This window comes from Aythya marila (assembly GCF_965140915.1).
Source record: "Aythya marila genome assembly, chromosome: Z".
In the NCBI taxonomy this organism is placed as follows: domain Eukaryota; kingdom Metazoa; phylum Chordata; class Aves; order Anseriformes; family Anatidae; genus Aythya; species Aythya marila.
In genome coordinates, this window is record NC_139080.1 from 28902675 (window position 1) to 29333637 (window position 430963).

The 430963-nt window shown below is 38.5% G+C and overlaps 5 protein-coding genes across 10 annotated transcripts; 2 read left to right on the forward strand and 3 right to left on the reverse strand.

Annotated features, from left to right (window-relative positions):
• Positions 1-109298: 109298 nt before the first annotated feature.
• Positions 109299-124224, forward strand: VLDLR (very low density lipoprotein receptor; the record flags this gene model as incomplete). Of its 2 annotated transcripts, XM_082782839.1 has the most annotated exons (19): positions 109299-109485; positions 113744-113863; positions 114825-114947; positions 115814-115936; positions 117345-117716; positions 117814-117936; positions 118016-118138; positions 118585-118704; positions 118781-118906; positions 119313-119484; positions 119798-120022; positions 120184-120302; positions 120677-120816; positions 120930-121071; positions 121385-121531; positions 122440-122529; positions 122908-122985; positions 123094-123263; positions 123579-124224. In XM_082782839.1, the coding sequence occupies 19 exons, from the start codon at positions 109299-109301 to the stop codon at positions 123612-123614; spliced, it is 2736 nt and encodes a 911-aa protein (XP_082638965.1). In that variant the 3' UTR covers positions 123615-124224. The 2 variants fall into 2 exon arrangements, with proteins under 2 accessions (XP_082638965.1, XP_082638966.1); XM_082782840.1 differs by lacking the exon at positions 122440-122529.
• A 38367-nt stretch (positions 124225-162591) lies between these two features.
• On the forward strand, positions 162592-168329 carry KCNV2 (potassium voltage-gated channel modifier subfamily V member 2; the record flags this gene model as incomplete). The annotated part of the gene is made up of 2 exons (XM_082782820.1): positions 162592-164031; positions 168054-168329. 2 exons carry the CDS (start codon positions 162592-162594, stop codon positions 168327-168329), a joined length of 1716 nt encoding a protein of 571 aa, XP_082638946.1.
• Positions 168330-185365: 17036 nt separating this feature from the next.
• Positions 185366-213218, reverse strand: PUM3 (pumilio RNA binding family member 3). 2 transcript variants are annotated; one of them, XM_082782453.1, is made up of 17 exons: positions 213070-213218; positions 211548-211730; positions 209773-209908; positions 208932-209007; positions 208016-208109; positions 207733-207799; positions 206801-206975; positions 204767-204870; positions 204159-204237; positions 201935-202033; positions 201100-201153; positions 198674-198754; positions 194861-195003; positions 193888-194110; positions 192524-192611; positions 190349-190439; positions 185366-185598 (listed from the first exon to the last, which is right to left on the reverse strand). In XM_082782453.1, the coding sequence occupies exons 1-17, from the start codon at positions 213164-213166 to the stop codon at positions 185469-185471; spliced, it is 1920 nt and encodes a 639-aa protein (XP_082638579.1). In that variant the 5' UTR covers positions 213167-213218; the 3' UTR covers positions 185366-185468. The 2 variants fall into 2 exon arrangements, with proteins under 2 accessions (XP_082638579.1, XP_082638578.1); XM_082782452.1 differs by having other exon boundaries at positions 211548-211733.
• A 5494-nt stretch (positions 213219-218712) lies between these two features.
• LOC309890403 (histone-arginine methyltransferase CARM1-like) lies at positions 218713-286405 on the reverse strand (the record flags this gene model as incomplete). Its single annotated transcript, XM_082784223.1, has 12 exons — positions 218713-218806; positions 220522-220659; positions 222361-222450; positions 223963-224048; positions 225772-225853; positions 229015-229105; positions 235333-235510; positions 246937-247047; positions 254579-254683; positions 254899-255005; positions 270604-270729; positions 286240-286405. 12 exons carry the CDS (start codon positions 286403-286405, stop codon positions 218713-218715), a joined length of 1374 nt encoding a protein of 457 aa, XP_082640349.1.
• Positions 286406-292582: 6177 nt separating this feature from the next.
• On the reverse strand, positions 292583-421190 carry RFX3 (regulatory factor X3). 4 transcript variants are annotated; one of them, XM_082783460.1, is made up of 18 exons: positions 420905-421190; positions 357453-357577; positions 352273-352314; positions 349520-349617; positions 337880-338138; positions 328768-328842; positions 324491-324672; positions 323786-323905; positions 316930-317051; positions 315573-315685; positions 314707-314822; positions 314064-314218; positions 311888-311985; positions 311419-311568; positions 304987-305195; positions 302801-302954; positions 300441-300483; positions 292583-299580 (listed from the first exon to the last, which is right to left on the reverse strand). In XM_082783460.1, the coding sequence occupies exons 2-18, from the start codon at positions 357567-357569 to the stop codon at positions 299342-299344; spliced, it is 2292 nt and encodes a 763-aa protein (XP_082639586.1). In that variant the 5' UTR covers positions 357570-357577; positions 420905-421190; the 3' UTR covers positions 292583-299341. The 4 variants fall into 4 exon arrangements, with proteins under 4 accessions (XP_082639586.1, XP_082639587.1, XP_082639584.1 ...); XM_082783461.1 differs by lacking the exon at positions 352273-352314; XM_082783458.1 differs by lacking the exon at positions 328768-328842 and having other exon boundaries at positions 420905-421038.
• Between the last annotated feature and the right edge of the window lie 9773 nt (positions 421191-430963).

The window sequence follows — 430963 nt, forward strand, 5'->3', positions numbered from 1 at the left end:
AATGCAAAAAACAGTTTGTGACAGTGTACTTAATTCTTAATCAAGGCAGTAAAATTCAGATAACTGTGGCTTCTTGTTGGAGCACACTTTTACCTCTTAACTCATAGCATATAGAATGTAAACCTCAGCATCTTTTCTCAAGAAATTCAAAGCCACTTTACTATATCATCCCAAAGAAATACAGAGTAATTTCTTTCCATATTTCCAGGTCAACACAAGCTGAAATATACCTGCTATAGGATTTCAGCTGGTGGTTGATCAAGGACTAGCACAACAAAGGTGACCACCATACCCCGTGGAGCTTTCAAAGTCTTTAAGGTGCAGAAATCTAAAATCTTAAGCAATTGTCCTTAGTATTCTGCAGAATGTAAGAATGTAAAGTCCCAGAGGACATCCCTGCTTGGGACCAGCAGCTTGCAGGTGGATTTGGGTCAACACCAGCCCTGGAGCCTCACCCTGTGCGACTCAGTGCACTCTGTTGTATCCTGTGATTGGATCCTTCCACTCAAGGAAAGCTTCATTTTGCCTGTGTCTCAATTACTTGGCATAATAAAGTTAGCCAACATTCAGATCTTGGAAGAGCTTGCTCAGGCTGAAAGAAGTTCCTTCCTGTCTAATTGATCTTGAGACTGGAAATAAGTAGATCTGCTGTTTCTTTTCTGGCTGCAGCAAGTCATTGAAATAAAGTGTTTTTCTTGTGGCAGTGTGTTTGTCCCCTAGTTCCAGCTAAAGCCTCCTGGGAGAGACACAATATTTTTCTGATATAAAATTGTCTTTCTTGAATATTTATACCTACAGCTGTATATATAAACTAATTAAGAAATGAAATTACACCCATACAAGACAGTTACTTGAGGAGGCACAACAGCCCTGAATTTTATCTATGTGTTTCTGCCCAAATGTGGTTGGGGGCTTGATGCTCTCTTTTGTAAGAGCTCAGCTCAGTTGTTCAGTCAGGCGTTATAAACAGGTGTCTTCCTTTCTCCTTTTTTCTCCTCATGTTTCTTTCAGCCTGCCATCTCTCCTGCTCTGACCTCTCCTGCCAGTTTCCTATGAAGTGTCTTTAGAAATTAACTCTTTCATTTTGCCATCCTTGGTCACTACCACGGTCTGGGGCCTGGCAGGCATAGAGCTAAGTCCTTTGAGCATACGCTAAACATTATCACCAGACTGTGACCCATTGAAAAGCACTGTCGTGTACAGGCCCCTTGTTGGTCCTGCAAGAGGAAATTAGACGTCTAATGGAGCAAATTCCAAGACAGCACTGCTTTTGCCATACCTCTGTGTTTAGGCATTTCATTTGTAGCACAGATCTTACAAGTTTCTTTCTTTGCTGTATGGAGGAATTGGCAGTACCTGAAAGGGTGCTTTTTAGCAGTAAAAGAATGAAACAGCAGGCGCATCCAGCCCATGCTTCCTTCCTGGCTCTTCACCCCACTTTTCCTTACCCGTTCAATACAGCTTAATAAGGAATTGCATTCCCACTGGAATTGTGTATGACGGTTCAGTAACCTGCTGCATCCTGCTGAGTTTCTGGTTCCATCCACTTTGTGCCTGGTGAGGCTTTCTCTGGGGAAGTAGCAGCTCTTTCTCCCTGAAGAATGCATGCAAACTAGAGAAAGTGTAACTGTTTAAGAATTTCATCTCTAAATTCAATAGTATTTCAGGTCTTCTGAAAAAAAAAAAAAAAAAAAAAAAAAAAAAAAAGAGTTAAACCAATATTTAGCCCTTGGTGAGTGTCAGACTGATCAGGTTACTCTCAGAGTTTTGTAAGTGCCTTCCAACAATTGCTGCATACCTTTTGTTGCTGTTTCCACAAGTCATGACACTGACTTCTCAATGTCAGGGTCTTTACTATTTACCATGAGATTCACTGATCAGATTCTTTTTTTTTTTTTTTTTTTTTTTTTTTTTTTCACCATATCTCAAGCCGCTCTGAAATTTCTCTTCAGTTTTGCTGGCTCATTTGTTGAAACAATCAAACAATCAATCATTCCCCCTACTCATCTCCTCCTGTTCAACCCTCCACCACTATCCCCCCCCCCTTTTTTTTTTTTCTAGAACAAATTCAGGACTCTGGCAGCCAGCAGGGTCTGGGACCTTTGTCCCATAAAACCTCTGAGCCAGCTGTACCTGAGACCCCTGGCAGCACTGGGTGACAAGGGATAGTGGTGGAGTTCTCCTTGCTGCAGGGACTCTAACATAAACCTGTGTCTACAAAGCTATTCTCTCCAAAAGGAACTGTTCTTTACCTACTATTTTATTTTATTATTTTGTTTGTTTGTTTGTTTTCTTGCTTGCTTTTGTAGCAAAAGACTAGATGTTCAAGACATTTTCAAAACACAAAAAACAACTACTGCTTGACACAGATGATCAATGAGGCAAAGAGCAGAGGTGCTCAAATTGGATTTGAAACTTGCAAACAAGGGCTAACTTGTTAGGGATGTGATGACTGGGGACAGTCTTGGCTGCAATGAGCATGGAGATCAGGACTCTAAGAAGAGCAAATGGGTGAAAATGCAGGCCCACAACCCTGGACTTCAGGAGAACAGACTTTGGATTGTTCAGGGACCTGTTTGGAAGAATGCCATGGGATATGGCCATGGAGAGAAGAGGAACACAGGAGAGTTTGTTTATATTCAAGGGCCACATTCTTTGAACTCAGGAATGTTCCATCCCATCAGGCAGAAATCAAGGAAAGGGGGTTAGGAGGCCTGCATGGATGAGAAAGAAGTTCCCAACTAAGCTCAGACACAGAAAGGAGGTGTACAAAAGGTGAAAGCAGGAACAGGAGATCCAGGAGAAATATCAAGATGCTGCCTGATCAGGGAAGGATAAGGTTAGGAAACACAAAGCTCAAGTAGAGTTGAATTTGGCAAGTGATGTGAATGGCAACAAGAAAGGTTTCTACAATGGCATCACCAGCAGAAGAAAGTAGGGAAAAAAAAAAAACACTGCTCAATAGGGTAGGAGGCCTTGTAGTACAGGACACAGAGGTGGCTGAGGTACACTATATCTTCTTCACCTCTGTGTTCACTGGTAAAATTTCTTCTCGGTTATGTCAGGCCCCTGAGATGAGTGGGAAAGGCCAGGGTGGTGTAGATTTGTTTAGAGGACAATGTGGTTAGCAAACTTTTAAATAAGCTTGACCTACAGACATCCATGGACCCTGATGTGAGGGACCCATGTGTGCTGGGGTAGCTGGCCTGTGTCCTTTGTGAGGCCACTCACAGTCATCTTTAAAAGGTCATGGGAGAGACAGTGTTGATTGGGAGGAGATCCTGAGGACAGGAAGAAAGCAAGTGTCAGCCCTGTCTCAAAAAAGGACAAGGAAGATTCAGGGAATTGCAGACTGGTCAGCCTCACATCCACCCTCAGGATGCTAATCTTGGATACCACTTCCAGACATTATGCAGAATAGGAATGCGTCTGGGAGTGCTCAGCATTGATATGAGAAGAGGAAATCATGGCTGATCAACCCGATGGTCTTCTACTATAAAAGTGAATGGCTTAGTATGCAAGATAGGAAAGAGAGGCTGGGAAATTATTACTCAGGGCAATGACCAGAGAAAAACTAAGTTCATGCTGTATGTAATGAATTCAAGAAATGTTTACTTAGCATAAATCTGGATGCCTGTCTGTTGGGTGGTTTTTATAGTGTTGACAGTAGTGATCATCAGTGGCAGATGAAAGTACAGCATTGCTGCCCTCTTTGTGTTTCTTTCTTATCCTGGTGCTGAGTTTCAATTAGCATTTATGGATGAGTAAATACTTTGATTGGGAAAATATGGCTTTCTTCTAAATACCTGACATTAGAGTGTTATCTAGACTTCAAGATGAAAATATGAGGATAAAGGAGGTGCTGCTTTGTCAGTGTCAGCATGTTCAAACACCCACCACTATAAGCAAACCTGCTTTATTTTTAGAAAGAACCATAATGGAGCTGACTGCCACCAAGTGACATCTCATTTATGAGTGGACTGTTTTTAGGGACTGGGGCTCTTTCTGCTATAAGATCTGAGAAAAGTTTCCTCACATGTAACAGCCTCTTTATTATCTTTTGTCACTGTTCCTGCCTAATAAAGAAATGCAAAAACATCAATAAAAGCTACAAAACTAGCTGCAAACTGCTGGAGTGGGGTGGACCTGTCCTGCTTCTGTCTCTGTTCTGACAGAGGCTAATATTATGTATTTTACAAGAATATACAAGAAAATCTGTTGCTAGCTACTCAGCCCAAAGGGGAAACCTTTCATTATTCCCATGGTGATGGCACAATGTTTTTTTTGGGGTAGTAATTATTTTTCCGCTGTCTGCAATAGCAGGATATCATGATGCCAATATGTTATACAGACCTTCCATAATCCTGCTAAATTATTAGTTTTTCTTTATATCTGTGGCAATGATTTCCTTATGGGTTCATTATCTGAATCAAATAATTTCCTGATATTGATTTGAAATGTTCTTCATTTCAGTTTGCCTCCGTTCTACTGTTATGAAGGCCAAATATATAGGGAGCTTTCCTTAGGCTTAAATGATATTTTACATTTGTGTAGTATTTGATGAGGCAATATTTTACCTCTTGTTAATGATGGGTGAAATCCTTCCTAGGGTCAGTGACTATGTTGACTTCACTGGGTCAAACACACTCATATCCTTTTCCTTCCATTCTTGTGCTACCGACTTTGTGCTTGAAAGGAAATTTTGCTTAACATCCCATTGCTCTGCCACTCCTTTTGCTCTTGTATTACTGCTATATCTGTCTTGAGATACAGTGAGCAAAATCAAGTGTGTTTTTTTATAGACCATACCACCACTGTATTTAACAGTATTATTTGTTTTGAATAGAAGTGACTGTGTCTGAGTGGAAAACAAACACACAGACAAACAAAAAACAATACCAAAGAATAGACTGTTAGATACATTAGTGTCTAAAAATACCAGTATTTTTGAATTACAGCCTTTAATTTTCTGTGGATTTCTGAGGTTTTAGCTTCATATGTACCTAATGGTGCAGAGGAGCATTTACTGTGATTATTTTCAGAAGTTTATCCTGCACTTGAAGCTCAGCTAGGTCAGTCTTTTCTGTAAAATCTCAATAGGTATGAGACATTATTATAGATGTCTGGGCAAACCAAGGGATTTCTGGCTTGTCAGAGAACCAGAACCCCAAAGGCACGAGTGATGGCAGTGCTCCTAGAGCTGCAAGTAGTCACACTGCACTTCTTCCATGTCAGCACAACTGGAGCAGAACCAGAGAACGAGCAACCTTTTCTTAAAAATGTCCATTTATTAAAAGCTGTTCTGAGAGGGGGTTTTGTTTGTTTGTTGGTTTGTTTGTTTTTGTTTGGTTGGTTGGTTTTTGTTTTTCCTTTTCATGATGTTGCCTTTCTGAAGTGGTTGAAACATATTCCCTGTTCATACCAAACTCCTTGAATACTGGTCGTTATCTTTCTCTCACCCATGCTTTCATGATGAAGGACACCTACCACTGGAAAAAGATGTTAACAGGATATGTATGGTCTTTGCAGGTGGTTTCAGACCAGTTAATAAAGCAGGTTAATTCAAATTCTGATGAATGTATTTATCTTTGTGACAAATCCAGGCAGCCTAAGTAGGACAAGGAAAATAACATACTTAATCTCTTTACCTTGGTCCTTAACTAACATTGTGTGCTTACCTACCATGATGTGTTCAAGCAATAACAATGTGTTTGGCCTTACCTGAACACCAACAAAACACCATTTCTGCTGTGACTAGCATGCAGTTTTTGAATTGGACATAGATAAAACTCACAGGATGATCTAGGGAAAGACTTCTGTCTCTTTTTTTTTTTTTTTTTTCAGATTTTTCTGCACGGCACTTTCTCTCCTCTTTCCTAACACTGTAGTAGAGTAGACATTTGGCAGACCAGGGACCATGGCTATGAAGTAAATAAATTTCAGTAAACATCTGGGGGTCTGACACTGTTACACAATTGGAGGTTGGACTCGATGACCTTGAGGTCTCTTCCAACCTAGAAAATTCTGTGATTCTGTGACCTAGGCTATTTTAAAGAGGATACACTATACCACTCTAGCTACAATCTACAGAAAGGGAAGGACCTCCTTTCTGAGTGCTGCCTGAGAAGCTCCTGTCTTGTCTGGTGTGAGGGATGCTCTGCTTGGTCTGACAATGAGACCCAGCAAGGTATGAACAGGAGCACAGTGCTCCAGGACTAGAAAGTGATGAGTGTTGTTGGGGCTGGAGTGTTGTTGGGGGGTTGTAGGACTGCCACTGTCAGTGCAACAAAGAGGTAGAAGAACATTAACAGAAGAAACAATTAGGCAGTGCAGGATCGTTAAGCAGTGTCATGATGAGGAGAATTAGATTAACATCTAGCTGTGATACTGCCATGCCAGTAGCTGTGTAAAGGCCTGAATAGCACTAAATGAAAGTCATTATCAAATGTGTTTTCACAACTTTATCTCCTAGACTACTTTCTTTCTTGACAATTTAGCTGACATACTCAATTAAGGCATGGGCATAGTAGATTCCTGTTGGAATCTTCTGCTTTCTTGATCACAAAGTACACAAAACAGAATTTTAAACAGTATTTATGTGTAGTTTGCTTTGCTTTTTTTTCTGTTTAGGGATAATATCAGTCCAAAGGGCCTTCACCCTATGCAATGTGATGCAGTTGGTTTTGTTACCTGCATTTAACAAACCTAAAGCTCAAAAGACAGTACTAGGTCACTTTCACTGAATTCTGGCATGATGTACACCACAGAGTTTTGCTCAGCTACTCTGTGTTAAGTCTTGCTATTATGTTTAATGACATAATATCTCTATGTCTAATATCTAATAATATTAGATATAATAATAATGTCTAATGAGAGCATTACCTTCAGAAAACAAACCAAACCAAACAAACAAACAAACAAACAAACCACAACCATTCCAGGTCAGCAAAGAGCAATAGATGAAGGATCCACTATTTCTTAACAGTTGATTTGGGTAGTTAACCTTTCTGCTGATTACATCAGCTTTGCTTTTGCCTTCATGAACCAAGCTTTTTGGGAACCCCATGCCAATAAGTTTGCAAATTCCTTTTTGCCGGGAAGTTAAAGCAATGTGATCCCAGGGCAAATAAGTACGATCTGAAAGCACTAGGCTGGATTCACTCCAGGACTATAGCTCTGCGGAACCCAGCTGAGCAGTCCTGGGGACATAACAGCCTCACAGACAGTACACTGCCTCATCTCTAGTAAGAACAAGTTATACCCAAGGCTTTAATTTGCAGTAAACCAGTTTAAGTTTGTCACAGCTGTGCAATAGTTCTTAGCTGTTGCCCAGTCGACCAGACTGTAATGCACCGTGTTTCTGCAGCATAACCTTTTGATTAAAACCCCATTTTGTGCATTTTTAATCCACACATCTGTTTGAAACATCTAGTGATTTTGCCTTTAGAAAATGGATCTGTTTAATAGCTGATGCAGCCTTAGTTGAAATTTCAATTAGTTGAAAACTAAATCTTTCCCTTCTGACACTTGGAACAGAGGAGGGTAAGAAAGGGGGACTGCCCTAACATTCCTCTGGAAAACAAAAATAAAAATGATAACATCTACAAAAACAATTATGAGGAAACAAAGTGAAACAAAACATAGCTTTATCACAATCCCAGTGTCTTGTACTATGCAAATAAACGGATATACCTTTTCTTCTTCTATAATCTAACAACAAGGAACCATTAGTCTGTCATAACAACCTGTTATGTCAGCGTTCTCCCTGATTATGCCCAGAGACCCTTGTAACAACACGCTGAATGCAGAGAAGGGCTGTGCAGTGTTTTGACTTCATTTCATGCTGCTTAGTGTCAGACTCTTTTCAAATTAAGGCAGGTAGACCAGTCCTCCTCTCATTAAGCTTAATGAGAATTTAAACCTTGATCTCAAAGGAAGCAGCGCTGTACTTTCAGGCATCATAACATCCAAGACAAAGAATGGTGAATTAGGGATGATCTGCCCTGCCACTGTTATAAATGAAGTCTCAACTCTGAATTTAGTACATAAAAGAATATTTATAAAGGCAAGTAAACAGCGCTGGGTGCACGGGGAGTCTATGCTCTACCAACACGCACACCCAACCTTCAAACTTTCCAAATATATATAGGACATTGCTGTTACATATTTACAAGAAACCCGAGTACACCTATACATATGTATATCCTATCCCCGCTTCATATTATAATTCTCTTTGTGGTGGTCGTTGTGGGTGAAAGGCTCACGGTTTCCCCATCACCATTAGCAACCTTTTGTTCCAGACTGCAGGAGCGGCTTCGACTGTCTCCCTCTTCTTCTGCACATGCTCTGCCCACCACGAGGTTCCCAAAAGCAACAAAACGTGATTGCTTTTCACCCGTTTCATTAACCCTCGTGAAACCACACTAATAATATTATTATCATATAACATTACACAATAAATGTTAACAGTTCTAACCAGCAACACCACACACACACACACACACACACACACACACACACACACACACACACACACACGGTAACCCCGGTAACTTCCATGCCTTAACAGAGGGGAAAACAAGCAACCCCGGATGGCAGGGCATTGCCTCAATCACCCTTCTTTATTTCCTCTAAACTCTTTACATTCCTGATGACCTCATCTTTAAGAGTTTGATGTTATCACCAACCACGAGGCTTTCCAACTCCCATTGCTACATACCCAAATCTCCCCCTTCTTTATTAATATCAACCATTTTTCTGACACGAATTACCACTCCATATATAACACCACTAAGTGTGAGTACAAGTTATGTTATAAAATATGCTTGTCACTATGGAGAGTAAATGAAGCACATCCATTTTCTGATTTGATTTCATGCAGATCCTTTATAACATTTTTTGATTACACATGAAAAATTTGTGGACCACATCCTTCTGTTTACTTAGTGGGCATAAAACTGATGACTTACAAAGAACTGCTCTATCACAGCATTCCTCAGGTAAGGATACAGGCTACAGGGTTTGTTGCACAACAGATGAAAAAACTTTCTTGTCCTTACAAGTAAAAAGCTGCATGCTTTTTTAATACAGGATTAATTTTGTTGAAGGCAATACAGCTTTTCACACAACCACAGAATGGTTGAGGTTGTAAGGGGCCTTTGGAGTTCAACTGGTCCAACCCCCCACTCCAGCAGGGACACTAGAGCTATTTGCATAGCACCATGTCCAGGTGACTTTGCAGCCTCCCTTCAGCTAGTTATATTCACAGGTAAGATGCTCTCTTTAGGAGTGTGTGCTTCACTGAAATGTTTCCTGTATGGATTAAGAGTGATACTTTTGTTGTTATGTGTTTCCTGGCAAGCCCATCTTAACACCTGATGATTCTGACAGGATAATTAAATCAGAAAAATCTGTGGGATAGAACTTTGAACATCCTATGTGCAGATGTTTCAACACTGCAATCTGAGTAAAAAGCCTGATTTACAGTACGTCTTTCTCAGGCAAATTCTGAAGCACTGCCATCATTCGTGAGGAATCACTCTCGGTTTTGGCCATCTCATTGTAAGCCAAAATTAAGAAACAAACAAACAATAACAACAACAAAAAACCACCAATCCACAATTCCTTGATTTCCTTACACCAGTTCTGTTTAAGAAGCTGAGTGTCTTCCTGTAACCCAATGCTCATGTAAAAGCCAAGCCCTCATTTGTGTGCTCTTATCATGAAAGGGAGACTCACTGCTTCAGGGTCCAGTCCCACCTTCCAAAACTTAGATGACATTTTTGCTCAAAGTCAAGATACTGTTTTCCAGAGGCCCTTCTATGAGCAAGCTGATAGCCATTGCCTTTTCCAAGGGATTCTAGAGAAGAAAAGACTGGGAATGTCATGGGGGTGCCTAAAGCAGATCCCCGTGGCTCCATCCTACCCCTAAGACAGCACCTTGAGCAGATGGCTTGTACTTGCATTCCTCCAACACAGCGAAGGCCAAGTGGTGTAAAGCGTTCCCAGGATTTCTTTCCCATCCCCTTTCCCTTCTGTCAGCCCCATGAGGCTAGATTGCTTGAAAATGCTGAAGTGATGTTAGCTTGGCTGCCCTCCTCCCCTTGGCAAACAACTTCTCCAGTTGCTGCTAGAGATCTCAGAGGTCCCCTTTCCAAGCTTGAGTACTCAGTTAATTAATTGGAGAGATTTAGATACACAATTGGACTGCATGGAAGGGAAAAGTGCACAGGAGAAGCCAGGGGTACAGCTGGCACTAGGAGTCTGGGCAATTCAATTCAGCTTGTCATCCTGTGAGGAAACCTGTGCAGTGGTTAAGCCACTTGCTAGCACGGGTGGATGGAAAACAGTTGACAAAGCCTCAAAGTGCAAGCTGCTGATATGACACAAACTGACACAGAAACCCGCTTTCTGGGCTGTGCTGGACACTGCTCTGCCACTGCTGCCCTCGGGCCAGCCTCCTCCTTCTCCTTATGGCAATAGCCATAAGGTCAGTTCCCTTGCCCACCCCTGTGTCCCCTCTCAGTCCCAAAGAGGGCACCAAAGAACATCACATCTGGGCAGCTCACCCTCACTGACAGTGTAACTGGCTTTTTAGCTGGAAAGAGAGCTGTTGTGGGTGGGGGAGTGCTGGAAGTGTAGATGCAGGAGCCTGGATGGAAGAAACAAGATGCTGAATTGCTGCAGCCTGCAATTATAATGTCTTAAGCACAGGGCAGCAAGCAAGGCAGAGAGCCTTTGAGGGCCCCAGGTCTTGTCTCAGGAAACTTCTAGCTGCCATAGGAAGAAATAGAGGAAGACTTTTCCTGAATCAATACAGGGGACACATAGGTCTGTACATACTACCTTGTAGAAGAGAGTGAAAGCCTACTTCTGTAGTCACTGCTTACAGCTCATTGTCATTGGTTAACAGTTTGCAGTCTGCTCCCTGGTGCTGTCAAGTGCAGGATACTATCTAAAAATCCCTTTCAGTCCTTACACTGAAATAAGGTATATTTCTGTCTACTGCTGTCCATTTTGTTTCCTGAGGTAGTGATATTTTGTTATGTGTTATGATTCCAAAAGCTATTCCTTGCCATAACCCTGTCATAAAGTATAGTTTCTGCCTGCTAGCCAGGGACAGTGTATGGTGTAATGTCTTTATCACAGTTTTGATAACCCAACAGAAGGCAGTTAGGGGATCTTATTATGTTTCAGATACTGTGGAGTTTACAATAAACATACTATAGAATAAAACACATTTTTCTTTCTTCATAAATTACTAGATCTAGAGAGAGAGACTGGGTGTAAAAGGTTGATGAGTATCTTAGATAACCAACTATTATTATTTAAATATCTGTTGTTTCTTGTGTTATTTTCTATGCCATTTTATTGATCTATTTCAATTTGTAGTATTAGACCCTCTATTTGGCTCTAAGCTCTTAATTGTTATTTTTGTGATAGGCAAGAAAGAAATTACACCAGACAATAGAGAGTATTGAAAATGCCAAGGACCAGCAATTGAAGGCAAAACATAATTATTTTTGATGTGACCATAATTCTGTTATAATAAAACACTTGATTTTCTTCAGAATAATTTACACCAAAGGCTAGAAGAACTCCTTTTTGTATGGACAAAAATCTCTTAATGTCAATGTGGAAATTTTTTTTTTTATCTTATCAAAGGTCACCTGAATTCCGCTTGTGCTGTAGTCTCATACTTCTGCTAACTAGCAAGTCTCTCTGCATTTCACTTTAAATCAAATGAAAAATAAATGATGTGGCCTCCAATGCACTGGAGGAGGACACAGTGTTATGTTGTGGATCCTTGCTGCAACATAAGGCTGGAGCCAATCTCAGGAATGTACTAATCCTGGGCGCTGTGCTCATGCCCAAGGGAGCTTTCCCCTTGCTCTCAGAGGGACCTGCAAGCAGACAGCTCTCCGTGGCCACCTTCCAACCCTATGATTTCTCTCTATGCTGCAGGACAGACCCCTGCAAGGCAGGGGACTGCAATGGCTGGTATGCGGTTGCAGGGCTTGTTCATGCCTGTGATGAATCAGGCCTGGAACAGCTACTGCTTCACATACTGTGCCAAAAGGCTTTATTTGTGCCAACCAAAGGACTCTCCTGGAGTGTGAGGTGACATCTCAACTCTGTGGAGATGACGAAACTACCTCACACTCAGTGCTTCCCTACCCACAGGAGCTCTTGAGCCAGATCTCAGGTTTGACACGTTTTATGTTGCATGGACTTAACATGTGTTGCCACATGGACATTTAAGTTGATGTTTAAACAGGATGGGTATGCTTGCTCTCCCCTCATGAAGTCAGGGACCTGCTAATGCATACAGTCTGCAGGGAGCTGGGGTAGGTTGAGGCAAAGCAGCTGCTGCGTCCTGCTGAGCCTGGTGGCAACAGGGCTGTTCTAGTACACACTTGGGTGCAGATAGCTTTTCTAAATCCTCTCCCAAGCTCTGGGACTGTGCTGGCAGCAGTTTCCTGGTGGAGGCTGCAGGACGGCAAAGCCTGCTCCAGCTGTCTCTACATCTAGCTACGACTGACCTTATTATTCCACGTCCTTGTGCATCCTGAAGCTCTGCTGGTCACAAGTGGTTCGTAATGTAACATGCAGATGAAACTGTCTCTCTCTGACCTCATTGTTCTTTCAGGCAGCTCTTATCTCAGCATCTCCACTCACCCTCTTCCTCACGTTAGTCTGAGGCTTCTGAACTCCCTCTTATTCTGTAGTTTGCTAGGGTTTTGTTTGTTTGCTTGTTTGTATCGCATGGATAATTTCAAAATGCTTAAAAACACAGAACAACGTCCCCTCCCTTTTAATTTCACAGTCTTTTCATTGTCTGCTGTTATAGCTGTTAAAATAACTGTACTGTGAAATTTCCTCCTCAGCTGTGGGATCTGAGCAAATTGTTTTTTCACTGCATAGTATTTTAATATGTCTCTAAGCTGTTTGCATTAAGCGGTCAGGTGTGGGATGGTAGACAACAGGCACACCACCAATGAAGCAGCTTCTCTTATCAGGGGTTGCCACACTTGCTAGGATGTGTGAAACTGAGGCTCAGTGTCATCCTCCGATCCAAGCAACTGCTGCAGAATTTCTGAGATGAAATCACTGAGATATTGGTCAGAAAAGGGACAGGAACCCTCAGGCTTTAGGTCTCTGGTTAGTGTCTTAACAGCCCGAATGCTGCCACTTGGTAAGTAACTAAGTGCTCCAGAGACCAAAGTCCTACAGTCTCTGGTAGAGCACTCAAAATCAAAAAAGTAAATGCAGGTGAAAAAAAAAAAAGGCAGGGCATTGAATGTGGGTCCCTTGCTCCTGCAAGGATGTGCTAAGTGGTTGGAAAGAAGGGACACCCTGTTTCTCCTGTGTTGTGCTCATCCTCATGGTGTTGTTTCCTCTGCCTTCATTACACAGGCTGCAAAATGAAATGTTTTGCTTCACGTGGAAATACAAGTCTTTTGGGTACAATAAGGATTTTTTTCAGTTTTCCACTTAGCTGATATAAATAGAATATCACGTTAAGAATTAAATACTAGCTAGGATTGGCTCCCAAGCTAAAGATGGGCAATTGCAGAGCCCATTCAGCAGTGACACTCCTCACAATCCCTCCTCCCTCGAATTCTGCTGCAGAGTCACTCTTCAGCCTGCAGTGGCCACCTCTCCCCACTCATCTTCCTTGTCATCTTATCCCATGGGAATGTGCTAACATCATCTGTCATTTCACACCATCCCTCCTTCTCTCACTTTGTGCTGGCTGTTCATCTTTTGTTTTGCCACGCTGCTACCCCAAACACAGGTTTTGATCTCTAACAAAGTGGGGATAGAGGACAGGCCACTCACCCTGTCCATGCCTTCCTGTCTCTGCAAGACCTGGGCCTGAAACTGCTGTAGACCAAAGCTAGGAATTAACTGTATTTGCTTTGTGATTTTTTTTTTTTTTTTCCCTGACAACAACAGTTGCCACATCTTCTCCCTGACTGTCATGTAAAGTGTCCTTCTGGAAAACACCCTGGGAGTGAGTGACCACAGAAACACCTAACTGCTTACTTCAGGGATTTCACCTCTCTCATTCACTGTATTTATTTTATTTCTCTAGCTTATTTCTTTCCCTTGTGCACCAGTCATGACTGTCCTCCCCACAGCAGCTCACTTGCTGTGCCTGCAAGCCTCTGGTTCTGACAGTGGTAACCCCTGGAACTGAGTTATCACAGGGGAACTTCAAGGGATGGAATGTTTTAAGTTTCCAGCACACACAGTGCAGAGAAAGCACTGAAGTCCTAACCTTGCCCAAGGCTCAGAAATAAACAAATGAAAAAAAAAAATATTTTAAAACAACTGAAAATAGGCATGCATATTTCTGAAAAATCTAGTGGGAAAATGTATTTGTTCAGGACCCAACTTATGATAATTTGTATTTGGGTCCAGCAGTATGTTATAGAACAAGCAGATCATTTTTCTTCCCTAATTACTATATCATCCTTTTCTTTATTTAGACATTTTGAGCTGAAATTGAGCTAAAATAATCTGAAGATCCTGACATGAAGAATAAGGTAAACCTCTTAGGATAAGACTAATCAGTGTTATGGAGTTACAAAAGTGTACCTGAGAAGTATCTGGGTTCAGTCTGCGTTTCTTCTTCCCCCTCTTTTCTCTCTTTGTGTCCCAGAGACAGACAGCTGCAGACAGATTTTCAGAGCAGTGCATGGGATTGATTTTTACAGCAGGTGCATGGCTAATTCCATGCAGTGCTGTCAGATCCCAACACTCCTTCCTAATCACCAGCTGGAGAAGGCTGCATAGCTGAGCTGGGAGCTAACACACATGTCTGCTGAGCATTTATTTTCAGCACAGACACCTGGGCACTGTGTTGCTGATGTCCCAGGAGGGCTGGGGATCCATCAGACACTGGGCTCCTGTGTATCTGGCTGCAACATCACTGCAGCCCTCTGCGAAGCCCCTGTCCCCCTCCTGGTTACTGTGCCTGTCACAGCTCAGGAGCAACCTGTCTCCAGACCCTCACAGCTTCTTTCTGTTCCCATGGGATAAAAATGAGCTTTGGCTGCATGTTTTCCTTTGAGGATGTTTGTGGACTAGTCAAGACAGCTGGTGTTGAGAGGAGCACCATGAGTCCTTGCTGTGCTGCCTGCCCCAGAGCAGAGATTTAATGCTGTGAGGGAAAGTCACTGCTACAGCCAAACAACAGGAGGGCATTCTGGCAATGAAATAGGATTTTATGTTGTCTAGTCCCCAGTACAATGTTTAATTGTCACTGATAATGTCCGGAATCATAACTATGCCTGTTGTGGAGAGATTGGCCTCTGATAATAGAAAAACAGAAAAGAAAAAGAAAACAACAAATGGCACTATCTGCAGGGATATTTCAGCACACACGCTGCAGGCTTTTCAGTGGGCTGCTGTGCAGGTGTGAGGTGAAGACAGCTCAGGATACCTGGCTTCCAGGTCCTGGGGACTGAGGTGGTGTCACCACCTGGTGACTCACTGGGACGCACAGGGCTCGTTGGGCACAGCGGGCAAAGGGGGAAACCTGGAGGCTCTTTCCTCCCCACCTGCAGCCCTTGTGAGAGCATCGGTGTCCTTGAGGCTTTCTCCTCCTTCAGATGTGTGTAAACTCTGCCTGAGGGCTGGGCGTTACTGCAGGAGAGGGACTGCTCTCAGGAAGAAAAAGCTGGAGCCCCCGTAAGACACGTTTCCTCAGGACCCAAGCTTCAAATATGCAATTTTCAGCGTCTACACCTTTTTTGTCAGATCAGAGGGAAAAGCTACAAAGCCGTGATGGGTAGAGCACAGCTGTCTGGCTCCTTACAAAATGAAACAACTGAAATGACCGTACAGCAGGCAAAGAGGCTTGCCTGTGCCTATTGTGCACATTTTTGCACCACACACAGGCCGCAAGTGATGCTTGTTGTGGTGCAAGGACAAGCTAAGCCACTACCATAGCTTTTTGTTGTTGTTGTTGTTGCTGTTGTTGTTATTATTATTATTATTATTATTATTTATTTTTTCTTCTTCCTTTTGCTGCAGATGGTTTTGAGCTATATGGGTATACGAGAGACATTTTTTTCCTTCACATGGTCAGCAGTTGTGAATTTTTGCATGAATGGGGCACAAGATACACAACATGCCACAGCTAGAATTGCACAGGCTGATTTTCAGAGGAAGAGATAATTTGCAGATGGCCTTTACCCCCTTAAAACACGCTTAAGAACTGGGAAGTGACTGTGTGAGTGATTCCCAAACTACACAACAAAAGCCTCAGTATAATCTTGAAATGTTTTTTTTCCAGATAGCTGTCAGATGCTAATTGGGGAGACAAACAAGCTGCCACCAAAGATGTCTGTATTTATTTCAGACTTAATTATGCTAACCTAGAAATAGGAATGGACAGTCATGTAGCAGCTGGTTGTTCATCAGACAACCACACTGAAGTGAATTATCTAGGATATAGGGATTCAAAATGATCAAGCTGGGCTTTCTTTCTGGTATATATTTTTTCCTCTTTATGGAGAGATTCTACCTCTGAGTTCAGAGGAGGCATGCAATCACTCACTGTGAGACAAGAAATTATTTTACAAGAACAAATGCTGGTTGCCATGGTTTCTAAGAGGCAGAAACTCCAAGGTCATTCCCCGAAAATTCTTCACAACTGGTGCCAGCGGCGAGGATGTGGCCTCCCCTGATGGAGATTCCCTCCCTCGCCTACAAATAAGATCCTCCTATCCCCACATGTATCTAGGTTCCTGTTTAAGCCTCAATATCACTGATAAGAATACGACATGAAAAGTCAGCAACATGTCTGAGAAGAAACAAAAATCAAGCCAGGGTTTAAATCTGTGGTTTTCCCAGTAGTCTGTTTTCTGACTCTTCTCCCCACCATCTGGAAAACCCAACCAACCTACAACACTTGCCCACAATAGAGTTGTTGCAATTGCCACATTTTCACCTGCAGGAAATGCCAGAGTAGTCCTGCTTTGAAGGGCTGGTGAACAAACAGGTAAATTGAAAATAACAGCAAAGAAGGGAAAATACACTTGCACTTATGTCAGGAAAAAAAAAAAAAAATATATATATATATATATATATTTAAAAAAAAAAGTCAAAAGCTATGTTTTACAGGTTTTTCCTTTGGATCTGAAATACAAGAAAATAGATGCTTCTTTCCCTGACTGAGGTGTATATCATTGTTACCACTCCTGGATACTTTAATACTGACCTATGTGCTAGTGACCATGAAATAGACAACTTCAAAGACGTACAAAATTGATCTTTGTGTCCCTTCAGCATCCTAACGAAGTGTCAACAAACTTCACATACCAGCTGACATACCAGCTTGGAAATACAGTGAGCAGGGTGATGTATTCCACACCCTGGAACCTGCCAGGGCAAGTTAATTAACAGGAAAAACTAATCACTAATTCATTTAAAACCACAAACTTTCATTCTGGCATGAATTTATAGGGAAATACACATGGCTCTAATGCCTCTCATTCACATCTGTACACATGCACAAAACCACATGTACGTAACAAACTGCAGGGTCTTAAATTTGCTTCATGTATATTGTTCCTCCACAGAACCTCCATGAACTTGCCTAGATGCACACAGCTGCATTTCTGCATCTGTGCTCTTATCTCAGCATAAACATTTTTGTAATCGCTAACATTTGCCTACACTTGGTACTGAGATGTCTGAGCCTTGCTCTGTGTCTTTGAAGGCTTCTATCAGAAGTGCAGACAGGAATTCCACAACTGCTAAATAATTAGAAATGTCCAACACCTGGTACTGGCGTGGGAGCTGGTGCACCCAAGAGCAGTGACCCTGGTCCAGAAATCTGAACAGCAACATTCCGTGTTGGTCCACCTCTGGCTCATTATCTGTCCTTGGAGGAATCTTGTTGACCTCTCTGTGCCATGATTTTCCCAGCTTTGAAATAATAATGGTATATTCCCACAGTGAAGCTATGTAGTTGGAAAGTGCTAACAATTATTTCCCAGTGACCCCTTTGTGAAAGCCAGAGGGACCTTTCCTATGGGAGTTCAGATGCCGACCCCTCTTAATTTACTCACAAAAGCAGCTTTTGATCTATCTTATCTTCATTCTTAGGCTCATATTGAATTTGCTGAGTGAGACAGATGCATAAGTTTTCACTTGCTATATTTCCCCAACCCATTTTTAAAGGGAAAAATGCTATGTAGCTATAGGTACTTCACCAAATTAATGTAGTCATAGTCTGTTTAGTAATTATTCTTTAAAAAGGGGGACGTGGGGAGAAAAAATAAGAGTGAAATGATAAACATATTTGAAAGAAGTTACTGAGATTTTTTGCTTTTAATTATGTTACCTCTGTCTGTGGATGTCAAATACTTCAAAATCTGCCCCTCTGCCTAAAAACTAACAAATCAGTACTGAAGACCAGGTCACTAGTATCATAACATTCACATTATTTACAAATCCTAAAAAACAAAGAAGAGCACAATCTTGGGCTGTCTGTATAATAAACCATCTGATTACTGTGATCTAAATGTAAATAAATAGTTATTTCAGAATAAACTTACCATACTTCAGAAACACATACCTTAAAACACACAACTTTGCTTTCCTTAAGGAGTCTACAGGGAGTTTGTATTAGTGATTGCAATCCCTCTGCTACACCAGCAGAGTGGATAATTTCCCATGCTCTCGCAGTGCACACAACTGAGGTGAAATTCCTACAGTATTTTCTTGCTACATTTAAGATTCATATCAGTTTTCTGGTCAATAAATCCTAACTCTTCACATATAACACTGTCCTACAGTCTGGAACAAGGTGAACTCAGAAGAGGAGGGGAGTTTATGTGCGTATATAATAGTAAAAATATATTCTTATATACATATAAATAACTACATTTTGCACAGATCTATCTGTATATATACACGTACTTTTTAGTCTTAGTTTTTAGTCTTATCTCTGCCTAACCTTCATTTGATTCCTATCTGTACACAAGTTTTCTTGTATAGACCATAACTGTTTGGTATTTACTTTATCATCCAGAAAAGCAAGCAAGCAAACAAACAAACAAAAACATCAGCACAGCAGTTTTGGGATTAAAAAGAAAATGTCTTCCCACAGTTTCACAATAAAAATAGCAGACTACATCTCCCAACACAGGCTGTAGGCAGGAAACAATATTCTTTCTCCAGCCTCCCTCCTCAGCACGGACTACACAGACAAATATGTTTTCTGCATTCCACTGATTTATTTTTTTTCTCCATGAAGAAATGGATCAGAAATCCCCAGACACAAACATCTTGAGCTTAACTTCAGGAGGGGTTTACAATGATGTTTTTTGCATCCTTCAGGCTCTGAGATTTTGCTTGTGAGGATGCTCACATAATTTGTGCCTTCTCTGACTTGTCTTCTTCTCCCCCACACTCTCCTCTCCCCAGCAGTGACTTTGCAGACTAAGTGTATGCAAACAGCATGCATGTTGGGGTGTGGGGAAGATGACTTTGTGAACTTATCTATGTAGCATCCAAAAGGAAAATCAAAAGGTTCAAGAGACCAGCTGGGCCTACAATATTACTGCATGGATCATTCATCTATTCTTGTTGGGGACAGCTGGAAAAATGCCTTGAAACAGGCTTGTACTAATAAATATTTTCTGATGTAATAAATAGGGAATTGTGTTTTCAGTTCCTGTTTCCTACATCACAAAGACACATCATGTGGATAAAATCAAATTATATATATAAAAACAAGGGAGGAGGAAAAGCAAAGTCTGTCTGCTTTATGTCATCCCATAACAAAAGAGAATTTCCCCCATTTCTGATCAATAAAAATTAATCTAGATGAGTATATCATATGAATAAAATCATAAATCTGCATAGTAATTAGATGAATCTTTTCATCCTTTTTTTTTCTTTTTTTTTTTTTCTTTTTTTTTTCCAGCTAGTTTTGTTCAGTCAGACTTTAGCTGTCTGTCATGTTTCTCATGAAACTAAGCATGGTAAATAAGTACTACTTCTGTGATCCAGGTCGTGAGTACTGCACTAAAGGTACAGAAACCTATTCTCTTAATTAATTTGACTTGATGACCATGTATCAGACCTCAAAATACATGCCATCATTTTATCTCAGAGGGTGAGTTCTGGGCTGTTTAGATTCACTGGTATTTCAGCCAGCTACTATTGCTTTCTCTGGCAGCTGGGCTTTTAAAAATTACCCTTCCTGCCTCATCGGCCATCAGAAAGTGTGATTCTGGGGCCAGGATCTCAGGAAGACAGCACTCACAGGGGAAGGAGAAAATCTAAATCTCTGCTGTACTAGCTGTTCCAGCTGCCTGGACAGGTCTGAAGGGACATGGACCTCTGAAGGAGAAGTTGGATGTGCCCGCCAGTGTTGAATTAATTACTGTCTGTGAAGTGTGAAAAGCAGCTGCAAAAGGCTAGAGAGCCCAGATGTTGTTGGAGAGCTCTGGAAGAAGCAACAGGATGTAGCTGTGGAGGGATTAAGAGCCTCTGGAAGATAAGCGAGAACAAGTCTAGTTTGGAAGTTGCCATTAACAATAGGTTAATGAAATATCAGTATTAAACACTAGCCAGCCAGCCAGCTAGGCTGGCAACAAAGTCTTGTGGCTTTTTTTTTTTTCTTTCTTCTTTTTTAATTGGTCGGAAACAAGTTCTCAGGTACTAACAGGCCAACTCCTGTTCTTATGCCTGCCATCAGAGTGGTTTCAGTGTTTATCAATATGGTGATGGGTGCTTTACATATATAAATTTACATATATTTACATATATAAATGTAAACATATATATATATATAAACACAAGACTGTTTGGAAGACTGTTGTTCTGCCATTGATGGTGGGAGAAAGAAAGGGTCAGGAGTTAGGGTGAGACCTGTTCTGGAAAGGCTGGGGTGATGCTAAGGTTTGGTCCATAGGCTGGTCAAGGCTTCTATGGTCTACAGCTAGAGGAGGTAGAGGTAGAAAACAATGCTGGTCATCTCCCCATCCTCTTGAGCATGAGGACTGTAAGTGGCAGTGTGGTCCCTGAGGCTCCCCAGGCTGCTTGTCCAAGCTGGGCAGCTGTGGGTGGCAGGGTCTCCAAAGAAGCTAGGTGAAGAGGTCTGCTGGCTGTTTTCCCTGTTTCCAGACATGTCCTTTATACTGAGCATGCAAAGAAAGGCTCCTAATAGCAGTGCTGCCCTCCGGGTGCCTCCTGAGAATCCCACTCCAATGCCATACTTCACTGCTCTGTGGCCTATTGCTTAGGGGTACAAAGCAGAGCTCATGGCCCAGACAATCTCTTCTTGTCTTGCTCTTCCACAGGCAGCTGGTCTCCTCTTGGCTTCCAGAGCACTTAAGCTGGCATTTATCCTCCATAACAAAACAAGAAATGTGTCCACCTTGGCCTCTGTCCAACTTTTTGTCCAGTAGCAACAAAGGAATCCATGGTGGGTACAGCTGGAGGTCAGGCAGCAATGATGGGGAGAAAGGCCATATTTAAAACAAAAATAATACTGTATGCAGCTCCCTCAGTCCCTCTGACTTTCATGTCTTCATTTCTGAAAAGCCATAGCCATCTTATTGTTTCCATCTCTACAGCAATTCAATTCTTTCTCTCACTCTTTCTTTAGCACTTAACTGATCTTCAATCTAGAAGCAATTTGTCCTTTGGTGCTCCCTTAGGGGCATTATTTGGCTAATGCTTCATTAGAATTAGAGACAGCGTGCCTGATTTTTAAGGTCTTTTACTTTTTTTCTCCATCTGACCTGCTTTCTTCCAGAGCAGAGCCTCAACCTGAAATACCAGAGCTGGATGAACATGAAGACCATAAGCAAACAGGATCTTGTAGATGAAACTGAAAAAAAAATGAACTCTAATCATGGTTTTACTGGTGGTCACCCTTTCCTTCACTTCTCAAAAAATGTTTGCTTCCTGTATTTTTTTTTCCTTTTCTGTCGTCTTTACTCTTTCTGTGTCAAAAGACTGTCGCTGTGGGAAACAATGTCTTAAGGTCAATACCGGAGATGCACTCTGTGCTGCCATTCTATCAGTGTTTTTGTTTCAGACTGAAATCAGTGGTAGGTTTGTATCACTTCTACCAAATCTAACTTTTTAATGTGTATATCTCCTTTGCTTTCTACCTGCAGCCTGTCATGGCTTAGGCCAGCCCCTTGGCACCTTAACCTTGCACCAGCAAGGAGACATGCCACTATATCAACATGGGTGTCTGTAGTTCTCTACTAGACTGGGTTTAACTGACTATTAAACATCCATGTCCACTCAATGCACTGAAGATTTGAAATGGCAGGAGGCTTTGTTAAGAAGATAAAAGATTCCTCAAGTTTCTTCATCTTGGCTTGGAACTAAAAATAAAGTGAGTCAGATAACTAATGTTTGCCTGTAGATCCTTGTGAGACTAGAAAGATGGGACTGAATATGGAAAGAAAACCATGTTATTCCATACAGACATTAACATCCCTGTCATCTCTGTTGGAGCAAGTTCACCGAAGTCATAAATTTGTTTACAAAGTTTTCCCATTCTATAATGAATTTTCATTTAAGTAGACTGTGTGTGTGTGTGTGCTTCCAGGCCAAAGAAATATGTAATTTCAAGGTCAAGAAATGGTAAACTCAGTAATGAGAGTCTTTCTTCTTGGACCTTTCCTACAGTGTCAAAGAGATAGCTCCTTCTACTCTAACTTGCCAGAGCTTCTCATGAAACCTTGACTCATCTGCAACACAGTACTTTCTATAAATCTTCTTTGTCTCACTGATGTCTAGAAAATAAGCCCAGTTTCCAGGAAAATTATACACATTATCATGAACATTCTTTGGCAACAGCTCCAGAAACTGAGGCTCCCTGGGCTGAGTGCAAACACCAAAAACTCCTGTGCTTTCTTAATGGATAGTGTGAACAAGGTTAGCACTTTCACCCACGTTGTCTTTCCAAACCAGCTTTCAATTAATACAGATGCCTTTTACATTAAAATCCCAAGGACAAGTCACCAGGAAAGGGGATGTTCATACATTCAGACTCCCTTCTATGTATTGTAAAGACTCTGGATTAAGACGTTAGGAACCCAAAATGTCAGCACAGTTGGCAAACAGCCAACAGGGGATACACAAGTGAATTTGGCTATGAATAAAACTGTTTTACTTAAAACTCCACATGCTGAGAAGAGAGGGAAAATAAATAGCAACTCTGCTGTGCAATGAATCCATTCTGCTGCATTATTGCACAGAAAGAATTGTGTGTATTTACCTGTTTTCCTCTAAGTATCATGTTGTTAAATTTTGTATTTTTTCTATGGCCTAATCTCTTTTAGAAGCCACCACCTGGTTCTGCTTTATAGCAATAAGGTATTCACAAAATATGAATGTTGCAACAGTCTGGAGAAAGACATGAAGCTACATGACTGGAAGGAAGGGTCATGGTACCTGTGGATGGTGTGGACAACTGGTTCACAAAGAGAACCTGTAAAGGGGGAGCTTTGTCCCAGCTAGGGATTTGGGAGAGGCTGCCTTGTGAATGAACTACCTTGTCTCTCTCCAGCTGAGTAAGAACACCAGGACGCCATGCCTCTCGTGAATCGATGTTCCACCAGGATTGGTTTCAATGCCTGTGAAGCAGGCTGGGACTTTGGCATCCAAAAAAGCCTTATCATAAAACGTTGCTTTTGAAAAGTATCTTATCTGCAAACAAAATGCTGAAGTGAAATGTGGCTAAAGGCCTCCTCAGAGAGCAAGAGGAACCCCACTGCCCTGGGACAGCAACTTAGCACAGCTGAGGTAGAGCTGGGCTTGCCAAGACAAACCACCTTTGCTCCAAAGCTATGAGGGACATGGTCTTGGGAACTGAAGATGTCTATCTTTTCAGAGATTTCTCTTAGTGATTATTCATGTTGAGATTGTCTGACCAGTCTAAAAATTAGCATTTTTTCAGAAAAAAAGCTACCTTAAAGTATAACTATGTTGCAATGAGTCCCACGTGCTCTTCTTGGGTCTCTTGCAGTTCTCATGAAGAAAGAAGTTTTGTGATGTATAAATCTGCACTTTAACCATTGCTCCAAGCAAGATCAGGTGTGTAATTACTTATTACGGAAGGTATATTTTTTTTCTAAAATATAACTTTCTGACATATTTTCTATATAATAAAGACTGAAGTGCTGGTTAAGGCATGTATAAGTATCTGTGCAGACTTCAGCATCAAGTATGTCACTGACACAAGCACATCACTTGATAGTTTTAATATGCTGATGGTTTGGTGTGCAGCATATCGTGTGTCTGGTTCCACACAGGGCAGCCCCAGCCTCCCTGTCTGTTTGTGTGGGTTAAATTTGTATTAATGTCCGTGTTTAGTTTTTGTGCAAGTCTTACTAGACCCATGTCTGAGAACAGTTTTGTCTGTGTTGCAAGAAGAGGAGGAGGGGGAAGCACAGCCTGCCAACTTGACACAGCTTTGTTGTGTAGGAGTCTGATTTGCCTTTGTGCAGATGAATAAGACAGCCAAAGAGTTTCCAGCTCCTGGCACAGGTTGCTAAATCTTGGATAAACTTAACATTTCTTTAGTTCCCAGCAAGGACCAAGGGACAACTATCCTGTCTTCAGAAGCTGGAAAAATCGGGCATGGAGGTGAGGCCTCAGCTGGCCGAGGAAGCTAACTCACAGATTGGAACTGATTCAACCTGGAAAAAAGAGAGAAATATATTTAATAAAATCTCCCCCAAGAATAGCTCTGTAAAAGCTGTTTCAGAGTAGTTTTTTACATCACCTGGGACTTTAGATCCCATTTCTGGGACTAACAGAAATGTGAAATCAGTAAACTTGTGTTCTGCTAAATATCTGAGGGCAATGACCAGATCAACATAAGAGTTTTGACAAAATCTACTTCCCAAAAAATCTAACACCTGTTTTGGCTGAAGTGAGTGCTTCCATGAGAATATAATGGCTATGTCTCAGATGTGCTTTCCTCATGCAGAGGAAGGAAAAATCATCCAGTCTTACCTGTAGTTCTGCACAGCCCTAGCATGTATCCAACAAAGAGGAGAAAACTACACTGCCTCCCAATACCTTAAGAGTTGTGGATGAATGCCTGTGGACAAATCAAGAAGATTTCAGCTGGTCTTGCAATTTGTTCTCCTCAATTTGATCTATCTGCTTCATAGATACAAACACAGTGTGTGAGGTTAAAGTATGTGGCATATGCACTAATCTCTAGATTATAAAGGAAAGAAATAATTGCTGCAGACTCATAGAGAACAAAGCCTTTCTAGCTCTGATGTAGGCAGAAGATCAAATGTTGCTTGTTCCATCTGCAGGTTTGTCGTTGTTGTTGTTGTTGGCTATTTTTCCTTTTTTTTTCTTTTTTTTTTTTTTTCCCTTTTGGAAGTGTCTCATGTTGAATGGCTTCTCCTGATGATGATGATGCAGGTAGCAAAACATCTGGAATCTTAACAAAAAACCTGAATTCCCAGGAAGCTAGATCTTTGATGATGAGAATGTTTTGCTGAAAATGTCACACTAACACATTAATGTGTACTAGAAATCCAGTGAGTTCATAAATTTTAAAAAACAAACAAAAACAAACAAACAAACAAAAACACTAATAAATGAGAGATATAAAAAAAAAAAAAAAGGCTTTTGCTTTTCTCAATGTATTTGACAGATGATTGGAAATTAAACATAAAATTCTTGCTGGAAGCCAAAATCTTAATTTGTCTTGTTGTTCTCTTCCTCTGATTGCTTTCTTATTATAAATGCAATGTTGGAGAGATTTATACACTTAATAACTTTCTGTTATGTTAATTCTTCTGAAATCTTACAAGAGTTTCATTTTTTTTTTTAGTGCCTGACTAAGATCATGTCATAACATACATGTGGAAGAGGGGCCAGAAGGGACAGGAAAATATGCAGTTACCAGCATTGCTCAAGAAGCACTGAGACAATGCCTAATTCCTCTTCCACCCCAGACTACTGAAACCTTCACATGACAGTCATTACAGAAGAGAAGGAACCTGGAACCAGGATAATAGAGGGATTGGCTCTGCACTGTATGGTTTTAATGCATGCCAGGATGAAAATGAATCAACAACAGTGCTTGAGACAGCAATTGGCTTACAGATGCCTCTTCCCTCCTGCTGTATGTCTTAAGGCTGCAACTGCTTCCTTTTTGGATATTAAATTGGAGGAAAGTCTACATGTGGACATTAGCCAAGCAAATTCTCTCCTCTAAGAGAAGTGTTGATTGTGTGGAAATTATTATTTTCCAGAAATAGGGAAGGGTTCAAATGAAACAGATTCAGCTTGAGAATTTAGTCAACTAGATGGAAATAATCACTGAGTCAGCGATGAGAGCAATTCTAGAGCAACTCAGTTATTTTCATTAAAAAATCTAGCTGTCAGATTCATTATGAAAAAGAGAGCTGTCTCAGTCCACCTGAGGAGATGAAACACACATACATTTCGACTGATATAGACCCTCAGCCAGTTCTGACAATGTTTATGGAAAAATAAGCATAATTTAAAACTCTGGACAAGTGCAAGCATCCCAAGAAGTGTGAACACATTGTGTGGCTTATCAATATTTCTTATAGACTATACAGGTAAACAGGTCTGCACTATCCTGGCCAAAGTTTTCATACTTGGTATCTTGCTTTAGGAGTGGGAAATCTCCTAAAGAGGCTGTGAGATTCTGAGGCAGGACCCGTGGTAGTTCATGGTCTGGCTGCCTGGGCACAGTGCAGCATCACAGGAAGCCACACTCTGCAGGACACCCTCCAGGATGCAGCCTTTGCTACTGCCTGCTGCTCTGCACTTCTTTCTCCTCAATATCTGGCTTACTGAAACCACACCTCTGTCTAACTTCTTGTCGATTTTCTCCTTTTTCCAATGGTTAAAAATAAATAAATAAATAAAAAATATGCCAGACACTCAGTGGTAAAGAGTTAAACTAGGCACCTAGTTGAGCTGCAGCCTAATCACAGCTGCCCTGCAGGAGGCTTTCAGTGCATCTGGGTGAGATCAGAGAAGGGGATCTAGAGGTCCTGGATATCAGTCTCATGGCTGGATAACACAGCCATGAGACTTCCTTTCCTCTTCATATACCTCCTGGGTTACCTATTTGAATGCAAGAGCTTTGACTTAAGCATGTTATTTTTTTTAGCATGGGAAACCTCTGGCAGGCTGTTTTAATTGTTGTTGACTAGAACTCAGCAGAAGATTCTATGACACAGCATACAAACCAATGAATTGAGGACTTTGAATCCCCTAACCAGTCCTTCATGCCCTCTTTTCCCTTCCCCCCTTCTTTAGAATTAACTCTTTTTTATAATTCAAGTGCTTACTTGTTGGTGGGTTATAAATCCCAAGGGGATATCCTTGCTTAAATCTATGAATAGATGTTGATGTACATGGGGAGCAGATGCTGATTTTTTATTTATTTATTTATTTTGCCTTACATCTCTGACTGGAAATACAATGAAAACAAGTCACCTTTCATGACAACAAAAATTTTGCCTCTTGAGCAGGCCAAAATCTGGTAAAAATTAATTCAGAAAATTTGCAGTTCTCTTGGGGCTATTTTGTCCTGGTGATTTTTTCAGCTACTCATCTCAGGACAGGGATAGATTTTTTATTTTGATGATGAATATTAGAAAGGAAGGTAGTTTTGCTTTCTCAAAGGAAGGACGACATACTGCTCATGGCCAAGATTTTTACTGTACCTTGTAATTAACCAAAAGTATAATATAATAAGACAGCACTCTATCTATGAGTCTAGTTATCATTTGATTGGCAAAGGACACATGCTGTATATATAACTTATTCTGTTGTCCAGACAACAGTATGCTTGAGAATTGTTAGAGGCTATGGAGAAAATGTGAACTGTAGTTAGTAAAGCTATAGCAGGGAGGCTGAAGTTGACCTCTAGAGCTAGAAACTATAGCAATAAAGGAATGGCTATACCTTTAACAGGGACTGGCATACAGAACAAATCTCATGAATGTTACAAAGTCAAATATTTAAGATTAATGCTCAAAGAGAACCTGCATAACATGTTTTCTCTTTGGCAGAAAACATTCAGTCAATGCTCTACAGTGTCCATACCAGTGAAATAAGGATGAACATTTCACATAAAGCCATGACTACAATCCTGCTCCTGCTCACTTATGCAGTGGGGATAATAAAGAGCAGAGAAAAGCTTAGTTAAAAGGTCACTTTGATGCAGAGGCTGCTGTACAGTCTAGACCTGTCAAGGTCTGTGCGTGCAGCCACAACACCTTCAGAGGAGGAGCTATCATAGAATCATAGAATGGCTTGGTTTGGAAAGGACCTCAAAGATCATGAAGTTCCACCCCCCCCCCCCCCCCCCGCCATAGGCAGGGGTGCCCCACACTAGATCAGGTTGCTCAAGGTCTAGTCTAACCTGGTCTTAAACACCTCCAGAGATGCAGAATCCACAATCTCCCCAGGCAATCTGTTCCAGTGCTTCACTGCCTTCTGAATGAAGAATTTTAGATTAGAACTTCTACTCTAAATCTCCCCTTTTAGTTTAAAACCATTCATTTCCCCTCATCCTGTCACTATCTGATTGAGCAAAGAGTTGCTCTCCATCTTTTTTTTATAAGTCCCCTTCAGATACTGAGAGTTGCAATGAGGTTCCCCCAGAGCCTTCTCTTCTGTAGCCTCAACATCCCCAGCTCTCTCAGCTTTTCTTCATAGGACAGGTGCTCCAGCCCTCTGATCATCCTCGTAGCCCTCCTCCGGACCTATTTTTCAACAATAAGACCAAGATCTAGGCCATATTCAGAGGCTATAAATTCTCCCTGGAGAGCTAAAGACATCTTGAAAATGGGGCTTGGGCCCCTAAAGCAGAAATGTATGACTCTAAATACTGAGAACCACCAAAATATATTTTAAAAAATGGGCTGCCTGCTATTTCTATACAAGAATTTCACAACTTTTTTTTTTTTCCCAATCCAATCTAGGGGTTTATTGCCAGGGCTTTCTCACAGAGCAGAAAATCAGTCTATACCAATTTAGTTGTAAAGAAGAATACAACTTTATCCAAAATGTCAAGCTTAGACATTTCTGTGGAACAAAACTGAAAATAATTGAAAGTGTAATTATGGATAAAGATTAAGTTCAGCTGGGTTTAACTGGCTCTGAAATATTAAATAACTCTGCGAGCTAATGTTATATTTTGTAGTAGTAAGGGGACCCTAGAAATAAGTTCATGGCCTCTGATTTCTATATAAAAATCTGGAAGTATGTTGCTGGGGTAGATAATCCTCTTATTGCATTGCCAAAATTATTTCAGAGATTGTTTTGTGGAAAAATTTGACCTGGATTTATTCATATAAAAGATTTTCCATTGCTGTCTAGCAATTGCAAATAGAGAGATACAAAAGTGGAGGGGACAAAAATAAAAAGAAATTGTCTGTACTTCTCTTCCAGTTCATACAGTAATACTGTTAATACTGTGCCAGGAATCAGCACCACAAAGAGATGAACTATATTGTTCAGAAAGGACTGACTGCAGCTTAGCACAGCTGGGGGGAACAGGCTCTAAGCACTACAGAGCTGCTGATTAAATACACTTCAGGCATGCACGGGAAGGGACCAAGTAGAATATATTCTTGCATGATTTTGTTACTAAACTGCAATTCATTTTGCAAGCTGTTGATAACATAGGCTGAATGTGCAGTAACTTCATAACCATCTCAAGAAAGGCTAATGTACAAAAAACTTTATAGAAATATTAACATCTAACAGAAAAGGAAAGTATTCCAGAATATCTTCACTACTGAATCAAAATCAGACCTGATAAATTTTAGAGAACTTCCAACATATAGGCTATGCTGCCATAGGGACGCCACTAAAACATCTGGAAAATACTTCTATGCTTACCCATAAAAACCTCAGGTATCTACCAATAAATAAAATGAGCAGTCACTTAAAGTAAAGCTGCAGTGAACAGAACATTGGAGACTGTCTCCTATCTTTACCAAATTGTCTCAGAAAGGGACACACTACTGTGAAGAAACAAGAATTTGTCTTGAAGGACTGTCCAGACAAAGGTTAATTTAGAACACAAGACCTTCTCTCCACACTTTCTTACTGTGTGTTAGTTACTCTAAAGAAAAACTCCTTTTGCTACCAATTGATTTTTCTAATGATAATATTGAACTTCCCAAGGCTCAGTTAGTGTCAACTGCCCTTTGTCACACCTAGCCCCATTACGGAGTACCACATGGCCAGCTATTATAAGGTAAGCAAATACTAGAGCTTGTTGCAAGCTTATATATGGAAGAGGAACCTTTTTCTTCCATTTTCAATAGGTATATGAGAAAATGTCAAATGAAAACAAACAAACAAACAAAAACCCTACAACTCCAGAAGTAAAACATATGAGTAAATTCATACAGACAGCTAGTGAAAAAGTTTGTGAGAGGTAAAGGGACAAGAGGTGTTGGCAGGAATAACACCATCCTTGAATTCAAATACTGCTTCTTACCAAAGTACAATCAGTCCACATCAGAATAGATTTTAGTCATAAATTCTGGGTAGTTCTTGCAGCCATGCATCAGGACATGGAGTTGTACGGACACGTTTCTGAGCTTTTCATTTGAAATTTTACAGTATTATCCTTCTGTCATTCAAAATGTCTGACAGGATATATAAAGTCTCACTGTTACTAGTACACTCTCTGTGATTCTTCATAATCAAAAGATACATAAAAAGTACACTTTCATTTCAGTGTTTACCTCACAGGTACATTTGATAATAATAAAGTATAACAGCTCTGTAACATCTAGTAGTTCAGTTACACTTAATAAAAAACTATACTTTTAATCCTGAAACTCTTCTTTGCCTGGTAGAAATAGTGAGAAAATTTAATCTCAGCATGTTCTCGTTTGGTGTAGACATCCAACCTGAAATATTGTAAGTGCAGGTCTCACTGGACTACCTGAAACATGGCATAAAATAAACAAATAAATATACTAATAAATAAAAAGAGAGAGAGATTAAATTAGAGGACAAAATGTTGAAAAGTCATTGATAAGTCAAACTCTGGGTAGGAGTTGTTAAAATCTGCATAAATTGTTAAAAAGGACCACTAACTTCAAGCCACATACAAGCTGTGTTTACAAGCAGACAAGAAATGTTACAGAAATGTCCTAACTGTTCTTTTGCCTTCAAAATACTTAATCTACTCTTTATTACTACATCCAAAAATGCTAGAACTCTCAGTATTAAGGATCTCATGCTTTGGTGGGTGTATGAACAAAAACACAAGAATGATTACAAGGATCAAGAATACTTAGGTACTTGGATTGCATACACTGTGCCCATAATTTTTGCTTTTTGTATTATCTATTCACTGAACCTTTGGGGAGAACAACAAGAACAACAACAAAAATCAGCATAACTTCAATCTGCTTATCTCTTTTCTTAAAGATGGAATAACTGTACATTTCTTCTCTGAATAGCTGATACAATGGAACTTACAATTAAAGACTAATGAGTACAATGCTATGTTGATTTGCACAATCCATCTGGCTGACCTTGGCAGAAAGTGTGGATAGACTCTGCACTAATGGAAGATTACACGTAGTGTGCAATGTGGCCAGGTAAGTGATTTTTGTGATTTTTTTAAATCACAAAGCATCTTCATTTCACTACATTTCATACAAACATCTGTACCTCATAGAGGTGCTTTGGTCAAAACAGACATAAGATCACAGATCATCTGTGCAATTTGATGTGTCCTAGGTAAAAAACAAACAAACAAACAAACAAGAAACTAAAGTTCAAGCTAAAAGTTATAAAACTTCCATTCCTTTTCAGTTTAGTAATCTAGTTTGAAATAAATCTGGACAACTCAGAGCTAAAAGGCAAATTCTTGTGTATTGGCTTTGAGCTCCTCTGCACCCTAAAAGGAAGTATCATTGTTCTAAGGAAAATTTTTCACAAAAACTTAGATCAGAAATCCTTTATAAACAAGTACAGAGCTGCTTGAAGTACAGTAAAAATAGCAATTAAATATTAAAAAAGTATCTCTGCAAAAAAACATCTGCACTGTGGTTTTTTTTGTTTGTTTGTTTGTTTTGTTTGTTTGTTTTGTTTTGTTTTTGTTTTTGTTTTTGTTTTTCTGATTTTTTCCTGCATTTGTTTCTTGAATGTAATTGTTCTACAGGGAAACTTTCTCTCCTTAGCATGAACTTCCATAAAATAATGTAATCTGGCATCAAATTCACCTTTACTTTTTGGGTTTCTACCAGCTTTTAGACAGTTAGTCCTGCTGTTCAAATTGAGTGCTGTTTATGGTGGTGTTTTTTAGTAATGCAAATATGCTAACTGCTGTAACTCCTGAATGGTTTCTGTTTGACTTTTATAGAAAAATTGGGTGTTTCTCCAGGCACAGACCTGTGTGCCAGAACTGTGCAAGGACTCCTTGTTTTTTAAAAATTGTTAGCCATTAAACCTGCCTTCTGTCTATAATTATCTTCCAGAACATACCTGTTCTTATTCAAAAAGGGCCTAATTCTTTACATGTGTGAACTGATCTTCAAATCACCTCTTCTGCAGCTGTGACACTGCTGATAACTGTATTGTTCTGTGAAACCATGCCATTAGGTAGCTTGGTTCTGCAGGCAGAAATAGATTTGATATATATTATTTGATATGTATATTTGATAGATTTTGAAACAGCATAAATTTAATACTTTACACAGCTAGCACCTGGTAGCTGCCAAGGAATGTCAGTGATTCTTGACTGTATAAAATATAAACTGTATCTAGTTTTAATGTCCAGAAGTCCAGGAACAAACAAATAAATAAATAAATAAAGTTTCTGTGTCTTTATTCCTACACATTTCCCAACTCCATATAAGTTTGCTACTGCATACTCAGAGTTGACTGAAAGCACAATGAGTAGGGAGAGCATGGACCCACTTTAGTGTGTGATGACTGAAATATATTCCTGTGAGATCTTACATGTACAACCAGTTTCTGAAATATTTCCTACAGCTGACAACTGCAGCTTGGATGCTGCAGCAGGCAGCTAGTTAACACAGATAAACAAGCCACTCCTTACTGCCCCAGTTTTTTCCAGGAATAGTGTCATTTTGTTTTATTTCTATAATAGCCTTGAACAGTAAAGACTTATCATAGAGATCATATTTATCTTCCATCTGTTCTTTTTCATTGCCTTCCTCTCAATTTCTTTTACATGGAAACACTACAACACCTATCTAAATAAACAAGCAAACATATTCCTTCTAGATTTTTAACTTTTTAACCAAATGTTTTATGAGTGAAATCTGTTGCTCAAAGTTAGTATGTTATCAAGTGATCACACAAGTCTAACAGGTGTATCAGTGCATGTGCCTTGCTATACATTTAAATCCGCTGAGCTTAACTGGATTAGAGAAAATGGAAATCAAGACTAATTTGTCTGTGCTAATGAACACACTTGCAGAAAGCTTCAGATTTTGAACTCTTTTGATGTGCATGCTTAGTAATAGAAAAACATATTTATACAATTCTTTAATTGCAATTTGTCTAATGGGACACTTTGTCTAATGGGACATTTCACGCTCTCTGCAAGAACAGTCACAGAACTGATTGTGCTTTATAGTTGCAGTTGACAACATGCCAAAGGAGTAAGAGAACTAAGAAATTTGGTGAAAAAGTAGAAAAAAAATACTTCTTGAAGGCTTGCTGGACACTAAAAGCTGCATTGTGCTTTGCAAGCCTCCTGATTCAGGGGGTTTCAGCAAACAGGATGAGAAGATTTTTCTAAAACCACGTTGGCAACGACTGTTTCGCAAGTAGCTGTTCCTAGTGTCACAGGGTTGTATCTATTTTACAGCATTAAGACCACCCTTTAAGCCTACAGCAATAACACTGTAATAGCTGATACGCTAAAGGCTTTTTGGATGTGACATTCCTGTCTCCTCTTTTCTGAACTCCTGTTCCTTTCTTCTCTTCCCCACTACAGGCTCCAACCAGACCCTTGAAAAAGCCCTGAGGAACCTTTCAGTAATCCAAGAGAGCTGAGCTAATGATCCCTCATCCCACAAGGTTCTTCTGCATTCACTGAAATAAAAAGAAGACCTGTCCCATATTGCAGAAAAAACATGCTTATTAAATACAGATGTTTTCAGAGTTCCTCCATCTTGGTTTGTATGCCAAACAGTTACATCATTCAAACCTCTGCCCCCAAAATTAGAATAAAAATAAAAATAATAAAAAAAAAAAACAAGTCTCTTCACGTACTAATGTAACCTAAAAATATAGCAAGTAATGCAGCAAGACTTAGCTGCATTTCAGAGACTGTCTTTATAATAATCTTTCACAAATGCACTATGAAAGTAATTCTTGAAGCAGTCACTAGCACAAAAACAAGAAAACAACCCTCCCCCCCCCAAAAAAAAAAAAAAAGTAATGAAAATAATAAATCAGACTTAGTAAAATGAGAAGACATATTAGTAAAGTAAAAATTAAAAAAACTTAAGGTCCATATCGTTGGATATAATTTCACAAATATGTGCAGTAAATATCTTTCAGAAACACAGAGCTGAAATATTTTCTGTTGGTTTTGTTCTGTTTTGTTTTGCTTTTTTCTAATTTTTTCTAATTCACAATCCAGCAGAACATATTTCTTGCTCCTAAAATAGACAACTTGCTGACAAACCTAACTGTCATTCCACTGTCTGATGGAGTGCAAAAACTGACATCTGTGCCAATTTCATTTGAGAAATAAGTTGCTGTTGTACTCAGCCCTGCCTCCAAATATATATACCACTGAATTGAGCAGTAAGCAAAAACTACAAATATGTTTCTCAGGCTGACACCAGCCAGTTCACATTAACCTGCATCTGTGAAGCAACAAGTGATTATCTCAAGAAGGAAATGTTCTCTTTTTCTTTCTTTCAACCCCCCTACCCTGCACCCCAATAGACCTTGTGTTCAAGAAATTTCCACTGCAAGTGTAAATAATATCTTCCTAACGTGTTATCAAGGAGAAAAGGTGGGGATGTGCAAAGATGTGTGTGATACTTACAAATAAGGAGGAACTGGATGGGAATTCGAGGATAGGCAGTAGCCTTCACAGCAGTGACCATGACATGGTGATCAGGATTCTGCGATGGAGTAGTGGAACAAATGGCACCACGGCCCTGGACTTCAGGAGAGAAGTCTGTAATCCTCTCAGATATCTCCTTGGAAGAATCCCGTGCTTAATAGTGAAGAGAACAGGGGTCCAGGACAGCTGATTGATTTTCAAGTATCTAATCTCAAGAGTGGTCTGTGCTGACAAACAGAAATTAAGCAGAGGGTAGAAAGTCTGTATGAATAAGCAAGGATCTCCCTAATAAACTCAGACACAGAAAGGAAGTATATAAGTAGAAGCAGGAACAGGAGATACAAGAAGAATATAGAGATGTTGTCTGACATGATTAGGTTAAGAAAGCCAAAGCCCACATGGAATTAAATGTCACAAGAGATGTGAAGAAAGGTTTCTATAGGCACATCAGCAGCAAAAGAAATGCTAAGAAAAATGTAGACCCACTGCTAAACAGAGCAGACCCATTTGTGACCAAAGACATGGAGAAGGCTGAGGAACTCCATGCCCTCCTTGTCTCTCCCTTTATAGGTATGACACACTAAGGTATTCCAGACCCCTGAGACCAGTGGGAAAGTCCAGGGTAATGTAGATTCATCTTCAGTAGAGGACAATCAAGGTAGGAAACTTTTGAAGAAAATGGACCTGCACTTTGTACATGATGTGATGAAACAACTAACCCTGGAAAACACTTACAGGCACATGAAGGACAAGAAGGTGACAGGGGGAACTCAGCATAGATTTATGGAAGGAAAATCATGCCTTACCAACCCAATAGGTTTCTACAATGAGGTTACTGGCTCAGTGGGTGTGTAAAGAGCAGCGGATGTTGTTTTTCTGGACCTTAGCAAGATTTTTGATGTTGTTTCTCATAACATCCTCATAGATAAACTGGTGAAGAATAAGTAGACAGTGAGGTGGATTGAAAACTGTTCAAATAGGCAGACTCAGAGGGTTGTGATCAGTGGAACAAAATGCAGTTGGAGGTTAATAACGAAGGGTGCCCTCCATGTTAATACTGGGTCCAATCTTGTTTAACATATTAATCAGGAAGATGGGGACAGAATGCAGCATTGGCTTGTCAATAGATGTCAATGTCAATCACAAAACTGTGAAGAGTGGTAAAGATGGGTGTGCTGCCAGTCAATGAAACCTGGAGAGCTGGAGGAATGAGGTTGGCAGGAACCTCATGAAGTTTAGCAAAGGGAAATGGCAAACCCTGCACTTACTAACGAGTAATCCCTGTCAGCAGTACATGCTGGGACCAATTGGCTGGAGAACACCTTTTAACTAAAGGACATGGGGGTTCTGGTGAACAACAAGTTGACCATGTGTCAGCAATGTGCCCTTGTGACAAAGAACACCAATGGCATCCTGGACTGCAATAGAGTACTGCCAACATGTAGTAGGTGGTGATATTTCTTCTCTGCTTAGTCCTGGTGAGGCATACGAGATGCTGCATGCATTCCTGGGCTCTCCAGTATAGGAAAGACATGGACATAACTGAAGTGAGCACAGCAAAGAGCCACAAAGATAATAAAGGGACTGGACCATCTGCCGTATGTGGAGAGGCTGAAAGAACTGGGACTGTCCAGCTTGGAGAATAAAAGGCTCAGGGAGATCTTATTCATGTGTATAAATACCTGACTGGGAGAGTAAAGGAAACAGAGCTAGACTCCTCTTCGCAGTATCCACAAAAGGAACAAGAGACAATGGACACAGATTGAAATATGGGAAACTCCACTGAAACATGAGACAATATGTTTTTTCCCTTGAGTGTAGTCAAACACTGGAACAGGTTGAAGAGTCATTCTGGAATTTCCATCTGTGGAGATATTCAGATACAATTGGTTGCAGCAGAGCAACCTGCTGTGGCTAAGCTGCTCTGAGTGGGGAAGTTGGACTGGGTTATTTCCTAATCTCAACAGCTCTGTGACTCTTTTATCAGGATAAAAATATTTACAAACCTGTGAAAAGATCTAAACTCAGTGAAAGATATTCTTTCAGAATAGCAATATTCTTTCTTTCTTCAAGCAATAAAACATATGTGATAAATACTTTCCTGGAAGCTTTCTCTTTATCTAAGACAGAGGTAAAAGAAACATCTTAAGAAACCTCGTGGAGGACAGTGCATCAGGATAGGTATCAGAAGCCTCTCAGTTTCCAGCTCCCAGTGACTTTGACTGAAATCTTCCAAAGACTCATTAGAGTATTAACGAAAAGTCATGTCAGCAGTTGCTAAGTTAAAAATCTAGGTCTTACAGAGTTGGAGTCATGCAATATTACTTGGGTATTTAATAAAGCTACTTGTCTGTTTGCTAGTTGTAAATGACTTACCTGGCAAGGCTAGTCTGTACCCCATGGATGAAAGACCCCATGTGAGCGCGAACTGATGCTATATTCTGCTATGTTTCCTGTTGTTTCAAAAGTCTTATGAATATTATGCCAACAGAATGTCATACCAGGGTCATTCTCCTTTTTATCTATATGAAAGGTCTTCCTTTCTTCTCAACTATAACATATATATATATTTTTTTTCCTCTAACCCTTAGATTAAAAAGGCCTGTCTGATCTCTCTTTGCAGTCCGTGGTCTAGAGGACATATCATTTGTTGGTCGAGGCACGCAAAATCTTTATTTCATTTTGGCTATCAGCCTGCCATGTGTCTTTGGCAAGTTATTTTGTCATCTGAATTGCCTTTTTCAAATGAGGACAGTGATACTAGCATCCTTTTGAAAGAGCTTTCAGATGTACTGTGTGTAGGAACCAATGACTAAGAGCTGAGCAAGCTGTGCTTTGGTGCCAGAGACGCAGCTTTCAGTGACTGAGGAGATCACAAACTCTCTGACACATGAATCAATTCCTGTAGAGATAAGAACATATTAATGTCATTACACAGGGCATTGTCAAGATCTCCCCAGCACATTGTGTGAGTTTATAATTTCCCATGCTTAGGAAGGATTTACCTAAGCTGAAGAAGGTATAGGACAGGACCAACAAAATGATAAAAAAGCTCTGTCTTAAAAGAGGTAACATAAATGACTTTGGCCTGACTACAGCAGCAAAACCTTGGTTTGAAAGAGGTTATGACTTCTCTTGAGAAGTATGCAGGAAAGAAGAAGGAGATGTGAACAAAAGTGGAAGAAGTCAATTAACCGATGTTGGCCTGGGGACAAAGGGACAATATCTGCAGAACTAAACCCCAAGTAAGACTATACATGCTTGGACTCCTAAAGTAACTAGATCACATTGAAGTGTTGGGTCCTTCTAAAAACGGTACTACGTGATGTTATTACTGGTGATACAAGGGACAGGTCTCAGTGACTCAAGAAAGTGTGTGACAGGGCTGTATTTTCTATCCTCCTGCCTCTGTAACTCCCTGCTCCTTCTCACTCTCCATTTCCACATCAGCTTCCTACCTTCACATGGTAGCAGCAATGACACCAATGAGAACAAAGGCAAAATGAGGGCATCCCGAACTGTGCTTTTAAAGACTGCTGGGTGGTGATGTTAAGTGTGTCCTAAAAACTACCTGGGCAGGAGAAGCACAGAACTACTTGAAAAAAGCTTGTAAGTACTGTAATGACTTGGAAAAAAATGGTGAAAGCTTTTAACTGTAATTAAAACCATTGGAAATGTAATTTTAAAATGTCTCATCCAGAAGGAAAAATGTTTATGTATATGTTTTGTCAGTGCCAAATTATTTGCACTAATCCTTATAAAACAGTCTTGTGCAATGACTAGGATTTTACTTTCCCAGTTGATAAAATAAAAAGCAGATGGGATAAATGTGGCTGCCACAGATGTGGCTGCTATTTCTTCATAATCTGCCTGCTTTTGAGCAAACTGTAATATAGATGGTGAGATGCTGGATCTTGTCCAATAATGAAAAGCTCTCCTCAAAGCTACAGTACGCTTTCAAGCTGCAAGCATAGCCTGGGCTCTGAAAACCTCGCTTTCACAATCTTGTTTAACTCTGTCATTGCTGGGTTTAGAGTACTTAAGATCTGATGTTTATATGGAAAGGAATTTGTACTTCCCTCTGCCTTCACCCCAAGCAGCCAGAGCATTAGCCATCATGGTATATGTATGCGGGGTCTGAGGAGCCTGCTCATGTAACTCATGTTCTGTGTGGGACCCAGAAGCTCACAGTCTCATCTGCTCCACAAAGGGTGAAAGGGTGATGAGAAGATAAGAAACTGAAGAGTAAAGGGGATAGACAAACAGAAATTTGTTGGACATATTTGTATAAATTTAAAAATAATATAGGAGTGATATTGAAAGGAAAGTGGCATTTTTCTTTTCAATTGGATAAAAAAAAATAAATTAGAAAACTTAGGAAAACTTCTTAAACATTTTCAAAGTTAAAAAACAAAACAAAACAAAAAACTTTTTTTTTTTTTTTTTTCAGATAAGCCTTGAACTCTTGTCTACAGAGAATAATATTCAGCCAGTTTTTACACCTGAATGAAAATTAACAAAGGTAATTTGGTATTTTCTGAACCTTGTAAATTATTGGATTAGTATCTCAGAACCCGTTCCCTGGCTGTGTCCAGTGGTGGGGTGCTTCAAAGGAAAATACTGAAGACTTGTTAATTGGTATTTATGGAGTAAGTTGGGAAAGTTTCTTCTTCACTCCTACCATTTAATAGTTGGGTTACACTCCAAAGCACAGGTGCTTATATACAAAGAGCTTAGTGTGTCCCTGTTTCCATAGGCTGTGCCAGAAATTCAGAGAATTTGTCTTGATGAATGCTCTTCATTAATTTCTTCTTTACTAGACCTCCCTGGCTGCAGTCATGATGGAAATACTATGGAGGAAGGCTACCTCAGTAGTTCTGCCTCATAGAAACATGCTTCCTGGTGTTAAGACAGCTGTGGAAGGGCTGGAGCTGTGAGCAACTGGATTACTCTTTACTCTGTCTCTTCAGGATCACAGAATGGCTGAGGCTGAAAAGGACCTTGTCTAGAGGACATCTGGTCCAACCCCCCTGCTCAAAGCAGGGTCAGCTCAAGCAGATTGTTGAGAGCTGTGTCCAGTGGGATTTTGTATACCTCCACCCTGCTTGGCTCCTCAATCCCTTTTGTCAGGAAATTGTCATCAACACACCCCAGAAACTTTCTGCAGTGCTTGTGTACTACTGTGTTGCCCCTCCAGAAGGTATCAAAGTAACTCACTGTCTCGGGGCCTCTGAATGTGGAGCTTCTTCCAGTTATTTGAAGAACACTTCGTTTCTTTCTTCCTCCTGAGCAGGTGTTCTCTGTGGCAGACACCCATGACACCACATTGGTCTGCCCAGTAATCCATAAACTCTCAGATTGTTTGTTTCCTGTATCCAGGCAGAGCTGCATGCATACCCACTGCTCGCTCACAAAAAACAGACTTTGAGATCCTCCTGTTTGCTCCCCATACTGCCAGCAATAGTGTGCAGGCTATATATATAGAAAAGCTTCCAAGCATGCTGATTTCCCAAAATGGCTTTCCCCTGTAATAATGTCCTGTAGACCCTTGTTTGTGTACAAACACTTTGGGGTGACCTCACTTCAGGCCTGTTTGGTTGATTACAAGAGCACTCCACCCTGTACCTATTGCTTTCCAAACTAGTCTGTCACTTCCTTGCTTTATTGTGAGACCTCACCTTCCATGCTTCCTTCTCCACTTAAAGTTCTCCTCACCAGGTTGGCCAGTCTGTCGAGAAAAATATTTTTGTTCTACTTGATGAAGTGGATCCTGTCTCTTTCAAGCAGTTCTTTATCCTAATGGAAGGTCCTTTGGTCTCCAAAACCAAAATTCTGCTGCTCCTACTAGCTAGACAACCAATTGTGGACCTACAGAATCTATCCAGTCCTTCTTAGGTCCTTCCCTCTCACCAGCAGGATTAAGGTGAGACAACCTGGGCCTCATACCATCAGCCCCAGAACCACATGGTCATGCTTGGTATACGTGATCATACAGGGGAGATCTTCCCATTTTCTTCAGGCATTAAAAATCTTGCTTACCTTGTAAAACCATACCTCCAGCCTGTACTTGAAATATCCAACAGGATAACTGATTTCAGCCACTGGTCTTTCTCATTGTGTGTGTAATCTAGAGCCACTGTCAGGCTGAACCTTGTTCTAACAAAATACCTTCTGTGTTGGCAAGTGGAAGGAGTGGTTATGTTGTGCAGCATACATAGCAGTAAATGTCTGTATCATCTCTAAGGGATATATAGCACTAAGGGATACAAAAATAGTAGTGAAACAATATAAAGATCAATAAACAGTGAGTAGCAAACATGCCAATGACATACACAGGAGGCAGAACGCCTGTGCATTTGTGTATTTGCAAAGGTTGAAAACCTCAGTTTTGATGATACAACATTGCCCTCAAACTTGCAAATGACCACAATGGAGTTTATACAGTTTTGATAATTGATTGTCTATATTTGATAAGATAACCTTTGTGCTTTGATCTATATGGAGGGCAAATATTTTGTGTTTCCATACCCAAATCCTAAATGAAATTCTACCACAGATGTAACAAAGTTCCTATCCATGGTTCTGTAAAAAGAAAATTGGCCTGGACTCTTTATCACTGCTGTAGATAGCCTTAGAAAACAAATACAAAGTTTAAACAAGGAAAATAAAAGGCAACAGTAGAATTATCTGAATAGTTAAAAATTGTTTTATGTGATTAGAGCAGCCACACAATCCTGGAAGGTGTCTTCCATTTTAATGACTCCCAGAGGATATGCGATAAGAGGTATCAAGATGGCAATTTAAGATTATTTTATGAACTACACAATGAGGACTTTTAAGTGACTATGAAACTAAACTGGCTTTTAAGCATGCATATACACAGCATGTGGCACCAAATGAATGAGCTCTGGCTGAGTCAGTACTGTCAGCACCCCTGTTGTTGTACCCTTCAGGCAAATGCAACCATGTCCCAGTTCCTTCCCTTGCTGTATTTGTATTGCAGCCTCTTTCCATCAATTTGCACAGATATCTCAAAGCCACACCAAGACCTTCTTACCTGCAAATAACTGTCTCAGGGTTTTAGCAACATGTGAAGTAAAGGCACCTCTCTTTCCTGCCATTGCACATATCCCCTTGCTGAAGGGAAGGGAACAATGACTTGTTGCAAGAGTTTTCACTCTGCAGGACATTGCCACTTGTGCTGAGCTTGTGTTAAGTTCTTTGGGAGATTCAGCCATAAAATAAGTGTGTATCTGTCTGGCTTTGTGTTGCAAGCTGAGTTACACCCTGACTTTGCAGCTGGTTCATTGAGATAGACAAAGATAAATAGCTGAAAATAAATAAATAAATAAATAAATTTATCATGCCACACCAGTTTGTTTCTGTGTCCATCTGTAATGGACATCTGTAACAAAAATGGTAACCAAAATGAATTGGGAAAATCTTCATAGCAGAAAACTTTTAAAAGTCACTGCAATTTTTCGTACCCTTAAAGGAAGAGTGGGAAAAGACATCAACTTGAATTCAGATCAGTCCAGGATTCTACATAAAATCCAGTCTTGTTCATGTGCAGTTCTTACATTCTCAGTCAGGGATAACCTGTCACCTCATTGCTGTGTGCAACCTGTTCAGAGTAATGAAGTATTGTACTGCTTGCAGCATCCCACTCCTTCAGCAGTTGGCCGTGGCTGGAGCTCTCAGTTGTAACAACCAAAGGGGAAGATCCTCTCTTCCTTCTCTCTCCCCAGCCAGCCTGTTACATCCTAGACAGTGTTCTGTGCTCATGTATGCCTAGCACTTTCCTGGACGGAAACTCGTGATGTTCCAGTGAGTGAGATGTGCACTGCAGCTGCTTCAGAGCACTGAGAGATGGCCTTTCCAGAATGCCTTCTCACAGTCTAAAAGCCACTTCATGTGGAAAGGTGAAATTATGAAATTGTTCCGCTACAGAGAGCACAGACAGAAGCTCTTATCTTGCAGGCTGCACCCTGAGCACCGTGCTGTAGCTATAGCTGCACCACAGGACTCATTGGAGCTTTACTTATTGCCTTCTCTATGAAATTTCAGCATTTCCTCAGTCAACAGCAGCAGTGCCTCCAGTCCCATGAAAGAGTTCTCCCTGCTGTGTCAGCCACCAGTACTCTCCATCCTAATTTCACTGATTTTTAGTGGGTTGTCATGGTTCAGATGTGTCTTTGGAGTTAGTGCTTACAGACAATTTATATTCTGTGAGTAAAGAAGAAAATACTGCTTCCTATCGCAGCTGTACCTCTGTGTCTCCCTGTCTCTGTGTCACTAACTTTATACACCTTGTTTGGACATGGACAACACCTTACCTTGCCCTGTGCTTTCCCCTTCTCACAGTCAGGACACACTGGTGCTGTGATACCAGCCAGCAGCTAAGAGCTGGTATAGTCTTGGCTGCTACCCTGCATCAGCACCTGTCATAAGCCTTTGGGTTTGTGGGATTTCATTTTATTTTTCTAGAAAAGCATGCTTGTGTGTCACCAGCACTTAATCACTGCATCATTGTTCAACAGCAGAAATAACCTAAAGATGTACTTTTTTTCAGTTAATTACTGCCTTTTTTAAAGCCTAATCCCCAAATCGACCCCCTCCTCCCTCCTCCCTCCTACCCCCCCCCCCCCCCCCCCCCCGGAAATCTCAAAAGCCCCCACATTTTTACCGAGAAACTAATTTAGGATAAAAATGATGGAGCCAAATTCACTGTAACTTTTTATTCCCTCCAAGGAGGGTTGATATTATCGACTCATTGTCAAAGTCAAAGGCACTGTCACCTGTATGCCCAAATGAGGTCACAGAGATAACCAAAGGACAACAAAGCCTAGTGGGAGGGATTACAAGGTTAGACGTTTGTGAAAGTAAACTCTTCTAGATAATGGTGGCTACACAATTCTGCCCAGTGTGTTTCAAAAACTAAAATGTTGTGGCTTCGGAGAGTTTAACAGCCTGCTGTAGGCACAATTATTTCAGTACTATCACCTGCATCTTTGTGTATGAAAAGAAGGAAGGGCAGCTTTGATGGCTATTTATTTTTAAGGAGTTACAGCAAAAGGTTAGTGTGTTAAAAACACTCTCTGTCCACAGCAGAGCAGCAGTATCTGGAAGACCAAGGTGTCTGACTCCTCTGTCGTGCAGCCACTGACCTGTGCAGCACATTGAGGGCTGTGATCACACACAAGGATTAGTGCCGGTGATTTGCAGGCAGCTCTGGGGGAATAAATGGGTTGTGCAAAAGCCAGCTTGTGGTCAGCACCAGACTGTTGTCTCTGGAAACTAGGAGGCCCACATGAAGTCCCATCACTGCCTGGTGAAAGTTGTTCCAATGCAGGCAGTCAGAACACCAGCCTGAACCTTTTTTTTTTAATTAAAGCATTTCTTGGTCTGCTGGGAATGTCAATACAAGAGACAGCCAGAGCCAGGAATCAAATAAATTCCAGACAGGGCTGGTTTAACATGCCAGAGAAGTGGTGGAAGGAAGAAAGGAGTTTTCTTTCCCCTGTTCACTGATATCCTGCAGAGCTGTGCTATGAACACTAAAGACATCACCTGCTGGATTACCTGGTGAGTCCTGCTGTCCTTGCTGAGAAACAAAGAAGGGGAGATTATTTTGTTTGCATAATGACAGAACACTGCATGCATGTAAATAGTGGGGCCCTTTCTGTTTCCTCTTTTCCAGGAATGAGTCGAGCAGAAGATGTACTAAATTTCATCTGGTTTTGCTCAGTGCTCCACAACAGACTGTGTGAGAGAAGGAGTGTGAGAAAGCTTATCGTTGCTCTTTTCTTCTTGGAGAGAGCTTTTAAACAGTATGTGTTAACATGGCTGCACACTTAAAGCTACGCTGGATAGATGTGTGCAGCTGAAATGAAATACTGTTTTTCCTAGAAACTTGGGATAAATTTAATTTCTTAATGAAACCATATATTTTCAAAGCATTTCTACTGTGCTATGACTGTTTTTCTTCCCACAATATTGTGCCAAATGTCCTTCCATTCTTATAAGAGTTGTCTTGAAAGCAGAGTGCTCCTTTAACACAGTTTTGCTGTGCAATTTGTATGAGCTCTGGCTGCTACAGCCTCCCCGTATAGCAGATGCAGCTCTGCAGGCACTGAAGCCACAGTTAGTTTAGCTGCTGACTTCACAGGGATCAGGGTTAAGCTTCCACAGAGCCACCTGAGCTGGGAAGACATGTGGTGATGCAACCCAGCGTGCATGGCCTCATTAACTCTTCTGAAAAGCAGGTGTGTCTGCCTTGCTCCACAGTGGTGCTTCATGGGGCAGTGACAGAGTTGCCCCTTAAACTGGGGGTATGGGAGGCACTGAGAGGAGAGAGGGGTCCTGCTGTTTGCAGCCTGGGACACACAGGGGGAGCAGGCACCAGGGTTCAACATTGGCACAGCCTGCCAGATACAATGAAACATATTATAGGAAGTCACAAGAGTGGCCTTTCCCTAGCCCTCTTCCATCCCCTTTATGAAACACTGACCACAGAGTTAGGACATGAATCCTATTGGAGAAGGCAATATTTATCATAAGCAGCTCCCGGGACCATGCCAATTGCCTCTGGCACACAGGCATTTTCTAGGACTAAAGAGCTGTTAGAGTGGGTCCAGACGAGAGCCATGAAGATGATCAAGGGGCTGGAGCACCTCTCCTACATAGAAAGGCTGAAAGAGCTGGGGTTGTTCAGCCTGGAGAAGAGAAGGCTCTGGGGAGACCTTAAAATGGCCTTCCAGTACCTAAATGGGGTCTACAGGAAAGCTGAGGAGGGACTCTCTGTCAGGGAGTGCAGTGATACGACAAGGGAGAATGTCTTTAAACTAAAAGAGGGTTAGTTTAGATTAGATATAAGGAAGAAATTCTTCACTCAGAGGGTGGTGAGGCCCTGGCACAGGCTGCCCAGAGAAGCCGTGGATGCCCCATCCCTGGAAGTGTTCAAGGCCAGGCTGAATGGAGCCTTGGGCAACCTGGTGTGGTAAGAGGTGTCCCTGCCCATGGCAGGGGAGGGGTGGAATAAGGTGGTCTTTAAGTTCCATCCCAACCCAAAACACAATCTTTCATGTGATTCCATGATGATTCTTCCAACAGCCAGAAGTTCACAAGGAGGTTTTGGCCACATGTTAACTATCTACTGAGAGTGATAGCTCTTCTCCTAGATTTTCAGAAATGTTCTAACCCTGAGTACAGCAAGTGCCTTGTCATTGTTGTATGTATGATCAATGGCACCATAGTATAAATAATACCCGTCCTAGCAACATCTTCAGTGTGTTGATTTTGATCTGCTTCTAATTCAGTTTCTAATACAACTGAGTTCATGACATACAGTAACAAATTCATCTTTATATCCTCACTAAAATCAAGAGGTTCTTTGTGTTTCACAGAACAGAACTGAGACAAGAGACTGAGCAAATTCTTAGAAGTCAGTCAGAAAAACTGTGGAAAAGAAAGAGCCCAGGCCTCTAAAACAGTTTTCCAGATAATCAGTCACAGAACCATCCTTCTTTTCCTCTCACAATGAATATTTGGTTTTAACCTCTGAATTACCTTAGCAGGGCTTTATTGTTTGAAGAGAGTAAATCTTTTAAGAAAGGGATGGATGCAATGGGAGTTGACTTTCAAAGAAACATGTATATCAAGTGTTATGTCATCTGAAATGAATTTAAGCTCTCAACAAAGTGAGTATGAAGACATTTGGCACCTAATCTACCTTCATACTTCCTTCATTACCACTGGGCGCTGCATTTAAAACCAGCCTATGTGTATTTTTCATATTAGATAAAAATTCTTTATGACTTGTAGATGTTAAAAGGGATGCATTTTCTTATATACTGCCAACAGTGGGAGCTACACTGGGCAATCACTTCACCAGACAAAACCATGTCAGTCTTATATTTAACTGGATACCGTGACAACTAAATCTGCAGTGTCTATATTCAGCATTGTGAGCTGATAGGTAAATAGCCCATACAGCACAGCTATTAGCAAGAAACCAGCCTGTGCACGACCACACAAAATGCAGCTGCACCTTTGGCTATAACATGCATGAACTTCATTACTAATAGACTGAAGAGAGCAACTAATTTAAGGTTTGCTGTCTCAGCAATTCCTTTCTGCTAGTGAACTTGTTCATGAGAATGATTTATCGAAAAGGTAAACAAAGGGAAAGGAAATACTGTTGACAACCACCCATTTAAAAATGTGACTAAATACTGCAGAACATTTTGCTGCTGTGTTTACCCTGTGCTGAGCAGGACCATCAAATTAATTTGAAGATTAAACATTCTAGAAAGCTTTGCCAATCAGGCATAATCCTTGATATAGCTGCAGGGAACAGAACAGTTTCAATGTTCTCCAGCTCTTCTGAGAAATGCATACTTATGTTTCATGGTCTGCCTAAGCAAATTCTGATAGCAAAATGCCAGCTTTAAGGCTTTGGTTCAAAAGCTGTTGAAAGCGAATGGGAACATCTCCATCGACCTTAATGGGTTTTGGATCACAGCCTGAATTGTTTCAATGCAATTCAGGCTGTACTGAAACACCCAAAGCTACATGTTTTTCCAGAGATTTTTGTTATTTGGGAGGGGATAATGTATGGCAGTGAAGATCCTAAGATATTTGTTGTTCCAGTCTGTTCATATTCTCTCTCAGATGCCGCAGTAGAGCCTAGCAAATCACCTAAGAAAGTTGTTTGATTCCATCTTTATATGAAATCTTAAAATTTTTTATTGCCTTCTGGTCACCAGCCTGCTCAGGCCTATCCCAAAATTAGTTTACCAAGGAATATGCCCTTGTTGCTGATAAATTGATAATACAAACAATTTTTTATAAAGAGATCTAAATGTGAAGTTTATGATTACTGCTTTATTTGTCCTCAACTGTCACTAAAGATTTGCTGCCTAGCCAACATGGTGAATAATGATGTCATATAAACTCATCAATAGCCTAATAAAGACTCTTCCAGAGACTCTTCCATGTAACATTCTCTTTCCAAATCTTTGCGGGGAACTTTGCAATTTACACTATTCTCTTGCACTACTATTTCACTATTATTTTGCACTATTCGCCTTCATAATTTTTACTTTATTTCTACTCTTCTTGATTGTTATATTGTACAATGGCTATCATTGTATAAAACAATTTGTCAAAATACCTTTGTGTCAAGGCATATACATGTAGCTATAAATCTCTGAAAATATCTAGACCTTTGACTAGAAAGTGATTACCCATATCTTTATATCTCTGAATGAATAAGAATTCAGTGCCTCTACAGCTCAATTTTTCTCTTTATCTTACTACTGCAGCTTTGCTTTCTAAGGTGGGAAAATCCATTCACTTTACATTTGTGTAACAAAAAGGTGTAACAAAAAGGTGTTACAAAGACGTGTAACAAAACAGCCACTTTCTACACACATCACAGCACATCAAACTCTCTTTGAGGAAGTTTCATTTATTTCAGGACCAAAGTAAACACAGCAAGAGCAAGAAAACAAGGAGATCCAGGAGATAATCTCAGTTGTGAATACTAGATCATGTCTTTTCACTGAAACTCTACATATGGACTGAGGAAAAGGCAAGTGAAGTCTCAGATTGAATACTGGCTAAAAGAGGTTTATGGCTGGAAACAAGGAAATATTCTCCTGTAATTTCATGACCTGTACTCAAAAATGTTGATTGGTATACACTTTTCAGTTAGATAGGCATGATATCAGAAGTACCTAATAATGACTCCTCATTGATTCCTCCTGTCTCTCTGGGAAGACATGGGGAGTAATGAACTTTGAACTCACCAAATCAAAATGGCATCAAAGAAAATAAATTTGTGTCCTTCTGAAGTTCAACAAAAACAAACTCCTTGTCTTCCTGTGCTCTGCGTTTCCAGTTTGAAAAACCTGCAAGTCTCATTCAAAACATATAGGGACACTTCAAAACCAATTTGAATAATTCACAAAGCCTGTTGTGTTTTAACAGAATCACAGAATCACACAGAATCACAGAATTGTCTAGGTTGGAAGAGACCTCAAGATCATCAAGTCCAACCTCTGATCTAACACTAATAAGTCCTCCACTAAACCATATCAATAAATTCAACATCTAAACGTCTTTTAAAGACCTCCAGGGATGGTGACTCCATCACTTCCCTAGGCAGCCCATTCCAATGCCTAACAACCCTCCATAAAGAAGTTCTTCCTAATATATAATAGAAGTTCAACCTAAAACACCCCTGGCACAACTTTAGCCCGTTCCCCCTCATCCTGTCACCAGGCACGTGGGAAAATAGACGAACCCCCACCTCGCTACAGCCTCCTTTAATGTACTTATAGAGAGCATTGTCTTATAGTATCTAATAAAAGCACAATAATACATTTGTGTTTTTGTTTTTTTGTGTGTGTGTGTTTTGTTTTGTTTTGTTTTGTTTTGTTTTGTTTTCATTTTATCTCATAAATCCTCAGATACATACACACACTAAGATAAGTGAGATTCAAGTGCACTTAATTTTTAAAAAGATCAACACCTCAGCTGTTCGGTAGAGCTATCTTTCAAGCAAAAATCAGGGAAAATGAACTCATTAATCTTTCAGGGACATGAAAAAAAAATCTTAAAGGTAACATACATTTTGACAGTATCCTTTTAAGTATTTTTGTGGTTTTCCTTGAACTGCTTCATCAGTTATTTATAAGTCATATCACAAAATCCATAAGCCACATGAAGGAGAAATTTACAATGAGCTCTGTATTAATATATGAAAAAGTATGTTTTCTAAAATATCAAGACAGAAAAATGCACTGTGCAGAACTTCAGATCTCCCACTTACCCCTCTCATTTCCTGCTGCCCTCCTTGAAATTAGGGAAGAAACACTCAGAGACGATTTTCTAGGTGTGCGTAATTCACTACAAGTCTGATTCTTCATAATATTGAATGTCCTGTCAGGTTGGCTCCTTGAGTAACCATATAAGTGGAATCTCTTACTACTTAAAACTACATAAACTACATAAAACAGTAATGTTTCCTGTGCATACAGAAACAGTCAAGAAGCACTTTCTGTGCCTTTGCCAGTGCCTTAAACCTCTTAGTTTTAAAGGAGAAAGTCCTTAAGAGTCCAGTTCCTGCAGCCTCATATATCTGATGGAATAAATGCAGTCCCACAGCAAGCATATAATTCTGTATGCTATATCAGGTATAAATCCATCTGCATTAAAAGTGATGTGAGATGGTGACTATGAATCCTTTACAAAATTGATCAGTGATTAACTTGGAATGATAGTCTTTTTAGCCTGAAGGATATTTCGTGTTCTTTATGTACTTTATTTCATGTTCTTTATTTACAAATGCCCTTGTATGGCAGCAGAGAAACTACTTGGTTTCAATCTGTCCTGCCACATATCTTGAAAAAAAAGTGCTAATTATTGCTGTATTTTTCTTATATCAGGGAATGAAAGTATTAGATGTTGATTTTTATAGTCCTTCAAACTTCAAAATGAAGGCTTCTGAGAAATATTTTACTGAGGTTGCATGGCAGAATAGTTCTATACTGAGGTGATAATTGCTTACCATATCTTTCTTTTCTATTGCTAAAGTAAAAAAAGAGAACCAGAAAAAAAAAAAAAAAAAAAAAAAAAAAAGACAAAGAAAAAGGGAAAAAAATAAAAAAGGAGAAGGGAAAGGCACGTGTTATCTGGCTTTCAGTGTGCTTGCCAATTTGCAAAGCTCTTGGTTTTGTTCCTGCCAGTTGGACAGACATACATGCCATAAGACTGGTGCAGGGCTCAGTTGTAAGCCTGTAAATCTTATGGTCAAGCACAAAGCTGACAATAGAAGTTAGAAGTCTACTGCTTGGCTAGTTGAGGAAAATGTTTGAAGCAGAGCAGTGCCTTGGCAGGCTGTAAGACATGCAGAAATTACTGTTCCCTGTCACACAGTTAACAGAGTAACAAAATATGTAGAGAATGAGGTCTCTGTTTTAGAAAGACAAAGTAGTTGGTATTGTGTTCTCTGCTAGCTGCTGCTAACTTCAGGTTTTTAAAATAACGTTGTTTTATGCACAGAGAAATTTATTGAGGGATCCTCCCTTTCCCTCATATTTTAGGAGCACAAAACACTTATATGGATTGCCATATATAGAGAGCTTTGATTGTATTGAAACTTATGGTTATTTAGTTCAAAACCATGAAATAGGAATGGCCTTCACCCTTCTGGATTGCAGCAAGTAGTATTTTCTCTTAAGATGTTAAAGAATCGCTGTCACCTTGCTAATTACCCAAGACATAATTCAACATGATAAAATGAAGCTTTATTTTTCTGGACTTTTGCCCTTAATTTTGATAGAGTGCTGTACGATGAAGAACAGATGTTGTGCTGCACAGCCGTTACTCCATATTTGACCACCAGTGCTGTGAAGCAGGGTGGCAAAAATGTACCCTGTCTTCCTCACGTCCTAGCATACTGGGACATTCATTAAAGGGTGCAGATAAACCTTTAAAGTACTGCATTATACCACAGTGAATTACTCTGGTTCTGTGCATCAGACTGGAATGACTGTCTTGACTTATTAATGTTTCCATTTTCTGTGTATTCCCAACACACAGAATTCACTTGCGTCTCTTAAAATACAAAAGACAAAGAACAAGGGAAAACTAGTGTGTAACTAATACTGGTGATCCTAGGAAAGCCAAAAGGCAAAGTTAGATGCTGGCAAAGCTGGCAATGCTGGCAAAACTTTAAACTGTTTTGTTGTTGTTGGTGGTGGTGGTTTTCCATATCTACTAATTTTGTATGTTTTGATCTGGGAGATGTTCCAAGTTAAGCTCACAGAGTATATAAAATATTCTATAAATTGTTCTATATTTTTAACTAAGTTTCTTTCTGACAGGTGTGGAAACAACATCTGAAATTATAATTGAAATCATCAGTATTGAGGCTCTTCTGCTACAAAAATGCATATTTGCAACCAGCATTCCAAACAGGAAGATGTATTTAAAAGATGAATCTTCCACTTAGCAGGGTATGATGATATTTTCTCAAAACCCTTTCATTACAACTCAAATATAATATGCATGGAAGAACAGCTTTAATGCAGTGATTCTTGTTGTGGAATACTATTCATGGACTTCTTGAATTAATCTGGTTTTAACATTATGGCTTACTTGCCATTAGGCAAAATATTGGGATAGGAGTGGAGTGGCAACTTTATACTGTACAGACACCTTGGGGCTGAGCACTGTGAGCACTACATAGGCATTTCCAGTTCAGAGATCTGACAGATGAGTTCTTGACAGCTTAAAGTATTTGGGGGAATCACTCCTCTCCAGGATTAGAAGTTGTCTGACCTCATTTTACTCTGTCACTGTAATGAATGGGGGGAAGGGAGAATGCTTCTACATAATTTTGTGCCTGCTTTGCTCTAACCTACACCTAACATAACACACCATAACAAAAGGCCAGAACAGTACTGGCAAGGCACACACTTGTCCACATGAAGAGCAAGCTCTTCTTCCAAGCCTTAGCAGTACCTGGCCCTTTTTGTGTTTCTTTCATTTTTCTGTTTGTCTTGTGCTTCAGAAGTATGTCAGAAATACCTCACCAGGTACATTCAGTAAGTACATAATGCTTCAGGAAATTCATTCCACTTCCCATGGCACAGTGTGTTACAACTGCTTCTCTCCTTTCCTCTTGCACAGAAAATTTCAGTAACAAATCTGTTGAGATAGTTGCAAGTGTGATAGCAAGTCTTGGTGCATCTTTGAGGTACCGAAAATGAACTTGACTGATAGTGACATGATGGAAAAATAAATAAATAAATAAATAAATAAATAAAAGATATTTCAAAAAAAAAAAAAAAAAGATGTTTAACAAGAAAGAGAGAGAAAGCTTATAACCCCATACTTTTTTTTCGTTGTAAATGAACTTGTTTTTCTACATTGTTCAATCTCATGTACAAGATAGTACTGTAAAGGAACAAGCCACTTGGGAATGATGTAGCAAACTCCACTATGATTACTAAAACCCAAGAGGGAGTCAGCCAGACAGTTTCTATTAGCAACTGTTAGACAGCTTAAAGAAAAAGCAGTAGCTTTTCTTCCCACTTCTTCTCCACACCCACCCTCCCCCCTTCCAAAAAGAAACCAAACCAAACCAAGACAAAACAAAACAAAACAAAACAAAAAATAAAAATGTAAAGTCCAACAGCCTCCAAGAAAATAGGAAGAAAGTAAATGAAACTATTATTTTAGCTGGTCTATGTTCTAAGATATATTTTCTTCTCTAGCAGTAACAGATCTTCCTATTCAAATACACTGTATGGCTGTAAAGCTGAACCTCCAAGCAGGACTCACTAGGACAACTACTAACAGGCTGCTACTGGTCTATGTCAGCAGAAAATTTTGCCACTTTTTTATAATTTGCCACTTTTTTATCATTCCAGCACAAAATATCTCACTGAATAAAAAGAAAGACTTTCTGAAGTCATATTGTTATGAGGACATGTTTTCTGTTTCCATATAATCTGATGGCAAAAGTTCCACTACAGCCATTGTGAACAGGTCTAAATACTACCTGGGAAACTTCTCTGACCAGTGAGAATCCGCATGCTGAGCAATTCCCTTTCTCCATGCACACCACTTCATAAACAGATTTGGAATCAGTTCAGCAGTCTATGCAGTTTCCAAATATAGAGCTACATTTAAATATGGTTTGTGTGTCTGCCAAAAGTTCAGTTCACTGATTCAAAAAACATGCTTTCTTTTAAAGTACTAGCAGTGTCAGGTAGTCGTGTGGTTGCAATCACTGACAAAACATGAGAGAACTATGCCAAATGCATGTTTCAGATTAATTGCTTGTCAGACAAGAACATCCAAAGGGAAAAATTCCGTGCCTAAGTGACCTTAACCAGATTTCAAAGTTCTGTCACAAACAGTGCTTTTATCAACCCTGGAATCAGAAAAGCTGGCATTTAGCTTTTCTTTAGGCACTCTTCTGTGATCCCTGGTGTTGGTCTGCCCTGTATGTTTGTTCTGTGTTTTCTGGTCCCAGCAAAATGCACACAGCATCACTGACAGACAGAAGTTCCAGAATATCTTTTATACCTCTGACAGGTATTAGTGAAAGGAGTGCAGTGTTACAGAGAGTTTATCCAAGCAGTACAGTCAGCTTGCCTCATTCTGTCACAGGTCTGCTGTCCTTTACACAAACAAGTCCGTGGCTCACTGTCCAGCAATGTAAGTGTCAAAAGATTTAAGGGAGATTCTGCAGAGACAGTGTATCCTGTCCTGTGACTCTGTAATACAGGGATTCAATGCACAAACCTTACTTCCAGGCATAAATTTCATTATCACAGAATCACAGAGTTGTTGAGTTTGGAAGGGACCCCTGGTCATCTAGTCCAACTGCATATAATAGATGTTATCGTAACAGATGTTCCCAGGCAGTGCAAAGTTTCAGCTCTATGTTGGCTAGTTCCTGGTGCAAATTCACTCCCTTCTCCATAACAAATTTGTTATTCCTCACATAATAATAATAATAGCAATAGCAATAGCAATAATAATAATAATAATAATAATAATAATAATAATAATAACAAATTGTTTGAGCTACTCAGCTTTTAACACCTCTTTTTGACAGAGCATGCTCAGTTGTTTAAAGACTGTTAGTAAATGTAGCTTGGTTGGTAAGAAACCAGTTATTGCATTATAAATATCTTCAGGCTGTTTTTAGTGTGTAATCTTCAGTCTTTATTACTCAAAGTCTGTGTTGGTATATCCCTTAAACGCTGGTCTTTTTCATTGTCAAAAACAGAGTGAAGATTACCTTGTTCTTGGATAAATGATTCTCCAGAAAATAAATAAATAAATAAATAAATAAATAAATAGGACTTTATAAGACAACAGTGTCTTCGGAGACGACATTCTACTATGAAAAGATATTCTACTACTAAACTGAGTAAACCTATGGCTGCTGAGCCTCTGGACATGAGAAAATACAAAAGTATCCAGTTTAAGAACATGAAAGCATGCTGATAACTAAACACACACTTTGAAAAAGCACTGGCACCTATGTGAGCAGGAACAGTATGGCCTGTAGAATGAAAATTTTTGTGCTCCTAGTAGGTGAAGATTTAATATTTGAAGAATAAATCCTTCAAGGTTTGAGATATGCAGTAATATTCTTCCCCAGGATGTTAGTGGCAAGTGCACAGAAAGCAGAAGCTTTCTTCTGACAGGATCTTCTGCCTCATTATCAACTTCTTACTTCAGGTTAGTTCAACTATAGTGTATTTGAGTAGAGACCAATCTTCTGTAGAGACCAAAGAATTCAAGGGAAAACACATTAACCAGGTCAAAGACTTGAGAGAAAACAAACAAAAAAACAACAATAACAACAACAAAAACACCTGCTGCTTCTCTTGCTCTGTTCCCATTTATCATACTACAACCTTAGATTCAGTCATTACTTGCTCCAGCTTGTTGGCCCATTGGTGAATACTGCAGCAAAATGAAGCCTAGAAGTATAGGAAATGTAGACTTATTTGTGTTGGTGTATTATGTTTCATATGTTAGGAAGGACTGGTCTTTCAACATGGGGATCCACACTCTTTAAGGAATAGTACAAGTGGTAAACAAGTGTTCATGTGCGAGAATCACAATGTTTAGGTATGATCAGGATTATTACTAACATTTCTGAACACAGTTAAAATTCGAAGTTCCTTTTGAAATGAAGTCCTAATATCTCCTGCTTTCTTCACTGTCTCAGGCCCTTCTTACCTCTTTTCTTTTACACAGTTCTCTTCAAAGTAGTTACTGATCTAGATATGAGTCATGCTTTGTATTGCATTTGCAGGGTGCATCCTTCTAGGTTTAATATACTAAGAAAATTAATTCTGCAAGCCTGACGCAAAAAAAAAAAAATAATAATAATAATCAGAGCTCTGATTCAACTTTGTGCTCAGTTCCTCTGCAGTGTTCAGGGTCTGTGTCCCATATTTTGTTTTCTATATGACTTTATGAAAATGTTAAAGAAGTTTTAAGAATGCAGTCACAGGTTCACAGAAGTCAGCTTTGCTCCAGGCATTGTTACTCTAAAAATGTCACAATGACAGCCTTGGTGTGAAACAGAGATATTAAGAACTAAACATGCATTCTGGTGCATGAATATTAACAGAGATTTCATGACTGAATCTTTATATGTTCATATAAGACAGAAACATGTCCTTGAGAAGTTGTAGGAATGCTGGATAGGAGCTTAATTTCCCATACTTCTTTTTGGTGTGATGTGTAATGATGTGTAATTCTAGGTTAATTTCTGAGAAGAAAAAAAAAAAAAAAAAGCTGACACCAAGGCTAGAAGCTACATGATGCAGGAGTCAAATCAGACTCCTGTAGTAAAAATCCTATCATCAGCAAGCAGTCTAACAAGGGAGTGGCATGTAGGTCCCTGTTTTCTGTGTGCAAGGCAGAGGGACAAAGTGCTGTCAAAACTCACAATCAGTGCCAAAACTGTCCCCACACTCAAGGGGTCCTAGCACAGTGCCTAGCCACAAGACTCTTTCATCCCAAGAAAAGGGATCCTTACTTCTTACTAGGAAAATGCCTTCCTCTGGTTCAGGATGTGCATTAATAAATTCTTCATAGAAACATGATCTGTGTACTTACACAGATGTGAGATTGTGTGATTCAAAGGAAATACAAACATAAACCAGAAAATTAGAAAATCAATTTGTCCACTTCACCTGAAGTTCTTATATTGTTCATTGCTTTCATTTAAATTCTTCTAGTCTTCTTGTCAGTAACCACACCCACAACTTCTATTTGGATGGCAGCGAGGCACTGTTCATCTGCCCTGTGCTCTTGTAGTGAAGGTCATTTTGCACCTCAGAGCACTGTGTGAGGAAGGGCTAACAGTATGCCCATCCTCCTCCTTCCCTCTCTGTAGGAAAGTTTATCACAGCTGGAGACAAAAAACCAATCATCTAAGACCCCAGTGATTTATTTATTTATTTATTTACTGGTACAGCAGACAAAGGGAAAGCAGTCTTCCCGCATCAGTGTTATCAGAAAAAAAGTGGCTACCTACGACAATCAGAGCTAGATCAATCTGTTTCCCCATTGCAAATCATTGCATCAGAATGGCACATTTCAAATCTGGTGAATAAATTAACGACAGGCTCTTGCCACATACCACACTTTGCTAATTCAAGACTTTGCAGCATGCCTGCCATTCAGCCTGGAACCCTGCAAATCATCTCTGCTCTGTATATAAAAGGGGCAGCATGCTAAATTGTGACACCAGCAATCATCTGTACATTTAAGCTTGCATGGGCTACCAAGCATGACAGATGACTTTAGTCCATGGAGGACTTAGTCCTAATACAATTACTTTAGCAGCAGTAGAATGGTATGTTTAAACAAGAAGGTAAGCCATTGAATTTTTTACCCTGTTCATCCCTCAGAGGTAACCTAAGATATAATAGGGGGTAAAAATGCATATAACACAAGATTAAATTAATTGCTATAAACTCTGATGTTTGTGTTACTACTGAGAACTACTGTGCTTGCAGATAACATGTATACTGCCACAATTTTCAACATTTTCAGGAAATCATATTGTCCTGGACAATTTTAGTTCCCTATAAGAGACACATTTGCAAAATGGATGTTTAACTGAGGTGGGCAGCCAGCAGCATTTCAATAACATGCCAGTAGCTTTTAAACAGCAGTTGAAGCAAGTAACTTTCTGAGATCAGGCGCATTATAAATGTTGTGGTTTGTTTCCAGTCATGGTCTCCGAAGAGATCTATTGAAACCGCTTGGTAACATTTAAGAACTGTGTGTAGGTATCACATAAAAGTAAATACCCTTTTCTATTCCTGCTAAGCAGCTGGTTATGGACATACCAGTTATTGCCGAGGTCAGGACATATCTCTTCATCACAGAACACAAGTGGTTTTAGGGCCAACTATAGCTCCATAAAGGATTAGCAGTTAATGCAAAGGTTTGGGGCATGTCCCCTTCCTTTCCCTTCTTGTTACCTTTCTCTTTCGAGGACTGTACAGTACTCACCTCAGTGTATGTATTGTGGCATAACTGATGAAATATATATCAAAGAGAATGTGTGACCTTATAAGGTTTCCATCTCTTCAGCGGGGTTGAGGGGAGTGTTTTAAGCTTATCGCCTTCCACTACATCTGTGTTGCATTCAATCCAAAAGAAGAGAGCTTGTATAATTTCAGCTGAGTTTTGCTTATATCTGTTTTTTTGCTGTCAAACTAATGACCGTGAACTGCCTTTTGACTCTTGCCATAGGAGGCTGGCCAGAGGACAGCTCCGTAGGAGCAATCCTTGTTTTTGCTTAGAGCAGGGGGATTCAGAGTTCAGAACCCAAGATGCTATTTTGAAAGCAAGAGAAGTGCTGCAGGACAAACAAGGCATTTGTATGTGCCATAATATCTTACTTTTATCTTATAAACAAAACAAAAACAAACCAAAAAAGCTTACTTGCTTCACAGCAAAGCATGCAAGCTTCTTTCTATCTGGGGACATGCATAATCCCACAGAAAGATCTGAAAACCTTTGGCTAAGCTGATTTAATATGACAAACTATACTGAGTAGGGGAGAGAAGACACGTAACAACAAATTCCAGTGCATTTTAGTCTGTGTTCTGAGCAAAACGAGTACGTTGACAAATGCTGGCTGTTTCTGTAAGACTGTGTCTGGTGTTTCTAAAAATAAAGCTCACACAGACTACAATTCAGGGCTAATTTGGGACAACAGAATATTTTCTACAAAGAACTTCTTTATGTATAACAACCTTTAAAGCTCTGTGTGCACAATTATGTCCTGGAAACTACTTGTGAGCACAGAGTTGTCCTGATGATTATAAAGACAGGCAAGAGAGGACATCTGATTATCCTAGACAGAAGTCTTGCCAGGCCAGTACCATATAAACGCCCCAGTTTTTCATAACAAGTTTAGACAAATCACACATCAAAAGAGGTGCACACTAAGGGCTGGAGCGTAAGGACACACATCCTCCTGATATCATCTGCTTTTTATGTCTGCATGGAGGATTTCACCAGGACAGATTATGCACAAAATTTTTGTGCACTGAGCTACATCTCAACTGAAGCAGCGGTCATTTGTGTTTTCAGAACTGGAAATCATCACTAGCTTATGAAATAACCTAAAAAATGGGCATATCAGGGACAGGATCTAGTGGTAAATCCCTTATTCTTATTCTCAGTCAAAGACCTAGACCATGCTGTCCCGTTACCTATTGACCACTGAGCAATCAGGGACAGTTCATGTTTAGCTTTCCAGCTGCATTACCTGAATATGAACTAGGTACCACACAGGGCAGACCTTGCAGCAGCCCAGGCAGTATTTTCTGCAGATGCAAAGTGATTTGGAGATCTCCATCCCAGTCCCAAAAAGGAATAATACAGATTGGTGAGAGGGAGCAAAACCAGTTGTAAACTTTCAAGGTCAGAGCTGAAGCTGTATTCTTTCACACTCAAAATATCCTGGTAAAATGTGGCAAAAGTATGTGGGTACACTGTCTATTCTACTGTATAAATGATATGGGTCAGTGAACCTACAGGTCAGCTCAGCATGTTTGTAAAACTCCTTGCACACCCAAGGGCTTTTGTCAGTGCTGAAATAAGGCTGAATAAGATGCACTACAAATTCAAAGTATGCATGCAAGGAGTGAGAGGTAAAGATGGTAACAAAAGCCATTTATCTAGATACCCTTTTACGGACAAGAGGCTGTTTCTTGTCCTAACTTTTTATGCACTACAGTTTACCTACCACAGCAGACTCCCAAAAATGCAATTAATAAAGTAAACATCATGCTCTATATATTATTATCTTGGCAAAGGGTATTACAGCAAATTACAGTTTTTTCCTGGCCTAACCACAGTAAGACATTATTCTTTGTCCTGCAAAAAGTGAAGCTATTGCTTTCTGCACCAAGAGTCAGCAAGAGCACTTCCATCCCCTTAAAGCCCAGTTCTCATTTTGGAAAAATGATCAGTTTTTACAACATATGATTTCCCCAACCACAATGAAAACAAACCATCATGAGTGTACAGTCACCTTGAAACTAAAGAGCAAAATATACTGATGAGAATCCAAACTATAGAGATGAGAATTTGTTTTGTCTTTAAAGAACTATCCAGGGAGATAAGGAGAGGAAATAGTTTCAGTTATTTTGGTAACAAAACTTTTCGAATTAATAATCAATTGCTTTTTAGAGTCACACCTGCCAGACTAGAAGTGCTTTTGTAACAAAGATCACCACTAGATTTCTCTCCAAGAGTTGCAGGGATGATAGGATTTCAATGGCTACACATCTGGAAACAGTGTGCAGTTTTCCAGAGTTGCTAGAAAAAGTAGGCAGCCAAGACTTGCAGTCATCTATTTGGTCCATGGCCAGGAAGACCTGTTTTCACTGGTGACCTCTAGCAAAGGCAGACACTACATGTTTACACTCAGGTTCATGCACTAAACTGGGAAAATCAAGGATGTGCATGTAAGAAACGGCATTGCAGTATTGCAACAGCCAAGTAGCAGATCTCAACATGAGACCTATAGGTGGTTAAGGGTGTTCATTTTAAAGTAAAAGTGAAACAGAAGTGATTTTACATACATCTCAGGTGGCCTGCCCAGCAGGCAGGCACAAAAGTATGTGTTTCAAGGTGTCAGCCCAGGACTCCTGATAGGATCTGTGGGAATGGTGTCAAGCTGAGGCAGGGGAAGTTTAGGCTTGACATCAGGAAGAGGTTCTTCACTGAGAGGGTTGTCACACACTGGAACATGCTTCCCAGTGAAGTAGTCACTTCATCAAGCCTGTCTGAATTTAAGAAGCATTTGGACTGTGCACTTAGCCACATGGTCTGAATTTTTGGTTAGACCTGTGTGGTGCCAGAAGTTGGACTTGATGATCCTTATGGGTCCCTTCCAACTCAGGATATTCTATGATTCTATGATTCTATGACTCCTTGCATGACATGGAGGATGATGAACACCCATCCACTGCTGAGTCCTCTTGTACCCTGGATTCCCCAGAGTTTGGAAACTCTGTACCAGCCTTTGGTCTGCTCTTCTGTACCCATTGAAGGTGTTTCTCCAGCCCACTCACCTCTGTGGATCACTACAACTTTCTCACCATCCTTCTTACTTATTTGTATGTTTTATAGTTCTTACTCTGTTTTCTGCCTTCTGACATGATCTTTAAATTCCTTGAGTCTATTATTCTAGCCTAGTAGCAGGGTTTTCCTTCTTTTAGGGTGTCCTTTACTTCTCATGCTGTGTATTCTTGTATGTGCTAGTGTTAGGGTCCTAGTGATCTGCTAATCTAGGTGTTATCAACCAACACATGCTAATATTATAGCCCTTCTTCTGCCCTTAACATTTCTATTACAATTCTCTACACAGATTTGTTTTAGCGGTGCTACCAAACTGAAAGTGGTCTCCTGGGTGTCTGGGAGGAAAGAAAAAGTCTTTTTTACTTGCTTAAAGGTTTTGTGAGCTTAGTTTTCTTACTCTCCAAATTTTTCAAGCTTGACTGTAATCTGTGCCCTCATTTGTAGCTGTGTTAAAAAAAAAAAAAAAAGTTGACTATCAGCTTATCTTCTATCTCAATTCACTAAATTTTCACTAAATTCACTGTAAATGCTTGGAAACACAGATTGTCTTGGAATCATTGGAAGCGTGTGATATAATCCTGGCAGAATGTGGCACTGATTTTACCAGGTATGTCTCAATGCTACAGACCTACTGAGCTCTTGCCAGTAGGCAAAGACACCCCTGGAGTAAGGATGGGCCAACCACACAGACCCAACTATTCTATCTCAAGGGACTGCCATAAAAGTTTGGATAAGTAAATATTGGCAAATCAAAATTACAGCTCCTGTGCAAGCACAGATTGCTACCCTCCTTACTATTTTTACTTAAATGTAAAAGCATCAATAAACACTTTATGGTATTGCTCAATTTTTGGTGTCTTTTCTTATTATACATTCAAGATACAATGTTTGAAACATATATATATTTTAATACCTTTTAGTTGAGTGTAGTATCTGACATGAGTTTTTGAAACAAGAGGAGACAGCTCCTCTCTATTGTCCGAACTTTGTATTCATACCTGAGATAAATGAGTAGCCTTCAAAGCATCAGAGCCATGTTTCTTTTTTCCACTCTCAAGCCTTGAAGTCTGCCAATGGGTTGTTCTCCATGGTAGTCGGTAGTCATTTTACTCACAAACCATTTGAGTGACAAGAAATAGGCTAAAAGTACCTGATTATCTTTCTGGCCACTTAAAAAAAAAAAAAAAAAAAAACATCTGGAATGAATTATGTGTTGAAAAAACATGCATAGAAGAACATGAAAAGATCACACTTCATGAGCAAAATTTGGTCATGGTGTCCTATTCAGAGCAGTTACCACACTTTTATTGCCATAGAAATTTGTTTCATTTTGTCTACATGTATATTTTATTTAAACCACAATATCTTTGGGGAAATTAATCTGTCCCAGTTCAAATTTTCTCAGTTTAATTTACAAGAACCATTCATTTTCATTGTCCTGTTTATTCAAAGTGTTTATAAGCCATGTTTAAAACAATTGTTGTAACAAAAGCAACTTTATGTTTTATCCGGTATCCTGAGACTAATTTTCCATGAATACTAAGGGTCCCTCACATTGCTTGGAACAATTTGAGAATCCTGCAAAGGAATTGGTAATTTGGTAAAAGCACTTTTCTTTTACTATTATTATTATTTTCCCAGTCTGATCAGTACAGAATTATGGGTTGTCAGTTCAGTGTATTTAGGTGTTTCTTTCTGTGACCAAATGGTCCATCAATGCAGCTGAAACAGAGCAGGTTCTTCCATGCTTTTGGTATGCATTGAAAAGCCTCTTGAAAAATAAAATTAAAGAAAAAAAAAAAAAGTTGCTTTTGAATTATATCTTTCACCATAGCCTGCTCTGCCTTTGAACACCTGTAACCAGAGAGAACCAGATTCGGCCTATGTAGTTCTTAGCTACAGAATCTGAGAAGGCACTTGTACAGCATGAATTCCATGTGCTTCATTTTTCAGTATTTGTTCCATTTGCTTGAATTAATCTCAACCCTTTTCCTAAAGGAATCGATGGATATTTGACATAATTGATCTTCCTCAATAAATATGCACACAAGGAGGACAGTGTGCTTTTTCTAGCTCCAGTTCAACCTTAAAAATTGTTTCAAAAGTGCATTCATCTCCTATAACAATATTTTTACAGATCAGAACATGCAGAAGTTATGTGACAACACTTGGATCAATGCTGCCCTTTCCTCCCAGGCTGCTCACAGGTAACCTGTCTGTAATAGCAAAAGATCCTAAAAAGTCATTTCAAATGCTTTTTTAACACTAGGCTATCTCAAAAGCCACAACCCATGCACTGGAGTTCATTAACGTCACTGTGTGTTGATGAGGCACTGTACTTACACCTGCCTTCAGGTGTACATAGGAAAGCAACATCACCCAGCACAAGCACAACACAAAAGAATTGTTTCTATTCCTTCTTTAGCTCAAGTGTTCATCCCTGGGCCATTTCAAGGTCATGTTTTTTCTATCTATCTCCAATGCTTCTGATACTGTTAAGGTGACCAGCTTTTTTTGAAGGAGTATTTTAGAGAAGGGATAATTCTTAATATATTTAGTAGTCAAGAGCTGCTTATCCAGTCTGCTGTTTCATGAAAGCTTGGGAAATCTCCCCTGGAATGCCCTAGAGCATCTTAGAGCAGAAACAGCAAAGGGCACCAGATATAAAAGTCTAATGTGATCCTATTATCCAATAATTTTGGCACTGATTTGTATAATCCACTTTATGGTTATCTTAGAGTAAGTGTAAAAAGAAACTGAGTTTTTTCATTATACTTTGCCTTCCTGAAGATGATTTAATAAGCACACCCTTTTTATTAATTTACAGGAACATAAGTGACATTCATTGCCTTTATACTTAACCTGCACCACTGCAAAATTTGGTGATCATATTAATGTCCTAAGAAGTGAAGCATCCTTGTCTTGCTAAAGAAATAATCTCATTAGTAAGCACAGCCCTGGCCAAAGGGGTAAATTCTGCACAAGTAATCACTGGAAATTCCAGCTTCCTGGAAACCTTGATCACTTAAAACAAAAGACAGAACACACCCTTGTAACAAAATGGAGCTCTAATAGTCATGCTTCACTTGAGCGCAAGCCATGCCTTAAGGCTACAACATACCTGTGTGCAAAGGCCCAGCACAAGGCTCACACGCCACTTACATCTTCAAAGCAGGACATGAGAGGAGGCCTGGCTTTGTGCAGTTTCTCTCTGCAGGCTGGGTGCGGTCAGCACTGAATGGTGTAGTGAACCGATGCCCTGAAGGTTACTTTTGACTATTTACCTTCTCTCTTCCCTCTACCCATGAAATTCACAGCATTTGCCTTTAAAATCTCTCCCTCTGGCAAACTGTTCTGACATCATTAAAAGTTGCTTTCTCACAGGAGGGTGCATATTCAATCAAAAAACTGTGCATAAAAATTGCATTTCTATATCACGGATGTGGGATGTGGTGGTGAACTAATAGAGCAAATCTTGGCAAAACAGAAATACTGGTATTTTCACTTAGCTCCACAGTAATAGATTTTGTCTGTTGTTTCTAGACTTGAAGAACTCCTAGAGTGTTTGAATACAAAAGCACATATATTCTTCTGTACTTTACCATACCAAAAGCCATTCATTCTTCCTGAATATCCATCTCTTCTAAACAGTACCTCATTCTCACTGCTGATCTCTCCTCCCAACAGCACATTATCTGGTTTCTCTCTCTTCATCTTCTCCATACACCATTATACTAACATGTGGTCTCCAACCCAAGGAACCACCCACTTTTTGCATCTCTCTCTCTCTGTTTCCTTTGGCCTTACTTGAGTGTTCTGAGGATGCACATGCAACACACACACAAAAAAACAGGCCACATATAATTATAAATGGAACCATTCTTAGGGGAGATATAAAGGATCGAACAAAATATAGAGAATATTTGTAGTGTTTTAGAAATGTTCTTACTGGGATCCAGAAGGCATCTCCAGTTAAACTTGTTGAGTAAAAATGCAACAGCAGTTTCCAATCAATGCATATAAGAGAAATAATTTGCAATAGATAATTGCAGTAGGAAATTGCAGCAGGAAGCTGGATTCCACTAAGGCAAGGAAAGAAATAGTCCCACTAAACCTGTAGATTTAAACTTCTTTTAGTTAGTATTCCTTTATTTAAAAGAATGACAAGTTATGCTCAAGATCACTCTCCTAGTAAAACACCACCTTAATTGTACCAGTATGACTAACTGCATATACATATACATATACATATACATATACATATACATATACATATACATATACATATACATAATTTGTACATCTAAAGAGTGTGCTGACTCTCATCCAGTGGTTACAATTTTCTCTTCAGAAAGAAGCACCATTTACTTTTACAGGTCTCCCCAGAATGCAGCTTTAGATATTTCAGAGATGTTCATGTATGATTTCTAAAATCAACAAATGATCCATATCCTACTTTGATGTGGATTTCAATGGCTTATCAGTTTCTCCAGGGTCAATCTGCAATGTCAGGTATGAAAATGTTAGTCTACCAAGCACCTAGTGCCATTAAAACCAATTAACTACCATCACACTCATTGCCTTCCTTCTAGGATGGAATTTCGTTAGCCATAACATCTCTTTTTAAATTTCGATCCTTAAATATATCAGGAATTATAAAGCAATCTATATGGAAACAGATTTAGAAGTGAGTACTGTCAGATGGATTGCAAATTGACAGACAAGCTGCAAACCCAAGATAATTACCTGTGTCAGTGAATTTGTCTCATGGGTACCTACAGAGACAGATGCTATAGGAAGAGTGTCACACCCAGAATCTGGCATGACATTTGCATTATAGGCTGGGAAAGACATGGCACAAAGTGCAGAGCTGTTACTGGTATTCATCACATCCGTCATTATAGTGAGGCTGTAAAAAATAGGGAAAGAGTGAAGAAAAAAACATAAACTAAAGCAGAAAACACAACATCTTGTTTGAAAAACAAAACAAAAACAAGCAGGCTAATAACCATGTGTTGAATAGGAAATAGCTCAAAATCTTTCAGAGTAACTCCATGAGGCTGACCACGGTGGCTTAATTATGGGTTTGTTAGCAGAGAGAAAGGAAAAAATGATATTATGCAACTTGGAAGATGCATTGGCTCTTACCATAGCATTTCCTTAAGGCTAAGAGCACACTTTATACCAGTTCACAAACAGGTCTTCCAGCTGCCGGGAGAGAGCTCCAGCAGGTTTAGTCCAGCATGACTAAAGGTGACATTACCCTCAATATTTTCATTGACCACTGTGCCAATTGGCATGCTATGAAAAAAGTAAAAATGATGAGAAAAGAAGATCCCAAGCAAGAACAGAACAAACACATTGGTCACTCATTTGTTGTGCAGGCCATCAAGTCAAGCTCGACCAAACCGAGAGGGACAGGCTTTCAAATAACCTTTTATATCATGCCTTGTTTGCTGTCTCTGTGGAGCTCCAACCTGAATATACACCACCACTCATGGCTATCCCTCTCAGGTTGTGCACAGGACAGGGAACACAGGCACCTTCCTCCTGATCACAGATGGCAGGACCTGAGATCAGTGTGGAGGTTCCATTGGAGGAGTTTATATCTGCTTGCCTTAATGACACAGGTGTTCAAGGGGGGAATGGAATTCAGAGAGTAAAAAAACATCTTTAGAGGCCAGTTGACCCCCCCTAAGTGGATGAGATGAGATAGACAGGCAAGCCTGTAACAATAAGAAGACATTGGAGGAAACAATCCTGTACAATTCTGGCTAATTTAGCTGAAAAGAGTAACCACTCCCAATCCACTAGATAGCATGTTATTCCAGACCTTCTATATCTCACTACAATTCCTCCACTATGGGAGATACGCTCTTTTGGAACAAAAACACACACACACACATACATACACAAAATTTCTTTCAGAAAACCCACTTACATTCCCATAAGCCTTCCTCAAGTATTCCAAGAGCCTTCAAGATCAATCCAACTGGAGGAACAAAAGGAACATTCAAGGTTTATAATAATCCTTTTCCTTGAGAGTAGTAAAAAAAAGTCAGTTTTGGATGCAGCTTTCAATGCATTATTAGTTCTAACACTTGTCAGTATTTGTTTCTGTGAGATAAATCTGATCTGTGAACACAAAAGAAGGAGAATGAAGACAGCTGGTCAGACTGGTCATAGGAATACCTGCTGAGCTCAACAAAAAGCCAATATTTTTACACAGAAAACCATGAAATGTGGACATAAAACAAAGTGCAATGAGTAGTAAATGCTGGAAGAAAATATATTCTGTTACAGATTTCAAAGAACAATTATAATGCAAACTACAGTGACAGTAATTCAGCTACAATGCAGACAAATTAAAGATACTAAACCATGTAAACAAGTCTCACATCAAATAAAGAATACATGAAAGGAGATCCTGAGGCAGTGCCTCCAGGTATACTGCAGGGGTTTTCAGTCTGCAGATGCCTAAATGCTTCCCAGGGAAGCAGTACACCTTGCACAGCCAGCCTGATCTGCCTACCAGTGGGCTCTCTTGACTCAGCTATCTTACATGGACCATGTGAATGTACTTATTAGGCTCATAGCTATACACACACACAAACAAATGAACAAACAAAAAAGCAGGAAACCTTTGCTTTGGTGGTTCAGGTCACCAAAATAGAGAATGGTCATCAGGGCAAAAAGTGTGCGATTGCAGGGCTGTGATCTGTGCACTGCCATCACTCTATTAATGTGCTGAGGGTTGGAATAGAGACAATGGGTTTGTGATATGGCACACAACAGCAGCTAAGCTGAATGAAATAAATAAATAAATAAATAAATAAATAATAATAATAACAATGATGATGATGATGATGATGATGATAATGATGATAATAATAATAATAATAATAATAATAATAAATGAAAAGATTGCACAAAGTTTTTCCATTTAAAATGTGTATTTTTTTGACTGTGCCAGCTCAGGACTGATTTGCACCCAGACTCCTGCAAAATGATCTGATATTGGGAAAGCAGCTACAAGTGAAAACTGAGATGCAGCCAAGTGCCTGACTCAGTCACCCAAATCAAACAGGTGACACAGGATTTGTTTGTCTGTTTAGTGTGCCACACTACTTAAAGAAATCATCAAAAACTTCAGCCAGACTCCTTTGTGGCATTTGGTGTCTCTACTACAAGGACTTTAAAAGTATATCAGTTTAGAGTATAAATTAATATCATTAACCCTTCACCCTGGGTGAGGACTCACATTTAGTCCTGTACAGTTTTTCTTTGATCACAGTAATTTATCCTTCCCTCAAGCAGGAGAAAGCTGCTGCAGTCTAATAATACGTTATGCCACAATGGGAGCTTCCACAGCAGTATAATACATACAGATTTAACTCTTTGTCTTCAAACCCGCCATTGATTTGACCTAGCTTTCCTGAAAATAAATTACTTAGTGAGTGAGTTGGTTAAAACAGTCACCCGCTTAACCAGATATAATAGCTGACACCTGTGTCTGTGGAAGGAAGAAAGACAGCAGCTAGGAAAATAAAGTGGACCACAGATTCTGGAAGAAGGAGTGGATACAGCTCTCTGCCAGCCTCACAGAGGCTCAGTGAAAATATATTCATGTGTCAGGCTCCTTTATCTGTTGGCAGAGCACCCTGTTTGTCCCAGTGCAGACTCAGGGAACAGCACTGCTAGTGCAGTGATAGGGCAGTCTTCCTGCCTCACCAGGTCAGAGTGAACTGCAGCTCACTGTCTCCAAGTTCTGAGGAGACCTGTGGTCTGCTTTTTCATAAAACAGCTCTGTGACTTCATGGAGGAGTAAGAGGGAGAAAATTGCCCTAAAAACCCAGTATGCTAGGATATGCTCTGTATTTTCCTTTCCCTTACAGAAAGAGAGTAATCTAGGTCAGTCTTTTGTATGCTAAACCTTTTTTTTTTTTTTTTTTTTTTTTGTAGGTGCAACTAAATTACTCAGCTCATATCCTTGGATGTTCAACTGTTCTTAAAGAGTAGACATTTCTTCTATGGAGCTGTTATTCCTGTTCTCCTTCCCCCTTCCCCCATCCTAGATTGCTGTGAGAAAGTATCACTCTGATATGTCATCCTACTCAAACAGGTCTTCTGCAAGCATCTTTTACATAATCACCAAATGACCTATTCATCCTTCGTAGACTTAAGGCTTTCTTTAATCAAGTCTACAGTTACTCTGTCATGTCTTCCTTGTTAAGCAGACCAGACTTATCTCAAAATGTCAACAACCACTGTGACTAATTAATTATTCTACCTTATCAGTCTTTAAGAATGACTTCAAAATCATTGAAGATTTCACTTTGAAACCATACTGTCAACCATGAAATAAAAAATTAGCACAAGAAAGAACAGAAATAAGAAAATTTTTTCAGTACAGAAAGTTCACTTAGACCAGGAAATGACATCCAGTACAATATAATCAGCTTCACATATTTTATAGGGTTTAGAAGAATGTTGATTTGTTATTTGTGGTTTTCTATGTCCTACCTTGCCAAGCATATATACACACATAAAGCACACAGAACAGAAAACAACTTCATTGAGAACAACTGGCAGAGCTTCTTTTTCTCTGAAAGGAGGCATCCTTTTCTATGTCTTTCCAAATCTTTCCCAGATCCATGTAATTTTTTTCCTTCTCCCCCTTTCAAGTTTAGGAAGTATGCCATGTACTTTGTTCATCTGCCCAAAATTCTCTTTATAATCTCTGTGTATTAAGAGCTATCAGACTCTGAATGGCATAAAAATAACCATTGCATTTGTACATTTGTTTCTTTTCAAACCAGTGTAATTAACATTGGCTACATGCAAAAGCTGTTTTCATTCAACTGTACTAAAGGAAGACAACCCATTCCTTGAGTTGTAATGGTGAAGATGTCCATTTATGTCAGTCTCAGGAACTGAGTAAATGCCAAGACTGTCATGAAGCAGATTTGTAGCTATATGTTCACTAATGTTTCTTGAAGATTTCCAAGAAAAGACTATATTACAAAAAAATAAAATGAATAGAACAAACTATCCATTAACTGGTTTCCACAGGAGTCCATTGAGCCCATGTTGTGGGGCTGACACATGTTCTGTTGAACATATTCTGAGCCATTCTAGATGCTTAAAATAAATGTCATACTTTTCAAGGAATGTTAAGAGTATTTGCATTTACTGTGCTTTTCTTACTTATCCATACAACAGGTTCTTTTGCACTGATTACCATTTGCTGATCTGAGCACTGCTGTGTCAGATACTCTAGGGTGAGAAAAACTAATCTTCTCCCCAGGAAAATAAAGCAAGTAAAACAAAGGAAGGACTGTTAAAAAAAAAAAAAAATGTTTGTCATATGTATCGATCTGTCATCTGTCATTCCAATTTTTTTATACTAAAATTACTTTCCTTTGTATGCAAAATAATTCCTATGGAGCATGAATTATGTTCTACGCAGACAACCTATATAGTCTTTGTACAACTTAACTGGAAAGATTCTACCTAAAGTATACATTTGCACCTGACTACGGCATCAAAGGGGAAACATTTTGTCTAATTTCCTCCTCTTATCCTCCCATCATTTTTAAGGTGAGAATTGACCACTATTATTTTTTTTCATATTTGCAAAATGCAAAAGCTTGTTCTTAGATCCCCAGGAGATTTTCAGAATTGCATGCTGGAAAATCACACCACACTTAGGATGTTTATTTTGCCTTATAATCAATTATAGGAATCATCTGTAAACAAAACAAAGCGCTGCCCCTTTTCCAAGTGTACTGTAGAAATCAATATACTGTGTTAAAATCATGAGATTTGCCTCATACGTTCAGTTCATGGTTTGCAGCTAGAAAAGGCTGAAAAAATGCCACTTTCCCTGCAAGAAGAACAGAAAATGTTTCTTCAAAATACATTGATTAGATTGTTAAATAGTTGAGACAGGATTTGAAGTATTTAATTAAGAAGTCATTCCTACTATAATGTTGGTTTGCTGCATGAAGTGATGATAATTTTTTTGTAAACCTTCAGCAACCCATTTTTTTTACAGAAGTAGCTTCATTTCCATGACTAAGTATGTAGCTTAAGGGTGTACCACCCTCTTTGTCCAGCTGCAAAGGCTGGCTAATAAAGCTGTTATTGCTTAGAAATGAGGTAAAGCACCACTGGCTCAACACTCCAAAACCTTCTGCACAAAAGGAAAACAGTACATGACAGAGTTGCTGTTTCCACTCCCAAAACTTCAATGAGGAGAGAATATGGTGCCTCTCAGAGCAGAGGAAATGTCTGTCTAGTAAATAAATAAATGCTTGTGAAAGGACCTGATAGCAATAAACACCATAGAGGTTGTGACATCTGCAGAATGTCAGTGGTCTGAAATACACAGGACTCCCCTGGGACCACCAGGCTCACCAATGAGAGCAGCGACAGGGAGACTGAAAGGTGAATGGCTTAAGGAAGAAGATGCTCCAGAGGAGTAGAAAGAGAAACCACACACCACTGATGGTGTGGAAAATTATCTCATGTCTTGCAATACTAAATTTCCACTGGCTGTGCTAGGAACAGAGATGCACAATCCCTGAAATACCTATGACAGCAACAAGTCAGGCCTCAGGAGCATTAACAATCTTAGTTCTCCTTTGCTGCAGAGAGCAGCATCATTTCGCTGCTGACTGTCTTCTCAGCTCCATACAGATGACCAACAGCTTGTCTAGGAACGTAACCCACATTTTGAGTAGTGTGACTGTCATGTAGGCAGATAGTGTCCTTGTGTGCAAAGACTGAAAGGGTCCCAGAGCCAGGACTGCTTCAAGCCTTTCAATAAAGGAGCTCAACGGGACCCACTGCTGCTGCCAGCAAATACTAGAAGTCTGCTCACCACTAGTGATGTCCGATAGCACATTAGCATGCCTCAAGGCTGATCTCAGGAGGAGCCGGTATGGCTGAGGTAGTGCTGATTAGGGAATAGAAATCCTTTGAAGAACTATCAAAATGACTGGCCTTATCCTCCATACAACATGTCTCAAAGGGCATCAAGTCAAGCCCTCAGGCTGCTTGTATAAAGCCTGGAAGATGAAGCCTTTTATCACCTACAGCTAAGCAGGAGTCAACCGTTCTCCCCAGATAAGCAATGGTCACAATGACCAAGGCATGAGCACTTCTGAGCTGGATTACTTTAATTCACTGTATCTAAGGCTCAACACAAGCTGTACCACACTTTTCTGTTTCTCAGTCTGTGAGAAGTAAATGAAGGTCCTGCTCAATTTTATCCACTGAACCCATTAGGCTCAGAAGACAGCTTGCAGCTTTTCTTCTTGTATGCCCCACAGCTAATATGTAGACCAAACAATTTAAAAACAGCAAATATGTTTCAGAAGCCATTTTCAGCCCACCATCTACCTAGACAATTCCTAGAGGCAATGCAGCTCTTCACAGGTATGTGACAAACAAAACCAAGAGATACTCAGAAGGGGACTCTGGCCTGGAACAAGTCACTACAGAAATAGAGTTAAATACAAAGTCATAGCTTTTATGAAATTTTAAGAAACTCATGAAAATCTCTGCTCTGGAAGCACTGGGGATATTTTATATATAAATGAACAGCAGGTTATCCACAGAGATTCCAGAGTTTTTTCCAAAGTTCATGGGGATTTTCCCACACAATGGTAAAGCCACCTCTGAACTTGGAAGTAGAATTATTTTGCACTAGTGACATGATAAGTGACATGACTTGTTGGAACCACTTACATTTGGGCTCACAGGGGATCTTGTCCATGTCTATAAAAACCTGAAGGGAAGGTGCCAAGAGGACAGACTCAGGCTGTTTTCACTGCTGCCAGTGCCAGGACAAGAGGCAATGGGCACAAACTGGAGCACAAGAGGTTGTGTATAAACATAAAGAAACATTTCTGTACTCTCTGGGTGACTGACCACTTGGCACAGATTGCTAAGAGGCTGTGGAGTCTCCCTCCTTGGAGATCTTCAAAAGTCACTTGGACATGATCCTGGACAACCTGCTGCAGGTGTCCCTGCTTGAGCAGGGGGTTGGATCAGGTGACCTCCAGAGGTCCCTTCCAACACCAACCATTCTGTGATTCTGTGATTTTGTGATTTCTTTAAAAAAGAAAACCTCAGTGTTTGAGATTTCAGGGCAAATTTTCTCAAGCAGAAATATAGCAGGCTGAGGTGGGGTCACAGCTTTTTTCGCAGACAACCCCGTGTCAGTCCATAGATGCTGTGATCTGCAAGGCACTCAACATTTGATAGGACCTGCCCATGAATGGTCCTGAGTCATTGACCCCATGTAGTAGATTCACAGGTTTCTATGGAAAGAATTCCAGCATCTCCATTAGCTGATCAAATGAGTTTATAATGGAGTCAGAGGTCTGTCAATACAAATCATCTCCCTTGGCGAACACACTTGGAATATAGACATCTTCTGAGAGGGCTGCCTATATTTGTCACACATCAGTTGTTCACACAGAATTACACAAAGCAGTTCACAGAATCACAGAATCACAGAATCACAGAATTTCTAGGTTGGAAGAGACCTCAAGGTCATCGAGTCCAACCTCCAACCTAACGCTAACAGCCCTCCACTAAACCATATCCCTAAGCTCTACATCTAAACGTCTTTTGAAGACTTCCAAGGATGGTGACTCCACCACTTCCCTGGGCAGCCTGTTCCAATGCCTCACAACCCTTTCAGTGAAGAAGTTCTTCCTAACATCTAGCCTAAAACTCCCCTGGCTCAACTTAAACCCATTCCCCCTCGTCCTGTCACCAGGCACGTGGGAGAACAGGCCAACCCCCACCTCGCTACAGCCTCCCTTGAGGTACCTAAAAAGAGCGATAAGGTCGCCCCTGAGCCTCCTCTTCTCCAGGCTGAACAAGCCCAGCTCCCTCAGCCGCTCCTCGTAGGACTTGTTCTCCAGGCCCCTCACCAGCTTCGTCGCCCTTCTCTGCACCCGCTCAAGCACCTCCATGTCCTTCTTGTAGCGAGGGGCCCAAAACTGAACACAGTACTCGAGGTGCGGCCTCACCAGAGCTGAGTACAGGGGGACGATCACCTCCCTAGCCCTGCTGGTCACGCTGTTCCTAATACAAGCCAGGATGCCGTTGGCCTTCTTGGCCACCTGAGCACACTGCTGGCTCATATTCAGCCGACTGTCCACCATCACTCCCAGGTCCTTCTCTGCCTGGCAGCTTTCCAACCATTCCTCTCCCAGCCTGTAGCTCTGCTTGGGGTTATTGCGCCCCAGGTGCAGGACCCGGCACTTGGCCTTGTTAAACTTCATGCAGTTGACCTCAGCCCATCGGTCCAGCCTATCCAGATCCTCCTGCAGAGCTTTCCTACCCTCAAGCAGATCGACACACGCACCTAACTTGGTGTCATCTGCGAACTTACTGAGGGTGCACTCGATGCCCTCGTCCAGATCATCGATGAAGATATTAAAGAGGACCGGCCCCAGCACCGAGCCCTGGGGGACGCCACTAGTGACTGGCCTCCAACTGGACTTGGCTCCATTCACCACGACTCTTTGGGCCCGGCTATCCAGCCAGTTTCTAACCCAACGAAGCGTGCGCCAGTCCAAGCCAAGAGCAGCCAGTTTCTTGAGGAGAATGCTGTGGGAGACGGTGTCAAAAGCCTTGCTGAAGTCAAGGTAGACCACATCCACAGCCTTCGTTCAGAAGACTCCAAGCAAGGAACAAACGTGACTCACTGCCTGTGAACCTTCTACCTCCCACTTGAAACCCTGTTCCTGCTGTTTTCTCAAGTGTGAGGCTGTCCATATCTCCAGTTCTCCTGACAGAGTGAACAACTTCCCTTATGCCCTTGGCCATGCATGCATATGACTCTTCTGCAGAGCAGACTTCCCCCCCTCAATCTCTTGTTTCCAAGTGTTAGACACTACACTATGATGGCATGAGGTATAGCAACATCATCTTTAAATGTGCTGTGAAGGGTTTCCAAACACATAAGTAATCTCTTTATTTCCAAGTTACAAAACATAGTTTGTTTCCAAACATCATTTCTTCCTTTTTCAATACTTCCAGTAATTCCAGTACTTCTTCCTGTTGCCTTTAAAACTCCCATTTGTGTAAGTAATCTGTGGCCATTTTCAGGCTTTCCTCTTCTTTCTCTCTACCCTTTATTTTAAGGGTATTTAACCTGTTGCAGACATTTAGATGTTTGCTCTGTGAATGTGTTTTGCACATTTAAGACACAAGTTGAAAATGCAGTGCAACAAGTGCAACAACAGATGCTACTAAACAGATACCTCTTCTACATCATGACAATTCACAACAAACAAGCAGCAAACTTTCTCCTGTACCTAGGATCCCACTTGGTCTATGCAAGGAACTTCAGTGGAGGTCTTGAACCAGAGGAACATAATGCCCTGTGATTAAGAGGACTGGAGTCGGTGAGCTCGTGTTGGGGGAAGAGAGGGATGAGAGACTATTGTGTCTATGTGATGTTTTAAGTTGCCAGACAGTGTTATGAAAAGGTAATTATGTTGCTGTGCTGCAATATGAAAGTAAAGTGTGAAATGCACTGTAGATGCTCCTTCCTCCACCAAATCCTTTGAAATTTAATATCGACGATTAATATTAAAAATTTAAGTCTTTCAGTTTAATTAAACAGGAAGTGGAAATTCAGGTACATTTCCAGCAGTCACAAATACCTGACAAATGATAGCTAATTTTGACAAATCAGCTGCCAACTAAATAAATTTAACTAAACTGGAAGCAAAGCAGATCCTGCAAGATGTAGCTGAGTTGCATTCCCTACACATAGAAATTCACAACTCGAATATGTTGTTATCCCATTCCCAAAGGAAATTAAGATCATTTACAACTAACCAGTGTTATTACTTATGCAGTTAGCAAGAAACTTAATAGGCTATAACGTGAAGAGATTGAATAGCCCAGTTCCCTGAACAGTTTATGTCTGAGTTGCTAGCACACAAGTCCATGCCACTGGGTGTGGCCTGATTTTATTAGCTATGCTATCTCTACCATAAAGATTACATAGCATTATCTATGTTATACATAGCACAGATAAACCCACACAACACTGTAATAGTGCTATCATTCAGCAGCAGGGAGATACCCTTCAGTACCACCTCTATTCCTTTTCAGAAGTAAAAACCTTAATCATAGTAAAAGCCATTTAAAGATTTCTGCTTATTTTGACTCTCTGTCTCTATCCTTTTCTCTTATATTACTGAAATAAGAAAAGACCTTTTCCATGGAGAATCAACACCCTCTGCAAAAGCTACAAGCTTGCTTAACAAAGTAGTTGTAGATTTTCCAGCATTACACTACTGTTAAGCAAACTAAGCTTTAAACCCCTGGGCTGAAGAGGTCTGGAGTAGCTGGTAATCTAAGTGATCTGAACTGGTGAGTTGAAGATCCTGACTGCTCGAAACACTTAAAACAATATTTCCCTTTTCAGAATTAGAGGAGAATTAAAACTGAAGATTTAGAGTTCAGAATTAAATCTGAAGACAGAGTAGTATCTCTTATCATTGTGAGCCTTGAAACTTGTCTAACTCCAGGTCCACAAGAACTGCTGTCTCCAATATTCCTTGGATTCCTAAGGTCTGTAGCTAGAGAATTAAACACAAAGGCCCTAAAAATGGATTAAGCCAGTAAGGTTATTTAATCATTCACAATGACATTCTCAACTGCTTTCAGGGTTCCATTGAAGATATCTAGCAGGATAAGTTGTATGGAGTAAGTACCAAGCACTGCTCTGGTTGATTAGAAGTGCCACTATGTGAGGCAAATGCAGATGCTATGACTTGATCAACACTAATTTGAACCATATGTTTTGGGAATACTCATAGGTCCATTTGTTCCAGAGAGGTACTTAATTACTGAATTAATTTTTCCTATCAGTTAGGATTCTATGGCAAGCAATCTATGTAATATGAGCTTTACAAAATGGAAAATGAATAACTATATTTTTGCTCAGAGTAGCACTAATCATTGCAACTGCTTTAACAGGCTGGCTATCACAAAACAGATTGTATATCACAGGGGAAAAAAAATCCCATATAAAGTTTTGAAGGTACAAGGTATCTTTTCAAAGTCTTTGGATAAACTGAGTTGTTGTCTGATTCTCAGGTAAGCTTTTTTTCTTTTTCCTTTTTTTTTTTTTTTTTCTTCCTCTGTAGCTCAGCTGTTGTTACACATTAGCAGAAAAGCCCCATATTCTACATCATCTCCCCAGATGCACCTGTGATTTTCTATGCACACTCAGGACAGATGGGAGTCAGGATAAATTCCCTTCTCTTATTTAGTCTTCCTCTACCCAGACTTCCACTGGAGTTGTCCTCAGCTTTTGGTAAGTGAGAGAAGCCTTAATGTTGTTTCAGCTGCATTATGGTCTTTAGCCTAAAATTGCTAGAAATTGCTACGGCATTTGGCTACTCTGGCCAAATTCTCCTACTTGCTGCTTATTGCCTCAGAAGGCTGTTTCATTTCTGGGAAACGAGTAACATCATCTGCCAGGTCTGTACCATCCAGATTCACTCTTGTTCAAGGGTCTACTGTCCTGCAGATGTCACTTCTGCAGAGTCACTTGGGAGGTGGTTCTGAAGGGCAGAGGAGTCCAGGAAGGCTGGGCACTCCTCAAGAAGGAAATCTTAATGGCTCAGGAGCGGTGTGTTCTCACGTGCCCAAAGATGAGCCGGCGGGGAAGAAGACCGGCATGGCTAAACAGAGAGTTGTGGCTAGAGCTTAGGAAAAAAAAGAGGGTTTATGGTCTTTGGAAAAGAGGGCGGGCCACTCAAGAAGACTATAAGGATGTTGTAAGGATGTGTAGGGACAAAATTAGAAAGGCCAAAGCTCTTCTGGAGCTCAGTCTGGTTACTACAGTTAAAGACAACAGAAAATGTTTTTATAAATATATTAACACAGAAAGGAGAACTAAGGAGAATCTCCATCCTTTACTGGATGCAAGGGGAAACGTAGTGATGAGAGATGAGGAAAAGGCTGAGATACTTACTGCCTTCTTTGCCTTAGTCTTTAGCGGCAAGAGCAGTTGTTCTCTAGATACCCAGTACCCTGAGCTGGTGGAAAGGGATGGGGATCAGGATGTGGCCCTCACAATCCATGAGGAAATGGTTGGTGACCTGCTACAGCACTTAAATGTATGCAAGTCACACAGAATCACAGAATCACACAGCATTTCTAGTTTGGAAGAGACCTCAAGATCATCGAGTCCAACCTCTGGCCAAGGGTGCTGAGAGAGCTGGCAGAAGAGCTGGCCAAGCCACTTTCCATCATTTATCAGCAGTCCTGGCTATCAGAGGAGGTCCCAGTCACCTGGCGGCTAGCAAATGTGATAGTCATCTATAAGAAGGTCCAGAGGGTAGACCTGGGAAACTATAGTTTGACCTCAGTGCCAGGGAAGCTCATGGAGCAGATTATCTTGAGTGTCATCACACGGCACCTGCAGGGCAACCAGGCAATCAGGCCCAGTCAGCATGGGTTTATGAAAGGCAGGTCCTGCCTGACGAACCTGATCTCCTTTTATGACAAAGCAACACGCCTGATGGATGAAGGAAAGGCTGTGGATGTGGTCTACCTTGACTTCAGTAAGGCTTTTGACACTGTTTCCCGCATTCTCATCAAGAAACTGGCTGCTCTTGGCTTGGACTGGCGTAAACTTCATTGGGTTAAAAACTTGCTGGGTAGCTGGGCCCAAAGAGTTGTGGTTAATGGAGTTAAATCCAGTTGGAGGCCAGTGACTAGTGGAGTCCCCCAAGGCTCAGCACTAAGGCCAGTTCTCTTTAATATCTTTATCAATGATCTGGATGAGCAGATTGAGTGCACCCTCAGTAAGTTTGCAGATGACACCAAGTTAGGGGCATGTATCAATCTGCTCGGGGGTAGGAAGGCTCTGCAGGAGGATCTGGATAGGGTGAACCTATGGGCAGTGATCAACTGTATGAGGTTCAACAAGGCCAAGTGATGGGTCCTGCACCTGGGGCACAACAACCCCAAGCCGTGCTACAGGCTGGGAGATGAGTGGTTGGAAAGCTGCCTGGCAGAGAAGGACCTGGGAGTATTGGTTGATAGTTGGCTGAATATGAGCCAGCAGTGTGCTCAGGTGGCCAAGAAGGCCAACAGCATCCTGCCTTGCATAAGGAACAGTAGCCAACAGGGCTAGGGAAGTGATTGTCCCCCTGTACTTGGCTCTGATGAGGTTGCATCTCGAGTACTATGTTCAGTTTTGGCCCCCTCACTACAAGAAGGACATTAAGGTGCTCGAGAGAGTCCAGAGGAGGGCAAGGAAGCTGTTGAGGGGTCTGGAGAACAAGTCTTACAAGGAGCAGCTGACAGAGCTGGGATTTTTCAGCCTGGAGAAGAGGAGGCTCAGGGGCAACCTTATCACACTCTACAGGTACCTTAAAGGAGGCTGTAGTGTGGTGGGGGCTGGTCTACTCTCCCACATGCCTGGTGACAGGACAAAGGGGAATGGGCTAAAGTTTCACCAGGGGAAGTTTAGGTTGGATCTTAGGAAGAACTTCTTTACCGAGAAGGTTGTTAGGCATTGGAATAGGCTGCCTAAGGAAGTGGTTGAGTCACCATCCCTGGAGGTCTTTAAAGGATGTTTAGCTTTAGAACTTAGTGATATGGTTTAGTGGAGGACTTGTTATTGTTAGGTCAGAGGTTGGACTAGATGATCTTGGAGGTCTCTTCCAACATAGATGATTCTGTGATTCTGTGATTCTTTCAAGATAACAGGATCATGAGAGAAAGTGCACAGAACAAGTTAGCGTTGAGAAATTGACCCAAAAGGTTTTTTTGATAAACAGTTGGATAAAACAGACACCTAAGAAACAAAGACCTTAACAACATCTCAATATTTTCTTAAGGAAGGAAGAAATTAGGTTTGAAACCAAACTGCATTTCTGAATTTGGAAAGAGAGACATTGCTTACATGCTTGGAAATCCTCCACAATGTGACATCAAAAAATGAAGACAGTGGTAATAATAATAATAATAAATAGTAATAATAATTGCTGCTGTGAGATAAGCAAGATTTGAGCCAAGAGAAATAGACTTTCAGGAGGTTCTGCAGTGGAAAGAAAGGCTGTAAAGCCAACTCAGTTTCTTTTCCTTATCTGAGATTGGCACTATCAGATGAAGTTTTAGAAACTTACTGTAATGATGAATCTCTTGTGACTACAGGTTAAATAATGTTTTTTAAATTTTGGCTTCTGCTTCCCTCTAAGATATTAGAGACTATTCAAGTAAATAATATCCAATTGCTAAATTGGATAATCTGTCAAGAATTGGTTTCTGGAATTATATTAGACAATACCCACAAAAGTGGATGGAAGACAAATGTGCTCACCAGTGTCTGTTTTAGCCAAGAGCTCTTACACATAGACACACACACACGCAAAGGTGCTGCAGAAGATTCTCAAGAAGTATGCATACATTGCACAAATTAGCCTAGTCTTGTCCATTGGTACCAAGAGGTCCTGTTCTCTCTGGGTAGAAAGGAATTAGAATTTGATCTATTTGAGATCAGGAATTGATCCCCAGGTTCCCAAGGATAACAACAACAACAACGATAATAATAATGGAGCCAGTATTTGGACTGCTTTGCTGTAATAAATAAATAAAGTTCTAACACCAAATACTGTGTTCAGTAATTTTATCTAGAAGTCACCTTTTTAATCTGAGGCATGTTCTTTCACAAAAGATTGGGACTGTAGTTGTAAAGCCTGTCAAAATACCTTGCAGTTCAGATGGCAAGGAAGACAATTCAGAGCCTGAAATGACTCAGATCAGTGTCCCATCAGGGAATCACACAAAAGATGGCCTCAACCAGATGTATTCTTAACTAATGAAGGACTCCTCCATGTAATAACCTCTTCAAGGAGCATACTCTTTCCTTCTGCAGACCAGTTAGAGACTGCCTCCAAGATCACTAGTCTACTTGCCCATAAAGATATCCTTTTGGCATCACTCAGTTTGGTCTTTGTGCCGTCACTCAACACAGTCCTTATGCCTGTGGCCCCTTCTCCTACTGTTTTGTTTGCTGAAGCTGTTTCCCCAGCTCCTGGGCTGGGTACAGCCTTCCTTGCTGAACAGAGATTTTGACCCCAGTGCAGACTTCAAATGCACCTGGGCATAGGAATACTTATGGACGTGAGACATTTGGGAACAGGGAAGTATTTTCACTGAAAGAGGCAATAGATCAGCTTGAAATAGTAGCATGAGACAAAGAATGCCAAAATCACCAGTCAGATGGGATGAAGAGATGCAGATCTTTGCAGCTGCATGGTTAAAAATTGATGCGTGTACCCTGATTAGGATTTTGTATGTAGCAAACCACTTGGCACACACCAGTGGGAGAGGTTTTTGCTATCTCAGTCCACATATATTTGATCCAGAATGCACTCTGCCTGGGAATGTTTTTATGTTTTTTTTTTGTTGTTGTTGTTGTTGTTTTTTTTAAATCAAAATAAAATGATGACAAGCACTCCACAACTCATAGAAAACAGGACAGTGGTCATGTCTCTGAAGTCACATAAAAAGGGAACAAACAGGCTTATTTCAGGAGACATTATTCTTTCTAACTCTCTATTCTGTCCACAAATAAAGAGGAATGTTATAAAAATAGAATAGACTCCAGTATTAAATAAATATACTGGGATACATGGAAAAAATATTCCTAAGCCTATTGTTACTATTAATTACAATGAAGGAGTGAAGAAGATTACAACCTCTCTTTTTTCACTTTGCTACCACTATGTAGTCTAGTCATCCATCTCCTAAACCTGATATGTCAAAGATTTTGAAGTTCAATATTAATAGGTACTAGAAATTCTTTACCAGGGTCTGCTTACGAGTAAAAGCAAATGGTGTCATTTTGTCCTCCTCGAAAGAGCTGCTGTGCAATCCTATTCTGTGCTGTAGAATCAGCTAGAAATAGAGTAGGAATTTAAGGACTTCAGCATTAAGAAAAAGAACAAAGAGCCACGAGACAGAAAATGAACATGGAGAAGAAGGAACAATTGATAAGTCCTAGTAGGAAACACACACATGACTAGCAATTCAATCAAGTGAGAAAGTATTGGAAATGGAGAAGAAGCAAAGAGCAACAGCATGCCCGGATAGCGTAGGTAGTTCATATACCTTTCCGACTAATTTTCTTTTAGCTGATTTACTTTTCTCATGCAGGATGAATAATGAAGAACAGTGCAAATACAGCCTTACGGTATTGATAAACACATTCTTTTCTTACCCACCCAGCTAGTGGTGCATTTCACAATCAGCAGAAGCCCAAACAATGTGGAATACTCACACTCACTAATGATGCTGAACTGAATGCTTATTCCCCACAACCAAAAAAAAAAAAAAAAAAAAAAGCTGCATTTTCACAGTACAGCAACGTAGCTGCTAATGCCAGCACAAAAGAGGTGGCAGGAATGCATGGCCTATGAGTTAAGACTATTGTGAAATTACACATTACATATGGACAGAAACATTCAATTTTCACTCTGGGAATCCTGTGTAAACAGAGAAATGCATTACTGGTTTTTGAGAAGCCATGATTTACCATATGCCAAAAGCTGCTTTGTTCTGATGTAGTCTTTCTTCTTACTCCCACAAGAACACATGAAAGCGGCATAAATTGGAAGAAAATAAGATGGAATACATTTCTGTATAAATCATTAATGGTTATGTAAATATCTTGATTGGAAGGACAGGATACAGCAAATTCATACTACAGCTTTTGAGCATTTTGGGGGTAAGGTACTCTCTTTTTTTTCTCTGAATTAATAAACGAGTACAAGACTTTGAACAACACATATCAAAATTACAAATACTACCTTAAAAATATTTTTTGGGGGGTGAACAATCTACAATAAGCTGATTTTGATGCTTCTTCTTTATCAACATTTGAGCTTATCAAACTGATTACATTGTCAGTATACAGGTTTGTAAAACACTATGTTTATGACTGTCTAAATGCTGTGGTAATAAATTTAATTAGATCTAGAAATGGACTATTTCATGTGCTGTTGATCCTATTTTAAGTGAGAGGTTCCAAAAGTGTCAGCAACCTTTGACAACAAATACTGAGAATGCAGAATCTATAAACCTCACTGAATTAAAGGTTGTGGTGAACTGCAGGTTTATTTACATGGAAATCATAAGCAAGGGCTAAAATGGTGGTTGTCTTATAACTTTCATAAAATGCATGCATACATATATATATTTACATACAAATAGATAGATACACATACACACATATATACAAATATAGTAGAGAGAAATAAAGTAATCCATTGTTCAAATATGTAGTGACTACTGTAAAGTTACTCTCTTAGGCAAAGATGAGAAATGAGACAGGAGGACCAGGTATTTCAGTTAAGTCATTTTGCTAAAATATCTTTAAGGGTTGATGAAAGCTTCATGTGCTGTTCCTATAATATAGCTGATATATAAGATACATATCAGCTGGTATATATGGTGCATTTCTCTGTATTTTTTCAATTTTATGTGACAAAATATCCTTTAGTCACAGCTGGAACAATATTACAATAACTTTTGGAATCTGTCTCAACATTCTTAATGGAAGCTAAGCAGAAAAAAAGCCTACAGCTTCCTGAACAGTCCTGTTGCCTGAAAACCATATGGGAAGGTGTGCTTACTCATGAGCTAACCCCAGAGATAGCTGCAGACCTCAACTTGTAGATAAGCTTTTAAACAGAAAGCCTTTATTAAGGCACAGACTTCAGAGGTCAAGCTTAAGGTGAAAGGTGTGCTTCACTGTTAAAAATTTATTTAAAAGATGGTCTTCTAGAGTCTTAGCATATCAAGGTAGTATGATACTTACACCTGGATTTGGAGATGGTAATAGTCTGTGGAAGAAAGTATCTGTTTGGCCATAGTTCAGGCCAGAGCTTTCTGTCATTGTGCATCTGCAGCCTTGAGGAAAACAACTGATAGAAACTTTTAGTACCATATGAACACCCAGAGTAAATAAAAGCTGGGGAAAAAAATAAGAGAGACTTTTGATATTGGATCTTAGAATTTGGTTTTCCGTTTTTAAAAAGTAATATATATGTATATATATAAATGCAGAAATCTGCATCTATACCTGACCACTCTTTGTTAATCTTTGTTGTAAATAGCTCATTGATTAAAGAATTTAAATGGTACCTCAGAATCTGACTTCATAAAAGCAGCTTCAGTAATTTTATTTTGGGTTATTATTTTGGATCTTCTTTTTTTGGAAAATAAAGTGATTTAATGTTGTTGCTTTGTTCACACCCTACATGCCAAATCATTGTGAATGGTAACACACAAGAGGAAGAGAGGAAGAGAGTCCCTGTAGGTAGAACCAAACCATTTCCTTCTTTTCCTCTATAATAAGACTTTTTTTTTTTTTTTGACAACCGAAATATTGCAATTAAAAAAGAAAAAAAAAGTCTTTAAAAGAAAACAACAACAACAACAACAACTCATTCCACCTATAAAAAAAGCCATTCTCACAGTAAAATATTCTCAGGGAGATAATTAGAAATAGAAAGTTCTTTAACTGATGAGCATCTGACCATTAGGGCATTTTCAATTTCTCCTAGTATCCCAGATGACATTGTTACAGAAAGACATAACTAGAAAGAAAGAGAGACTAATTGGAACAATTAATTGAAACAACATACAGTTAATTTCAATTATAAGAATCCTGACTGCTCTCTTGTCCCTTGTGGCATGGCCTGTTGTACTGGGGTGATGTTTCTGCAACCTTCTCAGAAAAATCTGCATGGTGTTCCCATTTGCTGATGATTATTACTGTATTTATGATTTATGTTATCATAATACACACCAGCTCTATTCCTGCTCCCTGCTTCCAGTGCAAGGTGCTCCTTACAAGCAGAATGGGAGAATTCATGCCTGTAGAGACAATCATAGTTCTACATGCTTGAACTACCCACTGAGCCACTAAAAAACAAAACAAAACAAAACAAAACAAACAAACAAACAAAAAAACCTGTTGTCACTTGCTTGAATGATTTGGAATGATTTGTTTTCTAAATGTTCCCAACTGAAATTTCCTCAAGAAACATCAAAAAACATTTCTAAGTTGGTTTTCAGCTAAATATCCAGCTCTGATATTCACCAGTCTCTGGAAAAACCTCTGAAATGTGTGTTTTACAGGCAGGCTTTTCATGCTCCATTTACAGCCTCACGAACATTCAACTACAAAACCTTACCACCTGTTCATCAAAAAGCAGGGGCTTTTCTGCTGTCATTTTTCCAAGAACCAAGCACACCACTGCTTGTGGCACCATGCTCAAGTTGGGTGTGGACTCACACCCTTGTAGGCTGATCTTGAAGTGAATGTGTTCCCTTATCTACCAGTTTCTGCTAGACATAGTGATTAGTGTAGTTATGATCCTGTCATACCCATGGCAAGGCTTGTACTCCTTTTGGTTAAGCTAGGATTTCATGCTCACTCTTTTATTCAGTGTAGAAGCTTATGTGTACAGTACACTGCTGCCATATTTACCTGCAGAAATTATCCAACTTCTATCTTCAGATTGCGTATGACACTTGCATCTCCATACAGATGTTTTTGGCCTCAAGAATTCAGCTGTGCTACAGCTGCTTTTGGGAAAAAATTGTTTGATTTTTGATATTAACAGTCATTTCATATGTCATGGTGCCTCCTAAGTATGCTACAAGGATCTTGTATATATAGGCTATTCAGCAAGTCTGTGCTGAGTTTGGGACATGGCTAATTATAATTTTATATGGTTGAGTGAATCAATACTGTACTGTTCAAGGAAATGCTGGCTGGAGAGTTGAATTTAGTCATAACATCCACGGATGTTTTACCTTGCTTTGTCAGGCACTGTGCTCCTTGCAGCATATGAGAATTACTACTTTTTTTCTCACCACAAACTAGCATTTTATTCTGTATTTTTCCCCATACACTTCTTGTGTAGGTTTTCACCTTTCTCTGCTTCTAAGCCTTTGCAGAATATACAGTCTGAAGCTCGTTTTTGTATGGACATTATCTCATCTGCTGGTAGCAGAGTGAGCAACCCTTCCGATTATCAGCTGTGTTAACAGCTCTGGAGCTCTTGAGTCACTGTGAAGACTGGATGGATGTGTGGAAGAGAAAAATGTGAAGGCTGAGTAATGATACTGCCTTAAACTTACATCAAATCTTTCATCTTTTATTTTGCAAACTATAGATCATCATCTATTGAAGAAGTAGCATTTCCTTATAAATGCACTCCACACAGATGGTTTTCACATTGATAATAATTCTACTCCTGTTCTGATTACTCCTGTGTGAACAAAAACTATCCTAATGCCTGGGTACTTATAATAATTTGAACTTTGTATAACCAAGTATGCCAAACATCCTCAGTGAGACTGATTAGGCTTGTCCTATTCTGTCCTATCTTAAAATACTGTCTTATGTCAGACAACTGTGGTGGGTTGACCATGGCTGGTTTCCAGACCTACACCCAGTTGTTCTCTCAATTCTCTTCCTTGACAGGAGAGAGGGAAAATATAACATGGAAAAGCTAATAGGTTGAGATAAAGGCAGTTTAGTAAGAAAAGCAAAAACTGCATCTGGATGCAAAGAAAAATAGGAATCTATTTGCCAGCTCTCCACTAGCAGAGAGAAGTCCAGCCAATTCTTGGGAAGTGGGGCCTCAAGATGCATGCAGGTTGCTTGGGAAGACAAATGCCATCATCATGAACATCCCTGCTTTTCCTACCTTCCTCCAGTTTTATTGTTGAGCACAACATCGTATAGCATGCTCAGCCATAGCTAACCCTGTCAAGCCACAAATGCGAAGCAAAGCACTGTACAGGCTGTTATGAAGACAGTTAACTATCTCAGCTGGATCCAGTAAAAAAAAAAAATACACCAAGTCATCATCTACTAGAGTGACAATATGCACAGATGATATTGATACGTCAATGGAAATAATGACTGTCATGAGAAGACACCCTAGCTCCTGCAGGACAACAGAAAAGTCCTTCACTTGACAACAAATGGCATCATGGCAAGTTAGACTTGGCATTTCTCTAACCTGACAACAAATGATATCATGGCAAGGTTTGATGGAAACCTGAACCAGGAGGATAAACACTTCCCCCACCTCTGAAACATATGTATTTTTTGGAGATCTTTATTACTTTACATCTAGCAAAGGAATCATACCATCTGTGATCTCTGCAAGGGCAGAGAGAGGAAAAAACCATGATGCAATGAACTCTGCAAAAATGCCACTTGTCAGAACTTAAAATTAAAAATCACAGAAAATTAAAATATGAGATACAGAAGATGAAAACATTTACAGTTCCAATTAAGCTAAACCATTGTATAACATGCTACACAATGCCAAGGAGACAGCCCAGTGCATCTTCAAATGCAAAGGGAACTTCCATTTTCTTGTTTGCATGATTACTTTTCCACACTTTTTCCTAATCTACTACATTTCTGGGTTACTGAAGCCAACTAGAATGTCTGATAAAGCCAACCTATAGATGAACACTGACAAAGAATCCAGAACTTCCACTACCAGTAACAGTCACTGTGGAATTAACTGTAGCAAAGGAAACATGACAGAATTGTGAACTTAGAAATCTAAATGAGAAATGTTTTATATTCTCTTGTCCTTGAGTGCTTACGAGAGTTAAGGAGAGGGTCAGTGTTCTCTTTAATCTCTTGGCTCTCTGTTCAATACAGCCTAATACTCAGGAATTGGAGGATTTTACATACTGGTGAAAAGTTCTCCAGTGGAATTAGTTATAACTGAAATAGGTCCCACACATTTGGCAGGAGCCCTTTCTATTTGTCTGTAGATATTAAAGAATAGCACAGAAGATAGGTTAGTTTACATCCAACTTTTTTTTCCTATCCATGTGTTTCAGTCAGCATGTCTCTGCTGTTCAGGAGAGATAACAAAATATCGAAAACTTCAAGTTGTTCATGCAAGCAGCAGGATAAGGGTAGTAAAATCTCTTTTATAGGCATAAATGGATCAATCACTCATGGAAGGAATTTGTTCTATGATGTACTCCTATTGCAGGAATGGTTAGAAGCAGACAACAACAGCTGTCTTGAAACTAAAATATTGATCATAACTGCTAATGATGACAGGAATCAATAATCTGATCTGGAATGTCAACCCATATGGTCTCATATTTCCAAGGCAACACTTCATTTCAATGTTGCTCACAGCTTTACGTTTACAGTATTACATCCTAGGTACTAATTCAAATTAATGTTATTATTTGGTTTAATTTAATTTAATTTAATCTTAATTTGTGAGGTCTCTTGGTAATATAAAAATTTTAGGTATAGATTAGTTGAATTATAAATAGTCATTTTCTACCACAGCAGTCACACCTGTATGTAATCACCAGACTGTGTAATTTAAAAGAACTCTATAAAACCTACTATATATTCAGATTTCATAATAGGCTTTCATGACTTCTGAGAGTCTTAACAAAAACTGAATATACCCTGTTGGTGGAGAATATGTCACTGTTTTGACATAAGTCTATTTTACTTTGTGTGTAGGCTATATGTATATTCCAAATAAATTTATTTGTACAAAAAGCATAACCTCTACTTCTGTTTGCAGCACAAAATGTTTAATGATGAATCCAGTCTGTAATAAATGTAATGATAAAACAATAAATGAAGAGAAAAACTGGACACTGCGCAGAACTAGGACTTGAATTTTGTTTTATAAAAGAAACCTCTTTCAGAGTGTGGTACATGGAAAATACTAGAAGATTGGCTGTATTTTGCCTAGATTTGATGTTTCCCAGCCCAACATCAGGCTCTTCATTCATTCAGAATCTTAGTCACTGCAATCAGCTGTAATACTGATCCTTCTCCATTGATGCAGACATAGGCATGACTCTTCCATCTCTCCATGGCCTTGCTACACTGAGGTAGAAACATAAAGAACCTTGACAATGTAAAAGCTGTAAATTAAATTTGGCAGGCCTTAAATGCCTCTTTTGCCACCTTCACTATGCTGCAGTCATAAGGTAGCCTTGTCAATGAGGGTTGGTTACTATGCAACTTCTGTGCTTGTGGGTAAGATATAAATAATGAGAGTTGATAAAATTTGTCCACAGAGACAAGCCAATTTCCAGAACACAAGGCTAATCATGCCGTTTTGTTGAAATGTATTATAAATATGAACATTATTAGATCAAGAGTTACTGCAGGAACTTAAATCTATGTGGAAAAAGAACAGTACAAAATCTCCCAGAGAATCTGGGGCATTGTGCTGGCACTGCCATGTATATAATTTCATTATTTTTTTTGAGTTTCTATGCAGACCTATGACCCACTTCTGTTCCCACTGAAATCCATGGCAGATTTAATAGGTGCTCTATTTTTTTCATTTTAATAGGCACTCTATTTATAGAAAAATGTGTAACTTAAAACTATGTGAATTTTAGTCTTGCCTCATCTCCTGCTCCTCAAGGGACACTTCTTACTGAAGAATTAAATGCTACTCCATAATAGTAATTGCAAAGGTGGCCATACAAGGTGCCTGATGTGCCTGTCAATAGTATGTTTAGCAGATGATCCCACATAGAAGAATAGTCTTTTTTTAACCTAGCTACAAATATACAATAACCACATTTCATCACTAAGGCGTTTCCTGGTTTTGACAAACCATCCCTCATAAATAAAATAAATAATTTTATACTTCTTCATCTTTGACTTCTTATCATGCAGTATTTGTTGAAGTTTAAAGTTATCAGAAAAGACACCAATGAGGCATGAAAGATGGAAAATATGGAGTTACTTCCCGTTGGTCAGTCTTCCATCCTCTTCTACAATGTCATATGTCAAAGATAGATTCTTTGATACACTCCACTGTTTTATTTTCTCATAGTGAGGTGAGTGAAAACTCTTCCTGTTAACATGTCTAGGAAATGTCAAGGTCTTTTCCATTCAAAAGATTTCATTCTGATATCACAATACTGAAAATGTAGTTTTGACCATGGAAAAGTAAAATGAAGCAACATACATATACCTCTAGTACACAAACGTAAGTTATAAAAATATATATATTAAGAAAAAAAGGAAAAAAAAATATTTTGTCAAGATAAATTGTTGTGGTACTTCAGGTTAGATTTAAGAAACTCTTATTTGTTGCAGACCAGTGCCTGAACCAGATGGGGACTCAAAAACAGTGAGGTGAAGCACAACACCCAAGTTGTGATGTCCCTCAGGGAAGGCTTGGTGATTTCCTGCTGAGCCACAGAGCTGTGCAGGGGTGGTGGTAGAGGCAGGTCTGTGAGGATTGAGTGGTAAAACTGTCCTCCAGGTCAGGTGTGCCTGACTGCCCTACACTTTACATGGACATTTTAGCAGTAACTTAAGTATGCATTAACCAGCTGATATGTATTTGTATCTTCATAACATTTAAAATTATTTCAATGACCCAGACCACAAGTAATTTACAAGCTTACTCAAATAAAGCAATTCTGTTTAAAAGAACTTTAGAGTACATGTATGTTATTGCCAAGCAGCAGCTTACATGGATGTCTATCCAGTCCTGGCATGCTGTTAATCTATGGTAGCGAGCTATAACTAGCAGATATGAGCTCCCTTTGCCAGCACACCAATATAATGGGCCCCCAGCCAGCTCCAAACTGAAAACCCTTGTGACCTTGTTAGGGTGACACTGTGCCTGAGCTAATATGCTGTGCTGAGAGGCAGAGCGATCTGGGCTGGGCTTCACAAACATGCTTTTGAACTAGAGGTGGCTTGTGTCCAGGCAGCTGAGAGCACAAGCAAAGGGAATTTGTGTGCAACCAACAATGTAGACAGAGACACAGTAATCAAGCTGAAGGATACAGCTTCTCTCCACAAGACTTCCAATCCTACATATAACATATATGCTCTGTATTTCACTTGAATTTCCCTTTTGAGACAAAGGAAACAATATCCTGACTGTAAAGTCATCTTCTGGCATTGTTTATTCCTAATAAATCTTAGGATCCATTTGAGTCTCTTGTTGCAGAAACCACGCATTTCCATATTGTTTAAGGAATGTTCCTATAATTACCTTGGATTGTAAGGCATATGAAACACCATTATGTTTCTTCCATTTTAGTAACTGACATGTCTCACAGACCGAAAGTTTGGCCGTGTTCCTTGTTCAAACTTGATATGAATATCAGTGCACTATGGCAGCTCAGCAAAGTTTGTCTTTTTAAGACATTGGTAAATATGCATTTCAGAAGTGCTGCTGCAATTATTTACCACAACATTGTTGACATGAAAGCAAGAATTTTTATTACTTGCACTGTTGCATATATACAATTGGAACTTTCCTCTTGCCCTCTCTTTCTCTCCCCTGTATAAGATTATTGTCAAAGATGAATGCCTTGAAGCTCCGTATCTCTTAAGACATTGAAGTTATGCAAACGGAAAGCAAAATAAGTGTAGAAAAACAAACGGGAAAGCAAAACCAAACTCAGTACAGAAGGAGTAAGAGACTACACAAAATACAGTGCAAAAAATGACCACTGTTAGATGTTAGTAAGTAATTGGAGCAGGAAGGAGAAATCTAAAAATCAATGCAGAAGAATTAGGCCCATTATTAAGTAAGCTGGGCAGAAAATTGAAACAGTGTTTCAAATGGGGTATATACACACCATGTACCTTAGGCAGGTATTCTGTCAACTCACATCAGTCTGGCAAATCTCTGCATGTCAGAATAATGTTGGATTTTCCTACAGGATTGAATGTGTGCACCTAACACATCTAAAATCTCAACAACAAACTCAATGGCTTCTAACTAAGTTATGAAATAATTAAGTACCTTTACTGTGTAACATCTACCTAGTGCTAAGAGTGGCCTATTTATTTGGTCATGAGCAGCAGTCTTTTTGTTTGTTTGTTTGTTTTTGGAACTGTTGATATTATTTGTCGTTATGTAACTTGTAACCATCTCTGTATTCTTAACAGCTTATTTAAAATTGAATTAGGAATTGTGACACTGGACTTTGTGAAAGCAAAGCTCTTTTAAAAGGTATCATTATTTATGTGTCTTCAAACAGCTGGGAAAAAATTTTGCTTGCATACAAAAAAAAAAAAAAATGAATTTAAGCATATCAACCGGCATAATGAAATTAGAAACTTTCAAATGATTTAATTAAGCAACTGAACTTAATGGGTGAATGTGGTTTGCCTGCAGTAAGGAGACAGCTCAGCTACACAGAATCCAATAACAGAAAAGAAACAATCAATATTTTCCCCTTCTGGGAATGGGAGTAAGTACCAGCTGCCACACTGCATACATAACTGGTCTGAAAGACCAGTATCCAGATTTTCATTAGAATGGGCAGGGAATGTTTTTAAACTGCCCATCTGACTTAGGAACCTATGTTGCTCATAGTGGGGGTTAAACATGCAACCTGAACTTGGTCTTTTCCCCATGCCCCCAGGTACCTTTACCCTAACTCACTAAGTACCTTAGAAAGTATGCCCATAGGAAATGTCTTCAGTGGGAATGGAGAGTAGTCTGTGAGAACAAAGAGCCACGATACAAATGGAGTGATCCACACCACCTCCAAGTAGGGTAAGAGCAGGACCTAAAGGGACACATAAGCTTCCTTTATGCGAAGAATACCTTATGGTCCTGTTTTTAACATGCGGTACAGATAATCTAGTCCAAATGGGAAAGTGCACCAATTTTGTATGGGATTTTAATATGACTCAGAGACAGAGTATCTTAGGTTCAGCTACTCAAACTCTCTGCTCTGTCATAGAAGTCCTGCCATGACATGGGGAAAGTTGTTTAAGCTGTGCCTTGAGATCCCTCAGCCTGTAAAACAGAGGTAACAGAGCATCCCACCTCCCATTGCTGCCATGACAGGAAATACATTAGAGACTATGAGCTGTTCAGTTTCTGATATAGCCTATAACTGATCACTGCAGTTACACCATTACCCTTAATCTAGGCCATTAGGAGTAAATTAAGACTATTCTAAGTCTGCAGTGCTTCAAGAAACAAGAGTGAGGAAGTATTCTTTAATTAAAAAGTTTTTTTCAACATTGTGTGCTTTTTAATCATGCTAACCTTAAACAAGAACAGCAATACAAAATCAAAATAAAACAGCGCTTGTTTAGGCAGTACAAGTCAGAAACATTTATTCAACCAAAATATTGAAGTAATCAGAAATAGCAATTATAATAATACTGAAACAAAAATTCCTTTAAAAACAGGTTCCTGTTTACCTATTATAAAAAATGCATTCAGCTATCCTACTCTACTGGACGTTAACATATAGGTCTTTTTTTTTTAACTCAAATTAGATTACAATGTTAGTAGGTCATAATGGAACTATTGTTCTTCTGCCATGTACATTCTTGTGCAATTCTGCTGCTGATAACAATTTAACTCTAGGAATTTGAGCTGAAGGAGAATGCAGAATCTTTATGTCAAGTCATCTAATGTATGCAAGTATAAAGAAACAATATACTTTAAAACAACAGGTGTTCAGGTAAGTATTTCTTTCCTACATTAACATTGAAGACAACGATCTCAAGCATCTTTCTGGTGAGGCAAACTCTATCAAACACTACTTAGTCTGGTCTTTCAAATTGGAGGTGTGAGGCTCACCACTGGAAGAAAGAATAGGAGAGATATTTTTGTGCAGATATGAATTTGTCTGTGAATGTAGTGGTACCACACTGCACCTGCACACACCGCGTGTGATGCTCAAGTTTCCATGAGGAAAGTCTTCCCACATGAACTTGCAGGAGCTGCCGCCTGCAAAAGGTGGGAGTGAGAAGAGAGATGTCCATATACTCCACAGAACAAAGATGTCTTGTAACCTGGTGTGGAGAGGACCTGCAGCACAGGATTGTATCTGTTACTAGATGAATTGGCCACTTGAAAATAATCATTGGGAGCCTGCAGAGGTCCCTAGTAAAGGAGTATTTGCTAATTGACCTTGTTATTTTTCTGTAACCTGTAAGTGCAAAAGTATGATTTCATGGAAAACTCTGCCTTGGAAGCAGATACAGGAGATGGGCAGAAGCCTGGGCAGGATCTGGCCCCTTCCCCTGAAGCAGGGCTGGAGTGACGACGGGCCCCACCGCCTAAGCACACAGGAAGGGAGAGAGCTGCTGGCTGCGATCCTGCCCTCTGGCTAGCAGAGGGTAGATTTCATCACCCAGCCACTCCGTGACTTGTATGTGCATGGAGCCCAGTCGGCAACTCAGAGGCTTGAGCATTGCATTTACAGGGCTCAGATCCTTTGACTCTGGGTGTGATTTTTTTTTGCCAAGTCACATTCAGATCAATTCACAAGGTGAATTTACTTGTAATCCCAGGGCTGCTTCTGCCCCACAGAGCAGCTGTAGCTGAAGTTGCCAGCTTTCTGTTAAGTGTCCTTGAAAATCACTGCATACATTAAGATAAGCATGCTTTAAGCAACATCTGGCTTATTTAACCAAGAATAAAACTATGTAATTTAAAATTTGCATAAATGCACCCAAAGCCTCTCATTCTTGTCCACATATAATCAGCCAAATGTAGCATCCTCAGCATACAGTTAACTTTCTCCCAGTAAAGCTTAATGCATCTTAAATATGGGGAGGAAATCTGTGGGTAAACTGAAATGTCAGCAATGTCTTGCTCTTGCAGAGAAATGCCTTGAGTCTCCATTTTTGGAGGGCTTTAAAAACACGTTAGACAAACATCTGTCAAAAGTGACATGGGAATATCTCAGCCCTCCCTAGAGAAAGGAAGAGGATCAGATGACTCTGGAGGGATCACCTAACCCAGTTTTTCATTAAGTCTGCCTTAAACTACTTAGCTCCAGCTGTACTTAGCCAGATGCCAATTTATACTGGCAAAAGCTAGCACCAGTCTTTGTTCACCCCCAAGTCTGATAAGAGTCTCACTGGATACGTTCAAAAAAATAGGTGAAGATTTAAGATTTTACTTACTACTATCATCAATATTAATTATCTTTTAAAACGGGTATAAAATAATAACAAATACTAAGAGCTAATTATGCCATAGGCATAAGACAGTTCTACACCCATTTACACCATTGTACTTTAGGTTTCTGACAGCAACTGCACTGTACCTTTACAAACACATATTTTTGAAGCAGTTCTTTTGCTTGTGCTGACCCATCTCCATATTACAGAATACACAGTGTTACATATTTTCCCTATTTATGTGTCTACACAGATACTTACCAACACCTAGAGAGTGATTCCATGCATGGATATTAAACATTTTCTGTTAAAGTTGTAGCATGAAATACCAGTAAACTCTTCAAAAATCAGAGCAAAACCATTAGCAAAGTGTCCATGTAAGTATTTCCCCAGCTGCTAAATCTATATATCTAAATAATATAATATCCTTGGACAAAACTGAAGCCTGGGAAGAAAGTCTGTTGCTTGAATTATATCCAAGAAAGCAGAACCACAGCAGCTAGCTATACACAGACAGCTGCCAGGCATGCCTTTGGCAAACTGCTACTCAGCAATCAATTAGGAATTGTTACTCTCACAGTTACACCAGGACAGAAGAGCAAAAAATCCCAGACACTTTTACTGAACCAGAGGCCTGGAGTTAGACACATAGAATTCCTTAATTTTCACAGGGAGCAGCAAAATGTTTCTAATTTTAGGCCCAAATATAGAACTTAGACCCTAACATTAAGCATCATAAATGTATAAATACTTTGACTTTATTAAATAACTGGTATTCAAATTGATCTCGTTCATAGAATCATAGAACAATATAGGTTGGAAGTGACCTTAAAGATCATCTAGTTCCAACCCCCCTGCCATGGGCAGGGATGCTACCCACTACATCAAGTTGCGCATGGCCTTTTCCAACCTGGTCTTGAACATCTCCAGAGACCGGTCATCATTTTCTCTGGGCAAACTGATCCAGTGTCTCACCACTTTCTGAGTAGAGAATTCTCCTGATGTCTAACCTAAATCTCCCCTCTTTTAGGTTAAAACCATTCCCCATTGCCCTACTGCTATCTGCCCATGTAAAAAGTCACTCTCCATCTCTTCTCTAAGCCCCTTTTATGTATTGAAAAGCTGCAGTGAGGTCTCCCCAGAACCTTCCCTTCTTTAAGCTGAACAGCCCCAGCTCTCTCAGCTTTTCTATGTAAGAGAGGTGCTCCAGCCCCTCGATAATGTTTGTGGCCCGCCTCTGGACCCACTCAAACAGCCCACATCCTTCTTGTGCTGGGGGCCCCAGACCTGGGGCCTCACAAGGGCAGAGCAGAGGGGCACAATCCCCTCCCTCTGCCGGCTGGCCAACCGTCTGCTGATGCAGCCCAGGATGCAGTTGGCCTTCTGTGCTGCAAGCACACACTGCTGGCTCATGTCGAGCTTTTTGTCCACCAGAATCCCCAGGTCCCTCTCTGCAGGGTTGCTCTCAGTGAGTTTTTCACCCAGTCTGTACTCATGTTTGGGATTGCCCCAACCCATGTGCAGCACCTTGCACTTGAACTTGTTGAACCTTATGTCATCCCTTCCTTCTGGTGTGTCCACTGAACCACTCATCTTGGTGTTTTTCTGCAAACTTGCTGAGGGTGCACTCGATCCCATTGTGTATGTCATTGATAAAGATAATAAACAGTACCAGTCCCAAGATGGATCCCTGAGGGACACCACTCATCATTGACCTCCACCTGGACATAGAGCCATTGACCACAACTCTCAGACTGTGGCCATCCAGCCAATTCCTTATTCATCAAATAGCCCACCCTTGAAATCCATCTTTCCAATTTTGAAATCAGGATGTCATGGGGACTATGTCAAAAGCCCTATGGAAGTCCAGGTAGATGACATCAGTCGGTCTTCCCTTGTCAACTGAGGCTGTCATTCCATCATAGGAAGGCACCAGGTTAATCAAGCATGATTTGCCTTTGGTGAAGCTGTGATGGCTATCTCAAATCACCTTCCAGCTCAAAGGTACCTTCCAACTCAAAGCACTATAATTCCATAAAGATCTGGGTGCTTACACCAAAGCCTTTTTTTTTATTATTATTATTTTTTAGCCACCAAGACCCTCTTTGAGGTGCACAGTTCCTGTGGATGACTCGTCCAGAACAATCTCTGAGACAAAAAATGCATTCAGAAGTCAAAACAAATAAAACAGCACTGGGACTCCATCAAGCAGCGAGGCAGCAAGAAGTGAGTAAACAACCAGGACAGCTTACCATGGCAATTGCCTTCCTGCTGAACCAGTCTTGTGGGCCATCCCTGAGGCTAATCTGCACAAGCTCTTCCCCTGAACTGTCACAAAGCTTAAATTATTAATATTTGTGGATCACAGCATGTCAGTGAGTACCAAAGAGCTCTTTCCCTGTAATATAAATAAGAAACAGAGCAGATCTCACTGCCATTAACAGTCTGCTGATAAAGGCCTGGGTCTTGCACTGACCTTAACCCATGCAGGTTGGCCTGTCAGCTCCCGATGAGGAGCAGCATGCAGCACCAAAGCTGGTCACATTGCCGTTGTTACACAGCCACATTCCCATATCATAGCTTCTCACTGGGGCCATTTTTTTTGGAACTTTCCACCACCCCTGAATCAACTCTTGGGTTAATGGCAGGAAATTCCACTGCTGGTTAGTCATTCACAGCAGTGCAGTAACGACAAAGAACTACTTTGGTGACAGCCACAGATAATGTGGAGACCAATGCACAACATGTGAGAGCCTGGAACTCACAAATATCAAAACATACATTCCTTGGCTTTTACCCATCACAGGAATGACTACTTACCAAAAACACCACAGATAAAATAGGGGTAGTTATTCTCAGTTATTTACACTAATGAGTACCTATAAAGGGTGCTATGCTTTTCTAATTCTTAACATAAGAGGATAAAAGATAAAATAATTTTCCTATAATTTGTGTGTGCGCTTTTTTTTCTGGAATGTTATGACACCACAAAGGCTTCTGCCATATCCAAGCCAAAAGCAAAAGGACTGGGGCCATTAATTTTTTTCTCTAAATAATCCAACTAAAGCCTAAAAAATAAATAAATAAAAAACACACATACCTGTATGTATCTGCTGGAAATAGTTTTTTGTTTGTTTTGTTGATTTAGGTTTGTTTTGTTTTGAAAAAAAAAAAAAAAGAAAGAAAAGGAGAGATTTTGTCACTAACAGCAATAACCAGAGCAACACACATAAAAAGTGGAAACAGGATAGGATCACAGTTGACCTTTTTGGCATGCTAGCTTCAACCATCACCCACAGCTGAAATATCAGAACGAGACATACCTTTTACTTCACGTCTTTCTTAACTAATGGGGGTTCCTTGGCAACTTGTCAAAGGCATCAGTGATACTTACACATAAGCAGTACACTTGAACTTGACAATAAGGATGATAATGAAAACCTGGTCACAATGGGCTGAGTAAACAGCAGCCAGAGAGAGTCAAGGCATGCTTGGAAAACCAAAGCAGAAAGCACTATTTCAATGGAAGATGTAACGGTTGTGACCCTTTCCTCATTGAAGTCTCTGGGACTCATGATCCTGCCTGCAGGATGAATTCCAGCATGACATCCCATTGGAAGAACATGACTGGCAGCTGTAGAAGGATGTGGGATTTAATACAGATGATACAGAGAAACATAGTAGTTTTTGCAAATTTAAAATGACTATGGAAGCTGGAAAGTCTCATCTCTGTCACATAATCTATCCAGCTCCACCTTGTAGAAATGCCCAAGGCCTCAGTAGCCCATCTGCAGTGAAACTGCACTACACACTGCTTCACCACCCAATTCCTCTCATTGTAAGAGACACTATCTTAATGACTTGAGATTTTCCTGTTTCAGCTTCAAGCCATTGCACCTTGTTCTTCCTTCTTCTGAGAATGTGGATAATTCCCTTTCTTCATCTATACTATTATCTCTGCAATTATTTATAGTCGGTTATTGTAAATCTCTTGAGTCCTCCATTTATTACAGCTCTTTCAGTGTCTTTTTCTACTGTATATCTTACTTTTCTATCATCATCTGCTACTGGATTTGTAATTTCTCCCCTTTTAAAGCAATTTTCACAGTATGGGGATTAGATTACATTCACTATTCTAAATGTAGCAAGATTGCAACTATAAGAACCTGGGAAAATGTGGGTGTGTTTAACAAGACAGTGAAAGACATATTCAAAAGACCCTGACAACCCTGCTTTCAAATAGCAAATAACACAGCCTAAACTTGGAAGTTTATAGAGCAAAGCTCAACGTGTTCTCAGCATCTCCCAAATACTGTTTTCCTCTTCAATCTTTTGCCATGAAACATGAGAGCAAGCCATCATTGTTGAAATTAATGAAAGGCAATAAAAATTTCAGCATTAAAACAGGATCTCATAATAGAAACTACTAACAAAAGCTTTATTCTATATAGGTGAGAGTGATTCCCTTTTACATGTATCAAGATGAATTTAAAAATTTAAATCATGGACCATATTTCCCTAAGAAAGGTCAAAAACGTCAACAATAACATATACATGTATGTATATATGTAAATATGTACATATGTACATATATATGCATATGTGTATATGTAATACATGTGTGGCTTTACTAATCAAAAGCATCAGTAACAGCACTGTTAGAATTGGCTAAATAATGTACAAAGACTTTTGCATTTATCTTTGGGAACAATCTTACTGTATTTTCTCACTTTTTATTTGTGAAATCAGGTTATTTTTTAATGCCTGCTGGCTTAATGATAAAATTGTTGGTGTATTTCAAGTTTTCCTAAATTTTCATTTAGAAAAAAAAATCTGTCAAGTTACTCCTTACTAAAAATCTATTAACTACCGTCCTCTGTATTCAGCCATATATACAGTAAGAATATATTGCAGGCTGTAGACTGCCTCTTTTATGCCCCTAGTATTTACCAAACTACCTGAGCACTTGCTAATAATTAATAAGTATACTTCTTGGAAATGTCTTCTGACACAAGGAAGCACTTTTATCTCCATTTTACTGGGCAGATGCACAGCAAAACTGAGCAGTCCAAGAACACCTGGATTTTTTTTTTTACAGAGGCAACCAATACATTTAACCTGATGTTCAGCACCCTCACAGATATATTAAGAAATACACACACACCAAAAAAAAAAAAAAAAAACACAAAAAAAAAAAAAAAAACAATGCAGCTGCAAAAACCTAAGGAATGATTCACTATATGCCAATAAGATTTATAATCTCGTATCAGGAGAGAGCATACTTAATTGGTGCTGAAATGAGTAATACTAACTACAGAGATCATAATAAACTGGGGAAAAAAAAAAAAAAAGGAAAACAGAAACATGGTGGAATAGCAATCATGACAAAAGCACAGCTTTGAAAGGGTACATGTCTACATTTCAAAGACAGGTACCAACAGATAAAGAGAAGTATTTGCTATGACAGTGTATGTTAATAACATGCTAGACTTCAGTAAAAGAGATGGAAAAAAAAAAAAAAAAAACACAAACAAACAAACAAACAAAACACTTTGAGTCAAAATCAGCCTGGAAAAGGAGAGCTCTGCTGGAGCTGCATTGGAGTCTGCCAGGCCACCCCAGTTTATGGCAATGGTTAGACGGTATTAAATGGTCTATGGTATTAAAAGGGAGAAATGTGTTAGGACAGGGTGTTAGTAGAAAAGACTTAAATTTCCACATAATGGACAAATACTATTGATAGCCATCAGTCCTGAATACTTCTGGATATAATTGATTGTAAAGGTCATTGGCTAATAGCCAATAAACCCATATTGTTGTGGTTCACTTTTACGTCTGCTTTTCATCACATTTTCCACCAGATCTGAGGATAAGATTTGACCTGAATGAACATGGCTGACTTACTTTATCTCAAATAAAATGATATATAGAATTATTTTTTCCATTAAAAAAAAAAAAGCTAACAGAACTGAATGTTTTTTGAGAGTTTGGAATTCCTTCAAAGGCTCATCAAATGTACTAATAAATAAAAAAATAAAGTGCATTATGTATGTGTTGCATAAGATATAATGATTAAATATCTTCTAAGTGTAACTCTGTAACTGCATTAATACTTGATTCACTTTTGAAATGAAATAATGATGATACAGTGAAGGGTAGGACGGCTAATGTAAATGAGGATGTGGAGCAAGAATCACCAAAATGAAATGGAACTGGAACTCCAGAGATCTTGCAGTGGAGTAGACAGTCCTTCTCCTAGGACACATGCTTTAAGAGAACAGAAGGGACATTGTTTAAAGGAAGAAAAGAGGAGCTTGAACTGCTTGGTCAATCAGACCTCCAGTCTTACCTCAATAGTATACAAGGTTTTAAGGCAAATATGGAAGACATGTTAAATTTGAATGTGCTTGGAAACAGCACAATGTGGACTTACCAGAATTAGATAGTGCCCAGCTAACTTGAGTACATTTCTTCATAAGTCATCTGAATTTTGAACAAAATATCTAGATCTAGTCTACATGCGACTCAGCAAAGCATCTGACAGTACTATACAGGAAAATATTGGTTAAGCAGAAAATCCTGGCAATTTTGTACAAGAGTTGCCAGATGGGTAACAGATGCCTTGAAGAGAACATGATGAGTAATATTGGAAAGAAAACATCAGGTTAAAAGAGGTTACTAACAGAGTTCATCTGTGCTCAGCCATGGGACCAATTTATTTAAAATCACCACCAGCAATCTAGCCACAGAAATTTGGAAGTGGATAATAAAATTAAGGACAAAAATTTGGACAGCACGTTTAATAGACAACTGACATATTAAACTGAACAGCAGAAATTGCCTAAATGTCTGTTAATTGTCATACAGAAGTGCTTATCTCTCCCCTTTGATTACAGAGGTAATGGGTATATTCCCATTTCTTGAACTTCAAGTTAAATACTGAGGGTAGGTGGTTACCAACAACGGAGACCACGGAGCCATCTGATGCAGCTAGAAAAAAGGGCACAGAGTTAAGGTATTTCTAGCAAAGAGAGTATTAATGTCAGCATAGGAGGGCTGGGATGAGACTCACTCCAGAATTCTGTACATCCTGGAGGACCACCCATCTTTCTATTTTGTCAAGCTTGGGAAAGGTGGATTTAAGCTGGGGCTGATGATTTAAGAGGGGATGATGGTCTGAGCTGAATTGTTAGAGGCACTATCTATCACCAGTACAGTGCCTGATAGAATTTTCCTAGTTCAGCTTAGAAAATAGAGGGCTGAGAGAGGGCATGGTAGAATGGCACAGACACTGAAGGCAAAGGTCAAACCCAAAAGAATTAGAAACAAAATGAACAGAAACAAATTTTATGTGGAAGGCAGAAGATTGTCCCAGGAATGAGATGTCAGTGTACTCTTGACAAGGTTTACAGTAAACATCATTGGGGAAAGAAGCAGAAAAAAAGTTCAGGAGCCCCCATCACCAAACAATCCTCAAAAGGATTGCAACATGATGCATAATCAATTTATTATTTCCTTATGACTTAAATTTACACAGCATGACACTAGACTAGACTTAACCTTCCCTTCAGCCCTTCTGGTTATTATTATAAACATTTATTTCTCCTTTTGAAAACATTCGCAACAAGGAAATAATTGACCTTACAAAATAAAACATATTTATATCTATCCTGCCTAGGCATGTCCTAAAATAGCCCAGGCCAAAGAAATCTGATTTTTAATCAGCAGAATGAAAGTCAGAGTCTTGTATTGCTATAAATGGACTCATTTATATCACATTATTTAAACAGATAGAGAAACTGAATTTCATAGCAACATTTCATTCCATGGAAGCAATTCCCTTGTAAGCATGATCTAACAATATTTCAGCATGCAGAAAAAATGTTATCTTGCATATAAAGACATCAGTAATGATCTACTTCAATGTAATTCAAAATTTAAAAGAAGTGTCGTTATTGCACATCGCTTCAGTTTGTAAGTCTGTCTACCACTTCTTGTAAACCACCACCTGCATCAGAGAACTTGACCACTTACCCATCAAAACTTTTACTACTACTCAGATAATGGTAACCAAACATAAATAAATAAATAAAAAATGTTAAACTCAAACATATGGAGAGTAGAAAGGCTAGTTGATGAAAATAGCAAAAGTTTGCAACACCCTGAGGGATGAAAAATTAAATTTGCATTTAAAACATAAGTAGGCAACACTGTGTGACAACAGATCATTTTTGCAACAAATATGGGACAGGGAAAACACAATTCACTGTCACTTAGAAGAACTGATGAGCCCAGTGTAGCTCACTAGCCATGTCCTTAGTTTACTCTTTTTCTGCTAAGTGCCACAGCCTCTCCACCCAATTAACAAGAAAAGTCCCCCAGTACATTTCTCCACTGCATACCCTTCTACACAGAAACATATTTCTTCCACATTTGTTGACCTTTTATGCAGATCAAGAACCCATTCAGAATTTTCCATATTCAGCCTAATAAACTGTAATCTGTTTCCATATTATCATCAAATCTGAACATCTCCAAAACATTACAGATCATCTGGCCACAAGTTACTATTAAGGGAGAGTAATATTTATTTTCATGTCTGCAATTACACCCTCATCATTTCATTATCCAATTTAAAACCTCCCCACTAGCATGAAAGAACACTATGGCCCATTGAAAACTTTTCAGTAACATTTCTTTCTATATCCCTTCTAATTTGCTACAGTATATAGGCACAACACAATCTGAAGTTTTAACCTGTTTAATTAATCAATTAATCATATTTGTTATTTTTAACATACACCACCACTTTCCATCCTTTGCAAAGAACAAAAATGTTAATATCATGCCACACCAAATATACAGTCTTGGAACACATATATTAGATGCTTCTGAACTTCCACAAAGTCACTATTACTCATGAGCATACAATAAGAAAATGCAAACAAACTTCAAATTCATCTTTTTTTTCCACTGGAAGTTTATAGACATGCTTTTGGAGGAATTTGGATGAATCTTTTTATTAACAGGACTAGATCTCACAGGAAAAAATAGTATATAAAACATATAATAAAATAAATTATATCAAAATATAGTTCAGCCTAACTATACTGAAAATAAATCTTGAGGTATCAGCAATTTATATTTAGTTTACTACTAAGCATATGGAATTCCCATTACTTGTATGTCACACGAGGGAATGATGCTTTTAAAGAATATCTAATTTGCAAAGATAAACATAAGAATACAGAAGTACCCACACAGCTGCAAAATGGACACAGGTATTTTGAAACCCATATTCTCCCTACAAAGTATGTGCAGCACAGTACTGCCAATGAAACATGGATATTAGTCTAGAAAACAAAGTAAGTACTTCCAGGTTCTGATCCTATCACGTCTTTAACTGTTGTGAGGTCCTCCAATACTGTGTCCTTGCTCATATCACACATGCTAGAGCCTCACAGACAGGGGAAACCCATTAGTGACTATAAAGAGAAAAATGATAATTTACATCACAGTGTGCTGTGCTCTTGTCCTCAGAGAAATCAGCAGCAAAATCCAATCCATGTTGGCTGACCAAGAATTTATCCAATGTGTTTTCCATTGCAAAGAATACAACCAAAAGAGACATTTTCTAATATCTTTCAGAGACGAACTAGCCATGTGTCTTGTACCACTAATGATAAAAAAAAAATAATAAAAATCATAAAAAGTTGTATTAAAATAAAGAGCAACATATCAGTTTATTCTGCGTCATTTTTATAACTCGGATGGTGATAATTGGAAGGGGGAAATGTTTGTGAATCTTAAATTTGCCCCCTTTAAATATAGCCATGAAATGATGTGGATCAGAGGGATTCATGCACATACCTATTTTAAATTATGCCCAAAGGATGCTCTCTTATGCTGTGTACATCTCCACTGAAGTCAGTTATGCAGATCCTGGCTCTGCACTTCCAAAATACAGCCACAAGCACAGCTCCTTCGATTACTGCCATTTCAGGTATGCAGCGATCTTACAAAAAAAAAAAGAAAAAATGTCTTTGATAGCAGCACACATTGAAGAAAATATTTTTGCTAGTGATCCTAAGGCAGGATGTTATCCCATGATATGCAGCTGTTGCTTGTTCTACCCTTGTGCCTTTCCTTTTCTTTGTTAGATTAAGTTGCTGCTGTGGACATATTATCACTTCACATCCTTCACCAAAGTAACTGGAGGCAAAAGTTTCATTGATTTAAGACCTGAGGGTGAATTAGTAATCCCAGTGCTTCAGGAACGCATTTGGAAATGGAAGTTATAGGGTCTTTAAGACAAAAAGAAAAAGAAACACCAAACACACTTAGTTCACGTATTTTACGTGTACTCCAGAAGGTCCTTTCTGTTCTTTATTTTCTTTTTCAACTTGACTTTACACTTCATAACCAAAGGGTAAATTATCCCAAAGAATCCAGGTCTGTTATAAGTCCAAGGGCATTATCAGGTGAATTGATGTTGCAAAGTCTCTTGGGCCCGATATCCACCACAATTCTCAAAAGGACAGGTAATGTGATGCCATCTCTTGTTACTTGGGTCACTTTTCAAGGCAAAGACAATACCTGACCGGTACATTGAACTTCATGGCAATCTTTTCCAGCTTTTTTCAAGGGGATATCACAAGATATTCAAGAATACTTACCAGTTACAGGGCTGAAAAAAAAACACATATTTGGAGGCTCCTCTATAACAAGCAATAATAAAACCACTACACATAATATTTAATATAATTTATCGCTTGACCTTTTACAGTTCCAAGTGCCACAAAGATGGGGCATCCTCCTATCACAGATGAGAAGTCTATGACAAAACTTCACAACTGGTGAAACTCCATTGAATCTCTCTGCTCAGTACAGTAGAAGCCACTGTTAGAAACATGTTTTAGGAATATTTTTCTCTGATCTCTCAGCATTTTGATCTTAGAAACTAGCCCTGGATCATGCCTAAATGTTTTTGGAAATATTAGCCTATTACTCTGAGCACCATGTGTATTTATAGCGCACATTTAATAACATTATTGCAAATATGTATTAATGCAAGCTCCAGATGATGGATCTATACCATTTCTGACAGCAAGCAGAGTACTTGAGGTTGTTGTTGACTACAGGAACTTGCTTAACTGCAGTGACAATGCCAGCTTTCCCTTCAGACATGGTCTCTGCACTCCCTGAGGTAGCCCACTTTCTCACCCACCTTCCGTTTGCAGCTTCCTGACTTACTGACAGCTGAAGATGTACAACATGAGCAGATATAGCAAAAACTGAAAGAGACTCAGGGTCACACATGGAAATAAAGCAATGGTAATGCACTTCCCAGACTGATGATGAAATGACTTACAGTTGCAAAAGCCATCTTTTGTTCTCTACAAACTTCGTCACTCTCCCTAAATCTTAGGGTCTCCTGGTTGCTTTGCCCCTGTTTTATAACTAGCAAGACAGGACTGGTGTTCTCCCAGATGTGCGTATTCTCAACAGAAATCCAGTTTTACTCTGCTGTTCTTGTATAGATCTATTCTGACTTGAGTCATTGTGTGTATGAAAAAAGAGACATGACACATTGCACATACTGCAGGTCCCCCCAGACACCGTCCCATTCCCACATGAGACTTTTGCAAGACTACAGCTGTGCAAAGGCACAAAACCTCAACACAGACAGCTCCCAGCTCCAAGAGATCTCACAGACCTCTGCGAAAGGCAGGCTATGTGTCCTTTTCTTACACAGGCAGAGCTCTTGTAAAGACTGAAAAAGGGAAGAGATCCTTTCCATCTGAGGTCCTCTTCTGGAGATTCCACGACAGCTGGGGGTGATCAGACTCATGCACTTACCACTGCATTTGAACTTAGTTGAAACATAAAAAAATATTTTCAACAAGTTCTGCTTTGGAGTCCAAACCTACAGGTGTGCAAAGGTCTAGGTACATCCAAGATAGTAAGTGGCTTCCCCATCACACAGCCAGGTGAAGGCACTAATGTAGCACGGGTAATGCAGGGGACACAGACCACTTTTCTCCCCTCCAGTAAATCTGTACCTCCCATAGACAAACCAACTCCCATCAGCTACTAGCATATACTAAGCTATGTCCAGCCATGTACTTCTGCATGACTGGGGTCTTGCTGCGTGCTGCTGAAAATGAAATATTTCTGTAATGATAACAGGGCATTTGTGAAAATGATGTTCAGTCCAAAGCACAGCAGACCATGCAACAGTGAGCACCCGACTGAAGGCAATGTGTCAGGTGGAAGATTTGCAAGAACCACATTTTCAGCGTACTGCTTACACAAAGGCATGTTCCTGAGGACCCCAGCCAACCCCTTTGTACACAACAGATTTTTCTTGTTTGAAGCAGCGTATGTTTGCAAGGTCATGGCTGTAATAGCCAATGCTATATCCAAGGCAGAACAGGAAAGCAGAGCCTTTTTTGCCCTGCTCATGACGCCATGAGGAAAGAGGGCTGTAGGGAGACAAGCGCAAGGAGTTGCTCTCTTCACATTTATACACATATCAGAAATACCAGTCCCAGATGTACTTCATTTACATGAAATTAAATCCTGCCTTTTTTAGCAAGTCCCTGCTACATCAACCATTTGCCCACTTGGACGATCGTTCATTATGTGACTGCAAGAAATAATCCACTCCGACGTTATTCATGCAGTGGTGTGATTTGGCTTTAGTGGAATTATGATACAACTGGACATGATTCGAGAAGAGCTTCACTCTGCAAATAACACATACAGAAATATGTTAAGACATACAGGAAATATGCAGTCTCAAAGAGGCTTGCTACATTAGAGGAATCATCCTCATAACTGAAAATGACTTAAAATACCAAGCTAATACTGATTTAATTCAAGACTTCACTTTCAAGGAAAGAAATTAGAACCAGATCTTTAATCAATTACAGACAGGGAAGAAAGCTTTCTGAGGTTTATGTCACCGCCAAAATATTAATAGCACAGAACACAGTAATAACAATAAATGAATAAAGAAAAGAGGGCCACTAAACCTCAGCTGTAAACTTTGAGAGTGCCGTGAACAAAACCACGTTTGCTTTTTAAGGATCTGCCTTTTCTTTCTGCATTTCACCAAGACATAATTGGATGCTTGAAAGGCTACAGATGCAGAATAAAACTACCAATTCTCCACCTTAAAATAAAAGGTTAAGCTTGTAATTACACGACTTTGGCATATCATTTTGTGCAATTACTAATTAACTACAATCCCCCATCACAGAATGCAGAAGTAGTGATTTTCATCCCCAATAGCAGCGCCTGCTTCGTTTAAGTCAACTTCTGCTCCAGAGGCGGGGGGGGGGGGAGGCGAGCAGAAGCACGCAATCATGGGGGGGTGTCCAAATGGAAGAAACGCTTTTTTGGGCGAAAACCATCCCTCGGCGCGATGCCGGCACGCCTCGCAGCGCTGCCCGGGCCGGGGGGCCCAGCGACACCCCCTCCCCGTGGCGGGGCGCGGCATTGGCGCTGCGGGGGAGCAAAGGAGGAAAACAAAGCCGCCAACACCCGCACCTCCCGGCAAAGCCCCGCAACCCCCGGTACCCCCAGGCAAAACCCCGGTATCCCCGGACAGAGCCCCCCACCTCGCTCCCACCGGGGGCAGGGTCCGGCAGCGGGGAAGCCCGGGGGAGGGGAGGGGTGGTGACCACTCACCTTGGGGCCACTCGCCGTGCCGAGCCGAGCCGTGCCGGGCCGGTGTCTGCAGGTGCCGCGGAGGAGGAAGCCGGGGGCGGGCGGCGCTGGCGAGCCAACCGGGGCCCGGCGCGGCGCCGTGAGTCACCAGCGGCCGCGCAGGGCGGCCGGGCGGCTGCTATAAGAGCGCCGCGGGGACACCCTCCCCCCCGTGCGTGTCTTGGGCTCCCTCCGCTCCTCCTCGCCTCTCCGACCGCGGCGGCGGCTGCTGCCTGCCCACCCACCCCCCAGCCTCCCTCCCCGCCTCTCCTCCCGCCCTCTCCCCCCGTCCTGTCCCCCCGGCGCGGCGCGGCGATGTGGTCGGGCCGGCAGCGCGAGGAGCGGAGCGCCGCGGCGCCCGGTGGCGGCCGTGCCGGAGGAGGCGGCGGCGGCGGCGGCCCCGGTGGCTCCGCTGACGGTGCGGGGCGGCGGCGGGCGCTGCCGCGCTGCGGGGCGCTCTGCCTGCTGCTCGCCCTCGCCTGCCTGTGCTCTGCTGCCGACGGTGAGTGAGGGGCCTGGGGTTTGTTTGTTTTTGGTTTTTTTTTTTTTTTTTTTTTTTTTTTTTTTTGGGGGGGGGAGGGAGGGCTGGGGCGCGCACCTCCGGGCTGCTCCCAGCCCCCGCGATGCCCCTTTCCCCTGCACCCGCTTCTTTATTATTATTTTTTGTTCTGCTCATGGGCTGTGCTCGAGGGGATTCGGGGGGAAGGGGGCGATAGAGATGAGGGGGGAGCTGCTGGGGTCTGCCCCGCCGCCCCCATCCGCCGGGGGGGGGGGTGCCGCCGCTCCCCCGGGGCCGCGCGGGGATGGCGCGGGTGGGCCCGATCCCGCGGCCGGCCCTGCCCGCCCCGCCCCGAGCAACTCTCCCGGGGGAGCCCCCCGGGGGCTTGCTGCCGCGGGTGGGGGGGGGGGGATTCCAGCGCGATGCCTCTGGGTGAGGGAGGGTACGCCGGCCCGGAGCTGTCAGGGTGACTGGGGAGGGAGAGGACCCCCCGGAAAGCCGGCGGTGTTGGAGGTGTTGTCAAAGTACTCTGCAAGCAACTTTGGCTTTGTGGCATCCAGCAGCATTGGCATGGCTTTAGTTCAGGGCCAGTTGCAACCACCGTACGATCCCTTAGGATCTCCACCTGGTGGCAAGGTTGAGTCTTGCCAGCGCCGAAGCCCTTCTTGCAAACCTAGTAGCCCTTAGTCGTGGTCGTCTCCAGCATAGTCGCAATTGTCCCGAAGGCGGTGTAACTTGTGCGTTAAACAAAATGCATGGTCAACTAAAAATATTTCCCTCTTGGTAGTAATCAACTGGCCGGCTCCTTTTTTCCCTCCAGAAACTGAGGTCCAGACTCCCGGTCTAGCTGGGAGGTGGGCAATTAGTGCCTGTGTTGTATCTTGTTTGAGTTGAGGGTTTGGGATTAACAGTGTGCTGTTAATCTCCTGACTAGCACCCAAAAGTATACTTAAGTGCTTTATCTTGGTTGTATTGGCTTAATTCTACCCTGTAGTATTGAATATAGAATTAAGTATGCTCAATTCTACCCTGTAGTCCCGACAGTGCGCTGTGTTCCTACACTGGGCTTGCAGGGTAGAATCCAGCAAGGAGAAGATTGCATCGGGTCCTCACTGAAGAAGGAAAAGGAGAAATCACCCTTCAGTTTCTAATCATGTAGACTGCTCCTTGCCTAGTCTACAACAGATATGGACCCCCTTGTTTAAACAGCTGTAAAATGAAGGCTGAAACTGGCTGATGCTGAAGCTGCTGGTTCACTGTAGTTAGAAATCGTACTCGAATATAAAATGGGGGCAGCTTTAGTCTTCCAAGTTGGTCCAGTTCATCCTTCAATGTGAGACAGTGGCCCACCAGCTCTTATACTAATAGTTGTAATTGCCAGGGTCTAGAGGCAGTCTACTTCATTAGTTCCTGTATGAGGGTTTCCCAATCACTACTGCAAGCTTTTCTGGGACTTGGTGTCAGATGACAGCACACAAGTGTCACATGTCTGAGGCTGCCTAGACAAGTAATCTGATGACTTGCTTAAGGGCCTGAGACAAACAGTGACTGCAGAGTTAAGAAGGTAAAGCAATTGTCAGGTTAACTTACGTAGTGATTGTAACTGCTTCTTCACCCTGCACACATCATTGCTTATAAGCCAATTTCTAGTGAGTGGATAACCTGGGGAACAGTGGAGTAATTCTTGTTAGCAATCAGAGGCTGTGCAGCTACAGGTCCTCAACATCTTTTGCCCAAGACTTACGTCTAAGAAGAGAAGGTGTGAAGGTGCTTGACTAGCACATGCAGAGAAGCTTTTGAATTAGTAGTGAACTGATACTGATCTAAAAATTAAATGTCTAGTGACTGCAACTGGCAGTATCAAAAAGCAGTGGATCAGATGGGTAGCATTTACCTGGTATTGCAGAACTGTGCTTACTGTAAGGAGGGACCATAGTTAGTTACGGACTGGAGCTAGCCTTCACCTTAACTGGAGCTCACTCCATGTAACCTTTAGAGTTTGACAGCCGTCTTCAGGAGCATCAACAGATGATGACCTTTACCTTCATGTGCCTGGGTGGGTGTTAGGTGCTGTCAGTTCTTTACTTGTTCATGGGCTAATAGAAGTAGTTGCTTTGACACTTCATTTGGTATCAACTGCAGAAGAGATGACACCTTCTTGGAATGGCTCACAATTGTGAAGTTATAATTGTAATTCCAAGTTCCTGTTTCGTTTAGCCTGGTTTGTAGCTTCCCTGTTGTAACATCACTTTGACCAAATGCATTTGTAAGTCAGAATGTAATGTGTAATCTTTGCAAGCCTTTTCTGAGTTATTCTAGCTTGAAATAGAGTAACTGTAGACTGTGGGAGTTATTTTGAGATCTCCTGAGTGGCAGGCTTAGTCTAATATCTCTAGCATGCTATTTTGGGAAAGGTTGTCTGTTCCCACTCTGAAAGCCTGGATGAGAATATCTCAAAACTAGCAGCAGTCATTTAATGTTTTAGTTAGTTGTACAGTAATAATTGCAATAATGTGTGATCAAGCTTTGCAAGCAGAAGTCTATTTCTGCTAGAAGTTACTAGATAACAGGGTGATGCTAGGCTAAGAGCAAGCTGGTACTTGTGGCTTCTGTACCATGTATTCTGCCTGAGGCCTGCCTTCTGGCACTGCTAGGCAAGCTGCTTTTTTGACCACTCCTGACCAAGTAGTGGTAGCTTTGCAAAGCCATTCTATTGGGAAGTGCTTGCTGATATAACACTCCCTCTGAAAAGTAGAGGAGGCATGGAAGTAGAGAGCATATGTGCTGATGTTCAATTGCTTTGGCAACTTTTAAACAATTCACAGGAAACGAGTTGTTACTGCTTGACTCTGACAAGTGAGTTAGTGTTTTACTTGACCAGTAAGACTGCTGAAACATCAGCACAGCTCAATAACCTGCTGTTTCAAATACTTTATTTCAAGTGCGAATTTACATAAGACACTCAGCAGGTAAAACTGTCCTTGTTTTCCTTGCTTATAGTCTGTCCAGGGTTTGCCATTACATTACTAGCTCTCAGGTATGGGGTAATGTGAAATGCATCAGTTTCAGAAGGCTGAATATCTTCCTCTTGGAAACTGTTGCATTTTGCATGTCATACACAGAAGATATAAAATAACAAGTAATGTTTCTCTAAAATTAGATGCCCTTCCAGACCCTTGGAATGCCAACACAAAGTACCTCCATTAAATGATGCAATAAATCAAGAAGTAGCAGGAGTTCTGCATCATGCCATGGGCATGTGCAGCCAAAACTAATTCATAAAATCATACACATGCCTGTAAGCATTATATAGAACAGCTCTGCCGTAGCTGCTGAAGAAGCAGGCTGCTGCTTTTAGCAGCGGTTATAGCAGGACTTCAAGATAAATAACATTCCCTTGAGGGACAGGGCCATACAGTTTCAGAACTGAAGGTATTCTGGAAAAAGGCACTTTAAGCATCATGCACAATGTAATACCTAACTTGAGTGTACTAAGAGCTAAGACTTACCAGTCTGGAGATAACAGACTTGATTCCAGAAGGAAGTGATAATTTATCTTGCTCTCTTAGTATATTACACTTGACCTACCTTTAATGAGCAAGATCTAGATATGTCATCACACTTCCTTTTGGGTATACTAAGGAATATCTCTGCCCTCATTTGTGGGGACAACCAGATGGTAGCAACTAACTTTGTCCATTGTTATAACTTTCCAAGCTTCAGGACTACTACTGCTGAAGTAACTTATATCATGACAAAATGGTGTATATTAAAAAAATAAATAGAACAGCTATCTTTAGAGACATCTTAGGATTGTAATGTATGAGCAGGGGAATACTGAATTCAGGTCAACATTAGTCAAGTTTAAACTGTTTGCCAAAAGTCTAAGGATTTTTTAGAATGCAATGTCAGGTTGTTGACAGCAGGAACCTGTGTACAAGCATCCTTTTCCCTTGCAAACTAGACCCTACCTTAAAAAGAAAAGCGCAGTAATAGGAACACTGAGGCTGGTTTACTACTGTCTGACGAGTATACTGTCATACTGCTTAATCTTGGCACTTGTACTGTGATGGAAAGCTTCTGGTTCTGCTGTCATGGTTGAATAAGGTAACTACAACCAAAAGATTCAGAGCTCAGATATAGTTTTGTGCTGATGATATGCTGTCCATTAAGCTGGATATGTCCTTGATCAGCAGTGGGTGAAAGTGAAGGAAAATACTGCTGAACAGGACTGAGACTCAGATTCTTTTTTTCATTGAAGGTGCTAGAGCAAAATGTGAAGAATCCCAGTTCCCGTGTAGTAATGGACGCTGTATTCCTTTACTATGGAAATGTGATGGTGATGAAGACTGCTCAGATGGCAGTGATGAGAGTGCTTGTGGTGAGTATTCAGCCAAAAGAAGTAATCCCTCTGTAGCTATACTCCCTAGTTGGCAGAAGGGGGTTAATGGTGGAAAGTAGATAGCTGGAGAGATGCTTACACTGTCCATCACTTTTTGCATTTGGAATACACAATAGAGGACAAATTCCCTAGAAATTCTAGGGGACTACCTAGATATCCTGTATCAAGCTGATACAGTTGAGTTTTTCTTAGGTTTCTGAAAGTTTCCTGGATCTGGTAAATAAGAGAAAAACTAATGAAAAAAATTGTTTGCTGGTGTGGTAATTGCCTAGAGCTGAACGCAAGCCTCTTCTTGTTTGTTGCATGAAAACATAGTAGAAACTGATTGCTATTATTATGCAGCTGTTAGCTATTCCATGGTTAAATGTCCTCTTTTATGTGTGAAAGTGATTCTGTTGCATCTCCTATAAACACTAATTCTAGCTCTGTCTGCCAACTTGTGTTTTATGCAGACATGGAGGCCAAGATGGATGACTCTAAATACTTAGAGACAATGCAAAGCAGAATCCATATCCAGCACTGGTGTAGCTGAACTGTCAGTCTGCTTAAGCAGACCTAAACTCTTGTTGTTGGGTTACATATACTACACTTATGTAATGACACTGCAAATCCAATGCTGTGGTAATAAGCATGAAGTTCAAAATATGAGTATAACTATTATTATTAATAGTCCTTTAACTCAGATGTGATTGAAGTAGCAGCTCTTCTAGCTGCGTAGTCTCCCTTTGCACTAGCAGTCATTCAGTGCCTGATTACAGGAAGATAAATGTTTCTGTGCTGGGTAGCTCTCTAGGAAGTGTTAGACTTGTGGAAGAAGACACCAGACATCCAAAAACTAAGGATGTTGTATCACTTCACTAGGGCAAGGCAGCAAATCTGTAGCTGCAACAGAACAGCTAACCTCTGGTATTTAAACCAGTGTCTGTCCTGTCTCTTGCAGTGAAGAAGACGTGTGCTGAATCTGACTTTGTGTGCAACAGTGGTCAGTGTGTGCCAAACAGATGGCAGTGTGATGGGGATCCGGACTGTGAAGATGGGTCTGACGAGAGTGCTGAGCTGTGTCGTAAGTGAGCTTTGCATGTCAGTGCAGGCAAGCCTGCAGGTTGTAGTATCTTGACTTCTTGCCTTCTTGCAGCCTGGCTCTCATCCTAAAAAGATTTCACCTGTCTTGGACGTGTACCTTTGTAACTGCTAGCTTGGCTTTGGCCACATCAGAGTCTTGTCAAGACATATGTATTAAAAGGTTACAGAATTGTGTGGGGAATCTGCACTTCTACTTGGTAACAGTTGGCGAGTGTAAGATTTCTTACCTTTACTGTCACTAAGCACAACACTGCAGGCTGTGTCTTGTTCAGAGTGATCACTGTCCTCCAAGACAACTACACTGCAAGATAACCAAAGCTAGTGTAGAAACTGAGTGAATGACTTTGTGCTGGGAGGAGGGAAGCAAAAAGACTGATCCCTGACTATGAGGTCTTGCAGTTAGCGAGTACTAACTGTAGTAGTTAAAGGGATATAGATCTATGGGATCTGCAAAGCTTCATTTCTCTGTATTAGTGGGATCTACACTGAGGAGCAGTCACTGTATTTCAGCCCCAAGTTCAACTGCACTTTAGTATTATTCCTACCTGCTATTATGTATTATAGCTCAAGCTTCTACAGTGTAATTGGTGTGCAATCACAAAGCTACCACTACAAAGATACTCTTAGAAGATGCTTCCAGTTCCTAACAGATTTACCAAATACTACTAACTAGTGTAACTACTTCCATGATAGAGCCATTAATTTAGATGGATACTGGCATCTAACTGCAGCTGTGTCCAGAGCTGAAGCCTTTCAGACTCAACTTTCAGGACAACTGCTAAAACCCAAGATCAGTAGCTCTTAAATTTCAGAACTCTTAAATTGAACTTGAACTCTTTCCAATAGATATGAGAACATGCCGGGTAAATGAAATCAGCTGTGGTCCTCAGTCAACCCAGTGTATCCCAGTGTCCTGGAAATGTGATGGTGAAAAAGACTGTGACAGTGGAGAAGATGAAGAGAATTGTGGTAAGGGACAAAATGGTGGCTGCATAACTCTATTTGAAATTGAGTTGTCTGGAAAGGAGCTAGCTGGACAGTATACCTGGGAAGATAAATTTCTCATACCAATATTTCTGTAAACCTGTATTTGTATTGCAGCCTGTTTAACAAAACAGACTAGTTCTAACACTCCATAACCCTGTTACGTCAAGATGTACAGTAGTATAAACTATTCAATGTCTGTCTTGCTCTCTGGCTAGTTTTGGCAATAGCCATAGGCATAGTTATATGTCAAGCAAACCATCAGAACTTGTTCTCCACAGTATTTCTCAACAGGTAACTCTAGTTGCTGCTTATACTAATAATTCGTCTCCTATACTAATAATCTGTCTCCTTGTCCTGGTTTTGGCTAGGATTGTTAGTGTAAGCATTCTTAGGTGTAGCAGGGACTTGTGGCCAAGGGGGAAGCTGATGCGCTTCATAGCCCTGACCTACAGTATTTTGCACACTTGTCTGGAAATGCAGACTAGGGAAGCTAGGTTTCAAGTGTTGAGGGGCAACTTCAGGCCAGTGCACAAGTGAAACTGCAGCAGTCAGCATTAGAGTGCAATGTTTCTGGCTTATTCTAATGAACTTGATACATATGACTTGCCTGAGGTGTCCCGAGACAAAATTATTGTAAGCAAAGCCACAGGGTTGGCTTCTACCAGAGCTACCTTGTGCCTGGATGGACTAATGAGATTCAGATCTCTGGATGTGTGCTCTGCATCTGTGGGGTAGCTGCCTTACTCAGCAAGCAAGTGCTTTAATCTGACAGATTCACAGACTTCATTTCTAATGAAGCTGATAAAACTATCAGCCTAGGCATACTGAGCTGCTAGCTACACTGCTAATAAACCAGCATAATTTGTACTGGCATAAGTTGTGTGGATGTGCTTAATGCCACAGGATTAACTGGTGCAAGATCTTGTTCTGTTTATCCCCAGTGGCCCAGGTAAATGGGCCACTGCTGTCCTGGGGACCAGCACAAAACACTTCAATTTCAAACTACAGTGCATGCTGACCATCTGGCTACCTAAACCTTAGACTGTACTCCAGAGTTAGCAATTCTCTTACCTTCTGTCTCTGGTTCACAGGGTCTGAGCCTGTTTTCCCAAAGGCTAGCACTCTGAAGCAGAACAGCCTGTCTGCTTCAGAAGATTATTTTCACTGAGGCACTCCCTCTCACTCAGGCACTTAAAACAAGGAAGGTAATCTGTATGTATCAAAAGCGTCCTGCAGGTGGTCAGTTGGGTTCTTCTAGAGCAATCAACATGATGTTGACCTACTGTCAGATCACTGCTGATGGAGCAAAGAGCCTGCAAAGCAAAACACCTTCATTCAAAAGTTGTCTTTTGTGATAATCTGCTAATATTTTTCACTCCTGTTACTCCAGGCAATGTGACTTGTAGTGCAGCAGAGTTCACATGCAGTAGTGGGCAATGTATTTCCAAAAGCTTTGTCTGCAATGGTCAAGATGACTGCAGTGATGGTAGTGATGAGCTGGAGTGTGCACCTCCTACCTGTGGTGTTCATGAGTTCCAGTGCAAGAGTTCTACCTGCATCCCTATCAGCTGGGTCTGTGATGATGATGCTGACTGCTCTGACCACTCGGATGAATCTTTGGAGCAGTGTGGCCGCCAGCCTGCACCTCCAGTGAAGTGTTCTGCGAGTGAGGTGCAGTGCGGCTCAGGTGAATGTATCCACAAGAAGTGGCGATGTGACGGAGATCCTGATTGCAAGGATGGAAGTGATGAAATTAACTGCCGTAAGTTAGTTTGGTTGCTCTTCTTTAGGAGGTGTTCCTTGGCCTTTGTTCTCCAGCGGGGTTTGGGAGTCTAACTCTGTAATGGTTATGTCCTTAGCTTCTCGGACCTGCAGGCCAGACCAGTTCAGATGTGAAGATGGGAACTGTGTCCATGGGAGTAGGCAGTGCAATGGTGTGAGAGACTGTCTGGATGGCACTGATGAAGCAAACTGTAACAATGGTAAGTTGGACCTAAACAAGAATAAAGACTTCATGGAATTTCTGAAGCCAGTAGTTTTCCTCATTGTCTTCATTATCAGTTATTCAGTGCTCTGGACCTGGCAAATTCAAGTGCAGAAGTGGAGAATGCATAGATATCAATAAAGTGTGTAACCAGCAAAGAGACTGCAAGGACTGGAGTGATGAGCCCCTGAAGGAATGCAGTAAGTGGACAAGCTCATTACACAGTGCTGACCACTAGACATGTCTGGCTACACCTTCTGAGCTGTCAGATGTTGGACTGGAATGCCCATCTGCATTTCCTTAGTAGCGAGCAACCCAGTTAATAGGCTATCTCTATCCTAGCCATACTGATTCAAGGGATGACTCTTCCATAACCAGAAGGTACCTGAGGCCACTAAACTCTGAAATGGTAGCAGCAGACCAAGACTGAGGCTTCTAGACCACTTGTAATGCAAGCAAAATGTTGATAGCTGAGCAAATACTGTCTTGAGTAGATAGTCTTGCAAATGACTTGAAGCACCTGTGTGGTTTAGCAGATGTGGCAGATACCCATCCATTTTCTCAGGATATCTGCTAAAGCACTCCATGACTGAGACTTCAAGACTACATATGTATGCCATCTAAGAATTGGCCACTTCTCTTCTAGACATAAATGAATGTTTGGTGAACAACGGTGGATGCTCCCACATCTGCAGAGATTTCATTATTGGCTATGAATGTGACTGTCCAGCTGGGTTTGAGCTTGTAGACAAGAGAACCTGCGGAGGCAAGTATCTTGTGGGTAATATGGAACCTACCAATGTTACTGGGGATGAGAACAAATGAAATTATTGTCTTCACAGATATTGATGAATGCCAAAACCCTGGTATCTGTAGTCAAATCTGTATCAACCTGAAAGGTGGCTATAAATGTGAATGTAGCCGTGGCTATCAGATGGATCTTGCTACAGGAGTGTGCAAAGCTGTGGGTAAGTATAAGATTTCTGTATCCCTAAGCCTGAAAGCCATTTTAAGATGAGGTACCAGGTGACGTGTATTTTATGCCACTGTGGTTATGTCAATAGTTCTGCTGATCCCAATATAAATTGTACAGACCTGGACACCCTTAACATCTCATGGTCTGACACAGCATTTAAGGCTACCATACCTACCTGACAAACTGTTTCCATCTGCTCCCTGGGCAGGAAGACCCTCCCCATGAAGTTGTGGAGGGAGAAAAGGATGAGGTAGGGTACAGTTAAGATATCTGTCCACATCTATTAGCAAGTGTGGAATGGAAAATACTAAATATGGTGACATTTAAATCTTTTTGTAAAAGAACAGTCTGAAGCTATATGTCTAGAGATATAGATAAATCTTTTAACTCTTTCACAGGAAAAGAGCCATGTCTAATTTTCACCAACCGCCGGGATATCAGGAAGATCGGTCTTGAGAGGAAAGAGTACATTCAGCTAGTAGAGCAGCTAAGAAACACTGTAGCTCTAGATGCTGATATTGCTGAGCAAAAGCTTTATTGGGCTGACTTTAGCCAAAAAGCGATCTTCAGGTAAGTGGACTCAGCCCCTAAATCTAGAATTAGAATGCTTCCCTAATCATCCTGCATTTTGCTCAGGATGCTCTTGTAGAGAATTAGATTCCTGATGTATCATCTGCACTCAAGTCTTTAGGACAAGTGCATGTAACTACTGTGTGTGCTTATTGCACTTTGTAACTGCTGCTACAACTGAACCAAAGGTACTTTATGGAAAGTTACAAGTACATCTCTGTAAATAGCCTGCCCAAGAGCTATATGCAGTATTTGAGGTGTGTCAAATAGTGTCTGGAGGAAGGGGTGAAAGCAAGTAACTTTTGTCTTCCAGTGCTTCCATTGATACCCGTGATAAAGTTGGAACACACATCAGAATCCTGGACAACATACACAGCCCTGCAGGAATTGCTGTTGACTGGGTTTATAAGAACATCTACTGGACGGACTCATCTGCAAAGACCATTTCAGTGGCTAGTCTAGATGGCAGAAAAAGAAAAGTTTTGTTTCTCTCTGAGCTGAGAGAGCCAGCTTCTATTGCTGTAGATCCTCTTTCTGGGTAAGTCTTTGTTCTGGTTCTTTAGAGAACAGACCTACTGGTACTCTGTTCTAATAACTGACTTAGGCAGTCTTTGTCTAACTACTTGTTAGCAAATGGTCATAATTAAGAGTAATACTACATACTGCAGTGTATTATACAACATAAATTCTGCTTCACAGCTTTATGTACTGGTCAGACTGGGGTGAGCCAGCAAAAATTGAAAAAGCAGGAATGAATGGATTTGACAGACAGCAGCTTGTGACAACAGAAATCCAATGGCCTAATGGAATTGCTCTAGGTATGTTGAACTTGTCACTGTGCCAGAGGTATTCTGGAGCTTTAGAAGTCTGTTTGCTACAAAAGCCAAGGTCATCCTTCAGGGAACTATTTTCAGCTTTTGAGATTGGGAAGCTCCTACATGCCTGGAGACACTGCAACAGGCACAGCACCCTTCAGATGCTGAAACAGTAGCCTTCCTTGTACTGTTCTGTATTCTAGTCAAGGTACAGGTCACTTAAACAGCACTACAGCAGTCTAATGTGTATACCTATACATTAAGAAACTGGCAAAACAGCAACTATTCTTGTACTTGCAGTTGTTTCAGCCTTTGCAGGGGACTTTGGATATCCTGTCTGTGTAGACAGTGAATGTGTCTTTTTTTTTTCCTCCTAGATCTTGTAAAAAGCAGACTGTACTGGCTTGATTCTAAACTACATATGTTGTCAAGTATAGACCTGAATGGCCAGGATCGTAGACTTGTACTAAAGTCTCATATGTTCCTTCCTCATCCTCTTGCTCTAACAATATTTGAGGTAAGAATGACTTGCTGTAGTACTTGTCAGAGCTCCTCTTCTTGCTAGTGTGTGGCTAGCAGTTACGGTGGTAATAGTAACACAGTGAATGGGATATAATGACTGTCTTCTAGGACCGTGTGTACTGGATTGATGGAGAGAATGAAGCAGTCTACGGTGCCAACAAATTTACTGGATCTGAATTGGTTACCCTAGTAAACAACCTCAATGACGCACAGGACATCATCATTTACCACGAACTTGTTCAGCCTTCAGGTAGCTATGAGTTTGTTCTGTCACTCTATATTTTTTTTATAAAGGCTGCTCTGCCTGGGTGCTGGTAAATGGTATCCTTTCCCTGTATTGCTGTCTGCTTCCAACCTAGGCACCTCTACTTGAGCTTCTACCTCTCACAGTTTGAGAGAAGGCTTAGTTGCAATTCATTTTTGTTTGGGCAGAGCTGGCACAAACATAACCTGCAGAGGCAAACAATTTTAGAGTGATTCCTGAGCAAAAAAAAAAAAAGTTGTACCTCTGGAGCATGAAGGCTCACTCCTGTCAATTGCTTAAAATTGACTTGTGCCAACAGGTAAAAATTGGTGTGAAGAGAACATGGCAAATGGAGGCTGTAGCTACCTGTGCCTGCCTGCTCCTCAGATAAACGAACACTCTCCAAAGTATACCTGTGCATGTCCTGCTGGATACTTCTTGCAGGAAGATGGTCTGAGATGTGCAGGTATAGTAACAAACTTTTTTTTCTAGGGTGGTTGGTGGGGAAGAAGGAGGGGTACTGAATCTGTAAGAAACAAACGTGACAGTACAAACTGACAGCTTTGCATGAGTTAATCTGATGTAATTCATCTTGGAGATCTTTTGGCATGCCTTAAGCTGGCTCTTCAAATCTGCAGGTGCTGTTCAAAGTCCATGCTTGGCTTCTGCATCATCACCATCACCCAATGGCTTCTGCAGACAGCAAGCATGCACATAAAACATGCCTAGCCCCTTTCTTATAAAATAAGGGGTATAAACTAACACTGCTCCACAATGTATAAATAACCATGTTGAAAAGCTGGTAGGCTAATCTTGCTGACCAGGGAAGGATGTGTACATCACTTTCCATGTTGAAAGAAACATACTGCTCCTACTGTCCTGAGCACTGGCTATCTGGCAGGCTTGTTTGTCCAGTCTAGTGGAACTAGGAGCTGCAAGGTGTCACTCACTGTATTGCATGTTGACTCTGACTGCCACAGTCAGAGCAGTGAATATGAGGATGTGATCCTCTGGTGTCTGAGGATAGTAGCTTCTCTAAAGTGTTGTTATAGATAAAGTACTTGATTAGCAAGTCTGTGGAACTAATTCTTACACAGAGAACCTGAAGTGAGGGGTTGGGGTGGCTTTTGGTTTTAATGATTTTACATATGTAGAGCTTATACCTGAAATAACTGTCTACCCTGGTTCTTGGGATTTTTTGATCAACACCTTCAGCAGAACATGTACATCGTGAAATAACTATTGTCAGTGTTTCTGATAAAGCTAACAAGCTGCATGACCATTCTGCCATCTGCTAAACATTCACTGCCATGGCTGTCATAACTAAGCCATTGCAGAACTTCAGGATTAACTGGGTTCTTGATCTATAATTAGTTTCAGGTACTGGAACAACTGTGGCTTACACTGAGGCTAAAGATACCAGCAGAACAGAAAAATCTCCAACTGTTGGACTAGTTCCTGGAGGTACTGGTCCCAATAACTCAGACTGCTAAACATTAGAGAGGTGAAATGCAAACTGACCCACTAGCTTACTTGAAAGTTTCTCATTTGCATGCAAGTAGAGAATACAGGACAGTTCATGTATATAGTAGAACTACAACAGCTGAAGAGTGATAAACAGAGTTAGCTCATAGCATTATGGAACCTATGGGTTCTGTGAAATCCCAGGAGTGCTCAAAGTAGGCAAGTAATAAAAGCTTTCTGCTAAGATAAGACGAAACCTCTTAGCAGTTTCTTGTAGACATGTTAATGTTAGCCCAACTTTTGGGCTTAGTGTCTTAGTAAGCCAACTGACAAAATCTGTCAGTAAGCAACCTCACTACTCTACAAATCTTCACACAGGGTTCAACATCAGTGGTACAGTGTCTGAAGTAGCTGCAGCCAGAGGAACATCAGGAGCTTGGGCTGTTCTTCCCATTTGTGAGTACAGCATGTGCTGACTACTGGGGACTCTTGTGATGGGATAAGCCACTCTTGTTCAGGTGTTTGACTTGACACTGCTCTGTATTTCTGTTTCTCTCCTTAAAGTATTGCTGGTGATGGCTGTGGTGGCTGGCTACTTCATGTGGCGTAACTGGCAGCACAAGAACATGAAAAGCATGAATTTTGATAATCCTGTCTATCTGAAAACTACAGAAGAGGACCTCACTATTGATATTGGAAGACACAGTGGTTCAGTAGGACACACCTACCCTGCGGTAAGCAAGCTTGTTGATGTGCCTGAGCTCCAGGCTAGTCCTCAGAGTAGACACAGCAAAGACTTGCCAGGTTACATCTGACTAGAATTTGGGAGAGGTCTCCGCTACTGGCTAGAGCCAAACTACTAGGCTCAATCAGCTAAGAACACATCACTTTAATCAGGATTAAAATTGTAGTAGGCAATTGCTGCCCTATAACTGGGATGGAGTAAACCAGAACTGAATATGATCACTAACCTGCAGAACTAGATCCTAGCGTTGTTTTGTATTCTTCATTGGTAAAACTGTAGCTAACTTGTCATTATCTTTTTACAGATATCTGTTGTAAGCACAGATGACGATATGGTTTGAGCACTGGATCAGCAATCACTTTTAGTTTACTTGTTTTACACTTATGGGGATGATAAACAGGTTTGTGGCTGAAAGACTTCCTCCATTCTTGGAAGAATGAAGATACTTTCTCTATGTATGGAACACTTATGTAAATAGCTGTTTGATACAGCTTAACAACCAACTGTAAATACCTGTCCACAACAATTCAGCTTTTAGTGGCTACTGTTTTATCAGTACCCTTGAATTGGTCAGTCAGTAACACCACTGGCCAAATACAAAGCACTTTCCATAGAAAGCCATATTCCAGCCACAACTTGTGCTATAACAGCTGTACATATGTGTATATGCCACTTGTAAATATTATTCCTAGAAAATCACTATCAAGCACTTTGAAATACTTCAAATGTAAATTATTGTACACTGTCTTTTTCAATAGTGGGGGCAATGGCAATAGGAAAAAACGGGTTACTATGATTGCCAAAAATTTGTAAGCATAAGTAATTTTGTATGTATGACTGAAACAATCCTGTATGTCTCTCACAGAGCTCAACAGGTATGAATGCTCTTTGAGAAATCACTGTAAATCCTAAATGCAAAGGAGGGGGGAAAGTAAAAGAAAATAAAGCAGTTAAAGTATTATAGTCTCCATTATTCTTCCTTCCCTGAAGTCAAATGAGTATCTCCTAAGTTGGAAGTTTTAGTGGGCTACCCTGCTGCCAGCCAGAGCATAAAATACTGTCTTAAGTTAATTTCAGTAGTACCCCAGACTGTTAAGATAATGCTGACCTGCCAGGTAACTGAGGTTTGTACTCAAGACTAAGAGTCTGCAGAGTTCTGGACTGAATGCATCTTGCTTCATAGCCGGATTCCTGAGGTAGTATTTTTAGTCAGTGTCAATCCTGAACTACACTTGCATGTTGGTAGTATTGACAGCAATGACACATTGTGAAGACAGGTGTCAACGTTGCTGGCCAGGTAAGTGTAAGGTACTTGTAACAACTCAGCACTACTGCTAGCTCGTACTTCACATTTTATTCTTGATGGCAACCCCAGTGTAAGTGGAGTCTTATTACCTGCTACGCTTGCATAAAGGAATAGAACTGTGACTTGGTTGTTCATCACAGCAGCCTCCTCCTGGAGTCCCAGGGCTAAAAAGCACCTGTTGCTGCATATGTAATGCCAGAAGTCCTCTGTAATGTGCATCACTGTGAAATACTGTCCTCTTCTCTAGGGGAGCAAAGGCACTGTCTGATTTTTGTATGGGATGGAAGGTACTGAGCCAGATGTGTAAGTAAGGCTAACCTTTGTGCTTCATTGCTTTTGATGCTCTGCCTTTAACAGATGAAGTGCATGGATATGCCAATCTCTTCTCAGCATGCTATCTTGTAAATTTAAATCACTCAAGGTACAATGCAAGCAGAAGTTTAAAAAAAAAAAAAAAGTTCTCTGTCAGAGAACCTTGTTAGTAACCCATCTTGGATGGTCAATTCATCTTAGTGGCTCTAAGATACAGATCATGTCCCGTGCTGGAGCCTTTTTCTTCATTGACAGCAGAAGAGGAAAACTAAACTACAACTGTTCTGACTGAGACGGTAGCAGTTATTTTGCTGGTAACAGTTTAGTACCATACTGCTTGAATGCTCAATTGAGTAGCACCTAGTCTGTTTCTTATTCTCTGCACAAGTATAGTTCACTGAGGCAATAGAGAATGATTGCAAATAATTACCTTGCAAGTCTTGTGGTTCAAGTATTTTGCTCTGCAATTAGGTTTGGAGTCAAAAATAAGAAGCTTTTGTGGTAAAACTGTTTAGTCTCTAATGGCTAGACAAAACACCTTCTCAGAACACCTTCTTCTCAATTGTGTACTTATGCCAAATTTATTTCCTGGATCTTGGCTTCGTAAATCTTGGGCTTGAGGATCTTGGCCTTGAATTGCCACCCCCCATGAGCTGTAACTGGGGGTGCTATGGTGCTATACTTCACTGTGGCTAATCTTAATGCAGGTCTGATAAAATGGTTAATTTCTCCCTCAGGATGAAGAAATTACTCACTGTCATAGCCTCAAACCTTCCACCATGGTTTGGTGGAAGAAGCTAAAATCTTCTGGTCATGCTTTCATGATGACTTGTTAAATCATTCTTTATCATTCACACTAAAATAGAAACAATAAAAATCAAGACAGGACTTGGATCAGTTCCTGGACTTGGTTCTAATGTCTGTTCTCATTGCATTTACATCTGGGGTCTGCTCTCTTAATGCTCTTCTGTGTATTTCTTGACAGATGAGGATAGCTGCCAACTTCTGCAGATTTAGCAAGTGAACTACTCTTGGGGGAGTTGGAGCTTCAGCCAGCATCTCTGGCAACTCTTGTCTGTGTCTAGATGTTTGCTATCTCTAGAATGCACGTGAACTAAAATGAGTTGTGAAGATCAGAGTGTAAGGAGAGCTTTTAAGTTTCTGGTTAAGAATACTCTATTTTGCTAATATTTTCTATGATACTTTATTTCACCCTGATATGTAAGGGTTATTAGTTACTAGTTACTAGTTCAACTATATTTTTTTTTCTCTTAGCTGTCTAACTTGGGATAATCTGAAGTACTTGTGTTGAAATGTGACAAAGCCTAAAACAGAATTCTCAGCCAGCTTGTTAATTATGAACTTTCATGGTAGCTAAATGCAGGCAAGAGGCTTTGCCTTTTTATTCTTTTCACAGAAGATGTACAGCTCCTTTTTCTTGCTAAAGTTCCTTGCTGTCACTGGTACCATACCAAAAGGCAGACAGAATAATCAATAAAGGCACTTCTTCCTGATATTAACATTCAGTGGAGGCTGAAACTGAAGTCTGGAAGTTGATGAACTAATTCTGTTTACCATTCTTCAGCTTCTGTACCAGCTTAGCTGTGGAGGGGTGGGAGATATCAAGCAGTAGCAGGGGCTTATATAAAATGGCCTTCTCTTAGTTATAGACAATGTTTGGCTTTTAATCTCACTTATGTTTTTCTGCCCCACCTCTTCATTTCTCAGTTATGAAGTTGTTTATTTCCACAGCAGGCTTGGAGAGTAGTCAGGGATTCTTTCTGTTGAGAGGGAAAAAAAAAAAAATCCAACTTGCATAGACAAATGCCTTACTATCTTTGAACAATTTCTTTCTCCTGCCATCTGCAAGTCTCTGTCTCTGTTTTATTGCTGTCATGTGACTTTTTTTGGCACCTAATGAAGGTGGTGTAGCTGCACAAAGCACTGCCTCTGCAGCAGCTTGTGGCTGTGCTGATGGCTGCTAAATGGATTCTAGGAGCTCATCCTTGCCTGGGCTCCTCAGCTGCAATCTCACAGGCTCCCAGAGCAATGTGACATTAATAACCCCTTTGAAGTTTCATGGGTAACTTGGCTTTGTATGTTTCTTGAAGAACATGCTGCCAATAGATGCATAAACATGGCTTCAGTTGGTTATTGAAGTATTCGAGGTTATAACATAATTCTTTTTATCCCAGCTGAATTCGAAGCCCTCTGGTTTTGGCTACTACTTATTTCTGTTGTGTCTGCTAGCCAATGTGAGTGCAGAGCTAGCTTTAAAACTGTGTTTGCTTTTTTTTCCCTCCCTTACAAATACTCAAATTTCTTTTAATAGCATCCCTCTGCTCCCACATTCTTTCCTCCCTACTATTTGATCTGCCTTTGAGCAATGTAATGTAAAATATCTACAATACCAGCAAAAGCAGAGGAAGATACATATGCAGGGAATTGAAATTGCTCAGTGCTTCACTTCTTCCCTTTCTCCACCCCATTCCTCTACAAGGTAGCTGCAGTGTGTGCTTTTTCCCAAGCTAACTTTTATTTGCCTACATTTTTAATGAGAATACTTAACTTTTTTTTTTCCCATCAGATCTTTGCTGAAATACAGTGAAGACACATCTATCTATTTTTGTGTGAGTGCTGAATCTCCATAGATTAGGGAAAATGGTCAGAGACAAGTACTTAAGCTGGAAGAATTTGTGTGGGAAACCTCTGATAAGGCGGGGGAGGGGGGAAGTTTACAGCTCTGGAAGTACTCTCAGTAGCCTTGGGTGCAAGTGAATGCCTGCCACTGCTTGCTGTAGACCTACCACAGTATGTCTGCAAAGAACCACACTTCTCTTACCGTTGACCTGACTCACACCAATGGTTTGTGTTGCCAGAAGAAGATGCTTGAAGAGTTCTGCTCTGCTGAAGTGCAAAAGCCAACTTAATACATTCCTGGCTTCCTGTTTTTTTTCCACTCTCTTGAAAAGGTTTTGCAGATTTCCCCTTCTCCATGAAGAAGTCTTAAGAGCAGGACAGAGAGACTCTGTGAAATCATACAGTTGGGCCGTTCAAAATCTACAATAAAGACTGCTTGTTGAATGATACTGGTCTTAATTCTCCCTTCCATGGCCCTGGTCAGGAGCTGTACACACCTTTTGCCAAGTAATAGAAAATGCTCAATATCAGACCTATTCTATGGAAAAAAATGCATTCCACAAGCTCGACAGATAACAGAAACCAAAAGTAAAAAAGCTACTCTTTTGTGCATAATAAATTGCTTGAACATAGAAAACACTGAGCATTAATTCAAGATAAATGACTAAAATACAAAGACTTAAAAGAAACCTTCTACATTCTACTATTTGTTTATTTTTCTTCTGTGGACATGCCCTCTCTAGAAAAATTAGGTGGTTTTCAGGTCCTTTTTCCCAACCTTCCATAGACATGATTTCTGGAATTTGAACTTCAAATTATTTGGAAATGAAAATGTTTTACTGTAGTGTTAGTACATAGGCTTAAACCTCAAATAGTTGGATAGCAACTTGAGAGGATTACCTTAAATATTGTGAGCAGCTTTTTGCCTCCAGTGGAAAGTATTTATTGTTGAAAGGTCCCTCGAAAGGGCTGATGCTTTACAGAGAATGTCATAACCATACAGGAGCAGTGCTGCCAGCTCTAAGGTCCCTTTTGAAGCTTCATACAAGTGCAGCAAAAGCATTGCTTATTGCTTTCTTTAGTCCTTAAATATATTTAAAAAAAAAAAAAACCACACACATAAAATCTGTCTATTACATCTATCACTTATCCTTTTGAATTCAGGAAAGTTAGCCTGTGATTTTGTACCTGCATAACAGATTGTGTCTGAGGTTTTTTAACTCATGAAATCTGCTATTAAGTATGTGCTCTAAGAAGCTGTTGAATCCTCTGAGGCCTCGACTGGACATGTAGTTAGAAGCCTGCATTTTATGGGGACATAGAAGTCTAAGTAACATGGTTGGGGAAGGTCAAGGAAAAGTTTTTAATCTGTGCTTGTTCTATCCCCCCTGCCTACATACTGTTATCAATCTGTATGACACAATTTGAGAGATGTATTCAATCATACGATACAGCACATGCTGGTGGGCACGTGAAGGGGAAGGTCTCTGGCAGGAGTCTGCATGGAGTTACCAAGGGTTGCTCACACCTTAATGACCTGCCTTCCTTCAGGTTTTCTACACTGTCTTCCACAATATTCTTGTGTACAAACTGTGATACATTGCAGCCCGAATGGAAGGATAAAGAGAAGGGGGAAAAAATGTTTAGATGTTCGGATTCTAAGAGATGTGGTTAATGGGTTGTGCCCTACATGGGGGTGGGTAACAAGTGGGCTGCTACTTGATCTATCCTGGAATGAATCCAACATGCTTATCAGGCATGGAGGAAGTGATCATCAGGTTTGCTGAAGACAACAAATTGACAGGGGGCACAACCACTGGGTGCACTCAAGGAAAGAATTGCAGTCTGGGAGGACTGCAGAATTGCAGGCGGGAGGAGTAGGCTGACAGGGACCCCATGAAATTTAGCAAGGGCAAAGGCTAAGCCCTGCACTGGGACGGCAGACCCCTGCGGCAACACTATCTGGGGACAGGCAACAGGGGACAGCAGTGACAGGAGCAGTGTGAGTGGGGCATAGACCAAAGAGGCAGGAGAAGGCAGAGACAGCCCCCTCTGCTCAGTGGTCATCAGACCTTATCTGGGTACAGCATCTGGGTTTCAGCCTCCAACTGAAGGAAGGACATTGATAAATCTGGTCAGGTTTGGCAAACAGCAAGATACTTCTGGTCTGAAAGGCTGCAGCGCAGGGCTGGCTCAGCCAGGAAAAGGGGCATCATTTTATTCTACAATTTCATCTGAAATGAATAGCTTAAGAACTTTATACTTTGACACATATTACTACTTCAAGTTCTTGTAGTCTGCAGGCCACACGTATGAAGCTTGAACCTTTTTTATTTATTTCCTTTAGAGAATATTTTCTAGGAAAAACAGTGGGTTTCTAAATTTCAGTCTGCGTTATGAGAAGTTCACCATAACAAACATTTTTCAAATAATGACATTTACTAAAACCTCAGTACAAAAATTCAAATTACAGGTGCAATTATTGATGCAGGAAAAACGTAGTCATTCTGGTTTTCCAGGAAGAAGAGAATGTTACTTTTTTTCACTGAGCTGCAACAAGAAAAGCACCCACTTTTTTGTTGGTGAGTTTGTGTTTTTTAATTGAAGAATAGGACAAAGTAATTATGGTGTGTGTGTATCCCCACTGAATTTATATCTGAGCTATTGGTTGTGATCCTACCAGGTAAACATCTATTATCTTGCTTTAGTAATAAAAATTGCACAATTGTTTGGAACTGAATAGCTGATAGATTATAAAATGACCTGCCCATAGACAAACAGCTAGCTCTTCATAATCCTTTTTATTCTTTGGCAGTCTCCATTGCTGGTGTAATTTATGTTAAATGAGCACAGAGAAAGAAAAGCTGTAAAGCCACTTATTTAGAGACAGCTTAATTTAAATGGTGTTATGAGAACTGTGTTTCAATATTTGATGCACTGTATCCACTTGAGAGGGACCAAAAAAAAAAAAAAGACTTTTTTTTTCACCAGTTTAGGTACCAGCTACAAATAGTCACCAAGAGATTAACATTTTACTAGCTTTTTTGGTAATTCAAAGATCAATTGCAAGCAACAGGTATTCACAGCTTTATTACACCACCCAAAGGTCCCCTGTTGACCAAGAAGAATCCCTAGTGGGAAGCTGTTTAGCACCTTTAGTACCCTGATATGACTTTCAGTAGGAACTATCCCAACACTTCCATCTAGAGTTCAGCACTTACAGGGGTCCACTCCATAGTGGGGCATCTGCAAGCCACTGAGAAAGAAGTCAGCACTAATAATTAGACCCAATATTTATTTTGTTCTTCTCCTCGTTGTCTGACACTTCAACAGCAGTTAGTTAATTTAGCAAACACTATGTGTCACTTTTCTACATAGCACCATAGGGACAACTGAAAAAATGAATGTGCCTTTAAATTGTTTTGGAATGGGAGGAAGTCAAGCATCCAGCCCAGTCATGTAGAGCTTAACAATTATGTTAATGGATCTGCAAAGAATTGAAATAATCACAGTATGTGATTATTAGTATGTGTATGTCAGTTTGGAACTTGCAGACTTCACTGTAACCGGCCTTTTTCTCTTTGCAAACCACAGTTGCACACATTCAAAAATAAAAGAGGGAAACCCTGATACTTGGTAAGTCCAGTGTTGTTCACCACCACTGTGGGATATGGGACTCACATTTAGCTATTCTAACTCTTGGGTTAATCCAGATCTCACTTCCTGAGGTTTTAAAACAGTGTCAGACTGCTGTTCTGTTCTCTGTAGGGAGGAAGGGAAGCTTCACACTGCCTCAGGTGGTGGGGCTGAGCCATAGGCCTGGTATGGGGAAGCAAACTATCAGTAGAGAATATTCCAGTGCCTCTGCTGCACCTGGATGTCTGACACCTTCCTCTTTGCCTGTACTCACCCCCATCCATCCCCTTTTTTTGGAAGACTCTTGATACTCTGAAATAAGGTCTTGTAGGACAGAGATGTGCAAGATGGGTAAACAAAGAGGGTGAACAAAACTGAGTTCACTGGTGTTGAAGAGCATGTCATGTTTGCTAACCACAAGGTGCACAAGGTGGTGAATGCACTTTGAGGTGGTAGTCTGGATTATCTACTTGTTATGTTTTTGTCACTCCATAGAGTTAAATAAACTTTCAATTTTTTTTTTTTTTTTTTTTTTTGTCCTGACCATAGGTCTCAGGAAGGAATGTGATCCACATACATAGCAATCAGAAACTATTGCACGGGTAAGCCCAAAAACACTAGCAAGGCATGCAAAAACCCCGCTGCTCATGCTGCAAAAAGTCAGGCAGCCAAAAAAAAAAGCACAGTCTGGAAGGCCTCAATTTTGCCTGCAGTGACAGCCTTTTTGCTCTTTGAAGGATGAGGCTCTGACCCACACACACAGACTATGGTAAATCCCAGTAGTCTGGGGTATACAGGAAGGCTCCATCTCTTTCCAAGATCAGCGTACCATGACTCATCTATCTCTTGAGACAAAGGAACAAGAATAAGCAAGTAGAAGGACATTCTGTATTATTTAAGACTTTCAGAAATGAATAGAAATACTGGAGCAATTGATTACAAAGAAGAACATAAAATCAGTAAAAGTCAGAGGTGAAGCAGCCACATTAACTTGTCTTGCAGGGTATGCCTCTTGGTACAGATTTTACTTTATGAGCTGCAATAAGTACAGAGAGGATAGGTGAGAAGTATTCCCAGTCCCAGTCATTTGAATATGAATGAAAGTCCAGAAGACCAGTTTGGCACAGCTCAGCTACTGAAATGATAAGGATTAAGAAGGCCATAATAAGTCAGTAGCAGGGAGTATACACTATCAGTGCTTTAATTCATTTTAGTGTTTTTTATATGCTGCAAATTGGAAGGAAACTAAATCAATGTCTGTTCAGCTTGAAAAATTTATGGCCTGACTTCCTTGGATGTTACAGTTTGCTTTTAAAAGAAATACACAGACAAGTGTACCAACACAGTCCAATTTACTCTGTACAATGTTCTTGAAAGGGGAAACAAATGTGCAAAATTCACAGAAATCCTCAGCCTGGAACAGAAGAAAATGCCTCACTCAGCAATTTATCTTCTAAAGCATACGAGCTGACATAGTTAGCTACAAAGAGGTATTGTCACAGGATCCCCTGGCACGTTAGAGTTTCTGTGCTCAAGTCCATCATGTTCAATTGTTTATGGTTCATGGACCTTAGAGGTATGGCTAGACAATACTGCCCTGTGCTGCGTAAGGAGTTACAGCTGCTTTTGGATTAGGTACGTATGAAAGGCCATTAAATAGCTCTCGTGGTAAGCAAATGGAAAGTATATTCCATTCATTCTGCTATTTGTCTCCCATTTCATTTAGGGCAAATCTCTATTCTAAGCATCAATTTTTCCACCTGTAACAAGTCACGAGAGCTTGGTGAATATTAACTAGATCCTGTAAGGCTCTAGTGGAGTATGGGGGTACACATGTGCATGTATGCACACTCATACATATACCATACATGTGTACAGTCAGATTTTGTGTAAGTATGGCCAATATCACCTCTCAGACAAATTTTAGCAAAAGCTTGAGATGGTTTCTAGTGCTCTGCTACTGTGGTTTTCTCAGTAGGTAGAGTATCTGATGTGCCTCATAAAAACTTCACTGTTGTTGTAATATTTTGCGTTAAGCATGCTGTGCTTAAGGAGATAGAGAACCAAAATTGCATGAATAATTTTTATGCAACCGCATAAATGAAGTGTTTTTATTCTGCAAATTGTACTGCACTAGTCTGAGATGCAAAAAGCAAGTTTGAAAGTTACAAGGCATGTAAACAGAAAATAATGTGTCATTGACTGGATTTTAAATACAGAACTATAGAAAGCTCACTGGAGGTCATCTAATACACCCCCAAAGCAGGGCTAGTTTCAAAGTTAAATCAGGCTGCTCAGGGCCTTGTCTGGAAAAGTTTTGATCATCCAGGGGATGGAGCTGCCACAAACTTGGGGTAGCCTAGTGCAGGGCTACAGCTCTCACATCCTGAAGACTTTAGAGTATTTTTTTTTTCTATGATGTGTTAAATCCATACTTTTCCTTCTGCACCTGGAGAAGGCTTTCTCTTGTCCTTTTGTCCTGAGAAAAGTCCTTCTGTTTTTACTCTTTGCCCACTCTTGTACCCAGGGGCCAGTACAGGAGGGGCACACAATGGCATCAGGTGACATCCTGGCTGTATTCAGGTTCAGCAGCCCTTCACAGCCCATGTGCACACTGCTGACTCGAGTTCTGTCAGTCCACCAGGACATCCAGGTCCTTTTGTGCCCTGCTTCTTTATGGAAATAACTAAATATCTCACAATTCTCAAACTAGGTCAGCCTTTATTACTCAGTTGCTGACCAATATATCATTACGATGTTCATTTCTTTTAGAGTGCAGTCAGCAAGACTTTCTGGTACTGTGCCACAATACATGGTGATATTCTTTGAAAACACTAAGGGACCGAATACAGATGTCAACCATTAAAGAAAGTGTTCTTCTTTGGCACAATTAACATAATTCTCTTAATGAAAGTAAATGTACTTCAGGATTAGGTAAGGCTTTTGAGCATAAAGACATGCTTAATTTTTCTGTAAAATAAGAGCCACAGTCTGAAGAAATAAGAGCCACAGTAGGTCTGAAGCTGCTCAGGTTACATGGGAAGTTCAGGAATAATTTGGACTGGCTTTATGGTGCTCCGAAGTCTCATACATGCTTACCACAGTCATGTATTAACATACTCAGCACAAGTGCACTTTCAGAAGCAGCAAGCTAATAATAGGAGCAAAGGCCTTAAGCAGATAGCATGGATGGCCTTCAGCTGCTTCTGCTTACTTTTATAAGACTCTGCCACTAAGAACATTAAAAAGGAAGATTCCTCTTAAATTTAACAGAATCATAACACATTTCTGTGACTGTGACCCTTATTACTGTACTAAAATATCTTTGTCCTATACAAGTGCAGAGTTTATCAAACAAGTAAGGTGAAAGTGAGAAAAAGAAAGTGTATGGAGCTGATTAGCACATTCATCCCAAAGACATCAAATAAAAATCAAATTAATGCAACTTGCATCACTATACTATTTATTTTGTCTTGACAGCAAAGGACACTGGCATAACATTTGGATGCACTCTGCCAGCCTGCTCAGCTGTTGCTGTTTTAAAAATGAACAATTGAATAAAACCTGTTGTTAAAAACAGGTTAAAAAAAAAAAAAAAAAAGTCTGATGACATTAAAAAACAAAAATAAATCAGCAATTTGTTCCATGTTTGCTAAAGCTATACAACTGAATATATGAATGGCCTCCCTTATTTGGGAAGATAATAATTTTCATTCTGCGTATCTTAAATCAGATTCTGCACTGTCTAATCCCTGAAAATGGGCACATTTGCACCATAATTGGTCACGTTAAAAACAGTCACAATTAAGTGTTTTGCTTCTGTGCTAACACTGGGCTCATAACTCTTCTATTTTTAATTTCTGCTACTCTGCCTTCTCAACAGGCTCCTTAGGTCATTAGCAAACATGAGCAGTATGGATAATCAGTAATTCAGGAAGCAAGAGACAGCTTTCTGCTGCAGGATAGGTCACCCCTGTATTGTTAAAGATGTCAGCAAAGCGGTGAAAAGATTTTTTTTTTTTCATCTTTGGAAAACACTGCTAAGCATTCAAGTTGTTTTGGTGAAGAAATCAAATTTTGTGAAAATCTAGGAAAGACAAGCTCACAGCCCCGTCCTCGCTCAGCCTTTACCGCTTTGCTCTGCTTCAGCAGCACAGAAGGGCCACAGACCCGTCTGGAGGTGAATTTCACAAATCTGGGGGCTGAGTGGTGTTTCCGTGAGACAGGTCCATTTTGTGCTGGGGGATCAAGCCGGCACTTAGGAAGTATTGAGCACAAAGGTTGCACGGTCGCTCAGTTCCTTTCCTCGCGTCTGGGACCTGAGCCAAGCACAGGCGAGCCCTGAGGATGCGTGCCGCCTCCCTCCCTCCTCCCTACAGCAGCTGTGTGCTCCAGCACCCAAATAAATCTTAATCACTCCATGGTGGCTCTTTTGTTCAACTGTTTTTAAATGTGGAGACCCAGTTGTGCAATCAAGTTAACACGGGACCCGGAGCTTGAATCTGCATTGTTTTCGACTTTGAGCAGTAATTAAATGGGCATGCCAAACGGCAGTCAAACAGCACTAAAGCCTGACCGACGTTTTGTCTGGCTTTTGTGTATGGCCAAGTGATTCTACAAGAGGCAAAACAGAATATAATCCAGCCTCTGAAGAGGGCAGTCATTTTGCAGCAAGAATAGATTATTTGCTACAGCACAAGCTGCAGGTTTTGTCGTATTGTTGTCATTTCCATCCTAGCTACAATTAATTAAAATTCACTTCATGCACCTAAAAAGTAGAGGCACACACTCAGACATGTGCATGATTGTATCCAGCCATAACAAACAACATTATGTGTAGCATTGTGATGAGTGGAAAATGGTATTTTAAACAATCCTTTCAGTGAAACAGCAACAACAAAAAAATTGCAAAAATATTCACAACATTTTGCCCTGTTTTCAACAAATTCACAATAAAGTTATTTGTTCTGGATAAAGGGGGAAATGGAAAATCACAGATCAATAATAAAAACAAAACCAAACAAAACAAAACATTATTATGAATATTTGTTTTGCATGGATCCTGCTTCAAAGTTGGATGCCATTTTCAATACACTGATGGAACAGCACAAGAATACAATTTTCCATGTCAGAGATTCTATACATCTGATGGGTTTGCCTGGACTCTGGAGTACAGCCATTCCTAAAAGTCTGCTGAAAATATCAAATCCTGGGACTGGAACCTGTTTTCCTCAAAGAAACAGCTTCACAGCCATGGTAATAGTCTGAAAGTAACAGTCTACTAAATGCAGCAGGACACAATTTGCAGAATAGTAATCTCCAGTACCAGGATAGCCTGAATGGTAATGGAAACAAAGAGATTATCAAGATGTATCAATTACATTTTACAGTGAAATGTTCGAGTTTCACTTAACTACCAGGTGGCTTGTTGAGTGCTCTGTACAAGATACAAGAAATTTCTATCATACAGTGAAGGCCTATTGCATAACAATTTAATCTTGATTTGATGGGCTTTGCCACAATTACATGAGTTTAAGAAACCTGTGAAGCTTTAAGGTCACAATCCGAGACTGGAATATGCCTCAGCCAAGGGAGAAATTTCTATCTAACTTTAAGAAAACAGAAGTTTTCCTTTGTTTTTTACAGACTGAGCAACTCATTGCTAGCATACAGTGTCTCACTGACATTCTACAGCATAAGGGATTCTGTTACTTGAAGTTATGCAAAGAAAACGTACATATATATAAAGTGTTTAAATAGTGACATTCTAAAACTGAGTGGAAGTGGTCATACACAGTTTCAAATACTTGAGCAGAATTATCCATGTTACTTTAAATAAATAAACAAACAAAGGATGACAAAAGTAATTGGAAGCAACAATTTATCTTCTGGCTTATTCAGAAGCACTGTGTTCTATCTAGTAGTTTTAGGATATGTTGGCTAAATAAGCAGAAAGAGCCATGTTAGTGTCAGTGTTTCCAAAAAAAAAAAACCAAACAGCACATCATCATCAACAATAACAAACATGAATGTCAAGATGTCTGAAACAGAAGAACATGCAATTGGTTTAAAGAAATAATATAATTTATTTTTTGTTATTTAGCAGACTACGAACATTTAATGGAAGAAAAATAATAAATACAACAAGGTAAGCCATGAAATTTTCAGTGATAAATATCAGTTTTACAACTTTTGTCTTCTGTGTCATATGTACACCAGAGGCTGAAACTATGACATCATGAATGCTTTGCTTATGACATGTTGTTGTGTCCACCCACGAGAGGGCAACATGATAAAGCTCAATCAGGCAGTCTGTCACTCAACTGGCAGAAGACACTGAAATATGATATTGTCAAAGGGCAAGCCAATAAAGATATGAAGAAAGAAGCAATTATTTATTTATTTTTTTTTTTCTGGCCTATGACCACCTTTTAGCATATATTAATCCAAGAAATTAAATGAAAAAAAAAAATCTACTACACACACACACACACTGGTTATATCATACTCAAAATTGATCCTAAGTTCTCCATTTATTGGGAGACAACTATGCAAGCATGTAAATTAGGTTTGTTAGATCAGCTGTAACTAGGTTTTCCTCAGTATGATTCTTTCGATTTGTTTCTTATATTGCATTAATGTCCTTTCTTTCTTAAGAAAGATGGGAAAGAAAATCACTAGATAATATTTTCCCAGTTTAACATTTCCATTGTCTTTCATGTTAATGACTTTTCCCAGGCTCAGGGCTGCACCTTATGCTACAAGGCAGCCTATAATAATTTCACTCTACAACTAACTCTTACACTTGAGTATTAAGCTGTAGGTTTAATTGTGCTTCAGAGGAGAGATCCTTACTAGACTACATTCAATTTCTTTTCCACCACAGACCATGTGTTTAAAAATATTTTATCTATATAGAAATTAATAAATAGGGTTTATTTTCCATGACTGAAATAAGCATTTGTTTATTTCAAATAAATGAATTCAAAGGAATTTCCAATTGCAGTAAGGAAGCAATCTTATTTCATTTTCTACTATTTTAATCGTACAATATGTTTTAAAACGCATTAAATGATAGTTTTAACTAATTAGAATAGCACCATTGTTCTTCCACTTGTAGGTTTTTATCTAAGTGCTTGTTCTGCACCAGCCCAACTCTCTTGTGATTATGTGCCTTTGTCAAACAAGCTGGAAGGCAGTCATGTCTCTGAGATTTTACTGACTTAAGAGAAAGATTTGATTCCTGTAACTGGTAATGACTGAGGCCAAGTGCTGTGCCACACAGCTGAATTAAAAAAAACAACAGCAACAAGAACAACAACAACAACAAACAAACAGCCTCTCCAGCCAACTTCCTGCCCATATACTTCAGATATGTGGAATACAACACTAAAGCAGAAATTCCATGAACTGTTACACTAGTGGAAAGCTGAATGCCCCAGGTAGGTGGGGGTTGTGCTCTTCTCCCCACAGGGCAGGGTGGGTGTACCCTATTGGGTGGGAGAGTGGTTACGGGGGAATTCTACATACATAAATGTGCCAATTTAGCTCAATCAGTGCAAACCTCTTTGTGGTCCATGGTGTTGCTATTTATTTTGGTTGTGTATAAAACTGCCCCAAGCTGACAGTACAAGTTGGTATGTTCAGCCAATAAGCCTGGTTTAAACCTGAAATACATGTGTCCATACTCCTTTATCCACCTAACTATTTACTTGCAGATATTTTCTGCAGGCTATAATTTTTCATCTATGAAAACATTTTCCTTAAAATAGAATTTAAATTTGATAAAATAAAAATCAAGTGGTAACTAAAAAATGAAGTGACTCACTTTGACACAAACTTCACTGCTTTGCTCCCGTTATGTGATTTGCTACTATAATAACAACAGACTGTGGCAGACAGACCACTGGGATCTCTGCTGTGAGTGCTCATAACTGCACCTTATGATGAATGGTGAGGTGTTGAAGCACATTGACAAATAAAAATTACTGACTTATTTTCACAATGCCAAACAACTATTGTAGAATGATAATCTTTTTTGCTCCACTGTAGACCATTGTTAATACTGGAGCAGAGAAATGGAACAGAGATTTCCAGACCTTACAGGTAGTCCTCTAAACTGCTCCTTCTCCTCTGCAGATCATTATTTTGCAGCTATTTACATATAAATTGAAATGTGCTGATATCTCCCTAGTTAAAGGTTTATCAATGTCAAGAAAGCACAGACCCTTAGCTGAGTTTCTCCTTGGTGCTACCATAGTGCAAAGGCTGACTAATAAAAATGCTTCTGACATTGCATCACAGCTTTTTGGATGCATCACCTGCAAGACCATCTGGGGTCCAAATGAATGTTATGGTTATTATGAGGTCCCAGTCTGTGCCTATTGGAGAAAGCAAAGGAATACTATACAGCATTTGTATAAATCTATTTCTAAGGTTATTGAGCGTTTAACCTGCCACATATTTATATAGCTATTGAAGTCAGTACCTAATCTTTCCTGCCAAAATCAATCAGACAAACAGTCCACCTTATCTATACATCTGTCGAACTTTTCATGTTCCATTACAAGTTCAGTTTTTGCTGCTCTGTAAAAGTAATAACAAATAATGGTTGTAAAGCTGTGCAAGAGAAACCCAGCTCACATGGGCTTGGAGAGGTCCAGTGCCTTCCTGCACTGCTGGCTGCCTGCTAAAGTGGTGGATCTGTGGACTGGGCACAGCACACTGTGGTGTAAGCAGGTGGAAATGGTGAGAGCCTTAGCATCAGCAGTCATGAAAAACCCTAGGTACTAATGTCATGTATTGGGTTACACCCACTTTTCTAACAGCCTAAAACAGGGCTGTGAGCTATAAAAATTGTTCATTTGATGTACTGGCCAATCACTGAGCAGCTGGTGGCTTTTTCCATTCCTGCAAGCAGCTAACAGAGAACAGAAAAACACAGGATGTATTTTTTCCTCTTTCATTTCCCTATCTTGCCAGTCCTTTTATGCTTTAATTAGGCATAATAACATGTCTGAACAGTTACTGGTTGGGAGATCTCACTGCAAAAATTCACATTTTAGACAGGCATAGAGAAGGCAAGACAGCAGCAAAGTCCCATCCCAACACTGAGAGTCAGAAGTAAGCTTCTACACCTGCAGCAAGTAGAGGAAATAGCAGTCCAAGCTGGGAAATCACAGTGGATTTTCTTTGAATACAAAAGGTATCTGTATCCCTGGGTTCTTTGAAGCAGAGCACAGATGCTTTTCCTATCCAATTCAGCATTAATCACTACAGTCATCTCAATGAAAGTGATTGGCATTTAATTAGTTATAGTCACACCCTGTCATCTGAACATTCCTGACTCCTATGTGGCCTCTGTATGAATTTACGTAAGACGTGTTTGAAGTCTATAAGTATGAAGTGCTGCTCTCTAAGGCAGTAAACAGTGAAATGATAAGGTAGTTAGGACAGGCTGACAACACAGTAACTATCACATATTAATGGGGAAGTTAAATACAATTTTATTTTATTTTATTTTATTTTATTTTATTTTATTTTATTTTATTTTGGAGGGAGGTTGTGTTACTGACATTTTAGTTTAGCCCAAAACTTCTATAAAGCTAATTTATAAATTATAAAGGTAATTATAAAGGTGGCATTGTACTAACCAATGAATAGGAACAGGAAACATTAGTCTACTGTAAAGAACTGTTTGGTCAAAAGGTAACAGCAGAAACTGGAACAAAACAGCCATCAGATGGGAGCAAGCATCAGAAACAAAATTTGGAAAAGCATTTTTCAACTCCAGGAGAAAAAGTTCGAGTATGACAGTAACAAAGCAAAATCATGTAACTGATTTGCCATATTTGTGTATATACAGGATGTAGTTGTATTTTAATAAGCTGAACTGTTACTAAGCTAACAGCTGGGTATTTGTTTGAGGAATTGTCTTACAGTCATCTCTTGTTAAAGCTGAGGCTCCTACCTGCAGGTGCAGCAAAGAGCATATTGCTCCTCTCTTCCCTTTTCTGATGAACTCTCTGAAGCTTAGAATAGATTTGTCCCTTGAGAACTGTACACCTACTGGTGTTACTTAGACTTAAGACCATAAGATTTGTTTTTAAGCTCTCTGGGGATATAGTAAGGTCACAGACACTGCATGCCACGTATAATTTTCTTAATGGATTATTTTTATTGCATTATTCCTTATACATTTTCTTTCTTCCTTGCTACAATTGCCTTAAAGTTCTTTTAGATTCTCCTTGGAAGAGCTTGGTTTTGTAGGTGCCAACTGCTCCATCTCTGCTCCTCAAACCAAGAACTGACGAATAGAAAACTCCACAATGTCTTATGCCCACCACACCCCTTTCTTGGCACTGCATTTTTCCTTCTGCTTTAAAATGTAAGTCTTCAAAACTCTTCCAATATTAGAAACCCTTAAAAATAAATAAATAAAAGTGCAGAGCTGTGAGAAATAAACAAATAGTGCTCTCCTCCCCACAGCCTGAACCTTCCCCCGCCCTCTTTAATTCCCCAGTGGTTAGCTCATACATACTCTATGAAAGAAATGCTAGGAACACAGGTGAGGAGGCCTAGTTTGTCTATTTCTGCCCACTTAGGACACATACAATCCAGGCAGTAACTTCCTGTTAATGCAGATGTGCAAAGCTGCAGATACCAGCTGTTCTGGGAAGGTGGAAACGTGTACAAAACTGTCTGCAGATCTATCAGGATCTAGCTTCTGGACCACATGCAGAATGGAAGTTCTCGATAGAAAAAGGAAAAGGCACAAAACAAGAGCATTTTCAGATTGCCAATATTAATATATGAATTTTTCTACTGGTCTTTATAGGGTCTATTCAAAGGCCTCTGACACCCTTAAAGGTTCTTCCTTCTGGATAGCATTGCTGATCTTTAAAACAGGAATCCAGCTATAGGGCTAGAAGCAGAAACATTTGCTATCTAGGGTAGAAATGTCATAATTCAGTAGAAATGCTTGCTATTTATGTCAGTTTTGCATTACCCCTTGGTTCTCATCTGGTGAGTATGAGCATTACTGAATTACAATCATAAGTAAGAAAGCCATGAAAAAACTACGAGAACAAAAAGTCCAATGAGAAATGACTGTCTCATTCAGCTGGAACATTAACATTATCCTTCATTTGAGGTTTATAACTGGCAGAATAATTTCAATAATGTATTTTAAAAATATCTTATATTTTATTCTAAAAATATTCTTATGATCTATGCTAAATTTCTGACAGATTTCAAAGACCATGCACAAATGGACTAACCCAGTACCTATGTTGCCTTATGTTGCATTAATATATCAAGATCCATTGCACAATATATCAAGATTCTACAAAGACTTACTTAAACTTCATCAAGATCAGTGGCTGAATCGCAGAGCATCCTGGCCAAACTCCATGAAACGTTCAGAAAACGTATTTGCACCGTGTAGCCCCATGAGGGTCTCATGTTCCTTTTCATTTCCTGCTTTACTCTGCTTTATTGCACAGTGTCAAGGAGCTGAATAGGTGCACTCAGCCAGCTGGAGACAGCTGTGATTCTGCAATGAACAATGTAGCCCATACACTGTGGGAGCCTGTGTTTCCAGGATCATATCCTCAGCTGGTGTAAATTAGCTTGAGTCCATTAAAGTTAATGGAGTAACACTGATATACTCCCTGGAAAAACAGAGATGTTGGCTACTACAGAGTGTGGTTCTCAACAGTTCATTAATGAGATCTAATGTCCTCATATTTTTATACTTCACAGAAACCAGATTTGAAAAACTCACAGTCATTTAGCTGCCCTGAAAGAAAAAAGATTGTAAAGTGTGCCATAATTCCTGTACAAACTTCTTGTCTGTGGAACTGTTGATTCAAACTTGGATTCTGCAAATGAAGAAAGACTGGTAATACGAAATACAGGACATTCATCCAGTTCTCGAGGGAGCTAAATAAATATACACACATTCAAAGACTTTCCGCCACACTATTTGCAACCAAAAATTCTTTTCTCCACGGACATGAGAGCTGAGGCAAATATGTCAGCTGAGCTCCTACAGCTGATACATCAGCATTTACTGGAAAACTTATTCTCTTCAATCAGCTTATTATTCATTTTTCTCCATTTATCCAGAGATTGCTCAGGTTATCTTATGTCCTACATGTTCTATCAGTATTCACTCACCTATTTCTAAATTGCAATTGAAGAAATTCTTATTTTGGCCCAAGGAGCCATGACTTATGATTGACTGGAAAATGTTTTACCTCAAGAGTTACTGCCTTTGCAATTCTGTGCCAAGCAGATAATTGCAGCAGGATATTGTCAGTAGACAGCAGGATATTGTGAGTAGACTGCAGGTGTGAGTATTGCATTGTTCTCATCTCCATGCCCTTCATGAATGCAAAAGTAAAATCAGACATACATCCACAGTCACAGTTTGAGTCCCTGAGCAGATTGCTGTTCTCAGAAGTGAAATCAAATGGAGTGAATTGAAAGCACTTCTGATTCCCTCTTACCCTCAAGCATGCAAATGGCAAGTTTACACCTGCATTGAGAGGCACTAATCACCATTTTTTTCAGTTATGCTTTTTGAACTGTCTTGTGCCTCTACTGCAATATCTCATCAATCAAAAAATTGGAATCCCATTTTTCACCATAAGCCATAATTTAAACAGAGTTAGGTGGATAAAGGCAATTTTATCCAGGAAGACAATTTTAGCCAGGAGTGCAGGCTGATGAACAGGATTTTTGCTCAGGAGTAAATTTCATTCCCAGACAATGGCTTCAGTTATTTTTCAGATAGAGAGCAATGAAGGAACATCCTAATGTATGTATTATATACCATGATTCATGCTGAAATAAAATACTTCTTTTTTCCTGTCGTTCTTAAGCCTGAAATTCAGTTGTGAACATTATGCTGAAGTCCCCAAACTGTCTTTTGTTTCTTCAGCAGTTCATTTTGTAGTGTCATTCTAGTAACAGATCCTCAGTATGATGGTGAATGAGTTGTTACATATTTAGGTTATGTGCTGCAAGAAGGAGGAAGGGCCATCTGGAGTCTCATGGTAGCCAGCTCTTATGAGAGTACTTCATCTTGGCTGTTGAATCCACAGTTCACGTAGTAATTGACAAGATGGCACACTTGGATATTGCAACACATTGTGCTTCACTTTTCTGGACTGCTGCACGGCTTAGGTTTTACAAACATGCAGATGTTTTACCTCACGTAAGTGTTTTAAAGCCATTTGGGAGAGCTCTGTGTTCTCAGTGCAACAAGTTAAAAATGCTGTAACAAGGACAAGTTCCCTTCTCACAATTACATTCTGCAGTTCTTAATCCAGGTGCACCTATAAAACACCCCCTCTCAACCAGCAAGCGATCCCCAAATGTCAATAAGCTTTACCAGGCAAAGGCAAAGGCAAAAGCAAAGGCAAAGGCAAAGGGGTTTCCTTATCTCCCACTTCACAACCAGTAGCGGCTGCCAGCTATCAGCCTTAGGACAATTTTAATTTGGGTAGGATATAAAATCGTTCTTCAACAGATTAATATGACCCACTTTCTTTTGAAACTAAGTCTTTATAGATCTTCACACAACACTGTTGCTGAGTAAGGGATTGTGACATATTATCCACTCATATGTCATTAGGGCAGAAATGGAGCTGGCACCACTGCACCTTTAGCAGCTTCAGGAGGACACATGCACTGCAACACTTAGTTCTCAACAATGCTCTCAGCATTGTTACTTTACCATGCCATACCTAGGAACCCTAAATATTTATCCAAATCTCCGTGGTTTTATAAATACAGAAGAACTAAACTGTTTCTGCCCTCAAAACTGCCTGTCTCTATGCAGATTAGAGACAACAGATATAGCAGATGGACAAGGTTACAACACAAGAAGAAACTCTGTTGTGCCAGGGCACATCAGAGCTCCATCTAACCCATTGCCTGGTCCCTCGAAGTGGCCATCTGCAGTTGTCTAGGAAGAATTTAAGGACAGGAAGCAGTGATACTTTGCCAGAACACTCAGCCAGTCTCCACCGATTGGCAGGTCAAGGGCTTCCCCATACAAAGGCAATGTCTAATTTTAAAACAGCCCTTCATGTGTTTTTCTAAGAATTGACCTTGTCTCCTTCATGAGCCATTACAATTTTAGCATCCACATAGTCTTTGGACAAGGGGCCAATGCCTTACAAGCTGTTGTGCAAAGAAGAACATTTCCAGTTTCGTTTGATGTCTTTAACTCAAGAAAAAATCTCTAAGCATCCCATACTCACCATCACAGCACCATGCACAATTTTGTCATTACTCCACTACTCAAGTCAGCTCCTCTCCAGGCTGAGAGCCACTGCCTATGCAGCCAATCCCCTGGAAGAAGAAATTCAGGATTCCTTCATGTAAACCATATGGTCCACTTGATGGCATGTCAGCTACTTAGCCCCAAATGTAGACTGCTCGATGAATGCCGGGCTGATTTGCCTTGGGCCTGCACAGACCATCAGTCAGGGCATGCATGAAGCCTCAGCCCTGCCTGTCTCCATCCATCACACACACACGCACACACGTAGGGCAGGATGGAGCTGCTCTACAACAAAGGCAGCAGGGTGGACCGCAACCTCAGGGGGGATTATTCCCAGGGAAAACACACATGGGAAATGACAGCAGCTGTGGACAGCAGCAAGACCATCTCCATCGAACACAGCAGCAAGGAGCAACAGCCCAGCACAGTACCACCTTGGCTACAGCAGTTTGGGGTCAGCAGTGAGCAGGGCTTTTAGTAGGGTCCAGCACAGAAGTGAGTTTCTCCATGGAAGCTGATAGGAATGTATTAGCAAGAGAGCAAGATGAACTTCTCAGTTTGATGTGCCAGCACACCCTCACACAGAGCAGCCTGGCCCAGCCTTTGCTCAGACATACCACTGAGCTGCCCGCAGCTTGGCTGTGCCAAGTCGTGCCCAGAGCTGCCTGCCTCTGGCCCATTCACGTCTACCTCTGTGTTCTCATGTGCTGCTCATTGCCAGGGAAACTGTAAGGTCTTGCTTTTTATCCATCACGCTGGATTCACCGAGGCAGGGAGGGAGACTGTGTCTGGACTCATCAACATACTAAATAGTGCGTTTATCGCATGGAGAGCAGCAGTAACTCCAGGGTGATTAATTACCTAAGGTACTCCAGTTCTCAGAAACACAGTAAACAATTAATATAATTTAACTTTACAGCTAACACAACAAATTAAAATACAGAAACAAATCCATTTTTTCAGTTCATTAGACAGGACATAAACTCTCCTGTGAACAGTCCTGATAAATGGAATTTCCCTTTAGGGTATTACTTATAAAAAATGACAAATGTAATATTTCTGTCCAGCATTTTGCTGAGATTCAGTCAGCAAATCCCCAAACCTTGCAGTTCCAAACTACTCTGAGGGAGATTTTCTCTTTCATGGTTCTTATTAGGAGCTCTTTCCCACCTAAAATGTATTGGGGTTTTGACATTATGGGGCTGTCTGGAAATACTCTGACAACCACAAGGGATGGCTCCTCCTCAAGAGACCAAATCCAGTTCATTAAAAACAAAATTTTGATCTCATGGGTGGATAAATATGCTGTGCAAGCACTGTGCTGAAGTACATAAAATTACTCATCTGAACTGACACTTTATGCCATGAAGAGGAAATGTTTCCACCCATCTAATCTGCCCACCTATTTATACTTCATTCACCATGGCATCCAGTCACAACAACAGAGAAAAGCAACAACAAAAAAAAAACACTTGGTTTGTCAGTCATCATTATCAGCATGTATGAGCCATCAGATTCTATTCACGCTGTTTATGCCTCCGTAACTCCCAGGGAGCTGCATCTGCAGTCTGAATGTATAGTACTGGCTTCAAACGAGACAGCATGCAACGCTGAATCCTGAAATCCTTCCTCCACTGCGTGTTTCTGTTATCAAGGGTCGTTAAGGTGCAGTTCTCTTGGGAGCTTGCATGGGTAAAAGACTAAAAAGAGTTTCGTCTGCCAGTGACATATTAACATCTACTAATGTGTATCTTATACTCTCTGAGTTTTGTGGCATCATTTCAGCTTAAATAAACTAAAAATCTGTCATCCCAGATTCTCCATCAGTATGGGCTGTTACAACTGCAGCAAACGCTGTGTTGCTTTCAAGTGTACACAACATCAGACTGATTTACATTAATTTATTTGAACCAAGGACTGAGGTTGCCAAAAATTTGTTCCTGCTACCACAGGTGAATAGGTGCAGTATTTAATTTACTTAAATCCAATCAAGGCTGGACTGAATGTACTTAAAATTCAGCAGAGTCTAAGGGAGCAGTCTAACCCTTCTGCTTTTCCTTGTTACCTAACACAACCCTTAAATCCATTAGCTCTTTGCTCCCATGCTAACCTCCCCTAGGAAGCAGTGCTTTATGAGTTGGATACTTGTATTACTTATGTCAGTGGACTGATTTATACTATCTGTTGCTAAACATACTACATGTGTGTGCTTGTGTGTGTTTCTACAATTTATGCTGCAGTCAAGTAAATGGTGATCCTTGTATGCTGCTTCACGTGGCTATAATGTCTCTTCTGCAATCATTACAGTTTAGTCCCTCTGGACTTATGCAAACCTAGGGTGGGTATTCAACTGCTCATACCTGAAGAGAAAAAAAGTCAGAAATAAGAATAAAAATAGAAAGTGCAAATTGTCCCCAAGCTAAAGTATTACTGCAGGGCTAATTTAAGTTCGAGATTCAACATTAGGCATAGCCTATAGCAAAACAAAACATACTGCATCCCACAGCTCTGTGAACACAAGGGAAATGGCAAGCCAGGACATTCTAGGTTGTGCCCAGGTCAGATAACCTCCCATTCTCTAGTGTAACCAAGGGGTAATGTATGTTGTTTCCTCTCCCTCCCCCTCAGTATATGCTAGATTGCTGTTTGTAGGTGGACATCACAGGCTTCAGTAGAGGACAGTCAGGTGACACACAGGAGCAAGTAGTTCAGCATGTGGCAAAGTAGAAGGAACATCTGAACTGCCAGAGCCCCACTGGGCAGTGGCAAATGATGATCTAATTCTAAGAGAAATACTTTATTTGAATTCAAACGTGTCCCTCCAGTGTGTGTACGGCAAGTTTAGAGCTGCCCTGTGATACTTCATGAGTACCATGTGTTGCCCTGCCTCCAGCAGACTCTGTGTGAGCTTGATGGTTCAGCGCAGTGGGGAGATGTGGAGGAAGTACCAGGACGGAGAATAATAGCTCTGGAAGCCAGCTCTGAGTAGGTGTTCACAAAACAGATAAAAAATAAGAATTCAGAAAGCTACCATCTCCTGAAACATTTCCCCTCCTTTAAAATTAAATTTTCTTCCTGAGCCTATGAAGTCCATCGGTTGCAGCAAATGTGAGGCAACTGGGTACTGCTTATCACAGGGATCATAACTGCTTCACCATAATCTTTCTCCCATGTTTGCATCACTTACCTCTAGCTGTAATCTGCAACCTTAATTCACTTTGCATGAACCATGTTGCTTTTTCTTTTGCCTGAAGTGAGGATGGTTTTTGGTGCTTCCTCATCACCTTCCCTATTCCTCAGTTCCCAGTCCATCAGTATCCCTTGGCTGTAACCTTATTACCCCTTTGCTGCCTGTGGCCTTCCAATGATGCACAACATCTGAGCAGCTTCTTGCCACCAGGTCTAGGCTTCCCTACTGCTTTCAACCAAGAAAGAGGGAAATCGAGGAAGGTTTAATCCTTTGTTTTGGTCTCTATTTCAAACATATTAGAGCTGCCATCTGTGGTGATACATTTGTGTTCATGGTGATATGCTTGCTTACACTATACACAGGAGGAGCTAAAATCCAGCATGCAATGACTTGTCTTTGCACCATGGAGTAGTAGAGAATCACAAAATGGATCATTTCTTCTTTCAGTAAGCGGGGGTATTTCTTAATGTAAGGAAAAGTGTGCTGTGCTTACACACCTTCTTTATCATTCACCTGAGTCTTAGAGCAATTCAGTATCACAGAATCACACAGAATGAATCTTACAGAATGCTTGAGGTTGGAAAGGACCTCTGGAGATCATCTGGTCCAACCCCCATGCCAAGCAGGATCACCTAGAGCACATTGTGCAGGATGTGCAGGCAGGTTCTTAATATCTCCAGAGGAGGAGACTCCACAACCTCTCCGGGCAACCTGTGCCAGTGCTCTGTCACCCTCACAGTACAGAAATGCCTTCTCATATTCAGCCAGAATCTCCCATGCTTCAGTTTGTGCCCATTGCCTCTCCTCCTGTCGCTGGGCACAACTGAAAAGAAACTGGCCCTATCCTCTTCACACTCCCCCTTCAGATATTTGTATACATTGATAAGATCCTCTCTCTGTCTTCTCTTCTCCAAGCTAAACAAGACCCAGCTCTCAGTCTGTCCTCATATGACAGATGCTCCCTTGCCCTAATCATCTTTGTAGCCCTCCTCTGGAGTCTCTCCAGTAGCTCCATGTCCCTCTTGCACTGGGGAGCCCAGAACTGGACACAGTATTGCAGGTGAGGCCTCACCAGAGCAGACCGGAGGAAGAGGATCACTTCCCTTGACCTACTGGCAACACTCTTCCTAATGCATCACCTTTCCAGGGATGGAGGTGAGGCCAAGTGGCCTGTAGTTTCCTGCGTCCTCCTTCTTGCCCTTTTTGAAGACTGGAGTGACACTGGCTTTCTTCCAGTCCTCAGCCTCCTCTCCTGATCTCCATGACCTTTCAAAAATTATTGAAAGTGGGCTAGCAATAAGATCGGCCAGCTCCCTCAGCACTCCTGCATGTATCCCATCTGTGCCCATGGATTTGTGAATGTCAAGTTTGCCTAAGAGATCTTTGACCTGACCCTCTTTGACCAAGGGAAATTCCTCCTTTGTCAGGACTTCCTCCCTTGTATATATGGTCAGAGATTCCTGAGGGCTGGTCTCAGCGGTGAAGACTGAAACAAAGAAGGCATTCAGTATCACTGCCTTCTCTGTATCATTTATCAGCAGGGAAAGCACCTCATTAAGCAGTGGGCCCACATTTTCCTTAGCCTTCCTTCTGGTAATGATATATTTGAAAAAGACCCTCTTGTTGTAGGGTCAGATTTAACTCCAGATGAGCCTTGTCTTTCCTTGCCACATAACTGCATCCTCTGAAAATGTCCCTATGTTCTTCCCAAGTGGCCTGTTCTCTGTTCCACATTCTGTATACTTCCTTCTTCCATTTGGGTCCTTCCAGGAGATCCTTGCTCATCCAAGCAGGTCTCCTGTCCTGTGGATCATGATCCACATTATCGGTATGATCTCTCCCTGTTCCCCTGTCTGCTTGTTTTCCCACAAAGCAATTAAAATCAAATGCACTTTCCTATTAGTGTGTGTTGCCTTACCTCATGTCTCCTTCTTTCCTTGCTACCTCCATCCCTTCTGATGTGCAGCCACTGCTCCCTATCACTTCTTCTTCATGTTTATTTCCCACTAGAGTTACCTAGAGCATGGCGTCCCACACCTTTCACAACTAAATTATGCCTGAATAATTAGGGCTGAATGCCCTGACCCTGCAGTGCCAGCTTTTGCGGTGATAAGCCATGTATTCACATAGGAACTACAGTGATGAGCTAGTGGAGAATTCATGGTAACTATATGTAATGTGGTACAGAGGACAGTTAATGAATTAAGACAGCGTAATACTGTTAGTGAAGCAGAATGGTGACAGTGGATTGTCCTTCAGGACCCACTTTTCCTAGTGGAAGATTTTAGTGAGTTACTCGGAAAGCTGTTTTGCACATATTATGGAAATCACTAAGAGATGGGACATAAAAATATGTATTGGACCATATGGTCTTTGAGGCAGAAAAATGTCACACACACATGTTCTGGAAAGCTCTTGCCTACTTACAAAAGACTGAATAATCATAAGTTAAGTATAGTACTGGAAGGGACTTCCTGGCCATTATCTCCAGGCCCTTGGTCCTGTTTGCAGCACTGAAACCCACATCAAAGAATTCCACATACAGCATAATTACACTTTTTGTTTGCTTTTCAGCTCCTCACGTAGATTTCAAACAGAGGTGCTGACAACTTAGGCAAATCACTCTGCTACACTGCCAAGATTAGCTATTATCAGTTAGTCATGTTTGGCTTGCTTCTCCCAGATTTCTCCTGTTGGTGAATAAGCTGTATACTTCCCCAGCTGCATTTGTCATCCTCCTGTTTGCTGCCACAGGCCACCCTGTGCCAGCTTGTTCTGGGAAGCTTTTCCCTTTTTTCCTTCCTTCATCCCAGTTTAGTGCTAAGCCACCCTCACTCAGCTTTTCCATTTTGAACCCCCCTGCAGCAACCCACCTCGAGCTGGAATGCAGCCCATCTAATGCAGGCAACCGTGTCTCACCACTCATGCCACTCACTTGCACAGACAGCAGGTAAAAGCTCACCATCTCACTCTTCTGTCCTCCTGAAGCCACTCCTGATCACACTGGTGTTGCAGTGAATCGCCCTTCATTACTACTTTTTGTTCTTCTAAGGCTACCGACTGAGGTAAACTGTAAGGAAGCTGATAGTGCTTTTAATGCTGTCTGAGTTCCTTGTTTTTGCAATCCCTTTTCACTGTGCAGCAGTACATACCAGGCTAACAGGTTACCTCTGATTTCACAGGTAGCAGCTGTAGTTGTAGGCTATTAGTCAGTCCTGGTGTCAATATAAGCTGCTTCTTTGTAAAAACAAAACAGAAGCAAAATCACAGTGAAAAATAAAAGGTCCCAAGGATCTCCTCTCTGTCCTCTGAACATTTTAATGAATTTTTATGCTAACAATATGTATGAAATACTACACTGCCTTGTAGGAATGAGAAAAAGACATCAGTGCTTCAAGGGCATTAAGCATGGTCATAGGTTACTGTAAACTGCTGCAGTGCCATTGCAATACCAATCAATATCTTACTCAATACAAAAGAGAACCTATGGGTATGTAGAATACCAAGCAGAGACAAGTGGAAGAGGAGCAGACTGAGACATTTTCATTCAGCAGAAGTCAGGAGCCTGATTTTACTACATGGAGAATCTGCGTGGGCTTTTGCATGAAGTTGTAGAGGAAGTCCTCTGGGGATGCTGCCCATGAGGAAGGTGGTAGGAAACACTGTAGCACAGCTCTTATGGAGGGTTCTGCCTCTAAACAGATGCAAAGAACAAGGAAGACAAACATCAGCCTTTGACGAAAAAAGATAGGAGTACTCATCTCACGTAACTACACCTGACACATGACATTATGTTCCTGCAGAATATTTGCTAAATACAGTCTTCTGGACAAATCTGACAATAATCACATAGTGTGCACAGGTTTCAGTTCTCATGGCAAACCCCATTTCACATAAAGCATCATGTATTTAACTTCTCAGTATATCTTTATCCAAAAAGTCATTAAATGGGGATTCATGACTAGTTTTTTAATTCATGACCAGTTTTTAAAACAGCAGAATATAGTGTATACTCTAAAAGAACTAATTTCATGATGGTATTCTAAATAGTGTTTGACAAAGGCAGTGATTAGGTTAAACAGGAACTGGTACTCTGTCACCTTCAAAAAACTTCTGTAGCCAGGCTGATCTACCTGATTCTTTCTCTTGCTGGCCTTTGAGGTGGGAAAAGCAGAAGGGAAGCAGTGCTTTTCTGCCAAAAGTCAAAACCAAAGGAAGATTTTCAAAGGTGCATTAATTATTTCTTTAGAGACAGTATCAGTAAAAGATCTTTTCTCTGCCTCCTTTAGCTCTCTATACGGAGAAGGGAACGACAATTTCTGAGAACACTATAGAAAAAGAAAAAGGAGTTTTGGTCATTGCATTGCACAGCACAGGGGGTTACAGAGTTGGAAACTGAAATCCTCTCCTACGGAAAGTTTAGCCTGTAAATCAAACCTGTGCTACGCAGACTGGGACAACAGAAGATAAAAGCAAATAACCTGTTTAAACCACTCAACCCTATATTCATGAAATGCCTGACAAGCTCACTCTACTGAAGTGATTTACAAATGGCACATGGTTGTGATAAGGACAGCAATCTTGTTGACAGATTTTCACACATATGCATAAATATGTGTGTGTACAAACACAAAAAATCTGGCTAAAATCTAGGCTGCAAAAAGCTTTGTCTGTCCCTGAACCATTTTGTTCTTTGCTGTGCAACATTGTAGATAAGTAGAGTGCTTTATTACAAAACTCTTGTGTTATGAAAATATCTCTTGGAATTTGAAGTCACAAGTTAGCACTGACTGAAGCATTTTAGCAATATCTTCTCCTCCATTGCAAAGTTATCTAATTTCCTCAAAAATTCCCAGAAGTAGTCTGCTTATTTTAAACCAATCTTTCCTGTGCATTAAAATAATAATAAAAATATAATTTTGCAGCTAAACATTTCAATTTGTATGCTAAACACAGAGCACAGTGAACTACACACTGACAGAACACATTAAACGCTCATAATGAATCTGAAAGGTGAGCCCTCAAGCACTCTGCGAATAGGAAAGTCTCTGTGAGGTAAACATTCATCTGAGTCAAGGCTGAAGAGTGATGGTTTTATTGCAAGGACTGCTGCTGTGGAGCAGTGACAGACAGGGTCAAGGGAGTACAATACAGGTACATCATGAGCAGAGAAGGAAGCAAGGACCAGCTCCAGAAATAAATGGTAGAAAAGCAGAGGCAGAGCAGTTGTAGTCCCAGACCGGCAGGGAGAAGTGTGATGTGCATACACATGAAGCAAACAAAATTTCACACCATCACAAATCCACTATGGATTATGGACTTAAAAATGTGGTTCAGAAAATTCACCCCAAGGAGACTGGCACCTCCTTCTCCTCTCCTCAAAGATATTGCTCCATCTCCACTGTGAATTGTGGAGATGCTTGTGATTATACTGAGGAGGAGGAGGTACATCTTTGTCCCCTACCAACCTGGCAGATCCCAGGATCTTCTTTCAGATTTGGGGTGCAGCACAGCATGAAACTTGCACGTGATGGAAATGCAGGTGCAAAACAGTGAGCAGAGAAGACAGGTGAGCTGTGTTAATTTACCATCACTTGGAGTGCTGTGAGAGGAAAGGCTCAGGAAGGGCAGTCTCACCCAAGGAAAGGAACTACAAAAGAAAGTTAGATGGGTGGGTGTGTTTATCAAAGGAAGGAACTTGGAGAAAACTACTAGGGATCCTGAAAAATATTCACAGATCCAAAGCTTCCATTGAGCCCTTTCCAAGTTTGTGTGGTCCTTCTGCATGTAAAGTGCATGAATCAGTTGTCTTTTTTCCTGTTGTTAGCTGGTTTCAATGAAGTCTATATAAAAGATCAGCAGTTCTCAGTACACTGTGAGAGTACACATAAATCAGGAGGAATGGTTATCCAGAGGCCATGGCACACGGCACATTAAATCATCCTGTAAATGAGTCCAGCACAACTCACTGTTAGCCCACCACCAGGAATCCAAGGTTGAATGCAGCCACATACTTCATTATTGTTGTTTTTTGCAAGATCCTGACTTCATGGACCATCATAAACCCTGACTGCCATTTTGTGACTACCACCTGGGCCAGTAGCCTTTGCTAGGGGAAGTGATGCAAACAGGGAAAATGAGGAAGTGTTGGCTGAGCTGGCATTGAGACAATACAGCTTAAATGAAGAAGCTCAGGAGACTCTTTCTGTTTCGTGGAGCAGGTGGGTGTCCAGACCACTGCAGGATACTGAAGTCTGGAAAGGGAATGCATTGCTGCCAGGAATGACTGTGTGGACTTCTGGGCTGTTGTTCCTCATTGCAGACTTTCATCTATGATTTCTACTTTGTGGCTTTACCATTTATGAGGTTTAGATGCCTTTCACTAGTACAGAGGTATTATTGCTTGTGCAAGGTCTTTGCAAAAAAAAAAAAAAAAAAAAAAAAAAAAAAAGTGAAAAAAAAAAAAAACACATAAACAAACAAACAAACAAACAGAAAAACAAGAATAAAAACAAATTCCTGGGAAAGGAAGTGCAAGTGCTTTGATGAGTGTGTCCATACTTTCTCCCTTTTGGTAATCTAAAACAAACTCTCAAAGTAAAACTGGCAGCTGAATTCTGTCAGCAGGAAAAGTGTTTTTTTTTTTTGTTTGTTTGTTTGTTTTTGTTTGTTTTTTGTTTTTTTGTTTTGTTTTGTTTTTTTCCCATAAAGATATAGTGTTGAGAAAACACCAAGCCTGTCAACTGTACTCTCCCCATCCCCCAACTACCCTCTTTCCTCCCACCCCCCAGACATTAAGAGGAGTGTGAGTGTCACAGTGTTGTTTCTGCTTCCAGCATATTTCCAGCTTCCCAGCATACAGCTGATATTCATTCCCACCCATTAAGTAAAATTTGTTGTCTCTGCTGCTGTTTTGTGCTTTTTAATGTTTGCGTGCAGGGCTGGGACCAGCTGTCCATGTCTGAAGAGCCATTAATATTTATGAACAAGGCACTGCAAGCAACAGTGAGCAAGGCACATGGAAAGCCTGGCAATATGCAATACAGAAAATACTGTTTGATCCCTCTACTGTTTGTATCCTGGTTTGTTACTCAGCATACCACCTGTAAAAACTGGTTATGAACTCATTAAGCCAGAGGAATATGATCCTGTCAGCAGTATATTTTCATCCTACTGAATGTATGTGCTGTCCTGTTTTCCATATTAGCTCTGTTCTACTCACTGTGGTCATAGCTAGCTCTTGCATAACTTGGGAGATAGTTGGTATTAGTGGTAATTCCTGCTTTCTATTCTTAACTGTAAGAGTGCTTTACGTCCATATGTCCTGTCTTTGGCAACCTTTCACTGATTCACTGTGATATATCTCTGCTTGATACGTGTGTGAGGTGACCCATCACCTGCACTAGCTCAGCTTTGTTATTGCTGTCCATGCCTTTGCAAAGGCTGCCTTGCCTCTTGCTGGAATTCCAGAGAAGCTAGGCTGCATTTGCATATCATCTTCTGACGACTTTACCATCATTTTCCATGTAGCGGGTGCTCTATGCAAATGCCTGAAGTTGCTGTAGATCCAGATCAGGACAAAGCAATACAGGATCTTGCATCTTGATCTCTATTTGCTGCTCAGCAATGCATGGGCAAAGCTCCTGGGATTGAATGTAGAGCCAAAACCCAGGGAAAGCTGGATTTTTATTTCTCTGTATGAGGCTCCACGTGCCTCCCATGCCTCACTTCTTCTCTTTTTACATGTGGTTTCTTTGAAATAGCAAATGAAGTTTTGCTGGCTTTTCTCCTCACAGCTTACTGCAAAATTTTAGCCAAATTATACCTCTCAAACATGACATGGTTTGGCTCAAGGTTTAATAGAACAAGCATCGATCTATTACAATATCATTTTCTGTTTCTGTCCAGAGATTCAGGCTCTTCCTACCCAATGGTAGTTAAAATTCTTCGTATTTACAAAAATAAATAAATAAATAAATAAATAAATTTATTCTGTCATTTATTAACACCATCTGCATAAAATACTCTATGAGATGTGATTAGGACCTAATAAGAGCTAGCACACAGATGTTAATGCATATGATCCAGGGTTATCAGTTGGTATGTTGCTGCTGACAAGCCATCCTTGTGTTCCTGTGGGTACTTCTGCTTGAGTATGCTAAGGTATATCACAGCAGAGATATTTCCCTGAGAAAACATCTACAGTAAAAATGTGTCTTTTTTTGTTAAATAGAAAGAAAAAAAAAAAAAAAGAAAAAAAAGAAAAAAAAGAAAAAGTCCACTGCAATAGGGAAAAGCTGTCATGGAGTTGTAGATATGTGAAAACGATATTGGCAAGGACTTAGGTGGGCTGGTTAGACAGGAGGAGATGCTGGCAGAAAACAGAAAGAGTCAGTGGCAAAGAAGAAACATGAACCACTTTAAGTGGATGCAAGGAAGAGTCTCCAGGCTTGTGAGAAAGAAGGGCACCCCTTCCAGAATGCCTCTAGTTGAAACAACATGGAGGGGATGAGGCAAGCTTGGCACAAATACTCATCAAACTTGCTTATGTCAGGTGAAACGAGTAACTGGCTGCATCTCACTCATAGTCTGTGGCAAATATATGAATGTAAATACTAAGGAGAGATTTGTTTCACATTTTGCAGCTGTTTTGTTCCATACCTGTAAGCATATAAGCATATACATTCAACTATGGTAGATTAGATAACTTGTCCTGGGTTCCTGGGCTTAGGCATGTTGTCTCACCCATCAGATACATCCCTTGGACTATTTACATCAATGCTGTTACCCTGTGTGACACAGACTAACAAAACTGTGGCTCAGGTACAAAACTGCCAGCTTAATCTTGGTCGTGTTTTGCCCTCTCTGCCTGGTGCCTACTCCTGGAGCTGGCTCACTGCAACAGCTTCCTCTGTCTCTGCCCTCTCTTTCTTTTTCCAGTGGTGCAGGCAGCACCAGTGGGTGGAGTTGGGGGTTGCATGGGCACATGCTTCCTGCAGTGTGTTAGCAGGAAGAGATGTGGGCAACTTGGTGGTGCTGACTACTCTAACCCACTCTTTCACTCTTCCCATTCATTTTGCGCTTTCTAAGCATCCTCTAGGAAACTGCAGCAACAGGGTTGCCAGGTAAGTGAAAAAAAAAGAAATACAGTAAGAAACAGGGATTTATTTTTTTTTTTCAGCAGACGCATGGCGTTTTCAGGGCTGAGAAAGTCTGCAAGGGGTGGTAAGATGCAAAGATACCTGAAATCACAGAATAACAAGGATCCTCTTGCCCACTGTTGCTTCCATACAAGTCCAGCTGAGCTGGGTGGAGAGGAATGGTAGAGTAAATGTTGCTTCAGCTTTAGACATATCTGTTATTGTGGCATAGTGTTAGCTCAGGCTTTCTTTTTCTTCTTCCTCTTCTTTTTCTTTTTCTTTTTCTTTTTCTTTTTCTTTTTCTTTTTCTTTTTCTTTTTCTTTTTCTTTTTCTTTTTCTTTTTCTTTTTCTTTTTCTTTTTCTTTTTTCTTTTTCTTTTTCTTTTTCTTTTTCTTCTTCTTCTTCTTCTTCTTCTTCTTCTTCTTTTTCTTCTTCTTTTTCTTCTTCTTCTTCTTTTTCTTCTTTTTCTTCTTCTTTTTCTTTTTCTTTTTCTTTTTCTTTTTCTTTTTCTTTTTCTTTTTCTTTTTCTTTTTCTTTTTCTTTTTCTTTTTCTTTTTCTTTTTCTTTTTCTTTTTCTTTTTCTCTGCTTTTTTTTTTTTATTTTTTATTTTTTATTGACAATCCCTGTTTATAACAAACTGGTATGGGGACCTGAACAGAACAGAACAGAATTGTAATTCTCCCACTGCCTGAGTCACACCTCACAGTTTAACTAGACATTACAGTCAGTCAGTCTTCCTTTGACCCCATTGTGTTTTTTTTTTAGTGCCCTAATATAGCAAATAGGACATGAATAATCATCAGGTTATTAATAATCACCAGTAGAAGTATTTTCTACACTGTCAACATAGCTTGAGAGGTCACTGGGTGTTACTGAAAAAGTGTGACCGGACACTTTGAAACAAATCCTTATGTAATTTTCAGTGCAATTCCCTACAGATAGCTGAGCATGTTGTTTCAAGTCTGAAACTAATGCAGTGAAGCAATATAGAGCCATATAAATTCTTCAAGGTAATTTTAATTAAAAATCTTTCTTTTTTCTTTCTTTTTTTTTTTTTTTTAGTCAATAGAAGGCAAGCATATTCCACTCTGAAGGTGATTTGCTCAGTGTAAAAACATTGTAGTTACATGATCCCTTACCATGGGAAAAGTCAGCACTCCCTAAGATGAAGACTTACACAGATTCATCTTCTCATGACCCTCTTCCATTTCACCTAGAGTTTCCTATTGTGAAAATGGTGTTCTCAGGAAGCTGGAATCCAGAACACTGATTGGACAGCACTCTCCACTGCTACTACTGTCTTCATGTCTCTTCTACTATCCATAAAATAAAATGTTATGCAATTCCTACTGCCAACACACTGAGATGGCTAAGGAAGAAGATAGGGGTGAAGAAAGTCCCACCTGATCACTTCATTTTCTTGCCTATCTGGGCTGAGAATCTAGCATCTCAGAATCATGTCTGAAAAGAACTTGAAAGAACATAGTAAAGAACGTAAATAAAGCAATCGTATTTTACCTATTTCATCAGTGCAGGCAAGCTTGAAGAGAGTGTCTTGGGTGCCTGACAGTTTCCTTCCCAAGAATAACTAGGTCAAAGTAATTAGCCTGAGGAGACATGAAGCTAGTAACCTTTCTTGCTTTCGTTAGTAGCAGTGTGTAAGGTCTTAGACCAGGTGTACAAACTGCTGGCATTTGACAGTCATGAACTGAAGCTCATGCCACTTCATGGTATGAAAAAACAAAAGATCTTTTGAGTAGTGAACAATGAGCCTTACCAGAGACTTCGCAGAAGTGAGACCAGGGAGTCTGACAAAACGGAAAACACAATACTACAGTGAAGTCTGGCAAGAAGAATGTGGTTATACTCTAGCTTGAATCTTGATTAAGAAACATTCAATATTTTTTGGTACTAAAATGATGGTATTGCAGACCAGTGTTTTTCTTATGTCTGAAGTAGTTTGCTTAGGACAAAGAGACAGTCCTGACATTGTACATTAATTTGTACTAAGGTTGCTAACTAGAGGTGGTTAGAGGACTAACCACAGCACGTTTTAATATTCAAAGCAAACTGCAAAGCAGCTGGGTGTCTGTAATAAGGCACTGACAATCCCTATAAATATGGGTCTTACCTTTATTACATCAAGAAAGATAAAGAGAGTGGGCAGTGGAGAATTTGTGAAACAAAACACCTCCAAGAGCACCTAAATATGAATTGCTAGAAACACAGGCCTTAAATAGTGTGACTTGAAGAAGTCTCCTTTAGTATGCAGTCTGAGAAAAAAGGTACTGTCAAACGTTCAGTTATGAAGTTCTTTGTCAAGAACTTGTCCTTGTCAAGACCTAGTAAATGTAAAAGCTACAACCAGGAGGTAGGGGAAACGTGGAAAAGAAGCGGTAATTCTCACAACAAAGGTGATTTTTTCACATAATGGCACCAAAATAAAATTATTTGTATGCTTGGGAACAACAAGGGAGAGATACTGCCGCAGGTGAACTGGGATACAATGTCCTGACAGTTTGTGTGAAAGGGTAGGGAGCTGCAGGTAGAAGACAGGCTAAAGGGCTGCAGATGGAAAGCCCTTAGCAATACACAGTCACTGTGAAACACTTGGTTTTACAGATGGCAAGCTATGTGTATGTATTATTTCCGAAGGGCAGACTTTCATGGCTACAGTACCACTAAAGATATTAATTAGGTGAGATATGATGGTAGAAGAACATTTTCTGTTGGATAGCTGACAATAACCAGACCCTGAAGAAACATATGCTCAACAGCAGCTGATCTTTTTTCTATTTATATCAGTCAAACTAATAATCTCACAGACTTTTTCTGCTTATATGGCTTTTTTTTTTTTTTTTCAACAGCATCATTTTGCATCGTATGCAAGAACTCAAGCTGGGACAGAACTCAGTCACATCAATCCAAAACAGCTTCTGAGAGTACCTGCTGCCCAGGTATAAGAAATCTCTGAGTTCTTGCAGCTGGTTCATTTCCAGATCACAGGTTTCTCCCAGGGCCTGAAGATAATGATCCAGATTTGCTCAGATTATGTCTCTGTGCCCAGGTACACAGGCAGATGTTCCATGCTGTAGGCTGTGGTACAACCACAGCAGCACTTTGGGCCACACCATGATTCTGGTGCAGGCTAGGCCTACTAAACTGTTTTGATAGACACTCATTATCATGGGAAACCTGGTTTGAATTAGCCTTGCATATGCTCCTTGCTGTTAGGTAAGCCAGGAATGTTGAAGCTGTGATACTGAGCAGGAAGGAACACAAAGGTAACATAGCCAAAGATGTAACAGAAAGCTTGGCTGCCACTCTTTGAGACAGAAACATCTTCATTTTAGGGATTGCTTATATGTTGAGTTACTTGGTAAGATGCATAAGTGTTTGAGGAGCAGGGACAGAAACCAGGATACTTCCTCTCATCCTCAGTGACAAGAGTAGTTTGGAATTTGTGTCAATGTTTTAATAAAATTGCGCTTGCAAGATTGCTTGGATGACTAACATGATCACTCTGATTATTCAAGATTTCCAACAAGAATTTCTTCTGACTGAGAAGCAATAAAAACAAAACCTAGCTTTTGGCTGCTCCAAATATTCACACTGCAGCCTTCTGTACCAGTGAAGGTGTTGCCAGAGCTAGTAGTTTTCTACTGCCATGTCCCATCCTGCACCAGCCTGCATAAACCAGGGATAATGAGCTGATGTTAAGACGAAACTCAAGGACTAAGAGTATGCTGAAGGAGCCATACATTTATTGTGTGTATCCTCTTCTTTAGAGGAGCTCTAGTCCAGCTGAAGTGCTTCCAGCATCAAGGGGAAGCAACTTGGCTTTCAGGAGGCTCACTGTTACTGGAGATGCTTGAGCCAGCTCATCGAGGGGTGAGGTTGAAACCTCCACCAAAACAAGGATAAAGAATCTATCCTGTCCTGCTAGGTACCTTACGTGGCTTTATGCTACTAAACATGCCCTACAAGAGAGGGAGGAGTGGCTTTGCACCCTGTTCCCTTTCTCAGCATCTTAATAAGAGTTTGAAGTGAAGCAGTGTGCTAGAAACCCCTCCACATGCTTGCTCTCACTTGAGCTGTGCCCAGAGTAGCATGAGACCTGTGCCGGCAACCAGACAGACAGCAGATATGCTAACCATGAATGAAGAGGAATGATTTTTATTTGCTTGCCTTTGGAAAATATTTAAAGACTTATGGTAATGTATCCCCACAAAATATCTGCATATTAATTATTCATTATTTTCATTAAGGTAAACCAAGGCATACTATACAGAAGTAGATGAAAGAAATCTATAATGTTCCCTGTCTTCTCTCTGCTCCTCATATGTTTTCATTTTCAGATTATTCTTAATCCCTATATATTTCAATTAGGGAAATGTATGCTTGTTTATTAGCAATAAAACTTTACATTTTTTTCCCCCTTACTGATTTTTCATGGATTTATGGATCCATAATCATTCACGTCACAGCCTGAGGGACATGAGGCTGGAACAGGATAATAGCCCTTAAATCCCCTTCTCTAAGCACTCAGATCTTCCCTGTCAGCAAGATTAAAACAGTCAACAGCAGTCTTCATGTGTCTATATCCCACAGTGAGCTTTCACAGCAACTGGAGTGGTGACTGGCAGGAGGAAAAATGCAGAACTGCCGCTGTGCTTGATATCACCTCGGTGAAGAGACAAGAGAGCAGGACTGTCAGTCTTAGTACCAGAAAGGATTGGTGCTAATTTGTCAAGCAGGTGAATGATAAGAAAGGAGAAGAGCAAGGGAAAATAGTATGTTGCAGTTTAACATGAGGAAGCAGTTTCCTTTCCTGAAAGCTAAAGGAAGAGAGAGGGAAGCAGCAAATGTCCTTCCACAGCTCGCCAGGAGGAAGGACAATGAAGACATGTGTTTAGACAAGCAGAGTGGCTTTTCTGCCACTGCTCCGCTGAGCTCCCAGCCCCTGCTGCTCCTTGGACCAGAGGGGAATTACAACTATTACGTGGATGATGAAGATGAGGAAGAAGAAGAGAAAGAACAAGGAAAATGGCCAACCGGAGACCCATTTGAGGGAGAAAACAAGCCCTCTTCATCCATTCCTTGCTCCCCTGCCTTTTCCTCTGGAGCCCCAGCCACGGCATCCACTTCATCCATGCTGAACATTAACGTCGGTGGCCAAAGCTACCGACTCACCTACCAGGCAGTGGCCATCTACCCCAAGACCCGCCTGGGTCGCCTGGCCACCTCCACTGACCGCCGCTGCCAGCTGGGCCTGTGCGATGACTATGCTGCCCAGGGAGACGAGTATTTCTTTGACCGTGACCCAGCTGTCTTCCAGCTGGTGTACAATTTCTATGCCTCAGGGGTGCTGCGTGTGAGGGATGAGCTTTGCCCACGCAGCTTCCTGGAGGAGTTGAGCTACTGGGGCGTGCGGCTCAAATACACACCCCGCTGCTGCCGCATCTGCTTCGAGGAGCGCCGCGACGAGCTGAGTGAGCAGCTGAAGGTCCAGCGTGAGCTGCGCTCCCAGGCAGAGGCTCAGGAGAATGAGCAGCTTTTCCACCACATGCGCTACTATGGGCCCCAGCGCTGGCGCCTCTGGAACCTCATGGAGAAGCCCTTCTCCTCTGTCACCGCCAAAGTGATGGCGGTGGCCTCTAGCTTCTTTGTGCTCATCTCCGTGGTGGCCCTGGCACTCAACACCGTGGAAGAGATGCAGCAGGTGGACCGGAAGAGTGGGGAGAGTCGTCCTGTCCTGGAGCACATCGAGACCCTGTGCATCGCTTTCTTCACCCTGGAGTACCTGCTGCGCTTAGTCTCTACCCCAGACCTGCGCCGCTTTGCCAGCAGTGCGCTCAATGCTGTGGACCTCATTGCCATCTTGCCCCTCTACCTGCAGCTGCTGCTTGAATGTTTCGCTGATGATGACCAGCCCCGAGGCCGGGGCTCTCAGCATGAGCACGATATCGAGAAGGTGGGACGGGTGGGCAAAGTGGGACAAGTGCTTCGCATCATGCGCCTCATGCGCATCTTCCGCATTCTCAAGCTGGCCCGCCACTCCACGGGGCTGCGTGCCTTCGGCTTTACCTTGCGCCAGTGCTACCAGCAGGTGGGCTGCCTTTTGCTCTTCATTGCCATGGGCATCTTCGCCTTCTCTGCCATGGTCTACACAGTGGAGCATGACGTCTCTAGTACCAACTTCACCAGCATCCCCCATGCTTGGTGGTGGGCTGCCGTAAGTAAACACAACTCAACTTGCTCAGTATCTAGAGACCATCCCCTCCCTCACCACCCTTCCTTTACCCTCTTCTCCCCTCCCTTTCTAAAGTAGCTGACGGTCTTGAAAACAGAAGGCCTAGATCAGTGAACATCTGCTCTGAATTCAGAGCTTACAGGACATATGCACTCACTCACGCACACACACGCATGCACTCATTCACCTCAGTTGTAAGCTTTAATCAAGGCTTAATCAGGCAGACAGTGTTGAAATTCCCATCTGACCAAATGCAGGCAGTACTTGCCCTTTAAAGAAGAAGTGGGAAAAGAGACAGAAAAGAAAAGCTTTTCTCCATTAAATCCTATTGACAGTGTTGCCAAAATAAACAAAGAAAAAAAGAGTTTATTGGGCTAGCTGGTTGCAGCTGCACATGGGATTTTCATTCTTGATCTTTTTGAAAATCTACTGTGACCCATCATACAACTGCAAGATGATAAAACATGGTTTATGTACCATTCACTGTACTCTGGCAGGCAAACTTGCAAAGTCCAAACTGTCCCAGAGCTCTGGCTATTAAATTTCATTCGGACCAATGGTTGTTTTACACAAGAGATTGCATTCTGCTCCTTAGGTGGCACTTCCAGGATACGTCTGCACATATATACACACAAAACATTGGTGGTTATTTATATTGTGCCAGAGTTGATGAATGAATGCAAAAATAAGTGGCATGGCTCAGGAGGCTGATAATGGGATAGGCTGCCTTCTACATCTAGGTCACTGGTTCGAATCCCACATCAGTCTGTAGTGAGGGAGGTTAATGTGTGGTTAATGTCACCTTGAGTATTTTTGCAGCCTTTGCTAGAAAGAGTGTGATTCTTCCCAAGAGTGTGGGTAACTGGCTGAGGTTCTGCTGACAAGACTTGGAAAGGAAGGCAGAATGACCTCATTTCTAGAGACTGCCATGGGGGTCTCTGCTCTAAGGCATTTGGGCACATCTCCTTGAGGTCTGAACTATCGCTGAGCCGTACTACACTCTGTTATGTGGAGGGATGTTTCTTGGGCAATGTATTCCATGTTGTTTGGTTCACCTCTTGCAGGGGCATGAAGATTTAGCTGGGAACACAGAACCATGAGAGTTTAAAGTACTCCACCTTACTTAAAAGCCTCCTGGCTCTGACAGCGTACTGGCAGAATGGTTCAGCATCCCAAACTCATGCTTCACCTTAGAAGCATTTACAATCAAAGATGGCCATGCAATTATTTCCAGTATGCTAATCAATTTTTCTCAGACTATTTGCTGACCAAAATGATAGTTATATCCTTCAAGGTGAGCTACAAATACAAAAGAAACACCTCTGGATTGATGAGGACTAGCAGACAATGGAGGCTGGGAAAGGGAAGCACAGGCTGTAAGCAGATGCTTAGCAGATAATCTTCATGCTCAGGTATGGCAGTTTCCCAATTATCATCTATACAATAACGTGATTTTTTATTTTTTTTTGGGGGGGAGGGTGGGGATTGACTATGGGGAGAGGGGAAGCTGATCCCTCCCTGTACTGCAGCCAGCAGCATCAGAGTGCTGGAAAACAGGAGTTCTTTGTGCTGCAGCAGCTGTGCATCTTTACAGCAGCCTGAGTCGAGTCAAAGGGCAGCTAGGTGCTACCCGTTGCACTAAGGCTTGTTCTAGTCCACCATCACTTGCAGGGTATGTGTATTTCCTGTCAGAGCAAGCAATGCTGGCCTCCATAACCCATTCTTATGGCAGGGCTTCAGGAGCACCTCTGCCCCCTGGACCTGACTATGTTGCTGGCTATGTCCCCATCACTTCCCAGGCAAGGAAACCAAGGCAAACAGATTGGAAAAGGATCAGAACTCATGCTGGACAATCAGCATAGCATGGGGACCACAGGAAGGCAACTCCAAACTGTCCAATAATGATACTTCTAGCCAGCAGCTGGAGCAATCCTGGCCAAACTCACTGTTTCAGCAGTGACTGATTTAATGTGGCAGTTTCCCACATGTTTGTCATGATTTCTGAACATGTAAGATATATGAAAAAATCTTAAGACATCACTCCTGCAAGCTGGTAACACCATGATTATTTAGATACTCCTCTGAATTCCATATAACCATGACTATGTGAGAAAGGTGTTTTTAGCTGAGCGAGTGTATCCAAAAGATGTGCTAGAGCATGCACATTGTGATTCTAAGGCACACAGAAATTTTTAAAGCCTATTCATTCTTTAAAAGTAAAAATTAAGAAATACAGATCACTCAAATTTCATCAAAATCCAGCGGTGTCCACAGTCTGACCCACCCAAGAGAACAGCTCTCCCTCCCAAACTGTCACAGTGATGTCGAAGACTGTGCCAGTGGAACAGAACCTTATCACAGGATAATGGCTTTGTCCTGGCTGGTAGAGATAAACATCTTGCCCTCATCTCAGTATTTATTTTTGGAGATATTTATCCTGTATTATCATTCAAATCCAGTGACTTAATTTCCATTAAACCAAGTGACTAATCCTTTTTATTCCGCAGGAAGCACCAGGTGCATCCTACAAATATGCTTATCCAGTGCTGTCTCATGTAGCCTAATACTTTCTTTATTTGAAATAACATTTTATTTAGCATGTTAGAGGATGGCAGGCTGCACACCGTGACCTTCCAGAGACTTATTTCAGTGCGAAAGCCACAAGAGAATTACAGTAAAACTCCTGCCTGTACTGTATTCTGTGGAAGTTTTATATTACCAGATACAAACAGTCTCCTCGAATACTGTAAAATAAATAAATAAATAAATAAAATTAATTGGCTGCAAAAGATCCCTTGCACATGAATATTACAAGGAAGCACCAGATTGCAGAACCCTGCAAGTTTTACCTGCCAGAGAAACATAAATTGTGTTTACTAAATGTAAACGTTATAAACAATCAAGATGCACAGAGTGGAAGAATATAACAGGAGTTATTTCATGCTGACTGTTTGCGAGTACATCATTTATATGTAACAACCATGTAAGCAAACAGCCAGGAATTTTTAAAACTTTATTTTACAAAGAAAGTTTTGCATTGCTTGGTACTATATATGGGCCATATAAAACAAAGCTTATTCATATCTGTGTAGTCTAAAAATAGAAAAACGTGAAGGCTCAGGAAAAAGATCCTTTATGGACTATGTAGACAATGAGATGGCAAAATTCACAGGTTCATGTAAACTGGGAATATAAAATACCATCACTCACAAGCACACCGAAAATATTTTCAGCAACCCCCAAACACTTCTTCAAATACAAATTCATAAAAATTCAGCAAAAGTTTGAGATTTCTAGATGACTGAGAAAGATACATGTTTTTTCATTAGGTCCTTGTATATGTTTAAACATTGAAGGCAATTTTATAAAGAAACTTCAGACTGCTGGGTCATATCTCCCAACAGTGCAAACATTATCAAAATATATTTCACAATTACCTGAAGTTTTTCATGTGTTTTTCATTCATACTTCACATATATATAAATATAACAAGCAAAGGTAATACTCAAAATAGAACACACACAATAAGTCCCAAAATACCGGCTTTTATAAGCACACTGGATTTAGACACAGAGGGGTGCCTGTTCCCAGTGACACAATGAGGTAGCAGGATTACAGTTGTCACTGGATTTGTGCAGCCTTCTCTATCCACAGCTGAGCAAATCCACCCTCCAGACACGGTGGTGGGGAAACCATTTGGAAATTCCCTCTGCAAGACAAAGCCTTTAAAAATCTTCCTGACTGGTGCCTTGCTGCACTGTTGTCTGTCTTTATTGCAGGAGAGGGGGTTATTTATTTATTTATTTGTTTGTTTATTTTAACTGGGGACTTTTACATAAAATTAACAGTACCCAAAAAAGCCAGTGCAGGTGTGTGATGCAAAGTATAAGAATGATAGCTCCAGAATCACCTCTGATCCCTGAGCAAATCTAGAAAGATTACAAGGAGATAACCTTTTGTATGCCTCTTCCCAGCTAATAAGCTGACTGCTGATTTGCCTGTAGGTCAGCATCTCTACAGTGGGATATGGAGACATGTGTCCAGAAACTCACCTCGGCCGCCTGTTCGCATTCCTCTGCATCGCGTTCGGTATAATCCTGAATGGCATGCCCATCTCCATACTTTACAACAAATTCTCAGACTATTACAGCAAGCTGAAGGCCTACGAGTACACTGCTCTCAAGAAAGAAAGGGGGAAGGTGGACTTCACACGGAGAGCCATGAAGAAAATATCTGAATGCTGCGGAGAAAGTGCTGCCCGCCCTTTGCCACAACACTGATATGAGCAATGCCTTGCATGTTGGGTTGGAACAGGGAAACTGAAGAAAAAGAGGGAAAATTGATCAGCTAACTGGAGATAAACTGAAAAGGATAACAGTAACAAAAATTAGATGGTGAAATCTGTTTTGAAGTGAATTACTTCTAAAAGAAAAGGCTCAGATTATAACAAAAGATTTATTTTTTCTTGGCTTTGTTAGTCTGAGAGCAGCACTCAAGTGCTCATGAGCTATCTGGAAGGAGATTATTCAGACAAATCACCCGGAAATTCTGAATTAGATCCACGCAAAGATGTGGCCCCTTAAAACCGATCAGACCAATGTCAAAGACCAATGACCAAACCAAAGGGAAACAAATTGCTGCCATTAAGGGTCAGACCCTTGGCTGCTGCCAGGGCAGTCTTAAACAAATAGTATACTGACTGCATCGCTGAAATTGGTTTTGCATCATCTTTCAAAACTGGGAAAACAGCCTAGAATTCCTTCCTGAATATTAGCAGCATCTACACTCCATGAGCTCTCAGCTACTGAGCACTGGTAGTTATGCTTCAGTGTCCCAATTGTACTTTTCGTCCCAGCAAGTGACTTCCATTTTCACACCTAGACAAGCAACATGCTGGTTTTACTATTTTCCCCACCTCCACCTCCATAATCATCTTCCATTATGCCAAGATCTAGTGGAAAATCTGGATTTTGAGTTGATAAATGTCATCAGCCTTGAAAACATTTCTAAACAAATACTTTCTCCAGGGTTAAGTGATAATCTACATTTATTCTACTACATTTAATATATCTACTTATTGAAATGTTAGAAAAATAACAGGCCTGTCACAGGATGTAAACATTAGAGAAATGTTCTGAAAAAATACTCAAACACGTAATAGGTAATATAACACTTTTCATGAAAAGGATCTTATTAGCTCTTGTCTGAAGTCAATTTTAAATATAATTTAAAGTCAAGATACTTTGGTACATACAGATATTAAGGACACATTTCTGACACCTTAACCCACCTCCAGTAGTACCTTATTTCCTGAAATTACTTAGCCTTCTTTCACAGCTTGGCTTTTGCATGTTACCCCAAGAACTATGCAATAAATAGTAATAAGAAAAAAAAAAAAAAGAAAAAAGAAAAAAGAAAAAAAAAAAAAAAAGAAGAAGATGGGACCAGCATTTCTTGTATTAGTTCACAGTATATCAGGAATATTCTTTTTACATAAGAGCAGTCCTAGGATTTTAAAAATAGGAACCTGAGCAACAGATCTGAAAGAACAGTTATTTAATTGATAGTCAGATCCAAATAGTATAAACCACAGGGTAACAAAAAGAAGCAATGGCAGCAGTCACATGATTGTTATTCATTAGCACTCTTTCTGTGAAACAGCCTGACAGCAGAGATGCACTTTAAAATTCCTGAACTTCCACGTTGTGTCTGTAGTGTGCTGCTGAATGTAAATCATCATAGTCAAGTCTCAGAGTCAGGCTGGAGACAATGGTGTGAAGCTCACTCCTGGGACAACTGAGGGTGAAAACGTTCATTGATTTTGCTACATCCATACAAATTGTGTCAAGCCTGGGGACATTTTTCATTTGCATACTGAGAAGGTAATCAGTAACCAAGTTGCTCTTCTCATTCTCTACCTCCAGACAAACTTATCATAAGCCCAGCTGTCATTTTGTTCTTTAGGAATGACAGTCAGCACATTGTGTGCTGATCAGCTCTGTTAAAAGCTAAACGGTGTCTTTAAGGCACAGCTGAGCCCTGAGAGTTGACTGTGATAGATGTGTGCTGTCCTGGACTGCACACAATGCAGCAGGCACAATCCCAGCACTCATTGACAAGAATAGCTGCTTTACTTTGGCTCTGGGGTGGTATGAATTTGCATGGCCCTTCTGCACCAGTGGCTTTCTGTGACTTCAGGAAGCCTCTCTTTTAGACCCCTGTTGCAGTTGAATGGGGCAGCAGGTTAAAAGTATGAATGAAGCACACAACGGTGCTTCATTTTCAACGTGCAGCTTGAGACAATAGGTTACATCCATTGGATGAGATCCGTTAAAGGACTTAAACTTTGATGACCACCCAGCATTCCAAGACAAGGAACCCCTTAATTTAATTTCTCAGTCTGAAGGAGCTGGCAGGACTTAAGAGGTAGTTCCTACACCTTGCAGCCACATGAAGGCAGGACTCACAATACTCTATAATGGTTAGAGGCCAAAAACCTTTCAGACATGGAGGAGACCCATTTATATTCCTTCAGGAGAAGACAATAGTGCTAAATCCCATCTGAGTACTCTGAACCAAGGCATCACACACTAGGCAGCTCAGCTTGCCTAGAACCTGCTGCATGCTCTTCTTCAATATGCTTTCCTCACTCCTCCCTCCAACACCCAACCCCACCGTTTTGCTGATGGCAGCTTTGGTGCCTTTGTGATTCCTTTATGATTCCTTTATGAGTTGGTTTAACATACAAATGGGACAATCTGGGGGAGAAGGATTAGATTCTTCATTGGTCTGTGTCCTAACTTGATTTGGAGAGCTCTGACTAATGCTGATGCAAGATACATGGTAGAAGTGTGCAGTTCGGAGGACAGGTCTCCGGCAGCTGCCACATGAAATGTGAAGCAAAAAAAATGACTCAAAGTTGTTGTTTTTCTCTTTCGTAATAATCGGATCATTTGCCTTGCCTCATGCAGCAGGAGAATAGGCTCTTAGTGAAGTAAGGCATTTTCCAGCAAACCGTAAATTAGAGTTCTGTGTTTTCTTTAATTAAAAATTCATTGTTTGCTTTACTGTATTACCCCACACAGCTTTCTGCCTTGTAGCTTACCTCATTTTATTGTAGGGGTGTTGAGCTTAAGTCTGTGAATTCAGTAGTATAGATTATGCCTAATACTGAGGCACCACGATGCCAATCAGATGTTGCCCTGAATGCCCAAGCTCTATCAGTACTAGCATTTTCTGTAAGTGGTTTCTAGCAAGGTCCTCCCACCTGCCCAACTCCTGAGACACCCTATCTGATGCTCCTACTATACAAACTGGCTAGAGGAGCTCCACCAGCTCAGGAAGGAGGAAGGAAGGAGTTCATAGTCCCACAGAGCAAACTCCTCACTACCTGCAGTGGGCTGTGCATATCTTTATCAACTGGTTTTGAAATGTAATGCTGCATTTTTGCCATTTTGTTGTATTGACACAATGATTCCTTTTGAGAAGGACGCAGTTAATTTACTGTCACAGCCACTACAACTTTCAGTGGCATCGCAAGTACCCCTAGATTACTGTGAAATGAAACAGCCAAGTGCTACATGATGGCATTCAAAAGTAATGCAGGACGGCCTTGATTATCTTGATTACTTGAATGCCATAGGGCTTTGACAATCAAAAGATTTCAAAATAACCACTTCAAGGGAAAATATGCTTAGATTCAACAAAGATGGGTAATACCATCAAAGCTAAAGTAGATAGGGCTTGTTTTATGATATGTTAATTTGGTATTACTAAGATTTTGGTCGAACAGAGTGGGGGATTCTCAAAACACTGAGAAATTAGAAAACTCAAGGAATGTGGCCATGCTCAAGTCTTCCATTTTAACTAATTGCAGATATTAATGAGCCCCAGAGGGAGAAGGAAAATATGTTTTATTATGCTTCGCTACAGACATAGCAAACATGTTGTCCTTGGTAGACAAAGAAACAATTTGTTTATCTGGATGTCCTGGCTTCATTTTTAGACAGCTAAGTATTCCTTCTTCTATTTCTTATAGGCCTGTGAATTACTGAATTTAAAAAAAATAATAATAATAATTTAAAAAAAAAGATAGTAGCGTGCAGGGATGGTGGAATCTGGAGTCCGTCCCTTCATGAGACAGTGAAAAGAATTCCAATCAGAATAGCTTTTGCACAAATCCTTGTCTTAGAAGAATATCACTTTCTCAGTGCAATTCAGCAGCTGTTTGCTTTTCTCATTCAGAAAGATAGCACTTAAAGGGGTAGCTAGAGTACAGCCATAGATTAATATGCATCTGGTGCTATTCCCAGGCTTCTAAGGCAAACACTAATATTCAGTCTTTAAGTATGTATAATTTTAAGATTATAAACTAGGTAAACTTTAAAATTTTTGGAGAAAAATAATGACTATCAATAAAGCTAGGAGGGAAAAAAATGTCTACTTGCTTTAAAAGTAGCTTTAACTGTTTAGATTGTTCTGTTTTTGTTATGTAAAAATATTTGATTCGTGCTTATCTGCTATTTACAAAACCTTTATTAACTTCTTTATTCAGAAGTAGAGAAAATACATGGCATTTGACTGTAATCTAGCTCTTTATCTTGCATTGAAAAAGAGAAAGGTCAGAGGCACTAGCTTTTTATGTACTTAGGTAATTATTGGAAATATGCTGAGAAAAATTAAAGCATTCCCCAGGTAGTTCCTGAGACAGAGATTATCAGAGTTCTCAAAATAAAATTGCTCAGAACTTACTTCTCCTCTGTGAAATGTCTCTATGTGGTCATTCGAACTTCTGAACCAGATTTGCTACATTTAGAAGCAAAAGCATTTCCCCTTCTAACAATAACCAGATGAACTAGTATCGAACCTGAAAGTGAGTCTTTCACTACCACTAATAACAGTTCTTCAGGCCAACAAATACCCACACAACCCTCCTTTCTTCAGCTGTTCTGGCAGAAGAAACTGTTTGAAACATTTCCCCTAGGACCTGGGAAAAGGAACAGAGACCCTGCCCTGGCTGCTGAGACAGCGTGGCTACACATGGTTAAATTCAACCAGCACTGTCACAGAGAATAACTGTGCAAAGGAGTTTCTCCATCCCCATGCCAGAACAGCCTTGCTCAGTAGGAAAGTTAGACTTTTCATTTTTTTCTCACCAAAGGCTGCATATTAAGGCAAAGGCACAGACTGAAGACAAATGCAACAGGCCACCCACAAAAGGAAGGTCAGGCTTTGAAGTGAACTCTTCGTGATCAAACCCTGGCATAAGCTGGAACCAGACTGACATCAAAGGGACTCCACGCTCCTCAGGCAGTTCAAGCCAACTCTTGAGGGTCAGATTGGCCTGACATCCAAACTCCATAACATCCAAGTATTTTATTATCATAAACAATCAGTACAAAAATAAAAATAGAAACTTGGAGTTCAGAAAAATGCCCTCATCACTCACAAGTTGCATGGCGGTTCTGCTGTGATGGGGGCCAGAAAGGGAAAGGCAGAGGGGTTCTCGCAAGGAAAGTGCAGTCCCTTGCATGGAAAATTGTTCACTACTGCCATCAGGAGGCTAGAGGACGGCAGAATCCCTCCTGTCCTTCAAAACGCCTCACGCATACACCACTTACTGCGTTAGGTTGCTCTGCTGTGTCTTCAGGCACAGAGAGCACTAAAATCCTGGACCTCCCTGGAGTTCAGTCAGAAAGTGCCTACAAGAAAGAAGGAGTAACTGTAAAACCTGTAATATCACCACTAGGGACTAAATAAATCTTCAAAATAATGCCACATCAATTGGAGATGAATTTCCCTCTCTCTTTCATTTCTAAAAGACAGCTCCAAAACCAGAAATGCTCCCAGAAGGTCACTGCACAAAAAGGGAACTGATTCTAGGCAGATCTGAGTGGTGTTGGGTTATGGTTAATGCTCAATATGTTTATTTCTAAAACAGTTTAAACAAACAAAAACATCATCACTTACACTAAAAAAAAAAAAAAAAAAAAAAGCCAGGGAATATGAAATTTCAAGACAAAATTAACCTCAATTGCAGGCTGTATCAATCATTTTAGATCCACGGTGAAGCTTTTACTGGCAGTATAAGCAATCAGAGTACTGGTCTCAAGCAGTTGTTCTACCTTATGGCATGTCAGGAAGAAAAGAGACTAGTGCCATTTTATACACAGATTTCGAGTACAGTTTGATCATGAAGCTGGGCCAGCCAGGAGATTAATTTGATCCCCTGTGAAGGGAAGGTTTGGTCCTGACTATTGCCAGGCTTCCTTCTGTGCAACTTTGCCATTTAACTCCTGCTTTAGTGTTCAAGTGGGCTCCGTTTGTTCAGCAAATTTTATCAGCTCACTAATAGAAATTAATTCAACAAAACACTCCACACAAGTCTCTCATAGGTTGTAAACTGATTAATTTTAGTGAATAGCCCGACAAGTGCCAGAGCCGCTGTAAAGAGAGGGTGCATTAGACACTTTGCATTTCTGTCTGAAAAGGAACGTTGATGTATAAATATGGTTTCTGGTTCTGGTAAACCATACAGAATCTGGAGTGAAAGAGTGCTCAGTCCTGCATGAACACAACAATTTCCTTTGCAAAGATACAATGCTTCAGGCTTCATTCATAACATTTACTCTCTACTCACAGCTTCTTCTTCAGAGTAAGAGCACTCGGTTACATAAAAGAATACTGACCTTAATAAAACAGTCTGAAAATCAGCTTGGTTTAAGGAAACCAACCATTTCAATTAAAACAAAAACAAACAAATAACAAAAAGAAAGAGCCTAAAGAAGAGAGGGGAAGGGAGGGGAAGGGAAGGGAAGGGAAGGGAAGGGAAGGGAAGGGAAGGGAAGGGAAGGGAAGGGAAGGGAAGGGAAGGGAAGGGAAGGGAAGGGAAGGGAAGGGAAGGGAAGGGAAGGGAAGGGAAGGGAAGGGAAGGGAAGGGAAGGGAAGGGAAGGGAAGGGAAGGGAAGGGAAGGGAAGGGAAGGGAAGGGAAGGGAAGGGAAGGGAAGGGAAGGGAAGGGAAGGGAAGGGAAGGGAAGGGAAGGGAAGGGAAGGGAAGGGAAGGGAAGGGAATGTTTGCTAGGTATTGTGACCCAGTGCTTGCTTGTCAGAAAGCAACAGCTTATGCATTGCAGCAAGTGATGTCTGAGCAGCAACTCACTGCTTGGAGCAGAAAATGTATGTACAGCTCTTCTAACTTATGAAGACTAAAGGACAAAGTAGGACCACTGGCAGACACTCAAAGTGCATCTGAAGCAGAAGGAAACAAATTATTTGAGATGTCCTTTTATGACATATAGTACATTTGCTCTGTGAACAAATGTTCTTCTCTAGTGCTTGTTCCAATGTGCACTTGGTCAGTAACACTGAAGCAGCAAAGTAGACTGATGCACAGAATATGAAGCTGAATCACCATCTGTGAAAGCAAAGGTCCTCGAACTAGGGCAGGATGCTGCATAAAATAAGAAATACAACATTACATTGACATCCATCATTGATGCGGATGTGTTAAAGGGAAATCAATGGACCTGAAAGGATGCTGGTGAGCAGCAGGGGTTCTTGGACAGGTCCACTGAGCTCCCTGGTGTCCAGGCTATGGCTAATAAAATATTACGCAATTTAATGTTAAAATTCCCAGTTCAACTGCTTTTCATTATTTTGAAGAGAAATCATTTAGACATTTCTTAAAGATGTCTTTAAGCTGGTACTACCTGTTATTTTCACTGTCCACTGTTGAAAGACTTGGAATTCAAACCTGGCTCTAAATACTTTACCTCTTCAGGTAAACAGAGGCAAAAACAACAAACAAACAAAAAAATCAACAACCACCAACAAAAACAGAGAAAAAACACATACGTGGAAAAAACAGTGGCATCAGTTTGTAAAACAGCCTTTGGAAGCATTTCAACCATAAAAAGGATGGTTTTGACTGCCATAAAAACTGGTACTATCACCACACCATGAAGATACCTTAATAACAGGTTTTGTGGCACCCAGTCCTCTTCATCTAACCACTCTTCAGGAGCAGAAGCTTAAGCAATACAACATATTGAATGAATTATCATATTGCTTTGTTATCTTTTTCCACACAAAAAAAAAAAAAAAAAAAAAAAAAAGTTTTATCAATCATGCTTATAAATCATTACACCTTTAAAATGAAAATCCCCTCCCCCCCCCCTTTTTTTCCTCACACAAGTGCATCATCTTCTTTCTATCTGTTTATCTGTTTCAAACACAGAAAACCCTCCAAATGACTTCTTGGTTCAATGCTTCTAGCACTTGTTCACATATGTCTGTATACCCAGAGCTCTTGTTCATTCCCTCCCTTTCATTTTCATGACTATTCCCTCTTTCTGCTAAAAGTTGCAATCCTCAGTAGTTAGTGCAGACTGAAAAGCTACAGTGATGACAGGCAGAAGCTGATGTGGGGAAGACAGTAAAAATCAGAGAATCCATAAGATTTTATACTTTGTAAAGTATATTTTTTAAGATGCATTTTGATCAAAAGAGCATAATATCCAACAATTAAAACCACCTTCAATGACAGCAGATGACAAGATGACCAAACCCACTTCAACTAGTACAGCCCCTCTCTGCAGGGCTGCTCTCCAGTGTCTCATTGCCCAGTCTGTACATATAGGCAGGGTTGCCCTGTCTCACGTGCAGGACCCAGCACTTGAATTTCAGACAAAACAAAAAGGAAACACTGATAAAATCCTTTTGCTTCCTTGTCCTTCAAACAATCTATCCATCAGCCTTCATACTGCAGTCATAGACTCACCCACAGAAGACCAGCAAACAATGGCACTAAATCCAGCCAAATTCTCCACAGCGGGGAAGTGAGTCCATTCTGTGAGTACTCATCCCTATGAGTAAGAAGGCAAACGAACAGGGCTGGAGACCTGCATGGATGAGAAGGGAGCTCAGACAAAAAAAGGAAGTTCACAGCATGTGGAAAAAGAGACAGGTCACTTGGGGACAGGGACACTGTCAGAGTATGCAGGACTGCTACAAGGAAGGCCAAGGCCCACCTGGGATTAAATCTGTCAAGAAAGGTCAAGGACAACAAGAAGGGCTTCTTCAAATATATCAGCAGAAAAAGGAAGACTGGGGAAAATGTCAGCCTGCTGCTGAATGGGGTGGGTTCCCTGATGACAAAACATACAGAGAAGGCAGAGTTGCTGAATGCCTCCTTTGTTTGTCTTCACCACTGAGACCAGCCCTCAAGAATCTCAGACCCTAGAGAAAAGGCAGGAAGTCTGGAGAAAGGAGGTCTTTCCCTTGGTCAAAGAGGATCAGGTCAGAGATCTCTTAGGCAAACTTGACATCTACAAATCCATGGGCACAGATGGGATACATGCTGGAGTGCTGAGGGAGCTGGCTGATCTTATTGCTAGCCCACTCTCCATAATCTTTGAAGGGTCATGGAGAACAGGAGAGGAGGCTGAGGACTGAAGAAAAGCCAGTGTCACTCCAGTTTTCAAAAAGGGTAAGAAGGAGGACCCAGGCAACTACAGGCCAATCGGCTTCACCTCTATCCCTGGAAAGGTGATGGAATCACACAGCCTGGAGGTCGTCTCCAAGCACATGGAGGAGAAGAAGGTGATCAGTAGTCAGCATGGGTTCAACAAAGGGAAATCATGCTGGACCACCCAATAGCCTTCTATGATGGAATGACTAACTGGGAGGGTGACAGGAGAGCAGTGGCTGTTGTCTGCCTTGATTTCAGTGAGGCTTTTTGACACTGTCTCACATAACATCCTCACAGACAAGCTCAGGAAGTGTGGGATGGAAGAGTGGACAGCGAGGTGGATTGAAGACTGGCTGGATGGCAGAGCTCAGAGGGTTGTGATAAGCAGTGCTGAGTCTGGTTGGAGGACTGTAGCTTGTGGTGTCCCTCAAGGGTAGGTACTGGGTCCAGTCCTGTTCAATTTACTCATCAGTGACCTGAATGATGGAATAGAATGCACCCTCAGCAAGCTTGTGGATAACACAAAACTGTGAGGAGTGGCTGATAAACCAGAGGGCTGTGCTGCCATTCAGAGGGACTTGGATATGCTGGAGGGATGGGCTGACAGGAACCGCATGAAGTTCAACAAGGGCAAGTGCAGGGTCCTGTACCTAGGGAGGAATAACTGTAAGCACCAGTACAGGCTGGGGGCTGACCTGCTGGAGAGCAGCTCTGCAGAGAGGAACCTGGGTGTCCTGGTGAACAACAAGTTAACCATGATCCAGCAATGTACCCTGGTGGCCAAGAATGCCAACAGTATTCTGGGGTGCATTAGGAAGAGTGTTGCCAGCAGGTCAGGGAAGGTGATCCTGCTCCTCTACTCAGCCCTGGTGAGGCCATACCTGGAGTACTGTGTCCAGTTCTGGGCTCCCCAGTGCAAGAGAGACATGGAGTTACTGGTGAGAGTCCAGAGGATGGCTACTAAGATGATCAGGGGACTGGAACACCTTTCACAGAATCACAGAATCACAGAATTTCTAGGTTGGAAGAGACCTCAAGATCATCAAGTCCAACCTCTGACCTAACGCTAACAGTCCCCACTAAACCATATCCCTAAGCTCTACATCTAAACGTCTTTTGAAGACTTCCAGGGATGGTGACTCCACCACTTCCCTGGGCAGCCTGTTCCAATGCCTAACAACCCTTTCGGTAAAGAAGTTCTTCCTAAGATCCAACCTAAAACTCCCCTGGATCAACTTAAGCCCATTCCCCCTTGTCCTGTCACCAGGCACGTGGGAGAACAGACCAACCCCCACCTCGCTACAGCCTTCCTTGAGGTACCTATAGAGAGTGATAAGGTCGCCCCTGAGCCTCCTCTTCTCCAGGCTGAACAAGCCCAGCTCCCTCAGCCGCTCCTCGTAGGACTTGTTCTCCAGGCCCCTCACTAGCTTCGTCGCCCTTCTCTGCTCCCACTCAAGCACCTCCATGTCCTTCTTCACAGAATCACACAGAATTTTCTAGGTTGGAAGAGACCTCAAGGTCATCGAGTCCAACCTCCAACCTAACGCTAACAGCCCTCCACTAAACCATATCCCTAAGCTCTACATCTAAGCGTCTTTTGAAGACTTCCAGGGATGGTGACTCCACCACTTCCCTGGGCAGCCTGTTCCAATGCCTCACAACCCTTTCAGTGAAGAAGTTCTTCCTAACATCTAACCTAAAACTCCCCTGGCACAACTTAAGCCCATTCCCCCTCGTCCTGTCACCAGGCACGTGGGAGAACAGGCCAACCCCCACCTCGCTACAGCCTCCCTTGAGGTACCTAAAAAGAGCGATAAGGTCACCCCTGAGCCTCCTCTTCTCCAGGCTGAACAAGCCCAGCTCCCTCAGCCGCTCCTCGTAGGACTTGTTCTCCAGGCCCCTCACCAGCTTTGTCGCCCTTCTCTGCACCCGCTCAAGCACCTCCATGTCCTTCTTGTAGCGAGGGGCCCAAAACTGAACACAGTACTCGAGGTGCGGCCTCACCAGAGCTGAGTACAGGGGGACGATCACCTCCCTAGCCCTGCTGGTCACACTGTTCCTGATACAAGCCAGGATGCCGTTGGCCTTCTTGGCCACCTGAGCACACTGCTGGCTCATATTCAGCCGACTATCCACCATCACTCCCAGGTTCTTTTCTGCCTGGCAGCTTTCCAACCATTCCTCTCCCAGCCTGTAGCTCTGCTTGGGGTTATTGCATCCCAGGTGGAGGACCATGCACTTGGCCTTGTTAAACTTCATGCAGTTGACCTCAGCCCACCGGTGCAGCCTATCCAGATCCTCCTGCAGAGCTTTCCTACCCTCGAGCAGATCGACACACGCACCTAACTTGGTGTCATCTGCGAACTTACTGAGGGTGCACTCGATGCCCTCGTCCAGATCATCGATGAAGATATTAAAGAGGACCGGCCCCAGCACCGAGCCCTGGGGGACGCCACTAGTGACTGGCCTCCAACTGGACTTGGCTCCATTCACCACGACTCTTTGGTCCCGGCTATCCAGCCAGTTTCTAACCCAACGAAGCGTGCGCCAGTCCAAGCCAAGAGCAGCCAGTTTCTTGAGGAGAATGCTGTGGGAGACGGTGTCAAAAGCCTTGCTGAAGTCAAGGTAGACCACATCCACAGCCTTACCCTCATCCACCCAGCGCGTCACTCTGTCATAGAAGGAGATCAGGTTCGTCAGGCAGGATCTGCCTTTCATAAAGCCATGCTGACTGGGCCTGATCGCCTGCTTCCCCTGCAAGTGCTGCATGATGACTCTCAGGAGGATCTGCTCCATGAGCTTTCCTGGCACTGAGGTCAAACTGACAGGCCTGTAGTTTCCCGGGTCTGCCCTCCGGCCCTTCTTGTAGATGGGCGTCACGTTTGCTAGCTGCCAGTCGATTGGGACCTCCCCCAATAGCCAGGACTGTTGATAAATGATGGACAGTGGCTTGGCCAGCTCCTCTGCCAGTTCCCTCAGTACCCTTGGGTGGATCCCATCCGGCCCCATCGACTTGTGCACATCTAAGTGCCGTAGCAGGTCACCAACCAGTTCTTCATGGATAATGAGGGCCACATCCTGCTCCCCATCCCCTTCCACCAGCTCAGGGTACTGAGTATCCAGAGAACATCCGGTATTGCCGCTAAAGACTGAGGCAAAGAAGGCATTAAGCACCTCCGCCTTTTCTTCATCTCTTGTAACTAAGTTTCCCCCCACATCCAGTAAAGGATGGAGATTCTCCTTAGTCCTCCTTTTTGTGTTGATGTATTTATAGAAACGTTTTTTGTTATCTTTAACGGCAGTAGCCAGATTGAGCTCCAGATGAGCTTTGGCCTTCCTAATTTTGTCCCTGCACAGCCTCGCTACTTCTTTAAAGTCCTCCTTAGTGGCCTGCCCACTTTTCCAAAGCTTATAAACCCTCTTTTTCCTCCTAAGATCAAGCCACAATTCTCTGTTGAGCCAGGCCGGTCTTCTTCCCCGCCAGCTCGTCTTTGGGCACGTGGGGACAGACCGTTCCTGCGCCATTAAGACTTCCCTCTTGAAGAGCGCCCAGCCTTCCTGGACCCCTCTGCCCTTCAGAACCACCTCCCAAGGGACTCCACCAACTAGTGTCCTGAGCAGCTCAAAGTCAGCCCTCCGAAAGTCCAATACAGCGGTTTTACTGGTCCCCTTCCTGGCCTCGCCAAGAATAGTGAACTCCACCCTTGCGTGGTCACTCTGCCCAAGACAGCTCCCGACGATCACGTCCTCCACCAGTCCTTCTCTGTTTGTGAAGAGAAGGTCTAGCGGGGCACCACCCCTGGTAGGTTCACTAACCAGCTGTGTCAGGAAGCTATCTTCCACGCTCTCCAGAAACCTCCTAGACTGCTTTCTCAGGGCTGTGTTGTGCTTCCAGGATATGTCAGGGAAGTTGAAGTCCCCCACGAGTACAAGAGCTGATGATTTTGCAACCTCTGTCAGCTGCCTGTAGAATTCCTCATCCGTCTCCTCATCCTGGTTCGGTGGTCTATACCAGACCCCGACCAGGACACTAGCCTTGTTGTCCCTGCCGATCCTAACCCAAAGGGACTCGACCTTGTCATTCCCAACCTCGAGTTCTACAACCTCGAAAGACTCTCTAATATAGAGAGCCACACCACCACCCCTTCTATGCTGCCTGTCCCTTCTATAGAGCTTATAGCCAGGCATTGCAGCACTCCAGTCATGAGACTGGTCCCACCACGTCTCCGTGATGGCAACCAAGTCGTAGCCTGCCTGCCGCAGCGAGGGGCTACACATGCCAGCATGTGTATGTGAATGGCAGCACAGCCCTCTGGTTTATCAGCCATATGAGGACAGGCTGAGAGAACTGGGCCTGTTGAGCCTCTAGAAGAGAAGACTGAGGGGAGACCTCATCAATGCATATAAATATCTGAGGGGAGGGTGTCAAGAGGATGGAGCCAGTTTCTTTTCAGTTGTGCCCAGTGACAGGATGAGACATGACAAGTACAAACTGAAACACAGTGTCGTCTTTAGTGTACATCTAAACTAATGTCTACTTAACAAAAAAATGCATTTCTCAAATAGTAGTAACAAAAAATAGTAGACAGTCATTCCAAACTACTACACATAGCTGCCAGTTAAAGCAACTGGAATTTAAGCATGTAAAATCAGAATCACCTAAGTGACCTAAGATACAGATTTGCTTTTTTTTTTTTTTTTTTTTTTTTTAATGGGTAACTATCTTTAGTTATGAATTTTATTCTCTGAATTTGAAATTCAGTTCCAGATTTTAAGCATTAGTTTATTTGCCACAGTAACTTGAAAACTGGAAATGGCTGTATCATACTTTCCCCCAATATCTATTTTATTCTACCAGTAATCGTTCAGTCACAACTCTATTGCATTTTTCTTTCAGATTGTTTTTTTTCCTTTTGGGGGGGAGGCGCAGTAAATAAGACTTCTTTAGAAACAGTTCACAACAGTTTAAATTCATTATCTGCTGCTAATTATGTTTTATTGTCACAGGAGAAAATCCTGTTACAGACACTAATGAGCTACAACCTTCAGTAACTGATCCTGGTGAGGCTATCTGTTTACAAGCATGAACATTTTATGCCAGTGGCAATCAGGTCTAATTGGCATTAACCTTTCAGTATTCACTACTACTTAAAAGCTTAGGTGGAATTAGAAGGAAGCAAAGTCAGCAAAGTATCAGTAAATCAACAGATACAAACAGAAACAAACTCGGGAACCACTTTCAAGTGTAATGCTGAAGTACTACTTAAATTGGGTTAAGTAATTAAAATTGGGTTTATGATTTTTAAAAATTTGCCTATGCAGGCACCTTGTCATTTTTTTATACTCTAAAATGTTCCCCCTAGAATGGGTGGACCAGTAAGAAGCACAGGACCAGTAAGTAGCAAGAGATTACTTCTTATTATGAAAAAACAATGCATTTCTCTTTTTTGTATAAACTATTTATAATTAAACATACACATCTTGAAATATACTTAACAATTCCAGAATCTGTAAACAGAATCTGTAAGCTTTGTGTTCTCTAGGAAACCAGAATATTTCACCACATGCTAAGCATGCAAGCTTGTCTGAGTCTCAAACTTGGTAATCTGAATTTCCTGGATGCTGAGCACTGCAGTTCCCAATGGACTGTAAAAGTAGTTGTGGATCATCACTACCTCTGATACTAAAGTCATCGAATTTAGAAGACTGATTTAATGTATTGAAAATACAGAAGTTTATGCCAGTACTACTGACGATAGCTAACAGTCTTGGATGACTTCAAAATGAGTGGTCCCTGTAACACACAGCATCAGAAACATTGCAGTGTTTCAATGTCCAGACACTGATGTTTGAAATCCAGCACATGCTAATTTGCTTTATCAAAAAGCATAGATACATGAATATTTGAAGTACTAGAATGTGTAATTAAATTGACATCACTGTTACTGGCACATGAGGAATGCCTCAAGTATCAGGAATGATGCTGGTCTCCTTTCTCAGGTGACACAATAGGACACAAGCTAATTGCCTCGAGTTGCACCATAGGTTTAGATTTGATGTCAGAAATGATTTCTTTACAGAAAGAGTGGTTAGGCATTGGAACGGGCTGCTCAGTGGTGGAATCTCCACCTCTGGAGGTATTTAAAAGATGTGTGGATGTGGCTCTTAGGAACATAGTTTAGTAGTGGACACTGGACAGTGTTAGGTGATGGCTGGACTCGATGATGTTATGGGTCTTTTCCAACCAAACGATTCTAAGAAATAACTTTTTTTTTACTCCTGAACAAACTCACAGACCTCGAGGTCCTCAGTCATGAAAACAGTATGTTAAATTTGACATCCACCCCCCGCATCTGATGCTATTTGTAGTACTGGAAAAATAATCCCTAAGAACATTACATCTCATTTCTTTGTACATGTTAGTGCAATAACCACTAGCCACTTCCAACCAGCCGCACTGCTCTTTATGCAGAGGAAGCTATATTTCTATAATGGCTAACTATCTCATACTAATAAAGGAGGCACATCCTACCAGGATATGCAGCAGTAGAGAGTGACTCCTACAGTCAGGGATTGAATTAATTTTGTTCTCTATGTAGGTCAGTCTATCAGCATTGACATTAAATGCCAGCAGGTTGTTACATGGATGTTTTGCCAAGGAAGAGAAAAATAAAGTATTAGTTTGATTTTTCTAGAACACTTGCTTCATGTTATGCGTAAATAAACTAAGAATGATTTGGGTTGGAATGGACCTAACAATCAACCAGTTCCAATCCCCCTGGCCAGAGGCAGGGACACCTCCTGCTAAACCAGATCGCCCAAAGGCCCATACAACCTGGTCTTAAACACTTCCAGGGATGGGGCATCCACAACTTCTCTGGGCAACTTGTTTCAGTGCCTCATCACCCTCATAGATAGATATTTGGAAGAGATTATTTATTAAATCTACCCTCTTTTAGTTTAAAGCCATTCCCCCTTGTCCTACCACTTCACTCCCTGACAAAGAGTCACTCTCCCCAGTTTTCCTGTAGGCCCCCTTTAGGCAGTGGAAGGCCCCTGTAAGGTCTCCCTTCTCTAAGGCCTTCTCTTCTCCAGGCTGAACAACTCCGACTCCCTCAGGTTGTCTTCATAGGAGAGGTGCTCCAGGCCTTTGATCTTCGTGACCCTCTTCTAGATTCACTCCAACAGTGAATCTTATGCTTTGGGGCCCACAGCTGAATACTGCACTCCAGTTGGGGTCCCAACAGAGCAGAATAGAGAAGAATCCCCTTCCTCAACCTGTGAAAAGGTTCCTCATCCCTCTCCTGTTACAAGGAAGATTAAAAACCAAAGCAAACAAAAGAAAAGAAAACCCCACAACACTAAAAAATGATCACACAGGTTTATCAGGACTTAAAAGTCCGTACTTTTTAGAAAGACTTGAAGAAAAAGAGAATCAAACTATAGTTGACTGAGAGTCATCCTCTCCCTTCTGGAATGTGTTTGAAAAATGTTGGAGACAATATTTTAATTCTATTCTTGTTAGCTCCTTCACACATGTTAAGAATGTTTTTCGTCTAATTTGTTTTTGAGGAAAACAAGAGGGAAGGTCACTATGAACAGGTGCATTTGCCCAGTACACAGGAATATCTCCTGAACTGATGCTTCCATTTCTATGGTAACTAGGATATAATATGCACATGATTTTCAACAGGAATGAAAACACCTTTGTGCAAGTTATCAGGAAAGATTTAACTTCTTCTTTCCACGATCAGAAGTTCCCACAAACTCTGAAATCTCAAGATTTAAACATTTGTGAGCAGCTATTTACCACACACAGCACAACGAGTACAGGAGACAGATTGCTTTAAAAAAGGTTTAATTTACAAATGCTTTTTAGACATGGAGCAGAATCTTACCAACTGGGAGTTCATTGCATAGTTGTATTTGAAGCTAAAAAGATCAGTTACACTAGGAAGTCAATTTCTCCAGTAATGCTTCTATTCCTTTCACATTTTTGTTCAGCTTCAACTGTGGGACAAGCTTTTTCAGTCCTTTTTTGACTGCATTTGCCACTTCTTGATCAGTGCTCCGGAGAAGGCTACAAAAGGAGGGAAAAAAAGGGGCATGAAAGGTCAGAATACAGGTCATATGAAAAGCTGTCCGTATTATGAAACAGTTAACTATTTCAAAACAAGACAGTTCAAGGCAGACTATTATCTTCTATTACACAAAGATGTAAAATTTTCTGAAAGCAGGAAATACCACATAAGAACACAACCAACACAGGATAAATAAGACCCAGAGGAGCTGCAGAGCCCAAGCTGAATCTCCTGCTCAAAGCAGGTTCAAGCATGAAGTCAGATTGGGCTGCTCACGGCTTCATCTGGGGTGTAAAGTCTCCCAGCCTGCATGGTCCACAGCTTTACAGCCAGCCAGGCTGTCCTGGTGGGAAAAGGCTTCCCCTCTCTAGCCTAAGCCTTTTGTGTCTCAGCCTGTGCCATGCCTCTTGCCCTCCCACCAGGCATCACTGTGCAAAGCCTGGCTGCATCTCCTCCATCCCATCCTGCCAGTGCCAGGGCTGCTGCTGGGTACCCCAAAAGCCAACCCCTTCTCCCAGCTGACCTGGCCCCACTCCACAGCCTCACCTTACAGGGCAAGTCCTCCAGCCATGACTATACTAGCCAGTCACTACTGAACTCAGTCCAGTTGTCGATATCTTTCTTGTAATGGGGGTTCTAAAACTGGATGCCGTGACATATGCCTAATACACATCAAGTACTTTTAATATTCTAATTCTGTGCTTCCTTTATCACGGGGCTACAGAAACTTAACAGTCTTGGTTGTTTTTTAGTTGTTGTCTTTTTGGAAAACAAGCTGCCTTTCTTAGATAACTTGCTCCCCAGAAACAAGGAAATTCACAGTAAGCTTACTAGAAAAGTAAAAGCTTCTTTCTTGCACACCCACGTGTGCAGTGACTTCTCCCCTTCTTTGAGGCAGTAGTGAAACATGCTTGTATTACAATGCAAAGTAGAGGTAATGGCACATCTATTTTGCCAATTCTAAATGGTGAGTGAACACTGCCTAAAAAGTTTAATGTTTTCTGCAGCCAGTATGTGCAGCAGAATTAAAAGTCACAGTGGCATCCAAATAAACTAAGATTGGAAGCAAACTATAACACATGTACCGATACCAAGAGGGGCGTGTGACACTGCTGGTCTTTACAAACCCTAGGATTCTTCCACCTGGATCACAAATTTGCAGCTATCTTAAAAGCTTGTTTCTAGCATACTCTTTAAACAAGCCTTTAGCAGTCCTCCAATACATAAAGGGGGCCTACAAGAAAGCTGGAGAGGGACATTTTATCAAGGACTGCAGAGACAGGACAAGAGGTAATGAATTTAAACCAAAATAGGGTAGATTTAGATTAGATATAAAGAAGAAATTCTGTGATTCTATGATTCTATGCATTAGATATGGCAAGCTGAACTGAGTAAAAACAAAAAAGAAATTATTATAGTTCAAGGAGAGATTTAAATTTTACTTTCTTATGACTCTGTATACTGTGCAGGATGACAATGCAATAGGCAGGAAAGCATGTGATGCCCATTGAACAACACTACTATTTTCAGCCACTTTATTCCTATATTTAACTCTATGACTAACAACTTCCAGTGACACTTACTGGAAGTACTTATTTGCTACTTATAGCTGTAGCAGTATTTAATCTAGAGGCGTTCCTTAAAATTGAATTCAACACAGGCCAGCGTCGTACTTTTTCAGCTCTTCTATAGGTCATGTACACCCATTAAGAGCAAGAAAGTCAAAAGTAATGACAAAAGATGTGCTGAATACACTGGCAATTAACATAGGGAGACTCACCTGGTTTGCCACCTGGTACAAAAAGCATACAGAAGTGGCAGCAAGCCATTCTGGACTACACTTTGATATTTTAGAAGGGAATTTCATCTCCCAGTGCTGTATGAAAACATGTAAAGCTGTTTTCAAATTGCTGGAATCCACAGCTATTTCAAGACACCACATTTTTAACGTGGAACATCTACATGTCTAATAATGCAGCCAAAAGATTATGATAGTATTTTTTATTTTTCTGAAAGTTCTTCTAAAATCTGGTAAGCAGATATCTACGTATTTTGTGGATATAAAATGTAACTTCTACAAGTTACAAAAATTGCACGTGGAGATGAATAAAGTTGGTGTATCTATCCTGATGTAACATACCATTGACAAAATCAGTACACTGAGGAATGGTCAGATGTAGAGATATAACTAGAATAGCATCCATAAAATTCAAGTACTTAAAACATTTTATTTATACTAAGCTTGACTGCTTGTCTGCAGAGGGCTCTCTCATAACCTAAGGACTCTTCCAATACTGCATGCTTGTGCTAAGTCAGAACCGGGTCCCAGATTCTTTTATAAAACCAAAAGCTATTAGGACATTGAAAGGATAGTGTTCAGAGGATACCAGGTAACTAATCAGCTGAGTGCAGTCAATGAGCTGCACATAACTGGTGAATGAGCTTAAACGACTCAAAAGTCGAAAGCTTCAAATGGACTGAATGAGTAATTCTGAGTTTCAGATCTGCATGTAAGTAACAGATGGCTTCCAAAAGCCAACAACACAATAGAAATTAATCATAGCTTCAAGGAGAACTGTCAGTATCTGCAAGTTACCTCTGTAAGAGGGATCTGAGCTCTCTTATGATAGGAGAATAACCTATTTTTTTTTTAGATGAGAAGTTTTTAAAAAACTCAAGTGATTCTATTGAAACAAATTGCAGTCATTATACATACATGAGTAAGTTAAATTTATCACTGCTGTATAATTTAGGTAACCTCTCTATATTTCAGTGCAAGCAGTTGAACAAGAAAAGGACTAATTACATGTGTTACTGTGCTAAACAGGTGTCACATGGTATGGAACAAATACAGCTGGTTAGATTTACATGTTCTCAGCCGCCTAAACAAAAGGCCATCCTGCCTAGAGAGTCATTAAGAGAACCTCAACCGATTCAGATTTACTTAGAATCAAAAAGGAATACTACCCCCCAACACACAAATACAACAAATAAACCACAACTCCCCACTACTTTTATATCTCCATCCAGATAGATGAGGTTCAATTTCGGTGATAAGTGTTCAAACTGACAGTCCAGGAGATAAGCACACCTACTTGGTAACAAAGTACCCTTGTCAAATCCCCACCCTGTAGTTCCATGTATAATATCAGAAAGGAAAAAAATAATTTCTCCTTCCTATGTCACTTCCATAAAATAACATCACTCCTGTGTTCACTTCTACTAATATGTAATTATAAGTTTCCTGTTTTTTCCAAAAGTCTTCAAAACCTATTGAAAAACTGTTGTCATACCGACAGCTGAACAGCTGTTAAAGTGTCACGCATGGAAAAAAAATATCCATTAATTTACTTCAAAACATTATTTGGACAATCAGAATAGCTTAGCACATAAAGCAGCAACAGCACATGTTAAATGAATCTCCTCAGTCTTAAGTTAGGGAAAGAAGTCCAAGCATGAACACACTGTCAGTGTACAAACCTTTATAAGAGATCTCTACTGAACATCTGTGCATAGGATTAGATTATAAACATTAGATGCATTTATTGTAGTTGCAAGATACAAAAAAAAAAAAAGAAAAAGAAAAAGCATTCTACTTTTGTTAACTGAACAACCTTAACCACCATACCTATGACTACTATGATGTTGTCTTGTATCAAGATTACCACTACTCTTCTACTACCAGTTCTTCTCAGTAGTGATCTGAGTGGCAATGACTAAACAAGTTAGAATTAAACTGCAATTTCAGAAATAGACCTTCTGTTAAACATCTTTTGATTCATCTTGCAAAAGAGAATGAACAAAGTAGCCTCACTCTAAGCTAATAAGAAGCAGAGATGGAAAGCAATCATCAAGGAACCCAAAGTAACTTTAGGAGGAGAAGGGAGGTGGAAAAAGGGAGATGTTTCATTTTTCAGAAGTATGTTGTCTGAATTGTTTGCTGAATTTGGCTCAGTGAAAGTCTTTACGAGGAGCCAGCAGTGTGATGCTGACCCAGAAGTTCCACAACACAGACCACACACTTAAGTCTTAAGACAAAACCTTGGGTTTCTATGACCTGACACTGACATTTAGTTACAATGTGAAAATAGCAATGGTTAATACAACTGTTCGCATTTGATAAAAACAAAATTGTAATGTTAGTGGTCTGATTCCTGTGCACTCTTTTTGATCGTACTAGTTGTATCATTCATGACTTTCAAGTTGTAAACCAATCAGCTCATCATAATCCTTTTCACGGTCTATTCCAAACACTTTCCTACTTCAGTATGAAACATGCTCAGGCTCCATAATTAATGCATCAAGACAAAGTAGCAAGTTACAGGAATAAAAACTGTATTTGTGCATACTGACCCCAACCACAGGTATTTCAGGGTTTATTATTTTAATACGTGGAGTCCCCCTTTAAGTCTTTTGCATTGGGAAAGCATGCATTGGTAGGTACAAGATCAAAAAACATGTATTTTAAGATCAAAAAACATGATTATTTTTTTTTTATCTTAAGATTTCTTCCAACATTGAACTACTTCCTACAACTGCAAAAGCCTGAGCTCAAGGGACAACCTGTAGAAATTCAGTTTTAATTTTTCCAGTACTTTATTCCAATCAAAACTTATCAGTGGCATGGATGACAGTATTCCATGAGCAAAAAATGGAATTATGCTGGTAGAAATTGTAACTAATGTTCTCTTAGCTGTTCAAGAAATTAATACTGGGGCCTAATCAGAAATAGTCATGAGCCTTACATACCAACAAAGAACAATGGCACCTCGATTTACTTTTGCCCAGGTCTTCAAATTCTCAATACCAACACGTTCCAGCAAAGTTCTTCCGAAGCAACCTGTAAAACATGGGAAAGGAGCAGGGGGAGAAAAAATTAAGACAGTAACTTTATACAAAGAAACATACTAAAAATTATCCGTGGCTGCAATTTAATCAAATAGATTTTATCCATCGAGTATTCACAAATTTATGCTCTCTTGAAATAATTGGCTATCCAATGCAGTGATACCTCTGCAGATTGTAGTTCCAAGCATTGCTTAAAATTAGACAGTAACAACAAAATGTGACAGTTTACTATTATAAAGAAGTATATCCGCTGCTTCTCTTTTAAATGGTTTCAAAGACTATCCACATCTCAAAAAAGGCAATTACTCCAATGGAAGAACTTGGTAAGAATGACATCAACACAAGAGATAATTACATGCAACTTACTAACGCAGATACCTGTCCTGAAAAATGCTGTTTTCAAGCATTTGACGCTACAAGCAAAGAAACAGAATTTGTACAAGGTGCAAATTGACACGACAAAACAACATACCCTCTGGTATCTTCAGATCAAATCCTTTAGTGACACATGAAAACCAACCTGACTCTTATTTCTTTCAGTTGTACTGATACTACAGGGCTCTACTTCTTCAGTAGCTTTGAAAGCATAAGTTGATTTGCATTACACTAAATATGTATGTAAAAGAAAGAAACAAAGCTGACCGTAAGCCCATAGTTGAATTTGACGAACTGAAACGGTTATCTCATCCCTGGAAATGTTCAAGGCCAGGCTGGATGGAGCTTTAAGCTAACTCATCTAGTAGGTGTCCCAGCCCATGGTAGGGGGGTTGAAACTTTAAAGTCCCTTCCAATCCAAATCATTCTATGATTATACAAACTTCGGGGAACCAGATCTTATAACTTGTAAGCTTAGCAAATTTATCAGGAAGTAACCAAAAGAACCCCCATCTTCAAGCTCCCAATAAACACTGAAGCTATTTTTCACTGTCACTTTAGATTAGAATTCCAACCAAAGAACAGGTCAGTTTTTATTCAGCTGTTCCCTATGTGATAATGATTTGTGAGTTTATTGCATTAGCATTAAAAAACAACCAACAATTCTGAATGGCACATTCTTCAGACAAAATCAAGGAAACCAAAGGGAAACACTTGTGTTTAAAAAAGGAATTGTGTATTGCTAGCAGAATAAAAAAACAAACAACAAAACAACAACAACAAAAAAACCCACTATTATAATCTCAATTAGTCTAGTCTCTGAAAGACAGTCAGATAAAACTTCCTCTTTGAACATTTCCAATCATGCACTTGGGAAAAGTAGTAACAAAACAGCCTCCCTCGAGGAACATTTAATAAAGGCCAGCAACCTCTTATTTTTAAAACGAAACAGTAGATGGCTGGACACTAAGAAAAAAAGGGTTTAACACAATGAAAAAGCCCCCTACACACAACAGAAGTTCACGTTATAGTATGCCTCCCACCCATTTCCATTTTTCAAGGTTTTCATATGAAAAAAGTAATCTCTATTAGGATATGGTGATTCACAGAACAAGATTTTGCAGTTATGTAATAAAATGAGTTCAAAAAAGCTAAATTAAGATGAGAACATCTGTGCCCAATCTCTGCCTTCTGGGATATGAAATAGCAAAGATGTCCTATTTTTGTGCCTGAATTATTGTAGCAACAGTTTTAAGGCAGTAACTCAGCACCACTAATGAACACAGTATGGATTACAGCTTGGCTTACAAGCAGTAATGAAACAAGTCTTCCTGTCAGAAAAGCTTTACATTTTCTATAATTATCCTTTAAATTGCTGAGAATTTGGGCAAAGAAAGACATTTTAAGCACAGAAACGAACAGAGTCCCAAATACACTGTAAACCCAGAGAACAAAAACAGACTAGTACTTGCTTTGTATAAAAAAAAAAAACAACATGATCTTTTGCATTCTGTTCATGCAACAACTCACAACAGCAAAAAAAAAAAAAAAAAAGATAATAGCAATGATCTTAGAGAGTATATTATATTTTCCAAATATCAGTAGGTTTAAAGAAATAAATGTAGCAAACTTATTTTAGGTCAGCTAACTAATTACTCCAAAGTCAAAATTTGATCAACTAAAGTTGAATTTCAAACATACCTTCTTTTCCACTCTCTCGCATTTTTTCATCTTGCTCTATTAGCCATTTCAATACTAAATGACCTGCTGGATGTTCTGCAATGTGAAGCTTTAAGGGGGGAAAAATACAAATTATTCAGTGATAACAATACAAAATGTAGTTCTGTAGTTATTTTTGCATGCTTTATATACTTTTCCCTTTGTGGGAAGCCACCAAACCACACTCATCCATTTAGTCATTACCTTTGCAAATATCAGCAAGTCTGATGCAAACATCTGAACACTTATTTAAAATGACCAGCTTATTTATTTTACTTTCTGCCCTGTAGCATCTGACTTTTAGTAATATAAATTGTATCTGTTGCTCCACATCCACTAATGTTTCATCTATCACTCCTAAGACTTCATGCTTACTTAGCAGAATCTCAAGGTCTTGTTGCCTCTACATGAATATCCGGACTTTTCATGTTTTCATTGATTCCAAAATTTACTATAGTATGACTTGCAGAAAAGTACAGAAGACAATAGTTCATAGAAAATTCTACCAAATGCCAATCTAAAAAAAAAAAAAGAAAAAAGAAGGGTAGAGGCACGTGTTTCATGGCATGGCAGAGACGCAAGAAATCTAGTTCGTTTGTTAGGGACAGACAATACTTTCAGTATTTTTCCTCCATCAGTAAACTGACTTGCTAACTCTTATGTGAACTATTTATATATTGCGTTCTATAGGCACTGCAGTGGAAGGGGCACTGCAAAACTGGGGGAGACCAAGACAATTCAGCAAAACTTTAATAATCTTGAGAGCATCTATCTCACATACAGTCTACACAGCACTTTCTATTTTCTAGTCTACAGAGACTTACCTGCCTGACTCAACAAAATCAGAAAAGGCCTCTCATGCACATTTTGAAGAGAAGGCCATACTACAGAGACACTGTTATCTAAGATCTTCCCTTTCATGGATATATACATGTACATACCTGAAAGCTAAGGGACCCTAACATTTGCAGTGCAAACAGTTCAGTGAACTATAAAAAGTTACTAACTACTTGATTTCATAGTGATAATATTAAAAGAGAGCCTGCGTAACATGACTGTTAGCTACCTTTCAACCAAATGTTTAAATTAATTCTGGAAGACTCAAGACTATGAAGTACCTTGCTCTCAAATTCAGATGGAATGTTGGCTCAAGCCTTCGTTACTCCAGACACAATAAGCTATTAAAGAAACATGTCAGGAAACAGAACGAAGACCACTTCTAGTGTATGAGTCTATCATGGAAGATCATTGATCTCTTACGCAAAAGAGAAAAATGAACAGACTTTGTGCTAGTAATGAAACAAATGCACTGCAAGGTATCAGCATCTTATCCTCTGTTACATTACCTGCCCATCATGGCCACCTGGAACCAGCTCTTCTGCTGCTAAATTAGCAATTGCATCTAATGTGGGCTGGATTTCACCAACAGCTGTTCTTAAAATGTCAGCAACCAAGACAAAGGTAGCTTTGTCCATCACTACTTCTTGGCAATGTTCTTGCAAATATTCTAGCAAAGGTGGGGAAATGGCTTCCAGGAGTTCACGACGGCGGAGTTCTGTATTCTTCTTGCTGACAAAAGAGACAGCAAATTACTTTAGAAGACTTGCTCCTCATGCACATCAAGTCAAAAGAAATTCAGAATACACATACATGTACTATTTGAGACAGCTATATATTACCGAAAAGTCAAAACCATTATTCTTCCCTCTGTTTCTCATACAATTAAATACTGCACACATTTTAAGAACACAGAATGAGGAAGTATACAGCATTTAAAGCTGTCAGTAAACTTCATAGAGTATTTTGTTAACAACGGTTACTTGACCTCCATATATTGCCTATTCATTCTGTTACCTCAACTACTGAGAGAGATGCTTAAACAAAGTTGCTGCTTCTTCAAAAGCTGATAAGCTTCAATGTCATTATCAATATTGGGGACTGAATTCAAACAAACATTTTACATTTCTATTGCTAGATTTTAAGATATACTTTTATGCAACTCAAAATGCATATTAATATTTTACTTTTATTCTGCATTTGATATAGGAATTTAAACAAAGAACACATAGTATTTTTTGCCCTTTACAGAAGGGGAAAACTGCTGATCACCAAAACACTGATAATCACCAATCATCACACACAAGCTTCAAACCAAATGTATAGGAGTTAGGACTTCAGATTAACGTATCTAATAGTATTTGCACATTATACAAAAGCGTTTATATTACTTAGATATATTATAAAGAAAATTTATCATGCAGAAGTTGGATGAACTCTTCTGGACTCTAGGAAAAAACTTAAACTTGCCATCTCAGTTACCTATAGGCATTTCCATCACCCTGTTGCAGAAGTGTGATGATTTCTGGAACAAAATGTGCAGGGTCTCTAGGACTTAGCAAGTACAACAAAACCTTTTTTCCATGTTTGTTGTTAATAATACTGGGCAAGGAAGCATTTATTTCCTGTAAAAGCAAACAAACAGCAACAGATATAAGTAAGTTTTGAGTTACTGGTAATTATTGATTGTCTTTCAAACACAAAGCTTAGGAAAACTAAATACTGTGAATAGGATTCACACATGCTACTAAAATTAAATCCAAAAAAAACCTAATCAAAATGCAAGTTTGCAGAAATGAGAGAAACTTAAAAAAATATTAAGGTTTGATGCATCTGATAAACATGTCTTAATAAGAAAAATACTTTGAAAGAACAAGATTTGTTCTTTTTACTTGCTTGTATCAGCACGAACACTGCATATTCTGGTATGTCAGATGGTCAGACATAATCTGAGTAGAAGTCATAACCTCAACAGATCAAACATACAAAGCATCATCTACCACAGCACCTACAATCAATCACTGAAACCATGCTGACTTTGAAATGGCTGTACATAAGTACATACACACTGTTGACAGTGCTTAGGAAGGAAAACTCCATCTTAAATTGATCACAGAACATCAAAAAAGTTTCAATAACTGAATAAAGCTGACTTCTGCCACAAGCACTACCAGTATTATTTGCAGTTTATTTAAGCATTAGAAGAAAACACCGGGTTTTCTCCAGAGACCAGCGGTTGGCTAGGAATAATTCTTTTGTGGGCTACAGAGTATGTACCTCACACCCTCATGCAATGACAGGGCTAAGGAAGAAATGCTTTAGTATATACTGGAATTTTCTTGCTAATACAAGTACATTATTATATTTGGACAGAAGCACCTACCTTAGCCCATAGGTTTGTACTCACATTTTTGTCAGCATCTTGACAAATGCCCTTTCATAGAGTAATAATTTTCTTTTTATGCAAGTAACACTGAAGAACCCTGAATACCATCCAGATATTCATGACTATTGCAACTATCAATTCCCTCTTAAAGTCTATCTACCAATGTCACAATTTTTAAAAACAAAGGAAAAATAATCCTGGACTTTGAAATCAACCCATGGCACAGCCATCTAGCATAAAAAGAAATGCCTTTATTTTCTGTTAAGTCCTTCAAAATTCTATTTCCCCATCTGATTCTGTGATTCTGAAAAATTACAGAACTTCCTCACCAGAACTGTGAGAAAGTATCAGGAGAAACTCTAAATGGCAACGGATATTGTTACATCGATAGCATGTAACACTAGCACTGCTTACTCAGAATTCTTACAGCCTTCCCTCTGAAATCCGCCTGAATTCTAACACGTGCCAAATACGTATTTTACAATTCCAATCATATTTGAAGGTTTAAGACAACATACTTGTTCTCTGGTCTAGGATTAAGACTCTGCATAGCTGAGAGATAAGGATAGACTTTCCTCTGAGGCTTTTAAGAGCTTACAACTTTCTCTTACATGGGAATTCCCTACCATTCTGCCAATCCACATAAGCAATCTGTTTTATAATACAACAACAGCAACAAAAGAGAAATACTTGGCAAACACTGCTTTTTCTCTTCCCCAGATCTTCATTATTTTCTTTCCTTCAATTAAGCTTTTATTATGGACAGAATTATTAACATGTATAAAGTATTTCAGAAATCTAACTTTAAGAAAATTAAGTTTTTGATTGTTCCATAGAGTGTGCTTCAAGACCTGATTTCTTGATGCTTCTACCTCATCGTCAAGTTACTAGTTTTCTTTCCCCATCTGAAGAGCTGGTTTTGATCTGACTTGATACATTTTTCCTTTTCCTTGACACCTTTTTCATATTTTTGGCCTCATATAAACTCAGACAGGCTAATTCTGTATATGCAAAGGCCACCCCTTCTTATTCTCCTGTATTCCTCTGTCCAGATTGATGCAGTAAACACTCCATTTGCACCAAACAGTAAACACTCCATTACCCAGGATAACATAAGGAGGTCTCAGACGGCAGAAAACCACAGATGATTCTGTAATTAAATGGCACTTTGGGAGCTAAAGTCAAACGCAGTATCTTAACTAATAAGTGCCCAGCATGCTGAGTGCTTGCAACATAGCACAGTAAGGCATCAGTGATCTTGTACAAAGATGCCCTGATCTTTCAGGGCTTATTTTTTTGGAACTTGCCCAAAGGCATTACATTGTTGAATAGACTCTGGAAACAAAGCCAGCTGTGATCACAGTTAATATACGTAAGGAACACAAACCATCTCCACGCTGGAACACTTTCAATCTTTCTACACACACAGGAGAGGAACAGACTTCATGATGAATATCTGTGTTAGGATACAGAAATCTGGAATGTTGTATAGGGGGAATCAAACAAAAATAAAAGCAAAGCAAGCCTCCTCATGACTGGTTTCTCATACTCCTTCTCCACATACAGAGCATTCACCTTGTTATCTACACCTCCTTGCCACTGCCTCCCAACGTCTGTGATCCTATGCGTATCATTAATGATCACAAGTATGACCATAAGCACACTGCAACCTATATATATCAACATTAATTATTTTACCTGCATCAAAATTGTGTGCTATAATGTCTTTTTTCTCAGTGTGAAAAGACAACTTGATGGTCATTTACAGTTAAAACAACTTAAAAGCAGTAACTTTTGCATGTAAATATGGTCTAAGTAGAAATACCTTACTACCATTAAAGTGTTTTTTTGAAAGAAACTGGGGAAATGGGGCAATCCAAAAGGAAGCAGATGCAGACTACATCATACTACCATTACTGTTCATCATGCAACCTCATGCAGGTGCTGCAAAACAGCTACAGCACTCTTTGTGTTTCAGACACCTACCTATATCCATTTTGAAGGTCTGATAAAAATATTACATGGATTTTATCCAGAAGGCCAATTTTCATTTAATTATCAACACCTTATGCCAAGTATCAAATTCTGACAGTTAATGTGAGTCTACATATTCAGCATCCAGACAAAAGTCTCCAACTAATTGTTCTTGTTCAAACTGATGTTATATTATCATAAAATAATAGAATACTCTGGGTTCGAAGGGACATAAAAGAACATGTGCTTCCAATCCCCCTGCCATGGGCAGGGGCATCTTCCACTAGACCAGGCTGCTCAAAGGCCCATCCAACCTGGCCTTGAACACTTCCAGGGATGTGGCAGCCATAGCTCCTCTGCACAACAGGTTGCAGTGCCTCACAACAGTATAGTCAGACATGTTGCCACGTTCCTCTAAGATAGCAACAGCTCATCTTGAAATCTTACTTTCCAAGACACTACTTGGAAATGAGTATATGTTAAATAACTTTTTTTGCAACAAAAAAGCTTACATTACAATGACATTCTAGCCATGGATATCATTGACTTTTTATGTTTGCCCATAAAATGTATAAGGAAACTTCCTCATTCTAAAGTTTTACATCACTTCAATCCTCGCCATACTAGCAGAGCTCAAACGTTTATGACAAAGACATTTTCCATTAAAGAGATTGAAGTCATTCACTAGCTAGAATGAACATACACAAAAAGGGCAATTTTCAGCAAGCAGTGAATCAAGCTTAAATTCAAGTTCAATAAATTAAAGTGCTGAGTCATCTATGACAAAAAAAAATGACACAAATACAAGGAAATATACAAGTTGGAAAGGAATTAAATGATTCGTAACAAGTGGATGGATTCCTACTTTGATCCTTCAGTGCAATGACAAATACAAAGACACTAATTAGTACAGTACTTCAGGAAAAACTACTTACAGATATAATTAACTGTTTCACAAGTTTAGTGTCATCGATGCAATCAAATGCTGCCAGCAAGACCAAATGAGAAAATTCACCCTGCAAAGATGAGACATGAGAAAGCTTCAAGAACATGTAGCAGAGTTCTACAAACACAGTAACTCATTTAGAACCAACATTTATGACAGTTTGTCTCAAACATGGCACAACATAAGTCTACAAGCAAATTCTATCCACTGTCACAAAATGTCGCAGAAAACCTCACATTTAGGCTCTCTGAAAGAAAGAGTTTGTTGTTTTTTTTTTTTGTTTGTTTGTTTAATAGAAGCCTCTTAAAAAAGATTTCATGAGGCATTATAACTTAATACATTGCTTTATCATATGCAAGCTGTTAACCTCATCCAATTGCATGATAATAGTTTGAAATCACAGGATTTGCCTTGCTGGAACACATAATCATAGGATGGCTTGGGTTGTAAAGAACCTTAAAGACCATCTAGTTCCAAACACCCTGCGGTGTGCAGGGATGCCATTCACTAGATCAGGTTGCCCAGGGCCTTGTCCAACCTGGTCTTGAATACCACCAGGGATGGGACATCCACAGCTTCTCTGGGCAACCTGCTCCAGTGCCTCACTACCCTGTGAATGAAGAATTAAAAACTGAATTAAAAGTGAGATGTATCACATGCTGTACTTCTGGAGAGTATGTATCTAGCAAATACAAGCCCATGGAGCAGGGGCATCACCCAATTCTCTTGTACGTCAGTGAGACACTGCATGAATGCGAGGCCAGACCTTCAATGTACTCCAAAACTGAAGTGTTACTCAACCACAGTCTCAGTTTTTTTATACAAGCATACATCCATATATAACATAAATTATTATTGGTATTAGAAAATCATGGAGAAACATTACATTGGCCAGTTGTCTCTAAACTGGAGTGTGCAAGACTATCCACTGGGGTGTGAGACTAAGTACTCTTTTGGAGCATTAATAAAGCAAATGCTATTTAAAGATACTTTCTTAACCTCTAAAATTATATTTTTGTGTATACTTTATAATGTATGTAACGTATTAGTACAGTTGTACCGTATATTATTTATAAATACATACACTGGGGATATGTGTTCATAAGTTTTTACTAATACGGTTGCATCACCAAAAAAAAGCCTGGAGACCGATGACCAACTACTAGTAAACAGAACACAGCACCCAAAAGGGAATACATTTAAAAAGCGTATCTTTACGGTTGCAGTTTTGCCCTGTAACATGAAAACTAGTTGCAACTGCTACTCTGTTGGTGTCGCAGTCTCCAATCATACTTCTCATTAAAAAAACAAATATATACAGACTTCTTCCATTGTACGTCAATTCAATACTAATTCATTTTAGAGCCCCCTGACTTAAAAATGCATTGAGCACGTTCTAAAACTAATATGCTTAAACAACTTTCCCAATGACATCCCTAGCGTATCTTAGAATCATAGAATACCCTGAGTTGGAAGGGACCCTTAAGGATCATCAAGTCCAACTCTTGACACCGCACAGGTCTACCCAAAAGTTCAGACCATGTGCCTAAGTGCACAGTCCAATCTCTTCTTAAATTCAGACAGGCTCGGTCTGAATTAAGAAATTAAGAAAAAAAAAAAATCTTAATTTTTGTTGTTCTTCTGCATACAGATTTTATTTCTAATAAATTAATGAAGGGGTAGTATGAAGACAAAACATAAAGATAGGCTTGAAGATACCTGCTCTTTCTGTCTTCAACAGACTCTCCTATAAACTAACTCTCCTATACTTTAATTGAAGAAAAAAACATAGAAAAAAGATTCATAATTAACTCAGCTATTTTAGAGAATACCAAATGTAGTGCCTGCAATGAAGTTTCTTAGTGTCTCCAAATAATCAAGTTGAATATATTCCATACTATCTAGTACAGCATCACTATTGCAAACCTCATCACAGGGGAGGGGAGACCTCATCACAGTCTACAACTTCCTCGTAAGGGGGTGTCGAGAGGCAGGAGACCTTTTCTCCATTAACACCAGTGACAGGACCCGCAGGAACGGGGTTAAGCTGAGGCAGGGGAAATTTAGGCTTGACATCAGGAGGGGGTTCTTCACAGAGAGGGTGGTTGCACACTGGAACAGGCTCCCCAGGGAAGTGGTCACTGCACCGAGCCGGTCTGAATTTAAGAAGAGATTGGACTGTGCACTTAGTCACATGGTCTGAACTTTTGGGTAGACCTGTGCGGTGTCAAGAGTTGGACTTGAAGATCCTTAAGGGTCCCTTCCAACTCAGGATATTCTATGATTCTATGATTCATTTTATTAAGACCTCACAGTTGTTTCTACTACCAAAGCACATTAAAATCAGCCTCTAAGCATTAAATCAGGTATTTAAGAAATTTTTATTTATGAAATAAATGACTAATGATCACTCACCGTTGCTATTTTTTCAATATATGTCTTCATAGTTTTCACAATGACTTTTCTGTCCTATTAAAAAAGAAAAACTTGAGTGAGCCTATAACATCAGTGATTCTGAACAACTGAATTGTTATTAACACCTTCAGAAAGATAACCTACAATTTGCTTCCTAAAGCACAGAATAGTTACTGATGTCCAACATTTGTAATATTAATCAACATCTAAACAGCAGGATAAATGGCTAAATCCGAATTGTGAAAGAGTCAGTCTTGGGGCTGTTCTGTGAGATGTCCACACGTTCACTCTAGGAATGTGAGTACATAAAAAAGGGGCATGTGAAAACATAAAAAAGGGCCAACTTCAAAAAAAATATTCACCTATATCCTGTCCATTACTTAAGAAATAGCAATGCACTTGGCACTCTTTGCTTGGAAAGAAACCCATTCAATATGACCTGAATCTTTAAAAAAGTAAGGACTCTAACCTGTCACAAAACACCTTTGCTAGCATGGTATTTTTTGCAGAAAGCTTCCCCAGGTTTGTTCTTCTAGATATTACAATCATTACTCAGTCTTCTTTAGACACATTACTAACCTCCGGTCCCTAGCAACCTTTTTTTTTTTTTTTTACTGTCTTCAACAATCAAACTGTTTTTATAAATTTTTATTTTTTTTGAAATAATGTGTGTTTTCTTTTTCTATTTATGCAAAGAGATAGGGCACATTATAGTATTTCCAAAAGCTGATACCCTATATCTACAGAGCTTCAACCCACATGAGCAGTCATAGTCACATATTCTCAGACCAGACTATTTTCAGGCAGAGCTGAGTAGAAAGGAACCAAACAGTACCTTGGGAGTACCATGCCATAAACAGTGCATTGCTACTCGGGCTCCATCATGAGTGTGTGCCAGGTATATGACAGCCTCTCTTATAGCTTCTATCATTTCCTGATGAAGAAAAGGTGGTAAGTAAATGGAGAAAGAAAATACAAGGAATTTTTGCTCATGACACTACAGAGAGCATCAACACTCCTGCAAAATCGCTCTCAGTGGCTTGACCTACAAGAACAGGCCTCAAAAAGAATGCCAAAGACTATAAATGACACAATATTTCCTCTTCCAAAACTGTACATCATGTGAAATCCAAAGCATGTCAAAGTCTGTCACTTGTCCTATCAGAAAAAATACAAGAAAAAAATCTTTGAGGGGATACAATTTACTTACACATACAGGGCATCTGCTAGAGAGCATGAACTAAAAGGTCATCTACACATCAAAAGATGTAAATCAGATATGACAAGATTGAACCAAAAGTTGGTTTTCATATTGTGAGAAACTAAGTTGTGTTTTTGCAGTAGAGAACTCATTTTCTGTATTCAAAGGTAGTTGCGTAGTCATGACAAGGAGAAATGCTAAGTAGATAAGTGGACAGTAAAAGGCCTCACGGTTCCCAAATAAGGTAGAAGCTTGACAAGGACAGGATCAGCAGTATGAGAACAGTAAAACAAAGATCACAAGTTCTCAAAACATAAAAAAGGGAAAAAAAAAAAAAAAAGGCGGGAAAAAGAAGAAATTAAAGGGTTGAAGAAAAAAAAAGTACATATATGGTATAGAGGAGCGTCGAGTAGCTTGTGAACCTGTAGTACTCAGGCAATGAGGAAACGGGAGGCAATCAGGTGTTGGGTAATAGGGAATAAAATGTTATGATTTGTTTACTAAAATGCGCTCCTAATTGGAAGGACGCCTGCCATTGCAATCGTGAATAAAATAGCTTCACAGAAGATCCTGTCTGAAGAAAATTACTTGAGATTTTTCTCACAATATAAAATGGAAGAGGTTCTGAAGCCATCTGAAAACAACAGCAGGAAAAAAAAAAACAAAAAACAAACAACAACAACAACAACAAAAAACGAAACAGAAAAACAACAACCTAGGTTACTAAATACTATTCCTGTTATTGTCCGATAGATACCTTGACATGGAGTTTCCATTTTTCTCCCCTTCTAGCCCTAGCTGCTTCTGTCTCTCTAAAAACTGTCTCTAAATTACAGAATTAATGGCATCACTGGCTATGCGCACAGGAAGGGACAGGTCTACAAAAGAGGTTTCCAAATGGCTGCATGTGCACAAAAATAAAAAAAAATGTATCCATCTATCCTTTCATACAGAGAAGATTCCAATGTTACCATATCTGTACAAAAAGACAGGCAAGGGAAAAGAGCCATGCCCTTACTCTTCTTGAGTGGAATTATTATAGGAAACCATTATAGGAACCTTGAATTAGATAAGATCTGTATGTAGAACAGGCCACAAATAATCCACCTCACTAGTTTTGACTGTGTTAACTCTAACAGAAAAAGAGCTCGGTATAGCAGAAAATAGGTTAGACACACAGCAAGTCCAGAAGGCTCCACTTGGCCTAGAGTCAGATGGCACTGAGTTGCAGAATCAAAATGAGGACATTGGACAGGGTTTGGAGACAGGTGACACCAGGCAGGATACTAGCTCATACAGATGTCACTTTACTTGGATAAATTTAGGCCTAGTTTTTGCAAGAGTGGCTGGAGTAAGCTTAAAACTGCAGTTTAATACAGACATAGCAATACAAGCCACATGCTTGGCTTATAGGCAGGAGACTGTTTCGTCTGCTGACAGAAAGGACAAATTTTATTATACTTTGATCAAAAGTATTTTGTAAAACAGCTAGAAGAGGTTAATAAACTTTGAAAGCTGAACTACTACAATTAAAGCTGGAAACAAAGCTTCTATCTTATTTTCCAGCTACTGAGAAGGAACATTTAACACAGAGAAAACATCAGTTTTCCATCACATTAAGTCTTTGCATTACACTTTAATTATTTTAAAGTCAAACATCACCAACACTATTGCTTTAGTATAAAAGATCACTCTAAGTCCCCATAAAATAGCACTCCCCAGACATTCATCTGGATGACCAGATAAGAAAAGTTACCATTTCCACTGTATTTCTTTGTAGCTACAATGCTATTAAAACAACATTTAAAACATTTCATTGAAAGGTAAGAGAAAACAAAAACAACCAAAGGATACTTACAGATCTTTGTTTTGGAAAAGCGTAAGTGAAAAAGTCCAAAAATACTTTATGTACCAGTGAGTGTTTTATCACAGCCTCTCTGTATTTGGGAAGAGAAAAAATGAGAAAAAGTCCCCCATTAGCAATGGTTGTAACATAAGCTAACACTGCCTCATCCGTATTTCTAAAAAATACCCAGTCAGTCAGTATGGCATGCAGAAAATATACAGTCACTCCACTTAAGACGTTTAGCAGTTGCGTAACACAGAAAATTCTACCAAAAGGAAAATTCCAAAACTTCGTAAGATATTGTCGCCTAAGACCACTCAAGATTCTTGTCCGATAGCACATTAAGAAGGCATACCACACTGTCCAGAGTTCTATTAGGCAGTGGCAGCAGTAAGGACATTTTACTTTATAGAAATTGAGCTCACAATGATTTAAGATATTTGTTATGGCAATTTTGACAAAGCCATTGTTACTTGTTACTCCATGCAGCGATGTTACAGGTGAAAAGAACAGCAGCATTACTGCTATTCTTCTACATAAGCAGATAATGTAAGTAACAAAGAAACAAACAGGTACATGCTAGATTGACATTAGTTAGCTCAGTTAGTTTTTGTCCTTACTTCTGTGCCATTGGTGTAAGAATCTGCTTCATTTCGTCCAAGATAGCTTCTCTCTTTTCAGGCTGAGCTTCTAATACCTTATCCAGCGTTGGAACAACTGGTGTCTGAAAAGAATGTCCATTCAGAGGTTTAATCATTCCCAGTAGGTATCAGAGTTCATACAAAATTATAACATTCTTCAGTCCCTTGTCAAACAGCAATTCATGAACAATATCACAAACAAAATGAACTTTCTGCAAAACTATCAGCTTTTAGAACTAAAATTCTAAATAAGTGTTATCTACTTTGAATATGTCAGAAGCTATATACTTAAGTTCTCACAAACTGTATTAGTCATTACAAAACAAAAGCTACTTCTATGGACCGAACTGTTTTCTGGCAATTGCAGTCAGCTCCTCATGAGACTGTCAGGTACAAAGTAAAATACATGAATCAGCAGTGTGTTTAAGGGAGTCTTGCAGGACAGCAAGATGCATATATGTCAGTCGTCAACACAATAATACATCAACGAATTAAGAAGTTAACAGAGGTCCATGAAATTCCAGTCCAAGAACAGCATGTAGAAATGACTATACACTCTGAATACCGAACTAACTTCTGGTAGAATCATAGAATATCCTGAGAGGGAAGGGACCCACAAAGATCACTAAGTCCAACTCCTGGTCTCCCAAAGGACCACCCAAAAAAATCAGACCATCTGTCTGGGAATGTTGTCAAAGTGTGTCTTGAACTCTGTCAGGCTCAGTGCTGTGGCCACTGCCCTGAGGACCCTGTCCCACTGCCTGACCACCCTCTGGATAAAGAACCTTCTCTTCACATCCAGCCTGAACCTCCCATGTCACAGCTTCAAGCTATTTCCTTGAGTCCTATCACTGGTCACCAGATCAAACTAGACAGATAATTAGAAGAAAACCATCTTCCTTTTTTTCCTATTTGCTATATATTTTGTATATCCTGCTGGAATGGGAGTGGAGAACTTGGAGACAGGAAGAGGAAAATGGGATCACAATTCAAAACTCCACAGAATTCTTTGTCTTTTAAGGATTATGTCATGATTTCATAAAAATCCACCTATTTTTGAGTCTTAGTTTTACACCATGAAGTATGATTATTTGAGGCACTCAAGACAAATGCTAGAATGGTAGAATCTGACTGCATGCTTGATTTCAAAGACTGTATACTCCCAGAAAAATTACAGTCCTTAAACACAGAAAATATGCCTTTTGCATTATAGTGTTGCAAAATGCTTTAATAAAACTTAAGATAACCTGTAAAGAAAAAAAAAAAAGCTTTCAAGTTCAGAAATATGCTGTTAAATTCCTCTAAAATTCTTCCAGATTTTTTTTATGTAAGGTACAAAAGTCATTCTGCTGTAGTTAATAATTGGGTAAAACAGTTTTGTGCTTTGTAGCAAATAGAATTGTTTGTAACTCCAGTAACAGTAAACCAGATCAGCAAGGAAAATGAACTAGAGGTCAAAACAAAGCAGGCCACGTTTAAAAATCTTTCTGCTGTCTGCTGGGCATCTGCATCTAAATGGTTTCACGAGTTTGGACTCAAGTCCAATAGTCTCTGTGAGAAAAGGAAACTAAGACAAAAATTAGGCTTAAACAGCATGCAGTACATAGATCCAAGCACATTTTCCTTGCATGCAGTTCTCATGGGATATAATCCAGTTCTGATACAAAAGCCAGTTACAGCATTATAAGGGAATTAATCCTAAATCGTATCTCAGCAAGGATGACTACATCAGGCTAGACACTTTGGTAACTCCAACTACAGAATACTAGACTGTCTTTGATGAGCAGAACAAGCTCGTACATGAAAGTAATAGACTTCACATAGCTCAAACTGAAACACTCATCATGGAAATGCACAACTTCCATAGCATTTACTTATGCTAAACTAGAATGCATTTGAACAGCTCAGAGAAACGAAATTTATCAGAAGAAGTAGCAGGTAAGATAGGTAGAGTATCAATAACACAACATACTAGATACCACAACACCTTAGCCTAGAAAGTAATGTAGTCACCTTGTAAACCTGGAAAGTATTCCCATATAGTTCTTCTGTCAGCATATTTCTCTGCTCCAGAATGGCTTTGTCATTATATGCATACTCCACTACAGCAGATGCTTCAGCATGACGGAGCATTTTTTTCACGTGACCTTTAAAACTCTTTATTATTTCTGCAATTTGTGGTTTTGTCCTGTTTCACAGGGAAAGATTGATACCAAGAGTTAAAACGTTAAAGAGGTGATCCAGCATTAGTTTTATTTCTGGAAGCTTATCTAAGTGTTAAGATATCTTATGTTATCTAAGATATCTTATGTTATCTAAGCGTTAAGATAACATGCATGCATCTGGATCAACATTACAGCTTTTACAAAAATAGTGTGAAAACCCAAGGATCTGCAGAAGTTATGAAGGATGATCAAGTATGCATTCTGATAAAACAAAAAGAAACAGTGGATAAACACTGCAGAAGAATGACTTCCTGAAACACTAAGTTTCAGTGAGAACAGAACATCTTTATAAGCCAGTTATTATATGTAAGGCAAAAATCAACTTTCAGCATGTATCTGAGCTTTTTGGGCACTTTTTCCTCAATTATGTGTACAGCTTTAGCTTTACTACTTGCAAAAGAAAAACAACTACCAGCAATCACAGAATCACAGAATGGCCGAGGCTGGAAGGGACCTCTGAAGATCATCTAGTCCAATCCCCTACATGGAGCAGAATCATGTAGAGCTGGATGGCAACCAGGTGGGTTGTGAGTATCTCCCGCGAAGGAGACTCCACAAATTCTCTGGGCAAAATACCAAACACTCCTGTCTCACCACTGTTATAAACATGCTTCCAAATACTTTTGTTTGTTTGTTTGTTTAAATCATCATACATTCCAGAGTATTCACAGTGAAAATGAAACAATGCATGACAGCTAAGCAATCTCACTTCATACTCACCCATACATAAGAAATTTCTTCACTATATTTCTGGAATATTTTGACTTGCTCAACTCCACTAGGCTATCTAGAAGAAGGGAAAACACATTCAGCTAGCTTTTATTTTTCTTGACATTAACAATACAGAACAAGATGCCACTATTTAAGTAATTTTCAAGAGCTCAATAGAAATGATGTATTATTTCAGCACAAAGCAAAAAATATTTTAGCGAAAATAACTCAGCTTGTTTTAATGCACCTTAACAGCAAAGCACAAGAATACAAGTAAAATGGGAAAAAATACCTTTCAATTCTTCAAATGTCTCTTGTCTTTGCTTATCATTACCATACTGAATAAAGCACTGGATCACTCGAGTTGAATCATGTGCAAATGCCAGCTGCAGGACAGATACATTTCATTATCTTAAGCCATTCATATGTCATTATGTACAAAATTTATTTTAATGCATTCTGTCTCTGATATAGCTCTATGCCACATGTAACAGATAACCACTCATAATTGTCATTACAGGTTGCAACAAATCAAGTTTTACGTTTTTTTTAGATCTTTAGAAGTACTACCAAACAATATACAGAGAATACTTGCAATTGCTGACAATTAAGAAAAACTGTAAAATGCATCAAGTATTTAACTCTGAATTAAAACCATGAAATTGTATCTTGTTTTCACTCATATTCTTCGCAATTCCTGAGTGTTACTCTACAGTTACACTTCTGCATGGAATACCAAGAATCCCTTTAGAATACAGCAATATCTCATTGCGCATTTGCACATTTCAAGAATTAACAGAAAGACTGTTTAGTACAGTTAATTATCAGGGCAATGACTTCTGTGAAGCACTACTTGTGAAGCATAACAACAATTGTAACTAACCAAAAGCCTGAGTGGCTGATTTTAAATTTCATTTAACATAGTTTCACTTGACTAAATCTGCTTGGCAAAACAGCCATTCTTATAATAGTCAACTGATAGGCAAAGCATCCCAGGACTACCATTCTCAAATTAAAAGGGGCAGAAGCAGCCTTTCAACCCTGCTAGTTTGTTTGTTTGTTTTAAATGTGGCTAAAATAACATTCCTTCTAGCAAAGAAGGTTGGTACTATATTATAGCATTTATACTTCTCTATTCTTAAAAGGAACTTTTGTGAATTTGAGCACGTTACATGATGTTTGTTACATGGTGTTGATTTTTTCCTTACATTTTTAATTTTTCCTTTAAGCAGCTTTTGTAAATCATTCATCAGCTCTTCCCGCTTCTCCTTATCGCATTTCTTCCTACAAGCAGAGAAGTAAAACAATCTTAATTAAGGAAACATATGATTCAGTTCTATCTATATATTAAAAAGCAAGATGGTAAAAAACAGTATGAAATTAGTGCCTGCTAATCCACATTTACACTGACGTTAATTAAAGCTGTGACTAGATATAATTAAGCAGTTTCAGTGCCTAGAAACCAAAACAGATAATCACACTTTGAAATAATATTCTTCTGAATAACAATTAAAAACACTATAAACTTACACGTACCACCACAGTTGCTCATGTCACTTAGATACTAGATTCTTAAATGTCTTACAAGCAAAAATGAAAAGCACATACAATTACAGCATAGTAGAATTAACTCCTCCTTCTGACGTGGGGCCTCAGTCTGAGAATTACGCTAGCACAGAGAAATAGTATAAACTCCCACAAAAAAAAAGCAGTGATCTAACTCCAAGATCAGATCAAATCAGCGTATGATCTGTGGTTCACAATTTAAAAAACAACATAACTCCTTAAATATTTTATCCTAAAATAAAAGTGACACCAATCCAGACATTTCTACACTCCTAGCATTACAAATCACCACACTTTGCTCGAACACTTACCCTGTGAGTAAATCAGTAAATCAGTAAATCGTAACATTACATGCTTGAACTGCATGTAATGTTATGATTTACTCACAGAGTTTCACCGTGGAAATACAGTTTCATAGAATTACCAAAGGAGAAAGAATCTCTTTGCAACTTATGACAATAAAAGAAAAAAATAAATCATTACCTTCTAACACTTTCCCATATTTGCTTTGATTTCACAATTATGTCATAATTACTTTTATCACTGAGCTGTCTGCTTTGCTTTAATTCCTTCTTTTTCTTTTTGAAGTCATTCCATTTAGGCTTTTTAGAATCTGACCCTGAAGACAAAAATAAACATATTTTCTATAGTTAACAAGAGAGAAGCAAAGGAATTGTCTATCAGACTGAGCTGTGCTAGCTCTGTTACTTCAGTTCCTAACAAGTCAGGAGCTTTGCCAGCAGTTTCTCAGCTAGCTAATATGAGAGCAGAAGTAGTTAATAAGTATGCGAAGCTAGCTATTTCCACTTCTAGAATACTGGAAGAACAAAGCAAACAATGATTTTCCTCAAAGCTCTGTCAAAAAATGCATCAGAAACCTCTTCACAGCTTGCACACTGACCCTAGATGCACCTTGCACCCTGTGGCTGTACAGCCCCAGGTGATTTTCCCTCTGTCCACATATGGATGGATACTACTTCCATCTCTCAAATGGATACCCTTAAATTGAAGATACATAACTGAAATCTCAGAGAAAGGAAAAAACATAAAAAAAATTTGCAAGCCTATTCTTTTTATTCAAATTTTTAAAACAGGAGATTTTGCTATACAATAGCTATACCCTGCCACACAGCAAGTTCATTTAGAGCGACTTTATAGAAAGTGCCACAAAATGAAATAAGAAAAAAACTTGAAGTGTTTTAGTTTTATTCACATCCTGACAAAAGAAGTGATTGTATATTAGTTTGTTTTCCAGAAGCAAGCACTATCACTTCTATATGGAACACTATAGATAGAGCTTTAAGTTTTTGGACCCTGAAGCACTGTTCTTTGGTATTCAGCAACATGCAACTAATTACTTTGCCTGTTCAAAAACCATGCTCTCTTTTTACTAAGTGTATTTTAGAATTTCTGTATCACTTGTCCAAAAGTAATAGTGATACTTTGCTTTGAGAGCAACACACCACCATGCAATCTTTCCATCTCTGAAGCCATTCTGCAAATGTGCAACAGCCACTACTCCAGCACTTTTTGCTGTCCTTCAGACAACTAACATTTTTCTAGAGAACTTCAGAATCCACCCTGCAAGATTCCACCTCTCATTTTCTGTTGATGCTTATGTTCAATCATCCCAGTAGTTTTGTTTGACAGCAAAAGTTCTCCTGTACCAAAGTTATAAAAAAAAAACAACTATTTAAACACGCCTTTATTTAGCCTCTCTATCTTAAGACAAAATAAGACGTGAAGTGTATAAAAAAAACACATTTTTTTTTTTTTAAGGCGTGACTAGATATTTTTCTGTGGTCCAAACTAATATAAAGAAGGATAATCAACTTTGTTTCACAAATGTTTTCATTCCAAATTTTTAGCCAGTACTTTTATAAGAGCGGATTCCATTTCTAAGGCAAGTCTACGAATAACTCTTTTTCAGAGTTACATGGAAACTGTCACTTTCATGCTTGCCACAACATTGTCATTTAAATAATCACAGCTTTATGATGGCGTATCAGTTATTTAAATTTGCTGTTATATCTTTACTTTTGATTCCAAAGAAAACTCTTTAACTGTTGATTCTCATCACTTTGGCCTCAGGCTTAACTAGGTGAAATAAATCGTTACACAGAAAAGGCTAAATAGAAAGTAAATTTGGAGGCAATCAATTTGGAAAGGTGATAACAAGATGTGGATAAAAGACTGAGATGAACAATGTGTTTATCAAATCCTCATTTCCATTGATATCCAGGCTTAAATTTGCTCACCTCCCTCTTCCCCATCCTGAAGTTTCCTCTTCTTTGCAAGACTTCCTGACTGCTGTTTATTCTTGAATTGTTTGATAGTAGCTTTTCCAGGTCTTAAATTTCCTTTCACAGATTTTTTGGAAGTGGATTTGGGCTTTCCCTCCTCATCTCCTTTGTTAGGAAATTTCTTTGGAGGACCCGAATCTACTAAAAAAAAAAAAATAAAAAGTTAAAGCATTACCCTAAAGCTTCAAAATAACAAATTACAATTATAAAAAGCAGCACACTACTTTATAATATGTAATACCAAATATATATACAGCAACAATTCTTTCTTGCTTCTCAAAGCCAGTGATTTTTTTTTGCAGTCTTAGGTCTTGCAGTTTGCCCAAGAAACCTTGCATTATTTTCCAGCCTGCAGCATAATAGCCCAGGCATAAAAAGGATTGTTCTAAATTAAGGATATTAAAGTCACCAGTCCTACAATCACCTGTTCACAGTTTTAGGTCAGAGCTGTTTTGACATCAGTTCTAACCATTTTGTTAGTTATGTTAGAACTAACAGAACATTCTAACAGGACAGATCAATTTATTGATCTTACAATCAGTTTTGAATGCAACACAGAATCAGACTGGTTTAGGTTGGAAGGAACCTCTGGAGGTCAAGTGGTCCAACCCCCGTATACAAGCAGTAACATCTAAAGCCCACTAAAATGATCGGACTGCTTTTGAAGACCTCCGAGGTACACTCCACAAACACCCTGGCCAACGTCTTCCAGTGCTCCATCACCAGCAGAGTGAAGAAGTGCTTCCTGACGGAACTTCCTATGTTCCAGATTGTGTTCATCACCTCTTGTCCTGGCACTAGGCGATGCTGAAAAGAGCATGGCTCCATCCTCTTTGCACCCTCCTTTCAGGTTTTAATACGCATTGATAAGATCCCCCTGAGTCTTCTCTGCTCCAGGCTGAACAACCCCAGCTCTTTCAGTCTGGTCTAACAGGAGACGTGCTCAAGTCCCTTGATCACCTTGGTGGCCCTCCACTGGACTCTATCCAGTAGGCTCATCTCCCTCTTGTACTGGGGAGCCCAGCACTGGACATAGTGCTCCAGGTACAGCCTCACCAGTCCAGAGTAGAGGGGATGGCTACCCTGTGCTGATCTGCTGGAAATACTTGCCCGTCTCTCCTGCCTGTTGAGGCTGTCCGGATGGCAGCACAGCCAGATACACTCCGGTGTATCCGCCACTCATCCTTGATTTGTGACATCTGCAGACCTGCTGCGGGTGCCCCACCATTCAGATCATTAGCGAAGAGGTTAAACAAGACTGAACGCAGTATTGACCCATCGAAGCTCACGCAGCACACACACACCGACTCCTCTGCGCGAACGGGACGGGCAGCGGAGGTCAAGGCGCTCCTGAAGCCCAAGCAGAGGCCACGGCCCGGGCTGCCAGGCCGGCCCCTGCACGCGGCCAGGCGCTCTCGCAGAGCCCGGGCGTGCCGCCACCAGGCACAGCCGCCTCCCGGGGACGCAGCCTCCTTACCGTGGTCTCTCTTGAACTTCCTCCTCCCCTGCGGCGCCTTCCCAGCGGGAGCCTTCCCGCTCCTCGCCGCCGGCTTCCTCCTGCCCCTGCCCTCCATCGCCACGCGGCTGCGGAACAGACGAGAAGCGGCCTCAGCGCCCCGCCCGGCCCGGCCCGCCGCCCGCGCCTCACGGCACCGCGCGACAGCGTGAAGCCACCGGCCGTAAAGCACGGGGAGGCCCTTGCCCTAGGTCGGGGGCGGCGCTGGGCGGGTCCTGTCAGGGTGCAGGGGCGGGAGCGCCGCAGCCAAAGGGCCTCGTGTCAGTGCTGGAAACTTCTGCAGGCATAGTCACAGAATCGTTAAGGTTGGAAGCGACCTCCAAGGTCATCTGGTCCAACCGTACCCCTACCACCAGTATCTCCCAGTAAACCACGTCCCTAGCACCACGTCCAACCTTTCCTTAAACACCCCCAGGGATGTTTACACCACCACCTCCCTCAGCAACCCCTTCCAGTGCCTGACAGTGACTGCTCTTTCTGAGAAGAAATGTCTCCTCATTCCCAGCCTGAACCTCCCCTGGCACAACTTGAGGCCATTCCCTCTAGTCCTATCACCAGTTACCTGTGAGAAGAGACCGATCCCCAGCTCCCCACACCTTCCTTTCAGGTAGTTGTAGAGAGCAATAATGTCTCCCCTGAGCCTTCTCTTCTCTTCTCCAGACTAAACAACCCCAGTGCCCTCAGCCGCTGCTCACAGGACTTGTGTTTCAGGCCCTTCACCAGCTTCGTAGCCCTTCTCTGGACATGCTCCAGGGCCTCGACAGTAGGCTTTGAGATACTACAAGATACTTCTTGTAGTGAGGTGCCCAAAGCTGAACATGGCACTCGAAGTGCAGCCCCACATCAAAGCAGAGTACAGGGGGGCGATCACCTCCCTGGTCCTACTGGGTACGCTATTCCTGGTACAAGCCAGGATGCCATTGGCCTTCTTGGCCACCTGGGCACACTGCTGGCTCATGTTCATGGGAGCATCAACCAGCATCCCAAGATCCTTTTCCTTTGCACAGCTTTCCAGCCACTCTGCGTGAAGTCTGCAGCACTGCATAGGGTTGTTGTGACCAAAGTTCAGGACCCAGCACTTAGCCATGTTGAACCTCATCCCATTGACCTCTGCACATCGACCCATCTTGTCCAGGTCCCTCTGCAGGGCCTTTCTATCCTCTGGCAGATTGACACTGCCCCCCAGCTCTGTGTCATCTGCAAACTTACTGAGGGTGCACTCAATTCTCATGGACTTCTGGCAGTCCAGGTGGAGCAGCAGGTCTCTAACTGTTTCTACCTGAACTGTGCAGGTTTCTTCTGCTCCTTGTCCCAGAATTCCAGGTTGGGAGGCTGACGGCTGAGTACCCCAAGGTCTTACTAGTAAAGACAGATGCAAACAAGGTGTTTATGTCTCCACTCAACTTATCTTTTTTCTTTTTTTTTTTTTTTTTTTTTGGTGGTGGTTTCTTTTCAAGTACTAAGACCTGTGAAATCAATTAAGGCATTAGAAAATTCATTGTTATGTTCAACTTGGTTGCTAATAGTATGAACACCTCCCAGATAATAAAGCAGTGAAACATTTGAATGTCAACCAGAGATGTAAACTCATGATGAATGCACATTTGAGCATTCATCTGTTTTACAAAATAATTATTGGTCCCTTAAGATTCTTCAGGTACTTTACAACAGCCTGTAGTTGTCATGATAATTATTGACCTAATCAGGTCACCAGGATATTTCCACATATATGTTCAGAGTCAGTATGGATGTTCTCATGTCCATTAAAAAAAAATAAAAATAAATAAAAAATAAATAAATCTCTTTTCTAGATGCTGTTTTGATTTCATAGAGATAAAAATAATTAAAGAACCAAAAGATGGAAATTCAGAAAAATCAATTTGCCATGTATGTACAATATATGTAATAGTGAAATTCAGTATTATCAGTCCATGTCGCTACCAGGAGCCTGATCTCAAAAGCCAAATTTACATTCAGATTATTTTAAAATTGTGACTCACTTGCATAATTGTGTATTATTCCTTGAACATGAGGTTTCCAGCTTTATATCATGAACATGGTTTCGGGTCCCTTGGAAGATGTGTCAACACACTTGAACTGGCTTTCAAATCATTCTCTCTCTCCACACTTCCTCCAGAATATAAAAGGTGTTTTTGTTGTTGTTGTTTTTAGTCTTTTTTGCCATAACAGCACAAAACCCTGCACCACAAACACACTTGTTTGCATCTCTGCTTCTCCATTTGCAGTATGCCAAGGACCTCTTCTCTGGACCATTTTTAGGCACTGCAGGAAGAATTGAGAAGGGGGAGGGGGAGGGCAGGGCAGGGCAGGGAAATACCATGTTTCTACCCAGAAAGTTCTGTAAGCTGAAAACAGTGCATTGTACAGGTTAAGGGTGGGTTCCTGAACACTCAAAATCACCAAAGCTTCAAAGCAGGAAAGAAGATACTGGAGATATTCAAAAGCTGTCTTGGAGATACTCAAAAGTCATTTGGACATGGTACTGGACAAACAGCTCTAGGTGGCCCTGCTTTAGCAGGAAGGTTGGACCAGATGATCTCCACAAGTCCCTTCCAACAAGAAACTTGTCCTCTACTGTATTAAATGCTACTGGAAATGTCCTGTTGAGACTGTTGTGACAATTACATTCATACACTAACTTCAATGGCTTCACAGTCTTAACCATGAAGTTCATGTTGCATTTACAAGTTTCACAGTTTTAGAGACTACTTTTGATAATCTAATAAACTATCTTTAAATGGCTATTGTCTTGGAAAAATGAGAAAAAAAAAAATCCTAAACTGTTTCTTAATTACTTTCAGCAGGGCTCCTTAGCTAAGAAGGTCTTTTGATCAATGTTGTGTGTTACTTCTCAAAAGAAGGGTCAGCCTTGGTGCAGCTTTTCATTCAGACCCGCCTTGCATCAGCACGTGAAGGGCTAGCAGGTGATTATGTTTTGCTAGAGATATCATTGCAGTTATGTTTGTGATAGTAAAATTATCACAGAATCACAGAATTGTCTAGGTTGGAAGAGACCTCAAGATCATCGAGTCTAACCTCTGACCTAACACTAACAGTCCCCACTAAACCATATCCCTAAGCTCTACATCTAAACGTCTTTTGAAGACTTCCAGGGATGGTGACTCCACCACTTCCCTGGGCAGCCTGTTCCAATGCCTAACAACCCTTTCGGTAAAGAAGTTCTTCCTAAGATCCAACCTAAAACTCCCCTGGCGCAACTTAAGCCCATTCCCCCTCGTCCTGTCACACAGACCAACCCCCACCTCGCTACTGCCTCCTTTAAGGTATCTGTAGAGAGCAATAAGGTCGCCCCTGAGCCTCCTCTTCTCCAGGCTGAGCAAGCCCAGCTCCCTCAGCCGCTCCTCGTAGGACTTGTTCTCCAGGCCCCTCACCAGCTTCGTCGCCCTTCTCTGGACCCGCTCAAGCACCTCGATGTCCTTCTTGTAGCAAGGGGCCCAAAACTGAACACAGTACTCGAGGTGCGGCCTCACCAGAGCTGAGTACAGGGGGACGATCACCTCCCTAGCCCTGCTGGTCACACTGTTTCTGATGCAAGCCAGGATGCCGTTGGCCTTCTTGGCCATCTGAGCACACTGCTGGCTCATATTCAGCCGACTATCAACCATCGCTACCAGGTCCTTCTCTGCCTGGCAGCTCTCCAACCACTCATCTCCCAGCCTGTAGCTCTGCTTGGAGAAGTCCTACAAGGAGCGGCTGAGGGAGCCTGGAGAAGAGGAGGCTCAGGGGTGACCTTATTGCTCTCCAGAGGTACCTTAAAGGAGGCAGTAGCGAGGTGGGGGTTGGTCTGTGTGACAGGACGAGGGGGAATGGGCTAAAGTTGTGCCAGGGGAGTTTTAGGTTGGATGTTAGGAAGAACTTCTTTACCGAAAGGGTTGTTAGGCATTGGAACAGGCTGCCCAGGGAAATGGTGGAGTCACCATCCCTGGAAGTCTTTAAAAGACATTTAGGGGTAGAGCTCAGTGATGTGGTTTAGTGGAGTACTTGTTAGTGTTAGGTCAGAGGTTAGACTCGATGATCTTGAGGTCTCTTCCAACCTAGAAATTCTGTGATTCTGTGATTCTTTGAAATTCTGTTTTCTATTCTATTTCTAATTCTATTCTGGAATAAAGTTGTAAATGTCATAAATGTAATAAAAGTCATAATTGTGAGTGCAAGCTAAATTTCAGTTAAAAAACCACACACACACACACACACACAAAATAAAAAAAATACTCCCTTATTATGCCAATCACTTTTTTATTATTGTTATTATTACATACATGTACAGTTACAGATTGATTTTACATGAAGACCAGTAGGTGTATTAGGTACTGAACAGATTTCACTGTTGTTGGCTGCTCAGCTTGGTGAGAATCTCATTTTTGTTTTCATGTGCCGTATTATACTATGTTCTAGTCATATCTAAAATGGATGAAAAAATAAGATATTTATAATAAAATACACAGTTCTTTGACACCTGACGGAATTAGCTAAATTAAAAAAGTAAATAAATTCTAATACAGCTTTTCTTACTTTACTCTGAAGAAAAAAACTATTGACAGCTTTATAATATTTAATATGGGTTTTTATGAAATTGGAAGTATTGTAAACACAACACTCAGACAATGCATGGCAGAGAGGTCTCACTGGAATAAAAATGTGTGCTTGGAATGAAACTTTGTGCTGTTACTGTATTAAATACAGTGTGTTTTCAAATTTATATTGTAACTTTTCATCTATATCTGCAGCTGTGCCACAGGTGTAAAATGCTGCCAAATCCACAAACAGCTTATTTTACAAAGGCAGTGACTTTTTATCTGCTTATATGTATACCAGTTCAGGCCACCGGTTTACAGAAATAAGTCTACTCTAGTTTATTTTTGCCCTATGCTATAGAATTTGTATGGAGTTTTTCCGAGTGAGCCAAAAATGGTACAGAAATAAGTATTTGAATCAGGCGTATTCTGAGGCAGTGATGTAGAAAAGCATTGGGCTGTTTGTGTCAGCTACGTACTTCCTTCCCCCTTGAAGAAGTTGTAGAAGCTTTCGCCTGAAATCTAAATCAAGTGTTTCCCACCATGCGTGACAATTTGCATGTCCTAGTCTAAAATACAGGTTATACGTTATTTTTTTTAAACCTTATGAATGCTTTTAAAGTTATGTTTATAAAAAAGCACTTATTTATGTTGACAAATAAGCACTTTTCTTTGGGGAAGTCTGTCACTGCTTTTTCAACTCTTCATCTGAAAAACTCAGTTATGGGAAGGCAGGGACAAAATGAAGAACGATCAGTAAACAAACAAGCAAACAAAACTATAATGAAGACTCACACGGGAAACCCTGTGTTTTCTATTTTTCTATGTGTTTTTCTATTTTCTATGCAGCCTAAATAGAATAATGATTATATAAATAACTACTGCTAACACAAAACAAAAATACACTCACACCTGTAGAAATTAAATAAATCACAAGTTCAAAAACTTTTTTTATATAGTAAGTGTGTTTTGCTTTCTGTCACACAAGATCTGATAACTCTACTTTGATTCATTAAATACAATGTTGTATTTTAGTCAAATGCATTTCTTACCTAAAAAATGGATTCTTTAAATCAAGAGTGTTACCAGATTTAAATCCTGTCTGGTCCACCATAGCCACAATGTGAATATCGTAACTTTGTCTGCATCAGAAATACAAGTATAAAAGGAGATAATGGAAATAAATTATAGTTAAAACTGTAATATCTTATGTGAAAAATATCAGTGTAGTCGCTCTCTGAATAATTACCATTTAGTATTACAATCAAACAAAATTACCACTTAGTATTACAATACATTTATTTATCAGTGCCAGGGCATGATTTTTTAACCATATCTAAAGAAGAATAATTTATAAGACGCGTAACTGATATTTAGTGTTTGCATATGAAAAAACACTATCATTTTACATTATGGTATTCAGTAGTGAAAGTTCTTTTTCTCTCTCTCAAACAGAAATACTATAAATTTCTAAATTAGCTGAGTAAGTCTTCATGATCAAAAATATCTTATTGGCCAAACACCATTAGGTTTAGTCTTTTTATAATCCCAGGTTTCATCTGAAAAGATATTCTTCACATACCTTTTTGCAAGAAACCAAATTTCTGAAATGTAAACAGGAGTGACTGAGCAATGGAGAACATACAAAAAGGCTGAAGCTGACCAAAGCTTCTCTTACACAGAACTGCAAGTGCAGAATTACATAAAGATGATATCTTGATTCTAGAAGCAAATTAGCTTTGTAGTGGGTTTTAGCTCTGTGCTAAACTTGGTTTAACTGCTCATTCTAAATCTGGCAAGGTCAGTAGTGCAGGTGTCTCTGAGCCATGCTCAATTGTAGATATGCCTTACATATTGACATGTTTACAGCAGTGGCTGTGTGATCATTTTGTGGCATACAGTGTTTCTTTTGTATATTAAAATACTGAATAATTTACTTTTGAAAGAAGCATATGAAGACCTGTATTTGTTATTTGTTCCATGAGGAGTTCCTAACCAGATGTTGGCATTTGCCAAATGTCACATAAAGCATTAGTTACTTGCATGACTGAAGAGCCTTTGAATATTTCCTTTTGCCCACTACCCCCCTTTTTTTGGCGGAGGCGGGGAAGGAGATTCACCTTTCTGTATAGAGAAGGTTTTGGTTTGTTTTCTATTAAACCCACATATATATGTAAACAAACCAGGCTGCAACTTGTATGGTACAGGCTCTTGACAATAATTTTCAAAGCTAAGTATTTGAGTGGAGTTTCCAAATGTGATTGATAGCAGAAGCAGAAGAGAAGCACTCTGGTGAGGAAATATGCCCTTCCAAAAGCAGTCATTGTCATTAGACTCAGTGGAAGGACTAAGAGCATGTGAAAGCACTATTAAAGAGGGCAGCTTGACTATAGGATTTTTTTTTCCCCTCAGAATTACAAAATATCGTGGATTGGAAATCAACCCCACTTCTGCCTATCTCTGCATGGAACTTGGTGGGAGCTGAGGGATTATGTCAGGGCTTCAGGCAAACAACTAGGCTGATGACTTAGACATAACGCTAACTGAAAAAAAGGTGTGGAAAATGATTGGACATGACCTAAGAAAACTGTTGTGTGTGATAAGAGAGCTGGCAAAAGTTACAGGTAGCATTGTGAGGGACAGCAAAATTTCACAGGTGTTCGTGGAGGAATTATGTGAGAAAGAACATTACACATGAGACCTTTTGGTGAGTAGAGTCTTGCAAGGCCAACAGTGCTTATGTGGATTTATCAGTTGGATTGATAATAAACATGAGTACAAGCGTGCTGAAAATTAACTGTTATTGCTTGTGTACCTCTAACACTTCAAAATCTGCTTAGGAAGCTTTTACACTTACTGTTTATTTGCAACAAACAAGATGGTGCCTGAGAGAGTTTCCCCTTCTTTAGCAAAGAGTGGCGTCTGAAGAAGGCAGCGTACCTGATACCAGTGAGTGAGAGGTTCTGTTGGTGCAGTTGACAACCAAACGGTTACCCTAAAACAGAAGAGAGGAACTATGTAGAATGGACTCGCCAATCTTTCAGAAATGATTATGTGTATGTGGCTTTTCATAACTGCTCATAATGAAGTTTAAACTCTAGTACAGTCCATGGGGCAAGCAATTCTATGGAATCACTCTGTAGTGAGGAAATAGTGAGGAATTTGTCTGGAAATTAATACATTAGGCCTTAATTTCTTTCTTAGCTCATGCTGTGCACATCAACACAAGACCTGGGGACCAATTATGCAGATTAAAAAAGAGACTCTTCAGACTCCTATTCTCTCTTCTTTCTATGCTCCCAGGACAGGAAATACTGATTTTTCTCCCATTTCACCACTTAGATCGTAGAATCTTAGAATGGTTTGAGTTGAAAGGGTTTCAATTAAAGATTATCTAGTTCCAGCTCCCCTGATGTGGGCATGGACACCTTCTACTGGACCTGGTTGCTCAAAGCCCCATCCAAATTGCCTTTAAACAATTCCAGGGATGGGGCATCCACAGCTTCTCTGAGTAACCCGTTCCAGTGCTTTACCACCCTCTGAATGAAGGATTTCTTCCTAATACAAATCTACCCTCTAAGAAATTACAGGAAAGAAAGGTTTCTCCTGAACATGGCAGTAGAATTCTCTGCAGTGGTAGTTTTATCCTTAAGAACACTACCCAAGAAGCTTCTGTATCTAGTTTTCTCTTGGAAAACATATTACAACAATTTTCCTGAAAGGTCTTGTAGGTGTATAGAAAAGCATAACACGTGTCCTAGTGTTGTGAGTTTGATCCACTGAGATTTCAGATAGTAAGGCAAAGAACTTCTAGAGTTCTACCAACATGAAAGAGGTGCTGTTTAATCAATTTTCTACTGCAAAATCGAGGCCTTCTGAGCTAAGGATTTCAGTTAGTTCCTGTAAGTCTGCTATTTTGTCTATTGTTTTACGTCATGTGGAGTTTTTAGAGTTTCTTTTAGGATTAAAACTGTTACTATCAGTTGTTAAAATAAATATAAATGCCATATCATTTTTCTCTTTTAATGGATATACTATTCTGAATTCTTGTAAAACCTTATTTCAAAGGCTAATAAAGGGCATTTATCAACACAAATAGATGAAAGTGTATTTTAAAATATTTTGAAAAAAAAATACTTCATCTAAAACTAGACCTATTTAACTGGAATATCAATAAATCTTATCTAAAAGCTAAATATAGTTAACAGAAATCTATATACTGACTACCTAAGTTTACCTAATTTTCCCCTACTTCCTATACCAGTTCTCCACATTTTGAAATAAGTACCTGGTGCTGCAATGAAAATTTTTCCCAAGCCTGGTGAAATTCTCTACATTTCCATTCTGTCAATTGCAACTTGCAATCAGCTCTTGTTTTTGCCCACAAACAAGACCAGCACAAATAAGAAAAAACACCTCGTATTTGAATGCTGCTTCTTTACTTACAATGTAAAATATAACATAATATATAATATTATGCAGAAACAGATGTATGGAACAGTATAAATACATGCATTATGACCCTCAACAAAATCACTACCATCTGAGTCTTGCTGCTCCGAGTTACCATATTTCTTGTTACCTCTAGAAGGCATTATCTTAAAATAACAAAGGGCATGGGTAATTACATTATAAACCAGCTCTGCAACAGATAAACTTCTAATTATGGCACACATTGTATGAAAGAAGTACTCACAGTGACCCTACAAATGCCACATCAAACCAGAAGGCCAGGCCATGTATTAGTCCAGACTGCATCATTTGGAAAACGAACGGGATTTCCACTCTATAGGAGGAAAAAAAAACAAAAACAAAAACAAAAACAAACAAACAAACAAAATCAAAAACAAAAAACAAACAAACAAAACAAACAAACAAAATGAAAATCAGAATGCTGCAAAAGTAATTTCAAAAAAAAAAACAAAAAGTACGGGAAACAAAAATCCATCAGAAATATGTTAGTGAAACCTACCCTATATTAATTTATATATTGCCATTCTTAATCAGTTTATGTCTCAATTTTCCACATATTAAAAAAAAAAAAAAAAGTTCTTTTTCTCTATATCAATAGAACTAACCAATGGCACTGATTTGGCCTTATTTGCCCATAGAACCAAACATGTCAGTATGTATGTGTTACTGCATCATTTGTTACATCACTGCAGGATGTTACAAATACAGCAGTTCAGTCTTTCCAATGGAAAAAAATCTTATTCCCACTGAGGGATTTGAATTTAGTTTTGAACAGTAAAATGCTCCACTACAAATTTAACAAACAGGTCTACTACTGGAATCAAAAGCTAAAAACTGAGCTACCCAAACAAGAGCTGGAACATTTTCACTTCCAAAAGAAGTATTACTGGCTATGCAGTTTTAGCCAAATCTCACTCACTGTTGCAGAAACATATAAAAACTAGCATTCAGATAGAACTTATTAGTCCTCCTGAGAACGACTGAAATAAGTCAACACTAGCCAGCTGAAACTGGAAAGCAGATCTCCAGCTGTCTTCCCCTCTCACAACAATTCCTTTCCTTCACTAGACCATGCAATTAGTTAGGAGTCAGGTTGAGAAATAAGCAGTTCAGAGTTTCAAAGACAGTATATGATATCTTCCTCTGATGACGATGTCTTGCAAGTACTTGTAGTACTCCCTCAAGTTCTCCCATAAGATACATTTTATTTCTCTAAGGTACCAAGGACGAAGCTTCTCTCTATAACTCTTGGACACAATGAATGTAGGTCATTGCAAATATAAGACCTTCCAAGGAAAGATTTGAAGGATCTCTGGAGGGAAGAAAAGAGGTGCAACTGGCCCCTCTTACACAATAAATGTAGTAAAAAAAAAAAAAAAAAAAAAAAAGAAAAAGAAACACTCAAACAAACAAACCAAAACCAACAGAAAACATACACAAAAGTGGCTTGTGATGACCATCTTACCCAGAATATTTGAGGTCTTTTAGGATGTCTAGCTGGAAAAACAACTACCTTGCCACTGTATCCTAACAGACAAAGCTTGGCAGCAAACTGACTTCTAGAGTCCAGTTTATCCCTTTCAGTAAGAATCTTCTAAACTTCTTTACTGTTTCACAGACTCACAGACTTCTCTGCTAACAGTAGACAAACCATCCTGCAGATGAATGTTCTGGTACATTACCAGAGGTGTACTAACCATCTTGGCATGCCACCTTCCCTCCTCCACACCCACCGCTAATCAAAACTTTCTCTGTCTCCCATCATTAACCATCAAAAGCCAATCACAAAAAGGAAAAAAAAAGTAGGTTGCTGGTGTCTGCTAACCTACGCAAATCTTCCTCTACAGCTTCTTTGAAGTTAATGGTGTACTTCACTGTCTGGGCCATCAGAATTCTCATGTCAAAAGTATCCTAATGGGGGAGAGAGGAGATGAGGAAAGGTAATATGTATTACCATTCAGTTTTGTCAGCATATACTTGTTAAACATATACTTGTTAAACAGCATATATCTGTTAAACAAAATGGGAAGAAGACACAAATCAAACTTCACCCCAATAAACCCATTGTAAATATATTTTCATTTTTTTTTTAATTTATTTTAATTGGCCCTGGAAACACTGTTAGATGTGAAAACTCCATATCATCATCAGAATTCAATATACTAGATATCTTATGTTAGCTATTTGATAGCAAAGAATGTTTTATTAAGCCAGAAACAAAACCAAAAAAAAAATAAAAATCTGTCCCTACATTGATTAGATAACTTATAAAAATGCTGTGATTTTTTTTTTGTTCTTATTTTTTATTTTATTAAAGCACACAGTTTGATGTGTTCTTATGCACCACATAGTTGGATAAACCAAACTAAGAGACTACGACAAGACTTGAAAATTCAATAGTGAAGTATAGGAAGCAAAATTAATGCAGACTGCCTTCTAGAAACATGTTAAGAGCAGATAGTCAGCAAATGGAACATTTCCCTACATTTTTCTTTCTTCAGTCACATGCACTAACCCTTATTTTAACCATTACTGTTCACAACCAAGTAAACAACTTGACAAGTAAAGCAAAGCCTTAACATAAATGCTTATATCATATCCTGCTGAATGAGAATTGAAAAATATCTATAGAATAAGAGGAAACCAAAGAGATAAATGATTATTTTAAAGAAAAAACAATTTAACAAAGCTTTTATTGATACATAATTTTATGATCTTCAAGGGAAGAAAATGCCAAAAGCCAATCATCAATTCATATGGGATGGAAAGATGTACTTCAATCCTACAGATTACTCCATTCTCTAATTGAAAGCTAAAGAACCAGCACTGAGATGACCATGCTATATAATCAAAGATATGGCTGAAATCTATGAATACAAATGAGAGAGTTTTCTTATTTCACACAGTAAAAGCAAGAGAGTGCAAAAGATGGCAGCAGTAGGCTGATTATCTTTCCAGATTCCTTCACGCAACAGCAGTTATACCTCTATCATTACTTAAACTAGTTAGCATAAATCCAGCCCAAATTTGCTGCAGTCAGATTTCTGAGAGAAGACCTTTACATTGTGCCTACACTAAAGCATTAAACCAGGCTGTGGTGGTGGGGTAACTCTTTTGATTTGTGGGTGTTTTTCTTTGTTAGACAGATCAAAGAAAGAGAGCATTAGGGGCTAGATACAAGTTACCCATGAAGAAAGTACATTTAAATAATTTAAAAGGTTGTTTCATAATGCAGAAATGTTTTTGTTTGGACACTTCCTATTTTGGTTTAATTTGTGGATCAGAGAAAGGAAGGGAAAATCCAAGGTCAAGTTACTTGTTTAAGAGAATGAAAACTGAGGGAAACTAGTTGCATGTTAGGAAAACAGATGTGTTCACATGCTGTGGTTCCCTAATGCATGCATATCTAGACCTGTTACTTACAGCAAAACCAGGAATATCACATACAGTTGTTAACCTCTCGCAGCAGCTCTGTTCACAGTTCTCACAGAGTGTGTTGCTGGCTCTTTATTCAGCAGCCACAGAGCTCTGTTAAACAGGGAGTCTATGGTACATATAGGATTTTGTGGAGAGAATAAGGTAGGAATAAGAGAGGGGAAAATGTAAGAAGTAACCCCCAGACAAACAAACCTACCACAATAGGTTGTCTGAAATACTCTTCCACAGCTGCACTGCGTAGACTGGACAAATTGATCCCATAAAAGCACTCTTGGTACCTAGAAACAGTAACACATTTTAAAATTTTTAGTGGAAAAATGTTTTTTTGGGCTCCAACCAGACCCAGGAAGAGTAACTGTAAACAGCAGGTGAACTACAGCTGGCCACATCTTTCCCTTTTTCCATTTTGCCGAGACAAAATAGCAGCCCTCCTCAGTTTATTTTCCCTATGATACAGGCCTTCTAGCCAGCACAGTTAGGTGACCTGACCCCCTCAAGTGGACATTATGTAGACATTTCACACTTCATTACTGAAAAACAAACAAACAAAAACAAAAACAGAAACAAAAACAAAACAAAAAACAACAACAACAACAACAAAAAAGACCCCCCCCCCCCCATGGAAACAAAAGAAAAGGAATTAGACTGTCAGTTAGGCAGTCTTAAACTACTTTTGCAAACTTGATCTATTCCAGAAATGGGGGTGGACCTCATGCAGATAAAAGTGGTGCTCAGTTTGCCTATATTACAGGTCCAGTCCCTTTTACTGATATAAGAGGGGAAAATAAAGACCATCTGATACCAACTGAAAAGAGGAAACAAACAAACAAAATCCTATTTTTATCTTACAAATTTTTGCAAACGTTCATTTAATGTACATACAGGCTACTCCCAGTGTGAACTTTGAAATTAAAATGTACGTGTCTGCAGAAATCATACCAGACCCTGGGTCTAATCAACTCACTGAAAATTTTAACAGGTATCTTTAACCCCAGATAACATAAACAAAATGGGATAGAAAGGGGAAACAGCAAGAGAGCTCAATTTCTTGTGATGGAAGTGTCATAAAACTATGGCAAACCTTCTTCCGAGTCTTCGGAAACACATAAAAGGGAAACCTTGAAAGTCTGTTCTCATGGTTAAAACATCATACAATTCCTAAGCTATCATCACTTTTTCAAAGTGGATGAGGAAGTCTACACTAATCTGGCAACACCCATTTAACACTGATAAATTCTACATTCTGTGCTAATTGCATAAATGGGAAATGCTTAGGTAACTACAGCTGATAAAGTATCTTTAAGGAAGGAACTCAAATAAGCACAACAGCAGAAATCACCTGACACCAACTGCAAGTGATCTTTTATCCATATGTTTGCTGCACTTTGTAATTGAGTTGCATATTTATTACTGATGAAAACCAGACAAAATGCATGTTATTTTTAACCCCTTTTATATTTATGCTTTGTATCTTTCTATCTTGGCAAGATTTTTCATAACAAAAATAGCAGTCTGCTCTTCTGTGGTAGACTATATACATGTATTATAACACTTCTAAGAATGATTAGTGGTAAATACAAATTAAAACACAACTCTGAAGGACAACAGTAAGCCAACCTACAGGCCTGAAGAGGAACAACCTACTTACGTCATAATTTTTATTACAATAATTGCAATAATTCTAAGAGTATGAGAAATATGTAACCTTTCCTTTGTACAGTAAACAGGCTAAGCTATCTGCTGCACCTAGCATTAAATCACACACTATGATTTTTCAGTATTATTTTGAAGATTTTTCCAAGGTCCTGGTGCCTTTACCACAGGCAATTTCAAACTGCAAATCCAGATATTTCTTTCAGTCTTTTGGCAACTATTATCATCCAGTTGGTCCCAAAAATGCATCCAGTCTTTAAGACACAGGGATATGCAGTTAGCTATATAAGAAATCATTTGTTAGACAAAAATACATCTTCTGTTCCAGGTAATAAAACTGGACAATGAATTGAGGCTGTATTTTGAAGACTGGAGTTCACAGCTTACAAAACTTCCAGGCTGTCAACAACTGGTTCCTGACAGTACACTTCAAACACCCAAGAAAGCCCAGAAAGTGCTGTCTGAAGTAGGACTTTTATAGTTTGGGATCTAGCAACATTCCCAGTCTTTTTAATATTAAGAACATGAATGTCCTAAAGTGGTGCTGAAGCAGAACTGCTGCACTCTTACTCAAAAAATGTTGATCCCACATTTGCTTGAAGACATTAGAAGCACTAATATTTTGGTCTGTAGAGCACTCACTGGGCATATATCCATCCAAAACTATAACCATATGGGATGACAGAAGGATAGATAGAAGGACTGATAATGTAGTCCTCTGCATAGAGAACATTTCAAGACAGCTATAAATTATATTATGAGTGCACAAACTAGGAATATATCAAACAGAACCTGATATAAAAGGCGTATCACTACAGGTAATTGTGTCACACTTCTGTGATTAATTTGGTTGATCCATTCTCATCAAAAATCAAATGGAGGTAATGCAAAGATCTATCAAAAATGAGAGACATCCTTCTGCAAAGATGGGTGAAGGAGAGACTGCAATACTTTGTGATTTAGATACCAACCTGAATGCTCTCACAATTATGAAGTATTACTACAGCTTGTGATAATAATGATAAAAACATTGTTGGTGTGAAGAGAAAGTAGTTACTAGGGAAGACTTGAGTGATCCGTTTTCCCCCTTTCTCAGAAAGTCTTGCAGTAGTTGACAGATAATTCATCTGATTAAATGCAGAATACTGGAGATGCTTAGAAGGCAACTGGAGTTTTGCTGAAATGTTATTATTTTCCTCATAAGAATATCACTGCTAATGTTTTCCCCTATATACGGCATAGTGACAGCTCAACAGTGGAGAGTTGCAGTGGGACATTTCAAGGGAAAAAAGAGTGCAACTGCTTGTTGAAGCTGAAAGAAAAATTCAGGTGGACAAAGTAACTACCAAACTGGAAATTGCTCAGGACACAGGAGTTAATATTTGTTCTCTGTGATGACACCCAAGGAGTTGTTGCCATGCTCAAACAGCTGAGATTTGAAGAAATAAAATAATCACCATCTACAGCATACTCTACTCTGGTATAGCAAAGGAAATACCAACAACTGATTTACAGACAACTGTTTCTCACAATAGATGCTCCATAGAGTTAATTTCTTTTTCAAGAAGAGACTCAGACAGCTCTAGCACTTTCTGAAAGATCTCCCAGGTTTGCACAATAAACAGTATGGCTCTACTTCAGAGAAGTAATGAAGGAAAATATAAAAGTATTCTCTTCCAATACTGACAGATACTATGCACCCCTTTAGGCTGAATCAAATAACTGATTGATTTTTTAACCTCTACTGAACCCTGGGTGATAAACAAAAAACATAAATAACCATTACCAAAAATTGGCTCTGGAGTAGTGTTCTGTGTACAGCTGCTCATCAGAAAAAGGAGCCAAATGAATTTCACTAAACGTTGGAAACATCATTCCTAGTAAACAAAAGACAAAATAAAGTAGCAAGGCATACTCCCACAGGCAACTCTATAGGAATGTCTTAACTACTTAAAACCACCAGTTCAAATATCTTAACATTTAGTTTTATTAGTATAGGGATTACTGATGTATGAATATGTTCAAGCATCAAGTAAAACAAACAAACAAACAAACAAACATACAATACTTCATAAAGTCTTCATAATTTATGGTCCTATATTAATTATTTGAATATTTTAACTCCCTTCAAATGAAGTAAAATGCTAGCTATTAAATAGTTTCTCAATGTTCTCTAGAGGAATTATAGTGGCTTTTTTTGCTTACTCAATAGATACAATATTTGTGTGAGGGACTTTCATTATAGTTCAGACCTGATCTCAAATTAAACTGAGGATGGTGGTTCATCTGGCTTGGAGGCATCATCAAGGTTGTTGGCCTACGCTCTGCCTCAAAACAGCTTACACAAAGAAAAACAGATAGGTCATTATCATAGCAGACTCCCTCCCAAAGAAAACAAGAAGCCTAACACGCAGACCCGACCCACTTCATAGCTAAGTCTGCTGCCTCCATGGGGCCTGGGTTAGATGTGTGAAGAGAAGCCTTCCTACCCTGTTGCTACCCTCAGATTATTATCCATTATTGATTTTTCAGATAGACAGCAATGAAATTCCAAAAAGTCCAAGGGCAATCAAGAGAGACTTCAGGGCCTTGGTACAACTGGTTAAGGGATCAGGAGCACAAGTAGTGTTCCCCTCTAGCCCTCCAGTTGCAGGGAATGAGGAGGGGAGAAAGAGAAAGACCCACCAGATGAATACGTGGCTCCAAGCCTGGTGACACCAGCAGATCTTTGTTTTTTTTGATCATGTTTCACACAATAGCAGCCCTACTTGTAACAGACAGGGTATACCCATCTCAAAGAGGGAAAAGGAGTTAGCAGGGCTCACTGAAAACTTTAAACTAGATTTGAAGGGGAAAATGTGGGGCCAGAGGCATATGCTAACTTGGACAGCCACCAAAGTCTTATCGCTTTGGTAGGCAGAAAGCCCTGGGAACATGGCAATTAGGAGAAACTTGTGAAAGCACCGAAAGACTGTTTTTGTAATGTAAGTGCTACCATGAGATTGCTTAACCTTTGGCAGTGAGAAAGTAACTGAGGGCACATAGGCTATATTCTGTTGCTAGGAGGTTTCCATGGTATTGTGCTATCTCCGGACGGATATAAAAGAGCAGAGGTAGAGACAATAAAAAAAAATCTTTTCCTTTGCTTGAAACGTGCATCAGAGTCTGTGCATTCATTGCCACAGGGAAAGGGATAAAAACAGGCTCACTAAATATAAGCCTGGGAGCAGTATGCCAATGGTTGTGGGACGGTTTGCTAGCAAGGTCCTCCTGTCTGCCATCCCAGTGAAAGTAGGTGATGGAGAAACATGTTACAGCAAAGACAAGAGGATATTGATGGGTTAGAAATCACAGATGTGCCTAAGAATGGTCACATAGGAATTAGGGTTTCTACCCCCAAAAAGTTGATGGGATCATTAGCCAAACTGAAGTGCAAACCAATGCATGCAGTGTGGGCAGCAAAAAGGAGGAGCTAGAAGCCATTGCGCAGCAGGAAAATTATGACATAGTTACCATCACAGAAACATGGTGGGATGATTTGCACAACTGTAGTGCTGCAATGGATGGCTTTAAACTCTTTGGAAGGGATAGGATAGGAAGGAGAGGTGGTGAGGTAGCCCTGTATGTTAGTAGTATTTTGATTATCTTGAACTTAATAATGGGGACGATAGGGTTGATCCTTTATGTGTAAGAATCAGGGGGAAGCCCAACAAGGCAGATGTCATAGTGGGAGTCTGTTACAGACCACCCAATGAGGATAAACAGGCAGAAAAAATATTCTATAAGTAGCTCAGAGAAAGTCTTATAATAACCAGCCCTCGTTCTTATGGGGGACTTGAACTTACCAGATGTCTTCTGGAAATACAACACAGCAGAAGGGAAACATTCTAGGAGGTTCCTGGAGTATGTGGAAGATAACTACATGACACAAGTGGTGAGTGAGCCAGGTAGGGAAGGAGCCCTGCTAGACCTCTTGCTTGTGAACAGAGAAGGACTTGTGGATGATGTGAAGGCTGCAGGCCATTTTAGTCATGGCAATCACAAATGAATAGAGTTTTCAATTCTTCAAAAAGTAATGAGGGATGTTAGCAGAATTGCCACCTTGGACTTCAAGAGGGCAAACTTTGGCCTGCTTAGGAGAGTGGCTTACAAAGTCCCCTAAGAGGCAGTCCTGAAGGGCAATGGAGTCCAAGAAGTCTGGACACTCTTCCAGAAGAAAATCTTAAAAAGCCCACAAGCAGGCCATTCTCATGTGTCTAAAAGTGAGCTGGTGAGCAAGAAGATTGGCCTGGCTGAACAGAGAGCTTTAGCTAGAACTCAGGAAGAAAAAGAAAGTTTATGACCTTTGGAAGAAGAGGCAATCCACTAACTAGGACTACAAAAATGTCATGAGGCTATGCAGGGAAGAAATTAGAAAGGCCAAAGCCCAGCTGGAAATTAGTATGGCTAATGCCATTAAACACAATAAAAATGATTCTAAAATTACATTAGCAGCCAAGGAGGACTAAGGAGAATCTCCATGCTTTATTGGATGTGGGAGAAAACTCAGTAAGAAAGGATGAGGAAAAGGCTGAGGTATTTAATGCTTTCTTTGCCTCAGTCTTTAGCAGTAAAGTACTCCATGTACTAAGCCCCCTGAGCTGAAAGATAGGGACAGGTAGCAGAGTGAAGCCCCCATGATCCAAGAGGAAATTATTGGTGACCTGCTAAACCAATTAGGTGCACACAAGTCTATGGGACCAGATGGGATCCACCCAAGGGTACTGAGGGAGCTGGCAGAAGTGTTCACCTAGCCACTTTCCATCATTTATCATCAGTCCTGGCTATCCAGAGAAGTCCCAGCTGACTGGAGGCTAGTAAGTGTGATGCCCATCCACAAAAAGGGCTGGAAGGAGGACCGAGGGAGCTACAGGCCTGTCAGTCTGACTTTTATGCTGGGGAAGGTTATGGAGCAGATCATCCTGAGTGCCATCAAATGGCACGTACAGGACAACCACATGATTGGGCCCAGTCAGCATGGATTTATGAATGTCAGGTCCTGCTTGACTAACCTTGTCTCCCTCTATGACAAAGTAACACACTCAGTGGACGAGGGAAAGGCTGTGGATGTTGTCTACCTAGACTTTAGTAGAGATTTTGACACTGTTTTTCTTAGCATTCTCCTGGAGAAACTGGCTGCTTTTGGCTTGGATGGGTGTATGCTTTGCTGGGTAAAGAACTGGCTGGGTGGCCAGGCCCAAAGAGTTGTGGTGAATGGAGTTAAATACAGTTGGAGGCCAGTCACTAGTGGTGTGCCATAGGGCTGAGTGCTGAGGCCAGTTCTCTTTAAAATCTTTACCAATGATCTGGACGAGGGGATCAAGTGCACCCTCAGTAAGTTTGCAGACAAGTAGGGCGTAGTGTTGATCTGGTTGAGGGTAGGAAGGCTCTACACAGGGGTCTGGTTAGGCTGGATCAATGAGCTAAGGCCAACTCTATGAAGTTCAACAAGGCCAAGTGACAGGTCCTGCAGCTGTAACACAACTCCATCCACACTATAGGGTGGGGGAAGAGTGGCTAGAAAGCTTCCTAGAGGAAAGGGACCTAAGGGTATTGGTCAATAGCTGTCTGAATATGAGCCAGCAGTATGCTTAGGTGGCCAAGAAGGCTAACAGCATCCTGGCTTGTACAAGGAATAGAGTAGCCAGCATGACCAGGGAACTGAATGTCCCCCTGTACTCAGCTCTAGTGAGACAACACCTCAGGTTCTGTATACTATTTTGGTCCCCTCAATATAGAAAGCTTTGGACATACTGGAGCATGCTGGAGCATGTCCAAAGATTGGTAACGGATGTGGTGAAGAGTCTGGAACACAAGTCATATGAGAATTGCTGAGGGAACTGGGGTTGTTTAGCCTAGCAAAATACACGTCAGGGGAGACCTTATCACTCTCTACAACTAACTCAAAGGAGGTTTTAGTGAGATGGCGGTTGGTCTCTCCTCCATCTCCTCACATGTCCTCCATCTCCTCACAACAAGTGATAGTACAAGAGGAAAAGGCCTCAAGTTGTGCCAGGCGAGGCTTAGGCTGAATATTAGGAAGAATTTCTTAATTAAAAGGGTTGTGAACATTGGAACACGCTGCCCAGGGCAGTGGTTGAGTCACTGGAGGTTTTTAAATCACATGCAGATGCGTTGCTTTGGGACCTGGTTTAGTGGTAGACTAGGCAATGCTAGGTTAACAGTTAAAGTTGATGATCTTAGAGCTCTTTTTCATCCTAAATGATTCCATGATCCTATTCTATGATTCTAAATTGCTGGGTATGCTTTTTGTTGAGATCAGAACTGCTGTTAATGACTGAGATGGTCATGTATATATCACTCTTAAGCCTTTATCCAGGAAACTGATAGCACTTAGGAATAAATATTATACATAAATAAAAGTCCTACTATCATAAAAAGATATTATTTTTTTTCTTTTTTCCCTCCATAATGAAATTGAGGAATGGAGAATTTTATTTACAGTGTGGCAAATTATTTACAGAGCAGGGAGTTAAATCCTGATCTATCTTTTTGCAAGAATTCATTTTTATTAGGAACTCAAACTCAAATGGCTCAGAAAACCACAGGAACTATTTTCCATTATTTTCAGTGGACAGTGATTCAGACCAACTAGCAGCTTTAATAGAAGCCCTTGTATTCTACACTGTATTCTAATCATCTTGTAGCTTCTATAAATGTGGTTGTTTTGAATTACATTTGAACATACTTCATCAGCTGTTTGTTTACCTGGTACAAAACATGATGAATACCTGAAGGGGAGGACAAGTAAAGGATGGTAGGGAAAAAGAAACAGCTTTTCTGTATTCAGTACATACAGGAAGAGACCACAGGAATTCAAATAAAGAACAACACCCACTCACAAAAAAAGATGTGCATTTTAAAACTGGTCATAGGGAGAAAATTAACAAGTTTGCAGATGAAAATGTAGGATAGAAAGTTTACAAACTTAACTGTTTGGAATAACTAAGTATTTGCAACTTAAACAAAATGTCAGGATTTCAGCTCACTTCTTAGACAATCATTAAGTTTAATAATCACTATGTAAGGTGATTCATTCCCACTGTGCAAGAGAGTAACCAGGAAGTTTGTAAAATATGGAAATCATATTCATTCACTCATATTTTTAGCTGAAAATTAGATGCCTACAGATCAATTTTCAGAAGCCTCTTTGGAAACTGAGTCCTAACAATGTATGCAGGAGACTTCAAATCAGTGGCTGACTTTTGAAAAATACTACCTGAATGTGATTTGCAAGTTTGAAACAAGCAAAACCAGTAGCTTTCTGCCTTGATGTACAGATTCACTCCATACTTCACAAATTTCTGATCTAATAATTTTACTTGAGAAAGAAGTCTTTTAAAGAGAGACTTTATAGTTCATTTTCAGCAATTCACACAGATTTCTCATTCAGCAAATGGATGCCCAGATTCACCTCACAAAGAAGATTCGCAAGAGGCCCAGGAACTCATAGATTCCCTTCAAAACTCCTCCAAACACAGGAGAAATGAAATAAAGAGTACCAAATGCTCTGAATCTCTGATATGTCTCTGAAAAGGTAAGATTTGAGTATGAGAATAAGGTATCTGGGAGAAGCCCAGTGAAAGGATTTCAAAACAATTTGAATTTCAGTTTTCCCAAGCAAAATATAATTTTCCACTAAAAAGCTCATCCTATTTGACCATTCTGCTCTCATCCACATTCTTCTGTGTGGCATATGAGGTTATTGTGCCATCATCTATTGTTATATGTTGCAACAAAGATGCAATCATACAATATACAACATCATGTTAAGATTAAAACACAGGAAGAACTTGGCAATGCAACACCAACATACTCAAAAACTATTTCCACTGTGAAACAGCAAGAAGTCACAGCATAGTACAATAGCTGCATCATTATGTTTATTCCCTTGGTCTGTCTAGATGTTGGTGCTAGAGTATACCATAGTATAATACCAAACTATCAATATCCAGGACTAATAATGCAGGTCTTTGATTTCTCTTTCAGAAGCTTTTTATTTTCCTTTCTATATGCAGTGGGGTAACTGTGATGGCACACTCACCATTTGACTTCAGCCATTTCTTAGAATGGAGGTAACTTTCCAACATCCTTTCATTGAACAGCAAATAACCCATTGGTTCAGAAATTACCACATCAACGCTCTCAGGCAGGGAGATCTCCTCAATTTTCCCTGTCAGGATTGTGATCTTGTCAGAAAGGTTGTTACTTCTCACCAACAGCTAAAGAAAAAACAAAAAACAAAAAACAAAAAACACACAGAAAGTGTTGACTCTTTTTACTAACAGACTTCATATCAGAGATTTTTAATTAACATGAAAACCCCTACAGTGTAAAACAGCTACTTAAGCCTGATAATCAGATTAAAACATAAAAGTAGACATTTTTCCTTGCTGCACCAAAATTTCCAAAGATTGGGGCTCACTGGAGCAAACTCAAAGAAACATATCATGCAGGATCAGAAAGCATCATTACAAGAAAAGTCACATAAGAAATAATTGTAATTAAAATCTACAAGAATAAGAGAATTACCAGGAATAATAATAATAAAAAGTGGGTATTTTATGACAATCAGAAGATTGCAAAGAAAGCATTTTCTGACTTCTCCAAGTTGTTAAAGACAAATAAATAAAAAAAAGCAACCACAACTGTTCATGAATAAGTTATTCAGTTATGAAAGAAGAAGAAACTCTATAGCTGAAAAGTTTGAGGTGAGTCATTTCTAAACATAAGTGGAACATAGCTTTACATTTGCATAAATGCATTCAAATAGCTAGTAGTTACAACCAGTGTACTGGAGACTTACTCACTTCTATTTGCATAGTGAACCTCAGAGCAAAACATTTAATGAACAGGAGAGATGGACCTCAAATTTCATGTTCAATATAGCAAGTTATTAAAGAAAAGAATACCTTTTCAAACTCTCTATACATCTACACATTGACATATATCCTACCTAGCTGTGCTGTAATCAGACATACAGAGAAGTAGCTAAACCTGTCAAGTTCAAATTACGAGTAGAATCTGGTTTTGGGGGGGAACAAATGTATACAGAATCACTTACTTTGCACTAATCTACTCTAACAGAGGGAGGTGTCTACGAAGAGACTCTTTAAAATGAAATACCCTTTGCAACAGCACAATAGGAACATAGAAACATTAAGGTTGAAAAAGACCTCCAAGATCATCTGGTCCAACCATGCCTCTACCACCAATATTACCTCTCTAAACCATGTCCCTAAGCACCACATCCAACTTTTCCTTAAACACCCCCATGGACAGTGACTCCACCACTTTCCTGAGCAACACATTCCAATGCCTAGCTATTGATTCATACTGATGTCCAGAGATACCAGGAAAACCAAGCATACACAATTCAGTAAATACTAGAAATCATTTCCTCACAGATGTGCATGCATTGGTATAACTATAACATCAGTACAAGTGCATAATTACTTCAGCAAACCTTTTCCAACACAGTCTGGGCCCTAGGTAACGGCTATGAAACTTATAACTCATTTTAACTAGGGAAAGAAAGACTAATACTGTTATTAGGTACTAAGGGCTACTAAGATGATTAAAGGACTGGAACACCTGTTCTACGAGGACAGGCTGAGAGAACTGGGCCTGTCTAGACTGGAAAAGCGAAGACTGAGGGAAGACCTTATCAATGCATATACATGTAAATATCTGAAGGGAAGTTGTCAAGGGGATGGGGCTGGACCCTTTTCTGCTGTGACCAGTGACAGGACAAGATGCAATGGGCACAAACTGAAGCACAGGAGGTTCTGGTTGAATATGAGAGGGCACTCCTTACTGTGTGGGTGACAGAGCACTGGAACAGGTTGTCCAGGGAGGTTCTGGAGTCTCCTCTGGAGACGTTTAAAACCTGCCTGGATGCCATCCTGCACAGTGTGCATCTTGCTTGATCCTGCTTGGCAGGGTGATTGGACTAGATGATCTTCAGAGGTCCCTTCCAACCTTGGTCATTCTGTGATTCTGTGATTAGCTAAACCAATCATTTTAATGAATAATAAAGTTAATTATTTTCAGCCAAAACACAACACTATATACATGATAATGTGGTAATTAAACTATTGAATAACCCCCCAAAAAAATCCTACACTGACACACTAACAATTAGGCACATTACACTGCTTCTTCTTTTAGTCCCAAGTGTTTTTGTAACCATTCCTTAGAACAGGCTGACAAAAAAATATATTTATTTTAAAATTCTTTAGACTGAAGACTATGCCAGAAAACATGCAATGTGATTTCATTTTGGAAATGTAATTACCTTTTTACTCACAGGTGAATTCTTCATCTAAGAACAGCTTGGCAGCAGCATGGATGAATAAAGGAAAGAAGCCTAAATCATTTCAGACCATCATAGACTGTCATAGATACCTCACAGTTGGCTAGAGGGCAGCAGAATATTGCAATACCTCTCATATGTGGTGGAGATACTTAAGTTGTGAAAATTTTTACTTTTACTGGAAATAAGGCAGAGAGACAAGTAGAATAGAAAAGGCTTTTCATTGCTATTCCATGTTATTATTATTATTATACAACTTAAAAAAAAATCGCCACTGTTTATTTGTTTTCCTACCCTCATATACAGCAAAGACAAACAAAATACCAAGAAATATTGTCAGTACTAATTCTGTCCTTCAGAGTGGAGCTACATCTTGGGAAAGCTAAAGCTCTCTGTGCATTCAGTCTTCCAAAGCTTAACAGAGGCAAAAATTGCATTATTTACAATGAGTTTAAATGCTGTAGGAAGGTTTTGCCTAGAGAGTCTCAGGGAACAGAAACCTCTTCTTGTCACAGAACATTCTTCTCCATGTCCTACCAAACATGCTCTGACAGTGCTCTGAAGAAGCAAAGCAATCCTGCATCTGACAAATCCTAGTCTGTGTACCTTGACTTTCAGGATGCCAGTGAATACAAGTTTAAGTATTCTTTACAAGCGTATCCAAGAGAGACTAGAAAGCTAGTTTTTCATTGTTTCCAACATTTGTTGCATTTAATTACTATTTTTTTTTGTTTAAAAAACAGATTATTTTTCTGAAACTGGAATTTATCATGCATTGATGAACTATGAGTAGTAGCTCATTATCACAGAAACAGAAGCAAAAATCAATTAATTGGCATTAAGTAGTTCAGAGCTACAGTTTGCCACAAATATCTCTTTTTCCACATGATGAAGATTCTACAGAGGTTATTATAAATAATTTAAAACAGATATACAACAGAAGCGCATTATAGGGAAAGTACAGAAAACAGTGTTAATTTCTAATCCCACACACTATTAGTCCAAATCAGATTAAACAAATAAAAGGCTACAATGAGCATCTATAAACTAATGCTTTGTTCTAGCAACTCCGACCTTGTTTGAACTGACCTTACTTTTCACAGAATTATTAATATTATATTAACACAATCTCTGCAGCACCTTCATGAATTGAAAGTTTTAAACATGAAAAGTTATTTCTGCCATCACCAGTATGACTTGCTCAGGCAGGAATATCAGCTATGCCTTTTAAACACATCTATCTTTCATCTCTTATACTGAACCCCATAGCACATATCTCCGCAGAAAGGAATCATAGAATCATAGAATATCCTGAGTTGGAAGGGACCCTAAAGGATCATTGAGTCCAACTCCTGGCACCACACAGGTCTACCCAAAAATTCAGACCATGTGACTAAGTGCACAGTCCAAATGCTACTTAAATTCAGACAGGCTTGGTGAAGTGACTACTTCGCTGGGGAGCCTGTTTAAGTGTGCGACAACCCTCTTGCTGAAGAACCTCTTCCTGATGTCTAGCCTAAACTTCCCCTGCCTCAGCTTGACACCATTCCCCAGGGTCCTATCACTGGTGACTAAAGAGAATAGACCGGTGACTGCCCCTCCACTCCCTTTTGTGAGAAAGCTGTGATGAGGTCTCCCCTCAGTTTCCTCTTTTCCAGGCTAAACAGGCCAAGTGACCTCAGGCACTCCTCATATGTCTTCCCCTCTAGGCCCTTCATCTTCATTGCCTTCCTCTGGACACTCCCCAACAGTTTAATGTCCTTTTTGTACTGTGGTGCCCAGAACTGCACACAGTACTCGAGGTGAGGCCGCACAGCGCAGAGCAGAGCCGAACAATCACCTCCCTCGAACAACTAGCAATGCCGTGCTTGATGCACCCCGGGATACAGTTGGCCCTCCTGACTGTTGGGCACACCGCTGGCTCATATTCAACCTGTTGTCAACCATAACCCCCAGATCCCTCTCTGCAGGGCTGCTCTCCAGCATCTTGTCACCCAGTCTGTATGTAAAGCCAGGGTTGCCCCGTCCCAGGTGCAGGACCCAGCACTTGCCTTTGTTAAACTTCATGCAGTTGGTGATCGCCCAGCTCTCCATCCCCTCCAGGTCTCTCTGCAAGGCCTTTCCACCCTCAAAAGAGCCCACAACTTCTCCAAGTTTGGTGTCATCAGCAAATTTGCTCAGAACACCTTCTAGTCCTACATCCAAATCGTTTATAAAAACATTGAAGAAGACTGGCCCTAAAATGGAGCCTTGAGGGACTCCACTGGTGACCATCTGCCAGCCAGATGTGGCCCCATTAACCACAACCCTTTGAGCCCTGCCTGTCAGCCAATTGCTCATCCATCATATGATGTTTTTGTTTAGTTGTATGCTGGACATTTTGTCCAGTAGGATCCTATGGGAAACTGTGTCAAAAGCTTTGCTGAAGTCCAAAAAGACCACAACTGGTTTCCCTTGATCAACTAGATGGGTGATTTTATCATAAAAGGAAATCAAATTTGTTAGGCAAGACCTACCCCTTGTGAACCCATGTTGGCTGGGACCAATGACAGCATTGTCCCCCAGGTGCGCTTCAATAACTTCAAGGATTATCTTCTCCATAATTTTACCAGGCACTGACGTGAGACTGACAGGCCAGTAATTGCTGGCGTCTTCTTTCTTGCCCTTCTTGAAAATTGGTACAACATTTGCCAGCTTCCAGTCTACTGGGACCTCTCCAGATTCCCAAGATCTTTGAAAAATAGTTGAGAGAGGACCTGCGGTGATGTCAGCCATCTCTCTAGGTACCCTGGGATGAATCCCATGTAACTCATGAACTTGTATAGATCCAGATGGAGCAGCAAATTCCGCACACGTTCAGGGTCAGTTGGGAGTTTATCATTCCCACCATCGTGGTCCTCCAGCTCAGGGCACCCTGAGTCCTGAAGTCCATCATCAGTGTTTAAGATGGAGGCAAAGAAGGCATTAAACGTCTTTGCTTTGCCTATGTAATTGTGTGTGAGGAGACCTTCCCCACCTTCCCCATCAAGTAGCGGACCTATGTTTTCTTTGGTCTTCCTTTTTCTGTTCACACATCTGAAAAAAAACAACACTTTTTTATTGTCTTCCACAGACCTGGCCAGCTTCAACTCTAATTGGGCTTTAGCCACATGAATTTTCTCCCTACAAATGCGAACAGTGTCCCTGTATTCCTTCCATGTCATCTGACCCTCCTTCCAGGAGTTGTACATTTTCTTTTTTCTCCAGTAGAAGATCCCTGGTCATCAAGGCCGGCCTTCTGCCCCACCTGCTTGCCTTCCAGTATTTTGGAATTGCCTGATCTTGTGCTTCTAGGAGGCAGTGCTTAAAGACTGACCAGCACCGATGGGTGCCAATGCCCTCAAAAGCAGTCTCCCGGGGTACCTTGCTAGCTAGTTCCCTGAGCAGCCTGAGGTCTGCTTTCCCAATACCCAGGGTTGAAGTTTTGGTGGCAGTTTTCCTTCTGTCACCAAAAATTTTAAACTCAACCATGTTATGGGCACTATAACCAAGATGGCTGCCAATTGCCACATCCCCCACAAGACCCTCTCTGTTCTCCAGCAACAGATCTAGGAAAGCACCTTTTCCTAGTTGGCTCTCTTGGCACCAGCACCAAGAAGTTATCATCTAGGTGCTTCAGGAACCTCCTGGACTTGCTCGTGTCAGCCCTGTGGTAATCCCAGGATATGGGAGTACTCATTAACAGCAGGCTCAATGTGAGCCAGCAGTGTGCCCTGATAGCCAGGAGGGCAAACCACATTTTCAGGTGTATTAAACGCAGCATGGTCAGCCAGTCAAAAGAGGTGATTCTCCTGCTGTATTTAGCATTGGTGCAGCCTTACTTCAAATGTTGTGTGCAGTGCGGACCTCTGCAACACAAAAAGGATGTTAAGTTGCTTGAAAGCATTAAAAAAAAAAAAAAAAAAAAAAAAAAAGGCAAAAAAAGCTGTGCTGGATGTATGTGCTGAGCAGAGGCTGAGGGCACTTGGATTGTCTTGTTTGAAGAAAAGGAGGCTGAGAGAGCCTCATTGCTCTCTGCACAAATAAAACTTAGAAATTTCTTCATGGAACAAAAATAAAACTCTGAAAACAACAACAAAAGTCTGACTTCCAAAGGAGCCCCAAAGACAGCAAACAGATCAAAGCATTTCACACAGATATAAAAGCTGATCTGTGCGTGTGCTGCTGTATGAACTCCGCCAAAACAGTAAATAACATAGCAGCATCCTTAATACTGAAACACAAGTAGTCAAATGGCTACTTATCTAATGGTGCAGCTACATACTTTCTAGGGATGCTTAAGAACTACATATTTGAAAATACTGTTGTAATTAATATAATACTAATAATATATAATATAAATACTAATATAATATAAATACTAATAATATTAAATAATAATATATAATATAAAAATATAAATATATAATATAAAATATTGTTGTAATTAAATTTTTTATTGAATGCTGATGAATATAGAGAAAACAGAGTAACTTCTCTGTAAATAGAAGACTCTGAGAAGGAATAAATTTTTTGAGAACATACATGTTAAAAACATGTCTTTGTGTGACACTTCAAAAAACCCAGACAGAAAAATAGAGTTAATTTGATATACACATTCTCTGTGCATTTTTTCAAGAGTTAACTGTAAGACTGACAGATGGCTCACCCAAAATCCTAACCAAAAGTGTGGCAGAGGCTTTAATTGGCTGTGATCATCAGCTGTCATAGACAAGAGCACAGTTAGTCAGCTGCAAAAGAAATTTGACAATTTGTAGAGTTAGTCTATCAGGAACTATTCTAGTACTCTCTGCCTGCTCAGATTTTGCACCTTAGCAGCAGCTGCACTTATCTAAGCATGCAAGTCAGTTCTCTGACCTCTCTTAACAGAGGCAAAAGGAGTAATTACATAATTATATAAGAACTTAAAATATAAGGTCTATATCTTAAAGTTTATCTGAACTGCCAAGTCTATTAAATATTGAGGAAATCTAAGAGTGTCTAAACAAGATGTTTGTTCTCTGTGAATTCCAAAGAATACAAACTTTGTGTTCTGTGATGGAGAAGCCTTCTTATGAAGCTTTGTACTTCCATCACATTGTTTCTGAAGACTATCTCACCAGATTCTCAGCAGCAATTGCTGAGTTTATTTGAAATGGCTATGTATATATATATATACATATATATAAACATACATATATATTTATATATGCATTCAGCTGGACAGCTGAAATACATCTTCCTTGACAGAGAAACTGCTATGCTCTCATTTTTTTACACAGTTGCCCCTTGCAACAGCAGCATCTAGCCAGTGTTTTCTTTTCCTCTTTTCAATGTATATCATCACCATACTATATAAAATCCATCATACAGCATCTGGCATACCAGATAAGATAGCAGGCACCTTACCACATAATTAAATGCAATTAAAGCCTACTAATTTAAAAACAAACAAACAAACAAAACAAACAAACAAAACAAACAAACAAAACAAAAAACACAGAAACAGGTGCAGTTTGTTTGTTTGTTCCACAGAAGACAGCATGGTGCATACAAATATCACCTAAACACTACACAGCAAACAGGTGCAAACATTGTGGTGACTGATACAGAATCTTTGCAAAAGTAGCTGTCCTAAGAGCATGTCAAAATGCCTGTTCAAACTCCTGTATATGTCTTATATGCAGCCTGAATCCACACATAAATGGGCTTTCTCACAGGAGTTGTTGTTCAGTCTGCTCAAGGCTAATTATCTTTAATTAAATCTATTCCCTTGTGTTTGGCTATTTCAACACAATAAATGGCAGTCTTATATATTGCTATGCACAATTTATGTCCTATATCATGGCAGACTGACAAGCATTTCTGGGGCATTTGTAGGGTTATTACTAGAGATTCAATCATACCATATGACTGAATATGCATACATACTCAGCGTTTGTCAGGCTGCGCCAGCACTGCTGCAGCTAGTTCTGGTCTTCACAATTCAAAAAACATGTTGATGGGCTGGAGAGGATCCAAAAGAGGGCCATGAAGATGATCAAATGGTTCAAGAACCTGCCTTGTAAGGAATGACTGAAGGAGTTAGGTCTTTTTGCCCTGAAGAAGTCCCCAGCAGAATACGAATATGTATTCCAGTATGTATTCTAGAGCAGCTACAGAGAGGATGGAGGCTCACTCTTCACAAGGAGCCATATGGAGAAGACAAGAACCAATGAGTGCAAGTTGCACTGGGACAAGTTTTATCTCAATATAAGAAATACTTCTTTATGCTGACAGTAATCAATCAATTATGGGAAGAACCTCCCCAGAGATGTGGTAGAATACCTGTCACTGGAGGATTATATATACATACAAACATAGCAGAGACTCATGTCTGTTTAGCTTTTCTGAACACCATAATGACACCATGGTACAACACAGAAATACAAACATATTGACTTGCAAACCAATGAATTGCAAACCAACGACTGTTGCAGACATGAAGTATTTTTTATTGAATATCTAAAACAAATGAGTGACTAAGCACAGCCGGTATGTTTCCCAATAGAGCAGCTGCTATAATTTTTCCTATTAACATAATTTTCAAATGTTCTGCCACTGCACATCTGTTCACTGTACAGTTTTCAACACTGTCATTTTTTTTTTTAAATATCATTCTTTCAAAATAAACCTCTAACCATAAAGAGGAATCTATGTAATACCAACAACTTTCTCAGTAAGTAGTACTACAACATTAATTTTTACTGCTCAAGTATAATTTCACTTCAGTCAGTAGTTCATTGTACTGGAATACTTGCTTTGTACTAAAACATAAAAAAAATGAAAAAGACTCATTAATCTCATATTCAGATTGCTATATTGTATATATCTGAAACAGATGTTAAATACGATAAATCCGTACAGAAATGAGAGAATAAATCGATGGAAAGTAACATTCATTTTATAATCCAGATACTTGATAAACCATACTAATGAAATCCCATTGTGGAAGATGAGGAAATGACAAATAGTATACTGAATATGCAGTATAGGAATTTAATTGACTGATCCAGCTAAGCATCCTTTTTTGAAAAAAATAAATAAATTCTTAAAATATGCTATGTGTTAATAGGTCATCTGATCTGCAATACAATTCATAAGAGTGAACAAGTTTTCATAAGAAATGATGACCACGGAAATCTATTATACTTCTTATGAAAACTGAATCCCATTTGGGGAAGTAGAAGGAGAAGAAAATAACCAAAAAGCTATGAATTGTCAAACTAAAAATAACACTTTAGCCAGTAGTCCCAAGGATCTACAGCTATATACGGTTCTTCACATCTCTATCAATCCTAGTTTTTATCATTTTAGCATTTTATCCACCCCAGAAGAAAAGCAATTCAGTTCCCAAAGCCAATGGTTTCATGCTGTTTCTCTGTCAAGAAGTTGCCATATATTTTACTCACATTTATATTGCAATATAGTTACATACTTGATTTGATAGACTACAGATGCAACACGTACCCTATCACAACTAGTGATTTTGCTCACTTCTGACTTGGGCCAAGTTTTGAGTGAACAAAGACTCAATGAGTGAGCCAATACCCACTACCTGCTAGGATAAGCAAGTTGTCTTTTGCTATTTTTATTATGTTTTTGTAAAACCTGTGTCTATTATGAAACAAAGATACTGGACAACATTGCATCTATTTACAAAATCCTACATGAACTAAGAACCACTCTTCACCATTCCCTCTGATAGACACCTTCCATATATTAACCTTTGCTTAGTGTTGTCAATCAACAGCAAAAAAAAATCCTTTTAATTAGGTAGATTTTTCTAATTATCCAAATTATACTAAAACCCAGAAATCTTCTTTTAGTACTTAGCAGATAAGTCAGGCTAGTGCTCCCTAACCAATTCCGAAAGTAACAAACACATAATAATAAAGCCTTTTGTCAGCAGCAATATAAATAAGATAGAAGTAGGAAATGACCATATGAAATTTCTCAGGTGAATTCTATATATAATAGTATATACACATATCTTAGAAATAGAAAAGAGATAGTTGTGCTACAATATTTTATTCAGTATATGAATTAATGAAAAATGTATATGGGGAGATTATTAAGAGTTTTGTATTTGAGATGGAATGAAAAATACATATAATTTATAAATTTCTGCCTGGAGAGAAATAAAAATGCCTAGTATCCACATTTTCTTCCTTAAAATCTAAACAGATTATCTCAATTCCAATAACAGTGCATTTCCTTTACAGTATTACAATTAACAATTGGTCTTCACTAGCCTTTACCATGAGGCTGGGTTGCTGAAGGAGCGTAAGGGAGGAAGTTCCACTGAACTACTGCATACGCTTTGTGTGGGCTTTGAAGAACTATTGACTCCCAATCCTGCTTATGGACATTTAGAATCTAGATCAGCAAAGCAAAAAGAACAATGGACATCTGGATACTGCAACTTTTTTCTAGGTGTGGGATGAAAATTTGTTCATTTCTCTACTTTTCACCCTCTTTTACATTAAAGCTATTGTAAAAACTCAGATGGAGGTGATCAGCATTAACAAAATTTGTAACAATAATGCTCTCACTCTCCCCACGCATTCTGATGTTCACCTAAACAAGCAGAGACAGCAAGAAAAGACATGGAGATTTTTGCTGTTGCTGCTATTTAGAATTAGCACCTTATAGGTACCGGACTTTTCCTAAGGCATTTAGTTTTCTATACCATTTTCAGTGCTTAACTTACTTTGACTGATATTATAATACTTTGTAAAAGCAATGCCTGAAAAATATCTTTTAAAACTGAATACACTCTACAGACATGCCTTTTGTAAAAATAAAAACATGTTTTTTCATAAGAAGGGTGAATGAGTAAAAGGGTAATACTTATCAGGAAACTCAGTTAACTACCTGATCACATGGATGTTCAAGAGACCCAGGAAAAAACACCCTGATATTTTTGCACAGAACCCTTAAAAACAACATCTGTTTTTTTGTTGTTGTTGATTTTTTTTGTTCTTTGTTTCTTTGTTTTGCTTTGATTTTTGCTTCTGAAAGTAAAAACTTAATCACAGTTAGAACAACGAACACAAGTTTTTCACAAAACCAGTGATGCTATGTTTTACAGACCTGATATAATATTCAGGTCACCTTCAAAAATTACCATCCAAGATGTGTTGCCACTAAGATCTGATTTATTAGAAAAATCAAAATCAAATTTTTGACATTAGCCTTTTAGAGACAGAGTACTAGATCTCTAACATTTTCACACTATACCATTCTATCACTTGCCTCAAATAAAGCACTTACCTCTGAATATTTTGTCACTGAGTTGGCATCAACTGCATAGACTTTTCTAGCTCCAGCCTGCACTGCAAAAAATGAAAGGATTCCTAATCCAGAGCCAACATCTAGGACCACCTTGAAAACAAAAGGCACACCGAAAGAAATAAAGTATTTAAAATTCACTTTCTGACACCTCTTTTAAGTAACAACATTTTTGTTTGAATTTGACATGAAAAAATGATATAAAAATTATGAATTCGACATGAAAAAGTCAAAAAAAAAATAGTTTATAAAGAATCTGAATACCCTTGATCTGCAACAGCAAATTACATTCTAGCAGCAACAGCATATTTTTAAGAGACCATAGACTATTTTCAAGTGTAACTACATGCGTATATTTGGATGAAATAGGTTTTTCTATTAAACTTTCCTTGGGAGGACAACTTGAATACTGAGCCTAAGCCAAATACAGGGAGGGAGGGATGACATGACAGTAATTATTATTGAATACAGAACTATGTATTTTCAAATGAAAAATCATTCCATGATGTGGAAGTATTTTGAATAAAACTGAATTATATATCTTTGTTCTTATTATAAATAAGAACAATTATATATATCAATTATATACTTGTTCTGCTTACTGGATTTTTTCCCATATTGCTTATTCAATTACTTTGATTTTTACATCTATTTCACATCTCTGGAATGATAATGGAAAAAGAAAATGGGCCATCAGACTGAAAAAAGGATTCCAAATGTAGTTACAAGATGTCCACTGGAGAGTAATGAACCTATATGCAGGTCAAATTATATCCACTGTTGGATGGCCCTTGGGCACACGTTGAAGTGCTACGTGTTGTGACCTGTCCAAATTCATACACTTGTACTACTTTTCTCAGGAAGCCAGCTACAGAAGAGCTGATGGAAGATGAAGATGTCTGTGGCATCCCTGGGGAGTGGGAGGATTTGCAAGAATCTTCTGTCTAATGCACTTCTAGAAATGAGGAAGAAGAAGGTAGAGTATCTCCTCACTTTACGTATTTAAGAGGATGACTGTTAAGATTAAATGAACTATATAATCATGACTAGATTGATCATTCAAATCTCAGCAAGATGTTTCAACTATCATACACTTGTGCTGTATGTTAGATTACATTTATTTTTTGTTTATTTTAAATTTAGTCATTACTGGACAGACAGCTACAGCATTCAACAAAAGCCCTCACTCCTAAGAAAGTTAGGAAGAAGTAAGCTGTTGATTTCTTTATTTGCTCTCCAGGTAACTGACAGATCTCCCTTGTATTTCTCCAATACTCATCCAAACTGTTTTTTTTTTTTTTTTTTTTAACTACTTTCTCTCAAAACAAAGGTTTCAAACCTAGGCACCAGAGAAAGAATTTCCACTGTTGATTCTTCATAATGAAATTTCAGACATCCCTATTTCATGCTATACATGCATGAGTTTACTGTAGAGGAAGTTGCATGAAAAATGCACATAACTAGGTCATAGTGACCAGCTATATATTTATGATTTTCTTTTTTTTTTGTCTACTTCTATTAATTTAGATATCTTATTGTCTTATAAATATACTGTATGCCTTCTCTGGATGAATGTATATTGTCCTGTGAGTATTTTATCTATTGTGAGTGTTTCTTTACTGGATAACTTTCTCAGAAAAGCTTTCACAAATGACTCATCCTAGTTATGCAAACTTCATAAAGATATAAAGATAGTCTCAAATTTCAAAAGTCCTGGTCTCAAAAGTCCTGACTTTTCAACCTCTGTTAGTTTTCAGTAATGATTTCCAGGTCTTTGTTGTAGTTCTTGAGAATTCTTCATTCTAAACGAATGAAAAAATTAGTTAAGACTGATCATGCCATCTTGGCAAAACTAATAACCTTTGAAAAGTTCCATAAGTTCACTAAATCTTTCTTCATTGTATACTGAAAATTTTCTGTAATTACTTTGTGAGTATGTAAAAATTGTGTGGAGGTTTGAAAACTTTTTAAGCTACATATAATATTTTTCACCATGTGTCCTGACTCTTTCATCCCTCTACTTCTTTCATCCTGTAATTCAGAGTTTGGTTTATCTGCTCAAGATGGAGCAAAAATGCATAAAAACTCTGAAACTCTGTAAATGTTTTGAGAATAAAGGGAAAAAAAAAAAAAAAAAAAAAGAGAAATATGAAGATGTCATGTTGATTGCTACAGAAATGCCTTAAAGTTTTCAAAAATTCAAATGTCTGGAGACTGCATCTGAAAAAAAAAAAAGATTCCTCTTTGGATAACCAAAAATATATAGAGGTGCTGTACTGCATTTTCCTTCTTCTTGTGCAACTGCAAATCATACAGCAATTAAAATCACCTTTTTAATTATTTATTTATTTGCATTCTATATAGAATTATATACAGAAAATATCACATGGGGTCAAAGTAGAGCGAAAATTGTTTTAATTCATGCAGATTAAAGTTGAGTTTACTTTACTAAACTTTACTACTTTACTTTACTTACTTTACTAAACTTTACTACTTTACTTACTAAAGCAAGATTTTTGTCAGAACAAAGCCAAGTTGCTGTTCTTCAAATAATAAAATAAATCTTTGATGGAGATTAGGTGAATGATACCTGGATCCTGTTAACATTAATGACAACAGAAATTCTTGCTGAAAACCTGTTTCATGTTAAGCATCAGAAAAAAGTTATGTTATATCTGTCCTGCCAGGACTATTCTGTTGGGTTAAGATCCCCCCTTTTTTAACTGTAATTACTGTTATTTTTTACTGATATTTTGATGTGTATACATCAAAGATATGGATCATTTAGAGTATAGAATATATAGAAAGATGAAAGAGGTGAAAAGTATTGAACAATATTTTTTTTGTCTACCTGAAGGCCTTTAATAAAAACACGATTATGTTCTTTGTTTTGTTCGAAATCCTTCAAACTTTTTTATGATGTATGACTTAGCCTTCACTTTATTATTTTAGCAACTTGAATTGTCCTAAATAAATTCAGTCTTTTGTAATTACAAAGCATCTTATTTAAAATGCATGGATTACTTAATTATTTATTTGGATGATCTTTTTCTTCTTTGTTCTTTTCTGATTTTTGAAGATTAAATCCTGGGCCAAGCTCTCCTTCTACTTTGGCTTCAGGCAGAACACAGTCCTATATGTTCAGCCTTTAAGATTCTGAAAAGCTTGTCATCATCCTCCTGTGGATTCACTTCATGAAGACCTGTTTTTTGTTTGTTTGCTTGTTTTTCCTTGAGGAAGAGTAAATAACATGCCTGTAATTCTTAGTTGCTGGAGGAATTCCAGCAACTTCCCTTATCTTTTAATTCCTAATCATACTAGGGTCTTTCCTTTCAATTAATTAGAAAGGCATTTTTACATCTAAAAGTGTCCTCTGGCTTAGGATTTAACATCTGTGTCTTCCACAGTCCACTTCATGCTTTCAGTGAAAATTTTTAATATTTTTCTAGAATGTTTTCTTTTAGAGACTGAACTGGTTGCTCACAGAGTGTGGAATCTCTATTCTCAGATCCATTCAAAATGTGACTAGACAGATCGCAAGCACTACATTTGTATTAAAGACCTCCAGGGGTCCTTTCCAAACCAAAGTACTGCAATCCAATGATGCTATACCACACCTTACTCCCCAACTGGCATTGCTGCAATCATTGCCATGTCCTACAGAAAGCCTTCCTTGCTTCACATAGGAAGAGCATTCTACCACCATACAGAAGAGAAGGCTCTGGGGTGACTTCACTGCAAACTTTCAGTACTTGAAGGGGACTTAAAAAAAGATGGAGAGATAAAGGGTGACTCTTTGCTCAAACAGCATGAAGGGTAATGGCTTTAAACTAAAAGAGGGAAGATTTAGATTAAAGGTTAGGAGGAAATACTTCATTCACTCAGAGGGTGGTGGCATTGGAACAGTTTGCCCAGAGAAGCTGTGGATGCCCCATCCCTTGTATTCAAGACCAGGTTGGATGAACGTTGAGCAATCTGATCTAGTGCGTGATGTCCCTGGCCATGGCAGGGGGGTTGGAACTAGATGATCTTTGAGGTCCCTTCCAACCCAAGCCATTCTATAATTCTAAGATTCTAATTCTATGATTCTAAGATCAGAGCTGTAAGAGCAATCAAGATGAAATACTGTGAAATTCAATATGTTGTACTAACATACACATTTCTGAAAAGTAAAATTTTAAGATAGGTAAGAATTTTAAGATAGGTGGCTGGGGCATGATAGTGTCATTCAAATTTAAAGTAAAGGTTACCGATAGATTGTATGTGTTTCGGTATTTACTTTGAAATCTGAATGCAGCTAATTCAGTATTACCAGAAATTGTAATCAGGAATAGAGGATACCTTACCCTCCTGAACACAGTTCAGTACTGCTCCTCTTTGCCTACACAGATGAATAACATGCCAAATGTGAATTTAATGGGAATTACTCACATGTGGTAATAGGCTTGCATACTTAAGTACTTGCATAATTGAAGCCCTGAAAAGGACTTTTGCAAAAAAGGGGTGAGGAGTTGAAGAAGGAAGACTGTAAGAAGGCAAGCATATAAAACTAAAAGCAAAAATGTCATATATCTACAATTACATTTATTATTCAAAATTACTATATATCAGCAAGATTATATGAAGAAAATATTCCTTTTTAACAAACAACAAACAAAGAAACAAATAAAAATACACACACACACACACACAAAACAAAATATGTGCCTTTCCATAATCTGAATGGTTAATTTCTGTGATCCTTCCTCCAGGATCACTAAAGATATTCTGATTCAAGTTGCTTTGCTTTTAAGTAAACTATTTGTAAAAAGATTATGAAGAAAAAAAATAATACATGTAAAAAGGCTCTGAAATTTAGACTTGTTTTAGAAGAAATACAGATGTGTCAGCTTGTACTCAGTTTGAAACAGCTTTACATGCTGCTACTGTATTTAGTTGAAAGCCTTTTTTCATTTTAACTAAGTAAAACACCTTAATTTACCTCTTCTGGCAATACAACTATTCAAAATCCAAGTTTTACTTTTAAAAATAGTGAAAGTTCTAAGAAGTTTCCTTCAAAGGGTAAACATGAAGAGTATATATCAGTAAGGACTACAATATTAATATGCAGTATCCAACCTTAGATTCATTATATTCTGAATGAGCTCTCCTTATTCCTTTAAGATACAATATACATAGTCAACACAAGTTCTGTCCCAGTTGGTTCCATAGTGCCTTACCTCTAAGACACAGTATGTTTAAATTTATCACCAAGAACCCTCTCAATGGGTCAAGCACAACTCATATTACCTGTTGCATTTTCTCATAAAGATAATTTTTAGAAAAAATAAAGTCTGGAGTAAGGAAAATATATCCTATCAACAGATAACTTTTGACTACAAGCAAAAATGTCAATGTAATATACCATCTGAGAATCTAGGGAAGAAGGCAAAAAGAAAAAGAATAAAAAAAAAAAAAAATACACCGAGGGAATGCAGAGTAGGCAGGAAACAGTAAGTCAAATAGCAATTGAATGAAATTTCTTTCAGTAATGAAGGTATGAAAATAATTATGTACTTTTTGCCGTTTTTAATCTCCTCACTGCCATCATTAAACATTTGTCTGCCCTGCATTTCCTGGATGTAAGATAAATGTAGCTGCAGTATTTCCAAATTGGCCTGCTTCAGTCTCAGCACAATTGGGTTCTCACGTTCTCATGGGAACGTTTTTTTTTGCCACAATGTAGATAGTTCAAGTTTTTTTCAGCTACATTTACTCTGAAAATTGCCATTTCTCAACAGAATCAGGAAAAAGAAAGATCATTTTCTACAAGGGTGGCCAACAACACCCAGTGTGTAATAGTTTTACTAATAGGTATGTTGAAGAGAAGCCAAGGCACCTCCAACAGTTGGGAAAACAAATAAACCAAGAGTAAAAGTAAGGAAGCTGTACTGCTGTATAGCAGCAACATTTCCCGGAGAGGCAAAGACTACAAAAGGCCTGAATTCCCTACTGCAGGCACAAAGATGAAATTAAGATATGTTACCTACATACAAAAATCATCCTTTTGGGTTATAATATGTGAGTATCCTAACCGGCAAGAAGTGAATTGCAAATAAAATCTTTTCTCTGTTGTTTCTTTCATCATATACTAAGTTCCATGTTCCAGTACAAAATTTAATCCATTAATGATACAATAGCTCTGCTTACCGAGCTGCTATCATCCAATACCACATGCTTTGGAGTTTGATTCTGATGCTTATAGAAAACTGGCACAGCCCTGTGTACAACACTAGTTTGCTAACTTTATTGAATTAAATAGGAGAGAAGAATTATCTCAGGCCAGAAAGAAATTACAGAGACTGAAATCTCTTTCTAAGAAGGTAAATATTTAAGTATAGTTTCTAAAGAATCATGTTTTGCCTAAGTCACATGACAAAGAGAAATCATTTGACTTGAATTTATTACTAAAAATAATTAATATCTAAAACATAACAATCTTAAAATAATCAAAATAGATTTCATACTTACAATTCTCCTCATTTTGGCTCTAAATATGCTACACTTTTAGAGGGAAATGTTTTGTTCAATACTTGCTTATATGTTATTAAAGACTCATTTTGGTGATGTAGAAGACCATTTGTGCTGGTATGAGTTGAAGTAAGAGGCTCCTTTTAGAAGATGAGAGAAGGAAAGGGAAAGGGAGAAAACACAAGAAATGACAACAGGGTAAAAATATATATACAGAAATTTAACTTCATTCTCTCCATCTTTATTTATTTGCAGTATTCTGTCTGGACATCAGAAGAACAACTCACATGATCTCAGTGGACATTCTGAGCCCTTGAACACAATCTTGCTGGGTGGCTAAGCTGCTCTTTACAAACTGCCTATTAGCTTACAGAATGTTCAATGTGGTCTAATATTTTTTGCTATTTTTCATTATTTTTATTAATATTTTTATTAAGAGAAGTGAGCAGTGTCATACAAGGATCTGCAGATGACACAAACTTCAGTCAACGAAAGAACAGATATGTACTGAAGGTAACTGACAGGTCAATACAAGGTAAACTCAACTCAGTGCCGAATAATATTACTTTCGGAAAATCTAAACTATTCTCATACCGTCCAAGTTCAAACTGAATTGCATCAAGGCCAGGAAATAGAAGAAAAAAAAAAAAGAGTGAGCCTAAGCACCATTATGAATTCTTTGGTGAAGATCAATGCTCAATGAATAAATGTAGTCCCAGGAAAAAAAAAGTAAATAAATACAAGATTTATAAAAAGTACAGTAAAGAATAACTAGAAAGTCAGAATTCTGCAGTATAAATTAATTGTATGGCATTGTCTTCACTACCATGTATAAGTCCTGCCGATCATTCTCAAAACAGATGCCATAGAATTTATGGTGACTGAAAGATAGTAAGAATAATAATGTGTCATGCACTACTTTTTCATAAAGAAAAAAGCTGAGAGGACTTAGAATGTTGATCTCAGAAGCAAGATTACATAACAAGAAATGACAAAATCTCACCAAAAATTGAGGAATGATTAGCAATTTCAATCAAACGGTGTCTCACAACATAAGAGCAAAATGACAAAATTAGAAATCACACTGCAACGTTTAAGACTTAACAGAGCTTACCTTGTCTTTAAAATCTATGTGGTTCTGCACTATAGCTCTATGGTAAGTGGTCGTCCTCACAAAATCCTGCATCATAATCTGTTGTTGAGACAGACCGCCATAAAACTAAAAGGAAAGGAGGAGGTGAAGAAAATGAGAGAGAGAGAGAGAGAGAGAGAGAAGATAAATCCCATTTCTATCAGTCTTACTGGTACTTAAATTACAAAGATCTTGACCAGTCTGAATAAACCTAAGCAATCTTTCTAACTGGCCTGGTGACTGAAGTCATGAAAATAACAGCAATTTAGATTTCACAAATCGGCACTGAAAACTTTCATTACCTGAAAATACTGAGTAGCAGATGCTTCATCTGTTCTCTGACTGAACACAGAGGTAGCTTTCTTCTGCTTCCAGCCTATCTTCAGTACATTTGAAAATATGTTGTATTCTGGAAAAGAAAAATAGAAAAGGCACAAATGTAGAAAAACATACAAGGATAGTAAATTAAGATGAACATCCAGTGACAAGATAGGAACAGATTCACTCATACTTGAGAGTAATGTTTCATTTGGCTTATGGTGTTCTTAAAGACACAGAAAATAGTTTTTAATTTCATTAAACAGAGAAGAATTTTTGCGAAGATCAGCCTCTAAATTTTTAAGAAGTACCTGGATGAATGCAACAATATTGTCAAGGATTCTTCATTCATGTTAGCTAACTACTGTAAATAATTGCAATGGTGAACTCTTATCAGAGGAGTAGCTGAACATGAGACTCCACCTACTATTTCAGTTAAACTATACTAATCCAGTCTCCAGAAAGAGAGAACCACCTAGGGTTATTATGAAATACATATATTTGAGTTGGGAGATTTAAAACCTATAATAAAACACTCAAAATTTAATTGGCATAAAAAGCCAGGCTGAGCATCAATTATCTTCCTTTAGAAGCAGTCTAACAAAAAAAAAAAAAAAAAAAAAGTTCAGATTTATAACATTTAGGCTTCTGTGGACAAAATCAATTCTGTTATTATCAAAGTAACAAGAAAATTCTAGTTGACCTAAAAACAAAACAAAACAAAAAACTTGAAAAATAGTAAACAGAAGGGCTCCTGTCCCAATCTTAAAAAAATATCTGACCAACCTCTGACACAAAGTAATTCCTTACATCCAAAAGACAAGGACATGCCAGTAAGTAAGCAGAGACAGTATCTAGAAATATTGAAAAACTGGCAGGTGAGGGCAAGGAGGAGAGGGGGGGAACAGTGGCGGGTAGGGGGAGATCTTATAAATAGAGAATAAAAGCAGAGATGGAAACTTCTGCTTATACAAGGAAAAGAGAAGATAGAGAAATCAAGCCATTTCCATTTGTAATTTGCTAAATACAACAGGAGACTCCTGTACAACTCACAGATTTTCAATGAAAAATAACAAGTGCCTGGAGCATATAAGTATGTGCACTGGGAAGCACCTGTTAAATGCTCTAGTTCTTTGGAGATAGTTTGATAACAATTTGATAATTCTAATAAAAGCCGTTTGAAGTAAAGGGTTTGAAGTAAACATTAGAAATGACTCATTAGTAAACTTCTCAAAATAGTAACCAAAAAGAAGGATTTCCTTAACCTTTCAGGAAATTATGAAATCTGCAAAATAAAAATTTTGTTGCACTGATCCTTCTCCAGTGCAGGAAGCTGGTATATCCAAAAGCAAAGAGAGGCAAAAGATAGCAAGTCACTTCCCATTTACCTTTGGAAATCATGACAAGTTCAATGTAAGGATATCTGGGAATGAAATCAAAGACCCATGTCTACAGGAATTGACATAAGTATAGTTAATGCAAAGCTACCTTTACTGAGTCAAAAAATATTTTTGAATAGGGCAAGACCAATTGTAGAAATTTTTAAATACTTGGTAAAATTGTGTAATAAAGACAGCAATTGTGTAATAAAGACAGCAAAGACCACAGTAAAAGTTTCACAGCCTATCATTGTTTTTATCCAAGCCTTCCATTGTTTGCACAGCTAGGAATCACTAAGGCTTGAAAACTGGATAAAAAAGCTCCACTTCTGAGGTAGTCATATGTTGTTTCAAAAAAATGACAAATAGCCATAGTTCCTCAGAGAAATTTGAATGAATTGAAGACATAGCCCCTTGAAGTTCTTGGGCAACTCCAAGCTAGACTAATATAACAAAGTTCACTCCTAAACCTCTGGAAAGTAAGGTCATTTTTCCTAGTTGAGATTATTAGCATTCTAATAGCTGTAACGATATGACTTGTCAAAAATCTGGAGCAATAATATCATAGAATCATAGAATGGTTTGGGTTGGAATGGCTCTTAAAGACCATTTAATTCCAACACCACTGCCCTGGACAGGGACACCTCCCAACAGAACAGGTTGCTCAAAGCCCCATCCAACCTGGCCTTGAACACTTCCAAGGATGGGGCATCCACAGCTTCTCTGGGCACAGCTCTTAGAAGCATTACAGCACTAGTTTGCTACAAACAAGTTTAACCCAACCGCAGCAGAAAACAGTAGGGCAGTGATATTCTAAAAGAAAATTCATACACCTATTCTGTAATTTGTTGTAAACACAAGCACCTCACCTACTGATTAAATCTGCTAGAGTGCTCAACTGTAATCACTATGCGCATTATCCTAGACCATTACTAGGTGAGATAAAGTAATCCTAACTCATTTCATAACTTCTGTCACGTCGACTCAAGTGGGAAAAAGATGTCACACATCTGAATTTCAGGTGATATGAGGACTCAAAATTGCTCAAGTTGGTCCAAAAGTAATTGTAAACTCCAGTGAAAATGTACAGATGCTTTCAACATGCCCTTTTCACTCACATATACAAGGATGATGGCCAGAATATAACAGTAAGTGATTGGATCATGACAAAAGATGAAGAAAAGCACAAATTGCAGCATCAGTTTTCTACTGCAAGAAGCAAGAAACAGCTTAAAATAAATCAGTCATTCTGTTATTTCTCTGCTTTAGAGAGACACCACCAGAAAAGCAACTAACAGCAGAGATATTCTTAAGCTTATCCCTTTTTTTTTTTTTTTTCCTTCTTCTACTTGACAGTAAGAGATAATGCTACAGTTTCAACAACGTGCTCATCTCCTTTCAAGTTGCACGTCAGCATTATCTTCATACCTCTGCAGAGACTTTTTGGCAACGCAGAAGAACATCTTTGGTGTCCTCCTGAAGAACTGATTTCAGAACCAGGGCAGGGTGAGAAAAATTGGAAGAAGGTATCCAGAGAGGTTATGCAGTGAACTTTTTTATCCATGGAAGTTTTCAAGACATAACTGTATAAAGCCCTGAGCAACCTTGGGTGGAACCTGCTTTGCAAAGGAGATTTGACCAGGTAACCAAATGAGCTCTCTTCCAATTGAATTATTTTATGATTCTATAAAAAAAAAAAAAAAAAAAAAAAAAAAAAAAAAAAAGAAGTATGACTTGCTTGTGGTACAGTACTCCTCTATATACAAGTAAGAAGTTTGTACTTGGCGCTCTCCAAGGTGCTGGCAAATGACACAATTAATATTCACTGAGTTGAGGAGATATTAACATAATAGACATCAAAATAGAAAGAAATAACAAGAGACGGGCAAAGTTCCTCCACAGTCTTTCATAACGAACCTCAGATGCCCTCAAAGCTTTTATAGTAGAGTATTTGTAAGACCACAAAAAGCTCTGACAAGCTATAACAGAAAAAAAAATAAAATAAAATAAAAAAGTGTAATTTAATTAATCTATCTCTAAAAAAATAGACACTAAAAATCCTCTCTGTTAGATGGCAGTAAAGATTCAGGAATAAAAGAAGGAACAGCATTAGATCTAATACAGCTCAATCTTTTCACAAACTTTTAATCCCAACTCCACATTCTACACACTTATCCATGACTAACACTGTGAGAAAAAACATCTGAGGTTAAACAAAGAACTTAACTTCAACTACTGTTAAAGTAGTTCTGTAAAGAACTTCACTTAACTACTGTTGTTGCATGAGAAGTGAAAAATGCACTTGTGAAAAACAAAACAAAACCAAAAAACAACCAGCAAAACAAACTTCATCACTTATCCATGAAAACGTAGTGAGTCCACCTTTGAGAAATACTCATATCTTTCTGTGATCCCATGCTGATTGAATAAATATACCATGAAAATTCCACTCCTGGCATGAATTTGCTACTCTTCATCTCTTCAGTGATTTTCTTTTTCTTCTAACACTTACAAATAAAGCATTCATCAAAAACCTTTTAGTTACTTCTACTTACTACATAGCAATCACTAAATACCAAGTTTAGGGAAGGAATTATTTTTGCAGATGTGAATTTAGGATTTTGTTTTGCTTTTGAATGCAAACAGTTAAAGGATTCAAAAGGAAATCACTTAGGGCATACAGAATTGCCCAGGAATTTTTTGTAAGAATTACTACCAGTTTCAATTATTTTCTGAGAAATGTTTCAAATATTTTCTGAGAATTCAGACATATATTCATTTACGTGACTCTCAGGGAAAACTGCCAAATAATACATTTTTGTATATTAAGAAATACACATAATTATGAATATTAAATACAGAAAAAAAGGAGTAAGCTATTGTGCACACTCCACACATGACACAAAGTACACAAACTGTTCTGTCTCTCTTCAGCACAGACAACCAACATTATGTTTCTCCCTTTTGTAGACTGTCCCAAAAGAAAGCAAAGCATTTCTCTTGAGTCTGTGTTTTATATCCAGCAAGTCTATTTCTTATATCTAACAACTATTAACAATAGCCTATCTTTTCTCTATTTGCTTCTGCATGCAAATACACTAAGCTGTTACCTTATGTTTTCTATAAAGGAAATTCTTTATTAGCTTGGACATCATTCTGCTTGTGATATAAAATATAGTTTTATGTGCATATTGATTAAGGTCCTTAAAATGAAATTTTAGTTTGATCTTCTGAAGAATCTGGAAACTTAAGCTGTCATACAGAGAAATACATGAAAAACTGTCCCTAGCTCTTATGAAAAATGGATTTTCTTCTTTCTTAATGGTAGAAGGGAATAAGAAAAGAATCTACACCAAAACCAGACAGCCTGGACTACTGGTGGGTCACTTATTTTAAAACCAGGAGTTAAGCATACAAGACCAAAAATAAGCAAAGTATTTTTCAAGAACAGACAAAGGCTATTTGCTGTTAATCCTCAGTCCTATGTTCTTCACCAAGTTTCTAGCACTCTACAAATCTTTTCCTTTGAGGCTGTAGGGAATTGAATTTCTCATCTCAGGGAAAAATCAGCTAACCTCTCCAGATCTTTTATCATCTTTACAAAATCAATCTTGGCTATAATGCTTCTTTATTGGAGGGTATTGCCTAGCAATCTGAATGTACTGCTTAGAATGTCACCACTTTTTATTTAGTTCTGACTTTTTGCTTGTTTATCTATATTTAAAAAAATAAAATTTTTAAACAGGAATCTGTTTACTCATGAAATTTGTGGGGTTATCAGGGGTTATACCTGGAAACAAAAGGTCTTCTGCAAAATCCAAATTCATGTGCTTTTGTCTGGGGGGGATGGGCACAGGTACTTCTTGATGCCATGCTAAGGTTTCTTTCTAACCTCCCAACTATTTCATTAGCTTTATTGTCTGGTAAAACTGTAAACTGGGAAGAACATAGGAACTCTTCTTGGCTGTCTTCAAAGAAATATCTTACAATTTTCACTGACTGAAAAATAAATCCTTATGCTCTCATTGCCCCAATCACTAAATCAACCAGCAGGTTGAAAAAAAAAAACTCAAAACTTTACAAGACTTACAGACATGTTGCAATAGTGTCATATTAATAGCTCAAGTTTTTCAATTAGAGAGGTATGAAGAAATATTTATTGTCTTTTTTCATTTATACTTTTCTGTATATTCCCCTCTCACCTTAATGAATGCATTATTAGATTTCAGAACAAAACTCTCACTTACCCAGCCACTTAAAAGGCAAGAAGAACTTCCACTTTTCGTAGACTGAAATGCTTTTGCAAGAATCTTGTTTAGAAAAAATGAAAGGTTTCCCTTGCAATTTACTTCATAAAAGAACATTAAAAATATAACTCTTAAACATTTTCTTTGAAAGCCAAGCTTGTTAGGATTTTGATCTGTTTTTATTTCCCTATTTTTTTTTTTTAATTTAAGTCTTATAACAGGTACTCCTCTGAAAACTTTCACCTTGACAGAAAGCTATATTTTGGTGAAAAATGGGGGAATTTGTGTGTGAAGTTTTGACTAGATATGCATCTCAGCTAACTTGTATTTGCTGTTAGATATTGAACCTGAACTAATCAATTGTACAGTCTGATAACTTGTTGGAACTATTCTGCAGATATTACTACAGTGATAACCTAAAAACTGCACGGTGTAGACACTGAATTAAGGCCAGCTAAAACTGATTCTCATGACCAAAGAGAACAGGAATATCCTCCCAAAGAGTTCTGCTCCTTCTCAAAAAGGAAAGAAGCAGCTCTAGAACTCTAGCAGTTTCCACAGGGATATTCATACCCTGTTCCTGGTAATTTGTCACTTGAATGGTTGCACACTGCATAAACAGAACTTTCATAATTATTTCTCTTTACAAAGTGCTTATCCTCACAGCAGAAGACACATACAAAACCACGAGATATTAAAGTAGTGCATCTCACTCATCTGCTCAGATGGGATTCTATTACTAGTCCAAAAGGTGAAGAGCGTGGAGTAGTAGCAAAACAAAACAAGTCAAAACATAACAAAACAAAAAGATCTAACATTAAACTTGGATGGCAGATAAGGGAGAAATGGAGGGAAAATAAACACAGAACAAAACAAAAAATCCATGCAAAGAATAAAAGAAGCCCAGAGAGGAATAAAAAACAACAAAACAAAACAACAAAATAAACACAACAGAAACAAAACAAACACAAAAACACAAAACACACAGAGCATCAATCCAAAACAATGATACTTTCAATAAACCAATAAATAAAATGTATTTACCAACAAACATTTAATTTTCTGATCTAGGGAGTTTTGCTAAAAGCCTTAGAGAAGTGCTATTCACACAACATTTTGCATTATGTGTTACAGGCTACTACTAAAATGCAGTACTTATATTATGCAGTCAATTTGGCCTACAATCGATGACAGGTATATAGTAATAACTTTGAATGGGTTTGAAAAAAAAAAAAAAAAAAAAGAAAACACAACATACAATCATAGAATTGTTTGGCTTAGAAGGGGCCTCAAAGATCATCTAGTTCCAACTCCCCTGCCATGGGCAGAGACATCTCCCTCTAGACCAGGCTGCTCAAAGCCCCATCCAGCCTGGCTTTGAGCACTTCCAGGGATGGGGTATTCCCAACTTCTCTGGGCAACCTGTTCCAATGCCTCACCACCCTCACTCTGAAGAATTTCTTCCTTTTATCTAATATAAAATAACCCGATTTTAGTTTAAAACCATTCCGCCTTGTCCTGTCACTATAATTCCTGATAAAGAGTCTGTTCCTAGTCTTTCTCGTAGGACCCCTCTAAGTATTGGAATGTCAGTGTAAGGCATCCCTGCAGCCTTCTCCTCTCTAGGTTAATAATCCAAACTTTCTCAGCCTTTCTTTACACTAGAGGTGCTCCTCTGATCATCTTTGTGGCCTTCCTCTGATCCCTCTCTAACAGGTCTATGTCTTATGCTGCAGGTTCCAGAGCTGAACACCGTACTCCAGGGTAGGTCTCACGAGAGAACAACAGAAGGGAAAATCACCTCCATCATCCTGCCGGCCATTTTTCTTTTGATGCAGCCCAAGATATGATTGGTTTTCTGGGCTACAAGAACTAATTGCTGGGTCATGTCAAATTTTTCATCCACCAGTACCCACAAGTCCTTCTCTGGAGAGCTGCTCTCTATCCACTTATTGCTCAGCCTGTTTCATGTTTGGAATTGTCCCAACCCAGGTGTATGACCTTGCACTTGGCCTTATTGCACTGCATGCTGCTCACATATGACCACCTCTCAAGCCTGTCCAGGTCCTTGTGGATGGCATCCCTTCTGTCAAGCACGTTGAACACACCACACAGCTTGGTGATGTTGACAAACTCACTGAGGGTGCACTCGATCCCACTGTCCATGTCACTGACAAAGATGTTAAACAGCACCTGTCCCTGTATTGACCCCAAAGGAATACCATTTATCACTAGTCTCTACCTGAACATCAAGCCATTCACCGCAATTCTTTGACTGCACCATCCAGCCAATTGCTTATCTACCTAGTGGTTCATCTGTTAAATCCACATCTCTCCAGTTTGGAGACAAGGATGTCATGTGTCAAATGCTTTGCACAAGTCCAGGTAGATGACATCAGTTGCTCTTCCCCTATCCATCAATGCCATAACCACATCATAGAAGGCCACCAAACTTGTCAGGCATGACTTGCCCTTAGTGAAGCCATGTTGGCTGTAACCAATCAACACACCTTAGCAGTTTCCAGGAAGATCTGCTCCATGATCTTGTTGGGCAAAGCAGTGAGAATGACAGCTCTGTAGTTCCCTGGGTCTTCGTTTTTTTTCCTTTTTTAAAAATTGGGGTTATGTTTCCCCTTTTCCAGTCAGATGGAACTTCACCAGACTGCTACAACTTCTCAACCATGATGGATAGTGGCTTAGCAAATTCATCTGGCAGTTCCCTCAGAATCCTTGGATGCAACTCATCAGGTCCAATGGACTTGAGCATGTTCTGGTTCCTTAGATGGTCTCAGACCTGATCCTCTCCTACAGTGAGCAGTTCATCATTCCTCCAGCCCCTGCCTTTGCTTTCTGTGACTTGGGCTGTATGGCTAGATCATTTCCTGGTGAAGATGGAGGCATAAAAGTCATTGAGTACCTCAGCCTTCTCCATATTCTGGGTAACCAGGCCTCCCATTTCCTTTCAGAGAGGGCCTACATTTTTCCTAGTCTTCCTTTTATCACTGACATACTTACAGAAGATCTTCTTGATACCACTGATGTCCTTGTCCAGATACAATTCTCTCTGGGCTTTAGCTTTCCTAGTTTGATCCCTCACTACATGGACAATTTCACTGTATTCCTTCCAGGCTACCTGTCCTTGCTTCTACCCTCTGTAGGTTTTGGTTTTGTATCTGAGCTTGGTCAGGAGATCATTGTTCCTCCATGAAGGCCTCCTGGCATTTTTGCCTGACTTCCTCTCTGCTGCTATGCATTGCTCTTGAGCTTGGAAGAGGTGATCCTTGAACATTAGTCAGTTCTCTTGGGCTCCTTTTCCCTCCATGGCTTATCCCATGATACTGGGAGGATCTACCAAGTAGATACTTGAAGGGACCAAATTCTGCTCTCCCAAAGTCCGCAGTTGTGAACTTGAATTGTGCCCTTCTTGCTGTACCAAGGATCTTGAATTCCACCATTTCATGGTTACTGTACCCAAGGATGCCTTTGGGTTTTTTATTCCCCAGAAGCTCCTCCTTGTTGGTATGAAAAAGGCCCAGCATAGCACTTCTCCTCATTGACTCCTCTGTCACTTGAAGAAAAAAGTTATCATCAACGCATTCTAGGAACCTCTTGGATTGCTTATGCCATATTATGTTGTCCCTTCAACAGATATTGAGTTGGTTGAAACCCCCCATGAGGCTTGTGAATGTGAGGCTGCTCCTACCTGTCTTCAGAGGCCTTCATCTACTCGGTCTTCATGGTCAGGTGTCCTGTAGTTGACCCCCACACTATAGTGTCACCTGTCTTTGCCTTCCTTTTAATCTTAACGCATAAACTCTCAGCTGGCGCCTCATCCTCCTCCAGGCAGACAGAGTTCCATGCACTCCAGCTGGTCATTGACATAGAGGGCAATATCACCCCCCTCATCTGTATGGTAGTCCATGACTACATCAGACAAGAGTACATTACAAGACTATGTCAAACAATAAGACTGGTCAACCTGTCTCCTGTTATTAAGTGGGACACAGTCTGCCATTTGGAACAACAGAGTTGAACAATATCTAAATAATAAAATGCCTGCTTTGGAAAAAAATTAGAAATGGGAAATAAAAATACAGTAAACTGATCAAGGTTAGATTACCATCCAAGATGTCCAAGGTTGGAGTATCATCTCTAAAAAAGGAAGAATATATTTTTGTTTTTATTTGCTTGTAAGGAGACTTCAGACATTCACAGTGACACCTATTACAAGTATTTTAGTAAAATTCCAGGAATGTTCACCACACAGTCAAAAAAGCTTCCAGAAATCCTTGAATTTACATCTGTTTGATAGCATTTGCTCAAAAGATTTTTGATACATCTTTTAACAAAATATACAACATTTCATAGTCATAAACAGAGCAGAATGGACTAATAAGATTCTGTTCATTTTAACAGCTCATTTACAAATACTTCAATCACCATTAGAAAATTTTGCTTTGAACATGACTGAATATTAAAACACAATTTGCAGACCGGGTCACTTACCAGAATACTACTTTAAGATTCAAATTCTGCAGTGTACTTTTAAACTCTTTTGTTAGTCTTGATTTCTGTAATGGGAATGGTTTGTTCCACACATACTATTCAGGGAATCATTTCAAGCATCAGCACACTAGAATTCAGTGCTTGGAAATTCAGTCAGCACTCAAGGGACTCAATCAGTTGTACATTTTTACAGGAAACATGACTTATGGCATTGTGTCATGCTGCATCAGAAGATGGATTCCACATGCTCCAAATCTCATTATTAATTTCCTAAGTCACACTTTTCCCAAAGCAAAAATCTTTTACATTTTTAGCAACAGTAACACAGACTTTCTGTGGTAAGCAGAAAGCAAAATACTGTCCTGCCTCCAACCTAAATATTCTAACTAAAATAAATTTTCTTCTATCAGAACATTCCATCCATTAGTAAGTAATTCACATTTGAACTAAAACAAAAATGGAGCCAGATTCACTGAGCAGTCAGTTATTATCAAGAAGAATATTAAAGGAGCACCTTTAATTCAAGCTTCAATCACAGCCTAAAGCAATGTGAATTAGCAGATGCCAAAGTTTCCCCCCGTGTCAGTCTCACACTAAAAATATTACCTAAAGAATATTCATAATTCATAAAATGACTTTATGAAGTATCTAAATTTGAATGTTTCACTTTCTTTAGAACAACCATTAGAGTTGTACTAAACAACAGAGAGACAAATGGGTTTTAAAGCTGTAGTTAGATTTACATAAAGGTTGCAAAGATTATTGTCATATTGCAAAACTCTTAACATTATATTTTTGGAACTTTTAAACATATTAAGAATTGGATCTTTTACTTTATTCATCTTCAAAATGTGATTTTTTATATAAACAATCTTCCTCAAAATACACCTTAAACTTTAATGAAAAATGAATGCTTTAATCATGCTTTAATGAAGAAAGATTATTTGGCTTAATACAGTACAATAGGATGAAATGGAAATATTGAGGCAGATATGGTTGATGTAGGTGGCTTACTTGTGCCTACTAGATGTAAACAACCACAGTATTGAAAGTCTTGGTATATGAAAGGTCTAGCAACACTTAGGGAGAGCCTCGTTGAATGGGTAGACACAGACATGTCTTGCTATCTGGTAGCACAGGTTTAGTGGCGATTTATTTTTAGAGTATTACAAATTGCTCAAAAGCTGGGAGATTGATTTTTTTTTCTAATCCCCTTTAATTTGTCCTCCCAGGAATCAGAATAAACAACCATTTTAAAATACTAATGCTAAAAAACATTCCCACAGAAATGTTCAAGGAAAGTCTGGAGAAACAAAAAGTACTGAAAATTGTGCCAGAAGTGCTCAGGCCTTGAGCTTTCCCTTAGATTCTACACCTTGAAACAGTGAGTCAGCTCAAAACACCACAGAACTTTTGTACAGATGCCTTTAATTGGATGAAGAAAAGCAATGCCATAGAAAATCACAGACTGAGACAGTGGCAAACCCAAAGGTCTGAACAGTAAGACTAATGGATATAGATACAGCAGCAGGCACAGTCACTGGTAGCCTCCTCTGTTCAGATTTACAGATAGATGAACAGTCTCCAAAATCACATGATGAGTATTTGTTCTTGCACACCATAATCCTCAACTCCAAAAACAACCTGGAAAATTATTAACAGACACCTATTTCCTTGGAATCTGAAGAGGGCAAACTGATGGCTGCATATTCCCAAAGACCATCCAGCGTTTGGGATAGACACATATATGGTTTAACTCAGGGAAAAGACCTACAAAGCTTAGAGCCACTATATGGCAGTGGACAAATGCAAAAACTGAAGTGCAACACAGAACCAAACTCTATGCCCCAGAGGTGATAAGTTAAGGATGACAATTGTGCATGCAGTATGGCTTAAAAATCAAAACTTTTCTGATTTGGTAGTAATTTCAATAGTAGAACCTCCTACTGCTTCTCTGAGACTAACAAATGCTAGATTTCATGATTCCTGTTAGTTGCAATTACAGTCTATGTGTTGAAAGTTCTCTTAAAAAGTTGCACCTCATTGTTCATGCAGTGAAACTCTGCACAAGTTTCAAGTTGCAATATTAAAAACATTTGTGAATTTTAAATTGACTGAAACAAAATAAGACTTAGGCAAGCCAAACTCTTTATTTTATTTCTGCTGAAAATTCAAGTCACTACTTCACACAGAATCTAGTGAGCAACCACAGTGTCATTTTGGTTGTTTACTTCATGAACCTTATTATTAGGTACAAATTCTTACATTTAAACAGCTGAACAGCTTTCTTCCAACTACTTGGCCTTCAGGTAAATCCATTAGTTGTCTCTACTTACTGTGCTTTGGATTGCATGACTGTGCAGTCATGGAGTCACACTAAGCTGAGTCCTGGATGAAATTAAAACAAAATACGCATTCCAGGAATAAACTTCAACAGTCAATGTGTATTAAGTCTATGAGAATAGTCTAGATCTAGTTCAAAGTATACACACCCTCTATTCTTGCTTCCTTCTCAGATAAGTACAGTTTGCACACCAGGTCCTCGGCACCAATTGTTCTGTTCTACAGATTTGTTTCTTCTGGACTGTCTGGTTAATGGGATCATAGCTCAACAGATATGTCATTCTGAGAAATAATAATCGAGGGGAAAAAAATCACCATAAGACATACCATGTTCCTTTGCTTAAATTATACTACACTAACAGCATGTGCAGTCTATATACACAAAATAACTATGTATACCTTTAATATATGTATTACATATATATTAATATGTATATACAGGCACACACTTTTATGTCTCTATCTCAATTCTCTATGTGGATATCCACAAGTAATATATGTTATTTATAACTACAAACTGTAAGAAGCCCATTTTTATTTTCCTCTATTGTGCTTCTATGTAAGTGGCACACATAATTAGAGCTGACAAGTTTTAAGATGAGTTTTGCTAGTAAATAAACATCTGCAAAGTACTGGTATGTCTAATGTCTGGACGCACTGTGAAAGTCGTTGGAGAACAGAGTTAGGTTTGAAAGAGAAGGAATCCACATTCTGCCAGAATCAGAAAGAACAATTTATCCTTGCTCATGAACGAATTCTGTGCTAAATTAAGCAGGGCATTTCCACCATGGAGTAGAAAGCTACATACCAAATCTGCCACAGATGAGTTACTGACTGGTTGGTTGATCTGTTATAGAGAAACGATCTTTGTTTTTTTGGGGGAAAAAAAAAAAGCCTTTAGGCTACTAACTTTCGTATTTATTGCCTGCATGATCCTTCTCAGATGTTTAACATATGTTCAGCAGGAAATGGAAGATACAGTCTGTGATTTATGATGGAAGCCAAACAGCAATTCTCTGTGTGGGCACAAGCAGGGCATTAATCTCCCTCTCCCCTCATTCCTCACTCCTCATCTTCCTCTATCTTCCTAAATGACAGAGGACTTAGGGTTTTTAAGCCTTTTACATTGCATTTTCATAGTTAACACTTTTAACATACCAACAAGGAGTTTTCAGACCTCTTTTTTTTTGAATTACAGAATAATTTTCATTTATATACTATACGCATATAAACATTTGAAAATTCATAAAAGTGAGACTAACACCTGCACTTGTATGCAGTTAAAAACAAACAAAAGGTTGGCTTCTTCTTTAAAGGCTTGTCTTCTTTGTAAAAGCAGATACATTTCTCAAGATTAGGGACTACTAGATATACTTAACATGTAGAAGGACCAGAAAACTATTGCTATAGCATGGGGAAAAACCATTCTATCAGTGACTTTCAGTTTAACACAGCATGCAAGACAGAAATATTGATGCTCAATTTTGTCATGTTAAAAAACAATCAGAAATAATAAATTAAGAGACTATCTATACTGTTCTTATCTAATTCATGATATTTAGCTATATAAATTAACTAAAGATAAATCACCAAGGAATGCAGCTAAAGAGGGGATTGAATTTACCACTTAATCTTCAAAGTACTCCTCCCAGGAATAATACCATACTGTGTGAAAACTATTTTTTTACAAATACTTGTTTTTAAAGGAGGACAAGAGAACTAATGGGAACTTCATTTCTCTTGGGGTCCCAAACAATCAGTGCCGTTTGGAATCAGGACCTCCATAGGTAAGTAAGCCATGGTAGAGATTGTAGACCAAAGAGTAGAGAAAAACTTGTCTGTCTGCTACCTTAATCACTTGTTATAAGCTATCTATGTAATAAGCCAAGTAAATCACTGAACAACCTAATCTTAATTATCTCTTCAGTTATGATATAGCACTCTGTAGGTGCCAACACAAAATTGCAGGCTCAAGAGAAAGAGATCGATGAAAACACAATGCTGAATTGTAATTCTCAAACACGTAAGTTAAAAACAAGCAACAAAACACATAACAGCAGCACAACACTAACAGTCATTCTTAGGTTACATTCATATTGTTTTGTAAAATAAGACATTGAAAATGTGAAGTTTTTCTTGATGAATACAGATGAAAGGTAGGACTTTAAAGGCCACCAAGATTTGTCACCCAACTGAAAAATTGGGTGAGTCTAAAAACTGCATTTTCTCTTACAGAGACTGAAGAGCGCATGTTTTGTGTCTGTGTGACCATTCAGAGTTTCTATGAACTCATTGCACAAACCCATATATGTCAAAATTCTCAGCCTTCGATACTTCGAAACACATATGTATGTTTAAATAAGCTGACAAATAGCAAATATACTTGTTCTGTGACTCAGCTTCCACACAACATAGAATGGAAATAACCATAATGGATCCCTCTGGAAATCACAAGTCCTGCTAATGTAGTTCTGCTATGTAAGAGCTCCTGCTTCTTGTTAAAGAGGAAGCTGTATGTTACCTGTAGTTATAAAATTTCAAAATGAGTTGCAGCCATGCAACTCATACACACTACTCAGAATATTCTAACAGGCAGTCTTTTGAATTTGCTTGCAAAAAAACTAAGAATGCTTTTGAAAAAGCCAGTAAGGACACGTGAAGATAGTATGTAACAGAAAGTAGCGGTTGTTGGATTTATTAAAAAAACGTGACTTAGAACCATAAAAATATAGAGCCAACATTTTACTAAACTAGTTATGTTTCTGTAACAGTGAGTTTATTTTTACCATCACTACTCACAAAATATCCTGTGAACTACAGGTGTATATTAAAGTACTTTAATTAATTATTCAGATGAACAAATCTGTAAGACAACATCTGAATGTGGGACAGTAAGTGGCAGATTGCTCATATAGAGTATTACATTTACCAGTTATTACAGTTCATTAATTTAAGTCACATGAATCTGTTATCTACATGTGCTTTTTCTTCATAAAATGAATTTGCAGTTGCTTTGTTAAAGACCGTACTCCAAAAAGAGACAGTTACAGTGGGTCAGAGGCAGATGAAGTTGTGCAAATCATAACAAAATGTAATATTCAAATAGCCAGCATGAAACAGTAGTAGAAGACAACAACATGTCTTAAAGCAAAATTTGCCAATACAGTTAGACGACAGGACAGAGAAGATAGCCACAAATGTAAGATGTACTTACCAACTTGTGATCTGAACCGAAGCAAGACACTCTTGAATCCCAGTGTAATTAACAAAGACTCTTTTCCCACACGACAGTATTCAGTGTTTCTGTTAACTAAGCATTTAAGCACACAGATGCCATCATCTGAAGGAAAAAAAAATACTTTAGGAAACTTCAAGTAGTTAAAAACAAAGACATATAAAGAACTAGATGTCTCTTTTGATTAATAATATACATAAACATATATCTGAAGTATACAACTTGGGGGGCAATGAATTTTCTCTAAACTGTTCTTACTTAAGCTGATTTTCCAGTCATCTACAGCTTTGCAAAAAATTCATCCAACTTATCATACGTACTTTCTTGAAGTTGCCCTGTCCTCAGAAGAAGGAAAGATAAGTGCCTAAATTAATTTTTTACCTCAATCCAAACAAGGTCATAATTGAACATTTTTTCTCCTTGTTTTGTTTCCACAATCCCATATGCACATTTCTTGACAATCTCTAGAGAACCTGCTCAGGCACATGAAATGGCAGGGAAAAGAGTCAGGAATAAATTACATCAGCTAAACAAGACATAACCTATACTTTTTCTTTAAACACACACTACATACCACCTCATGTGTGGCAACTATCAACAAACCTACCATGTGAGGTAAAACAATGCAATTTTTCTGAAAATGAAGAACACAGGTATGTTAGAGCTAGGTGTCAAAGCATCAGAGGGCAAGCTTCTGTGCTGTGCTCCTTAAGGAGTGGGATCAGTATCAGAAGCTTAAGTAGTACAGTAGCCTATACACACTGTCTTATTATCAGCACTGCAGCTGTCAGGATGCAGCTGCATGAATACATGAAGCAGGATGCACACTATCACTTCCAGAAAGCTGAAAGAGGTCAGCAAACACCATGCACACATAAATTATGCTTTTTATTTTTCTTTGTTATATATGTCTTCATCCCTCAAACAGCAAAGCTCCAAGATTCCATTTCCCTGGACAACTCTTGAATTCATTTTAGTCAACTCTGCTGCAGAGAGTTAAGTTCCTCCCATGCACTTTTTATCCTTATGGAGAAAAATGATAAAATAAATAAAATAAACAAAAAATAAAAGGTTTAAGGAAAAACAGAAATAAAATAGAGAATTAAAATCAAAAGTACAGGAATTAGCAGCACCACAGAAAAGTGATATACTGCAATATGTTAGAAAGTACAAGAGAAAAACTGAAGGACAGCCAGAATGAATTTACACACATATCTGAAGTAGTTAAAAACAGCCAGAAGAAATCATACATCTTGAAAAAGCAAGAGACATGATGAATAAATTATTAATAAAAGTTCAGTGGAAAGCTAACTATGCACTGCTCACTATGTTATTGTGCTAACAATGCTTGAAAGACCACAGAGGGCAAGAAGGCAGACACAGACACATGGAGGTATCACAGAGGTACTCAGTACATTTTGAAACCTTACATTTCACAGCACTAGCTGTAATGACAGGTGAACAGAACAGATAGAAAGATCATTGTATAATGTTCCATATCTCAAGCAAGGTTTAATCAGGATAAAAAAATAAAATAAAAAAAAAGATGTGTCCCACCTGTGCCACACTCACAAATGGGTGAGTGTGGCACACACACACAATTGCATTTGTAGCCTCTTCCACAATTTAGGCTTGTAAGCAAACTGAAGGAACACCGGCTTTGTACTTCTGCTACAGTAGGTCAAACGTAGTTGCACAGCTGGCTACTTTTCCACAGCTCAAGGACTTTTTCCTTAGCATTAGCACTAATTTCCAAGGCTTTATTCACATTCTACTATTTTTACAGTGTTTGCACCTATAGTCTTGTACATAGGTCTCAGACTTGGATAATGAAAATTGTTCAACTAAGGAACCATTACATATTCATGCATGTAAAAATTAAAAGTATCCTTCAGTTGATCCATTACACAACTCTATCCTCAACATTCAAATGTTACTTCCATTGTAAATCCCTGGAGTACTCAAGGGACAGACTAACCAAAAGGAAGCAGTAAGAAGACTTGAAATAACACTCACCACTTCCACAAATAATGGTGATGAATATACCCGTATACATGCTATTCCCTACTCGCCAGCTGCTCTTTTGTTTTTAGCCTTCTATTCCTTGGGCTGAACAAAAACCAGCTCCCTCAGCCTCATTTTGTAAACCATATGTTATAGTTCCCTAAATATATGGGTTTACTATGGTTTGGCAAAACATTTCATAGATTTGCAAAGTGGTAAGCATGTAGTCTTCTGGAGTTCTGTTTGGATCACACATCTTCTTATTTTTCCCGAAACCTAAACTTATCTTTCACCCATATCCAGCAACACTACTCTCCTTCCTTCGAAAGAGTTATATATACTCCATCAGCTATTTAAAATCATCAGTACTGAAAAAACAATCAAGTTAAGTATAAATGCAAAGCACTCTATATATACAACAATACAATGTGAATGAACCAATTTTTGGTTCACGCTGTCTGTAAACACCCACAAAAATTGTCTTTTTACCTGTACCTCAATTCATTCACACTGATCTGATTGACAATTCCTAAATAGGCTGGAGCAATGAACCTTCTAGAAACATACATGCTTTCTAATATTATTTCTCTACCTCAAAGGTACAAGAAAAACATCCTTTCAAAGTCTTCCAGTGGACCCTTAACACTTATTCTCAGAATCACTGCATAATTCAGGCTATAAGGGCTCCAGTCCAACCTTGTATTAAAAGCAGAATCAGGTGAGAAATCAGACCGGTTGCTCAGTGCTTTACCCAACTAGGTCTTTAAGACCTCCAAGGATGGAGATGGCAAAACTTTTCCAGGCAACACATTTCAGCACCTTGTAACTCTTGCAGTATGGTGTTTTTACTTGTATCCAGTCAATATCTCCCCCATTGTCAGACACCCTCAACCCTATGCCTGAATTTTCAGGGCCATTACTTATTGAACTCAAAGTGTAGATGGTAACCATGATAAACAGGGAAGGTCTCAGGATAGACCTCTGTAATATGGGTAACCAGCCTCCAGATGGAATACTGGAATGCACTCATTTTAATGAGTGATGCAGCCATTATTTCACACACCTAGCTATCCACTCAAATAGCCATAATATCCCAAGTTAGATACAAGGATGGTGTCTTGCTGAATTCGAGGTAGACAATATCTACTGCTCTCTCATCATCCACATATCTAGCCATCTTATTACTGAATGCGACCAGATAGATGAAGGATGAAGACTGCTGTTCCCACATTCTTATTCTATGCACTTGGAAATGGTTTCCAAGATGACTTCTTCCACTGTCTTCCCTAGAAACAAAGCAAAGCTGAACTTCCTGAAGGTCTTCAGATGATCCTTTCTGCCCTTGCTGAGGAAAGGTGTAACGTTCCTTTCCCCATTTTTCAAGGTCCTCTCTGGAGCTCCATGACAGAGTGCCTTCACAATGACACCAACCAGTTTCCTCAGAACTCTTGGATGCCTCTGACTCTGTCCTCTTTATGGTAGTTTCTTTCAGCTTAGTACCACATGTAGACACAGAAGACAGGTAAGCCTTGTTAATGAAGACTGAGATATAGGGACTAAAAAGGGACTAAGTACCCCAGTCTCACCTATGCCTCCTATCACAGAGTCACCACCCCATTCAGAAGCAGGATGAAACTTTTTTTTTTTTTTTTTTAATGATAGTGCAGCAACAAAAGCTCTTGTTATCTTTGACATCACGTGCTAGTTTGAAGTCTAGATGAACTTTGTCTTTCCAAGTGTCATTCCTTCAGGACTGGACAAAGTTTCTACACTGCTTTTGTGTAGCCTGTCTCTGCTTTCCTGTACGCATCAGCTCTACACTGCATCTCTGTCATGAATTCTCTATTTAGCCAAAATGATCTCCTGGTTCTTTTCTTCATCCTATCTGGATACACTGTTTGAGTGCTGGGAGGATGCTGTCCTTAAAGATCTGTGAGCTCTTGAGCTCTTTCATCTTTCAGAGTTGCTTCTTATGGGATCATACCTACCAGTTCCCTGAGCAGCACGTCTGCTCTCTTCTATCCATAATCTGTCCTCTGCTACTCTTCTGTCTCCACTCCAGATCTTCAAATTGTTATTCCATGATTGCTACAGCCAAGGCTGCTATTGATAATATTGACCCCCTTTCAAAACTTGAAAATATGGATTTGTTGCAGTACTCCTGTAAGACTTCTACTGATATCACCAGGCTTTTGACTAGTCCTTAAATATGTAGGTATGCATATTAAGTGAACTTAGATCTTAACTTTCACTAATTAAATGTGCTAATTTACCTCAGTATTTTTTTTTGGTGCTTGACCTTTTGCATGAAGAATAAGGATAAGTGCCTGCATCATTTCATGTGTGAAGTACAAACACAGAGACATTCAGAGCTATTCAGAAAACTACACAGAAAGCAATGGTGGAATGAGTCATGCTTGATAACATTGATAACAAAAAACATAATTTATTTTACAAAAAAAAAAAAAAAAAAAAAGAGGACAGCAAGTTGATATAGTTGATATTTAGAACCAAGGGCTCTGATTTTTTTTTTCCAATATGCAACCCACCTTACCCAACAACTTCCTTTTGCCTGTAATCTCAGTATTGATGACTGCTCTAAATATTAACTGCACGATTTAAAGCCTAATAGCCTAATACATGACAAAAAAACAGCATCAGAAAGTGTAGTGAATCTTTGTGACATAGATTCACAATGCTGACAGTTTAGGACTACTGCCCTCTTGGTATCCTGACTGGCTTGGATGTAGTTTATAAGATACTCAGAGCTCAAGCAAGTATTCTAAAAATAACCACACCAGGAATGTGATTTGAGGGACAGAATATAAGAACTGCTTTAACTGAACTATACTGACCTTCAGAGAAATTACTTTTTATAAACACATTTAAATAACATTGAACTTTCTCAGTCTTTCCAGTCTGATAAATGAATAATGAATTATACACCAGTATCTCTAACAGAGTATTAAGAATTACTGTTGTTACTGTTCTGCTACAAACAAACAGTTTCATTAACTTCAAATTAGAAAGTATTAATCATAGTATACTATGCTAAATTACTGTAGATTAGTGACATAGAAGCATTATAGCACTGAGCTGTCAAGCGAGACATGCAAATACAATGGTAATGTATATGCTACTTCCTTGTACTTTTAAAGGACATAGAATAAAAAAGTCAAAAATAGCATACCTCATACTGCTAATGTCATGCTACTGGTGTTTACTTGGCTTGAAATTTAATGGGTCAATGAATCTCCTTTTTTATACAAAAACTTCTTGGAGAGGAAGGGCCTGGTGTAAAGTTACCAAATTTGCAGAAAGAGAAGGCCAGGCTTGTTTCCTCACATTGCAAAACCTTTTCTAATTTCAATAAAATATATTCACTTCTGCTTAAATTTTGCTTATTTTATGTCCATACATTTTGAGAGTATCATTATAATTCAGCTACACTTTTATATAAATAAGATTTAAAAAGAATAAAATACCATAAAACTATCAAAGAAAAGCTACAACGATACATGCCTTTTGACCATCTGTATTTAAATTATAACAAGACTATAGATTGAAAAGCACAGTGCTCTCTGGACTGTACACCACAATTAGCAGCAGCACTTTTAAAAGAATTAATGGGTGCAGTGCAGCAAAAAATGCCAGCAGCAATTAATCTATCACCTTGATAATCAAGCTTCTTCCATTTTGTACTGAGGAGTAAACTAACAGATTAAAATGCCTAAATATTTATTAGCCAATGCAAATTATTATCAAATATAAATAATAGAATAAATAAATAATAATAAAAAAGGTTGTTTGTTTCCTGGAAACTTCCTCTTTTAATAGTGATAAAGAAATGAAGGAGAGCATTAAATTAAGAATCTCTTATCCATGAATATCTAATGAAAGTAATCTTCTGTTTATGACTAGCAACTTAAAATTAGGGAAATTAAGAAACTGTAGTCACTGCCCAATACATGATTTGTTAAACAAGAAAACAAGACAGTGTTTTACATTTTTATGAACTGGTGAGAGGTATCAAGAAACAAAGAAACAAGACCCAGACATCCCCAGGACAGCAGTAATTTTTATTGCCTTACCTCAGTATCCTGTAGTTTGCTAAGTAGTCTGTAATTTTCAGTCATTTACGGCTGCTGTTTCCAAAACAGCAGAAATACCTTATTTTATTAGCTTAGTACATCTTAATTATACGTGATATATTTGAAGTAGTTTTTCCATTTTAGAAGTATTTTATTTGCTTCATGAATGTTTTTGATGTATGATTTGACAAAAATTCATGCAGACAACACAGTATTACTTTCTACTCAGAAAGGCATAGTCGCTGTGTATGGTGGAGTTCCAAATTTTTAAACACAGAGCATGGTAACTAGTAGATATTCAAGAATTCCTATATCTGGACAAATAATTGGAACTTCTTTCTATTAAATATGTCCCACCCTTGTTTGGACCTATTATCATTGCCTGCCCCTGCACTGCCTTGTACACATTTACATCATTAGGAAATCAAACAAGCAGACATGCATTTAGGAAAACTAAGCTGCTAATACAGCGTTTCTGCTACCATTTTAGAAAACACCTTAAATTAGGTCCACATTCAGCAAAACCCACTGCATATTTGAAACATTCTGTGCGTATGACTGTGTGAAATGTATGGAATGCCTCTCTCTAATGCACACTCTTTAGCTGCCAGAAGAATATGTTATTCAAGCAGATGGCACCAAAATGATCAGGCCATGTTGGCCTCAGTGCAGATGGTTTGCTTTCCAGATGTCTATTATTAAACAGTTGCAATTCGTTTTCTGGCTACAAAGAACCTGATCCTATGGACACATGCAGAGGTAATGACACCCATGCTACTTTCAGGAATACTGCCAACTGAATTTAATGGCAATAAATCACAGAGACAAAATAACTAGTATAGATTTTTGCAGAATAGGGGTTTCTGTCAGCCTCACTGAAAACTAAACAGCTGAACAGAGAAGGATATAAAATGTTCATGTTGTGTTTTCAGATGCAGAGATCTTAACTAATTTATACATAGCATGTAAGATTATTGAAAGGATAATATAATTTACCTTGGACTTACTTACCTCACAATCTAAATGTATATGTACACAGAGTCAGTTCTACCCAGAGACTAAATAAATGAAAATTCACCCACAGAAAATTCAAGACAGGATAGGAAAATACCATCAAAATGCACCAGTAATAGGACTTTTATTATGTTAATACAAACATGTAGAGGTGACCTGTGAGGGTACAGTTTTGACACCACAACTATATAGAAATCTTTTTGTGTTTTTAGAAAACTAGTTCAGTCATCTTCAGTTCACAGGACTAAACCAGTAGAGACTTTTATTGTATGAGAGAGGAGTACAGGTTCACTGCACTAAAATGCATTGCAGTGCAGAAGCTCTGCCAGCTATGAAAACATCTCCCTGACCAAAGTTTTCAGTTGACTTTTCATTGCTTTTATGATAAATACACTGATCCTTTTACTTGGTTTTGGTTGGAGAAGAGACAGGCAGAAGCATCATATGGCTCCCTTGAAATTAGTGAAAACTTTCCCACTAGTATTAACACGTTTTGAATGAAATCCTTTTGGCATCTACCCATACATTTTCTCTGTGTATGCAGTTCAACTGAGCAAAATAGTGCACCTGGATCAGCACAAATACAGGCTGAGTGGAGAATGGATTGAGAGCAGGCCTTATGAGAAGCACCCAGGGGTGTTGGTGGATGAGAAGTTTGACATGAGCTAGCCAAGTGTACTTGCAGCCCAGAAAACCAACCAGATCCTGCGCTGCATCAAAAGATGTCTTGCCAGCAGGTGGAAGGAGGTGATTCTTCCCCTCAGCTCTGCTCTTGTAAGATCCCACCTGGAGCACTGTGTTCAGCTCTGGAGCCCCCAGAACAAGAAAAACACAGAAGTATCGGAATGAGCCCAAATAAGGGCTACAAGGATAATCAAGGGGCTGGAGTTCCTTTCCTGTTAAGACAGGCTGATGGAGCTGGGATTGTTCAGCCTGGAGAAGAGAAGGCTACGGGGAGACCTTATAGTGGCCTTCCAGTACCTAAAGGGGGTCTACAATAAAGCTGGGGAGGGACTGTCAGGGAGTCAGGGAGTCTCCTTTGTCAGGGAGTGTAGTGATAGGACAAGGGGGAATGGCTTTAAACTAAAAGAGGGTGGGTATAGATTATATATAATGAAAAAATTCTTTACTCAGAGAGTGGTGAGGCACTGGCACAGGTTGCCCGGAGAAGCTGTGGATGTCCCATCCCTGGAAGTGTTCAAAGCCAGGCTGGATGGGATTATGAGCAACATTGTCTGGTGGAAGGGATAATCCCCCCCATGGTTGGGGATTAGAACGGGTTGACCTTTAAGGTTCCTTCCAACCCAAGCCATTCTATGATTATATGATTCTAAATAAACCAATCCCCATAAAAACCTGAATAATTTCCCTTCTTTCCTCAAAAACAAACTCAGAAAAGTAAATGTATTTCAGAGGGCTGACATATGTTAAACTCAACCTAGATTACTGTGACACTTCATGTGACACAAAAAACACACAAAACTGTCTAGTAAGGCATGCTTCTTTGTTAGCTTTGCAATCTAGAGGAAAACAAACAAACAAACAAACAAAACAAGGATCTCTTCCTTTACTCCCTACTGACTTTTTAAAATCCCTATGTTCTAGTTAGGCTCTGAACTCCTTAAGAAATAACTATTCTGTTTTGGTTTAGGTATCTGAGCAGCACTGCAAAACATTTAAAAGCAAACATAGAAAATTCATTTTTTTTTCTTTTTTTTTTTTTTTTCCTAGAAAGCGTTACTAACAGCAACAGCATAAAGACCATCAAATTGCACCTTAAAATTGCAGGCATGCGAGAAGGAACTGGTTCAGAGGGCAAATACACTAACAGGATAATAAGGCTGGGCAAATATAGTGGCTTCTCATCATTATAGATGATGCTATTTACAGTACATTAAGCTCTAACACTTCCAGTACCAGCATCATACACTATAAAGATATTTCAATCCATCTACAAATGGTCTCATTGCCACTGTTTCTAAGCACCACACAACTTTAAACATTTAGCTTTACCACATGGCTGATGGGTCAAGAAGTTTTATCACCACATTTTTACAGACAGATTAGCTGTATCGTTGAGGCAGACACTTCATAGGAGAGCACAGAACTGAGATCAGGCTTCCCTATATCCCCAGGTATCCCTAGCCAGAGCACCACATTTAATATACAGTACATGCAATGTGGTGGTATAATAAAAAAGCCTAACAAGAGTTAATTAAGATGGGAGAAGCAAAATAATCATCATCATCATCACCAAAAAGTAAAAGAAAAAAAGAGGAAGCAAACAAAACACACACATGCAAACACACAGATAATAAATACATTAAAAAATAAAATAAAATCAAATCCCATCAACAGCAACAACCACAAACAAGCTACCCAGAGTCCACTGTAGTCTTTCAAGTTAGTTATCAAACTTCTTTATTCAGTCTTTACTATCTCTCTATATACTTACCTACTTACTTATACAAACACACGCCTGTTTATATATATATATATATATATATATGTACATCTATATTCATGCAAATACAAAAAATGAGTGCTTTTTATTTTAATGGTGAGGCATGCTCCTACTGCAGAACTGACACTTCTCCTTTATCTACATCTCCTTGCAGATACAACAAGACCATATTGACTAGCAAGCTACTTACATATTTCAAAAAAAACCAACAAGCTTCTGTAGGGAAGAAAGAGAGAAATAACAAAAAGATCCTTTAGAACTTAAATTTAAGGATTTATCTACTCAACTAACCACTAGAATGCTTAGTACTATGATATGAAACAGTTAAAAGAAAACAAATGAACAAACAAAACAGGATTACTGTTTCTAATCATACCATGTTCAACAACACTACAATTCCTTCAAATGCACTATTCTGCTTATGCAATATCCCTTTAGGAGGGGCAGGGAAAATGAAAAGTAAACAAAAAAGACCTGAAAATAACCATTATAATTTATACAAATGTTAAGTGTTTTCTTTACGACCTCCCACCTACCCCTCCAAACCTTTTGTGTTCCCCTGATGGATATTGAAAGAAGAGGGAAAGGGCAGCTAAAAGCTTCCATATCACCTCCATGTCAGAGTGTACATGACTTTTATGTATAAAATGTTAACTAAGTGATCTATTCAAACTTTCTCTAGCAATTGTGATCTATTCAAACTTTCTCTAGCAATTGATTTTTCCACACTAGAAAAAAATGAAGATTTTCATGGTGGAAAAAGAAATGTCAAACTACATCAGATCTGCTGTTTAGAACGGTTCACAGTGGTTGCCCTCTCCCAGCACACTGGGGATGCCAATACTAGTAGCAACTGCATGTGAACGTACAGTATCAGACCGTAAATGACCATTCACACTATTAATACATTTTCTAGGGTATCCAATCCTGATACTTTTGCATTTCAGCTCATACGAGAATTATTTTATTTTCCTAGTCTCCTAATGTTTTAGGATTTAACACTGTTCTCAGTATGTGATAGGAAAATATTACAATATATTCAGCTAGAAGGTACTGCATGTGTGTAATTAAGTAGGGGCCAAGTGAAAGAATGCAGAATTTATCTCTTGTGGTTAATGGTTCACATCCAGTCCAGATCAATAGTGCCTGAAACTCACTACCATCTCTGTTTTGTTTCCACTGAGTTGGTGGAACTGGAGTAGCTTGCAGTGATGAGTTTTTCCAAGCTAAAAAGTTTTAATTATCACCTGTGTTCTAGAGCACAAATAGAACACATTCAGTTTGAGTCCCTCAATGCTGCATACTTTCCCACTTATGTAATTTTATAAAACTTAAATATATGGCTAACAGTATTAGTACTTATTAAGACAAAAGGCAGCAGTGGCTCTCAACAGTTTATCGCATCCTGTGAGATAGTTAGTACTCCCTACTGACTATCCATCTTCTCTGCAGTTAATTTTCTGAAGTAGCTGGGAGATGATTTGCCTATCATAGAACCATTAAGGTTGGAAAAAGACCTCCAAGATCATCTGGTCCAACCGTACCCCTACTACCAATGTCACCCACTAAACCATGTCCCTAAGCACCATGTGCAACCTTTCCTTAAACACCCCCAGGGATGTTTACACCACCACCTCCCTCAGCAACCCCTTCCAGTGCCTGACAGTGACTGCTCTTTCTGAGAAGAAATGTCTCCTCATTCCCAGCCTGAACCTCCCCTGGCACAACTTGAGGCCATTCCCTCTAGTCCTATCACCTGTGAGAAGAGACCGACCCCCAGCTCCCCACACCTTCCTTTCAGGTAGTTGTAGAGAGCAATAATGTCTCCCCTGAGCCTTCTCTTCTCTTCTCCAGACTAAACAACCCCAGTGCCCTCAGCCGCTGCTCACAGGACTTGTGTTTCAGGCCCTTCACCAGCTTCGTAGCCCTTCTCTGGACATGCTCCAGGGCCTCGACAGTAGGCTTTGAGATACTACAAGATACTTCTTGTAGTGAGGTGCCCAAAGCTGAACATGGCACTCGAAGTGCAGCCCCACATCAAAGCAGAGTACAGGGGGGCGATCACCTCCCTGGTCCTACTGGGTACGCTATTCCTGGTACAAGCCAGGATGCCATTGGCCTTCTTGGCCACCTGGGCACACTGCTGGCTCATGTTCATGGGAGCATCAACCAGCATCCCAAGATCCTTTTCCTTTGCACAGCTTTCCAGCCACTCTGCGCGAAGTCTGCAGCATTGCATGGGGTTGTTGTGACCAAAGTTCAGGACTCAGCAGTTAGCCATGTTGAACCTCATCCCATTGACCTCTGCACATCGACCCATCTTGTCCAGGTCCCTCTGCAGGGCCTTCCTACCCTCTGGCAGATTGACGCTTCCCGCAAACTTGGTGTCCTCTGCAAATGTACTGAGGGTGCACTCAATTCCCTCATCCAAGTCATCAATAAAGATGTTAAAGAGGATGGGCTCCAAAACAGTACCCTGAGGAACACCACTGATGACTGGGACTTTTCATATGCTTCTTCAGGCACAGTATTACTTCCTGAAGAGTATGTGACAATTTAAAAAAAAATAAATTATCAATAACTCAACCAAAAATGGTTGTTATTTTTCCTAGAGTTCCGAAGTTGGAATTCAGAGAGGCAACTTTTTAGATGATGTGATGGATCTTAAACATGAGCGACAATGTAAAATGTAACTTTCTTTGGGGCTTTTACTTACTGTATCAATTCTTCCAAAATTCATGCCATCCATAGTTGCTCATAGTTTCTGATCAGCCATAGTTAGAAAAATATTAAAAATTTAAGTACATGTGAAGACACTGTAACAAAAATTGAAAGGATAGCATTTACCCGGCAGTTTATGTAAGGTTCAAGTTCTTTTCTGACGTCACCTAACATATAAAGAACAAAACACAAATTTATTGCAGACTTCCTAATCTTTCAATTGAAAACAAATGAGAACATTTAGTAGTCTCACAATTTTATGTCTGTCATTTACAACTAAAAAGCTCTTTGCAGGTACTGAAATATGAAAGGCAAGGGAAAAAACACACACACACACACACACAGCAGAATTTCAAAGAAGACTGCTTGCTTATTTTTCAGAAGAAAGAATTTCTGCCCTCCCAGTTTCATCTAGCTACTATACAGGTACACTGAACAAAAAGGAAGTTTGCAAAGCAGCCTACTCAGGTATCACTATGTTTATTCTGAACACAACTAGAGAGAAAACTATTTGCTAGACTGCTATTGAACTGATTTCTTCTTGAACTATCCCTTGAATCACATACATGCACACAAAAGCTTCTCTCTTTCTCTCCGTCACTGTAAACTATGAGGCATAGCAATGAACCGTTTCCTAAAAAGATACCATATATTTGTTTTTCTTAGTAACCTGAGGAAAAACAAATTAATGAGTGAAAAGCTGGTACACTGTGCACTTCTACAGAACTTGGACCTTTATGCAGAAATACACGGAAGCTGCAACTATTAGCCATCACTTCCTATCCTGAGCCTCAATAGCTGTAAACCTTGTTTCATCAGAGAAACACCATGACTGAGCACAGTATTATCAACTTCTACTACATAATGCGGAGGTAGACATGTTTTGTTCTTTGGAAGCTTAAATCTCGTCTGTATTTATATCCTTGATACTTGCAAGAGGACAACAATATCGCAATGGTAGGAACAGAAGTCAGTGCATGGCTCCAAGGAGTTAACAGTGTGTTCTTAAAGAGGATTCAAGGCACATTGTTTTAATTGCCTATAGAACTGTCAGGTAATGTGGGGAAAAATACTTCAGAGAACCAGTAGCTAACCGGTATTTTTTCAGAACACCTAAGCAGGAATATGGAATAATTAAAGGACTGCTGCAGCTAAGAAAAAATTCCAGACTGCCAAATTTGGGTTTGAAGCCTTCAATTAGAACTTAGTTTAAGATTGTCACTTGCTTACATACCAAACCTTATCACAGGAAAATGAAATCCAAGAGGTCTCCCAGTCTCAGAGAAGCCACCACACTGCTACATTTGCATTGTACTACACTCAGCCATCTGCTCCTAAGCTTCCCTTTATCCAAGTAGGTTGCAGTTCTGGTTTTTCTCTTGGTCTCTCAGGAGCACATCCTAGACACCAGTTTCTCCTTTCTTCCAAGATGTTCTATCTATTCATATCAGGACTTCCGCAATTCTGTTATGAGCATTCCATAAAACTGCTACAAGCCACATTTTTTGTATCACATCCTCCCAAACCAATGCACAAAGCCACAAACAACAGGACTTATTCTGTTCAACACCCTCAGAAATATTTTAACACCAGGTCTGAGTCCTCTCAGCAGCAGCTGACAACATTTCAAGAGTAGTTTGGCAGTCAATGTTTTCAGACCTGAATCAGATGTTACGAACCATCTCAGACAATCAGTAGTACCTGGTGATCATCTGTCTTACTGACACTATTCCTCCGCAAGAGGCATCAGTTTCCAGCTCTCCTTGGAGAGGAGAGGTCTCCAAGAAAGTGCTGGACAACTCACCAGAAAACCTGATGCACCCTGCCCTCAAATGGCTGTAGCTCCAGATCAGCACTGGGCCCACTGTATAGCATTCAGAAGTGTACTTGCATCCTGCCTTTGGCGCCTGTACTTTATAAAGTCCAGTGCTTCTTCTCACTCTACATATATTACCAACACATTGTGGAGTTTCTTTCTCTCTCCCATCAGGGAGATGGGAGAAAGTCTTTGCCTGGTAAAGCACAATCCTTCATTCTTTCCTGTTTCAACATCTTGTGTTTATCTATGAGTTTGTGCATCTCTCAGGGTCACAACCAGTGGTTCCACTTATAGAGAAATTCTACAGCTTCCAACTCCTTCCAGAGGATATAGAGTAGTTGTATTGATTTCTGAGTATAGAGGTAACTATAGACAAACACACTACACTGGCAGAACTAGAGTATTTCAAACTAGGTGTTTGCAGATTGTTTCTCCCATCTAATGCAAAAAGTATTCAAACATTGTTACTGAACTCCCAGATACCGCTGAAAAGATTTGTGTTATGTATGTATCTGTGTTATGTCTGGTAGGGCATAGCTTCAACATCTTCTTATGAAATGAAGAAGAGGAAAGAAAATACCTTGCACTTTAGAACAGGTTTGCAATTCCCCCCTTTTACCAAGAATAGCATAGCTGTATATTGATGTTCAAAGATGCACCCTCTTTCAAAATTTACCAGACAAGTCTTCAGTGAATGCCTGGCAACACTGAAGTGTTAAAGTAAATACAAAAGTATTTTTTAAAATCCCTTCTGCATCTTCAGAGTTTTCAGTTGTGTTCTATGTGAGCCCTTCCAATAAAAAATCTGGTAACAATGTTACCCAGTTCCAGCAGGTCTTTCATACGCTTGCATGCAAGAATGAGCATATGTGAAATGAAAGACCAATACAACAACATTAACTACATCAAATTAATACAACCTAAGTTGGAAGCAGATCTTGTGGTTAGTGGTTAGTTTATGTCATTCACACTTCCTTAAATGGCATGTTAAGTATCTGATAATACAAGCAAACATTGAGTATATGACATACCTCAATATGTCATATTGACATAGATTGAATTTGAACTGTTCGCATACTGGTTTATTCAGATGGAATCATAGAATCCTTTAGATTGGAAAAGACCTCTAAGATTATCAAGTCCAACCTTTAACATGGCTGACCCAAACCTAAACTAGACTGTAACCCGTATATTTCAGCAATCTTGTCCGAAGTCACTCAGCTCACTCTTCACAAATCAGTCCCAACAAGCGCTGTGTGTCTCGACCTGTCTAGGACTGCGCTCATGTTCACCCACCTCGTTGACAGCATATTTCATTACTTCCTATAGATACAGCAGTTGCTGCTTTTCCCCAGTCATCCCACCGTGCGGAATCAGGGAGAGTTTGCTTCAGCTTTCAATGCCAGCCCATTTATCAGCCTGCACAGACCAAAATCTGAACGGGGCTCTGCCCGGCTCTACCCGCACAGCTACGAACCCCACTGGCGGCGGAGGCACTTTACCGTCTGTCACGATCAGCTTGGCGTCCTCTCCCGGCTGCAGCTCCAGCTGCAGGGCTTTCTGGCTGGGGCTGGCGAGCCGCAGCCCCGCCAGGAGCTCCTCGCTGAGGAAGAGCAGCCTCACGCCGCACCGCAGCGGCTGCTGCGCCTGAAGGGACGACGCGGCCATCGCCACCGCCACCGCCACCGCCGCACGGCACCGCCTCGGCCACCAGCCGGACACCGCCGGAGCTGCGGCTGCCTCCTGACAGCGCCGTGGGAAGGCTGCGGAGGAGCCTGCCCCGAGCGGCGGAGCCTCCCCCCGGCGCTGCCCGGCACCTGCCCGGCAGCCCCGCCCCGCCCCGCCCCGCCCCGCCCCGCCCCGCAGGGCGCTCCTCAGGCCTGTGGCGGAGGGCACGGGCGGCAGCGGCCTCCCGCGGCCCGGCAGCGACACCTCGCGGCCGAAACGCCGCCACCGCACCGCGGGGACACGGGGACCGGCGCGGGGCCGGGGCCGGGACCGGGACCGGGACCGGCACGGGGGGGAGGCGGCGCGGCCCGCGCCGGGCTCCGCCTTCGCACCCGGCCCCTTGGGACGGAGCCCGCGGCGGGGCGTGTGCGGGGAAGAGGCAGGGAAACACAGACGGTGCGGGTTGCGCACCCCCCCCACCTCGATGTTTGCCGCTCTGTTTTCGAGGAGCTTAACCGTGTACCTGACGTTAAGCAGTAGGTGCCGCTATTTTGCTATAAAACGTTTTCCGTGATTGTTCTTTTTAAAATTATTTATTTATTTTTTAAGTCCTGGTATGGGAGAAAAATAACATATTTTTTCTTTTTCTTTTTTTTTTTTTTTTTTCTTTTTCTGTTGAAAGTTTACACGGGCTTCTGCTCACTTCCCAGGCACTATTGCAATATGTGCGTCGGTAAGATCTCCAGGCCATGACACGGGCTAGCTTGTCTCTAGCTGGCTGGAAAGCCAGAGGATGTGCTTGCACTGGCTGTGTCAGCAGGTTGGTCGCCCAGATGGACAGGAACTTGTTCCACTGAGCCACTTAACCCACAAAATGTAGTCAAGTAGCACACACACTGCTGAGCGTTTCTTTGCACTGATGACTTGGATGTTTTGTCTGTAAAGGCAACAAAGTTCTGTCACTGCAATAGCCTGTTTCTCTGCCTCGACTTAATTAACCTTCCTAAGAAGGAAAAGGAGACATCCCCGCCCCCTCCCCCCCCCCCTCCCCCGTTCTTTTGTCAAGGAATTATTAATGTTCCTGTACAAAAAATTGACTTCGCCTTTACAAAGGGGGAGTAAGACAGTCTGCACATACCATCAGGTGTTTGTGCATAGCAAACTGCATGTGAAAAGTTAGGGCTTTGGCAGTCAGCTGGATTGCTTGCATCCCTCTGCTCAGGAAGGGGGATATTGTGGGTACCACATGCCACACTGTGGTTTTACCTGCATGACCATGGAGAGGACCTGAGAAAGTGGGATGGAAAATGGGAGGCACAGGTATGTGAGTTTCAAGGAAAGGCAATCACAAAAGGGAGTTTTTCTGAGAAAATTGCAGCTCTAGCTACCAGTGGTCGGTCCCCCAGACACAGTAATGAATACTCTGATCAGCACTAGAGGGGCCCTACCTCCAGCCAGAATAAGGAAAGGGACGATCAAGTTTATTGGACTGTATGGGTTCAATGTTCTGGCACGTCAGACCCTCAGAAGTATAAGGCTCTAGTGGACGAGGGCATTGAGTGCACCGTCAGTAAGTTTGCAGATGACACCAAGCTATGCGCATGTGTTGATCTGCTCGAGGGTAGGAAGGCTCTGCAGGAGGATCTGGATAGGCTGCACCGATGGGCTGAGGTCAACTGCATGAAGTTCAACAAGGCCAAGTGCACCTGGGGTGCAATAACCCCAAGCAGAGCTACAGGCTGGGAGATGAGTGGTTGGAGAGCTGCCAGGCAGAGAAGGACCTGGGAGCGATGGTTGATAGTCGGCTGAATATGAGCCAACAGTGTGCTCAGGTGGCCAAGAAGGCCAACAGCATCCTGGCTTGCATAAGAAACAGCGTGACCAGCAGGGCTAGGGAGGTGATCGTCCCCCTGTACTCAGCTCTGGTGAGGCCGCACCTCGAGTACTGTGTTCAGTTTTGGGCCCCTCGCTACAAGAAGGACATGGAGGTGCTTGAGCGGGTGCAGAGAAGGGCGACGAAGCTGGTGAGGGGCCTGGAGAACAAGTCCTACGAGGAGCGGCTGAGGGAGCTGGGGTTGTTCAGTCTGGAGAAGAGGAGGCTCAGGGGCGACCTTATTGCTCTTTACAGATACCTTAAAGGAGGCTGTAGCGAGGTGGGGGTTGGCCTGTTCTCCCATGTGCCTGGTGACAGGACGAGGGGGAATGGGCTTAAGTTGCGCCAGGGAAGTTTTAGGTTGGATCTTAGGAAGAACTTCTTTACTGAAAGGGTTGTTAGACATTGGAACAGGCTGCCCAGGGAAGTGGTGGAGTCACCATCCCTGGAAGTCTTTAAAAGACGTTTAGATGTAGAACTTAGGGATATGGTTTAGTGGGGACTGTTAGTGTTAGGTCAGAGGTTGGACTCGATGATCTTAAGGTCTCTTCCAACCTAGAAATTCTGTGATTCTGTGATTCTGTGATCATATCCCCTATCATGCACCAGCCTTCAGGAAATGTCAGCAATATAATGGACTGTTAAAGACTACACTGAAGGCAATGGGTGCTGAGACATTCAGACATTGGGATACACACTTAGCAAAGGCCAAATGGTTAGTCAACGCTAGAGGATCTACCAAGCACGCTGGACCTGTCCAATCAAACCTGTTACGTACTGTTGAAGGGGATAAAGTCCCTGTACTGCCTGTAAAAAACAAGCTGGGAAAGGCAGTCTGGGCTATTCTTGCCTCAGGCAAAAGCAAACCCATCCGTGGGGTTTCTTTTGCTCAAAGACCTGGGTACACTTGGTGGATAATGCTGAAGAATGGGAAAGTCCAGTATGTACTTCACAGGAATCTGATGTGTGAGAATAGCCCGTGATTTGAATTGTATGATGTTAATTGCTGTGTAATACTGTACATCAACACAAAGAAGATTGCTACATGTCACACTAATGGTATCACAGTAAGAGTCGCCTGGATAATGACAAATGAATTTTGATAGAACTGCACAAACACAGCAGTGATGGGATCAGAACTGGCTTCAGTATGTAACAATTGAACACCACACACCATCTGACAAACTAAACTAACTCAATGGACACCATGTATATGTGTATATGTATATATACAGGAAAAGCGATTAATTGGGATATTTTGGAAAGTGTGGGACCCGAGCATGACATAAGTGGTATGCAGTAAGGGGTAGATAGTGTCCCGGTTTCAGCTAGGATAGAGTTCATTTTCCTCCTAGTATGGTGTCGTGTTTTGGATTTGGGATGAGAATAATGCTGCTAACATGCAATTGTCGCAGAGCAGTGCTTACACAAAGCCAAGGACTTTTCAGCTTCTCATGCTGTCCTGGCAGTGAGAAGGCTGGGGGTGCACAAGAAGCTGGGAGGGGACAGAACCAGGACAGCTGACTCAAACTGGCCAAAGGGATGTCCTATAGGTATATCCCATAACATATGACATTATGCTGAACAATAAAAATGGGGTGGCTGGCCAGGATGAGGGGGGAGGGGGGCTGCTGCTCAGGGACGGGCTGGGCATCTGTCAGTGGGTGGTAAGCAATTGCTTTCTGCATCACTTGCTTTGTATGTATATATGTAAGTTTGTATCTATTATTTATTATTAATATTTCTCTTCATTTTCTGTCCTATTAAACTGTATTCATCTCAAACCACAAGCTCGTACTTCACCCCCCTTCCTCCCCCCACCTCAACAATTCTCTCCCCCATCCCACTGTGGGTAGGGGATGTGAGTTGCATGGTGCTTAGCCACCTGCAAAGTTAAACCATAACACACATAAATTCTTTGAGTACTACAAGCTGCTTTATACCTAAGTCTTTGTGTCCATCACTTCAATCAATTTATTGTTAGCACAGCTTCTTCAGCAGCTTCTACAGTCTTTCAGTATTGGTGAAAGACAATATAACCTCAGTTTCTAGCTTCTGCAAACAACCAGTTCACGAACCAGTTCATGGTCCTTCTAAAGTGCATATTAAATGGTTTTCAGGTATTTCTGTTCACAACAGTACTCCCAGTAGCTAACTTAACTCTGCTTTAACACCTCAAGGATTGTAAATATCCTTCTGCCATTACATCGTTAAAGAAAATAAAGAAAATGAGCACCTCCATGCTTTCAGCAGGTTGTCAGGCCTTTCTAACCAACAGCAGCAGAGACATTAATACAAACCACTTTTAGCAGTAGTTTGAAAAAAGGTGGTTAAACCAGAGCTGTGTCGGGACACTGTCCATTAGTGTGGTTCCACTGCAGGCAAGAGTTATATCCAATCAAAAAGAGAACAGCTTGAGGCATTTTTTTTATACCACTTCAAGCTGCATCTCTGAAAGCATGTCTGATTTACTAACTACTAATTACTAAATAAGCACCGACCTACTATGTCTGCCCTAAACTCTGATAATGAAAGCAGCAGCAGATTTTTCGTGCAGTATGCCAGTGGAAAATATCAATATGTAGAGAGATTCTTTTTAGAACAGTCCTGCTTATAAAATTGTTTAGAATAAACTGCCTTCAACAGCACATTGTAGTTGAGGACAAGTAGTTTTATATTTTTAATAGAAAAAATGTACTGATTAGGTTAATACAGGTATTAGATAAGAACATATAAAATAGGATTTAGCAAAATTTAGAATGAAATCAGAACAGCAGAATCTAGTAAGCATAAAAACTCTCTCTGGTGTACTGTCAGCGTGCCAAAAATGGATCAAGGATTCTAACTTGCCTTGGTTAGATGTCTTTTTGGAACAATAACTGACTTTAAATTTCATGTGGCTTTTGGCATAGACCTTAATATGGACATAAACTGATACAAATTGGATAGCTGCAGGCTATATGACATTTTGTAGAATAGAAACCAGTGCTTTAGATAAGAGAAATTACATACACTTAAATAACTTGTTATAGAATGTATCGTATTTATTTTGTATCATTAACATCATGCAGAAAATTACTTCACAGAAGTAATAATAATAAAAATAATCTTCATTTGTAACCCTTACACTAGTGTCCTCTTATAGCACCTGCTCTGTCTGAATTTCTCCTATATTTCTGTTGTGGTTCAGGCTTTAAGTGCTGGACTGTAGCACTTCAGGATGCTGAACAAAACCTTCCTCAGTTAACTAAGACACATTAATTAACATCAGCAACAGCAGAGGTTGAATTCTGCAGGATCTTAATGGTAATGCCATCACTGGACAAGAACCGAATGATACAGCCTGTTGGCTCTATCAACTGTTAGTTGGCATGAGAGATATTCCTCTATGGATTGTTTTCTCCTGTATGTGTGCTGGAGCAAGACCTTTTCAGCGTCAGCAAGACACCAGTTAGGCAATGGAGACTTCATGTTCATTAACAAAACAATTAGGAGCATTCTGTAAACACAGATATATGTGGCTGGTCACCGTAGCAGAAAATTTTTAGTCTTGTTTGGTAGGATGCATTGCAGGAACCAGTACTATACTCTACTAAGCTTATGGACTATTTGAAATGAAATGATAGACACAGTTCAACTACAGTTCAACTTACAGCTGAACTTTCTGAGAATAACAAAGCTTTCCTATCCTTACCATAATTTTGTGAAAAATACCTGTTCTATATTTTGTATCCAATAGCCATTTTGATTTTTTGTCACCTATTATTTGGCAGGTCCTCCCCAGTTAAAATAACATTCTGCATTTTATATGAAACCATGGCTGGAACACACACTAGAGACCCACGAGAAAAATAGCCCGTTAAGATTAGGCCTTTGTATTTGTTTTGTGAAACTCCAAAAACATTCAGTGCATCAGTATATTGTAGAATACTTACAACAAATCCTTCAGAAGTAGTTTCTAGTTGCAATGAAAATTAACACCCAATTATTCCTGAAGGCCGCAGTCTGCAAGCCCCCTCACTGACAGCTGTTAACTAACTAAATCTGTAATGGGGAAGTATTGATGATATTTAAATTAGTAAGTATTTTACTATCTGTATTTACTGGGTAGATGGACAGTCTGAGACATGTTCTTACTTACTTTTGTTGCTGCTAAGTGTTTGCACTTTTATTTAGAATTCATAAGTAGAAATAATCTTCTCTCTCAAAATCTACAGTATTACAATCCAAAATAGCTGGCTATATAAAAACTGAAGCAATACAGTTATGTTTGTAACAAGAAAACAAATTTATTGATTTTAAAAGACAAGACACAATTTTGTTTTGAAAAACACAAAAAGCTAGCCTGAGTTCAAGTCTGAAATATTCAGAAAAATCCTACTGTCTTTAGTATGTTCCAGTCATTTTTTTAAACAACACACTAAAAGTTAATATATATTTTTATAATTATAAAAGTTCCCCAGTTATTGTACAGTACACAATACAAATTGCCCACAAACTATTATTTAGCTCCTGCCAGTTTTGAGAGGACATGATATACTAAAAGATTTAGCATTTCTCACAAAAATCACATCAGGAAATACGTATTTACAAAATCAAATACATTATACAAAAAAACCATCACGTTATTCTGTAAAGATGTCTTTTTTAAATAATTAAAAAGTATATTCAACTGTAGTCCAAAAACTGGAAAAGAACATTACATTATCTCACACATACAATCTACAAAAAGTTGCTTACCTCATTTACATAATATATTCAGTCAACTGGAAAATAAAAGTTTGAATATGTCCTAGTGTTATGATGTTTCTGTGCTGTGGGACTGAATAATGTAATCTGCCACTTACTAAGTGAAAATTTAAATGATGGCACTTTAAAAAAAAATACAGTATAAAATAAATGCAAGAATGGAAGTTTCCTAGAAGGTAAGAAAGCCCTGAGTGATGACAAAATTACTGATTGGTAGCTCTAGAATTAACCTAATTAAAGTTTACCACCTCAGGCACAATTTTCCAAGTTTTTGAAAGGCACTCGAAGTTTCTTTAACAGCCTCATTGGTTACTAACTGTAAATCCAAATTTTCAGTGAAGATGCATGGAGATGGGCAACTTGCTTTGGTACAAAGTGTTATTTTTTCTGACATTGTAAATTGGGTTACTTTAAGATGGATATAATGTTTAAATGCAAAGCAATCACATTAATATTGTATTGAAGGAAACTTTATTTGGGGAACCCTTTAGTACTCTTTGTGGAAAAAGCTCTTACTGACATCAGCAAGTCAAAAATAATTGAAACGAGTTCCTGGTTAATACCAATCCATGTGAGGTTGGCCCTCCAAAATTCCTGTGACAAGGACATTTATTGTTTCAGAGTAAAATTCATCCAGAACTGAAAACTCTTGTAAGACATTTGCACCTGAATCAAGAAAGTGCTTAAAAATATAGAAAAAAATATTTTTTTCTGATTTAGATGTGAGGCTCATTTGATGCTCATTGTCTTGTTCTGGGCCTTCTTTTCTAAAATAAATTTCACCCTTAATGAGCAATCTATAAGAACATTTCTTAGCAAATATTTAACTACTCAGGGCTTCCAATCCCAAATTGTTAATTTATTTTTTCAAAAGGAAAAGGAAAAAAAATCAGAAAAAACGAGTTAAAATGATCATTTTCAAACTAAGGCATATTTTACTTCAAACAAACATTAGGCAGTCACTTTGTAAGTGGCTTTTACTATTTCTCAAGTTAAACTGGTAAATTAAACTCAGGTCTACTGGCACATAAAATCACTAGCAGCAATGATCAAGGCATGCAAACTCAGAAGCATTTACATTAAATTATGAATAAAAAAGTTGTTAAATTAAAACCCTTTGAGTATTGCATTTATGATAATTAATTCTGCATGAATTTGCATTAACTGACTAAAAATGTTTACAGCTTACTTGCATTATACTACTGACGTAATTGCATTAAATAACTTAAAAGGAGACCTTTGTTTTTGCCCTCAGCTAGACTTAAATAAGTACAGCTGCATTTAGTGTTTGCTGACTGATTGATACTGCAAGAAACCAGTAGAAAATGTACAGTACTCTCACTTAGTAAGGTGGCATTTCTCTCTTTAATTTCAAAGAATCTGTACTTGCTACTACACTTGTTCCCTTGTTCTTTCGAGCAGTATTTATAAGAACTAAGGGGCATTTTAACATGGCAAAAGGCTGGTGCAGTTTCTGGGTTGCTTTTAAAATTCTGACATTCAATAAGGGCCATCCAAATTGTACCCCTACAGATGAAGCTGAAAAGAATACCTTCATCCTTCCAATAGTTATTATTGCAATGGCTGAATGTTAAAAGGGATATGAACATAATTGTGTTCTTGCTTATCAAAAAAGACTGCAGAAAATTTTAATGCAAACATATCAAATATTCTGTAAAATTTTTCTTCTTCACTAATCTTTCTTTTAATCCTAAAGATTCTCTTGTACAGTACCAGAGTATTCCAATACTAACCTACCTAAGGAGATTTTCAAAATAGGCTAAATATAATATATTTTCTAAACCTTCATCTTCTAAAGGCATCTTAAATCAGATATTTTAATGTCTGTAGAAACACATTTGATTTTCTTTATGTATTTCTACGATTATGAAAACAAGGGAGCTGAAGAACTGTTTTCCATTAGACAGTACACATCAATGGCAGTGAATATTTTGGCTAAACCTATTGAACCTCCTATCACAAAATCATTCCTATATAGTATGCAAGTATTTACTTTAGAAATTAAACAAACAAACAAAAAAATCTACCATGCTATCAGGTATTTCAAAGTATATGTTCAGTGACCTAACTAAATTATCTAAAAAGCTTTATTCTCATCATGTGACTTACAATGCTCAAAGGGTTAATGCAAGGCATTACATTAAATTAATTTTCTAATACTAGAACTAAGCACTGTGTGTTTATGCTCCTATTCCAGTTTTTTTTTTTTATTTGTTTGTCTTAGATCACCAAACAAATTAGCAGAGATAGTACAATTCCATTTACTGATTTGTTTTAAACCATACACACAGAGGTTGTCCCGTTAGAGAGACAAGGGCCCAATTTTCAGAAATTCATGCTGCTCTCTCAAATGAATGTTTTAAACTCTGAAATTACTGTTGCAGATAAGTACCAAAACATACTTACATTATTAATGAATATATTTTTCTTCCTCTTTTATGGAAGTGGATAATTTATGGCTAATGACTGTTACTTTTATTTTGTAAAACCATTCTGAATTAAATCGGATTGCAGTGCATCTCTAATAAGTTTTTCTAAACAGTGCAGATGTCAACAAGTGATACTGACAAAGATATCAGATCATGTCTCTTAGGGAAAAAAAGTGAAAAACAGAGGTGTTTTAGATATTTAAAAATACCTCGCTTTAAATTAAATTTGTATATAGACCTATACATTCCTGAATGACCATACACCAGAACATTATCTATTTTCTTATTTATGAACTAAAGGCTGTAATGCTGTAAGTCATCATTTTACAAGTAAATGATTTCAAATCTATTTTCCAATTTTTTATGGAAGTTTTATTTTAAAAGAAGGTGCTTATAGCATGCTACAGTACATGAGTAAAACACACACATAAAAAAAAATTTGAAAACATAAAAAAAGAAAAGCTTTAAAACTGATTTACCATGAGAAAGATGGAAATGTACCAAAAATTATCATAAATATAAAACTTTTGAAAATTGGGCCCTGTGCTTTGAAAAGGTAGTTCAACAATACCCATTCCCTCACACTGTTCACTGTGCCTTTTGTGCTAATGGAGAAAATGCCTGTAAATAATTATTTTCAATTCTATGTCAAGATCAGATAAAACACATAAATCGTTATCAGATCTAATAATGTCTATCCTGTAGATACATGCTACACTTCTCCAGAGCACTAGCCTTCAGAGCTGGTATGCCAATGCAACCACATGATACACATTATAAGATCTGGACTGAGGTATTCGTATCTCTGTCATATAATCATTACTAAAATTATTAAAGATAGTAGGAGTGTGCAAAATATTTTGCCTAAGTACGTTCAATTCAAATTTCAGTAAATGTAAAAACAAAACACAAGACTCCCAAACTTATAACTATACAAATTAGCTTACAGTAACTCAGTTCTTTTAAAAATATGATAAAAAGGTAGGGGAAAAGAGTGTTTAAAAACTCTACAGAATAATCAATTGATAAGAATAGGAATATAGATGCCATTCAGTTTTCTAAGTCTGGCATAGTTCTAATTTGCTTTGTTAACTGATTGTTATAGAAGCTATGAAATACATTGCAGCATTCCAGCTTTGTATTCGTCTTTCAGAATTTTTATTTTTTTGTTTGTGGGTTGGTTTTCTGTTTGGTTGTTGTTGTTGTTTTTGCACTTTGTGAACAGTGAACAACTGGATGGGAGTGGGGAGCTAAATAATTAAAGATACTCAGGTCCCACCTGTTTTAATGATCTAGATTTACCTATTACAATCATTCTCTTTTCTCAGCATCAACAAATACAATATTAAACCAATAAAAGACAATAATAGAAAAACATTATAGGTTTGTCAACACAAAAAATTAAAGAAGTACTACAGAATTAAAAAAAGTTGAAAATGAAAAAAAAAAGTTTAATTATGTCACTTTATTTTAATTGTAAACATCTTATAATGCACAATGAAGGGGAGTAAATATTTATCACAGCTTAGTTTTAGCATTTTTGGTGAAGGGTACAGATGTGCCGATTTCCATGGAAAAATCAGGACACACTGAGCGATATAGGTGAGAACAAAATATATAACGAGATTCAGTGCATTTATGAGTTTAGAAGTAATGAATATAAGCCTCACTTTCACTTTTTACTGAGGCAAAAGCCTTCTACTGACATTAACTAGGAATTATACCTACACAGAATAAGCAGGATGGATTCACCTCCCCATTCCGTAAAGGAATTTAAATTGAATTTTGTACAACAATGTTAGGACGTTTCAGTTCACATGTAGCTGTCTTTGAAGCATATGTAATTTATAGCAACAAACCTGTTGCTGTAAGTACACTATTCATTTCATGTTATTCTCCCATTTGGTATATATTACTTTAAAGTCATTTTACAGACACAGTAGATAATCCAAAATAAATGAAATCCTAATTTTTTTACACAGTCTTTTGTATAAAGTTGATCTTTTTGTGCTCTCCTTTAGTTTTTGGCTTTGTTTCTTATTTAATTCCCTATTTTAGTGTAGCAAATTCACGTGTCCGCATAATGAAATGTTTAAGAAGAAAAATCTGATTGTTTAATGTCAATCAATATGGGCTATATAAACTGTCATTATGAGATTTAACCATTAAAATGTAAAATCAGGCTGATACCCCACAAAATATACATATTGAAAACATGCACTGCATTATGTACCTGCTCATTTATTTATTTTTACTTTTTAAAATTAAAAGTAGACAGGGGTCTAAAAAATATATAATCATGCTTGGGACTATGGTCAATCTATTTTGACATTTGAAGTTGGTATTAAAGCTAGTTTTGCCTTCTAAATTCCCAAGCAAATTTTATTTGTAATAAAGTGAAATCCAGCTAGAAATGAGAAAAAATAGGTTTATTGTCATTCTAAGAGGGATATTAAAATCATTTAATAATAAAAAATCGTTTTCTTCTTTTGAAGGCTATGTAACCTGTCCTTACTTCTTAGGGAATTTGAAAATGACAGGCACACCTTGTTGAATTATTTTAAGAATTAAGAATAACAAAAAGTACTAAATCTTAGCTTCAGTTCTGTTTAAGGCACCATGTAATAGCCGAGGTACAATGATCCCTGATGTACATTCTTAAATGGCAATGGTCCATCTAGCCACCTATTCAAATTCTACACAATTGGGAATAAGTACAAGTGAGGTGTGCCAGTTACACTGCCTTATCTAATTTTTTTTTTGTAAAAATTTAATTCCCCTTTAACAACAAGGAAATATTTTTGAAAGGAAAATGATGCAGGTTGCTACATTCCTTGCACTCTATAAATCATCTTCTCTAAGAGCAGCAGATTGAACCACTAATATGAAAAGACCTGGAATAGAAGAAAGTCATCCAAATGGAATGTTTTCCTGTATGTCCAGTTCAGCTTAAGTAGCATGTACACTTAAAAATTAACAATAATAATAAAGTCACTTGTTTTTCAGCTTCAGCTTCTAACAACTACAGTACCACTCAACAGCCAAATGCACCTGTTCAGTGGTGCCACATAAAGAATCAGTAGTCTTCAAAACAGAGGAACTGGTAAGGAAATAATATCTGGAACTGTTGATTTTAAAGGAACCTTGCATTGTTAATATAATGGTCAAATAATTAGGTACGTTTATTACGTACATATTATCACATTCTGTTATAACTCCATTATTTAAACTTGCTTCTTTCTTACAGAAAGAAACTAGAATATCTTCCCAATCCTCCAGCATTATTACAAAATTTCCCCCTGAATGCTCACAATTTTTTAAAAATAGTGTCTTTTAGTTGTCCAAGGAAAAGCACCTTTTATAACAAATTTGATGCATCTGCTGTCAAATAAGTATGCCTCCAGTGTAAATCAAAGAAAATAGTTCTTTTGATATTTCACAGAAGTGCATCTAATTAGAAACCTATGTATATGAAATCATTGTCATAACTAATAATTAACATTAATTTTTTTTAAAAAACTATGAAAAATTTTAAATTATTATAAGAGGACAAAAACATTAACATCAAGCTTTGCAAAAATCTTCCTTGCATTTGATTCTAAGAAAACTCTTCATATTGAGTGGCCAATGTAAAATGATTCAGTTTACAAAAAAATCTTTGTTGTTTTTTCTTTTTTCTTTCTTTTTTTTTTTTTTAAACAGATCTGGCAAAATACATACATCCATTCCATTTAATAACCCCAATAAAATTATGTTCAGCACAGTTAAAATTTGACAACAGTCAACCTTCAGACTTTTTCTCTCTTTATTTTTTTTCATATTAAACCCAAAGGGCTAATGTAATGGTGGGGGGAAAGTTTCATATTAGACTGCAGTATATGTATTTCCAGTAGCACTGCATTGTCTGATAGTCTGAGTAGTTGCAACAATGTGCTCGTTATGAATTGGGTTCAGGAGGTTCTGCTGTACTCCACTCTCAAGCACAGGCTGCATGCAGCCCACCTGAAATGCCTGGTTTATCTCTGTTTTCTCCCTCTTGGCTTGTGGCTCTCCATTTTCATCCATCTCTTCATCTATTTCACTTTCAACTTCACTGCCCTCATCTGCACAAACAAACAATCGTAAAAGTAGCACAAAGGAAAAAAAAAAGTAATACAAGGACTTTTGTTTTGCAAATAGTATTTGAAATACAAAGATGCAGGGAAGACTAGCAATCTCACAGAGTATAAACTGAAGAGTTAGAATTTTAATGGAAAACATTAATGATTATTTAAAATAGATTAACAGACTACCCCAGTTCTGATCACTTCAGTTACACACTATTCATATAGTAACAAGAAAGAGCAATTAGCAACCTCAAAATCAAACTCTAATTAACTTCATAATTGCAAAATACCTCTCATCTATAAAACTTGATAAACTTTTAAAAGAGTTGTTACTCTTACTTATAGATAGGGAAACTGAGGTGAAATGTGGTTATGACTTGACATCAAATTACACAACCAGTCAGTATAAAAATATATGTCAAAATATGGCATGAAGACCTTATAAAAAACTCTTTTCTTCCTATCTTTTTCACTGACAAGTTATTTAGCAACTGTATGTAATCCTGACATCTTCACTTAGCAGTAATAAAGATACATGAGCATACTCTTGGCTTTCCTCCCATGGCTGTTCCCCTTCTCTGTCCTACCAGAAACAACTAAATGCTGGGTTAAAAATTGGAATGTTTCTTGTGTAAATAGTAAACATCTTTAAAATAAATTCTGATTAGGAAACATAACTAAAATATTGTAGTCATTATATGATGCAGTATCCATATATTAATGTATCCACAATACATATACACGCATTTTAAAATCATAGTATGTATATGTATTTATGTATATGTATTTTTAAAATCTAAGAAGCTACTTTGCTCAGAGACTCTATACAGAATTACTGGACAGATTAAAATGCTTACCTTTATCCATATTTCCAGGGGACACAGCATTTAAATCACCAAACTGCAAAATAAACGGTAAAAAAAAATAGACACCATCTTATGCAAATATAAACTTAGAGCACCTGTGAAGGAGCAGGTCCATACTGGTTTGAGGCTAGCATATGAACACATAGTATTGACTGTAGCCACATCCATTACACATCGATTCATTTTTGATTCCATCCTGGGCTCATACTTTCTAAGATAACTGTCACTAAGTAAGCCCTCTTAAATTAAAATGGGTGATAATATAATTCTTTTTTAAGATACCTTCATCATGGCCTTTATCACCTGAACCGAATTACTTCTGTGTCAGAAAATATACATATATCCATTTTGAATTGTTAATATTTTATCCAAAAGCTGTTTTTAAAATTTCCCAGAGAAGCTAGAATAAAAATGAAGTTACAAAAAAAAGCAGTTACAGCATTGCAGATTTACAAGGTAGATGAAGGCCACTGCTGAGAAAAGGTTTAGAATCTGTTAACTGTTCACTTATATCAAAAAGATACCTTTTCAAAGAAGTTGCTCACAAGCTAGACGCACAACCTTCCTTTTTTTTTTCTTTCCCTGAATCTTCTAACCTACTCTTTAATGAGATTGGCAAAGCAAAATGTCATGAATCAATCACAAATGAAAAGAGTATGTTATTCAGATAAATAATAAATTTCTAACAATAATTAATGATACCAGTCTTTTTCAGAAGTACAGTAAGGTAAGACAGTAATTTAAGGAATGCTAGTAGAATAAACTCCAGTAGCCATTCTTTCACATCATCATACCTATCATTATGATATTTTGGCTGTGTTCATTAAGTGTTCACACAACCACGCAACAGAAATGTATAACAAAACTCACCTAAGAGAAAAACCTTTAAACATGAGGTCATTTTTATTTGGCTGCAGTTAACTACAGCACTCCAAAGTACTTTTGCCAATACCTGTGTCCAAAGATGGGAGAAGGGGACAGGTGGAAAAAGAGAATGTTTTTCTTAGCTGTAACACCAGTGTTTGTCAGACTACAGTCTTAGACTTCCTTGTTTTATTTCAATCATAGGAAAACAGTAAAAAGCATATACTTAATGAGAATTCACAACTTCTGTCTTGCCTGTTTCACCTCCAGAAGTTCTAGGTTACTTATTTCCCAGTAATATATCCATCTTCAATTTGCATAATTTTTTTTTAAGACTCTACACTACACCAAAAATGTATGTACAAATATATGATATCTATTAAGAAGAAAAGGATGTGTAAACAATATAGTTCTGTAGTATCTTTTTGCAAATATAAGGCAGAGATTAAGCAAATATAATATTGGTGGGTCACTAAGCAGAAATTTTATAATTTATTTTTTCTGAAACCTTATGCCATGTGGTTTGAAATTATTTGACAAATGAAGTAAGAAATCTCCAGTTTCTCTTGAAAGTATATCTGTTTATAGTATGGAGTGATACTATTTGTGTATCTTGAAGGAAGAATGACACCTGATGTTACATCCACACACAAAATATCTTGGAAGTAATCAGTAATCAATATTATACAATGACTCCCAAATTTAAAAATGTAACAAAGCTATCTCATTAAGCATTGAGTATATTTTTAAATATATCAATTTTCCAGCACTTTTAATATAAATTTATTTTGAAAAATCAAACATCTCACTCAAAAGGTTAGATAGATGAAGTACTGGAGCACAGAGGGATGAGATAAACTTTGCCTTGCAGATGCCACTGGTTCTCAAACACTGGTTCTCAACTGAGACTTTTGTGTTTTTTAAAGCTTATAATCTTTGAAACACAGATACGAAAATCAGCTGTGTCACAGACCTCTAAGCATGCTGGCACTGGTGACATGAATGTGAACAGTACCATACAGACCAAATTTCTGCAAGTGAGACACCCTTCTCAGGTCAGTGGGGGTAGTCAGCTCACTTGTGTTATCATTTGTGTTGAAATTTAAAATGTGTGTAAATACTTGTAAACAGATCCATGTAAGCAACAGGGTTTGGTTTTGCTTTTTATTTTTCACACATTCAGTTGTCAAAAACTGAAAAAATATTTTATGTTGAAAAACATTTCTCAAACTGTGCCCAAACTTAGGCACATGAATCTGTGTGCAGGTTTGTAAAGGAGTAAGCTTGTTAGCAAAGATTTGGATGTTAGAATTCAGTGTGATTTTAGAACTCTGAAAATCAACAAATTAGTAGATGTACTAATAACCCAATCTATTCTTACACTGCAGAACTTTCTGCAGCTCCACATAAATATTTAGAAAATTTGCAAAGATACATACTCAAATTCATCACTAAATCCATCAGTATAGTCTCTTACATGTTCTTACCTCTCCCATAACTGCAATAGGTGTCTCTCCTGTTGCCTGAGCAACACGATGTTCTACTAAGTAAAACATGTATTCATCATAAAGCAAGCGGATCAGATGAAAAGAGCCAAAGCTAGCAGCACTGCGCAAGGTTAAATCTCGAATCACCATTGAGCTATTCAAAAATAGAAAAAGATACATTTCTGTTATATGTTATAGTCATTTTAAGTTATCCATACACACATTTCACCTCAAAACCAACATTCCTAAAAGCAACATCATCCACAAATGTCTGATTTATGGTGTCTTCAGAAAGAAATGTCCAGGAAAAAGTATTTGCTTCTCTCCTTTTGCTGAAGGTATTGTTGGATACCACATTATATTAAGAAATAACTGGATTGTTTTGGTTTCCATTTTATTTGTTTTCATATATGCGTAACTACCAATACTTAACTATGCGTAAAATCTAACCTGAAGGAATAAAATTGTTAAGAACACACACACAAAAAAAGAAACAAAAGTGTATGAAAACTGTTTCACTTTAAACAAGCTAACACTTAAATAATGTATGTTGAGCACACCGCCCCAGTACAAAGGTTTTAATTGTCAGAATTTTAAAACTTTGAAATTCAAAAACAGAAAGAAAAAAAATGAAAAAAAATATATATGATATTGATATCCTCAGCAACTAGCTGACAGTCATTTTCAAAGAACTAGGTTACTAGGTTTATTCTGCTAACTGTTCGTAGTGAGTTTATACAGCAAGGGTTTTGTAGCAGGAGGGCTGCAGGGGTGGCCTCTGTAAGAAGAATCCAGAAGCTGCCCCATGTGAGTTAAGAGCCAGTTCAAAAGGGACCCACTGCTGGCCAGAGCTGAGCCAATAAGTGATGTTGATTGCACCTCTGGGAGGTGCAGATTTAGGAAAGGAAAAAAAAAACTGCTGTACAACAGCAGCTGGGAGAGTGACGAGTGAGAAGCAGCCTTGTAGCCCCCAGGTGAGTGCAGCAGGAGGGCAGGAGGTGCTCTAGGCAGGCAGCAGCAGTTCCCCTGGAGCCTGTGGAGAGCAGGCTGTCCCCCTGCAGCCCATGGGTCCCACATGGAGCAGATCTCCACGCTGCAGCCCCCCCATGGGTGGAGGAGCCCCCAGTGGAGCAGGTGGATGTGGCCTGGAGGAGGCTGCGGCCCATGGAGAGCCCCCGCAGGAGCAGGCCCCGGGCCAGAGCTGCAGCCCGTGGAGAGGAGCCCACGCAGGACCAAGGGGTCTGGGGGGAGCTGCCGCCCACCTGTGGGGGACCTGTGCTGGAGCAGTTTGCTCCTGGGGGATGGATGGATGGACCCTTGAGATGGAGCCATGTGGGAGCAGTGCTTGGAGAGCTGCTGCCTGTGGGAAACCCATGCAGGATCAGGCTGGGAAGAATGGCATGGGAGGGAACCTATACTAGAGCAGGGGCAGATGGTGACTGTAAAGGAGTGGCAGAGACAAAGCTGCTGACCGCAGGCCACATTCCCCTGTGCTGCTCAGGGGGAGGAAGTGGGAGAGGGTGGATGGGGGGAAGATGTTTTTTGTTTTTCTTTTTCTCAGTGCTCTACCTTGTTAGTAATAGACAATAAATTTTCTTGATCTCCTTATACTGAGTACATGTATGTTTTGCCTGTGACAATACTTGCTGAGTGATCTCCCTGTCCTTATGTCAACCCCTGAGCCCTTTTCATCGTATTTTCTCCCATTTCCCTTTGAGGTGTGTGAGTGAGAGAGCAGTTGTGCTTTAGCTCAGCTTCACAGCTGGGTAAAACCACCACACTGTTTCAATAAGCAACTAACACAGAACGCTTGTCTTAATGAGCTCTCCATACATTAAAAAAAAATTTTGTCTTCCTTACCTAATAAACATAGATACCAGTGTTTCAATGAATAATATTAAAAATAGTGACCTAATAATTGTATAGTTATTCAACCTAAAGATTTCACACGATCTTTCTAACTCATAACAAAATTCTACCTGCATTCTTTTTCACATGGACTTTAAAAGAATATCACTTAAGTTCCTGCCAAGTTACAAGTGTCCCTGAATTTGATGTGAACAATATATATATATATATTTTAATAATTTTTTCATGACTTAGTGAGTCAGTAGGATGTTACATCTGTCAACAATTCAGCAAATAAGAGAATACTTAAAATGTTTTAGATTTCTAATAAATACTACCTGTAGAAAGACCACTTTAACAGAAATTGCCGTGCTGCTTTAGGAAAGCTGGGTCTTCCTTCATATGGTTTCAGTGCTTGCATCATTACATTATCAAGCCAGGCAGCCCACTGCTCCAGAGTGCTTTGCTGTTGAAGAGTCATTTTGAAATCTGTTTCTAGCCTCTGAACCATGTTGTCATCACACTGGCACACCCAGGAAGCCTGCTCCTGTTATAGCAAATGGCAACTCTTGAATTAACAATACATAAACCAAAGCAGAGAATGAAATTCATTCTTAAAGGTTAAGCAATTCAGTGGATTAAAAGGACAAAAAATGCTTATGACACAAACTCATAGTTTTTATTTTTATATATGTCACAGTTTTGTTGAAAGACAGTGGGTGGGGAAAATACAACATGTAAAAGCAAACATCAAGTATGTTGTAGTTTTCTGCGTTAATCTTCAAAAAAAGACATCTCTCACTTTCCTCGTTCATAATTTTATTACTGAAATATTTGGGAATTGCCAGTTTTTGCTGGGACTGCAGGCATGCCAATCAGAAAGAATAGTTAAATTGGAGTTTCATGTAATAAACTCCCATTAAAATAAAAATAATAATAATTTAAAATTGAAAAAAAAATAAAAAGAAATCAAGTGCTAGGTTCCTTTAGTTATGACAAAGTTAAGCCTAAAGACAATTTCAGTTATATTGTCTTATAAAAGAATGCTTTGTATATAAACAAGGATTGCTTTGTTTGCTGACTATAGGCAGCAATAGGTTACACATTACCTAAAGTATAAAGTAAACTGCAAGCAAATGGAGAAACGTACCCTGAAGGCAATAATGAACAATTTAATTTAGTCAGTGTTATCAAGTTTAAATGAGGCTAACAGAACACTTCAGAAACTAAGACATAACAAATGGAGACTCACTGAAGCCATGCTCTTAAACTATAGCAATCGTGCCAAGTTAACACCTCAAAATTCACAGACTGTGTCTATGTTACTGTTATTACCATAATTAATATATTGCATTTTTGGTCAAGTACACTACCCACACCAACTCTTGCATGTAGATATCAATGATGCTGTAACAAGAAGTCTGAAGTCGATCACAAGAGATTTAAAGGCCCTTGGAAAATCACAAAAGGACTCAGGAGCACAGGCAATGTTTTCCTCAATCCTCCCAGTAATGAGAGACATGAAAAGAAACAGATGAGCCCAGGTCATCAGTGCCTGGCTCCAAGACTGGTGCCCTAACCAGAACTGTGGGTTTTATAATCACAGAGGAGTCTTTGAGACACAAGATTTGCTGGGGCCTGACAAGATCCACTGTCTCAATGAGGGAAATGATTCTTGGCTCATAACCTGGCTATACCGATTGAGAAAGCTTTTAAAATAGGATCGATCACTAGGATCACTGGACTCAAGTCAAGGGATGCACTGGAGGGTTCAAAGGCACATCTGAAATGCTCATTTAGAAATGGACACTGAGGAATAAATTGGACAAACTGGAAGCTTTGGTCCCTTCCCAAGTTATGGTATCACTGCCTTGTAGGAGGTGTGACAATACGTGACTGTATTGGCAGCAATGATCATGGAACAGTGAACTTCAAAAGTTTTGGTGTAGTGAGAAAAAAGGTCAGCAGAATTGCCATCCTGGATTTTAAGAAAGCAAACTTAGAGCTACTTATTTTATGAGCTACTTAGGGAGCTAGTGGTGTCTCCTGGAAATCTGCTTTAGAGGGTTCCGAATCATAGAAACATAGAATGGCTTGAGTTGGAAGGGACCTTAAAGATCATCTAGTTCCAACAACCCTGCCATGGGCAGGGACACACAACTAGACCAGGTTGCTCAAAGCCCCATCCAGCCTGGCCTTGAACACTTCCAGGAATGGGACATCCACAGCTTCTCTCAGCAACCTGTGCGAGTGCCTCATCACTCTCAGGGGAAAGAATTTCTTCCTTATATCTAATCTAAATCTGTCTCTTTTGGTTTAAAGCCATTACTCTTTGTCCTACCACTACACTCCGCGATAAAGTGTCCCTCTCCAGCTTTCCTGTAGGCCCCCTGTATGTATTGGAAGGCCACTATAAGGTCTCCCCTTCTTTTCTCTAGGCTGAGCAACCATGGCTCCCTCAGCGTGTTTTCACAGGAGAGGTGCCCTACCACCCTGATCATCCTCATGGCCCTCCTCTGGACTCATTCTAATACTTCCATGTTCTTCTTGTGCTGGGGGCCCCAGAGCTAAACAGAGCATTTCAGGTGGGGTCTCATGAGAACAGAGTAGTGGGGGAGAATCACCTCCCTCCACATGGTGACCACGTTTCTTTTCATGCAACCCAGGATAACAGTTGGCATTTTGGTCTTAACGCATGTATTCATGGCTCATGTCGAGCCTCTCATCAACCAACACCCCCAGGTGCTTCTCATAAGGGCTGCTTTCAATTCATTCTCTGCCCAGCCTGTAATTTGTGCTTGGGATTACCCTGGCCCAGATGCAGGACCTTGCTCTTGGCCTTGTTGAACCTCATGAGGATCGCACAGGCCCACTTCTTAAGCCCATCAAGGTCCCTCTGGATGGCATGTCTTCCCTGTAGCATGTCAACTGCACCACACAGTTTGTTGTCATTGACAAGAGAAGGCACTCAATCTCCAAGTCCGTGTCACTGATAAAGATGTTAAATAGTTCTGGTCCCAGTACTGACCCATGAGGAACACCACTCATTACTGATCTCTACCTGGATCTTGAGCTGTTGGCTGCAACACTTTGTATGCAGACATCCTGCCAATTCCTTACCCACCCAATGTTCCATCCATCAAATCCACGTCTCTTCAGTTTCAAGACAAGGATATCATGCAGGACAGTGTAAAATGCTTTGCACAAGTTCAGGTAGATGATGTCAGCTGCTCTTCCCCTATCCACCAATTTTGTAACCACATCATAGAAAGCTACTAGATTTGTCAGTGATGACTGGCCCTTAGTGAAGCCATGTTGGCTGTCAACAATCACCTCCTTATTTTCCATGTGCCTTAGCACAGTTCCCAGGAGCATCTGCTCCATGATCTTGCCAGGCACAAAGGTAAGGCTGACTGGCCTGTAGTTTTCCAGGTCTTCTTTTTTTTTTTTTCCCATTTTAAAAATGGAGGTTATGTTTCCCCTCTTCTAGTCAGTGGGAACTTCACTGGATTGCCATGAATTCTTAAATAAGATGGAAAGTGGCTTAGCAACTACATCTGCCAGTTCCCTTAAGACCCACAGATGTATCCTACAGGTCCCATGGTCTTGTGCATCTGGAGTTTCTTTAAATGGTCGCAAACCTGATTTTCTCCTACACTGGGTGATTGATCATTCTTCCAGTCTCTGCCTTTCCCTTCTGTGACCTGGGCTTTGTGTCTGGAGTTCTTGTGAATGAAGCCTCAAGCAAAAAAGTCATCAAATACCTCAGCCTTCTCCATATTCTGAGTGACCAGGTTTCCCATTTCCTTCAGGAAAGGGCCCACAGTTTTCCTCACCTTCCTTTTATCTCTGAGGTATATATGAAACTCCTTCTTGTTGCCCTTGATGTCCCTGTTTTAATTATTTCTAAAAGAGCTTTGGCTTTCCTAACCTGATACCTGGCTGCTTGGACAGTATTTCTGTATCCCTCTCAGACTATCTGTATTTGCGTCCACTCTCTCCAGGCATTCTTTTTCTATTAAAGTTTGGTCTGGAACTCCTTGTTCATCCATCCAGGCCTCCTGGTGTTTCTGCCTGACTTCCTCTTTGTTGGGATGCATCGCTCCTAAGTTTGGAGGAGGTGATCCTTGAATATTAACCAGCTTTCATGGGCTCCTCTTCCCTCCAGGGCTCTGTCCCATGGTACTCTAACAAGCAAAACACCAAAGTGGGCAAAGTCTGCTCTATCAAAGTCTATGATAACAAGCTTGCCGTGCTTCCTCCTTGCTGCCCTCTGAATTTAAAACTGCACCATTTCATGGATTACTGGAGCCAAGGCAGCCCTTGAGTTTTACATTCCCCACCAGATCATCCTTTGTGAGAATAAGATCCAGCACTGCACCTCTCCTTGTTGGCTCCTCTAACATTTGAAGAAGGAAGCTGTCATCAATGGATTCCAGGAACGATTGCCTACTAACTGCTCCAATATCTGTTGCTGTCCCTCCAACAGATATTGGAGCAGTTAAAATCCCCACTGAGAACCAAGGTTTGTGAATGTGAGGCTGCTTATTTCTGTCTATAGAGGGCCTCATCTGCTTGGTCTTCCTGATCAGGTGGCCTATAAAACACTCCCACTATAATGTCCCCTGCCCCTGCTCTCCCTGTAATCCTGACCCGTAAGCTCTCTGTCAGCTCCTCATCCATCCCCAGGCAGAGCTCCATGCACTCCGACTGCTCATTGACATAGAGGGCAATGCCCTCTTCTCACCTTCCCTGCCTGTCCTTCCTAAAGAGCCTCCATCCTTCCATCCTAACATGCCAGTAACCAACCCACCACGTCTCTGAAATACCACTGAGTTCACAACCCAGCAGGCGTGCATACATGGGACCCATATATAGGATCTTGGGCATGCATTTAGGGATCCACAAGAGCTGGTTACTTTTTAAGAACCACCTTTTAAAGGCCCCATTGTGTCACAAGTCAAGCAAGTGGGGAAGACTAGCTTGGCTGAACAGGGAACTCTCCTGGAAGTAGGGCAGAAAACGGTATGATCTCTGGAAACAGTCAGGCTTCACAGAGATTTACGAGCTGCAATTCACATCTGCAGAGAGAAAACAAGATAAGCTGAAGCTCGACTTGAGCTGAAGTTAAGTCAGTGTGATGTCGGACAACACAAAAGGCATTTTAAGTTCATCAACAACAAAAGGAGATCTAAGGAGAATATTGGACTGACTCTTGATGCAGATGGTCACCAAACAAGTTATGATAAGGAAAAGGCAGAGGAATGTAATGCCTCTTTTGCCTCAGTTTTGAATATTAATGATGGATCTTGGGCTACCTAGTCCTCAGAGCTCCGTCCTGTCAGTGCTTGAGAGGCATTTGGACAATGCCCCTGGGAATACGCTTTAACTTTTGGTTAGCCCTGAAGTGGTCATGCAGCTGGACTGGATGATCTTTGTAGGTACCTTTCTACTGAACTCTACTGAACTCTCTTATTCTATGATATTCTATTGTTATTTTGACAGAATGCTCTTTTTAGGTCTCTTCCAACTGAACTATTCTAATACTACCATTTATAGTTTATATTTATATATTGTTGTATAGTGTAAGTACGTATGTTAAACATTATTCATTAAAAAGCGTATGTCAAAACCAAAAATAATAGAAATGTTGCTAGTAAACTGTTTTTTATTAAGAGTACGTAATAATATCTATTCACAAAGAAAAAATTCAAACATAGGACTACTAGTAACCTGGAATATTTCACTTTGCTGGGCAAAAGGAAAACAAACAAACAAACAAACAACCTTTTCCTCACAGGAGCAGAAATATTTGGGAAACCTTTTCTGAAGGTGCAATGAAATTATAAACTTACACTTTATAGCTAACTGGAAACCAGTACTAATCTAATCAGCTGCTCTGGAGATCTTGTGCACTTCAGCACAGACACTTAGATGAAGCATACTAATGGAATTGTCTTTGAATTAATGAAACAGTCTCTGCTAAAAACAATGCTGTGCATTTAATTACTTTTAGAGACATTCAAACACTGCTCTACTATCTTTGATGTAATCGTGAAGTATCATTTAAGCTATTACTAAGACATCATTCATGATACCCATTCTAAGAATGTACGTGTGACACATTTGCAAAGAATTTGGAAGAATACAAGCACTTGAAGACAGTAAATGTAAACAGACAATGCTTTTAAGTTTTCACTTTCACAGAATCACAGAATGGTTGAGGTAGCAAGGGACCTTTGGGGCTCATCTTGTCTAACCCCCCTGCAAAGCAGGATCACCTACAGCACATTGTGCAGGATGGCATCCAGGCAGGTTTTGAGTATCTCCAAAGAAGGAAACTCCACAACCTCCCTGGGCAACCTGTTCCAGTGCTCTGTCGCCCTTACGGTAAAGAAGTGCCCCTCTATATTAAGCTGGAACTTCCTTGTGTTTCAGTTTGTGCCTTTTATCTCTTGTCCTGTCACTGGGCACCACTAAAAAAAGTCCGGCCCCATCCTCTTTACAACCTGCCTTCAAATATTTGTACACATTGGGAAGATCCCCTCTCCATCTTCTCTTCTCCAAGCTGAACAGGCCCAGCTCTCTCAGCTCCGCTTTCCTAAAGTGTGACCTGGCATATTTGAAATAAATCAGTGCATATATGAATGAGCAAAACATTATCACTTCACTTTCTTAATAGAACAACGACAACTAACATGAAAGTTCAAAATCTTGGAGGAAATAAGACATTGTTTTTTCATAGCCTGTTATTTAAAGCTAAAATTTACCTGAACATTGGCAAAATCAACACGATTAAGATCATTGAGCATCTGGTTGATTTGAGAAGTATTTTGAAGAACAGCACGAGCTGCTTGAGCCAGGTGATTAAGAGATGTGTATCTTCGCAGAGTCTGGGCAAAGGCACTTACAGCGGCAACCTATGAAAAAATCCGTTTCTTTTTAAATATTGTACTCTCTATCTGCAGATCAATTCTTTAATTATTTACTTTAATTTTAATATTCCATATTAATGATCCCTGAAATGTGAATTATGTTAATGTAACATCAAATTCCTTTTAAGGAATTTAAGGAATTCCTTCCCTTTAATTCTTTTACAAAACTTAAGTTGTTTATTCTCCCATTTGACACAGTGCTGAATGTGAAATTTAGCATTAAAGTTAAAATGCTATTTCTTTTAGATAATACTGCCCACTGGGTTTGCCATTGCAAGAATAACGCTGCAATAATTTTGTCTACCTTGGTTTGTATCATCCTCTGTGGAATATTGTTCATGGCATTTGAAAGCCAACCTTCAAGGCTTTTTGCAAAATTGCGAATGGCTTGGGTCAAGGCACCTGTACATTAAAGAATAAAAACGGAATGAAAAGAAATAAATGTACCTGTTTTGAAATGGTTTGCATCCTCAGCACTTATATAGCCAATATGCAGATCTGCTGCTTTTACTTTCAAAAGACAAATCCAATCTAGGTTCAAAATGCCTCATTCAGATATAGATTATGCAATAACGATTTTAGTTTTGGTTTAATAATCAGTTCTGACTTCCACATCTAATCTTTCAAGAAGTTGATGACCAAGCAGTATTGTTTTGGGCATTCTTATACAAGAACATCAATAATCACAGCATTTGTTTCTTGTCCACTGAAAATATCCATAACAAACATTCAGCTTTCCATTTCATCTAAGTACCTCTTCTAGAAGAAAGACTGGAAAAAATCCTATTATTCAAATACTGCAGTTTCCTCAAACAAGCTCAGTATAGCCAGAAATACTATCATGGTGCCATTCACTTCAGTTTTAAAGAACAAAATCCAACATGCAGTATTTAAGGATATCATCAATAAGCAAAACATGAAAGTGTGTTTTAGTGATAGAAGGTTAGATTATTCAAACAGGTGTGAAATCTGTGTGTATTTTTTTCCTTCACTACAGCATCCACAGAACTGCTGAGTGGGTGACAGAGATTTTGAGAGATATTGAAGCTCTTGAATGATCAGCAGTACTCAAAAGATAACTTTTGTTTTTTCAAACATTTTAATGTAAGGAACTGCACCTGGAAAAAAAGAAAACCCTATCTCCTGAGTACTAAAAAACTAATTTTCTATTACCTACCACTAGCTTGTTGACATCACTGCATTTACTCAAACAGCTGAAAAGGAGACAAAAATAAAAACTACATCTTTCTAAAGGCTAATAGAGAATGAATGCAGCTTAAAAAAAAAAAAAAAAAAAAAAAGACAAGTAAAATAAATAGAAAACTACATTTTCTTTCAAATGATTTTAGTTACATGTGAGAAGAAACTGTCCAAGTATAGATTCACTGGATTCTGTTTATATGGCTGAATACTTCCTGGTAGACTAAGAAATGAACGCTTGTCTTTTAGAAATGCTCTTTTTACCATGTGAGTTACTGATGATTCAAATTCTTTTGTATCATACTTAATTTACTGAAATCTTGTTTAGTTTTACTGACATGCATAAAGTCTATAAAACTTCTCATGCAGTACGTGCACATCTTCTGATGAACTGCTTGTCACTGGGTGTTTACAGCATGAAAAAAATAACTTTATTATCTGCAAAGCTACTTGAGGTCCTAGTTTTTAAAAACATATTAATCCAATTTTGTAAAGTGACTTGGTTGTTTCATGGAAAGGATATAACACTTAGGACTTAAAAGGATTATACTGTATTACTAACATGATTTTGTTTTAATATTTAACACAATACACATGAGATAATAATAAAGGTTTTATAAATGAGTTAACTTCTCTTTTTTTCTACCAAAAATAGCCATAAAAATACATTGCCGGAGCAATGATGGATTCTAGTAAAATTAGCTTTCAACAGAAAGATGCACTCCTTATAATGGTTAAATGGTCAGACTGTTACTGACTCTTTCTTGCAAGATATAAGAGAGAAAAAATACTGGGTCAGAATAATAAAATGGACTAAAAAATTCAGAGCTAATTCTTCATTGCCTTAACAGCCATTAAAGTTGATTTCAGCAGCGACTGATAAGGAGCAAAAGACTAAATGTCCAAAAATGAAATCACAAAGCTCACATACATTTTCTTCAGACATTAATTTGTAATGCTTAAACTAAAAGCTACTGAATTTAGTGGAAAGACTGATGGACAGTTCACATTGTCTCAGGGTCACAGTGTGTCTAAGCACCTTTCATGGGAACCTTGATCTTGAGAACTAGATCTTCCAACTGTTCTAAGATCCTTAGTTACTTTTAAAATATAAAGGCATGCATCCAGTCTCCTAACCAATAGAATTAGGGATAAATGATACGCAGTAGTTCTCTAACCCAGAAAATCATTTCTAAAACTTCCCCGCAAGCCACAGGACAACCACCACTACATATATACACGCACAAAAATCCTTATGAAATATTTTGTTTTCAACTTACTAGGAATAGGTCTAAGGACGTCAGGAATGAGAATCTCCACCAAAGCCTGGTACATCACATGATCACAGTTACACATCCATTTCAGAATAGACTCATTTTTGCACAGAGTAATCAGCTTTGCTTTTGGAAGTCGACTTTCTATTTCACTCAAATTGCTGGAGTGAACAAATGCAGCAAATGAATAAATGAAAATGCATTTGCAGAAGATAAAAAACAACAACTGGTGTTAAAATTATTATTTAATAAAGTTATAGATGGCTCAACTACAGTGAACAGAACTTTAGACCTTGTGTCACATGAAACTAGATTAGAAAAATGCTTTCATAGGACTGCTCTAGCCCATAAATTATGCAGAGGTATGAATGATCGTTTTGTCTTAAAAGAACTGGAAAAGATACTGTGAAAACACACCTTTACTGTAGTTGGCTAACCAGAATTAAAAATGGAAAACAAAAGTATTTCAGATCTGCAATCTGCCATAAAAACAGCTTTAATGAAAGTGAAAGAAAACGTACATTTAATTTGAAAAAACAGTATATGAAGGAAGATTACTACTCTGAAGGTAAAGCCAATAACGTTTTATATTATTATTATTATTTTACACTTCCATTAAGCAGTAAACAAAGACAAAATATCTTCTGACCTTGGTTCATTAATGGTAGTGCCATCAGGTGGAGTAGAGGGAGAATAGCGCCAGAAAGTTTGCCACAATTTTTCTATCAGGCTGAACTGAAGATTTACTACCACATCCAGTATTGCCTGAGAAAATAAAATGCAAATACTGTTTGTCTTCTACCCAGCTTCTCACTAATCCCAACTTCAACTAAAGGTATGGCTTTTTTTCCTTCAAAACGTAGTGGAGCATGTGCAAACTTTACATTTCTGAAGTAATAAATGTTTTAATACCTTTGATATCCATGTATTATCCAGTAGTATAAGCTGTTGTGCACTGACAGTAAGACCAAGTGCACATGCAAGGAAGCCTCCAGAAATGAATGCAGCCTACATAAACGCATCACAGGAATTCAAGCCCAAAAGATTGTTCACGCAAACATAAAGGAAACCTGCTATTTTATTCATTCAGATAGGTTTGAAAACACATTTGAAATAATTTTAAAATACATATTTTTATTCAATATGAAATGTGTTTTAAACTTCTCAATGTTTCTTTAATGTGAAAAAAGTGTTGTTTTTAAATGTAAATAAATAACTTTTTTTTTTTTTTTACGTTTTCCTACTAAGGCAAAGATCTTCATGTACAGTGTGAAGTTTAGTTTCTCTAAAATTTTGAAATCAAATACAACTACTTTTCATTCTCCAGAAAATTTCATTTATATATTATTCCCTGTGAAGGGGACCTTCCAAACAATCATAGAATCATACAGAATCATATAGTGGTTAGGGTTGGAAGGGTCCTTAAAGATCATCTAGTTCCAACAACCCTGCCATGGGCAGGGACATGTCCCACTTGACCAAAGCCCCATTCAAAAATATATATATAGGAGATACCTCACAGTGCTCTCGATAAAGACTCTGCAGTGATTTGATGTCCTCAAAGGTAGTACCATCTGGTAGAGAAGATATTTCAACTTCTCCAAACTCTGGAAGTACTCGAGATGCATCTGTTTCCATGACAACATAATGAGAGAATACTATTGTGAACAGTGCCTATTACAGTATGATCAGGAAAAAATTAAAGATGATACAAAGAAATAAATGTCAAAAGGCCATAATGCTCAAAGTGAAAATTCTTTCATACTTGTTTTATGTTAATATTGTAAAGAAATTCAGACAGCATTTAAAAAAAAAAAAAAAGAAAAAAAAAAAAAGAAAAAAAGAATGATTCTTAAAGATATAAAAGCCAGGTAAAGTACATACTACACCTAAATAGAAAAAGTTAAACCAAACATGCTCAGGATGTTACAGGATGAAGAAAAATATTTATGTCAATGTATAAAAGATTAATTGTTGAATAGCTTTTGTCTTGTACGACCGTTGTAATTTCTACGTAGTCAGGCATGAAGTGTCTTAGTAGACTCAATAATGTATCTTTTGTTTGAAATGTGTGATTTCTGTATTTGTCACAAATATTTCCAAGAGAAAAGCTGATCTGAGGGAAAACTGCTGCACTAAAACACATCTGGAAAGGGCAATTCAAAGTATTTTAACAGCATCCTTGTGTACTCAATGATTTCCATAATAACAATACTAGGCCAACTGATTCAGTGCTTGAAAATCCTAACCACTTAAGTGCACAACAATCTGCAATAACATAGACAGTCTTTTTACATAAACAAATTTCTAAGTTACTATTTGTTTTCATTACTGAGAAATTTAAATGCTTAACTGGATCAATGAATGCACAATTTGCAGAGTTTTAAACATGAACCCTGAGGTTCTAGTTGCAACTGTTTCTCTTTCCATTTAAAACACTGAAGTACACTTTCAAAAGAGGGTGGTTAAACTATAACTGTAGTATACCCCCCACACACATACACACATTATTAACCATCAAAATGCACTTTAACGACCATGCAAGGAACAATTGTTATCACAGGAATTTCAGTACACATGTCTACATATAACTGCACAGCAACTGTATTGTGATTTATACAATATTAAATATACCACACAAACACAGAATGTGCATATTTTTCCTTTTATACTTACATGATGCACATTAAATATTACATAAAGCTCACAACAGAAAACATGTTATGTAGTTTAAGTACCTTTTTCTGCTGTTGTCAGTAAAAATTGTAAAGAGGACATTATAACTTTAGAAATAATTCCTGTACTTATGTGACTTGATATCTGCAGTGGAGGCCATCTTATTTATACAGCAGAATAAAACATGCTTTCATACCTAAAAACTGTTGATGATGTTGACTTTGGGCAATTACAGTTTGTTCAACAGACGTGCCTGTCTGTTGACCACTTCCTGTGAAGCCATCTGCAACTCCATCCACTTTCTGCATAGGCTTATACCTACAAAAGTATCAAGTTTGAAATTAACCCTTTTGTTCACGTCTTCATAAATGAGCTCATACAGTCTATGTTCATTCTGATTTCTCCATCTCAAAATAAAATTTTGAGGAAAAGTAATAAAATAATGTATCAAAGTTTATTTACTTTGTAAATAACAGAAGAAACAGATTACTAAGGGAACCTAGAACATTACCAATGCATAACAGAATTCATGCAAGTGATATTACAGCACTAATACCAATTTATTCTTCAATGCCGCTTAGGAACAGCATACCTATAAGACCAGCTCATTTACACCAAAATAAATGAAATATTTCCCTTTCCAAATGGCACATCTTCCAAGGAATTAAGTATTATAAAACAAAGTTCTTGTTACCTTAAGAAAAACAGCATTACTATCTGAGGACAAAACTGAAAGATCTTGAAATGCAACAAACATATCTTATAAACACAGAAGGCCTGAGAAAGCTACTTGGAAAACTAAATCCTCCATTAGTCATATATCAGAATCTTTTATAAAGGATAAAAATCACAATTATTAAAATGGGAATGTTAGATTGGATGGTCAAGTGTTGTAAGACATCATTCTGGTAGGCATAAGATCCTGCCTGTGACTTGCATTAAAAAATAAGAATTTACTCTGTCCCAGTTCTTAATGGCACCATGTTGCATACTTTGCACTTCAAAACAGAATTGTAGCCAGCAGAGAAGGAAATAAGTGAAACCCCAAAGCTGAACAGGATGTGTTTTAACTACCACTCAAGCTTGAATTGCTGTGCAGACTGTTCAACTCCATGCTAACTTCAGAAAAGTGAAAATAAATTCCATACTAGATGCACTACTTTGAGAAGCAGTTTAATCATTTGGGAACTTTCATTTTGTTCCTGGTAAACATACAATAGCAATGCACTGTGTAACTACTAAGACTACTTTAAAAGCAAGTTCCCATGAAAAGCATCCATTCAGTATTCTAGACATTCTTGAAAGGAATTTAACTATACAATAAGAAAATACAGAGAAAGTACCCTTTTCAAAGAGAAAGACTCTTGGCCTGATTAATAAGAAGTTTTATAACTTCAGGAATGTCAAATGCTTGGGGAAAAAAAAAAAAAAACAAAAAAAAAAACGAGAGAGAGAGACACCCATACCTATCCTATCTCTAGGACATTTATATTAAGTTTCACATTCTGTAATCATCCAGTGTAAAATCCTGAGCCTACTGAAGACAGAAAGGAAGCTTTAATTGACTTTAAAAAGACTAAAATTTCATTTATGGTATCATGGTAGCACTAAACTCAGATGGTAAATCTCCCTGTAATCCAGGCCATTCATCTAGGAAGAATTCTTAACTTCTCTCTCATTCTGTATTGTAATTGCAAATACCAGGCAGACCAACTTCTATAAATATTTGTATTTCAAAACCTCTATGACAGTTCCAATGCTTTCTTTAAAATTTATCATTTTACAGACCCTTCAGCTTTTGAAACATGATTCAAAATATTTTGAACTAAAAATGACACTCCTTTAAGAGTTTTTCAGTTATGAAAACAAAACAAAACAAAACAAAAAACCACCTTTAATTAAAAGTAAAAAAGCCAACTTAATCCTTTGGTGCTAAGAATCAGGATTACCCACCTTCTTAATCTGCTGTGCTTTACTGAACATATGCAAGGCAAAAATCCTAATTCTGGCACTATGACAGGGGACTTGTAACAGGAATTAACCATTTTCATTAGAAAATCACTTAAACCAAGGAATGAAAAAAAAAGAAAATATTCTTTGCAGGAGCACAGGAGCATCAGATGAAACATACACAAACAGTAGTTAAGATTTTTAGATCTGCTATTGTTTATGTACAGATGGAACTTCGTCAGTTTAGATGAGAAAAGGCTCTCCACAAACCATTAGTTAAATTCTATCTTTTTTGATGCATTGAAAAAAATGGTTAGAATTTCTTAGCTAGTAAAATTATTATGAAAAAAAAATAATCTAGACTTTCGGCTTTGTTTTCCTATTCTAGCCCCCTACTAACCTATAACTTATTTAATCTTTCATCCTTTTCCTTTCTTTTAAACTACAACGTGCCAGGAGACCCGGAGTTGAAAATAATACCTGATTTTACATGAATATTAAAACTTTTTAAGATATTTGACCCAGAAAGGACATAATTTTAATTTTATATAGGTTAACATAAACATAGCAAAATTTAGCAAAGTTTTTAGTTAATATCAGAGATTTTCTCAATTTGTGAAAAGCTATGGAAATCCCTCAAAAATCTGAACATCTGACATCAGAACATGGAATTCAAAAGTGATGCAGAATGATATACTGGTCTCACTAGGCACCTAATTTAGAATACATCTCCATCGACTTCCACCGTCGAACTCTGAAGAAAGGTTATTAACAGAAAATTCTTCTCCCACTACAGAACAGATCAATAAATACTGCCTAAAATTATTGTACAGCAAACAATTAATATTCATTAATAAGGCAGAAAGGGGAAGAATAAGAAAATGTCTGCTTGATGTGAAGTGCACATACAGGACAAGAAAAATCTGCAGGACAAGAAGCAAACCAAAACAAAAATAAATTAATAAAGTAAATAAATAAATAGGAGCCAAAATGGACTGATTAAGTCACAAGACAGACACAAACCAGCAGCTTTTTCAGTTAAGTTTTCAGCAGATTTGTTGTTTGCTTGCACTGTTGCCTTGTTGCCAGTATTTGGATTTTCCTCTAAGTATTAGAATCTAATATATTTCTGAAAAATTCAACTCATGCTGTTACGCAATTTATAATATTCTTTCTCTTTTTTTGTTAATAACAAAAATTTCTATCCTTCTAGCTTGCTCAAAATATGTAGGCATTGTAGAAACAAACAGAACTAAGCTCTAAGAATATGCTTGCATTTCTCATTTTAAATCTATTATTGTGATTTATCACTAGGATTTCACTGTCACCCAAGTATGTAACAAAGTGGTGACCTTATGGATAACAGTGTGTAAAGTATGGTAAAGCATTTTAGTATTGTGTACAAATAAAATGTTCCCATTAATGTCAGCAGGGGGAAAAAATAAACTTTTAAAACTAGCAGAAAACAAGATATTTCAAACAGTTTTTAATACAAAAGGCAACACTTACTAGAGTTAACTATAGAAAAATCAAAGAAAGCTAAATACTTTAAATATTTATTGCATAAGAAGTTGCAGGTAACAAAGAAATAACTGAGGAATATTAGAAGTTTTTGGTATTGAGATCAAGTTTATACCAGTTGCATTCTAGTATAAAGGAAATAACAACACTTCCAAGTACACTGTTGTGAAACATTATAAACCCTCAAAAATATGCAGGCAGTATTTTAATTAAAGCATGGTTGTCTGAAATCAAATAAGGTAGAACTGCACAGAATTTAAAAAAATGCAAATTCAACGTGTGCACTTTTTAAAAAAAGTCCTTCTTGGTTGCTGAGATAAACATAATCTAGAAGGTGAAGCAGACCTTTCTAATTCCTTAAGCCACAGTCAGCTCAGCACCCAACCATACTATATACAAAAGGTATGTCCTTGATCAAGAGAAAGGCTGTGGGTGTTTTCTGAAGTATTCCATTTGGAATTAGTTTAGTAGTGTATCATGTAAGTTCTATTATTAATCATTTTAGAATACTGTCTCAAGGAAATTGTAGATGAGTTTACAGATACTGGTATTTTGGGGCAGTGATGCATTGATCTATATCTTCAAATACAAAAATGCTATAACATGTAGTTTCTCTGCTGTTCATAAATCCAAACCCTCTTTTAAAAGATTAATAAATAATTGTTGCTTTGGACTCAAGATAGCTTGGTTTAAAAGTAATGTTTGACTAAACAGTATATTTGGGGAACACAAGAAAACACGCAAGAGAACAGTACCAAAATACAGATTATTTTCTACATAAAATAAATATGTAGGGTAAACAGCATCTATAGAAAGCAGTGATTGATGTGTTCTGATTAGAACACTAATAAATGTGTTAGCTTAATGTTACAATATGCAGTATAAAACAATATATTTATTGTATATATTAAAAAATATCTTAGCTGACTGTGGAGCTCCCATAAATAAAAGGAACTACAACTTGTGTATGGAAGTACTGAGATATATATCTGAAATTAACCTGGAAAGCTGGAGGTTTACTCATGGAAATAAAAATGGAAACATGAAGAATGCCGTAAGGAACAGATAAGTGTGTCTATAACTATTTGCTGAGAGTAAAGCATAAAGATAACTCACCTCCTCCTAAGCTACAAGTTTCTGCTCATTATGAGCTAAGAGAGAAAAAAATAAAAAATAAAAAAATAAAAAAATGGAACTTGACTGTAGGGAGTGAGTCTCTGATACAACTGTCTGGAAAGGACAGCTTATGGGAAAGAGATCATAATAAGACTATACTTTAAAGTTGCAAGTGTTTAGTGTCAGACATAAAATTGTACAAGTATACCCGGCAAAATATTTGGGTTGGATATTACTTCATCTCTTCCTAATAATCTTTCTGTTTTCTTGGTGTCCATTTACCATTTGTTAGCCTGCATTTGACCCAGAACTGATGGATAATATAACCATTTAAATATCCTGTTTATTCCTACCCTGAAAAATGTCTGATGGCAGAGGCAAGCCAGGCCTTCCCTTGCAAGTCTGAGCCATACAGCAGGTTCAGCTGTAAGGCAGGGTGTTAGCTATTATCTTCCAGCCAAGACTAGTCATTAACTGCAATTCTTCACTCCAATTCATAGGTGCTTTAAGTCTCTTGATCTATGGTTGTTGTCTCCAAACCACTGTCTCAGCTGGAAGATATGACTGTTAACATCTGTGATTGGTAGTTACTGTTTTTTTCCTCTTACTGGAACAGAGAAAGAGTACTCCCACAGCTAACACTGATCACAACCAAGACTAAGCAACCAAGAGCATTACCTTGCATCTGAAATTTATGTCTGATAAATCTCAGACCACGAATTCAAGCCCAGGACAAACTGAACATGACCATACAGGAGTACTTTGGAATAGCCAAGTTACACAAATGGAAAAGGTTCATGACCCTCAGATTAAGAGCAGGAACGAAGGAAAATGGTTGGTAGCATATATTCAGTCTGCATTTTTTGCAAGAAAGGACTAAAAGTGTTTATCCAATTAAGAGGTGATAGAGATGGACGAATTGGTATGACTAAACAGAAAAAGTACTGCCTTGTACTTTCCAAAATGTACTGTCTTACTCACTGCCTTGTACTTTCCATCCTTAATCAACATCTTTACATATTATCGCAACAAAGCTTAAGTGTGGTATGAACTGAATATGAAAGGGAGCATGCATGCGCACATATGAAACACGGGTTGAAGGAAAGATAAGCACAAAACGCTACACAATGCCAGATGTATGACTTCATTCATAGGCCAAACTGACCTAAAAAGTTAAGAAAAGTTAAAAGAGTTAAGAAAACGCTGCCAAACATCCCTAGCTAAGGAAAACAAGAGAACTATGCAAGATATATGGTAGTAAGCAAAACATTAAGGCAAATAGTAAGGAAAAATTGTGTCCACTCCCAAGAGTCATATAATACAATTTCAAAATCACTCTGTCATTGTGAATTAAGAACACAAAAGAGGTGGTGATGATTTGTTAACTGGCATCCTTTATCTTCCATGTCCCACACAAACAATTCTGGTTAGGTAACTGTGGCATATATCTTGGGGCATGCATTTGATTTTGAGCATGAGTGAATGAAACCTGTAAGTGAATGCGCTTAAATGGATAAAACATGCTTTTCTTAGATATATTTCTCAGGCATCTTAGATATTTCACTTTAGTGTAATACGTGAGGCTAGTGACATCATTCAACGAAAAAGTAATTTCAAAGAAGTGTACTGACTTCCATTTCCCCCCCTAAAAATGTCTGTTCAATACAGGTTTTTCTATATGCATATCTGCACATTCTTTCACCAAAAGCATAGGCCTCTGCTGTCATTTTGACATTTGTGAAAAAAATTAAAATAAAAATCTCCTTCAGTCTTCCCAGAAAAGTGCCACTGCTTTCAAATACTTCAGAGATTTCAGAAGATCCCCAGTAAAAATAGATGCTAAGAGAAAATACCTAAATCACTTACAGGCAAACTGTTATGGTCATCTTTGTCCTTCACAGGGAAAAGAAATAAATGTCAAACTGAACTTAACCACGAGATCAGTTATAAACAGCTTATATATAAAGTTGTATCATATTAAAAACAATAACATTTAAAATTCAAGGTTTTAATGCTTTTCATCAGATTGTGGTAAAAGATCTCAAGATAGTTTAAAAGAGTCTGGTTGTATCACATCTCACTTTTTATTATTAATTTTTGCGGGTTTATAATGATTTCCAGGTCAATATTTTTTTATGTTGACTGATGTGTGACTTCAGTGTGTATCTGCAGTTGCATAACAGCGAACTTCTGTTTTTCTATTGCCCATAGAAGCCGTGGAGGAAGTATTTATGACCAGGTTCAATGGGGCTTCCACCTGGTCTAGTGGAATGTGTCTCTGCCAATGTCAGGGGGTTTGGAATTAGATGATCTTTAAAATCTGTTCCAACCCAAACCATTTTATGATTCTATGATTCAAAGACAGGAAGTGAACAGAATTCTCATTCGAATTTTCGATGTAAGAGAACATAAGGCTTTATGAACTAGAACTATTAATAAGTATTCATCTTCATTTCACACTTTACCTCTGTTTCTGCTGCATGGGCTGTTGTCTCATAGCCATATATTGCATGTCCTCTTGTAGTCGATTAAGAGGAGAGTCTGGCTTGACACGAATCCCATAGTAATGATATTTGGAGTTGCCCCTTTATGAGAGAACAAGCACTGTAAGAACATTTTTATGCGTATACATCACATTACTTTACAGTTTACATTGACTGGAATATTATATCCACAAATTAGGCCTGACTCCCCTTTCATACCTGTTTTTTTTTCATAGATATCATTTTACAGCCTTTGGGCAATTAGTTCACTCTCTCAAATATTACCCAGAATTTTACACTTAAGAGAAATAATCATAATTAAAAAAAATAAATTAAAAACCACAAAACTAACACAAACAACAACAACAACAACAAAATGCAACTTCTCGAAGTCATGAAGAAACACAATCCTGAGTAATTTCCAAACACAGACTCTATTTTATTTATGCTTATAAGAACATGCAGTGTAAATATAAAAATGTAAATATATTAACCATCAAAATCAGGAAAAGTAAAAATAACATCTGGAAATCATAAAACTGTTTGAAATTAAGAGACAGACCTGACATACTGAAAACCACTGTAATGTTTAAACTCTTTGTTTGTTTCTTGAATAGCAGACAAGTTTGTTACTCACAGTTATTGCTTGCATTTTCTATTATAGTTCAGAATTCCATTAACACAAACCTAGTTCCAAGTCTTCGTGTCCGTAATCCCATGAAGATTGACCGTATGAGTTTTCCAAAGGAGGCAGCATTGACTGGATCCAACTTGTGCTCCTGACAATGTCGTAAGTAATGGTTGTAAAGGGTACTTCTTGGGAGGCTCACTCCTTCTGCAGTTTCGTAATTGTCCAAAAGCCACTGAAGCTATATGACATATAAAACAGGTGGGAAAAAAAAAAAGGTAAATTCATTATTAATTCACTAAAACTTTATTATTACTACTTTATTATTATCTTAATCATACAACATTAACTTATGACAGTTTTGAAGTCACTCTTCAAGTCTATTGAATAATAACTTCATTTCTATACAGGGATCCCAGAATTGCTAGCTACATCACAATCCTTTAGGATCTCCAGAATTACCAAGAAATAGTGTAACTCATTGCACTTGTGATCTCAAGTAAATGTCTATTTCGTAAAATACTTTTGGTTCAGTACCACACAGCAACTATGGTTTGGAGACAAACTGTTAATACTTCACAGAAATACAATCATCAAGAATGTAATTCACATAAATTGCACAAATAAACTCCTTGGATTAACAATAGTTAGCTGATGCATTAGAAAAAGTGTTTTTCTTTCCCTGCTAATAAAAAGACTTTAGAATACTTAACTGAATAGGATTTATATATTTTTTTTGCTCTTGGATTCAAAAAGAAAAATGCTATTGCATATAAACCAAAGAGCAATTTAGATAATAACATTGAAAGTAGTAAGGGGTACAATACTCCTCAGTTGTAGTCTGCTTAACTTTCACTTCCAGGAGGAACAGAGTGAGGTTCTTGGAAAAATATGAATATTTTCTTATAACAATGGTGGGTAATTTTGGCAACATGAAAGAAAAGACTTTAACATCACTGGACTTTACAGACAGCAAACAAACATAAAACACCTCTAGCTGCCAATAATGTGCAAAATAGATTTAAAAAAAAAAAAAAACAAGTTAAAAATGACAATTAAATACATCTTGATGTAACGATAAAGGACAACAAGAAAGGAAATTAGAAATAGGTTGAAAGAGGTTGAAGACATTCTTAAGTTTCACTGTTTCAGTTTTCTGGCATATTAATATTTTCCCCTTCTTTCCCCAGTACTTGCTATGGTTTCAGTTCTCTGGAATCCTTCTTTAGATTTACCTTGAATGATTTGAAAATTTTGTTTTCTGTTTGGATTTTATTTCCCTTTTTTTTCCTAACTATTTAAACCAAAATATTAAAACTGAAGAAAAAACGTAATTGTTAAAATAAACTCTTGCCTCAATGTGTATTGAGCTGTTAATTTTACTAATGACCTGACATAAGCCTATCTGAGCTTAGAAACAATGGTAATTATATTTTAACTTTGCGTTTAATCTTTGTTTTAAATCTATGAGTACATTTATATTAATTTAAATATATATTAATTATAAATATGTATTATATAACATGTCGTATATTATTAAATCCATAATTAAATCAGAACAGATAAGAAATGTGAAGTACTCTTATTTTATTTTACTTTGGTTTTCCCCAAAGGGAAAAAATTGTTGGACAAAAAAATATGCATATTTTTTTCCAACTGAGTTCTCTATGTAGTATTAAAGACATTTTCTTCCAGATGGCTTATAACCTATTAGGATTCACTTTAAGTGCACTTCATTAACAATATCATTTTCTAACATATGTTATTCAACTGTATCTTGGCTGCCAAAACCACCACCACCAACACAAAAACAAGAACAAAAACAAACACCTCCTACTCCTACCCCCCAGCTCCCACACAAAGATATGTACAATGTAAGAATTTTTGCTCCAGGAGTTACTTCAGTAGCAAAGGTTTGGAATCATTTATTAGATTATAACCTGGAAGGAAAAGTGCAGTTAATATATGATTTTAAAAAGAGAATTGTTTACAAATATTATAAATTTGCTGCTAAGTAGCTTTTAAGATTTATTTTTTTTTCTTCACAAGAAGAAACATAATTCTAAAACTGAACTTTTCAGGTTTGAATTCTAGTTTTTTAATTCATCGTGTTGACCATACTGTATGGGTAAAATTGGTAAAAGTATGAAATATTTACAGTCAGACCTGCTAAATTGATTCTGACTCTGACTGAGCTGTAACATTCATAAAACATTAAACTACCAATTAATTTAATAAGTCAGACTCATGCAGAAATAAATCAGGAGAGAAAAGAAGAGGAAATGACAAATTCCCTACAGTAAGCACACATTAATTCAGTCAAAAAATCCCAGAAAAAACTAATACAGATATCACAACGTGAAAACCCAAAGACTTTGTATTTCCCACAAATTAATACATCACCTGCAAAGTGAAAGTTACTACTAATTAAATGTACAATTTAGAATTCTATTTTAAAACCTATTAAAGCCATTTCTTTTAATAAATGCCAACCAGCAGTAGATGACAAAATTAAGAAGAGCTTAAAGACACAAACATCAAACCTGTACTTAAATTCCCTCCATATTGCCTTTACTTGAGTTTAAAGACAATAAGCATTGCTTTAAAATAGGTAAAGTGGCAAATAAGTCTCATCTAGATTGTATTAACTTATTTTAAAATGACTGAGTCTAAGGAAAATTTGACTGCCAAAAAAATACATACAGGGGCTGTTGTTTTTTTCCACTCCACGGAATCAAAGATAACATTCCCATCAGAATAATTTTGAAAAAAACTTGAGTCAAGAAAGGAATAGCATGATGACACTTCTGTAACAGTTGGATGCACATAAAATTAATAGTGATATTAAATAGTAAATACTCCAGAGAACTGGGAACTAGTGGATTACAGTAGAGGGGAAGGGTTTACAGGACCTTATTTTATAATTAGTCTCAGTTTTGTAACAAATTCTGGACTTTGTAATGGGATTAAACATAAACTTATCAGCTAGTGGATAAATTCAAGTGCTAACACAACCTTCTGAGATTTTGGCAAAAAATGTTATGGTCTCTTAACAATGATATTTAAATAATTTTAATATTTTTGGTTGTCCTATCTTCAAAGCAATTCTATTATAAAATCAAAGATGTTTACAAAAGAAGTAAAATCTAGAAGATTAAAATCTAAAAGTCCTTCTGTTTCATAACTGTGTAGTATGATTTTCCTCATTAACTTTTGTCATTTTCTAAACAAACTAAAAAACCCAACCAGCCAACCAATTAAACAAGAACAAAAACACACAAAAACTTAAGCACAAAGCAACAAAACAATTCTAGCTTTCATTACAAAATTACCAGACCCATTAAAAAAAATATCCTGAACTAAATCCTACTTACATGTACATTTTTAATTTGATTTTTGAGTGACAGGCTCTATAACCACATTTTTAAATTAAGACCACAGACCAAATTTAAATTTCTACAGTAAAGCAATAAAAAAATTTGAATAACCTACATAAGTTAGGCTGAGAAGTAAGAAAAGAGGCACGATGAATATGAACCAATCAACATGGAAAAAATATCAAATACAAAAATAAAAATACTGACAGAAAAAAAGCATTTCAAGAAAGACTAGGAACTAACAAAGTAATATTATTTTTATACACCAAGTTTTAAACTAACTTCGGTCCTTTTTCCTTTCGTGTCAAAGTTACATTTAATGGTTTTATCACTATATTTGTTTTTTTTTTACACATATATCTTCTAGCTTCCTATGTGGAAAATTCTTAACTGTTAAGATTTTCAAAGTATGAATAAAGAGAAAGACAGTTAAGTGTACTTCAGTCTAACACACTGCTTTCATTTTTTTTTCCATGTCATGATATGGATCTTTGGAATTCCTAAATCATTTCATGGTAAATTGTCTAGTTAGAATAAATGAAGAAAAATCTAAAAATAATCAAAAGATATTTAGTCGTGTTGTTTGCCTCTTCATCCTTCACATGCCCCCAAATTAATGCAGAGCACACAGATTGTTCTTGGTAGGCAACTTTCTTGAAAAGCTAGCTCATGAAGGATCATTTGAACATTACCTTGACTTTTACACTATAATCTGCAAAACAAATTTGTTAATTTGTGTTAATGCAGGTTTAGAGCCTTCAAAACAGATAATACAGTGCTATATACCACAAAGACATTTAACCTGACAAAATAAAGCCATGGGAGATGTAGTATAAGGTTACAAGCAAATAAAATGGGAAGATTAAGACTGCAAAGTAGTAATAAAATAAAACATTTAGAGGCAGGCTAAGCATGCAGAACAAGCAAGAGAGAGTGTATGTGAAGAAGAGACAACTTACATGGCTGTTGAGAAGAGAGCTTCTGTGAGTGGACAGACCATCAGACTTTTGCAGTGTCTCAATCGCCATTTCAATCTGATAATAGATGTCATTAAAAAAAGGACTCAAGACAAGATAGTAAAAAAGCCTGATCAGAGAAGTTTTGACAGGTTGCTTACAGACTAACAGAAATGCCTCCTTTTTTTCCTGGCTAGGACATACATTCTAAAAGGCCTCATTCCAGGGTCCCATTGAACGCAAACTTCCCCAATGAGGTCAAAAAGGCATGTTGTTTGCATATGTATCATAGGATCACAGACTAAACCCATTTTACTTTCCTTCTTGCTCAGGAAATTATTTGAAACATATTAAAAAAAAAAAAAAAAAAAAAAAAAGCAAAACAAAACAACAACAATAAAGCAACAATGACTGACTGAACAAAGATACCACTAATAAAACAAAACAAAACAAAACCAAACAAAACCTAAGCAGAATTTTAAGAAAGGTTTCCATATGTTTTTCCTTCCAAATCAGAAAGAACAGTGTACAGCTTGAAAAAAATCAACTGAATTTGAAACAAAACTTGTACTTTTTGCAATAACAAGCACATCTCATCAACCCCAAGTAATTCAACTGGTTTTCTGTCATTAGCTTCAATGGGACAGGATATCACTGTAACTGACTACTGCAGCAGCACATTTTGAATATTCCCAGCTGTCAAAGCAAATGGAAACTCAGGAGTCACACAGACTACAGGATCTAGCCTTTGGAAAAAAAGCTTTGTTCACAATAATTTTGTCTTTTAAAGGGAAAAGAACATCACACCGCTAATTAAATATACAGTAGTTATTCTCCAAATGCAAATGTATAAACACTCTCACATCCATTCCTCTTCTTTTCTCTTTGAATATCAGCGGATCTTTTGATGTTCCATAACAACAGCATTAAAGAATAAAATTGGAACCTAACTGTAATTTAACCGAGCAAAACCAACATCGAAAATGACAGAGACAATAGGATGTGCAATAAAAGGCATATAATTAAATAGCTACATTAAATGGCCAAAACAAAAGCAACGAAAATGCCACCTATATTTTTAAAACCACTTGTCATTCTCCCTGTACTTTTTTCATGAGCCCTTCCTATCCTACTTCAAAAATCACAGTACTATCCAAAGATTTTAGTCATATCAGTATAAGATTAATTAATTCTCCGTATACCAGAAACTGAAAAATACTTTGATATTCCAATTTACTGTACATATAAAATTAGCTTCTCCCTTCTTCTTAAGAGAATGACTGACCAATATTTTTATTGTACTAATTATAAGAAATCATTTATTGTTTCTTTCCTATAACTACTTAATATTAAATATATAAAACTTTTATAGAAGTGCCTTGAGAATATGTTATTATTGTGTAAGAAAATATACTCTGGCAAGGAAATAATTTAATATTCTGATTTATTCTTGTTTCAATGGAGAATACTAGGAGGTTAAAGTACTCAATCACATAGAAATGTTCAAATTTTAAAAGCATGCAATATGATAAATACAAGTTTAGCACATCATCGTGGTAAGATCAACTCACTATATAATACAGCTGTAGAATTTCCCTTCTACCACCAAACAACAAAGAATGCATACACATAAAAATCCTAATTCTGAAACACAGGTTATTTGTTCAACAGTGCTTAGTCTGCAGCAATACTACAACACTAAAGTTACATGTCCTCTTTCTCATTTCTTTGTACTGCTCGTTCCACTGCATTACTCTCATTTTGTTGTTGCAACGTGTCCCATTTATTTAGAGAACCAATATGTTAAAAAGTAGTAAAAATTACACTTATAAAGAGGCATTACATATCACATTGATTCCTCACTGCCATATTTCTTCAATGGTTTGTGGCACTATGCAATTAGCCAAATAAAGAAGAACTTTCTTTGTTGTCATTTGGGGGAATGTTGTGGCTTGGGTTTCTTTTTAAAGTAGCTTTCACCATTAGTACCATTGAGGACAATAAATCTATGTTTACAAATCCACAGATTTTAAAACAAGATTTTCACTTTGTTAGGATCATCTAGTCCACTTTTTCTGCATAATGCAAACTCACCATTGTTGGCCAACACTAACCCATGTTACTTAACTCAAGCACAGAAAGATATCAGATTTGTATTTAAACTGAGTAATCATCACAACCTTCTCAACAGAAATTGTCCTTACTACCAATTATTTTGTTCATTATTTCTAGTCTAAATTTCTGTAAAGTTAAGTTTGTTAAATTTTGTAAAGATCTCTCTCTCTTTAATAACAGAAACCTTCTTCCTAAGTAAGCTAAACACTCACCTCTTCAACGTTTTTAGCATAAAATAAGTTTAATCTGAAGACAGATTTTTCAGACACTAATTTATTTGTAATTTAATTTCTATTCAAAACAGCACATAAGCACATACGGACATCAATTACATACGTAATGTAGGTTTTTTTTAAATTACGATATTTCGCAGAAAGAATATGAAAATAATTTTAACATTTACATTATGTACTGCATACATAGAAGACTGATATCCTTGCATTTCTAGCAATATGCACTGAGAGGTTCCACGCAAAACTAACATTATTTGTATCTAAAATGCTAAAAGACAAAAAAAAAATTACATTCATTTATTTGAGTGTATATTCATTTATTTTGATCAGTCATACATTTCTTCTACTTTTCTCTTAAAAAGACCAAAATATTTTTTATTAAAATGTTCTGACTGATAACTGAAATGTACACTATCATTATCACTGCAAATTCTACTGGACTATGCTAAATATTGCATGATAATCAGCTTTTACAGTAACATAAATATTGAGGGTGAACTAAATTAAAGCATGGTAGCCATGAAAACTATCATTTTGGACTTCACCCTCAGTTTACTTTGTTTGCCATCTAAAATATTACCTTATATTCTGACACAGCTATTATTGATTAAGGGTATTTCCCTGGTGTTAACAAATACAATAGTGTGATCCCAGTACATGCATCCATAAACCTGCAATGTTCAGTCATTATGTGAATGACTGATTTGGAAGTTATTAACTCTTCTTGTTAGTTTATGCATTAGTGTTCATTAACTTATTACTAGATAAACATAATATGCATTATAATTTCAGATGTGTATAAAATAGACATAGCAAATAACTATCCCAAATCCACTTACAAAAAAAAAAAAAAAAAAGAAAAAAGAAAAGAAAAGAAAACACCCACAAACAAACAAACAAGCAAAAAAAACCACCTGCTTTCCTAAGAACCAACGACAGAAGAAGCAGTACTTTTTCATGATTCAGCTAATTAGCACAAATCTGTTCTGAGGAAGTGAAGACATATAGATTGAAGACAATCAGATGAAGTTTAAAGCCTGACATTTTGCGATTAAACTGGAAAAGTATGTGTAACAGCCATAGGTTGATAAAAATCCAAAATGTTTAGGTCAGATGACTTTCTCCTTCCTGAATTTACAACTGAAAAACTGTTTTCCATGTTTCTCTTCCATGATGGTGGTTCTCAAACAATGAGACCAATTCCACTCTCTCTCTCTAGGGTCATCCAGTTCTTTCTATGTGTAATAACTATTATCTACAGCTTCAAATAGATTCTAAACTGGTTTTCTCTCTGGTAATATCTCCAATATATGATACAAATACTTTCCAGAAAAAAAAATAAAAATCAGGCTTAGGTGAGAACTTCAGAGAATGCACATTCTACTTAACTCTGAAAAACATGGAAAAGTCATACACATTTTTAGGAGTTACTCAAATAAGAAAATCAAAAGTGAAAAGCCAAAAGGAAAGCTGAGTTCTGATTATTGTTAAAACCAAACCTGAAAGCATGTATGTCAAGGCAGAGAGGGAGATTGGTTGTTTTAGAACAAAAAAAGGTATTTAGTCAGAATCAGAAAGATCCAGTTCTCCAGAAAGGTGATACCTTCACACCACTGGTAATGACTGTTAAAAGAATATTAGTGGAATGTCATCTTGCATCCAGCTAGTGCATTTTCAAATAAAAGGAAATAATGGAAAATTTTCTCATGGATTCTGACACACCCATTTTGAATATCTCAGTATCACAAAATCATTGTGTGTCATGCAATGACTTTTATCAATAATTGGAATGCTACACTGGAATAAATCTTGTTTCCAAGAATACTCCATCTTCATTTTTTTTATAAAAATACCAGAATAAATATTTGATTGCCAAAAGTGGAAATAAACTATGAGAAAAACTTGCTACAAGGCTTTTTACTTAGAAAACAGACCAAAAGCCAACAAACAAAAGTTGAAGCCAAAGCCAACAAATGGAAGCGTAAGCCAGACTTAATTCAGAAGAGGAACAAGGAGAATAGGAAGGTGAAGAAGTGAGATGCAGGACAGGGTAGGTATGTCTGACCTTAGTTGGGTCATTCTCCCTTTTCCCCGTATTCCTTATCTTGTGGAACGGGCACAGCGTCAACTGAAGACATACATTGCAGCAAGGGACTCACATGGGCAGAACAAGAAAAATTATTATGGCCATGATGCAACATTGAAAACTATCTACTGTTCTGAATAGAGGAGAAGCCATGATGCTCCAGAGTTCTGAAGGAGAAACTAAAGCAGGGGGTTTATAAAGGCACAGGATCCACAGATCCTCCAATTATTATCTTAGTTAATTCACACTACATATTTTTTATTTTTTTATTTTTTTTTAATCAATGGTAGTGATTAACCATTGTTATGACTCATTTAAAAGAAAAAAAATATTATTTGTTTTCTATCTGAAAATGGATGTTTTTTCTTTTCCAAAAAAGGCATGTTAATGTGCTCAGTTGAAGAAGACATAAGGAAGTATCTTGCCAATGTAACAGATCAGACCAGACGATCTAATATTCCTTCGCAGCATAAAAATCTACGCATCTTCTATTTTATCAGAAATAGTTTGTTTTTTGTTAAGACAGACAGATGAATAACAATTCTGCCACAAATTATCAGAAAAATTGAAGAATGGACATGGAAAGTGTTCCTCTACTGGGAAAGAGATTAATGAATAAAACCTAATCTCCAACTATTTTCCAAATGATAACTGCTTCAGCTTAGATGAAACATTTTAACATTTATTGCTTTTTTTCTTAAAACAATAATATAATTTCAGTAGAGCTATTATAATCAGGATATGATGTCTACACTAGGCTTCCTTACATCATCTATTATTCTCTTTCATTAATTACATGACACGTTTTGGATAGGTATCATCCCTTATTTAAGGATAGGAGCATACTCTACTGCTACCAGAAATAATAATTTGTGGTGATACATGTCCATATTAATTTTGGTTTTATTTTAATGCATATTTAGATCTGCACTGAAAGTGTCTACATTTCTGAAACAGCATCAGTGGAGACTTCCTATAGTTGGTGATGACTGATGAATGGCAACTGTATCTGCAGCACAATCCTAAAGGTTGTTAGAAAAAAAAAAAAAAAAAACAACAAAAGACTAAAGTTGAAGGGGGGAGGAGGAAAGCCTCTCACTGGCTGACAAGCATAGCAACACCTTTACTATTAAAAACTGTATTTTTTTAAACTCATAGTATTATGACATTTGCTGATCCGATCACTTTATATATATACATATATACATATATATATGTATTTTATCACAAGATTAGCTCTTAGACACTTGTAGGTGATTTAAGTTTCATTATTAATATGGCAATTCAATTTTCAAGTTAGACTTTTAACTCTAGCTGCCCCGTCTTTAAGGATAACTACCAATTAGCCAAGACCTTTCAAACAAATTGAAACATGTAAACTCATTTCAAATGGTCAACCAGCTAGGGTGAATCACTTCTTGTTCAATGCATTCACAATCTATTTTTGACCTATCCACATATACTGACATCAAAATGGTCAATTTACAAAGCTGTTTATCTCCCTAATATTTGATATAGGTCTTAGGATCGGAACGCCTCTATACTGTATTAAAAATATACATACATTTATAATAAGTGGAGAAATAATTTAATAGGTGAGCACAGGATATCATGGGAAGAAACAATGAAATCAATGGAAGTGAGATGACAGAAGAAAATGCTAAAAAAAATTGTCTTTATGAACTCTAACATAAGCAACTACAGTATTTATGCTGTAACAGTTAAGGAAGTGCACAAATCTTAATATTTTGGCTATAAAAACACTGTTATCACCTCTTATAGCTTGTGCAGGAGATCTTTCTTGTATAAATGCTTTAGAGAAATTAATATGAATCAAGTTATGAACAAATATTCACCCTTTATTAAACCCCAAACTGAACTCAGCCACAACAAAATAAAGTGAAGACAGACTTAAACTAAAAAAAAATCTATGAGTCTATTTTATTGAATACTGCATAAAAGAAATAATGTATATGTAGTAGTGTACAAAAAGGACTTTGTATGTAAACAAAACTATGGCAAAAATAAACAATGTTTGGTTTGTTTACATGTGGCAATAAGTAACTTCTCATTCATTGCTATATCCTTTTCCTATTCTTCAAATTTATTCAATGTTTGGAAATATTTGCTGAAATTTATAATAGCAAATCAGTTTGCATACATGTTATTTTGATTTCTCCAATATCTTTTCTATGCAAGAATGAAAAATATGATGATGATGAAGATCAAATGAGGATCACAAGTGAAACGAGCTCTAGGTCTCTAAGGTATAATCCAGATAAAACATTACATTGCTCTATTTTGCATAGTTTAATTAAGTCTTCTAGTAAAATTTAAACAGATTTTGTGTTTTAACTTTACAGTTTTAGTCGAACCTTTAATGTTTCAGCTGACTCTTCAATACTTCAGCTGAACAATACATATGAAGAGCCTAAAATGATAAAATCTGAAGTGTCCCACTTAATTAGAAAGAAATCCACTACATCTTACTTACAGAACTATAGTATACAAAATAAACAGTACCTTAAAAAGAAAACAGAAGATATTGTTTTAGTGTAAAAAATACAATTAAATCATTGTGATTTAAATATGGGCATTTTTAATATTCTTAACAGAATAATTAATATTGATCTGTAAAGGTTATTTAGAGCAACTAAAAGAGGCTGATTTTTGATACATGAAGACAAAGTGTTGTTGATAGAACGAACATCAGATTTTGTTAAATTTGGCAAATCTGACTTCAATTCAGCAACAAAATCCAGTTTTTAGTCTTTAAAATGAAGAACAGAGTTTTGATATCATTCAAGTGATTCTAGCATGTCCAACGTAAAATTAAGTTTACTACTCTTCATTTGTGTTTACTGGACACATTTATACCTCACTTGATTTCACATTCAGATAAACATTTCATGTCTTTATTCTGTTGTCACAATAGAAAACTAAACTTGCAATGTGATATGTAAACCACAAAACTGCACTTATTCTTGTTTGAACTTACTTGAAGGAGAAGACTAGCATGATTTCTAAAAGAGGCAATATTTGTATTCAAATGTGCAAAAATTTAAATCAACTACAGATACTTTGGAATATCACCAGTATTTACATATTTAAAGTAACACCACTTTTCCAATTTTACTCGGTCTAGAGACCCACTTCCTTACTTCTGACTACAGAAAGATATTCTTGTTCTACCTATGCTTGGTAATCATAAAGCCATGTAGAAAGTTGCATGACATATCTTTCAAATAAGCCAAATGAACATTTTAAAAGAAAAAAAAAAGTATTGATTAAATTAAATAAATCTGAAACAGGAATGTTGCTCTATTCAGAAATACTTTTTTCTATTAAAATCATGTAAAGTGCAGGCAAGTGTTCGAAAACACTGTTTTTCATTTAGTCACAGAAAATAAATACAAAATTATCTGTTGCCAGCTGAAGGCTCTTGCTACATTATTGATAAGTATGCTCTTCACTCATTATGAGTCTTCATAAATTTTACTCTCAGAAAATAATACTACACAGTTAAAGCATTCTCAAAGTTTATATGAAATACTAAGTTTACAGACTGTACAAAACCTGTGTATTTATCTATACCAACTGCTAGGAATTAAACTTAAGATACTTTATTGGATCATATAAATTACCCAATGCTGTAGTAAATGTTCATCATTATTCCAAATAAAACTTGGATAAAATAAAAATAAGAATATTAGATTTTTACTTGTTACAGTAGTTCTTAAAAATAAAGTCCCTTCATTTCATAGTCCATTAAACTACTGATAAATCAGTATTATTAATCATGTGTTATCTCCATTGGGACATTATTCAAATCTTCTTACTCTGTATCTCCCAGTTCTGTTCCCCATTACTTCCAAATCTCTGCAACCACACCAAAATACCCTGAAGGAATTAGGTAAAAGTATTCCTGATGGCCATTTTCTTAATAGGAATAAGGACTAACTGAGAAAGCTCTTAAGGAAAAGGTCTGTGTCTATGTTTAAGTGTCCACAATAGTATCTATCACAATTATAACAGCGTGCACCTTCCCATAGCATTGTAAGACACTTCCACAATGAGCTTTTTTTCCACAACACACGTTTAGGAAATGCCATGGATGAGTAAAAACAAAGTAGTATTCTGAACAAACAAATGCAAATATTTTGAAATAAGCTACCAGACATACACTAATATTGAGAAACAAACAAACAAACAAAACTACAAATGCAGGGAAGTTACTTATAAGTTACATTATATTACATTTACATAATATTTACATATTTTAACATAATTATAATCAACAAGATTGCTTTTCCTTTTTTTTTAAAAAAAAAAAGTGTTAAGTGGGGCTGGTTGAATTCCCCTACAATATTCATCTCAGACATACTACTTTGTGAGCATTCCCAAAGTTTTCACATGTATTACTTGCATGAAAAAATTTAACCTTGAAGATGTAAATATTTGCAACCCATCAAGGGAAAGGTCTCTGTGTTTAGGTTTCACTCCTGTATCTTGTTTATACATGTATTTATTTCTTATATTACAAAGAAAGTACTGTATAGTACTTACTCTGCTAGCATAATATTGCTGTATCTTCTATCACAAACATTATATCAGCCTGAAAGAACATCTTAGTGACTAAGAAACTAGTCCCAGAGATTTCACATCAGTCTGAAATACTTACTGTAGCTGGGGAAGTCCGCGTTGTATGAGTCACTGAATGACCAGAATTTTCCATTGAATTGCCAATCAGATAGGTCCCTCCTGAGCTGCTAATGAGTTGTCCTCCTGTGACACCCATCTGAATCCCTCCAGTGCCCACCATGCTATGAGAGGAGACCACTGTTGTCACCTGTGCAGAACTTCCTTGAGTATCAAAATAATTTCCCCCAGTGTTTTGGCTGTACATCTGGGTTTCTGTGTATGGATAAGTTGTAGATCGGCTTCAAGAAAAGAAAACAAAAGGAAAAGAAATTATTTGTATTGTTCATTTAGCTGAGGGAAATGTTGTATTTGTAGAAATGTGTGTGCAATAGATATAACCAAATTAAATATGGTGGGCAAAAAATCCCTGCCTCCTCAGAGAATAACATTTCATCACGTCGAAGAACTAAATAACTAATTCAGTGACAACATTAAACCAAGTATTCAACAAATCTTATGGACATGTTTGTTAGTCTTACCTGAAGAGGAGCAGAGAAGGGAAGTATGACCAAAATTGAGGAAACAGAAAGAGCTCATACAATTATTAATAAACTGTAAAGCAATTTATCAAGCTCCATTCTTTTTTTTTTTTTTATTTAATTCTACCGTAAGATTTTGAATTTTAGTAATCTTACACACTTTTCATACTGTGCATGTTGCAAAATTGTGAACACATCATACAAATGTCAGCCAAGAAAATCCAACATTCGGGCATCTTATGTTAACTATGAATTTTAAATTTTTCATAGTCCTATGTTGAAGCTTGAAATTCTGAGCTCACTGGTATTTTAGAGCGTGCAGTTATTTTTACAGGGTAAATTTAAAATTTTACATGAACCCATATTAAGATGAAAAACTGCATTTAAGAAATAAAACCAAACCAGAAGGTGTAAAAAGGTCACAAAGTTAAAGGTGTGCAGTAGTAAAATTTTTAAATCACTTCTAACTATGAAACATATGCCTCATTAACCAGTTTATCACAAAAAAACTATTCAGCTACTGCAACCTTTTATCATATGTTTCACATATTTAACCACTCATCTTTAATCATTATAATCTATTATAATCTATATAATCTATATAATCTATTTATAGTTATTGAATATGTACTTGCTTCTGTGTACAGTTGGATCATCTCTATATCTGAAAATTGTTAATTCTGTAGCACTCACTGGTTCAAAGCCAAACTCCTTATTCTGGAAAAGTCTGCCTGAAAATTTTATCTTTTTTTCCCAACTGCTAAGATTTGTACAGAATCATAGAATCATAGCACATCCTGAGTTGGAAGGTACCCATAAGAATCATCAAGTCCAACTCCTGGTACCTTGGCACGCATGACAACAGAAAAGTCAAAAGGTAAAAAACTTAAACTAAGTTTACTTAACCATTAATTTTCTAGCTTAAACATAAAATTCTGTAGTATTGCTTGTAATAAACTTACAATACTATTTAGAATTTCCGAGTTTCCCATTAACTTGTATTTGCTTATGCTAAGATGCAGTCTTTCCAAGTAATTACATTTTAACAGTAGTATGATTCAAAAAAAAAAAAAAGATGAGAGGTGCCCAATCTCTTCATAAGTCTCCAATTTGTTTATTATAATCATATGGACTACAAAATTATATGAAAACATGCAATGAACAAGTTCAGCAAAAAAATTCAGCTGCTTTTATCCAAGAGTACAAGAAAAGCAGGAAGCAGTATTCACTCTTTTATACAGACAGAAGGTGATTAATACACTTGTCCAAGAATTAGATGTATTTTTTTTTTTTCAGTTAACTAAGTAAGAATTAGTTTCTTACCACAATATAGAAAAGGTAATGAAAATTTACTGTTTGTTGTTCTGTTTTTTTAATTATGGAAACTTACACAAGATTAATTAATTAGTTGGTTAACAATGGAGATTTAGTTAGTTAATTAGTTTATTTAGTTAGTTAACAATGGAGTATTTCAAAAGCTTTTTTATCAGCTGCATGAAACTTGAAGTTAACCTAAAATAAATGCCTTGCAGTCTACTGAAAACAAACATAAACAGTTTTTTTAGAGACAATGCTCATGTGGGCAGTTAATTTTTTAATATTTCTTTTGGAAATCTAACATCAGTTCATGTTTGCATTGCAATAGCCTATGTATGTGTTCAGCAACCATGCAGGTACTGATTCACCTGTTTAATCAAGCCAAGGTATTATTGTGATATTGCTTACCTTGTGATGAACAAGGTAACTGCTAGCAGAGTTGATGTTGCATGTGCCTTAGAGTCACACTATTTAGATTATGAACAGTGATATGCAGCATTTAGGAATGGTGGAAGCTCAGGGTGAAAAACATTTCACCCTAATGTTTGTGAAAGGAGTGAGCACTGTAAATCCACTCTCTCCCCACTCCCATCCCCAAAGAAATACTCTACTACAGCACAGTAAGAAAATGAATGAAATGCAAAGTAAGAAAATGAATGAAATGCAAAGCCACTGCTGTCAGTAAAAATAGTTATGGCTAGAGGAAATAGATCGTCCGAAGGATGTAAGCAAGATGTCACATATGTTACTTGCAGAAGTTTCAAGAAGCAGTTCTTTGGAGCAATGCAAATGCTAGAGAATGCCCAATGTTTCACCAAAAAAAAAGTCACAATCTTCCTGTAGATGGAGAGGGAAAAGGAAATGCTTGTTTCCTTTTACCTTTTTCAGGTATGTATATCATACATAGTCTCTAAGTAAGGACTGATTGTATCACAACACCTACATCTGCTTATAACTGCTCCTTATCACTGGATCAAGTGCAACCTTTGGGGTAGATCAACAGGTCAGATCCCAAGATAAACACACTTGTCTTTGTTCTAACAACCATGCTTACAGCTGATTCTTTAAAAACACATTATTATTGGAGATGATTAGCAAACCTTCAGCAACAATCAAAAGGGTAATTAAAAGTCAGGTACAAGTGTTATTATTACATGCAATAATAATTGCAATTTACCAAAGAGCTTTTTAGCTTAACCAAAATACAAACTAATTGAGTTGCAAACAAAAAAGCATATCCCATACCAACTGGGTAAGATGATGTTTTGGAAAGCAGTGACTCAAAGATTTTAATTTCAGTGCATACAATAATACAAACTCTCACCATGAAATTATGCAAAGAGAAAAATACAATGTTATATCCTTTAAACACACACAAAGGGCAATTTGAAATAAGGGAGTTATCCTACCTCTCCACAGCACTTGTAGTACAAACATGCGATATGTTCTCAAATCATCTGACATAAATCATATAGTAATTTCTTTCTTGTTACAAAGGTTGTCACAAGCCTCCTATGCCTTATTTTCTTCAACAGTTGCATGTAAAGATCCTCTAGGGATTAGATTAGCTCAATGTAACTGAAGTCTTTTGGATCTTTATGAGAATACCTTGGTGATATACTGGGGCTTGAGATACAAGGTAGTAAACAGAATCTAAATCCACTGAAAAATTATGAAATTCAGTGTTTATTAGAACGAAATATTAGAAAGTTCATCAGAATTACTAAAACACTTGAAGAACTTCCAGAAGTTGTGCAAACTAGACAATATTTACACCAAGAGCATGCCACACAAAGTTAGAGACATTGCATGAATTCCATCTAGATTCAAGAATCTGAACATGTGTCCAATGTTCAGATCCCACATTGGAAATTAACGAGACCAGCATGAGTTGGACTAGGATTGTGAAGTACTATAGGTTGAGGTACCATCTATTATACTTTATTGCTTACAAACATTTTACAATGATTTCCAATAAAAACTTAATGCTAGAAACAAAACACGTGGAGTTGTGTTATAAAGTTGTTAATAAAAGTATACTTCTGGCAAATGAAAACAGAAAGCAGTAATTTCTAAATTCAGTAAGCCCTTGCACTGACATTGCCAATTAAGTGCAATGTCCTCAATTTTATTACAGACACTGACAATAATACTACTAAGCTTAGCTTTTAGAGACACTTCGGTCTCTTCAAAGACACTGACACTTTGAATAAAGGAGATAAATAAGACAATGTTGGAGAATGAGTAAATCTTACTATCACTCTCCCTTAGTTGTCAGAGAGCACATGCACACATGGGAAATCATTTATTCCCAGCTGCATCTATTATTCGGTTCTATGTATATGTCAAAACTCTGATCTATTTACTACTACAAATCTGTGCTCCTGCCACCCCATCATATCTCAGTATTTACATGAACTTTTCTTTGAACAAATAGCTGATGTGACAGACTCACCTTTACCATATTTACATTTGCCTAGAAAGCATCACCTACTGAATTATGCCTGTTTTATTTATGGCTTGGAAATGTTTGCTTTGGTGAAGGATTTTTCCATCACTCTACATGTTAGTACAAACAAACAAACAAACAAACAAAAACAAAACAAAACAAAACAAACACCCACAAACCAGAATAATTTCCTATTTCATGAACTGTTTAGAACTCCAGACAAGTTAACTCAAGTACAGTTTGTGATTGTATTAAATTAGGTTTTAATTTTAAATTATATTCCAGTAACTTTAGTGACTTGCAAAATAAGGAATTAGGAATTGACTTCTTGTCATCAATTACAGGCACCGATGAAGAAATAGCAAGTATCAGATAGAATACACATTGTCTTTTAGCTAAAGATATATACCTTCATACTGTATAACTTCAAATATTAGCAGCCCTTCACAGTGGCTGTACAACGACTCAGTGTCAAATGTTTTATTTTTCTGTAATTCTATATTGTAAGCAAACAAGTAGTGTAATAATCATCTTGTTGATCTAGTAATAACACCAAAAATACTCAAATGGGTTTTCTTATGGATTGCTTACATAGCTTAGCAGACAGGCATCTAAGTATTTTTTGCTGTCATCTCTGTAATGAACTCTAGTGAAATCATAGTTAATGATACTTAATTAACTATGGTATTATTTACTGGGATATTAATATAATAATCAGTAGATGAGAATTAACATTTCAAATATTTCAGCAGTGTACCAATATAAACATGCTATTATTATCTAAAAACAGAGGAGCTAATACTTATGATCAATGTTGTGGTATTACAATATGGAAGAAAACCTCTGCGCATGAAAGCCAAGAAAGTCAATTTCCCATCCGAACAATATTCTGAAATTTTTTTAACATTTTAGCATATTACTGTGGTCCTGAAGCTAATTGTGAATTTCATGGAAACTACTAAGAACAGAATCAGTCATCTAATGTGCATGTGCTAAACAATTGGTGGATCAGACCCAGTCAGCATGGGTTCATGAAGGGCAAGTCCTGCCTGACCAACCTCATCTACTTCTATGACTGGATGACCCACCTGGTGGATGAGGAAAAGCCTGCTGAGCCTGCTACCTAGACTTTAGCAAGGCCTTTGACATGGTCTCCCACAGTATTCTCCTGGAGAAGCTGGCAGCCCATGGCTTGGACAGGCACACTCTTTGCTGGGTTAAAAACTGGCTGGACAGCCAGGCCCAGAGAGTGGTGGTGAACAGAGTGAAATCCAGCTGGTGACCAGGTCACCGGTGTTGTTCCCCAGGGATCGGTGTTGGGGCCCATCTTTAATATCTTTATTGATGATTTGGTTGAAGGAATTGAGTGCACCCTCAGTAAGTTTGCAGATGACACCAAGTTGAGGGGAAGTGTCCATCTGCCAGAGGGTAGGAAGGCTTCTGCAGAGGGACCTGGACAAGATGAATCAATGGGCAGGGGCCAGTGGGATGAGGTTCAACATGGCTAAGTGCCAGGTCCTGCACTTTGGCCACAATAACCCCATGCAGCGCTACAGGCTTGGGACAGAGTGGCTGGAAAGCTGTGCAGAGAAAAAGGATCTGGGGGTGCTGACTGATGCTCACCTGAACATGAGCCAGCTGTGTGCCCAGGTGGCCAAGAAGGCCAACAGCATCTTGACTTGTTCCAGGAATATAGGTATATACCAGGTATAACCAGCAAGACTAGGGAGCTGATCACCCCCCATACTCAGCTCTGGTGAGGCCATCCTCAGGTACTGTGTTCAGCTCTGGGCCCCTCACTACAAGAAGGACATCGAGGCCCTGGAGCGTGTCCAGAGAAGAGCTACGAAGCTGGTGAAGGGCCTGGAACACAAGTCCTGTGAGCAGCAGCTGAGGGCATTGGGGTTGTTTAGTCTGGAGAAGAGAAGGCTCAGGGGAGACCTTCTTGCTCTCTACAACTACCTGAAAGGAAGGTGTGGGGAGATGGGGGTCTGCCTCTTCTCGCAGATAACTAGTGATAGGACTAGAGGGAATGGCCTCAAGTTGTGCCAGGGGAGGTTCAGGCTGGGAATGAGGAGACATTTCTTCTCAGAAAGAGTGGTTAGGCATGGAACAGGTTACCCAGGGAGGTGGTGGAGTCACCGTCCCTGGGGTTGTTAAGGAAAGACTGTATGTAGTACTCAGGGACATGGTTTAGTGTGTAATAATGGTGGTAAGGGGATGGTTGTACTAGATGATCTTGGAGGTCTTTTCCAACCTTGATGATTCTATTACTCCATGATTCTTACATGAACAGAAGGCCTCATTGCATCCAGTGCATTACTGCAGCCTCTGGAGAGTGTATCTGGAGGTTATGTCTCCTTACTCCCCAGAAAGAAATCTACTCCTGTAATCAGAATATTGATTCAAGGCATTTTAATAACAGATCAAATCCCAGTGAAGTCTTCCACAAAAGCTTTCTCAATTGGTCTAAAGACAGCCAGAGATAGAAGAACTAATTAAACTGTAAATCATTGTTTCTTTTCATCAATCAAGTTAAATTGCCAAAATCAAAGTTTAAAACCTACATGTGTAATACATTTGTAACCAGAGAACTTGTTCCATAACAATGAATAGGTGACCTTCATTGATAATACCTAGTAAATTAAGATACAAGATAGAAATGGAAATCACAGAAGAATGAATGAGGCGTATATCCTGCTAGAAAATACATAAAATAGCTGCAAGTGGATCCATTATACTTTTCCAGGCATAGCAACTGTGGTGGTGATAACTGGCTCTAACCCTTTCTTAGATGAAAGTCATTGGCCATCGTATACACGGTGGTAGTGGAAGGTTAAGTGTAACACCAGAGAAAAAAAGAGACTAGCAAGTACAAGAAAGATACTTAGGAAGATAGTAATTTTAACTGCAGTCATAATTCTCTGATCAGACAGTTATACTTCAATTAGAGTAATAGTAAATTCTTGGTTTCACCCATAGTCTACAACTGTTGTAGTACAACAAATTGGTGAAGAATGACCAATTCAATTTGGATTCAACAGCATTATCAATTCTTAGACAATCCCAGCAATTAAATCCTTCTTTGCCACACCAGAATTATCAGAAAAAAAAAAAAAAGTCTGGTTTTGGATTAATTAATTAGATTGCATACATTAGTAAATATTACAGTTTGAGTAGGAAAAAAGTTCATGCCTAGAAAAAGGGCCTCACCTGGCTTCTTAATCTATGTGCAATGACAATATACTTTCCCTATCTATTTTAAAACTCCAGGTAACCTGCACATCACAACAATGCATTTTTGCTTTAAGATAGAGTGACATGCTTGACAAGCAAAAGTGTTATTAACAAGACACAAAGGTAGATAACATCATTCAAATATTCTCATATTTTAAACAAAGTATGTGACAAGCTGCAGGTTACACCCCTTGTATCATCATTATGCCCACAATTATAATAAAACCAAATAGTGTTTAAGTGTAGACAAATCATGATATAAAATGCGTAGGAAGAACTGTGTTATATGAATACTACAGTTGCACCTGACAGACTGTGAAAGCCAACAAGCTTCCTATAATTAGAATCAAAAGAATCAGTAACTATTTTCTCCTAGATATTCAAAGCGCATTCTTTGTTGCTATCATATATGGGCTTAAATCAATGTTAGCGCACATGTTCTTTATTTCGAAATGAAGAACAACTCATTCACCAGACATACTGTAACTTTTTACTTCAGTAATCCCTGTATAATGAATTAATGTCTTAATCCTTCACTATGCGTTGCAGACTTCTTATTCCACTGCTAAGGCAGAACTATGATTTGATAGATTATGCAGTATATGCTGTGTATATTTTGAGTTAGAATTAAGACTCCGATTTAACATAGTCATAGAATAAATCAAATAAATAATCATATGAAAATAACCAAAAAGACGAAGTAGGGATCACTCTACTCAATCACATCATTTACAAACAAAACTCTATTTTCTGAAAGTTAAATTGACAAATTCTAGAGTAGGAGTAAGGAGATAAATTGGATCTAATACACTTCTATCAATTTTTCAGGATCCAAGAGGCTTGTCTTTCACAGATTTCAGTATGATGGATAGAAAAGGATGAACTGCAATCTGAACACTTGCCTAAATATTTTTAGCAAAAGAAAGGCTGGCCCCTGTGTTTTCTATCACAGCAGAACTCAACACAGTCTATGCCAGCTTTGTTTAGGGATGTAGTGAGCTTTTGATTCACTTCCAAAAACTTTCAAATGTCAATTCCACATTGATATAGCTCTCAATAAGCAAATCTAGTGGCAAAACAAGAAGAGGAGAAACAGATACGATTTTTTATTTTATTTTATATAAATCACATAACTTATGTTAAAAACAGCAAATAGAAGAAGAATTCTTTATGCTCTGAAGGAAGCTAGCTAACAGCAACCTAGGGTCCCATTTCTGGCAAATGAATGGCATTTCAACATATAGTACGTATGCTCAATAACTTTAATTCATATCAACAACATTTTTCCATTCTTAATCTGCAGAATAAGAGTATAAGGGAAAATGAATTTCTCAAGAGACAGTCTTTAAAACTTCTGAATACAAACACAGACTCACAGACCGGCCCTATCCTCCATGGAAGAAGCCAAAATCTCTAGGTTAAAGTTCCTAAAAATTTTGGACCAGAAATCATATCACTGGCAAAGTCTTCTTCTGTGTGAGAGACAATCTGGATTAGGCTCGCTTAATAAGAAGAATGCTCTTATTCATTAGTGAGATTTTTTATTTCCTATTGACTGATTCTACAGAAACTAACAAAGGTATTCGGATATAGAAACACAATAAAATAAAAACATGGACACTCAAAAGTTCATACTAAGCAGTCAGTAACATTTTTTTTTTTCTCCAAACACTGTAAGCATATAGATATCATGCACTGCCAAAAATGCATGTGCCGACAGCTCATGTGAGAACAACCTTTTTGTGGTACATCTGGGAGAAGCTAGTGACCATGGAATACTTCAAATCCGTAACTAAATCTAGTAGAAGTCTTGAACTCTCGTGTCTGAAAAGGAACAATAATGTGGTGGATTCATTCTTTTTAAAAACTTGTATAAAGGGACATATTTTCTTTGTCCCCTGAGAGTAATATACTTATAGACGCTTATTGAAACAATGATGTTCAGTATATAAGTATATAATATATATATTATATTATAATAGTATATATAATATATATTATATACTTATATATATAAGTATATAATATTACAGGGCCCATCTTATAATATTTATAATTAGTTCTCAAATTACCCTTTATCACCTAGGAGAGAGGAAATATTCATCAACTTTTCTCTAGAAAAATTTTCCACATGATATCTTAGCTTATTCAAAGCTTGCTAGTGTTGAAATATGTTTATTTTAGTTTCATAGAAAACAAACAGTTACACTTTTGGAAACATACTGATCACATAAAAATCATTTAGTCACTAAAGCAGTACAAGCTACATTGTACCAGCAAGCTCCTCCTTCTACCTATTTTTGAAGTCACAGTTGTTAAACTGTAAGCAATGTCTAGAGAAGTAAAATGTCTAGAGAAGAAACTGTGAGCAGCTATATCAGCAAAACTAGAGCAACATAAATAAAAATGTGCAGTCTCCTGCATGAAACAGTTTTTCAGGGCTATTTATCCATTCACACCTTTTTAACACTTTTTTTTTTTTTCCCCCAGCCACCCACTCATCCTGGATTTTTGTTAGATTTGTCATAATTTTCTGCCTTCTGTCTTCTAGAATGTGGATACCACATTCTCAATCCCTTCCACCAGTACTCTATCTAAAATTAACAGCCAGTGCCTAATTGACCCCAGTCCAGATTTTAGCATAGATTTTTTTGTCTTTCACTTACTGCTATTACTTGTACTGTTTGACAATTTTATTATAGCATTCAACAATTTAACATCTCAACAGAATAAAACATTTTTATTAAAAAATAAATAAAATCTAGAAACTCAGAAAAAGTTTAAACTGCAGCAAAACACACATTCCTAATGCCACTGCTCAGATTTAAGTTTCCAGCTGAAAGTGTTGAAGTGCTAGAACTTTTTAAAGAACAGCTAATTAACATGTAGGAAAATCAGGATGTTTTCCTTTATCTCAACAGCTGAATGTCCTCAGTTAAAATGCCTTCAATTTTCAAAAACAATGTAAGCCAAACAAATTAGCTCCAAGAAAAGTAGCTTTCTTCACAGAAAATGGAAAACCTAAATGCTTACAGTTTAACAATCGTATGAGTGACTTTCAGTTGTGATAGCTTAAACTAGATAACAGTCAACACTCTTTCTTAATAACTGGAAAGTCTAATGTATATTTAAAACATTGTTTAGGATTTACAAGTGAAAAAAAAGCAGACAAGATAGTATATAACAGTAGTGATTGACCAAAGCAGGCTGCTAGTGTTAACATCAGAAGTCTCTGAATCAAATTACATTGCTCTTTTGAATCATTTCTGGATTAGCATCAACATATACTAAAAACAGTAAATAAGCTTCCTAAATGATCTTTGTTTCCTCCTCAATCCAGTAACATACCAAAAATAGAAAAAGGCAGGTAAGTGAAAAAGACAGGTAGGGAAGCTCCTATCCAAGCAACATGATCTTATTTTAAGCTAACTTCAGAGCTGGCCCTGCTCCAAACCACCGATTAGACTAGATAACCTCCAGAGGTCCCACCAAACCTAGATTATCATTCTATGTTTCTAAACTTGTGTGTTGAAGAAAGGAATGTGATATTGAAAAAGCACATTCAGGGAAAAGCAGGAAATGCACGATAATAGCCACAAAAGAGGCTAGAGAAGCAGCAAAAGAAGAAAGCATTACTCTCTTTCCTCTACCTCTCCTCATTCTTTTGGATTTTTTTTTTTCTAAATCATTTTATTAAACAATGGAATGGATTACATTATTACTTTCTCTGAATAATAACTGCAGCCATTGAAGCTTTTTATGGATTTTCCACTACGATTGCAGCAAGGAAGACTGAAGGCCTATGAGAAGATAACACTACCACAAAGTTACACAGCACTTCCTATGAATAGAACTTACTCATAAACCTAAAAGGTACTTCTTCAAAGAGCGCTATGCTGTACACATGTAACTTCATTTAAGTCCAACTAAAACAATCACAACGATTCTTTTCACACAACAATTATACCTTTATAAACAGTGAATTTAGCTTTTCATACAAAAACTACTTTAAATGACAATAGTAAAGATTTTGATTCAACCTTCTTTTTTCTTCCAACAGTTGTTGGTAGAATCTTACTGAAAATACACATTTAACTTCACATTTTAATAAACAAATTCTGATCATTTGCCAACTTACATAGCTCCATTAGTGTAGACTGTGTCACTTCCTTCCACATACTGAACCTGGGCTGGGTAGACATGCTGTACTTGTTGCACAGTCTGCACTTGCTGCACCTGAAAACAAGAACACCCTAAAATTGGGATGCTGTCATAAAAAGACTGAAGAATTACATTTACTAAGTATCCTCTGTCTATATGTATGCCTTTTCTTATTTCATTTTAACCATGAATAACAGAAGCCTTAATATACTTCTTAATGTACTGTAACACACAGCTTAAATGTGCTACAATAAATTTAGAAATAAAGGTTTGCAACAAAATTATTTAGTTCTTGTTCAACTGGGGTTAAACTAAAGTGGTTTAAGTTTTTTTTTCTAGTAATGTTTTTAACCCAAAGGTACAATTACAGATCAAGAACCCCAGTGTGTCACCCTCTTTCCAGAATATCAGCAGCTATAAGATGCTCCAAGAAAAACTTTTTATAATGCCAATGAGTTAAACAAGAAGCACTATGGCATTTTCATCTATATGGCTGAGAATGTATGCCTGCCTTGCAAGAGTGTATCACTAGCCACAAGACAATTCCTTTGACTCATATACTATGTGTAGCAGTTCAAGGTCATGAAAATTTCCTGTCCAGTCTTTTTTTTTTTTTTTTCTTCTGCAACAGAGATAAAGAAACCCGTATTTTACATGTTATTGTCCAAAGAAGCCATATTTCAGCAGTCCTAAAGCTAAAAGAAGCAAAATGTTTTAGAGACTTCTTAGACTAGCACAATATTACCCTAGAACTGAATCAAGAAAGTGACAATGCACATATTTATTCAATAGATTTAATATAAACTACATGTGAATGACTGATATTTTTCTTGGATACTTTGTTATGAGGCAGCTTTAGCTTGATCCAGATGTTCCTAAGAACAGCAAACAACATAATCCCAGATCAAACTGCACCTCTTACATTTGATGGATCATCTCTAAGAGCTCTTTGAGAATATCTTCATTGTCATACCTTCACTCCATTATATTCTAAAGGTTTATTTAAATAAACACAATTCTCCTAGTCTTTTATAGTATTGCCTCGGACTGTGAAAGGAAAACCTAGCTTTTGCACAGAAAACTTTTCTTAGGTTGATACTAAAATTAAAATTCTGAAAACAAATGCAACAGTGTTTTGAATCCAGCTTTACTAGTATGATAGCAATGGTGTGATACAATATGATGGTTGAACTATCTATTAAAAGGCACATTTTTCTGACTTGCTACGTAAGTCATTATCTAAATTGGCACAAATTCCTGAAATATGATTTACCCACTTCCAAAAAAATAATAAAGACTTCAAAAAAAAAATAAAGACTATAAAGATATTTCTAATTATTATTCTAATTATTAAGATAAAGTGTTTATATGACTCTAAAAGTATTGACTCTAAAAGTATTTCTTCTCCTCGGGTGACTCTAAATCTATGATGACCTGTAATCAGTGGGAAAGGAAGAGTCACTGTTGAGCAGAGCACTTAACTGATCTACTTAACCTATACAGAGAGAAAACATCTTTAAAACAGACTTTGTTCTTAAAACCAGTAATTTGTCACCTGCCATGTAACAGATCAGTTCCATTTTCTGTCCCAGCAGTACACCAGTGGAAACACTGGGGAAATGATGCAATTATCAACATACTTCTGTCCAACCTCTCTGAAAAATCCCTTTATTCCCTGCTCACATGCAGTGAATATGGCTTACTCCCTATTTATATTAAAAAACAAACAAACAAACAAAAAAACAAACATTGTGTTTTATTAATAAAGAGAATTGATTTTTTTCCTAAAACCTCCAAATGGTTAAACTGGAACTTACTATACATATAAATGCAAGGTTAAAAACTTCCTGCCAGTAAATGCAGGTCACGTTCCCATTCTGTACAAGCTATTATGGTCTTCTTATAAGAATATAATACTCTTGGATGCAGGCTGCTACCATTTCATAAACTGTGGATTCAGCACAGTGCAACACCTGTAACATGGATCTGAGAGGAGACTGCAGGAAGGAAATGGTATAGCCTGTATCAAAGCTCAGACAGGGAACTGAAAAATTTCAAAACATATTTAATTTCTGATTTGGAATGACAAAACACTTGTTTCGTTTTCCACAGGGGAAAAAAAAAAAGTTTAAAAGAAAGTTTTCATTGAATAGTTTCAAATTTTCACCAATTTTTACATATATTATCTATGGGCCTAATATGCAGTACTGCCAGAAATATAACTTTATGCAAATAAAACAACATTTTTTAAATTGGCATTTAAGAATGGTTAAAGTGCAGGGCTAATAAGAACATCTAATCTTCATTTGTAGATCAAAGTATTTTTCTTTTAAATTTTAATAATGAAGCTCAATAAAGCCAGATTATAAAAAAGAGTTACTTTGCTTCAGGTTCTCCAAAACTCAGTACTGCTAAAGTTAAATTGATTCTGGTGCTGAAATCTTTAGTGACTACACCATATTGCACTGTACATACCTCTGACTTTCTCTACCTCAAGGCTTTTAAATATTCTTCCTGCCAAGGAATATCAAACAAGTGACCTTTAGAGTAGCCTTGCATTTGAAAATTCTGCCATGCTGAGACTCTTTGGCATGTAATAACTTAAATTCTACTTTTATTTCCTATTTTACTTCATTTGGGGAAAAATGTTTTCATTAGAGTTATATTAGTTTAAGTGCCTGTGGATTTTTTTGTTTAATCTTCAGGGACAGGAAGAAATCAAGTGCATACCTGTACTCTCCATGAGCACACCATTATCTGAGAAGAATTTAGCTATGAAGAAACAAAATACCACAGGAAAAAAAATCAATTTTTATGCAAATTGTAAAAATCGTTTTGTCTTCTATTTATCATTTTCCTTGCACATTTTATTAAACTAGTTACGGAATTGCATTAGATACGTTCATTAGCTTTGGGGCAGAATAGAAATTGAAGATCACTGAGAGAACATTGAACAGATACCTAAACCAAAATAGACTACTTGCATAAAAACAAAGAAACAAAAAAACAGACAACACACACACAAAAAGCTTCCCAATAATTTAATTAAATGATTAAGGCTGAAAACAGAAAATACAATGAAACATTTATTACAAAGCAACAGTACTCAAGTTCAAAAATTTTATGTTTGTGGGGTTGACTGGTGAACCAGTCATGGGAATTGTTATTGTCTGGCCAGAAAACAGAAAATTAACTGGCTGGCATAGGAAATAATGGGTTAAATAGGGTCAAACAGAAGATCATTCATTCCTCTTGCTTCAGTGATTCTATCCTGAAATAACTGGAACAGGATTAAAAGTAAGCAGCTGAAATGTTCCAGGAGAACAAGAGGAGAATGAAAACTTATTTTGATATACATGTGTAATTATAATCACTAGTTAAAGAAAAAAAAAAAAAAAAAAGAAACTTATATTGTTAATGATACTACCTCAAAGGAGCAAATGAGGGACTAAGTCATATTGTATCTATGAGAGTTTGTCAACAAAGGAAATCGAATAAAAGCACATGGAAATACAGAAAATACTTTTAAGCATAAAAGCAAAATTTAAGAGAAAATTCTGATTTGAAATTTGCTGATGTTCAAAGCACTAGTAATCAAAGAGTAGAAAAATACAGTAAAACATATAAGGATTTTTAAACCACATTTAAAAGAGAACACATAATTATTCATGGTGCCTATGCAAAATAGTTGTATATGCATCTTCTGTCCTCGTATATAAAAATAATGTTTCTACTTTCATTAGTATGGATTACTTTTGGCAAGCAATATATAAATAGCATATGCTGTAATATTCTAAGCACATTCATATTTATATAATGCTTAATGTCAGCTCGTGATTATGTTTTTCATATGCCAGGCATGATTTTGCATTGAGACTAATTTTGATTACCAGAATTCTGCATCTTCATTTTAATGATACAATTCTTTCTAAAGGTGATGGCTGTGTTGTTTTTTGACTACAAGAATTGCTTTGTTCAACTTCTGATGCATTGATATACCTTTGTAAAACAGATTATATGATTATTTTTAGTTTTATTTCTCCAATCTTTCTACTTTGCATAACATAAACTACTAAATGCAGATAATTTTTAATCTTCAGAAACTTTCTGCTCTGTGTTAGGGCACTTGTTGAAAAAACAATGATAGATTACTGAAAAATCCCCCTATCTGAGGAAGCCTGAGAAATTCCTCAGGCTATTAAGACAGTTTAATTATACTCCCAACATTTTGGTCTTACCCTTGTTGCTTTTTGCTTACACATGTGTATGTTTGTCCTCTCACCATTCCCCTCCATTCCATCTCAAGAGTGACAGTTGCTGTGCTGCATATAAATAACTACCACCATTGCAATGTTTATCAGAAGGGAATCCTAGGTTTTCATTAATGGTATCTGTGTTTTTTTTTTCCTTTCTGTTTTGAAGTACCACAGCAGAGTTTTATGAAAGCCACATATATACTAGCTATATGCAAATGAGGGATTTGTTTAGTTGAAAGTATCAGGGGGTACTCTTTTGTTGTTTGCTGAAAAGACAGGATGCCATAATACAACACAGCTGTAAGAGAAAGGCTTTCTTACACCCTTTCACTAATCCAGTTGGTTCTTCTTCTGCGCAAAAAAAAAAGTTAATTTGGAAAGATATAGCATACATTTTGTGGGCAATGAAAACACTGATACCATGAAAAAAACCTCGAATTCATACAGGCATGAGATGTCATTTAAGTATGGTGTAACAACAGCAAAGCAAATGTCGAAAATAAAGATCTCAAAGGAAAAAATGAAATATTATACACAGCTTTAATATTAATTAAAAATTAATCTAAAATGGTCTTATTCAGTAAGAAGTGTTAATAAATTACTATAAACATAAAAATAGAAAAGATTCAGCTTACACCAAACTGCTGTACATACACAAATGCATATTATAGTAACTTAGAATTTGCTAAATTCAAGAAATACCCTATTATTTTTGTAAATTATATTCATATAAGACTATAAAATGAATGTGAATATTCACATATTTTGTGGATACCGCTGGCATTATTATCAAGTATGTCTTTTATAAGCCATACAAAAAAAAAAAAAAAAAAAAAAGAATATTGTATATAGCATTCACCTAAAACCTTCCCTCACACTTTCAACATTGGTAACTTGGAACATGCAAAAATAATAAGGCCTCTATCTCCCATCTAAATAATGACATAATCAAATTAGTGTTTGTTTCTCCTGATTTTCTTTAGGCAAATTGACGTGCTCCTAATGAGTATACCTAATGCCGAATATTTAGGCAAATGCAACCTATACGCAGAGAATTCTTCAGGGCAGATCACACCTACAGTCTTCTCTACACAATGACTGTTTCAATGTTTGATATTCTTTTTTTCCCCCCTCACCTTACAGCTGAAAGTACCTATCCCACCTGCATTCTTCATCACATTTCTCAATGGCATAGCATGCTCACGTCTTCACTCTTATGTTTCTCCTCACCATACATCCACATCTTTTAAAATTCCTAATGTTTTCTCAATAATTCTATAATCTATTTTCTTTCTCCATATGTAAGTATCTCCCACATACCATGTTTTACTCACTGCAATACTGTCTATATTGACTGGTCTAACATTCTCATTGCCTATTCAATGCCTGCAAAATTTTGCAAAACTCCTCTTCCTTGGCTGCGTTGATCCACTTAGCTTTTCTTTCTGAAACATTATGTTGATTCCTACTGGCAGAGTTGGAGGCAATTGGAAAAGTATAGTCTAATATTACCATAAGGAAAAATAATCCAAAATACTGATAGAGTATTGAATGCAACGAAAACTCAGAAAGCAGTAGTACTAAACAGGACGTAACAGTTGATCAAGGACAGTTTTCCAAACTTGCATACCACCACCACCACAACAACGATAATAATAATTAGTTCTCATTAAGGCCTAGTAAGGCCAAAACAATAAAACAATCCACTCCTTGGCTTCTGTCTTTTGACATGAGTATTATATTGATAAACTGGAATAACTTCAGAAAAGATACAAACAATAGGTGACAGAGATAAATGTATTAATTATGTAGGAAAATAAAGAGCCAAATCTATGATACAAGTTTTCAGAAAAGTAGCAATTTTACACAACAAAAATTTATAAATACCAAAGCTATATGCATTGTCCATTTTCTTATGAAAAAATATAACAGAAATGCATAGAAGATCCCATCCTTACACTTAATCAATTTAATGATTAGAACTAAAATACTATAAAGTATCCTGTATGCCACTAAATGATTTTCAATCTTCAATCCATCACAGTGATCAGTATTCACATGGATCAAATTCAGTATGTAAATTAGACCACCATATAACATATTTGCTTAAATAAACAACTGTGTAGCACTACCAAATTGTTGTATTTTATCTGAAAAGCTGAAATACAGCAATAACAAAGAATAAATCACATAAGCTACATCCAACAAATATCTGTCATCATATGAGAACATAAAAACTCGTCAAGTTATCCAGATCATATTTCATAAAGAAAAAAAAGTCCTGTACTTTACAGTGCTTAAAAAATAATTAGCCAGACAGAATCTCCTACAGAGGTTTTCTGAGTTGAAGCATCACTGAAGCATCAATTAAAACTTAGCACACTATTAAAGAACCTCTATTCTAATCAACATCAAGTTAGGAGAGAGCTGTACAATAGTTTGAACTCAGGAAAATACTTCAGACAACTGTTGATTCACTAACGGTGAATTCTGAGCAAATACACACAGACAAAGACTTAAATAACATTTTTAAGTCCAGATTTAATGCTTTGAAACATTTTTGGTTTAAAAACAAGCTTGCATCCTAAAAGATACATGAACGTACAAGCAGTAGCTATAGTACTGAAAGGCATTTGAAATGTATCTTGTACATCAGGTAGAAAATGTTAGAAAAATGTAGGAGTGTGTAGAAAAATGTTACAAAAGCACATACCACCTGGAAAAAACATACCACCTGGAATTAAACTTGATAAAATGCCAAAAAAATAATTTAGGGAACAATGAACTCTGTTCATTGACAGAGACTGACTACACTATGAAATAAGTTATATCCAATTCTCAAATTAACGATTTTCAAATTAATGATTTTTGAAGTCAGTTTTTGAAGTCAGTTTTTTTCATCAGTTGATGAAAACCAACATCAGTTGTCACCTAGAGTACTTGTCACACAGACAGCTAATTTCTGTATAAACAGGAAAAATCTTAGACAGTTGTTACTGCTTTCACGTCCAGTCCCTGTTTTCAACTTCACGACTTTTTCTTTTTTCCTTCAGTCACCACTCACAAAGCTTGTGGGTGCTACATAAGTGAGTGACAATCTCATGTAACAGAGGTGTAAATTGTGCTGGCTGCTACAAGTCTTCTTACGTTCCTGGCAAATGTACATTATGAATTACATATGGTCATATCACAAATACTTTCATGACATTGTGTAAAGATCTGCAGTGAATCAAGGCTAGAGATTAATCACTTTACATTGCAACATTTATATTTCACTTAATTGGAACTCAAAACTAAAGGGAAAATGATACAGCCAGCAATATCATAAATATACTCATTATTCATGATTCAAAGGAATAAATGTAATATTCAGAGATACAAATTAAATGTATATGAGCTATTAGATAAAGTATATAATAGCATACTATTAGAATCACGTATGCTGGTGCTTGTCAAGATACTCTAGTTCAAGAAACAGACCTTGAAAACAGATTGCTTTTCTATGTGGCTACATTAGTTCCAGCAAAATAAAATCATTAAAGCTGAGCAAAACAGTTAATTCAGCAGCCCCATACAAAATCAAGTTCTTTACTACATTGTGAAGAACTATCCCTCAGGATTTTTTTATCTCTTCCCAAAACTAACACCACCTACCTGTTGCTGAACTGGTACTTGCTGTACTACCTGCGTGGGCACAGCTGCCTGGCTAGCCACAGATGTCTGTAAAGTCACAGTTGAACCTGTATCCGACCCAGTCTCTGATGTCTGCATCGTGGTCTCTGAATAAAATTAAGAAGTAAAATTAAAAGGTTAGTGCATTTATTTATTTTTTATTTTTCATTTTGACACTTATTTTGGCACCCTAATTTGGTGGTTTTGTCACTTAGCCTAATTGGATATCAAAATCTGCTAATACCAATCTTGGTATTAGCTAAAAGGCAAATTTTCCCCTGCTAGCATGAGTTAGTGCAAATGCTTTCCATCTTACTTTTTTAATACTTATATTTAAAATATCTTTTATTTACATATGCAGAGTTATCTCATTTTGTTACTTTAGGAATAACTCAGAAAAATCAGCAGCAATTAAAGTCTTCTCTAAGCTTTTAACCGGTCATCGAAAACTTTTTATTTTCTTTCTTACTGAATTATACTAAAAACTCTATACAAAGTTTAAAGTTAAGCTTAGAACACTTCGCAAAATGAAGGGCTGTAATCTGGAAAGCAGTCTCTGAAAAGCATTTAACGAGTCACAGTGAAAAAGCAACTCAAATATCCTTCAGCAGAAAGCATTAAAGCAACCATTGTAGTTGTAATCTGAGAAGAAATATTACCACTAAAACCATAAAGTACATATGCAGTAGAAAAGCAGCTAAAATTGTGACACTGACATTTTAAAGGGAACAACAGAAAACTGGATACAATATAGTGAAATGATTTGTGAGACAAGGAAAATGCTTTACAACGAAAACTTTATCAGAAAGACAACTGAGAATGCCATTTGTTCTCACAGAAAATATATACTGGGAACTATAGGGTTCCTCAATTTTGCACAGAAGATATAGCAATACAATTGACTGGAAAACAAATCAACAGTATTTGAAAGCCAGGAAGAAGACTGTTTTGTTTTGTTTTTTAATCAGTATCTTTTATGCAGTGGGTTATTAACCAGTGAAAATAATAACCAGATGAGGCAGTTTCTTCTTCACCTGGTACCTTCAAAACAGAAGGCTGTATATTTCTGTGAAGAATTACAGTAAACAAATATGAAATAGTAATCTCTAAACTAATCACTATCTAAAAGCCTTTCTTAATCCGTATTAATCTATTTTAGCTACAAAATATTTTGGCAACCCAAGTACCAATATCACCAAAAACGAGTAGCGTTACTATCTAGGTTTCTTTGAATAATCTACAGATCTACTAATACTTACAATGCCCTAACCAAGTAATTTTTTAGCTTAACCAACCAGACACAGATGGCTGGCAGGAAAAAAAGTACACTTTAACCTCCGCCAGACAAAGAAGTCTCTCCCCCCAAAAAAACAAGCTACAATATTTACTGAAACAAAACCATAATCAAAAATGTATCTATTCAGGGGCATACTATTTCATAGTAGGAGGAATTCATTATTGCACAAATAAACCTTGGAAGCTCCTCAGAAAATTCAATATTCTCCTTGCTTGACTACTGAACCAGCTGCAATAACAGACCTTCCTTTCAAGGCTGGGTTCCAGAGCAGTTTAAGCTGATTTAAAGCCAGGTTTTTGCAGCCCCTCCCTCTAACTGACTGTGCATTCAAATGTAGTCCATGCAGAGCAGGAAACAGGCATATAAATTTGGGATAGGGACAGAAGACAGGCAGGAGTTTGCCAGCTGGGAACATTATTGGCTTAAACTTCACTGAGCCATGCCTATAGTGCATAACAGATTTAACTGCTTTTCCAATATTAAGAAAGGCTGAAAAATTGTTGATCAAACTTGTTCAAGATTGATCAATAAGCTCGAAGTTACTATGACAACTGAACCCTATACCTCTTTCCAGCCTGCCTGACAAAAATTAGGATATAGAAAGAAAAGAAAAACTAAACTTCACAGACTATGACTGAAATATTAAAAGTCCTAATTAAATTAGGATTTAAATTCCCAATTATAAATGGATGTCCTCAGGATAGATACACTTACTGTGAAACAGTAAATTTCATACTTTTATTTGTATCTAAAGAAAATGCAGTACAAAATCCAAAATAAAGTTATTTATCTCAGAGAACAGTGCTACATTTTACATATCAGTCTATCCTAGCTGAAAACCAATAGTTTTGCCCTTAAGTCGAATATTAACAAGAGCATTCATCTTCCAGTAGTAAAGTCCTGAAAGAAAATTTTATTTACTTTCCAATATGCAATCATTTTTGAAGTTTCTTCAGGTAAGTTAACTTAACATTGTGCCATAAAAGACCTTAGATATTAGCCCAAACTCCTCCACAATGTAAATGTATGATCTTAAATAAGCTCTGAGTCAAAGGTTTGGAAAACTATTTTCTGCAAAGAAAGGCAAAATGGGAATTTATGTTTTATATACATATGCATAAACTTATAAATGGAAATAGTAATCATAGCACTGATTATCATACGTTGTGAAGAGACACAGCACACTGGGATAGCAAGTGCTTTTGGGGGTTATCGAAAACATAACACATGACATAATAATGGCAACATACCTAATGGAATACTGATAAAAGGAATACTTTAGTTTTATACTAAATTCTAAAACTATCTTTTAAACACTATAACCATTTTCTAAATTTGCGCAATTCAATTTTTACTCATCTCTTGGTCAGCACCAAGTCACTGCTAACAAGAAAGAACCTAGGCTGTAATAAGATCTACATTCTTAAAGGAGAATGCAATGAAACTGGCTATTACAGGAAACTGTGAACTTTGATTTGCATTTAATTCATTTACAGATCTAATTTCTGATCATCTCAGATTCATTTACAGATGATCTTTCACTTTCTGAAGTCAAGCGATTTTGATAAAGAAGTATTCTTACTACTTAAAAAGCAAAGTCACTATTAACTATTTTTTTAAATTGAAAATATTTAGAAGAAACAGTTTCCTGTTTTACATAATCATATATAAAAATCATTAGGCAATTTTTTACACATTATGGATCCTTCATAAATACAGAAAATGAAGAGAAGATAAAAATGTGTAGTGCAGACACAGTGCTGCCTGGTAAAAGCTACTTTTCAGCCAATTAAGAATGTAAAATTTTCCAAAAGTATCAAAACAACCCTATGGATATGTCTACTCAGTTAGTGATGATGCTCAGCCCTTAACTCATAAATCATATGAACTTTTGTCTCAGCCCATTGCCTTCAACTTGATAAAATCCTTCAGATGTGAAGTAAAAAGAGAAACAGCTCATCTGAGCCAGCTGGAGTTCACTCTTACATGTTACCCGGGCAAAAACACTGGTAGGCTGACAGATTAGTGGAAATCAAAAGCTTAATGCTAAGTAACTTCCTAAAGCATTTCTCTGCTATATAAATGCACTTCCAGTCTGTTTCGTGGCTCAGTTAATAGGGTTATTTTAAGCCACCAGTTCCAACAAACACTCATACAAGGCACTGCATGTCCAGCAGGAAGCAAAAGTGGAGAGTCCAAAAGAATTAAAAGGCATTATTTCGTAGTACCCTTTAGCTTCACTTGACTTCATGTGGTTTCCTGGTTACAGTGTACAAACATGTCAGTCACCGAAAGGGAGGAGGAGTGCTGCTGTAGTCAAATACAGTTGTGACTGGTAAGAAGCCGTTCCGACACTGTTAATTGCTGTGTCACATCTCACACTGTACTTGATCATTAATTACATCTGCAATTCCAGATGAAGTGAAGTCAGAGGGAGGTTCTCTAATCTGAGAGAGGAACCTAACGTCTTCCTGTCCTTGTGGCAGTTGTCATGGAGTGTGCCTGACTGCCATTAGTGCCAGCCCTTTTAGAAAAAGGAATCAGCTTTCTCACAAGAAGAGAGGATACCCTGCTTGTAAGTCAGCCGCCAGTCACTGTGGAAAAGCCTTGAGATGGGCAGACCACAGGTACCACTGACAGTCTGCTGACAGGCACTGAGGGATGCTAAACAGGGGTAGTCGAGAATCAGGTACTCTGCCCAGTCCTACAGGTGAGTGTACAAAGTCACACGAGACCTTACAGCGACATAGGAGAGTGGATCCAGGGGTACGTGGGACAGAATCCCCAAGAACTGCAGACACCCCAGAGGACCCCGTGGCCTGTCCTAGGACTACCTATGACACAGCTGGCACTACGACAGTGACCTGCCAAACTTCAGGCCTCGTCATTTCATCCACAGGACAGGGAAGCTGTGTAACTTGGTAAACTGCACCTACGTTTCAGAACAAAGTGGCTTGGTGACCGAGCCCATTTCATCTTTACACTGTCCATTTGGTGACAGACCCATATTTAAGTATTCAATTTAATGTGCTCATGTAGCTCAGAATCATAGTTACATTTTTCTTAATAATCTGACAGGCTAATTGGTAGCTCTATAGACTGATTTATCACTAAGTAAATGAGGATGGCTGCAGCATGGCTGGGGAACATAAACTTTGCTGTTTGTTTTCCCTATGCAGAAATAACCAAATGATTGAATACTGACTTATTCAATAGTATTTTTTTCATCATTCTGCTCTAAGTCTTCATCCCAAACGCAATTCCTTACCATACAACGTTATACATGATTGACTATCCTTTGCAGATGCCATATAATATGTTTGAAAGTAAACTTTTATCAACTTCCTATTCACTATTAGTTTTTGTAACTACATGTTTGTGAGGCAGTCAGTGTAATTCTTTTACATTGCATCGATATTATATGAACACATTTTGATAATCTAATGGAGTCTCACCATTTCTCACTGATGCTACTTATAAGTGCAGTACTGTATACATGTATTACAGCAAAAAGACACCATCCTTGCCTAATGGGAGTCAGGTGTATCACAAGCAACAGATGCATGTTTGACAAAGATCCTTTTTATTCTGGCTAATTAAGCAGTTGGACACACCCACCTGTTAATGGTTTTGCTTTGTATAGCCAGTGCTTGCTGTATCATGTGAATGTAAAGCAAATAGGGCACATTCTGAAAGAAGGCTAATTAACCCCTCCAAGTGGGAAAAAGATATTGCCCAAGCCCAGCTGCTGAACGTGACAAGATTAGTATTTCTTCAGTCTAGCAGTACTCAGGCAAAGCTACTATGCTGAAAATTACCCTTTTCCTGCATATTCTGTAAAATTTCATGTTGTCTGTTAAGTTCCCCAGAGACTTTTTAATACACTGAAATTCACAATTGGAATCCTTCTGTCTTCTAGACTTGAAATATCAAGGCTAAATAGTTGAAAACTATCTAACTTGATCAATTAGTTATCAAATAAGATTGTTAAAATGTGTCATATTAACGATTACTGTTTATTTTCTTACTGGACTGTTTCACTCTGAACTAATTGACTTTTTTTAAAGCTATTAGAGTACACCAAGTTTTGTTCAGCTGCATATGCATTATTGCCTACACAAAATGATATAGCAGGTTTTAATTTAATGCAGAAAATAAAAGCCTGTTATTTACTTTCAAGTGCAGCAGGAAATTTTTTTTTCTCCTCCAGAAGGCTAAATAAAACATCCCAGAAGGTAAAGTGAACAAAATCTTGTAATCATACACAATAATGACAAGCTTTTAATGGTGAGAATAAAAAGCTAATCTTCAGATCTTATGTATTTATAATGTTGAAACACCAATATACTCATTAAGAATTTCTAGCCACATAATGTGTTTCACAATAAAGGAAAGCTTCTTAGAACATCTAATTTCAACATGTAATGCAGAATGCTTGGTTCCTGAACAACAGCATAAATTGAAACAAGTCTTAATAATACCCTAGAGTTTTAGATAAGAATTCTTTTTTAATATTTGTGCAAACATAAATTTTATGAATAACTGCCTTCAAACAAGAGATATTGAATGAATTACAGGGAAGCAGTTATTTGTATTAGCAGTAAAGCAGAAGGCAGTTTATACATGCTATTCACAGTGGGGGAAAAAAAGGAATATTGTAAGTAATTTTAAGATACTAATGTATTTTCATGTCAGAACACCAATTTCTTACTAAACATTATTTGATCATTTGCCTTTTCCCTGGTTCTTAGGGATACCAAGGTAAGCAGCTAAACACTGAAGATATAAAGACTGGTTCCTAAATATTTCAGTTAGCAACGTGCATTTCATTACTCTTCTCAGCTTTTCATGGATATATGGGTAGAGCAGTGGTCTGAATGGCACTGAATAAAGTATATAATCTGATTCTTTGGATTCACATATAACTTCCAGTAGTACAACCCTATAATAGCAGAGTAACAGCAAGAGGAAGTATGGAAATGCACACAATAAAAGAGACCAATGCAAGTGGTAACTGCTGGCAACTCCACCAACCATCTCTTTTACCACTGCTCTGGTTAAAAAAATGCAATGTTTTTGTTGAGATTAACAAAAAGTAGTTTTATGATATTCTGTCCTGGGCCAGGGAGGGGTGGAGGGTGGATATAATCTAATACTTCAAGCATTGACAATCACCACTTAAGATATTTTGCCTAACAATGTTTTCTGAGGAAGAAAGTGAAAGCAGAGCACCACCTGTAAAAGATCATTCCTCTCACTTCTGTATTGATGATATGATACTGGAAGTAGATTCATATTTCACTTCAGAGGTGAGTTGGGTTATTTTTTTCTAACATGCTGCAATACTTTTGTCCGAAGAGAGTTTATGTAAACCTGATACTAATGAAAGAAAGGGAGAAAATCTGGTATGAAAACGGAAATGACACTTGTTTTCATCACTCAATAGATCAAAATATAAAATGAAACAGGGAAAGCATTATAGTCATTGGAGAAGCTACTTAACAGAATGAGCAATTTTTACAGGAAGTAGTTTCTGTTCTCTGTGTGTTAACTCCATGTTACAAATGTTTTGTTGTGATGCTTCCTGTTATATTTTCACAGAATGGTTGAAGTTGGAATGGACCTCTGGAGGCCATCTGGTCCAACCCCCTACTCAAGCATGGACACCTAGAACAGATTGCGCAGGGCCATTTGGATTAAAACAAATGAGCAAATTAACCCAAATCCTCTCTATATTTCAATATTTGTAGGCTTGCTACAGTGATAATTCTATGTAATCATTTAAACTATTCCAGGTTGAATGGACTGGATAAAATCTCATCAGTTTCTTCCATTTTGTGAGAGAAGGATGTATGTCTTGCAGAACAGCAGATGACTTAGTGATTACCTTCTCCTGTTAAAAACGAAGGGACTAGATATATCTTTCACCGGTGCTTTCTTCTGTAGTGTGGAGTCCCACTTGTGAAACATACACTTTTATTCTGGCCCACACACATACCACAAAACTGTTGCCTCTAAAACAGAAAAATGAAAATATCTTGTTTGACTTACACCCAGACTCCTGATTAGACTGTTTGATTTAGAATAGGAAATGTAGTATTTTGTCTTATTTGCTTCCTTGGAATAGTCTGCAACTATCTGACAGGAAACAAAACTGGAAAGCAGTTTGTAAATATGTAATGATCTTCTGAAGAAGACAGAACAGATCAATATCTATGTAGTGACACCTGAGGATAAATAGTGCCTTTGGGCCAGACTGGTCTTGACCCTCAAAGAGGTGTTCAAGTGCCAATGACATCTCGTGAAAGCTGGAAAAGAGAAAAAAGTCTCACTTTTGCTCTATGTTTCCTTGTCCAAGAGTCCAGAAGCTTGGCCATCTTGACCTCAGAGACTAAAACCTATGAATGACTGTGGATATCAGAGCCAACAATAACCATTATGTTTATGGGACTGTACACCTATGACTTGAACAATCTTCAGTGTGGTACAGAATAAGCCAAAGTTTTGTGAACGGAATTACTTCAGTGCAAAGCTCCTTTCCTTTACTGATCACACTCAGACATGAATTACCTGGAACAGTCTGGCAGGGTAGGCGAACTCTTCCTTGACAGCAGAGTAATTAACTCAGCCATGAAGCTGCAGTCAGCACAGAACACCTACATTGCTTGCTCACCGCTGTATGAAGTACATCACGTAGATGTGACCTTTGAATTGCCACAACTGAAAAGCATTTTTAACTGTTTCAATAAAACCACAACTTTCTGGTGTAAACGGTTGACCAAATAACTCACAGAGTCTGGAATCCCAAAACATGAAACCTATACTAGAGGAATTTTTAAAAAGTAGTATTTTGAATAATTCTGTGTCTTAAACCAACACAAACTGATGTTTTAGGACATCTTACTTACCGGGAGGTTTGTATGTTTTTATGCTGTAATCTACTTTATAGATCTGCAGAGAGCATCCTTCTCCCTTCCACTTATGATTGTTCCTGGCTTGACAGCATTTGCTGTAGTAGCACATATATCTCTGCAGATACTTAGGGAGTTTTGTTTTATGTTTCAAAGAGGATTTTTAAGGACTGAATGGTTTAATGGACTGACAGTGGAACATAGACTAATTTATTTCTGAAAAATTTAAAAGGTACAAATCTTAGCACTTTATGTGCTGGTTATAGATAAGATCATAAAAAAGTTTCTTGTATCTTTTTTTTTTTTTTTTTTTTTGTGGTGCTAATTGTAATTATGCATGATATTAATTTGTTTAAGTGAAACACTGATACATGGAAATTTTTCTGATTAAGCTTTCTCTTCAGTTTTCATAGTACTACATTTTCAGACACAATCATTACTCCATAAAGAAAATGGAAAGCAAAGAAGACCAACAGTAACCTTGACTGTATTAGGAAGGGTGTAGCCATCAGGTGCATCTGTTCTACACTTGAGACCACTTCTGGAAAGGTCTGTCCAGTTTAGGACTCCCTACTACAAAAAGAAAAATGATGCAATTAAGTCCAGCTGAGAGTCACAAGGGTGGTCAGAGGGCAGGGGAATCTGATGTGGGAAGAAAGGTTGACCAAACAGGATTTATTCAGACTTGAGAAGTCTACAGAGAAATCTTATCACTATCCATCTCCTTCACAATGGGAGCGTGTAGAGGTAACAGAGCTAGAAAACTACCAGAGATGCACAGGGACAGGATGAGAGGCAACAAACAGAAGTTGGAACACAGAAAATTTTAAATAGATACAAGGAAAAAAAAATTTTACTACAAGAGTAGTCAAATAATGGAAAAGGTGATATAAGTTTGGAAACCCCATTCCTGGAAGTATTCAAAACTGAACTGGACATGCACTAAGCAACCTGGTCTACTTAGCCTGGTTTTGAGCATGGGATAGATTAGATAAACTCCAGAGGCCCCATCCAGCCCATATTATTCTGTTATTCTGTGACTGTAATTTCTATAATATAAATAAGGACTATAGTCTAGTAGTAGAAATAAGAGAAAAAGCGGTAAAATACATTTTTATTGCATTTAATTTTGAAGTAAACAGCAATGTTGAGTAATATAAAATAATCACATCAAAAAGGATGTTATTTAAAGCTGTGTAGTCTTTCAGAACCTCCAGTACTCTGTAGGCTATTATCAGGTTGGAGATGTGCCAGCTTACAGAATTAGTCTGCTTAAAGAGCACTTAGACCATCTCAGCCTTTACCAGTACTGTTAGTCATTCTAGGGTTATATTTTTTCCTTCAATTTCTCTGGTTAACTGTCCATCTCTGAACTAACTGCACAATCTCCTGAAGAGAAGACGCACAGGTAAATTATTTCCCTCCTAAATGTCATGACATACCTTTATAACTTCAGAAAAGGTACACCAAAGTATTTTTAGTGGTAAACAATATTATTTTCTGGTTACCAGAGTTTCTCTGAGACAGACTCCCCACACGCTCAGTCATAAAAAGTAGCAATTTCCTGATGTCATTTGTAGCAAATAGTACTCATTGGAGAAATGCTTGCATGTTCTTGTTTCCTACCCTTTCAAAACTGACTGCAAGACTTTTAAAAGTTACATGGCACTCCAGTCAATTTTCCCTCCTTCCATAAATCTTATAATATTAGGATTCCAAGGAAAAAGAAATACCAATAGGAATTTTCAAAATGTATAGTCCACTCCAAAGAAAATGAATTGCATAAAAATATTCCTTATTTCTTCAAGTGTCCCTCAAGGATTTCTTGATATGATAGAATAGGAAGTGTTCCTCAAACACAGGTTAAAAACTGTATTAACCATTGTCATAGATAGCCAGGGAGCCAAAATTCAAAGTTACTAATTAACAAAACTATGAGGAAGAGACCTTCATTTTGGTATTGTACTGTGGTTTTTTGTTTGTTTGTTTTTCAGTGGGACATCTTCTAAATACTAAAGATGATGTTTATGCTGGAGTGACTCTAGTTCTCAAATACATCAGTGATCTAATAATGTAAGTCTAAAACAACTTAGACTTTCATTGAAAAAGGTATGCCAACCTAAAAAATCCTAACAACATTCTTTCCACATCTCATTTATCTGTTCTTGACTCATCTAACATTGAGGGGGTAAAAACTAGAAAATTGGTAGTGATCAGCAGGTACATTAACCTATTTTCAGTTTAACCAGCTATTACGATGTCTAGTTATCGCTATTTTGCTATTTTCTAGGCATCAAAAGGGAGATAATCTATCAGAAAATCTGGAACATTTAAGTTTCCTCTAAATAGCTTCACTTACATTTAAGGGGTCCGTATGCAGGAAGTGAAAAACCATACTAACTGGCTGCCGCAGCGGGCACGATCAGTTAAGGAGAGAACACACTCAAACTCAAACTATGGAGAGGTTACTGACGGTTTGGCTCCAGATTCTACTGGACGGTAAGAGTGAAAGCAGTTTCTCTGCATTTGCTGCAGTGTGGTGTGTGATACCCAAAAGAATAATGGGATATAAAACTAATATGAGTAGACTGAAAGCTTAGGTTTGAACAAAAAGTTTAGAAGACAAAGCTACAAGTCTTTAAGGTAAGAATACTAACAATAAACTAGAAGAAGAAAGAAGGACAGTTTGGATCTGTACATCATCTTCACAAATGAAAAATGAAAAGAAAGCTCTTAGAGGAAAACAGATATCTCAAATTTCTCCACCACCATACAGATGGAAATAATAAGAGCTAGTTCAAGAACAGCTGGTAGGGTGTATGAAATAACTTACTCAGTATGCTTCATGTAACTTTGCCTCATTAATAATGAAGTTCACTACTACATTGCTCATTTACCTTGTTTGGAATATATCATGGTATCTTCCTGCCTCCAGCTAACACAGATAGGGAATTATTTGTGCACTCACTGCAGAAAACCTTGCAGCATTACCGTAGCAGGCCTGCTGTCCTTGGTGAAAACAACACCTGTCTGATTCCTACTGCATTTTTTCGCACAGCTTTTATTCTATAAAATGGCTTCATCCCTTGAGTCTTCTTTACATAACAAAAATTACACGAATTATGCTATGCTGATTCTGTTCACACAGAAAGAGCAAATACACTGATGACATTTGGAACTTGCACTGTATAAAACAGCATGTACAGACTTTCAGTACAAAAATCACTTTTATTCCTATAGAGTTAATATACCAAATCTCCAATTCTGCCCTTATTTCAGAGAGCAAGCTACTTTCCTTTCCTAGAAATAGAGAGCAGTTCTTACATCATCTGCAACACAAATCAATATGTAGTTTATTTTGTAACTTTAGGAGGACAATTTTAACACAGCTGAAAGCCACAAATTGTCACAGCTACTCACTTATTTAGGATATACAGATAGGTATTACAGGCACTTCTGCCAAGATTCAACAAAAGCATGCAAAATCTCAACCACTGTATGGGGAATTTCTTGACTGCAAAAGAATACTCACCTAAATGTCAGACACTACATAATCAGATATGTGTTTTAAACAAGTTTGTTGAGGTGTTACTTTTCACAGTATATAGACCAATTCAGCTATTATATTTACATTTTTGTATCTGAGATCAATTCATAAATAGAATAGTGACAAGATCATGCCCAGAAGAATAGTCTTTTTGTTTGTTTGTTTGTTTAAAATTTTTGGTGAAAAGCAATGACTTTCATCTGCTTTATTTCTCTAGATTATAATTTAAGTTTCTAATACAGACTAGAACAAAGTACCAAGCAGAAATATTTATTTTTGGCTTAAGAGTTTGTTTTGTTGTTGTTGTTTTCAACATTGCTATGCCATGTTCCATTGTGTTATTCCAAAGCATACAATACGCTCCATGTACCAAATACTTAATAGCTTTCTGCTCCAGATTTCCTTAGTTGTAATTTTCGAAGTCAAAAACTAAACAGTTCCCTGTATTACAATAATATCAAGCAAACAGAAATCCCTTTTTAATTCCAAGAAATAACAAAGAAACAAAGCAATAAACAAAACCCCTGAACTCTGCCACCACAATTAAAATACAGTCAGTTAAAATGTCAAAGTCTAGTATGTTCCCAAGTGATTCTTCATTTTTGGTGAATTCGGATAATGACAAAATTACATCAATTATTTTGGAAAGGCAAGAGAAAGAAATGTAGTTCAACTGATGCCATATATATTACACAAGCTCAGTGACCATACTTGGGGGAGTTTAAAAAATGGACAGATTCATGCTCTGAGTACTGCTGTACCCATTGTAGATCCATAACGAGTATGTTTACAAATAAGCCAAGTCTAAACAGTTTATTCACATTTGAAATGTTAGGGCTGCTTATTAACCACTACAGAAGCCAGTCATATTTACTACTTTTTCAATTACTGTATTTAAACACTTCAGGCAAAACAAAATTTCTTTCTGAAGTGCAAATTACACAAATCAAGAACACCAGGATGAGCTGCATGCTTTATTACACACTACAAGAAAAGACTATCAAAAAACAATGAAATGTTCTTCCTAACTTTTAAACTACTTACAAAGACAGATGCTATGCATTTTCTAGAAACAATGAAGTCATAGGAACATCCTTATTAGAGTTTTGTCATGTTTAGCAGAATCAGTGCTTTTTTCTTCCTTCCTATCCCACCTTTCTCTCTACCTTCCCAAAAGTCTCAAGTTCCTGAAGAAAAGTTCTCTACCTTAGGGAACACTACTTGCACATTACACCTACCTAACTCAAACCTTAGAAATAGAGTAATTTTGCATTGTGGAAAAAAAAAAAAATCATCCATTTTTTATTTTCCCTCTTCATATCAGAAACATGGCTACTTCTGGGATACAACACGAAAAAAATCAGTATTTACATGGTCTACATTTACAGATGGTGCATGCAAAGGAATTACAATGTAATTATCACCTATGCAGACATGGCACATTAAGGTGAAATAAGGTGCCTGCAGTCTTCAGGCCAAGGTTTATATAGCAAATTTAAGGTCTTTTTCTTAGGCTTTGCCAAAATTTTGCTTTAAAATATAAACCCATGCCCCATGCCTAGAGGTGTTTAATGCCAGGTTGGCCTTGGCCAACCTAATCTAGTGGGTGGCGGGGGGGTGGAGCTAGGTGACCTTTAAGGTCCCTTCCAGCCTGAGCCACTCTATGATTCTGTGTATCGTTAATAACACCAGCTGTTACACAGAATGTGAAAATGCTAACAAAGAATACAAAGTTATATGTATTAATATACATAATGAAATATTAAAAATATGTTCCTGAACTACTAGACAGGAAAAATAAACAGGAACAGTTATACATGTATTGAGGTACCACCGTGTAAGCTAAAACAAATTTATGAAGTTATTTTGTAAGTTGCCTTCTACTAACTTTAAACAAATACTAAAATAATGCAGATACTCTGAACTGACTCCTCTCTACATTCAGAACAATGAATTAAATTGAACATTGATATAGCCTCCACATAACCTGGGCTCTTCCTGTGCTATGGGAATACTTCCACATTTAAACTGCTGACATGCAAATGTGTATGTACCACAGAATCCCTCCTGAATTTAAGAAATATTTCCAGTATCAGCTGTCTTGAAATGAAGACTATCTAGGGAAAAATGCAGTTTCAATAAGCTGGGTGTTTTCATCAGAAAGAAAAGAAAAAACATCAAAAAGAGAATGAAGAAAATTCAACCGGTATAGATAACGGAGTTCCATAAACTGCAGCCATGAAATTTTATTCAGCAAGTATGCTGTAAACAGTTATTAGTAAAAAATGTAAGTGGCAAACCTTACAATACCAAAAGGACTATATGACAGAGATTCCTATTCTGCATTCTCCAGAATATTAATAATGATGTGGAAGCACCTTCAATATTAGGATGATACAGACACACTATGCTAGCTGTTCTGAACTGAGTGTATGTGGACATTGCTAGTAACTTAATGAAAGCTAGTGTAACACAAAGAAGCATTATTTGCCCCACACTTGGTATCCTATGTGTGGACAGAAGTAATGTGTCTCACACTTGGTGCTCTGTAAGTGAACACACTAAACTGGAGGTGTGTGTGTGTGTAATTTTATTCCATGCTCAAAAGAGAATAGTTAGATCCGTACAACATAACCTATTCCATAAAAGCCATTGTTCACTAAGGAGTATTGTTCACAGGAGAGTGACTATAAATGTCACCCTATACAATGTAACTCTGCACCTTTTATAATGAGTTGTAAAGAACAAATTCAACACATGCAACAATGCTCACACTTGTAGCACAGCAACCTGTTGAGGTCCAGTACACTTTGCAAACTTCATACACTGTATCACTTTTATTTCTCATTTCTGAATGAGAAATATACAAGAAAGATAAGAAAATTAAACTAGGTTTACAAATAGACACATTTTATGAGTGAAATTACTTATTGTAATGACAGCCATTTGGCTCACAGTGGCAAAGCGTGCAATGAACTACCTTTGAAAAAGCAAACATCCTGCACCTTCAGGCTGACTACCACATGCATGGTTCCCATGGGCAGGAGAAGCCAGCCACTCATTTCCCCCTTGGGGGTCTGTGATCAGTTCCAAGACAAAAACTCCAGAACGTGGTGGGACAGGCTTAACTGGGGTGGTGGAAAAGGCAAGAGAACAGAGGGGATTGTGATGAGGTTGGAGGGGTACAACCAAGTGAGAGCATCCACAGGGCCTATGGACCTGTCCCAGGAGTTGGTCTGTTGGGAGCCCCGTGCATCTTGGGCCATGTGCAAAGAAGAGCCCAGTCCCGGACTAAGAAGCCCCGCTGCTGGTACCAAACTGCCTGCCAGGATGGCAGCACTACTGCTGATGTAGCTGTGGGGCTTTGCACAGTGCTGCAAGACACAGGCTTTGCTGTTCACAAAACTGGAAATCCAGAACAAAATGCCAACTTTACAAGAATGTGTTGAAGGAGGGAAGGGGGAAGGGAGATGGTAAGGAAAAGCCCTGGTGGGAATCCCTAACAAGACCACGCAAAGCAGAAGAACCATCTGATGGGCTCATGAATCAGGAACTCTTCTTCCAGGTAAGTTTCAGAGAGAAAGGGCAAGTCCTGATGGGAGCTCCCTTTGCCCAGTGCTTTGGGGGAATCTTACACCTCCTTCTTATACCATGATGAGGTGCTCTATGTTTCCTTATCCTTAATTGCATATACATGTAAGAAGATGATGGCTGCCTTTTTAAACCACATTTACTGTGAATACAGGACACATTTTCCATTACATTTTAAAAGCAGCCTGCAGAACTATGCTCTTGAAAAACAACAGCTACTTAAGAAAGTGCAAGGAGGTGTTGCAGAGCTGAAGCACAAAGACTACTTTCAGGTGCAGTAGAGCGATAGGCAAGATGGGTAAATATATGAGCTGGTCTGTTAAAAGAAGACTATTGATTAGGAGAACTGAATTAATTTTGCAGCACTCTTACGTGTTTATCAGCAAGGAGCTGTGGAAACTAAAATGTCCCATAGGTGCAAACTACATTTCTGAACTTAGTCAAGCAGTAGGAGGATATCTCATGCTAGGTCACAGGGTTGTAACCTGCAAAGTCCTTTCTAGTTACTGCAACCCACTGCAGAGCAAGAGTTTGTGACCGCAAAAGTTGAGTGAGTATGAGAGGATGTCTGCAGGAAGAGCATCACTCAAGTTGCTCTCTCAAACCTCAACAGGGTGTCTAGAAATCCAGCTTTCCCCTCACCCTGAAATGTAGCACAGGAGGAGGACAGGGTAGCAGAGTGATTCATGGAAGCCACATGCAGCAGTGAGCATGGCTGATCCAGATGTTTGGGGCTTGGAGATCTGCAGAAGAATAAAGATTTGTTATATGAGATCAGGTATTTATGAAACATTTGTCTGGGGTCCAGAGAAAATTTCTGACCATTTATGTTATTCGTTTGAACACTGTGATTATGCTCAGTGCTGTCTTCATGTTGTCAGCAAGCTGAAGCCTTTATTTTCACACTATTAATTTAAGCAATATTAAGCACAAAGAATTTTAGACTGTGTTAGCACTCAAATAGTAAAAGCTGTGTTTCTATGAGACTTTCTACTTGGCTATCATTATTATAAAAGCCATTAGGAGTGGGGTACACAATACAATCCCCCATTCTAAAATTACAGGCAAACAGCTGCTCTATTTAACCTATCTGAGTAATGGTGACATTAATCTTTTTTGCTGGAAGTCTCAAAGCACTTACTGGTCTGACATGCAGAAGTGTGAAGTGCTGCAGAAGCTACAGAACAAACAGGGTGGTCTGTGCACATGAAGATGATGCTAAGATTCCCTTGTTTGAGGATCTGTTACATATTATAATATATATATATTTATAGCATTATTCTCCTATTTGAGAAGAAAAAAGGTTGTACAACTTAAAAGCCAAACAACAGCCTCATATTTCCATACATCTGTTCTCTGCTTTAAAGGATGAATATAATTATGGTGTAAGGGACATCAAGAAGCTATTTCGGGTAAGAAACTTTTGTGATCATTATTCTATACTTCATAATCCCATACACACTTGTAAGTATTATAGATGACTGTGCAGTTAATACAGGTATGAAGATAAGCTAACCATGCTGACAAATGCCTTGCAGGACTGGGGAATGTTTACAGAAGTACAAGGCCCCAGGTATTAAAAAGCAAATTGAGTTTTTCTATGGGAAGCATCATAAATGTAACCACTGGCCTTAAAGTGTAGAATATGCTATGAAGAGCTCTGTAACATAAACCAGGACTTCATGCTCATGATCCAGAAGTACAGGGCTGTAATTTTTTATGATATGAAATGCATGCAGGAAACCAGGACACATGTCCCAGATTACATTTTGACTCTGAAGTTAGCACCAGATGCACCCTGGGATAAAGAGGAAGGGACGGAAAAGCAAACTGAAGGAGAATAGGAGATTGAAGGGGAAATATGTTCTGTGGTATTTACTTTATTGTTTATGGACATAAAGTTTAAGGACTACATTTTGCTAGCATCTAATTGCAAAGGCTATGATGGCTACTTAATTATTAGCCAGCTTCTAAAGAAAAAAACCTGACAAAGTGGTACCCCCGAAGTGGTAAACATGTGCATAGAGATAAACAGCTTGAATACATACAGTTCATAGACTCTCTAAATTTTTGCCTGTTAAACTCAGTAGTGGTCCCCAAGCTTTGGAAATTAAGTGCTGCAAATGTTATTTCCTCCTTTTTTTCAGCAGTGCTTAAAAACAAAATTACATAGCCCCTCTTCCAACTTGAATATTATGGGGTTGACAGCATCATGTTTTGAAGAGAAATAGCAATTCTTGGCATGGTACACAGCTAATCAAAAGATTTTTGACTTGCAAAAAGGATGCTATTACTGTAGCCAACAGGATGCAAAGCCTTTTAGGTATGCTTGTAGAATACACAACAACAAAACTGTGGTGATGACTTCAAGCAATATGTGCATTCTATGAGAAAAAGGAAGGTGAAGAGATTAATGTTCACCTCTGTGTAGACTCCTCTCGGCATACTGTATTCACCTCTCCTTACTAGTTTATGTTTCTTAAACATAACATGGTGGCATTTCTCCCTCCAGAAGGCGATCATTGGTGGAAAAAGATATGCAGCTCCCTAAAATCAATGTCTTATGTACATGGCTGAAAAGGGAAACATTCAAATCAATCACATACTGCAAAGCAGTGAATATAAAGTAGGTGCCTACTTGTATTGTTATGCAGTCATTGACAGGGTGCCAACAGCTTTGAATAGCTTTTTTTTTTTTTTTCTTCCATGGCTGTGTCAAATGCTTCTACGAAAATGACCAGAACCTTCTGACAGGGATCACCTTTGGGCATTTTTATGGCATGTCACAGCAAAAGATGGACCACCTGAAGTGTACTGACATCAGCATCAGATTTATGTGGGAGCATGAGAGGACTGCTATGATGAAATCAGATGGGATTCTCACAGAGTTCTTAGCCAGGACCACACTGGTGATACTGCTGATAATCAGAGGTGCACTTCTTGCAGCAAGACAAATGCTGTATGTCTTTATTACAAAGCAGACCTCAATAAAGGTATACTACTATGATTTTATTAGCCTCTATACCTTCAGCAACAAACCAGTTCTCAGTTGGACAAACTGAAGTTATTTTTGAGAATGTCAACACTTTGATGGGCTACTTGTTCTGATCAAATTAAGATGTATCTAATAAAGTTAGGGTGCCACCAGTATCTGGGGAAGGCACTGGATGATGAAATGAAAGACATTCTCAAAAACACAGACAGCACCATATAAAAAAGCTAAAATGTATACAGCTGCTCTGCAAAAACACTTGGAGAACACAGAACAGATAAATCAGAAAAGGGGGAAAATAACTCACTTTTCTAGAACAGAACAAGACAGAAGTGGAAAAGCCACCTGAAACTCCTGAGGCCCCTGACCCTGTTGTTCAGGAAGTGTTGGATAATATGAATCCATAACATAGGAATGTACAAGTACTGCTACAAAAGCTAAGGAACATAGACATATTTCTTCTTGGGAAAACAAGGAAGATTTATTACACAAGGATTTCATCAAGGGGACAGCTTGCCCAGTTTCGTCTGAGATGCCCTTGAGATGCATGCCTCTTTAACATGCAGAATACCTAAAGATTGGAATGTTTTTCCTGAAGCCATGGCTGTGGCAAATGTCTCATCATTTGTCACAGGTAATGCAGCAGACCACGCTCTCTTGGAACAATTAAAGTTGAATGATGAGAATGAGAAGCAACACACAAACCAATGTCAGGAGAAAGCTACCTAAAACCCCAGCAACTCACCCTGTAATATTCACTGTCATACATCAGTTATCATGAAATTTTAAACTTTGCTGTCTACATTGCCCACTTAAAAATAAGTATGTGGTGGGATACTTAAATAACACACACACAGCCTTACAGATGGATTCTAAGCTTTATTTACACGATACATTTATGAGAATCATTACAATAAATAAAGGTAATTTTACACTTTGTTTTCCTTACAACAGGATCATAGGCCAGGACTACAGCTGGAGAGTTCATGGCTGAAGCTCTAGTGAAAGAATCATAATAAGAGGCTTTCTGCAAAACATACAGCCTTCTGTTACCCCATTTCTTACGTGGCTATTTCAAAAGGTTACGCCTTCACTGCTGTCATTCTTACTGTGCAGTTATTGTATTTGTCAGCCTCACCTGCTACTTAACAGATAGCTCTAAGATGCTCACCAAGTCTATGGCGATGTTCCAGATGATATTCTGGGGGAAAAGTCTGGTGCTGGTGTTGCTGGGTAGCACACGGTGGAACCTGACACCTGCCATCCTTATTTTCCCCCAGTTTGAACTCCAGTCACTACATGTCCCGGACTTGGGCTGCTGTTTCTTTCTTTTTACTTTCACAGCAATGATTTCATAGATTTTTCCCCTCACTGAGATTCACTTTTAAAGTTCTTCAGGATAAAATGTTCCCTCAATGGTTTTAGGATCATAACTTATTATGCACAGGTGAGTAAGTACGTGTTCCCCCAGTTTCAGCTACTAAGAAAATTCCATCCATGAACATCTGCTGGTAACCTTTCTCAAAACACATTTGTTATAAACACTGTGATATGCTCTCCCTTTTCAAGCAAAGGTGCATATTCTTTAAGTGAGTCCCAGGATTTGATTTTCCAAACCCTCACAGAGTTTAAACAGATCATATCCACAGGCCTTGCACTAATAGGTCTGTAGATACTATGGTTATAGCCCCTTATAAACTCTGATAATGTATCAATAGAATGAAAAGTGTTGCACACCAAAGTATCTCCACTGCTCAGTTTTAAGCATCCTATTAAAATGCTCTGTAGTGAAGGCTTTTAAGTCATTACTGTAAGCAGACGGTGAGTATTACACTGCCGTAACAGCTTCTTTAAAGGCTGCTGTAAAAATCCTTTCCGTAATTACTGGCATGTGCAACACCTGATAAAAATTGCTTTAAAAGCCCTGGTTATATCAGAACCTATTTTGCCCTTTAGACCAGTAGCAGAGACATGCTTGGATAATATGTCTGTCATGGTACTTAAGCTGTAATAAATACTGCTGTCGTGTTTCAAAAGCTACAGTACATCCACCAGATCTGTTGATATTGAGCATGCACCTCTTCACAACCACCTTGTTTCTTTTAAAGTGTTTTCATGGAAACTTGTGTAATCTGCAGGCATTCTAGTTAACAAGCCAAATAGCCATTTGGTTTTGCTTCATATCAACAGTTGGATAAAACAGGATTTATGTCCCCAAAGCTTCCCACTGCTCCAGGAACACAGTAACTAAGAGTTTGAAAAGATAAGTAATACTGATATTTCTGCTGACATGCCATTACTATAAACATGTAAGAAACTGAACACTTGGCCATGGTTTAATTCATTAACAGAGAGACTTTATTAACAGGTTATGATGCATGTGAGTCACTGGTCAAACTGTTCCAGGTTATTTTTTCACTTCCTTGAAAGCCACTGTCCACTCTCTGTTCTACCACTGATGTAGGCCAAGGTAGGAACACTTCCTTCTTCTGCCTCCTCAGATGGCCAGCTGGAGCTTTTTAAAACGTTCTATAAGGACATCGACCTACGGATAAGGAAAACACATGTAACACAAGCCTGTACCACATCATGGTATAAGAAGAAGCTGTAAGATTCCCCCTAAGCATTGGGCAAAGGAAGCTCCCATCAGGACTTGCCCTTTCTCTCTGAAACTTACCTGGAAGAAGAGTTCCTGATTCATGAGCCCATCAGATGGTTCTTCTGCTTTGCGTGGTCTTGTTAGGGATTCCCACCAGGGCTTTTCCTTACCATCTTCCCTCCCCCTCCCCATCCCTTAACACATTCTTGTAAAGTTGGCATTTTGTTCTGGATTTCCACTTTTGTGAACAGCAAAGCCTGTGTCTTGCAGCACCGCGCAAAGCCCCACAGCTGCATCAGCAGTAGTGCATGGCCATCCTGGCAGGCAGTCTGGTGCCAGCAGCGGGGCTTCTTAGTCCGGGACTGGGCTCTTCTTTGCACATGGCCCAAGATGCACGGGGCTCCCAACAGACCAACTCCTGGGACAGGTCCATAGGCCCTGTGGATGCTCTCACTTGGTTGTACCCCTCCAACCTCATCACAATCCCCTCTGTCCTCTTGTCTCTCCCACTACCCCAGACATGCCAGGACTTCCTCATTTGACTTGCGGAATGGGGCCCCCAGCCATACTTTATCTTAGAATTTAATTTATACATTTAAGTGAATTTAATATGCACCCTTAAACTTTATTTAATTTTATTAGTCCTTACAATGAACAGTGTTGCACATTTTCTATGTGCACTTTCAAGGAGAAAGATTAATTTGATGTATCTTTACACTATATGTATAGTCAACATATATTTATGCAATAAACAATACTTGTATAAAGCACACTATGAGGATGCCAGATGGGACAGCCTCCTGCCATGCAATGTTGGAGGGGGCAAAGCCTAGCGAGGCCCCGCGCCTGTGGTGGGAGGGGGTCTCCTGCTCCGCTCTGCTTTGAGGAGCCAGCACTGACAAAATGGTGGCTCCACAGGGTTACGAGTGGTGGGGAATGGCCGGTGTGAGCCCTGGGTGAGGGGCTTTGGGGCAAGCGGAGGCGATGCAGATGAGGCCGGGGTGCTGCCGTGCCTGGTGCAGGCTGAGCCCTGGCCTTGTGCTGCTCCCCGCCTTGCCAGTGGCCTGGTCCTTTCACCGGTTTTCAGAATGGTGCATGGTGCTAGCCATACAGCATGTCCTGTTCTGCTCTGCATTGGGTAAAGCATCAAGAGCTGCAAGAGCTCCAGTGGTCCCTGGATGCTCTGTACCAAGTTGGGGAGTCAGCAGTGACAAAATGCTGGCTATAAGAGGCAATGAAGCAGGCTGAGATAAACCATTATGAAAAGTTTTAGACAGTGTATTAATGTTTGGTAAGAATTTCAGTCTGTCTTCTCCAAAGAACTTCCTATGGTCACTTGATACTGAAAAAATTGCTTTTGAAATGACAATCACTTAAAAAAAAAAATAAAAAATCTATCGACTTGCATTAAATTACTATTAAATTAATTGCACAGGTTACAAAGCAGTCATGCTGTTTTTGTTGTTTTCTGTTTTAGCAAGACTCAAGTTTCTGAGTTTTACTTAGCAAGAAAATAAATAAAAACTAATAAGCTGAATGATTTGAACAGGAAGTACACAAGCAGTAAACAAAATGCAAACACAGAATCTGACCTCGGGTAAATAGAGGTATACTTCCTTTAGCTAGTCATCATAAATTAAATAGTTACTGTTATCACATCCTGTAATAAACGTCAAAGAAAAATTCATTCAGGAGTTAATATACAACAAAGTCACAGTGTATTAACAGTTTATCATCACAATTATTGAGAATTATAGTCTAGCTTTTATATGAAGATTATTATTACTGTATTATTACGATAATGAAGTCACTAAAAACTTTTGTTGTGTATTAGTTTATGATTAGCTCTACATTATTTGGAGCATTACATTAGCAGAGCCAGCTCAAAGATGGCTGCAGGTCCAAACCTAGTGAAACAGGCAAGGAACAACTTTATCATCTACAGTATGTCTTTTACACTAGACAACATGAAGTTAATTTTACTCAGATTCTTACAGCTAGTAGAAGAAGAACAAAAGCACAATAAAATATAAAATATCTTAAAAGATGGTTTAATAGAACCACCGAGTTTCAAACATGTTCTCTCACTACTAGTAAAGCTTAGACTCCACCTGAGTTTGCAATTCACTCTAACATGATGTAGTGAGAGCTTCAAAATAACAAAGAAGAATGCTGGAAAAGATTTAAGTAATCTCCATACCCGATTTTTAATTCGGAGGTTGGACTCGATGATGTAAAGGTCTCTTCTAACCTAGAAATTCTGTGATTCTGTGAAAAATAGCTAATAAATAAATAAAACAAAAAGGGAAACTACTACTACTGATGAGAACCTAAGCAAGGGAAGTGTAAGTTAATTACATGATTGCATCTAACCTCATTAGGAAATTGTTTTGGATAATGTAAATCTCATGCAATAACAACAAAATCAGAAGACTTAGGACCCTTCCCTCTCTTCCCACCCCAAAAGGAAATAAAACTACTTTGGTGCAACACTTGAAATTATCATCATGTGATCAGGAACACAGAAGCATAACCATCATTACAGAAAAATAAATAAATAAATAAATAAAGCATTTGTTAAAAAGCAATGCATATTGTAAATCTACTTCACTAATCATGTTGCATGGATAAAAAAAACTCGTTTGGATCATGAGCATGACAGATTAAGAACTGGAATGTGTTAGCACCTCTGTGCCACTTTAGACAACCACATTACTGGAGATGGTAAAAGGAAATTTTGAGTTGTAATTCAGAAACTTTGTTGCAAAAGACTAGCTAAGTTGTTTAAAAAGTAATACATTAAGGGTATGCATCTTTCTAAAGAAGAGTTCTGAGTAAATTTTAACTGTAGAAGAGAGCTGTCCTTTAGAGCCAGAAGGTCGAGCTGGAGGTCAATCACTAGCTGAGTACCTGCAAGGACTGATAACTGGGATGTGTTTCATGTCTTCATTAATGACCATTAATGACTGGTACAGAGTGCACCTTCAGCAAGTACATCCATTCGTACAAAACTGGTACGAATGGCTTATAGATGCTAGTTGAATGTCACGATAAGATTGATCTGGTTTTTGAATGAGTTTTAAGCTTTGCTTTCTTGCATTGTCTAACAATGATAAGGATTAACCTTTGGGAAATAAATTGATAGATTAAGAAAGACACTGATAGTCGAGTTCCAAAATAATTTTTGTTGACTGATCTATGATAAACAATTTTAGCCTTCAATTCAGTCTTGTTTATTCTTTGTTGACTAAGCTATTGTCAATTTTGTGCATCATTTCCTCAATATAAATAGGGGAAAAAAACAACCATGGAATAAGCATTGAAAGAAGAAAAAATGGTGAGACAAGACTGGTGTCTCTTAAATACTAATAATTTTGTTTCAAATTCAATAACTTAAGTGAGAGGCTAAATCAGAATATGAATTTATGTTAAGTATATTGACAAACTTAAAAAAAAACAACAAAACACACTTTTGAGAAAAGTAATTAAATTAATACTTGAAAGATTTAAGGATTAGCTAAGAGTAAGTATGGTCCTAAATGGCTTTGGGTACTCAGGTACAAATAGCTTGTTCTGGACAAAACAGAACAGACTAAGTCTCCAGATTAACATGCTTGTTTCTGGATCTTCTTTCCTTATCAAATAGAACTGACACACATTAGAGATATGCATACAATTTATAAAAACATGTTAATGTAAATCAGAACCATCTTTCACAAAATAAAACTACGTATCTTGAATTATTTCCTATCAAAATGGAATGTCGTTGATATACTACTTTATATCCCGTTGCCTTCCAGGGTACACATTTGGATTAATTATGAAGTTAATTGGTTTATTTCAAATTGGGTTGAAATGTATTTCAGAATGTAAAATACAGAACCTCTTTTCTTTAATTTCCATTGCTGGTGATGCTAACAAATTTTGAACAAGAACTCCTTTTTGAAAAAAATATTTTAGTCATTGTTGTATCCATACTAAAAGCAACTGAAGTGGTAATCACTTTTCAAAATTAAGTTCTGAAGTGTTAAGGATTATACATTTAGGACAATTTTTTAGGTTCTCCAACATGGCTTTTTCTTGTAAAGAGGAAAGTAGCTGTCAATCATTCCTTCTCTTGCAATACAAATATGCTTTGCAGCTTTTACTTGTCACTCCCATTATATGTAATGTAGGCAGCTTAGCACTAAATCAATTTAAGAAACTGCAGAATTTAAATACATACATTATTATTATGATGACAGAAAAGGCAATGAATGTCTTGCAGCTCCATTTGCTTTCTTTGTTAAGGAAGAAAAAGCTAATTACCTGCAGCTGTCAGCCATGAAGACCTAGACCTATTTAAATCAACATTAGCCTTGGACAAGCTAAAATATTTGTCACATTTAAATTCCATTTTTTCCCCCTTTCTGAAAAGCAAGATTTTATTATAAAACAATAAGTGTACATAGAAAAGTGAACAAAAGCATGATACATAAGAACTCTAAGGATTTAATTTTTCAAAAACAATTCCCTATATTATTTTAAAGATGAATGTGACATTCAGTGAGAATTACTCATTATTTCACTATTTTATCTAGAATTTTGACAATTGTAAAGAAACTCTATGTATACAAGAGCATAATCTAAAGTCACAAAAAATTGTTGAAAAATTATACTTCATGTCGCACTGCTCAATATTTAAAGGCTGTGAATCTCACAGAAAATATAAATATTAACACATTTAAATTCAAACTTCAGAGAGAATCTTGAAGTCTTGTAAAACTATGAATTATACGTAGAAGGTTTCTTTTATAAAGTTTTAAGTCACTCACATAAGATGTGACCTTTTAAGACTTGGTTCTTTACTGTCTCCTTCTATCACAATCTCTTCTCTTCAGCCAAGTATAAGAAAAAAATGGAGAGAGGGGATGAGGAAATGGATGGATGACAAAAGCATACGTTCTGTTCTTATTTTTCTAACTGGCTGAACTTATTTTTCTAACTGGCTGAAACTGACACATCTGGAGCTTTAGGGAAACCTTATTTATTTTTCCTACGTTTTTGTCAAAAACTGAACACGACTGTATTTTATAAGAATCCGTCTATAATATAACAGTAATCATATTCTTTTCCACTCTTCCTATCTGGAATGTTTTGATACCATTCCCCATTTCTTTCCTATTGTCATCTATAGCACATAATTTATCAAAATATTCCTTCTCAATTCTCTATGCTGTATATCAAGTCTGCCCAACTGTCTTCAACTTCCTTTGTGTATGCTTCCACAATCAGTCATTGATTCCCTGTACAAAACTTCTTCCCCAACAAGAATCTTCCATTTTCAAGACCCTGTCATATTCAGTTAATTGTCAATATAGAATATTATCTAAGTAGAGTACTACAAATGAATGGACCAATTTGTCAATCGATCTGCTATTTTTAAACTTCCATTCTTAATTTGATGGTATTTCACATGAAATTAGCTAAATTTTGTTTTGTTTTTGTTTTTTAATTCTTTCAATTGCCATTGATGCCTTCATTTCAGATGGAGATTTACATCACACAGAGGAATGAAAAATACAGCAAAGTTCCTGAATTCCAGTTATAAAGCGAACTTTTCTAGCACTCATTACAAGGAATATTCACTAAAGGTGTTTTGCTTGACACAGATTCACCAAAATTCATCATTTACTTCCATGTGTTTTTTCAGCCAGCTCATCAGCAATGCAGTCTAGAAGCCTCACGGATTACAATGAACTATCATTCTACTGGCATGCATATTTAGACATCAAATTCAAAGCTTTTAAACTTCATATATGTGAAGAATATTACACCATAAGTGGAGAAAGTTAATTAAAATCTTGACGTGTCCAAAGGAAAAAGAATATCAGGAAGATCTAAAATTAACAATTTTATTATTTTTAAATATAATTTAGATTAGTCTACATTCGTATATAGTGAGCAGGTTACCTTGTATTAAATGCAAATGCAAGAGTCTAGAGTCTCTCTAGAGCATAAAATGAAATGAAACTTTAATGCTTTCACAGGACAAAGTCTCGATTCCAGAACAAGAAATACTTTTTCCAGCTTTTTTGCCTTCTAAATTTACATACATACTTTAAACTCACTGGATTAATTCTTGCTGAAACACTCAGTAAGAGGAATACAGACTAAAATGTTTAATTCCACAGTGGGTGAAATGAAGGCAAATAGCACAAGCAAATTTTAAGTGTTCTTTCTTATCCAAGAATTTTATGACTACAGAATACTTCCAGTTAGACATTCAAATTCATTTCTACGTTACACAACTAAATAAAAATAAAAAAATAAAAAAATCTAGACATATCTCATTCAAAGATTTCTGCTTGGTTTGTTCTAAAAGAAGTTAAAATAACATTTTAAAGGTTATTGTAATAAATCATAGAATCATCAAGGTTGGAAAAGACCTCCAAGATCATCTGGTCCAACCGCACCCCTGCTACCAATATGATGCACCAAACCATGTCCCTAAGTGCTACATACAACCTTTCCTTAAAAACCCCAAGGGATGGTGACTCCACAACCTCCCAGGGCAAGCCATTTCAGTGTCTGACTGCTCTTTCTGAGAATAAATGTCTCCTCATTTCCAACCTAAACCTCCCCTGGCACAACTTGAGGCCATTCCCTCTAGTCCTATCACCAGTTACCTGTGAGAAGAGGCTGACCCCCATCTCCCCACACCTTCCTTTCAGGTAGCTGTAGAGAGCAAGAAAGTCTCCCCTGAGCCTTCTCCAGACTAAACAACCCCAGTGCCCTCAGCCACTGCTCACAGGACTTGTGCTCCAGGCTCTTCGCCAGCTTTGTAGCCCTTCTCTGGACATGCTCCAGGGCCTCAATGTACTTCTTGTAGCAACGGGCCAAATGAACTGAACTACATACACTCCACTATTTTGATGTGTATATTATAAGAACACTAATTACAGATTGTATCTTTTCCTCTTGCTGATCTGCTTATAGAAATTCAGACACCAGAGTGTAGGAGATGAGGTCAGTAAAAGAATTTAGACTCACCAGCCTTCTATAAAAGCTTATCTGTGATTTAAAGTGCTAGGAGAAGGTTTGTTATATTTCAGTTTTAAAAAACAGTAAGTAGAAAATAATTGCAGAACAATCCATGTAAGAAAAACAAACAAATGAAAAATAAATAAATAAATAAATATTCTTTATCAAAAAACAGAGGAAGAACTCATTCTAGAAGTAAAATAAATGGGTCCACAGGGTGGCAGAATAGAGACAAGGAAGTGTTTTTTTTTTTTTTTTTAATCATGAATGATACTTGCAGAAAAAACATCTAGTTTTAGTATCATTTCATCTAGTAGGCTGACAAAAAAGATAGTTAGGGATAAAAAAGGAAGGAAGTACCAATTTATCCATGTGAGAAAAAGCAGTTAGGTTGTATATCGTAATGCAGTAACCGCACAATTTAAGAATTCTTCCTACATAGTGTAGACATCTAGACATGTTGTTTAGTAAGTACAGCAGTTTTCAGAAGTACACTCTGTGTTACCTTTACAGTAATAAGCACTCACTCCTAAATTCTAAGGTTTCTGATAAATCTTCATTACAAAACAATGAATGTTATGTAGTTTTAGTTTTACTTGTAATTCTAGTACTGGTTTTCCGTTCAGCCCAAAAAGAATCAGGACTGGGGTCTAATTGTTTTCAAGCAAAGCAGAAAAAAAATAAATGTTAACATAAAACTTAACATTTCCTAACTAAATCAATTGCACATCATCACTATCCTCATAGTATCTCAGTGATGTAAGTATAGAAGCAGCACATAGGAAGCAAAGCAGTTACTCAGTCATCTCTAAACTATCATGGTATAAAAGCTCAAAAATCTTTATGCTCCCTCAAACCATAAAAATCAACTGCAGAAAAATATAATAGGCTAATGAAGAGATTGCACTTGATAACAGACTCCCCTATACTCATGTGGTTGTAAGAAGTTAGAAACTCCTTGTTTCTATTACTACCATCTGTTATGAATACTTCATACATGTAGCAGTCTACAATTTCAGGTGTAGTCTGTACAAAGTCTATTGAATATCTCATTCCTTTCTCATCTTCTAATGAATACTGATATGGATAGACCATTACCCAAAACAGAACTTGAAGCCACATGACAGATGTTTATTTAATCTGGATGGTCTATTTTATTTTAATTCTATTTTGTGGCAGCATGCAGAAATTATTTAAAAACATGATATACCTGATCTTAATGAAATATGTTTGAAGATTAATTTAAAAAAAACATACTGTCATGCTTTTTCATATCCACATATCATTTCAAATGCTTTTGATCACACTGTTAAATTGTTATCTAGACATCAATTAAAACTACAGTGCATGTTCCACCACAGTGGCTATGCATTTGGAACTTATTTCTGACAATTCAACTAACGAAGATGTTGCTAAGTCAATTCCAGCAATAGTATCACTGAAGACAAGGAATAGATTTAGCTCTTCCTACACTGCATGAGGATCAAGGACGAAGATAAATTTTAAAGATCTCTCTAATAATGTTAGATTTTGAAAGTTATGTATGAGCACATGATTTTAGAGACCTAAATACGCTAAGAACGTAGCTAAACTGTAGATAATCCTGGAAGTTCCAGTCAATGGACTAGCTGTGGTTACTTGCTTCTTGTTCCAATAGAACTGCTGATTTAGAAAACTACAGGATCATTACAGAAGGGATGCACCATGCAGCATAATAAAAATAAAGACCTAACTCAATAACAAAGATTTTGATTATTTTAACCAATTTACCTAGAATGCAATTGGTCTATTAACCCATTTGCTTTTCTCATATCTTTCTGGAAATTCACATTCCAGAAAGTTTAGAACTCAACCCTCTAGTAGGTAATACAGAAGACATGATATTCATCTCCAAGCGTTGAATTCTAACCTAACATCAGAAGAGAGTCTCTTCTTTTCAGCTCTAGACTCCAATAATATACACAATAACACAATATACACAATAGGTATCATCTAATGGAACATACAAGTTTATGTATTTCACTAACTTAAGGATAGAAAGGGAATTAAAAATTTATCCAGTAAATTTAACACATTCAATTTCCTATGTTGCCTCTGGGATAGAAAGTTCAGGAGAGTTCATTCAGTAACAATCCTTGCTGAAGAGTTGGGATCTTTAAATTCCATATTCAGCCTTCCCACATTTTTCTTTCAGGACTTTGAGTATGTCACTTAGCCTGCCTGAGTTTCAGTCTTCTCTGAAATGGAGACAGCTGTACTTCTGTCTCCAGGAGAAGCCGTACTTCTCTCACACACAAGTCTGAAGAAATACACTGAAATCTCTGATCTACTGAGATATATTAAAACAAACAAACAAACAAACAAACAGCATATAGCACATGAAGTAGACTATTCTCAAATTTCTAGGACTGGCACTGCTGACTGGAACAATTGAGTCTTGACAGACATTTCCTATTGAAATATGCTCTGGCTAATGTTCAGGACTGGTAAATCAATTCCCAAGTACCTTGTCATTTAAACTCAAATAGCCCCAGATGGGTACAAGACACTGATAGCAATTATATAATGTGTAAGACTTAGATACCCATTTTAAATCAAATTGGCAAGAGGAATAAGCTCAGTGCTGAGCAGCAGATCACTTAGTAAGACATCTAGTGACAAAGCCTCAAGTATGTTGAAAAGTTCAGTGATTTATTTTTTTCCCATTAAAACAACACAAACAAAATGCAAGGAATTGTACTACACACCTTCTATCTAGACGACCACTGTGCTCTCCTTTGACTCTGGCATTTAATCAGACTTAGCTCAATAGATTTTAAAACTGATTAAGATTATTTAACTGACTAAAGTTCATGAAAAGCAACCTATTACAGAGCTATAGCTTTGTTTACTTGCTTATATTTGCAGTGGATAAACTGTCATGAAACAGTTTTAATAAACTGAAACCAAATAGCAAACCAGCTTTGAAAACACTGACTAAATCATATCATGTTACATTCAGAACAAACTTCAATTTTCTAAAACTTTGATAAGTGAATAGTTGAATAAGTAAATGTTGTAACAGCATGAGGAAAAGAAAATAGAAAAAGTCAAGATTACCAGTATATCTCTCTCTTTAGCCTGTGTGGTGCCAGAACAGCAAACCTGATCCTAAGCAAAAGTGAACACTATAGATAGATATCTATTTTTTTCTAATGAGAATATACAAAAAGCAATTATGCTTCTGTGATAAGTATATACAAACAACGGCGTTCAACAAAAGTACAGTTAAAATATAAAATACATATTCCCATCTGCACACTGCATGTTTTATGAACTGATCTGAAGGTACAGAATAAACCTCGAGTCAGTGTGTTAACCAACTGCAGTTGTTGGATTTTATAAACATAAAATCAACCACTTAGGCAGGACTTTTGGAGAGTATGCTCCAAAGCAGTAGTTATCATTTATAAAAAAATATATTTAAGTTCTCAACATTACGAAGGCCATTTTGAAATAAGAAAAATTGTGGAGAGGAGAAGGGAGTGGAGAAGGGAGCAACCTACAAAGATCATCTAGTCCAACTGGCCTGATCACTTCAGGGCTCACTAAAAGTTAAAGTGTATTATTGAAGGCATTGAACACTGACAGGCACAGGGCATCAAACACCTTGCTAGGAAACCCGTTTCAGTGTTTGAACACCCTCAGAGTAAATAATTTTTTCCCCTAACGTCCAGTCTGAACCTCCCTTTGCAGCTCTGCTATTCCCACATATCCTGTCATCAGGGACCAGGGAGCAGAGGCCAGCACCTCCCTCTCCACTTCCCCTCCTCAGGAAGTTTCAGAGAGCAATGAGGCCACCTCTTAGCCTCTTCTTCAGACTAGATATCCCAGATGTCCTCAGCCTTTCCTTATAGGACATGCCTTCCAGCCCTTTCAACAGCTTTGTTGCTCTCCTCTGAACATGTTTGAGTATCTCAATATCCTTTTTGTAAATGTTGATCCCGGAACTGCACATAATATTCTAAGAGAGGGCGCACCAGTGCTAAATATAGCAGGAGTATCACCTCTTTTGACCAGCTGACTATGCTTTGTCTAATGCACCCCAAAATGTGTTTTGCCCTCTTGACTTCCAGGGCCTGGAAGGCCTGTTGAGCCTGGTGTCAACCAGCACCCCCAGATCCTTTCTGCTGAGCTGCTACACAGCCACTGGTCCTGTGTGTCCAGCATTACTCCATCCCAGGTGCAGAATCTGACATTTACCCCCGTTGAATTTGATGCCGCTGATGACTGTCCAGTGCACCAGTCTCTCTCGATCTCTCTCTGCAGGCCTACAGGGAGTCAGCAGCACCTACCAAGTTAGTAACATCAGCAAACTTGCTAAGGAGATATTCAATTCCTACATCCAGATCACTGAGAGAAACAGGACTGGCCCTAGGACTGTGCCCTGGGCAACAACACTGGTTACCAGCCACCAGCAAGATGTAGCCCCATTCACTACAACCTTCAACTCTACCTTCAAGCAAGTTCACCACCCAGCATAGTACGAACCTGTTCATCTCACAGTTGGAATATTTGTCCAGAAGAATACTGTGCGGGACAGCATCAATGGCCTTACTAACATCCAGAAAGATTACATCCCCCACCTTCCCTTCATGCATGAAGCGGGTGCACTTACCATAGGAGGAGATCAAACTACTAAGGGAAGACTCTCCCTTCATGAACCCAAGTTCACTGTGTCTGATAATAGCTTTGTTCTTTAAACGGCTTTGCAGGTACTGAGGCTTGACTAACACATTCAGTTTCCTGGGTCTTCTCTCATGCTGTTCTTATAAATCAGAATAACACTGGCTAGTTTCCAGTCAGCAGGGACCTCCCCAGACTCCCAGGACCTTTGGTAATTACTGGAGAGGTGTCCAGCTATACCCTCTTCTAACTCCTTCAGTACTCTAGGGTGATTCCTGTCAGGCCCAATGGCTTTATGAATATTCACCTGATACAATTTATTCCTTGCAATTTAGGTGGCAAATCACAAATGGCAAATCACTGCTCACTGCTCCTCAGATCATGCTCCTCCAGCTCTGAGGACTAGGCAGCCCAAGATCCATCATTACTATTCAAAACTGAGGCAAAAAAGGCATTACATTCCTCTGCTTTTTCCTTATCATAACTTGTTTGGTGACCATCTGCATCAAGAGTCAGTCCAATGTTCTCCTTAGACCTCCTTTTGCTGTTGATGTACTTAAAATGGCTTTTTTTGTTGTCTGACACCACAATGACTTATCAATGACTTATGTCAGCTCAAGTTGAGTTTCGGCTTATCTTGTTTTCTCTCTGCAGAATGTGAATTGCAGCTTGTAAATCTCTTTGTGAAGCCTGACTTCGTTTCCAGAGACCGTATTTTTCCTTTTTCTGCCCTGCTTCCAGAAGAGTTCCCTGTTCAGCCAAGCTAGTCTTCCCTTCTTGCTTGACTTGGAACACAATGGGGTTGCCTGTTCCTGGGCCTTTGAAAGGTGGTTCTTAAAAAGTAACCAGCTTTCATGGACCCCTAAACCCTCTGCATACACTTCCTTAACAGCCAATAGCCATCCATCCCAGCTCTCCAGATGTGGGACTTGTTTCACCCAGTCTCTCTAATAGTAATGATATCATAACTTGGGGAAAGGTCCAAAGCTTTCAGTTCATCTCACTTGTTCCTCATACTGAGCACACTGATATACAAGCATTTCAGGCCCCTGAATCCTCAGTGCTCCCTGGAATGTTGTTGATGCTCCCATTAGTCTAGCCATCCTCAGATGGTGCCACTGAAATCCCTTGCTTAACTTCAGTGTTCCCACTGGTATTCCACCTCCCCAAGTGATCCTAGTTTATAGCTTAAAGCTCTCTCAATCAGTCTTGCCAGTTTATGCGCCAAGAAACATTTCCCTCATCTAGACAGGCGGATACTGTGAGGATCCAGCAGACCTTGCATCTCAAAGACACTTCCATGATTATAAAGAGATGACACTTGGAGACTGACGCTCTCAGTCAGACTGAGATGATAAGTCTGATGGTATGAAATGCCTTTTATCTCAATCAGCAATGCAAGGATCTCAGTCATGTATCCATGGACTCCATCCATTCCACCCAACTTTCCCGTCTCTTGATTTGAAATGTTAGCACCCAATTCAATGAGTTGAAGAATTCATCATTTCTCTCTGTGTATTTGGCCTGGCCTTCTCCCACCTCCATAATGTTCACATCACAGCAAGATTTCTTGTAAGTGCCCCTTACCTTCCAACTCGTAATGGGATGTGGTATACTGTTCAATTGTCCAGGCACTAAGTAAGTCTGGACTGCAACAAAACAAGTATGCTCAAACTTACTGTCAGGAAGCAGCTGAACAAAAAGTGTGGACTTATGCTGACACTGACTTATTTAAGAATCATTTGGAACACACAATTAAATTGACTAGAAATTCTCATTTTCCTTAATATACAAAAGGAAGAATACAATACACCTACAAACCAGGAATATGTGGCAACATATGGAAATCATAGAAATGGAACAGCTAAATTACAGGTACATCTCAGAGAGCTAATATTCCAAATGTAGTGCTGTCTTCTATGCAACTGGTGGGTAAATCATGCCTTTTGGTTGCTAGAAATGTCCTCATTTACAACCTCATGCACAGGTGTCCCTTTGGTCCTTCTGCCAACTATAATTTAATATTTCAAGACTTACAGAAGCAGAATGATATAGACAACATACCTCCAAGAACAAATTAAAGTAAAATAAGTAGCTTTTTGCTTCAAACAATACTATGTATTTTACAGAAGTTTCAAATGTGCTCCTACTCAAAAGAGCTCAATATGAAGTCTCAGTTTAAACTGAATCAATGGAAATTCAAAGACGAAATCTGTTTCAGAATTTTGTCATGTTTATGAACAAAAGACTGAACATTAAGAGCAGATCTACATATCTACTAGACTATTAAATTTCTAAGAGGCCTCCAAGGCTTCTGGAACCACAGCATTAAAACATTCAACCCAGCCTAAAACATTCAGAAAACCCTCCCGATAAACTTTGAAGGGCAATATGTATTCCCTTCTACTCTTTTTTTTTTTATTCATTACATCTGTCTTGAAAAGCATCTGAATGTCTTATGTCTAAAAAAATGTATTATCTTCACATTATCACACAAGGCTGTCTCCAATGAAGAAGTCACAGCTATAAACAAAAAAGTATTAGTAGTAAAAACAATTAATAATGTTACATCACTAAAAGATTCTGACAAGTATGAAAATACAAAAAGCTGATAAGACATTCTACTGCTGATGAACAGTCTGGTTTGGAATGAATTTAAGGCACAAAGTCTCTCTGGCCCAAGTAACTCAACACTGACTTTGCTAGTGGTGACTGTACTGATGAAGGCAACAAAGATTTCAACACAAATTTCAGTGAACATACCATAGTCTTATTATTACAAGGTGTTTCTTCATAAGAATATTAACATGCCTCTTGTCTTCAAAAAACTTTCTTAGAAAACTCATGAGGGTTCTAAGAAAAAAAAAGAAAAGTTCTTCTATTCCCCACTTAGCAAAGTAAAGGAAAAAAATATTATCTTGCTTTAATAGAGCATCAAGAAGTCCTACCTATTTTGCAGGTCCAGTGATCAGTACTGTCTCCCAAAATACAGAGTACCTGTAGCACACTTTCAGAGAAAATAAAATGTAGAAATTCCTACAATGCCTCTGAATGACATCTCTTCTCTCCAGAATGTCAACTGCACCACACAGCTTGGTGCCATTAGCAAAGTTGTTGAGGGTGCACTCTATCTCACTATCCACATCACCAACAAAGATGTTAAATAGTGCCAGTCCCAATACTGACCTTTGAAGAATACCATTTGTCACTGGTCTCTACCTAGACATCAAGACATTCACCACAACTCTGAATGCGGCCATCCAGCCAATTCCTTATCCACCGAGTAACCCTTCCTTCAATGTCTCTCCAATTTGGAGACAAGGTTGTCACGCAGGACAGTGTCAAATGCTTTGCGCAAGTCCAGGTGGATGACATCTGTTGCTCTTCCCTTATCAAGAATGCTGTAACCCCATCATAAAAGGCCACCAGATTTGTCAGGCACAATCTGCCTTAATGAAGCCATGCTGGCTGTCAACAATCACCTCTCTGTTCTCCATGTACCTTAGCATAGTTTCCAGAAGGATCTGGAAATGATCCTCCTTCATGGATCCCAGGACCCATGGATACATTCCATATGTTCTCCTATGGACCTGTGCACCTTTAGGTTCCTTAGATGGCCTCAGACCTAATCCTTTACAGTGGGTGGTTCTTCATTCTCCCATTCTCCTTCATTGCCCACCAGGAACCCAGGTCCTTTCTAGCCAAGCTGTTTTCCAGCTGGCCAGTCCCCGGCAAGTACTGCTGCATGGGGTTACTTCTCCACAAATGTCAGACTTCAGTATTTCCTTTTGTTGAACCTTGAGATTTCCTGTTGGCCCATTTCTCCAGCCTGTCGAAGTTAATCTAAATGGCAACTCATCCATCTTGTCTACAAAACACTCCTCCTAATTTTGTTATCACTCACAGAATTCCTAAGGGCGTGCTCTGTCCCAACATTTCTAGGTTATTAATGAAGATATTCAAAACAATTGGACCCAGGATCAGTCCCTGTGGCACACTTCTGTTGACTGGCTTCAAAATGGATTTTGTGCCACTGATCATAATACCATAAACCTGGCAGTTCAGTCAGTTTGCAGTTTAGCTCAGTGTTCATATAACCCATGATTCATCAGCTTCTTTACGAGGATGTTATAGGACAGTGTCGAAAGCCTTGCTAAAATAAAAATAAAATAATAATAATGATAATAAAAGTACTGTGTACTTTATTATTATAAAATAATAGTAATAATAATAAAGAGTACTGTGCTCTCTGCTAATCCACCAAGTTAGCAATCCTATTTTAGAAGAACATCAGGTTGGTCAGGCATGATTACATCCCAGTGACCTTCCTCCATACAGTTTGGCAATTGTTTCCAGGATTACTTGCTCCATCACCTTCTCATTGATTGACGTGAGGCTGCCCAACTTCTAGCTCCTTAGGTCTTTCCCTTGAACAAAGGTGATGTTTGCTCTAGTCATGTGATTAATTCCATTAAGTTTCAGTGACAGTGTTTAGATCATAGCTTTCTGGCTGCACAATGAGTTCCAACTCCTCCTGTTATACATGGTATGTGCATTTGTATGGAGGCGCTTCAGCTGTGCAATTGACAGTGTTACCTTTTTGGAGGAACAAGCCGTAACTCCTCTGAGGCATTTCACAGGTGTTTTCCTGTTGGTTCCTAATACATCAGCAGCTTCTGAATCATCTGATGCTCAAAACTCCATCCCTTTCACTTTCACTCCTTGTATGTCTGGCCAGCTATTTGGCAAAAATGTGGTCAGGTGAATCCCAACAGCTCCCAACAGACAGAGCTTTCCAAAAGTATATCCGTCATAGAAATCAAAACCTCAACTATGGCACTGGCCGTGCATTCACTTGTTCAGTTCATCTTCTCCTTCCTGAACCCCTTCCTCTGACCACAAAGACAGAGAACATCACCTGTGCTTCTAATCCTTTTAACATTGCTTTGAGGGAGTCTCTTTTGATGGTTCTTAATTGCCTTATTGCAGCATCAGCACACACTTCAGAGACATCATGAAACACACATAACCTGATTCTCTTCCACCAAGGGTAAGTCTTCCTTGCTACAGGCTTCCTAACTGGTCCCAGGAATCTGGGACTCCTGAGCCCACATCTTACCAATACAGACCAAGATGAAGAATGCACTGAGTACCTGGGCCTTTTCCATGTCTTTTGCCACCAGATCTCCTGCCTCAAATTGTACCCACAGAATTTATCCTCAGTTTCTGTCTCACATTTCATTCCCTCTTCTCCTTTCCACAAATTTCAATATTTAAACAATCCTTGAAGAGATTGTTTAAGCGAACTTATTCCTTAAAATGGCCTGTTTTACCCTTGTGATCCAACTCACTGTGGCGTATGTAGGATTGTGACATCACAAATGTTTATACAGCTACAATGAGAATGATACTTTGCTTATATAACTCACTTTATCCACTTCAATCTAAACAATTCATTTTATCCATGACACATTCATCTCACATGCTGAAGAAAAGAAACAGAATTAAACTGACAAGTACAAGAAAGAACTGTAGTATGAAGGAACAAGTGACTAACAGTACAATTTGGGATACAAATACTAAACATTTAGGGCATTATTACTTGGTATAAGACATCTTTTCAACATTATAATTGTTTCATTTCAGATATTGAAATCACCAATAACAAAGAAAACCAAAACAGTGTTTCAATTTGGAAAAAGACCCAAACTCAAATGCATGTCACGACTGACATGTTAAGTTTTGATAATGATAACTCAGCCATATAGTCTTAGGAAGCAGCTGCTGTTTAAAAGGACTGACGTTTGTCTGAACCTACAACACTAATTTATTTCACTGTACATAAATGCATTTATTTTATATGAACAGTAGATCATATAGTAGCTCAATGGGCAGCACCGTATGAAGTAACCAAAATGACAAGTAAGTGGAGAGCAGGAAATAACAATCACAGGAACACACGCACAGATAATCTTCCTCAGCACAAAAAGTCAAGAAAATGGATTAAGATAGCAATTACTAGTTTATAGCAGCTGTTCTTGTTTACTTTAGATTTACACTGTCAAAGGCCAAATCAAGGACTGTTCATACGACAGAAACCACAACTTCCTTTAGCTGTAATGCACACCAGGAAACTTAGTACATCCAATCAGGCACTGCACATTAGATCACACAATTTTTGATACCCAAAACAAGCATGGTGATGAATGTATTTATTTACTCGTGGCTTACAATACAATATATATACCTAATGCTATTTTCAAAATAAGTTTATATATCTGTAAAGAATACCATTCACAATTGAATTTTACAACGATTATTGACAGTTGAACATAGGTTTCCCCAGCAGAAGGTCAAAAAAAAGCCTACAACTTTTGGATACATGTTGATCATCGCTTACATGTTTGAATGGTTATTCCTCCCCTTCCCTAATTTCTACTTGGGTATAATGTTTGGAAATAATTTAAGATGTTTCCTGCCCCTGTAAGATCTTTAAATTAAAGTTTGTTTCTTAAGTCTTCTGCTCGTCTGACTGCTACGGATACAGACATTACCATTCCTCCCTTAGATTTTCATGTTATTCTCTCCTTAACATGGTGGAAATTTAACTCACAAAGCTGATAGGTATGCCTTGCTGCATTTTAAGACTACTGGTAATACCTAACTCCTTACTCTCATCTATAAGCCTCTACCCTGTCATACAAACGAAACAAGGAAATTGCATATTAGTAAAACAGGGAAAAGATCACTTCTTTCACATACATCATGCCCTAGATTCTGTAAACTGTGCCATCCCAGAGGAAATCAGATGCCTTGATGCAATGATGATCCCAGATTAATGGAAATGAAAAAATTATGGCTACTACAGCCAAACCATGTTAGAGGATCTGAGGTCTCAATGAAATAAATGCTTCTTCCATTAATGGTATCCAACTATTTTGAGTTAGCATGGAGCAAGAAAGACACACTTCCAGTGTCTTACAAAAATAATTTACTGCCCCTACTTATAACCTGAAAAAGTGTTGTTACTTATACTCTAGGTGCTTAAATCATGGGCACACAATGACATGTGAGGTTGTTTATGTAATCAAGATTTTCCCTTCAGACAGTGTAACAGTTACATACCATTTCCCCTTCTAAGGTTGGTATGGTAAATACATGTTAAGTAACCAACATAATACCTTTTTTTTTTTTTTTTTTAAAAAAAAAGAGTATTTTTTTTTTAAAAAGAGTATTAAAAAAAAAAAAAAAAGAGTATCATAACCCAACAGAAAATTTTGTCTCCATTAATCTTTGAAACGTCATCACTTCTTAGCAATTGAGAAGCTAGAAATATTAAGGAGACTGTTTTCCAGAGAACTCGAATTAATGTGCATGCACACATTTCTGCATTCTTTATGCACTTTTTTCTTTATAGTTTAAAAAGTAAAAATAAAGTAGATTCACAAATAATTTATTTTTTTAGTTGCACAAATGTGCATTCTGAAAATCCTACCTCCTTTCTGGACAGGTCCCAGGTCCTCAGCAAACTGATACTTGTTGTGTGTGTTTATGTATGTCTGTATATATGCATATTTGGGTGACAGAGCACTGGAACAGGCTGCTCAGGGTGGTTGTGGAGTTTCCTTCTCTGGAGATATTCAAGGCCCATATGGACGCCTACCTGGGCAACCTGCTCTAGGGAACCTGCTTTGGCAGTGGGGTTGGATTTGATGATCTCTTGAGGTCCCTTCCAACCCCTACAACTCTGTCATTCTGTGATTTGTCCATTTCCTGTAACATTATTTATCATTTTTGAACTAACGGACATACATCTACCAACTTGAAATTCCATCCATCTCTTCAAAAGGCCATCAATAAAGATAATTTTTGTATACTTTTGTCCTATCTAGATAAATGCAGGGATGAATCACAGAAGCCTCTTACACCTACCTTTTCCACACAAGCCACTCTAACTTCCAAATCTTCAAGGGCACATCACTAAGAGAGATACTGACATACACAAATATAGCTTCAATACTCTAATAGCGTTCTGTACTTATATCTCATTAAGTGCTATGTTTATGTGATTTAGGCTCATTAAGTTGGGTCTTAAGTATTTAATTAAGCAGAAAAACAGCTCATTTATGTTCTTCACTCTCCTTGGCAGATAATTGTGCCATAAATATAGTATATGATCCCACAGTGAAAATTGTATATGGGTAAATTCATTGAAGAATAATACTATACATGCTCTAGTGGCACATAAATAGCAGCTGGTTCCCAGAAAATTAATTACATTCTGTAGTCATTCACAAAACAAGTACATTTAATGCCAATGTTGGTTTTGACTTCGAAAACATTAACTATGGGAAACTCATTCTTTACACATAAAATAAACTATACTTTAAAACATGCAGTAATTTTACAAAACATTTCACTAGCGCTACGTAAACTACATAAACTTTATTGTTTGTATTTGTTATTTGTTAGTTTTGCTTTCACGGACTTTTTTTTTTTCAGAATTAGTATCTGGCTTAATGTTTTATGCCATGCTTTTCAACATTCAGACATTAAAAAGATACATAATCTTTTATCTATAAGATACATAATCTTTTATCTATAAGATAACACACAAGTGTTTTGACACTAATCAAAATGAGAATAAAATACACTTACATGAAATAGGAAATTCTGGAAATTAAGTTGTTCATCAACAGTAGTAATTAAAAAAAATCAGGAATAAGTAAGTGATATGAAGACATAACACATGGAAATTCATTGCATTGAATTTGTAACTTCATGGAAATTCAGCTGATTCTATGAAACACCGTCTAGTCTAGAAATAAACATCAATAAAATATATAGTATTCTAGCTACTTGGGAGAATAGATGGGAGTAGCAGAACAAAGATAACAACTGGAGTTCTGGAAACTAAACTGCATCCTTACAGAAACTTTATGAAATTTTGAAAGTAATCTACATGATCTGGGAATTCATGTTCACCATAGTGAATATCGGATTGTGCTCCTTATATTAGAAAATAAAAATGCTTCAGACTCTTTGACTCCTTCAAAATTTCACTACTTTACTAAATAACTTTTAGTAAGAACACCTATATAAGGTACTGTCTAAGAATATGAATACTGCAGAAGGTATGTTTCTGTTTTGTTTTTATTTTTAAATTTCTGCTCTCTACTTATTAGCTATAATTTTACTATCACACTTTAACCTTTTTTAAACTATAAACCTTTTTTTTTTTTTTTTTTTTTTTTTTTTTTTTAAATCTTCCAAAGTCTCATGGCTCTCCAGCTGCAGGAGCAATAGTTACTTTGCCATATAAGTACCTCTGAAATACATACAGCAAGTTATCAATCCACAGATTATATTTTAAAACTGTGGAGTTTAAATAAATTGATTTTCTAAATTAGGAACCCCATAGTAATTCAGAATGTTGTTCAAACTAGTGCTTGACTCATATCTAAATTAATAGAACTCCCATAACTGCAGTTCACCAGATGAATATTATCTCATGAGGATTCCAGTGTTAAATGATGTCAAAAGAAAACATCATGACATGAACAGTTATGTTGGAGGATACACTAATCACATAGTCAGATCTAAGAGGTCCATTTAAAAAAAGCGTGATTTTCGTTTTTTTTTTTTTTTCTGTATTCTATATATATTTGTAAGAAAAGGAAAAATACTGTTGATCTACATCTCAATCTACAGAAAGAGTAGACACCAGTAAAAATCCCAAGTCTACTCAGTAACATCAAGTTGTTTATATTTTGTAATTTTCTGTTCTATTCTATGTAGCCACTTGACTGTTGCCACTTTTGTGAGCAACTGCAGATATTTTACACCCTTAGAACTGCTTTCAGTTTTTCAGAAGACAATGGTTCCATTTTAATGGAATGTAAGAGGTTCCAAATAACTAACTTGGGCTTCCAGTTGACGTAATTGTCCTTTACCATGACAAGACTTTAACCACTCCAAAAAAACAGACAGGGAATTGAAGAAGAGTGTTTATCTAGAGTACAGTGTATTTACCTTAGCAATCAGTGTTTCAATTTTCAACTCAGGCCAAAACATTTAAATTTAGATGTAATTGTACAGTAATATATGTATTACTATTCTGCAAGAAAATTTCTTTCATCCCTGATCACCAGCTTGCCCACGTATTTCTCTTTCATGCATCACAAGTCTTGAAAACATGACATGCTGGAAGACTAGTATGACATAAAATTAATTTATCTGGCAACTACTCCCTTTTATTCAGTTTTATTCACTACCCCATTTTACATAATCTTCACAAAACATTTCCAAACTTTTAAAAATAATGTTAGATTTCTAATGATTTAAAGGAACCTATTTTATTTGCTTTGTAAGAATCACAGACCTTCACAATATGGATTTTTATTTTTAACAACTTGCCTCCGAAAAAAACAAAGTAGATGCACTGTTGCATAATACCTGCTAGCTGAATCAAGAAAAGATAACAGAGCAAACACTTAAGTTCAGAAAAGCCTGACTATGACTAGCAACCACTCTCCAGTGGTAGCTGATACCACATGCTCCAAAGATACACACTGAGAATCCAAATAGTAGGGAGTTGCAGAGTAACCTCCATAAGGGAAGTCTCTTTCCAAGTGCACCAGTTCGAGAGTGACTCGTTCTATTCCTTCCGTAACATATATCTACTTGCATAGCTAGGGATTTCCGTGAAGTTCCTGTACAGATCAATTTATATAAAAAAATGTCAGGATTTACAAGCCATTTAAAAGTGAGCACTTGATAATCCATTCAGTGTTTCTTTGTTTTCTCCTAGGTTTCAAACTATTACTTCAAAATCACTGTCTCTAAGAAGCTTTGTTAACACCAGAACTTTTCAAAAGTACCTTCATTTTGCAAAAAGGTTTGCTGTGAGAAACAGAAACTCCCGAAATTCAGAATAGTTTATTATGAAAAGAAAACCATGACAACTGTTTGTACTCTTGCTTTATTATTACATCCGGCCTGGTCACTATTGGAAATTCAATCTATTATTGTTGCTAGGAGTCTGTTGCTATGCAACCTAAAAGGGTTATGCAGTGCTTTCAGGCTAAGAAGCGTTAAAAACCCCGCAGGCCTCCTCCTATGGTTCCACACAGTTTGTTTAAATAGATTAACACTCTTCTCAGTCAACCCCCAACTCCAAGCATATCCTTAAAAAAAAAAAAAAAGTTACAATGACAGACTCTAACAATATAAACAAACACAAAACCAGAAAAATTACACAAAAGCAATATATCTGATTTCTCCTGCACGCTTACTGCAAAGTAAACAACAGTATTTCCTCTCATTCATCAGTTTAAGCAGGAAGGCTACCTTCCACAAGTACCTAACCCCCTCAAAGTTAGTTTCAGCTGCTAGTACAACGGAGTTGCACAATGTGGTCTATGCAGACAATTTGCAACGAACTTCAACAGAACAACACATTAAGTTTCATAGTTCCATAAAGTGGAACTTACAATAACAATAATAATTCAAAAATTCCAAATAATGCCTAGTATTTATTCTCCATATTAGAACATGTTCAACCAACTGGCCTGCAAGTTGTATCTGAGACATCACTGTCAAACAGCTCTTCTGTGTCATTGTCACGTATACAGATGCTGCAAGACAAAACAGACATCTAGATTCATCTCTGCAGATTGAGTTCTTTCAACATCATTTTTGCATATCTGCTGGAGAACAGCTAAGAAATGACATGTAAGTATTCTCTACTCTTTCTAATAATCTGAGGCTGTTCCAGCCTGCACCAAAGAACAAATTGTTCTGCAGTAACAGAATTAAGAAAGCCATGTTTTCTCCAGATTTGTGCTTTAATGCATCCATACGACAGCACACTAGCACAGGGTGTGAATGTTTGCAGACCAACTCAGCAGGCTGCTGTGAGTATAAACTGAGTAGTAACTGCCTTTTCTTCAGTGGAAGTTTACATTTTGGCTTACCTTTGAAAATAAATTATCTTGTTGACATCTGCTTTTCTGAAACGTCTATCCCTCTTTTGAATATGGCCATACCAGGAAACAAAAAATCAAACAAAAACACATCACTTTAAGACTACAAAGGAAGAAATGTAATGTTTCAAAAGTTATTGGAAATGCATGGCAGCCCATGGAGGATCCCACGTGGAGCAGGTGGATGTGGCTTGGAGGAAGCTGCGGCCCATGGAGAGTCCCCGCAGGAGCAGGCCCCGGGCCGGAGCTGCAGCTCGTGGAGAGGAGCCCACGCAGGAGCAAGGGGTCTGGGGGGAGCTGCCGCCCACCCGTGGGGGACCCGTGCTGCAGCAGTTTGCTCCTGGGGGATGGATGGACCCCATGGTACGGAGCTGTGTGGGAGCAGTGCTTGAAGAAGTTACACAGCCAAAAACTTAAACTGAAAGTCTTACTGTATTAGATCACTGCCACTTTACTTTTAGTATTTTTATAATGAAAAGATCACTGCAATATTATGTGACCCAAGTGGCTGTGATCTCAAAGACAGCAGGCAGCTTGGAAAACATCAACAGAGATGCAGCTAAAAAAAAATAAACAAAACATGCAATGCTGTAAAAGTACCTACTGGTTTGTAATTAAAATCTAAATATTGATTGTCTGAATTAAGTTATACAGTCATCATTTTGTTACAGCTTGCTAAGTGTCTTTGTGTTGCAGAAGGATGTAGTAGAGACAGGAAGCACTTTAAAAATGAGAACAGAGATCCAAAACTTCATCCATCTACCATTTTCTCCACAAATGACCCCTCGTAAGCATCATACGATATTCCCTTCAATGTCACTGAAAAAAATGAAGCTTGCAGACACCACAGTTTGTTTACATAGAACAGGATAAGGACTAGATTTGTTAAAGTTGGTGAGACACTGTTGTTGTCTTCATTAAAAACCCATGAAAAGAAGTTCACATAGAACCTGGCCTGAGTGGGCCTAATGCCTTAACCTCTACCTCCATCTTAGGAAGATCTCTCACCTGTACGAGTGGCTATTCAAGGAACTGTATGTTCCCTTGGCAGGTAGCAAATTAGCTCTAGGAGACAGTTCCACATTACTGAGCTGATTTAAGAAGTTAATGTTGTCTCCTGTAACTCTACAGCTCCAATTCTTAGGATATAATTCACTACCACAATTACACCAGAGAAAATGCACACAGAACTGCTCCAGTATGTATTCTGTTCAGAATTAAAATAAATAAATAAATAAATAAAATGTAATGAAAATAAACTGATGTTCTGCGGGTACCACTGCAAGTGGGGAAAGAAGAAATGAACCATCTAAAGTGCTCAGAAGAGCTGTTTCAGCCTTCAGAAAGAGCACATGGAGCTAGGAGTCCTGCAGAAGTATTCCCCACTAATTAATTCTCTCTCATACTTTCTAAATGTGAAATCATTTAGTGCTAGTGGAGTAGATTTGTTTCTGCATACGCTATAAGCAAGCACAAGATACATGCATACACACTGCCTCTCTGCATACACATACACAGTATTGAAAACATATATATACAAACGTACACATGCCTATACTCACAGTGTATAATCTATTTGTACATCTATCCAAACTAAGTGGCATAGATATTGCCAACCATACTTCGTATTATTGAAGCTTTTCCATTTTAAGTGTTTTTATTTAATTGTATCTTTAATATACATGAATTTCTCTAACCCTTACAGGCAGTAATAGGCAGTTTTAGAAGATTAAATTCTCCTCGATTCTGAGAGTAAGGTACAGAAAAAAAAGGTTTTTTGACTGTATTTAAATATAAACATTTTATGATACTGAAAACCTGGCCAATTTGATACCAAGGTTTTGTAAATGCACAAATTTCAAAAGTAACATAAATGCGGCACAGCCGTAAGACTTCATTACTAGAAACTGTTAAAATCAAGCTTTTAACTGACTGCTAAATTTCTCTGGAGATGTTGGTTAGTAATGCATGAATTGCTCACACCATCATCTTCTTCATACAGACTACTGACATCATAGCCTCACATCAGCAAACACACAGCAAGATGGAGATGACTAAGATTTTTTCCAAAACTGCTCTCCAACAAATTTATTAAGGTGTTTAGCCCTAAGGTCAACGACTGAGAAATTGTTGTTCCTGTATCTCCAGCGCATCCACAGCTAATACAGAAAAACCATGAAGGACAAGTAGTAGACAAGGAAAGGAACAAAAGAAGGATGAGTAATTGGAGCACTTAAGAGACTAATCAGCAAAAGAAGTGGAAAGGATATGTAAAGGACCAGCTATTAGCTGAGAAAAGAAGCAATCAAAAGCTAGTAGAGAAAAGCAGGGAAGATAGATGGAAATAATGTGTGTAAATTAATAGTTCTCCCCTTTCTGAAACTTTTACTTTTCCTGCCTAACAGTTAGAAAGAAGCAAAAAAACTTTTAAAGGCTGTCCATACGTCCAGAGAATGATTGCAAAATCAGAGCACCGTATACAAGAATAGAAAGCAGACAAACTGAACACAAGTTTAATCAACCCTGATGTAGAGAATACATTGATCATAGAGATCAGAAGTATAAAAACTTTACAATAACTATATCTTGTTTGTTTTAAAGTAAAATATGTTCCATTTAATTGTTTATAACTCTTAATGAAATCTACTACATTCTTAGTATCTTCATTTATTAAAACCACATTATTGTGTTCAATCACATCATTTGCAAATTATTAGATTTTCAACATCACAAGAGCTAAAAATTTCATATTCTGAAATAACAGACCTAAGAGTACATACAACCAAGTGCTACAAGAACTAACTGCAGTGAAATAAAAAGTGTGTCCTTTCCTCTATCTACGTATCCAGGTGAACATACAAAAATACTATTTTTACAGCTCCTTACACCTTTGTTTTTTAAAAAAAATAGCAAAATTTAAATTACGAAGCGTTTTTTTCTTTTTTTCATTAATACTATGAATTATATGAAAGGAGATAGTATCCTTTTGTCATCTCCAAACATAAATGTCTGGCCTGCAATAAGACCTGTGTATTTTATAATAGATAAATACCAAAAAGAAATGTAGTATGTTATAATTCCACTGAAAACTTGAATTCATCATTATATTAATGAAAGTTAGCATCTAAATTACCAACCTAACAATAACATTACAAAAATAATACACTCCTTAGGAAATAAATGAAAATGGTGATTGTAAATTTTCCCCCAAAAAACCTTTCTAAACCTTCTGTGCATGGAAAATGCACTCAAACCTGAGAATATAGATATGAATTTATCACATATAAAGGACAATGGATATGTATATAAATACAAGGGGCTGAGAGAATCCAAAACAACCAGGTAGCAGAAACCTGGATCTCTAAGCAAACACAACTTCTCATACTATTGGAAAAGAGCTCCAGACTGAAACAGAACTACCCAGTCTGAACGCTTCAAACCTTAATGCTCAGTTTTTCCTGAACCGAGACAGCAAGACAATACTTTGAAGCTGATCAATATGGTTGGACTGCCTGAAATATTTAAATATTTCTGGTCTGAAGTTTGACCAAGAAACAACTAAGTGTGGAAAAGAGTGAAGAAAATCATGGTTGTAAACAGAATAATAACTGATGATATCTTGGGAGGACCTGGACTCCCCCCTCCCCCCCCAAATTTGGCCTCCTTTTGTGATGGAGGACTGTGAATTTTTTTTTTTCCAAGACATATTCTGACAATCTTACCGCTACAAATAGCAGCGGCTCTTCAGCCAGGTCCACCAGTCATGGAAGCTTAACACTGTGATGCCACTAAAATAGCAAGTAAATATTAACGGGTTTTGCAGAAATCTTAGCAGGTGTCAACTGAGCACACTTTTATAAGTTCAAAGCAATTAATAACAACAACAAAAAGAATTTTAAGATCTTTGGAGCCTTCCACTCCTCAATGAATTTTTTTCCCAGGGGTGGGAGAGATTTACCTATTCTCAGGTTGCTAAACAGTACAATATACATGTATGCTTTTTGCAGTGATAGAAAATTGGCCAAACGAATCTTCCTCAGAATGTATTTTCAAAATGTATTTTTTAAGTGTTGAATTTGTATACATTGACAAGAAGCAGGCAAAAGACCCTGGCACCTGAAACTAGTAAAGAAGGTGGAAGAGTGGCTGCTAGCAAAGGCCGCACTGTGTAGTCCCTGAAGGTGAAGATCACTAGCTGTTGCAGGCTAACCCACCACCCAGCTGGATCTATGTCAGCAATGCCCCATGTGTGATGCTTAGCAGCTTTGTCACACCCCACTATCTCAGGTAAACTGTTAAATATTAAACCACATACAAGCCAGGCTTACAATCTGGAACAGGAAAAAAACAATGGGTACTGAACTGAGGAGCTTTATAACTGAAAACAAGTACCAAAAATATTACAAATAGAATCACAGTGGCAATACACACACACACACACAAACACACATATGTATATATATATAAACAAACATCACTAAAAGCAATAATACACTAAGGCAGCAAAGATTAAGTCATAAATTGCAAAAGAAGTGAAAATGTTGACATGAAGGAAGATTTAAAGACTGATACCTACTTTAATTTGCTAAGTTAAAAAAAAGGAGAAAATAAAAATGAACAATATTTAAGTATATATATGAAGAAAATATCCCATTATTATTTTTTCCTGTGATTTTCAAACAAGTATTCACAGAGAAATGTCAAAATTTGGTACGTTTTGGCTATTTTAAAATACTGCTTTATGTTCCAGATATCCTTTACCTTCTCCCTTGAATCATCTGAATTGTATTTCCTTAAAAATCTATTGTTTTGCACCCATATATTGAAAGCACAGTAATTGTAAAATTAAATTATATTTTTGTAATAAAGTTATCTCAAAAGGAAATCAAGCAGTATCATTCTGCAGTGGTAAAAGATTATGAAAAAGAAAATGGAGATAGATGTTAACTGATGATAGAAGTATTCCAGTCTTCTGCCACCTGAGTATAGGTGTAAGAGGTTATTATCACTATTATTATCACAGTATTATCACTATGTTTATCATGTTCTTTCTTTTTTGAAGATATATTCAAGTTAAGAGTAAATCCAGCAACAGAAATTCTACGTGGAAAGCATAAGAACTGTATTATGCTGTACGTGATGACAAAAAAAATCATATTACCAAACATGTCTGACATTCAGTATCACACTGGACAACAACATTTAAGATACTTGTTTTAACCCTGTTTGCTTTCTCATGTAACTTTCTCTTAACATCTTATCTTTCACAACCATATATTTATTCACAAAACTGTGTTATTGCCATAAATGCTTAAAAAAATAAAACAATAATAAAGTTATTAACATAATCGTTTCAAAAAATAAAAATCAATTCTAGTGTCTCTGTACTTTATGAAATGAAAAACTTTTTGAATGTAAAAACATACACAAATTCATAAACACAAAATGAACTAAAAAACTCCTTAAACCAAATAATCCAAAAAGCACCACACAAAACCTAACAGAACCTCCCACATGGCTTTCTGTCCAGCTTTCACTAAAAGACATTCCCAGACAATGCATTCCACTCTGCTTTTATAACCTGACAGTAGTCAGCACCTTAGAAGACAGTGATTTGAACAAGTTTCAGCTTGCATTTCTTGGGCAGATACCAATATTTTTTATTTTTGTTCCATGTGCGACTTAAAAACAAACACTTAAACTTGTTTGTTTTTAGTTTGTAGGCGTATATTTGTAAACAATATTCTAAAATTATTAAATCCTTACTTAACACTGCACTTCTTGGAGAAACAGTTCTCTAGGCTCCCATTTAAGACTGATTCAATAAAGCATGTGGAAATAAAACATTGTGAAAAAACACAATGGTTCTTGTAACAGAAATGCTGAAACTAAAAAGTATTGAAAACAAATACTTGGCTTACTTCAAGTAGGCATATCTAGTTGATGTATTTTATACTGGAAATTATCTTGCATGGCTTTTCATCTCCAAAAACAAAACCACTGAAATAGAACTGAGACAGAACAAGAAGAAAGGACAGCCTAAAGGCCAAATAAAGTGATGAATACCGAACAACATACCAGCAGACAGAATTGGGAAAAAAAAAAAAAAAAAAAAAAAAGAGAGAGAAAGAGAGAGAGAGAAATCCATTAATTACAAGAAATAATTAAAAAAAAAAAAAAAAGATGAACTGAGATAGCACTATGTGATTGTGAGTAGTTAGCAAATCCCTACATTTATGAGAGTTCTATATATACACAGTACAAATGGAATATACAGAATCTCAGAACAGCTAGATCCAAAGCATGGTTTGTTTGTTTTTCTGGCTTATAAAATCAAAGAACATTCCTAACAAAAATTTTCAATTAATCTGTCAAAAAGCTTGAGCCTAATGTTTAGGTAATGTAAGTGCCATTACTTTCAAAAGAGGGTTTAATTAAAGGTAATGTTGATAGACTTTTATAATTGCTTAATAAAATTTCTGCTCCATACTTGTGCACACATACAATATATGCCAGGAAACAACCGATATATAAAGAATATTCAATGACATACGCATTGAAAGCATACATGATGATTACAGAGAGTGATTTGAAAAGGATGTAAAGCTATGCAATACACATATATGTGTGCGTATGTGTATATACTGTATATACAAATGTCTCCTTTGTTTTTCAGAATTGCCAAATAACAGTAAAATAACCCTATTAAATAGGTACCCTTACCTATTCTGTTTATAATGTGGCAACATCAAAATCTAAAATACGACATACATCAACAACACTGAATACAATGAATATATGGTGTTAGATCCTTTAGGTCATTTCAAGTTTCACAGTACATTCAGTTACTTAGTTCACATGGAAAAAAGAGGTATTTTCCAAGAAAAAATGCACTGTGAACACCTTACAGAAATCTTGTAACCGTTTCAAGTGAAATTCTCAAATTTGAGAGAAGTAAATTTAACAACTTATGAACACAATCAAAATGCAGGTTCTGAATCATGTATTTTCTTGTTTATGCCTTAATTATTCAATTTTATTCAAAAATGAAACATCAGCATTTAAATAATGGAATCAGTTTCTAATGCTGTCTTGACTATCACAGCTGTATTTATCACGGTTAGCAATACATACAATACTTCTTTGCATATCCCTCAAGCAGTCCTGAACGTGAGTGATACATTAATACTGCTATGGACTTTGGCATCTGTATGTCCCACAGTGCTCAACCCCAGCCAAAACAATACAGTCAGAACCACTTCAATCAATAGGACTGTTGACTCAGAAAATATTTTTCTGAGTTCACCAATAGTAGATACTGACACATGCTTCTTCAGATCACTGATCTTCACCTCCATCATCACTGCTATTTATATTTGCAGCTATATGATAAAGCTAACTTTTTTTTTCTAAACAGACATCTCTTTTCAGACACTCAGAAATTGTCATCCTCACTTCCCACATCCTTTATCGAAACAGACCAGTTCTTACCAAAATTAACATGAACAGAGGCAAGTTGTAGCCAAATATTTTAGATTTCCTCATCACAAAGAACTCTTATACTTTTTATGTATCATTTACAGATCACCCAGCAGCTAGTCAAATATAGACTGCTTCATCAATAACCTTTGAACTGGAGTTGAAGTTTCATCCAAAATTATTAAAATAGTGTCTTTGAGTTTTTTTTTTCAACGTTAAATACTTTCAAATAAGAATTTTAAATTTCAATTTAATACTTTCAGTTATGAATTGAATTTAAACCTTTTTTTTTTTTTTTTAACCAAGAAAACTTGGTTTTCTTTTTTCTTCATTTCTGTCTTTTACCACAACAAGAGTTAAGAACAGCAAATTAAGACCTTAACAAATACAAATAAAAGCAAACACAAATTAACAATTGGGATTTGGCTTTGCCAGGTGTTTAGTCCAGGTCTTTCCTCTTCTTGCTTTTTAAATCCCTTTGCTTATAGTCATTTTGTCTCGAAGAATCGTAATAAATTTGTTTCCCTCTTACTGCATTTTTTTTTCTACTGCTATTATTTTTGCCTCTACAAGGCTTTTTATTGAAAAGCGTTTTATAAATAAGTGCACAGAATCCAATCTATGTCTAGTCTTAAGTCTGTAAAGTCCAGAGAATAAAGCGTCAGAGCCAAAGTAACATAACCATAATAACACACTGAAGGAAAAAGGAACACAATAGTTCTGAGCTGTTGGGAGACACTCTTTTGTGCATCCAATCTATGTCTTTGTGATACATCTCAAAACTACTATTTTGTGCTTTTATCCCTACGACACCATTCCTCCTCTTTTCCCTCCAGAGGTGACAATTCAACTGAAGTCCTACAAAACTGAACTGTCCAACAAGAAAAGAAGACAATCTAGATTACAGGCTAGGAATTTCTGCTTTATAAGACGAATCACAAGCAAAAACACAGTGTAGTTCAAGCCACCAGGGACCTCAGGTCCTAAATCCAACCTCCTTCCCAAAACAGGCATGGGGTCAGAGACCAGCTCCTCAAGGCTTTATCCAGTCAGAGCCTGAAGATCTCCAAGGACAGAGAAAGCAAAACCTCTCTTGGTCCCAGCTGCACTGCTGGACTATCCTCACAGGGAAAAATATTTTCCTTTTCTCCAGTGTAAACTGTTTGATTCAACTTATGAACATTGGCTCTCATCCTCCCACTGTGCACTGTTATGAAAAGCCTGGCTACATCTTGAAGACCTCCTTGCAGGTATTAGGTAAGGCTGCTGTTAGGTCCACTGAAACCTTTTCTTCTCCAAACTGAACAATCCCAAGTCCTCCAGTGTCCCTCATAGGCATGTGTGCACTCCTGTCTCTGCAGCCCTCCTCTGAACTTACTCCAGTTTACTGTATGTCCTGTATTGCTGGAAAGATGATGGCAAAACTGCTCATGGAATGGATGTAGGTGTTGCCTAATAATTGCTGAATGGGGCAGGAAAATCACTCCCCTCAGTTTTCCCACTGTATCCCTGTGCCTATAGCCCAAGAGATACTGTCAACCTTCTCTACTGCCAGGTGCACTTCTGGCTTATGTTCAGCTTATTGCCCTTCTCCACAAAGCTGCTCCCCAGCCTGTATCCATCCCAGAATCAGAATGGCTGGGGCTGGAAATGATCTCTGGAGGCCATCTGGTCCAACCCACAGCTCAAGCAGGGCCACCTAGAACTGCTTGCCCAGGACCATGCCTAGATAGCAACCGCTCAGGGCAAGCTGTGCTCAGTGCCCTGGGTTCAAACTGTGCCATTGCTCAGTTACCCACACAGTGAAGAAGAGCTACCTGATGCTCAGATTTGTGCCCACTGTCTCCTGTTCTGTCTTCTGAGAAGAGCCTGTCTTTGTCCTCATTGTACCCTCCCTTTGGGTATTTATATAAATTGAGAAGATCCTCCCTTAGCCTTCTGCAAGTTGAAGAGACCCCCATTTCTCTCAAAAGAGAAATGCTCAAGTCCCTTCATCATCTCTGTGGATCCTCTGAGCATGCCATGTAACCAGCAACACAAACATACTGACACGAGAACTTGTACTGTTTGTTTTTTACAATACTGAGGACTTAAGCCAGTAAGAGATGCCAGGATTTACAGCACTGTGTTGTTCCGGGTCCCAGCCATATAACCTAAAAACCATCTTGAAATTAAGCAGTGGAAACCCTCGAAAGGCAGTCTTTCACATGCAAACAAATATCAAAGCTCCCCTTCATCTCAGTTACCTGAAATGTGTTTGTGATAAACACCTTGTGACTCATGGAGATATGAACAGCAACCTTCCTAAGGTTGTGAAAGTTGGTTGCTGCACTGAAGTCATGATTCTGTGGATAGCGGTTCCCATAAGACAAGAAATGTCAATTCCTTTGGAAATCAATCAGGACACCACAGAGATATTGTACTAAAATGAAGGCAAGTGGTGAAGATACTGAGCACCTTCATGCCTTCTTGGAAGTATGAAACTAGACACAGTGGTTCATATCAGTATTAGGAAAGGTAAATTGAGTATCTGAAATTCAAATCGTAATAATCCATTTCCCCAAACAACTATTGATATGATGTGGCAACTGGATTCTGAGTATTCCAGACTACGCAAACTCAAGTTTATAAATTCATTCTGTTTGGCTATTGACCATCTGGATTATTTGAGACAGTAATATTAAAAAGCACACCAAACTGTTGCAACTGAACAAGCAATAATAATGAATCCCACAATGTTTAAAATACCGGAAGCCCCATTCCATAAATCAGAATCACTACGTGTATGATAAATTATACTATTGCTTTGTAGGACTAACTCTGATTCTAAACCTTAAAAAATCTTTCCTCGTTTTGACTTAATTTTGTATCATGAAGCATACTTCAGTCACAAAAATTTGTGAATTCTTTTTGCAAACCAGCCTGAAGTGATAAACCTCTCTCATCTCATATAACAATAGATGCAGTGCACCAAAATCTCTACAAACCTACCTGCTCATTATTGTTCCCAGACATACTCTGTCAGGACTACTGTTCTTACTGTAAAGAGCAGTTGGGAGAAAAACGGTGTAACTCAGGACAACCTTCAGTCAGAAGGTACCCGATAAGCTGAAAAGAGACAATGCCACAAAGAGCCGTGCCTTCATCCTAGCATTCTCACTTGCCTCACCTCAAGATACAAATCTGACCATAAAAGAATTTCCAGAAAATAACAAAACAGAGCCAGGTTTCTGTGCTGCATACCTCCACTGTAAAGCTGAGCATGTTTTACTCCCTGAAACAAGAGAATCAATGGTATAGCTCACAGAAAAGTTTTCAAAGCCTTTCAGAAAGTCAGAAGAAAAATCCTTCTAAAAGTTAGGGTAATTGCTATTACTGTGAAACAGAAGGAACTCCGAGGAAGCAAAAACATGTACTGTATTCCACACTTTTCCATTTACTAAATCCCATGTAAAATAATAAAACAAATATAGAAGAATTATTTATCAATTATTTGGCAACTTGCCACTCAGATGAAGTGGTTGAATAGAATGGACCACATAAAATAGTGAACTAAATGCTAAACAGAAATCTGCATGTTGGCATGGCCTTAGCTACCACTTGCTCCATAAACAAACATGTTATCTTCATCTTATGGCTTACAGTTAATTTGAGAAAACAGCTACTACGCAGGTAGTTCAACTGTTCCTCACTAGCTAAGGCTAATATAACTTTAAATATAGTCAGACCTTCCTACAGGTGTAATTTAAATATATTTCATAAAACATTTATTCATGTTATAAACAGGTGTGATAGACTATGTATACGTATATATAATTAGTTAAACACTGATTAATTTTCTACAACTTGACACAAAAACATGTATGATCCAACCACTAAATTATTTCAGATTTTTAGTCAGGAATTTTAAGTAAATTTAGTTTAAATGTGGTTATTATAGAACAACCGTTTTCCTAAGAAAACTACCTGAAAAACAAACACTGGTTTTTAATTTAAGCAAGTAAATTCCTTTCTTCTTTACATCTTTACTGCAAAGAATGCTGAATAGCAATAATAAATACAGTATGAAAAAACTTAACTAAAATTATGGTTTGGCAATCCTTAGTGTACAGCCACACATGCTTCTTCATGTTTCTTCTACATTGTACATTTAATCAACAAGAACATAGAGGAGGAAACATTCTTCCTTCAGTATGTTTGTAAAGCAATTGTCTCCCCTGCTTATGTCAAGCTACAGAACTACAAAGATATAAGAATACAGCACAGATGTTATTAGAGAAGAGGGAAAAGAGGAGGGAAAGAGAAGGGGAAAAAAAAAAAAAACACAACACTAAGAACACAGGCTCTAAGAACACAGAAAACTTTTTTTTTTTTTCTTCCAGCAGTTAAATACAATCTTCAGATTTGAGACATTTTGACATAAGACAGAAATCCTGACATTCCGAACTCTTTCCACAGTAACGGCAATTATATTGTTATTTCTGCTTTCACCTGCCTGTAGACTTATCCCTCCCTAGTAGATAGCTACTTTTTGTACTTCAACTCTTCTAACACTTGCACTTTCAGTCTGTACTCTCAGCTGTTAGCACCTGGAGATGAGGAAGATAAAGCTCAGGCAACAGTGTATTGTTTTGTTTAGATAGTCTACCAAGACAAATACTAACTCTTCTAGATGCTTTACAGATAATGTTCAGCAGGCTACACCAAGGAGAATTAGCTTAAATTCACAATCCTGATCATCTAACCACTAGCAAAAAAAACTTTCGTATGGCCTATGAACATCCAATGTCATTGTCAAAGTAACTTAAAAATGTGACTCTGTGACTTAAAATTGTGACTGAAGATCAACTCTCCTACCTTCTCCCCCAAAATACAGGCACATTAGCAAAAAGAGACCAAATGTACCTCAGACACTATATACAATTCAACACCTGAAAATTCAGCAGATATGAACTAGCTCATATGAGATAAAAATGTGTTTTTAAATTTTAGCTGTTTTTTATGATTTTGTAGGGCTATCTGTAACCTTAATAGCTATAGTGTAAATTGTTCTGGCTCAGAATTCTATTTCATTTTTCCATCCTTTGTAAGGAAAGTATAGTTAATGTACAAAAAGAGGTAATCAAAAAAGAAAATAGTAGACCTTAACTGAAATAGAACAAACTGACTCAACAGCATCTGCAAAGGGACATCCTGTGCTTTTTTAGGGATTTGCTCATTTTTATTTCTGCTTTGCAATGTTGCATCAGGGACTTAAGTATCCTAAGTTCAACTGTTTACAAAATGTACTCGAGGAGGTATGTAAGAGAAAACACAGCTAGAGTAGTTGTTATGAAGTAATAAAACAGAAGATAGAAATCATTTATTTAGCAGATGAACAATAAATGTGGCTCCCGGTTATTTATTATTTGTAGTGGCAGGATCCAAAGTGTGAAAAAAAAAAAAAAAAAAGAAATCTAAACACATTGTTCTCGCCTTAAAGAGATTACAAACTTATTTAAAATAAGACTTCACTAAGAAGAACATGAAAGAACTAAAGAAATAGTGCTACATCATTATATAGTCTACATACATTACACAATGGTTGCCTTACGTGTTTACCCAAAGATCAAAAAAGATGAGCTGTTCTCAATGTATTGGGTTCATGGGAGGATGAAACGACCTTTCAAAATACTGCCAGATACTTTCTTCCTCTAGCTAATCAATCAAGTCATAAGTCACAAAATATTACAAGTACATTAGATCAAACTTGTGATTAATATAGAATCTTTGATATTCACATAGAATTGTTATGAATGCCATGTAAGAATTGCAACAGGAAAGTAATGTTAGAAATATGTTGGGAATTACAGAGCAACTTTGACTTGCTAGAATTTAAACCTTCAATCCTTATTAAAATTTATATTATAAATCATAAATCCTTTGTTAAATTCAACTTGCAATATATTCCATCCACCATCTCTCAGTTTTGGGGCACTAAGTCTGAAGGTAGGGGACTAAAACTAAACAACTTACCATGGTATGCCAGAAGAAAAGCAACTAAAAGTAGTGTGCAAAACCAACCAATTTAAGGTAAATTATCCCAACTTCCAGACCGCAGATTTTCACGTTTCCAAAGGCAAATTACGTTGAACTGGACACCACTATGCATCCACATACATAAAAAATAACAATAGTAAATAAATAAATGAACAACAACAACATTACCTTATTAGTCTAGCAGTGTACAGAACAACAATAGATATTACTAAACTACAAAAATGAAATTCTGATCTGTCAGTCTCATATTCATAGAGGAACTTCTGAAATGGAAAACAGTTGTCATCATAAATATGTAGAAGACATATATATATATATATATATTTTTACTTTTGTTTGTTTCTTTGTTTTTGTTTTGTTTTGCTTTCCCCAGAATTAAGTATCAGCAGAGAAAACTATCTATCCTGATCAACTAACTTTCCTGTTTACTTCTTCAGAAGTAAACAGGTAAGCTTTAACCTCAATGTTATCCAGGAAGAATTTCAGCAAAAAAAAAATAAAAAATGCAGAAATATATTTTTTATAAAAGAATTCAGCCATAAATAAATAAATTACATATATTTATAAATGAAAAATATAACTACAGTAAACCTCACTACACAATGCTTTTCTCAAGCAAGTTCACCTCACTTTTCAGATGAGCAATAATCTACGTCAATAAATAAAAACTGTTTCAGTTGTATGCTATACAGACATAATTTACATATAACTATTTGTTCAGTTTCAGTGAACACAGATTGTATTTTGAGTGTACTACATGTATTTAGACACACTCTAGAATACAAAAGTCAACTTCTTCCATAATTTTTCACAAAGTATTACCAAAGTAATATGTTTGCTATGTCACTATGCATAGAAAAAAAAAGTAGAAAAAAAAAGAAAAGTAAGATTTATTTAAACCCCATATACATTATCACTGTATTTTATTGAAAGATTTGTTAGGGTTTCTTTTTTTTTCTTTTTGTATTTCAAATAGCATAGCACCCTCTGGTGCATCTACTAGAAGGAAAATAATTGAATAAACACCAGTCATTGTTATACAAAATGCAGTGTTAAAAAAAATTAAAAAAAAGAAGAGCCCCAATAACAGAAAAATCACATGCCTAAGAAATGTCAGGAAAAAAAAAAGTCAAATTTCAGTATCATTCTTTCTTGTTGCAATCTTTTATAACAGGGTTATTATAAATGTTAAAGAATAAAAGAAAAAATAAAAGAAAGAAAAAACACAGCTGTGCTAGAAGTACCAAGGAAAAAAAAAAGTTGGAAACTAATTCTGTGTCCTTAATAGTAGGTCATTTTTATTTTAAAAAATGCTTAGTGATATTTAACAAAGTTAAAAATCAGTAATTTGGTGAAACAAATGCTATATCAAGCTGTTTTTCTGTTCTTGGTCTTGCAAACAGGACAATTATTAGGACTACAGCTGTCCACATAGTCATAAAACGTGAAATTTCACACCCAAATAGTTGCATCTCCTCTATAATTTTGATAATAAAGTAAGTTTAAAATATTATATGATTGTGCTATATGGAATGCTTAAAACTGTGATACGTTAACTATTAAAACACATTTAGTTTTTCTACAAAAGTAAATTTTGCTAATCACAAAAGCAGAGAACACCACCTGCTTTAGACAGCTCTTTTGTGAACCTCTGGAAGTCTCAACACAATGCACAAGAAATGAAAGTGACACCTGTTTAAACCAGCCATCTGTCCCTAGCAAACTAGATTTAGCTAAATCGGTGTATGTGCTGCTCCTTAAATTTCCAAAATACATGTATACATCATATCTGCAATCACAAAGAGATAAAAGCACCTTTACCAGAACAATGAAAATAACGCTAAACTTGTGGACAAGAGTAAAACATCATCTTAATAATTATCTTACGTGGTTCAAAAGACTCATTAATTTTTCATTCCTCTTTCTGAGTAAAAAATAAGTAGTTTCATTCATAATTTAAAAAGATACTTCTTTTGGTATTCTAATATGCCCATTTGACAAAAAGCTTGATTTAAGACCTGAACTCCATCTACAAGAATGCTACATTATCATTGAAAGTTTATTTTTCATTCTGTTTGCATTTGTGATGGATTCACAAGATGTTATTTCAACTCAAAACAATTTATAAAAGGATTTTCAGAGTCATTTGTCTTAAAAAATAACCTTTAAAAAATGAACATATTCCACATGACACTATCTGAAGCTGGTAAGCTTTCGGAGACTACACGTAAAAATGCGACTAATATGGAATATTAAAAGAAAGTCTTTTGTAAGAGGGAAAAGTAAAACATGAAGACCAGACCACTAGGTAGAACACCAAAATGAACTGCAATGATAAAAGATTATTTCATTTCATATACTTGGTTAAGTTTCAAGTAAGAAGAGAGGACCAAACAGCCTTTCTTCTCAATGTGAAGTTTAATAAGTGAAAAGAAATAGTAACATATATATCTGGAGACAGTTTTGTGATTAACAAACTCCTGTACCAGGCAGAAACAAGAAATTGGATACTGCTAACAAAGCCAAACCTAATTACCAAATAAAGCACCCAGACCTTAAACTCTCTAACAGCATTGTACCTTTAATTCCCATTTCATTTATTTTCACTACATCATGAAAACCTTCCTCCACTGTAGCACAGTCTAAGTTTGCTCACAACACAACAGAGCATATGATCCAGAAAGACTCATTAGGATGTGCAGAAACAATTGAAGCAACGATGTAGTTACAAAATCTAAGTCATGAAAATGAATGAATACAAAAAATCACAGGTCACTTCATTTTCAAAACACTGGTTAGCATCACAAACATAAAACTATTTTGATAGCTGAGGGCATTAGGGAATCTGAGTGCATAATGCAGATCTCATCTATGACCACTAAAGCATTCCAAAATGAATAGGGTCAATAATTTTCCCAGTGAAGTCCATAGTATTAAAAGAGGTGACAATGGCTGCATTACTACTTTTCAAACTGCAGCCTGAAACAAATGCAGCTAAATAATACTAAAAAAGCCTTTGATTTAGAAAAAAAAAAAAATATATATATATATATATATAGAGAGAGAGAGATAGATATACTTTTAATCTGACTTTAAAACTTCCTTATGTGTCCTCTGAGAGGAAAAACAAAATTTGACTCATAGCCTGTGCGCTTCCATTGCTACCAGGGATCTGGATGCACGTTCTGCAAGGACAAACCTCAACACCCAGGAAAGGAGTCCATCCTGAACCGCTGTAAGAACCTCTGTCCCATTGTAAGAGGGCTTCTCAACAAAGGCATGGTGCAGAACTGACCTCTTAACTTTTCCACAACAGTAGATGCAAGGAATCATTTCACAACCGATGAATCGCATATACCATCTGATAAAACTAATAACAACTACATTAAGATTTAAATGTGCCATATAACTGATACAGTCCTATGACCTACCGACTGCCATACATACATTATCTGACTTGATACTCACATTGAATATTCTTAATATCTTTCAGTCATATTTCAAAGCACTATCTACAAAATTAGCTCTTAACAGTTTCCTCTTGAATAAAATAAAAAGATGACAATGTAGATGCCTTTGGTCATCACCCAAAACAATTTATTTTCTACTTTATTTTTTTTCTTTTGAATGTCTCGGAGGCCAAATATGTAAAGAGCCAGTACACCTTACCTCAAGATATATTAACATCAACATAAAATGTTGATAGCAACTTGGAAGAATTGTTGTTGTCACATTCACTGCCAGTTCCAATTCCAGATAAAACAACATATTCTTGTTAAATTTTGACAAAAACCGTTGGGTTTTACAAAGGGCTCCTCTAGAGATATACAAATAGAAAAAGTATATACACAATTACGTTGTGGGGTTTTAATTAAAAACAAGAACATTGTTTTGATTAAGCTTTTTCCTAGCAGTTTAACTAAATAAAGCAATACGGAAATAAGTAAGTCATCACTTCAAAAAAAGAAAAAAGCCTGCCACACCGACAGGTGATTTGACATGTTAAGGAAGAGAGTGCAATGGGCTATAGAGATGCTAAAAGAGAATTTCATTGCCATAATAGATACCAAAAATAGACTTTATCCTAAATATTTTTGAAGTGTATAAAGTATGATTTTCTGACAATGGCAAAACAAATCTTTATATGTTAATAAGCAACCACAAAAACCGATTAATAGAACAAGCATTTTGCATGGAAAAAAAAAAAAGAAAAGCACGCTCATTTATAACAAAATTTCTAGTTCAACCCCTTAAGAGGTTAAAAGGTGTCTCTTCCCTTCTTCCCCAAGAATCCTCCTGAAATACAGTCGCTATAAGAGAAATCACAAAGACTTTTTTTTTTTTTTTATCCCCCAGCTTCTTCATACACAAACTTGAAGTGGCAGTGAAATATCTTGGATTTCCTTCATTGTGGAGAGTTTAAGGAAGATCAAATAGATCCTCTCCACATGAACATAACTCACTATGAATGAACTAGATCTACAAAGGCACTGTTCCATACGACACAAGCAGTATAAAAGCATCATTATAGTAATAATAATAATGACTAACAGAAGGACAGCCAGAAGAAAAAAACTGTGACTGTATGTTTGTATGGGTGGGGGTATTGGACAAACGGGAAAACACCTCACAAAACAAAGAAAATACTGCTTACCCTAAAACAAGAAGCAACATTAATTACGAATAAAAGAAAAAGGCAAAAAACTGTGCTCCAGAAAGCACGGAAAGCGACTGAAGGCACAGGAGTATCGTTAAAAGACATCGTCGGAAGTTCACAAACATCTGCATCTCCAGCAGCCACCCGAACCAGAACAAGGCCCCTACAAGTGCGAGGAGAAACACCCCCTGCCTCTCGGCGTGCTCCTGGCCGCTTCTCCCCCCCCCCCCCCCTTCCCCCGGGTTTTGCTGATTTTTTATTTTTTTCTCCTTCGCGTACTTAAAACTACACCACCTCGATTGTGTCCGAAGCCTCGCCTCCCCCCCGCATCCCCGCGATGCTCCGGGCGCTCCCCGCAGCGTGCCGCCGACCCGAGCCTCGCTCCCCGCTCCCCGCTCCCCGCTCCCCCGACCCAGGGGCACCCCATCCCCGCCGACCCCCCCCCTCCTCCCCTCCCTCCCCGCAGCGCGCTCCGCGCACCCAGGGGCGGCGGGGCCGGGCCGTGCCGGGGGAGGCGGCGGGGGAGCGGCGGGGATCCCGGCGGAGCGTCCCCGGCCCGGATGCTGCGAGGCCGGCTGGGGGCAGGCAGCGGCTGCGGGAGGCAGCGCGGAGGGCAGGCGGGCCGGCGTGCGGCCGCCGGGCATATTCACCTGGGCTCAGGCGGGCTGCGGCGGCGGCGGCGTCCCCGCTGTCGTCGGTGCCGGAGGTGGCGGCGGCTGCTGCCGCGGTGGCGGTGGCGGCGGTGCTGGCGGTGGCGGCGGTGCTGGTGGCGGTGGCGGTGGTGGTGGTTGTTGTTGTTGTTGTTGTTGCGGGTGACGGCGAGGAAGGGGGTGAGGACGGGGGTGAGGAGCGGCAGGAGGTGGAGGAGGAGCAGGAGAGGAGCGGTTGTTGTTGATGGGTAACAGTCGCCAGGACTACGGTGACTATGGCGCTTGATTCACAAGGCAACGGTTGCTATAACTCACAAAAGGGAGAGCGAGCGAGGGAGGAGGAGGCGGCGGCCCAGGCGGAGAGGCCCGGAAGAGGCGGGGCCGGCCCTGACTGACGGCGCCGGGACGGGCGGGGGCACCTCCCCCCTTCCCCCCTACCCCCCCCCTCCCACCCCACCCTTCCCCTCCCCGGGGCTGGGCGCGGGCACGCGCCTCCCGCCGCCGCCGCCGCGCGGGCACGCGCAGGGCCGGCGGGCGAGGAACGGCGGCGGCGGCGGCGGCGGGCCCGTGGCCTGGGGCGTGTCCGCGAGGGGCCGCCCGGGGCCGCCCGACGCCACATCCGGCGGGCGGGGAGGAGGAGCCCGGCCCCGGCGCGCTGCCCGCCGCGGGGGTCGCGCCGCGCCCGCCGCAGGCTGAGGGGGCTGCCGCCGGCGGGCCGCGCAGGAAGTTAACGCCCGGCGGCGGCCGCTCCCCACGCCCCCCCCCCCCCCTCCACTCCCTCCTCCTCACCCCCCAAAAAATGGCAGCGAGGAGCCGGCGGCGGTGGGGGAGCTGTCCGGCTGCCGCCATCTTAACGGCGGGAGGGCCGGCGGCGGTGCGAGCCCGCCGGGCTGCGGTGGCGGCTGTGCCTCCCGTGGGGCCGGGGCGGCCGCGGCTCCCGGCGCCCTGTGCCCCCGCTGCCGTGGGGTGTGGGTGCTTGGGGGGCGGCGGCGCGGAGCTCTGGGCGGTTTTTGGCTGGGTGCGGTGCCCGCGCAGCTGACGGCCGCTGCTCCGTGGGTCTGTGGCCCCGGCACGTCCCCGCCTGCGGCTCGAGTGACTGCACAGCTCTTGATCGCTCCTGCCATCTGTGTCGCCAGCAGCGCTTGGCTGTAATCGGCCGAAAGCCGAGGATGCGCTCTCTTTACAAGCTCCTACTCGCTGTGCAATATCACCGCATCTGTCTACGACTTGTATACATGCTTTGACAGTCTTTGACATCTTTTTATCATACCTTTTTATCATGAGCACCTCATACTTGTCTCAAACTCTACAATTACTCAATTACACAACTCCCTACAAATTGCCCTCGACCAAACAAGCGTTTTCAAGCCATTAATAGATTTACTGTGATTTTCAAGGCTCCATGTAACCATCAGTATAGCTCCCTGTTACCATTTTTAACAACTATCTACAAAAAAATTACTAGACAAACTGTAAATATGTAAAAAAAAAATTAAAAAATCGTGAATTGACAGAGCTTTAAGTATAACAGAACAATCTTGCATCATAAAATGCATTTTTACAAGTGAAACTACTACTTCCTACTGGGGAACCTAATTTTTCTGAGCTACCAAACTAGTAACTGCTCGGTAGGATCTTTATTTAGCCTCTGTGAATCTCTGGGTGACTATAGAGCTTGCATTCACTCACCTGCAACAGTAGCTTTGAGATATAAGCATAAAGAGTTAATAAACATAGCATTGCATTCAAATAGTTCATGAGAAGGAATATTAATTTAAATAAACATCTCTCACCCTATCTATCCAGCAAATGCTAGCAGTTTGGTTTAGCTGGTAATACAGTGAAAGTTTTGAGGATTTGTTTCCATTGAATCTAAGTTTCATGTGAACAATGTAAAGGGCCGATGAGATTATTGGACAGCAAGTAATTCCAGGAAAAAAAAAAAATGTTGCTAGAAGGATCTGACTAATTCCATAATGTTTACCAACTTTTCATCCACTCCATGATGGTAAAGATCTCAAGAATTTTACATCTTGGTACATTACTGACCATTCTGTTCTGTCAGTTGTTGTTCCCATGCTTATTTCTTTTGCAAGATGAACAGGGTGACCTGTCATAACGTTGAAGGATAAAAGCACAGGGCTGTTGGTTTACATTCTCAAATCATGGAACTTTATGTTTCTGTCCTCGATGAAGGAACAAATCAAACTTATTTCAGGCTTTGGCACAATTTAAAATATACATGTATATATATCACTATCCTTGAGTTAATATGTTTGCAGAATATTTTAGTCTATGCTAACACCTCAGTCTATAATGACATAATCACTTGCTATGGCAGAAGGAGGGTAGTAGCTTCTTTTGTTGCTGGGAAACTACGGAATCACTTCAGTATTTTGACCCTTACATGTATGAAATCAATTTGCAGAGAAATCCACATTGATCAGTCAGGGCCTAATAGAAACTGAAGTTTTGTGTCAAATCATTGCAAATACATATATACAGATTTTTCTCTCAAAATTTAGAATTAATTTTTTTATCAAAGAACACCTCACACTTAATGTCTTAATATTTGTAGAAATTAGCTTTTTTTTCCCCCGAACTTGACAGTATTACACATTTCTGCATAATCACTAGAAATATAGATCACTTCATACAAACTGCTGTAACTAATGACAATATTAAATAACCTGCCGAATTGAAATATGAAATGTCAACTCATTCAAAGTTGTTTTATTATTAGAAGTATCATACTTTATGTTTGGATGCAAAGTACTCTGTATTCCACAAAATAATTTATGCCTTCTCTTGTGGGCAAGTAACAATCAAAATAAACCAAGTTTTTCAACACTGAACTAAAACAGGATTAGACAGAAGTCACCTACACTTTGAAAAACATCACATTTTGCTATGAAAATAAAAACATTAACACCTCTGAAAAATATTTGGTTTCATACGCAGAAATTTTAGTGAAATTACTTATGTAGAGAAGAGTAAGCCTCCATAATCCAAGAGGAAATGGTTAGAGACCTCCTTGGACACACTAAAGGCTATGGGACCAGATGGGATCCACCCAAGGGTACTGAGGGAGCTGGCAGAAGTGTTCACCAAGGCACTTTCCATCATTTATCAGCTGTCCTGGCTATCCAGAGAAGTCCTAGTTGACTGGAGGCTAGCAATTGTGATGCCCATCTACAAAAAGGGCTGGAAAGAGGACCTGGGGGGACTACAGGCTTGTCAGTCTGACTTCTGTGCTTGGGAAGGTTATGGAGCACATCATCCTGAGTGCCACCACATGGCACATACAGGACAACCACGTGATCAGGCCCATTCAGCATGGATTTATCAAAGGCACATCCTGCTTAATGAACCTGATCTTTTACAACAAGGTGATGAACTCAGTGGATGAGGGAACATCTGTGGATGTTGTTTACCTAGACAAAAAATGCTAGTAAAGCTTTTGACGCTGTTTTCCATAGCATTCTCCTGGAGAAGCTGGCTGCTCATGGCTTGGATGGGTGTATGTTTAGCTGGGTTTAAGACAAAAATACAAACAAACAAACAAAAAAAACCAACACGCTGGGTGGCAGAGCCCAAAGAGTTGTGGTGAATGGAGTTAAATCCAGTTGGAGGCCAGTCACTAGTAGTGTCCCCTAGGGCTGAATACTGGTGTCAGTTATCTTCAATATCTTTATCAGTGATCTGTTTGAGGGGATCGAGTGCACCCTCAGTAAGTTTGCAGATGACACCAAATAGGGCAAAGTGTTGATCTGGTTGAAGGTAGCAAGGGTCTACTGAGAGGTCTGGATAGGTTGTTCTCATGAACCAATGCCAACTGTATGAGGTTCAGCTAAGCTAAGTGCTGGGTCCCGCACTTGGGGCACTACAACCCCACACAACGCTACAGGCTGGGTAAAGAGTGGCTGGTAAGCTGCCCAGTGGGACCTGGGGGTATTGGTCAATAGCTGGCTGAATATGGGCCAGCAGTGTACCCAGGTGGCCAAGAAGACCAACAGCATCCTGGTTTGTATCAGGAATAGCATGGTCAGCAGGACTAGGGAAATGATTGTCCCCCTGTACTCTGCTCTGGTGAGGCCATACCTCGAGTGTTGTATTCAGTTTTGGGGCCCTCACTGCAGCAAGGATATCGAGGTGCTGGAGCATGTCCAAAGAAGGGCAGTGAAGCTGGTGAAGGGTCTAGGGAAGAAGTCTTAGGAGGAGTGGCTGAGGGAACTGGATTTATTTAATCTACAGAAAAGGAGGCTCAGAGTAGACCTTATCGTGCTCTACAACTACCTCAAAGGAGGTTGTAGTGAGGTGGGGACCTCTCTCTTCTCCCAGGCAACAAGAGGAAGGCCTCCAGTTGTACCAGGGCAGGCTTAGGTTGGATATTAGTAAAAAATTGTTCACTGAAAGGGTTATGAAGCATTGGAACAGGCTGCCCAAGAATGCGGTTGAGTCACCATCCCTGGAGTTATTTAAAAGATGTGTAGATGTGGTGCTTAGGGACGTATTTTAGTGGTAGTGTCCCTAACACTTGGCAGTGCTACATTAACAGTTAGACTTGATGATCTTTGATGAGGTCTTTTCCAACCTAAATGATTCTAGGATTCTATAATAGAGGAGATGATACTGCTATGAAATATTTATATTCTGATAATAGATTTTAATACCTTCAGTTTTTGATCTTCACAAAAACTACATTTGCATCCCTCAGGACCTTTCCAAAATAATCTTACAGAGCTTGGGTATTTCTTACATGTACAAGGTCGTAATTAGTTCATCTAGTATCTCATACAACCTAGTCTCTTTTTTTTGTTACTGTTTTTTTTCAGATGTAGTCTGTCATTTGCAGCATATCTGAAACATACTGTAAGACAGTACTTTCAACCATAGTGTGCAGAACACTATCTATATATTTTGTGAAACAGTAGAAAGACAAGACAAAATACTGAAGTATGTAACAGCAATCGAACTGGTACACCAAGAGTAAATCTTATCTAGTATTCTTCCTGGCCCAGTTAGTAGAAGGCATGCAGGAAAAAGCACATACATATATGTGCTTGTCACTTGGTAGCTTTGGCACCCGATGACTATTTTCAGCCCAGGGGTTTTCTGAGGTTAGCTTGGACCATAATCTTGGTTGCATGCAATTTTTGTGTACAGTGTGTCCTTTTTAATGCTGCTTTTTTTTTTTTTTTTTTTCTTTTTTCTTTTTTCTTTTTTTTTTCTTCTTCAGTTAGTGTCTTGGAGCGTCCTTGACATTTGTTCAGGAACGCTAATGTCTGTGTCAGTCTCTACTACTGTACTAGATAGTTGAGGAACGGGGTCTCCTTTGTCTGTTCTGACTCAGCTACCAGCACAGACTGCATGTTTGACCTTTGGGATGAACGCAGATGGCCACACTGCCCCTCTGGCTAGAAGGATCCGTGGTGCACTGACCTTGTGGGTTCCAAAACCCTCTGTTATTTGGACACTACTGCAATGCTGCTCTGGAATTCATGGGTTCTGACAAAGATGCATTTATATATTTTATCACATTAGCAATATATCATATGCACTCCAGGAATGCACATTCCAGATTGTTTGCATTTGAAAGGTGCATTGAAAAGGCAAGCAAAATTTGTGTGGAACCAAAACTGCATCATGAAGAAAATGAAAGCATACTAAGTAGGGATAATAAGAGATTTGCCTCAACAATGCACTGCTGCAATGAAATACTTTGCTATTGTAGTCATATCCTTAGTCAGTTTAGAAACCTGACATGTTAATCAGTATTTAAAGTCTGTTACAGTGTGGTTACATTAAGTTTGTAATAGACCAGTATCATACACAGAAATAACAGTAATGATTTTTTTTAATGACATTTAGATAAATCCCTACTGCAGTTTTACCCATCTTGTGAGTTAAAACAACCCAATAAACAATGTATTCATCATTCCTCAGTATCTGACATAAAAAATGTAAAAATATTGAGTCAGTGTATGTTAAACTAAATTATATCTTGAATAAACAAATACAGATTTCTTTGGTTGCAAGGTGAATTCTGAGATTACACCAACTACTGCAAATCCATTTTTCTTTATGAAAATGTGTTTGTATTTGTTTAAACAATTTATTTTAAAATTATGTTGCTCCAGACTTCTAATGTCAATGACCTTGTAAATGCCAGAACTTCCTTAGTCTAAGCACTGTGTTTTGTACAGACATCAAGGAAGGTGTGCAGCTGTCTGGCCTCACATGAGGCTCTAAAATTTCTTCCCTATGGCCTAAAAGGCCATGGCAGTAGAGTCTGTGGGTTGGATGGAATTATCCCTTTGATCAGTTTTGATTAAATCAATCCACCCCCAGCAGTGACAAAGGATAAAGTAATTAATTGTTCACCTGGAGCTGGTTAGGAATTGTCACTTCCTACATTCTGGTGTTGTGTGGGATTAGATTAAGAAGGCCTTACCTTTACTAGACTGTGGCTGGACTTTGTAACTACTATGAAGATGAAAACCAAACCAAAACAACACAAAAAAAAAAAAACAAAACAGCTGAAATAGGGTTATTTATTTATTTATTTATTTATTGAGAATGCAACACACAGTACACTTTGTGAGGAGTGTATTACCTACTTTATGAGCACATAATTTTTACATTTCTGCAGATGAATTAATAAATGTAATGGGGGACATATTTAATACAACCACCCACTCACAAGAACTTATGCCCACTATTCAGCATTCAGATATAAACCTATTCTTCATTGAAGTCAAATGCTTCATCAGTACATTGGTCCAGAGAAGACCAATATAAGGTCTTTTAGTAGGTGTGGTATTTGTAAACAACAACCTGTGTTTGTGATTTAATGCCTTGTATATGGATTCAGTTGGCGAAACATATACAATGTTATGGGAAAAAAAATGCAGTGGGAGTTACAGTATACAATCAGGGACATTGTGAACTGCTTTGGCATAAATATACTCAGTTTTGCATGACACTATTTTACCCCATTGCAATGAGCCAGAGAAAACATGTATTCAAGCCTCTTATGTGTATTTTCATTCCTTTCTTAATTTATATGCTGAAATCTGTCAAACTCAAAACCTGTTACATACTAAAGCTCACAAACTGTTGCTATCTTGTGATATACTTTTGGGTTTCAGTAGTATCTAGCATTACAAGTACATCAAAAGACTCACAAGTGCATGGCCCCTTCCATGCAGCTGGTCTCATTTACCTGTCTGTGAAGGTCTTGAGTTCATTTTCACTGTCCTGTGATACCTCTGATCAGTTGGAGGATGATCCTTCACCATGGTCAGATCTGGCACTACTGTTTTTTGACCAGACCACAGGCTTTGTGCACATCATACGTTGCAGGAGACCTTGCAGTTCCTTGCTGTCTCCAGGCTGCATCCCAGCAAGCCAGGTATGGGTTTGTTTGTGGAGGTGGGGAGCAGGTGAAGACACTGGTTGTGCCCATTGGTGGTATCTTCAAGGCTGTGAAACAGCAGTAGGTATGTCCCAGCAGCAGTGCTCAGCAAGGCTGGCTGTGACTGTCCAAAACAGCTGTCCCAGGAGGTGGAAGGGGAGACTTGCCTTCAGGCCTGGTAGTTTTTAAGCAAGAGGAGGCAAGAAGAGCAGTAATATTTCGAAGAGCCAAATAATCAAGGCAAGTGTGGGTGCTGCTAGTAGCCTGTTCCTTAACCTTTTCTCATTACAATCTCCTACAGGCTCCAGTGGCTTTACAAATTTGTGTGTGACTTCTTTCCCTGCCAAGAGCATTACATGAGCTTATATGAGTGGGACCAGGCATGCAGAGGCCCCTCACCAGGCTGCCAGACACAGGACCACTGGTGGGACTGGTCAGGAGCCTAGTGGGGTGGCTGCACAATGGGCAGGCCAGGACAGGGCAGGTCTGGGCACCATGTCCCCTGCCATCACAAGCAGGAAAAGCAAAGGCCAAAGCTCAAGGAGAAAACTGAATGGTTAAGAAATATGTTATAAACAGCCATTAGAAGACAGAGGCAGGAAGAAAATCTGGTCTTGTCCTTCTTCAGGCTATACCCTTTTTAGTTAGTTTGTTTTCCCAAGTGCTGTCTGAGTATCTCAAAGCACATGGTGCATGAAGCGAAGACTGCAGACTTCTACAGCAAGTGCTACTGTATCAAAATATCATGTTCTAGAAGTCTGTATAATTTTACTGACTTACAATCAGTTAAAAACACATTTGCTTATTTGTAAGTTGTAATCTGAAATAGTTTGTTCACATATATCCCTAGAATTTAACGTATTACTTCACTTAAGAATATAAATGTTTGTTTTTTTTTTTTTATTTAAAAATTGAGAATTTTTAAAATACTAAATATTACTCTTTTTCATTTTCTTTCTTTTCTTTCTTTCTTTCTTTCCTTCTTTCCTTCCTTCCTTCCTTCCTTCCTTCCTTCCTTCCTTCCTTCCTTCCTTCCTTCCTTCCTTCCTTCCTTCCTTCCTTCCTTCCTTCCTTCCTTCCTTCCTTCCTTCCTTCCTTCCTTTCTTCTTTCTTTCCTTCTTTCTTTCCTTCTTTCCTTCTTTCTTTCTTTCTTTCTTTCTTCCTTCCTTCCTTCCTTCCTTCCTTCCTTCCTTCCTTCCTTCCTTCCTTCCTTCCTTCCTTCCTTCCTTCCTTCCTTCTGTAGATATTTATCAGAAATATGCCTTTCCTTCTGTAGATATTTATCAGAAACATGTCTCTCCGGTGTTTAAAAACAAAAAAAAAAAAGTGTGGACATTTGAGTCATGAAGATCTTACAGAAAGAGTAAAGAAAATCCAAAGAGAGTAAAAGAGATACATATATTAAAATAAATAAATAAATAAATAAAATCATTTGAGGGCCTTTAAACTCAGTATGCTGAGAATTAATTGAAATAATTAAATTTCTGTAATGGGGAAACAATATGCTCAGAAGTAAGTTAAAATATTTGATTACTCATATAGGATTTTATTTTTTTTTTCAGATGATGATAGCAGTTTTAATTATAGGCTTCTTATTGTAATATAACTTTATTATCCACTTAGAAGAAATGCCTTTTAAGAAAGAACCCTCATTTGAACTAGTGATTGTTGAAAGTGATTGAAATGATGATGAAAATGATTGAAGCTAATATGAATAAGATTATGAATAAACTACGTATTGTTGGTAAAAGATTTCTCATGATACTAATCCTGTAAGTCTGCTTTCTGAAAAATAACAGAACATGTCTGCATTTATCAGTTCATGGTATCAATCTGGATGAATTAAAAAAAAATGTAAACCCTAAGTTCAATAATTTAGCAGTTAAGTCCCACAAAACTTGTACACTGTAATGTTCTTAGAGATATTGTATTCCAAATAGAAAGTTCAGGTCCTGTTCCTCCTTGTTGGGACCACCCTGGCAGCAGCACAAGGCAAATTTTTGTTCCTGCAACTGTGCTGTGCCACCACCAGCTCTCAGTTTCCACCGACAGAAAAACAGCAATGCCAAGGCTAGCTGGCACCTCTGGAAAGTACACTTGCCTGGGGCAGGGATAGCCACAGCAAGTTGCTCAGGGCTATGTATGCTAAAGTTTATATCTGCATGGTTGGAAAATTCACAGCCTCTCTGGGAAATCTCTGACAGTGTTCAACCACCCTCACACTGGTGTTTGAAACGAAAAAGGAAAAGAAAAAGGGAAAGGGAAAAGGAAAAGGAAAAGGAAAAGGAAAAGGAAAAGGAAAAGGAAAAGGAAAAGGAAAAGGAAAAGGAAAAGGAAAAGGAAAAGGAAAAGGAAAAGGAAAAGGAAAAGGAAAAGGAAAAGGAAGAAAGAAAAGTAAAAGAGAAAGTAAAAGAGAAAGGAAAAGAAAGGAAAAGGAAAGGAAAAGGTAAGAAAAAGAGGAAAAGGGGAAGGGAAGGGAAGGAAAGGAAAAGGTAAGAAAAAGAGGAAAAGGGGAAGGGAAGGGAAGGGAAGGGAAGGGAAGGGAAGGGAAGGGAAGGGAAGGGAAGGGAAGGGAAGGGAAGGGAAGGGAAGGGAAGGGAAGGGAAGGGAAGGGAAGGGAAGGGAAGGGAAGGGAAGGGAAG

Bases quoted from the DNA above. Each gene is read 5' to 3' on its own strand.
- PUM3 (XM_082782452.1), bottom strand. From the start codon at position 213,166: ATGGAGGGCAGGGGCAGGAGGAAGCCGGCGGCGAGGAGCGGGAAGGCT. The intron at 204,238-204,766 runs GTAAGGACAAAA...TCCCAAATACAG, and splicing joins CTTACACCAATGGCACAGAA to AGAGGCTGTGATAAAACACT. The intron at 192,612-193,887 runs GTAATGTAACAG...CCCCCCTTAAAG, and splicing joins CAGGTGGCCATGATGGGCAG to CTTCACATTGCAGAACATCC.
- RFX3 (XM_082783460.1), bottom strand. From the start codon at position 357,569: ATGCAGACATCAGAGACTGGGTCGGATACAGGTTCAACTGTGACTTTA. The intron at 324,673-328,767 runs GTAAGTTGTCTC...TATGTCATATAG, and splicing joins GCTCTCTTCTCAACAGCCAT to CTTCAGTGGCTTTTGGACAA. The intron at 305,196-311,418 runs GTAAATTTTAGC...TTGCTATAACAG, and splicing joins TTGATTTTGCCAATGTTCAG to GAGCAGGCTTCCTGGGTGTG.